Below are 469,327 nucleotides of genomic sequence, written 5' to 3'. Positions count from 1 at the left end.
TTTCAACCCAGCCTTCCTCAAGGGGGTTGATTTGGAAGAGATTAAAATGAAGGGTGTGAAAGCAAACCAAGTTGTCGATGAAGTAATAAGCAATAATCTGATTCACCAAAATGCTAAAATCAAGTTTGCTTATATAACTTAGTTACGATGGATTTGTTAACCATCAGAATGGCCTCTGCATTGCAGAGACTGAAGAATCAGAATGGGAGCTTTCAAGAAGAGACTGGACAGCCATCTGTCAGAAATGTTATAGGGTCTCCTGCTTGAGCAGGGGGTTGGACTAGATGACCTACAAGGTCCCTTCCAACTCTGTGGTCTATTCCTATTTCTGTTTCTATTCACTGAACAAGGAAATCAGTGGTGGTATTCAATTTTTTTACGACCCGTTCTGTGGGTGTGGCTTGGTGGGCGTGGCAGGGGAAGGTTACTGCAAAATCTCCATTCCCTCCCCACTCCACTAACCTGCTTTCCAGCTCCGTTCTCCTGTGCTGGGCAACCAAAGAAGACCCAGCCAATCATCTGGGAGGCAGAGAAGAGATGGGGGCAGGGCCAGTCAGAGGTGGGATTTGCCGGTTCTGCAAATTACTCAAAATTTCCACTACCGGTTCTCCAGAACTGGTCAGAACCGGCTGAATAACACCTCTGAAGGAAATATTGTGGACAGGAACTCACTCCCTTATTGTTGACTGTTGCAACACACTGTACGTGGAGCTCAGAAGCTCTCACATACAAGGCAATGACCAAACTACAACAGGTAGTCCTCAATTTACTATCAAGTTGAGCCCAAAATCTATGTTGCTTCATGAAAAATTAAGTGTTGTGAGTTTTGCCTATTTTAAAACTTTTCTTGCCACATTTGTTAAGTGAATCGCTCCAGTTAGCAACTTAGCAACATGGTTGTTCAGTGAATCTGGCTTCCCCACAGACCCTTGTTTGTCAAAAGGTTGCAAAAGGTGATCACATAACCCCGGGACACTGTGACCATCATAAATATGAACCAGTTGTCAAGAGTCCAAATGTAAATCGTGTGACCATGGAGATGCTGCAACGGTCATAAGTGTGAAAATTGGTCATGTCACTTTTTTCAGTGCAGTCGTAACTGAACAGTCACTAAGTGAACTGTTGTAAGTCGAGGACTACCTGTAGTAGATCCTACCCACAATTGTAGGAGAATGCCACTTTGCAGTCACTACACTGGTTCCCCAGTCCCTTTTCAGGACAAATTAAAAATACAAGTGATGACCGAAACATTCCAGAAAGGGTCTGCCTGCACAGCATGAAGCCTGCCAAGCAGTTTTTGTGCAGTCCATTAGCATTTTTTGAAAACCAATTCATTGTCATCAAATGTTGCCACTGGCTAACTTTTCAAAGCCACTTCTGCCCCAAAAGACATGCTGCAAAGCACCTCAAGGCCTCACCCGGATGCCTCTGCTAGCCGCCAAACAGCTGATTGACATGCCAGGTCTCCCTCTGTGGCCTGCAATTAATTCTCACATATCAACGTGGCCTTTTCACTCTGAGTGGTCCCAGCCTGCCCTCCAGCAACATGCTATATTAGGATTTTGGCATCCTCCGGGAGCACAGGTGGAGTCTTGCATAATTGCCCATTCTCTTCCATTGCCATGGAAACCACAGGAGAAATAATGGATATAAATTACAGAGGTTAAAAAGGGAAAAAATGCCACAGAGAAAGGACATTAAGTTAAAAATGGATATAACCAAACATAAAATGGGTCTAATAGAAAAAGAAGAATTAGCACAAAAAATTAGAGGTGCCAAACAGAACTATTTTGAAGATGCAAATAAACCAGGTAGATGGTTAGCATATAAATTGAGAAAGGAGAAAGAATCAAGGAAAATATTGCAATTAATAGATGACCAAGGCCAAGTTTGCTATGGTAGTAAAGAGAAGAAGGAAATTATTTGAGATTATTATGGGAAACTATACACACAAGAGAATATTGATGAGGAAAGAGTTAAACAGTATTTACAGAATGCTAATTTACCCCAGATACCTAAAGAGATTAAAACAATGTTAGAAAGCAATATAATGATGATGAAGTTAACTGAAGCACTTAAGAAACAAAATAATGGAAAGGCACCAGGCCCAGATGGATTTCCGGCAGGATTTTACAAAACATTACAAGAATCATTGAATTTTCCATTGCTAGAAGTTATGAATGAAGTTATGTTAAAGAAGAGGATACCTAAATCATGGTCAGAAGCTTATATCACACTTGTTCCAAAAGAGGAGGCCGATCCATTACAAATCAAGAGCTATAGACCTATCTCCCTACTAAACGCAGATTATAAAATCTTTTCTTCAATATTGGCAGAAAGACTTAAAAAATATTTAAATAACTTTATCCATCCTGACCAAAATGGATTTCTACCAAAGAGACAAATCAAAGACAATATGAGAGTAATCTTGGACACTTTGGAATACTATGAGGCACATCCCGAAAAAAAATGGCTTTGATATTTCTAGATGCACAGAAGGCATTTGATAATGTGAATTGGCGATTCATGCCATTACTGCTGGAACAGATGGGCTTTGCTAGAAAATTTATTCAAGCAATAGAAGCTATATATCATAAGCAGGTGGCAAAGGTAATGAGAGGGAGAACTGACAGAATCTATCGATATAAGAAAAGGAACAAGACAAGGGTGCCCACTATCACCTCTGTTGTTTGTGTTAACTTTGGAAGTGCTAAATAGAAATATTAGAGATGAAAAGAATATAAAAGGGATGAAAATTAAAAAGGAAGAATTTAATTTGCAAACATTTGCAGATGATCTGGTTTTTATCTTAGAAGACCCACTAGAAACAGCATCAAAATTGATAGAAAAGATAGAGACATATGGAAAGGTGGCTGGTTTGAAAATAAATAAAGATAAGACAAAGATCTTGACAAAGAATATGCTATCAAGACAAAAGGAAGAATTGGCAGACCTATTGAAAATTCAGGTCACAAATAAGACCAAGTACTTGGGGGTATACTTGACAGCTAGATGCAGTACACTAAAAGAGAATAATTATATCAAACTTAAACAGCAGATAGCGCTAGATTTGGTGAAATGGGAAAATTTACAACTGTCATTAATAGGGAGAATATCAACAATTAAGATGAATATATTACCCAGAATTTTATATTTGTTTCAAACAATTCCAAATAGGCTTGGAAAAGACTACTTTGAAGATTTAAATAAAATTGTGTTGAAATATATATGGCAAGGTAAGAAAGCGAGAATAAAGTTAAAACTTTTGCAAGATGCTAGAATAAGAGGAGGATTTGGTTTGCTTAATTGGGAGTTGTATTACCAAGCTACAAATTTGATGTGGGTTAAGGAATGGATAACATTAAGAAATACTAGATTGTTGACATTAGAAGGACATGACCTGTTGTTGGGCTGGCATGCTTTTCTATGGTATAAAGGAACTAAAACACAGGGGTACTTTAAAAGACATTATATACGGGAGTCTCTGTGGTTAAATTGGGAGATTAAAAGACAATGTTATTTGAAAATTCCAGTCTGGCTATCGACTATTGAAGCATTTTCTTATCCTATAATATACAAAAAGGAACAAACAGTTAGATATGGTGAAATATTGAATGAAAAGGGTGAACTTAAATCTATACAAAAACTAGAGGAACAAGGTATAAAGATGAATTGGTTTTCATATGCGCAAATACATTCAAGGTATGATAAAGATTCTAAAACAGGTTTCTATGATAAACTGATTGACTTAGATAAGATTTTGACAGGTACTGATGAAAAGGTGATTAAAAATTGTATGGATATTTATTAGAAATTAAACGAGAAGAACAAGTTAAAGAAACTATGATTGCTTGGGGGAAGAATTTTGGATATGGGATTGATCTTGAGAAATGGCAAAAATTGTGGTCTCAAGATTATAAAATGACAATGTCAACAGCATATAAAGAAAATTTGTATAAGATGTTTTACAGGTGACACTTTCCCCCGACAAGAATAGCAAGAATGTTCAAGAATAAATCCAAAAAATGTTGGAAATGTCATCAGATACCTGGCTCATATTACCATATGTGGTGGACTTGTGCGGATGCTAAAAAATACTGGACTAGAATCCACACGTGGTTGGAAAAAATGACAAAAAAGCATATAGATTTGAAACCAGAAATATTTTTATTGGGAATTTTACCTGAAATATATAGTAAAGACTTGAAATACCTGATTGTAAATGTATTAACAGCGGCTAGGATTGTATTTGCTAAAAACTGGAAAAATGAGAAAATACCATCACAGGAGGAAATCATTAAGAAAATATTGGAATGTGCTGAAATGAGTAGATTGACATTTGAAATTAGAGAACAAAATGATAAACAATTTTATAAAATTTGGGATCTATTCTATCAATGGTTAGATAATAAAATATAGTAATGAAATATGTAGACTTTTAGAAAATAATAAATATATAAAGATGTATTATTTTCTAATTATATCTACAAAATGATTCTAGGATAGATCTGGGACGATGATACGAATTGTCATAAAACAAATTAGGTAAAATATGATCATTTTGGAAAACACGAATGAATAAAAGTATAGTCAAATGATTGATTAATAATGATATTAATGTATTTAATATATTGATTGAAAATACGAGATTATATGCAGTGTAATTATAACTGAAGACTATGAAATGGAAGCACAAAACAATTTGTAAACCAACCAGCACACTGTATGTACATATATGGAAGATGATTCGATGTTTTTATGTTTTCTTTGTTTATGTTTGTTTTAAAACCAATAAAAAAAATTTTTAAAAAATGAATGAAAAAAAAAGGGAAAAATCCTGATAGCAGGAACAGTAAGACAGGAAGAGTGGAACAGTCAGTCTACAGAAGAGAAACAGCTCTGGAGATTTGGGCAAAGAGACTAGACAACCCTTTCTCAAGATTGGTTTTCCTCTGCAGTGCAGACGGTTGAGCTAGATGACCTCATGGTCCCTTCCAGCTGCACAATTCAACAATTATGAGAGGAAAGGGAGCAGAAGTCAGATCTTCTCAGCAGCTGTTCCAACATTGTGGGACATGCTATCACCAAATTAAACTTACCCCTTTCCTCTTGGATTCGGAAAAACCCTGAAAAGCTCCCTTTCACACTGCCATTTTATCTGACTGATGGGGACTAGGCAGCCATTTTTGGCTACACAATATTGAAAGTTACTATGAATTGTTCTTTTGCTTCCCTGTTATTCTTCCATAATCAAGATTAGATACAGTAGTGTAAACATTGGTAAATAATTGGAACAAATATCCACAAAATTCCTAAGTCGTGCAAAAACAATTCCAGGTGGAAGTTTGAAACAAACGTTCCACCGCTAATAATAACAGTCAAGAAGCACAATAAATATTTGAGTCAAGAAGAATCAACATCCTGGTGTTTCAAAGAGCTCCTTTTATCTCAGAGATGCAAGTAAGAAAGTTCTTGCTAAATTATTTCCTGTTGCAATACTGGAACTCTTTTAGCACAGCTAATCATTGTTTTGGACCAGAAAAAGACCAGGGAAGTCATATTGTACAAGCCATGATAGTAATAGTAACGATGGCTTAAAAGCTAGTTGAAGTGTGTTCTTATGCAACACTTTCAAAGCTTGAACTAAAACATTACCTTATGTTTTCACATAACCCCTGAATCTAGCCAATGTAATCGGTAAGTCGCATTTTATATTTAATGCAGGAATGAGGCTCCGGCCAAGGATTATTTCTCATTTAATAAAACTGTAAGCAACCCAGAATGATGTGAGACTGCATAAATGGATTAAAAAATAAATGAAAAACCACTTGTCAACTCATATCTCCTGCATCTTTGCAGAAGACACCTTTGTCACCCAAATCTCTTCCAAAATAAAGTTTGAGAATATATCCTCTTTAGCTCATTACTGAACCAAGGACACCTTTCTAGTGGATCCCAAACTCTCTTACTGACCGATCTGACCAATACAATTCTATTTAATCTAAAATAAGAGTTAATCACAGCATCTCAAATAAGTCTTCCTTGCAGCTATGATTAGCTTTGCTAGAAGAATTCTGGTATTGCAACAGGAAATAATTTAGCAAGAACCTACTTATTTATACTTTCATTGTTTATAATTCAATCCTGACAGGGGCTCAAAGGGACTTCAGTGTCCCACAGCTCTGGCCTATCCAGGGTTAAACTAACCATGGCTTATTCAACTCCTCAGACTTTCCAAGCTTATAAACTATGGGGGGAACCTGAAACTGGACCAAAAAGGTCTTTTTTTTTTCCTACATGGGAGACCAAAAGGTGGGCTGTTTTGTGGCTTCCTTCTTACAAGACCCCTGCAAGGTAAACCCATTCAGGGAGAGACAGAAAGAGAGGTTCAAGTCCACTTGGGGGGTCATTTTTCTCCCCATTTCCTCACACACACACACACCCATATTTTTCCTCACAACTGCTTTGTGAGGTAGGCCAGCCAGGAAAGAAAGGAGGGGGCTGCTCAACCCCCCCGCCTCAAAGTTTATTTTTATCCCCCCCCCCTTCCAGCCCAGCAACAGCCCGGCCGGGTAGGACGGCCAAACCGCCCCGAGGAGGCGTGGAAGGAGAACGCGGTGCCCTCGCCCTCGCCCTCTTCCTCCGCCGTCGACCGGCGCCCTTTCCGGCACCGCCCGCAGCCTCGCAGAGCCGCCATGCAGAAGGTGGAGGTGGACCGGCAGTTCCCGCGCTCCGTGGGCGGCATCCTCAAGGCGGCCCGCATGGTACGTTGAGGCCAGGCGGGGCCTCTGAGCGTGTGCAGAGCGCCTCCCTCGCCAGGCCCTGCGGCCTCTCGGGGACGGAGGGTGGGTTGAGTGGGCGCGTTGAGGTTTGTCCACTATGGTTTCTTCCTCCTCCTTTCCTTTCTTCCTTCTTTTTCTCCCTCTCGGCTCCTTTCCCCTTTTACTCCTCCATCCTTCTTTCTCCTTTCCTTTCTTCTCTCCTCCTTTCCCCCCCTTTCCCTTCTTTTTCCCTCAGCTCCTTTCCCCCTTTTCTCCTCCATCCTTCTTTCTCCTTTCCTTTCTTCTCTCCTCCTTTCCCTCCCTTTCCCTTCTTTTTCCCTCAGCTCCTTTCCCCCTTTTCTCCTTCATCCTTTTTTCTCCTTTCCTTTCTTCTCTCCTCCTTTCCCTCCCTTTCCCCTCTTTCTCCCTCTCAGCTCCTTTCCCCCTTTTCTCCTCCATCCTTTTTCTCCTTTCCTTTCTTCTCTCCTCCTTTCCCTCCCTTTCCCTCTTTCTCCCTCTCCCTCCTTTCCCCTTTTCTCCTCCATCCTTCTTTCTCCTCCTTTCCTCTCCCCTTTTCTCATTTTCCTCAGTTCCTCTTCCCCCTTTCCCCTTTTTCCTTCTCTTTCCTTTCTTCTCTCCTGCCTCCTCCTTTCCCTTTCTCCTCCTCAGCTCCTCTTCCCTTTTTCTCATCCTTCTTTTCTTCCTCTTATCTCTTCCTTTCTTCATCTCATTTTTTCTTTTCCTCTTCATTTCCTTTCTTCTTTCTCCTCCTGTCTCCTTTGCCATCTGACTTCTTTCTCCTTTTCCCCTTCATCTCCTCTGTCTCCTTTCTGCTCCTGCCTCCTTCTCTCCTTTCTCCTCTTCCTGATCTTTTTTCTCCTCCTTTCTCCTTTTCTCTGTTCCTCCTTCTCCTTTTTCTCCTTCTCTTTTTTTTTTCTTCCACCTTCTCCTCCTTCTGTATAACCTATAAATTAAATCCCTCCCAAATAACTTTTAGAGTCACATCAGGGCAATGTCTATCTTTGCATAACATCTGGAACATAGTAGCTGAATTGAATTGTGAAAAATATGCGGGTGTGTGAAATAATACAAACAAAATGCAGCTATTCCCAGTGTTAAACAGTGGGCTCAGGAAATGCGTAATCTTACTGGTTTTTGAAAAAGCATTTGCCTTTGTTTCCCTTTGTTGTTTTTGGCTTTTGTGTATCTTGTTACGAAATAAAATATAAAAAGTAATAAACAGAACAGCGGTTAACCTAATAATGATGTAAAACTGAAGGGAAAAGTAAAAAGGTTTCATACAATATTAATATGTTAGGTTTTACGCTACCTAGAGTCACATTTAGTGACATGAATGGCTGTATAAATTGACTAAATAAATGAAATATAGAATGAGCTCATTCACTTAACATATTCATACATCTAGACTTTACAGAAACATATTGCTCCATTTATTCATTGTAAGACATTTTTTAAAATTCAGTGTCTGACTTTCAGGGCAATGAACCATTCATATTCATTCCTAATCTCTGGGTTCACACACCAGCTCTACCCGAGAAAGAAACTAACCAGGGTCCAACAAGCCATGTTGTTAGGGTTTGTAACTGAATAAGAATACTTGTCATCTCCCTTGATCCATACAGTGGTTGTCCAGGGCCATTTTAAATCTACCCTCCCCAACCAGAAATCTTCTAGGTTCTTTGGACTACAGCAGCCATCTTCCTTAGGCCCAGGAAGAAGAAAAAAAGACTATGGGTAACACATCAGGATAAAGGATAAGTTGTTTCCAAGTATTTTCTGAAGTTCCTACTGTGATGTGAAATGATGATTCTTTCCAGGTGCGCATCTTACATTCTCAAAGCCCAAATTTTTTCCTTTTTCATGCTGTAACTTCGTTCTTTTTCAGTTCTTTAATGTCTCTCTCTTTCTCTCTCCCCACACCCCTTAAAGATTTAACAGTTGCATTTTTCACATTTTAAATTCTAACCTTGACTTGTTTGTGTGTATCTGTGTATATCCAGCTTATCCTTTATGATTCACTGATCAGGCAAACAAGAAAGTGAATTAATTCAATAACCAAATAAAGAATGGAATGCAAACCGAGCCACTATAATACCTCTCAGAAAACTTAACTTCTGTTTCAGGAAGTTGTGCCTTGTTTTGGCTGCTTGTTTTGATCAACGAAATGAAAGTGTGGAGCGCCAAACTCTTGGGTTAAAGTTGCTGCTACCATTTAAGTGTGTTTCATATGGAAACTTGTGTGCAAGACATTCTGTCCTTGTCACATCCTTGGTCTGTTTTAGCTAGAATTCCAAAGAAACATATAGCATTTCTTTTTGTGAAATTCCTTAGCTTTGTGTTTTATTATTTTAATATGTCAAATAGAAAATTTAGCAGTCTGGTGTCTTTGCAGGGTGTCTTGTAAATTACTTATTTCTTCCTTGCAGCTTCTAGCTTTTATGGCAACCATCACTTTTGCTGTTAAAAGATCTCATGAAGCCTTCCTAGCCCTTGTGATCATGGAACTTGTCATTACCTTCTTATTCTATTTACTCTATCTACTGAAGTTGGATGCACAGCTAAAATTCATGTTTTGGCCTTTGGCTGTAAGTATAATTTTTTCACAAACCACTTCTTTGTGTACACATTCTGTAGCTAATGCAAAAACAGATGTCAGATTAGCACTTAATGTATCCAGTCATATTCCTGGAAAAACAAGCTAATTATAGGAAGACTTCCACTGTTTTGTATAGCTTGATCTCTGGATGTAGGAATATATGTATTCTTTTATTTATTTATTCATTCATTCATAACATACTTCTAATGAGTATGCTTCATTTAACATTGTAAAATTACTGGTGTTAGATCTGCTTATGAATTGTGTACCTAATGTTGATAATTCTTAGGATTATATTTACCTGACTAGTTTCACTGAATGAAAAGCATTAATCCACCAGACCATTTCAGATTATAATTCTTCTGTCTTTACAAACCAACATATTTTCTTTTCTAAGTAAGAAGTACTTAGTAAGAAGTAAAAGAAGTCGGAAGTAAAAGTAAAAACACAGAATAAAGCAGTACTGTATTGAAAAATGTGAACAGACTCGATATGGAAAACAGGAGCTTAAATTCCATGAATGATTTATTTTAGGGCAATGCCTAAAACCTGGTTATTCTTCAAAATACATCTACTGTCACCACATGTGATATTATATTTAAGATGCTTTAAATATACTTCTAAATATATTGGCTATCATTTTTTTATTAGCTACAATGATACAGATTTTGTTCAGTGAAAAGCATTTTAGACTTAAAACACTGCTTATCTTCTGTTTGAGGCATTATTTATAAAATGTAACTGGGTGTTACTGCATTAAGCATTTGGTTACTCATCCTTCACTTTTTTAATCATCTCAAGATGACTCAAAATCATTTTTCCATGGAGCTTTAACTTCTGCCCATTACAAAAACCATTCTGTTCAGCAGTTATATTGAAGCTTAGCCAGCAACCAGGTAAAGCTTCACATTTTTAGCCTTTTATAAGCACTCTTTTCTTGGATGTTGCTTTTGTTTTACAAAGCAAAAGAATATTGATGGAATATAAACATTTTTATCAGATATCAGGGGGCTGTGAGTTCGATCCTATGTAGAGGAAGATATTTCTCTCTCTGGGCACAATGAGAATATATATCTGTTGAATATAACTCCACATTGGCAACAGGAAGGGCATCCGGCCAGTAAACACTCAGCTCCATTCAGTTGCCCAAGACTATACCCCGCAAAGGATTATGGGGTCTTTAAAAGAAGATGATGATGATATGCAAACCTGGGATCTAAGTATTCCCATTTCAGCTAACTCCTCCAACAGCTGGTTTAAGGGACTGTATTGTAAATAGGCACTAATTAGTTTAACTATTGTACGATTGTTGACACTTGTATCTGCATTTTATTTCTGACAAGACCTTGTGAGGTTTGCTAGGAATCGCTTGATTGACTCAAGAGAAGAGCCAGACAGCAAAAATGTCTTGGATGTAGAGACAGCATTCTTTGCTTTGTTTTTCAGGATGCTTTCAATTCCTTGGTGGCAGCACTGTTTCTCCTCATTGTCGGCTTGTGTGCAACAATCATAAAGACCATTAAGGAAACATTAATTGGAGGTGTAAGTAAGACATCTGTACTAGCAGTACAGTGTGAAAACTAGCTGGGCCCATCCTGGAAAGTATCTATGGGCAGGTACCCACAGATATCTAGGGGAGGGTATCTGGAGAACAGTTTTTGTCCTTAATGTAGGTGCTGAATCCCAAAAAATGCAAATAAGGACAATATTGAGCTGGAAGTTCATTTCCTACATGTCCTAATACAGGTAGTCCTCGACTTACCTCAGTGCAGTGTCCAGGGGTCATGTGATCACCTTTTGCGACTTTCTGACAAGCAGAGTCCATGGGGAAGCCAGATTCACATAGCAACCGTATCACTAACTTAACAACTGCACTGGTTGACTTAGCAATTGTGGCAAGAAAGGTCGTAACATAGGGGAAAACCTAACAACTGCCTTACTTAGCAACGGAAAATTTGGGCTCTATGATGGTAGCAAATCAAGGCCTACACCTGTAACATAAGATCCTAATTTCTCAACTAGGTCTACAATTTTATTTATCCAATACTTAGACTTATGGAACTCAGTAAGCAGCAAGGAAACCTATTAAATATAACTTTCTCTGCTTGCTAAGCTATCTAGTCTTTGGAAGTTTTTCTCCTGATTTAAAACAAAATAGCAATAGCACTTAGACTTATATACCGCTTTACAGTGCTTGCTTTCCCTTTGCTGAGAACACAATAAAAGGAAGCAAATTTCTAGAATATGAGGTACAAACATTTTTCCAGATTTCTTACCATCTATTTAGAACAGTCACAAAACCAAATTCTGATCTATATAGTAGCCTTTAGATGTTAATGATGATTCTGTGTTTTTCATTTTTGTGTGGAATCTGAACCCTTTTTTCCCCTTTTTTACAGGTATTCTGTTTGATGCTTTGCGTTCTTTGTATAATAGATGCTACTTTAATCCTGAGAAAAGTTACTTTTAATAGGTCATAGTAGGAAGAGATGGTATCCAAAAATAGAATGGCCCACTGAGCCAAATAAATTATATAAAACAGCCATTCCTAATATAACTTTATACAAATATGTTGGACTAGAGTTCCCATCCACAACCAATGCATAAAGCACTTTATTGTGTGCAACTGGGACAAAATACCAGCAGGTCATCAGATTGGGAAAGCTGTTATAATCCATTTTAAAAGCCTGCTTTGCTGTAGGCTCTTTGTCACACTTTCTCTGTACTTCCTAAAAGCTTTAGATTCCAGTTGAGTCAGTCAAGCTTTATTAAATCCTATTGATTTCAAAAGGCAAAATGAAGCACATGTTTTAACCCTATCAAATTACATGTAATTTAAAATCCTTTTCTTGAAAGGCGATGTTATGCTTTTAGTTTAACTGCATCTAGAATTTGACTACTGCGTACTTTGTCAAATTAGTTCCTTTATTTAACAGCATAAACAACCGTTGATAAAAATACTTTCTGTTTTATAAAATAGCTGTTTTTTTTACCATATAACATTAGAAATGATTATAGGGTACATTTTCTTGAATTGGTTTGTATTAAATTTTAATGTTTTTAATTAAAATGGTTTACTTGTGATAATATTAGAGCTCCTAGTATTTATTGTGTGCATTTTCCCTGCTCAAATTTTTTTTAAAAAGCATTAAATCTTTTAACAAAATTCCATCTTAAGAAGCCACCACCATTGACTATGCTATTTGTAATAGCAGAATACTGAGTTCACCCAATATGCTGGGCTAATATGAGGGTGGCTCAGTGACCCACCCACCCCCAGTCCTTCCAGTTAAACATTTAGCCTCTGGCCATTCGTTAGCATGTTGCACAAATGCAGAGACACACAACTTGGCAAATCTTAGCAGAGCACTCAAAAAGAGGAAGTCGGACAGAAAAACCTTTTAGACTATTGTCTGACAGTGCAGAGTAGAAATGTAGCAGTAACCAACATTTTTATTTATTTGTATCCCCATCCTTTATTGGTTTTACAAACAACTCAAGCCAGAGTGCCTATCCAACGTATCTTTTTGCCTTGTATTTTCCCAACAACAACCCTGTGAGGTATCACCACATCATTGGAAATGTAACATAGAGATAGGGACCTATTATCATATGTGGTGGAAATGTATAAAAGCAAAAAAAAAATACTGGTGAAAAATAAAGGCTTGGATATTAAGAGATGGTTAACCAGAAAATAGAGTTCAGACCAAAAACTTTCCTACTGGGAATTATTAATGAGAAATACAGTAATGGAACAATATATTTAATGATACATATAATAACAGCTGCAAGATTGGTGTATGCCCAAAACTGGAAGAATGAAGATACCCCTACAGAAAGTGAAATAATAAAGAAAATACTAGTCTGTGCAGAGATGGACAGATGAACTTTAGAAATCAAAGATGAGACAGAGTATTATGAAGTCTGGAGTAAAATGTATCAATGGCTAGAGTCAAGGAAAAAGAAAGAAAAAAAGTTGACGCTTTACAGGAAAGAAAGTTAAAGTTTTGTAAACCAAAGAGAATAGAATATAATGGACAAATATAAGATGATACAAATGCACGAGTATAAAAGACGGTTGTAAATATGTATATAATTGTAGATAAATGTAGATAAATGTAAATAGAAATAATATGCAGCTAGCATTATACTAATAACATAAGGGGAAAAGGAAATTAACTGTTATGTGTATCTCTATACTATAGCTTGCATGGCCCAAATGATGGCCAAGAAAGTCGCACTGTGTTCAATTGTTTTTAATGTTTATTCAATAAAATTTATATTAAAAAAGCCACCCTGTGAGGTGAGTTGGACTGAGAGGAACTGGCCCAAGGTCACTCAGTTGGCTTTCATGGCTAAGGTGGGACTAGAACTCACGGGCTCCTGCTTTCTAACCTCTGGCACCTTAACCATTAAACCAAACTGATTCTCATGGAATAACATTACATTTTTCTACCTCTAATAAAATTAATGAAGTTCATTGAATAATTTCTTTAGGGCAAAACAACCACCCAATATTTATTGTTTTGGTTCCTAATTCTAACTCAATTTTTGGGTAGCTTACGCTATAAAAAGCAGGTACCCCATTCTTAGCAATAATATTGCAATAAGGTTTTTTGCAGGAGGGGGAATGTCACATTCAGGCACAAAGCTCAACAGTTAGGTGTGCCAAACAAGCCTTAAGACTTGCTTTTCCTTTTCATTCCACACCAACAATGAGAAGATCTGAAGGTTTTTGCTGACATTCCTGGCTTTTTGTGCACCAGGATAAACCAAATAATCCTATAGTTTCTGATACTGACTTAAGATAAACCAGAGATGAGGAATTGTTGGCTTAAAAGGTTTCATGCAAACCACCAAGTCTTCATCTGTGTAAATTCTTCCAAAGAACCAGTCTTCTCTCTTCCTCTACATGCCAATATTTCCCAACTCTGATTTTTTGATAAATTTTTTAAAAAAGGAAAAAAAATAGTTAAAGCCTTTTATGAATTTGTTAAAATGAAAACACCAAACTATGTCCTTGTACTTGTTTTTAACTAATACATAAAATGATTTAAGGCGTGGTAGCATAAATGTTTGGAAATACAGTACATGGAAAAGTGGAACAATATGTGAAAGCAGATCTTTTTTTCAATACAGGCAAACTTAAGGCTTGCAAAATATCAGGTGAATAGTTAAAAAAAAATAGAAATTGCCCATGGTGGTAATATTTCAGAAAAAGAAAGACTGAACATTTTATGGCAAAATGTCAATTTCTGAATCTTAATCAACTTTCTGAAAGTTTCATACGGTAGAAGCAAAAACCAGGACTTATAACTTGATTCTTTTTGCTTTCGGCATTTTTTTTTGCTTGTCTAAACAGGCATCAGTGAAGACAAACTACATTCCTTCAAGCTTACAGCTCCATTTGCCACAAACAATAAAAACCTCTAAAGTAGACTTAAATATATTTCCATGTTATACATCAAACAAGCAAAGGAGTATAAGTTATTCATGTTTATAAACTCATGGATCATTTTATAGCTATACAGGTTATTAAAAAAAAAATTCCTGCTGAAATTACTTCTCCCAAAAATTCTCCAGAAAGCTTGCTTATGTCTTCCACATACAATAGGATAACAACTCGCCAAATTCCTAGTTAAATGTGGGTAGGATTGATAGTGAAATTAGCTCACTTACTTAACCAGGCGAAAATTAATTAAAAGCATTGTAGTCCAGTTTTTTGACATAACTGATCCTCAGTAGTCTTCTGAAGTCTTTCTCTTGACACTTCAGTCTATTGATTTTTGCCTAAATTAATTATCCCCCATAATTAAGTTATACATAAAGCCAACACTATGTCTGCATACATGTTCTAAATCATGATTATTTTGCATAACTTGCAAAAAAGACTAAAGATTTTTCATTCCTTATAATGTCATCCCTGCTTGGTTCCCCTTATTCAATCAACCATCCTCGCCTCTCAAGGTCATGTTCTACAAACCCTACAGACTTTTCTCGGACTTGTCCATCTGTTCAAAGGTGGGACGGCCTCCCTATTAACCATCAAGGGGGAGCCAAATCTGCTTTAAACACAACAGCCCTACCAAGGGCAGTGGACGGAAACTAATCAAGGAGATAAGCCATCTAGAACTAAGGAGAAACTTCCTGACAGAACAATCAATGGAACAGACTTTTGACTGCTTTAAGACTTGTGGATTTCAGCTCCCAGAATTCCTCCTCCAGTCATGTTTGCTCAGGAATTCTGGGAGTTGAAGTCCACAAGTCTTAAACTTGCCAAGTTTGAAGGCCCTTGATCCAGAACAACAAGTTTTGGATGCTCCAACCTGGAGGCTTTTAAGAAGAGAGTGGACAGCCACTTGTCCGAAATGGTATGGGGGCTCCTGCTTGAGCAGGAGGTTGGAGTAGAAGACCCCCGCCTTCCAACTCTGTTGTTCTGGATCAAGGGTCTTCAAACTTGGCAAGTTTAAGTCTTAAAGCTGTCAAGTTTGAGGACGCCTGTTCTAGATCAGCGGTCGCCAACTGGTGGACCATGGCCCACTGGTGGTCCGTGAGAAAATTTTGGTGGTCTGCAGAGAAATGTCACCCCCAGAGCACCCCCCCCCCCAAAGCAATTAATCCAGGCTGCGCAGGAACACAAGGCTGTGCCACCCACATGGCCCTCCCTCCCCGCCCATTCACACCTTACCTGGGAAACTTGCCTGCTAAGTTGTTATTTTTCCTTTTTCCGACCATCAGCAGTTCTTCTGTGCCAGGAGATTTAAATTAGCTAGAAAGCAGGAAATTGTTGGATTTCTTGCTTTCTAGCTAATCTTTAGATCTTCGGCTCTGCTTTTAAGGACTTCTTTAGGACTGAAGCAGTGCCGACTCAACTAGCTGATGGCAGAAACACAGATCTCTAAGTGAATGTCAGCAACTCAATCTGCCTGCCGATTGGCCTGATTTTGGGTAAAAGTTGCTCTTCTTTATAAAAAATTAAATATTTATATAAATATTTATAATATTGACATACAAGCCATGCCCAGCCAGTCATATGACCACCAAGCCACACCTACAAATTAGGCCACGCCCACAGAACCGATTGTCAAGAAATTTGAATCCCACCCAGCCTCTGTGTGTTTGTGTGTGTGAGAGAGGAGGGGGGGGAGAGAGAGGGGGGGGTTAGATCAGATGTCAGCAAGCCACCGTCAGTCAAAATTCATATTAGTGGTCCCCGGGGTTTAAAATTATGAGTTTGGTGGTCCCTGAGGTCCAAAAGGTTGGCGACCCCTGTTCTAGATGATCAAGTTAGAGCAGAGATGGCCAACCTCACCAACTTTTAAGACTTGGGCCAATAGAGATGCTCAGTGATCCAGGTCATGGCTATCCCAAAGATGTTTTTCCAAACGGCAACTGGATTCTCTTGGGGATTTTTTTTTCTCCTTGAAAACGTTTCGCTTCTCATTCAAGAAGCTGCTACCTTTGGGTTTAAGACTTGCCAACTTCCCGTTCTCGGAATTTTGGGAGTCAAAAATCCACAGGTCTAAAGAGTTGTCCAGGTTGGACACCCCCGATTTAGCCAAACCAGCCTGCCTTTCTGCGTTCGTACGCTTAAGAACCTCGTCCCCGAAGCGATTATCACTTTTCCCACGAACGCGAGGCGCGGACTCGACAGAAGAGGGTTGTGTGCGTGGGACTCGCTCGCTGGGACTTTCACACACACCCCCACCGACCGCGACCAGTCCAGCAAAGCAGGTATTCGCGCGGCGAGAGGATCGCGCCTCCCGCGTTCCCCCTCTAGCGCCGCGATCCTGAGCCGGCTGGCCGCGCAAGGGACGCTGCCATCTCTCGGGGCTGGCAGACCCCGCGTTGGATTCACTCAATTCAGGGGCCGGAGGAAGGAGGAGGAGGAGGAGGAGCCGAGATGGTGCCTGCCTCCCTCCCTGCCTGCTTGCCTGCCTCTCCCCCAGCCCCGACCAGGATTGGTGGACCCGCGCGCAAAGATTGTGCGGGTTTGCCTGATTTCCGACCCGTTTCCGTTTTCCTCCTCCGGAAAGCCAGAAAAGAAAAGAAAAGAAAAGAAAAGAGCCGCCCGGGGTTGCATCTTCTTGCAAAGTCGCCGGCGGAGTCGATCCCCTTGCAAGCGAAGCGCTGCAAAAGCATGGAGCGCTGCGAAGGAGAAGACCCCGATCCGGCCGAGGCGCCGGCGGAGACTCGCCTGTTGCTGGCCTTCAAGACGTTCCTGAGCTCCCGCAAAGGGCTGCTACTGCTGGCCCAGGCGGTAAGAGCCCGGGTCTGGGGGTGGGGGAGAGGTCCGGGGAGGGGGGACGGCAAGGGGACCGCCCTCCCCATTGTAAAGTTCAGGCGTGGGGTGGGGAAAGGCAGGCCGAGGGTGGGTGAGCTCATCCCTGGCAACGAAAGGGAGAAGCGAGCCCTGGGCCGGGCGTCGCGTCGCGTTCACACGACTCCTTCTGCAAAACAACCGGGCTTCGAGAGGGGGAGCTCGTGACCCACGCGGACGATGCCCGAGGCGGGTCTCTGCCAAAGCGGGAACGATTTGCAAAAAGGGGTCGCTTCCTTGGAAAGGAACCGGGGAGAAGAAAGGTAGACCTGCCACGCCCCCACCCCTCCCCCAGCGGAGCCCCTTACGTGTTATACAGGCCCGCGAGAGAAAGCGGTGACGGCGTTCCCACGACACGTTGAGCTGCCGTTCTAGCAGCAGCACGCTTATGCCTCTGTGATCCTAAATTAATCAGGGTTAACTGTATCAAAGCACCCCAAGGGGTGTATTTCTTAAGGTGTAGGGGAAGCAGCAACGTCTGGAGTCCGCAGACTATCCAGGTGAGCTCTGGAGGAGCAGGATGATGGATTAAGTCAATCCCATGAAAGAGGGGAAACCTTGACCACAGTCTGTGAGAAACACTGCAGGAAAATTTATTGATAGACGTTCAGAAGGCTCCGCCAATCTCATTGTACACATGTTGTACTCCTGACAATAAAGGTAATAATAGTAATATAGAAACTTTTACCATACTAGTTTTACATTTTCCTAATCCCTAGTTTGCTTGACTATAGTTCGTTGGAAAAAGTGTTGAGTTTGCACAACAGACAAAGCAGAACACATTATGCCAAGTATGACATCATTGGTGTCAGTTGTAAATCCCGTAATGTAAGATTTCTGCAGCTTGCCCTAAACCTCTTCAGACGTGACAACCAACAGGGTTGTGAATGTGGCTTGCTAAAGCAAAATACGGTTAACAGATGTCCAAAGGTGCTTTTCCGAAAACTTCCTTTGTTTTTATTTGAAGGCATTTCACTTCTCATCCAAGAAGCTTTATTACTTCTGGCCAGAAGCTTCTTGGATGAGGAGCAAAATGGCTTCAAGAACCTTTGAGACAACCAGGACCTGCATGACAGAATCTCCATGGACCACAGATTAAGGGTAGGGTAGGGTAGGGTAGGGTAGGGTAGAGTAGAGTAGAGTAGAGTAGAGTAGAGTAGAGTAGAGTAGAGTAGAGTAGAATAGAATAGAATAGAATAGAATAGAATAGAATAGAATAGAATAGAATTCTTTATTGGCCAAGTGTGGTTGGACACACAAGGAATTTGTCTTGATGTAAATACTCTCAGTATACGTAAAAGAAAAGATACATTCGTCATGAATCATAAGGTACAACACTTAATGATAGTCACAGGGTACAATAAGCAATCGAATCATACTAGGAAACAGTCAATATGAATCGTAAGGATTCAAGCGACAAAGTTACAGCCATACAGTCACAAGTGGGAGGGGTTGGGTGATAAGGAGTGATGAGAAGATCAAGAGTAATTAGTAAATTACTGTTAGTAATTTGTAAACAGTTGAACAGTGTTGAAGAAATTATTTGTTTAGGCAGAGTGATGGTGTCTGGGGAAAAACTGTCCTTGTCTCTAGTTGTTCTGGTGTGCAGGGCTCTATAGCATCATTTTGAGGGAAGGAGTTGAAACAGTTTATGTCCAGGATGTGAGGGGTCTGTAAATATTTTCACAGCCCTCTTTTAGACTTGTGCAGTCAAACAGCTGAATCTAGCCATACTAGGAAAGATGATGGGATTAACAAGAGCACAGCTTTTAACCTCCTATCGACCTTAAGTGGGCCAGAAAAATCAGGAATATCTCTACAAAGAACAATGGTGAGTAAATAAATCAATCAATCAAAAAAAGTCACTAGCCCTTCCCCTCCAGCCTAAGAAAATTCACCTTTGTTCTTCTGTACCTGATTCTAAGATTCTGTGCTGATTAGGACAGGGAATCCTGGACTTAGAATTGCAGTTCAGATCAGGGTTTTGTTGCTAAGCAAGGCAATTTTTAAGTGAGTTGATTTTGTGATCTTTTTTTTTTTTTTGGCCACGGTTGTTAAGCGAATCACTGCAGATGTTAAACGAATCCAGCTTTCCCCATTGACTCTGCTTCTCAGAAGCTGGCTGGGAAGGCCACAAACAGTGGTCGCATGACACTTGCAACCGTTGCAAAAATACATGCCAGTTGCCAAGCGCTTGAATTTTGATCTCGGGGCCAGGAGGATGCTACTAAGTGCAAGGATAAGCTGCTTTTTTTTTTTTTCATTTGTAACTTTGGACAGTCGCTAAACGAAGGGTTGTAAGTCGAGACTAGCTGGATTTGCCAAAATCTGACAAATTCCCATTAGCATTTATTGTTTCATCTTTTTTATCCTGCTTGCTCTCGAGGAGTTGAAGAAGGTAGGAACGCTCCCAGAGGTGGTGAATTCAGCAGGTTCCGACTGGTTCTGAAGAACCAGTAGCGGGAATTTTGAGTAGTTTGGAGAACCGGCAAATCCCACCTCTGACTGGCCCTGCCCCCATCTAGTCTCCGCCTCCCAAATCTCAGCTGATTGGCTGGGTCTTCTTTGGTTGCCCTGCACAGGAGAACGGAGCTGGAAAGCAGGTTAGTGGGGTGGGGAGGGAAGGGGAATTTTGCAGTAACCTTCCCCTGTCAAGCCCACCAAGCCATGCCCACCACACCCACAGAACCGGTAGTAAAAAAAATTGAATCCCACCATTGAACACCCCCATTTTATCAGCCCAGCAGCCCCCGTGGATCGGAAGGCAGACCGGGAAAACTCGAACTCCTATCCAAGCCTGAACCTGTTCAATGGCTACATGGTAGAGAATTTGTGTCTGCAGGAGCTGTGAATCTCCTCTTTTCTTTTCTTTTTTTCAAAAAACTCTTGTTTGCTCTCTGTAGCAACTCATCAGTAGAAACTACTCCCACCTAGGAGGAAGAGAAAGAGTTGAATAAGAATTTTCACGGAGGACCGTTTTCCGTCACTAGGTAACCTGAATATCTATGGAGATTCTCAGTCCTCCAGGTCATGGTTGTGCCAAAGGTGCTTTTTTTCAAAAGGCAAACTGAATTTTCCTGGTTTTTCCTTGAAGACATTTCGCTTCTCATCCAAGAAGCTTCTTCAGTTCTCAGACTAGATAATCTTGAGCATTCTTCGTTTGTTCCCTCGCAGGAACGAAGTCTGTCTTTGAGTCAGACATGCTAGAGAAGAAATCATTTGCAAAATCCAGGCTTTGGGACTGTCCTCAGCTGAACAACCAAGAAATCCATACTAGCTGGGCATTTCGGGGTTGTAGTTCCCCAATTCCATTAGAACAAGGGTCCCCAAACTTGGCAACTTTAAGACTCGCGGATTTCAACTTCAACAGAATTCCTGAGCTAACATGACTGCAGGAGGAATTCTGGGACTCGAAGTCCCACAGGCCTTAAAACTTCCCTACCCAATTGCTTATAAGTATTTTTTTTTTAAATTCTAGTGAACCTCTTTCAGATTTGCTTGCTCTTTAGGTTTGTCCGTATTGCCAAGAAAATGTGGCCATTGTAGATATGGGTCATCTTGCCACATTCGCTTTGGGCAGGACAGCAAAGTCCTTCCAAGCCGTAGCAAGCCAATAAAGTTGCGGTAATTTGATTGCACCGCTCTGCCTTCCCGAGTGGGGATTAGAAATGACAATAGTGTAGCTAGGACAATTTTTCTCACCTTGGCAACTTTTAAGAAGTGTGGACTTCAACTCACAGAATTCCCCAGCCGGCTAATGAATTAAAATACCAAATGAAGATCACGTGGGAAATAAGGAAAGAAAAACCAATGCATAGGTATAATATAGATGATACCTGGCTCAACTGTAATAACTGTGAGAAGGATCTTGGAATCCTAGTGAATAACCACTTAAATAGGAGCCAGGACACAGAGTTGCAGCTGCCAAAAAAGCCAACACAGTTCTAGGCTGCATTAACAGAGGGATAGAATCAAGATCACATGTAGTGTTAGTTCTACTTTATAATGCCTTAGGAAGGCCGCGCTTGACATACTGCATCCAATTTTGGTCACCCCCATGTGAAAAAGATGTTGAGACTCTAGAAAGAGTGCGGAGAAGAGCAACGGTGATTATTAGGGGACTGGAGGCTGAAACATGAAGAATGGTTGCAGGAACTGGGTATGTCTAGTCTAATGAAAAGAAGGACAAGGGGTGACATAATAGCAGTCTTCCAATATCTCAGGGGCTGCCACAAAGAAGAGGGGGGGGGGTCAAGCTATTCTCCAAAGCTGTGCTCTCCAACCGGTGGGCCGGGGACCACTGGTGGTCCACGAGAAAATTTTGGTGGTCCGCAGAGAAACGTCCCCCCTCAAAGCAATTAATCCAGGCTGCACAGGAACACAAGGCTGCGCCACCTACACGGCCCACAGGACCACAAGGCTTGTGTCGCTTGCATTGCGAACAACACGAGGAAGTGAGGGGAGGGGGGAAAGGGCAGAGGGGGGGCAACTTGCTCCACTCGCCCTACGTGCCTCGCCTGGCTACTGGGCTGCTTCTTTCCGCTTCTTTCTTCTTCTGCTTTTGGCTGCACGCAAGGAAAGCAGCAAAAGTCTTTCTTTCTCTCCCCCAAACTCCGCCAGAAATGAGTCTTTGGGACCCTGCAAGGCTTCCTGCTCCAAGAGGCTGTGCCTGCAAAGACTCATTTCTGGCGGAGTTTGGGGAGAGAAATAAAGACTTTGGCTGCTTCTGCTGCTTTCCTTGCATGAAGCCAAAAGTCTCTCTCTCTCTCTCTCTCCCCCTGAAAACGGAGCTGGAGACGGTATCCTGCGATCCCAAATAAAGAATGATTGATCATTAGGAAAACAGGGTGGGGAACTTTCCTGCAGATTGTTTTTTGGGATTTTCCCAGGGTCTCACGGGATTTAAAATTAGGAGTTTGGTGGTCCCTGAGGTCCAAAACGTTGGCGACCCTGGCTCCAAAGCACCCGAATGCAGGACAAGAAGCCATGGATGGAAACTAATCAAGGAGAGAAGCAACTTAGAACGAAGGAGAAATTTCCTGACAGTTAGAACAATTAATCAGTGGAACAACTTGCCTCCAGAGGTTGTGAATGCCCCAACACTGGCAGTTTTTAAGAAGAGATTGGATAACCATCTGTCTGAAGTGGTGTAGGGTTTCCTGCCTAAGAAGGGGGTTGGACTGGAAGACCTCTAAGGTCCCTTCCAACTCTGTTATTCCATTCTAAGCTGGGCTTCACTGCAGGGTTATCAGCAGTCCCTTCAAGGGTTTCCCCAGAGATAAATCTCTGCCAAAAAATGTTGGTGAGTGTGGGTGTGTACACATGTATATTGTAAAGGGGCAGCTGTTTCTTTGCAGCTATGTTTGAAGTTCACCATCCTCCATTTTTAGCGGTTCATACTACTTACAAAGACTTCCTGGATTTAAAAAAAAAAAAAGATACAGGAACTGCTGGGTTTCTTGGAAATTGTTCTGCCTTTTCGAGTTCTTATTTCACAGCTGGCTGAAATTTGCAATAGTTTGCACCAGTTCCCTTTGCAGAAACGAAAGGAATAGGAAGTGGTGTCCACCAACCCCCAGAGAGAGATGAATTGTTTTGAAGAGTCTTAATTTAAAGAAAGATTAAACAGAGCTGGCAGGCAGCAAAGCTCAATGCAACTTCCCGCACTGCCTTCTATGTCCTTGGGATTTCCAATAAAGTCTTTTGAACAAGTAAAAACAATCTGGGTGGAGGCCCATGGTTTATTTAGAAAGGGGTCTGTCTCCTGTCCTCTCCCCCCTCCAGGCAAAATTAACCCTAAGCCTCAACTTACAACCGTTCGTTTAGTGACCGTTTGAAGTTACAGCAACACTCAAAAAAAAGTGACTTACGGTCATGTTTCACACTTATGACCATTGCAGCATCCCCATGGGCACACGATCAACATTGAGACACTTGGCAACGGGCTCCTATCTAAGACGGTTGCAATGTGCCAAAGTCGCATGATCCCCTTTTGCGACCTTGTGACAAGCAAAGACAATGGGGGAAACCCGAATTCACTTAACAGCCGGATTACTAATTTAAGAACTGCAGTGATTCACTTAGCGAATGTGGCGAGGAAGACTCATTTAACAACATAGATGATAGATTAGATAGATAGATAGATAGATAGATAGATAGATAGATAGATAGATAGATTAGATAGATAGATAGATAGATAGATAGATAGATAGATAGATAGATAGATAGATAGATAGATAGATAGATAGATAGATAGATAGATAGATAGATAGATAGATAGATTGACTGACTGACTGACTGACTGACTGACTGACTGACTGACCAGGCCCACCCCCTCTTCATCCTAAGGCACACAGGGAGGAACGGAGAAGGAAGCAACATGAGTTGTGTGGCTTACGGGGGAGGAAAGGGCCCTGATTCCTTTCACAAGGCACACCTGGGGATGGAGTTTAAAGGAGAGGCAGTTGGGAGGGGTTGTTTGTCGGGAACAAACACTGAATTCATCTAGTGTTGTGAGTTTTAGACTGCATTCCTGGCATTCCTCATCTGTGTGAATTATTGCTGTGCTTCTGTGTGCTTATCTTGCCTTGCTGGAATTATTGGACTCATTACCTTGTCTTGCTGGAGTGATTGCAGTCATTCTGCTTACAGTGTTTGGACTGGAGCATCAGCAGCCAGAGTCTGTTGTAGGTTCGTGGGAGAGCTTTGCTCCAGGCTGGAGAGTTAAAGGGACATTGGGGGCAAAGTTGGAACAAATAAAAGGACTCTTACCTATTGCCTGGCTGTGTTGCCTTCGTGCCATTCCCCGGGTCATCAGACTGAGTGGACTCCCAACAGATCTTCTGCAGCTCATGGGTAACACCTACACTCTCCGTTTTTGTGTCCTTCAGGCTCTCTCCTTTATCATCTTCATCTGCTACATTGCTTCGACAGCTACACCTTTCATGATGGTGCCGTTACTGACATTTCTACTTGCTTCGTGCTTTTTCGTTTCCTATTCCCTAAAGCTGAATGAGAAGTTCCGAGGCATCTATTGGCTTTTGGCGGTAAGTAGCTGAATTGCGGGCGGAGGGGGTGTTTAATTTATGACGTGGTTTGCAGGTGGGCAGGTGAGTTGGTTTCGCAGGGGAGAAAGGAGGCTGAATGGTATCGTTTCAAAGCAGGTTGAGGTGGTGTTTCCATCACCTCCAGACAACCTAATGATGGGTAGGGGGAAGGGGTGATTGGTACTTTCATGTTGTTACTACCCTTGAGAGTTACTTCTGGAAGTACTCATGCCTGGCATCAGATGCAGGTTGTCCTTGACTTAGGATCATAATTGAGCCCAGAATGACAGCTGTAAATTGTGTTGGTGATTAAGTAGATCACTATCTGACCATGCTCAATGTTACATCGGGGTTTTTTTGGAAGCAATTATTAAGTGACTCCTCACACCCATTAAGTGAGCACCATGATCATTATGAGCTGTGAGCCGTAGTAGCGCAGTGGTTAGAGTGCAGTACTGCAGGCTCCTTCTGCTGACTGACGGCTACCTGCAATTTGGCACTTCAAATCCCACCAGGCTCAAGGTTGACTCAGCCTTCCATCCTTCCGAGGTGGGTAACATGAGGACCCAGATTGTTGGGGGCAATAGGCTGACTCTATAAACTGCTTAGAGAGGGCTGTAAAGCACTGTAAAGCGGTATATAAACTAAGTGCTATTGCTATTGCCCTTCCTTCATTCCTTCCTCCCTCCCTTCCTTTCCTTGGTGACTGAGGGGTTAGAATTCAGTATTGCAGGCTAACTGCCAACTGCCGGCAGTTCAATCCTGACAGGCTCAAGGGTGACTCAGCCTTCCATCCTTCCGAGGTGGATAAAATGAGGACTCAAGATTGTCGGGGGTAATATACTGACTCTAAACCGCTGAGAGAGGGCTGTAAAGCACTGTGAAGCGGTATAAAAGTCTTAAGTGCTATTAAGCAAATCCATTCTCCACAATGGATGCTTTTTGCAAGAAATAAATGCCAGTTTCCAAGGAAAAGAAAATAGCAATAGCACTAAGCACTTTTATATTTATATTTACTTATATATTTATTTATTTTGTTTATTTATTTATTTTGTCAAAAGATTACAATACAATAGAAATAAGAATAAACATAAGTTTAAATATAAGAAATAAGAACCAATAATTGAGGACAATAGGACAGGGATGGTAGGCACAATTGTGCACTTATGCACGCTCCTTACAGACCACTTAGGAATGGGGTGAGGTCAATTGAGGTTAATTTGAGAGTAAAGGAGTGGGGGTTTGAACAGGTGACAACAGAATCAGGTAGGGAGTTCCAGACATTGACCATTGTTGCTGAAATCGTACTTCCTGCAATCGAGTTTGGAGTGGTTTACATAAAGTTTATATCTGTTGTGTGCTCTTGTGTTGTGGTTAAAGCTGAATATTCATTAACTGGTAAGACATTGTAACGTATCATTTTATGTACTATGCTTAAGTCCAATTTTAGCCGGCGTAGTTCAACGTTGTCTAAGCCTAGAATCTCAAGTCTGGTGGTATAGAGTATATACCACTCCACAGTGGTCCACAGCCCTTTCTAAGCAGTTTAGAGTCAGCCTCTTGCCCCCAATAATCTGGGTCCTCATTTTACCAACCTCAGAAGGATAAAAGGCCGAGTCAACCTTGAGCCGGTCAGAAATCATAAATCAAGGTTATGTGATCATGGGACACTACAAATGGCTGTAAATGTGAGCCAGTTGCTAAGCCCCCCCCCCCCAATATGATCGCGTAATTGTGGTGGGGCGAGTGGCCATTGGAACTTCAAATCCAGTTCGTACGTAACCTTGGGAAGTCCGTCCTAACTTTAGACAGCCATTAAGCAACCAGACATAAGTCAAGGACTAGCTGTATTCAGTTGCATTCCACCTGTGGCTTTTGAGCAAGCTACCTTTGAAACCTGCTTTCTGAATGACGGGCAGCCTGGACTGAGGGTGAAGCTGGTTGCGATATTGCATCTCAGTCAGATCTTGAGGAAAATAATTGCTTTAAGAGTTTCCTTGTTCTTGCACGGTTGACCACCAGGAGATGCTGGCCTTCCAGGAAGACTCCACTTTGCAAAGCAAAACAGAGAGAAAAACACACAGCACTGCCACGGAGTTTTGGTTCCACCCCTTTTGTTTATTATTTTCCATCAGCCGTCTAATTTACGGTCCAAAGACTGCCGTGCCGTAACCCAGATACCTAATAATAACGGAGGTGTTAACCTAGCTGAACTCTGTAATTCAGATGCCAGTGGTTGTCATCCCCACTAGAAAAAATAAAGCAGATTTTCTGCAGGCTGTGTACATTTGCTTGTCTTCCTTGTGCCAGGAAAAGAAAAAGGGAAATAAATTGTCTGCAAATATGCAGATTGTATTAGCATATTTCGGCGGTCTCTTTTTGGCCCTTAAAGGCTCTGCAGCCCCTGATGGCAGATCTGATTCCTGTTGGTTCAAGGAATAGATAAGTTTTATGCTGTGCCCCCAGCATAAAATCATTGCCGCGCCATCTCGTAATTGCTGGGCACATGACACTCAACAATTAAAGAAGACTCTTATAAAACTTCTCCCAACAAGGAGCAAGGATCTTCATCAGATCCTGCTAGCTGGAAGGGTTTGTCAGGAATTGTGATCTTGACACATCTAAAGCACACCAGGTTGGAAAAGGCTGGCCAGGAGCAGAATTAGGATTGGGGAGCACCAAATATGACGGAACAGCTGCCAGGATCCCTAATATTGGACCACAACTGGCTCAATCTGGTGAAAACTGTAGTTCAAGCAAACAAGGGAAGGGCCGTAGATTTCCTTCCGAAATTATATCCTAAGGCAACTCTGCATATATACCTTTTTATTTACCTTGTTAATAATCTTCTCTCTGACTACATTGGTTTTGCAGGATTTTTTATGTGGAATTATTGCTGCTATTATATATTTTGCCATCTCCATTGCTGCCGTTTCAAAGTATACGGACACCGCATCGAAGGCAGCCGGGGTAAGTTTCTGTTTAACAAAACTTGCACACAATATTTTCTCTCCCAGCAGAGTTAATTTCACAAACCTGTTTGGTTTTTTGTTTTTTTTGGCGAGTGTAATTCTGTCTAAACCTATCTATTGTTGCTCTTCACCCTTCATTGCTCAATTTGGGTGGTCATTTTGAGGAGAAAGAATTCATAAATTCCTTTAGCTATGATTTCCCCATACATTCTAATGGAGTAGCTCTTCCATTTATATCAGTGGAAATTATTATTATTTTTTTTAAAGAAATACTTTTTTCAACTCATTGGTTCATGAAGGAAATATGGGAAGAGAATTGGGAAGATTCTTTCTTCTCTAATCATATGCCTCTCTTCTCCAAAAGCTCTCCCAGATTGAAGTAAAGCATTCTAAAAAGCTTCCATTAACACCAATGAAGCTTTCTTTAAAAATCCAAATATTTCAAAAAGCTGGAATTACAGATGCAAAAGAGCTCATAAAGAAGGATAAACTTGTATGACAATTCACACAAACACGTACCACGTTTGAAAAAGCAGCACATTTTCCCTTTACTTTCTAATCTGTTCTATATGTATTTATGACTGATACCCCTTTTCTGATCTAGGGTGGAGTCAAGGTGTTATTCTCATCCCTTATTCTCAAGATTGCTCTTACTCTAGGGATCCAACTTTAATTTGACCAGATGTCATTACAAAAAGTTGCCAGATACTATCCATAGGAAAACTATAAACCAAGGGTCTTCAAACTTGGCAACTTTAAGACTTGTGAAATTCAACTCCCAGAATTCCTGAGCTAACGTGAATAGAGGAGGAATTCTGGGTGTTGAAGTCCATAAGTCTGTACGCGGTCAAGTTTGAAGACCCCTGGTATATAAACCATTGAATGCATTCATTATAATGAAAATGAAAAGAAGGACTAGGAGAGATAGGATGATAGCGGTCCAGTATTTGATGAGTTGCCACAAAGAAGAGGGCGTTAACTCTCCAAAGCACCAGAAGGCAAGACAAGAAACAATTGAGGAGAGAATCAAGGAGAGAAGCAACCTAGAACTAAGGAGAAAGTTCTTGACAGAACAATTAATCAGTGGAACAACTTGCTTCTAGAGGTTGTGGGTATTCCAAGACTGGAAGAGTCTCTTTTAAGAAGAGATTGGTCAACCATTCATCTGAAATGATGTAGGGTTTGCTGCCTGAGCACGGAGTTGGACTAGAAGATCTCCAAGGTCCCATATTCTGTTCTCCTGTATTCTTTATTTTGGCTGTATGAGTTGAAGACGAGGGTGGTTAAGACTAAAAATGGAGACACGGGCATGTGGGCTGAATTCTGTTATTTCTACCCATTATCGCTCTTTTCCCTTTTTTTCCCCTCTCCATATTTTAAAAACTCATCCTTTCTGTATTTCCTCTATCTCGACCTTCAGGTATTTGGGTTTATCACCACCATCGTCTACTGTGCCTACGTCTATTTCACATTTAATGACCTGGCAACGTTTCTAAAACAAGAAGATTCCACCGAAGCCCCCAAATCACAGAAGTCAGAAAGTAGGTTTAAACTGTTCTTGCATTGCTATCCAAACACACTTGCTATTTAGAGTTTCACTGCAATCTTGCTACCTAATGATGCAGGGGAATTCTAGGAGTTGAAGTCCACACATTTTAAAGTTGCCAAGTTTGAAAAATACCGCTCTAGTTTAAGGTAAATGAAAAACTACAGTTCATATGGTTACTTCCCGTTTATCGGTTGTCCTCTACAATTGTATTTTTTAAAAGTTCATTCTCTATTTTTAGTATGAAAGTTCACATTCATTTTTTTCCCCCAGATGACTCAGATTCAGATTCTGACTGATGAATGGCAGAACCTTGATGGGAAATGAGGAAGACGTAATGAGGAAAAGGAAAAAGAGAAAAAGCAGAGGAAAGATTAATGTTTTGAGTATTTTAACCTTTTTCAGTGAACTTGAATATTTTAACCTTTTTCAGTGAACTTTACAGATTGTTGTTACTACAACTGGGATCACCAAAATCATGCTGGGAATATTATTGTGTATAATTTACACAAGGAAACCTGACCTGCTGCTGTCTGAAGCTCATTCATTGCGGTAGATTTTTCTGGCCAAACCTTTTATGAACAGACTCCTTATGTTACCCTGGGTGTATAAAGAAGTCATTAGCATCTTGCAACATGGAGTTTCTTCTGTAGTAGACATAATATCAAGCTTTAACCTTTTTTCCCCCCTACTTATTCCATGGTTTTTGTTCTTGAGTTCGGAAGACAATAGCTTATTGGTTAGAAGGGGCTTGATTTTAAAACTTAGATTGAATTTAAACTCAGGACAAATTCAGCAATAATGAAAATAAACTTAAATCCCTAATGAATAAAGCCAAAATAAGATGATTCCGTAAAATCATGTCAGATATTCAGTAATTGCATACCTAGACATACCAAAGAAGTGTGATGAAGGTGTTCCTTCTCATAACTTTTGTGATTGCCTACCTAGCCAGCCTACCTAACTTCATGAAACCAGAGGTACAGAAGCAGAGCATGGATGGTGATCACCCAGTGCTTAGGCTTTCGATAGCCAAACCAGCCAATCAAATCTTTATTACAGTCATATATCAGCACAAGAAGGGTGAAATACAAACAATAATTTGATAGACAGTAGATAGATGATGGATGGATGGAGAGGCAGAGATTACAGTTTAAAAAAATAACTAAAAATATTTTTTATATATTTAGTTTTTAAAAACTGTTTATTGACTGTATTCTGGCCTATGACCATAATAAAGATTTGATTTGATTTGATTGATAGCTCCACCAGTAATTGTGAGTTGTGAGCTATAGAAAACTATGCAAGATATAGTGGTCTTTTTTTTTTTAGATGTTCTCTTGATCGAAAACTAGGATGACTGAAAAGAATCCCAGTATAATGTGAACCAGGCATGCAATTCCTTCTGCTTCTGGTTTTTTTTTCCCCTCCCATATACCAGTCCTTGCTTAAGGACTGCCCTGTTTAGCAATGGTTCTAAGTTACGATGCTGCTGAAAAAGTACCTTTACAACTGGTCCTCACACTTAATGCCCATTGCAGCATCCCTGCAGTTTTGTGATTGCCGTTTGTGTGTGCTTTGCAACCTGCAAGCGTTTACGACCATCGCAGCGTCCTGCAGCCAACACAATCATTTATCCCCTTCACAACCAGCTGTGGACGAGCATGGAGAAGCTGTCAGTCAAAAAGCCCAAGTCATGGTCACTTGAAGTCTCGCTTAAGGACCTGGGGTGACTCAATAACCACAGCAGAAGTGAGGGCGCGTAAGTCTGTTTTAGTGACATATCTCCCATAACAACTGCAATCCTTAGCAAGTTGCCAGCCCAAACAGTGATAACAAGGACTACCTATAATGAAGGAAACGGTGATGCAATACATCTTTACACAATATTTAATATGCTTAGTACCAATTTGTATTAGTTTTGTAGGGAAGGTCAGTTATCAAGACAAAGCAAACATGTCTTTTCTTTTGATAAATCCTACAGGCAGGTCCTAGCAATAAGAGAAGGAAGGACCCAGCAGGCTGGTTTCTGAACTGGGTTAACACAACAGTTTAGCTATATTCTGATTCATGCTTCTCTGGAATTCCCCCAAGGAGCATTTTACCGTCTTTGCTTCTTTTTATATAGTCATTTGCATGTGGTTTAGTCTGTGATTTTTTTTCTCAATTGAAGGAACTCTAGTGCGCGTGTCAAATGGAACAAGGAAGGCATTTTGGAATTGTAGGAGTAAATCTATGTCAATATTTCATTTTAAAGTGTTCACTAGCTTTAATATTATTTAAATATCTGCACTATCTGGAAAGATATGGGTATTTCCGATGTAAGAACAATCATAATGGCCTATTCTTGGCTACCTTAATGACTTTTCTGTTAATCATCTCTTTCAGGGAAACCATTCAGGTTTTTTTCTTGTTTGAAATAATCTTTGCATTACAGATTTCAGACAAATTTTGGTCTGTAATTCAAATCCCTTAGTAACAACAGGATTCAAAACCTCACTAATATGCAAAGTTGCAGAGGAAAAATAATTTTTGATCAGTTGATCAAAAACCTTTCCCAAGAACTAATGTTTGATTATAAAATTTGAACTTTCCAGGAATGGATAAAGGTTATGCAGTATTTCACTGGCAGGCACGTAGCGTTGATGTACCTGTGGAAATAAGTGCTAACAGAATCATAAAAATGAAGGCTATGAAGTCATAATTTACTTGTCTGATTCTTAAACGTTATCTCTGGAATGTAATTTTACCTGTACAAATTTACTTCCGGAATTTGTACCCTGGTTATGGATGCTTGATTTAAGATTAGGGTAATCTCAGGTTATGCCTAAAATAATAAATTTGAAAACAGCCTTAAAGTATAGGTATCCAGAAGTCACTTCAGTTGCAGCACACAAAATGACCAGTTCAGTTCCATTGTATTAACTTTTATGATTTAGACAGACATGCTGCTGCTTATAGACGGATTGAGAAATGGATTCATGGTTTGATTGTGTGTATCTTATGCTATCTGAATTTTGTAATCTTTTGATACTATGTTAGCCTGTTTTTACTGTGAGTGTATTTTATAAAAAGAAAGGTACTTCTGCCTCGAGTAATTTACTTACACGTGCAATTGAATCCTCAAGGTAGCCACATCAAGGGAAATTTGATGGGTGTTGGCAAAGTAATGGCTTAGCTTTTTTATTTAAAACGAAAGTTCATATTAGGCACTTTTAAATATAGAGAAATTGCTAACACTAGAAAGGGTTGCAGTAAACAATTATTTATACATTAGGGCTGAGAAATTCATTCAGAGGACACTCCTCTCAACCTTGAACATCAAAGTCTCCACTGACCAACGCAAATGATACAGGTAATCTTTGACTTATGACACGGTCCTTAAAAGGTATTTGTGACCCACTTCCAAAATTACAATGGACACACATACTCTCCACAATCGTGTGGACGCCTTTCAGGTGCTTGCCGCTGGCCTGCATTTATATCTATCTCTTTGCAGCACCTCATGGTCACATAACCATGATTTATTTTATTTTTTTTGCTGAATCTGGTTTTACTTTACTGGTTAAAAGCAAGCGAAGAATAGGAATAGATTAACAGCCAAAAAAAAAAAAGTCATAAAATCAGTTTGGTCTTGATGACGTTCTTTTAGGTAAGTCAAAGAATACCAGTAGTATAAGAGCTTTTCCTAGTTATCTGAACATGCACATTGAAATAGATTTAAGACTCTGAGCAAGTACTGCTTGGTTTCCCAAAGAATGACAAATTCAAGTCCTTGTTAGGAATATCGGACAGTTTTCCTAGATGGAATGAAACAATTGGGTATATAAGTCACTCAAGACACAAATGGTCAACAGGTGAAGACAATTATTCCTACCCATTTATTAAATCCTTTACAATGATTCCATATGAGATTAGTACTCTGAAAGCTTATGATTTTGTCCTACATACAAAAATACAAGTTTTTTAAAAAACACACAATGAAAATAGACAAGTACCATGAGAATTTTATAGAATCCGATATCTTGGTGTATCCCCCAAAAAAGTATAGATCAAAAGGCAGAAGGATACTCATATTAAATTTTACATTACCCAGAATAAACCATGCCAATATACAAAGGAAAAACTGATAAAAAATACACCACATAGGAATAAATTTAAAAACAAGAACTGACCAAGCAGCAATTTGGTGATTGGCCTTTAAGTAAAAATCATTACAATCCTTCATCCTGGAAGTTTATAAATGCAGAGTAATATTGGAAATTAAAAGTGCATGGCATACAACTGCTATTTGTCCTCATGAAACTTTGCAATGGATACACGTCTTATTCACACAACAAATAGAAATCCTCGTATATGGAATGTCAAAGAGTATCTTTATGCAGGAAGAAACTTTCTGCACTCAAGGTTTTTCTTCTTGGTACTAAAGCAAAAGGCCGTACAGATTGTCTTGAAACCACCATAACTTTGTGGAATATGGTTAATTGTGTTCTGGAATGACAAATGCAGGGTTTTTCAACCTCAACAACTTGTGTGGACTTCAACTCCCAGAGTTCCTCAGCCAGCTCAAAGTTGCGGAGGTTGATAAAACACTGAACTAACAGATTACTGATTTTCCACCCATATTTACCATGCTGCTGGTGGTGTGTTCTAAATCAGAAATACCAGATTCCTAAATTGGTCAATCCAATGATCAATATTTAGACTATGCAGATGCAAGATCACCAGATTTATTTCTGTATTCTGAAGCTGCCTGATAGCAGTTTCGGAACCATTTGTAGTAACAGAAGGTGTATGAAGCCTCCTGTTGTAATCCCAGGCCATTGAAATTATATTCTGATCAATTCTCCATTGATTGTATTGGAAAATATGTTCCCCAAGCTGCAGAGTTCAGAAGGGCCTGTCAATCTAAACAGCAAAGCTAAGGGAAATGATGTGCTGACCACACAATCTTGAAAGTAGATTTTCTTTCTGAAAAGATGTTGTGATTTTCTGCTAGATAAAACTTTGAAAACAAACTATTCTATCTGATACAATGTAGGTCACATTGGAAGTCTTGGTTGAAAGCTGATTCAGCTCACCAGCAACCAGGTTTGTAAACTGAAACCATAATCAAATTTTAGATCTAATTATATTTACTGTAACTTAAATCCACAGCATTAAACAATTTTTGCAATGTTTTTTTACAAACTGCTGGTAAGGTATAGGCACACATTTGCAATAGTTGTTTTTTTAAAAAAAATAAGGACTTCAATTGTGTTTCAATGCTATATAATCATGCTTTTCTCTAACCCTTTCTTAGTAGGAGGAATGTTTATTTCACAATATCCAGTAAGTTAGACGTGATACTTTAAATACGGTTTCACCCTGGAATAAAAGGATCAAATTGAAATCACTGTTTTTATTAACTTGTTGGAAATCTTATTTAGGTAAGATTTTTGGTCACAAAAGTTTGATTTCTGAAAAAGTCTAAAAGACAGTGCCAGTGCCTTGCAGTGGGTATTGAAACAATCCAATACTTCGTTTTTCAAAAGCCTCTGCTAAAAAAAAAAATCAAGTGCAACTTGGCAGATGTTTGAAAGCATTTTAAATTAGGGAAAAGAATCTCTCTTTACTTATTGGTGCCCCCTCGTTTCATAATAGCACTTGTGCTGCCCAAGGAATTGACGAATACATCTGTGCTACCTGTTTCAACTTGGTCCCTGCCAACCAAATTCCACATTTTTACACACTTTCTCTAGACCTACCAAAAGGCTTGCACTGCATGTTAAACACCTTAGAGTTTGCCCATGGCAACGCAATGTTATTTTTTTCAACTCCTGCCAGGAAAGCAGAGGCTTTAAAGAAGGCTGAGGAGTCTATTAAGGCTGGTGTTTTAACAGAACTAAAAAATAAAAGTGTTGTTTAGCAATTTGTGATTATAAAAATAGCATTTGTAGGAAGGATTTCTGAGAAGGGTTCATGCCATTCACACACAACGGATATTCGTACAAAAGGCACCCTAGCCAAACTGGGACAATACATTGAACAATAAATATACAGTTTACCGTCTCATCATCGTATTATATCTCAATTCATAAAATTCAATATATACAAATAGGTTCCATCCACAATAATGCAGAAAAGAAGTATCCACATAAGACAATTTAAGTGCATCTTTTATTCTAGGTTGTGTAAGTGTGGGGGATTTAGCAGAGTCACTAAAACAGGTGTCTGAATCAAGATGCTCACTTCCTAACACGAGTTACACTTTTTCATCTCAAGGTGCTCTAACAACAAAGCATAGAGGTCCAGGAGCATATATGTGTGTGTGTGTTTTCTTAATATATATATATTTAATATATATTGTCCAGTCCCAAATATGAACACTGAACAGAGATCATAGATAATAAAAGTGTTAAAGATGTAGTCTGAGTTATTCTACCTCTCAACAGGCTGTTTGCAGTACTTTTACTTAGGGTTCTTGCATGCCACTACAGAAGACTTCTTGGTAGCTAGAAATAAGCTAGGACTCACTATGCCCTCTTAGATATCCCAAAGATGATTTTCAGTAGGCAACTGGACTTCCTTGTTTTTTTTCCTTGAAAACATTTCACTTCTCTTCCAAAAAGTTTCTGCAGTTCTGACTGAATGGTAGGGAACAGAAGAATTGAACTGAATTGATTGAACTGATAGAAAGGATTGAACTGACAGAACTGAGGAAGCTTCTTGGACGAAAAGCGAAATGTTTTCAAGAGGAAAAAAAAAAACCCAAGAAAGTCCAGTTGTCTTTTGAAAAGCACCTTTGGAATAACCTTGACCTGGATGATTGAGAATCTCCACAGCCATTTTGCCCTCTTAGAAGCTTTTTTCTGATTTTATCCCAAATTTAAACACCACCAAATTCATTCAAGTTAGCAACACCAACTTTCTCTACCTTGCGGTCCTTGATCATGCTGGCTGAATATTGTGCAACTGTTCTCAACACATGCAAATGGTCCTCAATTTGGAAAGAAAACTTTTAGAAGGGACAGGAGCTTAAGAAAAATGAATGATTTGCTGGCAAAACTGCCCACTCCTATCTTGCGCATAGGACCTGGAAGATTAAGAAGAGAAATAGTTGTCTGGTCAAGAGAAACCAAACATAGAGATTCTGTAAACATTAGTTTACTAGGAATATTACAAATAGTGGGGTTTTTTTATTAAAAAAAACACATTCCTTTTCTTCCTATTTATTTCTGGGGCTCAGAAAGCCATCTGAATTAAATTATTCCAGAAAAAGGATCGATTTTCTAAAATCAATCACAGCTGTTAAGAGGAAGGAATAGGTTTCACTCCAGCTTCTTAGTTTTCATCTATGGATATTAGCATGGCTGTAAAGACAAGGCTTAGCTAAATACCACAAGCCACAACTGTAACAATCTGGATGTTGTATTGGGTTCTTACATCTTCACAATTAACTACAAAATAAAACCTGACCATAGCCGTTCCAATACACTGAGCACCTTTTTCCATGAAAAGCAAAGATAACTGACACCGAAAATGCAATGTTCTTATCGCGTAAAAATAAAACTGTCTCATAAAAAGAGTACTATGCAAACCACGTTTTCCTAGCTAAAAGCTGCATATTCTTAAAATGGAAGTCATTGCTAAAAAGTATTCAGCTGTCCTTCTAGAACAGGGGTCTCCAATCTTGGCAACTTTAAGCCTGGCGGACTTCAACTCCCAGAATTCCCCAGCCAGCTGGCTGGGGAATTCTGGGAGTTGAAGTCCGCCAGGCTTAAAGTTGCCAAGATTGGAGACCCCTGTTCTAGAACATTACTTTAATCATGTTGTTATAAACATTACTTGATATTACCAGACTTAGGCTAGGTAAATAATTTCCAACACTCATCCAAAATGTGATAGATAAATGTATTTTAGTCATTAGGAACTTTAGAAAACCAACAAGGCTTATGTTGGTTTTCTTGACATCAGCAAAGCTCTGACCAGGTACATTCCTAATGCAGGGCTAATACCGACCATTGAGTTGAATAGTTGATCACATGGAAATAATATAAAATAATCCTTACTACACTAGAATATACAAACATTGCTTCTTCCTTGTATTTGCTTTTGTAATATTGCTGGACAAAAGATTTCCAGATGACTGGGGTTTTTTTTTAGGTCAGTGTTTCTCAACCTTGGGAGCTTGAAAATGGGTGGACTTCAACTCCCAGAATTTTAGGAGTTAAAAGTCCACCATCTTCAAGCTGCCACTGTTTTAAACGGTGCTCTTCATTATTTGTGGATTATGGACTTTTGTCCTCATGGACTAAGACAGCTATAATAGGTTTTTATATACACATACCCAGACTTCCAATGCTTATTGTTTCTGTCAATATCAAGCACAAATTTGATTATTTAAGTTTCCCAAGGCAATTTAATGTACCTCTGTGTTAAAATGTCTATTCTTTTAGCTAAGTGTCACTCTTGTAACACACAACAATCATATTCCCAAACACAGCTGCAATGCATGTTACGGAGGGTGGGTTCTTACTTAAATTACAAGTCTTGAATGAAAAGTAATGCCTTCAGCAGTATACGTTACTGCCTACATATTAGAAACATATTGTTTACCATCTGTTTTTTCCACTTCAATTGGTAGAAAATTACGGAGAGAGGAAAAAAACTGTCTTGCTATTGTTTGTGAAATGGAAAATGGCAATGGGAATTCATCAGTGCTCTTTAGCCAAGGTACTGATTGAATGTTTGATTGCCAACGAAGTCTCACAACTAAAATTCACTGGCAAGCAAGCCAACAAAAAACTGTGAAGTTGTAAACGCAAAAATGATGAATTGGGAAGAGTTGATCTGTCTGAGCAAGACTGAAGTGCCCAATTCGTGACAGCAAGAGTAAGAGTTAGAAAGGTTTATGAACCGATTAAGAACAATCAGCGGATCAAAGTGAAGTGGCTGTCAACCTTGGTGCTCCACAGGATCATGGATACCAGGACACCTTAGGGATGTTCTCCTGCATCAGGAGGTTTGAGGATGATGGGTTCCTTGCAGAACGATGGCAGAAATGGAATCTTCAAAACTTGAAAGTTGGTTGTTGCACCAAGAGAAGGGACTTCTTCACAGCATTGTGACAGCTGATGAAAACTAGGTTCATCATTTGTCACCCAGAGACTAAACATCACTATCTATGGAACATCACAAAGAGTAGAAGAGCACAGAGATTATGTTGGGAAAGTATGGGGTAGCTGTTAGTAGAGTTTAGCGTAGGAAAATAAGAAACAATGGGAAAGAAATTTAAAATTGCTCCGCCTTGATTTTCTTTGATTTAAGAAATTGCTGTAAGGCATCACATGTTTTGCTGACTTTTTGGAATAGCAATTGCTCCACCAACAGGTCATAATTCAAGCTGCTTTTAGCATTTCTGTTGCAAAAGTAGTTTTGAATGCTGCTTGAATCAGTACCAAAGATTTTTTTAAAAGCATTTGGGACTATGCACGTGACTCTTAAAATCCTGCCCCTTTTTATCTCATATGATGTCTTTCCCAAAGATTCGCTTAAAAACAAAGCCTCATTATAGGCACAAATGTTGCAGGAAGCTAGTTTATAGCCAAAGCATTCTAATGTTGGCCAGTCAAACAGTTTCAGTATGTTTTCATTTCATAAGAACAAACAATATGAACTACTTTTTTTTTGTTTGTTTTTTTTACAAAACTCCAGTTTCAAATCAAACCGTACTTGCATGTTTTTAATTTAATTAATTTGGCCTCAATCACTTTTAAGCACAAATTAGAAATTTACATCCAGCTGAATATATACAGGTAGTCCTCGACTTCATGACAGTTTGAAGTTATGACAGTGAAAAAAAGTGACTTATGATCGTTTTTCCCACTTATGGCCATTACAGCATCCCCATGGTCATAGGATCGAAATTCGGACACTTAACAATTGGCAAGTATTTAAGAGTGTTGCAGAGACTGGGGATCATGTTATCATATGACTTTCTGACAAGCAAAGCCAATGGAGTGGTCAGATTCACTTAACAACCATTAACAACTGTAGTGATTGGCTTAACCACTGTGGCAATGTCAGCTTTGGAAGCCATATTGAGATTCGATGCTGCCACAACTGAATCTGAGAAAGTGAGAGGGGGGAATTCACTTGAGTATATCTAGTTAGATAAAATTATTTTGCTGGTTCAAGGTCACGGAGTGTTGCGCATAATGAAATGGGAATCTTACTTTAGGACGGATGGTGATTGGACCATGTGATGTGATGATGGCTAAGGTGGGGGGAGGGTGGATTTGTAGTTTTGACTTTTGCAAGGAAGCCCAAAACTTTCAGTTTTGGGATTCCACAGATGTGCCAGTTACTATCCAAATAAAGGAACCTTTGAGAGATAATCTGTCTCGGAGTTATTGGTTGGAATGGAGGTTTGCTGGAACGCTGACAAGCAAGACAGGTCATAAAAGGGAGCAAAACTCACATAAATCTGCCTGGCTTAGCAACAGAAATGTCGTAAGTCGAGGATTACCTGTACAGCTCATCATAAATTCAAATCATCTGGGAAGCATCAGATTGGAGAAGGCTGACCTACGTCATCCTTAAAGAAACATTTCAGACAAACGGGTATCAAAGTCTATTGATTTTACATAGGGCACTGCGTTAATCTGGTGATCGCCATTACACAACGGACTGAAGGGACACCAATCTAATTGCTGGCTCTACATTCCTGACTCTCAGAATGCATTATTCCCCTTTTTCAAGAAAGGTGGAAGGAAAATTGGAGTTACTGCATTGTATGAATGGTATATAATCTAAACAAACCACATAACTGGCTATGTTCACTGGCCAAATAAGTCTTAATCTGTAGACATACTTCAAACATGCCTGATCTGACATCCAGAAAGTTACTGTTTAAGGCCCTTCAACTAAACAACTGTCAGCCTTACCGGGTAGATTAGACAGGAATCACAACCAGATTCTAATTTTATTTTTAACAAAAACTAACAGGGTCTCTTCTGACCTTCTTGTCCATCTGGTATCCAGCTTCTGACTCTGCTGTCTCTTATCTGACCTTCCCTGGAAAGCATCTCTTCACTCTGTCTCCCAAGGTCTTTCCCACATTCCATTACAATTAACAGCTTAATTTAGGAAAACATTTCACCATAGAAATGAGCAGCCAAACCAATTAAGTCCTCAGGACAGTTACCCCGTTCAGAAACATTGCGATCCGTGGACACAAAACAAATATTCTTAAACCCTGACCACAGTGAGACTTTCCTGTAGCTGAACATAAAAGGGAGAGGGGAAAAATATGGCCTATACATATTTTTAGAGGAACAACCCCAATATCTACTTTGCGTTTCTTTCAAAGTAAAAAGAGAGAGAATGAATGTAACAGGTGACAGAATTCAATATCAGGTCATACCTAAATTGTAACCACAAAGGGAGTGCACTTGGTGTTTTCTTTGCAGTCAAAATCGCTAGTTACTATTACCTGATCCTCCAGCTAAAAGTCTAATATAGCTGGCTGCAGAAACTGTAGGAGTGTGAGAGCAAAAGGTGACCTGGCAAACCTGTTAGAAAATGTTAGGTAGCAGTTTCGTAATCCAACAGCCAATTTATATTCTTGCTATCTTTCATCTCAGTGCATGATGCCGAACATCAAAATTATGTTTCAAAAATACAATCTATTGCTAGCATTAATTCCATTTTTTTTTTTTTTTGTCTGGATGTTGTGCATCACTTTCTCAACTCTTATTGTATCTCCATCCTCCATTATTTACGGACAAAAAAAATATATATGCAATTGTCATTATAGACTTCATATAATTGCTTCTTAATCCACCTCCTTCTCTTTGAACACGCTCCTGGCCATCACGTTCTCCTTTACTGCCTGTAAAAATTATCGTCATCATCTTCTTTTCTTTAAAACGTAGGTCCACAGGCTTTTTTATTTTTTTTTAATCTTTTTTAGGAAGTTCCCGTTTTCACCCATCCAGACGTTGAATTTCTGGACGGTTGTCTACTTCTCTGGATTCTGTCCGAGCACGTATATAATCACTGGTCTGTCGCGTGTTTTGCTGTCTGTTGGTGTTTCTCCAGCTTTTAACTGCTAAAAATGAATTCACAGCATAGGCTGCAGTTGCCAAAAACCCAAATATCTAAAAAGAGAAAGGGAACATTTGTTTGAAGAAATAGCAGAATAACTGTTAATAACGTTCAACAGAATATGGATTGTGGTGTGCGCTGTTGCTGTCTTCAGATCAAAAGGCAGCTACCTTTTACTGTCTTTAATACTGGTGTCCTGTTTGAAGGACAAATTATAATCCTTATCATAAAACTCCTTTAACCACAAACCAGAGATAATAAGCCTACACTTTCAGTTGAGTGAATACTTAACTGAATGTGTTTTTTTTGGGGGGGGGGGCGGTATTATTTTTTTAACCCTGTTGGTGCCTTTAATATGAAATCATCAGGCATGTGAAAATACAGCATCCATATATGCCAAATATTTTCAAGTAATGCTGCAGGATAGCCATTTATCCATCCATGTGATTTTTGAGCTAAAGCCCATCTCCATTAAAAACAAAAATAACATAAAGTAACTTAAACATATGATGACACGGATTGTTTCTTTTCCATTAAAATTTCATGCCCTCTAGATTTTTTTAAGATATAATTCCCGGAATTCTGCAGGCAAAAATTATGGAATGGTAACTCTGAAAGCAGCCGGTCAGCTTATACCATAACATTGCAAAATCCTTTTGCGAAACGGAACTGCTCATTAACTAAAGCACCAATACACCATCTGCAGTTCCAGTGCCCACATGAGGCTTTAGCAAAGTGTTGGCTTGCAATCCCTTCCTGAACCCGCTTCAAGGATTGTTGCTGAATCATGCTTTTTAATATATGCCACAAAGAAGCAATTATTAAACACACGGAAAGTGATTATTAACTTTAAACAGTGTGGTATCTGGCATTATCACACAAAGACAAAGTGCAGGCTTACATACACACACACACACACACACACGGCTGCAAACCCCTGATCTACTCAGAAAAAAAGCTTGTCATGATTTTCACTTTATGGCAGTTTAAAAAGCTTTGTTATTAAGTTGTATGTTTAAAACAAAGCCAAATGAGATGGAACATTTATATATCAATAACCTGAAATGGTCAAATACTGTATATCGGCATTGCCATGATGGTAATAGCCAACATAAAGACAACAACCAATTTTGCTTCTTAATGTCTTCAATGTTTTGACTTCAAACAACATTGGTTGTTTAGGCTGATTGCTATACGAAAAGAGGGAGGCTGGTGTTAAAATAGCCTAAATTGAAATTCTAACCAGCTATCAATCAGTCAGAACAGAGCTGTGAAAGGGACCTTCAAGGTCTTCTAGTCCAACCCCCTGGGTCAAGCCAGAGACCCAGCATAAATTAATCTGGGTGGCAGTTTGCTGTTAACAGTGGATTGACAGAAAACACAAATATTTCATCTTTTCGACAGGAGAATGCAAATAAAATCAATGTTTTCTTACCGCAGCTACAATTTCTGCACCTTTTTTATGGTTTAAAGCTGCAAGTACTATCGACGCAATGAAGAAGAAGAAAGTGCAGATTCCAGTATTGACCAAATCCTATAAAAGCAAAATTATACATATTATTATATCTTAAGAATATTAGAACAGAACAGAATATTCTTTATTGGCCAAGTGTGTTTGGAAGCACAAGGAATTTGTCTCCAGTGCAGAAGCTCTAGGTGTACATACGACAACAAAGTAATATAAACATAAGACACCTATAGGAGAAGGCAGTGGAACAGATGTGAAGGATAATAGTCATACAGCTCTACTACAGGGGATAAATATGCTTAGACATAAGACTGTGCTCTGGGAACTAGGTGTTCAGCAGACTGATGCCATGAAGGGGAAAGTCTTTGTTTCTAGCTGTTTGGGCATTCAATGCCCTATAGCGGAATCTCAAGGGAAGCAGTCCAGGATGTGAGAGGTCTGTAGATATTTTCTCAGCCCTCTTTCTCACCCTTGCAGTATATAAGTCCTCAATGGAAGGCAGGCTAGTTGCAATTGTTTTTTTTTCTGCAGTCTTAACTATCAGTCGAAGTCTGTCATATTATCTGTCTGTCATAATATCAACTAAATTGATGAAGCAGGACAGTTTGCATGCAATTAATTAGGTAAAGGTTCCCCCTTGCACATCCGTGCTAGTCGTTTCCGGCGGTGCTTATCTCCGTTACAAAGCCGAAGAGCCAGCGCTGTCCGAACACTTCTCCATGGTGATGTGGCCAGCATGACTAAACGTGAAAGGTGCACGGAATGCTGTTACTTTCCCGCCAAAGTGGTCCCTATTTTTCTACTTGCATTTTTACATGCTTTCGAATGGCTAGGTTGGCAGAAGGTGGGACAAGTAACGGGAGCTCACTCCATTACGGGGCGCAATTAATTACTTTATGTCAAATTGCAACTCCACAGAAAAATACACATTATACAACCAAGTGAATAATTGCTGCATTATAGTCAAGAAAAAGAAATTACTTAATAAAACAAGGGCAGTTTCTTCTTTTCTTTATTTCAATACTTCTGGAACCCACAAAACATTCTTCTAGCCACAAGAACATTTTATAACTTAGCTACTGATATATAAATAGATTGCTAGCTCTGTCAAATCTAGAGAACTATCTGTATGCCTGCCACATGTCTCTTAGGGTTTGACATGTTACAGGATCTCTGTAAAATGTTAATTCTGTTTGTGTGGCATAGTTTTAGCATAAAGGAACATTTCTCTATGTCCTGGAGAATCTTTTCAAGTATTCTTCATTCCTGAAACAACAAATCATTCAGTAACTTCTGCAATTCAGTTTCACAGACTTCCTGTTTAGCAATGGAGCTCAAATGATTTTAAGCTCACTGAATTCCCAACGGTATATAACTGGCATACTGTTATGCCCATTCATCATAATTCTAAGGAATTAGAGCTAGTTATTGTTAAAAGCATATTAGATGCTTTATAGGCTTACCAATACACTCAAACAGAAAAAAAGAGAAATGCAGATAATCCAGTTAATTGTATCATAGATTTCACAGGTTATAGACAAATGCTTAGCTAATATACCTAATGTTCCAATAAAGGAATAGTTGTGATTCATTGTGTACATTTATTACAGAAATATGCTGAGATCAGTTTGTTTTTAGTCCATCTTCTCTTCCAGTTTCAATTTTTAGAGTTTTGGGGAAATAAAATCCAGAGTTTTCCAACCAGAACTGGATAGATGGATGGATGGATGGATGGATGGATGGATGGATGGATGGATGGATAGATAGATAGATAGATAGATAGATAGATAGATAGATAGATAGATAGATAGATAGATAGATAGATAGACAGACAGACAGACAGACAGACAGACATGCAGGTAGACAGGCAGGCAGGCAGGCAAATCCAATTTATGATTGCCAACATGAGCTCAAATCAGCTTTCTACAGCCAGTAAGTTTTGATGTGGGAAATATTTACATTCACCGTCTATTTACATTAATTGATGTTTATATATTAAATGGATATATCGAACAATCACATAGGGAAAGCTCTGTTCAATGGATAACTACAGATATTTTAGTAGCCACCTAGCTAAACAGTAGCCACCTATGTAATCATGAAAGCATTCACTGGATTAATGTGGAAAAGAAAAGAAACTGAATACATCGGTATATATTACTAAGAAATTAATCAGTTTCAATTGCTGGGTGACTTAAAAAGTATGGGGTTTCACCACAGAGATGTTGGAGTTTATTTGCACCCGTCGACAGCCCTTCAGCTCTTCAAGCCACAATCTGCTGCTTTAAGACTGATCCACACCAAGTCAAGGCATCATAGTTATCTCTGTTATAGTAAATCCAAAAAGCACTTTCTGGAAGGCAATCACATGGCTTATTTGAAACCAAGGAACTTGTTTTAATTATAGTCGACCACAGCTTTCTCCAACTGTGCATTGCCCAGATATAAGGGAATAGAAACTTTTACAATTCCTAGCCAGCATAGAAGCAGAATGGGATAACTCGCTGCAGTCAACTCACCATGGCCAACCTGCCATGGGACAATTCAACAATTCAATTCTATAAAATAATTACAATTTTACTGTCATTTTTGTCATTCGCATTTGGTTTTGCCCCTCCCTTATCACTCTTTCTTTAATCATTCATCATTTCTTCAATAGTAGCATAACTCATCCTACAGTGAGTTGTTCCAAGGCGAGTTGTGCTAAACCAGGTCTCCAGCCTTGGCAACTTTAAAACTTGTGGACTTCTGGCTGGAGTATTCTGGGAGTTGAAGTCCACAAGTCTTAAAGTTGCCAAGGCTGGAGACCCCTGTCCTAGACCCACATCCCCAGCATATAATACACAGTGTAGCCCCTATATGAGCTAATTTGGATATTCTTCCACTTGCTATTTCAGTCAAGGACTATATTGGTCAAGGACTATATTTGAAGTCTGTTTGGGACATATGTTAGTTTCTTTATCTTCCATATGCAGATTCTTTTCCTGTAACGCCATTTGCTGAAAGTGCATTAATAGCATTTCTGGGACACCATTTTGCCTTCCCTTTTAAATCTTCTTCTTTTTTATTTCTAATGTATTTGTGTTTCAATTATCATCTCTTTAATGCACTCTTATACCAAGCATTGCCAAGTTGTAAAGTCATAACATTAACTGGTCTTTCAAGTCATAAATACACAAAATGCTTAAACAGCTTAAGCTGCAGACAAAATGGGTTCTTCTTTTACTAAATGTGTGACGAAAAGAAAATGTCCTGTCCTTATTTCACACACAGAATGAAGGAAAGGAGAAATCTGAAAAACAAGCCATTTTCTCTTTCATGAACCCTGTAATTTGGAGATGTAAAGAAAAGGTATTTGGTTACCCCGGTTTCTCTTTCTCTTTCTCTCTCTCTTTCTCTCTCACACACACACACAGATCGGTATTTTTTATAAGGGCGTTCCTATAATTTATCTCAATATTAATTCTGCAAAGGAAAATCACAGAAAAGATAATCACAGAAAATCACATTGCTACAATTAATTTTTCAAGAGAAAAGGTCAGATGACAAAACTTGTAATTTGGGAGGAGAGAAATGGACTGATTGTGCAGTTCACAAAATATTTTAAAACTCAACAGACTGCCTGATTTTTTTTTTTTTTTTGTATGCTAGGCAATTATAGGTCTTGTGTTTTTCTTAGACCCAAGCCAAGAGCAAGCAGATTTAGCCAAAACCAGAGTATAATGGCCAAAGTTTCTACTTGGAACTATCCTTTATATTCCCCTACACAAAAAATACTTGAGGTTCTGCTGAGGAAGACAAAGAAGGTTTCAGTAAATCAATTGTAATAAAGAGGTTAGATGTGAAAAATTGACATCGTCTACCTTCCAACATCTTTTGCATTTGAGATGGCCTGTCCCAATCTATGAACCTCTAAGAACTGAAACAGGCAAGGAAGGCATCAGCATTGCTCAAAGCAGACAGAACCACTCTGTAGCTAAATCGCAGGTGTCTTCCGGTCTCATGACTGGGAAAATAACAGCCAAAAAGCAGAGGAGGGAGGGAGGGAGAGAGAGAGAGACAGAGAGAGACAGAGAGAGACAGAGAGAGAGAGAGAGAGAGAGAGAGAGAGAGAGAGAGAGAGAGAGAGAGGTGGTCTAGAGTGGAGCTCTTGCCTCACAATCAGGAGGCTGTGAGTTCAGTCCTAGGTAAGGCAGATATTTCTCTCTCTGGGCACACTGAGAATATATGTGCTGAACAAAACTCCGCATTGGCGACAGGAAGGGTATCCGGCCATTAAAATGCTCTGCTAACTCCATTCAGTTGCCCAGACTCCACCCTGCAAGGGATTATGGGTTCATTAAATGAAGATGATGACGGACGGACGGATGGTGTGTGTGTGTGTGTGTGTATGTATGTATATTGAAACGTCGCAAGATACTCTCAATCTTACATGGGAAAAGACGCGATATATATATATATATATATATATATATATATATATATATATATATATATATATATATATATATATATATATAGTATTCAGCTTTGTTCGGTATTTTCCCACGTCATTATAGTTGTGCTTTTAAAAGTTGTGCTTTAAAAGCACAACTATAATGATGTGGGAAAATACCCGAACAAAGCTGAATACCATACATGTAAGTACCCGCAAAAACTTAAGAAAACATATATATATTCATATATATATTCAGCTTTGTTCGGGTATTTTCCCACGTCATTATAGTTGTGAACAATACAGAAGCCTGAGCAAGGTTCTCAGTTAACTGTTGATTAGGTAATTTTAGAATGCTCTAAAATATGAGTACATCCCTTCCAAAAAAAATTACTTCAAAAAAAAAAAGCATCTCTTGGCTTACAGCAAGGAACAGGTTACTTATTTTATTCCAATTTTCACACCATCTATTTTTCCGGACTAGACCAGCCTAGCCTTGCTCTCATTCTCAGACCTCTCAAAATTAATTGACTGCAACAGTGCTTTTACCGTATATACTCGAGTATAAGTCGACCCGAATATAAGCCGAGGCACCTAATTTTACACAAAAAAACTGGGAAAACTTATTGACTCGAGTATAAGCCGAGGGTGGGAAATGCAGCAGCTACTGGTAAATTTCAAAAATAAAAATAATTAATTTGGGAAACGATCTCACTATCATGAAAGGTTTAATTGATTCACTAACCCAAAAGAAGAAGATGATGATGACAGCGGAGGCAGGAGTCACTCTCTTCCCCTCCCTCGGAGGCCCCCTGAGTCAGGAGTCACTACCGCCGGCGTGGCCCCAGTCCTGCCGCTCGGGAAGGGAAAGGCAAAGCGTTTTTGCCTTTCCCTTCCCGGCTGCTGTTGGGAGTCGCTGCCGCCGGAGGCCACGACTCCACACCATATTTTTTCAGAGGGAATCTGACTCGAGTATAAGCCGAGGGGGATTTTTCAGCACAAAAATTGGGCTGAAAAACTAGGCTTATACTCGTAGTATATACAGTAATTTAAATTCATAAGCAGTGACATGACTTCTCTTTTGCTATGAGCCACAGTGGCGCAGTGGTTAGAGAGCAGTACTGCAGGCTACTTCTGCTGACTGCAGTTTGGCAGTTCAAATCTCCCCAGGCTCAAGGAGGACTCAGCCTTCCGTACTTCCAAGATGGGTAAAATGAGGACCCAGATTTTTTTTTTTTTGGGGGGGGGGCAATAGGCTGACTCTATAAACTGCTTAGAGAGGGCTGTAAAGCACTGTGAAGCGGTATTAAGTGCTATTGTTATTGCTTATCCCTTTCTGTATCACAAAAACTTGTGGATGCTCCCCTCAATCATTTCTTTAGGCCTTTTAGTCTTTCCTAAGCCCTATTTAAACTGTAAGCCAACATCAATAAGAATATTTGTAGCTCAGGTCTGAAAGGAGGGGTCCTTGGTGCTCTCTGAGCTGGGTTGTTTCCTTGCAGACATTTTGTTATCCAAACTAGGTAACATCATCAGTGCTAGTAACTGCTAGGCAAACCCCATTCCTTACAAACACCTAGGATTCCTCAAAACAAGCATCAGGTTATGATTTTCATAGCACATAGTTTGCACTAAATATCAAATTGCCACAATCATGAAAGCTATTTTGGGGGGTGAAACAGGACATTTTCCCATCCCTTTTGACTACCCTTGCTAAGACAGACTGCACTAACATTTAGCCAAATCTCTGCTTGTTCGTTCATCACTTCCAATTTGAAACAGATCCATTATAACCCGTCACAAGGCATAGAAGAGGAGAACTCTAAACCAATTACAATTAGACTAAATATTTGAGGTATTTGCAACAGATTAAAACAAGGATTTAAGGAGTGAATATAAATTCATCCTAAAAGCGCTTTCAGATGGCCATTACATTCCTTGATATTATTTGCATACATTTTATTATTTGTACTGATATTATTTGCACCGTGGAGCTATATTTGTTTAGCAGCATTATTTCCACTGTTGGTTTTTAACCCATTATCAGAGGCAAAACTATCAGCGTTAGTCTGAAAAATGACTTGTCTGCTCATTTCCTCAATAATTCTTAGCTCTTTCCAGCACACCACAACTGAGCCGTTGGCATGCTTACCTTCTAGAAGCTACTTTAAAAAAAAAACAACAGAAAAAACAAATTTAAAAAGCATGTAATTCACAATATGACAATAGGTCTGCTGTCAAAAACAGTTTTCTACATTTCTTTCTTGAAATATTATGTTTATCAAAAACTCCAAAAGTTTACAGTATTGTGATTAGCGATCACTGTCATTGAACACTTCGTGCCTACATAAATTATTACAATACATAATTTTTATTTCTCAGGAGTTCTTGGCACACCTGCAAAATTGAGGGTGCCATTTATTCTACACTGGAGGGAAAAACATTTACTGGCTTACCAGTCAATAAAAATGTGCATTCCAACCTGTCAGCCTGGGAGAGAACGAGTGAAGGAATTTTTGGACAATACAGTAGAGTTAAATCTCCTGAAAGTTAGTGTACATTTCAGGCTATTTCTTTTTAAGTACAGGAATAAGACTTAAAAGGACACAACTTAAGAAGATGAGGCAGAAAATGAGTTAAAAACTATTTCCGCATTGATAAAAACAGTGCAATTTTAAAAAAGTCACTTCATTATAGATTTGTATCTATTAACAGTTATTGATTTACACAGCTAATTCATACAGTTTGTAATGAATTCTAATACAAGTATCAATATGAAGGGACAAAGTTATTTCCCCAATCATAAGCAACGAAGAAGTTGCAATAAAGAAAACCTTGGCATTTGCAGAAGGGAAAATGCTATCAGATACAATTTCAGCTTTAACACAACTTTAACACACAGTTTCATAACACATCTTACAGCAGTGGGGATCCATGCTGAATATCAAGCAGGACGTGTTCTCTATTTAGTGCAGAGAGTCGTAGCATATTGCTCTCCTAAGGTCTAAAGTTCCTGCATTGAAGCAATCAGAGCTTAACATCTAAACTTCACATGTTTATTTAGCTATTTTTGTAAAGGTTTGGATGAGAACTTACTGTAGTGTTCCAGTTGATCTGTGGTATTCTTGCGTGGAGATTTAGGCTGAACATAAGCAATAGAACTCCAGTAACTACCAATGCGCTACAGCTGACAAATTCAAAAAAATAAAGTCCTTCACAAGGAGAACATTCCATGATGGTCTCTATGCAGATGAAGGAAATCAAAGCCAAAACCTAAGACATGAAAAACAGGAAAACAATACTGTAACGTTCTGAATATATAGTCACCAATAATACTAAAGCATTCATTGGGAAGTAGATACTTAACAATGTGCAGTACCCAATAAGATTCATGATATAAAACCAAACACGACAACTTTAAGACTTGTAGACTGCAACTCCCCACCCCATGGCTGGCTGGGGAATTCTGGGAATTGAAATCCACAAGTCTTAAAATTGCCAAATTTGGAAACCCCTGATACACAGAATTCAACACAAATTGCCCAAAAGCTAGTTTGCTTCTACAGTATACGGCAAGCCAAGACGCATTCATCTATAATTTACTGGATAAACGATTGTATGTATTGGAGATCTATTAAAGGGCACTTCTGAGGAGTTATGAATTGTTTCCAAATATAAATCAATGCAAAGAATCTGAACCAATAATTATATTAGTGAAATGTGTTTTCTTATGGGAGTTCCCATATACTTTAACGATTTATGAAATTTAAGGAGGCTGTAGACATCATAATCTCCTACTTGTAACTCTGTGTTTACCCATTGCTGCCGCTATTATTATTGTTGTTCTTATTGTTGTTATTGTTATCATAGAAAACTTATGGAGGAAGAGTTCCCTCAAGTTTGGAAGCTCTTCAGTATTCTGTTTGCTTTAAAAGTTGGATGGGACACAGAGATGGTATTTAGCCGGTTCTGACCAGTTCTGGAGAACCGGTAGCAGAAATTTTGAGGAGTTTGGAGAACCGGCAAATACCACCTCTGATTGGTCCCGCCCCATCTATGCTCTGCCTCCCATTGAGTCCCAGCTGATTGGCTGGGTCTTCTTTGGTTGCCCTGCACAGGAGAACGGAGCTGGAAAGCAGGTTACTTGGGTGGGGAGGGAATGGGGATTTTGCAGTATCCTTCCCCTGCCACTCCCATCAAGCCACACCACATCCACCAAGCCACGCCCACAGAACTGGTAGTAAAAAAATGTGAATTCCACCACTGATGAGACAGCTTTCTTTACTTGGTTGCAAAGATAAAGTATAATCTGATTTTCATACTACAAATATAATGGAAAATCATTCTAAGTCATCCCTAAACCTTTTGTAATCATGGCTCCCTTTACTATAATATTAATAAACGTACTTCCCCTTAAAATGAACACCAAAATGAACACAAATGGCAAATAAAACAATACAATGAAACTCTGAAAAGGTGGGTTTATTGTAACAGTGTAATGAATAAAGGTTCCTTCACACCTCTCCTGTATTCTGCCTGCATTTCCCCAAGAAAGGGACAAATCACAGTTTGACTCAAATCCCAGCCATGAAAAAGTTGTATATTTTTGTTTTCAAACCTCTATACGCCGTTCACTTTCATGCTGCTTTGCTGTGGGAAGCAAAACTTGGCATAAATTCACCAACTCCCAGTCAAGAACCACTGGATTTTTTCTGACTCAGATAATTTTCCAATGTAAAAATGATACAGTCATATTTTCAGGGACTTCCTAAAGGCCAGCAAAATTGATACCAATCTAACTTCTACCCAATTTTCCCCTGTTCATGCTAATTCTCAAGGCACGTATGTGTCATGCAAAGAAAGGGACTTATTTCTAAAACATCCCCAAGCATGTTGTAAATGAAACTGGTGGTACAAAATAAAACGTGGCATTGGTTTATAAATTTCCCCCAAATTGTTTTAGTTCTTCACTTTAGTTCTTTTACAACTGTGCAGGATCAAAGAACAGCAGCCAAACAGAGCTTTTCCCAAATACTTTGTCCTATTGTAAAGGACACAGATATTTTTGCTGCTGCTTTGGGATTGGCCTCGAACAGCACCAAAACAAGAAAGTAAGAAAATGAATTGTGGCCGCACCAGATCCACCTTGGCAAATCACCTTAATTAAGCATTACTGTCAAAAACTGAGAAAAATGAAGACAATGCACTGAAGTTTAAATGTAACCTCAGCAGAAGTTTGCATAGGGAAAAAGAATGCTACCATTACATTTTCCCTATTTAACTGGCTGCATTTTATTGTTTGATAAATTGGGCAATAAAATTGTTTTTTAAAAAAACCTTCCATCGTGACAGCTTTTTTTTTTTTTTTTAAGTCTTCCTGTTTATCTGAAGGGGCCCATAAAAAGACTTATTGTGTGTGGTTCAACGACATAATTACTCCTGATTGTGAAAAACCACCCAATAGTGTATTTCCTCTCCCCCACTTAAGTATATATTCAGGATCTTGGGACAAAAACTTTTAACAGGAGTTACTTTATCTTGGAATATGCTAAAGCTGATAGTACATCCTAACATAGGGATGGGGAGGGATGGAGAAAATGGTGTTTGGAATTCCCCAAACCTAGAAGATCAGATGCTGAGCTTTTCAACTGGAAGCTTGACAGTGGAGGCCCATGCACTGGAGAGCTCCAGCTGCTGCCAAAGCATACAAATGCAAGTAGATAATAGGTACCACTTCAGTGGGAAGATTTTAGTGATTAGTTTAGTTTACTTTATTGTCATTGCACCTCGTACAAGGAAATCAAACACCATCTTCAGTGCGCAAAATGACCATGAAAATAAACACAAACACACATCCTTCACCCGCCACACATTGAACCGAAAACCCCAGACACAGCACCAACACTGCACTCACTGTACAGTAGAATTCAAAAGAGCTGCTGCCCTGGGATAGAAGCTGTTTCTCAGCCTATTTGTCCTTGTTTTTATTATCCTGTACCGTCTGCATTGCAATGTCCTACCTCTCAATGAATACTTCAGCTTCAACCATAACAACACAAGAGCACACAATAGATACAAACTCAAAGTTAACCGCACCAAACTTGATTGCAGGAAATACGACTTCAGCAATAGAGTGGTCAATGTCTGGAATACTCTACCCGACTCTGTAGTTTCTTCCCCAAACCCCAAAAACTTTAACCTTAGACTGTCTACTATTGACCTCACCCCTTTCCTAAGAGGTCTGTAGGGGGCGTGCATAAGCGCACCAACGTGCCTACCGTCCCTGTCCTATTGTTTCTCTTGTTTCTCTTATGGTAATCGTTCAAAAAAAAAGGGGGGTTCCCAGGATGAGATGGATCTTTGAGAATGTTTTGAACTTTCTTAAGGCAACGGGAGCTATAAAGCTCTTCCAAAGAGGGGACAGAGCAACCAATGATCCTCTAGGCAATGACATTAACCCTCTGGAGTGCTTTCCTATCTGCCCCTGTACAATTGGCAAATCATACAGAGGTGCAGTAAGTTAAGATACTCTCTATGGTGCAGCGGTAGAAGGTCACCAGCAGTTTTTCATTCAGCTGTTGTTTTCTGAGAAGTATAATTTCTGCTGGGCCCTTCTGACCAGTGCTGCAATATGAGCACCCCAGATCAGGGCTTCTTTTATGGTAACACCCAGAAACTTAAAACTGGCCACTTGCTCCACTCGGTCTCTATTGATAAGCAAGGGCTGGATGTCTGATCTGTTCCTTCTATAGTCCACTATGAGCTCCTGGTCTTATTGGTGTTGAGGACCAAGTTATTGTCTCCACACCACGAAAGCAATAGCAGCGTTCCATATGTCTTGGTATACAGTCATGCTGGACACATGACCACAGAAATGTCTCTGGACAATGTTGGTTCCCTTGGCTAAGAAACAGAAATGAGCACTGCCCCGTAGAGTTGGATACGACTAGACATTGCAAACCATTACCTTTACCTTTTAAATATATCTTAATATCAAATCTCTGTCTTGTACTTAGGTTTAGATGTGTTATTCTGATTTAACTTGGCTAGCACAAAGTAGGCCTCAATTCCCTAACCCACCAGGTGTTTTATCTAGATCTTCTAGAACTAGAAGCTTGTTAGATAAACAAGCTTTCCCCACATTGTCTTTGGCTTAGTTGGGTAGATACTGCCGTCCCATGGACCAATAACATTCAACAGCCGACCTGTCTCCAGGGGTTAGGTATGTCAACATTCACCTGCTCATCCCACTCCATCCAGATCAGGTCAAAGAAAGGGACTGACAGCTATTTTCTCAACTACCACGATTGGCAAACAAAGCCAGGAGACTCCACCAATTGCATTCCAGAAGGCCCAATTCCGAAACTTTAAGGATATTCACCAGCCTTGTGGTGTTATGTAATGCTACCGTAGAAAACTTTACTGCCAGCTCAAGGATTGGTGGGTTTGTCTGGCTGTGCTCAGAGACATTGAAACCGGACTGGAACCCTCTAAAGTATTCTGAACTTCAATTCCCGCCAACTTTGACAGCAGTGACAAGAAATGGTGACGGTTCTATTAGAAACATCTGGAGGATGTGGTTAGGTTGTGTATTCCCAGTCCAAACACAACAAGCACCTCCTTGCAACCACTCAGAAGGGAAATGGGAAGCTCACTCGTCACAGATACACTGGTGTGCTTAATGATTATGGTGCTGGACTATGACCAAGGAGACTTATGATCAAATCCACCAACTGTCACAGAAACTCACTAGGTGCCTCGGGAGCAGGTCCAACCTACTTCACAGTGTTCTTAGGAGAATAAAAATGCAGAATAACAGGGTTGGAAGGAACAGAACAGAGTAACAGCATTGGAAGGGCCTTCTAGTGTAACCCACTAAAACTGCCAGTGTCATCTGTATTATTGCTTCTACATTAATACTTTATGAAATTTTATTATATTACATGTCTCCTTTATAGTTTTGTTAATAAGTTTATGTATTTTTCTTGTAGTGTTTTCTAAAGGCCATTAAAAAGGTTTGATTTGAGTTGATAAATCTCTAGTAAACAATAAATTTTAAGCTGTGTTTTAGCTTAATATTCAAATGGAATTGGAATAAAGAAAAAGCAAGTCTCATTTGAAAGTAACAGCTTTCATTTCAAACAGCAGTTACTTAAGATTTATTAAAGTGTCTATCTTATATTCAATTAAGCAAAATGCAAGAATTTTAGTAAAGGCATAATCAGGAGCACAGTATAACCTAAAAGGAATCCACTAGAATAAGAATGTTACCAAATCAAATAAAAATATTCACAATATCAGGAATTTCAAATTTTCAATCTGATATCTCTCTTAGATGCCATGCTTTAGAACAGTCTAGACATACTGGAAAAATAGGAATATAAAAAAATAAATCTGTTAGCCACAACACTAAGAATATAGTGTTCTTCCAACCCAAATATTGGACAGATTTCATGCTTCATTAATGTTTCATTTAAAAAGCACAGATTAAATTTAAAAAAAGTATAAACATAGGCCAGGCTAGAAATTTCATAAAATTAGAAGAGCTGTTTTCCAAAAAAAAACACCAAAATTCAACATTATCCTTGTATATTCATTAAGTATGACAGAAGTTCAAATGAAATGCATTTTATTTATTTTTATTTATTTATTTATAAAATAAAATTTATTGACCATCTTACCACAAGATAACTCTGGGCAGCTTACAATAATAAACATACATTAATTCTCACATGTGCTCTTCAATAATGTACAGTACAATAATGTATACTATTCTCTTCTGAAAAGCTATACAAGAATTAGAGACTTGGCACTCTCCTAGGTTTGAAACATCATATTTAAATAAGGAAAAGGTGTGAAAAAAATATTTATTTTACAGAATGTCTATCTACCATTACCCTATTCCCAGTAGACACGGAGGTAAACAATAGAAAAAAAGAATACAATCAAAATAAACTACAACTAAATACAATAAAATTTCTATCCAAAATCATCCTGGAATCCATCCAATTTTGTCCCAAGACTTGATGGAATAAAACCACTTGAATCTGTTTGAGAAAAGCCATGATCTTCTTATTTTTCACCCAGGTGGATCACTTATGTAAATCATGAATTGTTTTATCTATCACTGGTTTTGCCTTTAAACTCTTTTTAAAATTTTCACTGCATTTTACTAATTGATTTTTTTTAGCAAAGAATTCTGACTTTTGAGGAATACAAATTTAACTTGCTCTCCTTGTCACACTGGTGCAAAACAGTGAAATCAAAGGCAACTTTTCCCTCTGAGGTTTCTCAGCGTAATTAATTCCGCTTAGTTGTAAACATGTCCTGAGAGGATTATAGGACAATGTGTCATAATTTGAAGATTCAAGTTCTTAATTACATAGCTACCAATCTACGGAAGCATCACATCTCAAAAGTTAAAAGCAATAAATAATTACACCTTCTACCAAGCTCAGCTGTTGACTACACAGCATCAACTAAGAACAAAGTAATTAAGGGCAATTAAATAGGTTAGAAAAATGATTGTGCTGCAAGAAGACAAGAGTGACAGCAAAAGAAGAAAGAGTTATGCACTAGGCCCATTAAAAAAAAAAAAAGTTAAATATAGAACCTCAGTTGGAAATGAGAAGAAAAGAGCATTGAAACTTGCCAAATAGCATATGAAAGACTTTTTCCAGAGTTTTTAGCATGTACTTTATTTACAGAAATTTCACAGAAGAGCCAGATAACATCAGCATATTTTAGTTATCTCCTCATCTTTTATCTCTTCGTTCTTTTGTTTTCTCTTAATGGGAATAATCCATTGTTAGAAAGCCACAAAACAAAAACACAATTCTTTCAACAGATTAGTCCTCAACGTATGATCACAATGGAGACCGGAACAACAATTGCTAAACGATGCGGCCATTAAGTAAGGTACCATGTGACTGGGCCTAATTTTACAAACTTTTTTTGCCCTGATCGTTCAGAAAATTATAGGGTTTGTTAACTTAAACAGGCTTCCCCCCCTTTAACTTTGCTTTTTTGGAAGTCAGCTGTTCTGACCCAGCTCTCCAAACACTACAAACCCTCTGACGTGAACCCAAAAGATTCCTTTATTAGGAATGCCGGCAGCCCCGGTGCAAAAGTTTCTCTCACAGGTTAACAAGTCCATCCTTCTGGAAGATGAATAGTTGTCTGCCACCCGTATTCATCTCCGCCCCCTGCCTTTTATCCCCAGAGCTAGGGTGGGGCTTTGCTAGCAGTGGTGGCTCTTCCATCCCAAGGACCGGCTCATAGATTTCCACTGCTCTCCTCTCCTCTGACTTCTCTGCACCTGCAAATCAGGCACTGGACCCAGCTGTTCCTCTTCTTCTTCATCCACCACTTCCAACCTGGGGGATGTTGACTCTCACGGATGGCCCAGGCTGTGCCTCTGTGTGTGTCTCTCTCTCTCTCTGCCAGCTCCATTTCTTCTTCCCCCCTTGGAGCTCCCTAATGCTGACCCTAACTCCCATGCCTCCTGTTCCTTTGATTTGGCTTCTGGAGGGGCCGGCAGCCGACAGGCCACAACACCTGCTGGGAAGGTTGCAAATGGCGACCACTTCACCCCTGGACTATGCAACTGTTGTAAACGCAAGCCGGTTGTACCCAGATCGCAATCCTGTGACCACAGACACTGCAATGGTCCTAAGTACGAGGATCAATCGCTAAGTCGCTTTTTTTAGTGCTGTCATAACTTCCAACATTGCTGAACAAATGGTCATAAGTCAAGGACTCCCGGTGTACGCTTACAATGGATGGGGCTGAGGGAGGAGGAAGATTCATACTCATCATTCTTCTCCAAGATGTACTAAATTAAATGACGTGGGTGTGTAGGTGTTTCACACATTTAAGCTACCATCTTCTCTTTAAAAATACTAGCATTATGAATTCTTTTCTGTGTCTTCTCTCTCCCTACCTTTTCAATTTCACGATGGATGCAAGCAAATCAAGGAGAGAAGCAACGTAGAACTAAGGAGAAATTTCCTGGCAGTCCGAACAATTAATCAGCAGAACAACTTGCCTCCAGAAATTGTGGGTGCTCCAACACTGAAAGTTTGGACAAACCATTGGTCTGAAATGGGATAGGGTTAGAACAGGGTATAAGGTTAGAATAACTCTGTTATTCTGATTCGAAACTGGAAAAAAAAAACCTTCATTTGTAAAAAGTTGGACAATCTAATTGTGAAGCCGTGTTCTTCACAGAAAGAATGTGTCTTCGCAAACATACAGCAACACTGAATTTCAACGGGGAAAAAGGTGTTCAAATCAGAAGCAAATGTTTATTGAGTACACCTTTTTAATGTAATAATTTACTTTCACTGGCCCCACAAATCTTTTCAGAAGTGCCAGTGGATGAATGAGGGAAGAGACAGAAAATCAGCAGGGGATAAAAATAAAAGAACACCTTGTTATGATTCACCCACTACTGATGTGCATGTATGTAAACTTTTTTCTTTGCCATATGATGCTTCATAGGAACAAATTATGTAAGAATTTCATAAGCAATCCCCCAAAATAGAAAATAGAAAAATATGAAAAAAATGTATGCCTTCAAATACAAAGACACTATCTAATCGCTATAGGTTGATCACACCTCAGGGAAGAACACTTAAAACTTCAGATATACCTACTCTGAGAAAGGTAAAATAAATTTTAACAATGAAGTTTACAGGAGATGCAACAAAGGCCGTAAAAAAAATTGTGGAGAAAAGAATAGTAACTTTAGTTTCTATGGGCGTCTCTCTGTGGAAGATAAACTCTTAGGAACATACAAAGTGGTATAACTGTCATTCTCTTCCTGCCAAATAAATAGTTTAGGACACAGCAAAGAAATATTTACAATTCTTTTCATGACCTATGTTTATCTTGTTACTAATTCTAGCTATTTTTCTTTTCTGTAACTTTCACAACACAGCATTCTCTGCATACTGGTAATCATCAAAATGTACACTTTTTTATTATATATGAAAAATTATTTATCTCACCTCTTGGGAAGATGATCCTGTATTACAGTATAGACAATCATTTCAGGAGTTTATTATAAAATAAACAGCAATCAAACAAGTTTTTTTAAAGCAACCTTCCGCTGTCTCATCGTAATACAGGGCTCCTCCATATTATGAAGTCTGGTTAAAAACAGTTTACACCAGTACAATCCAAACACAAGAACTATTCCAAAGAAGTTCCAAAAGTGCTTTTTCAGGAGGCAACTGGACTTTCTGGTTTTTCTTTGAAGATGCTGAAGAAGCTTCTTGGGAGAAAAGCGAAATGTCTTCAAAGAAAAACCAGAAAGTCCAGTTGCCTCCTGAAAAAAGCACTTTTGGGACATCTATGACCTGGATGACTGAGAATCTCCGTAGATATTCTAAAGAAGGAATGTGTCTTTCAAACCACAAAGAATTCTAGGAGGTCAAGCTTGGTTGAATAATAATATAACCAGAGAGCGTCTAGAACCAAATTCAGTTCCCATGGATAATAAATAACTAAATTCTAAGCATTTTAGGTATGTTGAAAATTGAAATCAACACCCTTCCTAGTTCAGTGACAAACAGGCAGCCATAGCAACTTTTTAAACACCAGTGTGATTCTTTTTTTAAACCCCATCAATCAACTTATATCCTGACCAACTGTTGAATTGAACTAAAAAAGCAAATGAGAAACAAAGGTGACTATCTTACATTACTATACAAATACAACACTGAATACAACATGAACAACACTGTGTAAACAGAACATATGCAAAGATGGGTGGAGTTGGCCATAAAGGCAAAACTGTCTATTACAATGAAACGTAGCATAGATATTCTTCCATTTCTTGCCTCAGTTATTCAATGGCTTCAACTAATACTTCTACAACCCCTTAAAGAATTTCAGGTATCCGTGCTATGCTAATCCACCTTTTCATATTTTTTTAATTTACAAAATGTATACCGACTAGCTCAACCCATGAAGGCAGCTTATTCTCAAAGGTCAAACAATCCAAACAGGAAAGCCAAAATATATTAAATGTAACAATACTGAAAAATATGTAACTATGAGCAATCATTAAACATATGTAACAAATATATATTTCAAAAGGCTGTAGTACACAAGAAAGAGAGGGGAGGGAAGTGAAAGGGAAGGGAAGCCCAAAGTCACCCAACTGGCTTACCCACAAAGTCTCCTGATTTTTTGTAGCCTTATTGGTATACATGTTGTCTATTCCTGAAGGCTTTAAGTAGCCAACAGTCCAAAACATCATAGAATAAAAGAAACATTCTCAAAAATAAAACCAACTTTAAATTAAACAGAATAATCAGCAATATCAAAACCTGCTAAAAAGAAAACAGACAAAATCTGTTTGTTTTAGGAGCTTGATCAGACATTTAAATCTGTATGAAGTCTCTCTGAGGACCCTCCAGCTAAATCTGCAACTGCCCCTATTTCAAAACGCTTCTGCATAACCAGGGGTGGGATTCAAATTTCTTAACCAGTTCTGTGGGTGTGGCCTAATTTGTGGGTGTGTCTTGGTGGTCATGTGACTGGGTGGGCATGGCTTGCTGACTGGGCATGGCTTGGTGGTGATGTAACTAGCTGGGCATGGCTTGTATGTAAATATTATAAATATTTATGTAAATATTGATTTTTTTTAATGAAAAAAATAGCAACTTTTACCCAAAAGCAGGCAAAGCAGGCAGGCAGATTGAATTGCTCACAGAATCACTTAGAGATCTATCTATCTGCAATCGGCTATCTGAATCTGTCACATAAAATTTGCTTGCAAGCAAACTCACAAAATTAATTCACAACACACCATGTATGTAAATATTGAATTTTTTTATAAAAAAAGAGCAACTTTTACCCCAAAGCAGGCAAAGCAGGCAGGAGATTGAGTTGCTCACAGAATCACAGATTAACTTAGAGATCTATCTATCTGCAATCAGCTACCTGAGTCTGCACTGAAAAGCTTCAGTCCTAAGGAAGGTTCGGCTCTGCTTTTAGATTAGCTAGAAAGCAAGAAATCCAAGGATTTCCTGCTTTCTAGCTAATCTAAATCTCCTGGCAAAGCAGAACAGCTGATGGGCGGGGGGGAAAAAAGGAAAAATAGCAACTTACCAAACCAGGCAAGTTGGATGGCTCGCATGCCAGGTAAGGAGTGAGTGGGTAGGGAGGGGCAGGGCCAGCCAGTGGAGTTATTTGCCGGTTCTCCAAACTGGGGACAATCGTGTGTGCAGCGTTTGCAAGAAATCATCAGCTGACAGCCAGCCTGAACAGCTGACAAGCGCTGCGCTTGGATGCGCAGCGTTTGAAAAACATCTTGTTTCCTGCTTTTTCAACCTCAGCTGTGCCGTGCAAAGCAGCTAAGGAGAGAAAAGCAAAGAATAAAGGGCAGCCTAGAGTTCGGGCAGGCGGATGGGCCAAATACCGAATCAGTTCGGTGTCAGCTACTCTTGCAGCTACAGGTTCTATAGAACGAAGCCAAGCCGGTAGCATCCCACCCCTGTTCATAACCCTTAGATTTCTGCAAATATCTGGGAAGGAAAATAGTTTTACATAGTTTTAAAGCACTGTATGTGACAATTACTGTTCTAAAAATGTGGTTCCTGCCCTAACAGTTTTCTAAAATGTGTGAAGTAGAGTGGTCTTAAAATTTCCAATACAATCTTCTAGACACAGTAAATGTGCCCAGAGGAACTCTTACAATCAGATGGGATGTAAAAGCATTAGAACACACTGTTGTGCATAGTTGTCTAATTTCTAAGAATGGGAGTCGGCTACTTTGGGCTCTCCAAATATTTTGGATTACAATTTCCATAATCTTATAAGGGCTGGAGTTGAAAACATCTGGTGGACACAAGTTCCCCTTCTTCCAAACTAGATAAGTACCAGTTATGAGGAAACCATGCAGAAGCAACATATTATAAGAACACAATTCCTACAGAGGAAACATCCAGCTGTTCTTGTTAACTCTTTCACTTATTCTAATACTAAATCAATCATATTAGAAATTGCAGACAGTACAGGGATGCCATTAAAAAGAGGCAGAGAGAGGTTATACTCATTAAGAGAATACACTTCTTGTCTATTTCTTCAACAGAGGCTTCAATAAAGGATTTTCTGAATGCAGTAGATAAGAAACTTGGACTCCCAACAGTCAGCAGTACAGTATGTGCCATTCCATAGTTCTCATTAAAAAGAATTAGCACTTTTTAAGTTTATAGAATGCATTCTTCAAAATCAAACCAAGGAAGATGATTCTACCTATTTGTGCTAAAAAGACTGAAAAATTATAATGGCAAAAAGAATACCTCGACAACAAAGGCAGTAATGACCTTGTCTGTCTGTCTGCTGCCTGCCTGCCTGCCTGTCTCTCTCTCTCTCTCTCTCTCACACACACAAACACACACACACACACTAAGCAAAGAAAGAAAAATTATCTGGCAAATCACTTCAGCATGTTCAATACTAACAATACAGGTAAGTCTTTGATTTTTTAACCATTCAGTTAGTTATTTGAAGTTACAACAGCACTGAAAAAAGTGATTTATGACACTTTTTCACACTTAACAACTGTTGCGACATCCTCATGGTCACATGATCAAAATTTAGATGCTTGGCAACTGGCATGTATTTATGACAGTTGCAGTGTCCTGGGGTCATGTGACCACCTTTAGTGACTTTCTGACAAGCAAAGGAGGAATCCAGATTCACTTAACAACTGTATTAGAAACTTAACTTGAACTCATGGCAAGAAAGGTTGTAAAATGGGGCCAAACTCATTTAACAACCATCTTGTTTAGTAATGGAAATTTTGGGCTCAATTGGGCAATACATCCAGGACTACCTTGTATTTTTCTATCAAATAATCTGTTCAAAATCAGCTTCTACCGCCATCATCCATTAGAATACAACTTGCTTTAAGGAACTTACAGTAAGAGAATGATACCAAGGGCCTAAAATTCCTGAACTACTCTGGCTGTAATTCCGACAGAACCAGGATACTTCAAGGTTTTTTTTTAATAGAGCAATTCAAAAAAAAAAATTACCTTCTACCCTTCGTTGAAACAAAGCCACATAAATGTGTTTCAAATTATGCCCCAAAAGAACAAATTTTCCACTGTCTGAATTTTTAAAAAACATTTCACATTCCCTAAAGCGCCAAAGCTTCCCACACTGTGTTTAAATCGCCTGCCAATAATGTGTCACCGAGCACCCTGAAGTGCAATACCACCATCTATATATTGTACCACCATACAGTCACGGAGGGGTGGGGGCCTCAAGTAAATATTTTCCAAAAGAGCCCAAGTTACACCAGATTGAACAAATGGGAGATAAAATTGCTATTTGCAATTATGCAGAAAACTACAAATGAATCTGGAGAACAGAAAGTTATGTAGAAAACATGCTTTCTCCAAACTCTGCAGTGATCATCTATAACTAGAATATCTATGTATATTTCTAATATCTTACTGTGTCTTATTGTAAGTAACAAGCTTTTTTTGTCCCTGAAAAAATTCAATACCAAGCTTACTATACAGAATTTGAAGTCCTATAACTCAGGGTTTCCCAGCCACCGGGCCCCGGACCGGTACCGGTCTGTGGATCATTTTGTACCGGGCCGCAAAGAATGAATAATCATGATTAAAATATATATAAAAATATGTTTTTGCTTCCGGGTGTCTTATTTTGAAAGACAACCACTTCCGCCCTCGCCTAACTTCCGCGCTTGACTCTTTGGCGCGTATTTATCCTGCATCAGCAATGCAAGCTAGCCCTCGCAAAATGAGCCAGAAACAGAGTTCACTGGAGAGTTTTTTTGGAAAGGGTAAATGAGACAACAATGAAGCCATGAAACCATCAAAACTGTGCCGCCCAGCATTGATTAAGGTTTTTGTTATTAGAACCTTCACGCCCCTACCCAGTCCTTGAAAAAGTGTTTCTGGGTGAAACTGGTCCCTGGTACAAAAAAGGTTGGGGACCACTGCTATAACCAATTCAGTCAAAAAGTGCAGTTTAGCTTAGATAAGCTAACTTTAGCATCAAGACAATAAATATATTTGTTGTACTGTATTTAATTGCAAAACATTAGGAGCTCCAAAATGTTATTTTAAAAAAAGCAGCCACAGAGCCTGCATTTTATAGTTTCCAAACTCTTTATCCTAATGACATAAAAGACAATTAGTACAGCAATTGCTCATGTATTATTTGCTCGTGAAATCTAATTACTGAAAATAATTGTGCTTCCCTTTTGATCTTATAATAACATCCCAATAAATGTGACTTTAAAGTACAGTAATACATAAACACTAATTTTGGATTATATTCATCTTGCATTTTGCTTGATTTTTTTTTTATAGTGGATTTGAGTTTGGACAAACCACAGAGAAAAACCTTTAAAAACTCAAAGGACAGTCCAGGACCAGACCAATTTTAAATGTCAGAGTATAGTTGTACATGACAGCACTTCCAATCAGATAATAAACCTCAAATTGTTTTGAAATGACTGCAAAGTTAGCATTTTTTAAAATATTCAAACCAATAAATCAGGGGCCCAACAAACACCGAAATGTGGATTTTTATCATCTTGTGATCAGTGAATTCAAATAAAAACAGAACTACATGTATCAGGCTGACATATTTACTTGAAAGCCACGCAACACACATTAATTAACGAATGCTTTCTTCTTAAAACCCAACAAAAATCTAGTTCCAGTAGCCGGTGTGGTATGAGCTATTTTCCACTGACAAGATTTTGTTGCATTCTTAGAACAGAAATAGAAAGAAATAATTACATAAACTTACTTACTTCCCGTGTATAATCATACTAGGTGCCTTTCTCAGGCTGGACAAGTTCCATTGATCACCCAGAATTTTTTTCCAAGTTCATAAAGCTGCCCATGGGAAATGCATCCTTAAAAGTCCTCTAGTTAGATGCATAAAATATGCATACTATACATTTAGGTCATCCCGACACGAGCAAATGGGGACATCAAGTTTGCAGTCTTGTTAATTAAAAAATGCTGCCGGAAGCATCTAATTCAGATTAACGGTAAAAAGTTTGTCTTAAGGCAGCAAACTCTCATTCGAGCCGAAGCCCAAACAATGATTGACTGCTGCCAGTTCAAAAGAAGGCAGGAACATGTAAGTCCTGTGTATGCACACAATGCTAAATAATGGGTCAATTATAGTAAAGCAAAATTTTGTGTCCCTGAGATGTGTATTTCTGTTCTTGAAATGCCATTAAAAACACTTAGGACATCAGTACTGCAGTGTTCAAACACAGAGGTAAGAACAGGGCACCTAAGCCACAAACACAACCCAAACTAAAGTCAGACCAAGGTCAGTAAACCACACCTGTTTTCCTTTCCCAATTTGGCCATGCAAAATAGATGTATGATGGGGGTGTATGTCAACGCTATTAAGATACAAACGAAAAAGTAAAGCTATTAAGATATGAACAAACTAGCAGGCAAGGTAGGGAAAAAAAGTCAACATTACAATACATTCAACATGCAGTATCACATTAAACTTTTCATGTTTAATAGTCTATGATGGTAGCTATTTCTGTGGCCACACCTTAAAGCTATCAAAACTGATCTATAATAAATCACTTTGCTGTTGCTGTTCTCATGTAGTCCTTGAGTTATAGCTACAACTGAGCCCAAAATTTCTGTTGCCAAGCAAGACAAAAAATTTCCCCATTTTACCTTTCTTGCCACAGTTGTTAAGTAAATCACGATGGTTATTAAGTTAGTAACATGGTTGTTAAGTGAAATCTGGCTTCCCCATTGACTTTGCTTGTCAGAAGATCACAAAAAGTTATCATGATTCCGGGACCCTGCAACGATCATAAATATATGCCTGTTGCCAAGCATTTGAATTTTGAATTTGATCATGGAGATGTTCCAATGGTCAAAAATGTGAAAAACAGTCATAAGTCACTTTTTTCAGTGCCTTAACAGTCACTAAACAAACTGTTGTAAGTCAAGGGCTACCTTTATATATTATTTGCAAGATAACCAGGTTCAACACCTCCCCCTCTCCACCATTTAAACTGCCAGCTTATTTTGCATTCTGCTTTCACAAATGTTTGTGGGAAGAGAAACTGAAAGTGAATTAACTAAATGTCCAGTATAAAATCGCTGGAAGCCACTGTTCCTTAAATTTCAAGGCCAGATGTGTTGGGCTACAGAACAAGGATTTTTCAATACACAAATGATATTCCCTCCAAAAGCTCAATTGCCTTTCTCTTTAAGCCTTTAGGCTAGTGTTTCTCATGGCTGACTGGGGAATTCTGGGAGTTGAAGTCTACGGGCCTTAAAATGGCCAAGATTGAGAAACACTGCTTTAGGCAAATAGTCAACAGTTTTGGAACTATTTTTAATTTTAGACTTGCTTTCATTGCTTTTGCATTTTGCTGTGATACAACAGCAACTTTAGTGTAAGTTTTTCATCAAGTGTCTAAAACTGTTTTCAGGAATTTTGTAGACCAAATGGGATACAAAACTTCGAAACGCAATAAGTTTTATATCCTATTTGGAGCCACTTGAGCAATGAGACAGACAAAAACAAATGATAACAAATTGTTCCTATTTCATTAATACAGTAGAAACCACATCTTCTATGTATTTCCAAGTTCACATATTTTCATTCCAAATGAGGCATTCACCGAGACCAAAAGTCCCACATATTTCAGTATTGCAATGCTACAGAAACAAAAGCATTAATAGACCTATCAGCTAAATCGAGTGAAAGACATCGCAAACACACTTTCTAGAACACACTTTGAGGGAAGAGATAAGAGAACAAAAGAGGACGCCTTATCTCCCATTTTTCCCTCTAGTTATAAAGAATGACTTTGCAAAACTGGTTAAGTATAAATAACCTTATAGAATGTCACCCGGTTGCCAAATTGCTCCTTAATCAAGCAGAACCAAAACTGAAAATAAATACTGGTGAAATTACAGGAATGAGGAACAACTAAAGGAAAATGGATTAAAGGAAAAGTTTTATTTTTCCTGGAGGGGAAAAAAAATCAGAAGACACCAAGAAGACAAATAAAAGGAATGCCAGTATCCTCACAAATTTTGCAGAGATTCCCTTCCCATAGCCTTAAAGGAGTTGCTCATAAAAAGGAGGGCAGGGAATAAGCAGAAAAAGAAAAGTAATACGTTATATAGTACATAATCCTTTTCATCCCATTCCAAAGATCTCCAAATGGAATATGAATTTCCCCAAATCCCAATTCCACAGGCTTTGGACACAACCAACAAAAGAACCCTTGTAATTCTACAGATTTGCGACAGAGGTTTTTATAGATTATCATACTTTATCCTCAGCAGACTGATACACTCCCCCAAAGACAAATAAAACATAAATAGTACACAAATACACCAAAAAAAAAAAAACCTGTTAGGTGAAAATACACAAGATTATATTTTCTACCCGTGTTGATTTTTGGAGTATTTAGAAGAGCCTTATCCAACGAGATACCTCCCCATAGCACTGGGCAACAATCCCCATCAGGCACAATTCAGAAATACACCAGGGACTAACAAGTAGAAGGAGTATAAACACAGGGGAAGGACAATCTCCATAATTTCTTCCCCCTTTGGAGAGAAACCATAGTTAGATCATATATCTCTGCCAAACAATGAAAGGTAACACCCATGCCACCAAAACTGAAAGTGCCCAGCCACCCCACCCTTTGGTCATCAGGAAGGGGCTTAACTCTTTAGGATGATGTCCTGAGATGTCCCGACACCTTTCCATCTGTTGCAAAATCAAACATCTGGAACCTTCAAAGCCATTTCACAACCTTGGGAGAAGGAGGGGGGGCACCCAAAGGCTCGGAAAGGAGACCAGGGGTCCTTCCTCAAGCAGATCCTTTGAACCCCAGTACCCATCCTCCCCATCCTCCATACACACAAACATACAGGCACATACACACCATAAGCTTCCCTCCCTTTCCCTTCCCCCCCCCCCAGGGGCTGGTAGGCTCCAGATGTTCCCTAGGAAATAAGGTAAACAGAGCAAGGAGCACACACACAAAAAAGGTTGATGCAACATCTGGAAGTCGCCATTCAGGGGTTCTTGGGGAGGGAGGGGGGAGAAGAGTGGGGAGACCACCAAAGAGGGGAGACGACCCCTCCTCCTCCTCCCCCCCAAAAAAAGCGTCTGGGACCCCCGGAGGCGGATCTCTCTTGCAGGGCAGGGGGTCGGGGAGGGAAGGGGGCATCTATACCCACCACCTGAGCGACCTTCAGGAGGCCGACGGGGCCGCGCAGATAGTCGCGGTCGCAGCGGAGGCCGCGCAGCCCCTGGCGCTGGCTGACGGGCTCGGTGGTGGGCTGGTAGGGGCTGCCGGCGCCGGAGATCATGGAGGTGCTGGACGCCTCGCCGTCGAAGCCCTCCAGGTCCTCGGGGCTCCTCATGGCGGCCCGGGAGGCTCACTTCACGCCGAGGAGGAGGAGGAAGAAGGAAAAGAAGAGAAGGGCGGCGGGGAAGGCGCAGCAAGCGGCGGCGGCGGCGGCAGCAGCAGCAGCAGCAGCGGCGGCGGCATGTCGGTCCGCGAAGTGCAGCGGACCGCCCCGGCCTCAGCTCCGGCCCCGTCCTGGTCCCGCCCCCCCCGTCGTCGGCCTGCCCAGCGGCCGCGTCCCCGCCTCGGCGGCCTCGCGCGCGCGCCCCCCCGGCGCCGCCTCGGCCTCGCCCGCTGCTCCTCCCGCTCGGCGGCGGCGGCGGCGGCGAGGGCGGGAGGGAAAGTGATAGGCCGGGAGGGAAAAAGGAGGGCAGGAACGAGGCGGGCCCTGCACCGCCGAGGGGGCTTCCCCACCATGGCCGGACTCTCCCGGCCGGCTGGCGGGCTCTGCCGGAGCGGGGGAGCGCCGCCGTTCAGCAGGTAGAGCGGTGGTGGTGAGGGTGGGTGGGTGGGTCCGGAGGGGAAGGGGCGCGCGACCCGGTTATACAGATACAGGTTAACGGGAGTTGGAAGGGACCTTGTAGGTCATCTAGTCCAAGGGTCTTCAAACTTGGCAAGTTGATGACTTGTGGACTTCAACTCCCAGAATTCCTGAGCTAACATGACTGGGAGGAGGAATTCTGGGAGTTGAAGTCCACAAGTCTTAAAGCTGTCAAGTTTGAAGACCCCCTGCTACACCATTTCTGACAGGTGGCAGTCCAGTCTCTTCTTGAAAACCTGCTTAGGAGTCCATTAATGTTTAGATTTATTTTAAGATCCTTCTTAGCATCTTAACAGCAGATGTGAGATAGATTACAGGTTAACCGGAGTTGGAAGGGACCTTGTAGAGGTCATCTAGTCCAACCTCCCCACAAAGCAGGAGGCCCTACTACTACACCATTTCTGACAAATGGCAGTCCAGTCTCTTCTTGAAAACCTGCTTAGGAGTCCATTATGTTTAGATTTATTTTAAGATCCTTCTTAGCATCTTAACAGCAGATGTGAGATAGATTACAGGTTAACCGGAGTTGGAAGGGACCTTGTAGGTCATCTAGTCCAACCTCCCCACAAAGCAGGAGGCCCTACTACACCATTTTTGACTGACAAATGGCAGTCCAGTCTCTTCTTAAAAGCCTCCAGTGATGGACCTTTCCACAGCTTCCGAAGGCAAAAGCTGTTCCATGGGCCGATTGTTCTCCTTTGTCAGAAAGTTTCTCCTTATTTCCAGCTTCAATTTCTCCTTGATCAGTTTCCATCTATTATTCCTTGTCTGGTCTTCGGGAAGAAAAAGAGGCTTTTCAAACACTGTGCGCATGCACACAGCGCTTTTTAGCTGTCCAGGTGGCAAAGCTGATTTTTTTTTTTTACACATGCACACAGCAAAATGTAATCACCAAACCGGTAGTAACACCGGTTGAATCCCACCCCTGTGTAAATCGCGTGACTATGGGGATGCTGGAAAGGTTGTAACTATGAAAAACTAACTTAAGTCCCATTTTTCAGTGTCTTTGTAACTTTGAATGGTCACTAAACAACTGTTGTAAGTCAAAGACTGCCTATATTTTCCCAGAAGGATCACCCATGCCAGACAGATCTTAGTGGAAGAGCCTGACTAAGATAGTCCTCTTCTTACGACTGCAGCTGAGAGCACAAATTCCACTGTTGAGCAAGGCAGTTAAATGAGTCGTGCCCAATTTGTGGCTACCCTTTTTGCCACGATTAAGTAAATCACTGAAGTGAAATGAATAATTTGGTTAAGTGAATCCACCTTCTCCCATTGACTTGGCAGAGGAGGTTGCAAATGGCAACCAGCTTGCAACTCTCATAAATACATGCTGTTTGACATTTTGATCATGTGATGATGAGGCTGCTGTAACTTAGTGTTTTTGTAACTTTGAATGTTCACTAAATAAATAATTGTAAGTTGAGAACTTCTTGTATCTATCAGCCACTTTAATAGGGAAAGAAAATGGAAAAACCCTAACCCTGTAGGGTTACTGGAAGAACAACCACAGACAAAAAGTACACTGTGTTTCAAAATTATGCCATTATGGCCTAATATGAACAAGTTAAAATATTGTGGGATTTCCAAATGCAAACTAAAAAAGGCTTGGCTCATAACAATCCCAGATACAATTGTGGTTGAAAAGAAGGAAGTATGATTAATTGGTGTAGCAATGTCAGGGGATAGTAGAGCACAAGACAAAGAACTAGAGGAGATTAAAAAAAATCAAGATCTGGGTATAGAAGTTGAAATATTATGGCATAAATTGTGCCAGCGATTATGGGCACACTGGGAGGAATACATTTTGGGTGGCACTTAGAAAAACAGGGAATTGACATCGTTTCCATCTGTCAATTGTAAAAGGCCATATTGCTTGGATTTGCATATATATGTATGTATATGTGTGTGTGTGTGTATACACACACACACACACACACTACTCCAATACGATATCCTAGGTTTTTGAGAAGAACTTGATGCCTTTGATGGCCTACACCAGCTTAAAAAAAACTGGCAACTAAGACTTCAAATTGTTGCAAACTAGTAGTAATAATAAATTGTGTCTCAAGGCCCTGCCTCTCAGCAACCTATTAGAGGGGTCTTGTGGACTTTAACTCCCAGTATTCCTCAGCCAGTCATGCTGGGAAATTCTGGGAATTGAAGTCCACAACTCTTAAAGTTGCCAAGGTTGGAACTCCCCCCCACTTATTCTTCTTGTCAATCATTATGATCAATGTCACATTCACTGTTCTGGTCTTGGATATATTTCCCTTTTTTTTTTCTTCCCGCAAAAGTTTAGACAAGAATATAAGAGCTATGGGCAGCTAGTAAAATAACTTTGTTTTTCCTTTAAAGCAAGATATTTTTGGCAAGCCAAACTTTCCAATTCCCTCAGTTCAAATCAAGAGCCTATTTACATCTTTGCAATTTCGAGGGAGGGAAGCAATATCGACTTTGAAAACAAAAGGAATAAATTAAATTTATTAGAGCAGAGTATTAAGTCAAGGTACTTTGAAACATGGGTTTCAAAATCCATTCATAATAATGTTGCCACAATCTACAAAAATACTCTTGCAGCTGGATGTTGAAATGAGATGAAAGCAAGCAAGTGATGGGAGGCTGAGGTAAAAGCAATCACTTCACAGGGATTGTAAAAAAAGGCACAATTTAAAGAACTTCCTTTGCTCTGGGTCTGCACTGGGTCCTTCAACGTTCATTAAGGCCATTTGTATTAAATTGCAGAAGAAATTTCACTACTCACTTTTAATGGCCATAATTCTGCTTTTAATTATGTTAACCACTTAAAGTGCTTTCAAAGAAAAAAAAAGGACAAAGCATCTGAAATAATATTGAAAAAGGCCTCAACCCTTACATTGGTTAATTAAAAAGATGTATAATTTTTATTTGGGGGGTGTCTGCAGTTCTATTTTTTTATATACATACATACATAGCCATATTCCTTGATGTAGTTATTCTATTTTTAATAATATTTACTTGTTTAATATAATCCTTAATAAAATTATTGCAAAAAAGGGTTCCTATATTTTTATATTAGATTTCATTGTCAAAGATTAAAATGCAAACTGCCATAAAAGGGAAAAGAGGGTAACAAAATAAGTTAAAAATGAGCCTCCCAAAAAATTCAAACTAAGTTCTTGCATTTCTGAAACTAGATTACAAGCCAAGACTTTTTTGGGGGAGGGGTGTTTTGTTTTGCATTAATGAAAATGAATGGACCTACTCATTCTGCATGCTGGGGCCAAAATTTATGAGAAATAGGATTGTATTCACAAGATGGGAGGGATCGTATAAAGATCTTTCTGAGCATTCCTGTCTTCCTGGTAAATTCACCACAAAGAGAAACTACAAATGACTTTTAGAAGCTAAAAGAAAGATAAAGCTAGAACACAATCAGTTCACTCAGCCTAGTGTGATCAGTTCTGAATACAGTAAACATACACAGAAAGTCAAGGTGAAACTGGTTATTTGAGGTTGTTTTCACCTCTTATCTTGGTGTGTTTTGAAAGCCAACTGGTTGGGCCCTTTCCAGGAAGCAGCTCACGTGAGACTTTTTTCCCTGAGAAACTAGATTCGTTTCTTTTTCCGGGGTAATGGTTATTTTTAAAAAGAAAAAAAGTCCTTTGATTCAATTTGCAATTGAACTCCTCTTACTGAGAGTGCATTTTAGCAGACGAAACATTCAGTATCAATTTCCGAGTTAGATTTTGTATCTTCTGTCTTAGAAACTAGATGCCTGAGGGTTTTGTTACCTTTTGCTTTCGTATTAAATAACAGCCACCTTAATAAGTGGTGCCCCAAAGTAGCATAAAGCAGTTCTGCCAATAACAGTCTTACAAGATGAGGATGAGGGAGGATATGTATTCATAACTATGTTTTTACTTGTACCTATTATCTTGTAAGCAATTGACAAACCAAATAAATAAATAAAATAAATATGGTAGCACAATCTTAATGTGACAGCATTTCTCAAACTCGGCAACTTTTAAGATGCGTGGACTTCAACCAATTGAACATGTAGAGCTATTCCAAATATTGCTCAGTGGCCTGAAAATATTGGTCCACTATTGTATCAAACTTCTCCAAATACACAGAACAAGCTACAGTAGAGAGAGACATACTCAATTCAACAAATAAAGGTCAGATTTGTTGTGGTTTTATTAATTTATACAGCCACCCAAACCCACGTGACTGGCAGCTCAATGAAATAACAAAAAAAAAAAATAGTTCCTAATAAACCTAAACATTAAAAAGCATTAAAAAGCCAATTTAAAGTGTTTTAAAACCATTTTACCTTTCTTTGTTTGGGCTTGGACTTTCTATTCTAGGGAGCTGTATGTTTTATCAATGTATGTTCAATTTTATTCTTGAAAAACAATTCATAACACTGCAGTGCAATGACGTTTGAAATGCTGCTCCGTAAAACAGATGGTTTATGCTGCTAACGAACATGATGGCTTCTCTTTACCGCATCTTGATTAGAATAAATCTTCTTCTCTTTAAATGCACAGCCTCTTTAAACAGATTATCTCCCCCACAGCTTGCTTTAAAATACACTGCAGAGAACATGAGGAACTACTTGCAACTGTTAAGTGTACCTGGAATATTGATTGTATTGTATGAATGGCCCCTCAAACAGGAAGAAAATATGACTACTTAGAATGGCTCCCTTGGTGAGTGACAGCTAGTGACAAAACAGGAATTATTTAGATGATGATCTGTCAAAAAAGGACCAGGGTTACAGATATTTACTATTCTTATTTTCTAAGAAGGGTTAAAGACTTCAGAGCTATTCTAGGGAGCATGGTGATAGAACTTTAGCTAATTTTATACGCTGCCTAGTCTTCAAATTCTGGCAGCTTGCAGCATTTGACTAAAACATTAATCGAACCATAATAAAATACATCCATTACATCAACAAATAATAAAGTTACAAACTCATAAATCTGTAAGTTAAATCCAAATGCTCTCTTAGGGCTATTTTTGACATCTAAAAAAAAAAAAAATTAAGACCTGGCACACCTAAATGCGGAGGTAGAGGGCTACTACTGAGAAAGTTAATCCAGTATCCAGATCTGAGGCTACAGCGTCTTTCAGAAAGGGCATCTGAAATATCCTATTAGAACCACTCTGTTGGGATGGATCTTGAAGATAACACTTAAGATCCATGCAATATAGCAATATGTTGCATTCATTTTACTTAGAAAAATATCCCAAAATAGTCATTGAGGCCCTTCAAAGAAAGTATAGGATTTTTCTACATTTAGAATATGAAGCTATCACTCACCAAGCGAGGTGCAGCACATTATAGGCCTGCAGCTTTTGATTTGTCAAGAAACCTCCGTAACCGTCCCATTTTTTTTTGGTCTATCTTAAAAAGTTAGAAATGGGATTTGGGAAACTGTAGGAACAGTTGCAACTCTCATTTTCAAACCCTCCCTCCAAAACATGAAATTAATGCACTTGAAAGCTAGCAACAATAGTTGCACACTTTCGGAGGGGGATTTTAAGAGTGGAAACCTTTTGCCTTCCCCAAAATCTGCCATTAGTATCCTTAGTCAGGGAGGGGGGAAAAATCACGTGGCTGAAAACTAGACATTCGTCTAAAGAATTTCAGTGATGGGGGTTCATGTGAACTGCATTCTGCCCCTCTAGAATTTCAGGCAGTATTTTCTCAGTTTGGGGGACCACGTCATCTGCATACTGCCCTTCCCTGGTATGCTGAATGATTCTGCCTCTCTAGGATTTCAGACAGTATTTTCTTCGTTGTTCGGCTGCTTAGCTACAGTCCTTTCTATGTTCTCCAGCAAAAAGGTTAAAAAAAAAATTACCCCCCCGTAAGAGAAAGCTGATCAGTCTGAACACATGTCTATATTTAGAGTTCAAAATTTCATTTGCTTCAATTTATCATTCTTCAAAACGGCCCACCTTGCCAAAAGGAAAAAAAAAAAGGTGACTCAACACAGGTAAGTCGTCTTGGTTGGTTGTTTATTTGAAGCCGTTAAAGACATGTCCTCATTTTTCGCCAGCACTAGAAAGCAAGGTTCCACAGGACTGCACCTGTTTAAAGCCATACAACTGGACTAAGGGTTGTGCTGGATACATCTGCAGTCTCCACTGAAAAGTTAAAAACATCAATAAACTGAATACAAGAGAGAGAACTTTCATTTACAGCATGGGTATGGTTAAGTTCAGTCACTTTCAACATGTTAAATTAAATACGTACATACAAGTTCTGTTGAAACAAGTTTTAAAATGCCAATAGAAGTGCAAACTTAAAAATCAAGCAGCATAAAACAAAATTTTGGATGGCGGGCCAATCCTTAACTGATTTATATTTGCCTTATCTTCAAGTCCAATATATTATTACTTTAGTTTAAACGTGAACAGCAGATGCAATTATTATATGCAGTATAAATAGAGCCAGGTAGTAATTCTAACAGTCTTCCATAAAAGTGAATCCTGAAAATAAACTTAATGGTAGTTTTAAACATAAAGGCTGTTTTGCAGTTGGCCTTTGGTTCTAATGCTTGAGAACACCAGAAAAGACAATGGTGCAGGGTTCCAAAGTTGCTAGACTTTGGCAACTGACAAACATCACATCACTTACAGTTTCCTTCTTTTGAAAAACTAGGAGCATTCACTTGCAAAGTAGAAGAGTAGAGGGAGGGGCATTCCAAATTCTGTTTGAGTCCCAATGATCTTTGTAGAACTGGAAAGTAATATGTTATTGGCCTTTTTTATTTTGCAAATCCAATGCTCATTTGATACAAATTTTAAAAAATCCTGTTGTCTACAGCTTTCAAAAAAACAAGTAAATTAACTTGGTGCATGACAAATTTTTTAATAAGATCAGTTGGGCCTTGAGACCTAGCTAGTGCTCTTAGAACAGCAGCAAATAATTTGTTGTGTTTTCCCCAAGCCCAGTTCGATTTTAAGGTTTTATTCTCCAGAATTCAATGAAATCATCCGGCTGTCATAATCATCTTCGGAACGGCTAACCCATTAAAAACAAAACCCACCACCCCATAGCTGTCACACTCCCATCTGTTTAAATCCAAGCATAAATTCAATCATCTCAATACACTCACTGGTTCTTTATGTATAAATGGCACCAAAACTTTACTTACTGAATAGGATATACTAAAGGCGCTACCATGAGGACAGATTGAATTACTACTACTGGGATGGCACGAGGCTAATTTTACAATGTAGCAAAACCTACGCTGGCTTGTAAATGGCAGCCCAAACACAAACCAAATTCCCTGATCACAACTTCTGAGTTTAAGAGCCTGGTAACGTTGGTCAAAACTGAGTTTTATAATGTAGTTGACCATGTATTGTTTAAAAAAAATGTAACTGACATAAGTAAACATATTTTCATGTTAATGCAAGTAAATACTCTTAGTTTTCTAGCTAGCATTAGACAGACTTACAAAAACGAAGAGAAATGGTCTCTCTCTACAACATGTGGGTTGCAATTACATCCAGTAATGTGTTAGTGGTCAATTTATTTTGTATATTTAACAATATATATAGATATAGGTATATAAATATTAGGGTGGTTCTATTCAGAAACAAGATTTAACGTAACACAAAAAACCTTTGTATCAATACAAAGTCTGCATAATCCATGGTGGTATATCCCTCCAATGTGCTGCTTACAAACAAGTTTGGTACAAATAAGTTAGTGTTTGTCTGTCAAATAAATTGTACAGAAATTCAAAAGTGCCATTTCAGTTAACTGTGGGAGTCTTACTCCAAGTGGCTATGGGAACTCATCTGAGCAGCAACAGGGGCCAACCGTCAAAATTATTTCCACATTGAAAAGGCAACACCGAAGGGGTAAAGCACAAATGTAATGAAGTCACGTAAGTCTGCATTCTTTTTTCTTCTTCTCTGTATACCTACAACCCTTTGTTTAATCCAATCTGGAACCAGAATTTTGGAGGCTACCCCAAACTCACCATAGGGGTTTTAAAGCCTTAAGGCAGAAAATCAGTGTTGACCTTTGCAATTAACTCTTGGATACAAAAGAAAGATTTGCGTTTCCATTTCACTGCAGAGAAATGACATGTCCCTCATTCCTCTTCACAGGCCAGATGGTTGGTATTAAAAAGAAAAACGAAAAGAAAAAAAAAACTATCAGGGGGAGGAAAAAAAGGATGCAAAATTCAACCCAGCTACCAAAGTTACCGGGTTAAAATAAAAAAAAATAATAATTAAAGAGACACTGTTTGTACAATAGTGCACAAGAGGTTCAAGCACCTTCGAGAAGAAACATCTCACACTGTGCCAGGCACTTGGTCTGAACAAATTTCTCCCCGTGTCAGTTACGACAAAAAGAGTACCCACCATACTTTATGTATCTTCTTATTAGAACTGGAAAAAAAATGCCATTGGAATAGTTTCCATGATGCTTGTATTTTCTGTTTCCCAATTGTAAAGGCATTTATTTTTATTTTTACCAACATGATTATCTGATTTACATCCAACGTGCTTTTCGCTTCTATTGATCAGGTCTTGCCTTTTATCCTTTCAAAACACCGCCATTTTGTACACACTCATCATCCAACCCACATTCTGCTACATTGCACCCTCTACAAACACAAGTACGCATTTCCATGGCCAACTCCAATTAACTTGGAAAAAAAGAGAGAAGAAGAGGACTTTGCGCTTCCTCCGTGCCAGCAGCAGCTCGTGGCTTTTCAGCAGGAACTCCACCTCTTGCTTCTGTGCGCTTCTTCCTATTGCTTGAAACCAAATTAAGAGAAATGCCCTATTTAAACTCTAAAATGGTTATCATAAAACAGAGGAAATTTAGACGCAAAACTTCCTGAATGTGCACTTGACACTGGGACAAGCCAATGAAGGTTAAATTTCATTTCCCCAAGAAAAAACTGAAAGCATCTGCCACAGCAGGAAGCTCCTGGTGTTATCAGGTCAATGTACATCACTATTTGGTCATTTACATATGGAGGTTCAAAGATTCTCAAGCTTCGTTCTCCGTCAGAGAGGAGTTGGTTGTTACGACTGAGTCTGGCTTGCGAGTCATTCTATCCAGCTCTTCTTGGACGTTCGTCAAAACGGGTTTTTGCCCTATAAAAAAAGGAAGGCACGGTATACGTATGCAGAAAATCAACTCAAATCACAGCTGCAAAGTACTGCATGTAAATGGGCCCGATTAAATTAAGGAGAAATGGCTTCTTTTGGACGGTACCTGATTTTTTACCGGTGCTTTGCACTCCTCCTCCTCCTCCTCCTCCTCCTGCACCGGGACTCCCGGGAGAACCTGTCTTTTTACTCAAGAGGCTGTTGAAGAAACTGGCTAGGACTCCTTCGCTTGCGGCATTGTCTGAGGAGAAAGAGGCACACTGTAATGACCTGGGGCGTGGCACAAAGGGAACACAGTCACATAAGCAAAAAGAGTCCCTTTATTATCTCCAACTTTGCCCCCAATGTCCAGGTTACCTTCAGCTGGAGAAAAACTCTCCCAGGAACAGCCTTTAACTGGAGAAAATTCAGTCCAAAACAAGGTACATACAGACTGTAACTAAAAATCCAAACAAACCAAGCTGCAGTAATTAACTTGACAAGGCAGGAGAAGGACTTTCAGACTTGAAAGCAGGGCAAAACTCAGAGTTGGGAAGATGCCAGGAACGCAGATAAGCCATGACAAGACCAGATAAATTCACGATTTGCTCCCAATAGCTTGCTGCATGCAGCTTCCCTTTTAAACACTGTGTTCCTGACTGCAGCTATGAAAGAAATCAAGGCCCTTTCCTCCCCCATAAGCCACGCAACTCAGGTTGCTCCCTTCCCTGCGTGCCCTAGGATGAAGAGGGGGTGGGCCTGGGTCTTCCTTTGAATTCCCTCTGCCTTGCTCTACCTCTCCCCTGCTCTGCTCAGCTGGACTTCCTGCCCTTCCCCAGTGTCTTCCACAGCCAATGGAGCCACACTCCCACTCCCTGTCAGCTGCTCGGCCTCCCCCTCCAAATCAGATTCCGACAGGGGCATGACACATGCACACTGAAAATGGGCAAAGGTGGCATACCGACCCTTAAAGAAATGGACTTTCAAAAGAGAAGCTGAGAAATAAAAGAAGAAAACCCGTGACGCTGGCATCTTTCTGATGACAAAGTTTATTATATGGAAAAATGTTGTGTGAAGGCAAATAGACGTGTCCCAGAATACTGTTACAGCAGGACCCAATCTGGGACGGTCACCTGGACCAGAATGTTACATTCTGCTAGAGAGAAGTTCCCTGAGGGTGGGCTCCAGCTCAAGTCAAAAAAGCTTGGAAGACTAAAACCTCTGGTCCTGGTGACAGACCCAGATTGGATCCTGCAAAAGTGTGTGCGTGTGTGTGTGTGTGTGTGTGTGTGTGTATGTATGTGTGTGTGTGTTCAACAGACAATGATCTTCTTGTTGCCCCTTTTCCCCATTTCGTTGCAAGGTCCTTTTCTTTTTGCATGAGGGTGACTTCTTGCAGAAAAGCCATCGGGGCATGATGCAACAAGGGGCTCATTGTCACAAGGACGAATGCTGATTGGGGCTAAGGAGGGCATAACTGGTCCAAGATCGCCCAGATGGCCTCTGTGCCTTTAACCTCTAGTCCAGCACTTTGACCACTAGAGTACATCGGCTTTCAGATAAAACTATAATATCCATCAAAACATACTACTTTATTATAGCTTCAGTAGTTAACTATATCTATATTTGAGTAACGTAAGCTTAGATACTCGAGGGGGACAAAGGGTCTGCTGCCTTTTCTAGCTGTAGATCCACTATTGTTCCAAAAACACCTTAGCTTTTCTAAAACGTTTTTATCTTCTTGCTTGGGTGTGGATTTATTAGGAAGATACACCTCTAATTATTACATCCCATATCCAATGAAGGATTAAAGCAGGTGGGTGAGACTTGGGGATTTCTTTTTTTAATGCTATAATTGAAAAAGATTTTAAAAAAATTACATTTAAAGAGATTCAACTTTTTCCCCCCAATGGCAACTTTCATTATGCTAATGATCAATGTAGCAGTTCACACACACACACACACACAAAAACCTTTCCAAATATCCCTATAGCCTTTGAACCAACAGGCCATAAAATGCTGCACCCAGGCAAAGTTCAAAACAAAGCAGCAAACAGGTTAAGGTGAACAGCGTACTTTTAATAGCCGGATCTGGCTTCTTGACGGACGCTATTGGGGAGGCGCTGGGGACAGTGGCAGGGCCTGTCCTGCCTTGCGGTCGGGGTGAGCCGGAAGGACCACGAGCAGGAGATTCCTGGACAATAATAAAAAGCAACAGGATGTAATTTACTGATGTCATATTTTTTTAAAAAAAATACCTTCCCCAGTTATGATTTTGAAAGCTGTGCACGACAACGAACTGAAGTCACTAATAAAATACAAATGGCATTTGGTGCAGTGCAATCATTTGCCAAACCATTTCACATTCCCAAGACGTTGAGTGGTGGATTACTCTTAACGTTCTTCTCTTTTATCTGATTATACTGCCTTATGGAAGGAATGGAACCAATTTCAACTATGTATACTTACAGAAGCTCTGGTAGGGGTTGCCGGCTGCTTGGCAAGGTATGACTGAAAAGAAAAGTCACAGTACTGTCAACGGATTATCCAAAGCACCAACCACAATACACCGTTATATTTTAGAAAAGCCTTTTTCCTGCTGAGATTTTATGTTGTTAAAAGAGGAGAGGTGACGTGGCTGTAACTCAACCTAGTGCTCAAGGCATCATGCTAGAAAACAGGAAACTCGTGAGTTCTAGTCCCGCCTTAGGAATAAAAGCTGGCTGTATGACTTGGGACCAACACCCAGGAGACTGGGCTAGTTCTAGTTTTACAAGAGTGAGTTGGGCTGAGGAAGAAGTTTTTGATATGTTGGCTGCCTTGAGTTATTTATAAAAATAACAAAGGCAGGATACAAATTCACTCACTCACTCATGGAGGCACAATGTACAGTGCTCCAGATGTTTGTGAACACAAATCCATCTAGCATAGTCAACAGTGAAGGAAAGTGATAGATGTATTTAGCAACATCAGGGTGACTGCATATTGTGCGCCTATGCTATCTGATAAAAGTGAACCGGAGTCACTAGTTTCAAATGAAAAAAAATATATTTCTAAATTAAAATTCGAAACTACCCTAAGGAAACAGCTCATCCACGAACTAGAGAAGCCCCATGTGACCAGACACAGTGATCTCTTTCACTGCATCAGAGAACTACAATCCCAAGAATTGTTTTGAGAGAGAGTCACCATGCAAAACAAGAGAAAGCTATGCTTTGGCTCTGCGTATAAGTTCTGGGAACTATTTTTCTCCCTTGGAGCTTTACACCCTGGTCCTTCTGGCAAGGATTCTGCTTAATGGGGATTCATTGTTAGGACTTACTATCACAGGAAAAACAGGAGGATTCAGGCCTGTAGTGGTAAGATAATAATGCTAAGTAGTCAATGCTATGTGGAGAAGACCGAGATGATGTTCTTCTAATTTGAGAAAGGAGGTTGTTTTTAGGTGTAGGTTTAAATGTTTTGAGCTTTACCTGCCAGCAAACCATGAAGATGGTTTTCTGCAACTGTGATCAAAAAGGGACGCAAAGGCTACAAAAAGGGAGTGGGGGAGAATTAGGGGGCTGTATTGAGACCCAAAGCCTCATGATGCATAAGATCTGCTTTAAAATATCCTAAGCACCAAAGATACGCAAAAACAGAAAAAAAGTGCTCTTTTTCATTTACCTGCTGCTTCATCAGAAAGACCTGCTCATCTTCTGCCGCAAACTCTTTATCGTGAACTAACTGACAAGGGAAATAAAAAGGAAAAAAAAAAAAGGTTTCTCACAAACAGATGTTCGGTTATCTGAAATTATCTCCATTGGAGGGTGGGGCAGAGGGGTTATTATACACCTTGACATCTGGTGTAATAAATGCAAGAAGTGCGCATGTGATCTTAGAAAAACACACACACAAGAAACAATACACAAGGGTGTTCTTCCCACGCGTACAAATTTAGACACCCCCCTCCAACCTGGAATATGTGGAAACTGCAGACAGAGGGGAGCCATGTGCAAATAGCAATCGCACTTAAGACTTATATACCGCTTCACAGTGCTTTTCAGCCCTCTCTAAGTGGTTCAGTATATTACCCTCAACAACCTGAGCCCTCATTTTAACCACCTCGGAAGGATGGAAGGCTGAGTCAACCTTGAGCCTGGTGAGATTCGAACTGCCAAATTGCAGGCAGCTGGCAGTCAGCAGAAGTAGCCTGCAGGACTGCACTCTAACCACTGCGCCACCCTGGCTCCATGTCTGGCTATGGTAGCACCTTCCTTTCCACTTCCTTACCATGGTGTCTTACAGTTAGGAGAAGTCCTGCTGAACAGACACGGTGGCCTGAGATCAACACAGATTAAGAAGGCCCGGAAATGGCCTGTGGACATTGCAAGGACAACCCCTTGCAAATGACACCCCCTCATTTTCTGTGCAAGGGGTGGCACGCTGCGCCGTTCTGGGAAAGCCCCTTTTCTCCATATACAAAAGAAGCCAATGACTTCTCTTACTGCACAGAGAATGACTGTCTCAGATACAGCTGAGGAGTGATCAGCTTCCAGAGTAGGAACTGTAGGGACTAACTCCCACTTCTCGATATGCATTTTTAGGCTGTATAGGCAGAAGCAGCCACAGCCTGCATATGTTAGATGCTGATGGGCTACAAAGATGGCTGCCAGGCTGATAAACTTAGGCAAGTTAGAAGGAAATGTCTCCTGGATTTCTCCTGCCAAATTATGTGCCTGAGGCAGGGGAGACATACATCAAAGACCTCCTCAGAACTCTTCTATGTCTCAGAACACTCTTCCACTCATGGTTAGTTGGATCTGAGCCATTTTATTCTGGTCTTTTCCATACCAAACTACAATTCCTTGCCTGGGGTGAAAAGTAGCATTCTGTTTTTTATAAGTGCTCTTTGTTTGTCAACGGAGTCCCAAGAAGCACTTCTCAAAGTATTTCATGAGTGAATAGTTAGCAGATTCAATACTCCGAATTACTGGTGCCAAACAAGTTTACCATAATTTAAAATATGAACTTTAGTGTTAATGAGCAGCAAGTGGCTTCACACCAAGGATAACAGAGCAGAGTTCAAAGCAGCTGTACCTTTCTTACGGGTGGCTTTACGATGAAGTCTTCGTATGCATCTTCTGGTTTCACTGTTGTGAAATTCTCATGCAGGATTGCAATTTTCTTTTCATTGTCCCAGCCAGCCGGTCTAGAGAAAGAATTACCATTCATGCAAGCACATCTTTTCTCCAGAAATGTGTTTTGGACATAAAGGCCTGGTTTGCTTGCCTCTTATTCCCCTTGAAAAGAGATACTTGTTAAATTGAGGCAGGCAATTTATTTGATGGGCAGGGGGGAGGAGGAGGAGGAAGGCTGCAGTAGATGAAATTATTACACATGTGTAATAATTTCATTCACAGGTTTTGGGAACTACAAAGTTTTATTTTAGGATTAAAATGAATGAATCTAATTTCAGTGCTTATTGCCATTATTGGGGGACAGGGTGTCGCACTACCCTCCTTTGAAATGCAACAGGATTTTCAAAGGAAATTCTGGAATGTAGCAAGAAAAGAGCATTCAGAGACTAAGTACATTTCTCAAAAAAAGCCAAAGTCATGAAAACGAAATGCTAACCGGAAAAGATTAATCCCAAGAAGTTACTTAAGTCTACACAGAGCATGAAAACTACATATCTTTCCCAAACTGATGCTCTTCAAATTATTATAGGATTACTATAGGATGAATTCCAGAGAATATTACTCAAGATGGATTTCTATTAGAGAGGACAGATATTTGCATCTTTTAGTTAGGTTTTTCTCCCCTGCACCACCAAGCCAGAAAAATGTTGTGTTTCACTTAAAGAAGTCTCTTGCCCTGTAACTTACATAAAAACTGCGTCCTTTTCTACCACTAAGGCAGGGTTTGCAAAGTGAAAGCCGTATTTTTTATGTACAATGTACTTATATAACAATTCAAGGTTCTTCTCCTCCTTAACGGATGTATAGATCAAGGCCGCTCCATCTATTCATTTCATTTAAGGAAAATTCCAAGCAGAGTAGTGAATGTCAAGTGCTAAATGTATACCTTTAAGTCTCTAAAAAATAAGTGTCTGTTTCTAAATGAAAAATTTAGTTGCTAATTTTACATCCTGCGCCTTTATCTCAGAAATTCAAGACAATATGTTGCTGCTTTCTCCTCTTTTCCCCAGAGCAGCCCTATGAGAGTAGCAGAACAGCTAAGCATTGGTCACCTGTCTTAACACTTTACCACCATATACCATATGTTTATTTACTGGGTATTGATGTAATGGGCCCAAATGTTAATGATTTGAAACAGTCCAACCTTTTAATTTTAAGCCCAAAGAAAGGAAAGTAGTACAATACAGAAATGAACATGTTAAAAGTTTTCAAACTCAAAAAAAAAATATTACACTAAGGCTAAAGCAGTTTAAAGAAATACAACCATTCCTAAAGGAGCCACATTGTTCCCTAGCAAAATTAATGTATTAATTTAAACATAATTCACCAATTAACTAATTGTACTTGCAGCCTAATCCTATAAATGTGACTACTTAAGAGCAGATAGTAAGTAGCAGGCTGATCTGGTAGGCAGGATCCAGGAAAACAGCAAGATTTCTCTCAGAGTCAACATTCATGGGATTGCACTGTTCACTGCTAGGTAGAAAACGTCTAAAATTTGTGTGCATTTACCAGCCATTACTGGAAATATAAAACCTCCCACCATAACCAAGAAAATGGAAGATGCTGGTGTCAGCCCTGAAGCCATTTGGGGGACATCTTCAGGGCTGCCACAGAGAGGCCAGGTAGAGCTGTGGGAATGTAAAGGGGGAAGTAGAGATAGCTGGAAGATGCGTAGCCAAAATAACATTCTTGTGGGAGCCAAGGATGCTCTACCAGGTGTTGGAAGGGCGTGGACCAAAGCCAGCCAGAGTTGGGACTACGACCTGATTGGACCATGTGATGGACATATGACCTGGAGGACAGGGACTCTGGACTTTGATTTGGGTGGGGGAAACCCTGGGCCCTTCAGAGTCGGGTTTTCACCAGCTGTTCCAATATGACATCCCAAATAAATATATTATTTGAGAAAACTCCAGGGCCTCAGAGTTTTGATTGCTTTGGAGTTGGAACCCTGACAGCTGGCCTTTGTGGTTTTAAATTTGAAGGTGTGCTCATGAAATGGAAGAAAGGCAAACGATAAATAGATGTGGCCATTTTTCAATAGTGGAAACAAAACAAAGAACAGAACTGGATTCACATTAAACATTGTTTCAGTTTATAAAGTACTGCTTTAAAACACCACTTCATCTTTAAAAAAAAAGGATACACTGCAAGCAGAACCTACGAATGTGCGACTGAATGAAATCAAAGTGTTCTTCCCTGTAGTCGTGCTCTTTTTCTAACACACTCATTGCGTCACACTGGGGGGGAAAAATCAAAGGAATCACAAGAGTTCTGGAAGTCTGCCACGCAATAAAATGATTTTTGCATAAATGAATATTTAGAGCAAACTCTGAAGCTATTAAGGGGAGAGTTTCAATTATATTTATTCATTTAGTCCATTCATATAGCTACCCAATCAACATACAATTCAGGGCAATGCACACTAATAAAAACATACAATAACATTCTCCAATATTTTTCTGTTTGAAAACATTGCATCCATGGCAGCTTTATTCGATTCAAAAGCATGCAACTTCTTAGACGGATTGCTATTTAATCACACTTCAGCTGCATGGCGTGTAAATTTACAACAGAGATCTCCTGTGATTTTGAATATTTGGCAGAATAGTCTAAAATTAGCATGTACAAAAGGGAAGCCTGAAAAAAAAGGAAACAGGCGGAACTCAATGTTCTTCCTGGATTGTAGAGAATGGGAACTTTGAGAGTTATTGAAATCAAAAAGAATATGCAAAAGTGTTCAAGGTATCATTACCAATGCTAATGTTAAAAAAACAGGAAGGAAGGAAGGAAGGAAGGAAGGAAGGAAGGAAGGAAGGAAGGAAGGAAGGAAGGAAGAAAGGAAGGATGAGAGAAGAGCAAGGGAAGGAAGGAGGGAGGGAGGAAGGAAGGAAATATGAGAGAAGAGGAAGGAAGGGAGGGAGGGAGGAAGGAAATATGAGAGAAGAGCAAGGGAGGGAGGGAGAGAGGAAGGAAGGAAATATGAGAGAAGAGGAAGGAAGGAAGGAAGGAAGGAAGGAAGGAAGGAAGGAAGGAAGGAAGGAAGGAAGGAAGGAAGGAAGGAAGGAAGGAAGGAAAAAAACCATCTTCCCTGCAAACTAGATTTCATTCTTTGAAGTAACAAGATTCAATTCCATTCTATCAATGGGTGTTTTTGGTAATGACTGGGATTTCAAGCTTACCTTTGTGCAAACTACCACCACAGGGATCCCAAGATTGTGAGTCAGCACATTCTCTCCGAGAGGTAGAGCAATATTCTCTTCATCTTGGCCTGATGGACCTCTTCTTTGTGGGGATCCCTGATAACCTCCTTCCGGTTCTACATATTCTTGAAAAATCTTCACAACTACAATAAAACATATACTTTTTTAAAAAATGTCTGTTATATTAAAAGCTATAGCTACCGTTTCAAATGTTCTTTATAAAAAAAAAACACAGGTATTTGAAATTAAACAGAAAATTAGGACAAAGCACCTGCTTGTAATAAATAATAAAATAAAAACATCATTTTTCCCCCCTCAGAATACTTTTAATGTATTTACCAGTTATACCACTTCGTGTTCCGGATCTCCAAGAACCCTTCACAATGTAAAAAGAGTTTTTCTTCAAAATAAAAATGTTTTTCAAAAATGGATTTGGGTGGCTCATTCTGAAACGTTAAGTCTTCGTTATTTAATGGCTTTTTCAATAAACTACTAGACAGCTAAAGGGGGTGGGAAAAAGCTGTATCTGTGCCAGGTTTCTGGAAGAGGAAGCCCTACAAGAATTTTACACATTAAAAATTCAAAAGACCCGAAGTGCAGAAAATAAGGCTTTTAATAAGGCTTTTAGAAACTGTAGTCCTAGCTTTTACACTTAATAGCCCAATGGCTGCAGATATTTTCAAGGTTGGTGGACAATACCCTTCCAAAAAATGCCATCCTTTCTATTTAATGAGACCTTCTACAACAGGGGTGTTAAACTCAAGGCCCGGGGGCCTGATCTGGCCCATGGGGTACTTAGATCTGGCCCGTGGGGCCACTCTAGAAACAGCTGGGGACTGACCCGCCGTGCTTTTGCCAGTGAAAATGGAGTTGGGTTGTAGGAGGCCATCACGGCCAAAACACGAGCTCGGGAACCCGTTTTCGCTGGCACTCAGGACATCACAGGTGCCCCTGACGTGAGTGACGTCAAACTGGCCACACACACACCCCGCCCTCCCAAGGTCAAACTCAACCTGAACAAACCTTCAATGAACTCAATGAACTTCAATGAAACACGCCTTCAATGAACTCGAGTTTGACACCCCTGTTCTACATGATAAAACGTAAGATTATCTTGCCTTAGAAGAAAAAATGCCCCAAATAGTAAGAACCTCATCAAATGTGAGTGCAATTTTATTATTAAATCCAACAGCACAAATGAAGCATTTTAAGTCACTGAAATCCAATTGTACGGAGTTTTAAGTTGGGGCCAAGTCAAATTTTGCTTTACCAAGAGCCAGGAAAGTCATCTGCAGCATTCCAAATGCTTCATCTCTAAACTGCTAAACATTGAAGGGGCTGATATTTTAAAAAGAGGCATCTGTACACAACCGCATTGATTTATTAACTTTATATGTCACCTGCATACAAACTCTGAGCAGCTTCCATTTATGCCAAGTTTTGCCCCAGCTGTTTTATGTGATGCTTCCTTAACTAAGGTAACAACTCCTGCCTTCTAGGGAGGAAAAGAGCCCACAGTACCGTTCATCTTGTTGCCTTTTTCAATAGCTTTGGAAACTTTCACTTCAGGCACAGATACATAACAATCATTACTAACTACATCCAGGGAATACACAGAAATGATTTGTGCGTTTTGAAAAATTCCAAAGCAGGCTTTTTCTGCTGTAACAGACGTCTTCATTTAGGTTTGCGCATAAACGTGGAATGATACAATCAATCCACAACACCTACTTCTTGGAAGAAGAAAGGGATTCTTTTACCTACTGTGTTTGAAATTATTTATGGGTTTGATGAACTCACATGATGCAGCTTTGGAAACCTTAAGGATTTTTTCCCCACCACCAGCATAATATGAGCTCAGTGTCACATTGAGGCCAGAGGTGTTTGTGTCAAGTAGTGGAAGGTGCTTGCCAGAATATACTTCTTGAAAAAGATGACGGTGCCCAAATGTTTGGAATAGAAATGATGACACACTCACGTTGTTATTCTAACAAGAGTTGGTATTTTTTTTTTAAAATGTTTTTAAATGATTCTCTTGACTGAATTCCCCACCCCCCATGGACCTCCACAAATTCCATAAGCCCGTTGCTATTTTTAATAAATCAACCGTTATGATCATCACTACACTGCATACATGTGTGTCATAAAGAAACAAACTGGTTATTTGAAAATGCTATTTGATTCTGGACAATGGCTTTCTACCAAGTCAATGCCATGCACAAGATTTTCACCACTGCAGCCTCTGAAGTTCAGTGCAAGCACCATCCAATGCACATTGTAAGAAGAGAGCTTTGAGGACTGAAAATTCATCTATGCTTTTGAAATAATTCTCAGAAACACAATTTAGAAGATATATCAATCAGTAAATTGAAACTCAGTGTAGTCTTGTGTTAAAATTCAACAATTTTTAAAAAAAACACCTGTAAATAAACCAATCAAGTGCACTTTACAGTTACAGTGCACTTTAACAATCAATTCATTCTGTATAAATTGTAGGATAGTCTTCACTAACTGACCACAATTGGGACCCACTACTGTTACTAAAAGACATGGTTGATAAGCAAGACACCATGTGACTGAGATTTGCAATCATATTACAAGCTTTTCCATTGTCTCTGCTTGTCAATGAAGATACTCAATCATGCAGGTAGAATAGTCTGAAAAGTTGAGTCATGCCAACTTGCCTTTTCTTTTCTTTGAAACGTTTCGTTGCTTATCCAAGAAAAAAAAAAGTTCAATTGCCATGACTGACAAGCAAAGACAATAGGGAAGCCAGGTTTATTTAGCAATCATGTTACTAGCTTAACAACTGCAAAGATTCCCTTAACGTTTATGGCAAGAAAAAGTCGTAAAATGAGGCAAAACTCACTTAAACAAGTGTTTCATTTAGCAACAAAAATTTGGATCCTCAATTGTTATCCGTAAGTTGAGGATTATCTATACAACGACACAGCAATCTGAAAATACTTTAATTGGGCTTTGCACAAGAGCTGCCAAGAATCCATACTGGAACAAATCAATGTCTGCAGAAGCAGATTTTGCACAAATTAAAGCAAGAAGCCCAGCGATGCAAAACAGGGAAGGGAAAATGAGGTCTAAATTTATTATTAGGCAAACATCAAATCACACTTGACTATCGATGGCGGAAGATGATTTCCTGGAAAATCAGGGTAAATGCATGAAGTCTTGCCATCAGCTTTGTATGACTTCCCTCTGTCACAACTGGGGAAAACAATTTCTCTTCAATCTCAACAAAAGCAGATTTGGGAAGCAGCCTCGGTGATAACTTTTTCCCCTCAAATATTTCTTAAAGGGGAAGTAGCAACTTGAAAACCCGCTCTAGCTTAAGGTATTTAGATCTTAGGAGCCTTGGTGGCATGGTGGTTAAAATGCAGTATTGCAGGCTAATTCAGCTGACTGCTAGGAGTTGGATCCTTATTGACTCAAGGCAGCCTTCCATGGTCAGTAAAATGAGGGCCAAGATAGTTGGGGGCAGTATGCTGACTCTGTAAAGCTTAGAGAGGAGCAGTAAAGCACTATGAAGTGATATATAAGTCTAAGTGCTATTGCCATATCCATATATTGTTTTTTCTTACAAGCCATAGAACTCTTGAGACACAATCCTGCTTAGAACAAATCCAAACCTCTGCAATGTTACTCATGCAAGCTACCCTACCTATATCAGCCCAACATTTATTTGACATTTAATTTGTATTGTAAAAGGAACAGGAGTATTATTTATTTACAAGCCTACTTTTCCAGATGACCAATTCTTCATCAGATGAACAAATACAAATCCACATAATTAGCAATGCTGTTTAAAACAAAGAGACTCAAACACAAACTGCAGGCAGACCAGTAAGGTAGATAGTGCTTAGTTAATGGACTTTTGGCCTGACTCAATATAGTTACGGGCATTCTTCTAAGTAAAGAGCACAGACATTAAAGAAATGTCAGCCTCATGTAACTTACATTGTTGCTCCATGTTTCTCATTTCTTCCGGGGGGATTTTCAGCTTATCAATATGTTCCCGCAAGACACTTGCCCATTTTTGTAAAGATTCCAGAATAGTCCATGGCCTAGACATATCTGCCACAAAGATTACTAGAGTCTCCTGCAACGATTCTGCTGTCACGGCAAACTTCAAGAGACCTTTGTGATACAAATCGCCATCGAGAATCCAAACATTACAGCGGGTCTGATCTGCAAAGGAAACAATTCCTTTTAAGTAGGAAATTCTTCTCACATTAAAAGATATAACATCCATTAACATACTTGGCACTGTTTAAAGCCAGCACTAAATATAGCACAACTTTGCTGCAAGGGAGACTACAAACAAGAATTCAGCATCAGAGAGGTAGAGAAAAAGGAGAGAAGCCGAGTAAGTATGAGAATGTGCAGCAATTTCAGACATTCTTATCTAAAAATACTAGGGATGGTCTTTCTAAATTGGCAAGGATAAATCTGGATAAATGGATAAATCTGATGGTCTCAGTTGCTTCATCTTTCTTAGTTTATTGCTACTATTTGCATCACTTTGTATACATGCTCAGTTCTACACTAATGTTCAGAAGTTCCATCAGCGTTTTGTCAGTGCCTGCGTTTTTCCTGATTCATGACTTCTGCAAGAAGTGTTTCTTAAATGTTGTGCCTTTTACTTGAATAGCATCTGTATTTAGAGGCAGACATCTCCTCGTGTATGTTTTTACATAGTGTATGACTAGAGAACTGCACCACAAAATTCACAAAACCAGAACTATTTATCCATAATTACCCTTTAATATTTTGGGAAATTAAATTAGATCGGCTTGTCTTTATTGTGGTCACAAAAGACAAGGATGATGATCCAGAGTGTACCAGATTTGGAAATACTGCAGTAGTCAGCTTTTTTCAAAGGTGAGTTCTGAGAACAAGCTTAGGAAAAGTAGGGCAGCTAAAACATTTTGATAAACAAATTTTAAATGCACCGGGCAGAAAGGACAAAAGGATCAAGTAATTCTGAAAGCAGTGAAGCTGGATGAGTGAATGTCAAAAAGGAAGCTTTCAGGTTGCACACACGGAGCGACAAGGGGGTCAGGAGAATGCCTGTGGAGGATTCTGAAAAATGTATTCAGGAGAAATGGACAGAAACCAGACTTAAATGAATAATGGATACATACGTTCCACACACAACAAATGCTAACAGAGATGATGAGGCAGAATGTACTAAATGTGGTAACAAATAATTAAGGGCCATATTTTGTGATGGGAATAGCATGTCTTGCTAATTGCCTGAATGTAGGCATCAAAGGAAAGAGAAAACAAACAAGACATAAAGAAAGTGAAAAGAATAAACACACTTAAACTTCTGACATTCCACAGACCAATAACACATTTGAGGTAAGCTGGCCTTGAACTTTAGGCAAAAGAAAGACAGGTAAAACAAGGACTTTACCATCTCTATCTTCATCATGGACATTTAGATATAAGTATTCCAGCCCTCTTCCTTTCTTGCCATGCTCTATTCCTTGGATTTTAGTCAGCAGGGTTGTTTTACCAGAGCCATCATCACCTGCCAGTATGTTTGCAAGGAAGAGAAGATACAGGAAGATAATCTTTAATTGAAGAACGCATCATGCCTTTGAATTGACAAGTTGTACGTACCTTTACAGCAGCTGAAGAAACATTTCATTTTACAGAACAGCTAAAACAAAGCAAGGCCTCTCTATGGTGCCAGTCTGCTGCACGCTTCTTCCACTTTCTAACTTGTTAAATATCAATTACCTTTCATTTTCTCCTTCAAAAAGGAAACATGTTTAGAAAAGAAAAAATGGGGGGGAGGGGACCATTAAGCCTGTAAGAAGCACTAGAGGCCTTATATCACAAGACCATGTGAAGCCTGGCTAATGTATATTCAACCTCTCAACAAAGGCTTTCGTCCAAATTAAATGGCTTTTCCCCCCCATCAGTTAACCTTCCTGGAGAACCAATAGCTTCCCATAGCTATTCACTGATACTCACCAAAGACAAGAATATTTTTGCCTGATGGTAATTTAGACCTGGAGCGGGTGGAGACTTCACTCAATATTGATAACCTGCATAAGTAAGTAACATTCTTTTTAGTCAAGGATGAAAGATAATACAGATTAAAAAACAGGATGAATGACCAAACCCCCCACAGAAGTAAAGGTCCATCCTTTAAAAATGAATCAGCGCTTTTTTTTTTTTTTTTTGCTTTCTAAGGTTTTCATATGTCCAAATGTCATTTCCATACAGGAAATAAATATTTAAACCCTTGGGTCAGGAAGAATTTTTTATATTTTACATTTATATTCCAGCATGTTAGGCCTTATATCAGACATAATAAGGCCTTATAATATCAATAAGGCCTTATAATACAAACATAAAACCTTTTAGAATACCTAAATGCCTACCTTTTATGAATTAGGGATGAACTAATACTAGGATTTTGAGCATGAACCAACAGTGCAGTATTATGTTTTCTGAGATCAACCATTATAAATATGACACAACCTGAGATGGACAGCTGTACAGATATAATAAAGAACTAAAGGTTATGTGTTGCATATGTTATGGAAAGTTGCTCCCCACAAGACTTGGGTACCAGGAGTCAAAGGTCTAACTCTACCTTTTGTAGAAAATCACCTGTTCTCTTGTTAAAGAATTTGACTCTGCAATGTTTCAATTACAGAGAAATGATTGTGACTCTAATAAACAAAAACATTCCTGGACATTTGTTAACTGTTTGGAAATATTCTAAATCTAGTACACAGACCAAAAGGGTTTATTCTCACCCATCTGGCATATTTTAGAGCATCCTTTCACAACAGATTATAGTAGTAAAATAAGTAATAGTAAAACAAGCCGGAGGTAAGAGGTTGCTCCTTCTAAATAAAATACATGGCAACTCAAGAGTTCAGAATACCCACATTCTTTAAGCCACCGTTAAGCATGCATTCGTTACAAAGAAAACCCTATTACAAAGGGGTTTTTAATAGGAAACCCTATTACATCAATGAAAAACAAGAGCAGCCCACAGATAAAATCAGAAAACGCCATAAACCGGTTTACTGAAACCGGTACAGAAAGCAAGGCCAACCAAGCATCCTATATAAGGCTAAAACACGACTTATGTTGAATGAAAGGGATAAAAAAAAAAAAAAGGAAAGCGATAGTGAGACGCAAAACTGCCGTGTCAAAGCTGGAGGAGTCGGTGGCTTACTTTGCATAGGATTAAAAACTGTGGGGTATTTAGGATAAGATTTTTAGAGACATTTTATTTAAAAGAGACTCGAAACAGAGGCTGCGAGGGCATTTCAAGCCTCCAGCAACTCTTTGGGGTGCTGGAAAAAAAAAAGTATTTTGCACCCCCCAAAGGGAGAGAGGAAGGGAAGATGCAGCGCCAGGAGCCCCTCTTCGGGCAGAGGCTTCCCCCAGGCGACATCCACTTGCCCCAACCTCCAGGGCGGGAGCGGAAGATGGGTGTGGTCGTCCCCAGGCCCTAGTTAGCAGCAGCAGCAGCAGCCCCAGGCCGGGGAAAGGCTCCCGCCCACCTTCGCCTTTGCAGGGAGGGAGCAGCCCCTCCACCCTTTGGCGGGCAGGGCAGCTCAAGCTGCAGGAGGCGCCCCTCCCAAGGGCGGCGGAGCTCAGCCATCTCGCCGGGAAAAACGGGCTGCAGGGAGGGGGGCAAGAGGCCGCGCGGGGCTCCCTAGGCTGAAGCCCAGCTCGGCGGCGCCCCCCACCCCCACCCCGCAGCCGGCCTTGCAAAGCCGAGCCCCCGCCCCGCTAAGGGGGAAAAGGATGCCATGGCGTCCCGTCCTCGCTCCCCCGCCCAAAGCCGCCCCCTCGCCGTCTGAAGGCCCGGCCCGGCTTCTCACCAGAGGCTCTGGCCTTCCTCCTCCTCGCTGGGGAGGTCTGCAGCCAAAGGCCCGTCCGGCTCCAGCAGCTTCTTCTCGGCCAACACCGGCGCCATCTTGCCAACGGCAGCCGCCACAAAGAGTGACCTCATCCGCCCAGGCTCCGCCGACAGGACCCCCGGCTTTCCCACACTCTCGGCTAAGGACCCCGCCTGCCCCGACGGGTGCCTGTTCTTTTTTCTTTTTCTTTTTCGGACCCTCTTAGAAGCCTTTCCCGTCGCCGGACATGCGTTCGGGGCTTCATCCGTGGCTTTCACTCTACGCGGCGTAGTTTTGAAGGGGGAGAAGCTTTGGTCCCCAGGGAAGGCTGAGGCATCCATTTCGGTCAGGCAGTTTTGAGGACACCTAACGGCAGCGGATTTCCCCCACCGCCGCCCGCTGGACGATGAGTTCAAGATTTTCGGGGCCGCCGCCCAGTTTGCGCCAAATAGGGACCCCTAGTGGCGGCAAGGAGCACAGCGGGCTCTTTGGTTACGCCCGAAGGTTTCAACACAGGCACAATACGGTAATAGCACGGTTTAGCCCCGCCCCCTTTTCTCACTTACTACTACACTAAGAGGATGCGGAGCTTTGCAAAGGGCATAAACGGAGTCACGCCGCTTTGTAGCAGCATCAGTTGCGAGACCGGATTCCGTTGCCGAGAGCTTGAAAAGGCCAAATGGCTAGAAGGAACGCAAAAGCAGAGCGCGAAGGCATAATTCAATTTAATAAACGGTTAGACTCATAGGCTTCTTAGTCATTCTTTTCAAATTTATTTCTTACAGATGTTATTATACACTTGCTTAAAAGGCAGCGTGATCCTTTTGAATGTATACAATATAGGCAACATATAGGCACTGGGCAAATAACGGATCTTCAAAATGAAGTCTTGGTGGAAAGAGCATCTAACTGTACAATCTCCAGTTACAAAGCAAGTATCCTGCATACATCCAAGCTTTTGTTACAGGCCATTTTCACAGAAGTTGGGTATTTCTGCTCTTTCCATTCTTCTGTAAAAGAGAAAAACCGACACAAAGCTATTGTATCAATTACTCATTGCTTCTAATATGGCTGAAGAGTTGAAGTAATCAGGAAAGGGGTATGACTAGCATTTATTACTGGTTCCTCCATCACCATCTAAGATCACATTTCTTAGTCTTTCTAAGCTGATTTATCTAACTAGCTATTGACTTTTAAGGTCTCTGCTACTCTCAATCCATGTACAAAACAGCTGTAAAACAAAACAAAAATACCTGTAACCTGCCGTATTTCTTAGCAAGATCAACATTTGTCCGTCCTTCCTGAAATGGGTAGGCCCATAAAATTGAATTCCAATGATGCCCCATTTTCCTTACACCTTCCAAAAGATAACTTATTTCTTCTGATGTAAAATCTTTCCTGATTCTCCTTTTCTTTAAAGTTGTTGTAGAGCTATTTGATAGTGTTTCAGTATTCTGCAATAGTAATTGAAACAGCACACCAAGAGTTTTGAATAAGCCCTTTCAACAAAGAACACTTATCTGGTGTTAGAATTTATAGCCAGGTATTAATATACAAAATGTTGATATTTAGCTGTCCATACCTCCTCTTCAAATGGATGGTTTTCACTCAGATCCTGGTCTTGAAGGCTGTAAATCTGTTTCATTGTTTGGTTCTTAGAACGTGCATCACACTGAAAACTTGCTGTTTGAAACAAAACATCATTTGCTTATTCAGACTTTCTGAAAATTACCATAGAACTGAGCTAAACTAGATATTACTACCAGGGATAAAGGTTCTTTGACACACCTAACTCTTTCACAGTTGTTGAGCTTCCCTTGCAGCTGAATCTCCATTCATTGTGATTACCATTATTATATGCAGAAATATTCTTGTTAGCCATTATGGATCTTCTCAACTTCCTTTTATATTCCATCTCAGATTCTAGAATAATTTTGTGTTGTTCACACAGATATTGACAAGACTGCAGAGTCTTGCTAAAGTTCCGGCTGTTTAAGGAAAGTCTACCTATTCTACATCCTGAGAATGTAATATTATAGAAATAAAATGTTACAGGTGCAAGACATTAAATTATTTAATATTTATTTTCTGCTTTAACCACATTGTGATAAATGTATCACTAAATCAAGAAAATCAATACCATGTTTCTCATATAATAAGGCTGGGTCTTATTTTTATTTTTTTTGAGCCCTGAAAAAATGGCTAGGCCGTCTTTTCAGGGGTGACTCAATTCCCCCCCCCTTGCATCTTTGGGTGGGCAGGTGGCGACAGCTTGGATGTTGACCTCGGTGTTGGTGGGGGCACTTCGTATCGGGGTCAACGTAGGCAGCACCATATCCAGGTGTGCAACAAAAGTACTTCCTAATGGCAAGCCCACCCACCATTCCCCCCCATTTCGCATGTTTTAATATAGGCCTTAATTTGGGAGGAGGGGCTTAATTTCATTTCATGCCTATAAAACATGCTGGGACTTCCTATTGGGCGAGGCCGTATTGTTGGAGAAACAGGGTAGATCTATAGAAATATTGCCCTACAGGTCAATTATATCCTCATAAAAAAGCCCAAACAAGACTTTTCAGCTAGGCAAGGAAGAAGCCAAGTTATATAGTATCAACCCCCCTCCACCCCCAAACGAAAGTATAATATTGGTATGTAGCCACAGGGAGGGCAGTCCCAGAAAATTTTACTCCTTATCCATGCCATCTTGTTATACCCATATTGATATGGCTAATATTAGGCATGTTGCACAGCCCTCCCAACAATTTTCGTTACTTTGGATAGGCTGGCTGGCTGGCTGAAATCGTATTTGGGGTGTCACTACTGTTTAATTCAGTGGGACTTTCTTTTGAACAGAAAAATCTATGAGCATATTTAAAAAAATTTTTAATTACCTGAACATCTGAGTTCTCTTATTTTAGGGGGAACAGTCAGAATATGGCCCAACCCTCTGCTTGGGTTCCTTGGATAGTGTAGCTCTTTGAAAAATAAAATATCCAATGTGAAATGCATTAAACAATGGGTGTATTTACTTTTATATATCACCACTATATTTAAAAAGAAACTGAAATACAGTAATACACATCAACATATATAAAAACTAATTGCCAATTAACATTTCCAGGTTAAATTTTTGGTTTATCAATTTAATCACTAACTCTGTTATACTAGTTTCCTTTGTATGATACAGTAACACAGGACTTACATTGTTGATATTTATTTTACATATTGATTCAAGTCCTTCAAAAGATTGTTAAAAAGAATTAGAATCATAAAGCAAACTTACTTTGATGTAATACTATTCTATACAAGCTAGCACTTAGCTGTTTTGAGTTGCACATCACAGAATGTAGATGTGTACCTTTCAGCCATCCATACAAAAATATATATAATTTCTAAAAATCAAATTGAAATTAAAATATTTAGATATTTTACCTGAATGTTGAATCTTTTGCACTGGGCTTTTTACTACAAAATCTGGTTTCTTAAAAATGAATTCACTGAAAAGATTAAGAGAGTATTATTGAGAATTTTAGTTTGGAAATTTGACAGATGCCTCAAAAGTACTTCAATCTTGCATATTGCACCACTAACTGAGGAACATACAGTGTTCATTCATGGGTATCCACAGCCAAATCTGTCAAATAATCAAATCAATGTTGTACTTTTGTGCCACAAATTCCATCTTATTTCAACTCATATATATAATACCATGACATGCATGTAACAATGCAGGGCTTGCATTGTGACAACACAATATTGCTTTATCACACTGATCCATTTGATGTTTCACATTCAAACTCAAATTTGGAAAATTCTCCCATCCTATCATTATTATTGACATGTGAGGAAAAATTCACAGAATAACACACATTGTTCCTGCATATCGCATTATCTAGAAGTCATCAATTATTATGAAAGATACAAGTTGATTTCTATCTTTGAGAGAAACATTTAGATAACAAAGCTTCCCATACAATTCAGGATAAAATTCTAGCCTGTTCAGAATTCATTACAAAACTTAAAAAGGAATTAGATAGTATAAGAGGCCTTTTGTAACTTAAAATAACTGGATCTATCTTAAGCATAACTAAATCTGGAAGCAACCCAAAATGACATTTCTACCTGAAAATCTGATTTACTGTTAAGATCAAACTAGCAAGCCAGCTTTAGACAGAAGATCCTAGGTACAGTACCTTGCTTGAACATCGCCTTTCCTAAAGTCACAAAAGCTGTTTTTATTTGTAATGTAAGCTTCATTTATGCTGGGTGTTGTTATTTTTTCAGTTGCATAAAGATTATTGTGATCGTTATGGGCGAGTGAAGCATCAGTTGAATTCCAAATGGCAGACTTCACTTGTTCTCTACTGGAAGAACTCTTTTCAAATTTAGAAGTAGTCTGCACTTTAGAAATAGTATTTTGTAGTGGATGTTTCATTTCTAAATATATTTTGCTGTTATCTGATGGCTGCTTGCTGGAATTTGTTTGATGATGTTGGGTCATAGCCTGCAGAAACTTTTCTTGAGGGGCATCTTCATCAATTAATATTTCTCTTCTGATGTTTTCCTATGTTTAAAAACAGTAGGGAAATGAAACAAATGCACAGAGACAAAAAACAAAGTTGCAGGATAGGATCAGGTCCAACATGACTGTAGATGTTAAACAGAACTAAGCAAACATTATACCTTCTGTTTGACTATAAAAACAATAGGAAGCCAGTGAAAAATTGCTTTGAAGAAAGCTCAATCATGTGGTTATAATCCATTAATTTAGTATGATTGAATATTTATTTCAGCAATAACTACTTTCAAGAAATCAAACCTATATGCAAAAGAATACTCAAAATACCTAGAAGAGGCCATAAGCATTGATTAACAGGGGAGTGGAATTTCACTCCATTTATTTTTAAAATGCAAATGAGCATAGCTCATTAAGTTATTAATTCCATTAATTGAAAGACTAGAATAAAACAATACAATTAGATTCTGCTGAGAATGTCTGGAGAGGCTTTCTGATGTTGACAGTTTTCCTCAACTACTAAGAGAGAAAGAAAGAAAGAAAGAAAAACCTCTTGTTCATTTTCAAGCCCTTTGATTCTGTATAAAATTTGTTTTGCTTCGTTCCAATAATCTTCAAGAATCCTCTCTTCGTTCTGCCAATCCACTTCCAATATTCTTCTTTCATCCTCTTGGAATGAATGCTGATTCATCTTCACCGACAATTTTTCAGCTAGTGAAAAAGAATAGAAACAATTGTTTCACAGAAATGAAGATGTATATTTTGTGTTAAAGACTTAATAAATTACATCCATCACCATCTCATGTGTAACATATTTAAGGTTTGAGTTGTATCAAATAAAATATTTTATTCACACAAGAAACCACCCAAATGACCAAAATGGGTTGTTTAATAGCAGTTTCTTGATCTAAGCATTTCTGGATGAAATCATCCTCTCCAATCATGGAGTTTTAGCATAGGATAAAACAACTGAGGGCACAGCATTAGATGCCACTAGGAAAATTTTAGAAAAATTTGCTAATTTTATAGCATTGCTTCACAAAAACACATTCTCAATCACAATATTAAACTTATTATAAAATAATTTTATAATTTATATATTGGAAGACAGTCTAACAAATACAATTGGTTTCAACCTAAAGAACTGATTTTTGCAACAGCTTCAAATACTGAGAACTTGGATAAAGTTGTTACTTCTGAATTTAAACATGCAAGTGACTATGGTATTTAGATGCCTGTCCAGGTGATTTTAAATACAGAAATCAAAATAATGATAATCTTACTCATCTGTTTGCAGTTTTGCAACACAAAGGTAGCAGCTTTATTTAGTTCATCATCCTGCATTTCAGTTAGTGCTTGAATCATAAGTGGAAGACCATTGTTCTTAATCAGAGTATATTGATTTTCCTCTAAAAAAAATCAGCCTCAGTAAACACATTTGTTCAAACTGTAAAATTATCTGAAAACAACTTTCAAAGAAAAAGCAATTGATTCTGAGTTTTTCACCACAACTTTACTTAATCAGAAACATGTGACCTCACTTACTTCAAACCTCAAACTCCCAGTAAGATCTAAAATTTAAAGTCACATCTGGCTATCATGGCCAACTTACCATCAGCAGTTGATTGTTAGGATATATCATAAACTCAAGAACTTATATTAGCTTAGAGCTACAATAGTTATCCACAAAAAATTAATTCAAAAGTTATCCTAAAACATAGTTACAGAGGATACACATCAACCAATGCATAATTTAAAGTGTTATGGATCACCATCTTGTAGTTTGTAAATTACAGTTTATGGCTTAAGTTGCACAAATCTAGCCATTTTTAGTTTATTCGATAAGCCATTTTAAGCTAACTGTAGCATACTATTATGTGTAAACACAATCAGTAGTAGTTCAAAGTATACAGTAAATATTTTGGCAGAGGTCAAACATGAGAATGATTCCTACAATTCCACAATTTGTCAAGCTAACAAACCACAATTCCTAGATATTGCCAAATCCTATTTGTATTTGCTCAGAACTTCTCCCTCAGATAAATGCAGAGACAATTACAAATTGCCCCATTTAGGGTGCAAAGTTCTATTAAATTGTTGGAATTACTTCATACATATATTTTATTGGACTCACATCACTAGGAACTTCCAATATTTTATTTTGGTTGATTTTTACATTTAGATGAAAGCTAAATGCAACTTCAAAAATCAGACATAAGTTATTCTATCAATATCAGGTTGGTCATTCTTGTTTATTGTTATAAACTACAAGTTGAAATTTGAATGCAGTCTGCACCTTAATGCAGCATTCACTACCCTCAAATAAAAAAGTCAATATATCATTAAGAATCTTACCACAGACTTCTGTACAATGTCCAAGAGTAAGCATAATGCTGAATCGCTCTCCTGAGTCCAAAATGTTATAAGAAAGCAGTTTCAGTAGATTAGGCACAATGTTATACTTTGGTAAATGAACACCAACTGCAGCTGTAAACACAAAAGAGTTTTTTTTAAAATGCCTCTTTAGATATGCAATAGAATGCAAGAAACCATATGCCAAATTGTACATTTAGGAGAACCTGTATCATTGTTTCCAGTTTTTTCCAAACTTTCTCTCCAGATCAAATGTTCCTATCTGTGCACAGTAGCCATGATAAACACAAGGATATAGCAATAGCAATAACACCTAGACTTATGTACAGCTTCACAGTGCTTTTACAGCCCTCTCTAAGCAGTTCACGGAGTCAGCCTATTGCCCCCAACAATCTGGGTCCTCATTTTACCTACCTCAGAAGGATGGAAGGCTGAGTCAACCTTGAGCCTGGTGAGAATCGAACTGCCAAAGTGCAGACAGCCGGTAATCAGCAGAAGGAGCCTGCAGTACTGCACTCTAACCACTGTGCCACCGTGACTCATATAAGAAGTGAAAATACAGGTAGTCCTCAAATTACAACCACATAGTGAAACCAAAAACTTCCATCGTGAAGTCAGGTGATCAATAAGCGAACTATGCCTGATGTTATGACATTTTTTTTTGCCATAGTCATTAAGCGAATGGCTTAATGTTCAGTGAATGCATGTTCATTAAACAAACCCAACTTCCATTGCTTGTCAGAAGCCAGCTGGAAGGTTATAAATGGCAATCACATGACCCTGAGAACTGTAAAAAATACATGCTGGTTGCCAAGTGCCTGAATTTAGATCATGTGACCGTGAGGATGCTGCCATGGTCGTAAGTGCGAAGACCTGTTGTCACTTTTTTCAGTACTGTTGTAACTGTGAAATGTCTCTGAATGGTCTAAGGATTATCCGTACATTGAAGGCGATCTGGGCAACTTTCCTAATGTAACTGAAATTATTTCAACCACATTTGCAATTGTTTCAAAGAAAGTCAGAAAGCAACAGAGATCCTAGCAATAAGATCAACAGATAAGATCATCTGTTACTATTAAGATAATGAATTGAGTATAAACCCACACCCAGAACACACAGTAAGTTTACGAACAGAAACTACTTACTGTTATTAGCAATGCAGGCATCCAATGTTTTTGTCACCACTACAGCAAGTTTTATATTTGTATTGTTCCCCAATGAACCGTGTATCAGTTTGAGAAGAAGCTCGTCCAAAACAGCTAATCCCCCAATAGAAATAAAAAAATTCTGCGTTCTTGCTTGGAAAAAAAATAATCCAAAGAATAAACAATTACCAGATTGCTTTAAGATACAGGTTTTTAAAGTTAAAGACATTATAAAGTTAAAGAGCTTTGGAGAGGGGAGCAATGTTTAATTAGCTCTTTAATTGTGTTAAAGCAGATAAATAAAACAAAATCCTAAATCAAAATAAAAAAATCTCTAAAGGAATCTCAAACTCAGTTGTAACCGCATTTATAACTGAGATAGGTGAACAAACCCAAAATGTGTAACTGATATACACAAAACTAGTTTATTCCACAAAAGATTCATAAAATAAGTACAGCAAGAAACTGTAAGAAATATTAATGTTCTCATATAAATCTTAAAAATTTAGATTTCTAAATAACCTTCTCCTGAATAATTCATGTTTGGCTTGCACAACGCATCAAACCATGCCTTTTGTAGCCTTTAAATCTCCTTTTTGCTATTCCTAATCCCTTCAATGGCATTGCCAAATTTTGGATTTCATTATTTTTAGAAAGGAAATGGAAACTGTAGCATTAACTTAAAACAAACCTAATAAGAGAAAGAAAAACCACACAATTAAACAAAAAAAGGAAAGGAAAATATATGCCAGCCTTGCTACATAGACTACACAACCTCCCTTACTTCACATCATCACTTCATCCTGTCAAAATCACATTTGAGTTTTGTCGCACATCGGGACACTCTATCTCTTTTCTTTCCACTTAGGAATGTTACTTTATTCCACAAACATTTTCATACAGTGTGTACTATTAGATACTTACAATTATTTGCAACAGTCAGGCCAATGAATGAACATATTGGGCGAATTATCTCAGCCTTCATACTACTTTGCAGCCAATATTTTGCATATGGAAAAACCAAACTGCAGGCTTTCTGATTTTCCTCTGGAGGGGAACAAAATGTGCTTTGAACATCAGCCATTTGTCATGCCCTCCCACCTATTTACAGAAGAAGAAGAAGGAGAAGGTGAAGGAGAAGGAGGAGGAGGAGGAGAAGAAGAGCTTGATAAACAAACTAATTACCATTCTGAGGATTGTTGACACATACACAAAGATTACTACAAACTGAGGACCACAGATGATACTGATCAATTTTACCATCGAAAAGGTTAATTTGAGATTCTGAAGGAATTACTCTGTTCAAGAAAATAGATGACATAAAATGAAAAAAGTCATTTGGGTCTATAAAAATTACTTTTTTATTGATTTTTTAAAGGGTAGTTTACCTGAATAAGTGTAGCAAAATATCGAGGCATCCAGATTCTCTCACATGTGTTTGTCCACAGTCTATATTTTTAAATAACATTTTTTTTAAAAAAATAAATAGAACAAGTATTAAGCAACTAATAATGAAATCTAGTGAGTATTTACAAATTTTCAACATTTTACCTAAAACAAACTAGGATTTCTGATTCATCCCAATTAGATGGGAACCAATTTTAGTAGACTACATATTGTTAAGTAAGGACTATCTGTATATATGTGTTTGAGTAATTTCTTTATTTATGGAGAAGAAAAAAATCTTACTATTATTTGAAGCCAGCACCAGTAAGACATATACAGACATTCTTTTCAAATTCATACTTGAATCCTTATTAGTTAAAAATGTGTGAAGATCCTTAAATAATTCAGCTGTGCATAACATCTGTTGGCAGAACACTAAAAAAATAAATATAATGTAAATAAGACTACACAGTATTGTATCACATTAATTGATAAATACAATTGAATTTCCTGATAATTATGCTAATTGGCCTCAATAACCCAGATTATTGAGCACAAATATGATGGTATTGTAAACCACCTAGAGAGTGCTGTAAAGTACAGTATATAAGTCTAAGTGCTAGTATTATTGCTGTAATTGAGCAAATATAGGAACTCTAGCCACTGTTCTCACCTACCTAATGGAACTTCAGAAATATGGCTAGAACTACATTATAATGGTAGCTTTGGGAACATAAAATATTTCAACATTAAATATTTATATTTCATAAAATTATTCAAGTACAGAAATAATACCCAGATTGAAACATTATACACACTCTCTTGAGAGTAGTTCTAAGTAGATAAGAATAGGATTGTATTCTAAGAGTGTTTCAATGACATTTAGGGAGCTTATTTTGATGGGAATTGAAATAATTTCATAGCAACCATGACTCCAAGTACTTATTTCATTTATGCATCTCTTTATTAATATTTGCAGAATCACTTATGAGTTTAAAGGTACATTGGTATAAAATCAACCAGAATAATGAAGTATTTTCATAGCATTGACTCAATATTTATGTTCTTTAATTTTCCTTCTGTAGAAAACAAAAGCTGACATTTCAACATCTGGTGATGTTTAAAATACAGCTGGCTCACCATCTTCTGCCCCTCCACCTGAGCTACTGGTACATAGAGATTTCCTTAATAAAATTATTTTTCAGGTGATCAGATTTTAGATAAAAAGTGAAATATTTTTAAATGCACATGTTATTGTACAATGTAATGTACTGATCTTCAAAAATGGATCAATAAAAACAAAGGATTCTGTAAATACATGAAAGAATGATATAATGAAATGAGAATGAAATTGTGTCTTACCATTATTCTCAGCCAAACCTCCTATTGTAAATAAAGCAGCTTCTTGAACCAAACTGTGCACTTGTGACTTTGCAAGATTCCATACAAATATCAGACCTCCTATTTCTCTAAAATACTCACAGGCAGCAACTGTAGCAAAAACAGATCTAGTGAATAATGGATGATGTTTTAAAAGAACATTTATTTCCATACTAATAATCCCAAAGAGCCAAAACAAACACAACAGACCTACAATTGTAAAACTCAATGGCTTACCGTTTTGTTGACAAACCGAATAAATAGTAACCAAGGCTTCTTTTTGAGAAGCTGGATGGTCCATTTGATACTTAAGACATTCAAGGAGTAAATTTAGATCAGTTTTCATATCTGAAAAGATAAAACAATAATTTCAGTATATTTAGAATCTTTTTTTAAAGTTGTCAATGGCAGAATCTTGCCATCTGTAACAGCCAATTGCACCAATATTAAGAATGCCAACAATATTCTAAACAATTACTAGTTAGTGTGGACTAAGTAGAAATATTTTTTTTAATAAATGGGAATTGCTGTTGTTAATCCATGTCTTTATCTACGTGGAAGTTTGAACTTGCGTTAGCATTCACAAACACCAGAAAAAGAACTATTTCCATAGTTGTGAATACACAGAGCAGATTTAATATCATCCTTTAATATATTGTGTCTGTGCCAATCTTACCACAATTGATTTTCGGATCTTTTCCATTTTCCATTTTGATTCTATTTTTTCCTCAGCTTTTATCTACAATAAAGAAGGTGGAAGAGAAATAAAACACAAGTGATTTCTTCATTATAAATTAAAAAGTAGGAAAAAAGGTATATAAAATTTATTCAGTTTACCATTTTTTTATCCATTCTATCCCAACTCAGTATAGGATACAAAATTAAATATCCAACACTTCCCTTTGTCTATGTTTTGTAAAGAGTAGCTTTACAAAACACCCAGGCTTGGTCTGGGGCATCTGCAGTCCAAAATGTTGAAATGGAGGTATAAAAAAACAGGTGGATCTGGTACTGTACCTGGAATTTTATGCTTCATTATTAGCATTTTAAAAAGGCAATATTAGCATTTTTAACATGGTAGTCCAGGCCTCTTCTAATTTTAAAAAAGCATTTTTTCCCTTTGTATTCAAGACTATTTCTTTTGGTATGCAAGAATTTGCCTTTTCAACAATTAAACAACAGAAATACACTTGCAAGATGCAAATGTTGATGGAAAAGGGAATAATTTACTTTATAGCTTAATTCATAAATATTCCACTTCTGGAATATTCCCTAGAACCAATGTTTTCTATTAATCATTTCTCACATATAATTCATGTCTTTCAGCGCTCGCTTTCTAACGTAACGCCTATACCAAATATATGTATCAATTGTTTCTGTACCCTACAAAAAGACTTGACCCTCCTCCTTAATAAATGTTTTTTACTTTGCCTGATTTACTGGGCGATTTGCATTTTCAGGTAAGCAAAAAAGCCTCCTTGCAAAGATTAAAACAGTATTTTGTCTCTCAGATTCAGAGAATGGGTCCTCAGCTCCACGCCATTCAGGGTGCTTGAATTTCAAGGCAACAAAATCAAGATGGCAGAACAATAATAATAATAATAATAATAATAATATATAATAATAAAAAACAGGTGAAACTTCAAAGGGCAATATTGTAGCCGCCATCTTGACTTTTTTTGCTGACACCCTGCAGACACCCCTGGGCTGGATTATAAACAAATTACGTTCCAATAAAGGAGACATATTAGGACATCAAGAGATATACGAATCCAGCAAATGGGGCCTGTCAGCCCTCTTTAACCGAAAACGTCTTCCTTGAAGAATAAAATGGATATCTGAAGTCAAAACCATACACTTTGTCCACTGTTGACCATATAGATATGTTCGATGCCACCCAGTTGAAACAGGATGAGAGTGAATCAATTCAGAGAACATCTGCAATTAGAATTGAAGGCCCGACTTTCTCTTGTGCAAAACGGGGCGCTTTTCCGAAACAATCACAAATAAGTGCATCCAAGCCCCCCCCCTCCCCCCAAAAAGACATCCCTAAGGAGAATTTGTTTCTTCCTAAGAGTGCCTTATTTTACACAGGTCTTCAATACAGTGGGTGTTTTGTAGACCTCTTTAAAATAAATGTGTGTCTGCCTCTCACATGCACAAAACTCCTCTCCCGCCAAGCTGCTCATGTCGTTCAATAGCAGCCCACCCCACCAGGTGCCCGCCAGGTAAATTGGAACTACAAGTCCCAGCATTCTTAGCTCAGCACCCCCACCCCACTGCTCAGCTGACTCAGAGGAAAGTCAAACCAGGAAGCAAATGATAAAGCTTTCGAATTTGCCTCTGGCCTTGGCTGAAAGGGCCTGGGATGATAGGAAATCTGCAGGCCATCAATCTGCCCTTCCAGCATTTACCCACCTTGATGTGGCCTTTACAAGTCTGAACACTTCATCTATTTCTTGTTTCCCACCAAGCTGCCCATGTCATTCAATAGCCGCCCACCCCACCAGGTGCCCTCCAGGTAAATTGGAACTACAAGTCCCAGCAGTTTTTTTCCTGTGCAGTTTTTTTTCCTGGAGGGAAAGCAATGATAGCAGGTCCTTTTCCTACACAAATAGGCTCCCTGAGATGTTCCCACTACATTTTAAGAAGAGATTGGACTGCCATTTGTCAGAAATGGTGTAGGGCCTCCCGCTTGGGCGGTGGGTTGGACTAGATGACCTACAAGGTCCCTTCCAACTCTGATTATGTGTTATCTAAGTGCAGTGACATTGCAACTTTATCTCCTGTTCTGGTAAACCTCAACTCATGACCACAATTGGGACCAAATTTTGTTTTACCAATGACCTATAACATCCTTTCCAAGGTAGATTACCTGATTTTGAAACTTAGTGTGCAGCTACTAACTTGTGAAGTCCATATGCAGAATAGAAAAGAATAACAGAGTTGGAAGGGACCTTGGAGGTCTTCTAGTCCAACCCCCTGCCTAGGCAGGAAACCCTACACCACTTCAGACAAATACACAAGTCTCAAATTGAGTATTTCCATTTGGGCCAAAACACTGTTCTAGTGACAGAATCAGAGTAGATATCAACAATGATTTTGCACTGAAATGTTCTGTTTCAAGAGCAGCCATTTTTAAAGGGTTTGCTTTTCTCAAAATATAAATAAATCTTGCACGGCCCATTAAAAACATTTATTGTATGTAAACCAGAACACTGTATCACAATATCATGAATTCTTTTCCAAAATGTTTTACATTTTCTTAATCGTTTAAAGACACATTCATAATATTGAGAATAACGCTGCCTATTATAGTGAGTGGGTTCTAGAATTTAGACCACAGCTGATCGTAGAGGAAAAACTGAGCAGTGATTTTTGCTAGCTCCATTCCACTGCAGCCAAGTATCTCCGAAAGCTGCCATAAGCATTGGGAAAACCTCCAAAACATCGTCAAAAAGATCTTGGTGTCAACAACAAAAAAAATCAGTTTAAAATTGCTGCCTTTTTCTTTGCCAGTAGCTTTCAATGAATGCCCATTTCTTTTTGTGAACCAGTATTTTCATGTAGTATATCTGTATGTTACTCATTAACACCACTGCACATTTGCTTCAAAGAATTATTTATTAAGCACAAATAAATGTTTAAAAATACTTTCCTGAGTCCTGTAAACCAGCCAATGTTTTTTGTGTTTTATTCCAATTTGAAAGAATTTAGAAAGACAAAAATAATATAAAGGAACAGTAATCTTTTAAGCATTACTTTTAACAGAACAGAATGCAAATCAAAACCAGTTACAGATTCCAACAATGCAGTTGGGTTGGTTTATAGTTTGAATGTTGCTGAGGTCTGAGACATCCCATTGTAAATGTAGGTGTTATTAAATATTACAAATTGCCTGGTAACAATTTTCACAACTTCCTGAGCAGCAGCTCCTGTAAAACAGCCAAGAAATGATAAATTAATAGTATGTAACAGAAGCCAATTGAGTCAAATCCAAATGCATATTTTCTAGCTCTACTTTTTTTAATCAGATGCCACCTTGCATCAATGGGATATAAAAAGCTTTATTTTTAAGAAATAAAGCATGAATACTCTCGTGATTGGCTCAGCTCAATGACCAATTGCACTTTTTCCATGTTAAATCTCTGGCATTCAAGTTTTTCCTGGCAGAAGCTTGTCAATAATCTGCATTTGTCAGTTGAGACCCCTTATATAACCTATCATCAACAGAGAAGTTGGGTAATAGGTACAGGAAAATTCAATTACCAACTTTGTTCCCTAAGAAATTATGGTAGGATCTTCATTATTTTCATTAACAGTTTGTGATTCCAAATTCATTTTAGTTGATCCTCCCAATTAAAATTCAAATAGGGCAATTTAATCTGGGGAGTTTTACGTGCATCTAAGATTTGTTGCAAAAGAATACTGGCTGCAGTTTAGAGTTTATTTGTTTAATATCTCAGCACATATATCAAAATATACTAACAACTATAGAGTACAAACTAGTATTATTGTACATGTATAAACTTTGGAAACAATTTTAAATCTAAGACATTTTTATCAGAGCAAAGGGAATTATATCAGTATAATGAATAGTTACTACCTCTAATTAACCCAAAGATATTATTAGTACAATGGACATGCAAAAACAAAGTAGTATCAATGTAAGACATACTAAATCTTTTTCATATCAATTGGCTTGTGGTTCACCATGGGCACATAAAAAAAGCTTTTTACCTCCTAGAAATGCTGCTGTGGTGTGTGGCTCAGCAGCTCCATATCGACAACTACAAAACAAAATAAAGTTGTCATATTATAATGCATAATAATAAGATCTTGGAAAGTATATTTGCAATTTAACACTTACAATTCATGGACATAATCATCTTTGACTGTTACAGGCAATCCATATTCCTGAAGAAAACTATTAAGGCAAGATTTCAGTTTTCCAATGTCATCCTCCACTTGATAGTTATAAACCCCTGAAAAAAAGATATGATTATTATAGACAGAACTATAATAAATGAAACATAATTTTGTTAGAGAAGAGAATACTCTATCTCATAGAAAAATATACTAAGCAGAAAAGCATCTTTTACTAAGCCTTTAAAGTACATTAGAATTATCAAATATACCCACTTATGAGATTAAAACTTCAATCTGTGACACATTTATACATTTGAACAGAGTGCTATTAAGGCTGTATTACAGAAAGTATTCATTTTTACTTCAGAAAGCATATGATATATTGAAAACAACCTTACCAGGGTATCTACCATTGTGTTTAAAGAATCTGTCCACAGCTCGTAACATTAGGTACAGCACCATTTCACTATCTGGATTATCCATATGGGAAGCTTCAAGTAACAAAACAACATGTAAATTGCAAACAATCAAGAGAAAATTGTTAAAGGCCTGAGATTAACTTAATTAAATATGTTTCCAATTTCTCAACTTCTTCCATAGCATATTCCATCTGCTATGAGAATGTTTCCATATTGTATTTATATCTCTTCCTCTCTATTCTTTGCATCCGCCCTATGTCATGTTTACACTTTTATAGGTAAGAACATATAGTCAGCCTACACGACAGGAGACTTAACTATATGTTAAAGAGCTGCTCCATCACACAAACCACTTAGGAATTAAATGCATGAGGTGCTTTAAGTGCTGAAGAGGAAGCAAATAAGTAAACTAGATTCTAATATAGTGTTTAAATGTCTGTCATAAAGAAACTTTATAAAAAGATCTGGTCAGCTGTGCCAAACGTAAGGGGAAACCATCAGTCATCTTATGAACAGTGACTTCAAAAACAGTTCCAACTAACTGCATTAAGAAGCAACATTCCTGTAATACACGGTAGACAATTTAAACACTCTGGATAATTTGAGTCACCATTGCCACTATCTTTTGATATTCACCGTGTTGGATAGGATTAATGGGAATAAAACACCAACATAATCTGTAATTTTTTTTCTATGCTCTTTGCTTGTTTAGCTATAAATTATGCCAATACCTTTTATTAACTCAGTTAATAAAATACTATTCATTTATTTACCTAGTGACAGATTCAAATGTTATACAGGTACAATAAGAGTATTTATTAAACAATAAAAACAAGCTACACATGTGATTCATCGCTACAACATTGTATTCACAACATATACAAGTTCAAAAGGTTTTTGAAATCTCATATCTTTCTTGCAACTAAAATCTTGCCTCTACATTATAGCAAAAATGAAGAAGGCAGAAAAAGGGCCATGCCTCTTCGGTATCAAACAGATTTATCTGTACATGAAAACTCTGAAAAAGGACACAATTAAATAAGCTTACTGATCTCATCTTTGTTTGACGTATTCAGTCCATATTCTTCAGAAAGAGATCTACATCGTACTACGCGAAGAAATGCTGAGTTACTGCCTAAACACAGAATATCAAGGAGAGTGGGAAAATGGGAAGAGAGCAAGAGAGAAGAGGTACTTTACATATAAATACTTAATTGTTAAAAACTGCAAGAGATAGTTAGGACGTTCTTGCAAAGTCCTTTTTTCAAAACAGTGTTTAAAAATTTGCCATGGAATTTGAAGATTTCAAATTTTCTATGAAGTTTTCAGCTATGACTTACAGTTATACAGTATACAGCTAAACAGTAGCAAAGTCCTTTCTTCAATGTTCTTCCTGAACTATTGAGGCTAATTAGGAAAACAGCATTCTAGGAAATTTGGTTACATTATTAAACAATGAATGATTCCTTGTTTAGCCTATTCCATTAGTAGAAACAGTCAAGTGGAAGCAACTAAAGAGTATTCCTTAAAATTTAGCCTTATTAACTTGATGTAAATATAATGAAATACTTACAAAGCAATTTTAATTCTTTCTGAGAAATGGATTCTGGTGCCTGTGAACAAAATGCACATTTGGTTTAATGAAGTTAGAATGCCTAACCATTGTCTTCTAGATTCCTGTTAATAGAATTTGATTTAACTCTATGTCTATAACTCTATGTCTATAATCGTACATACACAATTATAATGCTTGATCTGTCTCCTACAATTCCATGTTTTGGGAATCAATCATGACAAGAAAAATGTCAGGCTGCCTCACCCAACCCCCACTCATTTGTTTTGTGAGGTGAGCAGTTTTTTAAATTAAAAAAACCCATAAATAAATACATTTTACTTCACCCTTTACTGCCTTTAAGAGAATGAAAAGTGCATTTTCTACTACTCACTTTGCCAACTGACTGCAACAGCTTTGCAGCATAACTGGACACAGCTTCCGCATCTTTCTTGGCTTTATCACGGTATCTTAAAAAAATAAAGTTCTAAACAATGAACTTCAGCAAATCTAACCCACAAATCAATAGGCTTCAGAATATCCATACTTTACTTAGTAGTAACAAATGAATGCAAAGCCAATTGTGATGTCTTTATGAAGGGTGCAAAGCAGTAAGCGTGCAAAAGCACTTTATGGAGCGTGCAAAGCAGTAAGAATTTTCAATATTTTATATTCAAGTTGGAATTCTCTGACCAAGAATATGAATTCTTTGAACAAGAAATTGGAAGTGGATGAAATAAGTCTTGTCCTTTCCCCAAATTAGTAAAATGGAATTACAAAAAAGGAACTGAGGAAATTATTTTCTTTTTAATCACATCAAATCCGCAGTATGCTTTTCCTTGATGTTTTGGAAGGACCACCAAATCTCTAAGAGTCATGGCCGATATGCAGAGGAATTAAAAACACCATATTCCTGACTTCTTTTTCCAGTAGCAGTGGAACGCTACTGTAAGAGAAGAGGAGATAGAGCTTGAGGGGCAGAGTTAAGCATGTCATCAGCTTAGAGTCATTACGTTGCCACAAACTGAGTCCCATCCCTCTTGAGTTATGTTTACTCTTATCTGGCACCAATTTAGTACTAAACTTTAGTTGACCGGATTCTCGTGTGTAGGCTTGACCAATAAATCTTTCAAACTGCAACTTATGGTATGGTCCTGATCCTTTGCTGACATCTACGAATACAAATCTGGAACCAACCCAACTACACATTATCACTTCTATATACTGCCTCTGCCTAAATGCACGTCTTGAATCTACAGGAAGAGGAATAGAAAGCTTTTTCCATTGTGATTATGACTTATTATTTTTACCATGAATTAAAAGTAGTCTTTGATATTTTTAGAGCTAGCAGTTGCTAAACTCTGCCATCAGTTTGAGAGCACCCTTATACCAAAGTTAAAGCCACCCCAAAATAGGGAGCTTATAAAGTCACAATGAAAATCTTTGCAGAAAATATTGGTTTTGAAAGGGAACTCAATACAAATATGAAACTATACAACTGTAGAAAAATACTTAACATATTTTGCAAGCTGATAAATTTACTTGAATCTGCAATCATATCTGGAATTGTACCCCTGACAGGTAAGTTTCCTTGACCTTCTTTGCTCACAAATTCTTTTACGGCTCGAGCCAGAATCCAAAAAGACGGAGTCTAAAGACAAAGAAGAACCAAACAAGTCAAAACCAAAATTGATTGACCCGAGTTCTTTTATTCAGAGAATATTGGACTAGAATATTCAAGGAATTTGTATTTACTACCTGCTGTGAGAGATTGATACAATGATCATCACTGAAAATGTCTTCAATACAACTTGGTACCTAAAAGCCAAATTCAATAAATTATTTATTTCCACATTGGGTTTTTTCCCCATTAGAAATGCAGTCATTATGCAATTAAAAGTTCTGGCAACCTTCCTTTACCTTGGTAGCAATTACAGCGGTGTTTACATTTTTAATGGCTTCTTCAAAGTTTTCTTCATCTTCCAGGATTCCATTTTCATTTTTTAAAATTCCTAGAAAGAAATGAAGAACTGACTGAATAAGATTAAGTAGAAAATAGGTGATAAACTTTATCTTTTGAATTCATGTTAATATGTGGGATTTTTTTAGATCAGTTAATTAATGAGCTTCTGATACATATTGCATGCCACTGATGTAGACTTAAGACACATATTTACATGTGTCTTTAAATAAAGCCCACTCAAACATAAGGCTACAATAGGCAGACAGAGATTGTCAAAAACTCTCACCTTGCCTAATCATCTCACGGAAGGCCTCCTTTTCTTTGTAGTTCTTAGGTATCTGACCATTATTCTAAACAGAAATATCACAGGTTTGAATTTTATTAAACTAATGTATTAAGGCAAGTAAAAATTAGTTCAACATTGAACTGTAAAGAGAATTTGGCACGTTTTTTTTGTAAGAACAAATGAGTCTTAAAATTCTACTCTATTAGGAAACAAGTCAGAATTCCCATTGTAAATATAATAATGCTAATCAAATCATAGGTAGCTGCACCTGCTGGAAGACAGGTTCAAGCAAGAATATATAAAGTGGAGCACATCAAAATGTTATTTGTGCATATGTTTAAGCCAGGATACTCCAGTGAATTACAGTCAAGTTTAATACATTTCAGTGTAAATACCTATTATTAGCGGAACAAGCTGTAACGGATTTAAGGCCCGTTCTACGCTAAACATGACTCAGTGTACATCAGTTTTTTAAAATTACCATTTGCATGGTGGCGCAGTGGTCAGAGTGCAATACTGCAGGCTACTTCTACTGCCTGCCTGCAATTTGGTAGTTCAAATCCCAGCAGGCTTCATCCTTCCGAGGTGGGTAAAATTTAAGACCCAAATTGTTGGGGGCAATAGGCTGACTCTGTAAACCAGGGCTGTAAAAGCACTGTGAAGCAGTATATAAGTCCAAGTGCTGTTATTGCTATAATTGCCTGATTCAACCCTGTGACTTCAGCAGCATGCAGGCAGCCCGTGATCAAGACTTCAGCATATAAAAGCACATAAGCCTTTATGGAGGGAAGGCATTATTCCCCCAAATCTGCAGCAAAAAGCATGAATAGCGTAAGTTAGACTACTACCTTCAAGGTATCTACATACCTCATTACACCATTTTTCTATATACTGGGATACAATCACAATCCATGGAATGTGGCTGTGTTCCTGCAAATGCAAAATTAAAGCCAATATAGCACAATAAAGAAACCAACAAAAATAGTGCAATTCTAATGTTGGAAAGCAGGGTTGTTGGGAAGTAAGGTTGCTGGTACAAACTCAATTCATAATGCAACAAAAACAGCTAAATCAACAGAATTGCCTTCAGTAAGGGTTGCTACAAAACAATTGTGGAATAATCCCTTTCATTTTGTGTGATAGATCAACAGAATGTAAGCATTCCTCGGTGCCCAATTGATTTTGAAAACCCATAGCTGAAAGCAGAGATTCACAAATTCTATGTTGGAAATCCCAACAAGCCAAATGGAGCCAGGCACTTTAAAGAAATTCAAAGCATTTTAGATACTTTTGAATTATATAAGCTTCTTGGCTGGCTGCCACACCTTGAAATTGTGGTGAAAGCAGGTGGAGAAGGCAAGTCTGTAATTATGGAGCTTGTTCAAAAAGCATGCTTGGATTTGTTTTTGTTTTTTCCTAGAACGAACAGACTGAACAAATTTCTATGCAACTTCAGTGAGCCAGTCACCATAACAAAATCAGATTTGACATATAATAGGTGAATCCACTGGTCTAAATCAATCCCTATTTTCATCTCTGAAAAGAATATCCTTTGTATGTCCCGAAGATGCTTTTCTGATGATAAGCAACTGGATTTTCTTGTATTTTCAAGGAAAAAATAAGAAATCCAGTTGCCTTTTGGAAAAAGCACCTTTGGGACAATCATGACCTGGATGATTGAGACTCTCCATAGACTCTCAATTGCATATAATGCAGTTCTAGAATAAATTCAAGAAACATCTCCAAGGCTTGTCTATGGAGATTCTCAGTCATCCAAATCATGGTTGTCCCAAAGGTGCTTTTTCAAGAGGCAACTGGACTATTTTTATTTGAAGACCTTTCACTTCTCATTCAAGAAGCTTCTTCAGCTCTCTTCTCAGAGCTGAAGAAGTCTTTTGGATGAGAAGTGAAAGGTCTTCAAAGAAAAATAGTCCAGTTGCCTCTTGAAAAAGCACCTTTCAGACATCTCTTATGCTTGTATGCACACACTGATGAGTTGGCCAAGTCTGTACCAACCTTTTTTTCCATGTGCTCTAAATCGTAAGACTGAACGTGTTCCCTCAGCTCTGGAAATGGATTGTCCAGTCTCAAATCATCCAAGGCGTTATCGGGATGAGATTCTATAACTATTGAAAAATTAAAACAACATTTCAGTTTTAAAGCCATAGCTGAAGGTAACATTATTGCTAAAACTTGTGGATTCCCCACAATTTTGCTCCCATTATTATAAGAGATGTTACTATGTAAGCTGCCCTTGAAGGGCTTGTGCTTAAAAAGATGGCCTTAAAATATTTTAAATAAACACAATTCAATAATTATGCATAAATTTGTAAGTGATGTAAAGGTAAATGACCTTTCCTGGCTATTTAACATTGCATCCAGAGGTGATAACATACAATGTAAAATCCTAAGAAGTATTTCAAGTCAGATTTCAAATGATGAACTATAATTGGGAACTGGTTATATTTCCTGCCTTACAAGTTACAAGGATGATTTAAAGAATTACTTAATCTATTCTTTATCAAAATAATCTCTTTCAGTATGCATCTTTTCATACAGATGTTAGTTTTTGGATGTTAGTTTCTGAAAATGAGCCACCTGAGATTAAAAATACAGGAAAAAAACCATAGACGCTTTATTACCATATTTAATAAATGGTTACATATCAGGGTAATTTTAAATAACTAAGTATTTTATTTGGATGTTCTTTAACAATGGAATTTTTAAAAAAACCATTAAATAACTTACCGGGATGTTCTTTAATAACAATTCTCATATAGCCTATTAATCCATAAGTCCTACAAATTAATAGAGGGATGTTGTAATTCCAGAGGACATCAGCGAGTCTGAGCAACGTACTGAAAAACAGAAGATATAAGGCAAATGAACAGTGAACAAGGAGCAGAAAATACACAGCCACTAGAATCTACCTGCAAATATTTATTCCATATATAGAGCATCTATAGATAGCTTGCAACTTTCTGGTATTTTTAAAAACAATTTACAATTTTATATTGCATATAAAATAACAATTCTTTGAAAGGCATGTTATAACTGTACTTGTGTTCCATCAAACATGTGTAAAATTCCCATTCAGCCTTTTTTGGTAGAATATCTGACAGCTTTGATTTTTGACCTTTGTGTATTATGAAGATCAAAAAGAAGCTAGCCTGAGCCACACTCACACAATATTAAAGCCAATGGTACATGGGAATGACAAGAGATGGATGGACAATGAGACCACACATCACATTAAATCAAATATTATTTGTTTGGTGTTGACTTAGTGTAATATTTGAACTCAAGACACTGTGGCTTAATCAATAGAACATGTCTGAATTGAGGCAGAGATGTAGCAAGCAAAGAATAAACAAAAATAAACAGCTATGGAGATTATATGCTGAAAATAAAAACATACAATTTCCATTTTTATAAAACGAACATGCAATAAACACATGTATATAAAGACAATAATATAAATTTTGTTCCAACTTACCTTTCTGGGAGTTGAGTTGCAATCACGACATTAAACCGACAGAAAAAAGAAGGATCATTGTCTAGAAGTTTATCTGGGTTCTTGAGAAAACATAAAAAAACACCCATTTGTATTGCAGCATAAAGCAATAAATATAGAAAGATTCCGAATTAAAAATGTTGAATGCAAACCTCTTCCACAAAATTTCCACAGACATCATTATTCAACTCTTGCAGCAATTCTGTGGCACATTGTGCTCGATTCTGTTCAAAAATAATAAGCAAATAAGTTATTTCTATGACTACCATTAACAAATTTAAACTTTTATCCTGAAAGTGAGAATATAAATCTCCCCCAAAAAACCCCACCCCCATCTTTCAATAAATAGGTACAAAATTGTACTGCATGTTCCCAAATAAGGATTTTGGGGAGAACGTAGTTGTAGAGAGATTACAATATTCAAGAGAGATATGAATACAGATGCTTTAATAAATATGAATGAGAAAATGTTAAGGGAATTCCTGAGACTATTCCTTCTGAAAACATAGATGTGTATGATTTAGGGAGTACCAGAAAATGTCCAGCAATGGATACGGAAGGGCATAAAGACTTACACAACAGGGAACAAACAACTGCTCTAAGTTTTGTTCAAAATAACACTTAGTTTGCAAGCACCCATGGTTAGATCTTCAAAGTGAATTAACTAATCATTTGAAAAGGATTACATGCGCTTCTATCTAATAAATCTACTCATTTGTATTAAAAGTGGGTCACACAAGGATATAAATTCAGGCTGCAACATATATTTATTTAGGAATAAATTCTCTATAGATATGTATACAATTGCCTTGTTAATCATACGAGACATGTGTATGTGTATGTTTATTGTGAAAAGGAAAAGAAAAAAAAACATTTAATTGCATGGATCCTATGCATTACATAATCACTCACATAAATAAAAACATTTAGTATTTCCTTACTTGACCAATATTGCTTCTTTGCAGGAAGAAGCTAAAAAGAAAAAAATATTCCTTTAGAATTTTATCATAATCACAATTTCTAAAATAAAGCAATGTAAACAGTGTACTCCATAGAAAACTCTTTAATACTTTCTTCGTCTCTAAAATCTTGCAACATTTTAAAGACTTTCTTGAAATCAATACATTTGAGTAATGTATGTCAATTTGTAGATTCATATAAATAAAACCAATAATTCCAATCAGGACATTTCAGGGTTAGTCTACCTCTGTTATTTAAAGATTTACAACTTAACCATGCTATAAAAATGGTCACAAGGAATGAGGTGAACAATGGCATTTGAATATTGACTAAGGTTCAACATTGGTGTATAATGAAATGATCAAAATTGGTAAGCAGCAAAGGTTACATAGCAATGTAAACTATATTTATAGCAGCAAGAAAGAATTTCACATATTTTTCCATATTCCCACCAAGTTTGAAATTGACCAGAAATTATGCTTTTACCAACCATAGAACATTCAGACATAGAGACACAGACATAGAGAACTCTGAGTCTATCAGTGCTCCCTCCAGTTAAACAATATGGAAGTATTAAAAATGGCACTCAATCTAACTGTAGTTCATGAAGTAACCAGAAGTTTTAAAAAATCTCCCATCTCCCATTGCAAATGGGACTAAAAAAAAAATCCCATTGAATATTTATATATTTTAATTAAAAATAAATGAAATTCTTAGCATAAACATTGTGGCATAATTGTCTAATCTCAAAACAAAAACAAATGCACCATTGATTTTACATTCACTGGAATGTAGAGAAATAATTGGGAAAAGTCATCATTAGTTATTTTTAATCATACGTTAAAATGGAGCTTTAATTTCCTAAGTATTTTATTTATTAAAACAAATCATTATGTTTTTATATAATTCCATTGTTTATACCATAGGAGGAATATTCACCGGAATATTACCAAATATTTGTAGAAGACACATTACCTGTTTCCAACATCTTCTCCAGTGACTGGATTCCCATCTATGATTGTAAAAGATCCAATACCTTAAAGAACAAACCAAACCAGCGATCAGATTAAACTACAACTTTACTGGGGACCAATTACAGTTTTTAAAAGTCATTTGTACCTGGTAAAACTAGGTTTTTGAGGATTTCTGTTCCGGTGGCTGTTGCAGTTATCACACAAACGTGAGCCGATTCTAAAGCCTCTTGTCCATGATCACCCCATAACCTGCAACATCAAGAAATTTGACTTTCAAGATCAAGAACTAAAATTTAAACTATTTCAGAGACAGAAAAAATGGATTAAGAGACTGTCTGTAGTAGAGAGTAAAACAGAAGCATAAAATAAATGAACCCAAGGCAAAACAGACATAATCAGTCGCTCAAAATATTTACTGCTGTCCTCTCATAGGTTTCCTGAAATAAGCATTTTATTGTATGTTTGTGTATATACTCACTGCATTATTCACATTTTGTATTTATGGATGCATGGATAGATGGATAGACAGACAGTCATAGATTGTGCATGAAATGAAATAATCGAACTGTCAACTCATAAAATATTTCTATGGTCCTTTTAGAGTTGCCAACAGAAAGGGAGGGGGGAGCAGTGCAGCAGTTTGGAAATCCAAAGTGCATTCCCTAAATAGTTTTTCAAAGATAGTAACTAGGTGACTGAAGTTTCTGCCACGCAAAATTCCAACTGGAGAACATGATTGATGAGTCTTGTCTAATGGATGTGTCTCGTTGGACAATATGAATTATGCCAGACATGTTAACTTCCAATAAATCCTTTTGAAGTTTTGGAAGTTTGGCTCGAGACTCATGATTTAATTGGAGCTAAGTGCCGGAATCCTGACACGAACACAATATATTTGAAATGGAAATATCTTTATTATACACGTGTGTGTGTGTGTGTGTGTGTGTGTGTGTGTGTAATACTCTACATATACCCACAATATGTAATATTCTTATACAGGAATATTTTATATACCACACACAGACACCTGTAGACCTGCATATGCATGAAGACATGTTAAGACTTGTGCATATGTAACATGTGCATGTGCGTGGATGGTGAAAACACGCACATACAATTAGATATGCCAACGTAAAATATGCACATTAATTCTTATCTCTGGAACCGAAGGATAAACAAAGAAATAAACAAGGATTCCGGAAATAAGGAACCAAGAGAGGCAGGACAATGAATGGCCATCCTCCATCCGACGGATCCGCGCAACCGGGAGCCCGAGGAACCGCAGCCGAGCCCTAGCGGCCTGGAGGCTCTGGGTGGAGCGGAGGAAGAGAAGGAGAAGGGATTTATTTGCACGAGAGAAGCGGGGCCAAAAGCAACTGCGGAGGCTACAAACCCCGGGCTCCCCAATGGGACACGCTGACCCTCCGTCCTCCCCCGGCCCGAAGCGCCCCGACCCGCGGCTTAGAGAGCCCTCCTCCCCTATGCTTCGCAGCCGGACCCCTCCGGCTCTTTCTCGCCTGAGCTGCCGGTCGTAGCGCTGCTCCTTCAGGCTGAGCCGGCCCGCCGTTCGCCCGGACGCCATGACTCTTCGCTCCGCCGCCGCTGGGCCTCCTGCGCTTCCCCGCGCCGCCGTAGAGGGCGACCGAGAGCGCGGCGCCTGCGCCTGCGCGGAATCCCGGCACGCTGCCCCGGGAATTCCATCTGGGTGTATAAGGCGAAGGGGATGCGGGCTTTGCAGAGAGAGAGCCGGAAAGATGCGCTTTGAAATGGCAACAGATGGGTCGTCAGGCCAGAACGGGCTAGCAGGAGAAATCACTGCCGTTCCCCTCCCTGGAGGCAGCCCTATGGGAAAGGCGTCGTAGTGCGAATGCCGGCTTGCAACTCAGCCGGCGTGGGTGGATGTGTGAATCCTCCCTGTGCGGGTCCTAAGCAGGGTTAGCTTCTCAAGAACATCATCTGTTCTTGCGGGAAAGGATCTTGAGAAGTTAACCCTGCTTAGGTTCGGGAAGGAGAGTGCCAGGCCAAACTGGGAAAATAGGAAACTGAGACCAGAAGAGGGCAGTGGAAAAAACTTTAACCTTAGACTGTCTACTATTGACCTCACCCCTTTCCTAAGAGGTCTGTAGGGGGTGTGCATAAGCGCACCAATCGTGCCTACCGTCCCTGTCCTATTGTTTCTTTTTATTTTTCTTATATGTATCCATTTCATGTATTCATAACTATGTTTATACTTATACCTGTTATCTTGTAAGCGATTGACACATAAAATAAATAAATAAATAAATAAATAAAACACCTTGCAATTGGGGCAGGGTAATATGTAAACGCTGCTTGGGAGCATCTTCATGTCTTGAGTTTAGAATTAGAATAGTGTAGGAAGTTAGCACCCACCCCTCTCCTAGAAAAATGAAATATCCTAGGAAATATTAAAAAGACAGATTATTTCCCCTAAAAAGAGTGGAAACTCAAGAGCAGAAACTCACCTCAGAAGCAGAAACTCACCCCCACCTTTGTTAATGGGTGGGCCTTTAAGGCCTGGGCCATAATACTTTACATATCAAAGATCTCCAGGTAAAGCTATAGCAATTGCCAAAAGCCCTTTCATTACATCATCATCCAGCAAGGCTCAACCAAGCCTGGGACTCAGGACAGCCTACAGAGTTGCCCCTGCGTGGCCTCATGGGAGTCTGACAACCCATCAGAATACAAGCTCCAATTCAAATCCCAACAAAGGTTATAAAACCCAGGCACTCTCAACACCTCAGCCCTTTCTTGATCTCTTCCTTCACCTTGGAGCATGTGATCATCCTTGATTTGATTGCTTATTAGTATCCTATGACTATTCTGTCAAATTAACTACTAAGATTGTATTACTATTCTTCTCATCCTTACTAATACCTATCTCTTCTCACTTATGTCTATATCCATGTTGCTTGTATCTTTACAACTTTTATTGTTTTTATTGTTTCCTAGTATGATTTGATTGCTTATTAGTATCCTATGACTATCACTAAGTGTTGTATCTTATGATTCTTGACAAATATGCTTTATTTTTTGTTTATGTAAACTGAGAGCATATGCACCAAAACAAATTCCTTGTGTGTCTAATCACACTTGGCCAATAAAGAATTCTATTCTATTCTGTTCTATTCTAATTCTTATTTTCTTTAGACTTGCCAAACCTAAATCCTGCAGCTGTTCTTCGTATGTTTTAGTCTCCAGGCCTTTGATCATTACTTAATTTGAATTGGGTGGGATAAGGCATGTGGTATAATATTGAAGTGAGACGTACATAATTAACTTCAGATAGTTTGGGGTTATTTAAAGAAAAGCTTCTGAGAAAAATTATAGTTGCAGACAAGGCAGTGATGAAACTACTGTTATTTTGCCTCCAAATTCATAACTGATTCTCCAACGTCTTCATCCCAAACTCTGTGCCCAGTATTTTGAGGTTGGAACCTGAGATAATACAAAGGCATTGAAGACAGTTGGAACAAAATGAATATATACTAGATCAGGGGTCACCAACCTTTTTGACCTCAGGGACCACCAAACTCATAATTTTAAATCCCGCAGACCAGAGACCCTGGAAAAAAAATTCTGCAGGAAAATTCCCCACCCTGTTTTCCTACCAATCAATCATTTTTTATTTGGGATCGCAGGATACCGTCTCCAGCTCTATTCTCTGGGGGAGAAAGAGAGAGGGAGACTTTTGGCTTCATGCAAGGAAAGCAGCAGAAGTAGCAGAAGTCTTTCTTTCTCTCCCCCAAACTCCGCCAGAAATGAGTCTTTACTGGTGCAGCCTCTTGAAGCAGGATGCCTTGCCTTGCAGGGTCCCAAAGACTCATTTCTGGCAGAGTTTGGGGGAGAGAAAGAAAGATTTTTGCTGCTTTCCTTGTGTGCAGCCAAAAGCAGAAGAAGTGGAAAGAAGCAACCTGGTGGCCAGGTGAGGCGCGTGGGAGGGAGGCATCCTCCCTCCCCTTACTACCTCGTGTTGTTTGCAATGCAAGCGACACAAGACTTGTGTTCCCACAATTGTATTTGCTACCATAAACAGATAAACAGAATAACCACTAGTGGGCAAAATAGCAGTGGGAGCAGCAGCGTCTTCTGACTTCCTGCTGGCTTCTCCATTGACTACTTGTGGGAAGATGGTAGGTAGCATTGGAAATCACAATGATATGACTGGGGATACTGCAACGGCCACAATTTTCAAATAAAACTGGTTTTGAATATTGTGAACATTTCAGTTCTGCATAGTAATGGGTCCTGGATTTTTTTTAATGCATTATTTAAGATAGTGGATTACAGGTCTCTTGACTAAAAATTGTGATGTAATGCACCATTTGGGCTAACTTGAAGATACAAACAGTGAGAGTTTTAGTAGTATATACTGTAGACAGAATTGATTTCCATGCTAACCCTAGTATGCCTTCATAGAGGCATGTTCCATGAAGTTCACTGAATTTATTCCTAGATAAATAGGCCTGGAGAGAGCCAATTTGTTGTAGTAGTGAAGGCATCAGGCAAGAAACCAGAGACCAGGAGTTCTAGTTCTGCCTTAAGCACAAAACCAGCTGGGTGACCTTGGACTGATCACGCTGTCTCAGGAAGAGGAGACAATGGCAAACCACTTCTGAAAAAGCTGCCAAGAAAACTGCAGGAATTTGTCCTGGCAGTCTTGGAGAATTGGACACGATTGAACAGAAGAAGAAAAAAAATGTATGAGATGATTATTGTAACCTATATATATAAAAGCAAAATGCCACTCACGCATCATCACAAAATCTCCAGAACCATAAAGCCTACAAACTTGAAATTTGGCACGTATGTTCCTCTTGGCTTCTAGGGGCTTGCTAAGAAAGGATTTTTTGAAATGACCATCAGAGCGTTAGTATTTTGTATATTATTATTAACATGCTCTGATGCTAAGGAGTTCTATTCCCCCTCCCCACCTGAAAAGAAATCTGTTCTAAATGCAAAACACCAAGCAGAGGAAAGGAGTTTCAGTTTTAGTTTCACAGCAGCAACCAGCAACAGCTTTAGTACAGAACCGTTGAGCTCAGCCACGACCAGGCTCCTTGCTGTCTCCTTCTTGCTCACACAGCAAATATTGTTTCAGTTTCCAAACAGCTCTCAACTCTCTCACACACTGATGGGACGCTAGCCAGAGGCACAATTCCGCCCCCCTTATTTTCCTCCCCAAAAACTAAGCCCGATCACATAGTTTCGTAGCAAAGCATGGGTATAGAGCTAATATTTTATAATAGAGAATGATAGTAAGGAATCATTTCCTCTTTCTCAGATCTCTTATCTGATGCCCCTTTTCTCTGCCTTCATGCATTCTGTTTGCTATGTTCATTCTTCCTCTTTGTGCAGATTTCAATATTTGGCACTCTGCTGAATGAAATCAAAAGGGACACGTCGTTCATGGTAATTTCCCCTGGCCAGATTAATCTGATTACAAGTTTATGATTCGTGCTCTTAAAGTCAGCCTTTCCAACTGGATTTGATGCCAGCTCTGGAAGGTAGTCCAAACATCTGCAGAACATCTAGTCAGGGGAGGTGGCTTTGAGTGTTTAGCCATTCTTGTTTTATTTATTTATTTACAAAACATACATGGCCACCAATCTCATAATAAGGATCCTAGAAGATAGAGCTAAATTAAAATAGAAAATAGAAAATAGAAAATAGAGCTAAAATCAAAACCACCCTTCCCACCAGATGCCAGATCTTCAGGCAACCTCCCTGCTCAATCCCCATCACAAAGCTTGATGGGAAATCCAAAACTCTTATGATTTTATGATTACTACCGGCAGAAGGCTGAAAAGATGGGAAGTGATTCCAAAGGACTAGGATTGTTCCTGAGAAGGTGTGCTTCCAAGGTGCCATTTTGCTAAAGCAAAACTGCTCTGGAATAGGTAGAGACAATATGTGTCCAAGTCTCGGATCCTGATGGAATCAGAATTCAAAACTTTGTTGACCACAAAGAAAGGTGGGTCCAAATGTATTTAAAAAGGAAGGGGAAAGACTGGTGCTGCCCGAAGCAAATCAGTTTGTCATAACCCAAATTTTTCTGTCCAAATAGGCTTTTGATCAGGCAAATTAATAGACATCAAGACACGTATAGGATATGGTAAAGTTTAAACAAAAACTCGTGACTCTTAAAATGTCATCTGGAAAAAAAAGTCAAATTAATAAAATACAGATAATGTTATAACAAACTTAAATTGACCTGGTTCCTGCATCACACAAAGACCTTCTGTGCATTTTTGTTGGTTTTGGCTCAGTATGTTGGATGAACTAAACCATACCATGCTTGAAACAAACCATGGCTTATTGGCAAACCCAGCCTTAAGTGTATGCTATGAATGCTATTTTGAGATGTTTATTCCAGAATCACTGGAATTAAATGAAATTGTTTATAATTACAATTATAGTTTATAATTATATTTGCAATTACTGTGAAATTATATCACATTTTTATAATTATAAATTTTAAAATATTATGTTCTCTACTTCAAAATATCATTCTTGATAGGGGAAGCAGTATAAACATCAATTAAATTGAACATTTATTGGGGGGGTGACATGTGTCTATAATTTCAGGTATATAATAAAGAAGCAGCTCATGCAACATTCTTTAGAGCAACATGAATGAATATTCCTATAGTAGCTCAGACAGTATCATGAATTTCAGAGTAACCTAAAGAAAGAGACAGAAAACAATTTCAAAATTGCTCATAGAAAAAATTCTCAAGCAGAGCATACTTATCACGGTGTGATCAAATTCTTCCACTGCACTCCAGTTGAAAGCAATGACCCTGTGTAACTCTTAATCTGTATGTTATACTAGGGGGGGGGGGGGGGGGGGGGGGGGGGGGGGGGGGGGGGGGGGGGGGGGGGGGGGGGGGGGGGGGGGGGGGGGGGGGGGGGGGGGGGGGGGGGGGGGGGGGGGGGGGGGGGGGGGGGGGGGGGGGGGGGGGGGTGGGTTGGTGGTCTGGGGGGGGCGGTTTGGGGTTTGTTGGTTTTTTGTCCCAGCTTCTGTCAACCTAGCAGTTTGAAAGCTTGTAAAAATGCAAGTAGAAAAATAGGGACCACTTTGGTGGGAAGGTAACAGCATTCTGTGCACCTTTGGTGTTTAGTCGTGCTGGCCACATGACCACGGAGACGTCTTCGAACAGCGCTGGCTCTTCGGCTTTGTAACGGAGATGAGCACTGCCCCCCAGTGCCAGAAACGACCGGCACATGTGTGTGAGGGGAATCTTTACCTTTTAAAATTAATATTAAAGTTAATAAGATACTCCTTGACCAAGTACTTGATCATTTTATTATGTCCCATTAAAAACTGAATTAATAGCTCAATGGCAGCAATGCCAAAGCAGACTCAGATTGAGCATCTCTGGACTAAAATGTATAAATTGCTTCACAAACCAGACCACTGTTCCCACACATATACTTCAAAATTGGCTGTTGAAATGGTGTTTCTCATTAACGAATCCAGTGATAAATTGTTTTATAACACCTTACTCTTGACTAAGAGATAATAACATAGGAGGAACTAAATTCACATTATTGCTCTTGTTCAAGGACAGTATTGGTGTGTGCTGTGGAGGCTAATTTGTCCTTTAATGTAGTGATGAGACTTTAGTTCATAAAATGTGTGCATGTGTATATACACACAACACACACACTCACACACATGCACACAAACCTTTGCAGGGTGACCAGCATCTTTGTCAGAAAAGTTTATAGATGTCCTGCAAGATGTAACATCCATTCAGAAGGTCCTAAAAACAATATATAATTTACCTTTGCATTTTGCATTTAATCCATACTTTGACTAAGATGCAATTGGCTTGATGTGCATATAATGCTGACCCATCAAGTCTATTTATTGTGCAAGGGAAACTTTAATATTAATGCCTGTCTTACACACGAAAACAAAGCCAAAACCATCCCTTTGTTTATTTATACTGGTCTGTTATCCAGCAGTCTTTGGACACTTAAAGCAGCTGCTTTTATTATGCCATCATTCCAGGTGAAATTATAAAATGGACTGAGGTTCAGAAAAGTTTCAGTCTGTAATAAAGTTATTTATTTACCATACAGCAGTCTGTCCTATGATAAAGTCTATAATAAATGTAAAAATGGTACGAAATATTTTCAAATGGTACAAAATATTGGCTTAGGTTTAAAACAAATGCAAAACAGTGTTTCTCATGCTAATTTATAGGTACTACTGTCCACCAACCCTTCATTCCATATCAACCAGAAATCCCCATTCTGTCCCAAGTGTGTTTTAAACAATGTGTTTTGAATCCCAACTGTGTTTTGAACAACGAAAAAACATCCTTGCTTCTGCTCTTCAACTGGCTTTAAATTCAGCAGAACTATTAATCACCTTAGGGTAATCAACCCATCCGTAAGACTTCTTCAGAGCAGAAATGTCCCAATCATACACCAAAGTGCCATGCTGTCCTTGTTGATGGGCCTCTTAACCTGAAGAATGACAATCCGTAATCTGCACATGAAGGAAAAATGCCCTAGTTCGATGCACGCACATGCACATCAATTCTAAGTGGTGCAAAGTGTCCCAGCTTCTTGTCCCAGCTTCTGTCAACCTAGCAGTTTGAAAGCATGTAAAAAATGTACGAGAAGAATTTGCTGCTGTCTCTTTAAGAGCCGAACACTGTCCTGCAAGTGAGCTATTATAAATGCAGGTAAGCTGATGCGCTTGGATTAAATGATCTGGCAGCCAAGCAGAAGAAAGCAACCCACATAATGACAGGCCATAACTGCTGGGGATACGGCCAGAAAGATGGTAGGTGATTTGCACAACCCTTCCCCTTCTCTTTTTCCCCCCTTCTTTACTGCATCCCATCTTTTCTTCCTTCCATTCAATATAATTATATTGTACTGCTTGGCTTTATTCCCTACATCCCATTCCCACTACCATCAGGCAATATGCATCAGGGAATGAAAGGGTTAACCTTTAAGCAGCTTTTACATTATCGGTGGGTCCGATTTATAATTTTTTGGTAACATCAGGGGACGTTTGGGTCTTTTTGTTCAGGTCTTTTATTAGGAAAAAAAAAAAGTAACTCAGTACTTTTGCTGAACTGGGGTCCTTTTCTATCGGCTTTTCCAAATGCAGAAACCCATTAAAAAGATGCTTGCAAGCAATGCTGACCAAACATTATTCTGTATGCTAATCAAACCGGGGGAAAAAGTCGATAGAACATGGGTGCTCTAATGCTGATTAAGGAATAGGTCACGTTTTTAAAAATAAGGCATCGGAAACAAATACTCCCCAAGCAGTTTGGCCCAGAAGAGGAGTGACTTACCTCAACGTTAGGAGCGACTACATACCATTAGTCTTAAGAAGGCAACTATTTCAGGGCAGGAGATGGCAAGAGGATGTTGGAGGAGTAACTATGTACCTGATGCTTTCAGGGGTAATTGAGGATACTGATCCAGGGTTGAAGACAGGTATCAGTCAGTACTATTGAGTTCTGTACGGGACTTGTTCTTTGTGGCTTATCTCAGACCAGTTGAGTGATAAGATCTAGCCCTGATGGTGTTACCTAGTTTGGGTAATGAAAGGTCTGCAAGAAAACAACCAAGCTCAGAGAGCACCAAGGACCTACCAGTCAGCTCATTAACCAACTAGGTAAACTCATCAGTGCATAGATCACCATCCGCATTGATGAGTATGGCCTAGTTGGTAACTATAACAATAGCACTTAGACTTATATACTGCTTTACAGTGCTTTACAGACCCTCTCTAAGTGGTTTATAAAGTCAACATATTACCCCCAACAGTTTGGAGTCCTCATTTTACCCACCTCGGAAGGATGGAAGGCTGAGTCAACCTTGAGCCTGATGGGATTTGAACTGCCAAATTGCACGCAGCCGGCAGTCATCAGAAGTAGCCTGCAGTACCGCACTCTAACCATTGCTCCACCGCGGCTCAACAACACATGTACAAGCAAACAACCAAGCTCAGAGAACACCAAAGACCCCTCATTTCAACCCCCAAGCTACAAATATACTTCTTTATTGGGGGAAAAGATTGTCTAACTCATCCCATTTCCTTTGAAGAGCCATGCAAGCTACCAAGCCACATTCAAAGGCTGACAACTTTGCTAAGGAAGCAGCTGAGCGTCTCAGAGCATTTCATGCAGATTGCCCTCAAGCAAAGTTCTTAGGCCATTGGCTTGAGATCTTGGAACTGACCTGTAGCCAGAGCAAGGCAGGTATAACATGTCCACACATAACCATGCACAAACCTAGATTATCTATAAAATGTTATGAGTCTGCAGGCATTTGTTTGTTCACAGTAGATCTCAATTAGCCTTTGAGTACCACTTCCTGGGTGGACTTTCATCTAAGGCCTCTTCTTCCTCTAATCAAGATGAAAGTCTCAGGCAGAAGCGTTTGGACCCCAGAAAGAGGAAAGAGAGCAGACCAGATCCCTCCTGGTGGATTTAGAGATACAGGTAGTCCTTGACTTATGACCACAATTGAGCCCAAAATTTATGTTGCTAAGTGTTTGTTAGGTGAGTTTTGCTACCATTTTATGACTTTTCTTGCCACATTTAAGTAAATCATTGCAATTGTTAAATTGGCAACATGGTTGTTGGGTGAATCTAGCTTCCTCATTGTCAGAAAGTCACAAAAGGTTATCAGATAGCCCTGGGACATTGCAACCGTCATAAATATGAACCACTTCTCAAGGATCTAAATGTAAATCACGTGACTTTGGGGATGCTGCAAGGGTCGTAAGTGTGAAAAATGGTCATAAGCAGGGGTGGGATTCTACCAGTTTGCACCTATTCACTAGAACCAGTTGTTAACATTCTAAGCAGTTCAGAGAACCGGTTGTTAGAAGAAATGACTGGCCTAATCCTGTAAGGAAGGCAGGAAGGAAACATTCTGGTGTTGCTTACAGAAACTGCCTCTCCGTTAACCTTATTACATTCTTGGCAGGACTAGACTTCCTGTCTCAGGAATGGAGTTTTTTTTCTCCCTCCTTTGCTAGTACTTTGCTTGTGTGGAGTGACCATTTAAAGTTACAATGGCACTGAAAAAAGTGACTTATGACCATTTTTCACACTTACGGCTGTTGCAGCATCCCCACAGTCATGAGAGGCCCGGCGAGAAGATGCGTGCCTCAATGTGATATTGAGTTGGCCACACCTCACCAACAACATGACCACCAAGCCATGTCCACCCAGTCACATGACCACCAAGCCATGCCCACCACCTAAGCCATGCCCACAGAACTGGTTGTTAAAAATTTTGAATCCCCCCAGGTCATAAGTCACTTTTTTCAATGCCGTTGAAACTTCCAATGGTCACTAAATGAACGGTTGTAAGTCAAAGACTATCTGTACTAAAACTCATCCCAAACCAGGCAAAAAGAGATAAGGATTCTAGTTAACATATAGTAGTAGTTTTAACAGTGAGCATTTTATCTTGATGAATTGCACGTTAGATTTATGTCTCTGCCAAAGATATCACTATCAACTTTATGAGATGTAATCAGGAAACAGCTTTATGGTTTGCACTCTGAACAAGCAGAAGTCTAACTGTGTCTTAAAAGTATGTCCCGTTTATCACCATTTGACAGTGGCTGATCTCCATAAATCTCTCCTATCTCCTGCCTCAATTCCAAATCTTTCCACAGGAAATGCCAGGAGTTGCAGCTGTAACTTTTGTAAGCAAAGCATCCTCCTTAGCAAAAAATGTTTTGCTATTGGGATCCCCTCAGCAAAAGAGTTCTCTACTAATGCATCAACTTTAAACAACTAGGACTCCAAAACTGTAGGGGAAGAGGAACACGATTTTGAAACTTCTAGCTTACGTTCTTAGCTGTTCTTTCTTCCTCCCCAAAGGACCTTCTCAATGGTATAAGTCTTATCCCATTGCCCAAGGCAGCCGTCAATCTCCAATTGATATCATCTCCACGCAAGCTATCTTTGACCCCAGTTTGAAGCCTCTTAGTATTTCCTATGGATCGGATTCATCTCTTGGCATCTCCAACAACGGGCATTCAGTCATGGTGGATTTCAAGGATGTCGATGACAAAACAGGTGAGCAATTTATTGATTTTTAAAATCTCCACACAAACACATACCCCACCTCCAGCTTTTTACGCAAAATATAATCTACAACCACCACAATTTGTAAAACAAACAAAAGGAACAGGTAATAGCTCCAAGATTAATTGGCATTCCAGTGATCATTCAGAAACGTATTCCATCTTTAAAGGCTATTCAGATGGAACTGATACGCAGAATGTAGCCATTGGAAAGTTTCTCAAGCATCTTGAGAATGAGCTAATACATCAAAAGCCTCTTTTGCAAGGGGAAAAACTGCAGGTCTCAGCATTAAGACTTGGTGCCCTTGAAGGCACTAAAATGGATGACTTTGCATGGATTTCAGCCAGAGCATTCAGCCCCAGCAATTAAAATAATTTTGGACTATGGAATTGGGCATCTGGAAGTCAGGGCTTCTGTGGATGACCCTGAGTGTTATCGCATTTGCGCTTCCAAAGAAGGTAAGAAAGCATTGCAACATTCATGGCTGCGGTGTGAAACTAGACAATTGTTACATACTCAATAAACTCTGGTTAAGCAAACTGGCTTAATATGATATGTGAACCAGTCAAGGAGTTTTGGAGCTGAGAGGAATGCACTTTACAATATGGAACTCTCCGGGTTTTGGGAGGCAAAACCTACCATTTTGAAAAAGGGCCGTTTTTGTTTCTGCTTGCACATTGCCATGTGTTGTAAATAAAACTGTAAATCTAGAAAGTGTTCCGGTCTTCCGTTACAGAAACTCTCTTATTGTAATCCCTTTAGCTTTTCACTTCTGTTTTGTTTTTTCAAGTCCATTTTTGACTCCTGATGACTGCCTGGGCTAGTTCCGACAATTTTCCTGGCAAGATCTTGGAAGCGGGTTTCCATTGCCTATTTCATAGAGCCGAATGAGAAGGACTGGCCTAAGGTCACCCAGCTGATTTGGTGCCTAAGACGGGACTAGAATTCAGGTCTCCCAGTTTCTAACTGGGTGCCTTAACCATTGCAGCAGCTGCCCTTTTGTCCTCTGCCTTTGGCCAAGGAAGACGGGAAGAAAGGAATACGATTGTTACTACTCTAATGTAGTAGCTGTAAAGCACTATGAAGCAGTATATAAGTCTTACTGCTATTGCTATTGCTATAGGAACACCTATCTATTTCCGCTTTCTTTTTGGGTTCCAGCTATCAGTGGAGGCCCCTTGAAAAATCCTTATAGGCTGAAACAATTCCATTTTCACTGGGGGACAAGCCAGAAGTCTGGATCCGAACATACCATTAATGGGAAATCTTTTCCTTGCGAGGTGAGTTGATATGAACATTGAAAGAGCAAAGCTGTGCACAATACAAAAGCATAAAGGAGATGGGAGGATCTGTGGACCTTTCAGATTAGCCAAAAATTGCTGAATTTTCTCCAGGTTTCTAAAAGCAAAGCTTTTTGCCTGGTGTAGATATACAATCACCTAAAAAGTAAAGTTATTTTAGTAGTTCTGTGTAAAAAAAATGGATATATTAGGCCTGTTCTTTATCATACATTGTTTAGCAAGAATGTGAAAAACAGCAAATAGCCAATTAAAAAAAGTTAATTTCACACAAGTAAAATTTTACACGTTTAACCATGGTTTATTGACCATTGGCTGGGTTCACATGCTTATGCATAAACTATGGTTTGGAAATTACAGTATGTTCACTTAATATATTAAACCACACGTAAGCAAACTGCATTTATGTTGTCAGGCCTCCCCTTCTTGAATCTTTTTGGGATCTTCTGTTTTTAGGACTTCCTTTTCCATTAGATGTTAATTATCCTGCAAATCTTGTTCCTTTATTTTTCCTCTATGTGAATCCAGTGGCTGGATTTAGTGGCAGCCACTGATCTAAGCTCATATTTTTAATTCTCAGCTCTGGTGACTTTAAGAAGTGTGGACAACTCCCAGAATTCCCCAACCAGAATGGTTAAAGAATTGGCTGGCTGGGAAATTGGGAGTTGGCTACTCTAGATACTTTCCTTCGCATTTTCCCCTGACTTACCTGGTAAAAAATACAACTATCTGCCAATGTTATTGGACCTTCAAAAAATTCAACTTTCTTTTTGGGACAAAGCAATACGTTCAGTTCACCTGTTTGATGTGGTCAGGGATAGGAAAAGCAAGACCTTGTATGTTTATGTTTTGGATAACAGCGTTGTCTGATTCTCCTCCTCAGCTCCATTTAGTTCACTGGAATGCCAAGAAATACACAACATTTGGAGAAGCTGTAGCTGCCCCAGATGGCCTTGCCGTGATTGGGGTTTTCTTAGAGGTGAGAGCCTCAGCATCCTGTATGTGTTATATATGCTTATCACCCATCAGCACATGATGTACAGCAAGGGTGTCCAACCTTGGCAACTTTAAAACTTGTGGACTGCAACTTCCAGAATTCTGGAATTGAAGTCCACAGAATGTAAAGTTGCCAAGATTGGACACCCCATGGTTTATAGCATTTGAGGTCACACCTTTCCTTTGCCATCATGTGATTGTTTCCCCCCCCCAATATGTTAAGTAAAGTTAGTCCTTCTGAAAATCCTGGCTTATGGCTTGCATTAAGTAAAAAAACAACAACAGTGGTTTGCTCTCTTCAGCAAACCATCATGAGGTACATAGCTTAACACAAAAGGTGAACAGTGTCAGTGTAAAAGGATAAACAACCGCAAATCCAGAAGAATCCAGATAGTAACACATTTCCAACGAACAATTTTATTAAAAGGTGTAGTGCAGCTCATAACTATTAATAAAATCTGTTAGTTGGAAAGTGGGGGGCTGCCAGGCTCCTGCTGAAATTTTTGGCCCTATCAGCTAACATGAGTCTTCTACAGTGTTTGCAATGCAAAACAAGTTTCCTCTCTGTGCAGACATGAACAGGCTTTGAATCTTGAAAATGTACACCAGGAGGCAATCAAGTCTGAAAGGATATTTTATTTACTTATTTTATTGAATCATTGATACGTTTTGATTGATATTCCACATTTCGGTAGGGTACAACTCCAAGCAAGGTACCTAATGCTCTTTCCTCCTATTTTTCCCATGTGAACAAAACTGGGAAGTGAACTGGGTTAAGAGTAGTGCCCAAAGCACGGGGTTTGCACAAGAGGACTATGAGTGAGTGTGTTAGTGGCATTTTAGGCACACTGACCTCCGAAAGTCATTCCAGGCATCGGGAAAAGAAAGGTGTAATCGTGACTCTCCTTCCCTTTTATTGTAACCTCAGAGTGTTTCTAAAAAGCTGAATGGTTTCAAAAGTAGTGGGTAGAGCAGAAGCCTACAAGTCATGGTGAACTTTTTCAGCAACAAGTGCCGAAAAGGGAGCACGCGGGCGTTCACTCATTGGGGCCACAACCCAGAAGAGGAACTGCCCAGGGGCATGCGCGTGACAGGACATTAACTTCTGGTTTCCGGCATGCACATGTGCAATGGCCAATTAGTCTTCCAGTTACTGGCACGCATGCACGCGTGACAATCAGCTAGCCTGCGTGCATGCCCATGCCAGAAAATGGAAGACCAGCTCTTCCAGTTTCCGGCACTGCTGCAGGCACGAAGGCCAGCTGATCATTGCACGCATGTGCACCGGAAACCCAGAAGAGGAACGGGCAACGCCAAGCAACATGGCTCTGCATGCCACTTTGGGCACACATGCCATAGGTTTGCCATCATGGTCATAGACTGAAGAAATCATTTACTTACTCTGTATTGTAATTGCCTCTACTTTCATATTGTCTCTTCTCTGCCCTTTTCAACATTTAGGTTGGAGAAGAACATACTTCTATGAACCGATTGACTGATGCCTTCTATATGGTCAAATTTAAAGTAAGTTTTCAATGTAGATTGCTCTTGAATTATATGGACATGAATGTTGACATTATTTCTCATTAAGTTTTTGACTGTTATGCTCACCCTTCTTTTATGGACATTTTGAGCCAGTGGTTAGATATGCCTTGCCCTGCAACATCACTGGAAGAGATCCAGTTAATCTATTTCTTCCAAGGCTCCCTGTGGACAAACTCCAACCACTTTCTCAATAGTGTTTGGAATCAAATCAGAACCTCTTTAGAACTTCTAGGCTGAATAAGACATTCTTCAGAAGGATGTCTACTGTCTTCTACAAAGTATCATGGTTTATTGTAACGGTCTGATTCAAACAGTATGCCGAGTTGAGTGGATGGGTTTCCATTATATTTTGAACTACAAACTATCAACCCTATTTTGACCTACTTCAAACTCGACAGAGGTTTAATATCTAACTTTACAACAGAATTTCAGTGAACCTGATATATGATAGGGAAGAAAGGGAGAGACAAACCACATGACCGTATAATAAAATTCTACAGTAGATATTGGAGTTTTCCTTCTACTGTCTTTCCTCAATACTACTTCTAAAGAGGAAGTAGACTTGAATAGGTGCTTCAGAGCTCATGAAGGTTGAGACATGGCAACCATCTGGAATTCTTCAAAGCAGCAGCACCTTTTCTTTGATGAAGACACAGCTATCCTATGGAGCTCAGACAGATGCTACATTTCTGGCCCTGCCTTCTCCAAGCAAGTTCATGGAATCAAATCCAACACTGCACGTCTCTTGCATATACCAGAAAGATTAAGTTTTGTGATAACAAGAGGAGGGGATATTATACTTGGGTTCTGGCTGGACATTTTAGATTGAATCCAGAATTAATGCCCTTGAAAGTAACCTATGGAAATCAGTTGTGCTTAAGTGAATTATGGAAGTTAAATCCAATTAAACTGTGCAAGCTGTAATATTTATAGAAATGTGCATGCCTATATATTTATCTTGATGCTTAGATTTTCTGCACCTGCTTCAAGTATTCTTTTAGCTGTATCATCATAATGCAAAACTGACACCTAAGGTGTTGGGTTTTTTAAATTTTATTTTGGAGCCTGGATGTGAATGATATTACATTATTCATGCAAAAAACCATCCAAGTTTTCTAACTTTTATAAAATTCTTTTAAGCTTTCAGAGCAAAAAAAAAATTACAGTGGCTTCTGGTAAGGAATCTGGTTTTGGGTTGTTGTTTTTTCTTAGATCATTCCATATCACAGATCTATTTTGTGTCTCTTTCTTTTTCTTCACCAGTTCAGCATGGACCCAACTTTTTAGTTCTTTTAGTGCTTTGGGGGTTTTGCTTGTCTCGTTTTTGTTTTCTATAGTTTCCAAGATTTTTTTTTTTTAATCATTTTTGTTTGCATCTTTAGTCATGTCATGATGTTGATGATGATGTTATCCATTCAGTCATGCCTGACTCTTGCGAGTCTCTGAGCCAGGTCTCTCCAATGTCTTCCAATCTTGCATTACTTCTTTGCATTTTTTTAATGATCTGGCTGGTGTCAGCTTTGAGGGTATCCAGCCATGTGTCGGCCTGGTTTCCTTTTTTCGCTAACTCTTCCAAACATATAGTAGTTACTTTCTCCAGTGAAGTTGTTTCTTAAATTTTTTAAAAAATAAAACCCAAATATCAAATAACACGTTCTCCTTCTTGTTGAAACGTCTCCTAGGGAACAAAAGCTGAATTCAGATCTTTCAACCCAAGCACTCTGCTTCCCCCTGGCAAAAAGTACTGGACTTATGCCGGATCTTTGACCACGCCACCTCTCCACGAGAGTGTCACCTGGATAGTACTGAAGGAAGCTATCCAAATATCAGAGAAACAGGTAAATCTTGCGGGTGAGTGATAAGAATGTAGATGTCTGATGTTTAGGGAAAATATTCTTCCCGAATGTTATCAGGAGAAAATGCTGAATTTAAAAAAAAAAAAATTTATTCTCCTAGAAATGCACTTTCAGCATCCAAGCTGCAAAAGATTTAGCTATCCTATCCAAAGAAATGGATTTTATTTTTCTCCATGATTTAAAAAAATTATCATCATTTTAGAGAGGGATTTAGAGGTAAGTTTATTTATGCAGGGAGACGAGTTCCATTGAAAATCTGCAGGGAATTAACATTGTTGACACAGATAGTCCTCAACTTACGATCACAACTATTGAACCTAAAATTTCTGTTGGTAAGGGGGACAGTTAAGTCAAATTCAAATTCAACTGACTCATATTTATGATAGTTGCAGTGTCCTGGGGTCGTGTGATCGCTTCTTCTTCTTTTTCTTATAGTGTCAGTCCCTAAGCAGACAGTAGTGGTATCTCTCAATGATTATAGACCAGTAGATTTAACATTTATTTATTTATTTTGTCAAAAGCTTACAATACAATAGAAATAAGAATAAACATAAGTTTAAATATAAGAAATAGGAACTAATAATTGGGGATAATAGGACAGGGACGGTAGGCACGATTGTGCGCTTATGCACACCCCTTACAGACCTCTTAGGAATGGGGTGAGGTCAATAGAGGTTAGTTTGAGGGTAAAGGAGTGGGGGTTTGAACAGGTGACAACCGAATCAGGTAGTGAGTTCCAGACATTGACCACTCTGTTGCTGAAATCGTACTTCCTGCAATTGAGTTTGGAGTGGTTTACATTTAGTTTATATCTGTTGTGTGCTCTTGTGTTGTTGTAGTTAAATCTGAAATATTCTTTAACTGGTAAGACACTGAAACATGATTTTCTGTACTGTGCTTAAGTCCAGTTTTAGCTGGGGTAGTTCAAGGTTGTCTAAGCCTAGAATCTCAAATATGCTGGTGTAGGGTATTCTGTTGCAAACAGAGGCATGTAGTACTCTTCTGGTAAAATACTTCTGGAATCGCTCAATTGTATTTATGTCTGATATACAGTGCGGATTCCAGACACCAGAACTGAATTCAAGTATTGGTCTAGCAAAGGATTTGAATGCCATAGTTTGCAAATCAGTATTACCAGAGGAGAAGCTTTGTATGACATCTGTTGTCATGAAATGTTTTGAGAGACTGGTGCCGAACTACATTAAGGTTAGTCTTCCACTTTGGACCCATGCCAATTTGCATATAGGAGTAACAGGTCAACTGATGATGCTACGTCTATTGTTGTCCATACTGTATTGAATCATTTGGAACAAGAGGGAACATACGCAAGGCTGTTATTTGTGGATTATAGTTCTGCCTTTAACACCATTCTACCCAACAGGTTGTTTGTTTCTTAAAATGTCCAATTTGGGTATCAATCCGAAGATTTGTTTGTGGATAAAGGATTTTCTGACAGTTGCCAACCGTCTGAATTTCAATCATATGACCAAGGGGATAAGTCACTTTTTTTTTAGTTCTGTTGTAACTTCCAACGGTCACTAAATGAATTGCTATAAGTTGAGGACTACCTGTATTTGATTTTTCTGGCAAATCATAGAAGGGTGGTCTTAAAGAGCACTGTGAGATTAAGAAAAGGAGTTGCCCAGGTTTGCATATTTAAAACATTCTTTATAAAGACTGAAAACCAAAAAAAAAAAAAAATGCAAGGAAGAGAGTAGTAGGATCTTAAGGTTGCCCACCTACATTTAACATCTGTAGAAAGAACTGAACCGACCTGGGCTTCCCTTGGGCACAGATCATTTGTTTAACTGTAGCTGAGATTGATTGTATATCTGTTAGATTATTCTCATCATTTCTAAATGTAATCTTTGAGGGAAAAATGTCTTTTAAGCATGTTTTGATTGCCATAAGCTGGGTTATGTTGAGTTTCCAGTGAAATTGTTTTCCTCTTTAACTACAGTACTTAGGCCTTCTATAAATTTCTTTTTGTGTGTGTAGCTATATCTCAGGTTTGAAAGCATTGTGTGTACATTGTAGACTTTTTTTGTGTATTTCTTTGCCTGTTAGGATGCATTGTTTAAAATCAAATTTTGCAAATCTGTTGCAAAACAAAAAAAACCCAAATAACAGTAGATGAATAACCTAGTTATGAGTGTGACTGGATGAACAGAATGAAATAAAAAAAATGATGCAAGTGCTGTTTTCTTTAGTATCATTTGCTTGCTAGCATTGTTACAGACTGTGTTTCTAGCTGTAATGCCATCTCTTGTGTGTTTACAGATGGAGAAATTCAGAAGTCTCCTTTTTACGACAGAGGAAGATGAAAAAATCCCAATGGTGAATAATTTTCGGCCCCCTCAGCCTCTTAAGGGGAGGGTCGTTCGGGCATCCTTCCAGATATAAAAAGAATGAAAAGGAGAAGGAAGAACGCAAAGAGAGTTTCTCAAATCAAGACTTAAGACTGATTTTCATCCAAGGCTGTAAAATGCAAGACATCTATTGAGTTTGACACGATTCTATTTCAACGTATCTTGAAAAGCATCCATACCACTCCAGACCTCCACAGAAAAGGTTTTTAAGAACTTGAACCTTCCTTCCTTCCACAATTCTTTCTACCCCCTTGAACTATTGAAAATTGCAAGTGGTCTCCAAACCTCCCAGCTTGTCTGTGATGTTCCTTGGATTATGGAAGGACCAGCGTTTTGGAGAACTGAAATCATTTTATGTTCATATTACCTGTCACCCACTGTAGAAAAATAGTTGGGATAATTTAGGAAACCAGAATGAAAAGTCCTTCAATATTTCTATCTGAAAATTAATGGGTGTTAAAGGGCAATATATTTTTCACAGCCATCAGTGTTAGCTGTCTTCCGATGTGCTTTTATAGCCGCAAAGCCTAAAATAAGCCATAGGAATTTGTGCTTGACTAAAGCTGTCAATACTTCAATGTTTTGCTTGAACTTCATTGCCCTTCATGCTGTATTTTTCTGCTTCAAACAATCCTTCTTGAAGATGTTTGCCAGGGATACAGAACCATAGTCCTTCAAAAATGCTGCTTACCTAAAACTCCAACTTGATCCTAACCAGCAAGGATAATAGAGAGGGATGATGTCCGTTTGAAAACCACCCATTCATTCATTCCAGACCTAGATAGTAACAGTTAACAAAGTTGGAAGGGACCATGGAGGTCATCTAGTCCAACGCCCTGTTCTCGTAGGAGACCTATACTATTTCTGATAGGTGGTTGTCAAGTCTTTCCTTAAAAGCCTCCAGTATTGGGGCATCCATAATTTCCGAAGACAATTTTTTCTACTGGTTAATTGTTCTTGCTATTAGAAATGTTCTCCTTAGTTCTAGATTGCTTCTCTCCATCCATTGTTTCTTTTCCTGCCTAGGGGTGTTTGGGTAAGTAAGTTGGCCCCCTCTTCCTTGTGGCAGCCATCTTTCCTTGAATAAGCTTCAAAATCAGAGGTGGTATTCAGCAGGTTCTGACCGGTTCTGGAGAACCAGTAGTGGAAATTTTGAGTAGTTCGGAGAACCAGCAAAGACCACCTCTGACTGGCCCCACCCCCACCTATTCTCTGCCTCCTGAATCCCAGCTGATTGGCTGGGTCTTCTTTGGTTGCCCTGCACAGGAGAACGGAGCTGGAAAGCAGGTTAGTGGGGTGGGGAGGGAATGGGGATTTTACAGTATCCTTCCCCAGCCATGCCCAAGCCACACCCAGCAAGCCACACCCACAGAACCTGTAGTAAAAAAAAAATGTTGAATCCCACCACTGTTCAAAATGCTTCATTGCACTGAACCCTAAAACCGAACAAATCGAACCGCTAATGATGGTTCTTCAAGACTTACACAGGAACGAACCTGTTTTACTTTTTTAATGTAACGCTAGTTGATTTAATCTAAGCCTTTCCAAACAGTACATGTCATCTATCATTAAACAGCTGAGTTTCTAGAGACCACAAGAGGCAGTTCTGACTCATACAGGACCCCGAGTTCCCCATTTGCTCAATTATTGGGGTATTCTCTATTCTTTTTTTTTACAAAAACAGAGAATACCCCCAATTTTCGCCTTTATTGGAAAGTCACCCTCCCCCAAATCATTTGACAATGCAAAATTCAAATGATTATACTCGTCACACAGTCAGCCAGAGGTTTACACAGGATTGCCACATATGTCCACCTACCTAGTACTTCTCAAGGACATGCGATAAAGGTTCTTGTTTAATATTACAGGGATCATAGTGAGATGTAAGCTGTTCCAAGTAAAGTGGCCTTTGCAGTTGACTGATGGTGATTGTGTCAATGCTGATAGTATTCAGTGCAGCTCCAGATGGTTTTGGTTGCAAAGCACCTATTCGTACCATTTTTGCTTTCTTCTGCCACAGTCATTGTATTTCTATTGTCAGTTTCCTTGTAAAATACATAAGAAAATCCCATCGGGGGAGGGGGGGGCAATCTACTTAGGGTTAGGTCTCCATGAATTTGGACAGCAAAATGGACATCGCCAATGGATTCCTTGCACATCCGTAGGCTTAGGAGAGTGCAGACATTTTGATCCTGCCCTATTTATGTTTCCAGGTGAAATACATGGGAAAATCCCATTGGTGGGCAAATCCACTTAGGGTTAGGTCTCCATGAATTCAAAGAGCAAAATGGACATCACCAATGGATTCAAAGCCCATCGGTATGGTTAGGAGGGTGTCTTGTCCCAAGCAAGATTTATCTTCTCAGATACTTGAGATAAGCAGTTAAACTCTACAAAGGCTTCCATACAAAAATTCTCTTTATTGGATCATAATAGGCATCCTCAAGGTATAACTCAGAGTTACGCTGAGATTCATCTAATGTCCAATCTTTGCATAGTTGTCTTCATAGTGTGAAAATATGGTTATCTTCATCCCATATTGATCCAGCAAGTGATCCAGCACGCTGTTGGGTCCAGGCAAGGCAAAGAACAAAGGCTTCCCCCAACCCAACTAGAGGTCAATTCAGTGACCAAGCAGGATTGCAGATGTGACCACATGACATGAACTACATTTCCCATGAGGCATTCCCTTAAGGAGACAACTCCCAATTCCCAATTAACTATATACTGTCTGACCAGCACAGAGGGTGAATGCTTTTTAAGCCTGCCTTATCTAGGTTTCTTGGCAAAATACATGGGAAAATCCCACTGGGGTGAAATCCACTTAGAGTTAGGTCTCCATGAATTCAAAGAGCAAAATGGATTATCGCCAATGGATTCAGAACCCATAGGTATGGTTAGGAAGGTGCATGTTTTTTGAGCCTGATTAGGTCTCCATGAATTCGGAGAGTAAAATGGATATTGCCAATGGATTCCTAGCATATAGGTATGCTTAGGAGGATTTTTGTATATTGTGATTATTATTATTCACATTAGTAGCTGGACTCTGTGTAATGACTGAGATTAAATCAGAAATGTCTTGACCTCTTGGAGATCCTTTTCCAAGTGTGGTCAAAAATCCACTGTAGACCTACTCACTTTACTACAGACGTTACAACTGTTCAACTATTTACAAAGTGTACACTACTATTACTGTTAATCTTCTCACCACTCCTTCTCACCCATCCCCTCCCACTTGACTGTTTCCTAGTATGATTTGATAGTTGATTGTACCCTATGACTATTATTAAGTGTTGTACGTTATGATTCTTGATTCTTAACGAATGTACCTTTTCTTTATGTATACTGAGAGTATTTACACCAAGACAAATTCCTTGTGTGTCCAATCACACTTGGCCAATAAAGTATTCTATCTATCTAAAACAGCAAGTAGGGCTTTTTAAACCGACCAAATGGTTCTCCAGAGGTTTAAAGTCGATCAGCTTTTTAACTGATTATAACCAAAGGTATCCACAGGTTGCCATTCAACACCTTTTTAAAAAGGGCTTTGGTGCTCACGTTTTTTTTTTTTCAAAGTCACGTTTTGTCATCTGGCATTTCTCCTAAATATAAATGGGGAAATACACAGAAGAGGAGCCAAAAATTATCAACTCACTGACATTTACAACAGTCCAGAGGAATAGATCAAGTACCTGACTTAAGATGGAAAAAACCCAAGCCTCCACTTTGGAAAGGCTTGCAACAGAAAACGTGACAAACTAGTCAACCTGGGTTTTTTTCCATCAGCACCATCAACACCCTCCTTCTTTCTGATCACTTTTTAAAAAAAAAAAAAGCAAAAAAGGGCTTGTTTTGTTTTAGGGACTCCGGGAAAACCTAACCAAATGCTCTCTCCTGACCTTTAAAGGCGAGCGAGTGTATTATCATGGATTAGTCTTAAGATCTTATCCAAAATCCCTTTAAAGACGAAGCCTTGCCTAGGTAATCCACAAGGAGCAGAGCTGGAGAAACCAGCTTTTGCAGCACTTTGCAAGGTGCTGAAAAAGTCTGGGCAACCCGGGAAGTAAGTTTTCTTTCTTTTTCTTTTTCTCTCTTTCTCTTCCTCCTCCTCCTCCTCTTCTTCTTCTTCTTTTCCTTCTTTTCCTTCTTCTTTCTTCTTCCTTCTCCTCCTCCTCTTCTTCTTCCTCCTCCCTCTTCCTCTTCCTCCTCCTCTTCTCCTTCTTTTCCTTCTTCTTTCTTCTTCCTCCTCCTCCTCCTCCTCCTCCTCTTCTTCTTCTTCCTCCTCTCCTCCTCCCTCTTCCTCCTCCTCCTCTCTCTTCCTCTTCCTCCTGTTCTTCTTCTTTTCCTTCTTTCTTCTTCCTTCTCCTCCTCCTCTCCTCCTTCCTTCTTCCTCCTCTTCTTCTTATTTTCCTTCTTTTCCTTCTTCTTTCTTCTTCCTCCTCTCCTCCTCCCTCTTCCCCTCCTCTCTCTCTTCCTCTTCCCCCTCCTCTTCTTCTTTATTTCCTTCTTTTTCCTTCTTCTTTCTTCTTCCTTCCCCTCCTCCTCTTCTTCTTCCTCCTCTTCTCCTCCTCCCTCTTCCTCTTCCTCCTCCTCCTCTCCCTGTCTCATGCAACGTCGGAATCCACCTGTAGGCCAGCGGAAGGCCGGCGGGCACCGAGCCTCACCTTTCTACCCCGCGGGCTCGCCTTCGCCTTCGCCGAGGCAGTCCGGCTTTGATCGCAGGGTGCGGCACAGCCAAGCAGCCCGCGAGGCCATCCGAGGCCGGCAGGAGGGCGGGTCGTATCCAGGCGGGGCTGCTGCTCCTTGCCGCCTTTTTCCCTTCTCCCAACCCAAAAGACCAGCCAGCCTCAAGAGCCAACGGGGTCGACACGCGCGGCTTTGGAAGAACGTGGGTATTTGCGCGCACGTGGAGCTTTCCGTGTTTGCAGGCTCTGCGGTCCTGGGGTGGGTGGGTATTACTGGGGTGTGTTGGGGAAACGGAGCACTGATGGCTGGGCACGGGATTAGGGTTAAACCGGAATGCAAACCGACTTCATCCAGGCTTGTTGAGGAAACGCTGGCGAAACCGGCGTGGGAAACCCATCCTCCCCCCCCACCGGGTTTGGAAGGCCCCCGGGTCGTGCAAATCCCCCACTAGAAACGTGACTGACTGACACACGCACACACACAAGCAAAACACACCCGCATTCGTAATTTCCTCCTGGGGGGGGGGGGAGGGAGGAGAGACTGCACAAAGCAAAAGACTGACAGACACACACTGCTTTTTCAGAAATGGTGTAGGGTCTCATGCTTCGGCGGGGGGGTTGGACTAGATGACCTACAAGGTCCCTTCCCACTCTGTTAAGCTAATATCTAGATGCGGGGAGGGCTTATTCGAGAGGAAGGGAGTTTGGGGTTGAGCTCGCTGTCATTTCCCGTAGAGGAGGGGGAGGAGCGCCTCGCCTCCGAGTAAACTCACACGGCTCCGGTTGCTTAGCAGGCAGGCTCACCCGACACGAGGTACGTCTTTTTTTTCCCCACCACTTAGTCTTCCTAAGGTTGCACGGGCGTGGAGGCTTCGGCCTGAGAACATGCGGGTTCACTTTATTTCCTGGAGATGCCCGCATCCAAAAGAGCCCGAAAACGTTCTCTAGTGCCCGTTCACACGTGCGGAGAAACCCCCCCCCCCCGGCGGGTTCCGTTGCGTTCGGAATTCTGCGCGTCCCTGGTTTGAGGCTGCAACACTCCGAACGGCCGCTAGGGGCGGGCAACAGGACCCAGTTAGAAAAGCCCCACGCTAGTTAGCTGTGGCGCGGGGAGGCGTGGCTTTGCTCCCCACGGCCGCCAATCATCTCCCTGATCACCCTCTCACGCCTCCCGCGGCAGCCAATGGCTGCGCGTTCCAGGGGCGCAGTCAAGCTTCTATTGAAGCTTCGCTTTGCCTTGCCATGCTTGTAAATCCAGCTTGCTGCTCTTTCTTAAACGCCCCAAACCGGAATGTGATTAATTTGCGGGGAGAAGAGAAGAAGCTTTTTCTCTTTTTCGAGGAGGTTTCAGCGTGCAGGAAGTCAGCAAGGGAACGTCTTTATCGCCTGGAGAAAAATACAGGGTTGGTTGGCTTGTTTTGGGCTTTTAAGCGTGGCTTCTTTATCTCTGGTTCCTTTGTCGTGTAAACGGGATCTGCCGTTAATTGCCGCAGATCGGATCGGCGCTTGGTTCAGAAACGGAGCCAAGGAACCCTTTCCAAGTTTGGAAGCTCTCAAGTTGAACGCTTTATAGTTCCCAGCTTGTCGATTCGGTTGCTATTAAATTGTATTAATGTTATTTTTTTTTAATTGCTCTTTAAGGTCCAACAAAAAATTGGGTGCGGCAGATAATTTATTTATTTATTTTTAAAAAGGAGGCTCTGCATTCCGTTTCCCTTTTTAAAATCATGTTTAATTTGACGTGTTAAAGCAGAATTGAAACGGTGCGGATTTGGAGTTAAGGGAGAAGAAGAAATTTAATACAGTGGGAAAGAAGTGTAGATAAAGTAGTAGAAAAGAGGGAAAGGATTCTAAAGAATATCCCAGCATTTTCCAAAGTTGCAAAATTTGAAGGAAGTTGGGTGCATTTGTTGAAGTTTTTCCCCCCATCTATTGCATACGTTGGGTTTACAAAAATGATCGTATTTATAGGGTGTAAGTTTAGTAGAATTTCTCTACTTATTTATTTTATTTATTTTTGTCAAACGATTATAAGATAACAGGTATAAGTATAAACATAGTTATGATTACATGGAATGGACACATATAAGAAAAATAAAAAGAAACAATAGGACAGGGACGATAGGCACGTTGATGCGCCTATGCATGCCCCCTACAGACCTCTTAGGAAAGGGGTGAGGTCAATAGTAGACAGTCTAAGGTTAAAGTTTTTGGGGTTTGGGGAAGAAACCACAGAGTCAGGTAGAATATTCCAGACATTGATCACTCTGTTGCTGAAGTCGTATTTCCTGTAATCAAGTTTGGTGCGGTTAACCTTGAGTTTGTATCTATTGTTTGCTCTTGTATTGGTTGAAGCTGAAGTATTCATTGACAGGTAGGACATTGCAATGTATGATTTTATATACTATACTTAGATCGGATCGAAGGCGGCATAGTTCTAGGTTTTCTAAAATTTCAAGTCTGGTGGCATAAGGTATTCTGCAACTAGTAGAGGAGTGGAGAACTCTTCTTGTGAAATATTTCTGGATTTTCTCAATTGTGTTAATATCAGATACGTAATGCGGGTTCCAGACTGATGAGCTGTATTCGAGTATTGGTCTAGCAAATGTTTTGTATGCTCTAGTTAGTAGTGTGATATTACCAGAGAAAAAGCTACGTAGGATTAGGTTAACAACTCTTAATGCCTTTTTGGCTATGTAGTTACAGTGGGCTCTAGCACTTAGATCATTAGCGATGAGTACTCCAAGGTCCTTGACAGAGTTTGGATCATCAACAAGGTCTTGACTATTCAGCTTGTATTTTATTTTCTGATATTTTTTTTTGCCAATATGTAAGACAGAGCATTTATTTGTTGAGATTTGAAGTTGCCATTTATTTGACCATTCTGACACATAGTCGAGGTCTTTTTGAAAGGTAGCAGGATTGTCGGTGGTGTTGAATAGCTTTACATCATCAGCGAAAAGAAAAAGAATTGGTGAACTTGTCACAGAGTGTAAGGAACAATGCATGTTCCAGAGCTGTGCATTCATCATATGAGATTTGAAATATTTTGGAACCTGTGTGAATGCAGTTACTTTGTGTTCGTTAAACGGGAAGGTCTGTGTGGGAGCCTCCATAAGATGCTGCTGCTTTAATAACCTGGATCATTGAAGTAGCAATAGCACTTAGACTTATATACCGCTTCACAGTGCTTTTACAGCCCCCTCTGAGTGGTTTTACAGAGTCAGCCTATTGCTACCAACAATCTGGATCCTCATTTTACCCACTTCGGAAGGATGGAAGGCTGGGTCAACCTTGAGCCTGGCGGGATTTGAATTGTCAAATTGCAGGCAGGCAGCAGAAGTAGCCTGCAGTACTGCACTCTAACCACTGTGCCACAGAGGCTCATCTTTAATGTGATTCTAATGGCAGCTTAAGAGGGACGTGGGGGCTCAGTGGCTAAGACGCTGAGTTTGTCGACCAGAGAGGTCGGCAGTTCGAATCCCTAGTGCCACATAGTGGAGTGAGCTCCCGTTACTTGTCCCAGCTTCTGCCAACCTAGCAGTTCAAAAGCATGTAAAAATGCAAGTAGAAAAATAGGGACCCCTTTGGCGGGAAGGTAACAGCGTTCCGTGCGCCTTTGGCATTTAGTCATGCCAGCCACATGACCACGGAGACGTCTTCAGACAGTGCTGGCTCTTTGGCTTTGTAATGGATGTGAGCACCGTCCCCTAGAGCCGGAAATGACTAGCACATATGTGCGAGGGAAAGCTTGTGTGAAAAGATCAACCTGCTGTTATGTTATCAGTGTTGCATTCTCTTGGTGTTCTGTTTTTGCTGGCTGACCTTTTTGACATGCAAACATGGGTTCATGCACTTCTAACAATATCGCAAAAGCAAAGTCAACCAACTGCAAGCCTCAGCCACAAACACTGATATCAGCAGCTAAAATAATATTCCTCCTGCTGGCCTGTTATTTAAACAGCCTAAAGTTTAGTTTGATGTGTAACAAAATGTGACTATTAAAAACCTAGGTACATTTTGGGTCTGTTTTGATCAGCTAAGGTGTTTAGCTGCAGGTTATATTTTTCACTGAGGTTGTGAAGCAATTATGGGAGGGGAGTACCTGGGGTGTAGTTATAGACTGGGAAATTGCTGTTTTAAACAACATTTGTGGTATGATGAAAGAGAAGGCTTTAATATTCAGGTTTAAAAACAAGTTTGTATTTGTTTCTGCAGCTGATCTGAGTCAAGGGAAATGTACTTTAGCATAATATGGAAAATCAACCCTAGAATGCTACTTACTTTTGTCACAGCAATTTTTTATTGTGTGACATGGACCGTCTTAAAGAATATTCATGCATTGAAGTGGCATTCTTTTTCTGTGCAAGGGAAAGAAATCTTTGCCTGTAGATAAGAATAGCATAACAACTTGGAAGGGACCTTGGAGGTCTTCCAGTCCAACTCCTTGTTCAAGCAGGAGATGCTCTATCATTTCAAACAAATGTTTGTCCAATCTCTTCATAAAAACTTCCAGTGTTGGAGCATTCACTACTTCTGGAGGCAAGTCGTTCCACTGATTAATTGTTCTAACTGTCAGGAAATTTCTCCTTAGTTCTAAGTTGCTTCTCTCCTTGATTAGTTTCCATCCGTTGCTTCTTGTCCTGCCTTCAGGTGCTTTGGAGAATAGCTCTTCTTTGTGGCAGCCCCTGAGATATTGGAGATATTGAAATTATAACAAACACTATGTAATGGGCAGGTATATATTGTGAATGCATTTAAATGTATAGTTAAGGAGTAATAATGGCTTTGTTTTGCAAGCACTGACAATTAGTATGTTTCTGTCTACTTTTTTAAAAATCTCACATTGATTTTTCAACAGGTCTTGGTGAAGGACCATCCGCCTTGCTTAATACTTGAAAAAAGTGAAAACATGAATGATTAACAAGGTAAATAACTTTGAAATGTTTCATAATTCTTGGTTTTTTTTTAATTTTCTTTGTTTCTGTAAGTAGAAAATGCTGTATTGATTATAATTTATGAGAATGGAGTGCAAGTAGAAACTCTGAAAAAGAAAGCAATAAAAAACAGATGTGATTTGAAAAAAACTGGTAACAATAATAGAGGAAGCCGAATTTGCTTAACAAACACCTGAGTCACTTCAGTGATTCACTTAAAAACTGCCTTATTTAGCAGTAGAAAATCTCAATTATATTCGTAAATCAAGGATTATCTGTATATAATTCGGGTAAGAGCCATTGTCTGTTAATTGCGAAGTCATGTCCCACCCATCGCTACCCCATGGACAATGTTCCTCCAGGCCTTCCTGTCCTCTACCACAGTGGTCGCCAACCGGCGGGCCGTGATAAAATTTTGGTGGGCCACAGAGAAATCTCACCCCTAGAGCACCCTCACAAAGCAATTAATCCAGGCTGCACAGAAACACAAGGCTGCGCCGCCCACATGGCCCGCGGGAACCCTCCCCGCCCACTCACTCCTTACCCTGCAAACTTGCCTGCTAAATTGCTATTTTTCCTTTTTCCGACCATCATCTGTTCTGCTGTGCTGGGAGATTTAGATTAGCTAGGAAGCAGGAAATGGTTGGATTTCTTGCTTTCTAGCTAGTCTTTAGATCTTTGGCTCAGCACAGCCAAACCTCCCTTAGGACTGAAGGTTTGCTTGCAAGCAAATTCAGTGCAGACTCACGGCAAGCAAATTTGAGAGACTGAGCTAGCCGATGGCAGATAGATAGATCACTTAATGATTCTGTGAGCAACTCAATCTGCCTGCTTTGCCTGATTTTGGGTAAAAGTTGCTCTTTTTTTAAATAAAAAAATCAATATTTACATGCATGGTGTGTTGTGAGTTAATTTTGTGAGTTTGCTTGCAAGTAAATTTTATGTGACAGACTGAGCTAGCCAATGGCAGATACATAGATCTCTGAATGAATCTGTGATTCTGTGAGCAACTCAATCTGCCTGCCTGCTTTGCCTGGTTTTGGTAAAAGTTGCTCTTTTTTAATAAAAAATTTGATATTTATATAAATATTTATAATATTTACATACAAGCCATGCCCAGCCAGTCACATGACCACCAAGCCACGCCCACAAATTAGGCCATGCCCACAGAACTGGTTAGTAGTCCCTGGGATCTAAAATTATGAGTTTGGTGGTTCCCTGAGGTCCAGAAGGTTGGTGACCCCTGCACTACCATCTTCTGGAGTCCATTTAAGCTCACACCTACTGCTTCAGTGACTCCAGCCAGCCACCTCATTCTCTGCTGTCCCCTTCTTCTTCTTTTGCCCTCGATCGTTCCCAGCCTTAGGCTCTTCTCCAGCGAGTCCTTCCTTCTCATTATGTGGCCAAAGTATTTGAGTTTCATCTTCAGGATCCGGCCTTCTAAAAAGCAGTCAGGGTTGATCTCCTCTAGGACTGACCGGTTGGATGGCCTTGCAGTGCAAGGGACTCGCCGGAGTCTTCTCCAGCACCAGAGTTCAAAGGCCTCAATTCTTCGGTGCTCAGCCTTCCTTATGGTCCACCTTCCACAGCCATACATTGCAACTGGGAAAACCAGACCCTTGACTATACGCACTTTTGTTGGCAGGATGATGTCTCTGCTTTTTAGTGTGCTGTCTAGATTTGCCATAGCTTTCCTCCCCAGGAGCAAGTGTCTTTTAATTTCTTGGCTGCAGTCCCCATCTGCTGTGATCTTGGAGCCCAGGAAAATAAAATCTGTCACTACCTCCATTTCTTCCCCTTCTATTTGCCAGGAATTGAGAGGGCCGATGCCATGATCTCAGTTTTCTTAATGTTGAGTTTCAAGCCAACTTTTTGCGCTTTCCTTCTTCACCCGCATCAAGAGGCTCTTTAGTTCCTCTTCACTTCCTGCCATTAGAATGGAGCGATTGTCTAATTTCTCATTAAAAACAGAAGTTGTGAAGTTTTCTTTGGACAAATAACAATATTTCCACTTTTTCTTCCATTAGTTTGCACTGGAAACAAACAGAAGAAAAAGTGGCAATGTCTTTCTCAAAAGGAAACTTGACAACTTCTGTTTTTAATAAGAAAGTAGACAATGGCTCTTGCCGGAATTATATATAGGTGGTCCTTGATTTATGAACATAGTTGGAACCAGATTTTCTATCGCTAAATTAGGCAGTTGTTAAGCAAATCTGAACAAGAAGAGATTTAACCTGGAAATAAGGAGAAACTTTCTGACAGAACAATCAACCAATGGAACAGTTTGCCCTCGGAAGTTGTGGGAGCGCCATCACTTGAGACTTTCAAGAAGAGACTTTCCCATCTGTCAGAAATGGTGTAGGGTCTCCTGCTTGGGTGGGGGGTTGGACTAGATGACCTATAAGGTCCCTTCCAACTCTGATTATCTGTATTCTTAATCACTGTACTACATGGTTAAGCAAATCCTGTTTCCCCTATTATCTTTGCTTGTGGGAAGTTGACTAGGAAGGTATGAATGACAACTACAGGACCCAGCAAACATTGTACATATATGGCAGTAACTAACTACCTGAATTTTCATTTTATGACTATAAGATCTATTGTGACTTCAAATGGTTGTAAAGTGGGGATTACTGTATAGATTAAATGTATAATTACTAAGAAAACCACGGACTGCAAGTCAAACTAGTCCATCCAGAACAGTTGAGTTTTTGATTAGCAGACATAAATCTGCATACATTGGACATGTAGTGCAAGTGGGTGACTAGAAAAAAAATCTATACATCATAAGATTTATACACATAACAAAAGGGGGAGACAATAGTGGACAGATAGCAAGTATTTATTTATGACCAGGAATTGTGTCCAGCTCAGTATTAACTAAAATCTAGATTAAATTTACAGGAATATGATGCCATGTAATGTGGTATTTTTGCTTTTAAATTAATAGGTTCTCCCACTTTAACTTGTGAACTGTGATTTATGACTTAGTAAAGTCTTAACAGCCAATTGTGGTTTATTCTACAAAAATGGACTAGCAGACAGTGTTGATGCAGCTGTAGTTTTGGGGTAAATAAAAACTTTAATGGTATGTGAAAATGACCTTGGAAAGGGAATAAACAATGCTGTCTACAGGATGATCAGATAAGGAGGCAGCCTGCAGCTGAACAAAGAGCAGAGAAAGAAATTTAGAAAAGAATCACCCTAGGTTATACGGCAGTAAAAAAAAATGGTAGCAGGAGATTTATTCTTTCACACTTGTGAGGTTCTGTTATTGCAACCTTATAATAAAGTAGAATTAGCTCACCTTGTCATATTTCCTGTCTGGTCTGCTTGGGAGGCTGACAGAAACAGCTATGAGACAGTACCTCCATCATGCAAAAGAGCAAAAACAGGTGGTGCCAAATGATGAAACAATCCAGGATTTCTGTATGAGTGTTCTCTGGGTTCATTCCCTGCCATTCTTCCTCCACATATCTCAAGAAGAAATGGTCTCATTGTGAGATTTAAGAGCCCCCCCCCAAATAAATTTGCAAATACTCACAACACGGGGACAAGTCTCGGACGCAAAATTTCAAAGGTTCATTGAAGGAAAGAAAAGAAGCTGCAAAGGCAGCCTCCAGGACCCTTCCCAAGTGGTTTGAGTACAAGGAGAGCAAATTTCACTACTTAAACAATACATTTTATACCCCTGCACCGAACACACCACACCTAGAAAGCTCTCCCCTTGCCCCCCTTCTTTTCTATATGCTAAACTACCAACTTGGGGTCAGCATGACATTGTTTCCTGTGCCTCAGTGTTTTATCTTATATTTATTGCCAAGCTTTTCCTTGGATGGGTGTTCTTATCTTATTTACTTTCCCTATCCTGGTCAAATCTTCCTGTTTTCCTAACAATGTATCATGTTTTCTCTCATCATGACCAGGTGACCTCAATTGTGAAATTAGCAGGGGCTCTTTGAGGATGGAGGGTGCCAGAAACTGACAACTAACACATTAGATCAAGGGTCTTTCAAACTTGGCAAGTTGGACTGCAACTCCCAGAATTATTCCTGAGCTAACATGACTGGAGGAGGAATTCTGGGAGTTGAAGCCCACAAATCTTAAAGCTGCCAAGTTCCAAGACCCCCTGCATTAGAACATAGGGTAGAATAATAGAGGTGGAAGGGACCTTGTAGGTCTTCTAGTTTAATCCCCTGCCTATGGCAGGAGATCCTGTGCCAGTCTGGACTTTCTTTGGGCTGGATACAGAAATAACAGGATAACAGAACAGAATAACAGAGTTGGAAGGGACCTTGGAGGTCTTCTAGTCCAACTCCCTGCTTCGGCAGGAAACCCTTACACCACTTCACACAAATGGTTATCCAACCTCTTCTTAAAAACTTCCAGTGTTGGAGCATTCACAACTTCTGGAGCCAAGTTGTTCCACTGATCAATTATTCTCACTGTCAGGATGTTTCTCCTTAGTCCTAGGTTGCTTCTCTCCTTGATCAGTTTCCACCCATTGCTTCTTGTCCTGCCTTCAGGTGCTTTGGAAAATATCTTGACACACACACCCTCTTCTTTGTGGCAGCCCCCCGAGATATTGGAACACTGCTATCATGTCACCTCTTGTCTTTTCATCACATTAGACGTGCACAATTCCTGCAATTGTTCTTCATATGTTAGAGCTTCTAGCCCGGGGTGGGCTTCAAAATTTTTAGCAAAGGGTTCTCTACCCGGTTGCTGGGTGGGCGTGGCCATGGTGGGTGTGGCCTAGTCGGCCTCCTGCACCATGGTGGTGGGGGGCATTTTTGCCCTCCCCGGCCTCCGGAGGCTTTCCTCGAGCCTCCAGGAGGGTGAAAATGGCCTCCCCGGGCTCCGGAGGCTCTCTGGAAGCCGGAAATGGGCCCGAACTTCTGGGAGGCCCGTTTTTCACCCTCCCTAAGCCTCTGCGCGTACCCTGCACTTACCTGCATCCCAAACAGGCCGTGTGGGGACTCCTGGGAGGGGCGGGGCAGGGTGGGCCAGGAGTGGGATTTGGGGGTTCCTTCAAACTGCACAGAATCTTAGTTAGGGGCTCTCCCAAACCCCTCCAAACCCCCAGCAGCCCAGCCCTAGCCCCCTAGTCATCTTTGTTATTAGCTATCTTATATCCTGCCATTTAGATAGCTATCCTCCCAAAGCAGTTTGCAAGCCGCGTAAATAATGGTCAATAAAACCCAATGAATCTTGTTGAAAGAGCAACCTCTGAACAACAGAATCATTGTTGCTTGGACAGCTTGGTGGCTGTTGTGATTATGGGGGAGGCCCAGGAGAAAGAAGAATCTGGTTGAGCCAGTTTATTGCCTTCCTGCCTCTCTCTTCTGGGATCCTTCAGATCTTGGGTGGAGGTGAAGGAAGCTGCATGCTTTTCTCCTTCTATTTTGCATCAAGTTTGGGCAAAGCTACCTTGAGCCGCAGAATTAAAATTGGGGATTACTTCTACATCTCATGAGTCAGGTATTTACCAATGTGGATTTGCACACCACGAACTGCGAGAAAGGCATGGCAGTTTAAGTCTGGAATTGGAAGCAGCCTTGAGTTTATCTGAAATCTTGATTCCTCCAGCCCAGTTTTAGCCTGTGGGTTGAATTTACCAATTGGGCTAACCCACGTCTGATGTCAAATTCCCCTGAAATGAGAGGAAGTGGTTAAAGGAATTTAGTTCTGACTTTGAGCAGAAAGACGGAAGACAATTACTCAGCCTTGGGAAAGTAGTATGAGAAAGAGGCTGTGTTGTCCCTCAGGAGGAGCGGTGAAAGTTCAGAACAAGCCTTCAAGACAACTATAAAATATTCCTGGATTTCTTGCCATGTTTGTTCCTTGATCCTAGCTACCTCAAAGGGCTGGCAGAAGTGGACAGTATGCTTCCCCAGTTACATAAACAAGCACGGTGTAGGAATTATTGTTTTCAGGAAAGGAAGACACACACTGAGCAAAGGGAGAGATGATATAGAACATTATTAGCCTTTCCTGCTTCAAACTCCTTGGCCTCTCTTTTCCCACGCTTCCTTGAATGGCTGTTGAAAATGATTGCATGTTGACATTCTCTGCATTCCAGCTCTTCTTTAGAAGCCCCAGCTTCTAGTAGGACCCTGGCAGAATTGCCTCCTGGAAGGACCGGGCTGGGTTGGGATATCATTTCTGGCTTCCCCTTTCTTTTCATAGCTTTCTATATCGGTGTAATTTTTCCAGTTCTTTTCTTTTTTTTTCTTTTTGGCCATCACAGTCAACTCCTATTTACTATGGAGAAAGGATCTACTAATTTAACTCGGTACTCTTCATTCAGGACAGTAGAGCTATCAATCTGTCTTGTCCCTCCAAATCCTGAACCCAATTTCGCATGGTGTTGTAGGAGATGACGAGGCTGAGCCCAAGGCACCATCAGTTTGGAGTCTCTACGCTCTTGGAAGAATGAATTCCAGCATCCCTTGAAATCCATTGACTCTCACCTGGTGCCAATTTGCATTGACCATTAGTAGATAAGATTCTTGTGTATAGGTGTCATGAAATAAACTTGCAGTGCTTTGAACTCTATCCTGGCTCCTGATTTCTTGCACCTAACAGGTGCTTCTTGCATAAGTCCTGCATAAGGTCTTAAAATCATGCTTGTTGAGAAAAACTCACTTGGTTTGGCTCCCATATTATACTAAACTCTAACCTGTTCTTTACCAGTGATAGTTCACAGAACTAACTGAAATAGAACCAACCAAAATAAAGGCTAGGTCAGGATAATGTGTGAATCAGCCCCCGATAAGAAAAGGCTCTTCAAAGTTTTGGGAAAACAATTCTCCAGCTTTGGATGAAGATTTAAATTTGAAACCTTCTGTGTAGGAAAGCCGGTCTCCTATCTCCACTGAGATACGACATTTCCTAATGATTTAAGTTAATAAATCACTTGGAAGCTTTGATAAAAGGAGCACAAGTAAACGGAGTGTAGGCGTGTGTATATCTCCAGAGATTTCTTTGGAAATGCTCCTGTACTTTGTTTTCCTTTCTCCTTATGGTTCTCAATAACAGAGATCATCAAAAGCCAGGCTCAGCTGTTACTCAAGAGTTTCCCCTAATTAAACTGTTGGAGCACATTGGGGTGGGAGAGAAATAACTCTTTTCCCTGGAGAAACATCTATGATTCTATGTTATAAAGAAGACCTACACTGGGCTCAGCAGTTAAAGATGCTGAGTTTCTCAGCAAGTAGATCAATAGATACCACTTCAGTGGGAAAGCAACACATTCCATGCGTGCTTGACATATAGCCATGCTAGACACATGACCACAGAAATTGTCTTCAAGCAATGCTGGCTTCCTTGACCATGAAAAGGAAATGAACGCTGCGCCCTAGACCAGAACACAACTGGACAGGGAAACATTTACCTTTTACAATAATAGAACACTCTTTCTTGGGTTAACATTGATCAAGGTAAGGATGGTCCCAGACATTTCAAGTTGTTTTTTGCTCACTGCGGAGCAGAAACAAGTACTCTGATATCAGTAAGTCTGATTTCCTCCCAAAACAATGCGCATTAAATTGCAACCAAAGAGAAATGGGCAGCCAATGTGGGATGCTACTTTATTTATTGAGTTTCTTTTATGCCAGCCATTGAAGCTCAAACCAAATTTTTACTCCTCATGTGGGCTGTTACAAAATAGATTTTTTTAAAAAAAATCTGAGAGTTTTGCAAGATGTGACTGGGAGGTGGCTAACTTTTCATTCATTTATAGCTGTATTCCGAGAAGCAGATCAGAAGTCTTTCATTGGAAAAAAAAAAAACACCCTGCAAAGTATTGGGTAATGCAGTTTCTTTAATTGTAAAATTAATTGTAAAAAAGTGCGTTCTGATGAACTAAAATAAGTTTCCCTATTGATTTTACTCCGCTAGTTGTTGCTGAGTATAGGGGCCAGTGCTTATCTCCAGTTCAAGGCTATTGAGCCAGCGCTGTCCAAAAACATTTCCGTGATCATGTGGCCACCATGATGTCACAGAGCACTATTACCTTCCCACTGAAATGGTACCTATTTATCTACTTGCGTTTGCACGCTTTCAAACTGCTAGGTTGGCAGGAGCTGAGACAAGGAAGGGAGCTCACCCCATCACATGGTGCTCAGCTTTTGAACCTGGGCTGCCAGCTTTCTAGCTGATAAGCCCAACCACTAAACTGCTGAGCCACTGCATTGCCCTATTCTGATGACATAAACTTACAAACATTAACCCATAGGAGCAAATCATATGTCCTGTAAAAATAGATGAGGACTAAGTAAATAGTTTTTGCTATCTTGGTATCTACACACATTCCAGCAATGCCTACAGTTGGCAGTTTTGAAATCTACCTATGTTGTGGGTGATCTGCAGATCAGCAGACCTTTCGTGCAATAGGCCATCACAATGTATGATGGCCTTCTATGTCTCCTACTTAAAGGGAAAATTGAAAGAGCCTCAAAATCATTGTAGGTCATAATGTTCCACCTATCATATTCCTGAAATAGCAATAGCACAGACTTATATACCGCTTTACAGTGCTTTACCGCCCTCTCTAAGCGGTTTGCAGAGTCAGCCTGTTGCCCCTAACAGTCTGGCTCCTCATTTTACCAACCTCAGAAGGATGGAAGGCTGAGTCAACCTTGAGCCGGTGAGGATCGAACCCCTGGCAGTCAGCAGAATTAGCTTGCAATGCTGCACTTAACCACTGCACCACCATGGCTCTTTAAAGTATTGTTAGTCAGGTAGTCCAAACAAGAAATATAAACCATGAGCTGCTGTTACCTTTATTGTAAAGTTACGGTAACAGAATCTTGCAAGTTTGAAAGCACTTTCACCCTCTTTTACTTTTACTTTCCAGAAAAATAGGTTAGATCCCTTTTGAGATACTTCCCTCACCCTTTTCTTTCTGTGGACTGAGATGCCTTTTACATGATGATTGTCTAGTCTGCGGCTCTTCCTGCTTTCTTCAAGGTCATTCCAACATACCATTACAGATATCATGTAAGAAAAACCTGAAGCCTCAAGATTTAGCAATCTGTCTCGAAAGATTTCCACTACTGAATTTTGTAAAGATGTGTAGGCTACTTCAAAATGCTGCAGTTATGAAATCTTGGAGATTACAAATTTTATTACTCATAACGTAAAATATAGAAATACAAAGAAAAATGAAAATAATAGGGAAATGGGGGACAAGAAGGGGAAAATGTGTAGAGTAAAAGGGAAAAGAAAAAGAAAACTCTTTTTCAACTCTTTTTGGCACAATAGAATAAGTTAATAACGCAGAACCTCAACTGTTTACTTTTACATAATAATATATACTAGCCATTTCTATAACAGCAATACTATCTGATTGGGAAAACCCAAAATCAAGGTTTCATTTTTTCTCACCTCAAGCACAAAGTCCAGAAACGGTTTCCAAGTAGAAGGGATATTGCAATTATGAAAATGTCCTACTGCTGACCCCTGCTAAGAATCCAGAAATATTGTTTAATTTCATCTATGTGAATGTTACCAGATTGATGTCTGTAAGCTGCCTGGGCAGACAAAATTATTATTGAGAACAATCATAAGCGATTATATCTTCAGGAGCCTCTTGGTAGAAAATAATTTTGTCAACCCATTGCTGTAGAAATTTTTATTTATTTATTTATTTTATTTTATTTGTCAATTGCTTACAAGATAATAGGTATAAACATGAATATGAATACAGGAAATAGGTATGAATAAATGGGGACAATAGGACAGGGACGGTAGGCACAATGGTGCGCTTATGTTTGCCCCTTACAGAAGTCTTAGGAATGGGGTGAGGTCAACAGTGGATAGTTTAAGGTTAAAGTTTTGGGGGTTAGAGGATGTAACAACAGAGTCAGGTAGTGCATTCCAGGCATTGACCACTCTGTTGCTGAAGTCGTACTTTCTGCAATTAAGTTTGGAGCGGTTTACCTTGAGTTTGTATCTGTCGCGTGCTCTTGTATTGTTGTGGTTGAAGCTGAAGTAGTCATTAATTGGTAGGACATTGTAGAGCAGGGTCCCCAACCGCCGGTCCGCAGACGGACGTGCCGGGCAGCGGAACAAGCCTTACCGGGCCGCTGGTTGCTGGGCGCCGCCATCTTTTTGGTAAAAAAGCAATTTTTCGTCAAAAAGATGGCGGCGTAGCGCTCGATGAGCTTTTCGGGTAGAAAGCCATTTCTACCGAAAAAGCTCACGAAGCGCTCGCCGCCATTTTTGACGAAAAATCACTCGTGACGTCACCGGAAGTGATTTTCGTCAAAAAGATGGCGGCGCCCAGCTGACGCCGGAACCGGGCGCGCGCCCAGCTGACGCCGGAACCGGGCGCGGCCCAGCTGACGCTGGAACCGGGCCGCGCGTCCGAAAAGGTTGGGGATCCCTGTTGTAGAGGATAATTTTGTGTACTACGCTTAAGTCCAACTGTAGGCGGCGTAGTTCAAGGTTGTCCAAGCCTTGTGCAATCTTCCTGTTTTCTCCTTTAATTATGTTTTTGTTTTACTTGTAGACTCTCCAGAACGTGCTGATTGGAAGCCTAAGGAATCGTGAGCATTATGCCTGGCTGGGTTATTATTTCAAGGTCTGCTGTTGCCACCTTGCCTGGAAGAGGACGCCTCTATTCCAGATACGTCCTCTCCCAAAATCAAGCATGGAAAAGTCTGTTTGCCAAAGGTCGTTCAGGTTGGTCCCCAGCAAGCTGTAGTTGCAAGGCCACCCATGTTTTCCCTCTGGGAAAAGCGTTCCGACATACTTCCACGGAGGAAGAAGACTTCTCTTTCCATTTGACGCCACCACAGATCAATGAGGTCCTCAGGGCGAGCGAGTTATCCTACACCGTCCCTGAATTTGACGGGAAAAATCCCAGCTCGGTGTTGAAATTCGAGTCCAACCACCTGGGAGCCAACGTGCCAATAGAAGACCGCCGAAGCGCGGCAACCTGTTTGCAGACAAGGGGGATGATGTTTGGAGTCTTTGATGGCCATGCTGGCTACTCCTGTGCTCAGTCAGTTAGCGAGAGGCTGTTTTCTTACCTTGCCGTCTCTCTTCTCTCTCGGCAAACCCTGGAGGAGATTGAGTTGGCCATGGAATCTATGAAACCAATCCTGCCTATTCTTCAGTGGCACAAACACCCCAACGACAGCTTCTTCCACGAGGTGGCCTCCCTGTACCTGGAGCAGCTCAGAGTTTATTGGCAGGACTTACTGAACTCGGACACAGACCTTGGGCTGACGATGGAAGAAGCTTTGATCGGGGCTTTTAAAAGGCTGGATTCAGACATATCGCTGGAAGTTCAGGCACCTGCTAAGAACGAACTTCTGAAGAACATCGCTCTACAGGTGGCTTTCTCGGGCGCAACGGCTTGCTTAGCTCATGTCGATCAGCTTCACTTGCATGTTGCCAATGCTGGGGACTGCAGGGTGATCCTGGGAGCTCAGAACCCCAATGGCACCTGGTCTGCTTTACCTCTGACCCGAGATCACAATGCTTTCAACGCGTCAGAAATCTCGCGGTTGAAAAGTGAGCACCCAACTTCTGAAGGGAACACTCTCCTTATGAACGACAGGTTGCTGGGCGTCCTTATGCCTTCCAGAGCGTTTGGAGACGTTATGTTCAAGTGGAGTCAGGATCTGCAGCAGAGCATCCTTAAAAACCACTGCAACCTGGAGGATTTAAACATCTATGAGTATGTCCCTCCGTGTTATCACACGCCCCCTTATTTAACAGCTGAGCCGGAGGTCACTTACCACAAAATCAGACAGGAGGATAAGTTCTTGGTTCTTGCTTCTGATGGCCTGTGGGACATGTTGAGTAACGAAGAGGTGGTCCAGCTCATTGCAAACCATACAGTTAAAGATGATGTCCAGAAAACTCAGCTCACTTTTAAGAAACCAACCAGTCTGGGGTATGTGCAAGACCTACTTCGGAGGAAGGCCCGGACTGCCCAGCCCTGTGACCGGAATGTGGCGACTCACCTTATCAGACATGCCATTGGTGCCAATGAGTATGGAGAGATAGACCAGGAAAAGCTTATGGCAATGTTGACTCTTCCTGATGACTTAGCACGCATGTATAGGGATGATATCACTGTTACAGTGGTCTATTTTAATTCAGATGTAATTGATAGCTACTATCAAGAGGATGAAGAAAGATCCTGAGTTGCATGAATTCCGAGGGTCAGGAGGGTTCGATTCAAACATTCTTGCACAAGAGCCCAACTCATAAAATCTCTGTCCTTCCTTCAGGGGGACCAAGTTTAGTTCTCTGTAAGCCTTGAATTCCTATAAAAAATTAATTCATTTTTGGATTGTAAAATAATTTGGGGGCAATCATTTGATTTTAGTGGAACACTTGGGTTTGGTAGTCAATGGGGTGTCAGAGAGAAACTGGTAATAGTTGTTTAAGTGGAGCCTACACTTTGTAGCTAGAAATGGGCGAGTAGCTTGTGATGTTCAAAATGTCTAAAGTAGATCAGAATGGCAGCTAGCACTCTCCCTTGATGAGCTCTCTAGAATGGCCATCAGTGAAAAGATTGCACGCAGGGGAAGAGGTGAATTACCTTTCTGAGTGGGGTTGGGCATTCTAATCCGTACAAACTGACTTGTACCGAAAGGCAGAGATGCTACTCCAAAGGGAGCTTACTCTGAGCCTGTCAAAGAATTATATCCAACAATGCCCCTTTGCCACTGCATCTCCATTTCTGCCAGGCCAAAAACCCCTGCCACTGGAGCTCCTTAGAAAGATATAGCTATTTTCATAGGCTTGTGGAAGGTCAGGGAAACGCTTCCCTGAATGCAAATCTATTCCTGCAATGCTGAATGTTGTCTTCTGCTCCCAAGACATTAGCATGAGATTCCTGATAGCATCCTCATGTTACATTCATAGGGGAAGTTTCTTTCACCTAGTTAAACAGTGTCCACTGTGATCAGTTTTCCTCTTTTATCTTCCTGTTTGAAGGCTTGCAACCCCCTTTCTTTCTTCATCTGAACGGCTACTGTTTATATGCTGCATCAGTTACTAATTGAGTTCTTGTAGATAGCACTTCAGGGATTTCAAACTCCTGTTGATTGCTTCTGCTACCATAGCAGTCTTACTGGAGTGTCTCTTGTTGTCTTAAAAAAAAAAAAGCTTCAGAAAGGATTAGTATTTGTAGCTATGCTGCATTCTTGAAATTGGAAGACATTTTATGGTGCAAGGAGATAAGGATATATTTACACCCTTGGATCGATGCACAATGTTGCAAAGGAATGGCTTTATTTTCCTATGAATGGACAAATATTGTGGTTTTTTTATTTATGTTCGAACTTTTTTTAAAAAAAAAAAACCTGTTGACTAACATTCTGTTTGAATACCAGTCATGTATGAGTAATGCACTATGTTGATGACTGTTCTCTGAAAAAGAGCAGGGTTTTATTATAGTGCACACTTACTCACAGTCTGAATCATGATTTCAGGGGAGTCTGTAACGCTGCATTTCATTTCATTTCCGTTGAATGGTTTGCCAAGTTACACTCTGCATTCTTCAGTTGAATTACACTTGCATTCCAATTCAACATAAAAACTGAGCAGAGGTTTGTTGTTTTTTTCCCCCCAGGACAAACAGTAGAATTTTCTTTTAGGGAAATTTTAGAGCTTTTTGAATGACACATCTGACAGCAGATATTTTCAGACTAAGCCCAGGGAGAATTAAAAGTCTTCAAATGACACAAAGGAAGGAGTCGTTCAAATGAAGCAATCGAACGAAGCTAGAATGGTTGATTAAATTTGATATAGAAAAGAGAAGCCCTTCATGTCCTCAGTTCTGAGAATGTGGTTTATAGAAAAACGGAACAAGTTGATTAAGAAGAATTGAGAAGCGGAAAGGAAAAGCACAGACCTTGTAATATATTGTGCTTAAAGATTCAGAAAGGAGGGGGGAAAAGGACCTTTATTAAAGGTTGGCATTAGAAAAACATAAAGGGCTAGTAGTTCTGCTAGCAGTTTGAACAAAAATAAAATTGCATGCTTAGTAAATTTTAACCATAAAATATTGCTTAGAAACAAGAACATCTCAAGATTGTGCATTTTATAGCTAACGTTGCTAAGTATTATTGGACTACATCAAATTTACAGAATCGTTTCTTTATAGTGCAGGGAAAGTCCAACACGGTGCAAGAACAGCCTTCACCTTGTCCCTAAACAAAGTTTTTCTTTGATCATCAGTTGTCCATCATCCAGCTAACAGGTGTGATCACTGGATGTCATTTTTCTAGCAGGTGCAATGTAACAAGTAATAAAGGTAGCTGGAGTTTTCTTTAACAAGACTTGTTAGCGATTGCTCCTTTAAAACCATGCTTATTTTTTATTGCTGATGGTAAAAACAACTCTTTGCAGTTTTTGAACAGATTGGCAAATAATATTTTGGATTATGTCCATTCTTCTTGTAGTTATTTTGCTAGTTGCTACTTTCATACATGGGTTGATTACTTTGGATCTCCAGCACTAGGGCTTTATTTCAGGTATTCTCAGTTTATTCTAATCTATAAGGATTGAAGATTTTGTTTCAGACCTTTATCTATTAAATCGTCTTTTCTGCCGTATCTGATCCCCTTATTCAGAGCCTTTTTGTTTTGTGCACTTTTCACTTTGATTATTTCAGCCTTCAGCCCCATTTGTTTTGCAGATATTCCTTCTTGCCCCATTCATTTGGCGGGTATTTCTATACAGCTGAATTTTCTCTCCTCCTTTGTTATTTTCACTTGACAATCATCCATCAGTTCTTTTTTTTTATCCAGGTAACTGTTCTCAAACTTTTAGCAAAACAATTCTCAAAATGAGAGAACTCTCTGATCTGTCTTGTCCAAGATGATTTGAGGCTGGAAGCAACAAAAACAAAACATAACTTCCTCCCCCTTGCAAATACTTATTTGATAGATTCTCCACTAGAGAAATGCCAAGATGTTGGAAGTTGGGATTCCCCTCTCCTCTAGGAAAACAGCCCCCACCCTTTGTCAAGTAGGGCTATTAAAATAGCTGGAGCCAGCTTACTTTTCACAACAAAGGAAGGAGAAAATTACAGGCATGAGATACAGAGAAAAACCCTACAAACTAGCTAAGATCTTTTCCCATAGAAATCAAATAGATGGCAAGCTATAAAAACTTGTGAAAAGCAAACCAAAAGATATAACAGGAAACTCAGGATATTGCAACCTAATGCAACAAGCAGCTACAAAGTGAACAAACGGCTAATATAAAACAATTACCCCTACCAAGATCCCAGGAAGAGATCCCAATATCAAGAGACAGGAACTCATCACACACACACACAAACCAAAGACTTCAGGGGTTCACACTTACAAAATAAAAGGATCTGAAGGGTATAAAAAAGGGTTTCTCTACTCACAAGATTAGATTAATCCTAGGAACCGCTGTGAGATTTCTTACCTGCCTTCCTATTAATAAACTGATTCTGACTTTCAACGCAGCTGACCAAATCATTTTGCATTTCTCCCAGCCGGGAAATTTGAATCCACAAAAGGAAAGAACTTTGCCTATTCCTTAAAGGGCAAGGTTTCTTTTTTCCTTTCCTTAATTAGCGACCCAGATCAAGACTGGACCTGAAAATGTATGCACACAGAGCCTTATAATCTACCACCAACCTCTCAAATGTCAACTCAGTTTAGGTGCTCCATGTTACCATTTCTTAAACCATTTCCCTCTCTACCCTTGTAGTTTGTACATTCCTGTTCTGCATTGTTTACAGTGCATGCAATTATGTAGAGTATGTTCTCTAAGGCTATCATTTCTGGGCTATATTATTTAATATTGCTGGATAAAATATCTTAGAACAGGGGTCCCCAACTCCCAGTCCGTGGAACAGCATGGGTCCATGGCATGCCAGAAATCGGGCCACACCAACAAGCAAAGCCCCTTCCACGGGAGGCAGGCAGCATATAAAACCACGCTCCTCTGGTCCACGGAAAACCTCTCTCCATGGTACCGGTCCCTGGTGCCCAAAAGATTGGGGGCCACTGTCCTAGAACATTAAAATTCAGTAATGTAAGTAGGCCCTTATTGTGTTTAGAACAGACCAACATATCCTTGATTATTGAAGTATCAACGATTACAAAGCAGATGGGGTGATCTTCTAAGACCAGACAATGCAGGATCTCACCAAGATGTCTGTACTGTACAGTTAATTTCAGAGGATTTTTAATTGGAGACATTTTCCAGAATTTTCTCTAGTTTGAATCTGGCCTGTGCCCGAGTTTAATACAGTTCAAGAAGTTGTGTAAAAAATAGGGTCAGCAATGTCGAGAAATTACTAATCTTTATAGAATGTTATAAGATAACAGATGCTTCTGCTTCAGGAGGAAGCCTATTTATTTATGTATAATGTTAATTTAACAGAGTAGTTCAAGCATTTTAAAATGTTAACAAGTTAAAATGAGCTAGCCTTGAGAGGAAGAGAGCATTTATTACATGTACATATTTTAAAAATATGTTAGCATCTTTGTTATTATTAAAGTTTATTCTGCTCGGGAATAAAAGTATGTTAAGATGAACGAAAGGGTAAGATGTCAGTTTTGCTGTTTTTTTTTCTGTGCAAAATACACACTATGCTGGTTTCAGGCCCAATATTGTATTTATTTTTAGATTCATATCCTGTTTTTATGCAATAACATGACAAAATAAACCCAACAACACAATAAAAAATAAACCAAGTGAACACACAGAACCAACTGGAGCTTGCAACGCTCTTGAACTGTAGTATTCACCTACCTTTTTCTAGCACCCTGTACTTTTTCCAATTTTCTAAATGGAGACAAGGCACAGTCAGAAAGCACATTAAAGCATGACACCCATCCAATCCAGGAAAAAGTACCGTATTTGCCGGCGTATAAGACGACTGGGCGTATAAGACGAGCCCCAACATTTCCACTCAAAATATAGTTTTTGTTATATACTCGCAGTATAAGACGACCCCCCACTTGGAGGCATGCTTTTCAAGGCAAAAAGTCGTCTCATACGCCGGCAAATACGGTAAGTTGTAACACTTGGGGTATTCTGGATATAATTCTTGATTGACACCCCAACCCCTTTCCCCCAAACTTACAAAGCCACCAAAATGCTTTAGAGAGGCAGCTTCGCCTTTCTCAGGCTGGCACTCAATTCCTCTCCCTTTCTTTGTGACAGCCCCGCGTGCGTGCCATCGGGACTCCAAGGGTGGGGGATGGACAGCTGCCAACTCTCTCTCTCTCTCTCTCTCTCTCTCTCTGTGTGTGTGTGTGTGTGTGGTGTGGAGGGTAATTCCGGCTATCTCTGGCCTCCGCCGGTTTTAAAGTCGCTTGGCCGGTTCCCAAGTCGCAGCGCGCTGGCCGGGACGCGGCGCCCGGTGGAAGCCCGGCAGGGAGGCAGATCTTTCTCTCTTAAGCGGGGAGGAGGAGGGGACAAGAGGAGGGACGGGACGGGACAGGGGGCGGGAGGAGGGCGCCGCTCTTCTTCCACCGCCCACCGGACCCTTTTCTTCCCAAGGGGACCCTGGAAAGCAGCTCGGGAGCCGGGTGGCCCTGCCCAGCGGGGTCCCATCAGGAACTTCCTGAGGACACCCCCCGCCCCAAGCACAGCCCTCCCGGTCTTTCAAAGAGGGAGGGAGAAGCGGAGGAGCAAATTGCCGCCCCGCCCGCTGCCCAGAAGGAGGGGCGCCACAGTCCACCCTCACCACCTTCTCCCCCCACTCCCCCGGGCCATTACGCGGCTCGGGGCTGGCTGGGCGGCGGCCCGCCAGAGACCCTCCCGCTCCACCCCCACCCCACCTCCAGATTGGCCTCCGCGCGCCCGAGCCGGGCGGAGGGTGGGTGGGTGGGTGGGAGGAGGAGGAAGAGAGACTCCGGCTGGGCTTGAAGGGGCTTCGCAAGTTGCGGAGCTCCGCCCCGTCGCTCTTGCACCGAGTGACAATGTATTTACCGGCGTATAAGACGACCCCCCACTTGGAGGCATGTTTTTAGGGCAAAAAGTCGCCTTATACGCCGGCAAATACGGTATATAACCTGGAATCAATTGTATTGCCCTCTGCTGATCCCTATTCTGCCTCACAAGTAGTTCTGTTTTTACTGGTTTAATATGGGCCAATGAAGGAGGGTGGTGGATATTTTTCCCCCACCTTCGCTTCTCTCCAACTGAAGGTTACCTTGCTCTAAATGGGTGGACATGGATAAATGAAGATAGAAAAGCTGCTTTAACCCCAGTCAAGTCGTTCAATGGACAGGGGACAACGTAGCCTTGTTCTGTGCTTGTTCCTTTCTCCAAATACAGATTTACCGCTGTTCTGAAAGAGTGCTAAACTCGTGTCCAATACCTTGGTTGACTGGTCACAGACTCAGAGGAAGAAGCCAATGATAAGCAAGTTCCACTGGATATAACAGTCTTGAATGTGGCTTGCAGCACTTAGAAGCAGCCCATGTGGTGAAGGAAAAACGACGCCTTTCCACCAAAATAATAAAAATAGTAAAGAAAAAAGAGTGAAACCCCTTGCTAGAAAAAGAGGTAGAAAACCTGTAATGCTGAGGTGGTATTCAGCAGGTTCTGACCAATTCTGGAGAACCGGTAGCAGAAATTTTGAGTAGTTTGGAGAACCGGCAAATGCCGCCTCTGACTGGCCCCACCCCCATCTATTCTCTGCCTCCTGAGTCCCAGCTGATTGGCTGGGTCTTCTTTGGTTGCCCTGCACAGGAGAACGGAGCTGGAAAGCAGGTTAGTGGGGTGGGGTGTGGAGGGAATGGGGATTTTGCAGTAACCTTCCCCCTGGAGTGAGGAGGGAATGGGGATTTTGCAGTATCCTTGCCCTGCCACACCCACCAAGCCATGCCATGCCCACAGAACCGGTAGTAAAAAATTTTTGAATCCCACTACTGTAATGCGCTCAGTAACAGAATCAACAGTATAAAACTGGCAATACCTATTTTAAGGTTTAAGTCAACCTTCCATGCAGCATAGCCTCAGCAGACACTCTAAAGACTTAAGTCTTGTTTTTTTATTATTTAAATAAATAAATAAATTAGCAGTGGTTTAAAACAATGGCCTCTAACCTTTTGGGCATCACGGCCTGGTTCTGTGGAGAGAGATTTTTCCACGAACTGGAGGTGCCTGCTTTTGTGTGCTGCTTATATTCCACGGATGGGGCTTTGTTTGCATGGTCCAGTTTCTGGCATGCCACAGACCAGTGCCGGTCCCTACTGGACCAGGAGTTGGGGACTCCTGTTTTAGAAGAGCACTAAACCCATGCAGCATTTTCAAAGCCAAATTCTAGCATGTTTCCAAAAGAATTCAAAAACTGTATACATAAAGAACCTGCATAAGGCCTGATGCAATACATACTTGAAAAAGTGCTGAGGAGAGAAAATATTGGAATGTGCTGAAATGAGTAGATTGACATTTGAAAGTAGAGAACAAGAGGATAAACAATTTTATAAAATTTGGGATCTTTTCTATCAATGGTTAGATAATAAAGTACAGTAATGAAATATGCAGATTTCTAGAAAATAATAAATATATAAAGATGTACTTTTTTCTTATTATAACTACAAAATGATTTTAGGATAGATTTGGGATGATAATATGAACTGTTATACAATAAATTAAGTAAATTATGGTTATCTTGTAAAACATGAATGGATAAAAGTATAATCAAATGACTGATTAATAATGATACTAAAGTATTTAGTTTTTGATTGACAATATGAGATTATATGTAATGTAATTGTAATTGAAGACTACGAAATGGAAGCACAAAACAATTTGTAAACCAACCGGCACACTGTATGTACACCTATGGAAGACAGCTTGATGTTTTTATGTTTTGTTTGTTTATGTTTGTTTTTAAAAACCAATAAAAAAATTTTTTTTAAAAAAAGAAAAAGTGCTGAGCAGGCATTACGTGCGTTATTTAAATAAATAAATGGAGAAGCAGGTGGCTGTTCTGTTTTGTAGCTCAAGCCAAAATGGTCATCATAGTTCAGATTCAAGCCCTTGACCAGATCATCGACTATCTTGCCAATGAAGCATGCCAGATCATATCTCTAAGCTGCCACCGCTGTGGGCGGGAGATGAGACAAAGGTGTCATGAGGACATGAGATAAGGGCATGTTTATAGTATGATTAAGGTAATGTGGAAATGGTCTACAAAAAGGAGCCAGCGCAATGAGACTTATTTTTGAGAAACCAATGCTTTGTATGTGGCTGTGACCTCCATAGCAAGCATTCTCCATCTACAAGCTCATCCAAATTTTTCACCAGCAGCATTTTGGGAGAAGACCTGCAATGTGCAGTCAAAATTCCAAATAGTTCAGAGATTGGAGACCCCTGCTTTGTATTTCAAGTGCTCAGACTTCTTCCTAGGTTACAACAGGTTCGAATGATAACATACCTACTATAGATCTTGTGTAGAAATAATTTTCTTCTTAGAATTGAACAATAGATAATGTAGATAGAATGTTAAATACAACATCTACCTGGCAGGATGCAAGGGCAACTGAACGTTCTTGATGGATTATCTTCTCAGCTTTTATTTAGACATTCCAGTGACAATCTCTGTAGCAGCAGATCGTACCCTAAGGCTCATTCTCAAGAAGTTTCTCCTAATATTCAGCCAAGAACTGGTTCTTGTTCTTTCCATCGGCTTATTCCCATCTTGCTCTCTGCAGCATCAGAGAATATCTCCTTCAACCTCCAAGTATTAACATTTGGAGACAGCTTGTTCTCTTTTGTTCAAGGGGAGATTAGTGGGACCTTCTCAAGAGAAGTTCTAATGGCTCAAGCAAAGGATACACCAGATCCAACAGGTTTCTGTCACAGACCAGGAATCAGTTTGATTCTGTTGGACTCCACCATAAGAAGATGGGTATATTGGACTTCCATTACAGCCTCAAGATCCGGAGCCATCCTGCTTCTACATAGACACGGGTTTAACCTAGAATTCAACCCAAACCTGACAAAATCTGCTCTTTGAGCAAACTTGAAAAGGGCATAGCATGGATCTGCCACAAGATGTCACTCTTGACTTTGGCATGGGTAAAATCTCAGTTAACTGTAACTGGGGTAACTGTATTTCTTTATTTTTCTCCTCCAATTCTAAACCAAAAGTTTGCAAGTTAAATGGTGAGAAGTTCATTCTACTGTACATCCACGTTCCAAGTTCTGAATTTGCTAAAACTCCAAGAATCTCTCTTGATCTCTCTTGCATTGGCTATCTTCAATACATCTAACCAAATATTTGGAGCAACAAACAGAAGCAAAGCAACTTTATGGAATGCTGGAAAATGCAAATATTTGTTTTCCTGTTTTGTTTTTAGTTCAGACCATATTTGTTCTGGCAGTTCAACCAATAAGCTCAGTTTATGAATGTTTCATCATATGTAACCTTTTTTTTTTTTTTTTTTGCTTGAGTTAACTTGTAAACAGTACCAATTGACCAACCATGTTTGTTTTTCACTCTTAGCTTGACCAATTTTAAAATAACCTGTGCCTGAAATAACATTAGCTCCTCTTCTGCTTTTACAAAGGGGCTCTTTACACAACTGGAATACCAGCAACCTTTGGAAAGTTTTTATTCTTTTGAATTTTTTTTATTTTTTAACAACAAACATAAACAAACACAAACATAAAACAACAAATAAAACCTTCTTTCAGTTATACAGTGTGTCGGTTGGTACATCTTTCTTGTGCACAATATCAATCGTCTTTGTTTTTATTTTTTTATTTCTACTTCCTCCCATGGGGATCAGCCAAGATTGCAAAAAGTCCTAGCTTTTCCTTAGAAAGGTAACGTCTGCTTCAGGTTATGCTCAGCTTCCAATGATTAGGTAGTGTGCAGCCGCAAGGCAGAAATTATTAGCCATTGCATTCTTCACAGATGTTTTTTCAAGTGCTTAGTTCTGTATTTTCCAATTCTGGCAACTTGAAAATGTGTGGACTTCAACTCCCAGCAGAAGCGATGCTGACTGGGGAATTCTGGGTGTTGAAATCCACGCATCTTTTAACAGCCAAGGTAGAGAAACATTGGGACTACTCTAATCTACAGCACTAGTCTTTTCTGCTATCTCCATCCAAGTATTAACCAGTCTTGATTTTACTGAACAAGATCTACCAATGCTACTCTGCCTTGAGGGCTACTCATTACTTGCGAACTTATGTCTTTTCACCTTGCAGAATCTAACATAACAATGTGGCTCCCCTAATGAAGAACTATAGATCATTGATGTGGCAACAGAAGCATGCATCTTTTGTGATCAACAGGCAAACAGAAAATATCAAGGATCTGTAGAATTGAAATTTGATGTTATCTAGATAAACACAATGGAACATAGTGGACAAAATGGTTGTATAAAAGTAGCAACGTATGAGGTTTTATGCTGTGAATATAAATGTACATACTGGATAGAATAATGGTATAAAATTTGCAATGTGTGATCAGTATAATGTTATAACGTTTGTTTGTTTTATATTTTAGTGTGTATGGCAGTGACAATGCCAGGACAGTTGCACTGTGTTCAATATTTTAATATGTAATCAATAACATTTTGAAATTTAAAAAAAGAGGCAAATGAGATGAAGAAACAAGGAGATGCAAAATAGGGAGAACCAATAATCTAAAAAAAATAGAGCTGGAAGGGACCTTGGAGGTCTTCTAGTCCAACCCCCTGCTCAAGCAGGAGAACCTATATCATTTCAGATAAATGACTGTCTAGTCTCTTCTTAAAAACCTCCAGTGATGGAGTATCCACAACTTCTGGAGGCAAGCTGTTTCACTGGTTAATTATCCTCACTGTGACGAAGTTTCTCCATCATTCCAGGTTGCTCTGATTAGTTTCCAACCATTGTTTCCTGTCCTGCCCTCGGGTGCTTTGGAGAATAATTTGACCCCCACTTCTTTGTGGCAGCCCCTCAAATACTGGAATATTGCTATCATGTCACCCCCAATTCCTTTTTTCTTTAGACTAGCCAAACCCAAAACCTTCAGCCGTTCTTCAGTCTGCAACTGATTACCATAGTCACCGAAGGAGGAGACTGTAGTCTTCAGCAGGGCATTGGATTAACACATTTCTAGAGTCACACAATGTGCTAAGCTTTATTGGATCTTGATCAAGTTTGGCTTAGCAAGCTAATGTAGTTTGTAAGGCCTCATTCGTTATTTAGCATGCTGTGTAAATCCAGGCAATTCCATCTTAATCCAAAGGCCCTGGATCATGCTACAGGATGGCTTACTGCATGGTGTGAAGCCAGCCAGGTTGTCTGATTCAATAAGATACAGCGAAGCAAACATGAGCATTAGAAACTTGCACAACCAAAATAGCAAGAGAGCACTCTGAACTTTGGATGAAACTGCTCAAATGAACTTCAGTAAAACCCTCATGAATGCAACCAGTTGGATAAGAGGCTGTTGCAACATAAATTTGTCTGAGCAAACTTCCAGGTTGGTAGTGCTGGAAACCGATTTTAATTGTAACAGTGATAAGATTCAGATTTGCTTGCCTTTTTTCCAAAATGAAATGAACTAGGCTCCAGGCTGATCCAGGCAGGGAATTCTACAATCATCTTCTCCCCAACAGTTATAAAGTAATAAAAATAAAGGAAATAACTAATGAAGATAGTCCTCAACTTACAACCACAATTGAGCCCAAAACCTACGTTGTTAAGCAAGACAGTTGTTGAAATTGAAAGAAAAAGATGATTCTGAATACTTCCTAATCTGGAATAAATGGTATGATTGGTTAGCAAACAGAACTGAAAAATATGACAAGAAATCTAACTGTAAGAAGCCTTAAGAAAGTAAAATGTAAATTTGTAAATTATATAAGAATATAAGAATAACTATTATAGCTAAAAGTATTAATTAATATTAGATAAATATAAATACAATGTGTTAAGATATTTAAGATAAGAACCTGTATAGGTGTCAAGAATGTTGTTGAAACTATGATGTTTTATGTTGAAACAATAGAAATTTAATAAAAACATTTTAAAAAAGCAAGACAGTTGTTAAGTGAGTTTTGCCTCCTTTTAGACCTTCCTTGCCGCAGTTGTTAAGTGAATCACTGCACTTGTTAAGTTAGTAACCTGGTTGTTAAGTGAATCTGGCTTCCCCATTGACTTTGCTTGCCAGAAGGTTGCAAAATGACCCCAGGACACTGCAACCGTCATAAATGTAAGTCAGTTGCCAAGCTTCTGAATTTTGACCATGGGGATGTCATAAGTGTAAAAAAAAACCATCTTAAATTCCATTTTTCAGTGCTATTGTAACTTTGACTAAATGAACTGTCATATGTCAAGAACTACCTGTAACCTGTTTCCCTTCCAGGGCCGACAATGCCAGCTGCTGAGATGCCTTTTGCAAAATTCCATATTTGTCCAAAAAGAAAAGAAAAATAAAGGCACAATTGACTGTGTGGACAGCAAAGGTGATTGCTGGGTTGTTGGTTAGCAGGTCTCCTTAGGATCAACTCAGTCCCGTGCGTTAGGATGTTGCATCTCCTTCCCAGGGTTTGCTGAACCGCTAGGATAAAGGATCTGCAGTGAGAAAGCAAAAAGGGGGATAGACAGCGTAAGGTCAACGTGCAAAACAAAATGTTCCCCGCATGGCGAGTTTAAAAATATTTTGTTTTATTTTGGGGCACAGCTTTCACTACAGATTTTGTTTGACATTTTCAGTTGGTGAGAACACACTGTGTATTTCAAAAATGGAATAAATTACACAAAGAAGAAATTAAAGCGGAGCAATCTTGGTGTAAAAGGAATGTCTAACAGACCAGGGACAAGGCAGTTAAGGGAAGTGGAGGAGGGATTTACAAGTCCAGAGGAGGGGGTAAATGTGAGAAAGAGAGGTAGAGTAACTCTGCCTTAATTACACTGAGTTTAAGCCATCTTGGTGTAGTGATGAAGGCATCCGGTTAGAAACGAAGCTAGAGACTGTGAGTGTCATGCCCCTAGTGGAATCTGATTCAGAGGGGGAGGCCGAGCAGCTGACAAGGAGTGGGAGTGTGGCTCCGTTGGCTGTAGAAGAAACTGGGGAAGGGAACAGTCTGGCTGGGTGGAGCAGGGGAGAGGTAGAACAAGGGACAGGGAATTTGGAGGAAGACCCAGGTCCACCCCCCTCTTCATCCTAAGGCACGCAGGGAGGAATGGAGAAGGGAGCAACGTGAGTTGTATGGCTTACGGGGGAGGAAAGGGCCCTGATTCCCTTCATTAGCTGCAGCTGGGAACACAGTGGAAGGGAAAGCTGTGCACAGCAACTTGTTGGGAGCAAATCATTAATTATCTGGTATCGTAGAGGCTTATCTGTGTTCCTGGCGTCTTCCCAGCTGTGTGTGTTTTGCTGTGCTTTCAAGTCTGCAATTCCTTCTCCTGTCCTGTCCAGTTAATTACTGCAGCGTGGTTCATTTGGATTTTTAGTTACAATCTGTAATTAAAACACTTTGTTTTCAGACTGAATTTTCTTGGGAGAGTTTTTTCTCCAGCCGAAGGTAACCTGGACACCGGGGGCAAAGTTGGAGATAATAAAGTGACTCTTAGTGACTCTTCAAAGTAACAGCAAGCACTGAAAAAAGCAACTTACAGCCGTCTTTCACACGGCCATTGCAGAATCCCCGTGGTCATGTGATCAAAATTCGGAGGCTTGGCAACTGATTCAGATTTATGGCGGTTGCCATTTCCTGGCATCACGTGATGCCCCTTTTTCGGATATGCAAAGTCAATGAGGAAGCCAGATTCCCTTCACAACCACCTTACTAACTTAACCCCTGCAATGATTGACTTGACCACTGTGGCTTGAGAGGTCGTAAAACAGGACAAAACTCACTTAACAGCATAAATTTGGGGCTCAGTGGTGGCTGTAAGTCACCTGCACTTCATAATTCAGCTCGTGCTCCTTAATGAATCTGGTTCCGGGGCTCTCCCCGATCTATTCAGATCCTGACTTCTGTTCTTAATTGCTGTCCTGAAGTCACGTGGCTCTCTTAATGTAATACCATTAAAATGGATTCTCCTTCCAGCTTTTCCGCAGACCTTCTCTTGCTGCTTTCATTGCTGGCTTCTAATGAGGACTTCCGATGGTTCTCCCTGATGATTCATCTTTTATTCATCCTGCCAATGCAAAAAGGGAAGCAAACAGAAGGTAATTCTGTTGGAAAACAAGCTGGAAAAGTGTCCTTGTTTCAAAACGAATAGCCTTTGGTTCTGCTCTGTTTACTGATTTTTTTTCTTTCTTTCTTTTTTTTTTTTTTTGCAAAAGAGGAAAAAGAAAAAAAAAGTTTTCTAAGATATTGAAAAGTCATTTCAGGAACTTTACAAAACCAAAAGACTCCAGGATGCATTGCAAGCATCAAGGGGGGGAAGTAGGCTATTTTAATCCCTGCATATGCTGCTGTTTAAAATTAGATCATGGGATTTGTATTAGACAATAATAATTCACTGGATCGTTAACTGTTTGCTGTTCATTTATGAATGCTAAAATCCTTCCTAATGAATGGGATGGGAGAGGCAGAGAAAGAACAGACCAGAATGGAAGAAAGGATAAGGAAAGGTTATAATTGATAGACAAGGAAGCCTGTTCCCACCCACCACCCCTCCAAAAAAAACATTTATGAAAAATCCTGGCACTTGGAGGACATTTCAACTCTAATTAATCAAACTCATGAAGTTAATCTCCAGTCAGTTCCAATCCAGCTAGGAAACTTGGCTTGTTTTCACTGTTGGACAGAGAGAGAATAAAATTGGACTTGCTTTTAATCAGATAATGGATTTCCACAGAAAATGTTTACAAAGATGGAAGGACTTGGAGCATACAGACGGTTCTGGTTTGCTCACCAGTAAGATTTGATAAAACAGGTGGTAAGCTGAAAATGGAAATAATAGGGGATAAAGAACTGAAAATATATGTGAGGATGAAATGATTTTGATATTGAATTAATGAATTGAAATATGAAAGGGAAATTTATCTAAAGATTAGTTGAATGGATAATAATTTGAAGTGATATTAATTAAGAAAGTTGAAAGTGTAACTATGACTATGTATAAATATTGTAATCTGGAATCAGATTGCTCACGTGAAGAGATGTGTAAAAAATAAAAATAAAAAAACTTTGAATTAAAAAAAAAGATTTGATAAAAAGGACAAGATCTTTGGCTGAAAGGGGTTCTAATGTCATGTAAATTGGCACGTGCTAGTTTAATGCCACACCTCTGTGCTATTCTCTCTTATGGCTGGCCTGGCTAGCAGTTCGGATTGGAAGGGAAATCAAATGTGACTCTTCTTATATTGCAAAGGAGAGCAACATAACCCTGGAAAAGAAGCCATGAAATTAAAACAATAAAACCATAGTGATATTTTATTGCAGGCAATGGTCTCTGCAGATGTGGCTAAAGTCAAAACTTTGGACTTCAGATTGTCCATCCTTGCTCTCATCCACAGCTTACAAGCTGGAGTGGCTAAATCAAAATCAAAATCCTTGTACTTGTTGATGGACCAATCTTAGTACATAGCATGCATGCAACTCCTCAGTCCCAAGGGGCATGTCCAAAAGGCAACTGGACTTCCTTGGGTTTTTCCCTTGAAGATGTTTCGCTTCTCATCCAAGAAGCTTCTTCAGTTCTGAAGAATGAAGGATGAGAAGCAAAATGACTTCAAGGGGAAAAAAAACCCAAGAAAATCCAGTTGCCTTTTGGAAAAGTACCTTTGGTATAACCATGACCTGGATGATTGAGAATGTTAGGTATAACATTGATACCAAATATGGTTTGGGTGAATAAATATATAAAACTTAGATATCATGGTTTAAGTGCTTATCACTTTAAGCACAATGCAGCAGGCAATTAGCCGATTAAGGGTGCGGTTAGAAGTTACAATATAAGGAAGCATTAGAAGCTGGAAAGCTTACTGTAACTGTGTGCTGCTGCGACTAACTGTGATTACTGACTGTGAGTGCCTGTGACTGAACTGTTATTGTTTGCTACTGTTTGCTGATTTACTGCGTAATTCTACTGAATATCCAGCGTTTGTTTCTCTGGAGAGTGAAACCGGAGGAGGAGAAGATATCTTTATCGGCTGATAAAGATATTGCAAGGACTCTTAACTTGGACTATACTAGTGAGTCTTACTGGATGGAAATACTGTGAATGACTTAATGGACTGAATGACAATGCTTAAACTCTAACTGGATTAAAAACTATTTAAACTACAAACAGTGTTTGTGTTCAGTGTGTGTATACTCTGGGGCCCTTCCGCTCTCCTTTTGTTGCCTGGTTTGACTACTGCTGCAATACTCTTCTAGGGGTTAATCCTCAAACCCTAACATTGGTTATGGGCCCAGCAGCATAGTCTAACTAACCAGGATATAGCAGAGAGAGTTGGTGTGAGTTGCACATTACTGTAAAAACAAACTGTTTTAATTAGTTTAAAATAGTCAAAATATCTGAAGAGTAATGGCACAAGTAAATTTGTCACAACTGTCCATGATATCCAGGCTGGATGGAACAAACTATGTTTCATGGTCAATGAAATGTAGTTTACTTCTACGCAGAGAAGGTTTGTGGGACATTATAGCAAACCCACCAGATGTGAGTAGCTGGGATCCTGCTAATGATGATGATAAAGAAAAGTTACAAGACTTTAAACTGAAGAATGAGCAGGCTTTATGCATCATAGGACTGACTCTCTGTGATCAGCAGCTTGTCCATATTCGTGGAGAAGAAAATGCTGCAAACTGCTGGGAGAACCTCAGGAAGATTTATGTTCGGGACAGTGTAGGAGCACATATAAATCTTACACGAAAGCTTTTTCGAACGCATCTTCAGAGGAATGGAGATATGTTAGTTCATTTAAACTGTATGAAGAGCATTTTTCAAGATTTGCAAGAAAAAGAGCTTATATTTAATGAACTGCAACAAGTCTACATAATATTATCTTCATTAGATCAAAGCTATGATGACTATGTGACTTCGTTAGAGGTATTGCCAAAAGAAAGCCTCTCATTAACTGAGATTACAGGCAGGCTACTAGAAGAAGCCAGAAGAAGGCGTGAGCGTGACGAGCTGAGAGAAGATAAGAAAGAAGAGAAATTATCTTCAAAGCTTGAAAGAAACCAGCAAAGCAAAAGTAAAGCACCTGGAAGAAGAGAATTTATCTTCGACGGCATACACAATTAAAAAGTGTTTTAATTGTGGAAGCAGAGGACATTTGGCAAGGTTCTGCAAAAGAGAAAAAGCCAGAATGTAAAAAAAGCCAAAGAAAGCATTTGAACTAGCCATGTTTAGCAACTCTGATGTGAAGAATAATTTATGGGTGGTTGACAGTGGCGCATCCCACTGCATCACAAGAGATAAGACAAAATTTATAAAAATGTCTACAAGTTCTCAACATATATCTCTTGCTAACGGCTGGAAACTGAAAGCTAAAGGTCAAGGTTTTGCACGTTGTCCGTACATAAACCAGGATATAAAAATGTTGTATGTACCGCAACTAAAGTTTAATTTGCTTTCAGTAAGGGTATTAGATAAATTAGGTTATGTAATTACTTTTAAGGATAATAATTGCATAATTGAAAAAGATAACAAAAGGGTAACTGCAGCTTTAAATGGAACATTATATGTCTTAGATAATAGTAAGAAAGGGGAGGCACAAACTGTATTTAATAATATAAAACCTCATGATGAATGTATCCATTTATTGCATAGGCGTTTGGGGCATGTAAATTTTAAAATGCTAAAACGTACAGTTGAGTTATCTGAAGGAATAAGGTTAAAACCTTGTGATAAATATTTGCGTTGTAATGTTTGCTGTGAAGATAAGAGCAAGGTATTGCCTGCAAATAGGCTAAATGGTTTCAAAACAAAAGAACCTTTAGAAGTAGTATTTGCAGACATAATAGGTCCAAAGAAACCCAGTATGGGGGTGCTAGATATATACTGAGCATTATGGACCATTATTCTAGATATGGGTTTTGCTATTTAATGAAAAGCAAAACTGAAACATATCAACATTTTTTCAATTGGCTTAGGTTTGCTGAAAGAAAGTCTAAACGACAACTGATAACCCTGGTGACAGATAATGGTACGAATTTATTAATAACAAATTCCAGAACAGACTTAAGGTAGCTGAATAGAGCATAAGAAGTCTGCTCCATACAGGCCAGAACATAATGCTTTTATTGAAAGAAGAGGCCAAACACTACAGGCAATGGTTAGAACAATGTTAAATGATTCTGGGTTACCTGATTCTTTGTGGGGAGGCTACAATGTGTGCTAATAACATATTGAACAACGTTGTTAATACAACAACAGGTGAAATACCATTTACCAGATGGCATGGCAGGAAACCTGATCTAAGTTACCTGCACACATTTGGTGCACCAGCATGGGTGCATATTCCTGCACAACTCAGAAAAAAGGGCAACATAGAGCTAAAAGATTTTTCTTCGTTGGTTATCAGGCAAACCATAGGGCATATAGATTTTGGGAGAAAGGCACATCTAAAGTGTTATGTAGTGCTAGTGCCCAATTTCTAGAACATGAAGGATGGGAGAAATTAGAACAGGATGCCAATAAAGATGTAATTATTGAATCCTATAGAAATCCCATTAGTTATCCCTGTAACTTTAAAAATAAAGTAAAGAGAAAAATACAGGATGAAATAGTGCCCATAAAGGAAGAAACAGATTCAATAGCTGAACAGGATGAGGAAGATGAACAGGTAGTAGTTCAACAAAGTCCTCCTGTAAGCCCTGTAATTCCCAGAAGAACTACACGTATATCTAGACCGCCTCATAGGTACCAGGCTAACACAGTGTGCCAGATTAATCAAGTTCCTAATTCTGTTGAAGAAATTAAAAAGTATCCTAATAAGGAAAAAGAAAAATGGTATGCAGCAATGAATAAGGAACTGAATTCATTAAAAAGATATGAAGGTGTATGAGAATGCCAAATTACCTGTAGGAAAGAAATCCATTGGCTGCAAATGGATATTTAAGGTAAAAATAGATAAAGATGGTAATTTAATCCATAAGGCAAGGTTAGTAGCCCAAGGTTTTAGGCAGAATGCTAATGACTATGATGAGGTGTTTGCACCTAGTCTTAAGGCAGCAACCTTGAGGGCAGCTTTAGTGTGGGCAGCTAGTAAAAACTATATAGTTAACCATTTAGATGTGGAAACTGCTTACTTGCACGCCCCATTAAAACATATTATTTATATGAAAAACCTGTTGGTATTAAAAGTGAAAATAAGGATAATAATGATTGTTGGTTGTTAAAGAAAAGCCTCTATGGTATTAAACAATCAGGCTATGAATGGAACCAGTATATTGTAAAGGAACTAGACAATATAGGATTTAAAGCTGGTTTAGCCGATCCATGTCTGTTTAAGAGGGAGACAAATGGGAAAGTATCATTATTATTACTATTCACAGATGATATTGCTTTGATAACTGAAACTAATGATGAGGCAAATAAAATAATAGCATCATTAGGAAAGAGAATAAAGATCAAGCAATTAGGGAGATAAAGAAGTATCTCGGTTTGAATATAAAGAAAACACGGAAAGGTTTTAAGATATCTCAGGAAGATAAGATAAGCAAATTGCTAAAAGATTACAAGATGGAGCTTTGTAAGCCAGCTAAGACTCCAATGAGTCAGGAGTTTAGCAACACTGATGTACAAAGCCCTGAGTTTGATAAGTTGATTTATCAATCTTTAATTGGTAGTTTGAGTTATATTAGTAATTGGTCTAGACCAGATATTTCGTACTCATGAATCAGTTGGCTAGATTCAATTCTGCACCATGTGAAAGACACTGGATTGCAGCTAAGAGGATATTAAGATATCTTAAAAAGACAATGAATTATTCATTGTATTTAGAACCAAAGGGTGATTTAATTTTGAGTGCTTATGCAGATGCTAGCTTTGCATCAGAAAGAGACACTAGAAAGTCGACTTCAGGAACAGCCATAATGCTGGGTAAGACATTAATAGGCTGGAAGTCAATTAGACAACAGCATATAAGTTTGTCTACTATGGAGGCAGAATTCTCCTGTTTATCATTGTTATGTACAGAATTAATAATGTATAAACAAATGTTAATTGATATATAGGTATAACTGTAGATTATCCTATAATTATACATGAAGATAATCAGGCAGCAATTCAAATGGCCACAAATATTGGAGTAAAAACAAGGAGCAAGCATACAGATCTAAGATACCTAAACGTGAGACAATCTGTAAGAAGTAAGATGATTCAGCTAGAGTACTGTATGTCGGAGGACAATTTAGCTGATAATTTTACTAAAGCCCAAGGTGCCAGTAAGCACCAGGAGAGTTGTGAAAAATATGGGGTTAGATTGTAAAGGTATTATATATTTATTTCACCCAAAGGGGAGTATGTTAGGTATAACATTGATACCAAATATGGTTTGGGTGAATAAATATATAAAACTTAGATATCATGGTTTAAGTGCTTATCACTTTAAGCACAATGCAGCAGGCAATTAGCCGATTAAGGGTGCGGTTAGAAGTTACAATATAAGGAAGCATTAGAAGCTGGAAAGCTTACTGTAACTGTGTGCTGCTGCGACTAACTGTGATTACTGACTGTGAGTGCCTGTGACTGAACTGTTATTGTTTGCTACTGTTTGCTGATTTACGCGTAATTCTACTGAATATCCAGCGTTTGTTTCTCTGGAGAGTGAAACCGGAGGAGGAGAAGATATCTTTATCGGCTGATAAAGATATTGCAAGGACTCTTAACTTGGACTATACTAGTGAGTCTTACTGGATGGAAATACTGTGAATGACTTAATGGACTGAATGACAATGCTTAAACTCTAACTGGATTAAAAACTATTTAAACTACAAACAGTGTTTGTGTTCAGTGTGTGTATACTCTGGGGCCCTTCCGCTCTCCTTTGGTTGCCTGGTTTGACTACTGCTGCAATACTCTTCTAGGGGTTAATCCTCAAACCCTAACAGAGAATCTCCATAGACATGCAACTCCTTTACTTGGTGAGCTGCATTGATTGCCAGCATGGTTCAGGGTGCAATTCAAGATGCTGGTTATCACCTTTACAGATCTTCATGGCTTAGACTGGGTTACTCAAGGGACCATCCCTTCACAGTTGCTTCTACCTGTCAAATTCAATTAGGCAAGGATGGACATGCTTTGTGTCCAGTTGGCTAAGGAATGCCAGTTGGTGGTGCCTAAGATATGTGCCTTTCCTGATGTAATCTCCATCTTCTGGACCAGAGGTGGTATTCAGCAGGTTCTGTCATGCCCCTGTCAGAGTCTGAATCTGAGGAGGAAGCCGAACAGTTGAAAGGGAATGGGAGTGTGGCCCTGTTGGCTGTGGAGGAGGCTGGGGAAGGGCAAAGTCCAGCTGGGCAGAGCAGGGAAGAGATAGAACAAGGGAGAGGGAGTTCAGAGGAAGACCCGGGCCCACCCCCTCTTCATCCTAGGGCACGCAGGGTGGAATGGAGAAGAGAGCAACATGGGTTGCGTGGCTTACAGGGGAGGAAAGGGCCCTGATTCCCTTCATTAACCACACCTGGGAAGAAAGTTTATAAGAACTGAATGCTAACTGCAAGCAGCTGCTGGGAACAAACATGACTTTATCCTGTGTTATCGTTGCTTATCTATGTTCTATGTTCTATATCTATGTCTTCCCAACAGTATGAGTTTTGTCGTGCCTTCACGTCTGGAATTCTTGCTCCTGCCCTGCCAAACTAATTACTTCAGTTTGGCTTGATTGGGCTTAAAGTTACAGTTTGTGTTGACCATGTTTTGGACTTAATTCTCTGCCATCAAATGCTGTTCCCAGGAGAGTTTTTCTCCAGCCAGAAGGTAACCTGGATATTGGGGGCAAAGTTGGAGCTAATAAAGGAATTATTGATTATCTGACTGTGTTGACTTTGGGCCATGCCCTGGGTCATCACAGGTTCTGACCAGTTCTGGAGAACCGGAAGCAGAAATTTTGAGTAGTTCAGTGGTAACCTTATCCCAGGAGAGGTGAGGGAATGGAGATTTTATAGTATCCTTTGTAACCGTTAATACGTAAAGTACATTCCTGTTGTTTGATGGGTATTCTCCTATACCTCCATCTCGTACTTTCTGGACATGCGCAATCCTCACTGAGTTGTTTTTGAGACAATTCTGCCTCCTCAAGACTTTCCCTCAAGATATTTGGGAGTTCAAATGTTGGACTTCCCTTGAACTGAGCTCTTCTGCGAGGCTGGACCACTTCTAACCATCAGCAATCAGAGACCTGAGATGATTATAGCTTTATTCTTTGTGGACATCAATACTCTTTCTGCTTCTACTTTTGTGGCTGCACTCACTGCATCTGAGTTTTCTATTTAAAAAGTAATTGGATAGGCTTATATTTCCACTCAGCTACAAACTGAAAGGAATGGCTATTTCCTCCAACCTTTTGTTTAATGTTATTTCAATTCTCAACTTTTTTGGGGGGAAAATCATTAATCATAAATGAAGGAGGATTACTTTTCCTTTTTCAGTGTCGGTATCATCTTTACATTTGCTAACCCAACTCATTATAAGTTATTTTTGAACACAGTAAGGCTTTGTGATGAGATACATTCATTCTGGGGAGGAAAGACATCTATATTTAGAAGCAATCGACCATTTAAGAACAAAATCTCATCTCATTATGATCAGTTAAAAGTATAGCATGAAAAACAGCCTGGCACCCATACAGCCAAAGATATTTGAGAGTAGGAGTTAGGGACTGAAAGCCTTCCCGACCATTTACTTGCTAAAAATCCCAGAAAAGAATTTACATTTTTTTTTTCAGAATGAAGGTCATCACTTGGATCCATACTCCAAAAAGTTGCTAGTACAACTAAGACAAAAACTAAATTTGATTTCATTGCACTTCCCCTGAATTGAAATTAATAATCATTAACCTAATTAATTTCCAATTGTGTCTTTATGTTACAGCCTACCAATTTAATGTTGAGTTACCCACTCTCTCTCTCTCTCTATATATATATGCTTGCAGTTGTGTGAGTAATAAATAAAAGGAAGTAAGATTGTATTGCTAAACAAACAAAGCCACTGCAGTATATGCACGATAATGAAGAAAAAGCAGGTCAAAATTTAACATGGTTGCTGTTTGGAAGTTGGAAATAATTAAAAAAAAAAAACTAAGAGAGCAAACATGACAGCTCAAGGTAAAACTTGCAAAGCATCGTCATCAGAAACTGAAATTGAACATATTTATAACAATGCTAATTAGGTAAAAGTAAGATAAAACTGTAACATAACTCATTAGTGGCTGTAATAAAATTATTTCAGAGGGTGGAGTTTGTGTTTTTTTGGTAAGCCGCCTAGAATTATTTAGGTGAGACGGATGTTGTAGAAATATGTTGGATGGATGGATGGATGGATGGATGGATGGATGGAAGGAAGGAAGGAAAGAAGGAATTCCATGAAGAAGCTACAAACATCATCCATTGAAATCTTTTTTTTTTTTTTTTTTTTTTTTTTTTTTTTTTTTTTTTTTTTATTTTTTTTTTTATTTTTTGTTTTGTTTTGTAGTGTTGGGTAAATGAAAAAAAAAAAAAAAAAAAAAAAAAAAAAAAAGGGGGGGGGGGGGATGGCGTTGGTGGGTTTATATGCGCCCCCATCCAGGCATTTAGCTTCATTGTTGCAAACAGAGGTGGGATTTAGGCCTGGAAAGGTTTAGAAAAACGACGGCAATAAAATTTTGTGTGTATAACCCTAACCCTACCCACTTAGAACAGAATACAAGAAATATAACTGTTACAGAAAAGAAAAAAAACAACTGGAGAAAATAAACTATTGTGATTAACAAATTGAGGTTGCAAAATTATGGAGCTAAACATTCATTGTTATACCAACTGTAATTTGAACTCATAATGCAATGTTCAAAGAAGTCAGCAAGAGTTTGGGAAGTTAAAACTTACTGGACTTGATGCCACTAATTTTGCAAGACTTCTCTTTTTGGAACAGCACACATTTATAGTCAAGCCTTCATGCCTCTTAAGTTTTTGTCAATGATCCAAACCATCGGACTCAACACCTACTTGATTAGCCCACGATATTCTATTCAACAAAAGTAATGATGATAAGGAGAGCCAGATTGGTATAGGGGGTTAAAGCATCAGGCTGGAAACCAGGAGACCATGAGTTCTTGCCCCACCTTTGACACGGGGCCATCTGGGTGACCTTGGGCCAGTCACTTTCTATCAGCCCCAGGAAAGAGGCAACAGCAAACCACTTCGGAAAAACCAAGGACTTATCCAAGCAGTCTTTGAGAATCAGACGTGAATGAACAGAAGAAATAAAATGATGATAATGACAGTAACTATAATATTCAAGTGGGTTGTAGAAAGGGAAGTTGCAAAATCAACAACCCATTCTTTCCCTTAAAACATCTGTGGCTTGAAGGCACAACTTATGGTGAGGCAGGCCAGATCAGCCAAAAGCTCTTAGAGCAGTATTTTTCCAACTTGGCAACTTAAAGATGTCTGGAAACTTGCCAAGTTGGAAAAACACTGCTCTAAGGAATTACAGCAAAGTGGGGGGAAAAAAACTACTTTTATTGCAGTTTCAATACATCTGAGCTGATCCAGCAATGCCTTAGCTCAGCTCTGAAACAAGCCAGTGTTGTGTAAGGTCGTCATACAGGTATAGTTGTGAAGTTGAAGTGCCTTAAATATAACTTCTGAGCGAGGAATACAGTGCATCCCTGTAGTTTATAGCTGTGTATTTCTTTTCAGCACCAGAGGTCTTGATTCCTTCCCGGTTTTCTTCTTAGACTAAGCTATCCCTATCATCGAAGATACAAGTTTCCCGTTAAGTACTTGCTCTAAAGTAAACAAGGCAGTGGAACAGAACAATTAATAGCAACACTTATGCATGGAGCCAACCGTTCTTGCTCCGAGAATGATTTAGTGTGAGTTAAATATAAAGAGTGCGCGGAATAGGTCTCGGTGCAGAATTTCCCATTAACCAAGAAAACGGCGGCATTTTGCCAAGAATCCTGTTCAAGCGGATAATTGGAAAGATTGCTGGGGACTCTGTGCAATAATTGAAGGGAAACCATGTGATCCAGTAGCAAGAGAGATTCCAGCTCTGTGATAATTCACAGGTGAGAAAATGTTCTCTTGATCGCTTAATCACTTCATTTTTACATGGAAAATGGATGCAAATTACGGATTATAAACCTGTTTTTTGCTTGTGAAATACAGCATAAACTCTGTGATGGATACAGTCACAATTGCCAAAATAAAACTAGGGCATGGCCAGGATTAGCTATTTCTGACAATTATACTGTCATCAGCCATGCTGGTTGGGATTAGTTAGTATCCGACATCCTTTAAACCAGGGTTAGCCAACACTGTGTTGTGTCTCCCTTGGGAGGTGCAGACCCCCTTAATGCGGTCTGAGGTGAGAGCCAGTTTGGTCTCGTGGTTAAGGCACCAGGCTAGAAAGTCGGAGACTGTGAATTCTAGTCCTGAACTTTAGCCACCCAGAAATCTGCCTGGATGACTTTAAGCCAGACACTTTCTCTCAGCCTCACAGGGTTGTTATTCTGGGGAAAATAGGAGGAGGAAAGTATGTTGCATTTGTTTGTCACCTTGAGTTATTTCTAAAAATAATAAAGGTAGCATACAAATGTATACAAATAAAATTAAAAAAACTTTCCCAAAGTCATCCACTCGGTTTTCAATCCTAAGGAATAGAATAGAATAGAATAGAATAGAATAGAATAGAATAGAATAGAATAGAATAGAATAGAATAGAATAGAATAGCAATAGCAATAGCAATAGCAATAGCAATAGCAATAGCAATAGGAATAGGAATAGGAATAGGAATAGGAATAGGATAGAAATAGAATAGAATAGAATAGAATAGAACGGAAGGGAAGGAAAGGGAAGGGATGGGAATGGGAATAGAATAAAAGAGTTGGAAGAGACATTGGAGGTCTTCTAGTCCAACCCCCTACTTAGGCAGGGAGCCCTACACTTCAGACAAATGGTTGTCCAATCTCTTTTTTAAAACTTCCCGTGTTGGATCATTTACAACTTCTGGAGGCAAATTGTTCCACTGATTAAATATTCTAGCTGTCAGGACATTTCTCCTTAGTTCTAAGTTGCTTCTCTCCTTGGTTAGTTCCCATCTATTGCTGCTTGTCCTGCTTTCTGGTGCCTTGGAGAATAGCTTGACTCCCTCTTCTTTGGGGCAGCCCCCGAGATATTGAAACACTGCTATCATGTCTCCCTGAGTCCTTCTTTTCATTAAACTAGACATACCCAGTTCCAGCAACCGTTCTTTAAATGTTTTAGCTTCCAATCCCCTAATAATCTCTGTTGCTAGGTGGAACTAGAACTCACAGACACCTAATTTCCAGCTTAGTATCTTAATCACTTGCTAAGTAGATTTGGTAGCAAAGAATTGTTTCCCATTGGGAGAAAAAACTTGATGATGTGTCTTAATTAGAGCAGAACAAATATTAAAGACTCCTAATGTCAACTGGATATGACATCGCTGATGTATCTAATGATACTGTCCACATAAGCAATTAGTAGATTGTCTCACCCAACTTTCTTTTAATAACATGACGCTTTCTTCAAGAGGAGAACCCTTTCACTTCCGCCAATCTTTCCCATCCATTCAGTAGCCATTCTTTCTGTATTGCTAGCTGAAGGATGACACCTCTTATCCACATATGTTAGTTTCAGAGAGAGATGTGACATAGTTTATCACATCATTTCACAAACAAAATAAATCTGACTGCAAGGAATTGAAGTGTCTCCCTTGTACAAGAGTTGTCACTTATGCTTACTTTTAATGTATTTCAGAAGAGTATAAAATATGGCCAAAATATCGAGATACATTAAAATAACAAAGTTAAACTAAAGAATTCTTAAAGTTAAATTTTATTTTAAAAAAAAAACAAAGCAGAAAAGAAAGCAAATAAGAAGAGAAGAGAACAAAAAATGAAACAAACATATAGGTGGTCCTTGGTTTAATAAAAATACCATATGCTACTGTAGTAGAAAATATGTCGTTTTCTAGAATTAGCTAAGTGGCACATTTCCTGAATTCCATCTTTAACGTCTGTAGTAATATCACTTTACCCAATTTCTCATTTTTTTTTTCTTTTGGCCACCTTACCACTGATATATGGGGCAACCATAATTCATGAGAGGGGTCATTGATGAAAAGTAGGGGATAGTTTCATTGCCTCCTTCCATTTCCCTCTTTTTAAACTTACAACTGGCTTTCATTTAGGAATGCCAAAAATCTCTTCGAGGTAATTTCTTTTGCCAGGATTTGAAATGATTGTTGAAATACTCTTAAAAACTCCCAATATTCCTGGATTTTGTTTTAATTCCCATACATTTGCTACCAAAAAGCTTTTATTCTTGCCCCGTCTACGCAAATCCTTCCTCTCCAATCTGTAATGGGCCCTCTTGGTTAGCAAAGTCCAAAGCTCCTGAACTACGTAAGGATGAGATTTGCCTCCACAATTAATTGCCACAGAAGATCCCAGGGTATGTGTGTGAAAATATGTCATAGGGCAAGGATCGCAAAAGTCCCGGGGGAGAGGGAGTTGGGAGGAGGCTTGTGCCAAAAATAGCTAGCTGTTGATGTATCTCCAATCAAAGGGGTGCCTATGAAAAGCTCTTTCCCTAAGCCAGAGAGTGTCTCGATTATGTTGGGTAGTTGAGGTAGCTTATTTTGGCTTGGGAGTGTTGACATCGCCACTTCAAATCAAGGCAGATAAAAAGACAATCAATGGCCCTGCCGACAGTAAATATAACTGCACAGAGGGCCCTGATCATGGGAATTGTGAGTTTGAATAAGAAGCGTATACCAGTGCCTTCCACTATGCCACAAAATACATTGTCAATGTATTGATCTGGCTCACCTAATATTCTCTCTCTCTCATCTATCACCAAAAGTTGCTTGGAATCATCTACTGGTCATCTCTATCTTCTCTATCTCTATCAACCTACCTACCTACCTACCTACCTACCTACCTACCTATATCTATCTATCTATCTATCTATCTATCTATCTATCTATTTATCTATCTACCTACCTACCTATATCTAGCTATCTAGCTAGCTATTTACCTACCTATCTATATCCAACTATCTAGCTATCTAGCTTTCTATCTATCTATCTATCTATCTATCTATCTATCTATCTATCTATCTATCTACCTATATCCAGCTATCTAGCTATCTATCTTATGTATTCTCAAAAGTAGCTTGGAAATTATCTAGTAGCTAGCTTTCCGGAGGAATAATAAAATGGCTGCAGTTACCAGTCAACTAGAAAGTGTTCAGGTTGCACATCTTAGTACTATCATATTCATGACTCTCACAGGTATAAAATAGAAGGTCTCATGCAGAGAAAGGCAACATTTTAGAACTGTTGGCACACTGGAAACATTGATGTTGTGCCATGAGCGTTCTAATGAAATATCCACTATGGAGAGGCAATATTAAGTCCCAAGGTGGATATCATGGCGGTAGCCATTCCTCAAACGTCCATTTACCAGAAGCAAATTGGTAAGGATGCTTCATAGCAGCCTCCTAACACTGTAAGGATATTCCTGCCAAAACTATGAGTGACCTTTGTTTACTTTATATGTGTGCTTTCTGGATCAATGAGTCCACTTTCAAAGCAACGGAGCATTTCTAAGCATACCTATGAGGGACCCATGAGGAACCCACAGGCACTCTGAGAAATAAAGGTTGACGGTTTGCAGCAGGCTGGCTTTCATTATATTTTTTAATTAAAAGAATGACTATGCCTGTAGAGATCTGTCATAACATGTAAAGTCAGGAAGAGTAAGAAGCCCAACATATGGCAGCCTACCAGAAGGATGTTGTTTTTAGATATCTCATCCCTGATTTGATGTTTAGGCCAGACAAGGAATAATGGATGGAAACTGAACAAGGAGAGATTTAACCTGGAAATAAGGAGAAACTTTCTGACAGTGAGAACAATCAACCAATGGAACAGCTTTTGCCCTCGGAAGTTGTGGGAGCTTCATCACTTGAGACTTTCAAGAAGAGATTGGACTGCCATCTGTCAGAAATGGTATAGGGTCTTCCGCTTGGGTGGGGGGTTGGACTAGATGACCTACAAGGTCCCTTCCAACTCTGATTATCTGTTATTTCTTAAAATGAGTTCTACAGCTATGAAAATGCTCCTTATCATAGCTTCCCATAAGATCTCACTTCAAGTGCATTTTCTTGTGCAACTCAGCTTTTGCCACCTTCACCAATGAATCCCCAAATTATAAAAGTAGAGATTTCCCTCTCAAGCGAACTTTACCTGAAACCTCGAGGAACCTACAATGCCACCTAATGCAAAAACACCACCACCACACAAATCTCAATTCACACCAGAGTCATTAAAATATGTTGGATGCCCTTCATCTTAACATATAAACCTTGACTGCTGTCCTATATGATTCAATTTATTGAAAAACAGCAGTTAGGAGAAATTACATGGACGAAAATAGCACCGGGGGGGAGGGGGAAAGGGAGAGAAGCAGGGCCCAACAACAGTATGTAACCAAAGCAACATATCAGAAATCTTTTTAGAGTGGAAAGCTGGCCAAGTTTCCAAGGAACGTGTTTGATAAGGCCATGCTCAACCCTTATGACCTTACTAAATATTCGCCTAGTGTGGGAATATGTGACACATGGTGTGGTTAAAAATAGCAACGCATGCTAACTTTATAGTAGATAGCTAAAAATGGACTTGCTTCACGTCTTAAGTAATTAGGCCATACAGTATCTAAATAAATAAATAAACAAATAAACTATTATGAAGGGCTGGATTGTATGGACAGTTGGGAGCGGGGGAATAGAGAAGAAAAACCATTGAAGTTATTGGACCAATTCTTGTTTGTTCCAGAACTGGACTGTAAAAATATTGACAGCCATTGGATGGCTGCAAAGAGTTTCCTGTTTCTCTTCATGTCCACCTAGGGGACATATGTTTTTCTGCAGCCCAAATATGATAGGTCTAACCAAGGCTTATATCAGGTTAACTGCAGTAGGAATAAATGAATAACCTTTTGGTGCTGCTAGGGAGAATATGGTTTAAAATGATGTGAGAACCCAATTGACTAAGCCAAATTTGAATAATGTATAGGTTTTGCATCAAATGAAGCCAGTGGTGGGATTCTTTTTTTTTTTTACAACTGGTTCTGTGGGCGTGGCTTGGTGGGCATGGCATGGCTTGGTGGGCGTGGCAGGGGAAGGATACTGTAAAATCCCCATTCCCACCCCACTAACCTGCTTTCCAGCTCTGTTCTCCTGTGCAGGGCAACCAAAGAAGACCCAGCCAATCAGCTGGGACTTGGGAGGCAGAGAATAGATGGGGGCATGGCCAGTCAGAGTTGGTGTTTGCCAGTTCTCCAAACTACTTAAAATGTCCACTACCAGTTCTCCAGAACTGGTCAGAACCTGCTGAATACCACCTCTGAATGAAGCCGCCAAATATTTTCTGGGTTGGGTAAAGCCCATGTTTACATTGTTCTCACCTTAAAAGAATGGAGAGCCAAAAATTATGGTGCACTCCAAATGCATCTTTGAGGGCTACAAAAAAGTGTGAAGGCAACAAGTTCTAGAGCTGCAGAATTTCCATAGTCTAAATACTGGCCAAAATAGACATGCCCCTGAACTGTAGCATCTCCAATGAGCAAAAAACACCACACCTGATCGTTTTAGCAAGCTGAAAGTGAGAACAATCAACCAATGGAATTGCTTGCCTTCATAAGTTGTGGGTTCTCCATCACTGGAGACTTTTAAGAAGAGACTGGACAGCCACTTGCCTGGAATGAGCAAGGAGCTAGACTAGAAGACTTCCAAGATCAATTTCAACTCTGTTTTTCTGTTAGTCTGTTAACTTGACGCTTATCAACACTCACATTTTTCTGGGTCCAACATGAAGACCCTTAAGCCTACAGTAGGGTATACCTTTAGAAAGGGGTTCAACTAGTGATTTCAAGTGAAGGAGAGATTATTTGTCCTTGGAAGTTTGAGCTTCCTTCAGGGTATTCCACGGCCTGCAAGAGACCTTTTCGTGAGTGATGTAAACCTTTTCACTGAGCTAAAGCTGTGACATCCATTTCTGGTCTCACCTTGTAAATTTATTGGATTGCCTCTCTGCTTAGTTCCCTTGGCAACTCACCTTGGTTATTGTGAATAACCTACAATAGAATATTGCAGAAGCACAAATTGTTCTAGTGGCTACATGGTGGTAAATCAACCCCCATGGCCAGCAGTTAGGAACACTCAGATTCATCTTCTAAGGAAGATGAAATGCAACTGGGCTTCACAATTGACCATGACACTTACAAAAGACATTGACTTTCTTTGTTTTTTTTGTAAACTCATGCAGGAATACAACCTGTCCTAAGACAAATATTGGCTCATTCTCTGAATCTTTATTGTTGCAAATGCTCAATGGTGCCTTCCTTGGAGTTCTAATCAAAACGGATGATTCATAAGAAAACGTTGGCTTACAATTAAACGATCCATCTCACATTGCTGACATCCTTTGCCTCTGGCTGAGCAGAGAGCAGCCAACTCACAATTACCCTGTAGGAAGTTAGCACCCACCCCTCTCCTAGAAAATTGAACTATCCTAGGAAATATTTAAAAAGGCAGAATATTTCCCCTAAAAGGGAAGTAGAAACTCAGAGAGGTAGAAGCTCACCGCCCTACACACACCTTTGTTAATGGGCAGGCCATTAAAGCCTGGGCCAGAGTATTCTACATAACAAAGACATCTACCCATCTCACCACCTGGCCTGGGAAGATTGCATCAGCCAGCACTCAGATGAAGCCATGTGGTCCAGCTAAGACCCCTGGGAGTCTGACAGCCAGTGGGATACATTTCTTACACAGGAACAGGAAACACTACGGTGGGGCCCAACAGGGGGTATATAAAAGGGTCTTCAAACTTGGCAAGTTTAAGACTTGTGGACTTCAACTCCTAGAATTCCTGAGCTAACATGACTGGAGATGGAATTCTGGGAGTTGAAGTCCACAAGTCTTAAACTTGCCAAGTTTGAAGACCCCTGGATTATAACTAAGGGTCTCTCAGCATCTTGCCCCTTCTTCTTTTCCTTCACCCAACATCTTGAAACATGTGATCGTCCTTTTCACATTGGAGCTCCAGGCCACGTGGTCCTGTCCACCATTAAACCATCTTTCCAAGCAGCCTCCATGTTTCCGGTGTCCTTTTCCCCACTTGGAACTGAACCCAGAAGGATAATTCTTCCAACAGTTAGTTATACCCATTTTTTCTCTTGAGGGCAATTACAATTTCAAGCTTCATTCCAGTAGCAAGAGCATCCTTAAATTCACACAGTTGTTCAGGTTTCCTGAAAATTTTCTGTCAAACACCACGTCTGTTTGGGACTGTGTTTTAGGCAATCAAACCTCTTCTTTGTTTACCTGAATCCTAAAATCCCTTGATAGAAGAGGCAGATTGACAGTTCTCTAACCTGCTTTCTTTTGCTTAGGAATCTGCACCCCTCTTTCATTTGTTATGACAGGTTGGGGGGTGGGTGGGTGGGAACCAGCTGTTTGATCTCATTGCTTTTAGCTTACAATACTATTGTAAATGTTCAGGTGTTTTGAGTCACCATCTGAAGATGTTTACCAAGAGCTACGCCAAGCTTGGCTCCACCTTTCCAGTTGCCATCCACAGCCATTTATCTAAATGCATTTACTGAGTGTGCCTCCTTCACTACCCTGAGCTTCCAAATTGCCAACTGGAAATCTTGACTAACAGGCACAGTTGGGTGGATTCCTGAAACCACTTCTCTGTGTGTGTGTGCTTTTAAAAAAGATATACATGACGGAGGAGGAACGTTTCTCTCAAAGAGGAAATTTCCATACTCTGCAGAGATCAGCTTTGCAATTTCTCAAAAGTTTTCTCTTCCCACCCACCCATCCACCTGCAAGGGCAGAATAACACAATAGCAGAGTTCGGACCTTGGAGGTCTTCTTGTCCAACCCACTGCTCAAACAGGAAACCCTTATCCAGAGGTGGTAATCAGCAGGTTCTGACCAGTTCTGGAGAACCGGTAGTGGAAATTTTGAGTAGTTGGGAGAACCGGCAAATCCCGCCTCTGACTGGCCCCGCCCCCATCTATTCTCTGCCTCCCATTGAGTCCCAGCTGATTGGCTGGGTCTTCTTTGGTTGCCCAGTACAGGAGAACGGAGCTGGAAAGCAGGTTAGTGGGGTGGGGAGGAAACGGGGATTTTACAGTATCCTTCCCCTGCCACGCCCACCAAGCCACACCAAACCCACCAAGCCACGCCCACAGAACTGGTAGTAAAATTTTTTGAATCCCACTATTCAAAGAGGGCTATTGCAAGAATCCCAGTAATAAGAAAAGAGTTTGGTTTACCAATGCCATTTCTAAACACAGCCATCAACTTGAGGTTGTCTTTGAGAGAGATCCCGTAAGTCACGGTGTGGCTGGGTCTTCTTTTGTTGTCCTGCACAGGAGGACGGAGCTGGAAAGCAGGTTAGCGGAGAGGGGAGGAATGGGGATTTTACAGTATCCTTCTCCTGCCATGCCCACCAAACCACACCCACAGAACCGGTAGTAAAAAAAAATTGAATCCCACCACTGCCTTCATCTTATACTTGACTAGTTCCTTCAGGTTGCCTTAATTGGTACTAGAGAAGAAGTTTTTTGCTACAATATCACCAATATCGGTGACACATCTCTTCATCCTTCTGAAGCAGCGGTGGGATTCAAACATTTTTACTACTGGTTCTGTGGGCATGGCTTGGTGGGCATGACAGGGGAAGGTTACTGCAAAATCCCCATTCCCTCCCCACACCTGGGGGAAGGTTACTGCAAAATCCCCATTCCCTCCCCACACCTGGGGGAAGGTTACTGCAAAATCTCCATTCCCTCCCCACCCCACTAACCTGCTTTCCAGCTCTGTTCTCCTGTGCAGGACAACAAAAGAAGACCCAGCCGATCAGCTGGGACTCAGGAGACAGAGAATAGATAGGGGCGGGGCTAGTCAGAGGTGGCATTTGCCGGTTCTCCCAACTACTCAAAATTTCCGCTACCGGTTCTGTAGAACCGGTCAGAACCGCCTGAATATCACCTCTGTTCTGAAGGCTCCTTCCCTGGCTGAAATACAGTAAAGCAGTGGGTTTTTTTTCCAAACCGGGCCATGTTAAAATGAATGGATTTCAACTCCCAGAATTCCCCAGTAAACTCTGCCATAATACCAAGGATCTCTCTTGGAATTTAGTAGGTGTCTGGAAAACTGGAAAGGCACTAGACAGACCAAAGAAAACGCAAAGAATGAACAAGCCACTTCTTAATTAAATACATGTAATACCACCCTGCTTCCCTCAGGGGAATCTCTCTGACATTTTGTTTTGTCTTTGTCAGAAATCTGAAAACAAATTCTCTTTCGTCCAACTGAATAAACAAGCAATTGAGAAAAGAAAAAAAGAAAACCCAGGAGAGTTTCATTCAACATCGGCCCAAATTCTTTGGTTCAGTCTATTGAGTGAATCCGTAAGGAAGGTGCTGGCACTTTGAACCCTTTGCAGCTGTATGTGCAAGTTGAATTGATTTTAAATCAATACATTGTAAATCACCATTTTTACTGGCCCTAAAAACAATTGATTTTAAAAAGTGTGGAGTGAGAAGAGAAAATCACTTACTCCTGAACTGCTTCTTAAATAGAAGCCAAGTTAATAGGGACAGAAGGTCATGAAAGGATCAATATATTTTTGCTCTGAATTCCAGGCAAGGACAAAGGAAAAATACCCTATAATAAATGCAAGACCAGCCTGGAGACACTGGGAGCCGAGATGGTTTCGTAAAATTCAGAAATCCATCATAAAAGCAATTTCAAGTTGATTTATGTATCGGTTTGATATTCTACTAACTCAGTTGCAGATAATTACAGGTAACCTTTGACTTACGACCACAACGGAGTCCAACATTGCTGTCGCTAAGTGAGATGTGTTTTGCCCCATTTTATGACCTTTCTTGTGAAGTGAATCGCTGCACTTTTTAAGTCAGTAGTAAGATTATTCAGTGAATCTGGCTTCCCCGTTGACTTTGCCTGTCAAAGAATGTCACTTTGTCCAAGTGCTGTTGTAACTTTGAACAGTCACTAAGTGAACTGTTGTAAGTCAAGGACTACCTGTATGGATAACAGGTTTTCAGTGTACTTGTTGTGGTTAGACGGCAGCAGGTGTGGACGGCCAAGGAGAGCAAGGACTCAGATGAGGGGCCTTCAGAGATTGTGGGGGCTGGCAGCAGCGATGAGGAGGTCCCCGAGGAGCCTGTGCCCAGTGCATGTGCACGCAGGGCTGCTCGTAGGAAAGAGTAGCTGCAGCAGCACAGGCGACTCGGGAGTAAGGCTGCAAGGTAACGGCCCCTCCTTCAAGAAGATAAAAGCCAGCTGTGAAGTGAACATTCTTTGCAGGAATCAAAGACGTTTTGAAACTCAGCCTCATGGACATTCCAGTATCTTAATTTGGTATCTGAAGACTCTTGTGTTGTGAAATATTTCTTATCTGTGATTCTTGGCTGTCTCGTACAGTTTTGGAGAGGCTCGTGCTTATCAAAGTTAATTAGTTTGCAGCAGCCTTTTAACCGGGGATTCGTCAGAATCATTAAAAGGTTTCTGTTCCCTTTGGTTCGTGTTTGTTTTACTGGAAAAGGGTTTGGGTCAGAACAGTACTGTATAGTTAGTAAATCAACAACTAGAGTAGCTGTGGATTTTCTCCTTCAACTGGAATCCTCTCCTTGCTCAAGGTAGACAGAGTTCTCTTGAGGCTTCCTTCCTTAATCTGGTATCACTGCTGAGGCAGAAGATGCACGACTAAGCAAGTCTGCTGAGGCATCAGGCTAGAAACTAGGAGATTGTGGATTTTAGTCCCATCTTCGGCACAAAGCCAGCCTGGTGACCTTGGGCCAGTCCCTCTCTCTCTCTGCTCTCTCAAGAAGCAGCCGTTGGCAAAGCACTTAGGAAATCTTGCCAAGTATACTGCAGGGACTCCTCCATGTAATCACTAGGAGTCAAGGCTGAAACACAACAGACAGTAGCCATCGAGGCGCCAGGCTAAAAACCAGGAGACTGTGAGTTTTAGTCCCCTCTGAAGCCAGCCTGGTGACCTTGGGCCAGTCCTTCCCTCTCTGCGCTCTCAAGAAGCAGCCATTGGCAAAGCACTTAGGACATCTTGCCGAGGACACTGCAGGGACTAGTGTAGGCAGTTGCCAAAAGTCAGTGCTGCTGACTTGAAAGTACCTCTGACCCTAAGGTAAGGTTCAGCGATACACGTAAGTCAACAATGAGCCAAAAGAAGAACTTAAGGGGGAGGCTTGAGAAAGAAACGGTGTTTAAATTGATCAAAGTAAAAAGCTGGGTAAAGTGTTCCAAACATCTACAAAAAGAGACATGTAAGGAAGGCCACACCTTGGGGAAGGTATGGCGTCCTTTTATAGCTTCAGAGACATCAGTTTAGTACCCACCAGCTTAGTACCCCTGGCCCATACCTTCCTTGTAGCCCTGCATTGGCCGTGCAGCAAGGAACAGGAGGGGCTGGATCAGTAGTGGGATTAAAAAAAAATTTTTACGACTAGTTCTGTGGGTGTGGCTTGGTGGGCGTGGCAGGGGAAGGTTACTGCAAAATCCCCATTCCCTCCCCACCCCATTAGCCTGCTTTCCAGCTCTGTTCTCCTGTGCACGGCAACCAAAGGAGACCCAGCCAATCAGCTGGGACTTAGGAGGCGGAGACTAGATGGGGGCGGGGCTAGTCAGAGGTGGGATTTGCCGGTTCTCCAAACTACTCCAAACTTCCACTAACTACGTAGTTCTCCAGAACCGGACAGAACCTGCTGAATACCACCTCTGGGCTGGGTACTTAGCAACACAGGTATTTGCCTAGTATAACCCTGCCAAAATATGACATATTCCATTCCAGGCTTCAAGTTATACAAACAAAAAACAAACAAAAACCAAGATAACAAATGCAAATGGCAAAGGCAATTCTAATTGTTACCAGGAGCAAAGCACTTCTTACAAAAGCAAAATAGCAAGTTACTATTATGTCCCACTGATTCCATCTATTCTATGAATAGAATAGAATAGAATAGAATAGAATAGAATAGAATAGAATAGAATAGAATAGAATTCTTTATTGGCCAAGTGTGATTGGACACACAAGGAATTTGTCTTGCTGCAAATGCTCTCAGAGTACATAAAAGAAAAGATACATTCGTCATGAATCATCAGGTACAACACTTAATGATAGTCATAGGGTACAATAAGCAGTCAAATCATACTAGGAAACAGACCATATAAATCGTAAGGATACAAGTGACAAAGTTACAGTCATACAGTCACAAGTGGGAGGGGTTGGGTGATAAGGAGTGATGAGGAGATTAATAGTAATATTATGTCCCTTCACTACCTTCCATCAATGGTTTGAGAGGTTCTGTTGATTGATCACGGATTCGAAACCCCTCCTTTTCTGAGAGCAACGCTGAGCAGAGATCGCTCAGTTTGACAACGCTTTGCCGGTGGGAGGAAGTCAGACAACACAACGTTGCAAAAGCAATTTGCTCCAAATGATCTGCCCGGGGGAGAAACTCGCACTGAGGCATAGGAAAGGTGGAGGTGGCAAGGATGAGGAACGCGTGGGCTGCTGGATTGGCATATTGTGACAAAACAGCCTCCCCTGTGGCAAACACGTCTCCTCATTGTTGGTTCCTCTATGTGTTAATGCTTCAATCACGCCAGGCACAAAGATTACCTCGTATTTTTTAGGTTAATGGATGCAATTTGAGCTACTCAACGATAGAAAATGGAGTCTGTTTGCTGCTGTAGTTATTCAGCAGGTTGAAGCAGAAGAGAATTACAACATCAAGCCTGGCGTGACATGTGAAAAACCAGATTGCAAAGATGAAGGAGGTGAAGACCCATTCAGGAAAGGACTTTCAGGGGCTTTGGGGACTGGCACTTGCACTCAACTTCTAAAGGTCTATGGCAGAGGTCTCCAAACTTGACAACTTTAAGACTTGTGGACTTCAACTCCCGAAATTCTCCATGCCAGCATAGCTGGCTGGAGAATTTCGGGAGTTGAAGTCCACAAGTCTTAAAGTTGCCAAGTTTGGGGACCCCTGGCCTATGGAGACTCTCAGTCATCCAGGTCTTGGTTGTCCCAAAGGTGCTTTTTCAAGAGGCAGCTGGACTTTCTTTGTTTTTCCTTGAAGACATTTCGCTTTTCATCCATGAAGCTTCTTCAGTTCTGGTTCAGTTTTGGCAGCTGCAAAATTAAAAGCCCTGCCCCTTTGTAAATCATTTATATCCTCCTATGCCAAAGGCCTCCATCCATCATACAAATACAGTAGGACTTAGAAAGCACCAGTTCTATAGATGAACAACAAAATAACAGAAGATTGGAAGGGACCATGGAGATCTTCTAGTCTAGTCCAACTCCTAGCCAAGCAAGGCAAATTGCTGTCCAATCTCTTCTTAAAAACTTCCAGTGATGGAACATCCACAACTTCTGGGGGCAAGCTGTCCCACTGGTTAATTATTCTAACTGAGAGGAAATGTCTCCTTAATTCTAGGTTGGTTCTCTCCTTGATTAGTTTCTTTGGATTAGTTTCTTGATTAGTTTCTTTGGATAATTGATTAGGTGCTTTGGATAATAGGTTGACCCCCTCTTTCTTGGGGCAGTCCCTCAAATATTGGAAGACTGCTATCCTGCCACCCCTAGTCCTTCTTTTCGTTAGCATAGACATACTCAGTTCCTGCAACCATTGTTCATATGTTTTAGCCTTCAGTGCCCTAACCATCCTTGTTGCTCTTCCCTGCACTCTTTCTAGGGTTGATTCTATATAGGCCACTGTTTCTCAACCTTGTGAACTTTATGCTTTGTGGATTTCAATTCCCAACAATGCTGGCTAGGGAATTCTGGGAGTTGAAGTCCACACATCTTAAATTTGCCAAGATTGGAACACATTGCTATAGACTAGAGCCACCACATTCTTCTCTTCCCAGGGTCCTGCTGGTATTTTTCAAAGTGCTAATTGCATACTCTGTTTCTCATACTGCTTTCCCTCATTAAAACAAGAAACGCTACTAAACATGGAGGCCATCAGACTCAGTGGGCTGCTGAATAAACTGAATTGCCAAGATGAAGGTGCTTAAATCAAATAGCCATTCAAACTAATCTGCCTTCCTATTTGGTAATCTTGGTCGCATGCTAGTTTTTAGACATCCTATTGCTCGCTGCTTCTTTCTTAGCCTTTTAATGTACTAAAAGTCATATCTTTAGATTGACAGGAATGCAAAGAGTGAACTTGGCAGCATTTTGGACTTCTAAGAAATAAAGGGTTTGGATTCTGAAATGAAACTGGGGAAAAAAGCAGACTTGAATGTTATTTCAAAAGATGGGTGTGTCATTATTAAATTGATTGCCCTAGGTTTAAATAATGATACTTCAGCTGCTAGCCAGGATGAGGTAAAGTAATGCAGCCTGAATTGTAAAAGCAGCTCATAATGAGATATCTATAGATACACACAAAAAATGAGAATTTAAAAAGCAAAGCTACTTTGCCATATTTTCACCATCTAAGACAGCTTTTAGACATTAACATATTTTGAACATTTCATTTCTTGGAATTTTTCCTTTGGGAAGCCTTAAGTGTCTCCCTCTCCCCCCTGTTGTATGCTGTTTACTGTCATAGTGGGGTGGCTTACACGTCTTCTATAAATAAATAAAGCGTACAAGTGCAGATGGTACACATTGCAAAGGTTTTCACAACAACGCAAGTTCACATTAAAACTTTGGATAAAGTTATGTAAGCCTGTATACAACGGGTATAGCTCTATGACAGGAGTGTCAAACCCGATTTCATTGAGGGCCGCATCGGGGTTGTATTTGACCTTGAAGGGCTGGGGTGGATGTGGCCAACTCGACATCACTCGTGTTAGGGTACCTATGGTGGCCCAAGTGCTCTTCCGGTGGAAACGAGCTCCCAAGCTCTGTTTTCAGTTGCAATGGCCTCCGGCAACCACCTGCCAGTGAAAACAGAGTTGGGAGCGCTGCCTGAGTCCTCGCGAGTTCCATTTTCCACTGTGATGGCCTCCTGCAACCCTCTGCCAGAGAAAATGGAGCCCGGAGGACTTCACGAAGCCCTCCCAAGCTCGATTTCGCTGGCAGAGGCACTGCGGGCCAGTCCTTTGCTGTTTCCAGGGCCAGATCTAGGCACCCCATGGGCTGGAACCCACCCCTAGGCCTTGAGTTTGACACTCCTGCTCTATGATCAAGAGATGGATAGAACAACGGCTATATATTGAACAAGAGGGTGAAATATGGACACATACTCCCTACACTTTTTTCAATCATACAAGGTCCTATGCAAGATCAACCACAGAGAAAATTGATGGTGTGGAAGTGTTTGACTGATGCATTAAATCACTCTAACTGGGAACTCGAGAGACTCCTATGCCAGTATGACTCCTTAATCATCCATGGGGGCTCTAATGGGCAAACGTGTCATGAGAAGAAGAAGGAACTGCACTTTCTCATTAGCAGTAACCTGTTTTTGAAAGCACGATATAACATGGATTGCAGATTCCAGGTAGTAGTAAACTGGAACCAGAGCTCCCTTTGTGTTCCCAGTGAATGAATGTATAAAAAAGCTACCACTAGAGCTACTACAGGCACCTGTTCAGCTTTAGGGCCACAAAAACAGGAGGAGAAGAACATGTCTCTTCTTCCGGAATATCTCTTTCCAGGCCTTATATTTTCCAAGTATTTCCGCCTATTAAACTGCCTTTGAACCCTGCAATTGTCTTAAGCCAAGCTCCTCTGAGATTGGCATCATACTGTTGTGTGTCAGGATTTAATAACCAGCTGGGTTTTATTGTCTACTGGCAGCGCCTAAAGCAATCGTTCAGTGGAGCTCCAGGGATGGCACAACCTAGAGGTTGGAAGATCACAAGTTCGGCAATTTCAGCTTCCTCCTTTTTAAAAGGCTCTGAATCACAGCTCAAATGCTTTTGACTTTTTCGTCTCCGAAGCAGCTGGCATTCAGTCGAGGTCCTTCCTGCTGGTGGCCAAGGTTTACATTTTTTTTTTGTTTCTGTTAGACTTCCAAGAGATCCCGAAAAGAAGAGGCTGTGAGCAGAAGGCTTATCTCAGGATGGAATAAACAACGCAGAAGAAAGAAGGGAATTGTCATGTTATTTTTTAGTGGCTCACCATTTCGCATCGGAGCAACACTTAGCTAGAACTCATTATATTTTATGTCCTGCAATGTTTATGTTGGGGACAACAACAGAAACCAGGCAATTTTTTTTTTTTTTTGTGGACAAACTAATCAAAACCAAACAATGATGAGAATATGACAGTGATATGGAATAGATATTTGCTATTATTCCGTGTCCTCTCCTTGATCAAACCTTGTTATATAGAGTGGTTAATTCCTGAAACAAGATAAACCAAGTTTGTTTCCCTTAAAATTTTACTCTTCGGGCTGATTTTTTTTTCCCTCTGAAACTGCAAGCTCAAAAGCTCACCGAGTGCCTTCAGAATGAAATTTAGATATTTTGTGTGTGATTAGAAAAATGGTATGACTGGATCGAACAAAGATAGTTAAAAGGTTGATGAATTAAGGATAAACAATATATAAGTTAAATGTTTATAGTCGCATAAATTGTATATAATTGTAAACAATGCACAAAATAGCAGTATAAGAAAATTGCCACAGTTTGCCGAGTTGTCGAATTTAAGACAACTCTTTACTTTTTTTTTTTTTTAAAGCTATAAAAGATCAATAAAGTTTATTTTAAAAAAAGAAACACTGTGTTTCCCACCATGGATATAGCAATAGCACTTAGACTTATATACCGCTTTACAGTGCTTTACAACCCTCTCTAAGTGGAGTCAGCATATTGCCCCCAACAATTTGGGTCCTCATTATACCCAACTCGGAAAGAGGGAAGGCTGAATCAACCTTAAGCTGGTCAGAATCGAACTGCCAAATTGCAGGCAGCCGGCAGTCCGCAGAAGTAGCCTGCAGTACTGCACTCTAACCACTGCGCCATACGAGTCTCCATTTTTATTTCCCATGCCTCTCTGTGTTTTTCCCACATTTTAGGGAAAGAGGACAAGTGGTACTCACTGGAGGTTTAAGTTGACCTCTTGCAAAAAGGGATGTAGGCTTCGTGCATATAAATCACATACATGTACGTATGTTGGATGGTTCCTAAAGAGGCATCCACTGTGATTGATGGCCCAATAGATGCCAAGTCAGACTTTGCTTTGATCCAACAGGTGAGTCTTCTGTTCTAACTTTTCTTTTTGCCCACTTGTAATACGAGCAGCTTCAAATTGCTCAACATCCATCACCTTTGGAAGGGGGATCTCAACAATTTATTCCTAGCAATGCTGCAGTGACTCATTCACCGGTGGTGACGTACCTACACTTGGATGTTACACATTATCCTTTTCACAAGCATCTGATTCACACCTGGGTCAGGCAAAGATTGACTATTGTCACTGTCAATTGGTGTGTAGCAAAAGAGAGATAGAGAGAGAGAGAGAGAGTGAGAGAGAGGAAGCAATTTACCATAATTGTCTGTGTCACATCGAGTTGCAGTCATTTGGAAGGCAGCAGGAGGCCCAGTAGAAAAGACGGACATTCAGATGGCCGGATGCTGTGTCCCCGCTGTCCCTGAATGGCTAGCCTTGAAGAGGCTAAAAAAAATGAAGGCAAACATGTGGCATCATAGATTATTGTCTTGGGCACAGATGGGCTGCTTGGGAAAGAGGAATGAGTCATTAGACAGAAATGGCAGCAGGCATTGGGAAGAGTAGGTAGCAATCATCATAGCAAATTGAAAATATGTGTATATATAAATCATATATATGGATGCATGTGCATATATACATGTATGTATGTATGTACGTATGTGTGTGTGTGTGTGTATATATATATATATATATATATATATATATATATATATATATATATATATATATATATATATATATACACACACACACACACACACACACACACACACACACACACACACACACAGACGGACACAATACAGAAGCCTGATGATGGCAGATGAGATTCTGCTGAAACGTTGCTACAACTTTAAAAGCACCACTACTATGACGTGGGAAAATACCCAAACAAAGCTAAAGGCCATACATGTAAGTACCCGCGAAAACTTAAGAATATATATATATATATATATATATATATATATATATATATATATATATATAGATAGATAGATAGATAGAGAGAGAGAGAGAGAGAGAGAGAGAGAGAGAGAGAGTTTAGTTTTTGGGGAAGAAAATAAGGGAAAAAATTCTGCCTCTGCCTACCAGCATACATCAGTATTCATCTGGCTAGCATCCTGTTAGTGTGTGTGAGAGAGTTGAGGGCTGTTTGGAAACTGAAACAGTGTTTGCTGTGTGAGCAAGAAGGAGACAGTAAGGAGCCTGGGCGTAGCTTAGCTCAACTGTTCTGTACTAAAGCAGCTTGGTGCTGTGAAAGTAAAACTGAAACTGAAACTCCTCTGCTTGTGTTTTACATTTGGAAGAGATTTCTTTCCAGGTGGGGAGGGGGAGTAGATCTCCTTAGCATCAGAGTGTGTTAATAATAATACATGAAATACTAATGCTCTGATGGTCATTTCGAAAAATCCTTTCTTAGTGATCATCTAAAAGGCAAAAGGAACATACGTGCCAAATTTCAGGTTTGTAGGCTTTACGATTCTGGAGATTTTGTGATGATGCATGAGTGGCATTTCACTTTTACATACTGTATATTGATAGATTAATATAATTAAACTATGCATTTTGCCTGTTACATTGCTCCTCCAAGTTCATTTCTTGTGGCTGTACAGGTAGTTCTTGACTTACAACCATTTGTTTAGTGTCCAAAGTTACCTCACTGAAAAAAGTAACTTATGACCAATTTGCACACTTATGACTGTTGCAGTGTTCACATGGTCATGGGATCAAAATTTGGAGCTTGGCAACCAGCACGTATTTATGACAATTGCAATATCCTGGGGCCACGTGATCACTATTTGTGACCTTTCCAGTTGGCTTCCAACAGGAGGCCAAGGGGAGCCAGATTCTTTTAACGGCCGTGTGATTCACTTAAAAACCACAGTGATTTGCTTAACAACCATGGTGATATAGGTCATAAAATCGGGTGCCATTCAATCACCTTGCTTAGCAACAGAAAATCTAGTTCCAATTGTGGTGCTAAATTTAGAACTACCTGTATGTTATTGGCGATTGTTGGATTTCTGGGTTATGATGTTTATTTACTAATCTTGTCTGCCTTTACAGTCTCACTCTTGTTTGGGAACCCAGCCAGGCATATGTGTTTCTTGCCTTGCCTTCTGGTGCTTTGGAAAACAGGTTGATCCCTCCTTCTTTGTAGCAGCTCCTCAAATATTGGAACATATCATCATCATGTCACCCCTAGTCCTTCTTCTCTCTAGACCAGTGGCCCCCAACCTTTTGGGTGGAGAGATATTTTCCTGCAGAGGGAATGTGGATTTTTATGCTGCCTGCATCCCATGGATGGGTCTTCACTTGGTTCCGTGGACTGGTATTGTCATGCCCTTGTTGGAGTCTGATTCTGAGGAGAAGACTGAGCAGCTGACAGGGAGCGTGAGTGCGGCTCCGGTGGCTGTGGAAGAAATGGGAGAAGGGCACAGTCTGGCTGGGCATTCAGAGGAAGACTCAGGGCCACCCCCTCTTCATCCTAGGGCATGCAGGGAGGAACAGAGAAGGGAGCAACATGGCTTATGGGAGAGAAAAGGGCCCTGATCCCTTTCATTAGTTGCAGCTGGGAGAACAGGATATAAGAAGGGCGTTTGCACACAGCATCTTGCTGGAAGCAAAGCGTGCATTATCTTTGTCGAGTTTTGACATTCTGTGTGTGCTTCATTATCTTTTGGAAGTCTGCAATTTATTATCCTGGCCTGTTGTGTTAGTTTCTTCAGCGTGGTTTGTGTTGGTTTTCTTATTTCTAATTTATCTGTACTTTGGGTTCATTTCTTCCCTTTGTAGACTATTTTGGAAGAGTTTGATCTCCAGCCGAGGGTAACTGAACATTGGGGGCCAAGTTGGAGGTATTAAAGGGAATTTATCTACTTTTGTGACTTTGTTATTTTTGTGCCACACCCCAGTCATCACAGGTATCTCACATGCCGCAGACTGGTGCTGGTCCTCAAACTGGGCGTTGGGGACCCCTGCTCTAGACTAGCCAAACCCAAATCCTGTTGTTGCTGTTGTTAGTTGAAAAGTCGTGTCTGACCCATCACAACCCCATGGACAACGTTCCTCCAGGCCTTCCTGTCCTCTACCATCTTCTGGAGTCCATTTAAGTTCACGCCAACTGCTTCAGTGACTGCATCCAGCCACCTCCTTCTCTGCCTTCCCCTTCTTCTTCTATTGCCCTCAATCTTTCCCAGCATTAAGCTCTTCTCCAGTGAGTCCTTCCTTCTCATCAGGTGGCCAAAGTCTTTGAGTTTCATCTTCAGGAGCAGTCAGGGTTGATCTCCTCTGGTAATGACCAGTTTGATCGCCTTGCAGTCCAAGGGACTCACAGGAGTCTTTTCCAGCATCAGGCTTCAAAGGCCTCAATTTCTGTAACTGTTCTTCAAATGTTTTAGTGTCCAGGTCTTTAATCATCTTAGTTGCACATCTTTTTTGTAATGTGGTGATCAAAACTGGATGAAATATTCTAGATGTGGTCTTACTAAGGTTTTATAAAGTTTTATACTTCAGCTTGCTAAATTCCAAAGTTTATCAATTCCATTCTCAGAGCTAAGGTTTTAAGACAAAGCTTTTTACTAGGCTGATCGTCTTCAGAATTCTCTTCAGCACAATTTAGAATACAAACAACAGTGAGCCCCAACTTAGCAATGCTGCAGCGTTTCGGTTGAGTCATCTTTATATCTTCTGGTTAGATGATTGTGACCATTGTATGAGTAAGGTATTTCATTCTCTTAAAAAGAACAAACAGAACTAGCTCTTACTTGGGAGATTTAAGGGATGTTCACCAATAAAGGTGTAATCAATATAAGGGAAGATTTTGATGCTTCCTGTACAAGTTTCAGAAGAAATATTACTATATGACAAAGCATGAAGCCAGTAGTTCCATGCATGTGATTGGATTCTACAGGTTGACTTACAAACACAATTGGGACTACTGTTGTTAAATGAATTGCAGCTGATTTTACAAGCCTTTTTGGCCCTTGGTTATTAAGTGAATCACGGAAGTTGTTAAGTAATTCATGCGGTCGTTTTGCTCCAGAATGCAGAGTTAATTGATTTAAAGGCTTAATTGGTTGAGTTTGCATGAAATCTTTTTGAAGGCCAGATCATGGACAAAAAGAAAACCAAGTCTGCGAAAACCATTTTGCCTGGCTTCCATTTAAGGAGAGGGGAAAATCATTTCCACAGATTGATTTCCATCCTGAATGGAATGAGAGAGCGTGCTAAAATTATCAGCTCGGGTGAATAAAGGGGTACCAGTTGCCCTTGGATAAGAGGAAGGGTGGAGGATTAGGTGGTGAGTAAACCATTTTTAAAATATTTATTTTGCCATTACCATGGCAATACAGCTTATTAACAACTCCTGGCGAAACTGTGACCTCAGTGAAATATATCTTGTCATTACATTCCTTAGAGAAGCAAAGAAACTTTAACCTCCTGGGTTCTAAACGTGTTTTTAACCCGAGAGAAAATAAACATGGCCAACTGTGCTGAACACGGACCCACCGATGAGTGCACTAAATAGCAAAGTCTAAATCTCCTTTCCGAGACTTTGGCCTAATTCCAACCTCCATTTGTTGACATTACCCCATACATATTGCTCGAGTGCCTTTGTTTAGACCAAGTTCCTTTTACCACAGGACTTGGCTTCCAAAACTAAGCTGATTGCATTTATGTTCTTCTTTCCATGCTGGAGGATGAGTCAAGAAGCAATGTTTTTTTTAAAAAAGAAGAGTTTTATTTAAAGTAAACTGCTTTTCCTCTCGCTGGCTTTCTCGGCCTCAGGTCATCTCATTCCTAAGGGAATCCCTTTGGAGTTCTAGCAAACAGAAAGAAATAGCAAGCGTTGCCTCTACAAGATGTCCCATGGGAGATACAGATGGCAGGGCTGTCCGAGTGATACATACTGCCTGGAGGACTGGAGGCTGATGTTATTAGGCCAAAGGGCCATTTGCAGACCTAGGGACATTGTTATTCTACAGAAACAGCAGGGACTGGATTTGTACAGAACAGGTGCCAGAACTTTTTCTTCCTGAAAGAAAAATAACCTGCTTCAACAGAACTTCTGAACAGAGGAGGTATTCAGCTGGTTCTGACCGGTTCTAGGGAACCGGTAGTGGAAATGTTGAGTAGTTCAGAGAACTGGCAAATGCCCCCTGTGACTGGCCCCACCAACCCCATCTCTTCTCTGCCTCCCATTGAGTCCCAGCTGATCGGCTGGGTCTTCTTTGGTTGCCCTGCACAGGAGAACTGAGCTGAAAAGCAGGTTAGTGGGGTGGGGAGGGAAGGGAGATTTTGCAGTATCCTTCCCCTGCCATGCCCACCAAGCCACGCCCACCAAGCCATGCCCACAGAACCGGTAGTAAAAAAAATTGAATCCCACCACTGCTTCCCAAGCAAAATAGCAAAAGCAGCCTTGGAAGTCTTGGTCAATAGGAGACCCTATACCATTTCAGACAAAAGGCTATCCAAACTCTTTTCAATAACCTCCAGTGAAAGAGCACCCACAACTTCTGAAGGCAAGTCTTTCTTTCCACTGATTAATTTTTTTAATTGTCAGGAAATTTCTCCTTAGTTCTAGGTTGCTTCTGTCCTTGGTTCGTTTCCATCCACTGCTTCTTGTCCTGCCTTTCGCTGCCTTGGAGAATAGCTTGATTCCCTTTTCTTCGTGGCAGCCCCCTAGATATTGGAAGACTGCTATGATGTCACCCTATAGACTTTGCATGTTCAATCTGATGCTCCAAGGTTGTACTCATTGTTGCATTTCTTTAGCCGCAGTTTTGTGGTTTCCGGATGGTATTCCACAATATTCCCAGCTAAAATTATTTTATTTTTTTTGGCTAGGGCTCTTTTTCCATAAGTGTTGTGGTTCGCCGGCAGCCGGCGCAGACAGAGGCAGAATTGGACAGTGGAGAAGAACGGGGACCAGTCCGGGAGTCTGGAGAGGACTTGGATGAGGGTCTTGCATCTGATGCAGAGATGGGCTCAGGACCATCTGGGAGTGAGGTGCCGCTTTCAGAGCCTCCGGAGTCTGGCAGCAGCGAGGCAGAGGAACAAGGGGAGCCTGTTCCCAGTGCGCGTGTGCGCAGAGCTGCTAGAAGGCGAGAGCAGCTGAAACAAAAGGGGTGACTTGGGAATAAGGCTGGGAGGTGATTGCCCCTCCCATAAGATATAAAAGTCAGGCCAAGGTGGTGAAACCTTTGCAGGAAGCAAAGTAGTTCGATTGGTTCCGAGTCATCCTTGAAGCTCTTTGTACTTCGATTGGTTTTTCTTTTACTTCGGTTGGTTACTTTTCTAGTTAATTTCTAGTTTCCTGTTTTGGCAGCACTTCACAGAATGGAAACGTGTATGCTTATCTTGCGGGACTGTTTGAGCTTAATTCCAGCTGGGAATGGAAACAATTCCCAGAGTTGCAATAAAATAGGTTTTGTTTTTAAAACAAGTGTGTGAATAATTACGATTTATGAAGCCTGGGTCAGAACAATAAGTAACAACAAGTAATGTTGGTGGACAGCAGTAAATTTTTAGTAAGCAAGGTCTAAACCAGGGATGTTCCAACTTTGGCAACTTTAAGACATGTGAACATCAATCACTAGAATTTCCCAGCCGGCACGTTTTAAGGTTGCCAAAGTTTGACACCCCTGGTCTAATTCCTATTTTAATGTCCTATAACGCGTGATGTATCATGACCTTCCCTCCCTTCGCTAAAACGGGGGTGGGCGTGGCCAGCGCATGAAAGACCCAAAGTTATGTGATATGGCGCTGTCTGTGGAAAATCAAAATGACATCCGGGTACTGAAAGAGCCAGAAGCGATCATTAGGAGAAAAAAGCCACAACACTATTTTATATAAATATCCCTGGTATGTGCATTTTTTCCCTTGTGGCCCTTGATGGGTGGCGTACCCTACATAGTTGAACTTTGGAGAGTACGCCAAAAGTAGCAGGCATGAAGATGGCACGAAGATACTCACAACATGCACTCTCACAATGGGTGATGGGATCTACAAAATATTTCTTTCCCTCCAACAAAAGTACGATGGTAATCTTCACTGTTCCTTCTGCACTGTTTCCTAGGTGTCTCCTTAACAGTCTTGCTCATCTTTGCTAAACAATTTTTTCTGAACAACTACTACACACTTTTGCAACCCAATGATTCTTTGCTCCTTTCCCCTGTTTTTAATTGATGTAAATGCTGATATAAGGCCTGAATGAGTCCCAGAGGCTTTCCTGTAGATAAATCTGAGGTGAAGAGTCTTGTAGCTTGTGTTATAGCACCTAACCTCTGTTTCATTTTTTGAAAATAAAATAAAAATGTGTGGGACAGAGACACAAAGAGGTGCCAAGAAAAGTACCTGCACAATTCTTACTGTGTATATTTATAATTATATCTATATCAATCTATCTATCCATCCAGACATGATCCATCTAATTTATCATCTATCTTCATTACCTATCTCTGCCTGCCTGCCCCCACTCATCTATCTATCTATCTATCTATCTATCTATCTATCTATCTATCTATCTATCTATCTATCTATCTATCTAATCTCTTTCTCTATATCATCTATCTCTATCTATCTATCAAATCTCAGACAGAGAGAGATTTAGATAGATGAGATAGATATATACCTGTCTGTCTATCATTATCTATCTATCATCTATCTATATCAGATAGAGATAGAGATAGAGAGATAAATAGGCAGAGAGATGATAGAGAGAGTTAGATAGATGAGATAGATGATAAATAGAGAATCTATATCTATCAGTCTATCATCTCTCATTGTCTGTCTGTCTATCTATCTATCTATCCATCCCTCCATCCATCCCTCCATCCATCCATCCATCCATGGTTTGTTTCCATGTGTGTTGCCAGACAGTTGTGTTTTCATCCTCCCCACCTCTAGGAAAGGTTCACCCCAAATAGAAAGGATCCCTATTCCCCTTGTTGGTTTCTTTCGAGATTCAGCATAAAAGCTACTGGGCCATGTTATGTTCTGTGAGCCACCACTGACCTGATTGTTTCCTGAGGTACTTTGAGCTTGTTCACTGAATCCAACCCTATCTCTTTGTCTCAAAACATTCCTCGTTGCCTAACAAAATGGGCCCTTCTCTCCAGTGGTGGGATTCAATTTTTTTTACTACCGGTTCTGTGGGTGTGGCTTGGTGGGCGTGGCAGGGGAAGGATACTGCAAAATCTCCAGTCAGAGGTGGGATTTGCCGGTTCTCTGAACTACTCAAAATTTCCACTACCGGTTCTCCAGAACCGGTCAGAACCTGCTGAATATACCACCTCTGATTCTCTCCCACTTCATTTGGGAGTTGGTTTATATCAAAGATTCTTTTGAATACGACTTAAGAACAGCGGGGTGAATGCTGAGGAATGTTCCAAGGGCTTTTTTTCTAAAAATTCCCAACCCCAAACTGCCCAGCTGTAAGCAAACAGCAGCAGGTGTCTTGGAAGTTGTGACTGTTCCCATTGTGGCTTTCTCCACCAGCCAATTCTTTCCTGAAATTAGCCCCTTGACAGCAAACGGTTCAAATCATATTTAATGTCATGCAGGAATATATATTTTTTTGTTGAGAAATATGTCTCTTTAGGGCAGCTTACAGTCTATACCAACTTTAATTAGGCAGAGTGGGGAAGTATGCAATTTACAGCCAAAGATCTCTAAAGGGCATTAAACTAATGAAGCTCTTCTGGATGATATAGGAAGTCCTCGACTTAAGACTACAATTGAGTCCAAAATTTCTGTTGCTAAGCATGACAGTTAAGTGAATTTTACCCCATTTTATGATGTTTCCTGTCCCAATTAAATTAATCACTGGAATTGTTAAATTTTAATCATATGACCATGAGGATGCTGCAATGGTTGTAAGTATGAAAAATGATCATAAGACACTTTTTTCAGTGCCATTATAACTTGGTCACTAAATGAAGTATTATAAGTCAAGGATTACTTGTGCAGAGTTTCAACTCCATGATGGCCAAGATGATGATAAAACCAGACATAGATATGACCCAATTGTGCTTTTTTCAAGAGGCAACTGGACTTTCTGGTGTTTCTCTGAAGACGTTTCACTTCTCATCCAAGAAGCTTCGTCAGCTCTGGCTGGATGGTGGGGGATGGACGGGGAAAGGAAGGAAGGCTGTCCATCCCCCACCATCCAGTCAGAGCTGAAGAAGCTTCTTCGATGAGAAGCGAAACGTCTTCAGAGAAACACCAGAAAGTCCAGTTGCCTCTTGAAAAAGCACCTTTGGGGCAACAATGAACTGGATGACTGGGAATCTTCATCGATCTAGATATGACCAGCAAACTTAGCATAATAAGTCAACATGGTGGCTCAATGGGGTGAGCATTGAACATGTAGAATTCTTCTTTACAAACGCCCTAAAAAAGAACTCCCTCTATCATCTTCTTTCTTTTGAACTTCTGATGTTTAAAAATACCCTGTGAGGTTTATCAGTCCAACTAATGATAGAACATGGCAGCCCAAAGAGAGCTGCGAGGGAAGGCAAAGAGAGAGGAGAGAGAGAGAGAGAAAGACTCCTTTTAGCTTTCTTATCTCCTCCATGACATTTCACCACTAAACATCAAGAAAGCCAGAAACACTCCGCTCCCATGTAGAGCAGCATAAGGGCATGGAACAATCCGTCACGTGGGTTTCTAAATTTTCCCGTTTGTTTACCTCATGGGTTCCCTCCAACAGCAAATAATGGCAAGGTGCTAATCCCAGAAAACAAGGCACTCAGCTTCTCACATCCACACATGCTACTCTGGTATCATCGTAAGGGGAAGAGCGGGGAAGAGAAACCCACTGTGTTGCCTTGTATCCTTGCTCATGTTGGTGGTAGCTTTCCGATTTGCCTCTGCAGGTTGGCAGTCTTTCTGTGAACCGAAGATAATTTCTAGGTTGCTGCTTGTCAAACAAACACTGTTCAGTTCGTATCACAAGGCATGTGCTTAATGAGGGCAACAGGGAGAGGAGAGAGTAAAGACTACTCAGTCCTTAAGGACATTCGTTGCCTTTCCAGTGCTGAAAAGTCAGGAGGTGATTGGACATTTTAAGGCCTCGTAATGCAATCACCCAGGACACACACTTCTGGGCAGTCTCCATACAGAATGGACAACCTGCCATAGACAACTTGCTACGGCCAACTCCCTGCAGGTTATCTTGCCATGGGATAATTCGCTGCAGGACAATTCAAAAATTCAGTTTAATTATTTAAAATAATGACAGCATTATTTTAATGTTTGTCCTCCACATTTTCATTTGTCCCTCCCTTGGCATCCTTTCTTCAATGCTTCAGTTCCACCATTTCTTTGATAATTCTGTCCTGTAGCAAGTTGGCTGTGGTGAGTTGGCTGCAGTGAATTATCATAGACCAATCCCCATATGTTAGTTTACATAAATGGATGTACATTTTTTTGTCTTTTAATGACCCCATAACCCTTTGCATCGGGGTGGAATTGAGGCAACTGAATGGAGCTGGGTGTTTACTGGCCGGATGCCCTTCTTGTCACCAATGTGGAGTTCACAGCAGATATATTCTCATTGTGCCCAGGAAGAGAAATATCTGCCTCTACCTAGGATTGAACTCACAGCCTCCTGATTGTGTGATGAGAACTCCATCTCTAGGCCACTGCATCACCTATATAGATGGATGCACATGTGGGACAGATTTCAAATGGGAATGCAGTGCCAGGGCTTGGTGGGTTCTGTGCAATGCCAGTAGGATGTCCGAGGTCCGGTATAAATTTGAGATTGGCAAAGTTGCTCTATTTAGGCTGCAAAACCTAGGTAGGAGATGGCAGCCATGAGTTGGATTTTCTAGTTTTTCTCTAGTTCATGGCTGCCATCTAAGGATTTCCAAGATGTTTGTAACGCACAGGCAACATTTCTAATCGGGCATTCTTTCTGGTGCTCAATCTAATAATACCAAGAACTGCTGGCACTAAATTATTGTTTATGCATTATCAAGTTGTTTTTGACTCCTAGCGACCACATAGATTTCTCCAGGACAATTTATCCCTAACCTGATATTTCAAGTCCCCCAATGGCGCACTCATCGCCTCTGTAATCAAGTTCATCCGTCTTGCTGCTAGTCATCATTAAAGTAGAGAAAAGAAAAGAAAAACATTAGACAAATGTTCATCCCCAGCATGTACAGTCAACATTAAACACTTATCACTCTCTCTTAAAATACAACCAAGTACTTCTTCATTCCATAATTCATCCCATTTTTCATAAACATTTCAATAACACAGCTGTCTTCCATCCATGTGTCCTTCTGTCTGCACATCTGCCTGTTTCTCTGGCTGCCTGCCCGCCTGCCCATCTGTTTGTCCATCCACCCATCTGCCAATCCATCCGTCCAATGGGCAGGTGGACTGACTGACAGACAGGAATGACAGGTGGACAGATAGCTGATATTTCTGCTGCAAACAGTAATGACATCTGTTTTACAAAAATAAATTTAGCAAATATTGGATCAAAATCCAATTTTATCCACCATCTACAGAGTAATATAATGTTTAAAAGACTGATTATATAAAACATCTGCAGCAATTTTATACCTATATTGATCCAAGAGTATGTTTATATACAAAGAACAAAGAACACATTAAGTTACCAATTAAACGTTAAAATAAGGAATGTTCCCTATTGAAGTTTTTGGCCATTCTAGGCTATTTCTTCTCCATCTTTTATGTTTTCTTCTCTCTCTTCTGTCTGGTTGACACCATATTGACTACATAAATAGAGACTCAATAAACAAACAAAAGAAGCAGGCAATAAAATGGCCATGTTCTAATCCCATATTATAAAAAATGAATGACTCATTGAAAAATACTGATTAAATAACAGATGGCAACTGCCAATTTTTGTGGAGGTAGGGTTCCTGTTATTATTTAACAGAAAATAGTAAAATCCATGTGCTATCAGGAACAGGGTTTATTTTTAAAAATGTGTCAAGGACTGTGCCTTTTGCAACATCTTTTTAACAGCTCAGCAGTCAAAAAAGATGATAATAATTAGCAGTATTAGTAACTTAAAGTTGTGTGCAACTATTCCACACACCCTATCAATGGCACAGCTGCTTCAAGACTTGATGGCTTTAATTAAGGAGCTTTATTGGTTCTTCTGTATCAAGTCCACCAGAATTCCTTTTGACACTAGAACACTTCAATTTAAAGAAACCCCTTTATTAACATTCCAAGATCAACTAACGATCCCCCCAAAAAGTTCTAAAGTAAAAGCAGACAAAAGTTAAAGGAAAATATGAAAATGAAGCTAACTAATTATTTTAAACGCTTTCTTTTTCAAGGGTCGCTGTGTGATTTTTCTTGTTTTGTTTTACTTATTGATTTAAAGGTATAGAAGTTGATAGTATTATACTATCATGTATCGAGGGCTCTTAATTTGGAGACCCCTTATTTTATATTTGGTGATCCCTTATTTATATTATATAATTGATTGTAGAATTTATATTAATTCTTGGTTTATTCTAGAATTAATGACATTACTGTTATGAGTATTGGTAATAAGAAAGTTGTTTGACAGTGAGAAGGGTAGTGTATAAATTTAACAAATAAAAATTAGTGCCTGAATTAATAATAGGTTACGGTAGAAGAAAGAGAGCAAGTGCCCTGAAGTTAATATTTAGTAATCAATGAAGAACTGCAATTATCCTTTCTATTTTTGCAAATAAGACTCATTTAATATTTTGAGTGCACATCAAGAGTTCTCAAAGAAAATGGCTGCCCTGAGGACTGACCCATTCACAAATGGTAACCATCGTTGGTCTTGCTAAACACAAAACGCCAATTTGCCAAGCAGGAGAGCTTCCTCTTTCTCACCCTCTCTCATCCACTCGCCAGGATTCCCCCAGGTTTTCTTGTTTTGGTTTATGCCTTTTTTTCTGAGCAGACAAGCACATTTGTTAACAAAGCCATGGGATGTAACCATCTAGGCATGCATAAGTGCACCATCGTGCCTACCGTCCCTGTCCTATTGTCCCCATTTATTCATACCCATTTCCTGTATTCTTACTCATGTTCATACTTAGACCTATTATCTTGTAAGTGATTGACAAATCAAATAAATAAAAAAATAAAAATAAATCTAGCTCAGGGGTGTCCAAGCTTGGCAACTTTAAGACCTGTGGACTTCAACTCCCAAAATTCCCCAGCTGGATTCCTTTTAAACTGAAGTTAATGCTGAATGAAACCCATCTCTTTGAGCTTTAGAAATTAAAATTCTATTTTATTCTACTCTACTCTACTCTACTCTACTCTACTCTACTCTACTCTACTCTATATTCTCCCAAAATTCTATTCTATTCTATCTTATTCTACTCTACTCTATATTCTCCCAAAATTCTATTCTATTCTATTCTATTCTATTCTATTCTATTCTATTCTATTCTATTCTATTCTATTCTATTCTATTCTATTCTATTCTATTCTATTCTACTCTACTCTACTCTACTCTATATTCTATTCTATTCTATTCTATTCTATTCTATTCTATTCTATTCTATTCTATTCTGTTCTGTTCTGTTCTGTTCTGTTCTGCTCTGCTCTGCTCTGCTCTGCTCTGCTCTGCTCTGCTCTGCTCTGCTCTATTCTATTCACTTGAGTTTAAAAGGAAGGTTTCAGAAATACATTTTTTTAAAAGGGGCTGAGCTTCAATCGCATTTTAACCCTTTGACATATACCCTGTGGGTGGAAACCCTCGAAGTTTACTAACCAGACCAATGTGCTTGAGGACACAAATGAGCTAAACTGGCAAGCGGTTGTCATCCATCATTTTCATGCATGCAATTTGCACACAGAACGGAGAGCAGGTGCATAAATAAGCAAGGCACAAGCAGCTGTTTGCCTGGCCAGACAGTTGTTGAGTTGTCAGATGTAGCACCTGGATCTGAGCATCTGGATTCTTTAAACATATCTCACTCATGGCTCTCTGAAGTTTTTCAGTGTTCTTAAAAACAGAGATAACAGCTTTTCCCATTCTATCAATTTACAAAAAATATTGCTGCCTTTGAACATTGGTATTGGAGAAGACTTTTCAGAATCACATAGACCATCAAGCAAGCAGGCAAACCAATGGATCATCAAACAAATCAACCCAGAACTTTCACTGGGTGCACAAATGACCAGGTTCAAATTACCTTATTTGGACACATTAAGCGAAGTCCTAGCACTGTGGAAGAGTCTCAAATATTGGGAGACATGGAAGGAAGGAGAAGAAGATGGACTCACCATGACAATGAGTAGTTTTGAGAGATAAGGAATCAAGTAAGAAATAAAACTAAGGTGTAACAATGGAGGTCCAAAGTTTTGGAAAAACACAAACTTACTAAATTCTTATTAAACAAAAGTTCCTTTTTTTCCAAAAAGAAAAATGCACCAGGGAATGTCCAGATATTTGATAGCAACTGCAAATAAATTGGGAGATTAACTCAATTTGTCCAAATGTGGGAAATAACTGGATTGAGAAGCATTAGCCCAGGGGTAGAGAGAAAAAAGCATTAGGATTCAAATATGATGGTGCTTTTGTGGCATCTTTTAGAACAAATACAACTCCATTCTATAAAGTGCGAATGTGCACATTCTTTTATCCTAGAGTTAACAAATGTGCATGTAATATAGTCAGAGTCTCCAATATTCTTTGGAGAATACCAGTCACTGTGCAAACACCCCCTTGGTTCACCGTTGGCTCTGTGATTCATAGGCCTTTTCAAAAGCATTCTTGTAAATAAATCCTAGAGGCATTGTCACACTTCAAAGCTTCCTCATCCAACATGACTTTTGTTTCCAAGAATTCCAGCAGCTCCCACACAGGATTCACAGACATGCTTTTAGTAATGAAAAGATGAGGAACTTGGAATTATAATCATTTAAAAATCATATTATTGTAGATGGTAATTTTAGGTAAAATTGGATCTTAGCAATAGCATTAGCTTCCATACCACCCTATGGTGATTAACAGCTGATGCATTATTTGCATGTTTCCCCCAACAATCTGGCTCCTCATTTTACCAACCTCAGAAGGATGGAAGGCTGAGTCAACCTTGAGCCCCATGAGGATGGAATTCTAAGCTGTGGACTGTGACTTTACCTGCAATACTGCCCTTAACCATTGTACCACCAGGGAACTTGGCCTACTATTCCTTTTTGTAGGATAGAGTTCACTAGCATTATTATCATCTTTATTGTCTTTATTGCTTAGCATCATTATTATCCACATCTGTCAGTCCACCTGTCCATCCACCCATCTGCCCACCCATAAGTCTGCCTATCTGTCGATCCATTTTTCTGATGGGTAGGCTGATTGGCAGACTGACTGATGGACAAACAGTGGACAGGCAGACAATTGCTCTTCCTTCCTTCCTTCCCTCCCTCCCTCCCTTTTGGTTGAGTCCAGACATCATGCTTAAGCTTACTTTATTTCATTTGAATTTTCTCAAGTATAAGTACAACGTCCTACCTGCCAATGACTACTTCAGCTTCAACCCCATTAACACAAGGGCAAACAATAGATACAAACTCAAAGTAAACCACTTCAAACTCGATTGCAGAAAATATGACCTCAGCAACAGAATGGTCAACGCCTGGAACTCACTACCTGACTCTGTTGTTACATCCTCAAACACCCAAAACTTTAACCTTAAACTGTCTACTGTGGACCTCACTCCATTCCTAAGAAGTCTGCACACCAGCATGCCTACCATCCCTGTCCTACTGTTCCCATTTATTCATACTCATTTATTATGTATATACTTATACCCACTTATACTTATATGTTTATATGTTATGTTTACACTTATCCTCATTTTCTCATTCATGCTTGACAAACTAAACTAAATGAATAAAATAAATAAATATTGTGCAAATTCAGATCAACATTATGTATGCGATTCCACTGGCTTATGTAAACTAAGATTTATGCAGGTGTGTAAACCCAGCCTTCATCTATCCCTTGACCTTTGTTATTTTTTCGTTAAATCCCAGTGCACCTCATGTCTTTCAGGCTTTTCTCTGACATTAAAAAGAGGAACAGTTGTGTTTATTATTCCAGCCTTTTATGCCATTGCATGCCATGAAAGTTGACATTTTGTCAAGACATGGTTATATAAACCCCTGGGAATGGAGGAAGGAGAGTGGGGAGAAAGCAGGCTTGTGCTCCAGTTGATTATTCTTGCAGGTGTCTTTCCAGGGGGTTCGCTGTATCACAGCTTGTCTCTTCTATCCTGTTGTGCAGCAGGGCAACATGAGCCTCTAAATGTCACCTGGAAAGGTGCCACATACACCCTTCAGTGTTCTCACCCCACAAATCGGGGTGATGTTTCTTGGGGAGGTTGGTTAAATCAGTATAGAACATGGCTGTCATGAAATTGGGGGAAAAACTGGAAGAGGTGGTTTTAAAATGTACTTTTTAAAGGAAGGTGAAGATATGTTGAAGACACTCTGTAGAGATTGCCCAAGGAAGCAAACATCATTTGTCTTCAACAGAAATTTCCTATATCAGTGTTAATTTCTTATACAAATGAATAGCAATAGAATTATATACTGCTTGATAGTGCTTTACAGCATTCTCCGGGTGGTTTACAATATCAGCCTATTGCCCCCAACCATCTGGGTCCTCATTTGACCCACTTCGGAAGGTTGGAAGTGTCAGCATTGGAAGCCATATTAGCACCAGACACTTCCACATTGTCACATTCTTGAGCCTGGGAAAATGGGAGGGGGGAATTTCTTGGAGTGTATGTGGCTAGATATAATAACAATCTTTTTTCTAAATCAAGGTCAGTTATTTCTGCACCTGGGTGAGGGGAAGTCTCAAGTTGGGACGGAAGATTGATTGGGGCATGTGATGCGATGATGGGTGCAGGGGGCGGATTTGTAGTTTTTACTTATTGCAAGGAAACCTGGAACTTTCAGATTCGGGATTCCCCAGATGTGCCAGTTTACTATCCAATTAAAACAGAACTTTAGAGTGGATGTCTGCCTCAGAGTTATTTATTGGAGTGGAGGTTTTCTGGAACACTGACAGGAAGGCTAAATCAACCCTGAGCTGGTCAGGATCAAACTCCTGACAGTGAGCAGAGTTACCCGGCAATACTGCATTCCAACCACTGAGCTATCACGGTTCCAGGAATACAGAAGAGGAATACACCCTCATTCTCCTGTCCAGCTTTATTTCTTTTTCACCAAAGTCAACCAGGAACCTCCACAGAGATTTGAATTTTTAAAAAAAAACCAGCTGTGGAGGTTCCTGGTTGATTTTTGGAGGGTTGATAGACACTTCACTGGTGCCATGAAAAGTTGCGTAACTCCTCAAGAAGTTTGAAAGGGTTCTATAACTGTTTTCTTTTCTCCCATGTTTGAGAGCTAACAAGGGGTGACAATTCCTACCCCACTCAAGCTACCCCAAGTCCCGAAGCAACAAAAATCCGATTCCCCCAACAGCTCCACACAAAAATGAGGGTAAAAGATCCTCATAGCTCTGAAGAACAGAAGTTTTAGCAGTGTCCCGTAAGAAACACTGATGTACCACAACTCTGAAACATGTTGTGTGCAGTAATATATAAATAATATACTGATTAGTGTAGGATACGGATTATATACTGACTAGTCTATAATATAGGAATGTATTGTATAAATGATGCAAGTTGGGGAGGAAAGTCCTGGTCAAAAATATTTAAATCTGCACAGGATAAAAATAAAACATCTTGTTCCAAAATTGTCCTTGCAAATCCCAAGAAGGTTTTTTTCCCCCCTCCCTGTAGATTCCTGTTTTTCTATTTTACTCTTAAGTGTTTTTTTTTTTCTAGGTTTACTTTGGCTTCAGGCATTAATTTATTGTTAGAACTGGCATATGATGTTTCTGCTACTGGTGTTTTGTGTTCTATCCTTCCATCATTCTGGAGTTCACACTCAGGGAATTTAACACCATCCTTTAAACATCTTTTTTAAACTGTGAGAAACCAGAAGGAAGGCTGAACTCCAAAGAGATGTTCATCTGTAATCATTTTCCAGTTCCTTGACCATTTCAACACTAAATAAGTGCAAGAAATTACACTCCAGCCATGAAAATTTCCCCCTTCTGCTCTTCTCCTTTGAAAAAAAAAATCTTGAAAAGAATTTTGCTTTCTCCTAACTGAATGAAAACTAGTAGGAAAAAAAAATAGACCCAATATTTCTGCGTTCTGCAAAGTAGAAATGAAGCATTGTGAGTTAAAACTGAGGGCACTTCGAGAAAGGGGGAGTTTCCCATCCCTTCTCATCTAAAAAGGGTCCTGAGATTGATCTGAGCTGTTTACAGATCCAGTCCATTTCCTTACATCTCTTCCTGCTGGACCTTCACTTGCCCAGGGTAAAAATAACCAGAATTAATTAACAATAGACCAGATGGAATCCGAACCAAACCTTGTCAGTTTCAGCAAAAACCACCACCTTGAAGCCAACATGGAAGCTATCAGAGATCTATTCAGATGTCCCAAAATTGTAAGCTCTTGATCATGATATTATTTGATCACCAGGGAATTTGTTCCTTGCCAAAACTCAGATTATGCCAGCTAACCCTCTCAATATTGATTTAAGTTCTTGATTTAAATTTCGGGCACAAATTGTCCACTGGCTGGGGAAATAAATATTCAGGCATCTTTTAAAGTTGCAAGGCTCGTTGTCTTTATGAGCCCAGGACTTATGAATGAAATAAATGCATGAAGATAATAATAATAATAACGTACAAGCCAGTTTGGTCTAGGGGTGAAGGCACCAGGCTGGAAACTAGAAGATGGTGAGTTCTAGTCCTGCCTTAAGGTATGAAAGCCAACTGGGTGGCTTTGTGCCAGTCCCTCACTCTCAGCCTACAATATTAGGCTTAGATGAAAAGTCAGTAGGTCAATTCCTGTCATAATCAATGGATTAACACTCAGTTGAGCTGAAAAATCAGAGGAAAATGCTAGGAAGGAAAATGAAATAATAACACATATTGGAAATAATTGTATTTTATCCTCAGTCCTGCTTTGCTGATTAAAAAAAACAAAAACCTTCATGGTCAAGAAATATTTTTAATTGAAAAGAGGGCAGAGGTGGTCTTCAGCAGGTTCTGACCAGTTCTGGAGAACCGGTAGTGGAAATTTTGAGTAGTTGGGAGAACCGGCAAATACTGTCTCTGACTGGCCCCGCCTCCATCTCTTCTCCGCCTCCCATTGAGTCCCAGCTGATTGGCTGGGTCTTCTTTGGTTGCCCTGCACAGGAGAACGGAGCTGGAAAGCAGGCTAGTGGGGTGGGGAGGGAATGGGGATTTTGCAGTATCCTTCCCGTGCCACGCCCACCAAGCCACACAACACCCACCAAGCCACGCCCATAGAACTGGTAGTAAAAAAAATTTGAATCCCACCACTGAAACAGGGCTATTGCAGAATCCCAGTAATAAGAAAAGAGTTTGGTTTACCAATGCCATTTTTATAAGCACTGCCATCAACTTTGAGGCTGTCCTTCAGGGAGATTCTGTAAGTCACAGTGTGGTCTCTGTTTAATATTTGACGCACACGTCACAACCTATTGTGCTCTGGAAACAGATGAGCTTTAAAACTGTAATTATGCAGCCTATGTTGCCGTTCGCTTCCTTTCATCGTGAAACCCGGGCAATGAGTCTGAGCAGAGAAATGGGAAATGGCTTCAAGAAAAACGTGGTAGCCATTCTGCAAATTTGTCTCGAAAGCAGTGGGACTTTAAGTGCAGCTGGAATGCTAAGTGGTTGTGGGTTTTTTTTAAAACCCTGCAAGCAGCTGAAAGCAGAGAATCTCACAAAATTAAGACTGAAGCACATCACTGGTGTGCAACCACCAAAAGGCCAGAGGAGCAATTCCTGAATGTCAAGAAAGGTACATACAGGTAGTCCACGACATACAACAGTTCGTTCAGTAACTATTCAAAGTTACAACAGCACTGGAAAAAGTAACGAAGGGCCGTTTTGCACACTTACAAGCCATTGCAGCATCCCCGTGGCCGATTCAGATGCTTAGCAACGGATTCATATTTATGACCATTGCAATGTCTTCGGATCCCCTTTTCCGACCTTCTTGACAAGCAAAGTCAGTTGGGAAGCCAGATTCACTCAACAACCGTGTGAGTAACTTGGCAACCACAACTATTCTCTTAACAACTTGTGGCAAGAAAGGTGTTAAGTATGGAGAATAACGGAGACCAGACATCTGACCAGTGACTTCAACTCTTTAATAAGTAATAGAACATAACAGAGCAACGCTATGGGCAGCAGTAACCCTTTTATAGGGTTAGCTGCTGCCTTATTAACCAATGAAAATGTGCAACAAGTTCAAACTACTAACCAATAAGAAAAGTCCCAAAAGTGGCCAATCAGGGACTAGTTCTGGCCCAATCCCAAGTTGTTGTATAAGGACCAATCTAGTGTGCAGGTTTTCAACCCCTAATTTGCATTTAGGTTATTCACTTTTATTGATTCACAACAAAAGGTGGTCAGATGGAGCAGCACTGAACAAATGTATCACTTAGCAACGGAGAATGTTGGGCTCCATCGTAGTCCTAAGTCAGGAACTAGTTGTAGTTCCAAGAACCTGTACTCTCAGTGGTGGAATTCAAAAAGTTTTACCACCGGTTCAGTGGGCATGGCTTGGTGGGCGCACTTTGTGCGCATGCACATCCTTTGCATGTGTGCGTACCAAACGCACACTTTACACAGGCACAGAGGTGTTTCTACTCACCTCCTGCAAGCCTGCACTCTCCCTGCATTTCAAAAGCAGGTGATAAAGGTGAGTATGAGAGCCCAGGCAGGTAGGCGGGCCCAAAAGCAGAGCAGCAGTCTCCACCGCTCATCAGCGCAACCAGCTCTGCAGAACCGGGCCGAACCGGTAGAATACCACCACTGCTTACCCTGTAATATTCATCAAAATGAACTGCAGAAAAATGACTGCACAAAATGCACTGCAGAACACAGTTAGGCATTCCTTAGCAATATTAAATAGAAAGGTTATTGATAACCTTTTAACTTTTAATACAGTTATTTATAACTTTATCACTCTAAACTTATAAGAAAAAAGGGGGTGTCCCAATCTTCACAGTACAACTAGTGCATTATGTCAAGTTTGATTGGTTTTAACCAGCCTGGTCATATATTTAGTTTCCGTGTGCCCATCCTTCCCCAAATCTACAATAAAAGGCATGCATTCTGGTGGATTTTGGCTTGAGTATACACAGTGTGCGTCTTCTGTACATGGGTTTTCAAATATTCACATTTTTGTAAAGACCTATTCTAATATAAGCACTTGGTGTGTGGGGGGGGGAAATGATTTTTCTGGAACGTGATGCATTTTTCTGTCTCTTATTCATATATAGATGAGAGCTGAAATGTCAGCCCTCAATTTAAAAGGTCACCCTCCACCCAAGAGTGGCACTGTGGGTAGCATTTCATGTTAACAAGATAGAGTTGTCATAGTTATTCCCATGTATTTAATACATTTATCCCATCGTATTGCCCACTAAAATTTTCTGGCAAATTTTGAGAATTGTACCCAAGGCTCTCAGAGGCCACGTGCCTATCTGGGGTTCAGCTCATGGATTTCCTTTTAGGTAGTAGGAAAATCAATTAAGCATGTTTCTCTCAATTTGGGGCTCAAAAGCTACCAGCTCTACACTGCAAACCCTCCAGATGACTATCAGAGGTAGCAAAGATACAGAAAACAAGTTTTTACTGGCAGTTCTTGTAACCTTTTGCTGTTATCTATCATTATCCAGCATTTTGTCCCAGACCTTTCATCGTAGCTTGTTTATTTGAATCTGGATTGCTTCTGGACAAAGCATTTTAGAAAGCCGTATCTCATTTCATCGTGGACAGTTTCTCTCTGAAGGCCTGCCAGAGAATTATCTCCCATTTAAAAGTCTATCAGCACATGATACTCTCTTTGATAGTTTCCTCAGTTTGAAGAGCTGCCCAATCCGATTCCCTTTTAACAATAGTGAACTTGAAAAGCAAAAAGAAGGAAAATCCATTCACCACTACCGGTAGCAACTGAGCAACAGATGAAGCAACCCAACATATATGCTTAGCTTTGCTGCTGTGGAAAATCAGACTGTTGCTAAAATAAAAATCAATTTACATTCAGTAAATTAGTGCATTATACAGTATATACATATCAATGGGCCACTCTAGCACCATTCTTTCAAGTTTTCCTGTAGAAGAACTTTTCCTTTTAAGCTTCTGGAGCAGTCCAAGATGGAAAATGGTATGGAAATTCTCACATTTTTAGAAATCGAATGAGATTAATTTGATAATTATAATGGGGCTCCTTACTTTCAAAGAAGTTTGCCAAAGAATATATACATATTCCCCTTTATATCTGTAGATATTTGTATCTACTTCCTCTATTAGGGACCAGCTAGGTTATTTATTACCAACACAATGATCTGGTGTGTAGATATTAGTGTTAATAATGTTTAAAATGCCAAAAATATCTTTTTTTAGAAAAAGAAAAACAAAACTTTCTATCGTAACCAGAAATACTTTATTATAAAATCTGCATGTAAACAAGTAACAAACATTTAAAAGAAAGTGCAAATCAACTTCCAAAAATTGTAATTTATTATATATTTTTTTCTTTTTCTCCAACCAACAACTCTTTGAAGTCCACCCACCCTCCAACCCCATGTAACTTCTAAAAAATAATTGCTTATATATAGATCTATCTCCTGGGCAACCTTTGGTAAGTCACTTTGGGCCAGCAATCATGAAATACCCTTGGAGGTCCCATGCTGGAGACAGCCAATTAATTTCCTTGAGCATCTATCCCTCCCTTCCATGGCGCTTTGAAAATACAAACTCCAAAACTTCCCACTCAAATGAAACAGCTTGGCTGCTTTCCACCTGATAACGAAGTCCACCTGGATGCTTTCACTCCGATCCAGTGATTTGGTTTAAATCACCTTTGAATCATCTAATTGAGAGGCAGACATCCAACCCATCCCACCCAAAAGAAGTGTGTACGAGCCTGCATACACTGTTAAAGTTTTGCTTGGCCAAGGAGATATGTTTACAATGATATTTTTCTTTTTTTTTTCTTTGATTCTTTTCCGTATCATCGTGCATGTCTTTTGATTCCCTGATATTCACCGGACAGCTAGCAATTTTACACAGTGAGACCGAAGGGGTTACAAAGCTGCTGAATTATTATTATTATTATTATTATTATTATTATTATTATTATTATTATTATTATTATTATTCAGTTCTTTTGCTGAAGGTTAGAAACCTTTCTAACAATGATGGTCCTGTAATCTCCTCTCCCAGCGTTGCGTAGGAACTGTAAGGCATGAAGGAAGCCACTTCCCTCCGTTCTGTCGCTTCGCACAAGGTCCTTTTTCCTCACTCTTTAACTGCCAGAGACAGGTTCACAACACACCCACACACACTCACATACTTCTAATTTTGCCACGAGCCCCACCCCCACCCCCCTTTTTTTAAAGTACTGATAAGTCATGGCAGGACTTCGATTTGGCTTTGAAGGCCATCTTCTTGTTGTTTTTGGCCACCATTTTCCCAAGGAACCGCTTGGCCTTCTTACTGATGCTTTCCCTCCTCTTCGTGTTGGCCATTCTTCGGGCATTGTCTTCTTTGCTGTCTTTGCGTAGCCGAATCTGCCGGACGATCCCCTCAAAGAGATCTTTGACGTTGTGATGAAGTGCGGCTGAGGTCTCGATAAACTTGCAGTCAAAGACAACGGCACAAGCCCGTCCCTCTGAGGGGTGGAAGAGAGAAGGCTCAGGATTAGTTCAACCATGCAGAATCGACGCAACACAAGCTCTGCTTCTGGATTTGGATGGGAATGGATCATAGGTTAAGGGTTGGAAGGTGTAGGACAGGAGATTGTGCAAGTGCAGGCATGAAAAAGAAAGGGTATCTCAGGTCAAGCAGATTCCTAAAGTAATCCAAGATTGTCTTATCAGGACAACAATGGAATGAATGCAGATACTCTACTGCTTTCTTGCAGCGGTATCTCAGTGGTGGGACATCTGTTTTCCATGAAGTTCAATCTCCAGAAAGAGAACTCCAGAAGTTGTCTCCAGAAAGAGAACTCCAGAAGTTCAGTCTCTAGAAAGAGAACTCCAGAAGTTCAATCTCTAGAAAGAGAACTCCAGAAGTTCAATCTCTAGAAAGAGAACTCCAGAAGTTCTGTCTCCAGAAAGAGAACTCCAGAAGTTCAATCTCTAGAAAGAGAACTCCAGAAGGAGAGAACTCCAGAAGTTCTGTCTCCAGAAAGAGAACTCCAGAAGTTCAGTCTCCAGAAAGAGAACTCCAGAAGGAAAGAGAACTCCAGAAGTTCTGTCTCCAGAAAGAGAACTCCAGAAGTTCAATCTCTAGAAAGAGAACTCCAGAAGGAAAGAGAACTCAGAACTCCAGAAGTTCTGTCTCCAGAAAGAGAACTCCAGAAGTTCTGCCTCCAATCTCTGGAAAGAGAACTCCAGAAGGAAAGAGAACTCCAGAAGGAAAGAGAACTCCAGAAGTTCTGTCTCCAGAAAGAGAACTCCAGAAGTTCAATCTCTAGAAAGAGAACTCCAGAAGTTCAGTTTCTAGAAAGAGAACTCCAGAAGTTCAGTCTCCAGAAAGAGAGCTCCAGAAGTTCAGTCTCCAGAAAGAGAACTTCAGTAGTTCTCTCTCCAGAAAGAAAACTGTTCCCTGAAATAAGTACAGCTATGGCTATTCAACATATTCAACGATGTGATAGTTGCAGTGTCCCAGGCTTGTGTGATCACTTCTGACAAGCAAAGTCAAGGTGGAAGCCAGATTCACTTAACGACCATGTTACTAACATAACTGCAGGGAGTCCCTTAAAAATGTGTCAAGAAAGGTCATAAAATGGGGCAAAAACTCACTTCACTGCCTCGCTTAGCAAGACAAATTTTGGGCTCATTTATATTGGTCAATCAAGGACTACCTTTATTTATTAATTTAACTGTTGTTGTTTTTTGCCTTATACATCACACACAGTTAGTATTTGTGAGATGGGTGACAAATTAACAAATGGTCGTAAATTACTCTTAAGTAACTTGCTAGATTCCTAGACCTACACAAAAAGGCCATTCATCCTGGTCTGAGTAACTTTCCCAACCTGCTGCTCTCGGTTGGGCAATGAAACTCATAATGACCAGCTAGGATGTCTCATGGCACAAGGAGCCACTAGTAAAACTGAGGCAGGGAACTGTTCGGATTATTTTCTAGGAGCAAAATGTTTCCCAGCCACTGAGAAGCTGCACTTCAAAAGGTTCACACAGTTCAGCTCTCCGCTATCATTCAGAGGTGCATTATGAGCTGGGAACACATAGCAACCATCCTTGTGGCTGATAAGAAATTCCATTTGTTTACTGTTCTTAACACACCTAAACGCACACAGATTTTCCTCCCACTCTATTCTTGTTCTTTGCTCCCACCCCTTAAATCCACAGGCCTACAATATTTAGATAAGAGGACAGACACAAACTTCAGAGGATAATTAGCTGCAGAAAAAACAGTTAACCTGCTTTCCCTCGAGGACCTGTATACTGCATGAGTCAAAAAGAGGGCTGTGAAAATATCTACAGACCCCTCACATCCCCGACATAAACTGTTTCAACTCCTTCTCTCAAAATGATGCTATAGAGCACTGCACACCAGAACAACTAGAGACAAGGACAGTTTTTTCCCGAACGCCATCACTCTGCTAAACAAATAATTCCCTCAACACTGTTCAACTATTACAAAGCTGCACTACTATTACTATTAATCTTCTCATCACTCCTATCACCCATCCCCTCCCACTTATGACTGTATGACTGTAACTTTGTCGCTTGTATCCTAATGATTTTTATTGACTGTTTTCTAGTATGATTTGATTGCTTATTGTATCCTATGACTTTCATTAAGTGTTGTACCTTATGATTCCTGACTCTTGACGAATGTATTTTTTTATTTTATGTACACTGAGAGCATTTACACCAAGACATATTCCTTGTGTGTCCAATCACACTTGGCCAAAAAAGAATTATATTCTACTCTACTCTACTCTACTCTACTCTACTCTACTCTACTCTACTCTACTCTACTCTACTCTACTCTACTCTACTCTACTCTATTTCTACTCTACTCTACTCTACTCTACTCTACTCTACTCTACTCTACTCTATTCTATTCTATGAAAAAAAAAAATTAACTGACCAAAGAATTGTTTCATACTATATGTTTTTTCTGAATATTGTGAACCAAGATAGTATATCTATAATGCCATGTTGGAATGCTGAAGTTATTAACTGATTTTACAGGCACAGTGCAGAGATGAATTGGATTCCAAACAGATCACCTGATCTTTTGAGCAACTGGTCCCAATTGTGCCCCCATAGTTGGGAAGAGTTAAATAAATGTCTGGATGTTTCACTAACATATTACAGGTTATCCTCACCTTATGACCCCAATTGAACCCAGCAATTCCATTGCCAGGCAAGGCCATTGCTAAGTGAGTTTTGCTCATTTGTATGAGCCACAGGTGTGCAGTTGTTAAGTGAATCATCCGGTCATTAAGCAAATCTGGCTTCCTCCCATTGGCTTTGCTCTTTGGAAGCTGGCAGGGAAGGTTACAAGTGGTGGTTGCATGACCCGGGGACAGAACAACTGTCATAAGTACATGCCAGTTGCCAAGCATTCTAATTTTGATCATACTTTGGGCACAATGGCTGTAAATGTGGGAAAAGGTCCTAAGTCTCTTTTTTCAGCACCATTTAACTTCAAATGGTCACTAAACAAATGATTTTAAGTCAAGGATACCTGGGCTCACTACCAGTGAAATGACTCACTATCTATCAATGTTGATAGTCACCAATGGATCAAGGGACACATGCTCAATGGACACATTCTATCAATGGACACATGCTAAATCAGAGGTCTCCAAACTTGGCAACTTTAAGACTGGTGGACATCAACTCCCAGAATTCTCCAGCCAGCACTAACTTGAGAATTAAAGTTGCCAAGTTTGGGGATCCCTGTGCTAAATTGATCTGCTTGGTTGAGTTTAGGTTGGAAATAATCTCTTACCATCTACAGAGACCTCCCGGGATCGAACCAGGTCACTTTTGTTTCCAACAAGAATGATAGGAATGTCTTCCGTTTGCCGTGCCCTTCGTAGCTGAATCCTCAATTCAGAAGCTTTTTCGAAGCTGACTTTATCGGTCACTGAATAGACGATAATATAAGCATCTCCCATCTTCATACAATGGTTCTGAAGCCACTGGCTTTCATCCTAAGGTTTAAAAAAAATCATAAACATCAGTATTGCATCAGTTTTAATTATGTTAGACATTATCCACCTTTCAACTTCCTACTGAAATATAAATATTTTTTTTAAATATTCTTATAGGTCAACTTTCATTCAGGGCAGTTCATGGCAGCGGTGGTAACTTGTTAGATTTTATGTTGTCTTTCTAGAATTTCAAATTCTATCTTGTACACTGGGTAGGAAATGTATGGCAATGTAATTAATAAAGAAGCTTGACTTGTTGTTTGTATGGATTATAGGAAAATGCAGCATTTTTGCTCGTAGCACATAAAGCGTATCCCTGCAACAGATTCACAGGTGTTCTATGCAAGGGGAGGTCAAAAAAGTCAAGATGGTAGCCCAGCCCTGTGACTGGAGCCCCACCTTTTAAATCTATTGCTTAAAGAACATCCTGATGAAAATAAAGACAAGTCATACATTTTTTTTTAATCTAGAGTCTCTCTCTCTCTAAGCTTGGCTACAATCTTCTATCCTCTTCTTACCTAAGAGAAAGCTCTACTGAACTCTATGTGCCTTAAATTTCAGTAACTATGCACAGGACTGTCATCAAGACAGAAAAACTACTCCCCAAAAAACTCATAAGCTTAAACTCCAATCTGCAGCATTTAAAAGGTAAAACAATTTGCATTGTAAGCAACTGCTGATCTGATAACACATATGAAAATGCATTCATGTGTAGGCTGTAGTTTTAACAGATTTTTAACTTGGGGTATTCTTCCCCATGAGTTTAACAATGAGTGTTTCAGAGTGTATTTGGGAGGGGGGGCGGGTTGGACTTCACACAATTCTCGTTCTGTTCTAAAGATTGATCTTGTGTTAACACAGATGGAGAAGTAGATCAGTGAAGGAATCAGATTGGAAACCAAGGTTCTATAGATCTTAAGAAAGACATGAAGATGGATATTGCAAGGTCAACAAGAATCAAGATCCTAATCCCGCATTTCTGTAGCTGTCCATCTCAACAAAGATGGGCGGTTTCATTGTAACTAAAAATAAATCTTAATCTGATTCTATTTAATTTTGGACTTGTCGAAGCCCAAATTCAGACACCGTGGGACAGTCCACATATTCAGTAGCTAAACCTAAAACAAACCTTAAAACAGTGATTTCACAAGAAATCAATCCAAATCACTAACCTTCCGCACAAAATAGTAGATAAAAAAATGCTATTAGCTATGAAAAAGGGAGATAACTGTAAATAACTGTAAATCGAATATTTGAAAAAGTAAATCTTTACCTGCTCCCATATGTCAAACACCACAAGAGAAGCTTCTTCTCCATCAACTATAATAGATCTGTCGTATGTATTGCCTGAAAGACAAACCAAGGAGACTTTAGGACAAAATGTTAAGTTTACACAAAAGGAAAAGTAATGTTCTATCATGGAAAACAAAATCCAATCTTTATGAAGCCAACTGAAATGTTACAAAATAAGATAAAACTTTCAAATTTCCAATAATCAATCAAAATACACATTTCCTTTCTCCCCCTGAATTGTGCTTTGTGGAGAGTTATTTGAAATCTTGCACTCAATCTGCTAAAACTTCAACTCTGTCCATAAATGTTACACCCTCAATATATTGTTTGTTTATATTTTCTATGGCACTTATTGAAGCCAAGCAAAGCTTGGAGAATGCACTTGAGTCTGATCCAGTGATACTACTACCCAAATGAAACCTAACCCTAAATAAAAAATAAATGCAGTGGACAGCATGCAGCTCAGAAATACAGACAGACACAAAATTGTAGACTTAATTTAACTTATTTAAATAGTTCAAAACGTTTGAACTTGTGCTCAAGCTAGTGTGTTTCAGCTGTCCAAATGAATTGCAACGCAAAACGTTGGAGCTTAATTGAGCCTAAGAACATTAGAGCAAATGATAATTGTCCATTAAAAATTCTACCACTGCTTTCAATTATTTGTAAACCATTCTGACACAGGGGATGATAGGGAAAATAACATAGCACGAAAGTTGCATCGGTTTTACTTTTACATTTATTTTCCTTAAGGGGCGTGCATAAGCGCACCAACGTGCCTACCGTCCCTGTCCTATTGTTTCTCTTATTCTTTTATTTTTCTTATATGTACCCATTTCATGTATTCACAACTATGTATACGCTTATACTTATTATCTTGTAAACAATTGGCAAATCAAATAAATAAATAAATAAATAAAGTTTGGACAGGCTGGATAAAGCAAGGAAAATGCAGAAACATAAATGATGGTATGCAATGAAATAAAGAACCGAGCAACTCTCGATATATTTTTTCCTAAATAAGTTTTGACCTCTTTTCAAAGTATCAGTAGGCACACAATCATTTTAGAAAACGCTTTCACCATTGTATAGTAATTGGAAGTGATGGAAGCCTCTCCAAAATATTTTTCTTTGTTTTAAAAGAATATTTAAAAACATAAAGGCATTTAAACCAGAGGTTTATCAGACTTATGTTTCATGTTCCACAGCATAGGCATCCACCAAATGTGTGGAATTTGAATTCCCAGCAATGGGAATTCAAGATTGGGGGGGGGGAATTCTGAGAGTTGAAGTCCACACATCTGGAAGATGCCCAAGACTGCCTCAATTAACGGAAGAGCCCTCCTAATGCTATTTAGGAACTACAATGTACATTTCTTAGCATATTTGATGTGTCCAGTGGAAGCAAAGCTGAATTTCTTTTCCTGGTTTGGGGATTTCACTGTTTTTAAGACTAAGTTGCACCTACTTCTGGCTTAGAATAAAATCTTTGCTGGTGCCAGCTTCAACATGGCAGGAAATGGGCACCGCTGATTTCAAGCAGATGTGGGCAGAGGAGATGATGATGATCATAGGGATGCAAAAACAGTACCAACAAAGGAGAATACTTGTTACTCTGGGTAGAAATGGAGGGTCCTTGACGCTCTCTGAGGTTGGTTGGTTGTTTTCTGGCAGACGTTTCATTACCTAACTAGGTAACCTCATCAGTGCTAGTAAGGAATGGAGTTTGCTAGCACTTACTAGCAGTGATGATGTTACTTAGATAATGAAATGTCTGCCAGAAAACAACCAAGCTCATTACCCAACTAGGTCACCTCATCAGTGCTAGTAAAGATTGGGGTTTGCTAGCAGTTATTAGTACTGATGAAGCCACCTAGTTGGGTCTTCAAATTTGGCAAGTTTGTGGACTTCCAACTCCCAGAATTCCTGAGCTAACATGACTGGAGGAGGAATTCTGGGAGTTGGAAGTCTGCAAGCCTTAAAACTATCGAGTTGGAAGACCCCTGAGATAGATTAACAGTTGGAAGGGACCTTGTAGGTCATCTAGTCCAACCCCCCCCCCCCCTCCCCAAGCAAATGGCGGTCCAGTCTCTTCTTGAAAGCTTCCAGGGATGAAGCTCCCACAACTTCTGAGTAACAGAATCACGAAGGGACAACCAAAACTCAGAGACCACCAAGGACCCTTAGCGCTTGGGATTGGCTCTCCTGCCCCATCCTCAACCCCTCCCCCCATCATTGTGGGAGCCCAAAGCCTCTCTCCCCACCCACCCCCTAGCCCCCCCACCCCCGTCCTCCTTTGACGGCCCTCAGCCCCCCTTCCCCCGGCTCTCTCACCTGCCTCGTCGGCGTCCGGGCTGTCCTCTACGCCCCCGAAGATCCTGGCCAGGCTGGTCTTGCCCACGCCGTGCTCGCCCAGCAGCATCACCTTGTAGAGGCCGCCTTCCGAGTCGCTGCCGGAGGAGATGACCGAGTCGGAGGAGTCGGACGCCCAGCCCTGCCGCTGCGCCTCCTCTTCCTCCTCCTCCTCCTCTCCCTCCTCGCCCGGGTTGTAGGAGGTGCAGCGGATCAGGCCGGCGAGCTGGCCCCGGGGCGAGGGCGGCAGCGAAGCCTGGAGGTCCCGCTCGTCCACCGGCATGCTGCGCCGATGAAGGGGCGGCGGCTGCTGCTGCTGCTGGTGATGGTGATGGTGGGCCGCGAAGGGCATGCTGCCCCGCCGCTTGTCCAGGTACCTCAGTTTGTCGCCGCGGTTCAGGGTCATGGGGGGCGCCTGGCGTGGAGGGGGGGGGGGGAGACAAGGAAAGGAGAAAGAGCTCAGCGCGTTCCCACGACCCGGGTGTTAATCCGGAGCAACGAGAAAGGTCTTAGCGCGTTTCCACCACCCAGGTGTTAATCCGGAGCAACGAGAAAGGTTTTAGCGCGTTCCCACCACCCCGGTGTTAATCCGGAGCAACGAGAAAGATCTTAGCACTTTCCCACCACCCGGGTGTTAATCCGGAGCAACGAGAAAGATTTTAGCGCGTTCCCACCACCCCGGTGTTAATCCGGAGCAACGAGAAAGGTTTTTAGCGCGTTCCCACGACCCGGGTGTTAATCCGGAGCAACGAGAAAGGTCTTAGCGCGTTCCCACGACCCGGGTGTTAATCCGGAGCAACGAGAAAGATCTTAGCGGTTCCCACCACCCCGTGTTAATCCGGAGCAACGAGAAATGTCTTAGCGTGTTCCCATCCCCCCTGTTAATCCGGAGCAACGAGAAAGTTCTTAGCGCGTTCCCACGACCCGGGTGTTAATCCGGAGCAAACCCCCCCTCTTGACTTTGCAAATGCAAACGGAGAAGGGGAAGAAAGCGACGCATACACACACACACACACACTTCTCCGCGGGCTCTTTAAGCAGATACAGACTAACAGAGTTGGAAGGGATCTTGGAGGTCATCTAGTCCAACCCTAAGCCCAAGCAGGAGAGACCCTACACCATTCCTGACAAAAGGCAGTCCAAGTCTCTTCCTGAAAGCTTCCAGCGACGAAGCTCCCACAACTTCCTAGCGCTTAGACTTTTATAGCCCTATTCTTTACTCCGAATTCAATCCCCCGATCCTTCGTCCCCCTTTTCCCTATTGCCGGTTTCCTATCCGCGCTTCGGATCGCGCCGTGCGTGTGAAGTGGGGTTGGGGGGGGGGGGAATGAGGTCGGAAAACCGGAGCAGTTTAAGGAGCAACGGATTAATCCAGAGGTTTGTAACCCGGGAGGTACATTAAACCGGATCGGAGGGAGGGTCCACCTCCCCAAAAAAGCAAGAAAAAAAAAAGACGTGAAGGGAAGCGGGGAAATCCCAGCCCCCCTCCAGCGCACAGCAGCCGTGGAAACTGGCGAGTCCGTCTCCCCCCCAAACCTGGATGCGCGGGAGATCCACGCGAGACCCATCCCATCCCATCCCTTTCTTTTTTTCCCTTCCCTTTCCTTCCTCCTTTCCTTCCGTTCCTCCCTTTTTTCCTTCCCTTTTTCCTTTCCTTCCTTTTTTCCTTTCCTTTTTCCTTTCCTTCCTCCTTTTCTTCCTCCTTTCCTTCCTCCTTCCTTTTTCCTTTCCTTCCTTTCCTTTCCTTCCTTCTTTCCTCCTTCCTTCCTCCTTTCCTTCCTTTTTCCTTCCCTTTTCCTTTCCTTTTTCCTTTCCTTCCTTCTTTCCTCCTTTCCTTCCTTTCCTTCCTTTTTCCTTCCTTTTCCTTTCCTTCCTTTCCTTTCCTTCCTTCTTTCCTCCTTTCCTTCCTCCTTTCCTTCCTTTCCTTTCCTTTTCCTTTCCTTCCTCCTTTCCTTTCCTTTTTCTCTTTCCTTCCTTCCTTCTTTCCTTTTCCTTCCTTCCTTCTTTCCTTTCCTTTCCTTCCTCCTTTCCTTTTTTTTCCTTTCCTTCCTTCTTTCCTTCCTTTCCTTCCTTCCTTTCCTTCCTCCTTCCCTTCCTCCTTTCCTTTCCTTTTCCTTTCCTTTTCTTTTCCTTTCCTTTTCCTTTCCCTTTCCTTTCTTTTTTCTTTGCCGAGCAAAATCCCAGGGTAAAATCCCCCTGCCTTTTAACGAGCAAGGCAAAAAATAAAACAAAATAACCCAAGCACATCTCCGCAAGCAAACTTACCGTAGCGAGCGTCGCTTCGAATAAAAGCAAGATCCGAAACTCAAAAGGATTCGGCTACTTTTTTTGCGCTTTGATCTTTTTCTTTTTTGTTCTCCCGCAGCTGCGAACTTCCCCGGTTTTATCTTCCGCGTCCCTCTCGGCATGACTTTATAAAGAGGCTGCTACCCCGGGCCCCGCCTTTCATTTGGACGTCACAATAGCCCCTAACCCAACCAGGTTCTGAATTAGAATTCTGGCTCTCTTCCCTCCACTCTCCACCCCCCCCTTCCCCTCCTCTCTCCTCTGCTTGGAAAAAGGTGCCCTACTGGGACCACGTTTAGTCACGGTTATTTCAGCCCCCGGCAGAAAATCCAAGCAGTGGGGTTTTCCGTCCTCGTGTTTTAAAAAAATATGATCAACAGACGCGTTTAGCTCAAGCTCCCCCCCCCCCCCAAAAAACCTTCTTGTTAAAGGCAGCGGCAGAGCAACTATGGGATTTCCTTTCTGCTTGGCTAAGGAAACGAGGAGAATTTACAGTTACACCGAATTCTTGGCAGACAGAAAACATCCACCGCACCGAGTGCCAGATTAAAACGTGACATGTTGATTTATGTATTTTTAAAATGGGTTTGCAAATAGCCAAGAGAAGGTGGCAAAGTACAGGACTGAACAAGAATAGAGTAGAGTAGAGTAGAGTAGAGTAGAGTAGAGTAGGAATAGAATAGAGGAGAGAAGAGGAGAATAGAGGATAGAATAGAATAGAATAGAATAGAATAGAATAGAATAGAGTAGAGACATAGAGTAGAGTAAGTAGAGTAGAGTAGAGTAGAGTAGAGTAGAGTAGAGTAGAGTAGGAATAGAATAGAGGAGAGGAGAGGAGAATAGAGATAGAAGAATAGAATAGAATAGAGTAGAGTAGAGTAGAGTAGAGTAGAGTAGAGTAGAGTAGAGTAGAGTAGAGTAGAGTAGAGTAGAGTAGAGTAGAATAGGAGACATAATAAAATAGAATAGGAATAGAATAGAGAATAGAGAATAGAATAGAATAGAGAATAGAGTGGAGTAGAATAGAGAATAGAGTAGAGTAGAGTAGAGAATAGAATAGAATAGAATAGAATAGAATAGAACAGAGATAGAAATAGAGAATAGAATAGAATAGAATAGAATAGAATAGAATAGAATAGAATAGAACGTAGAATAAAATTATAATAGAATGGAATGGAATGGAATGGAATAGAATAGAATAGAAAAACCCTTTATTGGCCAAGTGTGATTGGACACAAGGACTTTACCTCGGGTGCATAAGCTCTCCGTGTACATACAAATAACAAAGTGATAGGTCATCGCTCATAAATCATAAGAAAGTTGTTAGATGATGCTTTGGTTATTTCCTTCATTCAGTGTACAACTGTCAATTTCAATGATTTTTAGAGTCAGGGAATTATGTCATTTGAATCTTTAGAGACATGATCCAAGAGCTCTATGAAATACATCAACCCAGTTAGTGAAAGCTGACAATGTGGTTTCTAATTTGGTCCAGGTATAGTTCAGTTTCAAATTAGACTGAGATGAGAGTGCTACAGAGCACACGCAGAGTACAATAATGGCTGACTCACTCCAGGGTGTGAGTTAAGCCTTATAACTATGCATGTATTCAGAATCATAGCATAGTGACTTTGAACTGTTCACTTTTATCCTTACTCCACAAAGGCTGGTGACCTTCACTAAGAGAAAAGGAATTAATGATAAGGTGGTCAAGGTGGATTTGAAAATGTTAAATGTATATGGACGCTCATATTTGCATCCATCTTCAAACTGGGTGATTTTTCTGACTATAAATGTTTTACAGACTCTTGTGTAGCTTTAAAAGAAACGCCACAGTTTTCCCAATGACATGAATATTCCCCCAAATATTACATCACTTTTCAACTTTCCTGGCTCCCGAGAAAATAATTCACATCTTACAGCATATCATTAATTCTGTGTCTTCATGGGGAATTAAACAGAGTTGAGGGTTAGGGACAAAAGGAATATCTGTCTCAATGTGACGTTTTCTGTTTGCAAATGCAATACACTAAATATAAGCACTGAGTTTTATTAATAGCCTGCCTTCTCATAGTAGCAGGGTAATCCATCAAGCGTACCTCTCTTCTCATTGTGGCATCTAAGTGTACTGGGCCTTCAAATGCATAAGAAAATAAAAATGTTTTTTTTTTAATCTGTTTTGCGTCTTATTAGATCTACATAGAATGCAACTAACCTAGACAAATTTGTGGCTGAAGTTGTAAAACTATTATGGCATACAATTTCCCAGGCACAATTCAGTTTTGTTTTCCACCTTAAAAAATGAAAAAGCCTCTAGGTTTTCACACATATAGTAAGTATAGTAACAACAACGTTAAGTCCACTTAGGGTTTGCTGCCATAGGCACAATAGCATAGAGCCAATATTTGTGAAGATCATTTACCACGGCATTCAAAAAGGTAGGCAAAATATCAAAGCTATTATCATGCTTCTGCTCTGTCACAATTGTAGAAGAACAAGTTGGTTGTTTCAAACGACATTGAGAACAATCAATCAGTGGAATGAGTTGCCACGAGAAGTTGTGGGCGCTCCAACACGGCAGGCTTTTAATGGATAGCCATGTGTCTGAAATGGTATAGAGCAGGGATGGCAAACCTTTTTGTTGTGGTGTGCCGAAAGTGCGCGCCTGACGGCACCCACAATGCAACGCGTCCCGTCCCCTGTGCATGCATGTGCAACACACCCACCCTGCCCCCTTACCTGCATTGCACTTGTGTACACCTCCTAGCTGATTTTTGGCCTGTTTGAGGCCATTTTTGTCCTCCCGGAGGCTCGAAGGAAGCTCTGCAGCCTTGGGAGGCTGAAAATGGGCCCGTTTCGGCACTTCCGGTATTTCCAGTATTTTTCGGGCTCCCAAGGCTGCAGAGGCTTCCCTCGAGCCTCCAGGAGGGCAAAAATGGCCCCAAATGGGCCAAAAACCAGCTGGGTGGCAGTGCAGGTAAGTTTGGCTAGGACTCGCATGCCCGCACAAACGGCTCTGCGTGCCACCTGTGGCATGCGTGCCTTAGGTTCGCTATCACGGGTATAGAGTTTTCTGCCTGACTAGAAGACCTTCAAGATCCCTTCCAACTTGGTTATCCTGTTCAACAGCGTGGCATGTTCTTCTACCTGAAAAATCAAGAGTTTTAGGGACAGGGTGCTGCTCACAACTGCTGGGAACTGAGGATTAAGTGGGAATATCCAAGGTAAACAAAACAGGCAGATGGCATGCATTACAGTAAAGTTGCTCAAATAAGAATCACAGCATGGTTGTGTCAGCCTGGCGCAAACTTTCCCCTATGCCAGGAAGTTAGCCAGTTCTGCTCTTTCTCTCCAATCACATTCCGTTCTATTTTCCTTCACCTGCAGACTTGTAACAACTGACTATTTCATAATTTCATGCAGGAAATGTGTTTATCATGGAAAGCGATGAAAATCAAACAAGGTCTCTCTCTCTCTCTCTCTCTCACTAATGCAAAGTCATGGCCAGTTATCAATAACAAATGAAGGCAATTATACTACATTCTCTAGGATAATGTAGCCTCTCTTTTTAATACATATATTTTATTGAAGGTTTTTATTTGCTTGCTTTTATTTATTGATGAAATCTACATGCCGCCCATCTCCCCCAATCAAACATGTCTTATTTTTACACAGATAAAAGGAAAATTGGAAAATGTATCAAAGAAAAGTTAGGAAAATGATAGGCAAAATCAGGGATGGGATTCAAATTTTTTAACAACCGGTTTTGTGGGCCTGGCTTGGGTCATGTGACTGGGTGGACATGGCTTGGTGGTCATGTTATTGGCTGGGTGTGGCCAACTCAATATCACTCACATCAAGGCACGCATCTCCTCGCCTGGCCTCTCATGACTGTGGGGATGCTGCAACAGTCGTAAGTGTGAAAAATGGTCATAAGTCACTTTTTTCAGTGCCATTGTAACTTTGAACCGTCACTCCACACAAGCAAAGTACCAGCAAAGGAGGGGGGAAAAACTCCAGAGAAGTTCTTGAGACAGGAAGTCTAGTCCTGCCAAGAATGTAATAAGGGTTAACGGAGAGGCAGTTTCTGTAAGCAACACCAGAATGTTTCCTTCCTGCCTTCCTTACAGGATTAGGCCAATAATTTCTTCTAACAACCGGTTCTCCAAACTGCTTAGAGTGTTAACAACCGGTTCTAGCAAATAGGTGGAAACCTGTAGAATCCCACCCCTGGGCAAAATGGAATGCACTTAGAAAAAGGGGAAAAAAGAAAATTAAAGTGACTTTGGATCTTCTCTGCAGCAGAGAAGCTATCCCTGCTTCCTCGTTAAGATTATGTTACAGAAATTCCTTCTTTCCCATAGTCATAGTCCTTTTTTCAATCAGCAGATTCAGAAATCACCCTTCCCTCTCCCCCACTTTCAATAAAACAAAACAACCTTTCAAACAAAGGTTTCAAGTCTTTAATAAAAGTTAGTCATTGGTTTATCCAGAGAGGTCAGTTTGGTCATTTCTGCTCATTCTGTCATCTTTACAATCCAAAAGGTGGGTATTTCAATGCTCCTTCATTGCTGGGCATACAATAACCTTGTCGCAGTTCCATATACAAAATCAATCTCCCGTCTTTTTTATGTGCCTGTCAAAATCAATGTGAGCAAAGCAGGAAAGGCCTCTGCGCTTGTGAGGCCACCACAACTGACGGGAATAAAAAGTACGTGGAGAGTTCTCCCGTTCCCCCAGTCAATTAACCTGAAACCTCACTGTCTCCTGACAGATTGATCAGCAGCTGCATTCATAGCAGCTGTTGAGTCATGCCTGGTATATGCTTTGCTTCAGAGAAGGAATCCCTACGTGGGAACCGATGCTGGCTCCTGGCCCCCCACCATGCCCATGAATATGGAATAACAATTATGACACCCATGTCCTTGGAAACCTCTAAATAAATCTCTCACCCCACCATTATCTCCACTGGCAGAGTTCAGACGTTGTTCTGACCCAGGCTTTACAAAAATCACAACTCGTCTGGACAAAACCCCTTTTTTTTATTAGGCTAACGTGAATTCCTCTCATTCATGTCCAGCAAAGCCCCAGCAAACAGTCTTTCAAGACTGATTTACAACTACAGACCTTATCAGGTTTGAAGAGTTGCCAGGCCGATAGCCTCCAAGCGCAACGCTGTACCAGAAAATACTTGGCAAGGAGTCATGAACAAATCTTCGCATTAATTAAACGAATGAACTGTCTCCTGCAAACACCACTCCCCTTTCACTCCTCTTTATTCCCTATGGGAGGGGCCCGTTCACCATCCTTCTTTGCCTTTACTCCCGAGTCGACCCTTGTTCCCTAACTGTTCCCTTCTCCTGGCAGCTCTGCACATGTGCACATCGGGAACAGGCTCCGGCTGTTCTTCTGCCCCACTGATCTCCGACACTGAAGGCAGCTGATAATTGTCGGACGGCCCTGGCCCCATTTCTGCCTCTGATGCAGAGCATTAATCAGAGCCTTCCCTAGACTCCAGGACTGGCCCATATTCCTCCCCAACCTCCTCACTGTCTGAATCTGCCGCCAGCTTCACTGGCCACTCGTGGGCCACAACAGACATGACACTACGTCACAAGGAGGGTTACTGCCTGAGGGTGTTTTTTTCCAGGGCAACTTGGTCTACCCAACTATGGGACGGAGCATATTGCTTCTGCTTTCACCTTTCAGTGCCAATCCAGGAGCCTTCACAGGCAGTCACTTTCACGACAAACTATTTTTGTATTGAATTCATATTTTACCGACAAAGAAAATAAGTAGCTTGAAATAGATCTCTACTAGTCTCCCTTTATTTCTTTGTCAGTAAAATATAAATTCAACACAAAGTTACAGTCTGAGGTTTAAGCAGTCTGTGGGAATCTAACTTTGTGGTCAATAGACTACGATCAACGGTTTAGCCCACAGTGCATAGCCAAGCATTACATTTATTTGATAAACCAGGTGTCGAAATTAGGATACTCAGGCAGTTATAAGAATTGATTGCAAGCTTAAGCTTTCTGCAGTACAAGAATCTGAACTATTAACCGTCAACGCAAATTGGCGGTAGATAAAAGACAATGGAATTCAAGGTGGCCTGGACTTAGATCTCTTGTGTGCGTGAAGCGACTCAAAACTGATGACCCGTTTGACTCCTCCCTCATGCTCAGCCTGGTTAACTCCCATAGCACAGTTTTAAACAAACCAGCAAGACCAGCCCAGGTGTTGCTTCTCAGCCTCAGGGAATCGTGAGTTCCTCCTTGTGATTGAAAGATTCCCCTGCACAGCTCAGCCACATTGCCACAACTGAGTGGGCAGGTTGCTATGTGCCATTGTATATTGTTTGGCTGCTTAGCTTCCATATCTCCTCGCCCTTAGGGGAAGCCTGCAAATTGCTCAACTGGCAGGGAAGGCTAGTTTGGGGGCCCTTCTCCTAGCCCCATTACAGCCAGGAGTGTTAATGTGATGAGAAAAGGTCAGGAGCAGCTCTCAGCAAGAGCTTTTCCACCTATGGCTCAACAAAGAGACAGAGTTGTCAGTTAGAATTAGAGCCAAGGGGGGAACAGAAACCAAGGCTGCGTTAGCTCTGGGAACATCTCTAAGGTGTCACCCTGCCAAGCTGGCTGCTATAACAAGCGAAGGAATTTGGCTTGAACCAATCGGTCCCTCTGGGTATCCCGTAAAGCAGCTTTATAGTTTGCCAGTTAGCTGACATTCAGGTATAATTCAAGACTTTGGCCTTGGCTGGTAATCTTGACTGTCACCGTCATTACCATTCTGGGAATCCAGTCCTGCCTTTTCTCCAATCTAGGGATCTTTCTTTATTTTTCTTCCCCAAAAATTTTATGCGCAAACAGGGCTGAGATTGAGTGACATCCAGTGAATTTCTCTGGCTTGAATGGGAATTGGATCTCCCAACTGAACTGTATCCTAATTTCAATATTTTGACAATTATACAATTGTGCATCTCTCTCTGCATAATTCCCTCTCTCTGTTTCTTTCTTTCTTTCTTTCTCTCTCTTCCTTTCTCTCTCTCTCTCTTTCTCTCTTCCTCTCTTTTTCTCTCTTTCCCCCTCTCCCTCTTTCTCTCTCTTTCTCTCTCTTTCCCTCTCTTTCTTCCTCTTTTTCCCTCTCTCTTTCTCTCTTTTCCGCCTCTCTTTCTCTCTCCCTCCCTCCCTCCATCTATCTATCATCTATTTATCTCTATCATCATCATCATCTATCATGATCTATTATCTCTCTATATCATCTATTTATCATCTCTCTGTCTCTGTCTCTATATCTATTATCTATGTCTGTCTATCATCTATCTATCTATTTCATCTATATCTTCTATTACATTTTCAAAGGTTATTGGCAAATTCTGTTCTTTTTCATATTTCAAAACAGGCTGCTGTGTGAATCAGTTACAGCAAAACAAGAGTGCTCTGGCAACCTCAATATTAATGAGCTTATTATGGAATATGTTTGTGTAACGGCAATCCATTGTGTGAAGCCATCGATGGCCCTGTGCAGCCCTGCCCTGTGGAGGTTTAAAGGAGAACAGCAAGAACCCTACTTGCTCTGTCTAAACTATGTCAGCTCCTTTCACCGGTCATTGATGGGAAATATCAAAATATTCCATTCCATGAACAACCGTGCCCTTAGGATTCCTTTGACATAGAAAATGTGTAGCATCTTCTCTGTTGCATTGTAATTTTGTACCCAACTTGTGCAATGCGCTAATTTCACCTCCCTGAAAAGAATATTTGGGAAGAGGAGATCACTGTGCATCCCCTAGTTTCTAACAGATCACAAGATCACAGTTACTCATCAGAGAATCAAGTTTTCCTCACTTTTGTCATGAAGATGAGGCTGCAAATGTTGTCCAATAAAATTGCATTTCTTTCAGATGTTATTCCCTCCCCTTCTTTTTTGAATTCTTACTTTATGAGCTTTGTAGAATGTTTTGTGTGTGTGTGTGTGTGTGTGTGTGTGTGTGTGTGTGTGTATACATACAGTATATGCACTGATGTCGGTTAAAGACCATAATAAAATTTACCTTCCCATACTTGCAGGAGATGCAAAAAAAAATACAAATCCTGTTCCATTTTCATTCTGTTTATTTATAATACCTTCCATCTATTGCCAAGATTTGTGGCTCAGCTCTTCCTATCCCTGACAACCTGCCATGTGTGCAATCTCACACCAACTGTTGTGAATGCCAACAGAACTGTAGCCAGAAGAAAACCCAGCAGTAGGAATCACAAGCCGGGAAGGCATGTTGCCCTTTTTTCAGAAATGCAAGACAAAATTAACACCAACCACCCCCAAAGCTCAGTTTTAAAAAAAGAAGCATATTCAGTAACCATGAAATATTAAGTACCACTGCAAAACAATGAAGGGCTAACCAGAAAAACAAAACATACTTGACTGGTTTAAAATTCAGATTGTAGGAAAAGAGCAGCCAGAGCTGGGAAGGGGGGACAGAGTTAAGTGTGTCATAAGCTTAGAATCGTTATGTTCCCACAAATGGTCCAATTCCTCTTGAATTCCTTTGACTCTTATCTGACACCAATTTAGCGTTGAATTTTAGTTGACTAGATTCTTGTGCATAGTGTGCTCCTGACACGGATAAGGGTACACTTGTTAGGAGTGGAGAAAGCACAGAAGCGTTGGGTTGCAGAAACCGTGGATCCTTTGAGGTGCTCAGTTGTGGCTTGGAGCAAGTGGTCCGCCTTCTCTTGCCTTCCAACTCTTTCAGAAAGTGAGCGGGTCGTCATCTAATTTAGGGCAACCGTTATATTTAAGGTCTGGTCTTCGGTTCTTATTTCTCTCCCTCTCTCACCCCTGTAGCACAGAGTGGTGCAAATGATAGGTCTTGGGGTCAAAATTTGAGAAGCTTCTTCATCCCTTGCTTGGAATTTTAGACAGCTGATTCAGGAGGAATCGATGTGCTCACCCTCCATTCCAATGACATGCCATCTTGGGAGTAAATTCAGGAGATGAGCTCAGCGGTGATTCCCTCCCCCACCCACCATCAGTTTCTTTCTTTCCTCCGCCCTCCACCAAACACAGACTTCCTTGCTCACTGTTTCAAGTTAAGGGCAAAGAATGGAACACACACACACAGTTGTGGGTGACAGGTAAAGTGGTAGCTGCAGGTGCTTAAATAAAGGCCTTCTGAATTATGTAGAACTTGCTTGATAGCCATGCTTCACTATGAAACTACAGTATGCGGTCGGGCTTAGTTTTGGGGGGAGGAAAATAAGGGAGGGAAATTCTGCCTCCGTCGGTATTCATCTGGCTAGCGTCCTGTCAGTTGTGTGAGAGAGTTGAGGGCTCTTTGGAAAGTGAAACAGGATTTGCTCTGTGAGCAAGAAGGAGACAGCAAGGAGCCTGGGCGTGGCTTAGCTCAACTGTTCTGTACTAAAGCTGCTTGCTGCTGTGAAACTGAAACTGAAACTGAAACTGAAACTCCTCTGCTTGCGTTTTGCATTTGGAACAGATTTCTTTTTTTCAGGTGGGTAGAGGGAGTAGAAGTCCTTCACATCAGAGCGTGTTAATAATAATATACGAAATACTAATGCTCTGATGGTCATTTTGAAAAATCCTTTCTTAGTGAGCACCTAGAAACCAAGTGGAACATACTTGCCAAATTTCAAGTTTGTAGGCTTTACGGTTCTGGAGATTTTGTGATGATGCGTGAGTGACATTTCGCTTTTATATATGTATGTATGTATGTATGTATGTATGTAGACAGATAGATAGACAGACAGACAGATAGATAGAGATAGATAGATGATAGGTAGGTAGGTAGGTAGGTAGGTAGGTAGGTAGGTAGATGATAGATAGATAGATAGATAGATAGATAGATAGATAGATAGATAGATAGATAGATAGATAGATGATAGATAGATAGATAGATAGATAGATAGATAGATAGATGGATAGATGGATAGATGGATAGATGGATAGATAGATAGATAGATAGATAGATAGATAGATAGATAGATAGATAGATAGATAGAGATATTGTTAGGGTTTTGGGATTAACCCCTAGAAGAGTATTGCAGCAGTAGTCAAGCCAGGAAGGGCCCCAGAGTATACACACACTGAACACAAACACTGTTTGTAGTTTAAATAGTTTTTAATCCAGTTAGAGTTTAAGCATTGTCATTCAGTCCATTAAGTCATTCACAGTATTTCCATCCAGTAAGACTCACTAGTATAGTCCAAGTTAAGAGTCCTTGCAATATCTTTATCAGCCGATAAAGATATCTTCTCCTCCTCCGGTTTCACTCTCCAGAGAAACAAACGCTGGATATTCAGTAGAATTACGCAGTAAATCAGCAAACAGTAGCAAACGATAACAGTTCAGTCACAGGCACTCACAGTCAGTAATCACAGTTAGTCACAGTAAGACACAGTTAGTCGCAGTAGCACACAGTTAGTCGCAGCACACAGTAACAGTAAGCTTTCCAGCTTCTAATGCTTCCTTATATTGTAACTTCTAACCGCACCCTTAATCGGCTAATTGCCTGCTGCATTTTGCTAAAAGTGATAAGCACTTAAACCATGATATCTAAGTTTTATATATTTATTCACCCAAACCATATTTGGTATCAATGTTATACCTAACATACTCCCTTTTGAGTGAAATAAATATATAATACCTTTACAATCTAACCCCATATTTTTCACAACTCTCCTGGTGCTTATTGGCACCTTGGGCTTTAGTAAAATTATCAGCTAAATTGTCCTCCGACATACAGTACTCTAGCTGAATCATCTTACTTCTTACAGATTGTCTCACGTTTAGGTATCTTAGATCTGTATGCTTGCTCCTTGTTTTTACTCCAATATTTGTGGCCATATTGAATTGCTGCCTGATTATCTTCATGTATAATTATAGGATAATCTACAGTTATACCTATATCAATTAACATTTGTTTATACATTATTAATTCTGTACATAACAATGATAAACAGGAGAATTCTGCCTCCATAGTAGACAAACTTATATGCTGTTGTCTTATTGACTTCCAGCCTATTAATGTATTACCCAGCATTATGGCTGTTCCTGAAGTCGACTTTCTAGTGTCTCTTTCTGATGCAAAGCTAGCATCTGCATATGCACTCAGAATTAAATCACCCTTTGGTTCTAAATACAATGAATAATTCATTGTCTTTTTAAGATATCTTAATATCCTCTTAGCTGCATTCCAGTGTCTTTCACATGGTGCAGAATTGAATCTAGCCAACTGATTCACGCAGTACGATATATCTGGTCTAGACCAATTACTAATATAACTCAAACTACCAATTAAAGATTGATAAATCACCTTATCAAACTCAGGGCTTTGTTCATCAGTGTTGCTAAACTCCTGACTCATTGGAGTCTTAGCTGGCTTACAAAGATCCATCTTGTAATCTTTTAGCAATTTGCTTATCTTATCTTCCTGAGATATCTTAAAACCTTTCCGTGTTTTCTTTATATTCAAACCGAGATACTTCTTTATCTCCCTAATTGCTTGATCTTTATTCTCTTTCCTAATGATGCTATTATTTTATTTGCTTCATCATTAGTTTCAGTTATCAATGCAATGTCATCTGTGAATAGTAATAATAATGATACTTTCCCATTTGTCTCCCTCTTAAACAGACATGGATCGGCTAAACCAGCTTTAAATCCTATATTGTCTAGTTCCTTTACAATATACTGGTTCCATTCATAGCCTGATTGTTTAAGACCATAGAGGCTTTTCTTTAACAACCAACAATCATTATTATCCTTATTTTCACTTTTAATACCAACAGGTTTTTTCATATAAATAATATGTTTTAATGGGGCGTGCAAGTAAGCAGTTTCCACATCTAAATGGTTAACTATATAGTTTTTACTAGCTGCCCACACTAAAGCTGCTCTCAAGGTTGCTGCCTTAAGACTAGGTGCAAACACCTCATCATAGTCATTAGCATTCTGCCTAAAACCTTGGGCTACTAACCTTGCCTTATGGATTAAATTACCATCTTTATCTATTTTTACCTTAAATATCCATTTGCAGCCAATGGATTTCTTTCCTGCAGGTAATTTGGCATTTTCATACACCTTCATATCACTTAATGAATTCAGTTCCTTATTCATTGCTGCATACCATCTTTCTTTTTCCTTAGTAGGATACTTTTTAATTTCTTCTACAGAATTAGGAACTTGATTAATCTGGCACACTGTGTTAGCCTGGTACCTATCAGGCGGTCTAGATACACGTGTAGTTCTTCTGGGAATTACAGGGCTTACAGGAGGACTTTGTTGAACTACTACCTGTTCATCTTCCTCATCCTGTTCAGCTATTGAATCTGTTTCTTCCTTTATGGGCACTATTTCATCCTGTATTTGTCTCTTTACTTTATTTTTAAAGTTACAGGGATAACTAATGGGATTTCTATAGGATTCAATAATTACATCTTTATTGGCATCCTGTTCTAATTTCTCCCATCCTTCATGTTCTAGAAATTGGGCACTAGCACTACATAACACTTTAGATGTGCCTTTCTCCCAAAATCTATATGCCCTATGGTTTGCCTGATAACCAACGAAGAAAAATCTTTTAGCTCTATGTTGCCCTTTTTTTCTGAGTTGTGCAGGAATATGCACCCATGCTGGTGCACCAAATGTGTGCAGGTAACTTAGGTCAGGTTTCCTGCCATGCCATCTGGTGAATGGTATTTCACCTGTTGTTGTATTAACAACGTTGTTCAATATGTTATTAGCACACATTGTAGCCTCCCCCCACAAAGAATCAGGTAACCCAGAATCATTTAACATTGTTCTAACCATTGCCTGTAGTGTTTGGCCTCTTCTTTCAATAAAAGCGTTATGTTCTGGCCTGTATGGAGCAGACTTCTTATGCTCTATTCCAGCTACCTTAAGTCTGTTCTGGAATTTGTTATTAATAAATTCCTGTACCATTATCTGTCACCAGGGTTATCAGTTGTCGTTTAGACTTTCTTTCAGCAAACCTAAGCCAATTGAAAAAATGTTGATATGTTTCAGTTTTGCTTTTCATTAAATAGCAAAACCCATATCTAGAATAATGGTCCATAATGCTCAGTATATATCTAGCACCCCCATACTGGGTTTCTTTGGACCTATGATGTCTGCAAATACTACTTCTAAAGGTTCTTTTGTTTTGAAACCATTTAGCCTATTTGCAGGCAATACTTTGCTCTTATCTTCACAGCAAACATTACAACGCAAATATTTATCACAAGGTTTTAACCTTATTCCTTCAGATAACTCAACTGTACGTTTTAGCATTTTAAAATTTACATGCCCCAAACGCCTATGCAATAAATGGATACATTCATTATGAGGTTTTATATTATTAAATACAGTCTGAGCCTCCCCTTTCTTACTATTATCTAAGACATATAATGTTCCATTTAAAGCTGCAGTTACCCTTTTGTTATCTTTTTCAATTATGCAATTATTATCTTTAAAAGTAATTACATAACCTAATTTATCTAATACCCTTACTGAAAGCAAATTAAACTTTAGTTGCGGTACATACAACATTTTTATATCCTGGTTTATGTACGGACAACGTGCAAAACCTTGACCTTTCGCTTTCAGGTTCCAGCCATTGGCAAGTGATATATGTTGAGAACTTGTAGACATTTTTATAAATTTTGTCTTATCTCTTGTGATGCAGTGGGATGCGCCACTGTCAACCACCCATAGATTATTCTTCACATCAGAGTTGCTAAACGTGGCTAGTTCAAATGCTTTCTTTGGCTTTTTTACATTCTGGCTTTTTCTCTTTTTGCAGAATCTTGCCAAATGTCCTCTGCCTCCACAATTAAAACACTTTTAATTGTGTATGCCGTTGAAGATAAATTCTCTTCTTCCGGGTGCTTTACTTTGCTTTGCTGGTTTCTTTCAAGCTTTGAAGATAATTTCTCTTCTTTCTTATCTTCTCTCAGCTCGCCACGCCACGCCTTCTTCTGGCTTCTTCTAGTAGCCTGCCTGTTATGTCGGTTAATGAGAGGCTTTCTTTTGGCAATACCTCTAACGAAGTCACATAGTCATCATAGCTTTGATCTAATGAAGATAATATTATGTAGACTTGTTGCAGTTCATTAAATATAAGCTCTTTTCTTGCAAATCTTGAAAAATGCTCTTCATACAGTTTAAATGAACTAACATATCTCCATTCCTCTGAAGATGCGTTTGAAAAGCTTCCGTGTAAGATTTATATGTGCTCCTACACTGTCCCGAACATAAATCTTCCTGAGGTTCTCCCAGCAGTTTGCAGCATTTTCTTCTCCACGAATATGGACAAGCTGCTGATCACAGAGAGTCAGTCCTATGATGCATAAAGCCTGCTCATTCTTCAGTTTAAAGTCTTGTAACTTTCGTTATCATCATCATTAGCAGGATCCCAGCTACTCACATCTGGTGGGTTTGCTATAATGTCCCACAAACCTTCTCAGTAGAATTAAACTACATTTCATTGACCATGAAACATAGTTTGTTCCATCCAGCCTGGATATCATGGACAGTTGTGACAAATTTACTTGTGCCATTACTCTTCAGATATTTTGACTATTTTAAACTAATTAAAACAGTTTGTTTTTACAGTAATGTAACTCACACCAACTCTCTCTGCTATATCCTGGTTAGTTAGACTATGCTGCTGGGCCCATAACCAATGTTAGGGTTTTGGAAATTAACCCCTAGAAGAGTATTGCAGCAGTAGTCAAGCCAGGAAGGGCCCCAGAGTATGCACACACTGAACACAAACACTGTTTGTAGTTTAAATAGTTTTTAATCCAGTTAGAGTTTAAGCATTGTCATTCAGTCCATTAAGTCATTCACAGTATTTCCATCCAGTAAGACTCACTAGTATAGTCCAAGTTAAGAGTCCTTGCAATATCTTTATCAGCCGATAAAGATATCTTCTCCTCCTCCGGTTTCACTCTCCAGAGAAACAAACGCTGGATATTCAGTAGAATTACGAGTAAATCAGCAAACAGTAGCAAACGATAACAGTTCAGTCACAGGCACTCACAGTCAGTAATCACAGTTAGTCACAGTAAGACACAGTTAGTCGCAGTAGCACACAGTTAGTCGCAGCAGCACACAGTAACAGTAAGCTTTCCAGCTTCTAATGCTTCCTTATATTGTAACTTCTAACCGCACCCTTAATCGGCTAATTGCCTGCTGCATTTTGCTAAAAGTGATAAGCACTTAAACCATGATATCTAAGTTTTATATATTTATTCACCCAAACCATATTTGGTATCAATGTTATACCTAACAGATATGATAGATGATAGATAGATAGATAGATAGATAGATAGATAGATAGATAGATAGATAGATAGATGATAGATAGATAGATAGATAGATAGATAGATAGATAGATAGATAGATAGATAGATATAGATGATAGATGATAGATAGATAGATAGATAGATAGATAGATAGATAGATAGATAGATAGATAGATAGATATAATAGAATATAGATATAGATAGATAGAATATAGATAGAGCAAAGGTTTTTTAGAGTAGAACAGAGAAGATAGACTAATAAGAGTTGGAAGGGAGCTTGGAGGTCTTCTAGCCAACCCCCTGCTCGAACAGGAGACCCGATATCATTTCAGACAAATGGCTGTCCAGTCTCAACTCAAAAGCCTCCAGGGATGGAGCTTCCACAACTTCTGGAGGCAAGCAGTTCCACTGGTTGATTGCTCTCCCTGTTAGGAAATCCCTCCTAGGTTGCTTCTCTCCTTGGTTACTTTTTGGTTGGTTAGTCCGCATGTTTTCATGAATTCCTGAAGAGGGTGATGGGCACAGTTTGTTGCTTCTCCTCCTCCACCACGTCTTCCTTCGGAGTAGGCCAGCTGTATCTTTTTAATCACATAATCCTATCCTATTATTTTTTCTTAATATGCTCATATTGTACGTTATTAGCTTTGCAGTCGCTCAAACCTCTGGCGTGGACCAGCAGCTAATGCAGAGAAAAGGGTGCGAACTCTTGGCTAAGTTCCTCAGCCCAAATTTCTCTGATTGTATCTCCCTAAGACAAACCCCATGTTGTTTTCACACTGATGGTGTTAGCTAGTTGGGTAATGAAAGGTCTGCAAGAAAACCGCCAAGGTCAGAGGGCACCAAGGGCCCATCGTTACATCCCTGAGCTATAAATACTCTCTTCCGTGTTGTTTTTCTCAGCTCCCCCATAGGAAAATAATTATTCTGCAAGAGTTTAGCTAAATATCTCATATTGGGGCTATGTGAGGAGGAAAGAGTCTTAGTTTTCTTCCCACAATGCTCTGGACTTGCAAGCATGTGAGGTTCGTGCATTGTAGAGACAGGATGCTCAGCAGTTGGTGCTGTTGTCACTTGCCAGGCAACACACATATACACAAATAGATAAATCCTTGAAGGTAGGGGGAGAAAAGAAGCTTGTTCTATTTTCATTTCTAATGTCAGACTCCAAATAACTATTGGAATGTGCTTTCTCTCTCAATCTCTTTTGACCCTGGAGAAATTCAGAGAATTCTTCACAATGTTTCAGTCTATAGATAGGATGAAGAATTTAGACAGTTCCTGCATAATTCCCTCTCTCTCTTTCTTTCTTTCTTTCTTTCCTTCTTTCTCCCCCTCTCTCTCTTCCTTTCTCTCTCTCTTCCTTTCTCTCTCTCTTCCTCTCTTTCCCCCATCCCTCTTTCTCATTTTTCCTCTTTTCCCCCTCTCCCTCTTTCTCTCTTTTCCTCTCTCTCTTCCCCCTCTCTCTTTCCCTCTCTCTTTCTCTCTCTTTCCCCTCTCTCTCTCTCTGCCTCTTCCACTCTCTCTTCCTTTCTCTCTCTCTTCCTCTCTTTCCCCATCCCTCTTTCTCATTTTTCCTCTTTTCCCCTCTCCCTCTTTCTCTCTTTTCCTCTCTCTCTCCCCCTCTCTCTTTCCCTCTCTCTTTCTCTCTCTTTCCCCTCTCTCTCTTTCTCGCCCTCTTCCACTCTCTCTCTCCTTTCTCTCTCTCTTCCTCTCTTTCCCCCATCCCTCTTTCTCATTTTCCTCTTTTCCCCTCTCCCTCTTTCTCTCTTTTCCTCTCTCTTCCCCCTCTCTCTTTCCCTCTCTCTTTCTCTCTCTTTCCCCTCTCTCTCTTTCTCGCCCTCTTCCACTCTCTCTTCCTTTCTCTCTCTCTTCCTCTCTTTCCCCCATCCCTCTTTCTCATTTTTCCTCTTTCCCCCCTCTCCCTCTTTCTCTCTTTTCCTCTCTCTCTTCCCCCTCTCTCTTCCCTCTCTCTTTCTCTCTCTTTCCCCTCTCTCTTCTTTCTCGCCCTCTTCCACTCTCTCTTCCTTTCTCTCTCTCTCTCTTTTCTAGGACGTCTTTAAGATGAAAAAGTTCTCCAAAGCCTTTTTAATCCCAATAAAATCCCCCCCGAAATAAAACATGAACACAATCCACCTACATCAGCGGTTGAAACCATTCTATTATAGGGTTGAAATCAGATTCAATCACAAACTTAAAAAGCCCAGGAAATTACTATGCGGTAAATACCTGCAACTACTCAAGAAAGTTTTCAGTGAATCTATACGTTTTTAGCGATTCTTTAAAAGTTTGCCACGAGGGTGTCAAATAGACCGTAATGATAACACACAGGAGTAAAGTGTTTGTAGCAAAGATGATCTCTCTGATGTTTACCAATTACCAATTAACCAATGGAATAGCTCGCCTTCAGAAGTTGTGGGCGCTTCATCACTACAGCCTTTCAAAAAGAGACTGGACCAGGGCTGGGCTGCTGGGGGCTCGGAGGAGTTCGGGAGAGCCCCTAGCTAAGGTTCTGTGCAGTTTGGAGAACCCCCAAATCCCACTCCTGGCTGGCCCCGCCCACCTCTCCCCTCCCAGGGGTCCCCACGCTGCCCGTTTTGGATGCAGGTAAGTGCAGGATGCGTGTGGAGGCTCAAGGAGGGCGAAAAATGGGCCTCCAAGAAGTTCCGGAAGGCTGGAAATGGTCCAGTTCCAGGAGGCCATTTTCGTCGTCCTGGAGGCCCGGGGAGGCCAAAAACACACACACACACACCGCACTGCCATGGTGTAGGAGGCCAACTAGGCCACACCCACCCAGCAACCGGGCAGAGGACCCTTCGCTAAAATTTTTGAAGCCCACTCCTGGACTGGACAACCATTAGTCCAGGGGTGTCCAACCTTGGCAATTTTAAGACTTGTGGACTTCAACTCCCAGAATTCCTCAGCCAGCAAAGCTGGCTGAGGAATTCTGGGAGTTGAAGTCCACAAGTCTTAAAGTTGCCAAGGTTGGACACCCCTACATTAGTCTGAAATGATGTACAGTAAGGTCTCTTGTTCGAACAGGAGGTTGGACTAAGACAGTGATGGGATTCAAATTTTTTTACTACTGGTTCTGTGGGCGTGGCTAAGTGGGCGTGGCTAAGTGGGCGTGGCAGGGAGAGGATAGTGTAAAATCTCCAGTCAGAGGTGGGATTTGCCAGTTCTCCAAACTTCTCAAAATTTCCACTACCGGTTCTCCAGAATTGGTCAGAACCTGCTGAATACCCACCTCTGGACTATAACACTTCTAAGGACCCTTCCAATTCTATTATTCTATGTTCTCACCTAAGAACCTCAGAAAAATTATTCCGATTCTTCCCTCCTGATCTCACAGGAAACTCAGTCCCATTCTGAATTCAAAACCCGATTCCCCCAAACCTAATAAGCTCTATAGCTTGGATTGCCAGTAACAGGTTATCAACTGGCCATGGAGTTCTTGATCTAACCGACGCTAATAAATCAGCTCAGAAATTGATTCTTTTTTCCCCGCCCAATTACCAGGCTGTGCCATCAATCAAAACAAAGAGAAACAAAATGGCTTCCCAGATTCCAGAGGCATGCTATGTTGATCCAACGGAATCTTTCCCATGGGAGTTGTATTGTCTCCGGGGTCAAGAGTGGGCGCTCCAGGAAATTCTTGGTCAGCATGGTCATTCCCTGTCCGTTTTGACGAGTGGGACTTTCCACCCATTGATCACCTTCTAAAATTCAGGATCGTGTCAGTACCCAGGTATTTATCTGGGGGCAGGGTGGTGGATTAGCAGAAAGCTGGTAGTTCCTTAACAGATGTGATTCAATTTAGAGCCTTGGTTTGACCCTATTTTTAATTTGCTTTTAATTGTCTCTTAATTCTTAAGAATAAAAGGTAAGAGCCAATTTTGTAGAGCGATTAAGGCATCAGGCTAGAAAGCAGGAGACTGGGAGTTCTCGTCCCACTGTAGGCATGAAAGCCAGTTAGGTGACTTTTGGTCAATCACCCTGTCTCAGCCCAATCCACCTGGGGAAAATAGGAAGAGAATTAGATATATTTGCCACTTTGAATTATTTATAAAAATCACAATGGCCAAATTTTTGTACAAAGGTGTCCCAAAGGTGCTTTTTCAAGAGGCAACTGGACTACCTTGTTTTTCTTTGAAGACATTTCACTTCTCATCCACGAAGCTTCTTCAGCTTTGACTGGATGGTGGGGAATGGAAGGATTTGCACTCCTTGTAGACAACTGGTCATTTGCAGGACCACTGTTTGAAAGAAGGGTCAAAGAAGCCATCTGTGTCAAAATTGAACAGCCCTGTGCCCTCTTTCAACAGAGGGGCAGGGATAAGACATCATTTATCTCCAGTCTACAACACAATCCTTTCAGCAGTTCCAAGAAGGCTCCATACCCATTTGCACTACTCAGGTGACCCTGACGACACAGGTAAACCTCCAGGAGCCTCAAGGACTTTCTAAAAGGATGCAAAGGACCAGCTGTCTGCAGGGAATATAAATCTTTCCATTCCCCACCATCCAGTCAGATCTGAAGAAGCTTCTTGGAGGGGAAGCAAAACATCTTTGACCTCCCCCCACTTTCCTAAGAGGTCTGTAGGGGGCGTGCATAAGCGCACCAACGTGCCTAACGTGCCTGTCCTATTGTTTCTTTTATTTTTTATTTTTCTTATATGTATCCATGTATTCATAACTATGTTTTTACTTATACCTATTATCTTGTAAGCAATTGACAAAAATAAATAAATTAAAATTTAAAAAAAAACAGAAAGTCCAGTTGCCTCTTGAAAAAACACCTTTTGGGTAACTCCCCTTTAAGGTAAAGGTAAAGGTTCCCCTCCTTGCACATACATGCTTGTCATTTCCTGCCTCTAGGGGGTGCTGCTCATCTCCGTTACAAAGCCAAAGAGCCAGCGCTGTCCGAAGACAACTCCGTGGTCATGTGGCCGGCATGACTAAATGCCGAAGGCGCACGGAACGCTGTTACCTTCCCGCCAAAGGGGTCCCTATTTTTCTACTTGCATTTTTTACATTCTTTCGAACTGCTAGGTTGGCAGAAGCTGGGACAAGTAAAAGGAGCTCACTCTATATATGTAATGTAGTTGTTGGGAGATTATTGTTATTAGTTTTTAGGTGATAATTAAAGTTAAATGATTATTGGGATTAAAAGGGGGATGAATTAAATGATATATAAGCTATAGGAGTGGCACACTCTAATTGGTAATTGTGGGGGGATTTTTCTTTCTTTTTTTTAATGTTTGAATAGAGATGGAATTTTTGAAATGATGAAATAAGAATATGCAATGAAATTGCAAACCTGACGGATAAAAATGAATCAATGAATCTGAAGATATGAGAGTTATTTAAAGTTTAAGGAAATAGGTTAAAAAATGAATTGAAAATTGATAAAATAAGCTGGAAGAAAGTATTTGAGAAAAATGATAGAAAATATGTAAGGTAATGATAAGATATGAAATTAAATGTGAAAGATGGGTATGTAATCAAAGTCATGTTTGTATGTAAATATGATGGCCTGGAATTATGCTGTTCACTAAAAAAAAAGATGTTTTTAAAAATGTGGAAAACTGAAATAAAATTTTATTTTTTTAAAAAAAAGTAACAGGAGCTCACTCCATGATGTGGCGCTAGGGATTCGAACCGACAAACTGCTGACCGTTCTGATGTTCTCTAATCTGGTGGCTTATAGATGGATTTGGGCTATCACCATGCCGTAGGCTAGCTACTTGGATTGTAGTCACAGAGACACATCAGATAGGGAAGGGGGCTGTGCAACTAACTGAAGCCTTGATATGGGTGGACCACAAAATTTAAGCCTGCAGAAAAGCGTCCTGCTGAAACGGAGACCACATCCAGGAAGTGCTTGACTTACAGTTGACTGGTTGTAGATCTGTCATGCTATAAAAAGACATGTCATTAGCATGTCTCCCAGTGTGCGGGCAGGATGGAAGGAACACGCCTTTTCGTCACTGTGGTCTAAAGACATTGTGAGCGAGCACATCACATTCTTCTTATTAGATTGATTCTTGCATTTTACGTCTTTGCTTCTAATGAGAAGCCTATGACTAAAAGATCTTCAGAGGAGGAAAGAGGCTGCGAAATTGTATGCTTTTCCAATCGTACCCAGTCACACAACCAAATTATATTTCATTCAATTTTTTTTCCTCTCTAGATTTCCGGGCAGGAAGGACGCAAGTATCTAAGCAACAACAAATAATATCACTTCAATTTTTCCTCCCCCTTTAGAAGGCTGTTGGAAGTGATCACACTCAAACATTACTGACGCCTTTGCCTTTATCAAAATATATTCACAAAATGAAAAGGCAATAAGAAGACACTGTTGCCGTCTTGGTATTTTCCTTTTGCATAGAAAAGGTTGGTGTATATACAATGATTTGTGTTGCAGACCATTCCATTTCAAGGGCCAAGGGGGGAGGGAATTCCTGGCAATAGGCCAGGTAAAGGCACCTCCCACCTTGGTTAATTGAATTTTAAAGGTATACATTTTTTTGTATTGTTTTAAGGTTTTATGCTGCATTTTAATGATATGACCGTAAGCCACCCAGAGTTGGCTCGGCATAAATGTTTAGTAATAAACAACAGACAAACAAAGTGATACATTTTAAAAAGTCTTCCATTCCATCCTATGGAGAGTTGTCAAAAAGCAGATTTATGTGTCTGATCAGGCTCCCTTTGCATGTTTAAGCACTGAAGATTCACCTAAACAGGTAACGAAAGAAAGATCTGTGAGAAAACCACCAAGTTCAGAGAATGCCAAGGACTCCAAGGTTCCATCTGAGCTACAAACGTTCTATCAGGCTTTCTATCATATCTATCTATCTATCGTAGAAAGTTAGCACCCACCCCTCTTCTAGAAGAGCAAAATATTTTAGGAAATGAAGAAACATGGTTTTTTTTAGAGGCAGGAAGCAGACTCACTCTTAATAGCTTCCCCACCTTTCTTAATAGCCCTCAGCAGATGTCAGCACTTAAGAGATAAAGAGATATATAGCTCTATTCATAAGCAAATCCCCTGCAGCAAGGTCTTAACAAAGGTAGGGTTAGCCCTCAGCCACAATAGGAATTTCCCAACAAGCCCCTTCATTGCATCAGCCCAAACTTCAACCAAACTTAGCTCAGACAAACCCCTAGGATTTGTACATGGGAGTCTGACAACAGCCAATAGAATACATGTTCTTGCATAGGAACAGAAAGCTCAAGTTCAAAGCCCAAGATAAGGTATAAAAACCCCTCACTCTCAACTCCATGTGGTCAGCTGCCCAGAACCACAAACCCATGTGGTTCTGCTTCATCAATAAACCATCTTTCCAATCAACCTCCATGTTTCCAGTACCTTCCTCCAGGCTTGGAACCAGAACTGGATTTTTTCCAACTATATCTATCTATCTATCTATCTATCTATCTATCTATCTATCTATCTATCATTTCTATCAGGCTTATCAAATCATTGCATGCTTCTGGGTACCACATTTTTAAAAGGAGGGCGAAGTAGGAAGGAAGGATGGTCCAAAAAGTTGGACATGTTTAGTTTGGGAAACAAAGTGGAGACTTTAGAGGTGTTTTTAGATACCTGAAGGTCTATCATTGTGAAAACTGGAGCTTTGTTGCCAAAAGCAAGAACCAATGAATGGAAATGACTGAGAAGTGAAGCTGAAATCGCTGTTTTTCCTATTTTCTTAATGATAACAAATGTCCGGTTTTGCAATTGGCAACATTAGGACTCAGTAATCAAATTCTCCTTGCATTAGAAATAACTTCTGAGAGTTGCATTCTCATGGAGAAGGATTAATAGTTGCTGAGTTGTTCTCCTGCATTTGTGATAGATAGCACCTGGTTTAAACCAAAGGTATTTTTTCTCCTTTCTTTACCTCTCTAAAGCATCTTCTATGAACTGAAAGAAACCAAATGAATGACAGTTCTCTCGCGCCATCTGGTGGTGAGAAAAAAAAATCACACAGGAACTGCTTTCAATTCAGTGTCATCTTTTAGTAATACATTTATTTGTGGATATTTCTAAATCAGCCATTATCTTGATGTCCTCTTTTCTTCCAATTGCACAAATGTATTGGAAAGCTTGGGCGGGGGGAGGGGAAATATGTCTTTGAACATCAGAAAAACTCTGAACGTTTTTCAGGTTACCCTAATCAAATCTAACTAGCAAAAAAACCTGATATATTTTACTTGTATGTCTTTCCCCAAAGGCTTAAAATCATAGAAAACTCTTGCTGGTTTGCCATTCAGTTGCCAGTTGACCCAAAATCAAACTTTACATTGTCTTTGGACCAAATTAAGAGGCCTCCTTCCCGGCAGCTCACCTCTGTATCCTTATTATCTTGTAAACAATTGGCAAATCAAATAAATAAATAAATAAATAAATAAATAAATAAATGATTGTTTGCCCTGCTCCCCATTTTGGGGGGGCAGGGAGTGGGTTAGCATCTTCCCAGCTGGGAAAAGAGGAATCCAGGGAAATGACCCAAACACTGCCTATGGGATTTAGCCATTGATGGCAAATTGGGAGAGCCCTTCTCTCTCTGCTGCCTACAAAATTATGCTTCCCTAATCAGAATAAACGACATTGTATGGTATGAGTGTGAGATTCTGCCTGTTGCTTTCTTTTCCCAGCTGATCTCTCCTGATTCGGTTCCTTTTCTTTACAGGACCTGGGGTGAAAACTGCTTTCCCCACTGATCAGGTAGCTGTATATTTTTTGTAATTCAGTGGGCTGAACCCTTTCTTGTTTCACTTGAACTCAAAACCTACAGGATCAAACAGCAGGCAAACATTGGGAGTGTACATATGTGACAGGAATGTCCTTTAAAAAAACCCATCAGTAAGTTAAACTGAGCCCTGTCTAACAGTGTTTGCAGTAGGAAAGCTGCCACAGTCACCTCTAGGCTGCTTTAACAGAGGGATAGAATTAAGATCACGCGAACTGTTAATACCACTACACACACACACACACACACACACACACACACACACTAGAAAAAGTGCAGAGAAGAGCAACCAGGATGATTAGGGGACTGGAGACTAAAACATATGAAGAACGGTTGAAGGAATTGGGTATGTCTAGTTTAATGAAAAAAGGACAAGGGATGACATGATAGCAATGCTCCAGTGTTTAAGACAAGGGGGTCAACCTAGTTTCCAAAGCACCTGAAGGCAGGACAAGAAGCAACTGATGGAAACTAATCTGTGATGACCCAGAGTGTAACACAGACGTAACAAAATCCAAAACGTAAATAAACGTCCTTTAATGCCTCCAACTTGGCCCCGCTGTTCAATAGTTCTCAGTTGGAGATAAAACGTACTCAAAAATAGTCTTCAAAAGAAAGTAATACAGTCCGAACTTAATGAGCAAATAAAAAACCAAACCAACTACAATGATGAAATTTCCACAACGGACCAGGATAAGTAATTACCAACTTCAAGGAGATAACAAGGCACAGTCTGTTGGAAGGATGCCAACCAAGATAATTTCAGCCCAAAATAAAACACACTTTGCTTCTGGCAACGCTGTGTTTTAACCGTCTCTCTTATATATGATTCTCCCCAGCTGCAACCAATGAGGGGGATCATGGCCGCTTCCTCTGTCGTAAGCCAAGTTGTTGCCTTCTCCGTTCCTCCCTGCATGTCCTAGGATGAAGAGGGGATGGGCCTGGGTCCTCCTCTGACTGCCCAGCCGGCCTCTGCCCTTCCCCAGCCTCCTCCACAACCTCCGGAGCCACTCCTCCACTCCCTGTTGGCTGTTCCCCCTCTCCCTCAGAGTCCGACTCTACCAAGGGCGTGACATAATCAAGGAGAAAAGCAACCTAGCACTAAGGAGAGATTTCTTGACAGAACAATCAGTGGAACAACTTGCCATCCAAAAGTTGTGGGTGCTCCGACAACGGAGGTTCTTAAGAAGAGCATGGACAACCATTTGTCTGAAACGGTACTATAGGGCTTCCTGCCTGAGCAGGGGGTTGGACTAGAAGACCTCCAAGGTCCCTTCCAACTCTCTTATTCTGTTATCTTCTGTTAAAACAATGGTGTGAATGGAGAGGCATCAGAATGGATCAAAATCATAACACATGTTTATTGATCAGCAGAGGGAGCTCGTCTGTCAGTGCTTCTTGTCCCTCTGTACCTCACTGCTTTCTAACAACCCATGAAAATTGGTCCCTTGGTGATCCTCCTTGTTTCACATGCAATTTAAAAAGCTTGCCTCTTGGTACTTTGTGCAGAAATTCATGAGCCGTGCCCAACTACAATTGCCCAAGGCCAATTCTTGCATTAAGATTGCGGCCTATATATTCAGTCTCCTTTTGTGTTTTGGTAGAGAAGTTGCTTGCTTAAATGAGAAGTCCTTCTCGAAGAGAAAAGGCCCTACTGATTCCCCCCTTGTACACAATTCATACACAATTATTGTACGTAATTTTATAAATTATACAGCGAGGCTCCCAGACCTTGTCCTTTTGAGTTGATATATAGTGGTTGCACAACAAGCATTGGAGCTTAAAGCAAACCCACGCAAGTGCAAAATCCATGTAAGATAAGGAGTCCTTAAATCTAGAACACATGCAGTTAAGCAAGAAAATGCAACCAGCCAGATGCAAATCCAGCTGTTTGTATTTGGGGTCACAGATGGCTGTGATTGGAGATCTCAAAGAAACCTTATTGTGACATGAACAACATCGGCTTTCCCCTAGACTCCTGTTTATTCTGTCTTTCTGAATTATCTCGTATAACTGCAAAGTCTGTTCCTTTCTGAAACAAGCCAACTTATTTATAAAACCAGTTTGTTGCAACAAAGTTGATTAATTATAAATGTAGGATTTTTGATGTAATGTTATATTGTAGGAAAGTGGCTATTTTTTTGAAATAGCCAGTGGCTTCAATGACAACATGGATTTATCCACTCAGAAATTCTTCTTAGTTTATTTGCCCTGCAGTTGTGGCCAGTAATCGATGTTCCTTTTTTTTTTTTTAATACAGCTTATAAACAATTCCATCACTTTTTTTTTTACTTGTTTTGCCTTGCAGAAAAAACATCTAATAATGGCATGCAAAACATATTAAATTCAAAACACCTATTTCATCTTTCAAACTGTCGTTTTGCATTTTAAAATCTGATTCGACATTTTGGTCAGACTCTTAAGCTCAAAACAGCCACTTTGAACATGAAGCAGCTGCTTTGAGTCTGAAATCCTTCCGAAATAATGTTTCAGACTTGAAGGAAGACAAAATGATTCCAAAATGACCGAAACAACATTTAGTGCTGAAATTGGGGTGTTTCAAACTCTTTGAATTAAAAAAAAAATCCTTAGTAAGACCACACCTAGACTACTGCATCCAGTTTTGGTCACTCCATTATAAAAAAGATGTTGAGACTCTAGAAAAAGTACAGAGAAGAGCCACCAGGATGATGAGGGGACTGGAGACTAAAACATATGAAGAATGGTTACAGGAATTGGGCTTGGCTAGTCTAGTAACGAGAAGGACCAGGGCAGACAGGATAGCGGTCTTCCAATATTTGAGGGGCTGCCACAGAGAGGAAGGGGTCAAGCTATTTTCTAAAGCGCCTGTAGGCCAGACAAGGAATAATGGATGGAAACTGAACAAGGAGAGATTCAACCTGGAAATAAGAAGAAACTTTCTGACAGTGAGAACAATCAACCGATGGAACAGAAGTTGCCCTCGGAAGTTGTGGGAGCTTCATCACTGGAGGCTTTCAAGAAGCGATTGGACTCCCATCTGTCAGAAATGGTGTAGGGTCTCCCACTTGGGCAGGGGGTTGGACTAGATGACCTACAAAGTCCCTTCCAACTCTGTTTATCTGTTATCTGTTAAAAGATTTCACACCTCACTAGAGATATTCTTCTGAGTCAGTATCTTTGGTGTACAGGTAGTCCTCAACTTACAATCACAATTGAACCCAATATTTCTGTTGCTAAGTGAGACATTTTTTTTTTCACCTCCGTGTTATGATCTTTCTTAACCACGATTGTTCATTTTAATCCCTTCGGTTGTTAAGTTAGTAACACAGTTGTTAAGTGAATCCGGATTTCCCCATTGACTTGGCTTGTCAGAAGGTCTCAAAAACTGATCACATGACTCCGGGACACTGCAACCATCATAAATACGAGTCAGTTGCCAAGTAGATGAATTGTGGCCATAGGGATGCTGTAACGGTCCTAAGTGTAAAAAAAAGGGGTCAGGTCACTTTTTTTTCCAGTGCCGTCGTAACTTTGAACGGTCACTGAATGAACTGTTGTGTCAGCTTCGGAAGTCATATTAACACCAGACGCTTCCATGCTGCCACATTCTTGAGCCTGGGAAAAATGGGAGGGGGGAATTTCTTGGAGTGTATGTGGTTAGACATAATAGCATTCTTTTTTCTAAGCCAAGGTCATGTTATTTCTGCACCTGGGTGAAGGGAAGTCTCAAGCTGAGGGGAATGGTGATTGGGGCATGTGATGCAATGAGGGCTGTGAGAGGTGGATTTATAGTTTTTACTTATTGCAAGGAAACCCAAAACTTTCAGATTCGGGATTCCCCAGATGTGCCAGCTTACTAAAAAAGAACTTTGGAAAGGATGTGTCATGCCCCTGTTGGAATCTGATCCCGAGGGGGAGGTTGAGTAGCTGACAGGGAGTGGGAGCGTGGCCCCAGTGGCTGTGGAGGAAACTGGGGAAGGGCACAGTCCGGCTGGGCATTCAGAGGAAGATCCAGGGCCACCCCCTCTTCATCCTAGAGCACATAGGGAGGAATGGAGAAGGGAGCAACGTGAGTTACATGAGTTACGGGGAAGGAAAGGGCCCTGATTCCCTTCATTGGCTGCAGCTGGGAAAACAGGATTTTCAAAGGACGTTTGCGCACAGCACAAAGTGTGCATTATTTTTGTTTGTCAAGTCTGGGTTCTGGTATCCTCCCAACTGTGTGTGTTTCGTTATCTTTTGAAGTCTGCAATTTCTTATCCTGCCCTGTCTCATTAATTGCTGCAGCTGTGGTTTGTGTTGGTATTTATTTATAATTTATATGTACTTTGGGTTCGGACTGAATTTCTTCCCTTTAAAGACTGTTCTTGGGAGAGTTTCTTCTCCAGCCGAAGATAACTGGACATTGGGGACCAAGTTGGAGGTATTAAAGGGACTTTATCTACTTTTGTGACTTTGTTGCTTTTGTACCACATCCCGGGTCATCGCAGGATGTCTGCCTTGGAGTTATTGGTTGGAGTGGAGTTTTTCTGGAACACTGACAGTAAGTCAGGGACAATCTTTATTGACGATTTCAGAAATACGAAACTGCTCCAGACCTCATTTTCATATTACTTTTTGCATGTAACAAAAATGCCTACAAGTTGGCTTGTTTAGCTGTTGTGACTCCTCACTCCAGCATGACGAAACCCGGCAAGTGAGTTTTGCCTTGTCATTTCTCTCACAAGAAACCTGCCCATCTTTTAAAACGGTTGTCGTTGTGATAAGAAGAACCAGCTATGATGGCTTGAGTAGCTGGAGGAAAACTGAGAGATGGATTTGTAAGAAGCTACAGGGGGATGTCAAAATGACAACACATATCGCTCCATCATTGTGCAAATGATGCAGTCATGTATTTATGCCATGATGCCTGACCTAAATATGCAAGTTGCGCCATTTGTAGAATGACATCATTACACCTGTGATATCATTTGACCATTTAAGATGGCTATGCAATGGATAATATGAGATGGAGATAAATAATTTTGGGTCGATAAGGCTCTGGCGCTTTCGGCAAGGTTGCAGTGGCCTGATTCACATGTCAGAGTCACAATCCATTTAACCACACTTCACACTTTTTCTCCTTCATGAGCTGTGTTCCCTCGGTACACTTAGCCATAAATCTTGCTTGGCAAGCCACAGTGCCTGGTTGATCTAACACGCTGCACTAAAAAGCAAGCAAACTATGATATGTTACAGCAAGAGATGGAACTGGGCTTGGCTAGTCTAGTAAAGAGAAGGGCCAGGGGACACATGATAGTGGTCCTCCAATATTTGAGGGGCTGTCACAGAGAAGAAGGGGTCAAGCTATTTTCCAAGGCACCCGAAGGCCAGACAAGGAATAATGGAAGGAAACTGAACAAGGAGAGATTCAACCTGGAAATAAGGAGAAACTTTCTGACAGTGAGAACAATCAACCAATGGAACAGCTTTTGCCTTCGGAGGTTGTGGGAGCTTCATCATTGGAAGCTTTCAAGAAGAGATTGGACCATTTGTCAGAAATGGTGTAGGGTCTCCTGCTTGGGCAGGGGGTTGGACTAGATGACCTACAAGGTCCCTTCCAACTCTGATTATCTGTTAATCTGTTAAGGTCCCCAAGGTGCTTTTTCAAAAGGCAACTGGACTTCGTTTTTCCTTGAAGACGTTTCACTTCTCAGCCAAGAAGCCTCTTCGGTTTTGACTGACTGGTGGAGGATGGAAGGATTTATATTCCCAGCAACCAGAGGATTGCAAGGAATATAAATCCTTCCACCCTCCACCAATCAGTCAGAACTGAGGTAGCTTCTTGGATGAGAAGTGAAACATCTTCAAGGAAAAAACAAAGTTTGGTTGCCTTTTGAAAAAGCACCTTTCGGACAACGATGACTTGGATGGCTGAGAATCTTCTTCGACATTAAAACTACAACATGGCTACGTTCAAGGTGGGAATCCAACTCAGGTATCCTTCTGAGGAGGCAGAACTGGTTAAAAATCAGCCATTTTCCACTGGATAAAGAGGGTTGACCCCTGGAAGGGAGAACAGAACAATTGTGTTAGCATAGTAGAGTAGCGGTGAAGCCTGTAAGCGCTTACTACAAGTTTACTACAAGCGTTTACTATCAGGTGTGTTGGGGATAGACGCAAATGGCGTCTTTTGCCCCATGTGGAGGATGAAGTCATGCCACATGCCCCTGTGGCAGTGCCCTGTGCCCAGACCCAAGAGAGGTAGGCAGGAAAAACAAACATGCTGGGGAAAACAGAGGCAGATGTGTGGTGAGTAAAATAGGCCATAAATTGAACAGCTGGGAGCCGTGCCACTTAGAATCCCCAGAGCCCTGGTCAAAAGAGAGAGAAAGAGAGAGGGGGAGAGAGAGGGGAGAGAGAGAGAGGAAAGAGAGAGAGAAAGAGAGAGAGAGAGAGGGAGGAGAGAGGGGAGAGGGAGAGAGAGGGAAGAGAGGAAGAGAGAGAGAGGGAAGAGAGAGGAGAGAGAAAGAGAGGAAGAGAGAGAGAGGGAGAGAGGGAGAGGAAGAGAGAGAGAGGAGAGAGAGAGAGAAAGAGAGAAGAGAGAGAGGGAGAGAGAAAGAGAGGAGAGAGAGAGGGAGAGAGGAGAGAGAGAAGAGAGGAAGAGAGAGAGAGAGAAAGAGAGGAAGAGAGAGGGAGGGAGAAAGAGAGGAAGAGAGGGGGAGGGAGAGGGAGAGAGAGGGAGAGAGAGAGGCAGGGAATTCGAAGTTGGCAACAAAACAACTGCCCCAATATTTTTCTACCTTTTCCAGGACCCTGAAATAGCTCAACAGCAAGAGATGGAGATGCCAGCTAAGTTTTCTTGGTAGGGGCAGTCACAACACGGCAGAGAGGAGGAGATGACAGCCTCAACCTCAGGGGTCTCACAACAGGAACAATCCTGGAAAGGGCCCAGTATAGCCCAGTTGGCTTATCCTGCTGTATTATAATCCAATTATTATGTGCAAACCCACACATCAAATTGTGGCCTTCCGATATTGCTGGAGCCCAAGACCTTAAGGAGGCTGAAAGATGGTGATGTCAACTCGTAAAGCATTCCTATCCCTGTTTTTGAGTTGCCATAAACAAGGGGGCTGGGAGCAGGGCAGCAGTTTAAAACTAGAAGTACATTCCACCCTTATCTTACAAAGATTGTAGCTAGGCTACCGGATCTTCTGCCCACAAAAATCCTTCATTGGAGAACATGATTGATGACACCCAGCCTCTGAACATGCTCCATTGGAGAATCTGATTTATGATACACCCAGGAGGGAGGGGAAAATCAGGGTCGCAGGTGATTGTAAATTACGTATGCTAAAGTCGGCTTCATTTAGGTTAATGCCAACATGTTGCTCCTAATAAATCTTCTGAATTATTTTGAAGCTTGGCTTGAGGCTCATGATTTAATTAGGGCAATCGCTGGAACCCTGACAGGTGACTGCACCAAAACCTAGGCTGTTTGGGGCGGGTTTAGCTTCATATATTCCTACATCCCAGCCAGCAGGAGTTCACTGGATAAGCATGGCTGAACAAACCACAGTTTAGTGTACCCAAGCATGCTTCAGCAACACAGAAAGAGAGCCATAACCACCCCACCCACACACACACACACACACACTGAATGTGTGAGGAGAACAGGATCTACAAGACAGCGGTTTCTGGTAATTTGAGGAATATATTTAGTAGTGCTTTATTCATATACAGCTCGACTTATAAAGCTCAGAAGCGGTGAAATGATGCCAGAGGATAGGATTCCCCAACCAGTCGCACTTCAGAGGTGCAGGACTACAACTCCCATTATGCCAGGCAAGAGTGCCACTGGCTATGGACAATGGGAGCTGCAGTCCAACCCAGGGCAGGTTACAGGCTAGGCGAGAGGATTTGAGTACTGACACAACACAGACAAGGCGGTTGAGGCCTTCTCAGAGGTCGGTGAGTTGTGGGGTAGGCAGCCACTCGGTTTCCCTCACGCACCCCTGGTGCCTTTTAACAGCTGCTATGCGAGAAGCATAAGTTCCACCCAAGCAAGATTCCCCGGGAAGAGCCATATTTAGTCTTGAAGATTCACCTGAGCGAATGGGTGGGAAGCCTGAGAAGCTGTTGAGGGGGAAAGGAAGCCCCGGGATAGCAATCTGAGGCAAGGGGGTGTTACAGATGCAACTTGGAGGGTATGGGAAGCAAAAGGCCAGGCCAAGATGGAGAACAGCAGCAACCCTTCCATTTCGCAACTCAGAACCCGGGAGCAGGCCCAGCAATAACCCCCCACCCACCCCAATACAAGATGGTATGTCACTGGGACGCCCCCTTCTTCAGCACAGGCTGCGACGGCGGCCTTTATTTCTTCACTTTGGCGTCGTAGGTGCCAGCGTTCTTGTAGGACGCTACGTAGCCGCTGTTGTCTACGATGTACTCCCGCCCGCTCTTTCCTTTGCCCTTCCCGGTCTCGTCGAAGCGTTCCTTGTGGGATCCAGTGTACTTGGAGGTGTCTGTCAGCCTCTCCACAGCCCCTACACTCTTGGCTTTCTGGAAATCACAAAGACAAGGTGGAGCTCGGGATCCATCTTTGACCAACGCCCAACCCGCCATTACCATCCCTGACACTCTGGAGTCTTGACACTCTTGAACCTATCTAAGAAGACATGGTGGGCAACCTTACACCCCAAAGGCTGTAAGCCATCCTGGACCTTTTTTTCTTCTTCATGGCCTTCCTCAAAGTCTTCTAACCAAGCCTACGCATAGCAATTAAAGTAGCACTTGGTCCTATGTACCGCTTCATAATGCCTTACAGCGCTCTTTGAGCAGTTGACATTGTCAGCATATTGCCCCCAACCACCTGGGGGCTCAGATTGTTCAATATTGTACTTGCTAAACATTGGAAGAGGGGCTTCCCGCCATTCTGATACAGGGAGACCCTACACAACCTAGTAAGCTTCAGCCACTTATATTTTGTTTTGGTACGTTGAAAAACTTCCTGATCTGTACAACATACGGGAAGTTGTAGGTTCTCCAACTCTGAGGTTTCTCAAAGAAGCTGGACATCTGCCTCTCCTGGGTGGCTTGGCTGGTTCTCCTGCACACTGCAGAGGGTTGGATTAGGTGACCCTATGCTCAGTTCTGTGTCTTCTAAAAGACTTAATATGGATTTAAAGAAAAACCTCCCATCCAGGAAAAGGAAAATAAAGGGAAACCTTGATTATTTCCTCCACTATTTGCCCACTGTAAAAAGCAAGTCATGTAGAGTTTAGCCAATAAATATAGGCCACACTGGTAATTCTGCCTCTCTCCCTTTATTTATGTATTTATTTATTATTCTGCCAAGTTTCCATGGATGCACTGCACTTCCCAAAATTCCCAGCAAACCACCAATGTAACATTCCTCCAAATCTTAGAACCTGCCCATCTCCTGTTTCTGCGATACATAGGCTAATTTTCATGGCTCTTGACTTCTATGGGATCATTTTTCCTTCCTTCCTTCCCTCCTTCCTTCCTTCCTTCCTTCCCTCCTTCCTTCCCTCTATCCCTCCATCCCTCCCTCTTTCTGTCTCCTTCCTTCAATCCCTCCATCCCTCTTTCTGTATCCCTCCTTCCTTCTTTTTATCCCTCCATCCTTCCCTCTTGCTGTCTCCTTCCATCCCTTCATCCCTCCCTCTTTCTGTCTTCCTTCCATCCATCCCTCCTTCCCTCCTTCTGTATCCCTCCTTCCTTCCTTCCATCTTTCTATCCCTCCATCCTTCCCTCTTTCTCTCCCCTTCCTTCCTTTCATCCCTCCATCCCTCCCTCTTTCTGTCTTCCTTCCTTCCATCCCTCCCCTTCCCTCCTTCTGTATCCCTCCTTCCTTCCTTCCATCTTTCTATCCCTCCATCCTTCCCTTTCTCTCCCCTTCCTTCCTTTCATCCCTCCCTCCCTCCCTCTTTCTGTCTTCCTTCCATCCCTCTTTCTTCATCCTCCCTTCCTTCCTTCTTTTTATCCTCCCATCCTTCCCTCTTGCTGTCCTCTTCCATCCCTCCATCCCTCCCTCTTTCTGTTTTCCTTCCTTCCTTCCTTCCTTCCCCTCCCCTCCCTCCCTCCCTGCCAGGAGCAAGACTCACAGTGATGCCCAGGTTGGTTGGTTCTCGGCCTGCCACCAGTTGGCAGGTGGCTTTGAAAGCCTCTTCGCTGCTTTTATCCTTGAAGCGCTTTGGCGCCAGTTCTTCCAAGGCCCGCTTGAACTCCTCATAACTGATGACCCGGGACGATTTGGCTCTGTTAAACACCAGGGGAACAAAGGGTTCACAAACGACTGGCAGGAAAGGATCCCCTTCTGGTTGGTTGCCCTCTGCCCCTTTTTGATGCCCAGCAGAAAAAATAAAGCGGGTTTTCCTGAGCATTTATATCCAGAGAAAAGGGTTGTGGGGCTTCGTCTCGGGTGACTCCTCAAGAATTGTGGCCATCTTGCGTATGCTTCAAGGCCGGGGCGTGTGTGTGTGTGTGTGTTACTTGTTTGCTTCTTTATTTTGGATACGTGCGTTTTATAACCTGTGGTCTGGTTTCTTTGAATATAAATAGTATCTGGGAAGGGTGAGCGAGTTCTCTTTGGAGGCAAGAGTACCGCGCCTGTCAGGAGGACAATCCCTGCACTTAAAAATCATATTTATTTGTCTGATTTATGTCCATCTCACATAAAAGACTCTGGCAGGGTTACAATAGAATAGATTTTAAAATCCCATAAAATGCATAACGTCAGATAAAATTTAAAAAAAAAAAAAGATAACAGCCCAGCTTCATAAAATTACCCTTCAACAAAGCCAAGAAAAAGCCTCTGTTACGGTTCTGGAATCCCAGATCTGAGCAGAAAAGCAAGTTTTTAGGGTCTTGTGAAAGGTTAGCTGGATCAGAGCTAACTTAGTCTCTCTCTCTCTCTCTCTCTTTTTTTAATAACCTTTATTGAAAATTTAAAACATTACAATACAAAATACAATACAAATATTTAAAATGAAAGTGTTGTGTATATTACAATCCATTTTGATAGTGCTTATATTTCAATTGTTATTCCAGTGTGTATTTTATACTTCAATTGTTCATATATATATACCCTGTACCCTGTAATTGCTTACATTTCCAACAATATATATATCTGTATCTTTCTAAATTATACATTCCTTATTTATTTAATTGCTTGTTTCTATTATTTATCCAATGATACCAATTTTCCCAAATGGTATAATAATCTGAGTTCTTCCTTCTCTTTTAATTCTAATGTAAGTTTGTCCATTTCCGCGCAATCAAAAATCTTTTGGATAATTAAACTATCTGTCGGCATAGAATCTCCTTTCCAACGTTGTGCAAGTGCTAATCTCGCTGCTCTAATTATATGCAGAATTAGATATTTTATCTCTTTCGTATTATTCCCTTTGATAATTCCCAGGAGAGATAATTCTGCTTTAAATTCTATTTGGACTTTCGTAATTTCCTTTAACCATTTTCATTTTGGTCCAATATTTCTTAATTTTTGGACATGGCCACCATATGTGAAAGAAGGTACCCTGTAATTGCTTACATTTCCAACAATTTGGGCTTAAATTGGGATACGTTTTAGCCAATCTAGAAGGGGCTAGATACCACTTGTAGCACATTTTATATTGATTTTCTTTATATGCCGCTGATTTTAAGGCTAACCTAGTCTCAAATGGCATGATGTTCCTCAGGGCAGGTACCATGATGGAAAAGGACCTCCACCTGAGCTGTGCCAGATAACACTCAGCGAATGACTCCAGTAGCATGTCCCTTCAGCTGGATTGGGTGGGATAAGTACAAGTAGTTCTCGGCCACTTAGCTATCATTCAAAGTTACAAAGTTGGGGATCTTCACAACCTGGTTCTGAAGTTCTGATGACCATCTGAGAAGATTTCAATCCCAACCCTATCTCTCCCTCCCTCCCTCAGTTTCTCTCTCTCTCTCTCTCTCTTTCTCTCTCTTTTACTTTCTTTCTCTCTATCCCTCTTTCTTTCTCTCTTTCTCTCTCTCTTTCTCTCTTTCTTTCTGTCTCTCCCTTTATTTCTCTCTCTCTCTTTCTTTTACTTTCTCTCTCTCTTTCTCTTTCTCCCTTTCTTTCTCTCTCCCCCTATCTTTCTCTCTCTCTTTTACTTTCTCTTCTCTTTCTCTTTTCTCTCTTTCTCATCTCTTCTCTCTTTCTCTTTTACTTTCTCTTTCTCTCTTTCTCTCTTCTCTCTCTTTCTCTCTCTTCTCTCTCTCTTTCTCTCTCTTTCTTTTACTTTCTTTTTTCTCTCTCTTCTCTCTCTCTTTCTCCCTTTTCTCTCTCTCTCCCTTTCTTTCTCTCTCTCTCTTTTACTTTCTCTCTTCTCTTTCTCTCTCTCTTTCTGTCTCTCCCTTTTCTCTCTCTCTCTCTCTTTTACTTTCTCTCACTCTCTCTCTCTCTCTTCTCTTCTCTCTCTCCCTCTCTCTCTGTTACTTTCTCTCTCTCTCTCTCTCTCTCTCTCTCCTCCCTCCAATTAAACAATTTGTTTCTGTAATCAAGGCCTTTCCTTTACAAACAAACAAAGCCAGCAGACTAAGCTATGTTTTCTGCCAAAACTAAGGACTTCACCTCTGAAACAACAGCTGACGCTGAGCCAAAGGAGTAGTAGCAAAAGACATTCTGCCAATACTTTGGATCAAATCAGAACAATTTGGTCTTCTCAGAAGTGCAGATGTGGCTCTCAGCTGTGCCAAGTCCAAGTTGGCATTCAGCCAGGGAAACTGGGTGAGGTTTGTGTGTGTGTGTGAGAGAGAGAGAGACAGAGATTTATTTGTATTTATTGGAATGTTTATGTTGCACAGTGGCTGTAGGCTCCGGAGAGTCACGGGCAATCATCAAGACCTTCAAACAATACGCCATCCTATCATCTCAAAAACAGTCTCAGGGACACCCAGCAGAGACCGGCTAATCTCAACCTCTTCCAAATGCTTTTTTAAAGAGCCATCCCAAGAACACTTAGCAAGAGTTGGTGGTTGTAGTCCAAAGGTTTGCTTGTTGTGCGCCTTCAAGTCCGTGTTGCCACTCCTGGCAACTGCCTAGACAAATTTTGGCAGAATTTTTTTTGGCAAGCTATATTTTCAGAAGCGGTTTGGGGTTGGTGCTGCCTAAGGGCTGAGAATGAATACCTGGCCCAAGGTCACCCCGCCGGCTTTGAGTCTAAGGTGGGACTAGAACTCACCGCCTCCTGGTTTTTAGCTTGGTGCCTTAATCGCTACACCAAACTGGCTCTTGGTCCAGATCAGGGGTGGGATTCAACCAGTGTTACTACCAGTTTGGTGACAATGTCTTGCATGCGCATGTGCACTTCATGTGCACGCATGTGTGTAAAAAAAAACCTTGAGCTGTGCCGCTCGGACAGCTAAAAAGCGCTGTGTGCAGGTGCGCAGTGTTTGAAAAGCCTCTTCTTTCCTGCTTTTTCAACCTCAGCTGTGCCGCGCCAAGCAGCTGAGGTTGAAAAAGCAGGAAATAAAGGATGGGTAAGAGCCTCGGCTGGCAGGTGGGCCAAACAGCAGCAAACACAGAACCGGTTCAGTGTCTGCCGCTCTTCAGAGCTACCAGCTCTATAGAGCTGGGCAGAACCGGTCGCATCCACCCCTGGTCCAGATGTGTACGGACAAACGGTTTCCCAGAAAGGACGCACCCCTGAAAAAGTTCAGGATCCCTCTCGATGGAATTCCCTTGAGGGCAGGGGCTTCTAGCACAGGGGGGTCAAACTTGATTTCATTGAGGGCCACATTCGGGGTTGTGTTTGACCTTGGGGGCTGGGGTGGGTGTGACTGGGGTGGCCGCATGGCCAGCTCAATGCCATGAATGTCCGGGACGCCTGTGGCGGCTCAAGCGCTCTGCCAGTGAAAACGGGCTCCCAAGCTCCGTTTTCGGCTGCGATGGCTTCCTACCACCTTCTGCCAGTGAAAACGGAGAATCTTGGGAGAATCTCGCATTTGGCCCTCCCGAGCTCCGTTGTCTTTGGCAGAGGCACCGTGGGCCGGTCCTTCACTCTTTCCAGAGCAGCCCACCAATCAGATCTATGAAGCCCATGGCCCTTGACAGCGGTGGGGTTCAATTTTGTTTTACTACCGGTTCTGTGGGTGTGGCTTGGTGGGCGTGGTCATGTGACTGGGTGGGCATGGCTTTTTGCTTTTTTTTTTGCTTTTTTGCAGCCACCCTCCCCACCTGTTTTTTGGACCTTCTGGGCCTCAGAGGAGCCTCTGGGGGGTTTCCAGAAGGTTCTTCTGGCCCTCAGGGAGGCAAAAAATGGAGGTTGCCTTCCTGGGCCTCAGCAAGGGGAATCCCAACACAGTTGATCATATGAACAGTTGATTTTTTGGAAAGGAAAAAAAATGAAAGAAATACCTTAAAGGGCCAGCGTCAGGCAGGCGGGGTGAGCGAGCATCAGGCGGGGCAAGTGAGCCAGCGGCGACCAGGCAACTGGGTCGGGGGCATGGCCAGCCAGAACTTACCGGTTCGATGACCCACAGGCCAAATCCTTGCTACCGGTTCGCCCGATCCAGTGCAAACCAGCTGAATATACCACCACTGGGCCTTAAGTTTGACACCCCTGCTCTAGGATATGCTGTATAGAGGGTCTAGAACCATGATGGCAAACCTATGGCATGCGTGCCAGAGGTGGCACGCAGAGCCCCCTCTATGGGTACACAAGCCATCATCCCAGCTCAGCTGTGCCATGCATGTGTGTGTGTGCGCCTCCCGCCAGCCAGCTGGTCTTTGGGTCTCTGCCACACACGTGGGAGGGAGGGGCACTTGTGCGGGGGATGCACACGCATGCACAGTTGGAAGCATACATAGGGGTAGGGTGCATGCATGGAGATGTGCGCGTATTGCATTTTGGGGGTGCGCGCGCACACGCTTTGGGCACTTGGTGCCAAAAAGGTGAGCCATCACTGGTCTAGAAGGGAAAAAAAACAATGCATCATAAATACTTTAAAATAAAGTGATAATATGCTTTGATGGAGTGTCCTACATATGTCTGAAGGCTCTCCATTTCGGAGCTCTGCCGTTTCACGAATGAAGCCCTGCCAAGAAGCCAACCCAAAAGAGACACTTACTTCACCTTGCTGAAGACGATGTCCACCTCTGTGCCAGTGACCCCTTTTCCATCGATCACCTTACAATCTTTACACAGCTTGGCCCAGTTCTTGCCATTCATTTCCAACCCCGTCGCTTTGGTGTCTCCGTAGATGGCGAACTTCCGGAAGCTTTCCTGCAAGGATTCCATGTCTGTACTCTCTGCCATGGTGCCCTTTCAAAACACAGGAACAGGTTGAGATACAGGTTGTAGCTATGGGAGATGAACTAACATCTAGATCAGGGAGTCTTCAAACTTGACAGCTTTAAGACTTGTGGACTTCAACTCCCAGAATTCCTCCTCCAGCCATGTTGGCTCAGAAATTCTGGGCGTTGAAGCCCATAAGTCTTAAACTTGCCAAGTTTGAAGACCCTTGATCTAGATGATTGGGGGACAGAGGCAACCCAATGCCCTCCAGGTGTTTATGGACTTCCAGTTCCACCCCAGTTGGGTTTAAAGGCCAGGAGAAGGCAACCTTGAGCCACAGGATAGTCTAATATGTTGGGTTAAGGCTCAAGATAGAAAAATTCAGGTTCAATCTCTCCACTGGTCATGAAGCTTACGGAGTGACTTTTGGGGCAATCAGTCCATCACCATCGAAACCTTCTCACAGGGTTAGTATTGTGGGAATAAAATAAGTCTTTGAGCTCTCAAAGAAAAGGTGAGACACAAAGACAACAACAAAATAGGAAATATGTGGCCATTGGACTTAATTTCAAAATCCCTTTGCATTCAGTTAATCCCTTTGAAAGTAGATTCCCTCCTTTCTCTACAGCCTGACATGAGAAGGGGAAGAGAAAGAGAGAAGAAGAGAACCTCAAGAGATAAGAACGGGCAGCAGCCCGCCTTATCGTCCTGGTATTACAGAATTACAGAATAAGAGTTGGAGGTCATCTAATGCAGTGATCCCCAACCTTTTTTATGCCGCGGCCCGGTACCGGCATCAGCTGGGCGCCGCCATCTTTTGATGAAAAAGTGCTTCCGGTGACCTCACCGGAAGCACTTTTTCATCAAAAGATGGCGGCGCTAGTAAGCCGGTGAGCTTTTCCGGTAGAAATGGCTTTCTACCTGGAAAAGCTCACCGAGCATTGCGCTATCTTTTGATGAAAAGTGCTTCGGTGAGCTTTCTACCCGGAAAAGCTCACCGGAAGCACTTTTTCATCAAAAAGATGGCGGCGCCCAGCAACCAGCGGCCCGGTAGGACTTGTTCCGCGGACCGGTACCGGTCCCCGGACCGGTGGTTGGGGACCCCTGATCTAATGCAACCTCTTGCTCAAGCAGATCTGTATCACTCCAGATAAAGGGCTGTATGGTTGCCAGATTTCCTGGTCTTCATGCAAAGAGTCATTTCCTTCAGAAATTTGGATTCCAAGTATTTTAGTGGAAAGGAGAATGCACAGGGATTCTAAACTGGGTTCAGAAGCAGAGAAGAGCAAGCCTCCTGCACAAATTAATACGCAACGATACCACATAACTATATCGAGGATGAATTTTAGCAGCTGCTCTCTGGAAATTAACTAAACCTTTCAAACAGTTTTCAGCACAATTTCACTTATATAATTACTGAAATATTAAATGGAAACTATATCAAAACACGGACATTATTTCTAATCGATAGGAACCAGAGGTTCGGCAGGTTCTGACCAGTTCTGGGGAACCGGTAGCGGAAAATTTGAGTAGTTCAGAGAAGCGGCAAATCCCACCTCTGACTGGCCCCGCTCCATCTATTATCTGCCTCCCGAGTCCCAGCTGATCGGCTGGGTCTCCTTTTGTTGCCTGCACAGGAGAACAGAGCTGGAAAGCAGGTTAGTGGGGTGGGGAGGGAATGGGGATTTTACAGTAACCTTCCCCTGTCAGGCCCACCAAGCCACGCCCACAGAACCAGTAGTAAAAATGTTTTAATCCCACCACTGATAGGAACCCAAGACAATTAAGAAGAAAATATTTTATCCACTGGGGCCAAGGAGAAGTTATTGTGCAAGATGAAATCCAAGGTTTCCAGAATGCCTACACTAGATGAAGATGTTCTAAAATCCCTCTGATGTTACTACTTTCTTCAAACCAGTTTATGTAACTGCTCTTCTGCAAAATGTTTGGGGAATGGATCCAGATGCATCATGCTAAAAGCCTATTCGTCAATCCTTTATTTGTTTCATTTCAGAGGTCAACAGTGGGTGCCCGGTGGGAATTACGAAAGCTAAAAATTAGCAGTTACAATAGTTCTTAGGAGGATCTTCCCAGAGCAATTAATGGTACATATCTAGATATATATATATTTTGTTATTTGCAGCAATTGCAATCTATTTTACTAGCTCAACAGAAATTGTGTGTGTTTGAATAATTGGTTACACAAATAACTAATTAATTATAACAATTAACTAGTGAATTAAGGATCTCAGAAATATTACCTAAGGATTCCTGGGAAGGATTTCAAGTTTTCTATTTATACAATAATTCTATTGGATCAGACTTGATCCTGGTGCCAAAAACAATATCGGATGGAGGATTGGAGGTTAGTGTAAAAGTGCCCACATTAATCCATTTTAGACAACAGAACACCATTTCTTATCATAGTCAGAGAAATATTATTTACTGGTCCTATTTAATATTAGTTCTGAATTCCTGGCAGAATTGCCTTATGTAGCGCCATTAAAAAGAATCCACATCACCTTAGGAATTCTGTCCTGCCGTTCGAATGAATGTTCTGGTTTTGTTAGGAAGTTATTCCTTAATGCTTAGCCTAATTCTGCTTCCTTCTCATTTCTACCCTCGAAGCTCAAAGCAAGGAAAAGCAATTCTGTTCCAAGTTGTTATATAAAGAGCAATCAAAAACAGAATGAGTAATAAACACAAGTCAAAAATTATTCAAAAATGTTATTCAGTTGCTTCTTATTGCAAATTGCTTGGGCCTGTATGTTCTGATGTCCAAAATAACCATCCATTTGAACTTGGAAACCCATTTTTAATTATAATTCCATACATAAAGTTTGGGTTTCTTCTAACCTCAGTTTGATTTGCTAATTTTTTTTCAGTCAGAAATTATTATAACCCCTATTTTGATTTATAATTTATATCAGACCAATGATTGTCTTCTATAATTGCACATTAACTTGATTTTAACAATGGTTTAAAGCGTTTAAATGGTATAAGGTACTTAAATGCATAGGGCGAAATGCATGTTATCTCAAAATTGTTATTCCATTTCATTCAGTTTTATAATGCTTTTTTATTTGTTTGGGGTTTTTTTTCTTCTGCTTCTCTTTCTCGGTGGTGTTACTTCTTTAAGTATCAACTAAAATAAAAACATATAATCTATAATTAGGCTAAAGAAGTAAACCATAAACCATAAAAAAGCTGCATGTAAAAAAAAACACCCTAATATTGGACCGAAAAGGAGGCAACCTGTAATGCCTCCACACAGAAATTGTGTAGGATGTAAGGACTACAACATTTGTCACGCCTTTGATTCAATGGATTCTGTCAAGTCAGAAATTGTATAAGCATCAAATGTTTGTGTTTCACTCTACAGGAAAACCACTATATAATAATAATGATTCTCAGAGTTTGCTATGATGCAAGAATTACTTTAAATTCTGGACTGAAAAGCCACATCTGGTGCTGATTTGGGAGCTATGCGTACATACACACACACACACACACACACACACAATATATATATATATATATATATATATATATATATATATATATATATATATATATATATATATATAAGTTTTCACGGGTACTTACATGTATGGTGTTCGGCTTGGTTCGGTATTTTCCACGTCATTGTAGTTCTTTTAAAGTTGTAGCAACGTTTCAGCAGAATCTCATCTGCCATCATCAGGCTTCTGTATTGTGTCCGTCTGTGGGTCAGACTTTACAGTGGTTTCAGATTTAAATTTGGGCAGCCTATTGCCCCAAATATATATATATATTAGCTCGATACCCATGCTTCGCTATGGAACTATATGATCGGGCTTAGTTTTTGGGGAGGAAAAAAATCTGCCCTCTGCCTACCAGCATCTATCAGTATTCATCTGGCTAGCATCCTGTCAGTGTGTGAGAGAATTGAGGGCTGTTTGGAAACTGAAACAGTATTTGCTGTGTGAGCAAGAAGGAGACTGCAAAGATGCTTGTTTTTCTGAAACTGAAACTGAAACTCCTCTGCTCAGCTTGCGTTTTGCATTTGGAACATATTTTTTTTCAGGTGGGGAGGGGGAGTAGAACTCCTTAGCATCAGAGCGTGTTAATAATAGCATACGAAATACTAATGCTCCGATGGTCATTTCGAAAAATCCTTTCTTAGCCCCTAGAAGCAAAGAGGAACATTCATAGCAAATTTCAGGTTTGTAAGCTTTACAGTTCTGGAGAGTTTGTGGGGATGATGCATGAGTGGTATTTTCGCTTTTACATAGAGAGAATATATATCGGTACACTGATAAACTGATATACTTTTACACACACACACACACAAACACCACCCTGTATTCTTCCAGCAAACTAATGGCTTTTCCGCTTGACTTAACCATGGAGAGACAGATGACTCTGTTGGAGGCAGAAACCATTAGCAGAAAAAAAAGCATCAATCTTTTCGTTTCTCTCCGGGCTCAGCAGAAACATCAGGGAGGCTTCCAGGCAATCCATGGTCCACCTCTGCTACCAAAACAAAAAACCCAGAAGGAAATCCACTCAGTGGTGGGATTCAATTTTTTTTTACTACCGGTTCTGTGGGCGTGGCTTGGTGGGCGTGGACTGGCTTGGTGGGCGTGGCAAGGGAAGGATACTGCCAAATCCCCATTCCCTCCCCACCCCACTAGCCTGCTTTCCAGCTCCGTTCTCCTGTGCAGGGCAATAAAAGAAGAGCCAGCCGATCAGCTGGGACTCAATGGGAGGCAGAGAATAGATGGGGGCGAGGCCAGTCAGAGGCGGGATTTACCAGTCCTCCAAACGACTCAAAATTTCCGCTACCGGTTCTCCAGAACCTGCTGAATTACCACCTCTGACTCCACTCCAGGATTGCCACTTATGTCTGAACAACCACAAGAGCCATGCCTTCTTCGGTAGGTTTAACTGCCGTATGAGTGGTTTTTTTTCATCCTGGCTTCTGGCCTTCAGACTGGATATCAAGAATTCTCTGCGGCGACCATCAACCTGTAAGCTGAGCAAGCAGGTATCAAGTCTCTTGGAGAGGGGTGGATGAAGTTTACTCAAGAATTATGCCCAGGGTCAGGTTAGGTGAAGGACTATTTTCTCGCTGAGTCCTGGGTGAAGATCTCTTCTCTGGCGTCTCCTGAGACTTTGAGCAACTGGGAGTGGCATAGCAAGGGGTGGCCCCAGTGCTTGCCAGTTACCCAAAGTGAACCAAATGATTTAAGTGAGCTAAAAAAAACGACTTTTGGCTGGGGGAAAAAAAAGGCATTATATAAGGAACATGTAGCTACCTTGCTTCATGTCTTAGGTCTCCAAACTTGGCAACTTTAAGACAGTGGTGGGGATTCAAAAAAATTTTACCACCGGTTTTGTGGGCGTGGCTTGGTGGGCATGGCAGGGGAAGGATACTGTAAAATCTCCAGTCAGAGGCGGGATTTGCCGGTTCTCCAAACTACTCAAAATTTCCGCTACCGGTTCTCCAGAACTGGTCAGAACCTGTTGAATACCCACCTCTGCTTTAAGACTTGTGGACTTCAACTCCCAGAATTCTCCAGCCAGCTAGCTGGAGAATTCTGGGAGTTGAAGTCCACAAGTCTTCAAGTTGGCCAAGTTTGGGGACCCCCTGTCTTAGATCAACTGCCTCACTCTGCCCAACCATAGAGCCAGCCCTGCCCAAGGCAGGAAGGGAGGCTATCCAAGGTAGTAGTTTTCCTGGATCACGCTGCCTATTGTGGCTCCTGAGCCCTTGCCCTTAGCAACCCTAGGTTTCTCCCTGTTAGGGCACCAGTCAGCCTGGGATTTTGCCAGATCCAAGACCATAGTTACAGCCTGACATTAAACAAAAACAGACGTGTGCGTTTGGCTGTTGGTGTGGCCAGAGTTTGTGTTGCCTGGCAACAGTTGCTAGGGGGTGGGTTGTGATCTTTGGATGCTGTTGCAGCAGAGGAGGAGGAGGAGGATGGGTGTCCTGAACTCTGCGCAAAGACACGTGCGGTGTTTATGCATTCATTCTTTATCTCTGCTTCTCCACCACCAGCTCCAAGGCTTGGAGAGAGAAGATTGTGAAAGACTGACACGGATGAAACCAAGACACTCCTGCACACACCGACACAAAGGCAGCAGAAGGTGGGGAATGGCTACCCTGAAAATGTAGGAAGATAAGGATTGCACAAATTCTGGCTCCATCAAACTCAGCTACAGATCCCAGACTTAGATTTCAGAAAGACCTAAGGAGAAATTTCCTGACAGTTAGAACAATTAATCAGTGAAACAACTTGCCTCCAGAAGTTGTGAATGCTCCAACACTGGAAGTTTTTAAAAAGTTATTGGAACCATTTGTCTGAAGTGATGTAGAATTTCTTGCCTAAGCAGGGGGTTGGACTAGAAGACCTCCAAGGTCCCTTCCAACTCTGTTATTCTGTTCTATTCTACCTCTGGCATCTCTTCGCACATATTCTGGCGATGGGGATATTTATTTATTGATTTTTAAAAATTAACATAGCCATCCATCTTATTTATTTATTTAGTTTGTCAAGCATGTATGAGAAAATAAGTATAAGCATGAACATAACATATAAACATATAAGTATAAACAGGTATGAGTATATACTTAATGAATGAGTACGAATAAATGGGAACAGTAGGACACGGACGGTAGGTACGCTGGTGCGCTTATGTACGGCCCCTTATTACAGACCTCTTAGGAATGGAGTGAGGTCCACAGTAGACAGTTGAAGGTTAAAGTTTTGGGAGTTTGAGCAGTGGTGGAATTCATAAATTTTTACCACCGGTTCTGTGGGCGTGGCTTGGTGGGCGTGGCAGGGGAAGGATACTGTAAAATCTCCGATCAGAGGCGGTATTTGCCGGTTCTCCGAACTACTCAAAATTTCCGCTACCGGTTCTCCAGAACTGGTCAGAACCTGCTGAATACCACCTCTGAGTTTGAGGATCTTCTAACCAATTCTGGGCATCTCCTAATCAAAAATGTCTGAATTTTTATTTGAATGTGCATGTCGAAATGCATGGAGCAAATGCATGTTTGAACGTGTGTTCAAATGCATGCGTGAGCACACAGATTTCCATGAAAAAAAATCTGTGTGGTTTTCAAAAAAGCAGACAAGGATCTGGAGAGGCGTTCTGTAAAAGATGCATTTTTTTTTTTTTAAAAAAAAGGGAGCATCTAATTGTATCTCCATTCAATTTAAGTCCTTCAATATTTAGGGAACTCATGCACGAACACAAATGTCACACAAACTCATGCAAGCAGTTCCTCTTCACACTGTATTTGTTGCATGGGAGCAAAAATACTTATATGATCCCCAGATTGATGATTGCACTAAAAATAGTAAATCAGCTACATTGTGGATGGTGGTTGCTAGTTATTGTCTTTCTTTCAAACTTTCCTTCCTTTTCTCCATCGCTCAAGGTGTTGACTCAAGTCCTGTTCACGGTATAAGCAGGATTCTTTCAGCAGATTGCCTAATTCACACAGTTAAGCTAGTTGCAATTTCTTTAAAGATCCTGGATACGTAAACAAACAGACACTGACAGGGCTTCCCCGCCCAATAGTCTAGCTAGCTCATTTCAGACATCAGGCCAAGCCCAATGTTTACACTAACAATCATGCCACGAAGAATCCAAACCACGTTTCAGATTCCAAAGATGGATCACAAGCAAGCCACAGTTAAGAAGAGCTCAGTACCGGCTTTCATTTGTACCTCTGTTGGCAGTCAGTTCTCATTCAAATGCACGGTAGTTTCATTGTATTTGCAAAATTGTAACGGCATAATTTTAGATTTGCGATTTTGTAATTGCAAAATAAAAGCCATTGGTGTGTTTTAGTTCATCAAAGCAAACCATAGTTAGCATTAAACTTAACGTTTAAAAACTCACGTTGAAACATGTTTTCAAATTCTAATTTGTTAAAAGTTTTGAATCTTTTGCATGGATTTGGATTTTGCAATGCTGGTCCTCTGAATGCCTTCTAAAATGTGTTGCAACAAATGATAGACTTAGCCCTAGTTAACTTCTCCAACTTGAAGGAACATTGATAATGACTATTGTTTTTAAATTTTAGCTTTATTTAACTGTTATACAGCATTTACAGTTTTAACTTGCTGCAACCTGCCCACTGGCATCCTTTCAATTGGACAAAAATTAACAAACATATTGCCTTTTACATGGGAATTGTATTTTGGGGGCTAGTCATTCTCCAACCTCAGATACCATTTTTATTATTTCCCCTAGACTGCCAAAAAATTGGCAGTATGCTTTTTTTTCTGTTTTGGGAAAGAAACACATCTGTAATTTACATCTCAAAATAAGCTTCATGTTGTTTTAACAAGAAAAGAGAATAGCCTCTAAAAACACCACCTGCGCATATATGCAGAAAAAGAAAAGTACATTTTAGTTGAAGTTGCATACAGCTCTACTCATTTTGCAGAACTGCTTTATTCCCTGGGCCTCTCCAAAGAGATTCAGTTCTGTAGAAAGATATTCGTGTGTTCTGAGTTGTATATTGTAAAATAAACTTGACATGGGAGATAATGGAGTCATTAAACCTAGAAAAGAACTCAAAGCATTTTTTTTAATCTAGAATTTTCTATGCTTGATCATGAGGATGTTTATTTTTTAGATTGTCTATGTTTATGTCAATGTAAGCTGCCAGAACCATAACCATAACCACATACAATTATACAATAAATATGCTTTTTCCCTCTCTCTCTTCCTCCCTCCTCTCTCTTCCTCCCTCCCCTCCCTCTCTCTTTTCCTCTCTCCTCTCTCTTCCTCCCTCCCCTCTCTTCTTTTCCTCTCTCCTCTCTCTTCCTCCCTCCTTCTCTCTCTCTTTCTGCTTCCCTTCCTCCCTAATTGCCAGTAATTCTGGAGGACAAAGGAACAATGCCCATTATGTTGAGAATGAGCATGGTATGGAGATAATTTACCTGTACATATTTGACATCTCTTTTACAAATTTGCAACCCAGCAAACTCCACCTTTCGATGAGTAAAAAGCTGGGGAGCATCCTGAAATCTTTGGTTCTTAACCCGCTTGGGATACCTAAGTGGACCTCATATTTTTTTCTCTCTCCCTGGTGACCCTTTCTAGTATGAATATGAACAGATCTGCTCCACTCGTGTGTATTTGCCGACTTAGATCTGTGATGGGAATAACAAAGCTACCCGTAAACACTTAAACTTATCTAATGGAGGATACCAGTCCAAACAATCGCAGCCCTGTTCACCTCAAGGGGCTACAACACAAAGCTTCTCTTCTCCCTCTTTGAGCGATTCATGAAAAGCCGAAGAAACACATATTATGGACTAGAAGCATCTCCCAATCAATGGAGTATCTCTTGCTAGACACATCCCTGCTCGGATTGAAGTGTAAATAGACCGAAGCCCATTTTGACACGGGATGCTTAAATATTCCTTTTCAGACTCTTAGACTCTTGACCTCTGGCTGTAAGGACTGGGAATATAGAACAGAAATTCAAAAGAAAGCGCTACCATTCCTAGCAATTTTCTCAGATCAGGTTTGATTACCACTAGCAGGGGTGAGGAAGACTGTGGGTCCCTATACCAGATCTTACTCAACTGGATTGCCGAGCTCATCTCTTGGTCAAGCTAGAGTCCTGGAAGCAACAAAGAACACCGCTTCCCACTTTTGTTCTAGAGATCTGGCCAGATATAAGATCATGTCTCAAGATGGCGGCTGGTGCAAAACTGCAAAACAAGGCATCTCGCCACACCAGGGCTTGCTTCCAATAGCCAGGATTGAAGCTTAAAAGGAAATGCTGCAAATAAGTAGATGGCCTGATTTAAGCCAAAAACAAAGCTTTTTTTTTTTTTTTTTTTGTGCTTGTTGTCGGTACCAACAGGCATGTTCAGAAAACCCCGGACAGGTCTAATGCACATCACTAAGATCCTTACCTTCTGCCTCCAGTTCATCAACTCCGATAAAAAAAAAAAGTTTGTAAGGTTTTGTGCAAAGAAGCCTTGGCACCATCTATGGAGATTCTCAGTCATCCTGGTCAGTGGACCAAAGAAGATTCTTGGTTGGATGAGACATGAAAAGTCTTCAAGGAAAAAAAAAAACACCAAGAAAATCCAGATGCCTTTTGAAAAAGCATATTTGGGACAAGCCTTGGCATCCCTTGCTGCTTGGTCCTTTAAACTGGAGATATTAAAGAATGCACCAGAAACTTTTCACATAGTCTGGCTGGCAATTTTTGCGAAGGATGTAAAAGTGAATGCCAAGCATTTTTGCCCAGGGTGGACCAAAGGTGGCCCTAATGATCCTCAATAGTCCATCTCAGTCTTTCTCAAGCTCATCAACTTTAAGAGGTGTGGAAGCATGTTGGCTACTAGGGGGTTTCTGGGAGTTGAAGTCCACACTTCTTGAAGTTGCTAAGTTTGAGAAGCAATGATCCATATACAGAAGGTCATCTCAAGTCAGTAGTGTATTAACCACTAAGACTAAGCAGACTAAGCACATGCTTAGGGCACCAGGCCCAAAGGGGGCACCACAAAAACTTGTATGTAGTCTAAGCTTGGCTTCGTTGAGGCGCCAAGATTTGCCAGTGCTTAGGGCACCAGTGAGCCTTAATCCACCACTGTCTCAAGTCTATTGACTTACTGAAGTTCTTGGATCAACTGTTGATCCCGTTTCATGACTGCTTTGCTGGTTAATAATCAGTCAATCGGAATAGAGCTGGAAGGGACCTTGGAGGTCTTCTAGTCCAGCCCCCTGCTCAAGCAGGAGACGCTATCCCATTTCAGACAAGTGACTGTCCAGTCTCTTCCAGTAATAAAGCACCTACAACTTCTGGTGGCAAGCTGTTCCACTGGTTAATTGTTCTCAATGCGAGGAAATTTCTCTTTAGTTCCAAGTTGCTTCTCTCCTTGATTAGTTTCCATCCATGAGTTTCTTGTCCTGCCTTCTGGTGCTTTGGAAAATAAGTTGACCCCCCCACCTTCCTCCTCCTCTTTGTGGCAATCTCTCAAATGTTGCCCGAGTCCTTCTTTTCTCTAGACTAGCCAAACCCAAATCCTGCAACCATTCTTCATATGTTAGTTGTGTCCCTTTGTAATAAACCAGAGTGCAAAGCAGGGTCTCTTCCCACAGACAGATAAGTCCCTAGTTCTGGGGTTGCAACTGTAAAAAGGTATCAGCGGAAATCTTCAGGCAAAGCTCAGCTCACCTTGCCCCCGTGAGCGGCTAGCCAGCTATTTTCAAACGTTTACTCAAACAAAAAGCATAACCATCAGGCAGATTGAGCCTGCACTTGCAATGAAAATCTGCACATTTGTTTTTTTTATTTGTTTGTTTGATTTGTCCGTCGCTTATAAGATAATAGGTCTAAGTATAAACAGGAGTAAGAATACAGGAAATAGGTACGAATAAATGGGGACAATAAGACAGGGACGGTAGCCACGATTGGGCACTTATGCAACGCGCGCTCTCGCTCTCTCTCGCTCTCTCGGACGTTTCTTTTGCTTTCTCCGCAGTCCTATTAACCACCATAAATAAAGGCAAGGAAACATCAGCGGGACCAAAGAGGAGGTTCCCAGGCGGCGCGCTTAAGCAACCCGCCCGGATAAGCAGAGAGACAGATGCACCACGGAGGGAAACAGCCATCCAGCCACCACTAACGGAGAACCCACTCAGCCAAGCCCATTCTCGAGACCTAGAGATGCCCTGGATTTTTGATTTACTTTTATTTTATTTTATTTATTACATTATTTACACGACAGCCTGGGGGGACAAAAACAAAGACCGCATCCCCAAATGAAATCCGTGTAGAGAAAAAAAATATGACGTCACCGAGTTGTCTGCGCTGCAAACGGCCAAGGAAAAAGGGAGAAAGCTTCGGCGCTCTGTCTCCAACATGGCGCCCTCCCGAGGGACCCTTCACCCAAAATCCACGGGGGGGATGGGTGGGGGGCATGGGGTCCGGAGTATCTCTGGAGGGCGTCGGGCTGGGTGGGAGACGGGCTCCCCTGCCCATTTGCCATCTATGGATGAGGTTTCAACGCGGCTGATGCGCAAGGAAGCGGCGCCCAGACAGACAGTAGGAGAGAAGGTCTTCGCCGACAGAGAGGGAAAGAGAGAGAGAGAGAGAGGGAGAGGGAGAAAGAGAGGGAGGAGGGGAGGAAGAGAGAGAGGGAAAGAGAAAGAGAGAGGGAGAGAGAGAGAGGGAGAGAGAGAGAGAGAAGAGGGGAGGAAGAGAGAGAGGGAGAGAGAGAAAGAGAGAGAGAGAAAAGGGGGAGGAAGAGAGAGAGGAGAGAGAGAAAGAGAGAGGGAGAGGGAGAGAAAGAGAGGGAGGAAGAGGGAGAGGGAGAAAGAGAGGGAGGAGGGGGAGGAAGAGAGAGAGGGAAAGAGAAAGAGAGAGGAGGGGGAGGGAGAGGGAGAGGGAGAGACAGTGGGAGAGAGAGAAAGAGAAAGAGAGAAAAGGGGGAGAAAGAGAGAGGAAGAGAGAAAGAGGGAGGGAGACAGGGAGAGAAAGAGGGAGGAGGGGGGAGGAAGAGAGAGGGAGAGAGAGAGAAAGAGAGAGAGAAAGACAGGGGGAGAGGGAGAGGGAGAGGGAGAAAGAGAGGGAGGAAGAGAAGGAGGGAGAGAGAGAGGGAGAGAGAGAGAAAGAGAGGGGGAGAGGGGGAGAGAGACAGAGAAGGCAGCTTGGAGAAGGGATGCGCGGAGCTGGAGCTGCACCCCGGATGGATGGAGCAGGGCGCATCGCTGCAGCTGCCGCTTCACCCCGGTGGGAAACCAGAAGGAAGGACCCTCCGCGACGCTGACGGCAAGCCCGGTGCGCCCCCCACTCCCCGCCGCCCCGGTCCTGGGAACCGTCCCTCCCTACCCCACCTCGCCTTCCCCTTGGGTTGCCCCGCTCGCTTACCCCGCTCGCCTTCTAACTTCGCTGCGCCTTTTTGGAGGAAAAGGCTTGCGCGGCCGTCCGGGAGAGGCTCAGCTGTTGATTCCCGTCTCCATAGAGATCTGAGTGACACAGCGGCTAGGGGGAGGGGAGGAGGAGGAGGATAAGGTGGAGGCAGAGCAGAACAGGCAGGGTGCGGGGCGGGTAGGGCCGGACGAGGCACCGCCCCTCCGCTTGCCAAGGCCCCGGACTCCGGAGGGGCAGTTGAGCCACTGCAACGCGGGGTGAAGAGGGGGGGGGGGCGCGGTCTTTCGGAAAGCCCAGATGGATGAATGTGGCCCCGCGGGGAAGGAAGAGGCGCACGCAGCGGGAGAGATCCGTCTAGGCGACCTCGCATGCCCTCCTCCTCCTCCTCCTCTCCCCACCCCCAGACCCGGTTTGGCCCGCTGAACCTTGGATCCGAGGCTCTGGGCGGGCTGCGCAGGAGACTTTAATTCCTGCAGGCTTGGCTGAGGCTGTGCAATCAAAGGTCCCTTCCCATTGTGTCCTGTCCTGTTCTCTTCTGTTTTCTATTGTATTCTATTCTGATTCTATTCTATTTGACATTACATGACATTGCATTATATATAAATTGTTTATGTATAATGTTATGTACATTATATTATCTTATATATAGAAGGACACAAGGACAGTTCTCCCCCCCCCCCCCCATGCCATCACTCTGCTAAACAACTAACTCCCACAACACTCAAACTGTTTAGTAACACTGTATTACTATTATTCTTCTCATCCTTCCTATTACCTATCTCTTCCCACTTATGACTATAACTGTGTTGCTTGTATCTTTACAATTTATATTTATTTGTTTTCCTAGTATGCTTTGATTGCTTGTGGGTAACCTTTGACTATCCCTGGGTTGTATCTTATGATTCTTGATGAATGTATTTATTTTTTCTTTATGTACACTGAGAGCTTATGCACCAAAGACAAATTCCTCGTGCGTCCAATCACACTTGGCCAATAAAGAATTCTATTCTATTCTATTTTCTCTTTACATTCTACTCTATTCCTATTCCATCCTTATCCCTATTCTAATTCCTATTCTATTCCTATTCTATTCTATTCTATTCTATTCTATTCTATTCTATTCTATTCTATTCTATTCTATTCTATTGTCTCCTCTACATTCTATTCTATTCTGTTTTATTCCTTATCCTATCCTAATTCCTATTCTATTCTATTCTATTTTCTCCTCTACATTCTATTCTATTCCTATTCTATTCCCTATCCTATCCTAACTCCTATTCTATTCCTATTCCATCCTTACCCCTATTCTAATTCCTATTCTATTCTAATTCTATTCTATTCTATTGTCTCCTCTACATTCTATTCTATTCCTATTCTATTTTATTCCCTATCCTATCCTAATTCCTATTCTATTCTATTCTATTCCTATTCCTATTGTATCCTTATCCCTATTCTAATTCCTATTCTAATTCCTGTTCTATTCTAATTCTATTCTATTCTATTCTATTCTATTCTATTCTATTCTATTACATTACATTACATTACATTACATTACATTACATTACATTACATTACTCCGGAGTAGGCTTTTACATCTCAACAACACTTAGGATCCTTTCCAGACACAATAAGTTGGGCTGTGGATCCTCTCACCTCAACCAAAAGGCACCAAAGTTGGAGATGTCTGCACTATTTCTATTGCTGGTGGGGCCATTCCCACGCTAATGATCTTTTCCATCCGCCTCAACAACTTAGTTTTTTTTAAAAAAAAAAAGAGGTGGGGGGGGGAGTGCAGGGATGCCAAGAACTACATGTCTGCTTTGCATGCTGTAGCCTATGGGTTTTGGAATGGCCTGGCTTGACTGCTGCTATCAAACTGGGAGAAGGAGAAGGGGAAACCATGGCAGAGGCAGCTTCTTGTGGCTGTGGCCGGCAGCCTAGCCATCAGGAGGGCTGGGGAGCTGACCTTGCTGTACGTGCTATATATAGTTATTGATTAGGTGTCATCATAGCTAGATTACATAGATTTTTTTTCCCATATAGTGGGAGAAATACGAAAGTCCTTGCCATCTATTCTTCCTGTCCTGCACAAATACTGCACAAATACTATACAAAGGCAGATAGATAACTCCACAAAGCATCCATCCAAAGTCTTTTTTATTGGTTCTTCAGGCATCCTGTCAACTCACATTTATGACGAAGTCCTTCTTAATGTCCCATCCTTTGCATATCTGAATTGTGGTGTAGGAAGATAATAAAGTCTCAACCCCATGATGATGATGATGATTGAAGCAGCCGCATGGTGTGGTGGTCTCAGGCAAGAGTGAAGAAACCTCCCCCAATCTACCAAGGGTCAATTCAGTGACCAATCAGGGTTACAGATGTGGCCACATGACATGGACTACGTTTCCCAGAATACCTTAACTACATTTACCATGATGCATTCCCTTAAAGGGGACAGATCACAATTCCTAACTTAACTATCCCAAATCCCATTAACTCTAAATTGTCTGGACAGCACACTGTCTCTGAAGCCCAGAAAGCCTCCGGAGCCTGAGGAAGCCATTTTCACCCTCCTGGAGCCTCAAGGAAAGCCTCTGGGGAGGGCAAAAATGCACCCCCACTGTGGTGCAGGAGGCCAACTAGGCCACGCCCACCATGGCCACGCCCATCCAGCAACTGGGCAGAGAACCCGTTGCTCACATTTTTGAAACCCACCCCTGATCCAAGAGATGGCTTTTCTGGAGAGGAAGAGGCAACGGTGAGATTCAGACTGAGCACTTTTTGACTGTTGGTGCCGGATACCTGGTTGTTGACTCGACCCGTTTTCCAGGTTCGCCCAGTGCAATGAACCGTTAAGATTAGCTAATACATAGGAGCTGGTGTATGATGTTGGGAAAGATGGAAGGCAAAAGGAGAAGGGGATGGCAGAGGGCAAGATGGTTAGTGTCATGGGTGCAACCAGGGGTGGGATTCTACCAGTTCGCACCTATTTGCTAGAACCGGTTGTTAACATTTTAAGCAGTTTGGAGAACCAGTTGTTAGAAAAAATGACTGGCCTAATCCTGTAAGGAAGGCAGGAAGGAAACATTCTGGTGTTGCTTACAGAAACTGCCTTTCCGTTGACCCTTATTACATTCTTGGCAGGAGTAGACTTCCTGTCTCTGGAACTTCTCTGGAGTTTTTTCCCCCTCCTTTGCTGGTACTTTGCTTCTGTGGAGTGACCATTCAAAGTTACAATGGCACTGAAAAAAGTGACTTATGACCATTTTTCACACTTACAACTGTTGCAGCATCCCCACAGTCATGAGAGGCCAGGCGAGGAGAAGCATGCCTCGATGTGAGTGATGTTGAGTTGGCCACGCCCAGCCAGTCACATGACCAAGCCACGCCCACCAACTAAGTCACGCTCACAGAACCGGTTGTTAAAAAATTTGAATCCCACCCTGGGTGCAACCAACATGAGTTTGGGCAAAGTCAGGGAGATAGTAGAGATAGTCTGTAGGGGACGTGCATAAGTACACCAAAGTGCCTGCCGTCCCTGTCCTATTGTTTCTTTTATTTGTCTTATATGTACTCATTTCTTGTATTCATAACTATGTTTATCTTTATACCTATTATCTTGTGATTGACAAATCAAATAAATTAAATAAAATAAATAAACTGGGGGGGGGGCTATGGTTCATGAGGTCGCGAAGAGTTGGACGCAACTTAGCAACCGAACAATAACGACCAAATCATGCTGAGCCATTACAAATGCTAAACAAGATGAAAGCTAGAACAGTCGATTAGAATAGAGCTGGAAGGTTGAATTTATGATCGTAAAGAAGACCTTGGAATGTGCAGAAATGGACAGGTTATCAATGGAAATCAGAAACAAAGAGGAGTCAGAGTACTATGAAATTTGGAACTTATGGTATAAATTGGCTGGAAGATAGACAAGAAAGGAATAAAAAGTCAAATAGAAGGATATGATAGAAATTAGTAATATTGTATGTAAATTTATTCGTGATAAACAATTAGAATGAAATTCTGTATTATATTTCAATAAGTGAATGAACATTTGACACAATGAGAGAGTTGTCAATTAGAGTGAACACTGTATTTGCCTACGTTGCGACAAATGGAATATCTTGATTTTATTGTGTGTATATAAATCTATTTAATAAAGTATTTTTAAAATAAAAAAAAATAGAATAGAGGTGGAAGGGACCCTGGAGGTCTCCTAGTCCAGCCCCCTGCTCAACCAGGAGACCTATATACAATCTCAGACAAGTAACTGTCCAGTCTCTTCTTTAAAAACCTCCAGTGATGAAGCATCCACAACATCTGAAGGGAAGCTGTTCCACTGGTTAATTGTCCTCGCTGTTAGGAAGTGTCTCCTTAATTCCAGGTTACTTCTCCAACCATGCTCAACCGAGTTCTGTGAACGGGCCTCAACTGATCATGCGAAAGGGCTGTGCAAGGCCAACATTACATCCTGCGGCTTTGCCTGCTCGTGCTCACTCACATGCGCACAAAGCAGCAAAGATAAATCAACGGAAAGAGCTTCACGCATGTAATCTCGAAACGAATAGGGCGAGCTGTCTGGAGGCTACCCGGTAGAGTGCAATTATTTCTCTACTTCTGCTTCGGAAGAGGAGTAGCGTGACTGGGTGGAATCGGCTGACGCGTAGCTTTTGTTCAAACCTCAGGAAAACCTTGCTGAACAGCTGAGAAGGGAGGTGAATCTTTTCCACTGGATGGGATGGAGGTGTTGTGGTTTGCCGGCAGCCGGTGCAGATGGCAGACGGACAGTGAGGACGAAAGGGGACCAGTCAGGGAGTCTGGCGAGGACTTGGACGAGGGTCCTGCATCCGATGCAGTGATGGGGCCAGGACTATTGGAGAGTAGGCTGCTGCCTTTGAAGCCTTCGGAGTCTGGCAGCAGCGAGGCAGAGGACCCAGGGGAGCCTGTTCCCAGTGTGCGTGTGCGCAGAGCTGCTAGAAGGCGAGAGCAGCTGAAGCAGAAGGGGCAACTCGGGAATAAGGCTGGGAGGTCATTGCCCCTCCCATAAGGGATAAAAGTCAGCCCTCAGTGACGTGCTCTTTGTAGGAAGCAAAGCAGTTCAGTAATTTCTGAGTCCTTCATGAAGCTCTGTACTCTGGTCTTTTTTTTCTGGTTTTTGGGGTTGGTTTATGTTAGCCTTAACTGGACTTCTGTTTCTTGGCAGCATTCTATAGCACTGAAAAGCATGCTCTTATCTGGAGGAACTGTGTATAATTAGTTATGACTGGAAATGCAAGTAATTCCCAGCGTCACATTAAAAAAGGTTTTACTTTTAAATTCAGTTTGTGTTTTATTAAGTTTGACGGAGCCTGGGTCAGAACAGAAGGAAAGACGGAGCAGCCCTCTGCCAGACAGACAAGAGATTGTCTTATATAAAACCACACTGAATGGGAAGATGGATTAGATAAGCATTAAACCGAGGCACACAGCCCACTCAGGTTTAAACAAAGATGCATCTTGCAAAGGCATAAATAAATGTAATACGTTTGCAAAAGAGTAGCGTGTGCATTTATGAAGGGAGACAAACAAAGCTAGCCAGCCATGCTTCCTTGGCAGCTGACCCTCCTGGGACACATAAATGCTTGTAACTGATAGCTGGAGGAAGGAAAGACATGCTAGGCAACATTCAATAATATAAATATATGTGGACTTTTAGTGCTGTAAGCAGGAATGTCTCCACCCACCCGGATTTCTGCCTTTACCTTCCAAATACATTCCTGACCCATTATAAATGCAACAGAGTATTATTGACTGCTACATCTAGCAAAGCATTAAGACTGATCGATTTTACATTTATATCCTGCCACAGTTGACTAATTCTTAGCGGTTTACATTAAAAACATGAGAATAAGCACTCAAGATGAGGAGACCTGTTAAAATTACAAACAGAAGCTGCTTCTATAACATTGCCAGATTTGTTGGCCAACTAAGCTATTTTTATTTACTGGAACATCAAAGCTTTTAAATTCTTGATGGAGGCTATTTTCAATTTTTTCAAAACAAATCAAAGAAATGTATTCTGATATCAGCCTCTGAGCTATTTCTCTGCCATAAGTTACAAAAACGGTTCCTCAGAACAAAGAACATTCCCACACAACAGGAATATGTATATAACAAGGCAGTAAAATGTAACTAATCATATTGTTATATAACATGTTAATCCTAATTATATTACAAATTATAGATAACTGTTAATAAGTTTCCTTTCATGTGTACATTTTCGAGAGCAAATTGCTTTGCAAACTTCCGGGAGGCAGTTGGCATCTTAAGCAAATTCCAGTTTGCATACAAATTCAAAAATTGCTCATGGAATACGTTCAATCTCGACACCAAACGACTGCAAGCTAGTACTTAACAAATGTTCACATTCCCTTCAAATTCCCTTCAAATCACTTGTCCTTTTCTGTCATATCTTTCAGGTTCTAAGTTTGAGTGCAGGGATTCTCATGCTAAACTTCCCAAATTATTTGGAGGAAACATTTTAACAGAAGTCAAATGAGGGGGGAAAAATGCTTAACAACACCAGAGAGAGTGCCTTTGGACATAAGGGAAAGACTCCACCAGATTCGGCTGTTGGCTCTTGCAACTAAGGAGAAATTTCTTAACCATGAGACCAATAACCAGTGGAGCAGTTTGCCCCAGAAGTTGTGGGTGGTCCATCATGGAAGGATTTTAAGGAGAGTTTGGACAACAACTTATCTGAAATGATGTAGGGCAGGGGTCTTCAAACTTAACGGCTTTAAGACTTGTGGACTTCAACTCCCAGAATTCCTCCTCCAGTCATGTTAGCTCAGGAATTCTGGGAGTTAAAGTCCATAAGTCTTAAACTTGCCAAGTTTGAAGACCCTTGGTGTGGGGTGTCCTGCCTGAGCAGAAGGTTGGGCTAGAAGTTCTTAACATGAACCAGCCACTTAACACGAGCCATTTAAAAATGAGCCAGTAGTGTGCGGCGGCAGCCACAATCTCTGGTTGTATAAACAGAGGCATAGAATCAAGATCACGTGAAGTATTAGTACTACTTTATAAGGCCTTAGTAAGACCACTCTTGGAATACCGCATCCAGTTTGGGTCACTACATTACCAAAAAAAAAAAAAAAGATTTTAAAACTTTGGGAAATTTTGCAGAGAAGAGTAACGAAAATGATCAAGGGCCTGGAGACAACATATAAAAGAATGTTTGCAGGAATTGGGAATGGCTGGTCTAGAGAAAAGAAGGACTAGGGTTGACATGAGAGCAGTATTCCAATATTTGAGGGGCTCCACAAACAAGAGAGGAACAACTGATTTTCCAAAGCACCAGAAGACAAGACAAGAAACAACGAATGGAAAATGAATCAAGGAAAGAAGCAACCTGGAATTAAGGAGAAACTTCCGAACAGAAAGGACAATTAACCAGTGGAACAGCTTGTCTTCAGAAGCTGTAGGTGCTTCGGAGATTTTTAAGAAAAGCCTGGACAGCCCCCTGTCTGAAATGGTATAGGGAGTCCTGCTTGAGCAGGGGGTTGGACTAGAAGACCTCTAAGGTCCCTTCCAACTCTGTTATTCTGTTAAGCAAGTCTGACCTTACTTTGAAGAAGATTAAGCCTCTTAGTAAATAAAATAAAATCATAAAATAAATAAAAATAAAAATAAACAAAACAAAATAAAATAAAATAATAAAATAACGAATAAAATAAAATAAAATAAAAATAAAAATAAATAAAATAAAAATCAGCCACCGGCAGCATAGGCTGCCTGAGTGAAACCACGGGTAGCATTTTTGTGAGAAAAAAAAAAAAAATACTGGGGTGGAACGGATTCTTAAAAACCGCCTGCCTGTTTTCACAGGCTCAGCTTCCTTGAAGCCAAGGCTGGAATGAAGGTCTGCAAAGATCTCCGCAGAGCCGTTCTCCTTCCAGCTCTCTGCTGTGTAAACGTTTTGTTTGGGGGCATGACCCTGTTGTTAGGCAAATGGTGTGACAATCAACAAATCATCCAGCAGAGGAACGAGAGCAGAGAGCTTCCCATGCACTCAGAGGGAATTAATTGCTCCTGGCTTTTCCTCTCTCAGAAAAAACCATTTCTTTCGAGGGCGCTTTGGTTTAACCTGGTTTCTCTGTAAACACAGAGGGTTTGTTTTCCATACCAGTTTCCCCTTCTTGTGCTGGGACTTTCGATGTGTGTTTTTTCCCAGCTGGGCCAGGGCCATTTTTTAAAATCCTGGGACAGGGCTTGACAAATTCAAGGCCTTATCGTTTTTAAGCACCCAGAACAGCCGTTTTTCTTTGTGCTGTGTTTACTTGAAGAAGGCTGGAGTAAGGGTGGGTGTCTTTCAGCCTGGAAAAAACACACTTGCAGGGTTGTCCTCGACATATAACCACTGTCAGGATTCCGGCAATTGCCCTAATTAAATCATGAGCCTCGAGACAAGATTCAAAAGAATCCAGAAGATTTATAAGGAGCAACATGTTCGGCATTAACCTGTATGCTGCACCTAAGTCTGGCCTATGTAATTTACAGTCACTTGTGACCCCGTTTTCCCCCTCCCTTCTGGGTGTATCATAAATCAGATTCTCTAATGAAGCGTGTTAATGGGCTGGGTGTCATCAATCACATTCTCCAATGAAGGATTTTCCTGGGCAGAAGATCCGGTAGCTTAGTTACAATCTTTGTAAGATAAGGGTGGAATGTACTTCTGGTTTTAAACTGCTGCCCTGCTCCTTCAAATTTCCTTTCTCTCCCCCCCCCCCTTGTTTATGGCAACTCTAAAACAGGCATAGGAATGCTTTACGAGTTGACAACCCCAAATTTCCATTGGTAAGCAAGGCAGTTTTTTTGCCTCGATTGATGAACTATGTGGTTTGCTAAATGTCTACGGAGATTCTCAGTCATCCAGGTCATGGTTGTCCCAAAGGTGCTTTTTCAAGAGGCAACTGGACTTTGTTTTTTCCATGAAGATATTTCAGTTTTCAGCCAAGAAGTTTCTTCAGTTCTGACTGAGTGGTGGAAGATGGAAGGATTTATATTCCTTGCAGTCACCTGGTTGTTAGCACTCCCTCTGAGAGTCGTTGAGGCCACTTGGAGGTTTATCTGTGCCCATTGGGTGAACTGAAGAGTGCAAATAGGCATGAAACCTTCTTGGAACTGTTTAAAGGATTGTGTTGTAAACAGGAGATGGGTGATGTCGTATCCCTCCCCGCTAGGTTGAGAGAAGGCTGTTCAATTTTGACATAGATGGGCCTCTTTGACCCTTTTCAAACCAGCGATCATCTCTGTCCAAAACGTGGACTGATATATGGCCGTTAGGAGTCAAGAAATGACTTGATGGAACATCACCTATCAGCAGGGGAGGGATTCTACTGGTTTGGACCGGTTCAGGCGAACAGGATGTTAAAGTTACAACTGGTTCGCCGAACCAGTATTTCAAACAACCGACTGGTCCCGCCCCTCCCTCCCCTCCCCTCCGAGGAGTCTCCGCACAGCCCATTTTCGATGGAGGTCAGTGCAGGGTTCGTGCAGAAGCTCTGGGATGGGGAAAATGGGCCTTCTGGAAGTCCAGAAATGGGCCTTTTTTCTGGCTTTCAGAGGGCCTTCAGAGGCTGGGGGAGGCTGTTTTCACCTTCCCAGGGGCCTGGAGGGGGGAGCTCTGGAAATATGGCCTCCCCCCGGCTCTGGAGGCCCACCGGAATCCGGAAACAGGAAGTTCCGGTAGACCCTGCCCACCATAGCCACGCTCACCCAGCAACCAGGCAGCGAACCAGTTGCTGGGATTTTTTGAATCCCACCCCTGCCTATCAGGTGCAATATGACTTGTGGAGGTTTCAGACATGCATTTTGTGCCTTTTCCATTATGACTGATGGAATGTAGTTTTAAAAAAGACTAAAAATCTCCATGTAGAGCAGGGTGTCCAACCTTGGCAACTTTAAGACTTGTGGACTTCAACTCCCAGAATTCTCAGCCAGCTTTGCTGGCTGAGGAATTCTGGGAGTTGAAGTCCACAAGTCTTAAAGTTGCCAAGGTTGGACACCCCTGATGTAGAGTGACATCCCTATGCGCTGCACCTAAATGTTACCTGGGGAAAGGATTAGGGTGCCACTCACAGCATCGGATGAGTGGCACTTTGGGTATTGTTCCCTTCTGTTCAAGTGGCAATCTTGGACTAGAGTGGAGAGAGGTTAAAAAGAAATTTCAGAGCGGGCGCCCTCTCTTCCTGTTGCGAAGGACGAGAAGTGAGCTCATCATTTTACTCCCAGGTGGAGAAAGGGAGGGAGGGAGGGAGGGAGGGAGGGAGGAGAGGGAGGGAGAGAGAGAGAGAGAGAGAGAGAGAAAGAAAGAAAGAAAGAAAGAAAGAAAGAAAGAAAGAAAGAAAGAAAGAAAGAAAGAAAGGAAGGAAGGAAGGAAGGAAGAAAGAAAGAAAGACTTGTAACTCATCATTCTGCTCCCCTCTTCACAAGGCTTAGCCCAAGTGTTGAGAATTAACAGCCACTTCTCATTATAATGCTGAACCTGGCTTGTCCATCAGCACACCACTTCCTTTCCTTCTCATCTTCTAAACACACACACACACACACACACACACACACCAGAGGCCCTGCCCTTCCTTCCGGCAGCTACAAGCCTTAAAAAGAACTGTGAGGCCACGGCAGGTCATCTGTGATCTAGGCCATTAGGAATCTTGAGCATCGCAGTGCACAAGACAAAAAGGACGGAAGGGCAAAATACTTTTAAAAGTCTGTTTAGATGGAACCAAACAATCTCCATGGTATCAGGGTAATGTACCACATCAAAGCATTGCTGCTGCTGCCTCGTGGGCTAGGGCGTTGAAGAATGGTCTCTGTGTGTGTGTGTGTGTGTGTTTGTGTGTTTAGAGGAAGAGAAGCAAGCAAGCAACTTGGAGGGGTTGGGTGTGGAGGATGGGAGAGGTCAACAGACGATGGGATGGCAGAGCCGTCGCTGCCTTTCGCTGCTGTATTGTTTCATGCCGTTGGGAGACCATGCCAAGAACAAAATAAACAGGCTGCACAACACAGCCAGGGATAAATGTTTTCAGCGGTAGTGAAAGCAGAAGGGTTTCCACAGCAGCCAGCCCAGTGCAGTTAGCAACTGGGGCGGCACCTGAGCCAATCCACCGTCCTGGCCCATCCCACCCATCGCATTTGCAGCACCCCTTGCCCCAGAAAGGTCCACCTAGCCCAGGGGTCCCCAAACTCGACAACTTTAAGACTTGTGGACTTCCAACTCCCAGAATTCTCCAGCCAGCATAGCTTGCTGTCTTGTAATCCCTTCCTCTGCAATCTCTCCACTTTAGGAGGTTAAGAGAAAAAAGAAACAGACACGGCTGGCTGGGGAATTCTGGGAGCTGAAGTCCATAAGTCTTAACGTTACCATGTTGTGGAGACCTCTGACCTAGCCCCTCTCTCCAGGAAGTGCCACTCCCTGAGCAAAAGGCTCTCCTGGGTACCTGCCTTTGTTCTCCTTCAGCGGTTGGGATGGCCGCGTGTCTGACTACAGGACTCTCTGGTCGATCGAAAGCGCCGTGTAGGGTTTGGTCTGGTTTAGGGATAAAGAGAATGCTCACCAACAGATCAGCATTTGGACAGCAAAACAGGACATCCAGGAAAAGTCACCTGGTTAGCTTTTCCTACTTTTAATGGTGTAAAATATTGTCTTTCTATTTAAATTGCAGAAATGATCTCTGAATATGATTCTATAATTATTTATCAGGATACACGCGCTTTGTGCAAGTATTTCCCTTCTTTTTCAAGTGATGTATTTCATCCTGTTTTGGCAATGCAGAAGAACTGGGGGGCTTGGTGTTCCAGATCAGAAGACGTTAATGGCCAAAGCAACTCAAGTAGATATCCAAACTTTTAAAGTATTCTGCCGTATCTGTTATAAGGAATCCCTGGTATTTAAGTTGAAAGAAACTCTTAGGGAACATAGAAAAGATTGATTCCCTTCCCAAAGAATACTGATCGGTGCAATTTGGTATAAACCATCCACTCAATATCCAGATTCGCACCCTTCAATGAATTCACCCTCCATCACCAGAAAACTCCATTTCCCATCTTTCCTTCCTCCACACATCTGGCTGACAAGTTGAGCCAAGTCCATTTTCAAATAGCTTGGCAAGCCTTCCACTTCTGTTCTTGGCTGACAAGCCGGCCTTTGAGAAGACTTGGCCAGTTTACACCGGCCTAAAAGCCATTCTCTTAATTGAATTTCTCATCAATGCATCAACACTTAGAACCCCATTCATCGCAGCTCAATTGGTAGAATAAGCTACAAGCAAATGGGTTTCCTTCTTCAGCTGCACAATAGGAAAATTCTGAAGGACCCTCCACCCACAGATTTTCAGTGCTAGTCTCCTCCTGCAGGTTGCTCTGAGTAAGAGATGGACATCATCCAACTAGGACTGAGCACCAGAAGTAATGAGTCTATGTTAATTAAGGATTGCTGACAACTTGGATTCCAAACTCCTGTTGTTCCCAGCTGGTCTTGGAACTGGTTAGGTATTGTAGAAGCTTGTAGCCTCACGTTGCACAGGGCCACAAGTTCTGGGCTCTTATTTGGCAATCTCCTCTAGATCACCTGCTGTTGCTACAAAACACAATGGCTTAGGAGACTTGTGCAATATATACTGCTCAAAAAAATAAAGGAAACATTTAAACAACACAATGTAAGTCAATCACACTTCTGTGAAATCAAACTGTCCACTTAGGTAGCAACACTGATTGACAACCAATTTCACATGCTGTTGTGCAAATGGAATAGACAACAGGTGGAAAGCAGAGGCAGTTAGCAAGACATCCCCAATAAAGGAGTGGTTCTGCAGGTAGTGACCACAGACCTCAGTTCCTATGCTTTCTGGCTGATGGTTTGGTCACTTTTGAATGCTGGCGGTGCTTTCACTCTAGTGGTAGCATGAGACGGAGTCTACAACCCACACAAGTGGCTCAGGTAGTGCAGCTCATCCAGGATGGCACTTCAATGTGAGCTGTGGCAAGAAGGTTTGCTGTGTCTGTCAACGTAGTGTCCAGAGCATGGAGGCGCTACCAGGAGATAGGCCAGTACACCAGGAGACGTGGAGGAGGCTGTAGGAGGGCAACAACCCAGCATCAGGACCGCTACCTCCACCTTTCTGCAAGGAGGGACAGGAGGAGCACTGCCAGAGCCCTGCAAAATGACCTCCAGCGGGCCACAAATGTGCACGTGGCTGCTCAAACGGTCAGAAACAGACTCCATGAGGGTGGTGTGAGGGCCCAACATCCACAGGTGGGGGTTATGCTTACAGCCCAACACCGTGCAGGATGTTTGGCATTTGCCAGAGAACACCAAGATTGGCAAATTTGCCACTAGCGCCCTGTGCTCTTCACAGATGAAAGCAGGTTCACACTGAGCACATGTGACAGACATGACAGGGTCTGGAGACGCCATGGAGAACATTCTGCTGCCTGCAACATCCTCCAGCATGACCGGTTTGGCAGTGGGTCAGTAATGGTGTGGGGGGCATTTCTTTAGGGGGCCGCACAGCCCTCCATGTGCTCGCCAGAGGTAGCCTGACTGCCATTAGGTACCGAGATGAGATCCTCAGACCCCTTGTAAGACCATATGCTGGTGCAGTTGGCCCTGGGTTCCTCCTAATGCACGACAATGCTAGACCTCATGTGGCTGGAGTGCGTCAGCAGTTCCTGCGAGACGAAGGCATTGATGCTATGGACTGGCCCGCCTGTTCCCCAGACCTGAATCCAATTGAGCACATCTGGGACATCATGTCTCGCTCCATCCACCAATGCCACGTTGCACCACAGACTGTCCAGGAGTTGGGGGATGCTTTAGTCCAGGTGTGGGAGGAGATCCCTCAGGAGACCATCTGCCACCTCATCAGGAGCATGTCCAGGCATTGTAGGGAGGTCATACAGGCACGTGGAGGCCACACACACTACTGAGCCTCATTTTGACTTGTTTTAAGGACATTACATCAAAGTTGGATCAGCCTGTAGTGTTTTTTTCCACTTTAATTTTGAGTGTAACTCCAAATCCAGACCTCCGTGGGTTGCTAAATTTGATTTCCATTGATAATTTTTGTGTGATTTTGTTGTCAGTACATTCAACTATGTAATGAACAAAGTATTTAATAAGAATATTTCATTCATTCAGATCTAGGATGTCTTATTTTTGTGTTCCCTTTATTTTTTTGAGCAGTGTATTGACCTGAGGAGACTTGTGCAATACATATATATATATCCTGGGCTGAATGATGCATTCCTATTATCTGGACGTGCTGTAACATGTCTAAAACTCTACATCCTTTCTATTTCAGGAATGGTCCATTTTCTTAAAACAAAGTAGTCAAGCTTTGGTAAGTACAATGGCTATCAACCATCTGAAAGGAATCACTTGTACTACAGCCAGCTCTTTGTAGTCCATAAAGTAGCCCAGCCCAACCCAATTAGCAATTTGGAAAGTGCGCTGTGAGAATTCCATGTAACAGAAAAAGCATTCTAACAAGGGAGATGATTTATTATATAGCGTTAATTGCTTTTGGACAGGCAGGCTGCAGGGACCAGCTAACCATAGAAGCATGCATCTTCTGTAAGAACATAACCAATGCTCAGCTGGATCAGATTCCTGGCCCACCAGTCCAGAAATTTGTTCTCACAGTGGCCAACATGTGACTGAAATCTCTTGTACAAGTATTGTGTCACATAACCATCAAATAACTTCAAGGAAACTCAACTCTCATCACTGCCACTGTGATGACCCAGGGTGGGATACAAAATAAACACAGTTACAAAAACAGGTGAAGCCCCTTTTATTCCTTCACTTTGCTTCAAAGCTCCAAATATCCTTGACTGGGGACAAAAAAAATCCCCCACAAGCAGTTATGAAAAGGAGGAAATGCCCATAAATTATAAAGAGTAAAAACAACACAAACCACACTGAAGCAATTAAGGGAACCAGGCAAGATAAGGGCTTGAAGACTTCCACAGATATCAACACACACTGGGAAGGACGCCAAACTCAGAGAGGAACGACAAACCAGAGGTATTTCGGGAGGGCGGAGCTGGCGTCGCGACGATACGGCATGCGATCTTGGAGATCTGAGATCATAGCCGATATCTTTGCTCCTGGACGGTCCAAGTGAATCTAAACCAGGGGTGTCCAACCTTTCACCTTCCCTGGGCCACATTAGAAGATGAAAATTTGGTTTGGGCCGCACATAATTAAATTAAATAATAAATTAAATAATAAATTAAATAATAAATTAAATTAAATTAAATTAAATTAAATTAATAAAATAATAAAATAAAATAAAATTATTATTTATTATTAATTATTTATTAAAAATTATTTATTTTTATTTTATAATTTTCCGGGCAAATTTTATGGGGTGGAGGGGAGAAAGCTCGCCCACCTCGCGCCTACCTCTCCTCCTGCAAATTATTTATTTTTATTAATTTTCCGGCCAAATTTTGCGGGTCGGGGGAGGGGAAGAAAGCTTGCCCGCCTCACGCCTACCTCTCCTCCTGCAAATGCAGCAGCAGCGGCAGCGGTGGCGGGGCAGAAGCAGCAGTGGCGGTGGCAGCGGCGGGGGCAGAAGCAGCAGCGGTGGCGGCGGCAACAGCAGGAGGTGGCGGGCGGGACTTTTGGGCTGCGGCTGCCCGCCTTTTCTGTTGCTCGCCTCGCCCCGCCTCGCGCCTACCTCTCCTCCTGCAAATGCAGCAGCAGTGGCGGCGGCAACAGCAGGAGGTGGCGGGCGGGACTTTTGGGCTGCGGCTGCCCGCCTTTTCTGTTGCTCGCCTCGCCCGCCTCGTGCCTCTCCTCCTCCTTCTCGCTGGATCTTTCATGAAGGTTGGGGTGGGCGTTGGGCCGCATTACGAGGCAACCTGGCGCATGCGGCCCATGGGCCGCGGGTTGGACAAGCCTGATCTAAACCATCCCAAAGAGACAGTGAATGTAAAGAGCGCATCCTGTCAATCCCAGGGATACCGCAAAGTCCCTGGTAGATCCAGGAGAAGCTCTTTTTGCCAGCAGCAAAGAGGCAGCCATTAAAGCTGCTGAAGTTGGGACAGCTCCGAAATGAAAGAGAACGGAAAGAGAGAGTGTGCCGGTTTGGTGAGAACTTTTTCCTTATTTTAAGACTTGAAAGGACACCCTAAGGGAAAGAAAGAATCTATAAAAGTTTTGACAGAAGTGATTAAGCGCCGATTTTAAACAGGAATGTCAAAGTAATATTTTTTTTTCTCATTGCTGGATTTTCTACACATGATCTTATATTTTGAAACTGGACTGGTTTTTTTTTTCTTCTTTTTATATATTCTTCTCTCCTTTTTGATTTTATATTTTGAGCCAGAGACTCCCTTTTAGTTATTTTTAAAATATCTTTTTCTTTCTTTTTAATTAATTCTTATTATATTTTGCTTGGAAAAGGAGGGGGAAAGTGAAAGCTAAAGAAATTTTGTAACACTGCCAACTAGAGGCTTGGAAATATTCTATTTTTCTTTTGACCAGACAAAGCTGAGAAAGAACTGAGACTTTGTTTCAAGGACATTGCCTGCTTGATAAGATAGAGGGAAGAGCATGAGAGAGTATTATTGCAGGTGCTCTTCTGGGTTTCTATCAACAGCTGGAGTCTGGTGTTGAAGCTTAGCAAAAAGAAAACGTGATAAGTCTTTGGAGAAGAGAGTTATAACAGGAGCCTTGGATAATCAAACAAAGTGCAGTGTGCTCTTTTTGTTCTTTTTAAGCTGTGCTACCCCTCTTCATCAGTTTACTTTTTTTTTTGCAATAGCTATTTGGATTTTTGGCTCTTTGGAACTTGTCTTTGTTTTTTTGTTTTTTTTCTTGTCTTTGGAAGTTAAATTTCTACGTCTGCTTTTTATTTTAAAGGAAAAAGCTTTAGTATTAATGCTTCCCTTCCTTTTCTTTTTAAGGGAGTAGCCTTTTTCTTCTCTTTCCCTTCCTGGTATTTTTGTCTTCCCATCTACCTTCCATATTGGTTTTTTTTTCTTTTTCTTTTTTTTGGGGTATATTTTTATGGATACTTTTATATTCGAGACCTCTTAATTGGATTAAGGTATTGAAGAACCTGAAGAATTTTTCCTTTCTTTTCTAGACTTTTTCTTCACTTTTTCGCCTTTTTTAGGATTTTACAACTTTTTCTTTTTTGTGTGTGTTCATGGTCTTTTCCTTTATTTTTGAATTTTTACTGTCATCTAACCAACCGATTGGATTAAGGTGTACAAGAACCTGAAGAATTTTTTTTCTTTTTCTATTATTATTATTACTATTTGGCTTCTCTTTTCTTACTATTCTCCTACTTTTTTCCTACTATTTTTATTTGTAACTGCAATTGGTTATTTTACAACTGGATTAAGGTCTAGAAGAACCTGAAGATTTTGAACTCCTCAAAATGAGTAGGAAATTAACAGCTCCTGGTTCTTCAACTTCCTCTCCACCATCTGGAGGACAACGTTTAATACAGACAATATTAAGGCAAGAAAAAGAACAAGAAAAAGTGACCCTGCAGATGATTATGCAAGGAATTCAAAATATTCAAACAAGATCAGAGAATATTGAAAAGAGAATAGAGAACAAAGAACAAAGAACAGGGAAAACCGATGAAAAAGTGGAGAACATCCAACAAATGATGATGAAGTATGATGAGAGACTCCAAAAAATTGAAGAAGATAAACAAAGAAACAAGAAGATTGGAGACATTGATAACAGATTAAATGTGGTTGAACAAGATAAAAGTACTTATTATATCTACAAAATGATTCTAGGATAGATCTGGGATGATAATATGAATTGTCATAAAACAAATTAAGTAAAATATGATCATTTTGGAAAACATGAATGAATAAAAGTATAGTCAAATGATTGATTAATAATATTAATGTATTTAATATATTGATTGAAAATATGAGATTATATACAATGTAATTATAATTAAAGAATATGAAATGGAAGCACAAGACAATTTGTAAACCAACCGGCACACTGTATGTACATATATGGAAGATGATTTGATGTTTTTATGTTTTGTTTGTTTATGTTTGTTTTAAAAACTAATAAAAATTAAAAAAAAACAACCAGAGGTATTTCCACACTTTGTTCCCAGCACTGGCCCATACGCATGTCCATCCTTTTAACCATTTCCCACAGCTTCAGCCCATGAAGAGGATCAAGGCCCTTTCTTTCCCCGTAGACTACACCATTCACATCTCTCCCATATCCTCTCCTCCCTGCGTGCCCTAGGATGGAGAGGGGATGGACCTGGGTCCTCCTCCGACTGCCCAGCCAGCCTCTGCCCTTCCCCAGCCTCCTCCACCACCTCTGGAGCCATACTTCTACTCCCTGTTGGCTGTTCCTCCTCTCCGTCAGAGTCAGTCTCCAACAGGGGCATGACAGCCACTTTCTACTGTGCTATCCCTCAAATTCTAGATTTGCTGAAAGTTGGTTAGGCTTCGGTTAAAGCTATATGAACCATACTGCTTGGGCCAAAGTTGCAGGGCCGTGACTCAAAGCTACTCCCTCCTGAACAGTTTTGTGTACTGATGGGTATCAACACAATTTCTTGTTTTGGAAGTAAAGACATAAAACGTGCAATTGTGACTGATTAGTCAAGAATGGGAAAAAAATCCTCTGGGAGGAATCATCCAGATGTGTGCATGGGGTTCTCCAAGTGCATCATTCCTTGTGGGAAATGCTGGTCAGAAACACCCTGAAATTTGGAAGTGGGGGGGACAAAGAAAGCTCAGACGCTGTGACCACATTTGCCACCGTGCTGCCTGATACTGAAATACAAACTAAAGAAAACAAACACAGCTTCCTTGTTTGGCCTGAAAGAAAATGGTACAGGGAGTCCCCAAAGCTGACGATTACAACACTTGTTACTTAAGAGCTGTGTGCATACTTTCTATTCATTGTTTGGCCCTGTCAGCTGATGGAAACCCACAGCCTTCAATTCCCCACTTATCACAAGTGCAAACCGTGGCTGAAATCAAAGTGAAGATGCCCTCAAGTCAAAACCGGATCCTTAACTTGCAACGTTCTTGACAGTGTTTCAGAAAATGGGTTTGGCCAACTGTTTTTTTTTTTTTTAAAAAAAGGATTTTTAAACGTTTTCCATCCTGGCTGAGAGAGCTGGAATTAACTGATCCCCAACCATGCTGAGCTACCAAGGTTGGACAAGGTACTTCAAAGCAAAGACTACAAGAGCGAGGAAGCAAGGGATGTTGTGGGTCCCGTCACCTAAGGAGATACACCTGGAGGGACCCGGAAGGGCCTTCTCTGTGGTGGCTCCCCCCCCAGGGGTGGGTTTCAAAAATTTTAGCCACTTTAGGGTTCTCTAGCCTGGTTGCTTCATGGTTGTGGCCTAGTTGGCCTCCTGCACCACGGTTGGGGGGGTCGTTTTTGTCCTCGCTGGGCTCCGGAGGCTTTTCTCGAGCCTCCGGAAGGGCAAAAATGGCCTCCTTGGGCTCCAGAGGCTTTCTAGAAACCAGGAACAGGCCCATTTCTGGCCTTCCTAAACTTCCGGGAGGCCCGTTTTTCGCCCTTCCTTAGCCTCCACACTCACCCTGTGCTTACCTGCATCCCAAACTGGCAGTGGGAGGGGAGGAATGGGGTGGGCAGGGGCCAGCCAGGAGTGGGATTTGGTTTTTTTCCCCAAACGGCACAGAATCTTAGCTAGGGGCCCTCCCAAAGCCCTGCGAACCCCCAGCAGCCCAGCCCTGGCTCCCTCCCTCTGGAACACCATCTCTCCAGGAATTAGACTGGCCCGCACTCCGACCCTCTTTCACAAGACCCCGAAGACGGGCTTCTGCCAGCGGGCCTGGGGAGCCCAGAGTGGGTGGGGGGAGCCCGTGAAATGGCTGATCTGAAGACGTGTTGTCGCCGAGGGAGTCGGGGTTATCACAGGTAGTCCTCAACTTACGATGCCAATGGAGCCCAACGTTTCCATCGCTAGGTGAGAAATGTGTGTGGAGTGAGTTTTGTCACCATTTTACGACCTTTCTTGCCACTGTCGTTAAATGAACCACTGCAGTTCTTAAATTAGTAACCTGGTTGTTAAGTGAAATCTGGCTTCCCCAGTGACTTTTGCTTGTCAGAAGGTCACAAAAGGGGATCGTGTGACTCTGGGGCACTCCAACCGTCATAAATACGAGTCAGTTACCAAGCGTCCGAATGTAAATCACGTGAGCATGGGGGGAATGCAGCAATGGTCGTAAGCGTGAAAAATGGCCATAAGCCATTTTTTCCCAGTGGCGTTGTAAACTTAGAACAGTCACTAAATGAGCTATCGGACGTTGAGGACCTGTATTTTATTATTATTTATTATTTCTATTTTTTTCCCCACATTGTGTTTTTATTACCCATAAGTTGCCTGGAGTTGCTGTGAGGAGAAAGCTACATAAGTGGTCATAAATCAATCAATAAATATAAATGAAATCTCCTGAGGAAGAACCGAGCCACGGAAGGAGGATTCTTGAAGCAAGGCTAGCTGGTGTGAGGGAAAGGGGCCTTAAGGGACAGCTGCTTCTGCAGGATGCTCACCTGGCATCCTGGAACCATTTGGGGCAGCTGGCTGGATTCTGCTTGGCGGCCGAGCACAGCAGGGGGCAGAAACGGGATCCCGAGCTCGTTCCACTCACTCCAAGGAGAGGCTCTCTAGGCCAGGGGTCCCCAAACTTGGCAACTTTAAGACTTGTGGACTTCAACTCCCGGTATTCTCCTGGCTCGGAGAATTCTGGGAGTTGAAGTCCACAAGTCTTAAAAGTTGCCAAGTTTGGAGACCTCTGCTCTGGGCTAAACCAAAGTTGCACAACAGGACAATCACAAGGCTAAAGAACCCTAACAGCCCCAAGACACTGACTGCCCTCTCAAGTTTCCTGTGGCATTCATCACTTTTTCCTGAACGGCTTGAAGCAAGCTGGGAGATATTTCCTCTCTACTATGTTTCTTCAGGTATTAAAACTTGAGAGTTTTTCTGCCCTGGCCGATAGGACTAGATGTATTCTAACGGGTCTCCTAAACAACATCAAGAGTTATTCCATCATCATCATCAGCCCAGCAACTACGGTAGACTATCCATTCCAGGATCGCAAGCCTGCTGGTGCCACCTCGGATCTATCCCTGTAGCTTCTGGTTCCGAGAGTATGTGGGCCCCATGGCTACCAAGATGAATGCATGCCAATCATACCCAAAGCGTGCCACGCAACTATTCGGATTATGCCCTCTAGAAGCCAAAGAGCCAGCACAGACATGGTTCCATAAATTATCCCACGTGGACCTTGTAATGGAAGGTGCAGCTAGTTGCAGGAAGAGTCCGTGATGGTATTTCTACCTCGCTCACAAGAAACCACCGAGAGATGATAAAAAGGGTTAAAATCTGCCACCTCGTGTTCTTGATAAAACCTCTCCCCAACCCATTTTCATTACCCATTGTTCCAAACAGAAACTCCTTCAACTCCTTCATAGCCCCATGAAGCGGTTTTTAAGCCTTAAATGACCCCTGCTTGAGCAGAAAGGGGTAGTAGTCTGCAGAGCGGTTGATATCAATGCTTCCAAAAGCAGCAAGATCGGCTGTGGAGAGGATTATGGTACATTCCTCTGTTTTGGTGGCTAACAGTCCGCATGCTCAGAATCAGTCTGCGTCCATACAGGTCCTGGATTGCAAACATTTTCAGCTGTTAAATCGGCTTCAGTTGTGTGGGGGTTATTTCTATTATACCGATCCTGTGAAACCCTACCTGGTACCGATTTGACGAAAACTATTTTGAGAAGCGGTAACTCTGCAGAAAGCAGAGAGAGAGAGAGAAAGTTTCTCCAACTCTAGAGCCCTTTTGTTTCAAATCCCAGGGATTAAAATTTGATGCCTAAATCCAAAACGTTACCTGTCCTTTCCAGAAACAGTGTCTGGTTTTATACCGACAGTCTGTGACGGTGTTTCTCAACCTTGGCAACTTGAAGACTTGGGGACTTCAACTCCCAAACTTCCCCAGCCAACATGGCTGGCTGGGGAAATCCTGGGAATTGACATCCACGCATGTTCTCGAGAAACACAGGTCCATCAGAATCCCAGGTAGAACTTGAGCAGTTGAAAAGTGTCCTGATCTGAAAATGGATGCAAGCCTTAACTCTTCAACCCACAAAATAACGGTGTCATGAGTTACACACATGGAGTGCTATGCTCAGGAGCTAACAAATGGGGTCATTTGAGCCTCTTTTGTGACGACAAAACTGCTTCTTGTATCAGCAAATGCAGAGCAGGAAAAAAAAAGGAGAAGTATTTAGCAAAGAGCATAGAAAAATATTTATTGAAAACAGAGCTGTTCAAAGCGCTGCATAATATTGCTAAATGAATGTTGGAAGCTACCTTCTGTTAGGCCAGATCGCTTGTCCATCTAGTCTTATATTCTGACCATTAGTGGCTTCAGAGTCTCAGGCAAAGGTCTTTCCCATCAATTGCTATTTAATCCTCTTTAACTACGCGTTAGGGAAGAACCTGGAACCTTTTTTTGGATACCGAGCGTGGTCCCTCCCTAAAAGTAAAAATAAGGACCCCCAAAATGTCCAAGGAGCCATGAAACAAACAACGGCCTTCTTGCATTCCTGGCTCCTAGAGAGGTCTTATGGTGCACCTTCTTACCCAAGATACCCAAAAGTTTTGGGCTACCAAGGAAGAGGTTCTCGGGGGAAGTTGTCCAAGTGAAGAAACTGGCTTGGACCTCTCCAAATTTACGCAGGAGTTCCGCACCAGCCTTTTTATAAAACAACAACTCCAAACCTGAGGCTGCGTTGCAAGGCAAGAATAAGCAGCAGAGAAAAGGAAAAGGCTACATGGGGAAGAAAAAAAACCCCATTTGTGTCTTCTTTTCAGACACAAGCACACAGAGGAAATGTTTCCCGGAGGAAAGCATACTCTTTCCAACCCCCTACTCTGCTTAGGGGGTAGAGAAGAGAGCTACATTTGGTACTCCCAAAGAACCCCAGGGAAGCAGGCTTGCTTTGCTGAGGTCTATAAAAGAGCTCAGGTTACAAATCTAAGCGTCGGCCAAAGCTTAAGTCCTGAAATCTTCGAACCCTGGATAAGCCTGTTAGGGAGATGGGCTAACTCTATCCTTTGGCTGCCCTCCAGAGGCAAATCATTTATCTTCACGAACCGCCACAGGGAAGGAATTGCCCCGTTTCCCCCGCCCCTGAAGAAAAGGCATTAATAACAAGCCAAATACCAGCCTGCTCCAGGGAGCAAGACAGATCACTCGAGATTAAATCCACGAACACCAATATATTTGGAGAGTGAGCAGGCCACACACTATGGCTTCTCTCTCGGCTGATATAGCTCTCAGGTCACCAGGCCTCTAGGCTGCTGTGGAACTAGTGCTTGACTCCCAAACGTGGTACTTCTGGTCACTGATGTGCCTCTTGCTGGAACATTTTCTGTGAGAAGGTTCAGACGGGGTCTCGCCAGACCAGAGATTGGGGACAGGAGGTTCCCCACTACTTTTGCTCACAAAGATGGCTGGGATCTTAGGAGACAGTTCCAGCTCTTCCGCGTGCCGGGCCCTGGCTGGCTGAGAGTTCTTGCCTTTGGTGCCGTGCCCAGCGTTCCGGGGCTTCTCCCCTGGGCCCTTCGTGTAGGCGGTGGGGATAGGAAGGCGCCGAGAAGCGCCCTTGGAAGCTCCACTTGCAGCACTGCTCCCCAGACGGGTCTGAGCCACGGGGATCTCATCCATGGACTCGGCTGACTCGGAGTGATAATCAGCCGGGGGGCCTGCGGCTTGGACTGGACCGGTGCTGCCGGTGGGTACGGCTGCTTTAGGAGGGCCAGCCGGTGCAAGGAGGCGAAGGCTGGAAGTTGAGGAGGTTGAAGAGGGGGCGGTAGCGATGGACGACTCTGAAAACAAGAAAGGGAAGAGAGGGTAGCAGAAATGACCCCTCCCCTCCTTTTACAGCAAGGGGGGTTGTCGGAGGTCACGTGATTGGCAGCAAGAAACCAGGGAAAGGTTAATGAGCTCTGCTACTCAGGCAAAGCTATTAGAAATAGTTGGGCTGTAAAAAAACAAACAAACTAAGGCTATTCACACGTCATTTGGCAGCTTTATATTTAAATCTCCAGGATGCTCGTTTGGCCACAAGGGGGGGAGGGGGGTCCCCTGAGACCTTTAGGATGGTATCTCTGGCCTGCTGATCTTACCTGACTGTAAAACTGGAAGAGAGGTCCACGGGGCGAGAATCACCTTGGAGTTTTCTTCCAACCCAGAAGAGGAAACCTTCTGCAACTTCTTCCGCTTCTTCCTCTTCTTCTTCTTCTGAAGCTGCACAGTAAAGCAAAGTGGCATCCGTTTAGAATCAATACAACTACAACTGATTATGGTTATCGGTCGACCCGGGCCAAATTTCCACCCAGCTATGAAGCTTAGTTGCACTATCTCATCTACTCTTCTTTATAGGATTCTTATAAAGACAATCTAGTATGAAGCAGACAGCTTAAAATATACCATCTAGCCACTCAGAGATCTTTGGAGAAAGAATTCAGTGACAATTTTCATCCACGAGACTTTACTCCTTGAATTGTGATGGGGTTCAGCAAAATGTCCGTGGAGGTTCTCTGTCATCCAGGTCATGGCTGTGTCCCAAAGGTGCTTTTTCAAGAGACAACTGGACTTTCTTTGTTTTTTCTTTAAAAATATGTTTTGTTTTTCATCCAAGAAAGAACTGAAGAAGCTCCTTGGATGAGAAGGGAAACGTCTTAAAGGAAAACTGAAGAAAGTCCAATTGCCTTTTGAAAAAGCACCTTTGGGTTCAGCAAAATGTGACAGGATAGGAAATCAAGTGTTTTCTCGGTTCTAGTACTACAAAGAATCTTGGAGTAGTCACTATTTCCCAGCTTAGATTATTGAGGTTGGGTTGGGGAAGGACGGGTGAGATAAAGATCTATAAATATTGACAGTGTTTTTTTTTTAACCTTGGCAATTTTAAGATGTGTAGACTTTAACTCCCAGAATTCAGGAATGAAGGGGAGTTAAAATCCTCACACTGAAATCAAGGCTTTTTAAAATAATGTCTATATAGTTTTGACTAAAGAGGAGCAAAGAATCGGTGTATATCTTTTGCTACACAGGTCAAGACGGTAACATTTTTAAAAAACACCAAAACTTTCCTTTTTACAATGGCAACAAAGAAAGAGTTCTGTATTTTTGCCAGCCATAACACATGTAACAACTTCTCTACAAATAAATAAATAAACATGCATGGAATAGGAATAGGAAATGCCATCAAGGATTGTTATTTGCTTGATGAAACAGAAAGTGTCCTAGGGTGACACAATCAATCGCATCCCTGTGTAATGTTATAAAGACAATCTAGTATGAAGCAGACAGCTTAAAATATACCATCTAGCCACTCAGAGATCTTTGCAGAAAGAATTCAATGACAATTTTCATCCACGAGACTTTACTCCTTGAATTGTGATGGGGTTCAGCACCAGGCTATGCTTCAGTCACACCTCTCTTACCTGTCGCTGGTCTCCAGACTGCAAATCAGGAAGTTCAGAAGGTGGTACGGTCTTGTTGTCCATGCCATCATTGCGGATACAAAACTTAGGTAGGCTGAAACAGAAGGAAGGGCATTGGCTCTTCTTCACATACCAATCAAGCTGAAAAGCTTCTATGGGTGGACCATAAAGGTAGCCTTATGTTTACCTGACCACCTAGCAGCAATGAGTTGCTTCCTCCCAGTAACCTGTTGTGAGGCATTGGAAAGGGGCTGGGGAAAGAATGAAGAGCAGACAGATGGAGAAACCAAGAGAGGCAAGTCAGCTGATAGCTCAGTTCATAAATGGCCACTTTTAGGAAAAAAGAGACTTTTAGGAAAAAGTGTTTCAAAATACTCACGCAGGGGCCTGCGTGTGATGCAGGATGGGGCCAGGACCATCAGGGAGTGGAGTGCTGCCTTTGGAGATTGTGGAGGCTGGCAGCAGCGATGAAGAGGTCCCTGAGGAGCCTGTGCCCAGTGCGCATGCGCACAGGGCTGCTCGAAGGAAAGAGCAGGTGTAGCAGCACAGGCGACTCGGGAGTAAGGCTGCAAGGTGATGGCTCCTCCCTTAAGGGATAAAAGCCAGCCCTCAGAGGTGGGGATTCTTTGCAGGAAGCAAAGAAGTTCTTGCACTTCATGTCTTGTGGAAGTTCGGACTATCCTGGTTTGTGTTTGGAGACTTTATGTTTTGATTTTTTCCCTTGTAATTTAATCTAGTGTTCTTGGCAGCCTTGCACAACCTTAGCAAGGCTTGTTCTTATCTGAGACAATTAGTTTTTAATAGTGTTTTACTGTGAATGAACGGAATTCACAGAGAAGCATTAAAAAGGTTTTGCTTTATATCTCTGTTTGGTGTTTGTTTGCTTTGAATGAGACTTGGGTCAGAACAAAAGGCAGTATTACCATTGTTATTCTTATCTTCCCTATTCCCTATCACCTTATCTTCTTATGACTATAACTTGTTGCTTGTATCTTACTATTTAAATTGTTTAATTAGTATCCTAGTATGATGTATGTTGATTGCTTATTTAAGTATCCATGACTATCACTAAGTGTTGTATCTGATATTTTATGATGAATGTATTTTTACAATGACGATGATAATCATCTATCACTATTGTTGTATATACATTGAGACCTTATGCACCGGAGACAAACTCTTTGTGTATCTAATCACACTTGGCCAATTAAACCTTAACATCAAAAACTTCATCAAAAAGCACAACAAAGAATGTTCTTTCTGTGCCAACTCAGAAAGCTCAAACTGCCCAAGGAGCTGCTGATCCAGTTCTACAGAGGAATGATTGAGTCTGTCATCTGCACCTCTATAACTGTAACTGTCTAGTTTGGACAGACACAGACTTCAGAGAGTAATTAGGAATGCAGAAAAAACAATTAGTGCCAACCTGCCTTCAATCGAGGACCTACATACTGCACGAGTCAAAAAGAGGGCTGTGAAAATATTTAAAATATTTAAAGACCCCTCACATCCTGGACAAACTGTTTCAACTCCTACCCTCAAAATGATGCTATAGACTAGAGCACTGCACACCAGAACAACTAGACACAAGGACAGTTTTTTCCCAAATGCTGTCACTCTGCTAAACAAATAATTTCCTCAACATTGTTAAACTATTTACTAAGTCTGCATTACTATTACTATTACTATTAATCCTCTCATCTTTCCTTTTACCCATCTCCTCCCACTTATGACTGTATGACTGTAACTTTGTTGCTTGCATCCTAACAATTTTTATTGACTGTTTCCTACTATGATTTGATTGCTTATTGTACCCTATGACTATTATTAAGTGTTGTACCTTATGATTCTTGACTCTTGATGAATGTATCTTTCTTTTATGTACACTGAGAGCATATGTACCAAGACAAATTCCTTGTGTGTCCAATCACACTTGGCCAATAAAGAATTCTATCTATCTATCTATAAAGAATTCTAATTCTAATTCTGTATTTATCTTGACACAGTCCAAGATGTGAAGTCTGCATAGGTCTTGCTTACTTAAGATTGCCCAGCTAGGTAGGGTTAACACTTAACTGACTTCCTGTTGCTATGATTACACTAATAATCCTCATTAAAAAATACCGGTTTCCAATTTGTCTTCTTCCCAACTATATTGCTTTTTCAAAACTGGCTAATGGAGGAGGATAATCTATTGGCCAATGGAGTAAGTATCTGGGCCAAATAAAATGTGGTGGAAGATCACAGAGAGACCATGGGCTGGCCACTCCTGATTCAGCCCTAAGCATTATTCTATTATGAGCCATATTAAAATCCTTTTTTTTTTGCAAAAATTTAGGCCGCTCAATGTTATTTAATGTTGCTTTGCTATGGCATTTAATGTTGTTTTTAATTGCAACATTTTCTGCTGAATTCTACTCTTACTGTTGCTGCTTGATTTGGTTTTATTTCCGCTTCTTATCAACAAAAGCCAAATAGAGATATAAATTCTCATTTATATTTACTGTTAAGAAAGCTGTTCTGATTTCTAAGAAGTGAAGAAAATTACACGTAATACAAACTTACTGTCAATCCAAGACACTTTGCCCAGTTTAACAAATTCAGGGAAATCGGCCTTCATTCTACTTACTCTCTCCCAGGTGGTAATCCTGATGAGTTCTCCACCTGCATCTCAGGATTGGTATATCCAAGACTCCCTGCATAAAATTGCATATCCTAAAACAAACAAGCTATTTTAGTAATGGCCTGCTGCAGCCTTTGTGCAGACAAAAATGAGGAGCATTGCCTGCGCAGGCCTGGTCAGATGGTTGAAAAAAATACATGACACCCTCTCCCTCATATTTGCATCTATTCCTTAAGGAGCTAGGAAGATACGGTGTTTATTGTATTGGCCTTGGACTGTGGGAAACACAGTTTAAATACACGGTGGTGCTGATCACGAGGAGACCCTGAGCCAGTCACTAAATCTCAGCCTTTATTAGGTTGCTGCAAGGATACTCCAGGGCGTAGCAAAGTCCATGTGTGCTATCTCTGTGCTTCTGGAAACAAAGTACTGCACTGTTTACCGTTTCTATTTCCCTTGATAAAAATGGAATGTTTGAAGAAGGAGCAACACTATCAAGCATTTCAATTAATACATTCTCCTGTCACAAATCATTCAGTTTAGCCACTCATGTTTTAGCTTTGCTTAGGTGTCAAGTGTTTTGCATTCAGTTCAGTTTGGCAACAGTTTATCCAACTGTTCACCTAACAAAGAGAATGAGCCAGCATTGCTATGTACCCTCGATGGGTGCTGAAGATCTCGACATGTCCAAATAATTGGATTGCATTCTAGGCCATAAACCCAATTTGAATTCCAAGACGGACGTTGTGCTGTATTGAGATTTAATCAGGACAGATCAACAAAATTCAAAAGAATTATCTCTATGGATACTATGATTGTATAATAGTATTACTATAATACAAAAAATGATGATTATCCTCTTGTGGTAGCTCTCATAATAAAAGCATGAAGTCCGTAAGCCTCCCTCTGTCTCCTACCATGGGAAAATGCATAAACCTCAGACTTTACAGATAACAAAATTAAAGCAATGTTAGAAGGAAATATTACGAACACATTGCATGCTGAATACGTTAAAAAAAATACATTTTTATTTAAACAAGAGCTGCAGCCTTGCCTGACTGGGCCTTGTTGGGGGAGGGTAGAATTCTGGCTGCTTCTCAGGATCCTTCACCTCTTGTGGGGGACGCTGCTGGACAATATACTCATAGGTGGTCATTCGGTGCCACACTAAAGAGAAGGATAGAAGATTAATTCACTCTGAAGTCCAGAGACCAAGATATGAGTTAAGATGCTATGATGGGAGAGAAACTAATCAAGAAGAGAAACAACCTAGAACTAAGAAGGAATTTCCTGTCAGTTAGAACAATTAATCAGGGGAACGGCTTGCTCTGGAATATTGGAGGTTTTTCAGAAGAGTTTGAACAATCATTTGTCTGAAATGGTGTAGTATTTCCTGTTTGAACAGGGGATTGGATAAGAAGATTTCCAAGTCCCTTCCAATTCTGTTATGTTATTCTGTTATGAGTTGAAAAGGATGCCTCGGAAGGGAATAAAAAGACTTTATTTAAATTAGCGATTTACTGATAATTAATGAACGAGGTGATACTACAGTCCCTGTTAAATCAGAAGTGTTCAAATAACCCCTGCATGAAAATCCTCCAGTTCAGAGAAATAACTTCTGCAGATACGTAACTGAAACAAGCCAGCTGGATACAATAGTCTAGCCAAACTATTGTCTCCAGTCCACCGTTCCTTAGGTAGGATTTCACCTTCCACAATCTTATTCAGAAATTTCACGCAAGACAAAATGCTTCCAGCTACGCTCAGGCAAAGAATGTGAAAGTGTGTAGATGTACTTATGAAGGGGGAAGGTGCTCAGTTTAATTGAAGCGAGAAGCAAAATCAGAAGAAAAAAAATGGTACCTACTCAGATAAATATGGAAGACTAATAGGTGGCCCAACAGGAACAGAGTCAGTAACCCCAGAATTATCAGAAGACCAGCCAAAGACAAGATTGCAGGTGCTTTTGTCTTAACTGGAGCAACAGGAAGGAACACAAACCAGACATCTGTTTGGTTCTTCAAGTCTAGAAAACGAAACAGACAAAAAAGGGAGGAGGGATTGATTCTTCATCACTCTGTATTTGTGCAAATCACTTTTTTAAATAAAGTTTTTTTTATTTTTATAACAGACAAAACAAAACAAAAAACTTCTTTCAATTGTACAATGTGTTGGTTTGGTACACATATCATGTGCACAATATCTATAATCCTTTTCTCTTAACTTTACATTCATATTATATTCTAATCAACATTCCATATCGTATTATATCATTATTATACTATCCTTGATGTTTTAATTTCAATTTCAGGCTATCTTTAGAAGCAAATCTCATTTCTTGCTAAATTATATTCCTAATAAAACTTACTCAAAAGTAATCAATTATAATAAATAACATTACTATTACAATATACTTCAATTTCTTACTCATTTATGTAGCCATTGATAAAATAAATCCCAAATCTTATATTACTCCTTTTCTTCTTGCTCTCTGGTTGCTAATTTCTACTCATTTCTGCACATTCCATTATTTTCTCAATCACCTCCTCCGTTGGAATTTTCTCATTTTTCCAATTTTGTGCAAATCACTTTAATGGGCTCTCAAGCCAAGGGGGAATATCTAGATTGGCCAAACTTCAGACATCTTTTCTTAGGAAACAAGTGTATTAACAGTGATTAATAACTTGGATACTTATCAACACAGCGCTTCCGACCAAGAAGATCAAAGGAGACAAAGGAGAAATTGCCATAACAGGACAGTTCCTCCGTGGAGGTTGTAGAAAGGTACCTTCAAAGTGACGTCCGGTGCGTAACTTCGTGGGATCGAGGAAGAATTGAACCAGGACATAGAAAGCAACAAGTAGGATTAGGAGAAGGCCCAGGATGGCAGATATTACACTGTTCAGAAACAGCCTGTCAAGAAAATAGAGGAACCTTTAGCAGCTTCACCATGAAACACAAGAGAAATCAATTTTCAGCCATGGCTGTCACATTTAGCAATGAGAACCTCTGGCAAAGAAACTGTGCCATTCCTAATCCTGGCTAGTGTATAGTGAGCGCTACGCTCTTGCCAGACTATCCTATACATCTTTGCTTATCTAGCTCAGAAGAGAGTAAGGGCTCTCATAAAAGCCAGAGACATCTACAGGACAGCGTATCCTAGAGCGGAACTCTAATCTGAGAAGTCTACAAGTAAATGTTTTTATCACATCCAGTGCAGTTTACCTCAATACTGCACAAAGAATTCAACACTTACCATAGTTTTTACTGGCCAAATAACCAGCAGACATCCATATATCTCAGCCAGGAATCAAAGCATCTAGACTAAAAGTCCCAAACACAACGCTCTTAAGATTGTAGAAGGCTCTTCAAAATATTAGGTGTATACTTTATATATTGCTAACTACGATCTTAAGTATAATCCCTATAATGTCATGTAATTTGAAAATGGAAAACAGGTATTTAGACTGTGAAGGCTAAAAAAAGATTTTTAAAAGGTGCTGGGTTTGTTCAATGGGTGTTCACAGGCTTTGCTTAATGGGCTAATGTGTGATAGACAAGACCATACCAATAATTTCTCTCTCCCACACAGTTGTTGAGCCACATGCAGTGATGATCAAAGCCACATACGCATTTGTTACAAGATCCACAATGTTTTGATCTGGAGCTCCTAAGAATAAAACGGGGAGAAAAAAACCCGGAGCTAATTATACTCTGCAGTTGTTTTCCAGATTAATTTGTGTGCTAAATTGAGTGCTAAATTGAGTGCTAAATTATATGTGTACCAAAAAAAAAAAAGAGGAAAGAACTAATTAATGCATGCTGTTTCCAATTAAGTCTGTTCTTACATGTAGAATAAGTCCAATAAAATACATGGGAATTCAGAGAACGATGTCCTTTTATTTACTGCTGGCTCTCATTCACCATGCCTGCACTTCTAAATAAGATTGTTCCAACTTCTTTGATCTTCTAATCAAAACATCAATGCAGGAATGATAGTCTATTGTGAAAACAGCAAGTCTTACAAAATTTTGTCAACCATCATGCACTACCAGTGATCGCTGGTGACCAACACAATTTACAATTACCTGGCGTCAAGTAAGAAAGGGCTGAAAACAAAGACCTAATTTAAAAAGTCATGGGTGCAGCTAGATTATTGATGAAGGTAAGATACAAGATGGGGGCGGGGGGAGGCACTTCTGCATGCACTCTGTAAGACCCCAAGTGGTTATTTAATTCGCAAGGTCATGGTTGAGTCATCTATTATGCTAAACTATTTGTTTAATCATGACTTATTGAATAAACACAATTGACCGGTTCATACAACAGACAAAGCCATAAGTCACAGTTTACAAAACACATTGTCTGTGTTTACATAACATGCTTAACCAAAACCAAACAAACCATATTGGGTTCAGCATGACACGTGAATCCAGCCAGTTCTATTAAGGTCCAGTGGCAGTAAACCACAATACCAATAGCTGTAAAATACTTGGATGTTTTATCTAAGATTTCTAGCACTGATCGTTGCCCAAGAAAGGAATTGGGGCAGTGAACTCACAACTCATATAAAGAGAAGGCAAAACAAATACTCACACATCAACATCACAGATGTGACAGTGACGATTTTCAATGACATGAGCGTGCTGGCTGCGATTGAACGCAGACAGCGGCCCCTGGTAATTCTTCTTTCGCACACTGTCATCGGCCGGATCAATGGAAACTGCGGTAAGGTGAACTACTACATGGCAGAGAAAGAAGACGCCGGGACACTGAAGGGTGCACCGTTAAGGCTTGTCTCTCTCAGATTTATTGGCTTTCACATTTTAAAGTGCTATGGGGAAAAAATGCCACCAAAAATAAAAATCCTTTTAGTTAAAAAAAAGAGAAACTGGTGCCAGCTAGCTTGAAAGATACAAATCATTGCTTCTTCACAGAAGCCCAGAAAAAGCACAGGAGAGGCAAAAAGTCATTAAATAGCAATCTGATAGCAAAAGGAATTGTTAACAAAAGCAGCATTGTGTCTACGGGTAGTCCTCGACTTACGACTGCCATTGAGCCCAACATTTCTGTTGCTAAATGCAACAGTTGTTAAGTGAGTTTTGCCCCCTTTTATGGCCTTTCTTGCCACAGTTGTTAAAGGAATCACTGCAATTGTTCAGTCAGTGATGAGGGCTGGATTCCCCTTGACTTCGCTTGTTTAGAAGGTCGCAAAATTTGATCCCACGACCCCAGAACACTACAACTGTCATAAATATGAGTCAGTTGCCAAGCATCTGAATTTTGATCACGTGACCATGGGGATGCTGCAACAGTTGTAAGAGTGAACAATGATCCTAAAGTTCACTTTTTCCGGTGCCATTGTAACTTTGAACGGTCACTAACTGGACTGTTGTAAGTCAAGGGCCACCAGTATTCATTATGAAAAGGGAAAATATCGCTTAAAAACAGTAGCTGCCCAAAATGGGGGGGAAGCAGACAGGAGGGGACAGAAGCACCGGCGATTTTTATGAATGAAAGTTTTTCACCATTTCCAAATGAAAGCTTTAGGCAACTTTTAAGGAACGGTTTTTCACCATTTGTGCCGTCATGGATTCGGAATAGCCGTACTTGCAAGACATAAAGGATACAATATACCCAGCAGGTACCCAGTGAATGGGCAGGAGAGGCACAAGGATGCCAAAACCAACCAACGCAAAGAAGAAGAAAAGTAACCAGGCAACGAATTGGAAGGGGTGGGGGGGCCAACTCCAGCCATTTCTCCTGGCATGCTGGGAGTGAACTTCAAAAGTTGTTTCGGAAGTCTTCTCTGGGGCTGTCTTGTTAGGTGGCTTACTGCAGATATTCATCTGCAGGAGATAAGAAAGAGAATAATTATTTATTTATATGTGTGTGTGTGTGTATACATACATACATACATAGGTCTAGGTGTGTTCGGGTCTTTTCCCGTGTAAGATTAAGAGTATCTTGGCAACGTTTGGCGAGGTCCCACTCGCCATCCTCAGGCTGGTGCTTTTGGCTTCATGCCAGCACTGGCATGAAGCCGAAAGCACCAGCCTGAGGATGGCGAGTGGGACCGCCAAACGTCGCCAAGATACTCTTATCTTACACGGAAAAGGCCCGAACACACCTAGACCTACATTACCTGTACCCGTGAAAATCTATGAAAACAAATATATAAATATAAATATAAATATAAATATAAATATAAATGTAAATATAAATGTAAATGTATATGTATGTATGTATGTACATGTATATGTATATATATATATATATATATATATATATATAAGTACTACATACATACATTACATGATACCTTCGGCTTTGTTCGGTATTTTCCATCATTGTAGTTGTTCTTTTATAGTTGTAGCAATGTTTAGCAGAATCTCATCTGCTCATCAGGCTTCTGTATATTGTATACAGAACAAAGCCTTGAGCTTACCAATATATATATATAATTTATATATTGTGGATTTTCAAGTTGTACAGGTATGCAGCGAATCTTTGCACATTCAGGATTCTTTTCGTGTAAGATTGAGAGCGTCTTGGCCAAGATGCTCTCAATCTTACAAGGGAAAAGACCCGAAAAAGCTGCAGAAAGCATATTTAAAATGCAAACCTTTTTGCAGGTGGAACATTGTGTGCAGGAAAGCTTCTCAGAAGATCACAGAGAGGGCAGCGCAACACCAGAGACCAAGTAGTTTTGCTTTTTAGAAAAGGCAACCCAGTTCACCAAAAATAAAAATGTCAGAGCCTGTCCTTGGAGGCTGACAGGCCAGAAATTAAATTGCTAAGAACTGTCAGCTGCTAGGTTACCCTTTGGAAGTAAAATTAAGTATACAGAAGTTGTTGCTCTGAACATACATCAAATGGCATTTCCCACATTCTCCAGTAGCTCAACTTTACATATTGTGTGCATGTGTACTGAAGGAGGCAGGGAAATTGTTTCATTACAACAGCCTATCCCATGGGGCAAAAGTAATTTTGAAATGAACCTCATTTTTAATGTTCAAACTTTAATAAATAACCATAAAGAGAAGCAGCATTAGACTCTTTGCAGGACAAAACACGCCAGACACAAATGGCTTTCATCTGAATAGATCCAGTGTGTTTTCATTAAGAAACTCCTGAATGAAAAACAGGAGATTCAATACGCCACTATACTGTATGTGATATACACTGCCTATGAACAGAAAGCACAGGGAAACATCACACATCACATCACAATTTAAATCTAGATCAACTGAAACTTGTAAGACCGGAAAAGTGCCACAAATCATACGGGCTCTCCTTACCCCAGCCTGAAGATAATTGCCTCAATCTTACAGTTCAGACCTCCCTTAATCCAATCATGTAGTTCTTAAAGTGTTCTCATAAGGTCCAGAGTCTCTTTCTCTGCAAGCAAAAAAATAAAATAAAGATAAGCAAAATCAGAACGATGGAAGTGTTTTTGAGAATATGAAAAAGTGTGTCTCTTATTTGCTTGGCCTAAGGCTTAAATTCCACTCCAGACCATAAAAACGTCATTTGCTTCCAAAACAATCCAATAGAATAGAAAACAATCTCATACCAATCACAGGACTCTTTGTCCTACATAACCCTTACTCACCGAGGCACAGTTTGTGTGACTGACTTGTTGCCTGCAAATTGCCATCATTATAATAATCCCACCTATTCTTAAATTGTGGGGACTGTATCATTCTACAAACTGGGCTACAAACCCTGAAAAGGGCATGTTGTCCAATAACTTCAGTGGCCAGATTGGCACAGAGTAGGTTCCTCTTGAGCACAGTTGTCAAACTCAAGGCCCGGGGGCCAGATCCAGCCTGTGAGATGTTTAGATCTGGGCTGCGGGGCCACACTGGAAACAGTGAAGGACCGTGGCCCTCCCGAGCTCCATTTTCACTGGCAGAGCGCTTGAGCCACCACAGACGCCCCCAACACAAGTGACGTCATGTCTGGCCATGCCCCCCCCCCTCCAGATCCTCCCTCCCCAAGGCCAAACACAACCCTGTTTGATACCCCTGCTCTAGAGGAAACCAACATTAAGCTTCCTGTAGATGCTGGCTAAATGACAAGGCAGAATTTGAAGGACATGCACTGCACGTATTTCAGTTCTCCGTGATCCATGGCAGTTTCGTGCAAAGATACTGGTTTTGGTTAGCTTCCTTTGTTGTTCCCTTGTTACAGAGATCCGGTGGCTAAGCAACACCTTCCTCTTCAATAAAGAACCGTCCATACAATGGAGGGACTGTAATAATATCCATGAATTGATCTACTTTCCCGCATTTCCAGTTACGTAGGTTCCAGAACAATAATTTCTGTGCCAGGCCAAGAAAAAGTAGAAGCTCCTCCCTGATAAATAGCTGCCTAGATGTCATAAAAGTTTTTCCCTATTCGGAGGGGAAAAGCAAATGCATTTGAGCATGTATTGTAGGCTTGGTTGGAAGTCCCACTTACTCAGTGCTGACATTAAGTCCAAGAAGCCCCTGAACAAGTGGTTGTTAACCAAGGACTCCTTATGAATCCACAAGCCAAATATTGGATTAAGTGCAAAGCCACATGGAGACCAGTAAGGGAGTTCCATTAATACCAGTGATTTTTTTTTCAGCCAGGCAGACCCATTATAGGAGTGCAGTACTGCAAGCTGCTCCTACTGCAATTTGGCAGATCGAATCCCACCCGGCTCAAGGTTTTTCAGCCAGGCAGACCCATTATTATTAGAGTGCAAGTACTTTTACTGCAATTTTGGCAGATCGAATCCCACCAGGCTCAAGGTTGACTTCCATCCTTCCGAAGTGGGTAAAATGAGGACCCAAATTGTTGGGGGCAAGAGGCTGACTCTATACACCGCTTTGAGTGGGCTGGAAAGCACTATAAAGCGGTATATAAGCCTATATATAGTGCTATTGCTATTATGGCCTCTTTCCCAGTTGCAGGTAATCTTCAACATACAACCATTCATTTAGTGACCGCTTGAAGTTACCAAGGCACTGTAAAAAGTGACTTGCAACCACTTTTTCCACGCTTAACAACCGTTGCAATATCCTTGCAGCCACAACGATCAAAATTCAAGGGCTTGCCAATTGGCTCCTATTTATGACGGTTGCCTTGTCCCGACATCATGCGATCACCATGTCTAACCTTCCCAGCCAGCTTCCAACAAGCCAAGCCATTTGGGGAGGGGGGGGAGGCAGCTGGATTCATTTAACGACGGCATGATTCGCCTAACCTCTGCAAGTTACTCACTTAACAACGGGTGGCGAGAAAGTTTTGCGCCCCGAGGCAAAACTCACCCCAAAGTTACCTTGCTTAGCGAAGGGAAATCTGGGGCTCGATTGCGGCCCTAAGTGGAGGGCGACCTGTGCTGGATTACAACTCCCATCAGGCACTGAATAGATTTCGGTGGACTGGTTGAAGCCCCCCCCCCATCTTAAAAGTTGCCAGGAGTGAAGAAGGGGCGGCTGTTAAGAGGGGAGGCCATTTGGGTTTTTAAAAAAGGGATTTATTACACATCTTGAAGGTTTTAAGCCCCTCCTTGGGCCCCCATTAAGCCCCCCCGGGCCGGGATCGGCCTCTCTCTCCTCCCCCCGAAAAGCCCCTTCCCCATCCCGGCCTTTGCTCCTTCCCACCACCGGGAACCGCCCGGTTCTCCTTCAGACGGGAGCGAGGGGTGGGAAGCGTCCTTCTTCCGAGGAAGCCGGGGTGGCCGGCCCATCGTCCGCAGCCAGCGAGTGCTGCGGACGATGGGCGGGGAGAGCTTTTTTGGGGGAGGGAAGATCCGCAGGGAGAAGGGTCTCCCCGCTTCCTACGGCTCCGGGGAGGGGCGGGGGGCTTCCTCGACCCCCTAAAGCAGCCGAGGGTCGGCCCGGCTTCGTCTCACCTCCCCCCCTCCAGCTCAGCGGTGGTTCGGGGCGGCCATGCACCCGCCTCATGCCGGGAGGGCCCCGCTACCTCAGGCTGGGCCCTGCGGACCGAAGGCTCCTCGTTGCGGGTCAGGCCGCGGGGCCCGTCTCCATGGCGACCGCCGGGACAGCGAGCGAGCCAGCTCCGCCCCCCACTCCGCCCGGCCACGCCCCGTCCCGCCATGCCACGCCCACTCGGGACTCCGCCTTCTTGGGTTCACCGGGAAGCGCTTGGGCTGCTTCGCTCCACGGGACGAACTGCAGGTTTCAATCCCAATTTAATCCTAATTTAATCTAGATTTAATTACAGGGCATAATCCTCTCTTCTCTTCTTATGGCGCTAATGAGGACCCAGATCCTCATTAGCTGCATGTTATATGTTATATAAAATGCAGCCAATGATTAATATTTTAATTAAAAATTAAATGATCAATAATTAAACATTAATTAATAATAACTAATCTGCTAATCAGATTGTTGGGGGAAGTATGCCTGCTTTGTAAACCGCTTAAAAGAGGGCTGTAAAACACCGTGAAGCGTTATATAAGTCTAAAATGCTAGTGCTATGAAGGGGTTCGGTTGATTCTAGCTTAAATTTATAATATATAAACGCGAAATTACCAGGCAGGTCATTTTAGAGCCTAGACAACTCTTTATTATAATAACAATGGATAATAATTTATATGCCGCCTGACTCTCAGTGACTGGGGTTTTTTAATGGATCGATTGGTGCCATCAAGAACATTTCCGACTGCTAGCAACCGCAAAGTTAGATTTTCTCCATGACTGGCCCCTTTTAAAACTGTTAAAAGCATTTAAAAGCAAGTAAGAATGCAAGAAACTATATCCGCACAACAAGAAAGTCAGCTGAGAAAAGCAAAGGAAGATGGGAGCAAGGAAGTGAGACATCAATTGTTCTGGCTTGTAAGCCCCTAGATTCCTCTATATATGAATATGATGTGAGTAACCATCCTTTGGGACTGAGAATATATATATATTAAAACTAGCTCGATACCCATGCTTCTCTATGAAACAATGTGATCACGATTAGTTTTGGGGGAGGAAAATGAGAAACAAAATCTGCCTCTGCCTACCAGCATCCATTGGTATTCATCTGGCTAGTGTCCTGTCAGTGTGAGAGAGTTGAGAACAGTTTGGAAACTGAAGCAGTATTTGCTGTGTGAGCATGGAGACAGCAAGGAGTCTGGGCATGGCTTAGCTCAACTGTTCTGTACTAAAGCTGCTTGGTGCTCTGAAACTCCTCTGCTCGTGTTTTGCATTTGGAACAGATTTCTTTTCAGGTGGGGAGGGGGAGTAAAAGTCCTTAGCATCAGGGTGTGTTAATAATAATAATACACGAAATAATAAGTACTCTGATGGTCATTTCGGAAAATTCCCTCTTAGTGAGCACCTAGAAGGCAAGAGTAACATATGTGCCAAATTTCAAAGTTGTAGGCTTTACGGTTCTGGAGATGTTGTGATGACGCGTGAGTGGTATTTCATTTTTATATAGCTAAAAGGAGCCACTCCCAACTGGGATCGAGAGCAGCTAGGCGTCCCCAAAACCATAGACATTTTAAAATGTGGAAAAAATTAAATGCAATGAAATCGGGAAGATCAGCCATGATGGGTTTGTGCAGACTTCAACTCCCAGAATTCCCCAAATGGCATGCAAAATTTTGCCAGCAGATGTCCGCACATCTTCCAAGTTGCCAAAGTTGAAAAACTGCTCTATGGAGCCTCTAGAACGGCCATCTGAGAATCCCAGTGGCTGTGGCTTCTGGTTTTTGGTGCAGAGGTTCAGCCCTGCTTTCACTTCTCATTCAAAGTGACAGCTTTGCTCTTGGAACTCCTGTTTCTCCTTTGGGGCTCTCCCATTTGACTTGCTAATTCAGACAAACAGTCTATCAAAGTCCTTTGACTTCAGTTTTAGAAGACTGGTTTTTTTATTTATTTAATGCAGTAGTTATTTATCTCTAAACCTAACTGCAGCCTTTGGGTCCCAGGAAGCAGCCTCCTTCCATCCAAAATTGGAGAGCTCTCCTTTTAGTTAGTTGGGTTGCTAACCCTTCCACGTACCAGTAATTGCTTCCTGGTTTGGTAAAAATAGAAGTATGAATCATATCCACCAAAATACAACAATAAAGGTTTCTAACAGTATATCCCTTCGAAAGGCAAGTTATAGAAGCCAGAGGCAGAAAATTTTGACAAGCATGCTAGATTTTCCATGTTTATAAAAGAGCCATTTCCTCTAAATAATGTAATTGGTTGGATTTTCTCTCTCAGCAACATCCCCAACATTATTACAAACTGTACTTACATTAAATTAGAGAAAAGTTTCCACTGCTGTTCTTACAACATAATCCGAATTGATAGGTCATTTCTGCCTTGGATACCTTCATCCGCGAATACCTCCAAAAAGGAAGATTTATTTCGCCTTCAAGTCCTGCCCTTTTCACTTAGCAATCCAGGATCTGACTTCAGCAGCTGAGGAATACAGCGTTTTATACCAAAATCCCCACCCTTCAGCCTTTTGCAAACTGGCTTGGCTGGCAAACAGTAAGAAATCTCCTCTGAACAGAACAACTGGAAGAAATCCAGAATGCTGGAAGGAATCTAATGCAAAAAACGTTCGAAAACAAGTGAACGGAGACTTCCTTCGTAGACTAGCTTGGAAGCTGTTCAAGACAAACCCCAGATAAGCCATCGCAATAAACTGGAAGCAGCCCTTGAAATGCACACATACAAATATTATGACATGCACTTGGGGGGGAAGGAGGGTATTTTAGTGAATACACAAAACTGGGCTTGGCAGATCTAAAATCAGGTTCATTTTGGACTAGATGACCTACAAGGTCCCTTCCAACTCTGATTATCTGTTATCTGTTAATTGAAAAAAACGTCCTTCTTTTTAAACTTCCAATATTCTCTGTTCTTGACTGCAGCAAGATGCTATCTCTCCTGTGGCTTCCTGTTTGAGTCCAAATTCTCATTTCCTCCTTTTTCTGGTCCTCTGTAGGGAAGCAGAGTGGGGAGAGCAAGAAGCTGGCAAACAAGGGGTGGGAGTTTTCTTTGGGCCAGTAGATGTCAGATCAGATGCAAAACTATCTGGACCATTCTGTGCATGGCGTCCAGGCTTGTTATATTTTGAATAATTTTATATTTTAAAGAGGTGTGTCTTGTTTCAGAGTGACAGTCAACTTTGCCCCCCACCCCTTTCCATTTTTGGCATGTGTGGCGAGAGAGGATTTCCAGAAGTCACAAAAACAGGGTTGTGGAAAGGTTTTGAACAATGGATTTCTTTTCATTTCTGACTACTTCCCAGTTACTCCACTTCTGATAAAAAGGGAATATTTGTAATTCAGGTGGGGTCCTTGATGCTCTATATGAGCTTGATGGTTTTCATGAAGATGTCTCATTGCCAAACTAGGTAATATCATCAGTGCTAAAAGGGAGTGGGGTTTGCTCTTGGTTTTATATACTAGTGGCTTGCCCTAGTAAGACAACCCTCCTCAATTCAGAGAGCCACAAGGACCTCATATTCCATAAAGTGTTTGCTTTCAGGGTTCTATTTAAATGGCTTTCTTAATACACACACTTCAGAGGATAATTAGGACTGCAGAAAAAACAATTACTACCCACCTGCCTTCAGTCGAGGACCTGTATCCTGCACGGGTCAAAAAGAGGGCTGTGAAAATATCTACAGACCCCTCACATCCCAGACGTAAACTGTTTCAACTCCTTCCCTCAAAACGACACTATAGAGCTCTGCACACCAGAACAACTAGACACAAGGACAGTTTTTCCCCAAAAGCCATCACTCTGCTAAACAAATAATTCCCTCAACACTGTCCAACTATTTACAAAGTCTGCACTACTATTACTGTTAATCTTCTCATCACTCCTGATCATCCATCCCCTCCCACTTATGACTTATGACTGTATGACTGTCACTTGTATTCTTATGATTTATATTGACTGATTCCTAGTATGATTTGATTGCTTATTGTACCCTCTGATTATTAAGTGTTGTACCTTATGATTCTTGACTCTTGACAAATGTATCTTTTATGTATACCGAGAGCATTTGCACCAAGACAAATTCCTTGTGTCCAATCCCACTTGGCCAATAAAGAGGTCGGTCGGTCGGTCGGTCGGTCGGTCGGTCGGTCGGTCTGTCTGTCTGTCTGTCTGTCTGTCTGTCTGTCTGTCTGTCTATCTATCTATCTATCTATCTATCTATCTATCTATCTAATACAGGTTGATACACATGTTGGCTTTCTTAATACAGGGATTTCCCCCCACTTGCCTGCCAAATATCTCCCACGTGACATTTTAATACACAGCTGCTGCTCTGCATATGCAGACCTTTTGCAAAGGACAAATGTCACACCTAAAACCAGAATAGGGTCCAACTGAGACAGGTAAGTTTGAAGCTTTTGCTCCATACACCTCTATATTTGTTCTCTCTCCTTTACTTGGCACCTAGGTTAATTCAAACACAAACTCAAGCAAGCCTGAATTATAGCACAGCTCTTGGTCGTTTTTGCCATTTTTCTTCCCTGTCTCTCCAACTGGATGGAAAAAAATGGGCGAGGGGATAATACCAAGATTAGCTTTGTACAAATTAAATGCGAAGAGACTTAGTTGCATATCTAAATTTGGAGACTTCCCCATAAATCTTTTCTACATAGCTGAAAAACCAACCACCTCTGCCCTAATGAAAGATGCAGGAATTCTAAATTTGTACTGATGTAACGTTGTAAGAACAGTCTATTATTAGTAAGTACTATCTGGTATCTTTTTTTAAAAAAAAAATTGAAGTACATGGAAAAAGCTGAATAGTCCTTTCCTACCCATAAGGCCTTTGTAAGGTGCCAATATTTTTTGCAAAATACTAATACATAGGGAAATATTTTGCAAAATATTTCCCTATGTGTCCCTATGTTTAAAATGATTTAACAATTCCTGCTGAAAACCTGAGTTATGTGGCCAACCAGATTACACCCAAAACAGGGCTAGTAGCTCCTCTCCCCACCCCCCTTCGGGTCAAGGCATCCTCTCAGGAGTAATTTATAGGGGACTTTGAGGATTGAAGCAAAAAGTGGGCAAGATGAGCAGCCAAATCCTAAGGAAATAAGGGAATAATCTTTCTCTCCTTGCTTTTTTGCTATGTATCTCTTTTTCCTACTCTTTGACACCCGCTGTCCAACTAACAGGCTGCAGGAGAAAAACAGAACTGAGGTCTTAGTAAAAGTAAAGATTTCCTCTGTCCATTCGTGTCCGACTCTAAGAGACGATGCTTATGTTTCTTAGCTATGGGAGCCAGTATTGTCCGAAGACACTTCTGCGGTTGTGTGGCTGTCATGACTATACACTGAGGCACACAGAACACAGTTACCTTCCCACCAAAGTGGTACCTATCTATCTACTTGCATGTGCATGCTTTCGAACTGCTAGGTGGACAGGAGCTGGAGCAAAGAGCAGGGAGCTCATCCCAATCCTGCAGCATTCGGGTCTCAAACCTGGGCTGTCAGCTTTCCAACTGACAAGCTCAACATCTTCAACCGCTGAGCCATCACATATCCCGTCCTGAGGTTTTGTTTTACTTTTTTAAAAAAAATAAAAACAGTCTGGAGGCTCCAAAGGTTTATAAATACAAGATACAATATGCATTTGGGAGATGCTGCCCCTTTGATTATGCTAACTGGAAAGCTTGCCAATCTGGATTGTTTTTTTATTTTTATTTTTAAAGGTTAGGAAAAGGTTGCTATACAGAAACCTGTTCTACCACCACCAAGGAGATTCCAAATTCCTTTGTCAGAAAAGATCAGGCTGGGAGAAAATCCGTGATCCTTGCATCCACTCATTGCAAAACTAAACCACATTACGCTCAACATTCTATTGGAGGAAGGAGAAAAGAAAGGGATATACAACAATGTATGGGGAAATCTCCCTTCTACCAGATGTTCCTGCTGTCCCCTTTCTTTTTGCAAAATGATGTTTAAATATAAAACCCCCGTCTTCTGTTATTCTTTGAGCTTACTTCCTGTTTGGCACTTCCAATGAGAACACCACGCCTACCTAGAACGATCAGGAAAACAGGAGTGTAAATGAAGACACCAAAAGTTGAAACCCACGAGAACTGCAAGCCTTCACATGGCAAACATTTTGTGCGTGCGTGCGTCTCTCTTTAATGCGTCATTGCTTCCAACACTTAAAAGGCCTTCATCGTCCGATTCACATTACAGCCTCATTTTAGAAAGGTATTTACACATCTGCAGCCTTCTCACCACGATCCCCCTCCCCCTGCCATAAGGCAGGGAAAAAAAAGCAGAAAGATTCGCCTGGGGCTCGCCCCCACCCACTCCCATGGCAAGCCCTCTAGCCTTAGGATGAACAGGGACCAGGGGAAGAATAAGAGCCAGGAGGGAGGACGGGGAGGGGGAAAAAAATCCCCTGATGTTTTCTGATTGGTTCAAATCCCTGATAAAACAGCCACACGGAGACCCCCAAGTGGCGTGACATTCATGCTCAGGAGCGCAGCTAAAACCGTTTCATCTGCCGGCGTTCTTGCCGGCGCTGTTTCTTCTCGTTGGGCTCTTGATTGACAGCTGGCGATTCCGCGGTGAGCCAAGGCCCCAGAAGGTTCACCCAAAGGAGATAGAGCGCTCGCCCTGGAGCCTGCAAGAAGTAACCAAAAAAACAGGGACCCCCTTATTAAGGTGCGCCACAAGCGAAGTTGCACAGCTGAGCATTAGCCCAAAAACTGGCTGGGTTTTTGCTAGTTAAGGAATGACATACCTTAAGGCTTATCAGGCATGATATTCCCCTCTGAAAAAAAAATCGGGGCCAGCCAAAAGAGACCCCCCCACCGCGTGCCAAGAAATCGCTGCCCAGCTCCCTTTTCCTGCCGCTCAGCAGCCTCCGCTCGCACCGCCCGCCCGCCCGGGCTCCGCTCAGGTATTCGGCTGGGGCTGTCAGGAGTTGCTACCGCTGGCGCGGCTCCACGCGGCTCCAGTCCCGCGTTGCCTCGGGAAGGAAAGGCAAAACCAGGAGCCGCTGCTGCCGTTGCAAAGCGCCGCCGCGGCTCTTCCTTTTGCCTTTCCCTTCCCGAGGCAACGGGACTGGAGCCACGCAGAGCCGCGCCAGCGGTAGCAACTCCTGACTCGGGCCTCCGAGGGGAGGGGAAGGAGGAAAAGAAGGGGGGAAGGGGGGCGATTCCCAAAAAATCAGAATTCGATTTTAATCGGAAGAATATCATGTCTGGCTTATATACCGCTTCACAGTGCTTTTACAGCCAAGGGTGAGAACCTACCAGTTCAGTCCGGTTCTATAGAACTGGTAGCTCCGAAGAGCAGCTGGCACCAAACCGGTTCTCTGGAACGAAGTTTGGGTCTGCTGTTTGGCCCTCCCGCCTGCCCACCTGGGCTCTAGGCTGTCCTTTAGTGGCTGCGTTTTCCTCCTCGGCTGCTTTGCGCGACCCAGCTGAGTGCCACTCGTCAGCTGGAGAAGGTCAAGTGCTTGCTGGAGCTGATAGGCACACACGTGTGCAACACGCATTTGATGCGCATGCGCACGCTCCCCAAACCGGTGGTTATTCCAGTCAGATCCCACCCCAGTTTGCAGCCTTCTCTACACAGTTTACAGAGTTAGCGTATTGATCCCAACTAACTGGACTCGAATTCACGGTCTCTTGCTTTCTAGCTCAACACTTGACCCCCACGGGTTCCCTGATGTAGCTGCAAAGAGGAAGAATGTGCTGTGGACAAATAAGTAAGAAAAGAAACTTACCAAGAGCCAAAAGTACCACGTATAGAGGGAAAAACAACTGAGCACTTGGACAATGGCGGTAAGTAAAATCATATCCTTCAGATGCCTGAGGGTAGGAAAAAAAAAAAGAAGGCTGATTTTTATTAGAGCAGAAGGTAAAAGCCTCGGTGTCTTCTATCGTTCTCCAACGTTCCATCCCAGAAACGAAAAAGACTGGCTTTAAAAAAAAAAGGGTACGTGGAATCAAAAATTTAAAATGTGCCTGAATAGGATTGACATGAGACCAGGAGGGGAAGCCCTACCACAGTCTGGTTAAGGTGGATAAGAGGCACGTCTTCTTCAGGTTATGCTAAGAAATCACAGATTCGCCGCACATTTCTGGATTATTGAAAAAAACTTAAAACAGATCACAGATAGAGTTGGAAGGGACCTTGTAGATCATCTAGTCCAACCCCCTGCCCAAGCAGGAGATCCTACACCATTTCTGACAAATGGCCATCCAATCTCTTCTTGAAAGTCTCAAGTGATGATGCTTCCACAACTTCCGAAGGCAACTTCTGTTCCATGGGTTGATTGTTCTTACTGTCAGAAAATTTCTCCTTATTTACAGGTTGAATCTCTCCCTGTTCAGTTTCCATCCATTGTTCCTTGTCTGGTCTTCAGGTGCCTTGGAAAATAGCTTGACCCCTTCCTCCCTGTGGCAGCCCCTCAAATATTGGAAGACTGCTATCATGTCTCCCCTGGTCCTTCTCTTCATTAGACTAGCCAAGCCCAGTTCCTGAAACCGTTCGTTGTATGTTTTAGCCTCCGGTCCCCTAATCATCCTGGTTGCTCTTCTCTGCACTTTTTCTAGAGTCTCAACATCTTTTTTATAATGTGGTGAACAAAACTGGATGCAGTACTCTAGGTCTGGTCTTACTAAGGCTTTATAGAGTGGTATTAGTACCTCACTTGATCTAGATTGTATCCCTCTGTTAATGCAACTTAGGAGATCTGTTTGGGATTGTTAACAATTGGAAGCAAATAGTGTTGAATGAAGTCCTAGGAAGAATAGTTCAAGGACCTGGGAAGGATGAATCTGGAGAAAATTACAGGTAGTCATCCATTTACAACCATATATTTAGTAACTGAAGTTACAACAGCACTAACAAAAGTGAGATGCAGCCTGTCCTCAAACTAAGGACCGATGCAACATCCTGACAGTTGTATGACCAAAATTCAGGCACTTGGCAACCAGTATGTTTTTGCAATTGTTGCAGGATCCCAGGGAGATGGCATTGGCATTTGCAACCTTCCCAGCTGTCTTCTGTCAAGCAAAGTCCACAGAGGAAGCTGGATTCACTTAATGACATGATTCACATAACAACTGCCATGATTTGCGCTTCACAACCATGACAAAAAGGGTCATAACATTGGGCATGGCTCCCTTAAAAATTGCCTTGCTTAGCAATGGAGGTTCTGGTTCCAATTATGGTTGAGGACTAGCTGTAAAGTTGAGGACTAGCTGTAAAGAGAGACTGGGGAGTTATTAAATATCCGAAGTTACACAGAAGATGCAGATGATTTGTCATCTGTTTATTCCAGGAGGCAGGACTGGACTTAACAGACAGAAAGTGTAGGGATCTTGATCACAACTGAACATTAGAAGAAATGTTTTTAGTGGCAGAAGATATTCAGCAACGGAATAGACTGCTTAGGGTTAGAGTTTGCTGAACACCACTCTCCCATGCACACTGACAAGGTTACCTCAATTAGTAATGAAACATCTTCAGGAAAACAACCAAGCTCAGTGAACACCAAGAACCCAACTGTTAACATAATTATCAATTTAATAATTTGTGTCATGTTAAAAATTACCATTCTATTTAAAAGGTGGGGGTTTGGGGGGGGGGTCACACACAAGGAGATGCAAGTGGCCCTGGGACCAATGTGTACCTCCACTGGTTGAGGCTAGGAAGGAAAACTATGTATGCGCCCAGGCAGCAGGACCTGCTCACCTGAACTCAGGTAGTGTTGACACTCACTCTGCCATTCCCTGCTCCATATTCAGATCAATCCCGCCATCGGCGAGGCTACCGCCCTCTGCAAAAGTAGGCTTTGCCATTGATCTCATGGATTGGTAACTGGCCCCGTAGACCATCAAGCTGAACACAAAGGCAACCTAAGAGAAGGATATGAAAATCAGCCAGGAAAAAACAGTAAAACCCTTCGGAGATACTCTTACTTCAGTAAAGTACACAAAGTTTGAGAAGTGCACAAAGATTTGTATTTTTGGAAAGACAGACCTGAAGACAAACATATTTTGTAGCTAGTGCAATCTTTTTAACCAGGATTACTGGGCACAACTGGATACAAGCACTTCTTTTAAGGATTAAGACAGTTCTGATGGAAGCATGGTTTACTGATGGTTAAATATGCAGCCTCCCAAGTTTACAAACATGATACAGAATCTAAGCTGGAGGATTGGTGGGGGCAGAGGGATAGCTGTTGAATATGAATCTCATATTCTCCTAGCCAATATTTTAAACAGATCGATAAAGACTTCTTTCTTTGTAGAGAGGAGTGAAACAAAAAGAACACTCTTGAATCTATTTTTTTTTCTTCTCTTTGCAGCACACATTGACAGTCCCTGACTCAAAAGAAATAACGGCCTGAAAATATATAGAACTCACCCACGTCCAAATGGTGGCTGTTATATAGAAGATCCCAAGGTTGACAATTCCGTAAATGGCCTGGAAACAAGGGATATCCAAATAAGAAAGAGAAACAGAGGTTGAGCTCTTTGTTGAAAGCCATTTCTCAAATTAGGCACTTTCAAGATGTGTGGACTTCAATCTCCAAGGTCCCTTCCAACAGTGATGACGTACTATGTTCTAACTCCCAGAAATGCTAGCCAGGGGATTCTGGGAATTGAAAACCCCATATCTTCCAGTCGCCAAGGTTGACAAACGCTGGTCTAAAAAGTATTCTAAATCTAAACCTGTCAATCACCCAATCAAACTCAACTCCACTTTTTACCTTCAGAAATAGGACTTTATAGACTGGGACTTGAGCAACCACTGCTGCCACCAATGGGGGAAAAGTGACAGCTGCAGCTTTTAAGATTTTTTTTTTTAAAGATTTAAGATTTACTTAACATTGCACCTCATACAACAAAATTAAATGCCATCTTCAGTGTACATCATACATGAGAAAACTATAAAAATAAAACAAAAACACACATCCTTCACATTCTATGCAATTGAATTGAAAACCCCTGATATTGCATTAGTATTGCACTATACAATAGAATCCAATATAGTTACTGCTCTGGGATAGAAGCTGTTTTTCAGCCTATTTCTCCTTGTTTTTATTATTCTGTACAGTCTGCCAGATGGTAATAGTTCAAAAGAAAAGGGTGCCCAGGATGAGATGGATCTTTGAGAATGTTTTGAACTTTCTTAAGGCAGCGGGAGCTCTAAAGCTCTTCCAAAGAGGGGAGAGGGCAACCAATGATCCTCTGGGCAATGACATGAACCCTCTGGAATGCTGTCCTATCTGTCCCTGTACAATTGGCAAACCATACACAGGGGCAGTAAGTTAAGATACTCTCTATGGTGCAGCTGCAGAAGATCACCAGCAGTTTTTCACTCACAGTTGTTGTTTCCTGAGAAGTCTCAGGTAGTATAATCTCTGCTGGGCCCCTTTGACCAGGGCTGCAATGTGAGCGACCCAGGCCAGGTCCTCTTTTGTGATGACACCAGTTATGATAACAACAGTTTTGATTGACTGCTCGAAATACACAGCCTCTATCAGAAGTGCAGATCTCCTAAGAGTTGGAGCTCCCGCCTCACAATGAGGAGGCTGCGAGTTCGAACCTAGACAGAAGAGGCTAATATTTGGAATAGACTCTCCTGTTCGAGCGGGGGCTTGGACTAGATGACCTCCAAGGTCCCTTCTAATTATGTTGTTCTATGTTCCAAGATCTTCTTCCCTGAGCCAAAATAACCAGGCTGCCCTGGCTCGTCTCCCCACCCCCGTCCCACTCCCGAGATCCAGCGCCCCATACTCACATTCGCCCCTAGGATGATGCGCAGGTAGAACTTGAGCGTATCCTTGTTCTCTTCAAATATCTGCTTTTTGCCTTTGGTTCCTACCTTTCCTTTGGGCTGGGGGGGGAGGGGGGATAAAAAGCCATATAATTTTTTTAAAAAAATTAAAAATGATCACCATCCCTCGATCTTGATTTAAATATCCCCCGCTCCTCCCACCACCACCCCGGCTTGATCCAGCCTCCCCCCTCCCCCATGCCCGACTCACCGCCATGACGACTCCCCGATCCAACCTACAGGGCACGCAGGCAAATCCACCACCAACTCAACCCAGCGGGACTTCCGGCGCGGCGCCATTGGCGTCACACACCAGCGCCGCGCCAAGGAACGCTTCTCTCTGGAATGCCTACAGTTCCCGACAAGCATCGCGCCATCGTCTTGGGGGAATCCTGGAACGCGGGGGAGGAGGAGCAAGAGCTGGTGGGCGGGGCGCGGGCGGGGCCGGCCGTTGGAGGCGGCTCCGCTTCTTTATCCATCTCTTGTCTTTTGCTCGTCTTATGACCTCCGGCCGGCGATGGACATCTGCAGGCTGCCCGTAGAGGTAAGGACGATCAAGGACGCGGATATGCTGCTCCGTGGAGTCCTCCCAGGTTTCCTGTGCTCCGCACTCGACCCGCGTGGATGCATCCAGACGTGTCTGCAAACGCATGTCAGCATCTCTGCTGGTATCTGTTTGTTTGTTTGTTTGTTTCGGGGTTGCTCCTTAAATGTCCTATTTCTCTTCCTCCGGGTTTTTGTGATTTTTCTTCTTTGATCTTAGCCGCGTGTATAATTTGCAGGTTCCTACATTTTGCATCCACTTAAGGAGAAACTTCCTCAAGGTTAAAGATGCGCCGGGGGGGGGGAGCGAGAAAGAGTCTACCTTGCAGGGGTGTCGTCTTCTCCATCGCGCCCGGATTTTAAGGAGAGACCGGGCAGCCACCGGGATGGCGGTGTTGCTGCCCGAAATTGGACTACTAGATGAGGCTTGGGGTCTTTTTCCAGCTGCAGAATTTTATGACATTAAACTTGAGGAGCTGGGCTGCTGCAGAGATTTATGCCAAATTTATGCTAAAGGAGCAAGGAGAATTGTTTGCTGTCATGGCTGGAATGATTAGTCTGGATATTGCTTTGTAAAGCAATATTTTTTATTTTATTTTTAATGCTGGGGGAAAATTGCAGTGCAGAGTCCTGAAAGAGGAAAATGTGATTGTGCTGGACAAAATGCTTTGGAGATGATTACCTGCAGATGCTTTAAGATGCATCTGAAGCTGTCTAAATGAGGAACTGTGTACTTGATCTTTCTAGACTCTAATCTTGGGGCCACTCCGCTTCTTGCTTTTTTACCAGCAAGGAAGTCTTGTTTCTGAAAGAAAATAGCAAGGTTTAGAGGAAATTGTAAATATTGCAAACCCTCTTATGCAGAACCGACACAGGCCTGACGAGAGGTTTCTTGCCCTGGGCAACCTTTTTTTTTTTTTTAAATTGCTGAGGAATAAAATAATTGATGTATTTACTGTACATCCTAACTGAAATGCATCAAGTTCAACAAGTGAGTAGGTTCACACAATTTGGTACACCAAAACCAAATAAATTGTGTTATATCCAGGGGATGGATTTTCAAATTTCCATGCTTAGAATGTTTGAAAAAAAAAATGTTCCGAGAACTCTTGATCAAGAGGCAAAATTTCATAATAGAAAATTGACTGCATTTTGTTGTTGTTGTTAGTCAGTCGCTTATGGAACTTCGTCACATTTTCACAGTTTCTTTGAGGAGGATTTGAAACCCTGGATTTGAGTAATACGTAAACCCAGATTCAGGGTTCAAGACACCCAATTCTTTTTCTTGATTCCCCCCACCCACCCACCTTTTCCCCTTTTCTGACAATCAGCCAGCAGTCACAAGACACAATGAAAACTCCTTAATTTCACAACACATGGATTCAGCCATCGTTTCACCTGGGAAACTGTGATGAGCATGCTAGATCAAGCTAAATCCAAAACCAGTAGTAATTCCTGGGAGCTTGTCATTCAGACAAATCAGCCATCAACACATAGAGACATATCACATTATATCACATTTATACACCATTCAAAAGAGATGATAAAAAAGTTAAGAAGGAAATGAAAAGATCAGAAGATCATCCTCTCCAGCAACCAATACCCTGATAAGCAGGGATTAAAACCCGACAAACAGCCAAGCAAAAAAAGAATACTCTGTTCAAAGAACAACCAAGGACAAAACCACATTCTCACCAACACTGGCAAGGCAAATATACGGTACATAAACAAGGAGCAAACCATACACTCACTAGCACTAGGTAATGATGTTACCTAATTGGGTAATGAAATGTTTGCAGGAAAACAAATTCAGAGAACACCATTCAACCCTGAGCTACTAATATTCACTTCCATTTTTGTTTTCTAGTTTCTTTGATCAGAGTGAAATTCTTCCAATTGTTATTATAATTTACATATAGATGTTTACTGCTGCTGGTTCGTTTATTCTGTTCTTGCATTGGAAACTCTTTTAAATGAAAGAATCCACCTGTTTGTACATGAAAATCGGCTTATGTTGTGTTTAAACAACAGGACAATTTTCACATTCAACAAGGAATAGGTAACTGGATTACCCAAATCATGGCATCAGGGTCAAGGAATGAGTGAAGATTGATAATCACATTAATGAAAGGAAAAAACAACAGTTTTTTTTCTAATAGTAGAGCTTATCACCACATTCCTCAGACAGATACACAGTTATCTGAAACTGGAATTCTAGTGGGTAATAAAATCCTATTCGGAAGGCATGGAGGTAATACACTGAATTAGTCCATCCAAAGCTGTCTGATGTTGCTGTAGGAACTTAATGTGAAAATAATCATTTTATCATAGCAAGGTTTGGTCACATCCTCTCCTCATGTGACTGAAACCGTTTTTAAAAAAGAAAACTGACCCCAATCCAGAGTTTCAGACATTTCCTAACATTATTTTGTATAACTCCCCTTGAGACAAACATGTCACTGTATGTACCTAATAAAAAAACCCACCCCTTTTTCAGTTTCCATTGAGATAACTTGTTCCCTTTTGAGCACAATTGCTTTTAAAAAGAAGTCCCTTTTTATTTTAAAACACACAGCTCTTCTAGGATAAAAGCCACTCCTTGAAAAAGTTGCTTCACAAAATGATTTTATAGAGCCTTTACAAAACACTGTTAAAGGTTATTTTTTATGATTTCTTTGCTCGAAGCTTCAGTGTTGGTTGCTTCATAAACCATTCATTTAAGACTAGATAGAAGATGGAATAACAGATAATTTAGTTGTTTCTATAATGAACAATATTAACAAACCTACTGACTGGTTTTTCTGCATGGTGCTAAAATTAACTGGAAATTGTCTGATTCAGGCATTTCCGGTTGCATGGGTCCAACAATTGGAGCTTGTAAACTGTGGCTTATAGCTTTCTTTAATCTTTTCTCAGAATACTTTTTGGTCTTGATGGTGACATCTTATCTAGATCAGAATAGGTTTTTGGCAAACCCCAACATGAGTAAACATAAAAACTCATCAACCTCAATGCAAAACGAGATATGGTTGTTGTTTTTCTTCAGATTAAACAAACAAGTACTGTAATTAAAATGTTTTCTTATGGCTAGTGGCAGCTGCTATCAGAATATTTGTTCACACACACAATGGCTTGTTGTTGTTCAGAGACAATTACAGTAAATCATTTACTATTTTATAGCTTTAATCACATCCGGCTCTTCATAAAGGTCAGCAGCCTGTGGCATTTTATTAGCAAATTAAACTGAACAAGTGGATAATAAGATTCGTAGAAGACTTCCTTCTTCTAAGCCACATGGTTTCCCATCATGTGAACATGTGAAATTAATTTCACTCTCGCTATATTAAGCCAAAGCAGAAGAAATCCGGATGTTTCCTTTTCCAACAGTTAGCATACTGTTCAGATAGTCAAAATGTAGATGCAAATTAGAGGCAGACTTTACATCAGAAACCACTGCCCTGGAATTTATAGCAATAAATATTCAAAATGCATGTATATCTTTGCTTGCTTCTGAAGACTTCTGTCCAATGATTCAGTTGAAGTAATTTTGTGTCATCCAGACCCAATGTATTCAATTTTCGCTCCATAGGATCACAATGCAAGGAAGCGTTATGTTTTTCCAATCCTTCTTCCATTCATTAAATTCTCTTTATCTCCAAGTAGGTCACACCATAGAGCGTAACAAGCATCTCAACATCTTTAGATGACGTTTCCCATCAGATAAATTGACTCTCTTTTCAGTTTGAACAGCTAAGTTGGCCTCTGCTTTTTCATTTGTAGGTCATCGCTTACATCTTGAGCTTTCTACCTATTTCTGACAGAAAAGAGGCATCCCTGGTTAACCGAACCTGGTATTTTGCAGCCCAAGACTCTCTGCGACAGGTAAAACCTTTGTGGGCTTAAACACGCTCACCTACGCTTTCTATTCCTCCTGAAGGCAATCCTCTTTTAGAAAATCTCCTTTGTTTTAGGATTGGGCAATTTTTACAGATTTCGGAGCAACGTCTCAGCCTTCCAATTTGCCAGTGACCGTATGTTAATATGATTTGTTACAGTGGGGAAGATTGGCTTATTTTACAAGATTTTAAAGATGGCAATAAGAGCGTTTCACTTCCCAGGTCTTCTTTTCAAATTCCCCTCTTTAAAAGAAGGGGATCCCCAAAAAACCATCCCCCTTCCTCTATAAAATGTGTCTCCAAACATCAAAAAGATATTGGCAATCAATTTGGAAGTACACTATATCAAATTAGTCTCCTTGGGAATATAGATAGTCCTTGACTTAAAAAACCCACAGTTGGGACTGCAATTTTCCATTGCAAGTTGCTACAGTCGTAAAATGAGTCATCATATCACCAGACTCATTTTTACGCCCATTTTTATTATGCTTATCAAGTAAATCATCGTATGTGTTAAACAAATCTCACAATCGTTAAATGAATCATGGGGTTGTTACGCGAACCCGGCTTCCACAACTGACTTTGTAGAATGGAGTGGAGTGGAGTGGAGTGGAGTGGAGTGGAGTGGAGTGGAGTGGAGTGGAATGGAATGGAATAGAATAGAATAGAATAGAATAGAATAGAATAGAATAGAATAGAATAGAATAGAATAGAATAGAATAGAATATGGAATGGAATGGAATGGAATGGAATGGAATGTAGAGAAATAGAACAGAATAGGAATAGAATGTAGAGGGAATAGAATAGAACAGAACAGAACGTAGAGGAGAATATAGAATAGGAATGGAATAGAATAGAATGTAGAGAAATAGAATAGAAAAAATAGAATGTAGAGAAATAGAACAGAATAGGAATAGAATGTAGAAGGAATAGAATAGAATAGAATAGAATAGAATAGAATAGAATAGAATAGAATAGAACAGAACAGAATAAGAGAGTTGGAAGGGACCTTGGAGGTCTTCTAGTCCAACCCCCTGCTCAGGCAGGAAAACCTATACTATTTCAGACAAATACGCTTGTCAACAAATCATGATCCCATTACCACAGCAACCGTTGGAAGTGCGAGCTGGTTGCTAAGCGCCTGGATTGCGATCATGTGACCATAGGGGTGATGCAGCAGTTGTAACTTCAAGGATGGGGCTGTAAGTCACTTTTTCCCAGGCCTTGGTACCTGTCGTTAAACGTACGATGGGCTACTTCTCCGTCCTCACGACGGACCCTGCTTTGCTCCAATTCTAGGAGAATGTCCTCTACAACATCCCAGCTGCCTCCGCTTCCCTCGGCACCATCCGGGCCTTGGCCGAAAGGCACGTGTGCAACATCAAGATGGCAAACCTGGACAGCTCCACCACTTCCCGGGATGTTATCCAATACGTTGCCAAGTACCTGGGGCCCCACCTGCGCAGCCTCTGCCTGAACGGCAGCTGCCTGACGGAAGCCAGCTTCGAGGAGCTCCTCCTGGCTTGTCCCAGCCTCGTGGCCCTGGACCTGAGCGGTTGCAACAGCATCTTCATGTCCGGCACCCTGCTCTCCAAAAAAGAGACGTTAACGCAAGCCCGAGAAGCTCTGGCCAATTTGCGGGAGCTGAACCTGGCCAGCGTGCGGTACTTGTCCGATCTCACTTTCAACCGCTTGACCAGCTGTTGTCCGCAGCTGGCCAAGCTCGTCCTGGCCCGCTGCCACCTGACCTTTGAGTTCGACAGCTACAGCGGCTCCAAAGACTACAACTCCTCAGCCCTGCTGTCTTTCCGCAACCTCCTGCACTTTCTCGGCCGGCGAGCCGCTAGCATGAAGCACCTGGACTTGAGCGGCACCAACATCAACGGCCAGGCGATGAGGACCCTGGTCCAAGTGGAGAACCTGCATCTGCAGGAATTCATCTTGCAGGCTTGCCAGGATCTGACCAACGAGGCGGTCAGCACCCTGTGTCAGCACCAGCCACGTCTGACCACACTGGACCTCCGTGGCTGCTCTGAGCTTTCGGACCGGGCTGGCCTGGCCATCCATTCCCGGCTTCTAGACCTCCAGTGCCTGCGCCTGGGGAAGCTCCCGAGAATGACCGATGCTGGTTTCCAGGGTGTGTCACACCTGAAGCACCTCCAGAGCTTGGACGTGTCTGAATGCAGCCTGGTGAGCTGCAGTGAGCTGGTGAAAGCTTTTGGCGCGGGCGCAAGACCTCCCAAGTTGAAATCTTTGAATGTTGCCTTTTGTTCATTACTACGGGTAAGTTCCATGACAGTTCTTTAATTTATTTCTTTTGGGACAGCGATAGGGTTCAACCGTTGGTTCGCACACTTGTGCTAAACCATCATGGGCTGGTTTGGTTTTAGCTTAATGTAACACGGGGAATCCCGTGTGAGTGCTTTCTTCACTAAACTATGGTTAAATAATTGACTTAATGCAATCCAGGTAGCTCTAGACCAAAGGTCTCCAAACTTGGCAACTAAGACTGGAGAATTCTGGGAGTTGAAGTCCACAAGTCTAAAAGTTGCCAAGTTTGGGGACCCCTGCTCTAGACTTATGGCCATATTTTTTTAATTAAATTTTTAATAGTTTTTTTTTAATATACAACAAACCATTCCACTTCAATCGTGCAACGACTTGGGTACATATTTCAATTATTTGAACATTATAAATGATATTCTTCTTAACAAATCTAACAATACAATGTTCCCACATATATTCCCATATATATAATATCACACATTATAACTTTGCTTATATTTCTCTAATTGCTCTATAAATATGTCAAACCTTTTTTAGGTTGTTCTATTCCCTATCCATTGATAAAACATATTCCATACCATGTAATATTCAGTTTCTTCTTTAATTTCTAATGTCATTCTATTCATTTCTGCACGTTCAAATATTTTTTCAATTATTTTTCCCTCTATCGGTATTTTCTCACTTTTCCAATTTTGGCAAATACAATCCTAGCCGCTGTTAGTACATGTATAATTAAGTAAATCTTTTCTTTGCTATAACCTTCTGGTACCATTCCTAATAGGAATATTTCAGGTTTCAAATCTATATGTTGTTTAATCATTTTTTCCAACCATGTGTGTATTTTAGTCCAATACCTTTTAGCCTCTGTGCAAGTCCACCACAAATGATAACATGTTCCTACTTATGGCCATAATTGAGCTCTCAATTTCAGGTGTAAAGCAGGTCATCACATGGCCACACCCTACTTTACAAGTGAATACAGCAGTCGCATGAAGCAAACCCTTCATTTGCTAGGGTTATTTTTTTGGCTGGAAACTGAAACTAAACACTAAGTTTCTGGGAGAACGAAATAGCAATAGCACTTAGGACTTATATACTGTTTCACAGTGCTTTACAGCCCTCCTTAAGCGGTTTATAGAGTCAGCCTATTTCCCCCCGACAATCTGGGTCCTCATTTTACCCACCTCGGAAGGATGGAAGCAGAGGTGGTATTCAGCAGGTTCTGACCAGCTCTGGAGAACCGGTAGTGGAAATTTTGAGTAATTCGGAGATACCACTTCTGACTGGAGATTTTACAGTATCCTTCCCCTGCCATGCCCACCAAGCCACGCCCACAGAACCGGTAGTAAAAAAATTTTCAATCCCACCGCTGGATGGAAGGCTGAGTCAATTTTGAGCCTGGTGAGATTCAAACTGCCAAATTGCAGGCAGCCGGCAGTCAGCAGAAGTAGCCTGGAGTACTGCACTCTCACCATTGCGCCACCACGGCTCTTCCAAAGTGATTTAAATTGAGGCCAGGGGAGCTGCAAATGGCCATAAATGCAGGCTTGTTGCTAAAGTGCCCAAAATGTAGTTGCATGACGGCAGGGGAAGATGAAGGGGAAAACACCCGAATTTCAAATCCAAGCCTTTTAAGTTCCTTTGTTGGAATCCATCAAAACTTCAACCAGTCCCTATGTCACTGGCCCTAAATGGAGAATTACCTGTATGTGAAACTTCCCAGCAGAAATTCACTGAGAGCCATGGCCTCCCTGAAGCCCCCGAGGGAAGGTCAGGTGAATACGAACCCAATCATCTTGTCTCCTCCTTCTTCTTCTGCAGGACAGCACAGTGCTCTCTCTGGCTGAAGCGCTAAGCAAGAACCTTCGGGTTTTGGATCTGTCGTCTTGCGTGTCGCTTTCTAACCGGAGCATCCAAGCCATCGCTTCCAGCCTTTTACTCTTGACTGTCCTCCGCTTGGCCTGGTGTAAAGAACTGACCGACTGGGGCTTGTTGGGGATCGAGGAGCCCAGAGAGGAGTTTGAATGCGCCAAAGAGGTGAGAGGACATCGGTCATAGAAATACACAATCATAGAGTCATTGGGCTGGAAGGGACCTTGGAGGTCTTCCAATCCAACCCCTCCCCCAAGGCAGGAGACCCTATGTCATCCCCCACAAATAGACATCCAATCTCTTCTTGAACCCCTCCAGTAATGGAGCACCCACAAATTCTGGAGGCACACTGTTCCATTGGTCGATTGTTCTCACCGTCGCCACACAAACAAGAGTTTTTTGTCTAATGGCAGGGCACATCTATTGGGTGGGGAGCACTTTTTCTGGTAGCACAAGCACCCAAAATATTTACAACACCTAACCGAGGAAATGAGTTTTCCTCCACGGTGGCAGTGGGAAAGTTACCCTGCAAGGAGAGGTTGAAATAGCCTCAGGAGTGGCCTGCAAGCCACCAATTCCCTTTTGGTATTTTGGAAGCCTACCATCTGTCCTCCTGCATCATACTCCATTATGGACCTTCCCTGGATGTCCACTAGATCCGTGGACTTTCACTTCCCAAGCCAACATGGCCAGTGGTGGGATTCAATTTTTTTTTACTACCGGTTCTGTGGGCGTGGCTTGGTGGGTGTGGTGTGGCTTGGTGGGCGTGGCTTGGTGGGCATGGCAGGGGAAGGTTACTGCAAAATCTCCATTCCCTCCCCACCCCACTAACCTGCTGTCCAGCTCCGTTCTCCTGTGCTGGGCAACAAAAGGAAACCCAGCCAATCAGCTGGGACTCAGGAGGCGGAGAATAGATGGGGGGCGGGACCAGTCAGAGACGGGATTTGCTGGTTCTCCAAACTACTCAAAATACCCGCTACCAGTTCTCCAGAACTGGTCACAAACCACTGAATACCACCTTTGGGCCGCTAGATCCAGGGACTTTCACTTCCCAAGCCAACATGGTCCTTAGAGCCGTGGTGGCGAACCTATGGCACGCATGCCAGAAGTGGCACGCGAGCCATCATCCGCTACACATGCGTGTGCGCCTCCCACCAGCCAGCTGGTTGTCGGGTATCTCCCACGCATGCGCAGGGGACGGGGCGTGCATGGGGATCACACATGCATGTGCAGGGATGCAGGGCGAGTCGCACATGCATTGCATTATGGGTGGAGGCATGCACGCGTACACATCCCCGCACTTTTGGCACGCAACAACGAAAAGGTTAGCCATCACCGCCTTAGAGCACACCTGAGTGGGGGGAGGCTACCTGGCCATCTAAGCAACCGAGAAAGCTTTCGCCTGCTTTTACCCACCTTTCCCGACTTGCTTTGACAGAAAGATGCTGGGCCAAAGTTCAGCAGGAATTTTGGCAACATGGGGTTTTTCCTCCCCCCACCCCAGGATCTGGAGCGGGATAAAATGGCGGTCGTTAATCTCAACCAACAGAAGGCCCCAGAGCAGCGCCAAACCTCTCTGAACACCTTGACCCGTCTGCAGGAGCTGGACCTGACCGCCTGCGGGAAGCTGACGGACATGAGCATAGCCAAGGTACAGGGCCTCCTGGGTTGGGGAAAGCAGATATTGGGACAAGGGCCCTGGTGGCGCCCTGGTGGTTAGAATGCGGTACTGCAGGCTGCCTCTGCTGACTGCCAGCAGTTCGGCAGCTTGTTTCTCACCGGCTCAAGGTTGACTCAGCCTTCCATCCTTCTGATGAGGACCCAGATTATTAGGGGCTATATGTTGACTCTGTAAACTGCTTAGAGAGGTCTGTAAAGCGGTATATAAGTCTAAGGGCTTATTGCTATTGCTAACTGCTTTGCTCAATGGACCAGCAGATGCGGTCTTCTCCCAGGCCAATGTTCCTATACATACTGCACCTCTGTATGGTTTGCCAATTGCACAGTGGCAGATAGGAAAGAACTCCAGAGGGTTAATGTCATTGCCCAGAAGATCATTGGTTGCCCTCTCCCCTTTTTGGAAGAGCCTTATAACTCCCGCTGCCTTAAAAAAGTTCAAAACATTCTCAAAGATCCATCTCATCCTGGGCACCCCCTTTTTTTGAACTATTACCAACTGGCAGACGGTACAGGATAATAATAAAAACAAGGACAAACAGGCTGAAAAACAGCTTCTATCCCAGGGCAGCAGCTCTTTTGAATTCTGCTGTATAGTGCAGTGTTGGTGTGGTGTCAGGAGTTTCCAGTTCAATGTGTGAAGGGTGAAGGATGTGTGTTTGTGTTTATTGTCATGATCCTGGTCATGACGTGCACTGAAGGTGGTGTTTGATTTCGTTGTACGAGGTGCAATGACAATAAAGTCAAACTAAACTATGAAGGAATGTCTGCTTGAGAAGTCAGCTGCGTTCTCCAGTTTGGGACGGCCCATATGCCATTGGAGGGACATCTAAAATGAAGTAGAATCATTGGTCCATCTAGATGTGCAAGCCCTATAATTTATTTCTCACTCAAGGCTTGAGGCTTGGAAGCAACGCCTAGGCTACATCATCCGTGCTCTAAACTCAAAAAATGTCGGTTTTCTTGGGGTTTGGCCCTGGGTGTTTTTAAATTCTTCCAACTGGCCAGGGATTGTGACCTTCTGCACAGAAAACAAGCATTCTGGCACCAAGATTGATGCAAATTAAACATTTCTAAAGCAGCATGGCTGCCTGGGGAATTCTGGGAGTTGGATGTCCACCAGTGGTGGGATTCCAATTTTTTTACTACCAGTTCTGTGGGCGTGGCTTGGTGGGAGTGATGAGGAAGGTTACTGCAAAATCCCCATTCCCTCCCCACCCCACTAACCTGCTTTCCAGCTCCGTTCTCCTGTGCAGGGCAACCAAAGAAGACCCAGCCGATCAGCTGGGACTCAATGGGAGGCAGAGACTAGATGGGGGCATGGCCAGTCAGAGGTGGGATTTGCCGGTTCTCCAAACTACTCAAACTTTCCACTATCGGTTCTCAAAAACCCATCAGAACCGGTTGAATACCACCTCTGCAACTGACCAGGGATGGTGACCTTCTGCACAGAAAACCAGCATTCTGGCACCGAGATCGATGCAAAGCCTACTCCATTAAACATTTCTAAAGAAGCACAGCTGGCTGGGGAATTCTGGGAGTTGGGAGTCCACTCATCTTAAAATCGCCACGGTTGAGAAAGTCTAGCAGGTTTCAAAACATACTCATGTGGTCCTTCCTCTTTATAGGCTCGGGCAGGGGTGGGTTTCAAATTTTTTTAACAACCGGTTCTGTGAGTGTGGCTTAGTTGGTGGGCGTGGCTTGGTGGTCATGTTTTTGGCTGGGCGTGGCCAACTCAATATCATTCACATCGAGACACGCATCTCCTCGCCGGGCCTCTCATGACTGTGGGGATGCTGCAACAGTCATAAGTGTGAAAAATGGTCATAAGTCACTTTTTTTACTGCCATTGTAACTTTGAATGGTCACTCCACACAAGCAAAGTGCCAGCAAAGGAGGGGAAAATACTCCAGAGAAGTTCCAGAGACAAGAAGTCTAATCCTGCCAAGAATGTAATAAGGGTTAACGGAGAGGCAGTTTCTGTAAGCAACACCAGAATGTTTCCTTCCTGCCTTCCTTACAGGATTAGGCCAGTAATTTCTTCTAACAACCGCTTCTCCGAACTGCTTAGAATGTTAACAACCGGTTCTACCAAATAGGTGCGAACTGGTAGAATCCCACCCCTGGGCTCAGGGTGATTTTTCTTTCCAACAGCCTGACTTACACCTCGCACCTCACGCAGGATTTGGTTCTGCCCTTCCTCTGCAGGTTATTAGCTTCCCAGATCTTCGCTACCTCTCCCTCAGCCTCGTGCCCAACATCACCGACACCAGCCTCCTGGCCATTGCGCGCAACTGCCGGAGCTTGGAGCAGCTTTCGCTGAGCCACTGCACAAGCCTGACGGACAGAGGCTTTGCCGAGGCAGCCGGATCCTTGTGCAGGTTGCAGCATCTCGTTCTTTCTGGCTGCAACCAGCTCACGCCCAGGTAAGCGAGCACCGTTTGAAAGAGATGGTTCCCCCCCCCCGAAGGCCTTCAGGCATCCCAGGCGGTCCAAAGGCTCCTCGGTTGACCTTGGGAAGTACTTTGGAACAGGGGGGGGGCAACCCTTTTGGTGGACGGGCGGTTCCGGTAGTTTCGGCAAGCAGAGGGAATGGGTGCTTTTTTTCAAGAGGCAGCTGGACTGTCTGGTTTTTCTTTGAAGGTGTTTTGCTTCTCATCCAAGGAGCTTCTTCAACTCTGAAGAAGAAGAGCAGAAGTTTCTTGGATGAGAAGTGAAATATCTCTGAAGAAAAACCAGAAAGCCCAATTGCCTCTTGAAAAAAAAGCACCTTTGGGACAACCCCTGACCTGGATGACCGAGAACCTTCGTAGGTGGAGGGAAATAGTTTCACACACACCATCTCAATACCTTGTACGTGCAAATGAAGTTTCGTGCCTTCGCCTGCCGCTTTGGGGGGCCAGTTCCCAATGGGCCACAGCCCGGTAGCCATCCACGGCCTGGGTGGTAGGAACCCCTATCATTGCTCCGGCTACTACAAGACCCTCACTGTAGACATTATGAACCCTCTCTGACCACCATAAGGTTGTCCACACCCTTCTTACAAAGGAGATGGGTATAGCAAGGTTATTGTAGAGCAGGGGTGTCCAACCTTGGCAACTTTAAGACTTGTGGACTTCAACTCCCAGAATTCCTCAGCCAGCTGGCTGAGGAATTCTGGGAGTTGAAGTCCACAAGTCTTAAAGTTGCCAAGGTTGGACACCCTGTTGTAGAGCTTTCTTCATGGAGGTGGGTGGAGAACAAAAGAGACCAACATCAGCTGGAATCTCCCTTTTCTAGGACGCTGAAGTGCATCGGTCAGGAGTGCCGGCTGCTGAAGTCCTTAGATATCTCCATGTGCAGCAAGATCAGCATGTCCGACGTTGAGCGCTTCCAATCGCAGCTGCCGCCTCAAAGCCAGACCAGCATCCACTCCCGGTTTGTGGGCGGAGCGGACCTTTCCATCACCCTTTGAGGAACCCTTGTGAGTTGTGAGCCAAGGCACCTTGATTAACTGTTCTCCATCCCAGTGGGGAGGCAGGAAGCCCTCTGGCCTGGATGGCCTCAGGCCCACCGGTGGAAAATGAATTGCACTCTTACAGCTTCATGAGCCCCCTTCAAGGAAGCAACCCACTTTCCATGGTAGTGAAGACAGGTTCCCAAGACTGTCTTTCTGAACTTATTGAGCAAGCAATTTGGACATTCTGGAAGCAGAATGGGAGATATTTATTTGCTCCAAGAGTTTGGAACGAGGTAAGTGCTGGGAGTGGTATCCCAACAGGACAACAGGACAAGTCTTGTTATGCATACCAACTTCGACCTATCCAGGTATGGGCACTTTTAGGTCCTTTCTAAAGGCTGTGAATTCCCACTATACGCAGACGGAATAAGTACATTCTTAGTTGCCAATCCTTAAAGGTCCCTTTTGTCAATTTTAGAGGAAACCTGGATTTGCATCTGCTTTTCAAGTCTGCCCTCCTCACTGATACACCAAAGCATCCTTCGACTGTTCGGACACAGCGAGATGTCCCAGTGACTTCTTCTTGCAAACAGGGTGAAAAAGCAACTATTTCTGATAGCATCCATCTCATCTAAGCCTGGGACTCTGTGTACCTGGGGAGGGGTGTGTGTGTGTCTGTGTGTGATATAAAACAGGGATACAAATAAAAGACTTCCATCTTATCCTTGCTTTGGAGTTTGGGGCAAAGGACAAAGCAGGCTAATAAGCCCAACTCTCTCCTCTTGGCTAAGAGTTACGTATTTGATTTCACTTCCCACAAACCCCCACAAGTTATAATCCAAAATAGCCAGGGTCTGCCAGATGCTTCCTTCCACAAAATAGCACTGGGAGCCACATTCTCTCAAAATTGTCATGTCGTTTCTGAAATTTAGTTTTGTGCACAACAGTTAAAATGAAAAGGCCTACCACATAACAGCCCACCGCCACAAAAATAATAAGGGAAATTGTGAATCATATCATAAACGGTCTCTGTCACATATCGGCTGGAGTTTTAATGACCATTACAACTTTAAAAGCCTTTTCTTTTTAATGAACATTTGGGGGAATCTAGCTAAGAAGGTGCACCAAAAGATGTGTGAGCTTGATTCTGTACCGATCAAACAGTCCTGAATTAGGTACTCTGCTTAGCAAGCAGCTGCTTGTGTGAGCCGCTGTTATTCCACTGGCTGCAGTAAAGAGATTTCAGTGTTTTGATCTAGAAGGTAAATCTATCCAAAACTGATTACAAAATAGGATGGTCCCACGTTCCCTATTATTAAAGTAATATCCCAACAGCACCTAATATGGTGCATAAAATGAATTAAGATTTAACTTTCTGCCTTAAATCTCCAAAATCTTACGATGATCTAATGGAAAACGTCAGCATTGAGCAGAGAATTGTCTTCTGATTTCAACCATTTTGATCTGCCTGTAAGGCTTGCCTTCCTTATTTGCTAGATATCTTCCTACAGATGACTTATTGATTCCCGGTAAAGATAACTTAAAGATAAAGGTGGCTCAGTGGCTAAGATGCTGAGCTTGTTGATCAGAAAGGTCGGCAGTTCGGCGGTTTGAATCCCTAGCGCTGCTAACAGAGTGAGCTCCCGTTACTGGTCCCAGCTTCTGTCAACCTAGCCAGTTCGAAAACATGTAAAAATGCAAGTAGAAAAATAGGCACCACTTTGGTGGGAAGGGAACAGCGTTCCATGCGCCTTCGGCGTTTAGTCATGCTGGCCAGTGGTGGGATTCAAAAATTTTTACTACTGGTTCTATGGGTGTGACTTGGTGGGCGTGGCAGGAAAAGGATACTGTAAAATCTCCATTCCCTCCCCACTCCTGGGGAAAGGATACCGCAAAATCCCATCCCCTCCCCACTACTCCACTAACCTGCTTTCCTGCTCCATTCTCCTGTGCAGGGCAACCAAAGAAGACCCAGCCAATCAGCTGGGACTCGGGAGGCAGGGAAGAGATGGGGGCGGGGCCAGTCAGAGGCGGGATTTGCCGGTTCTCCCAACTACTCAAAATTTCCGCTACTGGTTCTCCAGAACTGGTCAGAACCTGCTGAATACCACCTCTGATGCCGGCCACATGACTATGGAGACATCTTGGGATAGCGCTGGCTCTTTGGCTTCATCACAGAGGTGAGCACCGCCCCCTAGAGCCGGAAATGACTAGCACATATGTGCGAGGGGAAACTTTACCGAAAGATAACTTTGTCGATTTGTCCTTTTCCATTTCCATCTGTTTCATAAGCAATAACCCTCCACAGAAGGCCCATGTTAGACAACGGAATATTCCCAAAGCATCTGCCGCTGTGGCATAAGAGGTTAGCCTTCAATCATTTCTCTTTCTGACTGGGGGAGAAAAAAAAAAGGTCAAACTTCTCACTGGGTTTTGCCTCCATCTATAAAAGTTAAAGACATCCGGTTTCCGTGCTCTGTACAGGAACTCCGAACTATATGCAATCAAACAAAGCCATAAAGTTGGTTCTTCCTCTCTCTCTTTTTTTTTTTTTTAATGATTAATGGCTTCTATGCACAAGGTAGTACCACAGTGAATTTGTTACAGTAGAATCATCTGGGCAGGAAGAAAAGTGGGGAATGCCCAGGAACCCCTTTTCGGCAGTTTACAGGTAATCCTTGACTTACAACAATTCATGGCCTGATCATTCTAAGTTATGACAGCACTGAAAAAGGTGACTTACGTCCGTTTTTCACACTTAGTGACCACTGCAGCTTCCCCCAAGAACATGTGATCAAAATGTGGACGCTTGTCAAATGTATTTATGACGATGGCAGTGTCCCTTCTTGTGACTTTCTGACAAGTGAAGAGAACGGGAAGACTCCATTTAACAAGCCTGTTAACTAACTCAGCAAGTGCTTAACATCTTTTGGCAAGAAAGGTCATAAAGGGGTAACACTCACTTAAACGTTTCCCTTAGCAACAGACATTTTTGGGCTCGGTTGTGGTCGTAAGTCGAGGACTACCTGCCTCGAAGCAGACAAGGTTCGTTCTTAACCTATGGAGAGTTTTCACGGTGCAAGACTAAATTGTACGCTAAGAGCTACAAGGGAGGGGGGCAAAAAATGAAATTTCTGATCCAGTGCAATGAACTCCACATGTGTTGTGGGGTGACAGGGGGGGGAAATATCTCTGGGACACATACACCAAATGCACACAAAAGAACTGCCACATTTCCTTTCAAAATAGCTAAGAGAGACAAAGGAAGGAACGATCAAAAGAAGCCTTTCCCTTAGTCACAATCCCGTCCTTTACAGAGTGACGCCGAAGAGCCTTCGCTCTTGGTCAGTTAAAGAGGGAAAGCTCCAATCCTTGGTACATCAAGAAAATCTTAGGTTCAGGCTGAGCTTCACAAACTGTCTTGCTGAGAGGTGGGCAGCTAAAAGCAACCTGTGGACTTCAACTCCAACTTGACACAATAGCAGTGTTCCAGTATCTCAGGGGCTGCCAGAAAAGAAGAGGGAGTCAAACTGTTCTCCAAACAAAGGAAACCTTGAGGACATCAGATGTCCAAAACTGAGTGACAAGGTCAGAGTAGGATACTAGTTGGCAGTTATGGAGTTACAGATCTGGATGTATGTGGCATGGAAGGCAGCGTACAAATGAGATTTTCTCATCGTCTCCTTCCAAAACAACCCCGTAAACATTTTCAATCCAAAAATACCACTTGCAGTTAGCCCTGGAACAAAGAGGGGGGAAAAAAATTCTAACTTACGGATAACAAAACTTGATGGGAAAAAAAAACAGAGTTTAAATTGGGGAGGTGACTTAAGAAAGGCTGTGCTTCTATCTGACTTGATTTGTTCAGCCTGATTTTCTATAAAACATATAAAGAATGGTTGCAGGAATTGGGTGTATCTACTTTAATGAAAAGAAGGACTAAGGGAGACATGATAGCCAGGGGTGGGATTCAAATTTTTTAACAACCGGTTCTGTGGGCATGGCTTAATTGGTGGACGTGGCTTGGTGGTCATGATAGTGGCGGGGTGTGGCCAACTCAATATCACTCACATCGAGGCACGCATCTCCTCGCATGGCCTCTCATGACCGTGGAGATGCTGCAACAGTCGTTAAGTGTGCAAAAGGGTCATAAGTCACTTTTTTCAGTGCCATTGTAACTTTGAATGGTCACTCCACACAAGCAAAGTACCAGCAAAGGAGAGGAAAAAAACTCCAGAGAAATTCCAGAGACAGGAAGTCTAGTCCTGCCAAAAATGTAATAAGGGTCAACAGAAAGGCAGTTTCTGTAAGCAACACCAGAATGTTTCCTTCCTGCCTTCCTTACAGGATTAGGCCAGTAATTTCTTCTAACAACCGGTTCTCCGAATTTCTTAGAATGTTAACAACTGGTTCTAGTGAATAGGTGCAAACTGGTAGAATCCCATCCCTGATGATAGCAGTCTTCCAGTATTTGAGGGGCTACCACAAAAAAGGAGTCAAGCTATTCTCCAAAATACCCAAAGGCAGGACAAGAAACCATGGATGGAAACTAATCAAGGAGAGAAGCAAGTTAGAACTAAGGAGAAATTTCCTGACAGTTAGAACAATTAATCAGTGGAACAACTTGCCTCCACAAGTTGTAAATGCCCCAACATTAAGTTTTTAATGAAGAGACTGAACAACCATTTGTCTGAAATGCGATAGGGTTTTCTGTCTGAGCAAGGGGTTGGACTAGAAGACCTTCAAGGTCCCTTCCAACTCTTTTATTTTAATTCTAACTTCAGATGCCCCTGGAGTTCTGGGAGTTGAAGTCCACAGGTCTTAAAGCTGCATAGTTGACCACCTCTGATCTGGTTTAATCCCTGATGTGATACAAAGCGAACTCTCATCCCCCACTCTTCCCTTTTAAGATCCCAAAAAGGTTCTCTACTTAGTTGAGGCACAGAACATAGTGGTCAATTGAATAAGGAAAAGCAACTTTTTTTAAAAAAAAAATGGCATGTTTCATGGCATATCCAGAATCCCAACTATTGTTGGGGCAGAATCAAGACTATTGATAACCATGGTTCAAAAGCAACAGTACTGACCATTAAGTACCATTAAGTATTCTGTATCCTAAAAGGATGTTCTTGAAAGAGAGATTGTCATAAACCTGTCCCCCGTACCGTACACCGTACTTGCAAATTATCACGAGTAAAAAGCCAAAAATTAAATGCATCCCTTAAAGCTAATTGTGCTCCTGGTTTGAACAGATCATCTCCCTTTGCTTGGGAAGATTGGAGCCACGACTGCCTTGCCTCCTATCCTTATAGAGAAAGAGAGGGGGGGCAGAGTGTAAAGTGCGAAACGTACCAAAAAGGAGAGAAAGCATTTGACAGCATTGAAACCACACAAGCTTAGGAGGGGGTGCAGGAGAGACCAATTGCCTGAGGGAGAACCCCAGTTCTTGTGTAATTCCCATGGAAGTGTAACTCCAAATAAACCCTTGGCGGGGGGAGGAAACACAGCTAGGAGAGAGAATTCAGAAACCCATTTGTGAACCTGAAACCATCTTAAAGCTTGCTGTTCCTCCAATAAAGCCCTTAGAAGCTTTATGGCTTCAGGCCACTGAAGCCAACGGCCATCTTATTTGCACTGGAACTAAGATCAAAGTCTGATGATAAATAGGACTTTCTGCCTGAAGCCACCAGCCCTTTCCCTCAGCTTCCACACAGGCAGCAACTGGGATTTGTTAGCTTGTACAGTATGCAAAAGCTAAGGTGGTTGCATGGTTGAGGCAGGCCGTGGCATTAATAGTGTCCGAAGTGTTGTTGGGAAAACGGTAATCTCTGTGGCTGGCTCTTTATAGTAGGACAATGCTAAACATTGCGGAATGAGGTCTCTCCAGAATACAAGCCAACCTGGGTGGCAGGCAAATTCCCTGGTGGTTTTTTGTTTTGCTTTTGGTGTACGTGTGTGGGTGTTTGTGTGTTTTCTTACAGGTAATTTTCGAACAGCAGTTACCAATGCTAGCTCATAGACACAAATACTGCGGTGAGTGGGTGGCTGTTGAGTTCTCTGTTCCCCTTTTTCACAGTGCTCGCTTTCTATTCTTAAGGCCACTTTTTGCCAACCTTTATCTTTTTCCTGCGCAAAGCTATTCCCATTCCAGATTTTTGATAGCGCCTCGGTCGGAAGGAAGCCACAAAAATTGTGCACCCAGGGGCGTGACTTCAAAGAACTGATTTTCTAGAATTTTCTTTAAAAAAAACACACACACACGCACACTCCACCAAGGCTCGGTTGGGAAGGCTGTGAACCAAACCACAAGCTGCCCCACTCCTTCCTCCTTGGCCTCGCTTCATTTGCTGCGATGTCTGAATGAGGCAATCTGTGGTCACCGCTCATCTTCAAAACTTTGCTTTTGACGGGATTGGTTACCTTGCGGTTTGCCTGGCATTGGTGTAACTGTAAATGCTACTTGGGTAAAAGGTGACCACAGAAGAAGCAATTGGAACAACGTGGGATGAAAGCAGGGGATTCTGTGCCACATTTCTTGATCTGGCTTTGCGGGTGATCCTGGTGTGGTTTGCCGGCAGCAGGTGCGGACGGCTGAGGTCTCGGAGAGCGAGGACTCGGATGAGGGGCCTGCGTGTGATGCAGGGATGGGGCCAGGTCCATCAGGGTGTAGAATGCTGCTTTCGGAGTTTGTGGAGGCTGGCAGCAGTGATGAAGAGGCCCCCGAGGAGCCTGTGCCCAGTGTGCATACGTTCACAGGGCTGCTTGAAGGAAAGAGCAGCTGCAGCAGCATGGGCGACTCAGGAGTAAGGCTGCAAGGTAATGGCCCCTTTCCTTAAGAGATAAAAGCCAGCTGAGAAACCGGAGTTCTTTGCAGGAAGCAAAGAAGTTTTTGTACTCAAGCCTTGTGGACGTTTGGAGTTATCTTGGTTGGTGTTTGGAGACTCTTTGTGTTTGAAATATTTCTTGGCAACTTTATCTAGTGTTCTTGGCAGCCTTGCACCACCTTGGCAAGGCTCCTCCTTATCAGAGACAATTCGTTTGAGGCTTTTAACCATGAAGGAACGGAATTCGTAAAGAACCATTAAAAAAGTTTTGCTGTTACCTCTGTTTCGTGTTTGTTTCCTTGGAACAAGGTTTGGGTCAGAACAGATCCAAGCCCGTGAATTTATAGAGTGGTGTTCAGACCCTGCTTTAGGTGGGTGGGTGGGTGGGTGGGGAGCACTGTGTGCTAAGGACAGGCCTTACTGTTCGATATGGGTAAAGTCGTAGCAGAAATTTAAGTTGCTGGGAGGCTTTGGGATGTCGGGTGGGGCATCCGGAATGGTAATGTTCTCCAGATCCAATAGTCGCAATTTGAGCTCCATGGACAGCAAGATATCCAGGTCGGTCTGCATCCTTTCGCTGATCATCTCCCGGCCGAGAAGCACGTTCAGCCCATCAGTCCACAAGCAGAACTGAGAAAAAAGAGGATACATTTCATCAGAAGTTGTGCCCAACCTTCAGTTAAACACACGGAAGGAGAGCAAGACTTAAACACGGGCAAGTTTTGTTTTAAACCTGGGCTACAGCAGCCGGACTCACACAACCCATTGTTTCCCACGTTTAATCATCCTGCCAAGGGCTCGACTATACCAGGCAGATCGTCATCAGCAAGTTCCATATTATACCAAAGTAAAACAAGCCAAGCGTGGCCTCGTGCCAGATGCAAAAACCTAGTTAGACAAGAGCAGACTTGAGACTTTCAAGAAGATATTGGACTGACATTTGTCAGTAATGGTGTAGGGTCTCCCGCTTGGGCAGGGGGTTGGACTAGATGACCTACAAGGTCCCTTCCAACTCTGATTATCTATTTATCAGAAACCAGAACATATCTTTAAAAAAAAAAGCAAAGCTGAGAAGATGCAATTTTCAGCAAACTGGAAGAATTGAACACTTTCTTATACTATTAACTTACCTCCGCAGTCTTCTCTTGACTCAATCTTCCCAAAACACAGAATTATTTTGAACTAGGTTGATTTTATAGTATTGTATTTATATTATTATAAATGACAGAGTTTTATCTTTTAATGTGTAAGCCACCCAGAGTTACCATGTGGCAAGATAGGCAGATAATAAATTTTACAAATAAAGAAATAAACAAATAAAATTCCCACCTCTTTGTAAGGTCAAAGTTGACTTGTTTTCCAAAGTTCGCAACGTCACAAAACTAACTGCAAGACCGAGTTTATCAGAAGGTTTATGCTTATCAGCATCTTATTTCAGGTGCAGACAGAATGTCCCAAAGTTATTTTCATATTTGGCATAGAGAAGAGGTCTTTCTCTGGCTGGAGAATTCTGGGAGTTGAAGTCCACAAGTCTTAAAGTTGCCAAATTTGGGGACCCCTGGCATAGAGAATCTGGGGGAACTCTTTATAACCCAGCTGGGATGTTCTGTTTCCCTGCAGTGACTCACCTCATAACGTGTTGAGGCGATGAAATTCAGGTGCTCTCCAACGTCGTAACTTATGGAAAATGCCAGGTCGAGAAGATCCTGAGAGGAGGGAAATAAGCGTTTTAGGACAGGAAGCAGGATGGTTAATGGAAGAACTGTTGCTGGCAGAATGAATTGGGGTTGTTTTTTTAGGGTACGGCAGGAACTCAGACATCATCTTGGTATGTTGCGAGTACCACGTGCCATATATAAGGTCTTTATGGTCTATTTTAGTATCTGTGTTTTGTTGACCCAGATTTAGAATATCCGTTCATCATAGGGCCAGTTTAAGTTCTAGGTTGATTTACAGGTGGGATCAGCAGGAAACCATATAAAGCTACGTCTCCTGCTCTGTCAGGGTTGGCTGGGGTCCTTTCCCTGACCTCTGAGGGATATATCAATGTGCTCTTTCCTGCTGATGAGAAAGGAAGCGCATCCTTCCAGCCAATACAGTGTGTCAAACCCTATCTGGGGGCAGACATACCGGCTGTGTCCTATTTGGCTTCTGCAGTTCAGAGCCTGAGGCTCATTACCAACTCCTTCAACTTACAGGAACACTAAAGAATGTGCTTTTTCAGGACACAACTGGACTTCCTTTGTTTTGCCTTGAAGTCGTTTCACTTCTCATCCAAGAAGCTTCTTCAGTTCCGGTTCAGCTTTGGCAGCCACAAAATTAGAAGCCCTGCCCCTTTGTAAAATCATTGATATCCTCCTAGAATATAATCATCCAAGAAGTTTCTTTGTTTTTTGTTTTTCCTTGAAGACGTTTCACTTCTCATCCAAAAAGCTTCTTCAGTTCGGAAGCTTCTTGGATGAGAAGTGAAACATCTTCAAGGAAAAACAAAGCAAGTTCAGTTGCCTCTTGAAAAATATATCTGGGACAACCATGACCTGGATGACTGAGAATCTCCGTAGATACTAAAGAATGAGCAAAGCCTAGCTGCTCTGTTATTTATTCATGACAGTTACTTATCCACCTTTCCTTCACCAACAAGAAAAAAACTACCAGGGGCAAAAATCAAACAACAGCAGCAACGATCATCACAATCACCCTCAACACCAAGCTAAGCCAATGACCTTGGTCTAGAAAGGGATGCTATCCAATGGCTGCAAGCTCTCTGAAGTGTCCAGCTACTGTCACATCTGTAGAGCCAACTTTTCAATCTTTTTGGGAGGGGAAGGGTGCAAGGGATTTAAGTAGAGGAGATTCTGCCAGCACAGGTGAGACATTGGCCCTACCTTATTCTGCTTGCCTGAACTCTTTTCCTTGGTGTGGGGGCATTCCCGGCCCACCAGCAACGCTTTCATGTCAGTCACAGACACTAGAGAGAAACGTAATTTGCAGATTAAAGCTTTACCGAGATCGAAGAAGATTCCACAATGCGAAACATGAAAGCCTCAAATCTAAGAAAGCCATGAGATTGAGACAGGTGTTCTGGCTGCTTTCAAGGTTGACTCAGCCTTCCATCCTTCCGAGGTTGGTAAAATTTTCCCCCAAATTGTTGGGGGAAATGTTTACTCTGTAATCCGCTAAGAAAGGGCTTCAAAGCACTGTAAAGCGGTATATAAGTCTTAAGGGCTATTGCTATTGCTTTCCAAGAGGAAACAATCAAATCCATTAGAATCAAAACAACAACAAAAAATAGCTAAATTCACCAGCCAGACAGAATCATAAGGCTGGATAAGGACAAGATCTTAAATCAGGAAAGCATTCGTGAGCAAACTTAGCGCCCTAATCTTTCCACCCGTCCCTTCCTCTTTGTGGGTGCCATAGTTGGAAAGCAAGTGGCCTCGCTAACCGTCCTGGGAGTAAAGGTGAGATAAATAAGCCTACAAAAGATGGGGAATTGTCACGCACCTTTCTCCTGCAGGCTCTCTATTGGTGGGCTTTCGACACCTTCTTCGACATCTCCATAATGGAGAAATTTATGGTTGGGAGAAAGGCGACAGTACCAGAGCTTATCTGCCAAAGAGAAGAAAAACACTCAAAGTACCCAATAACACGTCTGGTGTAATAGATTTTCTCCATCTTTCAATGCCAACAGTTCCCGCCATCTTGTCTTCCCTCCCGCCGTCTTTCCTAGCAGCCAGCATTCATGATGTGACGAACTCCAAATTGTTCATGTTTCTCTGCTTCCCAGGGCGTTAAAGGGCTTAGAAATCAAGTATTTCCAAATCTGGCAATTGATCTGGGAAAGGAATGGGGGTCTTTGAGGCCAAGGGGGATCTATAGGCAGCCCTCGAGTTTAGTGACTGTTCCAAGCTGCAACGGCACTGAAAAAAGTGACTCTTTGACTCTTTGACTGTTTGACTTAATGATCCTTGCCGCATCTTCATGGTTCAAAATTTTAGATGCCTTGGCCACTGACTCATATTTATGACAGTCATAGTGTGATGCCCTTTTGCGACTTTCTGACAAAGCAAAACCAATGGGGAAGCCACATTCACTTAACAACAAGGTTACTAACTTAACTGCAGTGATTCACTTAACAACTGTGGCCAAAAAAGGCCGTCAAATGGTGCAAAGCTTACTTAACAAATGTCTCAATTAGCAACAGAAATGTTGGGCTGAGTTATGGTCGTTAAGTCGAAGACTACCTGTATGGAATTTGGAGACCTGGTCATAGGATGTCTCCTGAAGTGGAGAGAGAGCTTGCCAATTCACAAAGTATTCATCTACACAATATCATAATTAGATTAAATTAAATTAGTCAAGAGAAGATCATGGAGGTAAGTTAATAGTATAAGAAAGTGTTCAATTCTTTCAGTTTGCTGAAAATTGCATCTTCTCAGCTTTGCTTTTTTTTTTAAGATATATTCTGGTTTCTGATAAATAGATAATCAGAGTTGGAAGGACCTTGTGGGTCATCTAGTCCAACCCCCCCTGCTCAAACAGGAGACCCTACACCTTGTCTAACAGATGGCAGTCCAGTCTCTTCTTGAAAGCCTCCAGTGACGGAGCTCCCACAACTTCTGAATGCAAAAAACTTCTGAATGCTTGATTATTCTGCCATTGGTTGATTGTCCACCTGATTTCCAGGTCGAATCTCTCCTTGATCAGTTTCAATCCATTATTCCTTGTCTGGCCCTCAGGTGCTTTAGAAAATAGCTTGATCCTCTCCTCCTCTCTGTGGCAGCCTCTCAAATATTGGAAGACCGCTATCCTGTCTCCCCTGGTCCTTTTCTTTACTAGACTAGCCATGCTCAGTTCCGGCAACCGCTCTTTATATTTTGAAGATATATGTTGAGGATATAATGTTATGTGGGAATGGTACATGGGCAACAGGAGGAAGAGCCACAGCCTAGACAACTGTCGCACAAGAGGAATTTGAGCCCACAGAAGGAAAAGGGGTGAGGGAAGCATCTCAGAAACCCTCCATCCTTAGTTTTCTAAAAGTAAAAGTAAAGGAGGGGCGAAGTACTTTTCAGTCTTGCAAAAATGAGGTGAGCCCTTTGAGTTAGTTCAGAAGCACAAAAACCACGAGTACTAACACAACCTCAATTGTAAGGTTATGGGAGCAGAATCTTGCAAGCCTCAAAGCACTTACACCCTCCTTTCCTTTCCTTTCCTTGGTCACATTCAAGGCACAGGTTTCTTCTCCACGCACCCCCTCAAACCCGAGGACTTGTGCTTTACCTTGCCGACGGCGGCTACTAATTTTGCGAAAAAGCGTCCCTTCGCAAAGATGCAGGAGTCTCTGCTGCTGGATTAACTTGATGAGTTCGGGTTTCAGCCGCTCCTTCAATTCCCTGGAGCAGAAAACGGAGCATAGCTTTTTGTAACGTGGGCTAGGTCAGGGGTCGCCAACTTTTTGAACCTCAGGGACAACCAGACTCATAATTTTAAATCCCACGGACCAGAGATCATGGGAAAATCCCCAAAAAAAGTCTGCAGGAAAATTCCCCACCCTGTTTTCCTACCAATCGATATGGTCTCCAGCTCCATTCCCAGGGGGAGATAGAGAGAGAGAGACTTTTGGCTTGCAAGGAAAGCAGCAGAAGCAGCAGAAGTTTTTCTTTCTCTCCCCCAAACTCCGCCAGAAATGAGTCTTTGTGAGACTTGTCACACTAGTGCAACCTCTTGGAGCAGGATGCCTTGCAGGGTCCCAAAGACTCGTCTCTGGCAGTTTGGGGGAGAGAAAGAAAGACTTTTGCTGCTTTCCTTGCGTGCAGCCAAAAGCAGAAGAAGAAAGAAGCAGAATGAAGCAGCCCAGTGGCCAGGCGAGGCGCGTGGGGCAAATGGGGCAAGTTCCCCCTCTCCGCCCTTTCCCCCCTCCCCTCACTACGTCATATTGTTCACAATGTGAGTGATGCAAGCCTTATTTTCCCGCGGGCCATATGGATGGCGCAGCCTTGTGTTCCCGCGTAGCCTGTATTAATTGCTTTGGGGGTGACATTTCTCTGTGGACCACCAAAATTTTCTCGTGGAACACCAGTGGTCCCTGGCCCACTGGTTGGCGACCACTGGGCTAAGTGACTGTCAGCTGCCACCCTATGCTTGCTTGTGATTTGCGGCTATGCAATGCAGGGTGGAATGCTTGGGGAAATGAAAGTAAGTGCTTTATCTCCTTGAGACGCTGCACCCAGATGGAAAAAGGAGGAAGCTGCATACCAAATAGTGTTATGAAATCATTTTGCCCGAACCTGACTGGTGATGCTGGGATGAGCAATGAGTAATAGTTAAGGGAGGGAAAAAGTAGAACTTAAGGATTTTGGTGTGTGATTCTCAGTTCTGGCTTTGCAATACTGCAATACGCTCACTCTCTAATAAACTATGCTTTTCTCAACGAACAGAGCCAAGGATCATTTCTATGTAGAGGTTTAAGTTGTGGCAAGTCCAACAGTAACCTTCCAATGGCATTATAATTTTTTTTTTACCCTGAAGGACTTTTTCTAAAACTAGTATCCCAGGTAAAGTAGAGCCCAACTCTCAGTTTTCAGAATTAGCATGGCCACAAAGAGTGAGAGTCTTTGCACTTGGTACCAAGAAGCCAAAGGAAAACAACATTCTTGTTCTTTGGGAAGGCAGCCATCTTGTTTTTCCAAGCACATTATTATTTCTAACATTTCTACCTCATCTTAACATCCCATCTTTCAGCTCACCCTGGACACTCTATGAGCTTACTTTTTAAAGTAAACACCACAAAGAAAAAAACCACGTATACAGATGATTAAAAATGAATCCATTAGTATGCAAATTGTAATGGATACCATATTTCTAGAACCCGGCACTGTCTGTGTGTGTGTGTGCGTGTGTTTTTTTCTTAATATATATGTTTTCTTATATATATCCTTACAAAGAAAGTATTTTTTGAAATGACCATCAGAGCATTAGTATTTCCTATATTATTATTATTTATACTCTCCGATGCTAAGGAGCTCTAATCCCCCTCCCCACCTGAAAAGAAATCTGTTCCAAATGCAAAACACAAGCAGAGGAGAGGAGTTTCAGTTTCAGAGCAGCAAGCAGCTTTACTACAGAACAGTTGAGCTAAGCCACGCCCAGGCTCCTTGATGTCTCCTTGCTCACACAGCAAATACTGCTTCAGTTTCCAAACGGCCCTCAACTCTCTCACACACTGACAGGATGCTAGCCAGATGAATACCAATGAATGCTGGTAGGCAGAGGCAGAATTTTTTTTCTCCTTATTTTCCTCCCCAAAAACTAAGCCTGACCACATATTTTCGTAGCAAAGCAGGGGTATCCAGCTAGACTCAGTCCTCCATGTTCTAGGGAGGTTTGTGGGTGTCTTTCTCCCCCCTCCTCTTGCACAGGCACACACACTCACACAAACCACTATCAGAGATACAGTTGGAGGCCTCCTTACTCACAAGACAGGGACAGGTAGAATCTCCTCTTGATGCATGCGTTCTGTCTGCCGGAGACGCAGGATCTCACTGTAGTTGAGGATGTTTACTCGGCCCTTGAAGAGCTCCAGCGAAGTAGGCTTCACGGCCAGGGTTCGGGTGATCTGCTCCCGAACCACTTGCATCACCTGGAGGAAGTTCCAGAGAGTTACCTGCACAGGTGGGCCTTTTACACCTCCATCTCTCATAACAAAAAAGTCAATCGGATGGACAATAGTAGGCTATACTGCTATACCCTTCTCGTTTGCCATCTGTCCTCCTACCTTCTCCTATTGGTATCTTATGATTTATCACTTGTTGTTTGTTTCTTCTGATTAATGATTATAACTATGATTTATGATTTATTACCTATTGTAATGACCTGGGGCATGGCACAAAGGCAACACAGTGTTGTGGTTAGCCGGCAGCAGGTGCGGACGGTGGAGGAGAGCGAGGACTCGGATGAGAGGCCAGGACCATCAGGGAGTGGACTGCTGCCTTCAGGGATTGTGGGGGCTGGCAGCAGTGATGAGGAGTTTCCCGAGGAGCCTGTGCCTGGTGCGTATGAGCGCAGGATGATTCGTAGAAGAGAACAGCTGGAGCAGCGCAGATGACTCAGGAGTAAGGATGCAACGTAATGGCCCCTCCCTCCAGGGAATATAAGCCTGATTTCAAAAGTTTTTTGCCTTTGCAGAAGGCAAAAATGGTCTAAGGAGCCAGCATTGTGTGTAGAGACTCCGGCTTATCTGAATAATTGTGTCAAGGCTTTTCTGGTTGGACTAATTGGCTGCAAGCCATCTTTTATCTACAAAGAAGTTTATTTGTAGATTAAACCTGTGAAGGTTTGAGTTGCTGCGTTTGTTTGAGATTTTCTTGCAGACAACAGAGTTGGGTCAGATAATTAGTAGGAGTCCCTTTATTAGCTCCAACTTTTCCCCCAATATCCTGGTTACCTTCTGGGCTGGAGAAAAACTCTCCCAGGAACAACCTTTGACTGCAGAGAATCAAGTCAACAAAAACTAACTATAAGTCCAATCAAGGCAAAATGAGATGATTAGTCCGGCAGGGCAGGAGCAAGAATTCCCGACGTGAAGGCATGGCAATAACTCAACACAGTTGGGAAGACACCAAGAACACAGATAACTAAAGTTAACACAAGATAAACTCACATTTTCTCCCAGCAGCTGCCGCACTCAGCATGCATTTCTTTTAAACTCTCTTCCCAGCTGTGGCTAATGAAGGAAATCAGGGCCCTTTCCTCCCCCGTAAGCCACGCAACTCATGTTGCTCTCTTCTCCGTTTCTCCCTGTGTGCCCTAGGATGAAAAGGGGGTGGGCCTGGGTCTTCCTCTGAACTCTCTCTCCCTTGTTCTACCTCCTCCCTGCTCTGCCCAGCCAGACTCTGCCTTTCCCCAGTTTCTTCCACAGCCAACGGAGCCACACTCCCACTCCCTATCAGCTGTTCATCTTCCGGATTCAGACTCCGACAGAGGCATGACACTTATCATTTTGTTTGTATGTACACTGAGAGCTTCTGCACTGGAGACACATTCCTTGTTTGTCCAATCACAATTGGCCAATAAAGAATTATGTTCTGTTCTGTTCCTATTCCTATTCTATCCAAAACTAAATTGGAGTCAGTTGAGATGGGTGGCTATAGAAATTGCATGCATGCATTCATGAATGAATGAATGATCTTTCAATCATGCAAATGATGAGGCAAAGATAGATGGATGGATGGATGAATGAATGAATCTTTCAATCATGCAAATGATGGGTCAAAGATGAATGAATGGATGGATGAATGAATGAATGAATATCTTTCAATCATGCAAATGATGGGTCAAAGATGAATGGATGGATGGATGTTGTAGATCCTTTCAACATGCAAATGATGGGGCAAAGATTGCCATGGGTGGGTGAGCTTTGGGTGGAGAAGACTGTATTTAATCTGAGGAGATCAGGCAGAGGCCCCAATGAATGCCATTATTCTACCACTCCTCCCTTTCAGCCAAGTTCAGATTGACATCCAACACAACTTTAAAAAAGAAAAGAAAAGAAACACATTCAGTCCCCCTGTACTGAAAACTGTGCAGCTCAAAAACCTGTCAGCCAAATGATCCCTTTTAGAGCTCGCTGCAATCCATCTGGGACTTACCTTGTCAAAATCCTCTTGAGTCGCTCGCATCTCCTTCCAGGTCTTATTCAACAGCTGGATGCAAATACAGAAAACCTCCTCAAAGAAGTGTTCTTGGCCAAAGAACATGGGGTAGAAGGCCTGGGCTGTCTCTGAGCCTGCAACAAGAGAATCAGCACAAACCTTGAACAGGCTGTGGCGGCGCAGTGGTTAGAATGCAGAATTGCAGCCTAGTGCTCTGCCGACTGCCAACAGTTTGATCCTGACCGGCTCAAGGTTGACTCTGCCTTCCATGCATCCCGGGTCCAATAAAATAAGGACCCCGATTGTTGAGGACAATATGCTGACTCTGTAAACTGCTTAGAGAGGGCTGTAAAACACCATGAAGCGGTATATAAGTCTAGGTGCTATTGCTATGGCTGCCTTCTTTTACACAGACATCTGCTACTTGTTTCACCCCATGGTTTGTAATTTCAACAAATGATATAATTCAGAATGGGAGAAGTTTCTAAGAGGCCTGGAGGGGGCGTGCATAAGCGCACCAACGTGCCTACCGTCCCTGTCCTATTGTTTCTTTTTATTTTTCTTATAAGTATCTATCTCATGTATTCAAAACTATGTTTATTCTTATACCTGTATCTTTTAAGCAATTGACAAATCAAATAAATAAATAAAGTTATGTTTGCTACTGCTGTCCCGGAGGGAGAAGGAATCCAATTTGCAAAAGTCCTTACAAAAAATAACACCACAAAAGCTTGTGTCAAAAAACCATAGTAGCTGAACTGTGACATAAAGCCTTTTTCAATTAAAATGTGTAATTTTCAAAACAGATCAGTACATAAAGATGGAGAGCAGAGAAGACACACTTAGTTATTTAACTCTTACCAATTTACCCGTGCTTCTTCTCATTCCGAAATAACACCCAAAAATGCTAATAAATCCAAAATTACTTCCTGCACACCACTATTTTATGCAGTACTCCAAGGAACAGGGTGACTTTCCTGAGATGAGAAATGGGAGACCTACTCATATTATCCCATCTGCTCTTGGCATACTGTAGAACAGGAGTTTCCAACCTTGGCAACTTTAAGACTTATGGACTTCAACTCCCAGAATTCCTCAGCCAGCACGGGTAGCCATCCCTTTAAGATTTGTGGACTTCAACTCCCAGAATTCCTCAGCCAGCACGGGTAGCCATCCCTTTAAGACTTGTGGACTTCAACTCCCAGAATTCCTCAGCCAGCACGGGTAGCCATCCCTTTAAGACTTGTGGACTTCAACTCCCAGAATTCCTCAGCCAGCACGGGTAGCCATCCCTTTAAGACTTGTGGACTTCAACTCCCAGAATTCCTCAGCCAGCACGGGTAGCCATCCCTTTAAGACTTGTGGACTTCAACTCCCAGAATTCCTCAGCCAGCACGGGTAGCCATCCCTTTAAGACTTGTGGACTTCAACTCCCAGAATTCCTCAGCCAACATTCTGGATGACTAGAAGCAAAGGGAATACTCACATGTCTCCCCTACATGAAGAATCTCACACAGCATAAAACACAGTTGGATGCTGCTCCGAGCAAACGGGCATTCGTGTTTATCTTCTCGACTGCTGTTCTCCAGAATAAACTAAGAAAAAAGGGTAAATATTAGAACCTGCTGGATATCAAATGGCATGAAGACCAACCAAGGTCTTAACATCTCAATCTGCTCCATCAGGAAGCTTTCCCATTATCTCGAAACTGCAACTCCCAGAATTCCCAAGAGCAACACTCTGACTAGGAATTCTGGGAGTTTCGGTTCCAATACGTTGGACGATGTAAAAAGTTAAAGAAGACTAATGCTTAGGGCAGAGTAAAACAACAATAGCAGACATACTATGAGGAAGTTGTGGTGGCGCAGTGGTTAGAATGCAGTATTGCAGGCTTTGTCCACAGCTAGGAGTTCGATCCTGACCAACTCAAGGTTGACTCAGCCTTCCATCCTTCTGAGGTGGGTAAAATGAGAGCCAGATTGTTGGGGCAATAGGTGACTCTGTAAACCACTTAGAGAGTGTGAAGCCAGATTGTTTCCATCCTTCCGGGGGGTAAAATGAGAGCCAATTGTTGGGGCAAGGGCTGACTCTGTGAACCGCTTAGAGAGTGTAAAGCATTGTGAAGCAGTCTAAGTGCTATTGCAGGCTAACTCTGCCGACTGCCAGCAGTTCAATCCTGAGCGGCTCAAGGTTGACTCAGCCCTTCCATCCTTCCGAGGTGGGTAAAATGAGGAGCCAGATTGTTGGGGGAAATAGGCTGATTCTGTAAACTGCTTAAATAGGGCTGTAAAGCACTATGAAGTGGTACAGAAGTCTAAGTGCTATTGTAATTGTTACTATGTGTACAAATCCTATTTAATGAATCCCAGAGCCTTCTTATTGTTAGAGAAGAAATCCAGCAAGCAAGCAGCACCCAGGCAAAGGAGCAGCCTTACCAGGAAAACATCTTTCTCTTACCCTGCTGTATACATTTGGGTAATGCCTGGAGAAATAAACCATGCTGTCCAGGGCAAGCAACCCTGGAGGAGTTCGGTGCAGATCCAACGCAGGGTTACTGTTATTCTGAAAGAGAAGGTTAGTCAGCAACATGAGAAAATTCATACAGGATACAACTCACATTTCCACGGTCTTGACATCAATAAGCTCCACAACTGTCACAGGCGCAAATTATCAGGATTATTCGTCGGGCTCAAAGCACAGAAGAGTTTGTTATTGCTACCTAGACACAAGAATCTAGTCAACGAAAGTTGACATCAGTAGTAAATTGGTGCTAGGTAAGGACTTGACTTAGGTCTCTTGTCGCAAAGCAATTACTCTAAACTGATGACATGTTTTACTCCACCCTCCAGTTCTGCCTCCTCTTCTACTACAACAGTACTTCAAAAAACATGTACTTAACTCATTGTAGCCCCACTCACTTTTGCACCAAAATTTGTCCACTCTGTAGCCCTTGGTTATCACCTTGAAAGCCCTTCACGGCATGAGTCCAGGCTATCTGAGGAACTGTCTCACCCCATGGGATTGGCCTGCCCACCTGTGCTGGCACAGGGGGCATGCTGCGAACCCCGACAGTCAAGGAATTTCGGCTGGCAGGCTCCAGAAAAGCCTTTTCTGCAACGGCTCCTACTCTTTGGAACACTGTGCCCCTGCCAGGTGAGATCCACACCCACCCTCCCTTTTGCTCTTCCGGAAGGACCTGAAGACTTGGCTCTGCCAGTGGCCTGGGGCCCCAGCTGGAGTGCATCACCTTGGAGGTGGTTAACAGAGTAAGAGAAGATCCCACCATCCTCCGTGTGCATGTTGCACCCTTTCCCCCCCACCTTATAACTGTATGTTATTTCTTTTGCTGGCTTTTAATGTTTGTAAACCACTCCGAGTCATCTCTAGGCAAAATGGCCAGCATATATATCAAAAAGGGAGGGAGGGAGGGAGGTGTTGTGGCCCACTGGCGGCTAGCGGAGCTGGCAGCAGAGTTGGACAGTGAGGAGGTTGGGGAAGAACATGGGCCAGTCCTGGAGGCTGAGGAAGGCTCAGACGAGGGCTCTGCGTCAGAGGCAGAGATGGGGCCAGGGCAGGCTGGTAGTCATCAGCTGCCTTCAGGCTCAGACAGCAGTGAGGAGGAGGAGCAGCTGGAGCCAGTTCCCAGCCTGCGCATGTGCACAGCTGCCAAAAGAAATGAGCAATGACGAACTAAGGGTCGACGTGGGTGTAAAGCCACAGGTGGACGATGAGAGCCCACTCCCCTAGGGATTAAAAGAGGAGCAAAAGGGGAGGGGGCTTTTGCAGGAAACCGTTAGTTCGTTGCAGTGTGAAGATCTGTCTGTGCATCTCAGACACTTTGTGCCGAGTCCTTCCTTGTCAGCACTGCGTTTGGAAATATTCACTTGGCAGCTCTCCCAGGCTAGATAAGGTCTGTGCTCCTGATTACACCCTTGAAAGACTGTTTGCCAGGCCTTTGGTTTGAATGCGAATGCAAGAAATTCACCTTCGTTTAATAAAAGGGGTTTTGCCGGGACAAAGAGTCTGCTTAGAGCTTTTGGGGGAAGAAGCCTTGGTCAGTACAGTAGGTCGGTCGGTAGATAAGTAGATCCTGGCTGGGCTCACCATGATAAACCCCCTCCTGCTTCTAAGCAGCTTCAAAGAGTCTGAGCAGAACTCACCACAAAGCCCAGCTTGCGGAATTCTTTCGCGCAAAGCGAGTGTCGAGCTCAGTGTTATAGCTGCCAGCGGACGACTCGTTCTCAGACACAAAGGCAGCATGGCGCAAAGACTGGAGGAGGTCCCGTTGTTCCTGCACATCAAAAACAACCATATTTCCTAGCTGGTGGAGGAGGAAGGCAATGGCCGCTCAAGGCATCAATTAAAAAAAACCACACACACACACACAGAGAAGAGGAACTCAAGACCAGGGCACAGACCTGAGAATAGGGATCCATGGGGGCCCTCATTCGACGCTCCAGAAGGTTGAGTGTGAGGGACTGCAGGACGTAGAGGTAGTGAGCCATCTCATCCGCAATTGGGTCCGAAGCATGGACAATGTTCTGAAGAAGAAGTCCAAGAGGGGCACAATATGACACTGACCCATCATTCCCCTTGGGAGCTAACATCTCACTTCCCAACGTGGGGTTCAGCAAGGACAAATGTGCCTGTCTACAGAGCTGAAAGTGTTAAGCCCAGAAGCTGCAGGTTAGGCAAAGTCTCCAGCAGGTTCTGACCAGTTCTGGAGAACTGATAGCGAAAATTTTGAGTAGTTCGGAGAACTGGCAAATCCCACCTCTGACTGGCCCCTGACCCCCATCTATCCCCTGCGTACGGAGTCCCAGCTGATCGTCTGGGTCTTCTTTGGTTGCCCCGAACAGGAGAGCGGAGCTGAAAATCAGGTTAGTAGGGTGGGGAGGGAATGGGGATTTTACGGTATCCTTCCCCTGCCACGCCCACAGAACTGGTAGTCAACAAATTGGAATCCCACCACTGACTGGTTGGGCTGAAGCAAAGAAAGCCCCTGAAAGTTAGACCTGGCAGCCCAAGCTGTGAAGGAGCGAAGAAGCTTGAGGGAAGGAAACAGATGCCACCTCCATGCCCACCTTGTGGATAAACTGCCGGAGGTTCTTCTCCCCTAGGTAGTCCATCATATCCTAGAAATGGAAAACAGGCGGTGAGACAATCCTACATTCGACCAGACCCATCCTTCTCTTGCAGGATGGATGGGAAGACTTATGCAAATATATATATTCTCCCGGTGTAAGTTCTAAAGAAATAAGATTTTAAAACATCTGCCTTACCCTTCTTTCTGCCTCGCCAGCATTGAGGAGGAGAGCAATCAGAAGGGCCATAGCTTTGAGTTGCAGCTGCGTGTTCATTCTAATAGAAAGGGGGGGTGGGGGGAGCCAGAAATTAGACTCCATCTCATACCAGAAGGATAAAGGAGCACAGTGGCTCACGTGGTCAGGATCCTGGGTGGGAGGCTAGCAAGCCCACGTTCGAGACCCAAGCGCTGCCGTGAGTTGGGATGAGCTCCCGTCCTTTGCTCCAGCTCCTGCTGGGGACATGAAAGACACCTCCCACCCGGGACAACGGTGATATCACTGGCTGATCCTTTCAACCTGGAAGCACCGCAGGACTTCCAACACGAGGGCAATGCTACGAGAAGCCTTGGATTTCCCCATAACCTCCATGATCCTCACCAAGGATTCTCCGTGGGATCGCCAGGAGATTCCCCAACTTCCCAAGGGAGCAGGAAGAAGTTGGGAGGGCCGTAACATCACCACCGCCCGCTTGAGAAAGGGATGATCAGCACACTACAGTTGGTGGGAATTCCAATTTGGGGGAATATAACTCCCACAAATAAGTGTTGAGGGTGGGGGGGAACCCCACACCTGGGAGATTGCAACAATCACAAAACAATTGGAGGTGATTGACAGATGTTGATACACCATCAGCAATCTCTCTCTCTGCAGGCAGAATGGCTAGAACAGTGATGGTGAACCTTTTTGTTTTGGTATGCCAATAGCGCGCTTGCGTGCCGGTACCCACAATGCAATGCGCCCCCCCCCCCCCGCACATGCAACACCCTCGCCCTGTCCCCTTACCTGCACTGCACATGCGCACACCTCCCAGCTGATTTTAGGCCCGGTTTGAGGCCGTTTTCGCCCTCCCAAGGCTTGAGGGAAGCCTTTGCAGCCTCGGGAGGCCGAAAAACGGGCCCTCCGGAAATACCGGAAGTGCCCGTTTTCAGCTCGGGGGACGCCGTTTTCACCCTCCCGGAGGCTCGAGGGAGGCCTCAGGAGGCTGAAAACAGGCCCATTTCGGCACTTCCAGAAGGCCCGTTTTTCGGCCTCCGGAGGCTGCAGAGGCTCTCCTTGAGCATTGGGAGGGTGAAAACGGCCTCAAACGGGCCGAAAATTCAGCTGGAAGGCGCACACATGCTCAGTGCATGTAAGTTTAGGTTGGGGCTCACGTGCCTACACAAATGGCTGTGTGTGCCATCTGTGGCACGCATGCCATGGATTCGCCATCACAGTGCTAGAACATCACAGCCGCAACCTTAAAAAGCCGCATTCCGTTCTACAACACTTTTGGGGGGGGGGGGTGTTTCCCCCTTCTGCCAATAAACGAGAGAGCCGCTGCTGGGAAAGAAGCAGGGCCCTTTCCGAATCCTGTGGGTTGTGGGCTTCTTGGGAGGTTGGACTGCTGGAAAGCTGCTCCTTACGGCTCATCCTATGCTTACACTTGCAGGAGGGCAATGAGACGATCCAGGGTCACCTGTTGCTTGACCAGCTCAAAGAGAGCCCGACTGGTGGGCACCATGTTCTCCAAGATGGCCAGGGAAATCTGCTGGATGGAAGCATCCAAGGGACTGATATTGATGTAACTCACAATCTACAGCCAAAGAACAGATTTTTCAGATCATTAGACAATTGACAGGGATCAACATCTCCGCTCACTTTAATCGCTTGGGTTCTTTCCTTCTTTGCAACGACAAAGTTTTCTACCACGGCTGGCACTCAGTTGGTCAAATCCCTTGGGCAGCTTTTGTATAAACTTAAAACAGGAAGTCATATGACAAACAGTTGTGGAAAAATTGGTTATCTTGCTTTGAAGCCACCGCGGTCTCGATTCTTAAGCTTTTAGCAGCAACAGAGCCTGTGAAATTCTCAGCAAACTATATCCTCTAGAAAATTAGATCGCTTGTGGAAATACACAATTTCCTTTTGGCTTCTATTGAATTGACCCCATAAAATATCAAGTTAATCATTCCAGAACTTGCCTAGGCACTCTGATCCTTGCTAAAGTAATGTTGGTAACCTTCTCTAGTCCTGGAAGTGGATCCAAGATATGCTGAGTGGATCCTTTAGCTGCCTGTGATCTTCCTGTGGGATTTTCCCATCACTCCCCATCTCAAAGTCTTTCTGTGTTTTGTGTCAGCCAAACTACACAACAGCGATAATTCAAGGGGGGTGGAATCGACACATAATAGTAAATTGAAGTAAAATTCCTTGGCCTTTTTCAAATGGTATATAACATGACTTTAAAGTGCCCATTTTACACTGAAAGATAGAGCTTTTGAAAAAGCTTTCCTGTGCACCTTATTTTTACACGTTTACAGTGTTTTGTTTTTTCTCCAAAATGCTTAAGATTACAACTCACTTTGTAAACACCCCAGTGAGATTTGATTATTGGATAGATCAGACCGACAGATAGATGGATGTAGTCAGCCACTGTTCCTAGATGTGGTTCAGATAGTCTTGAAAATCAATCTGATGTTTAAGAGAGAGGTTTTGTAATAACACTAACTTCCTCTTCACTCATATTAAAAGAAAGAATAGGAAGAAAAGGGAAAAGGTGTGTGTGTGTGTGTGTGTGTGTGTGTGTGTGAGAGAGAGAGAGAGAGAGAGAAGGAAGGAAGGAAGGAAGGAAGGAAGGAAGGAAGGAAGGAAGGAAGGAAGGAAGGAAGGAAGGAAGAAAGAAAGAAAGAAAGAAAGAAAGAAAGAAAGAAAGAAAGAAAGAAAGAAAGAAAGAAAGAAAGAAAGAAAGAAAAGAAAGACAAGAAAATAAAAGAAAGGAAGAAAAAAGGAAGGAAGGAAGGAAGGAAGGAAGGAAGGTAGAAAAGGAAGAAAAAAGGAAGGAAGGAAGGAAGGAAGGAAGGAAGGAAGGAAGGAAGGAAGGAAGGAAGGAAGGAAGAAAGAAAAGAGCCTATGAACCCAAAATGAGATGTCTATGAAGTCCACATTCCCAACCTTGGTTTGCAACTCCACTAAATCCTGCCCATCTCCTGAAGAGAAATCTAGAACCCAGATGCTCTGATAACAGAACAAGACCTGCTTCAGTGTGCGGTCCCTTACCTTTTTGATGAAAGTGGGGCTGAGGGTCTCCCAGGAAACAAAATCATGTTCCATCAGCTCTACAAAGGCCTTCAGGGTATACGCCAGAATCTCCCCTGTACTGGAGTAACAGACAGCAAACAGGGTAAGAGCCAATGGGCGGGTGGGAGACTCAAACCCAGAAACCATAGGAAGGATGCATTTAGAGGAACCTAGGAGGAGAGAGAAGGAACAAAGAAGAAGAAGAAGAAAAAGGAAATGTCTCCATAAAAGCCAACGTCCCAGGGGGAAAAAAAAGGCCAAGGAAGCAGAAAGAGATGGGACAGATTATTCTAAGGAAAACCTCAAGGGCCACCACAATAATGTCGTTGAGAAACACCTGCTTGTTATATTTTAAGGGTGCACTCTTTGCATAACTCACTCTGGTCACAGTGTGGACAGTTGAATCCCTAAAAATTTGTGATTATTAATTCATGAAAACAGAGGAAAACAATGGAGAAGGAAGAGTTAAAACACACAAATTTAGCTAAACCCATACGGATTGGTGCCTCCTTCCTGGGACTCAACCGGAGCAGTTCACTGATCAGTAAAGTATTATTGGCTGAAGGGGGCACCCCAATGAACAACGGGGTCCCGCATGAAAATTGTGGGCAAAGCCAAACGAAAACCAAAACATTTTTTTGGAGGGGAAATTTGCAAAGTGTTCTCCATGATGGCAAGGCTTAAAAAGAGCGGTGCTCTTAACATCGCAGTCATGTTCACGTTTCATTGGCAAATTGGCTCCAGGAATTGCGTAAGGGCATTGTAGAAGACCACATTCCGTCCATAGGCCATGGATGGTCTACCCCATAGCTACCTGAGGAGCTGCAGAAAAACATCCTTGGAAGAGATCAGAAGGAAACCTCGGGCCAAAAAGCCTGAAGATACTCACTTATTATCTTCTTCCACAATCGAGAAGAGTTGATTCAGGCCATTTCTGCTAATAAACTCCTGCGCAAAGGCCACATCCCGGGACAGGCCGGCCAGCTTCTTCAAAGAATTGGTCTTCACGTCCACACTGTTGCTTTGAATGCCCCCGTGCAGCTTTGCTGCCTCTTGATCCTGCAAAGAGATATTTGGGGGGGGAAATCAAAGAGGATGACATAGCCACACTTGGAATATTGCTGCGTTCAGTTCTGATCACGTTATTGTCAGGATTCCAGCAATTGCTATTTTATGGCACTGAGGGAGAAAAAAAAGCTAAGGCGTATTTTATAAGGTTTCTAAAATAATGCATGGCATGGAAGAAGAGAGTGGTAGCTTGGCTCTTCCCACAGAATCAAAATCCTGGTTGATCCAATGACCAGCAATAGTTTTTAATGCCAGTAAAATCATACTTATGCCAGAGTTGGTATTCAGCAGGTTCTGACCAGTTCTGGGGAACCGGTAGCAGAAACTGAGTAGTTTGGAAAACCAGCAAATACCGCCTCTGACTGGCTCCGCCCCCTCTATTCTCCGCCTCCCAAGTCCCAGCTGATTGGCTGGCTCTTCTTTTGTTGCCCTGCACAGGAGAACGGAACTGGAAAGCAGGTTAGTGGGGTGGGAATGGGGATTTTGCAGTATCCTTCCCCCAGAAGTGGGGAAGGAATGGGGATTTTACAGTATCCTTCCCCTGCCACAGCCACCAAGTCACGCCCATAGAACCAGTAGTAAAAAATTATGAATCCCACCACTGACTTATCCCCTCAGCAGAGCACAATCAAGGAAGGAAGATTCTTTAAACGAGTTTAAACAACAAGAAATAAGCCTTCGATTACAAAAAAGCTTGAAAAGTGAGATAGGAATTCACCCAGCCCTCCTTTTATTAGTGAGTTCCTTAAGTTCAGGTCTCCTCTGAAGCTTCTGAATTTCTTTTTCCCAATTTGTTTGCACATCCCTCGGGCTGAAAATCTGTGTGTGTGTGTGGTGTGTGTGTGTGTGGTGATAAGTCCATAGTAAGCTGACTTATCTGCTGATAGTTTCTACAGATCTTTTTCCTCTCTGTCTCAGCAAAGCCTCTAGTTATATATATATATTTGCAACACATTTGGTGGAATAGTGGGAAGGTAGGTAAGTTTTGCATTTGCACCAAGGTGATTTCTTCCCCCCACCAAAAAAAAATAACTAAATGAAACCAAGAATTGACTCAAGCCAACAGTAAAAGTTACATTAATGCAATTGCTGCGAGTTCACATTCTGCAGATGTGTAAGGTGGGCAGATGTGTTCCCATTGAACGTATCTGGAGGGGTCTGGATTGAGGAAAGCTTGTGTTAAAACCTCAAAAGGAACACAACTGCAGCCCATCTCAATGCTGCTTCGATTATGTGCCTAGGAATGGGCATAATAATATTTTGCTGCTAAGCACTGGAATCTTAAAACAGTAAGGACTGTAAAATTTAGCCAAAGTAGCAAGAACAAAAAGTAACTCAAAAGTATTGACATAAATAGATGGTAAAAATAGTAGCCAGGATGTGGGTGGTTTTTTTTTTTAAAAAAAACAGCTCTCACTCAAAAAGCGTTCTGTAGCAAGTCGGTGTTTATTTTCCTTTGAATTTCCTCCAAGTAAGGAAGAAAGAAGCAGCTGAAATGAGTTAAGGGCCACCGTGATAAGAAATCAATGACCTTTGACCATCAACGTCCTCCATCCAATCCTTAAAAATAAATAAATAACTGAAAATTGATGGAGGGAACTGCATGATTTTACAATAAAAGCCTCATTTGAAAGCCTTCTATTTTTCTTTTTACGATCTCTTGCTCCGAGGTGGAGTCAGGGAGACTGAATGGAGCTAGAATTTATTGGCCAGATGCCCTTCCTGACATCTACACAGGGTTCACAGCAGATATTTTCTCTTTGTGCTCTGAGAGAGAGAAACATCTGTCTCTCCCTAGGATTGAACTCTCAACCTTCTGAGTGGGAAGCAAGCTCTTCACTTCTAGGCCAACGAGCAGCTCTGAAAGTATTTTATAACACAACCATATTTGCAGTTTCCCAAATTTGCCAGAAAAAAAATGCATCACTATCCTAAGGATGTGCGTAAATTATCAAACTGGAATAGCCAGCAGGATGTAAAGGGGTTATCTGGTTTTGTTCTAATGATTAGTCGGCAAGATTTGCAAGATGACAAAATGCCCAGTAAGAAAATAAGGGGAAAAGCATGCAGAAATCACATGCTTGGAATCTACAAACGACGTTGTCCTTGAGCAAAGACAAAATTCGGAATGCTTTCCTGTTTACATTGGGACCTACCGGAGCAGTGGTCAATTGCAGGATACTCCCATTCTTAATTTCTCCACGGTTCTGACAAAACAAGAAAACAATTGCACAATCAAAATCTCAAAACACTGAATAAAAGCAGCCAAAGATGAACTTGGAGAGGAAAAAGTTCAAAGCGATCTTCCAAATTTCTATCTTGCCAACATTTTAACTAGCCTTCTAGGAGAACTGAAAAATAAGAGGCAGAAAAAGTTGTTTTACTAATGGTAATCATTCAATGTTCATCTTTTTTTTTTTTTGGCCAGGCTATAATCATCCTTGCAGGCATTTTTTTTTTTTTTTTTTTGCAGGTTGGTCTACTAAACTCTTTCTCAAATGCACTCACCAGTTCTTTTTTTTTAAAAAAAAACAAAACAATTTTATTAATTTTCTACAAACAAACAAGACAAACAAAACATTAAAACATCAACTCTCTTATGTACACACAGTGTGTCGGTTGGTTCATCAGTTTTGAAATGGACTCACCAGTTCTGTGATGTAAGCTTGTTGGCCGTCCACGTACTGCAGAGCATAGCGCTCGGAATTATTTAGGTTCCACCTATGTTAGAGACAGACAATTGGAATTTGGCCCAGGGTGCAGAGATCCCTTTCCAAAACTGGGGTATTTCCATCTCCCAGGAAAGAAACTGGACATTCAAGGGAATGTATTGTCTGAATCATGCAAATGTTTGCTACTCAACTAAGTTTTCTACAAAGTTTAATCAAACTCTGTGTTTATCTGAAAGGAACATGATCCTCAAAAAAAAGGGGAGGAAAGGGAATTAGAGAGAAATTATACATGCCTGTATTTGTTTTATATATACACACATACATACACACACACACACACCCATCCTGGGGGAGTAAAATTCTGTGCAATAGCCAACTCAGCCTTCACCAGTTCTTGGAGGTGTTTCCCTACCTCCATAAACATGTTGTTGCATGTGGCATACAAGGCCAAACCAGAAGTCACACTCCAAAAAGGAGAATGGTGAGGACAAAATAACTCTTCATACTAACTGGATTAAATACCAATTACACTTCATTTCTTTTACAACGAGGCTCCAATTTGTAAAATCTATTCTTCTCTCCCTTGCAAGTATGTCAATGATCTATTCTCTTTCACAGATACAAATCACCTTCTCTTATCCAAAACGTGTCTAAAGCATATGAAGAATGGTTGCAAGTATTGAGTATGTCTAGTCTAATGAAAGGACTAGGGGCGACATAGCAGTGTTCCAAAATTTGAGGGGCTGCCCCAAAGAAGAAGGAGTCAAGCTATTCTCCAAAACATCTTGAAGGCGGGACAAGAAGCAATGGATGGAAACTAATCAAGGAGAGAAGCAATGTAAAACTAAGGAGAAATTTCTTGACAGTGAGAACAATTACTCAATGGGAATAACTTGCTTCCAAAAGTTGTGAATGCTCCAACGCTGGAGGTTTTTAAGAGATTGGAACAATCATTTGTCTGAAATGATATAGGGTTTCCTGCTAGAGCAGGGGGCTGGACTAGAAGACCTCCAAGGTCCCTTCCAACTCTGTTATTCTGTTATTATATGGACAAGTACAGACCTTTAATTCCAGCAGGAGGTAATGACGGAAGAGAGGATGGAGAGAAGGGAAGGGTTGAAAGAGGAGGTGAAGGGGGAAACATCTAGAAAAATGCCTGCTATCAGTAATTTGGGGGCTCCGTTGATTTATAGCCGTGCTTTTCAACTTCAGCAACTTGAAGGTGTGTTCAAGATTCAAGTTCAAGAAAGCTAAAGTACATTAACGAAACAGAAAACAGACAAACCTCCCTTAGAACATATTTAATAACTCAAAAGCGGGCGTGGAAAAATACAGTAAGTTTTTGCAAACATTTGGCAGTCAGCAGCTTCTGTCTGAAACCGTTCTATGAATCAGTCTCGGGCTTTTTCTGCTGATCTGCTACAAGGCAAAAGCAAAAGCAAAAAAGAAGAAGAAGAAGGAGTAGCTACTCACACTTCACAGACTTCTTTCACAACTGCTGACAAAGGCTTAGCCTGTAATTAAACATAAACGGCATGAGGATAATTTGAACCTTAAAGCAGAGCCGGTGCACGGAAAATAGAATTGGGCACCCCTGAGATGGCACAACACTTCAATGTGCCAAATTGGGTTTTATTTTTTTTTAAATGTAAAATATCCTCTACCTGATTCAGTTCTATAAGCTGGGGAATTGCGCCCATCATCTGCACAGCGATTTTGACCACATCTTTGGAAGGCGGCATGGTCAGATCTTTTCTGGGTTGACCGTCAGGTCCCTCCTGCAAAAAGTATGAAGATGTCCCTCATCACATCATAGAACAAGGGTCTTCAAACTTGGCAAGTTTAAGACTTGTGGACTTCAAAACCCTGTTGTGGTTTGCCGGCAGAAGGTACAGACGACTGAGGTCTCAGAGAGCGAGGACTCAGATGAGGGGCCTGTGTGTGAGGCAGGGATGGGGCAGGACCATCAGGGAGTGGAGTGCTGCCTTTGGAGATTGTGGAGGCTGGCAGCAATGAGGAAGAGTCCCCCGAGGAGCCTGTGTCCAGGGTATGTGCACGCAGGGCTGCTCGAAGGAAAGAGGAGCTGCAGCAGCACAGGCGACTCAGGAGTAAGGCTGTAAGGTAATGGCCCCTCCCTTAAGAGATAAAAGCCAGCCTGAGAAACTGGAGTTCTTTGCAGAAGGCAAATAAGTTTTGATACTCCAGCCTGGTGGACGTTAGAATATCTGAGTTGGTGTTTGGAGACTCTTGGATTGATTGTTTAGGAAATTTATCTGTTGTTCTTGGCAGTTTCTTGTCGGAGCTAATTAGTTGGAAGCAACCTTTTATCTGTGAAGAAACAGGATTCGTACATGAAACAGTAAAAGGTTGTGCTGTTACCTTTCTCTTGTGTTTACTCTCTTGGAACTAGGTTTGGGTCAGAACACTCCCAGAATTCCTGAGCTAACATGACTGGAGGAGGAATTCTGGGAGTTCAAGTCCACAAGTCTTAAAGTTGCCAAGTTTTGGGACCTCTGGACTGTTATGATTAGGTTAACACCGTGAAGCATAACATGCAAACGCAGCTGATGCATATCATCCCATCTGGGTCTAAAGCAAGGAGGTCTTCAAGTTTAAGATTTCTGGACTTTAACTCCCAGAATTCCTGAGCTAACATGACTGGAGGAGGAATTCTGGGAGATGAAGTCCACAAGTCTTAAAGTTGTCAAGTTTGAAGACGCCTGACACAGAACCATGACAGGGATCAGAAAGGAAAAACGCTACCTGGGCAACGGGAAGGTTTATTGCTAAGATATTTGATAACACACAGGCAATGGAATTTGCACATAGAGCTAACCCTTGAACTTATAACAATTTGCTTAGTGACCATTCAAAGTTACAACAGCACTGAAAAAAAGTGATTTGTGTCCATTTTTCACAGTTATGACCGTTGCTGGATCCCTGTGGCCATACGATTCAGATTCGGATGCTTGACAACTGACTCACACTTACGACGGTTGCAGTGTCCTGAAATCACACGATCTCCTTTAAGCTGACAAGCAAAGTCGGTGGGGGAAACCGGATTCACTTAAGAACCGTGTGACTAATTTAATGACAGCAGCAATCAGTGGTGTCTTAACCGTGAAGCAGACTAAGCACGTGCTTAAGAGCACCAGGCCCAAAGGGGGCACCACAAAAACTTTTTATGTAGCCTTAGCTTGGTGTGATGACCCGGCGTGTATCAAAAATATAATAAAAACCAAAATTTAAATAAAGGTCCTTTAATGCAGGGGTCCCCAACCACCGGTCCGCGGACGGTACCGTCCGCGGAACAACTCCTGCAGTCCGCGGCTTGCTGAGCGCCGCCATCTTTTTCATGAAAAAGTGCTTCGGTGAGCTTTTCCGGGTAGAAAGCTCACCGGAAGCACGCGTTTCATCAAAAAGATGGCGGCGCACTTCGGTGAGCTTTTCCGGGTAGAAAGCCATTTCTACCGGAAAAGCTCACCAACGCTAAGCGCGCCATCTTTTTGATGAAAACGTGCTTCCGGTGAGCTTTCTACCCGAAAGCTTCACGAAGCTTTTTCATCAAAAAGATGGCGGCGCCCAGCGATGCCGGGCATGGCGCCGCAGCTGATGCCGGTACCGGGCGCAGCGTCAAAAGGTTGGGGATCACTGCTTTAATGCCTTCAACTTGGCTTCACTGTTTAATTGTTCACAGTTGAAGATTAAACTATTTTCAAAATAACATTCCAAATGAAAGAAAACAGAGTTCAAATTCAAAGAGCGGATAACGAAGCAAAAACCAAAAACAAACCGCACTGAAGAAAAGTTCCACGACAGACCAGGATAAATAATTACAAACTTCAGGAAGATAACCAGGTACAGTCCGTTGGAAGAACGCCAACTAAGATAAACCTCATCCAGGAAAAGCACTCATTTGTCTCCAGCGTTTGCCAGTATGCAGGTCCAAACTCTTATGCAGATCTCACGCCTGCAGCCCATGAAGACGATCAAGGCCCTCTCCTCCTGAGTAGACCACGTCTCTCCCTGATCCTCTCCTCCCTGCGTGCCCTAGGATGGAGAGGGGGTGGGCGTGGGTCTTCCTCTGACTGCCCAGCAGGCCTCTGCCCTTCTCCAGCCTCCTCCACAACCTCCGGACCCACACCTCCACTCCATGTCGGCTGTTCCTTCTCTCCCTCACAGTCCGACTCTACCAGGGGCAGGACACTTGGCTTTGTTTGTAGAGTGTGTACGAAGAAGGATGGAGGCATCAAGATTTGTCAGTGCTTAGGGCACCAGGAAGCCTTCATCTGCCACTGGCAGCGATTCACTTAAGAGATGGGGCAAGAAAAGTCACAAACTGGGGCAAGGCTCAGTTAACACATTTTCTCACTGAGCAAATGTGGGCTCACTTGTATCCGCATGTCGAGGATTGCCTGTATGTGCAAAGCTGGGCATTTGTGCAACGGACACGCTTGGGAAACAGAGTCACAGGCTGCATGCTGACTTGATCTGTGCCCTATGTCAGGATTCCAGCAATCGCTCTAATTAAATCATGATTCTCCAGCCAAACTTCAAAAAACTTCAAAGGATTCATTAAAGGCGACATACTGGCACTGCCCTGTATGACGCCAACTCTGGCATACGTCATTTACGGTCACCTCTGACCCTGTTTCCCCTCTCCCCCCTGGGTGTGTCATCAATCAGATTCTCCAATTAAATATATTCGCACCAGGCAAAAGCTCTGGTATTTTAGCTACAATCTTTTAAAGGCAAGAGTTGGAATGTACTTTCTGCTTTCAAACTGCTCTTCCAGATTTCCTTCCTCCACCCACCTCCCTTTTATGGAAACTACAAAAACAGGCATAGGAGTGTTTTATGAGTTGACATCCTGGTTTGAAAGGAGGTGCTTAATAATCCTGAAATTGCATAGGAACATGCAAACTGAATTGAAATTGGCTTGTGTTTCTCTGAGAAGCTAATATGAACGTTCTACCAAACAATTCCAGTTCCTTTACCTGCACAGGAAAAGTAGACTGGCTCCCACTGTATCCAAGTAGCTCTTCTTTAGAGACTCAGGCGGTGATGGAAAAGTTGCTTTGTGGCCAAGCCTCACATTTATGGCCTGTGAAGCAAAGGAAAAGCTGAAGTAACATCATAAGCACAGTCAAGGTTTTGCTGAGTGACCACTTTGCTTCAGTTGAAGTTGCCAATCCCTAGTGTGGTCACGAAAGGAGGATTACTTAAAAATTGATGTCCTCTTCCTTCCCCTTGTCCCCAAAGTGCTTTTTCAGGAGGCAACTGACTTTGTTTTTTGTTTGAAGACATTTCCCTTCTCATCCAGCTCTGACTGGATGGTGGGGAATGGAAGGATTTATACTCCTTGCAGACAGCTGGTCATTTGCATCCTTTTAGAGGGTCCTTGAGGCTGCTTGGAGATTTATCTGCGTCCTCAGGGTCATCTGGTGCCTGTAGTCTGCCATTTTTCCTCTGGAAATCCGTTCCTACTGCCACACCATCCAAAGGGTGTTCATCCCAAATTGTATAGATAAAAGTCTGTAGAGACTCTCAGCCATCCTGGTCATGGTTGTCTCATACAATTTGGGATGAACACCCTTTGAATGGTGTGGCAGTAGGAATGGATTTCTAGGGGGCGGAAATTGCAGACTACAAGAACCAGGAGCACCACTCAAGGTGGCCCTGAGAACCCAGATAAACCTCCCAAGTGGCCTCAACCACCCTCTAAAAGGATGCAAATGACCAGCTGTCTACAAGGAATATAAATCCTCCCATTCCCCACTAGCCAGTCAGAGCTGAAGAAGCTTCTTGGATGAGAAGCGAAGAAGTAGTCTTCAAAAGAAAAAACCAGTAAGTTCAGATGCCTCCCAAAAAAAGCACCTTTGGGACAACCATGGCCTGGAGGACTGAGAATCTCTACAAACTTCCCTCCCCTTGCATGACTCAACTGGGACTCAAGGAGAGGAATGGTCAATGAGCTTTCACTGACATAAGAGGGCCAATCCGGGGAAAAGACGCAGCTGCTTTAAAGAGTTGCTGACAAAGTGCAATCTGGGTGCCTTTTTTAGAATCAAATTTGAAATGCTCCAGTTTTACTGCAAAATCACCCTTGCTCACTTGTTCCCAGAACTTTGCAAGCAAATTTGGGGGGGAGGGGGGAGAGAAAGAAAGAGAAGAGGAAGAAGAGGAAAGTCACTCAGAGTCACATCTGTCTGACTGGAGAATTTATTAGTTGGAAGGGTGGAGAGTTAACTAGAAACCCACAAATGGATCTCACTCTGGGAACCAGCCCTTTGCTTAATGATTAAAGTTAAGAGTTTGTCACTTGGATGATTCAAGCTACTTCCTCTTAATTCCACAGAGAGCAGGCTGGCCGGCTTGGCATTCTTCCACCAAGCGCCTTATGGAGGCTGAGACATCACTGAATACTTTAAAAAAAAAACCTCAATTAACTTTAAAAAAAAATCCAGCACTTCAATTTAAAAACATAATAATAATTCATGCAATGCCTTTGACTGAAGGTCTCCAAACTTGGCAACTTTTAAGACTTGTGGATTCCAACTCCCAGAATTCTGGGTGTTGAAGTCCACAAGTCTTAAAGTTGCCAAGTTTGGGGACCCCTGCCTTTGACTTCCACTCACCCTGTTCAAAATTTACACACAAACTTTGTAAAAAAATCATGCAATCCCTTTGACCCTCACCCTGTTCAAAACTTACACACACACACACACACACACAAACTTTGTAAAAATCATGCAATCCCCTTTCACCCTCACCCTCTTCAAAACTTACACACACACACACAAACTTTATTAAAAATCATGCAACCCCTTTGACCCTCACCCTCTTCAAAACTTACACACACACAAACTTTATTAAAAATCATGCAACCCCTTTGACCCTCACCCTCTTCAAAACTTACACTCACACATACAAACTTTATTAAAAATCATGCAACCCCTTTGACCCTCACCCTCTTCAAAACTTACACACACACATACAAACTTTATTAAAAATCATGCAATCCCCTTTCACCCTCACCCTCTTCAAAACTTACACTCACACACACAAACTTTATTAAAAATCATGCAACCCCTTTGACCCTCACCCTCTTCAAAACTTACACACACACACACAAACTTTATTAAAAATCATGCAACCCCTTTGACCCTCACCCTCTTCAAAACTTACACACACACACACAAACTTTATTAAAAATCATGCAACCCCTTTGACCCTCACCCTCTTCAAAACTTACACACACACACACAAACTTTATTAAAAATCATGCAATCCCCTTTGACCCTCACCCTCTTCAAAACTTACACACACACACACAAACTTTATTAAAAATCATGCAACCCCTTTGACCCTCACCCTCTTCAAAACTTACACACACACACACAAACTTTATTAAAAATCATGCAACCCCTTTGACCCTCACCCTCTTCAAAACTTACACACACACACACAAACTTTATTAAAAATCATGCGACCCCTTTGACCCCCACCCTCTTCAAAACTTATACACACACACACAAACTTTATTAAAAATCATGCAACCCCTTTGACCCTCACCCTCTTCAAAACTTATACACACACATACAAACTTTATTAAAAATCATGCAACCCCTTGACCCTCATCCTCTTCAAAACTTACACACACACATACAAACTTTATTAAAAATCATGCAATCCCTTTGACCCTCACCCTCTTCAAAACTTACACACACACACACACAAACTTTATTAAAAATCATGCAATCCCTTTGACCCTCACCCTCTTCAAAACTTACACACACACACACAAACTTTATTAAAAATCATGCAACCCCTTTGACCCTCACCCTCTTCAAAACTTACACTCTCTCTCTCTCCCTTGGCTCCTCTTTTGCTCCTTTGCCAGCCCTCTCACCTGCCCCGCGGAAGGCAAGCCGAGGAGACAAGGGCTCAGCCTCGGGCCCGGCCTTCCTTTGGGAGGAGGTGCGTTTCCAGCCCACACTCAGATCCAGCCTACCTTGCAGGGCTCCACGGGCCACGGGTGGGCGAGAGCAAACCCAAGAGCCCGGCGCCCGCTTTTCGGCTGCGAAACCGTCTCTCCCGGGAGGCTTAGGAGGAGGAGGAGGAGGAGGCGGCCACTTCAGAGCGAAGCGCCCCCCAAACCGGGGCCAAGATCCGGCACCGAAAGTCTCCCCCAGGCCCCGCTTTTTGGGGGTGGGGGTGGGGGAGGAAAGGAAGGAGCTGCAGGATTCCTCTAGATCCCCCAAGTCCTCTTCCGCGTCCGCCCAGCAGCCTCCTCCTCCTCCTCCTCCCCCCCCTCCCCGCGCTTCTTAGCTCGGCTTTCCTCCGCGCATCCGTGCCCGGGCGGGGAATCGAGCAGCGCGCTCCAAGCGGGGGAAGCCTCGGCGGCGCCCGGACCGGCTGCCCGGAAAGAGAGCGAGCGAGAGGCTCCTGCAAGGCCGGCGGGGCGGCTCTCGGGCGAAGCGGGGCTGGCGAGACGCGAGCGAGGGGAAGGGGCGCCGCCGCCGCAGCCCCCGCCGCCGCCTTCTCCTCTCCTCCTCCTCCTCCTCCACCCCGCTTGGCTAGGCCGTCCTTCTCCCGCTCGGCGCTCGGCAAGTTCCGGGGCGGTGGCCGGCGAGGCCGTCTCCGCCCCTGGAGCGAGGGAGGCGGGAAGAGGGCTGGAGGGAGGCCGCTGGAGGAACGCCGCTGACCGGGGTGGGTAGGGGGTGGGGGTGGGTGGACAACCCCTCCCCACCCCCGCCTTGGGGGCTCCGAGCGATGCTTGTCCCGGCCGAGCCGGCTTGCTCGACGCGCGGAGCCCTTTTTTGGCCGGAGCCTGTTGCGCGCCATCGGCACGTGCGGAGGAAGCGAGGTCCCCCCATGGAAGGACGAGAGAAGGGAGCAGAAATAGAAATAGAAATAGAAATGAATGGGATGGATGAGGAGGGGAGGGGGGGAGAGGATGGAATAGAAAATAGAGTGGAATGGAACAGGGAGGAATAAAACAGAATAGGATAGAATAGAGAGCAGACATAGAAATGAATGGAGTGGAATAGGGATGGGAAGGGAAGGAGAGAATAGAATAGGAAATAGAATGGAATAGGAAAGAATAGAACAGAATAAAATGGAATAGAAATTAATGGAATAGGAAAGAACAGAACAAGAATAGAACAAGAATAGAACAGAATAGAATGGAATAGAATAGAATATAGTGCAGAAATAGAAATGAATGGAGTGGAATAGGGATGGGATGGGATGGGAGAGGATAGAATAGGAAATAGAATGGAATAGGAAAGAATAGAACAGAACAGAATAAAATGGAATAGAAATAGAAATGAATGGAATAGGAAAGAATAGAACAAGAATAGAACAGAATAGAATAGAATAGAATATACTAAGAACAGAAATAGACTAGTAGAAATGGAACAGAAATAGAAATGAATGGAGTGCAATAGGAGGGGATGGGATGGGAGAGGATAGAATAGAAAATAGAGTGGAATGGAACAGGAAGGAATAAAACAGAATAGAATAGAGAGCAGACATAGAAATGAATGGAGTGGAATAGGATAGAACAGAACAGAATAAAATGGAATAGAATAGAATGTACTAAGAAGAGAAATAGACTAGTAGAAATGGAACAGAAATAGAAATGAATGGAGCGGAATAGGGATGGGATGGGAAGGAGAGAATAGAATAGGAAGTAGAATGGAATAGGAAAGAATAGAACAGAACAGAATAAAACGGAATAGAACATAGAGCAGAAGTAGAGTAGCATAGAAATGGAACAGAAATAGAAATGAATGGGATGGAATAGGAAAGAGTAGAACAGAACAGGAGTAGAATAACTTTATTGTCACTTTGGATGTACGCTAATCAGCATACATTACAATGAAATTTTAAAGAAATGAAAAGTCTGGACTTGAGTCCCCGCCAATGATCCCAGTCTTGGGCTTGTTTCAGTGGGTTACCTAAACCTTCGGACGAGGGTCAGTCCAGCGAGCCCACAGCTGCATCAAAGAGCTGAGGACCATTCTCCAGGATAGCCCCCCCTCTCCTTTCCCCCCAAGCTTTCCATTCTGCTCCTTCCTGGAATTGTACTACGATGAAGTCTCCTTAGGGGAAGTCCCACTCTTAGTCCTTGGTCAGAAGATGCTGAGCCACAATCCCTGGCAACTATTTAGGCTGGCCAACAGACCTGGCTTCTGGCTGGCCGAGGAAAAAGAGGAGCAGCTGGCTTGCTGGGTGCCAGTCACAGGCCTTCCGCAGACTTCATTCATCGTCTCTTTGGAGGGCTTTCACATGTCTTACAAAGAACTTCTCCCCTTCTTGCCACCATCCTCTAACTTGTTCTCCAGTCTTCCCAATCCCATACTGGATCCGTTCCATTTTTCCATGATGGTGCTCTGGTCCTTGCCTGATGCGAAACCTTACACAGTTGATGAGCGCCAGTTCTGGGATTTCCACTTCAGGAGAAACAGATTTAACAGATAATCAGACTTGGAAGGGACCTTGTAGATCATCTAGTCCAACCCTGCACCCAAGCAGGAGACCCTACACCATTTCTGACAGATGGCAGTCCAATCTCTTCTTGAAAGACTCCAGTGATGAAGCTCCCACAACTTCTGAAGGCAAGCTCGTCCATTGGTTGATTGTTCTCACTCTCAGAAAGTTTCTCCTTATTTCCAGGTTAAATCTCTCCTTGTTCAGTTTCCATCCATTGTTCCTTGTCTGGCCTTCGGGTGCTTTAGAAAATAGCTTGACCCCTTCCTCCTCTCTGGGGCAGCCCCTCAGATATTGGAAGGCTGCTCTCCTGTCTCCCCTGGTCCTTCCCTTCACTAGACCAGCCAAGCCCAGTTCCTGCAACCGTTCATTGTATGTTTTAGCCTCCAGTCCCCTAATCATCCTGGTTGCTCTTCTCTGCACTTTTTCTAGAGTCTCAACTGTCCATGAGCGTGGAGATTCCTAAGTCAGTCAGCAATTTGTAAGAGCAAATTCCAATTCTGGCTTTTTCCAGTCCTAGACAACTGTAGATTTCGACGATGCCCATAAAAAAACATGGGAATCAGAGGCATTGGTGAGGCAGACACTTATCCCGATTCAAAAACAAAAGGATAGAACAACAGAGTTGGAAGGGACCCTGGAGGTCTTCTAGTCCAACCCCTTGCTCAGTCAGGAAAGCCTATGCCATTTCAGACAAATGGTTGTCCAATTTCTTCTTAAAAACTTCCCAGTGTTGCAGCATTCACAACTTCTGGAAGCGAGTTGCTCTAGACGACACCTCTTCGACAGCATCACTGAAACTGATGGTATTATGTGGGTTTTGCTAAACCACAGAGGAGTTAAGAGAGGAATTACAATGTATTTGGAATCCTTTATTGTCCCTGGGTGATGGAGCCAGAACACTCTTGCATCCAGAACAAGTGGGCAAGGGTATTTATCCTGCCGCTGTCTCTTCCGCTTGATTTGTTCTGGATACAATGACTCTTCCTTCTCCATCACTCAGGGACAAGGAGTGTAGTAAAAGCCTCATTTGTCTGTTTTCTAGAGGTTGCTGATTTGTTGTTGACCCTACACCAAATTGGACCCCAGATCTAGTGCTGTGTTCAGTAGATCAACTCTGGAGTCCTTTTTAAGGGCTTGTGTAATTATTTCAATCCAAGCAGGTGGCAGTTCTTTTATCTTTATACGGGTCCTTACGTGGCAGCCAGGATTTATTCTACTCCCGCCTTTCATTCTCAAGTACTACTAATAAACCCACCTGGGACACAAAGAGGCTACCTGAAAAGAAGACCCTGGCAGTCAGATGCCAAGCCTTAAGCCATCTCCGCTCGGGACATTTTGTAGTCCAAGCCCTTGGCATCGCAAGATGGCGGATGTGCCATGGAGGGAATGAAATGCCTTCTTATGACAACACGATAGGCAGAAAGTTTTGGAAAGTTCGTTTATTCACTCAGGAAAAAAAAAACTGTACAAATATTACAGGCAATTTTCTTCTGCTGGAAAAAAGTATAAAAATAATCTTTTTTTATATGAATCAAAACTCATTTCTCTCCCTTTCCCCACCCACAAACATTTCCTCTATTGCATCTTTTGGGGGACGTCACCCAACGGGTCAGGGGCGCAAGAAGGTGACAGCAAAGAGAAACGAAGTTTCGGCTGCTAAACAGGAGCAGGCCCAAACCACGTACAATAGGCAGGAGGGGATGCAATGGAGGCAGGCAAGAGAGGCCTGTGTCTCGCTGGGGACAGCCACACAGAGCTAGAAGAACAGCTCAGAAACCCTGCAGGTGGAACGGTGTCCTTCTGGGAGAGGCGAACAGGATTCCAGGGTTTGGGGTTTTTTTGAGACAGTCATCTACCTCAGGGGTCTCCAACCTTGGCAACTTTAAGCCTGGAGGACTTCAAGCTGGCTGGGGAATTCTGGGAGTTAAAGTCCTCCAGGCTTAAAGTTGCCAAGGTTGGAGACCCCTGACCTGGAGGCAGAGACGAATGCTCCTAGGCTGGAGAGGTGAAAATCTCTTTTTATTAAATCTCGATTTCCTACCCGGAAAAACACAAAAGTTGCTTTTGTGGATCTTTTAAGCCCAGTGTTTTCAACCTTGGTGTGGCAGCTTTAAGATGGGTGGACTTCAAGTCCCAGAACTCCCCAGCCAGTATGGCTAGCTAGGGAATTCTGGGAGTTGAAGTCCACCCATCTTATATCTGTCAAGTTTTGAGACACCCAGCTTTGCCTCGGTCTCCCTAATGGAAATAGAAACATTCCCTGATTACAGGGGGGTGGAGGGAAAGGGAGGGGAGATCAGGGTCAGGCCTGCCCGCTCACACTGAATCCTTCCACAATTCTAAGTAGCACAATTCATTCAGTCCCCTCAAAAGGAGATTTTTTTTCTTTCAGCCAGGCAGTTCAAGGGCTGCGATGTGGGAGAGCTCCCCCCGCTTCGGATCGGAACCCTTCCCGACCGACCAGCCCCACTGCAAGGAGGCGGGCGCCTCTTCGGCACCTGCGACAGTCTTAGGAATCAGGAAAGCTGAGGTTCCGGGGTTTGCACGCGGTGTAACCCACGAGGCCGACGGGTGGTGGAAAATGGATATGGCTTTCAAGGGGTGGGTGGTGGGGGGAAAGGTGTTCGGAAGTGCAGGATTGGGGAGGGGCAGAAAGCGAGGGCTCCTTCCATATGTCCTCAAGATCAGGGGAAGCCCCCGATGGAGAGGCTGAGGGTGCGCTTGTCGGAGAGAAATGCGGGAAAGGGCACGCCGTGGTTTAAGTTCCAAAGAGAAGTCGGACTGCGCCAACAGCACCGGCAACGTAATACGTCTAGCCAATCGCAAAGGGAAACAGCGCACCCCGAAAAGCCCTACTCTAGCAGCTATGGGAGGAGGACACACCAGGGAGGCTCCCTTCGCTGTGACTAAATCTCCTCCATCGGAGGGTCCCAACGGAGACATCGGGGGAGGGGGGGGGGCTTGAGAGAGAAAGCAAGCCTCCCAATTAGTCCCAGCCAGCTCTTCCCTTCCTGATGCAGCACAGCTGCAGATGGGGGGGGGGAGGGGGCAACCCAGGACGGGTGTGTGCAAAAGAAGCTTTGGGTTGACAACAGGCAGGTTCCCACCTGCTCGAAGTCCCAACTTGTTTTTTGCACACCTCCTTTCTAACAAAATCATCTGGGAGTTCTGACTCTTTGGAGGAAAGTGACTGTGCAAAACTGGCACCTTAAAAACAAAACGCGCACGGGCACACACACACACACACACACACACACGATTTAAGTCTAGGCAACCTACAGGGGGGGAAAGGGCTTCGTGCTTTGTGTTGAAAAGATGCACCAGGAGGGTTACTTGAAACGCCACTTCTAAGCACATTAAAAACAAAAAAAAAAACCGATCCAGGGATCGGCTGAGAGGCCCACATTCCATCATGCCCAAAGCAGACAATTGCTAAAGAGAGGATCGTTTGAATTCTATGAATCGTTTGAATTCTATGAACGAGCCAAAAGAGAGGCCAAAAGAGAGGCCGGGGCTGGATTTCCCCACACACACACACACAAACCACCTGGCTCCGGTTTGGCTGTCCTGTTGGTAATTAGAAAAGGAAGGAGGGAGGGAGGGAGATGCAAAGTGCCCCCAGCAGTGCAGGGATGCCAAAACAGGCTAGAAGGGGACTCAAGGAAGCGCTTTTACTGTTCGGCAAGATTCGACAGCAGGTGCCTGGGAAGGAGGCCCGCTCAGGATCCGTGAAGGGACAAGGACTGGACCAAGATTAAGCCAGGGAAGAGGGGGGGAAAGAAAAGAAAAGAAAAAAAAGCTGGAGACGAGACTTTCGTCCTTATTGGTTTTCGGTCTAGACCAGAGCAGCTCTTGTGTTTCAGTCAAGCACTAGCGGACAAAGAATCCAAAATGAAGAGTTTGGGGTTTTCCCCCACATTCCTTTGAGACAAGTTTCTTTAAAAATAAAAAAAGGGGGGGGGGGGAAGAATCCGTATCCCAAAGTCCATCCATCCAGGCAGTCAAAGTCAGTGGTTGAGAATCGGGACGTCGAAAAGGTCGCAAACCCCTTCGCTCTCATCCAAGTTGTAGATGTAGTCGTGGTCTCCGGGAGGCGGGGAGAGGCGGAGTAAAGGAGCAAACACTGCCGGGGGTGGGGGAGAGAAAAGGAGACCCTTAGGAAGCGGGGGACTCTCCCGACACAGCAATCCCACAACCCTTAGCCCAACCTTTCTCAACCTCAGCAACTTTTAAGACGACAACATCCCAGGATCCCCCCAAGCCAGCCATGCTCGACTAAAAAACAATGCAGCGGCCCGCGCCCTGGTTTTCTATGCTTTCTGATGTGGCCTCCACTCCAAACCTGGGAGTGGAAGAAATGCAGTCCTACCTTCAGAGGACATCAGCTCTTCAAGCAACTCCGAATTCATGCACTCTATGGGAAGAAGAAGGTGTGAGACATTTACGTGCTTGCAAAATATGTGAGTGTGTCACCCAGTGCCCCAAATTTGAGATGGGGTAATCCTTCCAGCCCAGCTTCTTCTGTCTCATGTCTCAGTTCGCTCCTCGGTTGACTACATAAGCAGTAATAGGGCAGATTCTGCAGGCTCCTGCACGAGCAACATCAAAACAATGCATTTTTAGCAGCTGCTGCTTCTTCTTTTCTCCAGGGGGGGTTTGGTTTACGCAGGTAACCAAATGAAATGCCCCTGATATGTCCCTGCAGTAAACAGGTTTAAATGTTTTCATCGTCCAGCACTTGAAAGTCGCCCTTAAAAGTAGAAAACCAGCACAAGCCAAGAAAAGCGATTCCTTCTGTTGCTATTCTACAAGGGCCCAACTGGGGGGCCTTAATCAAGTTTGCGAAACGGTATGTCTGACTTTTCTGAACTTCTAAAGGAAAAAAAGGCAAAGCACAAACAAGGTTTGCTACAGGGACAACTAGCAACGCACCTCTGGTTGGCTCAAACATTTCTGAAAGCTCTTTGGGAAATTCCAGTACTGGAAAAAAAAAAAAAAAGAACAAAGGTTGCACATCTTAAAGACCAACGCAATTATTGTGGCAGAGGCTACCTCTGTTTCCAAGTACCTTCAGATGTTTGGGGGCTGCCATTCCCCATATGAAGAGAGAGAGGAGTTTTGGAAGCAGTAATTCCAACGTATTCAAGAGCCCAGGTAGGGAAAAGGCCAAGATACAATTCCAGTAACTGCAGTCTGCTAAGAGCTCTTGTTTTTATGTCACTCGAAGAAGATTCCCATTGTCAATACCCATGGTTTCCCAGCCAGGATCATTTTAAGCTGCGCGGACTTCAAGTCCCAGAATTCATGCTTGCTGGAGAGTTCTAGGAGTTAAAAAAGTCCACACAGCTTAAAAGTTGTCCTGGCTGGGAAACACGATCTGCACAGTTCATTTCTCCTGGTGGTTGATCCCACTTCCTCTAGCTCAGCTTCGTTTTAGAACAGGGGCCTTCAAACTTGACAGATTTAAGACTTGTGGACTTCCAACTCCCAGAATTCCTCCTCCAGTCATGTTAGCTGAGGAATTCTGGGAGTTGAAGTCCACAAAGTTAAAAGTCTTAAAGTTGCCAAGTTTGGGGACCCTTGTTTTAGAAGAACGTCTGCGAAAAGGAGCCAGTAGAGACTGTCAAACACACCCGATGACTTTGGAATTTAAAAAAAAAAACACACACACCCCGCATCAAAGTACAATGCAGGAGGTCAGAGCCAAACAAACTCAGGTTCTGTCAGTTTGGATCCATCCTAGCCGCCCACCCGATAGCTGGAAACCCAGAGCACTTACTTTCTGTGGGGAAGGACTTGATTGGCTCGAAGGAGGTAAAGGAACTGGGCGAGACAGAGCTGCTGTCCAGCAAGGCTGAGGATTGGAGGGGCTGCGTATCGAGCCCAGCTGGCGGGCTGGCCGGTACAGTCGAAGGGGTAAGCGAGTCCAGCTCCACACTGCTTTTTGATTCTGCTGTCGAGGTGCCTGTCTCTGCGATGATGAGAAGAGGGTGACAGAAAGATAAATTATGGTTTAAGATCGCATGCCACCCAACCACCTATTGCAGGAGTCTCCAACCTTGGCGACTTTGAAGACTTTGCTGGCTGAGGAATTCTGGGAGTTGAAGTCCACAAGTCCTAAAGTTGCCAAGGTTGGACACCCCTGACCTATGATGTAGGATGGGATTCCACACAGCTAGGGGAATGCAGCTGGCAGGCTCATAGCAACCGTCAGGAAAAGTACTTTTAAGTTCAATCCATCACAATAGAGCTGCAAGGGACCTTGGAGGTCTTCTAGTCCAACCCCTGCTCAAGTAGGAGACCCTATACCATTTCAGATTCAGTGTTTGTCCAGTCTCTTCTTAAAAGCCTCGTGATGGAGCATCCACAACTTCTGGAGGCAAGTTGTTCCACTGGTTAATTGTCCTGTTAGGAAATGTCTCCTTAATTCCAGGTTGCCTCTCCTCTTGGTTAATTTCCATCCATTGCTTGTCATCTTGCCTCCTGGTGCTTTGGAAAATAAGTTGATACCCTCTTCTTTGTGGCAGTCTCTAAAATACTGCAACACTGCTGTCACGTTCCCCTTGGTCCTTTTCTTTTCTCTTCTCTAGACTGGCCATACCCAAGCCCTGCAACCATTCTTCGTATGTTTTGTCTCCAGGCCCTTGATCATCTTAGCTGCCCTTTGCGCTTTTTCCGGCCTTGTAAAGAAACCCCCCAGTTAGCACCTTCCCATTACTCTACGGCAGCTAAGGGTAGGGCGTATTGATAGTCATTGCCCTGTTGCCAAGCTTCTAGTGCCAGGGATGGTCCAAGCAGGGCTGTTAAACAGGTTCCTGTCTCATCCACATTCCCAATTTTCAAAATGAGTGCTTTTTATTTTTAGAGCAGAATTCTGTCCCTTCTCCAAGAAAACCTCTCTGGAAGGATTAGCCGACCTCATCCCAGCTCTTCTGATGTGAGGTTTGCCATCTAAATCTTGAGGGGGGGCCAGGGAATCTTTCATGCCCTGGGATGCCTGGCCTGGAATATGTCTGATTGCAAACAGGGCCAGAAAGGATATTTGCATATTGGAATTACAGATTAACTGAGTTGGAAGGGACCTTATGGAGAAGATGCCATTATTTTGATGGAGAAAAGGAAAGGTCCACAACAAACCTTTTCCTCAATATGTTTCCTGCTTAAGAAACGACATGCCATGAGGTGATTTTTCATCTCAGGCTGTAGCAGAGATTCAAAGGAGGATGAAAGGCTATACAAGGGGCAAGGAAAACAGGGCAAGGACAAAGTGGACCCCAAATTGGGTCCTTGATTTCACGGGACTCTTGTTTCTGCAGAATTAACCTAATTTAATCAGGATCAGCCTCGCCTTCCTGGAGGTACCCTGGGAGCCAAAGTTCTGAGTCAGCAAACGTTAATAGCATAGTTACTGGCCCACTTTTAAAATGGGCGTTTAAACTTTAACGAAGGCTGTGCTTTTCCCTCGTCCCTTTGAAGCTCACCTGCCACGGCGGCCGATTGGGGCACGGAGGGCCTGTGGTCTTGTGTGCTGCTGGGCACAGACCCAGGAGGGTTGGCACCGCTGGGAAGAGGGGTCTCCTGGGACGGGGGAACGGATGGCTTCTTAGAGGGAGTGATTGGCTGGCACTGAATGAGGTCTTCCGGGGGAGGGACAGGAAGTACCACCGGAGGAGAGCTCCAGGCATCCTTGTTTACTAGAAGAACATCAATGGAACCGTTGCTGCTCTTTAGGTGGATCTGGTATTTCCTCTGGCCGTTTAAGCCCTAGAGAGAAAGAAAAAAAAAGAGAGGTTGCATGGACGCAACTGTACGAACGGTATACGGTGGTGGTATTAGTGCGACGGCGTCATCAGGTGTCATCACAAGACTGGAAGGAAACCATCGGTGTCAGTATGGAATTCTTTCTCCAGGTGTTCTCTACGGACAGGGGAACCCCAAACCTTCCCGTCACCACTAAAGGAGAAGCCCCTTCTCAATTCGTTGAGCCCCACATCCAGCCAGACGCTTCTTGGAGAAAGCAGCCTATAATACCAAGTGGAATGGGAGGCAGCTTAGCTCAGTACAGTTCCAGGCACCTTAGAGCTAGCCATTGTTTTTAACTAGAGACCCTAGGAAAGTTGAACATGTGGTCCGTACAGAATGGAATCCGTTGAGCCCCCTTAGGCCAGGGTTTCCCAACTTTAAGATGCAAGGACTTCAACTCCCATGCTTCCCCAGCCAGGGGAACCAACTCTGGGAGTCGGAAGTCCATGTCTCTTAATGCTGCTCCTGTTGGGAAATCTTTCCACCAGCCAAATAGATATTTCTACAACAGCAATATTCCCCTTGGGAATAACCCACAAAAGACTTCACGCGGATGGGACTATTGAGTTGCTTTCTTTTTCATCGCTGGTTTTTTTCTTCTTCCTGGTATCCTTTCCCCTCCTTTCTTCTCTTCTTTCTGCATCTCAATTCCCTGGAGAGCGAGCGATGTCAGACTGCTCTTGAACGTATCTGAATATTAATGGAGTACCATTTTTGATTGGTAACTTTTCTGCAGAGGGCTTTCCCCTCTTTTTGCTTGCAACCTGTCAAATATGTTTGGCTGCAAAAGGCCCTCGGTCACTGAAGCTGCTGGCATGCTGACTTCTTGGGGTGAGCCCTCTGCTAGCATCACCAAACATCTACACCCACCTCAGGGACAGGAACTTCTAGCTGGGTTCCTGACGGAGCTCGGATGGCCAGCAATGTGTCGCCTGCAACAAGAAACCAAAATGCTGCATTCAGGAAACAGCTAAGCAACACAAAATGACACATTCTTTGCTTTTCCTAACCCCAGCTGGGCAGTGTTTTCTGTTCCTAATTGCCAGGAACTGTCTTCCCATCTCCCACACTCCCAATTCTACCCAGAAAGGCACATCAAAGATAAGTTGATCCAGAGAAGGACCAACTCCTTGCGAAGATGTTGCAAGGGTGGAATTATATTGAACAGGCAGGGATAGCAGGGATGAAGCAGGCATATTCCCCTCTGAAAAAAAAATCGGGGCCGGCCAAAAGAGACACCCCACCGCGCGCCAAGAAATCGCTGCCCAGCTCCCTTTTCCTGCCACTCAGCGGCCTCCGCTCGCACCGCCCGCCCGCCCGGGCTCCGCTCGCACCACCCGCCCGCCCTCCGCTCGCACCGCCCGCCCGCCCGGGCTCCGCTCGCACCGCCCGCCACTCGCACCGCCCGCCCACCTGCCCGGGCTCCGCTCGCGGCGATTCCCCCAAAAATCGGAATTCCGATTTTAATCGGAAGAATATCATGTCTGATGAAGTGACACGCCATCCTTACCTGGGAAGCACTTGCAAAGATCCTCGTCTGTCACATACGCTAATGTTCCTGAAGTTAAGGGGAAAAAACCAGCTGCCTCTGAACCTCAGCAGGATCATTCCCCTTCCCTCCCAATAGTATTTTTTATTTCTTTTCATGATCCTGTAATCCCATTTTTTATTGGGGTGGAGTCAGGGCGGCTAAATGGAACTGAGCATTTACTGGCCAGACGCCCTTCCAGAGGCCTATGAGGAGTTCGCAGCAATTGATCTCTTGTGTCTTGATAAATACCTGTCGCTGCCTAGGATTGAACTCTCTCAATCTGGATTGTTGAACATCAGCAGTAGTTTTCTGCCATTCCAAGATAGATGCATCCAATAAATGTAGCATACAAGTCTCAATCCTGTTAAAAATTAATCCTCCTTTTGTCCTAAACTCTCACCACCAATCCTGGAAAATTGGAGCCCAACCAGTTTGTATTGTTCACTGTGGTTCTCCACTGGAAATATACCAACAGGCCACCAACACAGGAAAAACATCTAAGGACAGACTAGGGAAAAACCAGAGCACGGATGAGAAAAAAGGATACTAATTTGAAACACAAGGAACATTATTATTTCACGCTATTAGGACAGTTGAATAAAGAGCCTTTTCTAATCTGATGTTAGCTGTTTTCTATTATCCTATGAAAATTAGGTTACCTGCCTAGAAACATTTCTATCAGAAAACAGCGTGCATTAAAAAAAAATTGTCCTACACAAATTGGCATAAACGATATAAGGATGGGTGATGCAGTCGCTCTGAGACTACAAATTCCAGAATTCCCAGCCAACGACTAAATTCTGGGCACTGCCATCCCAAATATTCAGGAGGTAGAACTGTAAAGCTAGGCCAGAGCAGAATCGCCAGAAAGGATCTGCATTTGAGCATCGAAGAAACCCAAAAGCGGGAAGAACCAGAGTAGACGCCAAGGATATTCGTTGTTCTGTACATCATCGGTGACATTCCTGATACTCTGCTGCACCCACATCTTTTGCTGTTCCAGCTCTCGTTCCCGATGTTCCAGGTCCTCAATCTCTGCTTTCAACTCAATCAACTTGTGGGCAATTTCTCGGGTATTACAGCCAGGCCCCACACCTCTGACAAGAACGGGAAAAACAAGCGAAATCAAGGGATCAGCCTTTTTCACAGTGTATTAAGAATCCCATATCAATGATCATTTCAATCACACACACTGCCTGCAGAAGAAAGCCTTTGGGTTTTTCTTTTAGTTCTATCTTTTCCAAAGAGAATTCAGTGACACCCTTAATGCACCCGGGAGAGAACTCAAATATCCTTTTCAAAGTTTTTCTCTGCATTATGTTTTCCCAGGGGGGAGGGTGGGTGGGGAAATCCATTAATAAAAGTCTCAAAAATTCTCATCCCTGGAAGATCAAGTACCTGGTCAAAGCAATAGGACTGAACTTCCTCTTTATCACTCCTGTATGTATGTAGATGTAAATGTATATATGTATGTGTATATTATACACACACACGCACACACAGTCACTCAGCAGAGCTACTGATAAAATTCTTCCAAAGCTAGCTTCAGAAAAACATTCAGACACACACACAGCTGTCTCAAAGGTGCTTGTTCAAAAGGCAACTGGACTTTGTTTTTATTTGAAGACATTTCACTTCTCATCCAAGAAGCTTCTTCAGTTCTGACTCAATTCAGTCAGCCAGTCAGAACTGAAAAGGCTTCTTGGATGAGGAGCGAAACGACTTCAAATAAAAACAAAGGAAGTCCAGTTGCCCTTTCAAAAAGCACCTTTGAGACACCCATGACCTGAGAAGTGAGAAATTCCATAGAAACCCCACAGCTGTTCGGATAAATTGTTCTGCCTCTGATTCATACGTGTGAGTGGTTAACAGTGAATGCAATTGCAGTCCCTTCTGTGGAAGCTATAGTGCCAGGGCTTCTCTATCGCCCCCCGCCCCTTACTCACTTCCACTGAATACTGTTCTTCGATTTCTTCTCGATAAGTCCAATGCCCTCAAGGACGTTTGTAATATCATAAATACGTCTCTTTTGCCGCACTGCCAGAGTATCTGCTGCCTGCAAAAGCAAACAAACAAAAAAGAGGTGAGTTCAAAGGCACCATAGTGTAACAAAAAATACCTGGACCACCACAACACAAAAGCTATGTTAATTACATCACACCCTGCTTGTGAACTTTCTCAAGGACTCTATCTCAATTGCTCAGGACAGGTCTATTTTAAGACTGAAAAATGCCAGTCTCTTTCATGAATGATTATTCTGGTGTGAAACTGTCAAACTCATCACCAAATCACAAAGCAGCTGCAACAACCACAAAACAGAGCACCTTATGCAAAAATTAACTGTTCAGATTAGGCTAATGCGCTTACTGCTTTGTCAATTCATTACCAATGGTTGCTAATTAAGAAATCTTGTTTCTTTGGCCTTCTATTTGTTTGGATTCCATTTTAATTTGTTTCCTGCATGCTACTGCAAATTAATTTACATTACTTGACATGGTTCAATCATTTCTCTTTTATCCTAGCTATGTATATAGAAACCGAAATGGCAGTGCTCTGCCAGCGAACACTGACCCATTTTTTTTTATTTTCCTGCAATACATTAGATGAAAGCGCCATCCTGCACGTGGGTATTCACAGCACATTTTTCAATGAGTTGAACAAGAATGACCCACAGATAAATTACACATGTATAGGATTTATAAACTTTTATGATGCAGAAGAAGTAAGATTCCTATTCTTTGGATTTGACAAACCCTGTCCATACTTCTACAGAGGTAGATCCCACTGAATGCAGATGAGCTTACTTCTAAATAACACACCTCACATTGTGCTGCTGTGATGTTTATAAATGCTGTAGCAACACTTCCCATCACAGCTGCCTTTTGGAATAAATACAGATAGTCCTCAACTTACAACAGTTGGACCGTGTGAAGTTATAACGGCACAGAAAAAAAGTAACTTAGGGCCCGTTTTCACACTATTTTCTATCCATTGCAGCATCAAAATTCTGATGCCTGGCAACTGCCTCCTATTTATGTCCGTGGCAAAGTCCCGCAGTCATGCGATGCCCTTTTAAGCAAAGTCAGGGGAGAAGCCAGATTCATTTAACCACCTGTCATTAACTGAACAGCTACAGCGATTCACTTCACTGTGTCAAGGAAGGTCATAAAATGGGGCAAAATTCACTTGTCTCACTTAGCAACAGAAATGTTGGGCTCCATTGTGATTCTAAGTCGAGAACTACCTGTTCTGTGTAACCACCACAGGTTGCTGCTGTTAATCTACCCAACAGAGGACTCAGCAGCTGTAGCCTTCCAAATGTTGCTGAACTGCAGCTCTGAAGACCCAGGTCCCCATGGCCAACAGGGAAGGGTGCTCAGCATTGAAAAGGCCATATTTCCTATTATTCACATGGGAATTCACCCATGCTCTGTTAAACCTCAGCTGTGGTTCACAGCACAAAGAAGCAACTTCCTGCCCGGCTCCCTTGCTTTAAGTTCCCTCCATGTGCTTCTGGGGAGAAACCCTGCTGTCCCTTGCTACCAACTGTCCTTAGTTTCAAGAACTTTGGGACTCTTTCCTTCCCCTCCCCACCAATAAAATGTAAAATCTTCTGCAGAAATCTTAACCCGCCCAAGCAATGCCTAAGAAAGCCTGCAGAGAAGCCCAAGGAGCCAGTTGCAACTACCGCAGCAGCTCTTCCTCCCCACCGTGAATCTCTTCTACCTGCAAGTCGGCAGAAGGATGCGGGCAAACGGATTCCCTCCTGCCCAGCCGCCACACAAAACACAGCCATCGCCATTCGGGCTGGGGGGGGGGAGGTCGTGCGTTGGCAAGCATGCAGGTGGCGGAGGGAGTTGTGGGAGGGGAAGAAAGGGCTCCCACCAGCTGGCAGGAGGAGGGGGAAGAAAAGACAAAAGCCGACTGCTGCAGCCATCCAAAGGGGATGCTGTCCCCCCTATTGCCCTGCTGATGCTGGATGAGGGAGAGGAGGGAGGGAAGGATCATTAATGATATTAGCTAGTTGGTTTATGAAATGAGCAGCAAGGGAGGGAGGGGATATTCCCCCATATCCCTGCTGATGCTGGATGGATGGATGGATGGATGGATGGATGGATGGAGGAAGGAAGGAAGGAAGGAAGGAAGGAAGGAAGGAAGGAAGGAAGGAAGGAAGGAAGGAAGGAAGGAAAAAGAGAAGGAATAAAGGAAGGAAATGAGAGTAAGGGAACTAAAAGGAAGGAAGGAAGGAAGGAAGGAAGGAAGGAAGGAAGGAGAGGAAGGAAGGAAGGAAGGAAGGAAGGGAAAAAAAGAGAAGGAATAAAGGAAGGAAATGAGAGTAAGGGAACTAAAAGGAAGGAAGGAAGGAAGGAAGGAAAAAGAGAAGGAATAAAGGAAGGGAAATGAGAGTAAGGGAACTAAAAGGAAGGAAGGAAGGAAGGAAGGAAGGAAGGAAGGAAGGAAGGAAGGAAGCATCATTAATGATATTAGCTAGTTGGTTTATGAAATGAGCAGCAAGGGAGGGGAGGGAGGGGATATCCCCCCCAGCCCTGCTGATGCTGGATGAGAAAAGGAAGGAAGGAGGAAGGGAGGGAAGGAAGGGAGGGAGGGAGCTAATCGGAAGGAGAAATGAGTGGAAGACCCCCACACACAGCGCACCAGAGGTACCCTTTCTCCCCCCATGACCGAGTCATGCTCAAACAGAAGCCATCTCAATGTGACCACATAGGAACCATGGACACGTTCGCGCGCGCGCACACGCGGTTGCACACACACACACACACACACACGTGAAAGCCACACACACGTGCGCACGCCGGGCAAAGGATGCTGCCCAGCAGCCTGAGAATGGCTCCTTTGCCCGGCTTTGCAACCCCGCCCCCAAGCACCCTCAAGGCTGCAGCGTCTTTTCCCCAGGCTCGGGCGCAGATGGGAGTTGTAGTCCTTGCGCCCAGCGAGCCGGTGGAAGGAGAGAAGACCCACCAGCCGCCCCCCACCCCCACCCCCCAAAAACCCACATGGCCCAGGGGTGGGGGGTCAAGAGAACCGGAGTCCTCCTCCTGGAAGAGGCTGCAGCCCAAACCTCTCCTGGCCGGGGAAGGCACAGCAGAGCGCTGCCAGCTTCCCACCCCGGCATCTCCCCGCCGCGCAGGCGGATGGGCTTTGTAGTTCCCCCGCCCCTGCAACCCTTTTGGGCCGGCTGCCTCTTCCCCGGGGAGGGGGAGACGGGGAGGGCCTTGGGCTTCTCCAGGCGAGGGTCCTGCGGCCCCTTCCTTGCTTCACCCCCCCTCACCCCCTCACCCCCCAATGGCTCACCAGCTTCAGGTCGAGCACGCCGTCCTTGGCCTCCTGCAGCAGCGAGACGAACTTGGTGGTGAGCAGCCCCAGGCTCTTCTCGTGCCGGCTGGGCGCGCCGCCCGGCGGCTGCGGTCCGGACTCCGCCATCCGGACGGCTCACACCTGCCGCCGCCGCCGCCGGTGTGCGGATCCCCGCGCTCGCTCCGCCGCGGCACCCCCCCACCTCCACTCCGCCGCCGCCGCTTCCGGCCGCCGCGGGGCATGACGGGAGGGGGAGGAGCCAGGGCGCTCCATCTTGAGGAGAAAGGGCGTCTTTTTCTCCAAGCCCCGCCCCCCTCTGCCCGACCGGCTTTTCTTGTGCGGCGTTCTGCCGACGGATCTCTCTTTCTCTCTCTGTGTGTGTATGTATAGCGACGCCTACTGGCCAGGAGACGAAAAGACTCGGGGGAGCCCCACCCTCTTTGCAATTCTTGGTCGCGGAGAGAGCTAGTGCGAAGTTCCCATCATCCCCAGCTCAGCGCGGTTGCTTTGCACTACAGTTCTCATCATCCCTTCCCCTCCCCAAGCCGGCATAGCTAAAGGCCTTGGGGACTGCAAAGCTTGAAGCCGAAAAGGCTTGGTGGGGGGAAAAAAACAGGATAATAATTCAATTAATACAAATAATGCAATTAATACAAAAGCAATAATAGTTGTAAATAAAACAATAAATACAATATATAACACTAATGTAGTGGTTAAGACATCAGGATAGAACCCAGCAGTCCATAGTTCTAGTGCTGTTTTAAGCACAGCTGGGTGACCTTCAGCCGCTCCTCACTCTTGTTTAACCTCTGCAAATTTCCTGCCTTTTTTACCAAGACACCAGATAGATGTCTCATGCATTTTAGTAGATATCAGTCGTAGAATGCTTTTTTTCTTCTCAGAATAATTGAATCAACCCGAATAAATAAAGCTCCAAAACAGAACCTCAAGGATATGTGAATTATCTCAGTGAAGCCCTTTCTACATAGTTGGGGATACCTGGATTATTTTCCAGACCGTTCTTATATTTCAAAACACTGCTTCCCACCCTGAAATGCAACACACAAATAATTAGTTTGTGAATTGTTGTGCCTTAGAGTTATCTGGGAATGACTTTCAGACGGCAACTGAGTTGCACTGCTATCTAGTAGTCAGATAACCAGGCCTCCCGTAGCTTGGAACTATTGATCTTCAGGTCAGCCGGAAGCAACTAATGTCTGAGAACATTGATAATGGGAAACAACATGCATACTAACAAAGAGTGTGTGTGTGTGAGAGAGAAAGAGAGAGAGAGACAGACAGACAGATGCACACAAACAAACAAACACACACACACACACACACACACTTTTTGGGATAGCTGAAACTGCAAAACTCCAAAGACAGCGTTCTCTGCTGTGATGCAAATGCATTCAGGAATAAGACATTGGATTTGTAAGATATTGCTATGGTTTAGAAATCTCTTTGGGAAAAGTATTATTGCTATGTAATAGTTGCATCTAAAGTATCACTTCTGTCCTGTTTATTTTTACAGCCTTAGGGATACATAGAATGTGGGAACAAATATATTGGAAAGCACTCTGTGCTTATTCCTGGAAAAAGTAGGCATACATAAGGGATAGTTTCTACATTGGGCTAAACTTGGCAATGTAATTGACCACTCTGCTCTTGTAATTCACTGATTCTGTTACATTTTTAACATCTTTGGTTCAAAATCTACTGTGACTTATCCCTGGGGGACTTTTTCAGAAATGAACATGAATAAAAAAAAATTCAAGAATGGAAAGAAGGACACCAACATGGTTTTAAGGAACATATCATTATTCTGTCTGAGAAGAAAGAAACATATTTGACTGATTTGGTAATAAAAGTCCCTTGTCTTGATTTTTAAAAGGGACAAAATTTGCACATCTATGGAGATTCACAGTCATCCAGGTCATAACTGTCTCTTTTTTTCAAAAAGGCAACTGGAACTTTTTTTTCCTGGAGGAGGAAGATGAAAACATTTCACTTCTCATCCAAGAAGCTGAATAGAATGGAATGGAATAAAGAATAGAAGGGGAGGGGAGAGAAGGGGAGAGGAGAGGAGAGAGAAGAGGAGAAGGGAAGGGAAGGGAAGAGAAGGGAAGGAAATAGAAGAGAAGGGAATAGAAGAAGAGAGGAGAAGAGAAGGGAAGGGAAGGAAGGAAGGAAATAGAAGAGAAGGGAATAGAATAAGAGAGGAGAAGGGAAGGGAAGGGAAAGAAATAGAAGAGAAGGGAAGAGGAGAGGAGAAGAGAAGGGAAGGAAATAGAAGAGAAGGGAATAGAAGAAGAGAGGAAGAGAAGGAAAGGAAGAGAAGGGGATAGAAGAAGAGAAGAGAAGGGAAGGGAATAGAAGAGAAGGGAAGGAAATAGAAGAGAAGGGAAGAGGAGAAGGAAGGGAAGAGAAGGGAATAGAAGAAGAGAGGAGAAGGGAAGGGAAGGAAGAGAAGGGAAGGAAATAGAAGAGGGAAGGGAAGAGGAGAAAGGAAGGGAAGGAAGAGGAGAAGGGAACGAAGGGAAGAAAGAGGAGAAGGGAAGGGAAGGGAAGGGAATATAAGAGAAGGGAAGGAGAGGAGAAGGAATAGAAGAGAAGGGAAGGGAAGAGGAGAAGGGAAGGGAAGGAAGAGGAGAAGGAAGGAAGGGAAGAGAAGAGAGAAGGGAAGGGAAGGGAATATAAGAGAAGGGAAGGAGAGGAGAAGGGAATAGAAGAGAAGAGGAAAAGAGAAGGGAAGGGAATAGAAGAGAAGGGGAGAGAAGAGGAGAAGGGAAGGGAAGAAAAGAAAGGAAAGGGGGGGAGGGAAAAGGAGAGGAGAGGAGAGGAGAGAGAGGAGAGAAGAGGAGAGGAAGAGAAGAGAGAGAAGAGAAGAGAAGAGAGAAGAGAAGAGAAGAGAAGAGAGAATACATAACAGAGGTACAAATGACAGACTCAAAGATTCATCACTTGAATCCTCAGGTCCATAATGATGAAGCTTCTTGGATGAGAAGCAAAATGTCATCTTCTTTTTCTTCCTCCAGGGGGGGAAAAAAACAGCCCAGTTACCTTTTTTGAAAAAGCACCTTGGTGGAAATTTACGTTTTTCTCCCCTATTGATGCATCAGGTCAGCTCCAGAGTTGCCATAGTCCAACACACACAAATCTCCTGAGTAATGCATTAGTTGACTGGAATGTTTAGAAATAAAACACAAACATTCACGAAGGAACTGCATCTACAGGCAGAGCAGAATAAGAAAGATCTCCGGATCCTGGCCAAGAGGACGCACGGATTCTTCCTGTGGTCAAAAGCCAGCAGCAGCATTGATGCGCTGAGCTATTTTGTGCTGTTTCATCTGCATGCCCAAAGAATGAAACTGACCGGTAGATTAGCTGTTTCTCCCTCCCCCCCCCTTCCTATTCTGACATCCTGAGTGTTTCTGCTTCAGTGCTACAGAGCAACACCCCCCCAAAGGAATATTAACTGACGGAAACGCTATTCACTGGCTCGGCTTCCTCTGCTCGGCCAGGTCCCGTCCTCAGCACTGAACCAGGGGAATCCTGCTGCCATTGAAGCCATGGGGATGTCTGCAGAGGACAGCGTTTCCACCCGTCCCAGAGGTAACCATCGACAAATGAAGGTTGGGGATTTTCTATATAGGGGCAGCAGCATGGGATATGTAACTCTCTCTACTGAGCAACAGCCCAATACGTAAGTCAGCTACTTATGTCGATCTGTCTCTTTCTTCCTTTGCCGTTTTCCACAGCAGTCACAGGCAAAGCAGGGATCTCCAGCCTTGGGCCCTTGAAGCCTGGCGGACTTCGACTCCCAGAATTCCCCAGGCTTCAAGGGCCCAAGGTTGGAGACCCCTGAGCCAAAGGATAATTTTACTCACTACGGGGACGACGACGCAGGAACCCAATTCCCAAACTTTTGTGATTGGAGCCAGGACAAAACTGGAATCTGGTTTATACTGAAACAGAAAGTTCAAGCTACTTTAATGTGGCGGCTTTCCACAAATCCCCTTCCGTCTCTCACTTTTAAAAAAACGTTGGTTTAGGGACAACTCAGATTTTTGCAAGCCTTGATCAGAGTGTGTCACGCCGAGGGATTGACACCAGGTCTTCTCATTTCATTCTGTTTGGGGACCAACTTGGCTGAGCGGTTTTGGGAGGCTGCGTTTTCGTTGCCTTCTGACTATAAGTGGGAATAGCTTCAATCCTGCAATCCCTTTCTTTTTTTCCCTCAAAGCCCCCTAAAAACCCAGCCCCCTCTGTGTAGCAAGGGAGGGATCGTTCATGTTTCAAGGCTGAGGAACCCAGAGCCGATGGTTCACCAGCTGCAGAGTTATGCGTTTCATTTCCTGTTTCCTTCCTGCATCCTTAGATGAAGCATTCCTGCCTGGTTTAAAAACACACACCGCCTGGAATTTTACATCCTTTCATTGTTGTTGTCTTAGTGGGAAAATGGCCAGAATTGGAAAAAGCAGAGAAACTGGCAAGAGGGGCTGCCTTGAAGTGGGCATCAGGGGTGTTTTATCAACCAGACAAGCTGGATAGTCTTCCGCAGTACCAGATTCGGGAGATGCAGCGTAACAGGTTCATCGAATCCCGCATAAAGGTACGTAAGCATGGCAGGTAATTTCATTTACCTGATCTTGAAGGTCCTTGGTGCTCTCTGAGCTTGGTTGTTTTCTTGCAGACGTTTCATTACCCATCTAGGTAATACCATCAGTGCTAGAAGGGAGTGGGGTTTGCACTCTGTTCATATACAACCGGATTGCCCTGCCAGTGTTGGTGGAAGTATTCTGGATAGTTCCTTTATTGGGCTGTTGTTTACAGTCTGATTGTGTTTTTTTTTTGAGTTGGTAGTTCCTAGACTACCAGAATCTTGGACCAAGAGTATTGGAAGAAGGCATCAGGTCCAACCCTCTGCCCATTATAGGAAGCTAAATTAAAACACAGATGCATTATAACACACTACAAAATGGGCAGAGTTCAAGACACAACAGCACAATATTGCTTTTGACTGACCCCTCCCACACATGTCTCTATTAACCCATCCCCAACGGATGACTGTCCAGTCTCTGCTTGTACTCATCCAGAGAATGAAATTTCAGTCATTTTCCCCATCCTTCGTTGCTTCTACTCTCAAACTGTTTTTAACTATCGGGAAGTTTTCTTAACAGTCAACCCAAGCCTGCTGTCCTGTAACAAGAGTTTTATCCCATGTCTTCCCCTCCAGAATAAGTTTCAATCTTTTCCGGTGTGATTCCTAGAGTTATTTGACAAGCTCTGCAGGGAGTCCTCGTTTAGTGACCATAACTCTGCAGGGGGTCCTTGTTTAGTCCTCATTTAGTGACCATACTTAGGGCAACTCGGTTGCTAAATAAAGGGGCTGCTAAAAGAAACCACAATTGACTTTATTTATGATCTTAATTTAACTCTTCCCTGGTTTGTGAAGGTTGCAAATGTGAGGATTAATCACAGGATTATTTTTAAATCACCAACTGCAAAGAGTTGATAAATGAGGCAATTGCTAAATAAGAACTGTCTGTATTGAGTTTGAATTTTATTGAGTTTTATTTTCTTTCAGGCTAAGAATAGCTTATTCCTTCAATCTTTCCAGTTGCAATTAATTTGTATTCCAATTAAATCATATTTGTTGCCTTTTTTGAAACAAACCTGTTCCAGTTTGTTTCTGGTTTGTTTGAATCCTAAAAGTACCCTTAACCTGTCATTTTATAGTAAGATGAGAATTTCTGTAATGTACAATTTTTCCAAAACTTTCTAATACTGGCAGGAACTGGGTGCTCACACAACAATCCCCCAAAACTCCTTATCTATTTAATTTTATTCTTGGAACCAAATTGTGAAACACATTTATTTGGTTACCTTCAGTGAGCTTACATATATCTTTGTCTTTAAAAAAAATACCAAGGCAGTTTATAAACATGGACTCTAAAATTAAACCACCCAGAGCCACACGATATGATGGATGTTACACAAAATTGACAAATAAATAAATAAATGAGAGAGGCAAAAGGGGAAAAAGCAGGAGGCTAAATGTAAATCTGACTTTTACATTGCCTATAAACTGTACAGGTAGTCCTTGACTTACGACTACAACTGATCCCAAAATTTACGTTGGTAAGCAAGACAGTTGATCAGTGAATTTTATTCCATTTTACAACCTTTCTTGTCACAATTGTTAAGTGAATCATTGCAGTTGGAGAGCAACTGTGATGATCCAGGGTGGGATATAAAAGCAACAAAGTCACAAAAATAGGTGAAGTCCCTTTAATTCCTTCAACTTGGCCTCCAAAGTCCAATTATCATTGACTGGGGAAAAAACTCCCCAATGAACAATTATGAAAAGGAAGAAATTTCGTTCAAACTCAAAATACATATAAATTATAAATAGAAAAAACAACACAAACCACACTGAAGCAATTAATGAGACAAGGCAGGATAAGGGCTTGAATACGTCCACAGATATCAAAATACACACACTGGGAAGGACGCCAGAACTCAGATAAGAACTGAAAGACTAGAATTATTTCACACTTTGCTTCCAGCACTGGGCCATGCGCAGTTTGTCCTTATAAACAGTCCTCCCAGCTGCAGCCCATGAAGGGGATCAGGGCCCTTTCCTCCCCCGTAGACCACACCATTCACATTTCTCCCTTATCCACTCCTCCTTGCGTGCAGTAGGATGAAGAGGGGATGGGCCTGGGTCTTTCTCTGAATGCCCAGTCAGACTGTGCCCTTCCCCAGTTTCCTCCACAACCTCCGGAGCCACACTCCCACTCCCTGTCGGCTGTTCCTCCTCTCCCTCGGAGTCAGATTCTAACAGGGGCATGACAGCAACACACACTTGAAAAGTGAATCTGGCTTTCCCATTAACTTCACTTGTCAGAAGGTCGGAAAAAGGGTTCACATGAGCTGGGACACTGCAACAGTCATAATTATGAACCCATTGCCAAGCGTCTGAATTTTGATCACGTGTCCACGGGGACACTGCAACGGTTGTGTGAACAATGGCCGTAACTCACCTTTTTCAGTGCTGTTGTAGCTTTGAACAGTCCCTAAATGAACTGTTGTAAGTCGAGGACTTACCCGTCATGACTTAACTTCTGGCTTTGCCTCCAGTCCACTGCTCAGTCCTACCTGGAAGGCATGAACACGGGCCTGGAGGAACTGCATTCTGCCCTCGCCGATGTCCAGCACATACAAGAAGAACTGGCGACCATTGAGAAGGATCTCACATCATGCATCGAGTCATTTCGGAGCTTACGGGAGCTACGAGAACTGGGCACGAAGCATGGCCAGCTGGAGGCAGTGGTCCAGATGTTGCCCCAGCTTTTCTCAGGTGACTTGGGCACTGCGGGACCCCACCGTCTGGCTGTGCCATTCCGAAACCCATTGCAAAATTTGATGGCCTTAACACAGAAGCATGAACACTCTGAATCTCTTTCTAGCCCCCCACGAAAACCTTAGATTTGATTCCTTGCACGTATAAGTTACTGAATCTCTCTATATAAAGGCGAAATGCCAGTCATGCATCATCACAAAATCTCCAGAACCGTAAAGCCTACTAACTTGAAATTTGGCACATATGTTCCTCTTGGCTTGTAGGTGCTCGCTAAGAAAGAATTTATCAAAATGACTATCAGTGTCAGGATTCCGGCAGTTACTCCAATTAAATCATGAGTTTTGAGCCAAACTTCCAAAACTTCAAAAGGATTTATTGGGAGTTAACATGTCCGGCACTGCCTGGATGTAGCCGACTCTGAGACATATAATTCATTGTCACCCTTGACCATGGTTTTTCCCCACCCCCTGGGTGTATCATAATTCATATTCTCCAATGGGACACATCCATAGCCAAGAGTCATCCATCATGTTCTCCAGTTAGACTTTTGCATGGCAGAAACTTCAGTCACCTAGTTACTATCTTTGAAAAACTATTTATGCAATGCACTTTCGATTTCCAAGCTGCCGCACTGCTCTTTCAAACCCCTTTCTGTTGTAATGACAAGGCAGTCGAGTTGTTTGATCATGAACAACTGAATCATGATGATCTTTATTGGAGTCTATTCTTTATACACATTTTTAGTTATCCTCCATCACTGGTTAACTTTGGTTACTGCTTAACTTTCATTACTGTTTAGCACAGTAATTAATTATCTCTAGTTAAAGTCTAACATATGTTTACTTCCTCTCTCTAATCCTCCTTTAGATTAGTGACTTTGTTTACCTGAGTTGCATTTGCTTGAAAACGTTCTTTATCTGAGGTTTGCCATCCGAGATTGGAACATTCCTGCAATTACAACTCTACACCTTTCCCCCCTCCCTTTCTGTTGACAACTCCAAAAAGACCATAGAAATATTTTGAGTTGACATTCAAAGCATTAGTTTTTCGTGTATTATTATTAACACCCTCTGATGCTAAGGACTTTTACTCCCCCTCCCCACCTGAAAAGAAATCTGTTCCAAATGCAAAACATGAGCAGAGGAGTTTCAGAGCACCAAGCAGCTTTAGTACAGAACAGTTGAGCTAAGCCATGCCCAGACTCCTTGCTGTCTCCATGCTCACACAGCAAATACTGCTTCAGTTTCCCTGTTTCAGTTTCCAAACAGCCCTCAACTCTCTCACACACTGACAGGACGCTAGCCAGATGAATACGGATGAATGCTGGTAGGCAGAAGCACAATTTTCCCCCTTATTTTCCTTCCCCAAAACTAAGTCTGATCACATTTTCATAGCAAAGCACAGGTATAGAACTAGTTATGTATATATTTGTCTCAGAAAGGGGGAAATGTTAAGAATATGGGAAAATAGTCTTACTAGCTGAACGTTATTATTGCTTCAGTTTCAATTAAATGTCAGCAACATGACATTTTATTCTTCTTTTGGCCCCAATGATCTTCTGGAGTGGGGATCTTGATTCGAAGACCAAATTTAGACTTCCATCCCCAAAATTTTGCATATGCTTTCTCCAAGCCAGGAATGGAGATTTCTATACTAGTTATATCAGGGTTGTTTTTACTCCAACACGGTTTCTGCTTTTTTTCCTTGTTCTTTATTATTTTCAATGCTCTCTTGAGCAATACAAATATAAATACAATTGTGAAAGAATAAGAATGAATTTTCAACTGGAGTCCAATGTGTTAAATGCTGTTTTTATATCAAGGTGTAAAAACAGGTGGAAACCTAACATGAAATTAAAAGGGCTATTTAATTGTGGAAAATAGGCTGATTTTTTAAAAATAATTTAGAAACAAAAAGAAATTTTAATTGCCCACCATGAAGGAAAAATAACACATTGTAAGAACTTTTACAGTCAGAAACTAGGGATGGTGCATTCAGTGGCCAAGCTAATGGGATGGCTAATTACTGTGTTTGTGACTTCTCTTTAACAGATATGGCTTATTGATTAATTTGGGTTTTTTTCCATTCCATTTTTCTTTTAAGACAGGGTGTCCAACTTTGGCAGCTCTAAGTGTCGTGCCCCTGTCAGAATCTGATTCAGAGGGGGAGGCCAAACAGCTGACAGGGAGTGGGAGTGTGGCTCTATTGGCTGTGGAAGAAACTGGGGAAGGGCAAAGTCTGGCTGGGCAGAGCAGGGGAGAGGTAGAGCAAGGGAGAGGGAGTTCAGAGGAAGACCCAGGCCCACCCCTTCTTCATCCTAGGGCACGCAGGGAGGAACAGAGAAGGGAGCAACCTGAGTTGCGTGGCTTACAGGGGGAGGAAAGGGCCCTGATTCCCTTCCTTAGCTACAGCTGGGAACACAGTGTTTAAAAAGGGAAGCTGCGCACAGCAAACTGTTGAGAGCAAACTGTGAATTTATCGCGAGGCTTATCTGTGTTCCTGGCATCTTCCCAACTTGTGTGTTTTGCTGTGCTTTCAAGTCTGCAATTCCTTCTCCTCCCCTGTCTAGTTAATTACTGCAGCATGGTTTGTTTGGATTTTTAGTTACAGTTTGTATGTACTTTGTTTTCGGACTGAATTTTCTCCACTTAAAGGCTGTTCTTGGGAGAGTTTTTCTCCAGCCGAAGATAACCTGGACACTGGGGGCAAAAATTGGAGATAATAAAGGGGTCTCTTTTTGCTTATTGAACTGTGTTGCCTTTATGCCATCATCACATTATATCATCACATTAAGACTACCTGGCTGGGGAATTTTGGGAGTTGAAGCCCATGGATCTTAATGTTGCCAAGGTTGGTCGCCCCTGTTCTAAGGGATTGAGGAAAGTGTGCATGTTTTTCCTCTGCTCAGTATACCAACCGCTGTTCGATGTTGTCTTTATTTCCTTTCCTTTTAGAGGTTTCCTTTTGGAAAGCTTAAACTTGATCCCGGCCTTTCCTTTGGTCTTCTCCCTGCAGTGCCTCAACTCATTTCGGAAGGCTTCTACCACTTACAAAGCCAGAACCTCCTGAAAGCCCACCTAGGGCTCATGGATCTGGAGAGCTTACGGGATAGCATCCTGTCCCAGTTGCATAACCGCAGCCTGCTCAGCCCCTCGAATCGGACCGACGTTGAGTCTTACTTTGGAGGCCTCCTGGAACTGAATGATGGCTTGGCACAGCATTTGTGGCGCACAGTTGCCCATGCCACAAAGGTGGTATTGGAGGACCCATCTCTTTTGGTGTCAGCCGTACGGATCATCGAGAGAGAGGAAACTATAGATGCCGCCGTGGCACTGAGGTCCCAACCTCATGGCTTCTTCCCACCGGGACGCCCAAAACGTTGGAGAAGGAAATTCTTCCAAGTTGTTCAAGACACTGTCATAGCTTCCTATTTCCAGGCTGAGCCAAACAAGACTCAAGGCCAGGGGCTTAGTAGCCACTTGGCATCCCTGCAGAGTAGCATCCTAGCAGAATTAGGCATCGTGAAAGATTGGCTGGTCCAGTGCTGCCCTCCTCATTACAACATCCTCACGGCCTTCGCCACCATGTTCCACCAAGGCCTAACCGATCACCTGCATCACATCCTTACGTGGGAGCTAGATAAACAAGAGATCTTCGCTCTCCTTCACTGGTCAATTCATGTCTACCCAAGGTGGGTGCCACTGCTAGTGGGTGCTGAAGGCCGGGAGGCATTTCCAAGCTTTTTAGGAAGAGATTCTGGAAGTGATATTGATGATTGTAGCATCCATATGAGCCAGCCGTGTGCAGCATCTGCCAAAAAAGCCAACACAGTTCTAGGCTGCATAAACAGAGGGATAGAATCAAGATTACGTGAAGTGTTAATACCACTTTATAAGGCCTTGGTAAGGCCACACTTGGAATACTGCATCCAGTTTTGGTCGCCATGATGTAAAAAAGATGTTGAGACTAGAAAAAGTGCAGAAAAGAGCAACAGAGATGATTAGGGGTCTGGAGGTTAAAACATATGAAGAACGGTTGAAGGAACTGGGTATGTTTAGTCTAATGAAAAGAAGGACTAGGAGAGACATGATAGCAGTGTTCCAATATTTCAGGGGCTGCCCCAAAGAAGAAGGAGTCAAGCTATTCTCCAAAGCACCTGAAGGCAGGACAAGAAGCAATGGGTGGAAACTAATCAAGGAGAGAAGCAACTTAGAACTAAGGAGAAATTTCCTGACAGTTAGAACAATTAATCAGTGGGTGCATGTTAGAATTTTACTTGTGGTGTCTCCAATCCAGCCTGGCCTGTTGAAGAAGGCTGCTAAAAACTTTCTTCTGCATTTTTGTCCTGATTCCCCTCCCCCCTTTTTTAAAAAAATCAGTTCTGAAATGATGGCTCACGCAGATCTGCTTCCTGAAGTCGACATCTCAACCTTGGCTCCTCTGCTTCCAGCAGATACCATCAGGTCTCTGGAAGAGTCTTACCTGGGGAAAGTACAGGTGAGTTAGAAGACCAGGTTCAGGGTTTTGAAAATCCAATCATCTGTGGGCACAGAAGGAGATCTGGATGTCTTTAGCAGTGATTGAACTTGAGTCTGTGGGCTACTATGAGAAGGTAACTCAAGGTTTCAGGCGAATTCTTTTTCCCCACTACCTGAAATTGACTTGGAGATGCTGAGAGTACATTGTAAGACTCTTATTATCTACATCCAAAATGCTTCCAAGTACACATTATTGCCATTTATCCTAACATTACCATTGGAGAAGAGTTCAAATCCTCTTCAGGAACCCTTTTGGGGGGTGGGCAGGGGGGAGGGGGAGGCCTTGTTTTAAAGAGAAAAGCAGGAAATATATTTAATAATATTGAGAACTGACACAACCACAACAACACGTATCTCAGAAGGCATTATACTATGGGCAAATTTCCAGCAAGACATGACAAGGATAAACCAATGAATGTCAGTTTCTCATCTTCTATATATATATATATTTGTTTTCTTTATATTTATATATATATATAAATAAAAGCAAAAATAGCACTCGCACATCATCACAAAATCTCCAGAACTGTAAAGCCTACAAACTTGAAATTGGGCACCTATGTTCCTCTTGGCTTCTAGGTGCTCACTAAGAAAGGATTTTTCGAAATGACCACCAGAGCATTAGTATTTCCTATATTATTATTATTTATACTCTCTGATGCTAAGGAGTTCTACTCCCCCTCCCCACCTGAAAAGAAATCTCTTCCAAATGCAAAACTCAAGCAGAGGAGAGGAGTTTCCATTTTAGTTTCACAGCAGCAACTAGCTTTAGTACAGAACAGTTGAGCTAACCCACGCCCAGGGTCCTTGCTGTCTCCTTCTTGCTCACATCAACAAATACTGTTTCAGTTTCTAAAGAGCCCTCAACTCTCTTGCACACTGGCAGGACGCTAGCCAGATGAATACCAATGGATGCTGGTAGGCAGAGGTAGAAATTTTTTGGCCTTATTTTTCTCCCCCAAAACTAAGCCCAACCACATAGTTTTGTAGCGAAGCATGAGCATCGAGCTAGTTTTGAATAAAAAAGGAGAAAAAAGCGGTCAATTAAATTTAACATTTCACATGTAGTATCCACCCTGGCTGGCTGCAGGGAGAAGAAATTCACGGAATATTCACTTCCCGCTCCCTCCCACCCCACCCTGGTCAAGGAATGCTGTCAGGACAATTTCGTGCCACTCCTTTTCTAATCCTGGAGCGAAGTAGCTAGAGAGACCTGCTCTGTAGCTATCAAACCAGCCGTTCGCTGCCTAGCAGAACAGAGATATGTGCCGCTAGTTCAAAGCACCATCCTGGGCGGAGTCCCTCCCACTTCAGGAATCTTGATTCACACTCTGACTTGAATAAAGGTTGATCTAATGGTGGAACACCAGCAGCCTCCTTGGGGCTCTGGGGCCACAGGGAGATGGGCTGAGTCTTGCAGCCATTTTACTGCAACAGACAGAACTGCAAACAGGAGGTGGAAAGGTTGCAGCCAAGCCAAACCACCGCGCTGTTTATGCTCAATTGCTTTGAGTGGGCTCAAGCAGACTGTTGTGGTTAGCCGGCAGCAGGTGTGGATGGCTGAGGAGAGTGAGGACTCAGATGAGGGGCCAGGACCATTAGGGAGTAGACTGCTGCCTTCAGAGATTATGGGGGCTGGCAGCAGCGATGAGGAGGTTCCCGAGGAGCCTGTGCCAAGGGCGCATGCACACAGGGTTGCTCGCAGGAAAGAGCAGCTGCAGCAGCATGGGCGACTCAGGAGTAAGGCTGCAAAGTAATGGCCCCTCCTTCAAGAATATAAAAGCCAGCTGGGAATCGGACGGTCTTTGCAGGAAGCAAAGACGTATTGAAACTCGAGCCTCATGGACATTGCAGTGTCTTAGTTGGTATCTGAAGACCCTTGTGTTGTAAAATATTTCCAGGTGATCTTATCTGTTATTCTTGGCAGACTCGCACAGTTTTGGTGAGGCTCATGCTTATCAGCAGCCTTTTAACTGGGGATTCGTAAGAATCATTAAAAGGTTTCTGTTCCCTTTGATTCGTGTTTGTTTTATTGGAAAAGGGTTTGGGGTCAGAACACAGACCAAATGAGACACGTGAATCACAACAGGTGGGAACTAGTAAAAGATCTGGACTTTGAGTTCATTCCAAAGGCTCAGGATTACTTGATCCCCATTTTGTTTCCTTCCTCTAGGCTAGCATCGCAGAATGGATGCAAAAGGCTCTAGAAATGGAGTTTGAGGAATGGCTTTGGGGCAAAGAACCCGAATCCGACTATCAAGGCTTCTTCCAGAGCAACCTGCCTATCATTGCCATGAAGGTTAGGAGGAGGAATTGGGGAGGCAAGGAGAGAAGAGTTAGCTAACTGAACAAAGAAGATATTTCTAATTGTAGAAGCCAAATCATGAGTTTGATTTCCCCATCTGTTTTTTTTCCCCCTCTTTCCCATTAAATATCTCAGATGCTCGATGAAAACATTAGACTGGTATCACTCATCTCTGGTATTCTCCAGCAGAAAGTTCTTGAAATGGCTTTGGGAGAGTTGGAGGCGTTTTTGGGCAGGTCAGTTTCATCTTGTATGCCAATTAATTCCAAAAAACAGGATGGCCTATATAACCTCAACACCTCAGTAACAGAGAAGAATCTTTGGGTCCAATCTGTAGTCACAGATTGATTCTGAGCTGAATCAAGCTGAAAGTTCATTTCTGAAAGTACTTGGTTCGTAATTGGATCCATCTTGGTCCTGTCCACCATTAAGTCAGCCTATTGGTGGTTATACATCAGTGTGGGAAAAGGGATTGGCTTGCAAGCTGGAAATATGAGCCAGCAGTGTGCAGCAGCAGCAGCCAAAACAAGCCACTGCAATCCTAAATTGCATTAACAAAGGGATACAATCAAGATCAAGTGACTAATACCACTCTATAAAGCCTTAATAAGACCCCACCTAGAATTCTGCATCCACTTTTGGTCACCACATTATAAAAAATATGTTGAGGCTCTAGAAAGAGTGCAGAGAAGAGCAACCAGGATGATGAGGGGACTGGAGGCTAAAACATACAATGAACTGGGCTTGGCTGGTCTAGCGAAGAGAAGGACCAGGGGAGACAGGATAAGAGTCTTCCAATATTTGAGGGGCTACCACAGAGAGGAGGAAGGGGTCAACCTATTTTCCAAGGCACCTGAAGACCAGACAAGGAACAATGGATGGAAACTGAACAGGGAGAGATTCAACCTGGAAATAAGGAGAAATTTTCTGACAGTAAGAACGATCAACCCATGGAACAGAAGTTGCCTTCGGAAGTTGTGGGAGCTTCATCACTGGAGGCTTTCAAGAAGAGATTGGACAGCCATTTGTCAGAAATAGTGTAGGGTCTTCTGTTTGGGCAGGGGGTTGGACTAGATGACTTACAAGGTCCCTTCCAACTCTGGTAATCTGTAAGTATGGTGACTACATGGATCTTTCCATTCCGCTATGATTTCACCAAAGGCTTCCGGGTAAACAGGGGCGTGCATAAGCGCACCATCGTGCCTACCGTCCCTGTCCTATTGTTTCTCTTATTCTTTATTTTTCTTATATGTATAAATAAATAAAAATAAAATAAATAAACAAGGCCTGACATAATAAGTGTGTCTTTCCTTTCTGCAGCCTGTATGAGAAACTGGTGGAATTTTTTAAAGCACATCAGCAAGAGCCCATGGCATCTAAGTACTACACAGCGAGATTGTTGTCCACTGTCAACAACTGCTTGGCTCTCAGGTATTCCCGAAGGCTGTTTCTGGTACTCTGTACCTGTCTCTCTCTCTCTCTCTCTCTCTCTCTCTCTCTCTCTCTCTCTCTCTCTCTCTCTCCCCCTCTCTCCAGGCCAGATGTTTTCTTCATCTTCTTAGCCATCAGCCTTCTTAATTATTTCTCTTCTCTTTCCTGGCAGCTCCTCCATCTCAGCCTTGTGTGCTAACGGGTTGGCTCCTGAGGAGCCTGTCAGGATGCTACCATCTCTACACACGGCCTTAGAGAAAACTCAGAAGAAGGCATGCCAACTTCTATTGGAGGAGATGCTGGCTGACTTGAAGGTACCCCTCATTCAGCACCACACACAGCAGTGGGTTTGGTTCTGGTTTTAGGGTGCATGGAGAACCAAACTAATAGTGGTTATTCAATACGCCATGATCAAACGATTCCTGGCTTAGCCTGCAACCTGAACCAAGTTACTGATTGCAACACATTCTGGGACAACCTTTGGAAAACAGACTCCAGCTGTCTTGTGGAAATACACACACACACACACACACACACACTTCAAAAGGTGAGAGCTATATAGCACATCAGGCTGCAACAAACCAATGGTCAAAAGCTGTATTTCGCTGGATGTTGATATAAATAGTTCATCCAGTAATTCCCATGCATATTATAATGCAGGGGTCCACAAACTTGGCAACTTTAAGACTCGTGGACTTCAACTCTCAGAATTCCTTCGCCAGCTTTGCTGGATGGAGAATTCTGGGAGTTGAAGTCCAGAAATCTTAAACTTGCCAAGTTTGGAGACCTCTGTTATAATGTAAAGACAATGCTTGACTCTTGGGGGCGATGCTCACCTCTGTTTCTTAGCAGAGGGAGCCAAGTGTTGTCTGAAGACAGTTGTTGCCTTCCCACCAACATGGTACCTATTTTTCTACTCGCATTAACGCATTTGCATGTTTTTGAACTGCTAGGTGGGCAGGAGCTGGGGCAAATAACGGGAGCTCACCCTGTCACAGGACACTTGGGTCTCAAACCTCTGGCTGCCAGCTTTCTAGCTGAGAAGCTCAACTTTTTTTTTTAACCTCTGAGCCCTATTATAAGAGAGATCAAAGCAAACCAATTGGTTGGGGGTTTTTTTCAGCCTCTACGTCTGTCTGTAGTGGTTGCTCTTTCCGTGTCTACTTGTATAGCCTTGCATCTCATACTGATAGCATTATTCTCAAATACAGGTAGTCCTCGACTTACAACAGTTTTTTTTAGTGACCATTCAAAGTTACAGTGGCCCTGAAAAAAGTGACTTATGACCATTTTTCACAGTTACGACCTTTCTGGCAGCCCCATGCTCAAGTGGGCAGAATTCCAATTGCTTGGCAGTTGGTTCACACTTATGACCGTTGCTGTGTTCCAAGGTAACCTGATCCCCTTTTGCAACCTTTTGACAAGCAAATCAAGGGGAAAGCCAGATTCACTTAACAACCAAGTTACTAACTTATCAACTGCAGTGATTCGCTTAGTAACGGTGGCAAGAAAGGTCATAAAGTGGGGCAAAACTCACTTAACAAATGTCTCCCCTAACAACAGACATTTGGGGCTCAGTTGCCGTCATAAATCGAGAACTCCCTGTAGATTAACTTTTATTTAACAGCTGCTAGCATTTTCTCTCTTTTTGCTCCTTGGAATGCTGTTCTGAGCTGCTCTCAATAAGAGGAGAAGAAAAAAAAGACATGGTTTCTCTTGCGGTCTGTTCCAGCCACTCTTTGCCCAGTTCCCCTCTCGCCAGTGGCTGCTGGATGACTGTCAGCTGATGAACAACATCTGCGAGGTGATTGACAAGCATGTGGAAGGTTTCGGCAGAACTCACAAACCTGTCAGCATGGTAAGATCCTGGCCACTGCTGGGGACATTGATGGTGGGGTTGGGAAAGATCTATCCATTCAGAGTTGGTCTTCAGCCAGTTCTGACCAGTTCTGGAGAACTGGTAGCAGAAATTTTGAGTCGTTTGAAGAACCGGCCAATCCCACCTCTGACTGGCCCCACCAATCCCATCTCTTCTCTGCCTCCTGAGTCCCAGCTGATCGGCTGGGGTCTTCTTTGGTTGCCCTGCACAGGAGAACAGAGCTGGAAAGCAGGTTAGTGGGGTGAGGAGAAAATGGAGATTTTGCAGTATCCTTCCCTTGCCACGCCCACCAAGCCACGCCCACAGAACCAGTAGTAAAAAAAAAAAAATTTGAATCCCACCACTGTATCCACTAAAAGTCCAGGGTGAGCATCATCCTGCAATCATGACAAGCCTAATGGTAGATCAGTCTGTTAGCAAAACAAGAGACAATTAGCAATAGCACTTAGACTTATATACCGCTTCACAGTGCTTTACAGCCCTCTCCAAGTGGTTTACAGAGTCAGTCTCTTGCCCCCAACAATCTAGGTCCTCATTTTACCCGTCTTGGAAGGATGGAAGGATGAGTCCACCTTGAGCCTGGCAGGATTTGAACTGCCAAATTGCAGGCAGCCAATAGTCAGCAGAAGTAGCCTGCAGTACTGCCCTCTAACCACTGCGCCACCGAAGCTCTGAATGAAGGAGATTCTAAACATTATGTGCAAATGAGACAAAGAGGAACAAAGATATTACAGGATGCGGTCTTTAATTGTTTCAACTTCAAGTGGATAGCCTTTTTCTATACAAAATTGCAAAGATAATCTATAAGATACCATATGACAGATGGGATAAAAGCAGTGAGGAACAGGGGGGAGGGAGCTGGAAATCCCCCTTTTTTTCATCATTCCCTCCCTCTTTTAGATATTTTTTTTCCTTTTGCCCTTTATATTGTACATCCCCTTCTCTCTTACCCAAGCTCTACAGAAAAGAGAAATCGTTGATGACGTGCAGAGGGACAGCTAAAATTCAGTCAAACATTACACCTCATCTTAGCGTTGTAGGTGCCCATTTTGTCCTATCTGGAAATGCCAAGAGTGAAACCAGAATCTTTTTTACACAAATCATTACCCTAAAGCAGCGTTTCCTAAGTTTCAGCTCAGAACAATCCAGGTTAGTTAGCGAGGGCACATACTCACAAACTGGATTTCGGCCGTATCCAGAAACACCGTGCCTCTTTTTTTTCCCCCCCTTTCTCCTATAACGCCCACTCACAGTACCTGCTGTCAGAAGCTGAGCACCTGGTCATGAGCCAATATGTGAAGTCCCTTTTGCAGAAACGGATGACGTGTCAAACAGCCGAAGAGAGGAGCAAGATGTCTGCAAGAATGCTGCAGGATACCTCTCAGTTAAGGGAACTCTTCTGTGCCCTGGTGAGAAGAAAAAAGGGGGGGGGGAAACCACCACAACTTCCCAGCCAAGGTAGAAATGCTGCAAAAGAGAAGGTGGGAATTTCTGGGGAGTGACAGGCTAATTTGGCCAAACAAGGGTAAGGGGAAATGACGATTACAACCCAAGAGGCAATAAGGCAGAAGGATTTTCATGGTTCATGCCATTTTAAAAATAGACTAAAACTCAACACTGCAATCTCATAGCTACAAAACAGAAGTGGTGGAGGGGAGAATTGCAAAATAATAGTAATAATAATAATAATAATAATAATAATAATAATAATAATAATAACAACAACAACAACAACAACAACAACAACAACAACAACAACAACTAGATTTGTAGCCACTGCAATCAAAGAAGACTGGCAGCAATTGGCATAGACCAAATAAACTACAATAAAGTACCCATCCTAAAAAAAAAAAAAAAAACCCAACAGTCAACTGGAAGTAACATTTGTGATTCCAAATGTTTTCTGATCGTTGATTGGGTGATTAAATAAACTTAAATAAATATGTGCACTTTTATTTCTGATTGACTGTCCCAAAGGTGTTTTTTCAAGAGGCAATGGGACTTTCTGTTTTTTTTTTCTTGGAAGATGTTTCACTTCTAATCCAAGAAGCTTCTATAGCTCTTCTTCTTCAGAGCCAACCTTTTGGACCTCAGGGACCACCAAACTCATACTTTTAAATCCCACAGACCAGAGACCCTGGGAAAATCCCCCCAAAAGTCTGCAGGAAAATTCCCCACCCCGTTTTCCTACCGATCGATCATTCTTTATTTGGGATCACAGGATACCGTCTCCAGCTCCATTCTCACAGGGAGAGAGAGAGAGACTTTTGGCTTCATGCAAGGAAAGCAGCAGAAGTCTTTCTTTCTCTCCCCCAAACTCCACCAGAAATGAGTCTTTGTGAGACTTGTTGTGCCAGTGCAGCCTCTTGGAGCAGGAGGCCTTGCAGGGTCCCAAAGACTCATTTCTGGCAGAGTTTGGGAGAGAGAAAGAAAGACTTTTGCTGCTTTCCTTGCGTGCTGCCAAAAGCAGAAGAAAGAAATGGAAAGAAGCAGCCCAGCGGCCAGCCCAGGTGCATGAAGTGAGTGGGGCAAGTTCCCCCCCTCTGCCCTTTCCCCCCTCCCCTCACTACCTGGTGTTCGCAATACAAGCCTTGTGTTCCTGCACAGCCTGGATTAATTGCTTTGGGGGGTGCTTTGGGGTGACATTTCTCTGTGGACCGCCAAAATTTTCTTGTGGACCACCAGTGATCCCCAGCCCACTAGTTGGTGACCACTGACCTGGAGGACTAAGACTCTCCATAGATATTCTAGTTGACTGTTTATATAGCATGGAAACCTCGTTGTAGTTTCCTTTGGTCTATGCCTACTGTTGCCAGTCTTCCTTGATTGCTTTTGTACAATTCTCCCCTACATCCCTTTCAATCTTCTGTTTTGCGGGTATGAGATTGCAGCTGAGTTGAGTTTTACTCTATTTTAAAAGGAAGTGACTGTATTGGTTGTGAGCTACCTGGTCTCCTTTTCTTCCCAGGGCTTGGAGGAGGACAAACTTTCCCTCCAAGTCATTGCAGATCTGCAGCAAATCATCAGTATCAAGGACCCTTCTATGCTTGGCCTGGAAGTGCTGGGATTCATGTCAAAATATCCTGATATCAGGTAGGACACCCAAGTGGTGAAGAAAAGGAGAATTTTCCATCTTCTGATTGCAACATCCTCTGGCATCTAATCTTTGGGACTGAATGAGAAACTCAGAAACTGCTATAGTCTTCTTTTGACACCAGGTGCTCAGAATATGAATATCGGACCATAGGAATAACTAGGAATCAGTACTTGATTGTTTTATTTATTGTGAAGCATTTCTATTCTTTACATTTGCTTTAAGTGTCATATACAGTGTTATTAGTAACAAGAAGTCATTAGAAAAGGCAGCTTACAAATGTGGATAGATATGTACAATATCTGTGGAATTCTTGGTACACTCAGAGCTCGGTTGTTTTCTTGCAGACTTGATTTCTGTTTAAATACGGGTGAATGTTCCCACCAACATGGACAGAGCAAGCCATTGTACATAAATAGCAAGCACTCTTCTCGCACTGAAGATGTTACCTAGTTGGGTAATGAACCGTCTTGGAGAAAACAACCAAGCTCCAACAGCACCAAGGACTCCACAGTTCAACCTTCAGCTATAAATATTCTGTTTTGTAATATTTTTCTGTCCTGCTACTGCTCCATCCCCAATCAGAAAGGGAGAACATTTTCCAAGAGTTTTCCATTCAAGAGACTGAATGCACGCTGCATTATTAGGATCAGTATATTCATTGCGGTATATTCTAGGGGAAAGCCTGGGGTTGAAGAAGATTGCAGCAGAGAAAACTGATAACAAATAAACTATCCTGCAGAGGAACTCCTTCATTCATCGATCTGCAGGCTTTCTCGCAGAGTTGACAGAAGAATAAACCAAATAAAAAGCCACCTCCTCGTGTGGTCATTTGTGTGTGAGTCTGTGTGTGTGTGTAATCTCTTATATACATCTCTGAGAGACTTCTCCCTCAGTGCTGCTTATTCAGATTCATATTTGTAGGGGCCTTGTAGGTCATCTAGTCCAATCCTCTGCCCAAGCAGTAGACCCTACACCCTTTCTGACAGATAGCAGCCTGCTCTCTTCTTGAAAGCCTCCAGTGATGGAGCTCCCACAACTTCCGAAGGCAACTTTTGTTCCATTGATTGATTGGAAGAGCTTGCCATACAAGGTTCCATGATAATAAGTTGGTTTTGAAGTCTTTTCTCGCGTCCGCTGTAAAATCGTGTAACACGCTTATCTTCCATCTTGTTTCTCCAGCGAGGACCACATTTCCATGTTCTTCTACTTGCGGGGCGACATCTCCAAAGAAATCTGCAATCACGTGCTGGGGATCATGGCACAGAATCCGCAAGTCCTACCGGAGAATTACGATCCCGTTTTCAGCAATATCTTGGTTCCTGCTCCAGAGCTGCCCTTCTGCCTTGGCAAGTCCAAATGTGCCTGAGATCCCCCTAACTGTAGCTGCTACTCCTGCCGCCAACTGTCTTGCCAGCCTGTCTGAATCCGCCAGTCTGCAGGCAAGGTGGAAAAACCTTACCTACGATACCAACAAGCACTGCGCCATTTTGTGTGGCCAGAGGCAAGTTTGCCGATACAGGTTGTACTCGACTTACGATCAGAGGTGGTATTCAGCCAGTTCTGACCAGTTCTGGAGAACCGGTAATAGAAATATTGAGTAGTTTGGAGAACCGGCAAATCCCACCTCTGACTGGCCCCGCCCCCATCTAGTCTCCGCCTCCCAATGAGTCCCAGCTGATCGGCTGGGTCTTCTTTGGTTGCCCTGCACAGGAGAACGGAGCTGGAAAGCAGGTTAAGTGGGGTGGGGAGGGAAGGGGGATTTTGCAGTATCCTTCCCCTGCCACGCCCACCAAGCCACACCCATCAAGCCACGCCCACAGAACCAGTAGTAAAAAAAATTGAATCCCACCACTGCTTATGATCACAGTGGAGCCCAAACTTTCTACGGCTAAGGGCAGGGGTGGGATTCTATCGGTTCGGATCAGTTCAGGCAAACCAGATGTTAAAGTTACATCCGGTTCACCGAACTGGTATTTCAATCAACTGGCTCTCCCTGCCTACCCCGCCCCTCCCGGGGAGTCTCCACGTGGCCCATTTTTGATGCAGGTAAAACCAGGCCTTCCGGAAGTCCGGAAATGGGCCTGTTTCTGGCTTCCGGAGGGCCTCCAGAGCCCGGGTGAGGCGGTTTTCATCCTCCCAGAGGCCCAGGGGAGGCCTACGGACCCCCGGGAGGGTGAAAACAGCCTCCCCGGGCCCCTGAGGCCCACCGGAAGCCGGAAACAGGAAGTTCCAGTAGGCCACGTCCATCATGGCCACACCCACCCAGCAACCAGGCAGCGAACCGGTGGCTGCGATTTTTGAATCCCACCCTTCGCTAAGGGAAACATTCCGCGAAGTGGATTTTGGACGAACTTTCTTGCCACGGTTGTTTAAGTGGATCGCTGCCGTTGTGAAGTTAGGGGCACTGTTGTGAAGCGTATCTGGCTTCCTCCATTGACTGTGTTTGTCGGAAGGTCGCCAACGGGGGGAATCACGTGACTCCCCGAAACTGTCACCGTCGTAAATATGAGTCAGTTGCCAAGCGTCCGAATTTTGATCGCGTCGTAAGTTGCTGCCATGGTCAGAACACCAGTTACCTTTTTTTTCAGTGCCGTTGTAACTTTGAACAGTCATTAAATGAAAACTTGTAAGTCAAGAACTACCTGTATTTTAAACCAGGCGAGTCTCTTTGCTCCTTCTGCTTTTTCTTTCGTTGGCCTATCCAACAAGTGGCCAAGGGTGGGCTCTGCTGGCTGGAGATTTCTGGGAGTTGAAGTCCACAAGTCTAAAGTTGCCAAGTTTGGAAACCTCTGGGATAGACGATACTAGTTTCCCACCCCCCCCAACAAAGGCTACTGCTTGTGAAGAGAAGATCACAGTCCCACCACAACCATTCAGAAGTCTTGACACCCAGCTGCAGCCCTCAAGGCTTTTCCCTTGGGATCTGCGGGCGTAAGGAAAGGAAGGATAAAGACTGATTAAAGAAATCACAGGTGTGAGATTACGGAAAGTTCCTCCATGCAGCAAAGAAAGAAAAACAATAATAGAAATAAGCACAGAGGCTGAGATAAGTGGGGTGGGGAGGGAATGGAGATTTTGCAGTAACCTTTCCTTAGGAGTGGGGTGGGAATGGAGATTTTGCAGGATCCTTCCTCTGCCACACTCACCAAGCCACACCACACCCACCAAGCCACGCCCACAGAACCGGTAGTAAAAAAGTTTGAATACCACCACTGAAACAAGGGATATAATGCCCTACTGCTCATGTTCCCCATCAACTGTTATCAAGGGCTATGTTTACTCTTGTACCAGAAATAATGTATGGCGAGCCTAGCTACTAGCCATAGAAAGCCTTAACTTAACACCAGCAACTGCAATCCATGAATCTGATAACAGGCAGCAAAAGAAGAGTCTAACTTGATTTTTGCACAGATATTTTTTTTCAGACAAATAGTAACTGAATTGTTTTCCACTCTGTTTCCAGTCGCAGGAGCCCATTGGTTTTTCTGGGACAAAGTCATATTTGCGATATACCATATAGTGTGGGAAATAACTTGGGACACTTATTAATGGTCAGCAGCAACCCCACTGTTAGTCACTAGCTGCTTTTTATGTCCATTCTTTCTAATTGTTCAGGATGATGCAGAATTAAATATATCGTAGAATAGAAAATACACCCCTCATAAATAAAATACTGAGCATCAATTGTCTTGAGAAGCAGGAAGAAAGCAAGCAACAGTTGGAACTGGGTTCGGATGTTTTAATTAACTATTTTAAAGATTTAGTGAAATGAGATTTGGTTCCAGAGATTACTGACATTCAGAGTCAATACTCTCTATTAACCGTTACTGTTCCCCAAAACACCAACAAGAAAAACAGATTCTTGCTATGCACTATTTGAAATCACAACAGGAAGTGATGCATTGCCAAAGTAAAGTAGGTTGACCGCAAAACATGCATTTTCAGGAAGTGTCTTATCAGACCCTTATCAGACCCTTATCAAATCCTTTTCTCATGGTAACATTCCCACTCAAGAGGAACTCAACAAATGCGTGGAAATGCTTCACCTCACATTGATCTGATCAACATTAAAATATGGTTTTGAGTCACTGAAGAAATTCATACATTGCACTAAACTATAATTTGGTTTGGGATTGGTATAGCAACCCTTGTGACTTAATAAGTAGCATGATTCAGCTAATTGTGGCAAAATAACCCATGACTTAGCAGAAAGGGCAAACCACGTTTCTCCTTCATCTTCAGTGTTTTCCTTAAAAATACCTTTTGTTCTGAGTAAGCCAGAAATTAATTCAAGCTTAATTAAGCAGATAAGTCAGGATCATGAACTAGAGTTTAAGAAGGTTTGACTTCAGTGTTTTCCTTAAAAATACCTTTTGTTCTGAGTAAGCCAGAAATTAATTCAAGCTTAATTAAGCAGATAAGTCAGGATCATGAACTAGAGTTTAATGTGTGTGGGTTTTTTTTAAATTCCAATAAAGTCTAGCTACAGTTGGTTTAGACCTGGATACAGTAAGCCATAAGAAGCAAACATTACTAATTCCTTCTGTAGGATTGGTCTGAAGGGAGGAGTAAAGCAATATAACTACTTGGGGAAAACAAATGAAGTAATAAACAAGTCACACAGGAGAAAATAAAACTTCCCCAAATTGCCATCATGGAATTGTCAATATTCCGAACTAAAATAGTTCTCTGAACACATTTGCTCTCACCTCAGTTTCTCTATACCCTCTAAAATCTTTTATCTAACATCTTCCCTTGTAGTTCTTTCTAGATGCAACAATTGCATTCAATTCAGAAAATAAAGAGTTTGCTAATCCAGTTTTGCTCCCAGTTCTTCCTGAACTACAATGTCTGCATGGAAACAGTATTGGCCTTGGTTAATTTTTCCTCCGTGTCGTTGCGCAGTTTTTCAAACAGTTTTGCAAAATTAGTCTCGCGTAGCCCTCCACGGAAGCTCCGCGCAGCAAAAGCGTAGAGGATAGGGTTGATGCAGCTGCTTACAAAGGCCACCGCCCCATGAAGGTTGGTTAAAGTTTTAATGGACTCAAGTAACTTCTGGCTGACCTCGGGCTTGGCATGCCTCAGCAACAATGCAGAGATAGTGATGAGGTTTAAGATGTGATAAGGAAGCCAGCAAACAAAGAAGGCTCCAACAACTGCAGCAATCAATTTCCCGGTTTTCATTTCCTTGTGGTTTTTCAGAGTCCGAATCTTCCTCGCCACGTATGTGTAGCAGACTGCCAACACAGCAAAAGGGATCACAAAGGCAAACAGTGTCTCCACTATGTTAACCGCGAGGCGCTGGTTCTCCGAGTCGTAAAATTCATCTGTGCACTTCCCTTTGGGCATCTCTCTGGATGAGAATATCAAACACGGGCAGGACAGAAGCCCGGCTGGCAACCAAACAGCTAGCATGATCCCATACACCTCCCTTGGCTTCCTCCATCTTTGGGAAGCAAGTGGAAGGACCACCACCGCAAAGCGGTGGAGGCTCATTAATGTGATGGAGAAGATGCTGGTGTAGACGGTCAAATACACAAGGTACATGAGGAACCGGCACATGAAGTCCCCAAAAACCCAGCCTTTGACGAAATAGTAAGTCCAGAAAGGCACCGTCAGTATTACCAGTAAGTCAGCCACAGCTAAGTTCAGGATGAGGGCAATGGTGAAGGAGCGCTGGGGGAATTTAGAAAGGATAGTCCAGATCACGAGACCATTGCCAGGAGCCCCAATCAAGAAGCACATAGTGAGGAACACAGTTGGAATGACTTTGTCCTCCACAGCTGCCATAGTCTGGTTGGTCGGTGTCCCTGTGACATAAAGGAAGGTCATCGTGTGTCCATATAGTCTTGTCTAAAGGCAAAACAGCTCCAGGACGAATGCACAGGATCACCACGGAGTCAATATGCTCCCCAAGAAGAAGAAGAAGAAGATCTCTTTGACAAGGGCCAGTTTCTTTTAAAAAGAGGGTTTGGGGTTTTGTTTTTTTTAAACTCAGCCTGGGATATCCTGATTGGTTCTGCAAGAGAGGTACATGAGAAATAGAGAGGACTTTCTCCAGTCCACTTCCTTTCTGAGGATTCTTGCCTATGGCCCAATTCCTACAAGGTTGAGTAAGATGTTTTGATGTCAGCAGTGACACTGCCAGGAAAGCAGGTCTGCAGAATGGAGCTACATCACAGGCAACAATGCACGGTCTTCCCAGAAAGGGCCCCAGTTCGAGTCTCTGGACTTCCTGGAGAAAGGGTGTTAGGAGATGTTAAGGAGACCACCTGGAAAGGCTTTAGCAATGGTTGGATGGAAAAGAAGGCATTGGTGATTGGGCTAAGTCTGAAAACTCTACAAATGGCCAACAAGGAGCTTTTGGCTTTGCTGTTCAGCTTGAAAGAAAAAAAAAACCGTTATGGGAAACAGGTGTAGTTTGCACACTCTGGGGCACTGTTGGTGAAACGTTCTTGAAAAGACACCTGCCCGATGCAACCAAGGCTAAATTTAATCTGCTCCTCTTATCATCAATCCAAGGATGTGGGGAGTGGAAGTCAGCCACACCTGGCAAAGCGCCACGGGTCATAGAAATAAAAACCTAGCAGCACCCGGGACCTAAACCTCCAGGGAGTAGCAACCAAAATGACTTTTCTGTGGGCGTCTCTCACTTACCTAGTGCTCCTTGATGTTGCCTGTGGTGAGTAAAGCATGGGTTGCCTTTCTAGGTTGGTTGGTTGCTTCCTATGCTTTCATCACGGCTGATGGATCATGCATGAGGAGTGGGGTATGCTTAAGTTCATTGCTTGCAACATGTTACACACAAGCGCACAACACACGTTGCCTAATTCACAGGCCTGCTTGCTTGAAGGTCCTCTCTTGCAAAAGAAAAAAGAAAGAAAAAAGAACAGGCTGGGAAAGGAAGAATGCTTCCAGCTACAACTCTGTGGGGTTTCGGTACCCTTCTTCAAAGTGGAACTGTGAATGATGCCCAGGAGGCATGCAAGTAGTTTTCTGGCAGTTCAAACAGCTTGCCATCACCTTCTTTGGGTTGCTTTTCCCAATGCCAGCAGTGCCTTTTTTTAAAAAAATCACTCTGTTATACAATGTCAGGTGCAGACAAAGGAGGACAAGATTAACCGTATAGGGAGCAACGTTGAGGACAGTTTGTTTAGACTGAAATGGACATTCACGCAGAGTTAAATCAAGTTTACTTTGGCCCTACTTTGTCCTGCAAATTTTCAGAATGGGGGCCCTGCCTCACATATTACTCAAGGGCCAATTGTGGCTTTCTCAACTTGAAAAATGAAAAGGCCCCTATTCTGTAGCCTAATGCGTAACAAGCAACCAGTGGCGTGTAGCTTCTGGTTTCTCTGAGCTTGTCAAAGCGAATGAACAGATCTGAACAATCCTCCACAACCTTGGAGGATCCTCACAGGAGGCTACTCAGTCCAGATCTGAGATACTTATCAGATTGACCCTCTCTTTGCCTTTCCATATGCGATGGGATCCCAGCCATTAAGCCCAATGTGAAAAATACAGAGAGAATTATCAACGGGATGGATGCCAGTCGTGGTTCTTGGCCCTGGCAAGTCTCACTACAGGTGAGTACATCACTAGTAGATCAATAGTATGGAGGACAAGCACTATGTAAGGACATCTCCTGCGATCACTGGTAGGTCAGTAGTGTGGGGGAGAAGTACTATTCTTCTTATATCCAAGATGCTGAACTGCACTTTAGGCACAGCAGGCACGCTGGAGCTGCCTGAGGACCCTGGAATGGAAGAAGATAGAGGATGAACACCAAGTTGTTGTCGGGTTGAATTGAGTCAATATGTGGGCACAATTAAAGGACATTTTTTATGATAGAAGGTAGAATGGCATGGTGGCCTAATGGTGAAGACAGTTGCCTCACATTCATAAGGTTGAGAGTTCGGCCCTAGGCAGTGGTATATGTTTCTCTCCTAAGGCACAAAGAAAGAAAAAAGTGCTGTGAACTCCTGTGTGGGTGTCAGGCAGGGCATCTGGCCAGTAAATGCTCAATTCCATCCAGTCCCCCTGACTCTACCTTAGATTAAGCGATTACAGGGTCATAAAAAGAGAGTTTATGTTAGAAGGTGCTATGATAGTATAGAAAGGGCAGTCTTGGAGCCTCTTTAGTAGAGCAGAATGTTGAGTCAAACTATAATTCAGTCACTCCATATGGTTGTCAGATTCTATATTCCTTCAGTAAAGGTTGTGTTATAATTCACTAGTTTTGCAATTTTAGAGAGTCATTTTTAGAAGAGTCTATATAACCACTGGCCCCTTCCTTAAATGGGTATTTTCCTCACAATGATCCTTGAAGTGGGAAAAAGACGTCACTCTACTAATCCGAGTTTAACCTCTGGGTGGTTTTAGTAAATCTGTTACTCGTAAAAATAGGCTGCCCCAGAATAAATGACTAAAATTTTGTTCCTGTTAACAACACAGTATTCCTACCTGGTAGAGAGTTTCACATTTTTTTTAAAAAAATGTGGAAATCTCATTTTTGCTGAGCTTCAGAACATATGCAGGTACTTCTATGCATCTCCCATTTCCTGAAACTCCTAAAAATGATGTTTTAAAATGTAAATAAACTGATTTTTCAAAAATAAAATCAAACTTACCTTTCTCTGTTATGCAAACTTAAAAAGAAAATTAACTATTTGTGTGCAACTTTTAGTATTGTATATTCTTTCTGGTAGAAGAGTGTGTTTGATTTTTTTTGAAGACAGATTTATTTAGAGTTTATTTGCTGCTACTTTTGCATCCAAAGTGAGAAGAAGGCTCAAATTAAGTGCCAATTGGACCTGGCTTTAGAATTCACTCATATCCATACTTGAGATTCGTTCCAGTTGGAAAAGGTGAACTACAGGTGTTGTTTTTTTCCTGTTCTGTTTAGTTCAGTCCTCAAAAAAATGAAAGGGGGGAGCAAGGAGGGGAAAAATTAGGAGTGTAAATTTGCCCAACAGCCTGTTTTCTTGTGCATTTTATCCTTGGTGCATTGCAAATCTGTGCTATTTTCATTTTTTGTTCTAGACTAACTCACGTTTCCATATATGTGGTGGTTCCCTGATCAATGAGAATTGGGTTGTTACAGCTGCTCACTGCAATGTGAAGTAAGTACATCCTTTCCATGTTCTTGTTATATTGATCCCCGTCCTAGAGGCACCGTCTTACCAGTTTCTTCCTTATTTGGAATCATCAGAGGCTGAGAATTAAAAATCCCCAAGTTTAAAAGTTGCTAAGGTTGGACAACTTTTGTCTGCTCTAAGACTGTATCCCTCCCATAAAGATGAAAGAGAATTCTAGCCTTTGACCTGTCCATCAAAAGGTCTTATCTGATTTAACCACAGCTTTGCCCATCTGCATCTCCAAACTATTCTATCCCTTTCTGAACTACTGAATCACCAAAACGATCTGAGATTCAAGAATTTGAATCTCAATTAGAGGCTATCTATTTACGAGAGCCTATTTATGACCTATGACCTATTACTTTGTTGTTCTATTCATTTTATTTATTTATTTTATTTTGTCAAGCGATTACTAGATAACATGGTTACTATAAACATGGTTATGAATACATGAAATGGATACTAATAAGAAAAAAGAAACAATAGGACAGGGACGGTAGGCACATTGGTGCGCTTATGCACGCCCCCTACAGACCTCTTAGGAAAGGGGTGAGGTCAATAGTAGACAGTCTAAGGTTAAAGTGTTTGGGGTTTGGGGAAGAAACCACAGAGTCAGGTAGAGTATTCCAAACATTGACCACTCTGTTGCTGAAGTCGTATTTCCTGCAATCAAGTTTGGTGCGGTTTACCTTGAGTTTGTATCTATTGTGTGTTCTTGTATTGTTGTGGTTGAAGCTGAAGTATTCATTGACAGGTAGGACATTGCAATATATAATTTTATGGACTATACTTAGATTGGACCAAAGGTGGCATAATTCTAGGTTTTTTAGGTCTAGAGTTTCAAGTCTGGTGGCATAAGATACTCTGCTACGAGTAGAGGAGTGGAGAACTCTTCTTGTGAAATATTTCTGGACTTTCTCAAGTGTGTTAATATCAGATACGTAATGTGGGTTCCAGACTGATGAGCTGTATTCAAGTATTGGTCTAGCAAATGTTTTGTATGCTCTAGTTATTCTGTTGTGTTCTGTTCTGTTCTAATTCCATTCCTATTCCATTCCATTCCCATTTCCATTCCATTTTTTCCTATTTCATTCCATTCCATTCTATTCTCATTTTCCATTCCATTCCATTCATTTCTATTTCTGTTCCATTTCTATGCTCCTCTACTCTATTTCTGTTCTATTTTCTATCCTACCCTACCCTACCCTATTTTTTCCATCCCCAGCACCAAGGGATTGATTTACAAGTATCTCAATGTTCAGTTTAGCTGCATGTATGCATCAGAGACAAAAAGGTCACAATAGCATGTTAGACATGAGTTGTGTTTTTATTTCTCCAGACCGGGAGTACATTTTGCTTTCTTTGGACTGCATAACAGACTTGATAATGCTGCGCCAGTCCAATGGCGATCCATAATCAAGGTGAGTGGCTCATTTGGGACTATGTCCAAATGACCAGAGAGTGCATCATGCAAGAAAAGCACATTTAGGCATCAAGGATAGAAATAAGATCACGTGATCCTCATCTTTACTTTTTTTTTTTTTGGTCCCAACCTCCCAATCAGCGTGTAATCCTATGTGGTTTGTAATGGAAACCATTTAAAATGATTTATTGATGCTCATCCCACAACAGACAGTTGTGGATGTCCTGACAAACAGTTATGCTAATCCATGGTTTGTTGGCCTAATTGGTTCACTATACATTAAGTTATAAAAGCTGGTTGGCAAATTATGGTGGTTGGCTTTGCTAAGTCAAAGTAAGCATTGATGTAACATGGTCCAGGATAATGGCTATTGACTTTCCTTCCTTACCTTCATTATGACATAACTTATTTCAGTCTAGTATTGTCTCTTTCAATATCTGCAGACCCATATTTATTTTAATCGTGTATTTCCTTCCTATTACAACACAGAATATAGAATAACAGGGCTGGGACTTTGGAGGTCTTCTAGTCTACCCCTCCCCCCACTCAAGCAGGACAGCCTATACCATTTTGGACCAATGGCTGTCTCTATTCTTAAGAATTCCAGTGATGAAGCGCACACAATTTCTGGAGGCATGTCAGTCCACTGATTCATTGTTCTCAGGGAAGGATTTAATTCTAAGTTGGATCTCTCTTTGATAAGCTTCCATACTTCTCGCCCTGCCTTCTGAGGCCAGGCGAGTACGTCAACCCCTTGTTCCCTGTGACTGGTCCTCAAGTTACCAGAAGAATGCTATCATGCCACACCTTGTCCTTCTGTCAGTCAGAGTAGACATACCTCGTTCCTGCTCATCGTCTGTTTTAGCCTCCAAACCATTGTCTTTGTTGCTCTTCTCTGGACTCTTTCTAGAGTTTCAGCATCTTAAACATTTGTTCCAGCTATCGTTGTATTAAGATAGCAGCTACACTAAATTTTCTCCAGCTTAAGTTTTGTAAATGTACTAGACCAGGGGTCTCCAACCTCGGTGACTTTAAGCCTGGTAGACTTCAATTCCCAGAATTCTGCAGCCAGCAAACCTGGCTTGGGGAATTCTGGGAAGCAAAGTCCACTAGGCTTAAAGTCACCAAGGTTGGAGATCCCTGCGCTAGACTATAATTCTCAACACTCTGATGATATTGGGTATGATGGAAGATGCAGTCCGGTAAATCTGGGGTACACTAAGTTGGCAAAACTTCAAACTCTTTTCCTGGTCTTGTTTTCTTTTTACTTATTTATTTTCCTTTAGAGCAGGGGTGTCCAACCTTGGCAACTTTAAGCCTGGAGGACTTCAACTCCCAGAATTCCCCAGCCAGCTTTGCTGGCTGGGGAATTCTGGGAGTTGAAGTCCTCCAGGCTTAAAGTTGCCAAGGTTGGACACCCCTGCTTTAGAGATTCTTAACAAAGGATAAGATAGCACTCATACAAAATGTGATTTTTAGATTAAGATCTAAAGGCAATATAGAAAAACCTGGTGTTTCCATTCGGAAATGCCAACAGCTATCAGTTTTGCATTGCTGATCATCTTGGTTTTCGAATGGAAAAAAACTCTCAAGGGCCTAACAGGGAGCGATGGACTTCTGAGATCTTAAATCAAGCAGAGACTATCATCTTTTAAGATTTCTCCTCCCGCTCCTGATTTTTTTTCCAGGTGATCACTCGTCCCGACTGGGACTCCTACAATCTAAATAATGATGTCGCCCTACTGAAGCTGTCTAGTCCAGTGCAGCTGAATGCCTACATTTCTCCGGTCCGTCTGGCTTCTCCCACGGAAGTTTTACCCCAAGGTTCAAAGTGTGTCACAACTGGTTGGGGACGGAACAATCTGAATTGTAAGTGGCCATTGGGGAAATCAAGTGGGCTGAGAAAAGCCAAATCAAAGAGCGAAGACACCAGCCTGCCTTCTTCTTTAATTCAACCTGACAATTCCAACTGGGTTGGCTTTCCTCCCCACTGATATTTCTTTTTCCCTTTCTTTCTTTTTGCCAGCACAACAATCTGCAGTCATATTACAGCAAGTCGTTCTTCCTTTGGTGCCGGTAGACGTGTGCCAGCAAAAACTTCCCAGACCTATCACCAGTTCTATGTTATGTGCGGGTGGAGCTGGTGCCACATCCTGCCATGTAAGTTTCTGTAAAAAAGATTGGATCAGGGGAGCTATTCTGCCTTATGATTCACTTGCTGAATATAAAGACAGAGGGAATAACTCTATAAATTCGGCCACATCTGTAATTCTGATTGGTCACTAAATTGACCCTTGTTGGGTTGGGGGAGGCTCCCTCACTCTTGCCTGAACACACAGCCTCAAAGTAGCAGCTCTACCCCCTGCCTCTACTTCTATGGGATGAAATATGGAATAGAAAATTACTATCATTTTACACTGCAATTTCAACTATGCAAAGAATTGGACATTAGATGCATCTCGACATAACTGTGAGTCGCCTTGAGGATACCTAATATAATCCAATAAAAGAAACTTTGTATGGAAGGATTTGTAGAGTTATTCTATCTGTCTTTATAGTCAGCAAGTGAATCATAAGACAGAATAGTAAAATGATCATAATCTTTCTATTCCATATTTCATCCCATAGAAGTAGAGGCAGGGGTTAGCTGCTACCACGAGGCTGTGATCAGGAAAGAGTGAGGGAGCCTCCCCCAACCCAACAAGGGTCAATTTAGTGACCAATCAGGATTACAGATGTGGCCACATGACATGGACTACATTTCCCAGGATACCTTAACTCCATTTACCATGATGCATTCCCTTAAGGGGACAACTCTCAAATCCTAACTATCCCAAATCCCATTAACTCCATACTGTCTGGACAGTACAGGAGCATATTCAACTGTGAGAGGGAGGTTCTTTGATCCAGCCCTGGATTTAGTTTGGTAGAGAAATGCACTCAGTAATATTCTTCAGGTTTTTCATACCTTTGGCCCTACTGGAGGAGCAGAGGTGGAATTCAGCCGGTTCCGACCAGTTCTGGAGAACCGGTAGTGGAAATTTTGAGTAGTTTGGAGAACCAGCAAATACCACCTCTGACTGCTCCTGCCCCCATTTATTCTCTGCCTCCCATTGAGTCCCATCTGATTGGCTGGGTCTCCTTTTGTTGCCCTGCACAGGAGAACGGAGCTGGAAAGCAGGTTAGTGGAGTGGGGAAGGAATGGGGATTTTGCAGTACCCTTCCCCTGCCACGCCCACAGAACCGGGAGAAAAAAAATTTGAATCCCACCACTGTGGAGGAGGTCTTAAGAGTTCCACTCACTCAAAGGATATCAGAGTGCCAACCATGATCTGAAGAGTTTCAAATGGCTTTTTAAGGTCAAATTCATCTCCTTTGGGTTGAGGTCAACTCCTGGTGGCATCAAGGACAGGACTCTATGGTCTTCTTGGCAGCCAAACAAAAATGGTCGACCACTGCTGACTTCCTCCAGGACACTATTTCAGTTTTCCAGGGTAGTTTGCAATCCTTGATTTCTCCAGAAGAGTCTTATTCGAGTACAAATTGGGCTGCCTATGGAGATTCTCAGTCATCCAGGCCATGGTTGCACCAAAGGTGCTTTTTCAAAAGGCAGCTGGGACTTTCCTTGTTTTTTTCCCTTCAAGGCCTTTCGCTTCTCATCCAAGAAGCTTCTTCGCTTCTGATTGAAGGACTGAAGAAGCTTCTTGGGTGAGAAACAAAAGGCCTTCAAGGATAAACAAAGGAAGTCCAATCGCCTTTTGAAAAAAGCACCTTTGGTACAAATTGGGCTCCTCCTTGTTTAATTTTTCTGACCCTAGGCTTTAAAAAAAAGAGTTTTCTTAAAAGCATTTGCATTTTCCTTTTAGGGCGATTCTGGTGGTCCTCTGGTATGCCAGAAAGGCTCAAGCTGGTCTCTGGTTGGGATCGTCTCCTGGGGAAGCCCCAACTGTAACGTCTGGACTCCTGCTGTCTACGCCCGCGTCTCCAAATTCCGCAACTGGATTGACCAAACAGTAGCTAGAAATTGATGACACCCATGGGAAACACAAGACAAATGCTGTCACTGGGATTCCGCCCCCCACCCCACCATGGAAAAAAACACATCCGTTTTCATTTCAAAGAAAAAAAATCTTCCTCCAATGATCATCTGTCATAATAAAATGAAATAAATTACACTTGAGTTACAACCGTTCACTTAGCAACTGTTCAAAGTTACAACATAAACCCCTCCCCCAACAAAGTACTTACGACAGTCCCGAGGTTACGAATGTTGGACCCCCACAGTGGTCGTTCACCCTTATGAACGACCACAGAGGCACTGCACCATTCCCCCTGCCTGTTCTGACCAAGGCTTCTGAGACCGTAATTACACACACGCTTATTTTAAAAACAAGTCTTGTTTTATTGCAACGCTGGGAATTATTTTCATTCCCAGTGGGTAATGAATTTCAGTCCCTTGAGATAAGCACCCACCTTTCTTTCCTGTGAAGTGCTGCCAATAACAAAAATGTCAAATGAACTAGAAAGAAAACCAACCGAAGTACAAAGAGCTTCAAGAGTGAATCTGAACCGAATGAACGACTTTGCTTCCTGCAAAGTTTTCGTCATCTTGGCCTGTCCTTTATACCTTATGGGAGGGGCAATCACCTCCCAGCCTTACTCTCGAGTTGGTCCTTTTATTTCAGCTGCTTTCGCCTTCTAGCAGCTCTGCGCATATGCATACTGGGAACAGGCTCCCCTGGGTCCTCTGCCTCGCTGCTGCCATACTCCAAAAGCTCCGGAGGCAGCACCCCACTCCCAGATGATCCTGGCCCCATCTCTGCATTGGATGCAGGACCCTCATCCGAATCCTCTCCAGACTTCCAGACTGGTCCCCATTCTTCCCCACTGTCCGATTCCACTGCCGTCTGCACAGGCTGCCGGTGAACCACAACATTGCCTATTCCATTCTCCCTGGGCCTGTGGATACGCCTTGCGAAGATTTAGTGAGCTATCTCCTCTCCAGCCTCTCTGCCGCAATTTCTTTGCCTGTTCTTGGCACTCCAAAAGCAGAGCGGTGAGAGGAGGATGTTCACGCCCTGCTTAACAACTCTGTCTCTGACTTCTGAAATGGTGGGCAGCTTCTGTGAGTCTCCCCCCCCCCAAAGCTTCCAGTCTTGCCAACGGGAGGCTTTGGGGCAGTGAAGTCGCGTTGCTTTGAAGCGTCCCATCAGCTTGCAAACACTTTGGCCGAGACTGGAAGCTTCTGGGGGGCTGTGATCTCACACAACTTCAGACACCCATTCTCTGCAAAAGCGGAGAAGCCGAGCAGGGCGCCCTTGTCCCCTCTCTCCCTCTGCTCTCACCGCTGTGCTTTTGGAGCGCCTGGGAGGAGGCAAAGAAACCGCAGCAGACAGGGTGGAGACAGTTCACAAGATCTTTGCCGATGCGGCAAGAGGGGCGGGGAAAGCAACTGTGGGGAGCGTAAGGTATCTCAGTGGGTCAAGGGAGGACTTGGGTGGCCTTAAGCAAGTGGTCTATTCCATCACTAGCCCTCCACCCCACCCATTGGCCTTCCCTACCCTGAGATGCCTCATGTGCACTTAACAACCCAAGCATTCGATTAGCAAATGTGTGGGAAAAGGCAGGGAGTTTTCACATTCATTTTACGTGATTCATTCCAATGACTCCTCAGGTTACAAATGTAAGTGGCAGACTCCATTACATTCGTAACTCGAGGACTACCAATAGTAACTTTCTTCAAGAGTCCATACCAGAATTCTGGAGCTAATTCCAGCTGTTTAATTTAAACTATTTTTTTTAAAAAAAACATAGTCACGGTTTAGACTCTGACTGAAAATCTCCCATTGTGCTTTGGCATCTCTAAGCTTTTGGTAAAATAGCTCCACATATAAGCTATTTTGTCCCTATTTTGTCATGCTTTAAGTATTTGATTGGACATCAAAACGTTAAACCACTGCAAATATGGAAAACGGGAGACAATTTCAGAAGTGGTGTCCCATCTCACAGGATTTGATAAAACATACCTCAATGTCTATTAAAATATATATATAAGCCAGTAGCAGTTCCAGCCTTTTCTCTTTCAAGGTTTGATAGATGGGGAAAATTATTGAATACAGGAATGCATATTATCTACAATCATTTTCAAACAATTGTTTTTATCCTCATCCATTAATTTGAGTTCAGAAATGCAGGTCCTCACCTGAAAAAAAAACTGCATTTAATTAGAGCAGGGCCCCCCCAAACCTGGCAACTTTAAGACTTGTGGACTTCAACTCCCAGAATTCCTCAGCCAGCATAGTTTAGCTGAGGAATTCTGGGAGTTGAAGTCCACAAGTCTTAAAGTTGCCAAGTTTGGAGACCATGTATTACAACCATACCCCACCAGAACAAAAACAACAACCCACCACTCTATGAGGATCAACGTTTTACTGAATAAAAGGTTACAGTTCCAAAATTTAAGAACAGACTGAATACACAAAATAAATAATTCCATACACTAATTTCAACATTACAGGTTAACTGTCATGCATCAAATCACCCTCTAAAAAAGTAGAGATTCCATTGTGTAAAAAATAAAAAATTCCCAAAGGCACCAAAGACAACAATCACAGATATGAATACTTTGGGGGGGGGGGGGGGGGGGAAGGAAGTGAAAATTGCTGACCTATGAAAAAGAGGTTATTTTTGACAAATTGGATGTTATAGCGATGGGAAGAAGAATCCATGAAGACGGACATAAGTTGCTTAATTCCTACCTTGGAGGACTTCCAAGGGATACTGTAATGCAGGGCTATCCAACCTTGACAACTTTTAAGATCTGTGGACTTCAACTTCCAGAATTCCATGCTGGCTGGGGAATTCTGGGAGTTGAAGTCTACAAACTTGCAGAGGTTGCACATCCCTGCTGTAGTGCCAAAAGTGACATTTTCGTAGCAAGCCAGATATTGGCAGGAAGGCACAAAGATATAGTTGGGGACTGCTGGAGTACGGAATATTTGGAAAGAATCTTCTCTCCCAATACACACACACACACACACACACACACACACACACACACACACACACACACACACAACCTCAGTATCGTGCAGCTGCTAAGAGGCATGTTAAGACACGCTATCTGTACACAGAATTCCAGGACAGGCCTCGACTTTAATGGTCACAATCAAGACCTAAATTTCTGTGGATAAATGAGTTGTGCCCGGTTTCACACTCCTGGTTGCCGCAGTTGTTAAGCGAACCGCTGCAATTGTTCAGTGGGTCCGTGAAGGGAATCCGGCTTTCCCCATTGATTTTGCTGATAGAAAGCCAGCTGGGAAGGTCACAAATGGTGAGGCTGTGGGGACAGCGCAACTGCCATAAATACATGCCGGTTGCCAAGTGCCTGGATTTTGATCACATCGCCATGGGGATGCTGCAACTTCAGGGTGAAAAATGGTCACAGGTCATCCTTTTCAGAGGCTGTTCCAACTTCAAACCGCCACTAAACAAATAGTTGTGAGTCAGGGACTACTTGTAAGCACCAGTACCATGGACAGCTACTGTCCATCTAGGATTTCGGTGAATCTATAGGACTTCCTCCCTAAAATAAATGGTTTGGATAAAGATGGTTTGCTGAACCAAACCAAGAAAAATTAAAAGCAGGGAAAGCAACAGACCTTTTTCTAACCCAGAGGTCTCCAAACACGGCAACTTTAAGACTTGTGGACTTCAACTCCCAGAATACTCCAGCCAGCTGGGAGTTGAAGTGCACAAGTCTTAAAGTTGCCAAGTTTGGGGACCCCTGCTCTAACCCATCCAAGGGAAAATCTCCTATTTTTTTGTATTATTTCTGCTTCCATGACATCAGATGGAGCCCAGACACCCAGTAGTTCAAAAATTGTCACTGAGATTTGTAATGGTTTTTCCCCTCCTTTGAACAAAGGAGTCCCTTGTGTTACATCAGACTTCCTTTGACACGCAGAGTTTCAAAAGCTATTTGTAACACAACACGGAGAAAAAGAGAACTAGTCTGGACTTACTAACTGCATCATCAGCAAAGTGGTTCTTTGGACTGTGAACTCATTGTGAGTGCTAGGTTTCCAAGAACAATGACTTGAGTAGTTTAAATAAGGCACTAAACTGGCAAAATGGCATTTATATCCATCTTGAGATAAAGGCAACTTTTTGAAAGTATTGGCAAAATTACCGGTGTGGATTTATGCATCTGATCCCATTCCCAAATGTGTTTTCTTTAAGTTCTCCAGCTGCTGAATTCTATTTACAAAAAACCTCAGAAGAACACAAGACTACTTTAATTCCATCTTTACCCCCTTATTTGCTCATCAAAGCTGAAACTTCCACACATAACAATCCTGGTCATTTATGTGATAAACATTTAAAGGCCAATCTAGGCATTATGGCAGACATAGAAGGACTGCTTAAAATGATCTCCTGTCATATCCTCTCCACCAGTCGTAGGAAATCCATGTTGGGCTAGTAAGCGGAGGACAATTGTGCTCCTCATTGGGAAGGGAATATCTTGCTGGCAATAATTTCATGAGAGATGCAGCTCTGACGGGTTTGTGAATCACTGTACGGTCACAATAACATTTCCACATTTTAATTCTCTTCCACTGGAGAATAAAAGTCATTAAAAAGCCAGAAGGGTTAAAGCGTTGTCTTGTGAACTCATTGGACACGTTGGGAAACACTGGAACTTGTGTTTCATATGAAATGATGGGAAATGTTGAAACATGTGACTCATAGGAAATACAAAATTATCGGGACAAGATAAAGTGCAAGAGAGTTCCTGGATTAAAAAAAAGGTAGGCAGTTTAAAGGTAGACAATAAGAATGCCTGATAAAAGCTAAATATCCTGACACTGTGGAATACATAGATGCTTGGCTCCAGACAGCTTTCTTTTAATCACTCCCCTAGAAAAAAATCTTATGCTTCTTCCTACTTGGCAGTAATTCGATGACACCTCTTACTGCCAACCCTTGGGTATGCGTGGCTGTAGTCCAATGAGCCCTTAGAAAGCGACAGGAAGAGACTGGCACTAAAAGGACCCACGGATGCTCAAATACAAGACATTAAAAAAAAAGAATATATTTCTGACGGCAAAATGAGGGCCAGAAGTGACTTCTAATGTATAGCACACTTAGGTCTTCAGAATGTAATCCCAACTTTGCATTCTTTCTCCACGTCACAGATGGATTTCAAATTAATCGTACTTTTTAACACAGTATTGCTAAGTTCCAGTATATTTACAACATTTAGTATTTCCAAGAGTGAGAAAAGGGGTCATTGGTACTGGGCACCACCTAATCTCAAGATCAGGAGAATATTCAATGGTCGTTATGGCGTACGTATCATAAATCAACTTAGCAGCTCAACACCAACATGAATTGGAAGAAGCATGGATTAAGAGTTACGCTGCATCCAGGATAAACATAACTTTCCTGTCTTAGAAATTATGGCGTGCATTTTAAAAACAGGAACTCCACTTTGTGAATGATTTGCTTATAATTATAGAAGGGCCAGGAGGCCATCCTCCACGGAGGTTTCTCACCTCTATGCTTAGAATGATAGTACTGATCTCCATGGACAACTAAGGGGTCAAAAACAGCGCCTCTCTCCGGAATTGGCGTCTTATCCAAAAGGAATGGAGCAAAGAAGAGTTAAAGAAATCTCTACCCCAGACCTAAGAATATTCTGAAGAGTCAAGTAAATACCGCCAAGGCCAATGTCCATGGAGATTCTCAGTCTTCCAGGTCAGGGTTGCCCCAAAGGTGCTTTTTCAAGAGGCAACTGGACAAAGAAAGTCCAGTTGCCTCTTGAAAAAGCACCTTTAATGCAAAAGCCGATGGGAAATTTGGTATGGCCCAACAGCTATCAAAATATGAATTAAGGTATGCCAATTCTGGTACAGGAAATAACGACAGGATATCATGTCAAGCATTAACAGGCCTTTGCATTAATTGATCCGACAGGCAAGTGTATCCTGAGCCACTAGATGGCGCCCTGGCCTGAGAAACCAATTCTACATGTGGTGTGCTTGGTACAGGAGTAGAGATAAATCGAAAGTAGAATAATGCATGCTCAAGTGAATGTAAAAATTAAGCTGCAGGGATACCTCTAGTCTAGAATCATCACTGGCTGGAGTAAAACTTATCTTTAGGCTCATAACACTCATAAAATTCAGCGGCATTTAACTGCCCAACATGATAAAACCTCTTGAGTATCAAGACTGAAGAAATGCTAAACTTTAAACTGCCGGATAATTATTGTTAAAGACATGTGCATTTGTTCTGAGAAAGTTACATTGTTAACCAGGATCTGCCAGAGGGTATAAGGAGTTGGTTGCTGATAAAAAGGCACTTTTTAGCTGTCTTGGCCACAATTCCAACCTGGAAAAAAAAATGACGGAAAAAGATCAGGAGGACTAGCTCAACTAAATAGGAATTGGGCTGATGTAGAGAATTAAAAACATCTCTGGGTGGTTATTTTCAAAGCTAGGATCAATGACTGGGAAACTCCAGACGGTCTTTTGACCAGCTTTCGCTTCCCACGGGAGTCTTCCTATCCCGCAGAATGAGGTAGCAGACTTCACTGGACCCCTCCACCATGCATGCAGGGGGGGGTGGCACTTTGAATCCATTCCCACGTTCGGCTAATCTTCTCTTTGCTAATAAAGGTTTAGTGCCTCTGAAGGTTCCTTCCTAATCTGTGCAGGGAGATGCATTTTTCTATATGGAGCCCTTAAAACCTGACTCTCCGCGCTGTTTGAAATTAAAGGATTAATGCCATCGTCAAAATTCCAACACTTCCTTTGGCTGTATATCAGGCTTAAACAAGGATAGAAGAATTCAACTCTCCTTCAAGTTGGTGAATGATTTTGAAGATGCATTTTGGTAATGTGCAAATCTTGTTATAATCATTTGCATTGCTTCACCTGACTTTTTAAAAAAACATGGCTGCGGCAGGATTATTGCTCTTGGTTTTGGACTCTGTTTGCAACTGCCCAAATTTTTTTTAACTGGGTTAATCCTTTGGGGGTCTCTGCAGTGTAGAATATTTGTGGATCTCATTAAACTACATAAGTTAACAATTCTAAGTTGTTTTCTCTGCACATTCTATAGGCAGACATAACAAACTTCAACCACAACCTTTGATGAGACCTTTCTACTGCTCATTCTGTCATTGTAATAGGACAATCTATAGCAGGGTGTGATGTTGGAAGACAAACTCATTAAGGTTCTTGCAGTCTCTGGGAATGTGGAATGCTGACCCACATCCTACAATTTTGGCAGACTTAGAATGATAACTGGGATTATAATTCATCCCAACATTAAGTGGAAAAACCAAAAAAAACAAACAAACTGAAGATCAAAGCAATGCCACAAAAGAGTAAGAGGCAAGAAGAACAAAGCTCATTCCAAGCCATTTCCAGTTAAATGTTGGCCCAGATCTAGAGAACATCCCCCTCTTCACACACACACACACACATTAAATGTTACCAGAAAAAAATGTTTAGCACAGTCCAAGAGGTCATGCTGGTAAAGAAAATTGACTGTCCCTTTCTGCACTCCTGGAAGTGCCTCGAGCTCCAGGTGATTCCAAATCTTAAGCAAGTGAAACCTAGTGTGTACTTCTGTACGTATCTAATGATTATTAATTTAATCAAGCTTATTTCCAGGTAAGTGGGCAGAGGTTTGCCTTCTAAATCTCTCAACCATCAGACACTGTGCCAACAACAATTGACTTTCGTCATTAAATAAGCAGTGGTAGCCAGGATTTTAAACTGAGGAAGCATTTTCTCTTCCGTGTGTTTCCAGTATTTCAGACCATCAGCTCAGGACTTGATCCAGGGAGGACCCCAAAAGGACTTTCCTCGTTTCCCAACCACGGCAGAGATACTGTACTGACCCTGCCCAGGTAGGGCATTTCCCCAAAGGCATCCATGTCCCCAAATCTCCATTTCTTTCAAAAGAGAAAGACAGACACAGAGACTGAACTTTCAGAGAAGAAATAAGGCAGCTGTGCCCTTAATGGGCACTCTGCACCATGCGCCCCAGGGACAGGAAAAAAGGAAGTGAGATCGTCTCTTGTTGAGCCGTCAGCCATTGTACTGTTGCTGATACCGCAAGTTCAGTTCTCGCAGTTCCCTCTCCCGCACGCGGCGGGACTTGTTGGATTTGGTGGAACGGCTGGAACGGGTAGACTGGGCTGATTTGGTGCTTTGGCAACGAGACGACGCCCTCTTGAGGAGGTTCTGAGAGATGGAGCGGTGCAGGTTCTTCATGGAAGAAGAGGCCGCCATGCTTACCACCCAGGGATGCTTCAAGGCTTGAAGTGCTGTCATCCGGTCGCCAGGATCCACAGTGAGCAGGTGGTCAATGAAATCTTTAGCGAGGTTGGACACACTGGGCCAGGGCTGAAAATGAAGGAGAAACAAAGGGATGGGGGGAAAACATTAATTGTGGTTTGAATGCAGCATTGCAGACTGATTCTGCCCACCGCCAACAGTTCGATCCTGACTGGCTCAAGCTTGACTCAGCCGGAATTCCATCTTTCCGAGGTCAGTAAAATGAGGACCCAGATTATTGGGGGCAATATGCTGACATTGTAAACAGCCTAAAGCAATATGGGTCAGTATATAAATCTAATTGCTGCTGCTATTAAAGTTGGCAATAAGCAAACCAATTTGTTTGTCTTTAAATGTGGCATTTTCTCCTTTGCACTTGCAAGCACCACATCATTTGCTCTATCTAAGAATTCCTTTGTCTATAGACTTCCAACTATGACTTACATTGGATTTTCCCTACCCAAATAATTCCCAGGTACAACCATTGCAAACTGTAGCTCCAAAAGTGGAGTAAAACATCAGTTGGGACTGGGAATGGGATTCTGGTTACACTGTAGTATCAATGGATATTCAATAACACCTGAATTAGAGGGTTAGACAGATTTTTTTAAAATATCTACCGTTGTCTGTCAGTGCTCCTTCCAGACAGAATTCACTAGCTAATTAGATGCAAATACAATTTATACTACTGGAGCTGAAAACTAGTTTGGTTTATTTATAGCACAAATTTGCTTCCAGCACCAGCAACGCCAAGAGGAAAAGGAGTACAAATCACCACCAGGCTACTGCAAATTCACATTTGCACAGACAGAACCCATGTAGAATCACAACTCTTATTTATCACTTGATTTACTATAACGGGTATCACAGTAATAATGTATTATGGGCATTATAATAATATCCAAAATAAGGATTTGTTTCATCTTCAATAATTGGTATTGCCTTCTATCTACAATAGAATTCCCTCTTCAGTAGTAATAAACAGTTATGCCTCTCTTCTTGATCTAGATTTTGAACCTAAATAGAACAACAACAAAAAGGAACATGTTTATAGTAAGAAATAGGTGTTAGGTGAGCTCACATACTGCTAAAATGTTAAATTTAAAAATGCTAATTATCACCATCAAATAATCAATGTTAATGTTTCAATGTTATTTTAACAATTTAACCAACCAGTATTATTTTAACCAAAATGTGAAGCAATTCCTTAATAGGGAAGTGGGACAGGCAGCAATAAATTATCGCCTCCAATCTGACAAGCGAGTCAGCATTACCAGCTCGGTTAAGGGGTGCTAAACAGGAACAAATTCTTAAACAACAAGGAATTGGATTTCTTATCCTTTCAATTACTCTGCCACCCTCAGAAATGGTAAGCAGAGTGCACCAGTAATTAGAAATCTCTTCTAGTCAGCAAACACAAATTGGTTTATTGATCTGTTTATCTTTCTGGAAGCTTCACCTGCTGTACAGTGTGTATCTTTGGCTTGATTTAATTAAGCTACCTTTCTGAAGGAAAGGAAAAAAAAAACCTATTAAGGTTAGAAGTGAAAGGAGCTTACTGGCTTCTTTGCCTACCGCCCATTAAAATGATAACTTTCATTTTCTATGATGAAATGAGAGGAACATGGCAAGCTGGCCGCAGAATCTCAATCTCATGAGTTTCATATTACTTCTTTGTGTTATTTTTTTTTTTTTTTAGCATTTGCTCAAGAAGAGTAACATTGCGTGCAATGTTAAAACCTGCATTTGAACTCAATTCTTGAATGTCACTTAAATGTGAAGCATGGAAAAAAGAAGACGATTGGTATGCAACAAGTTCATGGACAGGAAAGTGGGTGGGCTCATCTACCCCAATACTAATGATGCTTGGATAATCTAAAGCATAGAATTCAAAAATGTGCGAGGTATTGACATTCGTTTAGCCATCATTAAGGCTCTTTCACGGTCCGTTTTGGCTGGCAAAGTGTTGCAAGAGGCCGTCCAGACTGAAAACGGGCCATGCAGGGGCCATGGCTAGTCCCCCGTGCCCCGTTTCAGCTGCTAGGGGTACCATGGGCCAGTCCTTTGCTGTTTCCAGGCCAGCCCTGCAGGCCAGATTTAAGCACCCTGTAAACTGGATCTAGCCTGTGGGCCTTGAGTTTGACACCCCTGGCCTAGATCATACCACATGCCAAGACAATGGTTTTGGCTCCAAAAGCAGAACCACAGGTTATTCAAGGCCCATTTATCCTTGCCTAGCTAGGTGTAGTATGGCGCCTGGTAGTCAACCATGCAAAGGGTCACATCCGTTTTAGTCTGGAGCAGGTAAACCCGCAGGAAAAGAAATGTGCTACAGTGTTTGTATATTTGAGATACCTTAAAATTCCAATCAGCTGGAATTCCCATTCCAACCCCCAAAATTGACTTCTTTCTCCCTCTTTGTTGTTCCAAGCTCAACCAATAGAACAAGTAGGCAGCAACAGAGAACGAGCTGAATGGGACTCTGCAGGTAACTGCAGCAATAGACAAAATCCATAGCTGTTGCTGTAAACATCCAGAGCCTCATTAATGGGCTTTTGTGTGGAGATACTGCTCCAATAGCAAACCCAAGCACCAAGGACAGAAGAGGCTTGAAATTATTTTTCCTGGTGATTTATACCATGTTGGTCATTGTTCTTGATATTCATGCTTTGGTCAAAGCTTCATAGTGATTTCCTGAAGGGCTCTTTCCAGTCTTTTAAAAACAATGTCATGTATTCATTCGGTTATTCAAAATCACAAGCATGATATGCTGGAAATTGTAACCTCCATAACATCCCTAAATCCTTGGTTAATTCATTTCTATTTTACTCTTCCGCCTTTTTTCTGATTTCTTTTATATTATCTTTAAAATGCAAGGTTTTTGCCAATGGGTCTGAGGAACCCAGAATGGGATGAATGCCATCAGGTGGCTTCTCTGAGGGGTATGTGTGTGTGTGTATGCGTGTGTGTGTGTGTGTGTGAGAGAGAGAGAGAGAGAGACAGACAGACAGACAGACAGACAGAGTGGGGTTATTGTTTTTATTGTTGTATGTTGGGTTTTTATTTTTTGTAAGCAGACAAGAATCACTGTGAGTGAGTGGGCGACAAAACACAAATTTTCTAAATCAAAAAATAATTGTTAATTGTTTTGTTTCTCCTTGCCCTTTTAGTAGGAGGGGGGGAAAGTTCCATCACACCTATCAGAACTTTCTTTCAAGGTTTCAAAGATGTGGAAAATTAAAACTTCAGAGCAAGGTTTAAGGTTGGTTGAATACGGAAATCAGGAAGGATTTGCTTCTTTTGTGAACATCCCGGTTAGCTTTAACTCCTGCCCAGTCCTTCTCTGTCAACCTGATCCACTTCACATGATTGCTGTATGTGGGTAAAACTAGGAGGGCATGCATGCTGCCGTGGCTTTCTCACAACGGATAAGATATCCATGGGACCAGTGCTGCATATGTTTACAGTATCATAGGAAACAGAGTAAAGCTTCAAGAAATTGCTGCTTTATTTCAGTCTGAGTGGCTGGATATTTCAAGGAGTTGCAAGCATAGAATCAGGCTCTGAGGAAGCAGAGACTTAAATATATTGAGCTGACTGAAACAAGCAATATTCTTGTTCTGCACACCAGAGAAAAGAAATAAGTACTACTAAGTAACAGATTGCCCGTGAAATGGCTGTTGTCAGCAAAAGACTTTAGCAAGCTAAACAGTGAGAAATTGGGTGATGCACTGCCCAGAGCATTTTGAAGCCATAGCAGATATTTACAGGGGCTTCACAGGCACTATCTTCTAATCTAATGAGTCTTGTATCCATTTTGTCCGGCTCACATTTAACAATGCATATATTTGGCAATAAATAAATGACCGTGCTGTAGAGTAGCCATATTATACATCTAAAATTGCCACGACCATGTTAAGAAATAATCTATAGTACAACTCACTTGGCAGCATCATCCAGAATGGGTTTTTTTTTTTGTTAAATATTTGCCACCCTTATTGATCTGTGAATGTTTTAACAGCCAAACAAACCAAAATGAGTGTTTCACTTCTCCAACTGTATGTATTTAAAGGTGGGGGGAAGGGTATTTATTTAAGAAAATTTATACCGCCACCCAACTCACCCTCTGTAAATTCCATTAAAAATCTCATAAAAAACAATAAAGAGACATAACCCTCCTACCCCAACCCGATGACAACAATCAGTCAAACAAGCCACTTGAGGGGCTCCATCCCACTCTGGATTCCCCAGGCAAAACCAGGTCTTCCAGTCCTTGTGAAAGAGGGCCAAAGTTGGAGTCAATCTTATTTCTTTGGGGATGATGTTCCACAGGGAGGGAGCTACCACAGAGAAGGCTCTTCTTCTTGGTCTCACTAGAAGTATTTCCTTAGCGGAGGGGACGCAGGGCATTCCTTGACATTTCTACAACTAAATACATTTGTTTTTAAGACCCAATGCATCTAGCTGTTTCATTTTCTTGGTAACAAACTTTTGACAGAGCTACAGTAATCATCCATTTCCTACACAATGGAAGAACGTGCAGACATTTTCAACCTGGAATGTTTTCAAAATTCCTTTTCTCTTTTCCTGGAACTGAGAAGATAATAACTTGGATCAGTAAATAGAATTTTCCAGAGGCGAGTTTAAGTTGTAATGAGGTAGCTTTCAAATAGTTAGGTCCACCAAGCCAGACAAGGAGCTGGTTGCAAAATTAAAATACAGGTTGAAATTACATGTCTTCCCGTCTAAATCATGCTTGCCAAGTTATCCAACCCCAAAGGGGGTAAAGGAGATAATTTATAGGGAACTTCTTCGTTTGAGCTTTGGACACCCAGGTTAGAAGCTGGACGGCTTAAGAATTAAGCCGCTCTAGCAGAAAAAAAAAATTCAGCTTCTTTTTTCTAGCTACATTTGCTCCCCCCACCACCCCATTTCAGCCAGTCAGACATGGCAAAAGTGAATTAGCTGTAACCAATGTACAGACACTGGGCCCAGTTTACCATAAGTGGTTTATCCATGGCTAATGCCTAATTTGGGTTCTTTTATTGTAAAAATAGAATTTATCGCACTATGAAGTGATGAAGCTGAACGAATCCTTTAGTACTATTTATGATCAAATTTGTAACAACTTGGAACTTCCTTAGTCTTTGCTAACATCATTTTTCCAACAGCTACAAAATAACTTCCAAATCAGTCACCTGAAATATCTCAAAACATTGACTTCCTCTGTCGGGATGGAAGTTCAGTGCACTTGCTACGTAATCGGCAGGCTTGTGTCAATGCAAGTCATTCATCTTGCATTTACACAGCCCAGCTAGTGAATGCAGCAGCAGCAGGTGTTCCTAAGAACCAACAACCGGAAGCCTCCTCCGCACAATCAGCTACGTGCACCATTTTACCAATCGACACTGATCACTTGATTGAGTCAATTTTCAGGTTGCAGAAGAAGGCCGCCAATCCTCCAGAAAAGCACTTAAATAGTCCGAACGGCAAAAACGAAACCTTAATTGAGAAACATGTCTCTGAACCCAGCCCTGGCACTCTCCCAGTAAAGGGAGAGACGGAACAATTGACATCAGCTACATATACTGTGTAGACTGAAACCTATGTACCAAGTCTGGTGGATTGGGGGGGCAGGATAAAGAGATGCAAAAGACAGAGGCTGAACAAATGGTCAATATGCTGGAACAATCACAGGAAGAGAGAGAGAGAGAAAGAGAGGGAGGGAGGGAGGGAGGGAGGGAAGGAGGGAAGGGAGGAAGGAAGGAAGGAAGGAAGGAAGGCAAGCAAGGAAGGAAGGAAGGAAGGAAGGAAGGAAGCAAGGAAGGAAGGAAGGAAGAAGCAAGCAAGCAAGGAAGGGAAGAAAACAAGGAAGGAAGCAAGAAAGCAAGGAAGGAACAAAGGAAGGAAGGAAGGAAGGAAGGAAGGAAGGAAGGAAGGAAGGAAGGAAGGAAGGAAGGAAGGAAGGAAGCAAGGGAGGAAGCAAGGAAGGAACGAAGGAAGCAAGGGAGGAAGGAAGGAAGGAAGGAAGCAAGAAGGGAAGGAAGGAAGGAAGGGAGAAAGGAGGGAGGGTGGGGGGAGGGAGGGAAATCTATTTCTGTGGTTCAATATGCCACTTCAGGAACTCGTTTTTAAAAGATTCCTGTTTTCCCAAGAAATCATTGCCCAACACTGGAAAGGTAATGAAATGACTTTTGTCATCTTGCTCCAGTGCTTTTCGACAAGCAAACTTATTACAGACTTTATACAAATGAAAAAAGATAAAAGGTACTGGAAACAAATACATCAAAATATTCTCCAAATCCTAGACTTTGAACCGAAGCTACAATATTCTTACCAGCTAAAATTCCAGAAAACATAAGTGAAAAGTATCACATTTTGCAAAGATAAATGCTGAAAGCTGCACGAACAATTTGGCCCTATGGTTGGGGGAAAAAAAAAGAAACTGCGGACATTATCAGATGGGGAGACCAAATGTGAACATCCATTTGGGATTGTGTAAGGATTTCTGCCTTGGGTAGGGGGTTGGTCTAGAAGACCTTCAAAGTCCCTTCCAGCCCTGCATAAATTTTAAGAGACAATGTGTCGACCCTTTGAGAGAGCGAAGTTTAGGAAATAGGAAATGCCAGAAGTCTTGGATTGTGGACAAGGGTATTGTAATAGAATCCTGAAAGCCTGGTCACAGCCTCTCTAGACTTCAATTTATACCTAACACAATTAAGACAGAGTTGTTTCTTTTTCACACTTTCTACTTTCTCAGAATTCAAATCTCTTTTCTATAATGGCTGAGTATTCTCCTCTTCCTTCTCAGAGTCAAATCTGCATTCTGCCATACCACGACGTTACAAAAATTAATTAAGTAGAGAAATAATAAACACTTTTCTTGACAACATCCAGTCTGTGTCTATTTTTCCAGGTACATCAACCTGAATCTAAGCAGTTGAAAGCAAAAATAAATGAGTTTACTCCCAATTAAAGAATCTCTGTTTCTCATGGTCAATATGCAGCGGGCAAAATTCAACTCCACAAAAGTTATTAGCCCAAGTACATCCCTCTCCATCCTCATGGGAACATCTTGTGTACAAGGTTTCTGATTAACTACAGTATAGCCAAGGTTGCAGGCAAATAGGTCCGTGGCCATTTCAACTCTGAATGAGAGCAAATGCCAAATGAGTCTGTACTTCTGTGAACACTTCTGCCCACTGCATCAGGTCTGGCCACAGAGCTGAGGCAATCAGATCAGCACAAAAGGAAGCAAACTCTAGGTAGATTAGCTTGTCAGCTAGGCAGCTGCATTAAAGGCAGGGGGAAAGAGCAAAGAACAGGTGGGGGGAGAGAAAAGAGAGTTTCAGGGTGTGCATTTGTCAGACTGACCTCGGGGATGGAAGCATCTTATTTCAAGCTCTGTTCAATATTTCACGTTTTAAAAAAAATGAAATAAAAAGGCAAAACACTCCACCTTTTCAACAGGGCCCCTTGAGGTAACATGAAGCCTCACCATCACTGGCTCAATCTCTTTGCCAGGGATGCAAAAACACATTCCTTGGTAAATGGATTTCTCTTTTAAGAAAGGCTGGAACCGCTCTTAAGGTCCTCTTAAGGGTAGAATATTGTAGTCTCTTTTCCATCTAAGGTTTTCATGGATTTGTTTCTTCATTCTTGCACGCACTTGAAAATCAAACCCTCGGTGCTAAGTATCCGTATCACTAATGAGGGCTAGAAACCAAAGGCCTTACAACTCCTGTTGGACTCCCAACCTCCACCACACTGATTGCTGGCTTTTGCAAACTGGAGACCAACCAGACCTGCAAAGTCATTGTTTCTAAATACAGAATTAAAAGTATTTATTTAAGTACAGGGGGAGGGGCATTAGAACAGGTTAGAACAGGTAAGGACCAGATTTCACCCCATTCTCAACCATGAAATCTCAATAGGTGAATTTGGGCAGAGTGTCAGGGTTCCGGCGATTGCCCTAATTAAATCATGAGCCTGGAGCCAAGCTTCAAAAAAATTCAAAAGATTTATTAGGAGCAACATGCCAGCATTAACCTAAATGAAACCAACTCTGGCATACATAATTTACAGTCACCTATGACCCTGTTTCCCCCCCGTGTTCATGGGCTGGGTGTCTTCAACCATGTTCTCCAATGAAGGATTTTCGCAGGCAGAAGATCCGGTAGCCTAGCTACAATCTTTTTAAGATAAGGGTGGAATGCATAGGAATGTTTTACAAGTTGACACAGAGTTGTTGTTATTAATGTGAAATGAGAGACCACCATATAAGACAGCTTAGGCATCTAGAACAGAGGTGGGAATTATGGCCTCTTTATGAATTGTGGACTTCAACTCCCAGAATTCCTGAGCCAGCCACGCTGCTCAGGAATTCTGGGAGTTGAAGTCCACAAGTCATAAAAGGACCAGAGTTCTCCACCCCGATCTAGAAGAAAACTGGAATATTTTTTTTTAAAAAACCCTAATCCAGTCTCATAATTTAAGACTAAAGTTACCCAAAGGGCTTCAATTTATGTATGATGTCTAAGGCAGCCTTGGTTTCCTCGTGGTATTTAATATTTTCTACAAATTTTACATTTGTGTATTATAATACAGAGTAAGTCAATACTTCATCAGTGATGCACACAATAGTGTGTTCAAGGCAACATCTGCACCAAAACTTTCTGAAGTGTCTTCTGCGTTAAGGTGCATTAAACTTTGTATCAAGTGGAAGTGGTATTCATTAGAAATAAAAAGCTGCCTGTGAGTCACAATGCAACAGGGAGGGAAGGATGTTGGTGGACCATTTTCCCAGGCAAGCTGACAAGTGTAAATGATAAATTTAAGCCACTCTTCCAAAGCAGATGATGCATCCCCTGCCTTTTAAGTGATGGGGGAAAGTTTATAAATTGCATTTTGCTTTACTTTGTCTCTACCCTGAGAAACATTCCAGACAGGCTTTCTTCACTTTTCAGTTTTTAGGAATACAGAAAAAAACCAAATCCTGAATGAAAAGGAAAGGCTGGACCAGGGCATTTGCTTTATTTCGCCTTCTTCTAAACTTGATGCATTATCCACAGCATTTTCCTCTCAATATGATTATTAAATATCAGGCAAGGAACTGGCAACTTTTAATACAGGTAGTCCTCAACTTATGACCACAATTGAGCCCAAAACTTATGTTGCTGAGAAATGGGTTAAGTGAATTTGCTCTATTTTACGACTTTTCTCGCTACGTTTGTTAAGTGAATCACTGCAATTCCTAAATTAGTAACCTGGTTATTAAGTGAATCTGGTTTTCCCATTGACTTTGCTTATCAAAAGGTCACAAAAGGGGATCATATGATTCTGGGCCATGAGTCAGTTACTAAGCATCCAAATGTAAATCACGTGACCATGGGGATGCTGCAAAGGTCATAAGTGTGAAAATTGGTCGTAAGTCACTTTTTTCAGTGCTGTTGTAACTTCGAATGGTCACTAAATAAACTGTTGTAAGTCCAGGACTACCTGCATGCACAAATTCAATTTGTGTTCCGCCCGTGTGTTATAAAATATCTTAGCAATAAATGTTTCCGTTGCCTAGGTAGCATTTTTTCTTTCTGATCCCTGTCGAGGACTACTTGAAGTGATAGACAACGTCAGCCAATGAGTTTCGTATTTCCTGTGATTTGAAACCAGGCCTCTCTAACCCTAATAGTCTTGTAAAATACAGTGTCTTTCCAGAGATTTTTGGGCTGCATGCATGCTTGTCGACCAACTTTTGCTTTTGCAAGCGAGATTTTTGTGGGAGAAAGCAGGAGCACAGCTGCTAAAGTAAAGACAGACAAAACACAGCTAGAACCATAACAGTCACTGAGCTTCAACAGCAGCCTATGAGCAAGCACAGAGGAAATTTTAGGTTTGCAGGCATTAAAAAACAACTCATAATCACATTCTAATGAGAAAACCACACAATATTCAGTGTTAATTAGAAAAGAAAAATGTAAAATGAAATGCCTGAATAGAATGGACTATCTTGGGAGGAGGCACAAGAGCACTTCAGTTGGAACTGTGGAAATAACTGCAGACTGTTACTGAAGCTCCATCTGCACTTTCTAACATGTAGAATGTATTGAGCATATATTGAAAACATTTTGTGCAATTGTGATGACTGAAGCTGGGAAGGCTGGAAACTGACAACCTTAGACTACTAGATGTTATCAAAATAGGATGCAAGGCTGAGAAACAAGTGGCCAGAAGTCTATTACCATATAAAGATAGGAGAAAGAAACACAAATTTTAAAGAGGGCTCACGATTGTACAGCAGCTTATTGTCGTTAAGGGCTTCTTGTATACCTATCCAAGTTCCCAAACAAAGATTTATTGCTGAGCTTTGGGTGAAAATCTAAGGGGACAGTCCAAGTGTAAGTATAAAAACAAAAACTAGCTACTCAGACAGTTTGTGAAGATTAACAGCATCACGTCTGGCTATTCTGAGATGTGAAATACATGAAAATTTTAGTACATATTTAAAACATCTATATTAAAAAAATGTAAAACACAGGTGCCTTCTCCTCCCCGCTGGCCATTGCTTCCTGTGATGTGGCCCCATTTATAAATTAGTAAAAGATGCAGGTAGGTAATTTAGGGATACTTCTACCTTGAGGTTTTTATTATCAATCATCAGAGAGCAGAACAATAGGATATATCAAACCATTTGACTTCTCAGACACATCAGAAGGAGCTTTTTCTGCTGGGTATCCTGATTTTTAAAAAATATATATACAGCAAAACAAAGCCTTCTGCTTATTTAACTAAGCCCTGATAAAGCACAGAAGCTGCAGGGCGCAGGGAAAAACACAATTAGTTCCTAATAGATAAATTGAGCTGATCCTGCTCTGAGAAGCACTGTAATGCAGGACGCTAACATCATCAGAAGTGTTTGTAGTGTCTTTCCAAGCTGCATTAAACTTCCCTTCCTGGTCATCCACTGTATATCACCCAGGAGCCAAAGAATAATAATTAGAGCAGTTGAAGTCAGCAGAACCTGAATGAGTTATTAACATGGCCATTGATTGCTTAATAGCCTCTTGAAAATGGACCCTCCCTTCAAGAATGGAACCACATTAGGAAGACACCTGCTGCTGTACTGGCAGGCAGCAACTGCAATACAGCTAGTCCTCGACTTACAACAGACCATTTACTGACCATCTGAAGTTACAACTTATGACTGTTTTCATCCCCATGACCGTTGCAGCCTCCCCATGGTCATATGATTAAAATTTGGGTGCTTGGCAACTGACTCATATTTATGATGGTTGCAGTGTCCTTGGGCCATGTGGTCATCGTTTGCGACCGTCTGACAAGCAAAGTCAATGGGGAAGCCAGATTCATTTAACAACTTAACACCTGCTGTGATTCCCTTAGCAACGGTGGCAAGAATGTTTGTAAGATGGGGCAAAATTCACTAACCAACCGCCTCACTTAGCAGCAGAAATGTTCAGTTCAGTTGTGGCGGAAAGCCGAGGGCTACCTCTAGCTGGCGTCAGATTTTTCTTGTCAATCTACACTTCAATTTTCATTTCGCTGTCAACAGCCTCAGCAATTTTAGTGACAAATTTCAGCACAGCCTCAGTTTGGAAAAGGCACTTGTTCTGCACCAGTGGAAAAGGAGAAAGATCCCTGCTGCTGAAATACTTCTTTGACACAAGAGCTCAACCTCTTGAATTTTTTTCCTCATAAAAAGTGCATATGGAGATTCCCAGTCATCCAAGTCATGGTTGTCCCAAAGGTGTTTTTTCAAGAGGCAACTGGACTTTTTAGTTTTTTTTCTTTGAAGACATTTCAGCTGTAGAAGCTTCTTGGATGAGAAGCAAAGCATCTTCAAAGAAAAAAAGAGAAAGTCCAGTTGCCTCTTGAAATTCAAGCACCCTTGGGACAAGTGCATAGGAAGTTAACTCTGCAACACAAAATAGGAAAGATGCTGGGAACAAGCAAACAATAATCCTTTCAAAGAAATTAAATGTTATGCCTAATTTTATCTAGCACTAAGCCAGTATGTGGTATAGTCTACAGACAATTCTTTGAAAATATGGGAGAACACTTGAAGGATATTCATCCTTGCTAAGAGGAAGACTCTTAATAGATATTGTTTATCTTACTTCCATTCTTGGCTGATTATTATGAATTAAATAGGAATCATGTTTTGCCAACTGCTAAAAAAGTCAGTAACAAACCCTTTGTTTTAAATCATGTTTTGATTTAGAAACAAGAAATGTGGACAGCTAAATTAAGTTGTACATAATTCTTCTTCTGACTCTCAGGCCAGAAGAGAAGGAAATGGACAGTGCAGAAATCCGAGGCTCCACTTAGGTCTGCAAAGAGTCATGCACCAAAACTCTTTTTTTTGTTATTATGTGCAAATACAGGTAGTGGGAAAAGTCAGTTCTTGAATCTAAAAGAGACAAAGTCAATAATCAAACAGTTTTGACAGGACACTGTAGCTTTGTATTTTTGATATACATTTGATAGAATTGTGATTTAACTCTCATCAGAAGCATTTACAAATCAATGTACATTAATTCAAATTACCATACTCAAAAGGAAGGCTGGAGGTCATCTATAAAAGATGTCTGCATGACATAACCCAGGGACCTTCAAATTTGACAACTTTAAGACTTGTGGACTTCAACTCCCAGAATTCCTCCTCCAGTCATGTTAGCTCAGGAATTCTGGGAGTTGGAAGTCCACAAGTCTTAAACTTGCCAAGTTTGAAGACCCTTGACATAACCCAATAAAACATACATAGAGAAACAACAGGTCAAATGAAATACCGTGAAATTTGACCTATAGCACACCTGAAAGGCATCTCCCCCAGTCTCAGGCAAAATTTCAAGAATAAGATTAAAAAGTAGTATGTATCTGTGTATCACTGGTGGAGTATTAAGAACATTATACAGTTGCACTGTGCTAAAAGTTCCTTCTACCATTGCTATTTTGGTATTGTCACACTGCAGCACTTTGGGCCATTCCCTGACAACAGGCATATTCCTAGAAGAGACCCACTTTTCAGAGCAGAGCAATTCACAAAAAGCAGATTATCCCTCTTTGAGAAGTGATTCAAATATTGAAGACATCACTCTTTTGCTGTTCTTTTATTTCCTATAATTAGGTTTGATACTGGAAGAAATGCCTTTGCCCTGTAGCAGTGCGGGTGGAAAGATTCCCCTCGTTGCGATTGTGGTGTCGATATACAAACTGTTAAACATTATTGGGTATGATTGGCCACAATGTGCATTCCCTGATTCGCTAGATCTGCATGAAGCAACGCCAGATGTGATCGATTGTCTGGATAGCTGAACTGGACACCCAGCTATGAGGCCACTGCCACACTCCCGTAGATGTATTACTTATAATTATGTGGACTATGTATATACATTTACTTCTCTTCTGTCATGTTCTCATCACACACATCAATCATCATCATCATTCCTTTACTCACCTCCCCAGAGTAACTGTATTTCCCTTTCAGAATTTGCCGATACAAGCGGGTGCGGTTATCATCCTCAAAAGGCATAGTCCCACTGAGCAGGATGTACGAGATCACCCCGAGCGCCCACATGTCCACAGAGTTAGTGTAAGGCTTCCTGATCAAGATCTCTGGAGCAATGTACTCCGGGGTCCCACAGGTAGTCTTCATTAAGCAGTCGTCTCCTTTCTTCCGGGCACTCGCTAGCCCGAAATCGGTGATCATGATCTTAGAGTCCATACCTGGGTGATAATAGAGCAAGTTCTCTGGCTTCAAGTCTCTGTGAGTTATGCCCAACGTATGCAAGTATTTAACCCCATCCAACACCATCTGTAGCACTCGGGTGGCATCCCTTTCCGTGAAAGACCCTTTAGCAATAATACGGTCGAACAATTCGCCTCCGGTGGCCAGTTCCATCACCATGTAGACACGCTCCTGAGTCTCAAAGACTTCGATGAGTTGGATGATGTTGGTGTGCCGCACTCGGCGGAGCACGCACAGCTCCGATTCGCATACTTCTCTCCCCTCGCGGTATTTGGTCTCTATCAACTTGATTGCATAAGGCTGCTTGGTCGCTTTGTGCTCCACGCGTACCACCCGACTAAAGCTACCTCGGCCAATCAGAGCTTTGATGTCGTACTTGGCGGTCACTCTGGGATCAAATTTGGCACGGTACTTTGCCACTCTGTTCTTCCGGGGCTCCTGCTGCTCCACATACGGATTGGTGTGGCACGGAGGAGAAGGAATAGCAGACTTGATGGCATCTCCATCACCTTTGATGAAATGTTTATATATGTCAGTTTTATAAGCAGTGTAGGGCTCGACCTTTTTAACCAGATCCAAATGAACATCCTTGGGAGGCTCGGGAAGGATTTTACTAGTCCCACAGCCCATCACTGAATGGTACTAGTCATCCATCAAAATGCTCTCCCACGGTAGGTAGCACCACAGCAACCATGTCTGGAACAATCCCAACCATTGCAACATCCCAAAGAAGCTGAAAAGAAAGGAAAAACAGTCAGTGAGTTGGCTCAATTATTTTTTCCTGCATCTACAGCTTAATTCAAACATCAGGAACTTTTTAGAAATATCAAAAATGATGTAGTCAGAAAATATCCTGATTCTACAGCTAGAAAGCATTAAGGTTTCAGTGTTAATAATACCAGTCCTGAGAATTATTATGGTTTAGGATTAAAGCTGAAGTTGAGGAAGCCTCTCCTCCTTATAATAGTTTAGGACAGGGCGCTCCCAAACTCTTCAGCTCATCAAACCCTTCATGAAATTTCAAATTGTTCATGGACTCCAAACATTATATGAGAACAATTTAATAAATACCACTTTAACTAATAGAATAATAACAGTGGATAATCTCATCAACCCTTGGGGGTCAATATTAAACATTTGGGGGGGACCCTGGTTTAGGAAGAGGATTGAAACTTATGTTCTACATAGACAGGTTATTAGTTTAGAAAATTTTAGTTTTTAGATTGGAGAGTTAATGTCTCGGAGTGATTGATATCATGGATACTTTCTGGGTGCTTGACATTAACATTAAAATTTTCTGAATTTTATACACATATGCAATCATACATAATAAACTTTTCAATCTTTCAGAGTAACCATACATATTTCAGCTATTCGCAGACAGAAACAAAATCTGGAAAACTGAAAGATAACCCCATCTTTTGAAAATGGCAGAATAAGTACAATTTTATAAGCCTATCAAAAAGAAATGCAATACAGGTAGTCCTTGACTTATGACCACAATTGGGATTGGAATTTCCATTCTAAGTCATTGTGAAGCTGAATCAGGCCCAATTTTATGACAATTTTTATAGTGGCTGTTAAGCAGATCCTGCTTCCCCAATGGGTCTTTAGCAAAAAAGGTGCAAATTGCAATCATATGACTGCAGACCACAGCACAAATAAGAGCTGGCTGCCAAGCGCCCAAATTGCAATCATATGACTCTGGGGATGATACAATGGTCGTAATTACAAGTACTAGTCCTAAGTCATTTTTCCTAAGGCCATTATAACTTTGAACTGTTGTTAAACAAATGGACATTATGACATAGACTTCCCATATTCGAAAGCAAGCAGCTTTAGAAATTCAGGGTTAAAAGATTAATACATAATCCTAAAGCCATTTCTTTAAAGCCAAACCCCACATACTGGATTAGAATGATCGTTCAGGCTCAGGAAACAGATAGCAATCAAATTTTGTACTGGATCGAAAAAAGGTAGGAGACGTCTGTTTTAGAACATTTATGTCCCTTTCTTATTTGCTCAAAAATTCTTCATCTGCCTGTCAGCCCAAGCTATGCTTGATTAGTCCTAGAACCTAAATCCATCTTTGCACAACGCACTGAGCTGCGGTTACCTTATTTTATCCAATGAAACACATGTTAAAAGAGTTTCACAAGTCACCTTTAACCACAAACTAATGGCACACACTGGATCAAGTATCACACGCACAGCTAAAACACGGTAGACGAAGAGTGCCATATACCCAAGGACAGACCTGACTTAACATTTCAAAAGTTAATCCATTTTAAAGAGAGAGAGCAAGGCTTAACAACGAGAAACATATTTCACCTGAAAGTTCAATTCTAAACCAGCGTTTCCTCAACTTGTGGAACCTGAAGAGGTGTGGACTTTAACTCCCAGAACTCCCCGGCCAGCAATAATACAAGGCTGGATACAATACTACTACTACGATTACACTGGGACTTCAGAATCCAGACAGACAGGCACCTGCTACATAACACCCCGGACTTAACAGGTGTCAGTGAGAAAGACAAAAAAGTATGGCAGTGTCTGGAGACAGCAGAAGAGAAAAGAAAGAACTGGAGAAGATAACAAAATACAAAGATCTACAAATAGAAATAGAATGACTATAGCATTGGCAAGCAAGGGTAGTACCAATAGTAATAGGAGCCTTGGGTAGAGTCCCAAAACAACTGGAGCACCACTTGAACACCATAGGCATTGACAAATTTGCCCTCAGTCAATTGCAGAAGGCAGCTTTACTTGGAACAGTTTCCATCCTGCGGCGACATCTGTAACCCCATCAAACATCCAGATTTGCCTATCCCAGGTCCTTGGTAAGGATTCAATAGGTAGACAGAAATGCCAAACCCAGTCTGAACATCTGGCTGACTGTATGATTAATAATGACAATAATAATAGTAGTAGTAGTAGTACAAGGTTGGATACAATAATACAAGAATGGAATGCACTACCTGACTGTGGTTGCTTCCCCAAACACTTTAATCTTAGATTGTCTACTGTTGACCTCACCCCCATTCCTAAGAGGTCTGTAAGGAATGTGCATAAGCGCACCAACATGCCTACCCTCCCTGTCCTAATGTCTTCCTTTTATTCGTACCCATTTCATGTAATCATAATCATGTTCTAATTATATCTGTTAACCAGGGGTGGGATTCTACCAGTTCGCACCTATTCGCTAGAACCGGTTGTTAACATTCTAAGCAGTTCGGAGAACCGGTTGTTAGAAGAAATGACTGGCCTAATCCTGTAAGGAAAGCAGGAAGGAAACATTCTGGTGTTGCTTACAGAAACTGCCTCTCCGTTAACCTTATTACATTCTTGGCAGGACTAGACTTCCTGTCTCAGGAATGGAGTTTTTTTTTCTCCCTCCTTTGCTGGTACTTTGCTTGTGTGGAGTGACCATTTAAAGTTACAATGGCACTGAAAAAAATGACTTAGGACCATTTTTCACACTCACGACTGTTGCAGCATCTCCACAGTCATGAGAGGCCAGGTGAGGAGATGCGTGCCTCGATGTGAGTGATGTTGAGTTGGCCACGCCCAGCCAATAACAGGACCACCTAAGCCACGCCCACTACCTAAGCCACGCCCACAGAACCGGTTGTTAAAAATTTTGAATCCCACCCCTGCTGTTAACACAAATACATAAATAAAATAAAGTAAATAAAGACTCTGGTAACAGGGGATGTGAAAGGGTTTGTAAAGTTTAAAAGACCAGGCTGGATGAAAGGGGAGTGGGGGGGGGGCTGCCTATTACTAAATTATAGGATTTGTATATCTTTTTTTTAAAAAAAGCTAAATCTAGTCTTCCTTCCACCCCCAGCGGGGACCCACCCGCTCCTCACCTTCCTCCTTCAACGATATTTCCTCTCCTGCCTCCTGAAGTGCTTCCTTCCCAGATGGGCCGGGATAACACAGGCCAGCTGGGAATTATGGGTCCCGGGTTCTCAAACAACAACGGGTGGGGGGCAACCAGCTGTCAAGAACGGGGCGCTGCGTTTCCCAGACCGCTCGCTTGCCTGCCGTGGAAAAACTCTGCCCGGGGGATAAGACGGCCGGAGGGAGGCCCAGATTCGCTCCCAGGTGTGGTCGGGGTGGGGACCGAAAACGGGCCTGGCAGGCGGACCAGGTGGGAAACAAGCGCAGGCCCCGGAGGACCCAGGCGGCCAAGACCTTCCAGCCCAGCCCCGTCGAGGCCGGGCAAAAGAAGGAGGAGCGGGGCGAGGGCCGGAACTCGCCGGGCAGCCCCGAACGGACTCACCTCAGCCCGCGGCCGGGAGGGCGCCGGGTCCAACCCAAGCCCACAGGGGGTTCTGGTTTGGCGCTGGCGTCATGGCGTCATCAAAGCGCGCGCGCGTGCTCGGGAACCCAACGCTAGGTACGAGGGGGAGGCCGCTTTCCTCTGCTGTGATTGGACGAGCCGAGCCGGGGGCGGGACTTTCCCTGGTCTTTACAAGAGAGAGGGAGGGGGAGAGAGGAAGGAATAGATGGCGACGGTTGCTAGGGAAACTTAAGCCCCGCCTGTAGAGGGCTGTCATTCTCTTTGCCCTGCCTATCTGTCTGCAAATGGGTTTCTGCATCGTTTGATGAACGTTTGTTTAAAACGCCTTTTGGAAAACCTGATTCTGCTCCCCTTTTAAAAGAAACCTTGCAATTTTAGAATGAGGGGATGCACGCGTTTTATCTGTCAATAGTGGTGTTCCCAAGGCAGTGTTCTAGGACCAACTCTCTTCATACTCTACATAAACGACCTCTGTGATCATATTAAGAGCAATTGCGTTCTCTTCGCTGATGATGTAAAGCTGTTCAATACTACAGACAATACTGCTACCCTACAAAAGATCTTGACTATGTATCAGAGTGGTCAAACAAATGGCAACTTCAAATCTCAACAAATAAATGCTCTGTCTTACATATTGGCAAAAAATCAGAAAATAAAATACAAGCTGAATAGTCAAGATCTTGTTGATGACCCAAGCTCTGTAAAGGACCTTGGAATACT

At 42.0% G+C, this 469,327-nt stretch overlaps 19 protein-coding genes and 2 long non-coding RNA genes across 48 annotated transcripts; 8 read left to right on the top strand and 13 right to left on the bottom strand.

Annotated features, from left to right (window-relative positions):
* The first annotated feature begins 3,076 nt into the window (after window positions 1-3,076).
* LOC148129833 (uncharacterized) lies at window positions 3,077-307,739 on the top strand. Its single transcript, XR_015750643.1, has 2 exons — window positions 3,077-4,464; window positions 307,402-307,739. It is a non-coding gene; the product is annotated as an uncharacterized LOC148129833 (long non-coding RNA).
* On the top strand, window positions 6,600-12,465 carry CKLF (chemokine like factor). Its single transcript, XM_026672048.2, has 4 exons — window positions 6,600-6,764; window positions 9,209-9,367; window positions 10,825-10,920; window positions 11,778-12,465. Exons 1-4 carry the CDS (start codon window positions 6,696-6,698, stop codon window positions 11,856-11,858), a joined length of 405 nt encoding a protein of 134 aa, XP_026527833.2. The 5' UTR covers window positions 6,600-6,695; the 3' UTR covers window positions 11,859-12,465.
* On the top strand, window positions 17,213-32,348 carry CMTM3 (CKLF like MARVEL transmembrane domain containing 3). Its single transcript, XM_026672039.2, has 5 exons — window positions 17,213-17,638; window positions 24,589-24,744; window positions 27,619-27,714; window positions 29,137-29,257; window positions 29,536-32,348. Exons 1-5 carry the CDS (start codon window positions 17,282-17,284, stop codon window positions 29,559-29,561), a joined length of 756 nt encoding a protein of 251 aa, XP_026527824.2. The 5' UTR covers window positions 17,213-17,281; the 3' UTR covers window positions 29,562-32,348.
* Window positions 38,891-68,906, bottom strand: CMTM4 (CKLF like MARVEL transmembrane domain containing 4). Its single transcript, XM_026672038.2, has 4 exons — window positions 68,510-68,906; window positions 50,352-50,528; window positions 42,788-42,886; window positions 38,891-41,405 (listed from the first exon to the last, which is right to left on the bottom strand). Exons 1-4 carry the CDS (start codon window positions 68,693-68,695, stop codon window positions 41,232-41,234), a joined length of 636 nt encoding a protein of 211 aa, XP_026527823.1. The 5' UTR covers window positions 68,696-68,906; the 3' UTR covers window positions 38,891-41,231.
* On the bottom strand, window positions 75,213-95,045 carry DYNC1LI2 (dynein cytoplasmic 1 light intermediate chain 2). The gene is made up of 13 exons (XM_026672037.2): window positions 94,598-95,045; window positions 92,721-92,794; window positions 92,155-92,271; window positions 90,693-90,923; window positions 86,700-86,863; window positions 85,664-85,757; window positions 84,202-84,337; window positions 83,414-83,525; window positions 82,001-82,060; window positions 80,804-80,845; window positions 80,411-80,528; window positions 78,462-78,596; window positions 75,213-78,340 (listed from the first exon to the last, which is right to left on the bottom strand). Exons 1-13 carry the CDS (start codon window positions 94,954-94,956, stop codon window positions 78,234-78,236), a joined length of 1,749 nt encoding a protein of 582 aa, XP_026527822.2. The 5' UTR covers window positions 94,957-95,045; the 3' UTR covers window positions 75,213-78,233.
* Window positions 95,374-108,317, bottom strand: TERB1 (telomere repeat binding bouquet formation protein 1). Of its 2 annotated transcripts, XM_087971590.1 has the most exons (18): window positions 106,092-108,317; window positions 105,653-105,763; window positions 105,398-105,526; window positions 104,339-104,470; window positions 104,038-104,098; window positions 103,835-103,947; window positions 103,574-103,696; window positions 102,650-102,802; window positions 101,487-101,618; window positions 100,415-100,540; window positions 99,682-99,842; window positions 98,809-99,179; window positions 98,048-98,112; window positions 97,507-97,590; window positions 96,404-96,634; window positions 96,198-96,298; window positions 95,869-96,069; window positions 95,374-95,625 (listed from the first exon to the last, which is right to left on the bottom strand). In XM_087971590.1, exons 1-18 carry the CDS (start codon window positions 106,123-106,125, stop codon window positions 95,590-95,592), a joined length of 2,364 nt encoding a protein of 787 aa, XP_087827716.1. In that variant the 5' UTR covers window positions 106,126-108,317; the 3' UTR covers window positions 95,374-95,589. The 2 variants fall into 2 exon arrangements, with proteins under 2 accessions (XP_087827716.1, XP_087827717.1); XM_087971591.1 differs by lacking the exon at window positions 96,404-96,634.
* Window positions 109,021-121,635, bottom strand: NAE1 (NEDD8 activating enzyme E1 subunit 1). Its single transcript, XM_026672035.2, has 20 exons — window positions 121,470-121,635; window positions 120,098-120,201; window positions 119,954-120,014; window positions 118,960-118,990; window positions 118,171-118,242; window positions 118,001-118,080; window positions 117,253-117,362; window positions 116,521-116,630; window positions 115,372-115,434; window positions 114,505-114,568; window positions 114,176-114,267; window positions 114,014-114,073; window positions 113,773-113,906; window positions 112,650-112,725; window positions 112,277-112,316; window positions 111,752-111,838; window positions 110,683-110,775; window positions 110,286-110,400; window positions 110,156-110,205; window positions 109,021-109,350 (listed from the first exon to the last, which is right to left on the bottom strand). Exons 1-20 carry the CDS (start codon window positions 121,532-121,534, stop codon window positions 109,241-109,243), a joined length of 1,617 nt encoding a protein of 538 aa, XP_026527820.1. The 5' UTR covers window positions 121,535-121,635; the 3' UTR covers window positions 109,021-109,240.
* Window positions 128,695-141,804, top strand: CA7 (carbonic anhydrase 7). 2 transcript variants are annotated; one of them, XM_026672034.2, is made up of 7 exons: window positions 128,695-128,776; window positions 131,853-132,050; window positions 133,221-133,339; window positions 134,241-134,336; window positions 135,815-135,877; window positions 137,581-137,736; window positions 140,035-141,804. In XM_026672034.2, exons 1-7 carry the CDS (start codon window positions 128,737-128,739, stop codon window positions 140,155-140,157), a joined length of 795 nt encoding a protein of 264 aa, XP_026527819.2. In that variant the 5' UTR covers window positions 128,695-128,736; the 3' UTR covers window positions 140,158-141,804. The 2 variants fall into 2 exon arrangements, with proteins under 2 accessions (XP_026527819.2, XP_087827733.1); XM_087971607.1 differs by having other exon boundaries at window positions 137,581-137,749.
* Window positions 144,114-166,306, top strand: PDP2 (pyruvate dehydrogenase phosphatase catalytic subunit 2). Of its 9 annotated transcripts, XM_087971602.1 has the most exons (5): window positions 146,042-146,211; window positions 149,670-149,736; window positions 157,648-157,777; window positions 158,606-158,748; window positions 160,262-166,306. In XM_087971602.1, exon 5 carries the CDS (start codon window positions 160,308-160,310, stop codon window positions 161,907-161,909), a length of 1,602 nt encoding a protein of 533 aa, XP_087827728.1. In that variant the 5' UTR covers window positions 146,042-146,211; window positions 149,670-149,736; window positions 157,648-157,777; window positions 158,606-158,748; window positions 160,262-160,307; the 3' UTR covers window positions 161,910-166,306. The 9 variants fall into 9 exon arrangements, with proteins under 9 accessions (XP_087827730.1, XP_087827726.1, XP_026527816.2 ...); XM_087971604.1 differs by lacking the exons at window positions 146,042-146,211; window positions 157,648-157,777 and adding an exon at window positions 144,114-144,186; XM_087971606.1 differs by lacking the exons at window positions 146,042-146,211; window positions 157,648-157,777 and adding an exon at window positions 144,736-145,011.
* RRAD (RRAD, Ras related glycolysis inhibitor and calcium channel regulator) lies at window positions 226,655-237,474 on the bottom strand. The gene is made up of 5 exons (XM_026671987.2): window positions 237,346-237,474; window positions 235,063-235,495; window positions 232,709-232,782; window positions 231,231-231,435; window positions 226,655-227,907 (listed from the first exon to the last, which is right to left on the bottom strand). The coding sequence occupies exons 2-5, from the start codon at window positions 235,484-235,486 to the stop codon at window positions 227,630-227,632; spliced, it is 981 nt and encodes a 326-aa protein (XP_026527772.1). The 5' UTR covers window positions 235,487-235,495; window positions 237,346-237,474; the 3' UTR covers window positions 226,655-227,629.
* Window positions 269,114-290,004, bottom strand: TPPP3 (tubulin polymerization promoting protein family member 3). Its single transcript, XM_087971588.1, has 4 exons — window positions 289,611-290,004; window positions 276,540-276,733; window positions 271,547-271,700; window positions 269,114-269,981 (listed from the first exon to the last, which is right to left on the bottom strand). The coding sequence occupies exons 2-4, from the start codon at window positions 276,725-276,727 to the stop codon at window positions 269,793-269,795; spliced, it is 531 nt and encodes a 176-aa protein (XP_087827714.1). The 5' UTR covers window positions 276,728-276,733; window positions 289,611-290,004; the 3' UTR covers window positions 269,114-269,792.
* A 4,202-nt stretch (window positions 307,740-311,941) lies between the features above and the next one.
* On the bottom strand, window positions 311,942-330,366 carry ZDHHC1 (zDHHC palmitoyltransferase 1). 6 transcript variants are annotated; one of them, XM_087971594.1, is made up of 12 exons: window positions 330,021-330,366; window positions 325,091-325,190; window positions 323,420-323,638; window positions 322,386-322,561; window positions 321,358-321,459; window positions 320,578-320,702; window positions 319,657-319,815; window positions 318,844-318,956; window positions 317,796-317,881; window positions 315,167-315,260; window positions 313,847-313,967; window positions 311,942-313,546 (listed from the first exon to the last, which is right to left on the bottom strand). In XM_087971594.1, the coding sequence occupies exons 3-12, from the start codon at window positions 323,636-323,638 to the stop codon at window positions 313,011-313,013; spliced, it is 1,731 nt and encodes a 576-aa protein (XP_087827720.1). In that variant the 5' UTR covers window positions 325,091-325,190; window positions 330,021-330,366; the 3' UTR covers window positions 311,942-313,010. The 6 variants fall into 6 exon arrangements, with proteins under 6 accessions (XP_087827720.1, XP_087827719.1, XP_087827723.1 ...); XM_087971593.1 differs by lacking the exon at window positions 330,021-330,366 and adding an exon at window positions 327,679-327,872; XM_087971597.1 differs by lacking the exon at window positions 330,021-330,366 and adding an exon at window positions 327,679-327,863 and having other exon boundaries at window positions 313,847-313,955; window positions 315,158-315,260.
* Window positions 330,367-333,869: 3,503 nt separating this feature from the next.
* TMEM208 (transmembrane protein 208) lies at window positions 333,870-339,907 on the bottom strand. The gene is made up of 6 exons (XM_087971608.1): window positions 339,773-339,907; window positions 339,526-339,621; window positions 338,146-338,205; window positions 337,498-337,634; window positions 335,495-335,579; window positions 333,870-334,384 (listed from the first exon to the last, which is right to left on the bottom strand). The coding sequence occupies exons 1-6, from the start codon at window positions 339,776-339,778 to the stop codon at window positions 334,247-334,249; spliced, it is 522 nt and encodes a 173-aa protein (XP_087827734.1). The 5' UTR covers window positions 339,779-339,907; the 3' UTR covers window positions 333,870-334,246.
* A 90-nt stretch (window positions 339,908-339,997) lies between these two features.
* LOC113414912 (uncharacterized) lies at window positions 339,998-354,057 on the top strand. 4 transcript variants are annotated; one of them, XM_087971587.1, is made up of 7 exons: window positions 339,998-340,229; window positions 343,885-343,986; window positions 345,300-346,283; window positions 348,108-348,323; window positions 349,663-349,809; window positions 352,044-352,261; window positions 353,115-354,057. In XM_087971587.1, exons 1-7 carry the CDS (start codon window positions 340,212-340,214, stop codon window positions 353,287-353,289), a joined length of 1,860 nt encoding a protein of 619 aa, XP_087827713.1. In that variant the 5' UTR covers window positions 339,998-340,211; the 3' UTR covers window positions 353,290-354,057. The 4 variants fall into 4 exon arrangements, with proteins under 4 accessions (XP_087827713.1, XP_087827711.1, XP_087827712.1 ...); XM_087971585.1 differs by having other exon boundaries at window positions 349,597-349,809; XM_087971586.1 differs by having other exon boundaries at window positions 339,999-340,105.
* Window positions 354,058-357,885: 3,828 nt separating this feature from the next.
* On the bottom strand, window positions 357,886-390,153 carry ELMO3 (engulfment and cell motility 3). Of its 5 annotated transcripts, none has more exons than XM_087971583.1 (22): window positions 389,869-390,153; window positions 386,856-386,958; window positions 383,519-383,632; window positions 383,328-383,368; window positions 381,831-381,903; window positions 381,339-381,389; window positions 379,004-379,173; window positions 378,094-378,193; window positions 376,479-376,630; window positions 375,034-375,112; window positions 374,836-374,886; window positions 374,170-374,292; window positions 373,912-374,042; window positions 372,209-372,313; window positions 371,238-371,346; window positions 369,749-369,885; window positions 367,577-367,740; window positions 365,382-365,494; window positions 363,603-363,707; window positions 362,984-363,066; window positions 361,727-361,804; window positions 357,886-360,728 (listed from the first exon to the last, which is right to left on the bottom strand). In XM_087971583.1, exons 14-22 carry the CDS (start codon window positions 372,248-372,250, stop codon window positions 360,516-360,518), a joined length of 1,044 nt encoding a protein of 347 aa, XP_087827709.1. In that variant the 5' UTR covers window positions 372,251-372,313; window positions 373,912-374,042; window positions 374,170-374,292; window positions 374,836-374,886; window positions 375,034-375,112; window positions 376,479-376,630; window positions 378,094-378,193; window positions 379,004-379,173; window positions 381,339-381,389; window positions 381,831-381,903; window positions 383,328-383,368; window positions 383,519-383,632; window positions 386,856-386,958; window positions 389,869-390,153; the 3' UTR covers window positions 357,886-360,515. The 5 variants fall into 3 exon arrangements, 3 of the variants coding, with proteins under 3 accessions (XP_087827709.1, XP_087827708.1, XP_087827710.1); XR_015750641.1 differs by having other exon boundaries at window positions 386,852-386,958; window positions 389,869-390,128; XM_087971584.1 differs by lacking the exons at window positions 381,339-381,389; window positions 381,831-381,903; window positions 383,328-383,368; ... (1 more) ...; window positions 386,856-386,958; window positions 389,869-390,153 and having other exon boundaries at window positions 378,094-378,284; window positions 379,004-379,141.
* Window positions 390,154-393,778: 3,625 nt separating this feature from the next.
* Window positions 393,779-407,218, bottom strand: E2F4 (E2F transcription factor 4). Of its 2 annotated transcripts, XM_087971580.1 has the most exons (11): window positions 407,002-407,218; window positions 403,635-403,744; window positions 402,624-402,785; window positions 401,668-401,711; window positions 401,028-401,089; window positions 399,836-400,118; window positions 398,134-398,325; window positions 397,287-397,334; window positions 396,724-396,768; window positions 394,325-396,477; window positions 393,779-394,210 (listed from the first exon to the last, which is right to left on the bottom strand). In XM_087971580.1, the coding sequence occupies exons 1-10, from the start codon at window positions 407,128-407,130 to the stop codon at window positions 396,362-396,364; spliced, it is 1,191 nt and encodes a 396-aa protein (XP_087827706.1). In that variant the 5' UTR covers window positions 407,131-407,218; the 3' UTR covers window positions 393,779-394,210; window positions 394,325-396,361. The 2 variants fall into 2 exon arrangements, with proteins under 2 accessions (XP_087827706.1, XP_087827707.1); XM_087971581.1 differs by lacking the exon at window positions 397,287-397,334.
* A 3,204-nt stretch (window positions 407,219-410,422) lies between these two features.
* EXOC3L1 (exocyst complex component 3 like 1) lies at window positions 410,423-430,261 on the top strand. 2 transcript variants are annotated; one of them, XM_026671999.2, is made up of 13 exons: window positions 410,423-410,619; window positions 411,459-411,619; window positions 414,151-414,370; window positions 417,389-418,064; window positions 418,753-418,870; window positions 421,085-421,210; window positions 421,352-421,452; window positions 422,537-422,647; window positions 422,820-422,961; window positions 424,380-424,505; window positions 425,780-425,935; window positions 427,495-427,619; window positions 428,803-430,261. In XM_026671999.2, exons 1-13 carry the CDS (start codon window positions 410,577-410,579, stop codon window positions 428,987-428,989), a joined length of 2,292 nt encoding a protein of 763 aa, XP_026527784.2. In that variant the 5' UTR covers window positions 410,423-410,576; the 3' UTR covers window positions 428,990-430,261. The 2 variants fall into 2 exon arrangements, with proteins under 2 accessions (XP_026527784.2, XP_087827705.1); XM_087971579.1 differs by having other exon boundaries at window positions 410,570-410,710.
* Window positions 418,085-424,624, bottom strand: LOC148129832 (uncharacterized). Its single transcript, XR_015750640.1, has 3 exons — window positions 424,495-424,624; window positions 418,772-418,855; window positions 418,085-418,183 (listed from the first exon to the last, which is right to left on the bottom strand). It is a non-coding gene; the product is annotated as an uncharacterized LOC148129832 (long non-coding RNA).
* Window positions 430,262-432,050: 1,789 nt separating the features above from the next.
* LOC113414887 (leukotriene B4 receptor 1-like) lies at window positions 432,051-433,599 on the bottom strand. The gene has a single exon (XM_026671998.2). It carries the CDS (start codon window positions 433,453-433,455, stop codon window positions 432,466-432,468), a length of 990 nt encoding a protein of 329 aa, XP_026527783.2. The 5' UTR covers window positions 433,456-433,599; the 3' UTR covers window positions 432,051-432,465.
* Window positions 433,600-435,115: 1,516 nt separating this feature from the next.
* On the top strand, window positions 435,116-442,265 carry CTRL (chymotrypsin like). The gene is made up of 6 exons (XM_087971578.1): window positions 435,116-435,209; window positions 436,666-436,745; window positions 438,100-438,181; window positions 439,872-440,052; window positions 440,210-440,343; window positions 442,050-442,265. Exons 1-6 carry the CDS (start codon window positions 435,165-435,167, stop codon window positions 442,209-442,211), a joined length of 684 nt encoding a protein of 227 aa, XP_087827704.1. The 5' UTR covers window positions 435,116-435,164; the 3' UTR covers window positions 442,212-442,265.
* Window positions 442,266-444,597: 2,332 nt separating this feature from the next.
* PSKH1 (protein serine kinase H1) lies at window positions 444,598-468,707 on the bottom strand. 4 transcript variants are annotated; one of them, XM_026672022.2, is made up of 4 exons: window positions 468,587-468,707; window positions 464,008-465,031; window positions 445,240-450,605; window positions 444,598-445,197 (listed from the first exon to the last, which is right to left on the bottom strand). In XM_026672022.2, the coding sequence occupies exons 2-3, from the start codon at window positions 464,926-464,928 to the stop codon at window positions 450,288-450,290; spliced, it is 1,239 nt and encodes a 412-aa protein (XP_026527807.1). In that variant the 5' UTR covers window positions 464,929-465,031; window positions 468,587-468,707; the 3' UTR covers window positions 444,598-445,197; window positions 445,240-450,287. The 4 variants fall into 4 exon arrangements, with proteins under 4 accessions (XP_026527807.1, XP_087827702.1, XP_087827703.1 ...); XM_087971576.1 differs by having other exon boundaries at window positions 445,230-450,605; window positions 468,171-468,683; XM_087971577.1 differs by having other exon boundaries at window positions 445,236-450,605; window positions 468,171-468,683.
* Window positions 468,708-469,327: the final 620 nt, after the last annotated feature.

The sequence above is a fragment of the Notechis scutatus genome, chromosome 9 (assembly GCF_049901735.1).
Source record: "Notechis scutatus isolate UNSWTSFEM ecotype Mainland chromosome 9, rNotScu1.2, whole genome shotgun sequence".
NCBI classification, from domain to species: Eukaryota; Metazoa; Chordata; class Lepidosauria; order Squamata; family Elapidae; genus Notechis; species Notechis scutatus.
The sequence above is the reverse complement of the archived record's forward strand: the minus strand, read 5'-3'. Positions and strand labels throughout refer to the sequence as shown.

Coding starts and splice junctions, on each gene's coding strand:
- CMTM4 (XM_026672038.2), bottom strand. CDS start 68,695: ATGAGGAGCCCCGAGGACCTGGAGGGCTTCGACGGCGAGGCGTCCAGC. Junction 50,529..68,509: donor TCCTGAAGGTCGCTCAGGTG/GTGGGTATAGAT, acceptor TTCATGTCTTAG/GTTTTGGCTTTGATTTCCTT. Junction 41,406..42,787: donor GTGCAGAAATTGTAGCTGCG/GTAAGAAAACAT, acceptor TTCTCTTTTTAG/ATATTTGGGTTTTTGGCAAC.
- DYNC1LI2 (XM_026672037.2), bottom strand. CDS start 94,956: ATGGATGCCTCAGCCTTCCCTGGGGACCAAAGCTTCTCCCCCTTCAAA. Junction 90,924..92,154: donor CCATGATGAAGATAGAGATG/GTAAAGTCCTTG, acceptor TTTCCTTTGCAG/ATCAGACCCGCTGTAATGTT. Junction 83,526..84,201: donor GAAAAGGACGCAGTTTTTAT/GTAAGTTACAGG, acceptor TTCTTTCTCTAG/ACCGGCTGGCTGGGACAATG.
- PSKH1 (XM_026672022.2), bottom strand. CDS start 464,928: ATGGGCTGTGGGACTAGTAAAATCCTTCCCGAGCCTCCCAAGGATGTT. Junction 450,606..464,007: donor AATACAGTTACTCTGGGGAG/GTGAGTAAAGGA, acceptor CTTCATTTTCAG/CCCTGGCCCAGTGTGTCCAA.
- CKLF (XM_026672048.2), top strand. CDS start 6,696: ATGCAGAAGGTGGAGGTGGACCGGCAGTTCCCGCGCTCCGTGGGCGGC. Junction 9,368..10,824: donor TCATGTTTTGGCCTTTGGCT/GTAAGTATAATT, acceptor TTTGTTTTTCAG/GATGCTTTCAATTCCTTGGT. Junction 10,921..11,777: donor AGGAAACATTAATTGGAGGT/GTAAGTAAGACA, acceptor CCTTTTTTACAG/GTATTCTGTTTGATGCTTTG.
- ELMO3 (XM_087971583.1), bottom strand. CDS start 372,250: ATGGTTTATTTCTCCAGGCATTACCCAAATGTATACAGCAGG. Junction 367,741..369,748: donor CTCAAGAGGATTTTGACAAG/GTAAGTCCCAGA, acceptor AACTTCCTCCAG/GTGATGCAAGTGGTTCGGGA. Junction 361,805..362,983: donor GTTCAGGCAAGCAGAATAAG/GTAGGGCCAATG, acceptor CCCTCCTCTCAG/GATCTTCTCGACCTGGCATT.
- CTRL (XM_087971578.1), top strand. CDS start 435,165: ATGGATGCCAGTCGTGGTTCTTGGCCCTGGCAAGTCTCACTACAG. Junction 438,182..439,871: donor AATGGCGATCCATAATCAAG/GTGAGTGGCTCA, acceptor TTTTTTTTCCAG/GTGATCACTCGTCCCGACTG. Junction 440,053..440,209: donor GGGACGGAACAATCTGAATT/GTAAGTGGCCAT, acceptor TCTTTTTGCCAG/CACAACAATCTGCAGTCATA.
- LOC113414912 (XM_026672026.2), top strand. CDS start 340,079: ATGGACATCTGCAGGCTGCCCGTAGAG. Junction 340,106..343,884: donor TCTGCAGGCTGCCCGTAGAG/GTAAGGACGATC, acceptor TTTCATTTGTAG/GTCATCGCTTACATCTTGAG. Junction 349,810..352,043: donor CGGACATGAGCATAGCCAAG/GTACAGGGCCTC, acceptor CTTCCTCTGCAG/GTTATTAGCTTCCCAGATCT.
- ZDHHC1 (XM_087971594.1), bottom strand. CDS start 323,638: ATGAATATCTGCAGTAAGCCACCTAACAAGACAGCCCCAGAGAAGACT. Junction 317,882..318,843: donor CCCCAACAAGGCCCAGTCAG/GCAAGGCTGCAG, acceptor TGTTTGTTTTAG/GATATGCAATTTTATGCAGG. Junction 313,547..313,846: donor TCTTCCAGTTTTACAGTCAG/GTAAGATCAGCA, acceptor TCTTGTTTTCAG/AGTCGTCCATCGCTACCGCC.
- RRAD (XM_026671987.2), bottom strand. CDS start 235,486: ATGACCCTGAACCGCGGCGACAAACTGAGGTACCTGGACAAGCGGCGG. Junction 232,783..235,062: donor CCCGGACGCCGACGAGGCAG/GTGAGAGAGCCG, acceptor TTTGTCTTTCAG/GCAATACATACGACAGATCT. Junction 231,436..232,708: donor TGTTTGACATATGGGAGCAG/GTAAAGATTTAC, acceptor TTTAAACCTTAG/GATGAAAGCCAGTGGCTTCA.
- CA7 (XM_026672034.2), top strand. CDS start 128,737: ATGACAGGCCATAACTGCTGGGGATACGGCCAGAAAGATG. Junction 132,051..133,220: donor GGATGTCGATGACAAAACAG/GTGAGCAATTTA, acceptor TTTGGGTTCCAG/CTATCAGTGGAGGCCCCTTG. Junction 135,878..137,580: donor TCTATATGGTCAAATTTAAA/GTAAGTTTTCAA, acceptor AACGTCTCCTAG/GGAACAAAAGCTGAATTCAG.
- E2F4 (XM_087971580.1), bottom strand. CDS start 407,130: ATGGCGGAGTCCGGACCGCAGCCGCCGGGCGGCGCGCCCAGCCGGCAC. Junction 401,090..401,667: donor TCTTTGCAAGTGCTTCCCAG/GTAAGGATGGCG, acceptor TTCTTGTTGCAG/GCGACACATTGCTGGCCATC. Junction 400,119..401,027: donor TAGAAGTTCCTGTCCCTGAG/GTGGGTGTAGAT, acceptor CTTTCTCTCTAG/GGCTTAAACGGCCAGAGGAA.
- EXOC3L1 (XM_026671999.2), top strand. CDS start 410,577: ATGGGGATGTCTGCAGAGGACAGCGTTTCCACCCGTCCCAGAG. Junction 421,453..422,536: donor TTGGAGGCGTTTTTGGGCAG/GTCAGTTTCATC, acceptor TCCTTTCTGCAG/CCTGTATGAGAAACTGGTGG. Junction 427,620..428,802: donor TCAAAATATCCTGATATCAG/GTAGGACACCCA, acceptor TTGTTTCTCCAG/CGAGGACCACATTTCCATGT.
- TMEM208 (XM_087971608.1), bottom strand. Junction 337,635..338,145: donor CAGCCACCATTTGGACGTGG/GTGAGTTCTATA, acceptor TCCTTCTCTTAG/GTTGCCTTTGTGTTCAGCTT. Junction 335,580..337,497: donor ATGGAGCAGGGAATGGCAGA/GTGAGTGTCAAC, acceptor TCCTACCCTCAG/GCATCTGAAGGATATGATTT.
- PDP2 (XM_087971604.1), top strand. CDS start 160,308: ATGCCTGGCTGGGTTATTATTTCAAGGTCTGCTGTTGCCACCTTGCCT.
- TPPP3 (XM_087971588.1), bottom strand. CDS start 276,727: ATGGCAGAGAGTACAGACATGGAATCCTTGCAGGAAAGCTTCCGGAAG. Junction 271,701..276,539: donor ATCGTCTTCAGCAAGGTGAA/GTAAGTGTCTCT, acceptor GGTGTTTAACAG/AGCCAAATCGTCCCGGGTCA. Junction 269,982..271,546: donor CAACCAACCTGGGCATCACT/GTGAGTCTTGCT, acceptor TGTGATTTCCAG/AAAGCCAAGAGTGTAGGGGC.
- TERB1 (XM_087971590.1), bottom strand. CDS start 106,125: ATGGAAAATGGAAAAGATCCGAAAATCAATTGTG. Junction 102,803..103,573: donor CCTGACTGTTGCAAATAATT/GTAAGTATCTAA, acceptor TTTTTTTCCAAG/CAAGAACGCAGAATTTTTTT. Junction 97,591..98,047: donor GCAAAAGATTCAACATTCAG/GTAAAATATCTA, acceptor TATTTTTCAAAG/AGCTACACTATCCAAGGAAC.
- CMTM3 (XM_026672039.2), top strand. CDS start 17,282: ATGGTGCCTGCCTCCCTCCCTGCCTGCTTGCCTGCCTCTCCCCCAGCC. Junction 24,745..27,618: donor GCATCTATTGGCTTTTGGCG/GTAAGTAGCTGA, acceptor TTGGTTTTGCAG/GATTTTTTATGTGGAATTAT. Junction 27,715..29,136: donor CCGCATCGAAGGCAGCCGGG/GTAAGTTTCTGT, acceptor CTCGACCTTCAG/GTATTTGGGTTTATCACCAC.
- NAE1 (XM_026672035.2), bottom strand. CDS start 121,534: ATGGCGTCCGGGCGAACGGCGGGCCGGCTCAGCCTGAAGGAGCAGCGC. Junction 120,015..120,097: donor CAAAAACCTAGTTTTACCAG/GTACAAATGACT, acceptor TTGTTCTTTAAG/GTATTGGATCTTTTACAATC. Junction 112,317..112,649: donor TGTTGCAGTCAGTTGGCAAA/GTGAGTAGTAGA, acceptor TTTTGTTCACAG/GCACCAGAATCCATTTCTCA.
- LOC113414887 (XM_026671998.2), bottom strand. CDS start 433,455: ATGACCTTCCTTTATGTCACAGGGACACCGACCAACCAGACTATGGCA.